At 42.7% G+C, this 487,730-nt stretch overlaps 4 protein-coding genes and 1 non-coding gene across 15 annotated transcripts; 3 read left to right on the plus strand and 2 right to left on the minus strand.

The window, feature by feature from the left end:
* Positions 1–1,609: 1,609 nt before the first annotated feature.
* On the plus strand, positions 1,610–68,676 carry PHKA2 (phosphorylase kinase regulatory subunit alpha 2). Of its 7 annotated transcripts, XM_090062744.1 has the most exons (33): positions 1,642–1,765; positions 6,983–7,153; positions 8,304–8,462; positions 10,010–10,057; positions 10,727–10,895; positions 12,554–12,636; positions 13,078–13,158; positions 18,052–18,150; positions 18,460–18,606; positions 18,851–18,904; positions 19,535–19,657; positions 23,757–23,852; positions 24,887–24,994; positions 26,239–26,317; positions 28,150–28,284; positions 35,448–35,557; positions 36,465–36,609; positions 37,138–37,216; positions 38,314–38,483; positions 39,033–39,206; positions 41,114–41,202; positions 42,627–42,760; positions 44,741–44,897; positions 47,476–47,555; positions 47,794–47,872; positions 48,009–48,138; positions 48,781–48,882; positions 49,620–49,738; positions 52,089–52,142; positions 56,697–56,867; positions 59,055–59,108; positions 61,696–61,896; positions 63,608–68,676. In XM_090062744.1, exons 3-33 carry the CDS (start codon positions 8,400–8,402, stop codon positions 63,779–63,781), a joined length of 3,507 nt encoding a protein of 1,168 aa, XP_089918870.1. In that variant the 5' UTR covers positions 1,642–1,765; positions 6,983–7,153; positions 8,304–8,399; the 3' UTR covers positions 63,782–68,676. The 7 variants fall into 7 exon arrangements, 6 of the variants coding, with proteins under 6 accessions (XP_089918895.1, XP_089918852.1, XP_089918860.1 ...); XM_090062769.1 differs by lacking the exons at positions 6,983–7,153; positions 52,089–52,142 and adding an exon at positions 50,653–50,693 and having other exon boundaries at positions 1,610–1,765; positions 56,654–56,867; XM_090062726.1 differs by lacking the exon at positions 6,983–7,153 and having other exon boundaries at positions 1,610–1,765.
* A 3,825-nt stretch (positions 68,677–72,501) lies between these two features.
* On the minus strand, positions 72,502–141,649 carry PPEF1 (protein phosphatase with EF-hand domain 1). The gene is made up of 17 exons (XM_090031649.1): positions 141,346–141,649; positions 130,453–130,644; positions 118,032–118,159; positions 114,300–114,360; positions 103,376–103,554; positions 100,338–100,452; positions 96,220–96,266; positions 90,307–90,473; positions 87,738–87,774; positions 86,642–86,791; positions 84,636–84,914; positions 81,430–81,615; positions 79,233–79,375; positions 77,968–78,074; positions 75,687–75,850; positions 74,163–74,247; positions 72,502–73,744 (listed from the first exon to the last, which is right to left on the minus strand). Exons 2-17 carry the CDS (start codon positions 130,502–130,504, stop codon positions 73,551–73,553), a joined length of 2,094 nt encoding a protein of 697 aa, XP_089887775.1. The 5' UTR covers positions 130,505–130,644; positions 141,346–141,649; the 3' UTR covers positions 72,502–73,550.
* Positions 141,650–148,332: 6,683 nt separating this feature from the next.
* TRNAV-UAC (transfer RNA valine (anticodon UAC)) lies at positions 148,333–148,405 on the plus strand. The gene has a single exon. It is a non-coding gene; the product is annotated as a tRNA-Val (tRNA).
* A 25,301-nt stretch (positions 148,406–173,706) lies between these two features.
* On the plus strand, positions 173,707–191,339 carry RS1 (retinoschisin 1). The gene is made up of 6 exons (XM_090045400.1): positions 173,707–173,806; positions 176,118–176,143; positions 177,535–177,640; positions 186,172–186,313; positions 187,296–187,491; positions 190,346–191,339. Exons 1-6 carry the CDS (start codon positions 173,707–173,709, stop codon positions 190,496–190,498), a joined length of 723 nt encoding a protein of 240 aa, XP_089901526.1. The 3' UTR covers positions 190,499–191,339.
* Positions 191,340–198,625: 7,286 nt separating this feature from the next.
* Positions 198,626–435,156, minus strand: CDKL5 (cyclin dependent kinase like 5). Of its 5 annotated transcripts, XM_090062800.1 has the most exons (20): positions 435,045–435,156; positions 339,123–339,368; positions 338,210–338,244; positions 337,886–337,929; positions 285,394–285,439; positions 281,393–281,529; positions 276,444–276,564; positions 275,461–275,520; positions 263,551–263,641; positions 258,750–258,939; positions 248,042–248,122; positions 244,479–244,639; positions 239,933–240,962; positions 230,375–230,476; positions 230,012–230,117; positions 226,921–227,044; positions 215,333–215,435; positions 208,541–208,663; positions 207,275–207,394; positions 198,626–206,391 (listed from the first exon to the last, which is right to left on the minus strand). In XM_090062800.1, the coding sequence occupies exons 3-20, from the start codon at positions 338,220–338,222 to the stop codon at positions 206,008–206,010; spliced, it is 3,036 nt and encodes a 1,011-aa protein (XP_089918926.1). In that variant the 5' UTR covers positions 338,223–338,244; positions 339,123–339,368; positions 435,045–435,156; the 3' UTR covers positions 198,626–206,007. The 5 variants fall into 5 exon arrangements, with proteins under 5 accessions (XP_089918926.1, XP_089918918.1, XP_089918908.1 ...); XM_090062792.1 differs by lacking the exon at positions 337,886–337,929 and having other exon boundaries at positions 230,375–230,473; XM_090062782.1 differs by lacking the exon at positions 337,886–337,929.
* Between the last annotated feature and the right edge of the window lie 52,574 nt (positions 435,157–487,730).

Below are 487,730 nucleotides of genomic sequence, written 5' to 3' on the forward strand. Positions count from 1 at the left end.
ATAGATCTGTATAGCTAGATCTGTACATAGCTAGAGAGCTGTAGAGAGAGAAATCTACATACAGATAGATCTGTAGAGTTAGATTTGTATGTAGATTTGTAGATAGATTTGTATATGGAGTGATATAGATCAATCTGTAGATAGATAAATCTGATATATAGATGATAGATCTGTATATACAGAGCTGTAGATAGAGCTGTAGCGGGTAATCTGTGTATAGATAGATATGTAGAGAGATTTGTACACAGAACCGTAGATAGATTTGTATATGGAGAAATATACATCGATTTGTAGATAGATAAATCTGTATGTACAGATGATATATACAAATCTGTATATAGATCTGTGGATAGACAGGTCTATATATGGATATAGCTGTCAAGAGCTAGATGTATAGCTAGATACCTAGATCTGTAGACAAGAGACAGATTACCTAGATATATATAGATGGATGATAGATCTGTGGATAGATTTGTGCATGGACAGATAACTATAGATCAGGGCATTGGCTACACGTTGAGGGGTATGGGAAGAGCATATGCCTCCCTGAGATTGGCCCTTGCCAGCTGGGGAGCGGGGGGAAGGGCCAGCGGCACTTCCAGTTTTGCCACTGGTGCTTCCGGGGTTGGTGATCAGCCTCTGAGAGCCCTCCTCCGTCCCCCAGTTGGCGATCAGCTGGGGCCCCCCCAGCCTCAGGAGGCAGGAGTTGCCCATGGATCAGTGGTTCCCAATCTGTGGTACAGGTATCACCAGTGGTATGCAGACATACTGTCAATGGTGCGCGTTAACAGATTTATTGTAATTACTTTATATGACAAAAATTTGCTGGTGGTATTTAAGGTTGTATCATTTTCAATTGGTGGTGTGCAATCTGCCAGAGTTCAGGAACCACTGCTATAGAGTGATCTACAGATCATCTGTAGATAGCTAAATCCATATATACAAATAATCGATCTGCAGCTAGATCAGTAGATAGGTGTAGATCTGTGGATAGAGATGTATGAAGAGTTAGATTTGCACACAGATCTGTAGATAGATTTGTATAGGGAGAGAGAAATACAGGTGGATTTGTAGATAGTTAAATCTGTATATACCCGTGACAGGTCCGTATGCAGATCTGCAGATAGGCCTAGAGACAGATGTGTAGAGAGAGAGAAATGTACAAAGACAGATCAGTGGATCGATGACAGATCTGTAAATAGAGATCTCTCTCTCTCCAGACCTCTCTATATCACCAGACCTACCTACCTGCCTACATGCAGACCTAGCGGTAACTCCCTCCGCGCAGACCCACCTCTGCACCCACAGACCTCTCCCCCGCCCCGCCCCGCCCCGCCCGCGCTGAGCCCGGGGGAGGTACCCGGGCGGTGCGAGAGCCGGCTGCAACGGGTCCTAGCAGCTCGATACAGCAGGGACATTTTTCAAGAGACTTTGAAACAAAAACCAAAAAAACCCAAAAACCCAAACCCACGCTCCTAATAGTCAGGAGAGTTTTTTCCAGCCTGCAACCGCTTTTTTCTTTTTTTTTTTTTGCGTGTGCTTGGTGCGTCCCCTTTTCTACCGTGCTGGCCGGGCCCCGCTTGCATCCCTGGCTGGGGGCCGGCTGCGGGCGGCGCAGGTGCGCGCGGGGGCTGCCAGGGGCGGGCGGCAGTGCCGGGAGCCGGGGTGCCCGGCCGGTTGCGGGGCCATGCGGAGCAGGAGCAACTCCGGGGTGCGTCTGGACGGCTACGCCCGCCTGGTCCAGCACACCGTCCTGTGCCACCAGGTGAGCGCGCCTGCTCTGTCTGCGTGCGGCCGGGGCCGGGGATGGGGATGGGGAAGGGGAAGGGGAAGGGGCTGGTCCTGCTTGGAGCAGGGGGTGGCACTAGGTGCTGGTCCCTGCCAGCCCTGCTGGTGCGGGAGTCGGGGGCTCCGGGGTCCACCGCTCCGCACGCCCCTTCCCGCCAGGGTCACAGACAAGGTGATGTGACCTCTTGTATTGGACCAACTCAACAGTCTTTTATTCGTAGGTCTAATAAAAGAGATCATGGGAAAGATGTGGTCTCTTTTATTGGGCCAGCTAAATACAATCATTTATTTGTTGGTCGAAAAGATCTCGCAGAAAAGATGTGATCTGTTTTATTAGACTCACTCAACACAGACTTTTATTTGTTGGTCTAATAAAACAGATCACATCTACCCACACAGCCATGTCTGCCTGTGCCCTTAGACCAGGGGCAGGCAATTATTTTGGGCAGAGGGCTGATAACTGAGTTTTGGCAAGCCATCGACGGCCGCATGACAGGCAGCCCAGGGCAGTTTAATATTAATTTTAAAAAATTTTTAGGGGACCCGTGGGGTGGATAGCATGGCCTGGCAGGCCACATTAGACCAAAATGGTAACAACCAATAGACAGTTTGATTTTCAAAGCTAATCCTTTTTGGGTCCCTTGGTCATGCTGTGGGCTGCTACTGCAGCTAGCTGGGAGGGAAAGGGGCTGGGGGCATAGACCACTTCAAAGTTACTTGAATTCTTCATAGAAAAAATGTTATTGAAAAGGTTCCTGATTTTTAGCACCCTCCCCCCCGCCCCCCCCCCAAAAAAAAATAGGGGGAGGGGAAGGTTTTTCATTGGCAACTGAAAATCAAGCCGCCTATTGGTTGTCGCTGTATCGGTTGAAGGACCAACACAGACAAAGTTCTGTGGTTAGATGTGATCTTTTTTTAAACCAGCTAATACAAGATTGTGTTTAATTGGTGTAATAAAAGATATCATATCTTTTCTGTAGTCACTAATAAGACCAACTTATTAGACTAAGCTAGTATAATAAAAGATATCACAGCTACCCAAAGAACCTTGTCTGCCAAACTGTCTTTCCTATGTTTTTCAATGGAAAATGTTTAAGGTTAATTTTTTTCTGTAATGAAAATGCCAAACGTCAGAGAAAACCATGTTAGCTTCTGGGTGCATTTCCCTGCCTGAGCTCTGTAGCTGGTTGCCCACATGGGCTTCCCCAGAGGCACTCACTGGGTGGCTCCTCTCCCTGGACCCAGACCTCAGTGTGGTGGCTCTTGTGCTCGTGCATCTCAGCGCTACCAGAGTCTTGTGCACCTGATGGGGTCACCTGGGGCAGACAGGCCCGGGGGGAGGTTCCAGGCAAATTGCGGCCTAAGCCCTTAGCAGCAGATCTCAAAATGTCATGGTCTCCCAGGTGGGAGGTCTCCTGGCATCTGGGGTGACTCCCTCACCATGAATCGAGATGATGTGGTGGCTGTTTCCCTTGCCATGGCCCCCTGGATGAGCCTCAGTGGTATCTAGTGACGTACAGTTGTTGGCTTAGGCAGCACTGGGCTTGTACAATCTGTCACTGTAAGAATTTATGTAGAGAGAATTATGCTATGAAGTGTTGCATGAAGTGGTCTATGTTACCCCAAGTAAGCAACATGTTTGCTCTTCAAGAAAAGGCTGGTCAGAGATGCGCTGGGATGCTGCCACAGGTAAATATATTTAGTACTGGATTTTCTCCATAATATAGAGGGTGGATTTTTGGATATATGTATTAAAACCACTGGAAAATATCCTGTCCTTCAAGTGTATAACAAATACTGTACTCTTCTTGTGTGAACATCAAAAGCAATCATCAAAATTGTTCTTTCAAAAGTGTAAGCATGCTCAGGAGATGATCTTATAAAATAGATCAATGATGCATGAAAGCACAGTGAGCTCTTAAAGCTATTTTAACACTGTGTTTACTGTAATGTTGAGTGGCTTGACTTGCTGCCAGAAATGTGATCCTGCATCACTGACAGAGCTTCTGAAACTCCCGTAGCATAGATGCACTGCAGCGACTTCTAGCATATGCGGCTTTTGAATATCATTCATCTGACAGGACTGAATCCACAACAGAGCCGGATTCAGTGTTGCTAGGAAACTTACTTTGTTTAGTTTGTGCCTGTTATCACCCACTTCATACCAGATTCATAGGCCAGATTCTGATTTCAGTTATGCTGAAGTACATCTAGAGTTACTGCATCAACTTCAGTGGAGTGGTGTCAGATTTGTCCTTGTTTAACTTGCACAAGATTTTGGCCCCTTGTCTTACAGTTTTGCTGGATTTACTGAAAGAGTGATGATGTCAAGGGTGGCAGGCAAAAAATGTGACCCACTAGATATGTTTTGGCTCACAGATCTGCATGAGCACATACCATAGTGCTCTCTATTTGCTGCGCTTCTCTGCTTCATCCAGCATGCAGTCACTGGGTGTAAAAAGTCGTGGTGTCCTTTAATATGGCATGCTTCAATTAAAATAATGTAGTATATAAAGATGGGCCCACGAATATTTTTCCATGAGTCAGGTCCCAAATATACTTATTTGCACTTCCAGATGATCGTGGATGTTTGTTTCCCCAGGGAAAAGTAGAAGTGGCACAAGGTGGTGCTGCTGCAACACCTGTGCCATGCACACTCTGGTGTGCACAGCACGTTACCCCAGGTGGGTAGGGGAGGCTGGCCCCAGCAGTCTTACCTGGGAGCCTCCCCACAGGTAAGGCAGCCTTGGCAGGATGCCTGGCTGACAGCCAAGAATGTGGCTCCAATCGGCCAGGCTCTGCTCATGGGCGGTGCACGCTGCCATCATGTGTGCTGCCCCACTTTTTCTCAGTGTGGGGTTTTTTTGACCCTGGGATCTCCTGGGGTCAAACACCTCTCCCCGTGCTGCAGTGTAGCAGTGTGAGGAATGCCTGTATGTGCGGCACGTGGCGTCGCAGACGGGTCTGCTGTGTCACATACCGCATATCCATACTTCTCTGGATATGGCCTACAAGGCTACCTAGGAGGGTGGTAAGGCCCAAATCTGCTTATGCTGAAGTCTCTATAAGTTGTGCCATTGCCTGCAGAAAGCTAATGCCATATACATTTCTGAGTGAATATGACTGGGTATTAGTTAAAACCAATACAAATAATGAAAAGCGATATAATTGGTGTAAGAAATCCATGGAGCCTTATGAATAAAGCACTAGAGTAGAACTTAGGAGAACTGATTTCTGTTTCTGGCTCTGCCACTAGTTTGCTTTGTGACCTTGGGCAAGGTCACTTACTTCCCTGAGTTTCAAAATGGGGGCTGGGGAAATTATACCACTTCGCTGTGAGAGGATGCCCTTTATGATATAATAATGAAAGGTGTACTTTGAGAGCTATCCTGTTGTTATTGGTTAATAGTAATAATATACATTGGAACTGACCAGTATTTTTCCAAGGACAGATTGCATGATTTTATGAAAAAGTATGAGTAAACTCTCATTTTCATAAAGAGGTTTTTTAGAAAAAACAGATTCCCTTGACAATGATCACATAATAGGTGTGAAAAGATGATCAAAGCAGTGCCTATGCTTGACTGCACAGAGAGTTGTTGTAAAACAGCTTCCCCTTATTTCCCCACAAACTTTAAATATTGCATTTTGCTTTACTGTTGCAGATTTAAATGGAAGCACTCACCTAGCCTGATGTAGAGAGGAACAGTGCCTCAGCTGTTTTGTCATTTGTCCAATATCTATTTGGTAGGCAAATTTTAACTTTTTCTTTTGAAAAAGTAAACCAGGGGTACTAGATGAGAAAAGAATAGATGGCTGAAATGGAAACTACTTTTGACCATTTTTCTTTTCCCTTTTTTCCAGTTCATGTTATAGGCGCACTGGATTGTGTTCAGTTCCTCACAAACCAGCCAACCAAACAGACCCTGTTAGAGTTTAATGGTGATCTAACTTAATTTAGCCTTGATTTATCTGATCAACTACACTAATGAAAGCTAAAATACACTCTAGGTTGGATGCTGAACTCAGTTATATTGATCTAAGTCTGTAGTAGTTCCAATGAAGTCAGTGGTTATTTACTTCACTTTCCTATTAGTGCAATTGAGATCAGAGTAGCTGGAAAAGTTGTAAATAGAGATATTGTGTGTAGAACCACATATCAAATTATGACCTGTCTGGCAATCAGATCTCTGCTGCAGAGTTTCGTGCCTTTGCGGAGTCTGTTGACTTCAACAGGGTTCCTTTTTATATGCAGATCTGCCAGTGCCAAGGTTGATAACCTTTTTGGGAAGGCTGAAATAATACAGCTCTATCCAAAGCAAGCCAGCATTTGTAAGTTGTACTGCTGTCCCTTCATCCTGGTGCCCAATTGCCAGCACGGTGTTGTGTGAGCTGGTTGCTGCCAGAATGCTGCTGGTATCCCAGCTTCCTGGGCCAGATGGAATTGCTTGATTGATGGATCCAGCCCACACAGACTGTAGTTTGTTGACCTGGGGCCCATGCAGATGGATTTACAGGATCAGGGCTTACTGATCTAAACTAAAGTTAATAATGGCATTGTGACATGATACTCTGAGACGTGGACCATCTTTAAGTCCTGTTGATAGCTGCAGAAATTGAACCTACCTGGCATCAGAGACACTTAGCACCTTGTAAGATTGGACTGTTTGTACAGTACCATGGAGAAACTGAAAAAAAACCCACCCTCATTTTAAGAATAAGAATCTTACATCGTAGACAGAGTAACTTTAATTCCCTCTGTTTTACAGAATGCCTGTTCCAAAGCCTCTTGACTTGGTCTGATCCAAAGCACTTGGGATCAGATTTTGTCCTATGTTAGAAGTGCCTCTGTTTAGTCCCCCGGGTTCCCGTTATAGAGTAGGGTTCAGAAACCTTTTGGGAATGGCAGACTGAAAGAGCACAGGTTGGTCCAAGGTCAGCTGCCACTGCCTCTTATCCCTACCATTGAATTGCTGCTGATGTTTGTGGGCCAAACGAAATGACTTGGTGGGTCCTGACCCGGCCTGTGAACCCGTGGTTACTGATCCCTGATACAGCAAATTAGAAAAGCTGGGACTGCTGCTGGTTGTTGTTTTGGTTTTTTGTTTGTATATGCAAAAATTGAAAACAGCCCAGACCCCGGAAGCTGAAGGGTCTCCTGGAATTTTAAAGGATAGCTTTTTTTTGCCCCCAGAAATATCCATCATAGCGGCAGGAAGCATTTTCCATTGTACATCTGGCACCAGGCCGAGAATGGAGCCTCTGGGCAGGGGGGATAAAAGCTGTCCTCAGGCAGCTGGACAATCTCTGCAGTGCTAGAATTACAGCTACAGAGCAGTTCCTTTTATTGTAAGTCCCTGCCTAAGTAAGTGAGAAGTATGACATCTGCCTTTAAGAATTGCTGTTCTCCCTATTCAGATTAAACTGGACTTAAGATTTCTTCAGTGTTTTGTTTTCAAATTTCTCCTCTGATCTTGCTTGTCTTGCTTAGGAATGCCTTCAGCGGGCAATCCTTGTTGGGTGTTTGGGTGATGGCCTTACTCCATAAAATGAATGGAAGTGTGTAAAGCACCAGAGGGTTTGCTCACTCTGGGAAACCTCTATTATTAGAAGTGTAAACTCTTTGGGTGGGGACCATTTTTTCAACAGATGTATACTGTACATCTAAAAGGCCCTGATTTGGGCCTTGCTGTGCTATTGAATCCAAATAATAGTAATACTTATTAAGCCTGTAAACATTTGCTAAGTTACCACCTACATCTTCACTGATCATCCTTTGAGCAGCTTTGGGAACTTTAAAAATCATGGTGACAAACTGAAGGAAGTTCATAGTGAAATGAAAAATTACAAAGGTAATAGATGTTTTGGTAGAGCAAAAGAGGTGGCTCAAAACTGCTTGAAAGCTGTGCTCTCCAGGCAGCATAGATAATGGTCATAATTAATCTGAATAATTTTCTTCTCTGCACTTTCCAAGGGAGGACTGGAAAGGTTTTACTTACATTAATGGATGTAGAGATCAAAAACCCTGTGTGAGGTATATTAGGTAAATATTACTTTTCATATTTTTCTGGGAGTGGAAACAGCAGTTAATTGACTCTCAAGATCACGCGACAAGGCAGCTACACGTTTAAGCATGGATACCAGATCACCCACTTGCCTGTTCTGTATGTGAGCATGCTGCCATGCCATTTAATTAGTTTTACTTCAAACAACCTATTGCTAGATAGAACTGACTATTTTGCATGCCCATCTTATCCTTCTGGGTAGACTGAGAACTGCTCAGCTGTTAACTTTGAAATAGATTCTCCTTTCACTCTAGTAATGGTACTCTTAGATCTCAATTCAAACCCACTATAAACTTGTGAATGGTCATAAAGTACAATAAAATTGTAAATGTGAGGTCTGGTGTGTCTTTGTGCTGTTTTTGTCATCGTTTGATATGGAAAGAGCTACTGCAGTTCAGTAAATTGACTTTAAAATGACAATACCTGTGGATTTGTTTGCTCTTTCATTAGAATCCAGTTACAGGACTGCTTTCAGCCAGCGTTGACCACAAAGATGCTTGGGTCCGGGACAACATCTACAGTATTCTGGCTGTATGGGGCCTGGGAATGGCTTATCGGAAGAATGCAGACCGGGATGAGGATAAAGCCAAAGCCTATGAACTTGAGCAGGTATACCTAATTACCACATAGCGATATGCCTATCAGTGGTCCCACTGCATTTCTTTAATTATTTTATGAGGTATTTATTATTTATGTTGGCCTAGTACCTAGCATATTGCAAGGGCTTTCAAACTAACATGCAGTCACAATCCCAGGCCAGATTAATATTTAGATTTGGAGTATTTATCTGGTCTCTATTACCATAGTATCAGAGTGCCTCACAACCTTTCATGCATCTACTTAGCTTCTCAGTATTACTGTGGAGTAGGGAACTCCTCACTTCCTCAGCGGCAGCAACAGTCCCTTGGAGTCGAGGATGACATCCATCACGCTTGATGGGTCCTCAGGTGACTGAAGAGTCCGATTCTGGATACACACGTTCTTCGGCAATGAGGGCATGTGGTTGCATGGGGGAGTGGGATTCGAAGCCCCAAGTTGATCTTCTCTTTCATCCACTGCCACTGTTTCACCTCAGTATTGAGTCGTTGGGCCTTGAACTGGTGCGCACCTTGGTGCACTCTTCACTTAACGTCAGCCTGATTAACATTGTTTCATTATTACATCACACAACATTCAGTTATAATGCAGTTTGGGTCACCTGCTAGTAGGTAACTACTGTGATGTAATTTGATTTGCTTAAAGTTGCATTTTTGAAGAATGTAACTACTATGTTAAGCGAGGAGTAGCTGTATTTCTGTTTCTCAGTTGGAAAATAAAACAATACAAGATTAGTCTTTTAAATGTAGTTGCATCAAGGATCACACAAGAAGTGTGATATCAAGTAGGAAATTAAACCCCTGAGTCCTGGACTAGTGCCATAGATGTTGGGTCACTTATTCTGAAGTCACAGCATAACTTTTGCAAATTCTCTTTTTTTCAGGTTGAAAGACACATTTATTTTCTGCATTTAATGCAAAAATGAATGATTTTTCTTTATAGCAGTCCCTCTTGCAAACAGCATTGCTTGTATTTGCACTGTGACTAGACAAAGGGAAAAGTTCTAACTAGTTTTTTCATCTGTACCAGTGCGGTACTTTGCAGACATTTGGGGTGTATCCATTTGTTTTTGCCCACTTCCTCAACCCCCTGCACAAATTGAATACAACAAAAAGATTCTCTTCTCACTTCTTCAACTAGGCCAAACTTCCTTAACTAGTTAGAATATGCCTTTAGGAAAAGATTTTGGCTTTTCTGTGCAAGAATGTTGTCCACATAGAAACCAATAAGTTTCTTATACTTTTAGAAAACTAAAGAATTGAAGCAGTCTTGAACCCTCCTAGCTTAATAATGAGTTTTGATGTGCTTTGCTAGCAGTGAGTGTGTTAGATTTTTCCAGTGACCGCATCTTGGTTTTCCCACAAAAAGACACGTTCCAAGATAAAACTCTGGAAAACAAAGTTATCAGAAAAATATTTCGCTATAAGCATATCAGGTCATTCATGTCTATGCTTGCCGCAGGACAGTAGTACATATATAGCCTTGTTGTTAAGAACTGTTTGATATAGGTGATCATGCTGGTGATTGGAGAAAATAATTATATGGGTTCATTCCTGCAGAATGTCGTGAAACTGATGCGGGGACTTTTGCAGTGTATGATGAGACAGGTAATCAAATAATTACATTATTTACTGGTCTCTGTTGCTCAGCTGGATCTATTGCCTTACTGCAATTTGTGCATGAAGTAGAATATACTGTGGCAAAGAATGAAGGAGTACTGGCATTTTGTAAGATCGATAGTTCTTTTGGGTTCTATAGTCCTGTTGATTTAAAACAAGTGGCAATTAAAAGTTGCCACACAAGCCTATTGTGAGGGGGGTGTTCCCATATTTACCTCTGTTTATGTTTACGAAGCAGGGTACAATTCTTTGATCTGAGATTTCATTCAAATGACTGTGAAAACAGATGTGGGTGTTCAAATTTACGTATTTACTGGAAGTAAAACTGTTGTCCTGCATGTGGCTGGTCACACCTGCAACAAATTGCAGTTATACATACGCAAATTAATTTTTGAGGTTGCACAGCTATAATTAAGAGCTTAACTCAGCAAAGCACTTAAGCTTATGCCTTACTGAATGAGACAGTGGACTTACATGAGCTTAAATATGAACATTTGCTTAAGTGCTTTGCTGAATTCTGCCATCTGAGAGTACAGTAGGAGAAAATGGAACGTATTTGCTTGGTGTTCCTGGAGCAAAAGTGCCCTCGGACATGGTTTGTGTCTGACAGACCTCTTCCAGACTGCTTTGAATTTAAAAATTTGATCTTATTCTTAGGTGGACAAAGTAGAGAAATTCAAACACACACAGAGTACCAAGGACTGTCTGCATGCCAAATATAACTCGGCCACTTGTGCCACAGTGGTTGGGGATGACCAGTGGGGACATCTACAGGTAGATGCAACTTCCCTTTTCCTGCTCTTCCTAGCACAGATGACTGCATCAGGTAAGCAGTGTTTTAGCCCTGGCCATTTGGTACTCATGATAATTTAAGTTAAATGCTGCAAGCAGCTTTTAATAAGTAATTACATTTAAAGAATATGACAGTTACAGTTTTTTTCTTCTGCAAAATGGGGTACACCAATAATCATGAGTAAACGCTGCTTTTTGTTGGTATAAGATCCTAACTGTGTTCTGATTGCCCCTTCTTTCAAATGCCTAAAGAGAAGTGACTACCTTTGGACACATTAATTTTACTGCTGATTTTACTACTGATTTCTAACACCTTGTAGTTAGAAAGGTTTGGCACAGATGGTACTCTGAATATTAGAAGGTGAAAATCCCTCTGGCCAATGACATTAGAAATCAGTGCTCTAACTTGGGTTTGAGCATTATATTCTGTAGTAATGGTTTGATTGGGTTTTCCTGGCCCATATGAATTATAAGCAAATGTTATTTTGTTTTTCTTCATGGGAACACTCAAATAGCAGTAAATGATTTAAGAGGATCTGCTAGTTAAAGAGGAGTAACTTCCAGTAAGAGTGGGAGCCAGCTGCAGAATCCATCAAGCTTTCCACCTAAAGTAGATATTTCCTAAATATTGTGCCCTACTTAAATGTTGATGTCATCTATGACTGGGTAGAATGCCAAAACAAGTATTGGTGGTTGTCAGGCAACAGGGAACCTAAGTTTGACTATTGTGAGTAGCATGAAGTGTTCAGGTCTGTCAAGTTTGAGCATATATGCTAGTAAGAATACAGATAAACAATTAGTGCTCTGTATATAGCTCTGGATGAAGTGCTTCAGAAATAAAAGAAACTTAAGTGCAATGGTTGCTTTTAATTTTACAAATGCCAGGGAGCTGTTGGAGATGAAGCGGAGTGGATACAATGGCATACACGTGATGACGACTAGAAAGAAAATATTGGGACCATGTCTGATGGAAAATGGCAGCAGGGCATGCAACATTTAGAGGAGCCCTGTGCTCTTACTACAGGAGAGTAATATTTGTATAGAAAAGAGATGCTACTCGCTTGTGATTCAAGCATTATTAAAACAGAAACTTGAAGGGTAAATCTAATATAGCTAGTTAATGGAAACACAAAAGACATGGAGTGTCTTGTATCATGCATTTATTGTGTCTGAAAGGAGACACAATGTTATGAAGGATAATCGTTGGTTCTGTTGCTGCCCTGCAGACATCTTAGAGGTACATTTTTTATTAATTTTCAGAAGGGCACTAAATCAACATGGATCCTGATTATTCTGGCCCTGCTCCCTTGTTTCTTGGCACCTTTGTATTTGGATGCTTTACCAAGTCTACCCTTCGTAAAGAGTTATGACTATACTGCAGCTTCCCTGCTTCTTTTCTGTTCTCTGTGTGCCTTATAATGATCTACTTCTGAAAAAGTTGTCGTCAGACCTTTTGATGTTTGGATATGACCCTAAGTTTTGTTTTTTGTTAATCTTTGAACTAAAGAATATGTGCTAGTGACATTTAAAGTACTGCATCTATGGCAAGTGTTATGAGGCCTGATTCAATGTCTGTTGAAACTGATGAATCTTTCAATTGATTTCAGCAGGGATGGATTTCTAGCAAATAAAATGACAATTTGGCTGCCAAACATCCTTTTAGAATGTTACATTTTGTTTCTTTTTTATTAGGGTTGCGGATTATATTCACCCTTGATGAGGTTGCGTTCATACAGAATCTTGTTTTTTACATTGAGGCAGCTTACAAAGTAGCTGTAAGTATCTAAGTATTCTCTCAAGGAGCTGAAAGAGAGTCCTATAATTTTTTAATTGAATCTTTTATTTTGTTCCTTGGTAGCACTTACAGCTCCAGTTGGTCATTTTATAAATTATATCATTTTTTGTCCAAGAACAAAAAGCTTTAGGATGTGGGGAAGGGAATGGTAATTTTAAGAGATTGAGAGAAGCTGTATAGTAGGGGTATTGTTTACTTTGCCATACTTCCTGCTCTATGAAAAATTCATCCAATACTGCTAAGACCTCAATCCTGCTGAGATTTACTTGCATGCTTATCTTTGAGTTCAGTGAGTTTACTCACATACTTAAATATAAACACATAAATAAGGCTTTGGAGGGCCTAACTTCATAAACAAGTAGGTTCCTTTAGTGTTTTGTTTTTAAGTTTCAGTAGGCTCTTTTCCTTCTTCTTGTTACAGGATTATGGAATGTGGGAACGTGGGGATAAAACCAACCAGGGGATCCCGGAATTGAATGCAAGCTCTGTGGGAATGGCCAAAGTGAGAATGTTTTACTGATTTGTTCTTTGGATGTAAAATTAGAACCCATTGCCTCTCTTAATATGCCTGATTGCTTCCCCATCCTTGTGTTTGCTGATTACATGATGTTTGTACGTATTAATGTATGTAGATCTTAATGTCCTGTTGATTTTGGGCCCCCCCTGTCCCACACACCCACCCCCCGCAGCTCCTCACACTGTGGGGCAGGTGACTGTGGATCAGGGCAGTGGGGGTTGGACTAGATCAGTGGTTTTCAACCTTTTGTACCAGAACCCATTTGTAACCACTGATCTAGTCCGACCCCCACTGCTCAAAGCAGGACCATCCCCAACGAGATCATCCCAGCCAAGGCTTTGTCTAGCTACGTCTTGAAAACCTCCAAGAATGGAGATTCCACCACCTCTCTGGGTAATCTGTTCCAGTGTTTTACTGCCCTCCTCGGGAGAGAGTTTTTCCTTATATCTAACCTAAACTTCCTTTGCAACTTGAGACTGTTGCTCCTTGTTCTGCCATCTGCCACCACTGATAACAGTCTAGCTCCTTCTTCTTTGGAACTCCCCTTCAGGTAGTTGAAGTCTGCTATTGAAATCCCCCTCAGTCTTCTCTTCTCAGTGAGCCCAGTTCTTTCAACCTCTCCTCTTAAGTCATGTCCACCCAGTCCATTAACCATTTTTGTTGCCCTCTGCTTTGCTCTTTCCAATTTGTGCGCGTTTTTCCTGTAGTGGGGGGCCCAAAACTGAACACAGAACTCCAGATGTGGCTTCATCAGTGCCGAACAGAAGGGAAGAATCACTTCCTTTAATCTGTTGGCAACACTCGTACTAATGTAGTCCAGTATGCCATTAGTCTTCTTTGCAACAAGGGCACACTGCTGGCTCATATTCAGCTTATTGTTTACTGTAACCCCCAGGTCCTTTTCTGCAGAGCTGCTGCTTATCCAATCAGTCCCCAGCCTGTACTGGTGCATGGGATTGTTCTGCCCTTAGTGCAGAACTTTGCACTCATCCTTATTGAACCTCATGAGATTTCATTTGGTCCTGTCCTCCTGAATCCTGGTCCTACCCCCAGCATATCTACTAGTCCCCGCAGCTTGGTGTCATCTGCAAACCTGTGGAGGATCCACTCTATCCCATCTTCCATATCATTGATGAAAATATTGAACAAAACCGGCCTCAATATCTATTTCTGGAGACTGCTAAAAGCCTGTCAGTGGTTTCATGGATTAATAGATTCTAGGGTCAGAAGTGATCTCAACAGATCATCGAGTTCAACCTCCTCCGTGGGCAAGAAAGAGTGCTGGGGTCAGATGACACCAGCCAGATGGCTATCCAGCCTTCTCTTAAAGACCCCCAAGGTAGGGAAGAGCACTACCTTCCTTGGAAGTCCATTTCAAATTTTGGCTACCCTTACCATGAAGAAGTTTTTCTTGATATCTAGCTTAAATCTGCTCTCTGTCAGTTTGTGACCATTGTTCCTTGTTACCCCAAGAGGTGCCCTGGTGAACAGAGCATCTCCAATCCCTCTATGCACTCCCCTAATGAATTTGTAGGCAGCCACAAGACACCTCTCAGCCTTCTCTTGTGGAGGCTGAAGAGGTCCAGGTCCCTCAGTCTCCCCTCATAGGGCTTGTCCTGTAAGCCCCTAATCATACGAGTGGCCCTCCTCTGGACGTTCTTGAGTCTATCAACATCCTTCTTGAAGTATGGTGCCCAAAACTGGACACAGTACTTCAGCTGTGGCTGACCAATGCCGCACCTCCTTGGATCTATCTGTCATGCATCTGCTGATGTATGATAAAGTGAGGTTAGCTTTGCTGATGATTTTGTCACACTCACGACTCATGTTCATCTTGGAGTCCACTATGACTCCGAGATCCCTTTCCATTTCTGTGCTGCTGAGAGGGTCACTTCCCAGCCAGTAGGTGTGCTGGATATTTTTGCACCCAAGGTGCAGCACTCTGCACTTGTCCTTGTTGTACTGCATCATATTGTGTACTGCCCACTTCTGTAACCTGTCCAGGTCTGCGTCCAATCGTTCCCTACCCTCCAGGGTGTGCACATCACCCTACAATTTAGTATCGTCTGCAAACTTGGACAGAGTACACTTCACACCCATATCCAAGTCACTGATGAAGATATTGAAGAGTACAGGTCCAAGAACCGAACACTGCAGGACTCCACTACTCACATCCTTCCAGGTCGATACCGACCCATCTACTACCACTCTCTGGGTGTGACCGCTAAGCCAATTGCCACCCGCTGGACCATGTAAACATCTATGTCACAGCCTTTATGAGAATAGGATGAGATACCGTATCAAAGGCCTTGCCCGAGTCCAAGAAAATGACATCTGCCTCTACTCCTGTGTCTAAACATTTTGTGACCCTGTCATGAAACAAAATCAGATTGGTCAGGCATGATCTACCTGCTACAAATCCATGCTGGCTTCCCTGTTGCATTATTTTTCTCACTGGACTCCCACAAATATGATCCTTCATAATCTTTTTAATTCTTCATAATCTTTTCTGATTCTCAGCCTTGTTAGACTCAAGGCACACCTTGGCAAATGCCAGCTCTTAGCTTTTCCTTGTTTTTTATCTACAAAAAATTAAATAGAGCAGTTCTTTTGTTGCAGAGAACTTAGAAAGACCATAACGGGTGAGAGTGCTTTTGACATTATTCATCCCTATTTGAAATGTCTGGGTTTATCTTGTGAATCATATGTAGGTGTTTGCATACCTAACAGTGTAAAAGATTTTAAGAAGATTTTATGGCATCCCACAGTGCTGCAGCGCACTGGTTGAAGATCACTGTGCTAGACAGATGAGCATAAAGTGGCTTCTCTCCCCCTTGGGAGTTAAACATTCTGTTTGTGTAGCGATCTCAAAACAGAAATAATTTCTGGAAAAGTAACAAAGTGTATCTCTAAGGAGTAAGATAAAAATAGCTGGAAGAGATCATTAATAGGAATGTATTTAAAGTCCACAGTATGAATCAAGCTCTGTACACTCTGTCGCATAGTGAAAGGACAAAGAGATATTTCCAGAAAATGAAAGCTACCAAACTTAATAAAACAAACCAGTGTTAGTTTTTTGTTTTGTTTTTTTCCATAATGTATGATTAATCTACAGAACTCACTGTCACCAAACAGTGCTAAGGCTTAGCACTTAATTAGATTCCAAAGAGGATTGTTATGGTTCCTGAGGACACCCTTGGATATGTTTAGGTAATAAAGGAGACAATCCTGCTTTTTCTTGTCCAGAAGCCAATGAAATATCAAAGAAGTTAGTAATAAGCTTAGCCTAAAATGAAATTTATTCCAAAGGTAATCACTATCAAATTTCTTGGACTTTCCTTGCTTCTTTTCTCCTATTGACTCTAGTCACTATATTGGCCTGACTGCTGTATATTCATTGGCTGAGGTTGCACTGCAGAAAAAAAAAGCACATTTGATTCTCTGGGATCCTGAACAATATGAAGTGTTTGCATACGTAGAGGAGTTAGGCGCTAGTAAACAGAAAGAAAAATGGTGGGGGGGGGGCATTGTTCAACATATTTTTCTCTCGTCACTACATGTATAGGAGGAGGAGAGAGAGAACTGTTGAGTATAAATAGTCCCAGAGCAACACAGAATATACTTCCTTGGGAGGGTCTATACGTGGCTTGCCCATGGGTCCAACTGTACATTCTCTTGCAGGACATTCTTGTCATTATCAATAACAGATCTCCTGATTTAAATGGCAGGCTAGTAAAGAGAAAAGCTATTCATAGTTTCCAGGCTTGGCAGCAAAACTCCTGATATTTGCATGGAAGGAAGAAACGTGTTCATGCCTCCAGCGAGACCAAGGCTATGTAGAGGGTACAACTGTGAATGTTGCTCATGTCGGAAATAAGTTTGCACTACAGTAAATACCTATCATGAAAACAGACGAGGAAACCCTGTTTACATCTGGTATGACTCCACTAGCCAGGCAGAGCTGACCTGACTGTAGCCCGTAGCACCTGCTATCCTCCCCTGGCATCCCTGTGTCCCAATCCCAGTACTTTCTGCTGCAGCAGATTACACAGGGAGGCAGTAGAGTGGCAGGCATTGAAGTAGGGACTATGGGAGGGAAGGTAGTTGGGGAGTCAAGCCACCCCCCCAACCACCCCACAACCTCTGAACCCCTGCTTCTCTTCCCACTACTACCGTTTACCTTTGCTCTGGCTCCAGCATGGTTCCAGCCCACAGGAAAAATCACATTTACTCTAGCCCCAGCCTGGCCCAGGAGCAGAGGCGGCGCAGCACCAGCTCCAGGCCAGGGTCTGGGGCGAGCTGCTGCTGCTGCCACATCAGCTGTTACCAGGCAAGCATGTGTCCCAGGCTGGAGAGGGGACAGAGCCAGAGCAAAGGTAGGGGTGGAGGATGGGGTGGAGCAAACAGGGGCAAGAGGCAACAGAGGGCATGTAAGTGGGGAGGCAGCAGCTGAAGCTCTGACCTGACCCCGGGTTGGAGTCAGAGCCACAGCAGCCTCCTGCTCCCCCATTGCTTCTTACTTGAAGCCAAGATAAGGGACATTCCCTACCATCTAAATGGGGGGAAAAAACCTTGTCTTGCATTTGGATAAACATGGTATTTTCTTGTTGATTAGCTTCTTTCAGGGAGCATCTAGCATTTTGTTTGTTTTACATGGCATTTTTAATCCATGGCATGGGAAGGCAGTCTTCTGCTTCCTTGAATCTTAATAAACAAACTCCACTCTGTGTTCTAACAAGATCTCATTGCCTTTTATCAGTCATAAGAATCCAACCAAAGGACTATCTAAGGTCACTTGTCTATTTCCATTATCTTCATTGGATGTTGATTGGGCATTTAAGTTCAGAAATCTGGATTAATGTATATGTGTTTCTAAAGGCAGCACTGGAAGCAATTGATGAACTAGATCTTTTTGGAGCTCATGGAGGGCACAAATCAGTGATCCACGTCCTTCCTGATGAAGTTGAACACTGCCAGGTAAAAAGTAGATTCCCATGTTCCTTTGATATGAGTAAGCTCAAACCTACTTTTTATAAAGTACTGACAAAATAAACCCCAAACTTTAATCTGCTGATGATTTCAGAAGATACAGCATGCATTCTGTTTACAGGAGTTCACCTGATTTTTGATTAATTCCATCTACATTCATTTTTAAAAAGCTCTCATTCAGCCAGTTCCAAGCTGTTTTTGAAAAATACTGATGTGTTCTATTGGCATCTAACATCATCCTTTTTGAAGAAGCCAAATTTTATATCATTATTTTTGTTTTGCTTTTGTGTTTCCCAGTCTATTTTATATTCCATGTTGCCAAGAGCTTCCACATCAAAGGAGATTGATGCTGGGCTTCTTTCCATTATTTCTTACCCAGCTTTTGCAGTGGAGGATGTGAACCTTGTTAATGCAACAAAAAATGAAATCATAGCCAAACTGCAAGTAAGAGCTTTCTTCTTTCTACTTCGGAAGAGGAAGGGAACCTTTTGTTTTGCCTCTTCAGAAGTTTAATGGGTGTGGCATAGTAAGCGTGCCTGGGGGAGGGTGGCATAAAAAACCCTCAAACCTAACCCTAACATAATATAAAACCAGAAAGAAATTTGTAATAAAATGTTCACTTGGACACCTGAAGGAGGGCAGGTTGCACAATGATTTCAAGAGTCATTTTTCTCTCTTATGTTTGCAGGGACGTTATGGCTGTTGTCGTTTCCTTCGTGATGGTTATAAAACACCAAAAGAGGTCCTGTAATTGCAGACTCTTCAGTTGACATTTTGAACAGTTTTTTTTAAGTTATCCCAACTTTGTGCCTGCATTTTTTTTCTCTTTTTTAAATCTTGTTACAAATAGAAGTGTTCTGTATCATTACCAAGACTGCACAGTTAGAAAAACCATGCAGTTGTATATAGTTCATTTTGGCATACAATCCAGAAATAAACATTACTTGACTGACAGTGAAATCTAGCCAACATAGTGTAATGTATGAGGGGAAAAATGATCAGCAGCAAAACCTAGATCACAATCTGATAGTAAAAGCGGATGCTATTATAACAAAATATGTTTCTAAAGTGAAACAATGTCAGGAACTGCAGACGTGTCATCATATACTGTCATTGGTGAAGTGAACTGTGGTTATCTTGGTGAGACCTAGGTTTTTGCAGCTGAGCTTGGATGATGCATTTTGGGAAATGGATGAGTGTTTTTGTGAGGCGAGTATGAACGTGCAAGGGAGAGGAATGAACGTGATGTATGGAGCTGCGTGGGTTGATTCTGTATTTCCTGCAGTGTACGTGCAATGTATGAAACAAATCATGTCAAATATTAATTGCATATCTTCCACAGGAAGTAAATTCAAATTTATTTGATTTCTAGGATCCAAACAGATTACATTATGACCCAGCTGAGCTCAAGCTCTTTGAGAAAATAGAATGTGAGTGGCCAGTCTTCTGGACCTATTTCCTAATTGATGGAATCTTCAATGGGGAGAAAATTCAGGTTAGGAAAGAAGTGGCTTCAGTTATTAAATCTATTCTCATGCTTGTTTTAAATGATCATGTAAGTCCCTTGGATAACTTTATCTAGATCCCAAGATTGGTTGGTTAGGGGCAAATCCTTCCCCGAGTGATAAACTTGGGGACATGAGTGACTGGTGCCTCCTGAATCTCAGGGGCCCCTGCAGAAGCCGCTGATAGCGGCGGCCCTGTCAGGGGGCCAGCAGCCCTACCGACAGTATCAGTGTCGGCTGTTGGTGGGGGGAGGAAGACGGGCACGTGCACCCCCACCAGTTGCCTATGCTTGCGGAAGTAGACTGCATATCAGATGTCCGTGGAGAGGGGCTGAGAAGGCAATCCTTCCCATTGGGCCATGAAGAAGTTTCTGTAACTCCAGATGCACTGCTGAGTAGGTCTGAGTAGCACAGATTCATTATCCCCACTTCTTTTCCTGTTCACACTTGTTATCTGTGGGCTTCTAGCAGGGTGGATAAAAAAAATCAACTATTTATTTTAAATAAAAAATTTGCAATTTTTTTTATTTAATTGCATTTTTTATTTTTTTGTTAAGATGCTTTTTATAAAAAAACCTATATAAAAATAGTTTAAATTTAAGATATGTTAAAGCTCAAAGATAGCATCACGGAATAGAGATTATAACTTTTAATAATATACTAGTTGAGACAATATATTCATGTAACATTTTTAGAAAAGTTTCATAAATACATCACAGCAGGCCAGCGGACTGTATTATGGGCCCAATCTTACAGGGTTCTCAGAGGCTCCTCTACAGATTAGTTAAGATTACAGAACACCAGTCTACCCAATGGGACTCAGTGCTCAGTCTAGAAGATCCCATTAAGCATCTCTGTGATGCTTAGTTTCAGTTCTCAAACTGGATCTGTGTCTCCAAAGATAACACACTTGTTAGAAGTATTTGGACATGAGAGATAACAGACCTGATTACCTACTCATCTCTGTGAATTTGTGTACACAGTGTCAAGCCCTTACTTCTCTCTAAAAGTGCAGTTTCAAGAAGTTAAATTAATCGAGGATATGAAAAAACAAGAATGCACTTTTTGTAGAAAACAGTAATTAAATGGAGGCTTTCTGACTACTGATTTTAAATCATGATTTAAATCATGAATTAAATTGATTTGGTTCAAATGAGATCCACCCTGGCTTTTAGCAGTGCATCCCTCTTCCCCAACCTGTTCCTTCTCTGAGAATTGGATCTGCAGAGCTGCATGCTTTGGGATTTAAGCAAGGTTGGCCCCTTGACAAAGGCTATGTTTTGCAGAAGGAATGAGCAATTTCATTATATCTCATTGCTGTTTCCAGCACTCACTGCTGGGGAGGGCAGATTTGGCAGCCCTTTAATAATTGTTCTTTTGAGGAAGTTCTGGACTGAAGTGATAAATAGCAGCAAACCACCCAGCTTAGAAGACAGTATTCTAGGAGTTCTGAAGAATGAAGGGGCAGAGAAACTAATGGATGCATGATTTAAAATCATGCAGTGTGGAGAAGAGATAAAGGGTTTCATATATGATGCTAATTTTAAAAGAGGATGCTAGACGTAAAGCTGGGAGTTACAAACAAGGAAGCCTTTATTTTAATACCAGTTTCATAAACCAACTGAAAGACTAATTGAGAACAGAAATGTAGAATGCTGAGATGAGCACGGTATGATAGGAAGAACAGAATGGCTTCTGGAGGGGGAAAAATGCTATTTTAAACTACATAAATTCTTTAACTAAACCGTTAAATAACAAAGTAGTATTAGGGAGAGGTGAAAAAAGTACTACTGAAAGGTAGAATTTGGATAGAAGATGGAATACGACGTGGTGATAACGACACCCAAAATTTCGTATAAGTACCGTTACTTCAGGTAGCAGTAATCTGAAAAAAGGAGATAAGTGGTCAGGTAGCAAAATTTGCAAAAGCAAAATTATTTACATTTATTCATGATTTGGCATAAGTTATAAAGAGCATCAAACCAGGGAAATCCAAAGTGAAGGCAGATGAAATTTTATGCTGACAAAAGCTGAACTGCTCTTTCATATTGCTCTGTTCTAAAATAACTGTCAATGATCAGGAAATAAAACTGGATGGATGTCAAGAAAATAATGATTTTTTTAAAATTCTATACTAAGCTGTGCTCTTATTTACAGTGTCTTCTCTAATTGTGCAAGAATAATTGGATTTTCCATTAATTAGAAGAACCAATTTAAAATTGGTTATTAGAAATGTTAACAATTAACATGCTGAATTTATTAACATGTTGCAAATACAAGTTAATAGTTTAACTGAATTCAGTGTAGTAGGGATGCAGCTGTATATTTAGACATTAGCAAGTTATAAGGGATATGAACTGTTATGTGTTGAACAGGAACCATTGACTTCCTCTGAGGGCAGGCTATTGTGTAATTGTCCGTTGCTGGTTTCTTCTGTAGCTGGCAGCTAGAAATAATGAGTCAATGAATTTGATCCATTATGGCAAATCTTGTATTAGGAGGTGCCTATTGCTTAAATAGATCTTAAGAATAAATAAGACATGTTCATCTATTTTTTGTTTGTTTCATATTGCACCCTGCCCCCCACCACACACTCACTCACTCACTCACTCACTCACTCACTCACTCACTCACTCTTTCCTTCACAACAATTCTGAGCTTGTGGATCTCTGATTCAGATCCAAGATCCCAATCATTGGGACTGGCCAAGGCTAAAGCTGGGGGTTTCTGACTGAGGTGCATTAGTACTCCTGCTGTTGCTGGAAACCTAGAAGTCCCGAGCTGGAGAATCTTGCTTTTTTTACTTGGGGTCACACTGATCACCAAATACAGGGTCAGGAAGGAATTGTTCCCCTAGGTAAGATTGGAATAGATTGGGGGGGGGGGGGGGGGGCGGGGGGACCTTCTGCATTTGCCTGTAGTCTTCTCAGTGGTTCTCAACCTTTTTTGTAATAGGACCCATTTGTAAACATTGATGTCAGTCCTGACACAGTAAATAGTTTAAGTAGCTAGCCTCCTGCCAGCCTGCAAGGGGAAATCCATGCTTTCCCATGTTTTTCTCCTTTTATAGTTTTTATGTAATTCCCATGTTTTTATGTAATTGTTCATGACCCTTTTTATATTCTTATGACCCACTCTTGAGTCAGAGCCGATGGGTTGAGATGTAGATCATGGTCCTTTTCTTAGGATCTTCTGAACGCATATTAACAAACTGCTTCCATGTTGTTGAATTGACAGTGCCCTCATCTCCATGACTTTTACATATAACGTGCATAGGGTGTTACTCATGTTTCAGATCTTGTTCCTGGTACTTGTAGATGCAGTCCTGAAGTGGCAGTTTTGGGGTTTCCTTTGGTTACAATAGCTGCAAACTCAGGGGGCTGGACTTGTTGGCTCAGGAGACCCCTTCTGATACTGTGTTCTTAGAAAAACAGGCTATACAATATAATTTTCCTTTTTTCTGCTTGCTTTTTCTTCTCCATTTCACCCCCGCTCCCAAGAAAAATAGTAACTCAACAATAAAAGCTTTCTTCTGCTCTCCTCACCACAGTTTAATGGAGATGAATTGTTCATTTAAAATGCAACCTACAGCAACCCCTCTCACCCCCTGAAGTCCAGGAATGTATTCTGCATTTGAGAGACAGAAGAAATACAGAGCATATTCAGAAATCGTCAAATTACTTTCATGGTGCAGTAAATTAATGATCTCTCTTTTATAAAGAATCTGCTTTTAGAATGAGGTAGTGGTATTTTTAAGACAGTTGAAAATAAATGATAACTTGCTTTAATGTTCCACATATTCCACATAGGTTTTTATATTCCAAAACCAGGTTATAAAATAGGAAAAAGTTTTTTCTGTTCCTAATTTCTAGGAGATCTGTTAAAAAAAAGAGTGAGAGTATGCTCATGGTCCTCCTTCATGTCATGGCTGTTGGGTTAAGGAACTCTGCTTCACTCCTCCTCCCCCTTCTCCCCATCTGCACTAGCATATTTATTAGAAAAGATCTTAATGTTGCTTTTCTGATGCGGTATATAAAATTAGAGCTTTTCTTTTCTTGAATGTAATATGGACTCTACCTTTGCCTGTAGGTACAAGAATACAGAGAGGCCCTTGAAGGTGTACTTATTAGAGAAAAGAATGGCATTCTCCTGGTGCCAGAGCTGTATGCTGTCCCTCCTGATAAGGTATTGCAAAAAAAAAAGTTAACTGAAATTAGCTGCTCCTTTTTTGAAGTGCAGCTATAAAATGACAAAGCTGTAGTTGATAAATACAATAAGAAATGTGTGTGGTAGCTTTTGTGGGTTTTCTTTTCTTTTTTAAATAATTGAGTAATAATGCACAATTTCCAATGAAGAAACTCTGGTACCTTGCAAGTTTCCACAACTCCAGTGCCTGATCTGAGAATATTGAATAGTAAGAAAGAACAAAAGCATTGTGGAGCACTGACAGCAGGGAGATATGTTAGGGCTGGTCTAAACATTTACAACTTGTTTGTACAAACAATATTTCCACTCCCACCTCCCCGCAGATTATTTTGGTAGGGACTCCAAGAAAAAAGTCAGGGTAGGTAGATTATTTGTTAGGGAGTCCAAGAAATGAGGAGGGTAGGTTTTGCCTGCTACTTTTTTTGCCTGGTATGCATTCCATATGAAACCTTATACTGTAAAAATAATATCTGAAGCGTTTCTAGTGTTTCCTTGTACTCTTCCCCCTTTACAGACCTATCATGCATTGTTGTGCCAAATAAATAATTGGCTCCTTTATTAATATACTTCCCTATTTCATTCTTTAAGCATCTTTGTAAACACAGGAAGAGTGTTGTAGTATATGCTTTTAGAGAGCTATGATAGTACCAATTGAACTCAAATGTTCTCTGGCAGGGCATAAGAAAATAGCCAAAAATTCAAATGGAAGCATGAAGAAGGAAGAATGTAACCAAAATAAAAAGGGAGGTTTAAATGTGTACATTACAGTCATACTTCAAGTCCCCTGCCAGCATCAGGCTCTGTTGGGCTCAACTCTGCACAAAGTCATTGCTCAAAAATTTTACAATCTCAGAAGTGAAAACAAAAGAAAGAGAGGCACCATTACCAATGGCACATCATGAATTTGTAGTGTGCAGGTCCCTATCAGCATTAACCATTTTGGAAAATATGACGTTTAATATTTCTTTGTAACCAGATGGCTAACATCTCCTGTTTAAACTTTTTTCCATCAGGTGGATGAGGAGTATAAAAATCCTCACTCAGTGGATCGTGTCCCAGTTGGAAAAGTGCCTCATCTGTGGGGCCAATCTTTATATATCCTTGGTTGTTTGTTAGCAGAGGTAACTGTGTTTCTTGTAAAATAAGCAAGTTAATATTTTACATCACTTTGCAATCAATGAAGTATTGCCTAGTTCCAAACTGCTGTTGGTCAGGGACAATTGGTTCATACTTTCTTTAAGAAACAAGCCTGTGATTCTTGGGTAGCGAGAGGTTTATATTCTCTGTTTCTTCTGAGAGGATATGGAATGGGTCAGTCAGTTCACTGCACATATTCAATATGTGGTCCTAGTGACCTGTATGAGTTATAGATGCTCTCAGGTTTCTTCACCAGAGATCATTGCAACGTGGTCTGGGGCTCTCAGATTAGTGAATAGCAAATCTCATATTGTGAAACAAGAATGTATCAGCAGCAGGGCCATGGAGAAGACTGGCCAGATCTATTGCTGAGCCAGGCATTGGTCTCAAAGGGTATGAGGAAAGTCCAAGAGTTTGAGAGCCGTAAGGAGCATGGTAGGGAAGGAGTTACTTGCATATAAAAAGCTTGGAGTATATGAGGAAGGAGAGACCTTTGTAGGTTGAGTAAACCTTATGAACACCTCTCTGAACTGACCATCCAACTTCTAGGAGCCTACTAAATACATGGTTCAGGATACACATTTAGGTTTTTGGTGTAGTTGCAGAAAATGCCAGCATCGAAGGGCACCTATACATGTGCTCTGGGGTGGAAGGGTGTGTGTGTGTGGGGGGGGGCATAATTAGAGTGGCTCTTGAGAGCCTTCAGCATCTCATGTATTCAGCATCCCGCATTTCAAAATGGCCGTGGGGACACTTCAAAGGTCATTCAACAAGCTTTTGTTAAAACGCCCCTGTGGCCATTTTGAAACAAGGGGATGCTGAATACATGAGGCGCTGCAGCTTTCTGATTAGAACACTCCAGGAGACTTGATTAATGGCGTCAGAGCACATGTAAAAGTGCCCAAACAAATCAACTGCAAGACTTCCAGCTCCAAAATGCTGAAAGGAAGTTATACAACACTGAACTGTTTTCACAGTCACAACACTAAACTATTTTCTTGGAATTTCATTTTGCAGTAAGAAACAACCTAAAGTTTTATTTTACTATGCAAAATTTTCAGTAAGGAGCTAAAATGGCTTAATTTTTTTATTTAATTCTTTTACATATGAATTGAAGTTACAGGATTAGGATAAGGTTTTCCCATAAATGGAGATTTTCAGATGTGATTAAAGGTATTTTCTCCAATCTTTTTTTTTCTTTATTCCTCCTTTCTGTCTTTTATCCTAGGGATTTCTAGCTCCAGGTGAAATTGATCCTGTAAATAGGAGATTTTCCACTTCTTTTCAACCTGATGTTGTAGTACAAGGTTGGTGATTTGTATTTGATGCATTGTGAATAAAAGGAGATGTTATTAAGCTTACTTTAACCTCTCAGTAAAAAAGAAAGGCATAATTAAAAACAAAAAAAGCATCCTGGGGCATAGAGAGATTATTTGCTGTGAAATCTTACACTGCTGGGCATGCTTTTCTTCCTCAGTTGTTGTATGGCAAACAGACGCCGTGGTGATAATATCCAAGTGAGAGAAACTGTGACGTTGACCTTTTTTCATTCTACTAGTCTTCTTCCAAGAAGAAGGAATTAACGTCAATCCATTATTGTATTAAAATGCTTTTGTGAACAGTTGAATTAAATGGTTTTCACTTGCTTTCATCAGTTATTGAAAAGTCAAGCCTGTGCTGATTGCAGGGGTAGCCAATATGCCACTTAGTGTGGTGCATAAACCAAAATTTTTCCCTTCTGTCCCTGCCCTAAGAGGCCAGGTTTGGGTGGATGCAGGAGAGTTCCAGACTATCTTCACAGCTAGTGTGTGTGTGTTGGGGTAGGAGGAAGGTCCCAAACCTGCAAATCCAGTGCCTCTTTAGAGGTGGGGAACAAATTAGTCAGCAGAAAACAAGCATGCTGCTACTGACAAACTTCCTGCTACCTCTTAATGTTTCATAGAAGGATAAGAGGTTTTATCCTGATCATCACCAATACCAATGCTAAGGTTTGCCTGCCTGCCTTTGTGGTGGTATCATCTAGAAAGACCAGATTAGGGGGAAATAGCAGACTCCTGGAAGCTGATCAGCAGATAAAGCCTCATTTTGCTTTTTGCAGTCGTGTAGCTTCTGTTTTGTCAAGAGCAGCCTTTATGCCTCTTCTTCCTTGTGGCCCTAGCAGCTATCACTCTAGTTTATCTCAGCTGATACAATGGAGCCTGTGTTTTCTTCATCCTGTTCTCCCACACACACAGTTCTGGGGTAGTAATACAGATCACAAGCTGGCACCTGAGGTGGGGACTGTTCACTCATCAAGGATGGTTTCTTTGCAGTGTAGGGATGGGATATTGTTTCTCTTAAAGAATATTCATGAACACAGTCGTATGACCTAACAGGGCTGCACAGAGTATCTCCCAGTCCAGCAAACTGGCATATGTGGATCAAGAACTTGGATTATAAATTCCTCTGTGCAGGGACCTGGTTGTCTTCTGTCTTCATACAGTACTCATCACAGGAGGGCCCTGAGCAAGAACTGAGGTTACTTTTGCTGTATGTATAGCAGCATCTGGATCCCACTACTACATATGTGTATGTTGGCTAGTTATATCCTGTTACAACAGCAGAGAGAATTGGGGAAAACTGGCCAGGAAACTGAAGAATCAAAGATGCCAAATATTCCTGCAGCCCCAGTGGTATTCATAGTTTCTAGGGTCGGAAGGGACCTGAGTAGATCATCTAGTCCGACCCCTCCGCCATGGCAGGAAGTAATACTGGGGTCAAAAGACCCCAGCAAGATGTTCATCCAACCTCCTCTTAAAACCCCCCAGGGTAGGAGCCAGCACCACTTCTCTTGGATCCTGACCGTGAAGTAGTGCTTCCTGATATCTAGCCTAAACCTGCCCTCTGCCAGCTTGTGACCGTTATTCCTGGTCACTCCTGGCAGTGCATGGGGGAATAGTGCTGCTGATCCCCCCTGACTAATTTATAACAGGCCACTAGAACCCCTCTCAGCCTTCTCCTTTGGAGACTTGCCAGTCAAGGCAGAATATGACTGTTGCATTTGTAGATAGCCGGATGTTAGGAAGAGGCTATGATGGGTGGGGTCAGAACAAACAGCAGTAATTCTGATTAAAATAGCAAGTGCTCTTTTTTTGTACAGTTACTGTTTTGGCAGAATCCAATGAAATTAAGAAAATCTTGAAGCACCATGGAATCAATGTGCAGAGCATTGCTGACATCCACCCAATGAGGGTGCAGCCCGCACGAATCCTGAGTAACCTGTATACCAAGCTTGGTAGGTGCCATCACCAGTCTGTCTTGTGAAATCCATTATTTTTTCTTTTCCTTTCTCTTTCCTTCATTTCCCTGTTTTTAAGTGCTTTGCTTCTGGGATTTTCTAGAGCATTAAAGCATACATGTGTGTGAATGGCAAGAATACACGCTACCTAAATAAGACTAGGGATAAATCATCCAGTGTTGACTGCATCATATAAAGGGTCTGACAGAAGAACGTGTTTATTTTGCTTCCCTTAAATAGGATGTGCCGGATTCGAAGTAATGCACCTTTCCTATCAAGTTTCACAGTCTCACAGAAGCTGGTTCTGTTTGCTTTTGCAGAAACTGCTTTCAGAGGCAGGCTGGGGATAGGGAAAGAACTGAAAGGTGATAGGAACAGAGACTGGCCAGAATTCTCAACCTCTGTTCTGGAAAAAGGTTTTCTTACAAATCTGCATAAAAATGAGAAATTGTGAAATTTTCTACAGCCAGGATATTCTGATCATTTCTTCTGTCTTCCAGAAATATTAGACCATTTGTTTTGATTATCTTGAGTGCATTGTGTGACTGCCCATAACTGCACAGGGAATCCCAACCAGAGAGCCTAGAAGCCCTGAGAGCCCTGACTCCAGGTGAAGCTGTCAGGCATCCTGCTGGTTCAGGGATCCTAGAAACATCTATTACAGCTCAGATCTGATTTCTAAAGGCTTCCTGGACTAGAAGCTAAAATTGCAGTTGGAGTCGGGGCTCCGAGGATTTCTGGCCTCAGCTCTACAAGGGCCCTGGAAGGCCTGATGTCCCCAGGAGCTCCTCAGCTGGGGTGGTATGAAACCAAGCAGGTTTCTGTCAGGACCCTGCCTGTTCTTTGGTGAGCATGTGTCAGAACTGATATATAGTAGCTTCTGCCATTCTGCATTTTATGATGAAAACTAGAGGTGCACCAATACATAGATCCAATATCAGATCAGTACCGATATAAATAAAATTGTCTATATTGGCTGTCGGCCCAATGGGGCCAATAATTTGGCTGATAAATACCCGAGTTGCATGCAACCACGGCACAGCGTGGAACAGAGCCGGCAGCATGGAGAGCTGCCTCCTGCTGGTAAGTCAGAAGGGGAGCGGGGACAGGAGGGGTGTGGGGGGGGCCGCAGATCAACACCCACCATGGTGAGGGAGCAGGCAGAGACAGGCACTGCCCAGGTGGTAGTGGGGGGGTATGGCACAGAAGCACATCTCATGGTATGGGGGCAGCTCCCTGCTTGTACCATGGGAGGGGTGCCCCCAGATCTGTGTGGTGCAGGACAGGTAGCAGCTGCCGGGTGGAGCTAGCACTGTGCAGGACTTTTGTTTCCTGGGGCTGGGTTCAGAGTGGGCTCTGGTGATGCTGAAAGGAGGCTGCATCCACCCCAAATTTCACTGCAGCTCTGCTCCCAGCCTCATGCTGCTTCCCACTGCAGCCACAGCTGAACTCCCCTCCTGTACCCAAGCACCAGGAAAAGTTGGGGCTGTGCTGGGTGGCGGCACAGTGCTGGGAGCAGGACTGCGGTGAAATTTGGAGTAGCTTCAGCCTCTTCCCGGTACCGCTGGAGCCCGCTCTGACCTCAGCCTCTGGCAAAAAAAAGCCCTGTGCAGTGCCGGCTTCAGCTCCAGCTCCACCCCACAGCTGCAGCCTGCCCTGCATCATGCAGATCCCCTGCCCTCCCAAGCAGCAGCGGGAGCTGCCCCCACCCCATGACCCACGCCTCTGTCCCGCTACCCACGCTGGTTGGGCAGTGACTGCCCCTGCCCCGTCCTCTCCCCTCCCTCACCATGGGAGGTGTTGAGCTGCCCCCCCCCACCTCTTCCTTCCCCTTCCACCACTCAGGACTTACCACCTGATGGCAACTGTATTTGATATCAGATCAGTATGGGGCTGATATGTCTCCTTAAATATTGGCTATCAATATTGGCCCCAAAATCTCTATCGGTGTGCCCCTGACAAAACTGATTTATTCAGAAGATTCACACCTGGCTCTAGTTAGAACTCCAGTCCAATTGAACATTAACCGTGGACTTTTCTAATTATTACTGCCAGAGAGGTGTGGGTGTTTTGGAGATCAGGATCACAGAATCATAGGACTCTCTTTCCTTGGGAAAGTCTACTATGGGGGCGATTCAGCAACAGTAGGTCCTTTTTACCAGGGGCAGGGATCTCTGGCTTACAGGTAGAGCTTGAAGCAGCCTCAGAAGGTTTGTTTGATGATTCAGCTTGGGCCTTGAGCAAAATAAACCTTGCAGAAAAAATCAGAAAATCACTCATGCTGCTTGGAGGGAGAAATGAATTCTTATCTTCCTGATGGGTAGCAAGGCCTGGCTTAGGCCTAGATTTTATCTTACTTTGAACTGGTTTTCTTTTGCAAGTGGATGATGAGGTTAATTACATGCAGTGTTCTTTGTTTTAAACATCTGGTAATAATTGTAGATCATGTGCACTCCTTTTGTGGTGGTCATCCTTATGCTGAGCACTACCTGCACCCCATAGACAACTTGCCCTAAGAAAGGGTCTCTGATGAGTATGCAGAGAAAGACTCATTTAATTTCAGGGCCTATAGGAAATTATAAAATAGCACAATACACCTTAATCCCCTCTTTGCTCTTTGAAACTCCTTTCATGGGTAAGGGGCTGAGAATGGCAGATGATGACCCCTGCAGTGGCATCCTGTTCAAGGCCTACAAGCTGAGGGCTGTGAAAAGATGGTCGTCGTTCTCTCTTTTTTATCTTGCCTTCCAATCCCCCTCCCCTGTCCCAAGACCTGAGGAAGGGTTTTTAAAACTGCTGTTGTCTCTTTACGGAGCATCCCCTTCCAGCAGTGAACAATTTGTGACGTTTCCTGCAAGAGAAAGCTCAAGAAGAACTGTGTACATGCTTGCAGGACAACCCCAAAGAGATTAAAGATTCAGAAGGGTTCCTACCATGGGCCTTTGCTTAGAAAACTGTACCAGCCTGATATCACTGAAAATGATGGAGCAGGTACAACCTGGAGGATCCTGGTAGGGCTGTGAAATTTCAACAGGTGTTTTGTTTTGAAGCTGCTTCAACACGTTTTGAGCTCGAAACAGCGAAATTGAAGTGAATCAAAAGGCGTCAAAATGAAATGAGGGCACTCAGAATGTTTCGAAAGTTTCGGAACGTGTCGAGTTTCGAAGCAGCCGGGTGGCGGGAGGCAGGGGAGAGTCAGGGCTGTGCTCCGAGCAGCTCCATCAGCCCCATGGAGCACAGCCTGGCAGCTGGAGGCGAGCACAGCCCAGCAGCACTCCAAGCGGCTTCGCCAGCCCCATGGAGCTCAGCCCTGGCGAGCACAGCCCAGTGGCTGGAGGCTCCATAGCCCCACGGGGCTCAGCCTGGCAGTGGGAGGCGGTGGAGAGCCAGTGGCAAAGCCGCTCAGAGCACACCTCTGGTTCTGAGCACAGCCCTGGGTAGTGGCTCTCCCCCGCCTCCCACTGCCAAGCTCAGCTCCGTGGGGCTGGTGGAGCTGCCCATAGTGCAGCCTGGCAGCTGGAAGCAGGGAGAGCCAGGGCTGCCCTCTGAGCAGCTCTGCCAGCCCCACAGGGTTCAACCTGCCCTCCCAGTGCTGCCGGACTCCTCCTGGTGGTGCAGGCCCCCGGATCTGCATGCAGGATGACAGGAGGCTGCTGCTGCTGCCTGGAGCCAGCAGCAGCACCAGACTTCCAGTGCTGGACGTTGGCTGCTCCCAGCGCTGGTTCCAGGCAGCAGCAGCAGCTTCCTGTCATCCCGTGCACAGATCCCGGGGCCCGCACCCTGGGAGGAGTCTGGTGCAACCCCGCAGCCCTCCCAGGAGCACGGGCCCCCAGATCTGCACGCAGGATGACAGGAGGCTGCCGCTGCCAGCAAGTGACATGAGTTTTGCTTTTAGCAGTTTGAGGTGCAGTTTCCCAGAAACCCTGCATCTATCTCCTTGAAACATGGCAGGCTTCATGCCCTCAGAAGGGGCTACCATCGCTGGAATTTTCATCCAAATCAGACACAAAATGACAAAGTTATATGCATTTTCAGGATTCCCCATTATAGCCTATGAGCAAAACATGGAAACATGTCGAAACAGTGAAAGCGTTTTGACGAAACAAAATGGAATGGTGCTTCAAAGCAAAACACTGTCCCTTTCAAACAGTGAAGCAGAAGTCAAAATGAAATGGTGCTGTTTTGCACAGCCCTAGTTCCTGGCACCCCCCTGCAAAAAGTGAGTCGGCCACTTGCCACCCTGCCGCCGACACCACTGGCAGCATCTGCAGCCGGTCCACAATCACTGCTGGCTGTTGCCAGCAGTGCCTGCAGGTGGTCACCACCTAGCCCCACCCGCACCCCAGCGGCATCTGCAGGAGCTCTGTGCTTACTGCCACTGGGCTCCCACCACTGCTGCCGTGCTACCAGTGCAGCCATGCCCCCCCAACCCACTGGGGCACACACTGTTCATGATGTAAAGGGAACTTTAGACTCCATAAGCTGATTAAAATTATGGAAGAAACTGGCAGTAACACTTGTCGATAAATCTCTCCTAGAATTCATCATTGCTTACTATTCAAATACAATGTTTAAGGTGGATTATGGGATTGGTGGTGCCCTGTCTTTCGTTTCCCAACTAAAACAGGGGTACAATATGGATGTCAACTGGCTCTGCTACTTTTTAATCTGTTTTTGAATGATGTAAAACATGTGCTAACAGGGAGTCCATTCTATGCACCCCCAATATTGAGTGATTGTACCCTCTCTTACTTTATGCAGAACATGTGCTATTAATGTCACAATCCCAGATAGGCCCCCAAAGGTTACTAGATGATTTTCAACAGTAATGTGTCTCAAGTGGCTTGGAAATCAATAGTGCTAAATCCAAAGTACTGGTTTTTGGGAATGAAAAGAAGAGATGAGTATAGCTTTTATAGAAAAAAGAAATTAAAGGAGGTGTTCTCCTTTAAATAATTCAGAATTTATTTTAATAAAAAGCTGAGCTGAAAAAAACCATAAAAATGTCAGCATTAAAAGAATCCTCTGGTGGATTTTATCCTTTTACACTAAGATGGACAGAAGGACTTTACTGACAGTACGGAAGGGCTGTGGATCTAAGACAGAGTTCATTTTATTGTATGGAGCAGAACTGTGGGGTACTGACTTCATGGTTCTTTCCAAAATAGAATTTTAATTACTTTTCAATGTGGCTTTTATGTCTGCCAGACTTGGTGATGGGTGGAGATGGGAACGTTCATGCAATGTGAAACGGATCTGCTTTAATGTGAGCGCTTTAGTTCAATTAAGAGCTCTTATCAGAAAAAAAATAGAGCTTTTATCCCTATCAGGTACCCTAAGAAGTGTATTTTAGAAGTCTCTTCTCTTCTCTTCCAAGTAAACCATTGTTTGGATGGTTAAATAATATTTATACTCTCCTTCAGAAAAATGGACGGAGAAATATTTTGACTGTTACTCCATATTTTTCCCATATTTGAAACAAGATACAAATTTAAGAATTAAAAACACCAGAATGGAGACAGATATGCAAAAAATGACTTTTTTTTTTAACCAGACCTTCCTCTTTTTTTAAAAACAAAACCCTTTTTTTGGCTTGGAAACCTACGTATCTGAAGTACAAGCCCACAAACAATGAGGCCATTACAAGACTAAGTCACGCTGAGATCTGTAGGCATGATGGGGAGGTGGTAATGCATCCCATATTTGACCAGGATATGTTCTTGTGGGAGGAATGGAATAGGTTACTTAAATCACTGTTTGTGGTCTTGTTCGTTCTTTGAATAAATAAGAGGAAAATTGATCTCTCCCTTAGTGGAGAATTTTAAGTGCTGAGCTAATGGAAGGAAAAAACCCAATTCAACTCCTCTCTAACAACTTGCAGCCTGTCCTAGACCATGTAGGTGTATTTGCACTACTTGCACAAAGAATTAAGGACCAAAATCTATAGAATTCCCTGGGTTTGTTTTTTCTTATTCTGCTATTTTATATTGCTTCATGTTGTTTACTTTTACGTATCATCATTTATGTTCAGTTTTACTTTCATTCAGATTAGTAGAATGTGTAATTTTATTGTATGCTTTTACCAGTAACCACAAATCATGTCATTTTATTATCTAATATATAATTTTATTGTTAATTCTACTGTATCATTTTAGCAAAAGCTGTAAATCAACTACTACTGCTGCCTACTACTGCTGCTACTACTACTAAATATTACCCAAATACTTTCCTGTTAAGATGGCAGAACACTGGCAGTGCCCTTGTCTCTGTTTTTATCTGTAGCATGTTCTTGGTGTTATGCCTTGTAGTTGTGGGACTGTAAAGTGGCAGTTTTGGAGATTGCTTGGGGACTGGACTTTGGTTCCAGAGGCCCCTCCCTGTCTTAGGTTTGTATATTCCTAAATGCCAGTGAGAGCTTCATAGTTTTGCTGGAGTTACTGCTTGTTTTGATTACTACCTTTTTTTTTTACTGTCTTTGGGGCTTTGCTTCCTTCCTGATCGGATTTTAAAAACATTAAAGGCACCTTCTTGTCCATCCACACACCTGTCCAGTTGTCTCAGTAAAAGGTGACAGGGATATAATTTTTTTTCAATATAGAAATCTTAATACAAAGAATTATTACACAGACATAATTTGAAGAATAATAATTTGTAGTTGAAGACAGGTGCATACTATCATTGTCTTAACTTTTTATGGAGTTGTCATTTTTAATTCTAGAGCCTTAGACACTACTATTAAACACAGCAATTTCTGTGATGCACATTGGGGGAGGGCTGAACTTTCAAATAGCTCAACTCCCATTGTTCTTAATAGGAATTTCTGGAGGTTGAAGACTTATGGTAATTTAGTACTCATCTCTGAGGTCCTAATCCGAAGGCAGATGAAGTAAATGGGAACTGACTGAATCGGGCACATTAACATTCAGAAACCTAGGCGTGTATGGTACAGATACTATGATGACTGAGCGTGTGGAAACTTTGAGATGGATAGTAACAGTATACCAATTCTCAATTCCAGCTAATATATGCACAGCACGTATTTCTGACTGAGGATTTAACATTGGATTTAGCAGCACGCCATGTACAAGAATGGTATTTGAACTCTCCTTTTTAAGGAATTGGGGAAGGAAATCCCAGATACAATATTTTTATTATTACAGGGCGGAACAAGAACATGAAATTGAGTGGGCGACCATACCGACACATTGGTGTGCTTGGAACCTCCAAATTGTATGTGATAAGGAATCAAATATTTACTTTTACCCCTCAGGTGAGCATATGAAGCCAGCAAGAAAATTACTTCCGGCCTAAGCATTAATGAAACTCTGCTTTTCTATACTGTCCCTTCACTTTAGGTGCAGCAGGACTGATAAAGTAGCTATACTTTGCTTAGCTGTCTTATGGAAGAGGGAGGGCAGCCAGCTGGGAATGCTGATAAAGCTTTGTCCTTCCCTAACCAGAGTCCAGCTTCTCTAAGCTTTTGGCTCAGGGAAGGGTACGTGCAATCAGTAGTGCAAAGTCTCTGTTGAATCTTTGGCAACTACAATTTTGATGAGGACAATGAGATAAATAGTTTCTCAGAATTGCTGCTCAATTAGTTATTCATTCTACTAATGGCTTCATTTGAAAGTCATGTTCCAGCTGCAAATGTCAATAATTATAAGTATCACTTTCGGAAAAACAGAATCTGATTCCTGCCCCTCCCCCTTATTTTGTTGCCGTGGCTAGTAGTACCAAGGAAAGGATGTTTTCTATGTACTTGAATGTATATTACATGTCCTTTTAAATGCACATTTCTAACAAGAAGTTTGGATTTTGCAACAATGTTTTTATCTATTCTGTAAAATATTACGCTCTTAATTAATTATAGCTTTATCGTGGGTGGCTATAATTTAGCCTTGGAAAATTCTATTTGCCCAGAGCTAGTAATTTCTTTTATGGACAAATGAAATACAATTTCTTTCATTAATAATCAGGATGGTAAAAGATAGGAAAATGGATTTTATGCATGGGCTTGTACATTTTCACGGCAGTACTGTGCAAGGCCATGTTAAAGCTTTTTCCAAAGTGGTATGCCTAGCTCGTACTGAAGGAATGAAAGAAAATTGAAAATTTGAAAGCACTGGCACATACTTATATATATTTTTGTTGTTGTTGTTGCTGCTGCTTTTCTCCAGTTTACAGATCAGCATCATTTCTACCTGGCTCTAGACAATCGGATGATTGTGGAGATGCTCAGAACAGAGCTGGCATATCTCACCTCATGTTGGAGGATGACAGGAAGACCAACCCTGACTTTTCCCATCACTCATACAATGCTCAGTAAATTTTATTTCATTTCTTTGACCATCACAAGCAGAATAGATGTACTCTGGAGGTCCATAGAATGGTTATGTCCTACTGGGTCTGTAGCCAACAGCACACAAAAAAATGACACATTTGTGTCTTGATGTGTCTCTAACATTTGTGCCCAGCCACTTTTTGACTCCTTTGAAATCTGTCATGGACTTTTGAGAGTTGTGAGCTGTCCTCATAGCTCCTGGCCTGTCTTGAGCCTATGCCTCACTTGCATTGAAAAGGACACCTAGTAAACCACTGAGCTGGCCTTGTGTATCCTTTAAGAAAAAGTTTCTAAATGCCAAGTTTGAGTACTAAAGTCAGCAAAAATCTTAACCCCATAATTGTGCTACTGATAGTGGAGACATAACCAGTGAGTTGGATTCCATTTTCAAATAAAAACTGTTTTAGTAGGAAGAAAACTGGTCATATGAAAATGTTCAAATGATCTTTTTAAATGTATTAAATAGGAAATTATTTTCAGACCCTATAAACTTTCATTTTTCTTTTTAGTTGATGATGGTTCTGACATTCATCCATCAGTTCTTGCCAGCGTAAGAAAATTAGAGGATGGATATTTTGGAGGGGCTAGGTAATGTCACTTTCTAAAATATATTGTTAACTTTCTTTGAATTAGGTCTTGCTTAGTCCTTGGTAGAAATAAGTAGAGCGTAGGCCCACTGCACTGGGGTGAATTTCATCCTGAATTTGCTGCTGGTTGGATTGATAAATAATAGCAAAGGACAGTTCTTAGTAAAACTTTAAGTATAATCAGACCCATAAATATAGTACCGATAGTCTTTATGAAGAGAATAATATTTTGGGATTTCCAAGACTGAAAGTTAGACTTTAATTAAACATCATTCTTGGGTGTTTGAGATGAGAGTTAGTTTTATTTTTAAGAAGCATGGTTTAAAATGGAATGATCCTAATTGAACATAATTATTCAATTATTATTAATATGTGTTGTATATGCACATATATACACTTCCTATTTTTTTTTACATAAAATAATGTAAAATGAAACTCATACTACATTATTTTAAGTATACATTCTGTTGTTTTTTCTATTAGATTTGCCACTTTCTGCATTTTCCTAAGAGGGAAATCCACTTTATATCCCAGTTGCAGCATTTCATTTTTATTAAAGTGGCTCCAACTATGGTGAATGAACCCTTGTCAGCCCCACTGGTATGTTTGGGATATGGAATTTTAGTTCTTCAGCATACGGGTGCTCTCACTATATGAATGCACAGCACCTTTGCAATAGTGTAGCTCTAGTCTGGTTTTGGACTGCTACCAGTGTTATATGAATACATAATAACTAAGAGTAGTAGAGGCAGGGTTTTCTTGTGACAACCTTTTTATATCAACTATATAGCTGGGAAATACGTTGGACAAGCTTTTAGGTACAAATGCCCTCCTTGAGGTCCCCTTGCCTCTTGTACACTTCCTAGACCATCACATCTACAACAACCCTCCAGCCCTACTATAACTAGAGTAGTACCCACTTAGGTCTATGACTCTTTTCTTGGCATGTTTATTGCCTGGCACCAATTTTTGTTTTCCTTTTTATCAAGTGTAGGACTAGTTGGATTTTGAAGAGGTTTCTAGGGCTGTTGAATGAAACTCAATGCCTATACACTTCTGTAGATGTTAATTCCTTCTGGCATACTTCCCTTTTTGCAGGGTGAAGCTAGGCAAACTGTCAGAATTTCTTACCACATCATTCCATACGTATTTGAGCTTCCTGGATCCGGACTGTGATGGAAAGCTCTTTGATGATTCTAGTGAAGACTATTATAGTTCTGAAAGTGGATATGAATGTGAAGGCTATCCAGAAGATTTCTATGATAAAGGTAACACTATTTATCTGAAAATATTTATAAGAATGGGAGCTAAAATAACTCATGTTTACATTAGCACAGAATTTGGAGAGGACAAAAATCTCAGTTTTTGCTATTTATATGCACAGGGTGGTTTCATTCAGTTGTTTATCAGTCTCGTATGCTAATACGATGATGACAGCACTTTCACATATTGCTCCAAGTAGTCATCTTGTGCACGTATGTTCTTTCTAAACCATTCGTAGGGGCATTGACCAGGAAGGTGAGCCTGTGCAGGTAAGGTCACTCATAAAACCCCTTTACTTTTATAAGGGAAAAAACGAGGACATGGTCTTTAGAAATGTTGGTTACATTTTGTTCCCCTACTACCCCCAAGTTATTCAGTTTTTAAAAAATAGTTGACAGTGGCACTTGCCTGCAAAATGTCTGGCCTTTGTCTTTTTGTATCTCTCATTTTTGCCTTTCATTAGTTTAACTGTAATATCTTAAAAAAGGAAATGCACATCAATTTTTCCAGTTGTTTAATTCAGTCTACCTTTTCCTTCCTGTGCTTCCTGCCAGAAAGCCAGGATGAGCTGGACCAGTACATAAATGATATGCTGCAAAGTACAGCACTCAAGTCGTACCTGCCTCCAATCTCAAGGACTGCTGATCACCCCCATGTGTTCAGTGCTGCACATTCCACACAGGAGATCTTGTCAATCATGGCCAAAGCAAAGGGGTTGGATATTCCAAGTATGTTCTCCCATATTTTTTTTAACTCTGTTGGTTCGAGGTAAATTGTGTAGCTCCTCTTAAATAACAGAATTTGAGAAGCAGTGATGCAAATAAATTGTCATTTACCAAGAATTAAGAAGATCATGCGTTCCTTTGTTTTCAAAGAGGTTACTATGTTTGTTGTTTTGTTAAACTGAAGCTAAATTAAACGCTTGGACAACATGAAAGCAGATGTAACTGGGTCTGTTGGCTGGAATTATTTTATACTTGTGTTTGCAGGTAATTATTATAATCAAGTCACAATTACTGGTTATATTGTGAAGATGTTTGCAGCATATTACTATACAGGCAGTCCTCGGACTTACAACACAGTTGGTTCCTGAAAACCACGTCTCAAGTCGAAACGTAACTCAGAACCAATTTTCTCATAAGAAACAATGTTATAAATGGGGGATTGGTTCCTGAAGCAAGGCCCGACACCCTACTTTCACTAAAAACACCCCAGAATTTTGTACTTGATTAATTATAAATGAGTAATATAGCTACATGAATGTATTTATTCGTATTGTAAATAACAATCATATTGATTTGGAAGGACTTCTTTGAGGTGACTTTGCTGGACTTTTTGAAGGGCTCTTGGTTGGACTTTTTGTAGGGTTCTTGGCTGGAGTCTTCCCAGGAGTCTTGGCTGCAGGTTTTTCTGCAGTCTTGTCTGCTTTCTTAAAGAAAGCGTCCAAGGAAGTTTGGGCAGATTTTCTCCAGGGAGATGAACGAAATAGCGAACTTGTTCGCTGGCGTGGCATTGCATTGGATCAAGTGTTGTAAAGTCGAAACTGGAATCAGAAAGTTGAAACAGGGTGTCAATTTATAAATGATGTAAGTGTGAAAAGTTGAAACTCGAAACGTTGTAAGTCGAGGACTGCCTGTTCTCTGGAAATTAGATATAGATAGATATAGCTATATAATATATCTATTATATTATAGATTATATATGTATAATATATAATTATCTATAAATATAACTATATGTAGATATAGATGTATATCTGTATCTAATAGCTATATAATCTCTATATAGATATAATATAGATATATATATATATATATATATTTTTTTAGTAATTTGTGAAATGGATGTTGTTAATGCCAAAAAATACAAATAGATTTTAATAAATTCCAGAAATAGAAGGACAAGTGAAAAATGTGACTGTTAAAAATAATATAGTAATAATATACTGACTGTATCCAGGAACCATTCAGTTTTATCCATTTTCTGTGTATAAATAGGCATGTAATCAACATAGTGCGCCTTGTCAATTTGAAGTTAATGGAAGGGTTCTCATTGACTTTAGTGGGCATTGGAGCAGGTTCCATATAAATAATGTATAGGTTAATATTGTCCACGTTTACTGAGCTTTCTTCTTTATCTTTTATGTATAGTCTGTCCTGGACTGTGAGAAACAGTGTGAAATAAACAGTGTATGTGCTTATCTTAGCTACTAGGTTGGTAGTACAGTATTTCACTCTCCCTCTGACCTGTGTTCTGTTGTTTTAGGCTGTTTGCCTCAATGAGGGCTACTTATGCTTACAGTTTTAAGTACATGCTTCAAATGCATGGCTTAAATTGGGTCAATAGATTTTAACATTTTTGAGGAGCAGGCTGTCTCTCAGTAGACACTAGGATAGCATAATGCAGCCCCTGGGCTCCCTGAGCCTTTGGGCACCATCAGATCATAAATCATATTGGATCAGCTTGTGCTAAAGAAAGGAAGACAAACTGCTGAGGAGTTTTCTTTGAAGCTGCATGTGCCATGGCTTTCTAGAGGTGTTTTTAACACATTTACCTCATAATTCTTTTTACATGGGTGTTTGCATTCCTTCTACATGTTTTTAATAATAACGTTTTTGCTTGCTTGGCTTTTCAGATGTTTCCATGTCTCTCCCCACCAAAGTTTTAAACACTCACCGGAAATCTCTCAATCTAGTTGATTCCCCACATCCACTTAAATTAAAGGTAAGCTGCTTAAATGTTTATGCTACACATAAGTGGTAAGCTGTAGAGTTGGATTTGGAATGATTACGTGGCTATTAGAGGATTCCTCTTTGTTTGGATATTACTTAACTGTACATTATTGTATTAAATGTTTCCTTTTGTGGCTCTGAAACAAATAGTAAAATAACTCGCACTCACCTTTCAGGGGCAAATCTGACATCACCTGCTGCTAGGCAAGTGCAGATTGATAGGCAGTAGGGTTAGAGCAAAGTGACACCAGTAGAACTGGGGAATGAGAGAGTAATCCCCATATCCTGTCTACCCTGGAGCTGCATTCCTAGCAGTGCGTGGGGTGGAATTGTGAAGTACATGAGCAAGGCTGGTAGATCAGTGGATCCATGAGGCAAAACCCACAATAATGCAGAGATAGTTGGCTCCAACAGAGTGGTTAGAGAACGGTTCAGGGGAGGAACCCCCTTGGTCACGGCCTGTCTATGCAGGTGTTATACGGGGTACTGGTAGATGGTTCAGTATATATTCGTTATGTAGTATTCTCAATAGCTTATTAAACTGAGGCTTTCTTCATTTACCACATTTTTTGTGTTGCCCTTATCTGATTTGCTGACATGTTCATTTAATTCCTGGCATTATCTTTTTATTCAGTAAGAACATTTTTGATAAACATCTTCACTTTTATGTAGGCAGAGGTAAAGATATACATGGAAATCAATCTAGTTTCAACTAAAATTTGTTAATTGAAAAGGATTAATACCCATGCACTTCTAGTTTTGAAAGTAGTAGAAAGTCACAGGAACATAGTTTGTTTCCTGCGTTTATATAATTTCTAGTTGTTATGGCCCAAAACAGGTTTCCAGTGATGAAATCCCTGTTGATTCAATGGGACAGAAATACTGTATTTTCTGACATACATGTGCCACAGAATATATGCGCCTTGTTTTTGAATGGAAGAATGACGGAAAAAAAGATCTATCTTTGTAGTATATAACTGGGTAGTAGCAGCAGCTAGGGAGCCCAGACTGTTCATTACTTTATTCCTATGAGTTGTGTGCAGATTTTACTTTCACTTTTGCCAGTATCTGGTAGAAACTGCTCTTACTGTAATTCTCACACGTACTGTGCACTTCAATTTATAGCCTCTTTTTGGGGGGAAAAAGTATGTGTTGCATGTGAGACAATGCAGTATGACTTTTAAAGGAGGGGCTCTCTATCAGCTGCTGCATTTTCTGGGACTTAATCTGTCATTATTTTTTCATCTGCACAAGAGCTTAGTGCAAAGTACATAATCAATTTATATTTCAGATGAGGTGCATTAGTGTGTTCCTTTTCTTGGCTCCCTCTCCATAGCCAGAGAGTTCGAGAACTATTTTTCTCCATTAGTTCTTTCAGGTACTTGTATTTTGTTTTCTGGTTTTTTTAATAATCAGGATCCTGAAGCTGTTTTACATTTACCCAAAGATGCTCATGGTGATTTGGATTGTGAGAAATTAGTTGAACAGTTGAAGGAGTGTCCAACACTACACGATCAAGCAGATATATTATACATCTTGTATATAATGAAGTAAGTTATTGATGGATGTTTCTCTGCAATGTCCCTTGCACATCTGGAAGTACAGTATGTGCACGACTGCCCTCATACAAAATCTCAGTAATGATTTTAAGCTTGCACTTTATAGGAAGGCTTGTAGGTACCTTAAGTACCATGATGATTTTCCTTGAAATATATTTAACGTCAAACATACATATATATGGATATACAGATATACAGATTGTAGGTGACAAGATGGTAAACACAGCTAATAATAAAAGCAAGAGTGTTCAGTATAAGAATATGAACAGGCATTGCATGTCTGAAACAAAGCTCAGTGAAATCAAATACGTAAGCCCTCCATAAAGGCAAAACCTAGGATCTGATTCATTATTATTGTTGTTGTTGTTGTTGTCATTGGTGTTGTTGTTCAGAGTTAATTTGCATAAAGTTTATATGCAAATTGGAATGCACATGGATATTTCCAAAACTTTTGGAGAAACTGTAGACATTTGTTTCAGTAGAGTAGAGTGCATCCCTTTTTTTAGGTAGGACACATTTTAATATTTGACCATTTGTTTTGTCTGTATTTAAGTGAACGATTGGCTTAAACCCTAACACTTCTCAAAATCCTTTGGGGAATGTCTACTCCAAGCTGTTGAATGTAGCACAGTAGACCTGTGACTAAACAGGTGATAAGAATAGGGCCCTAATTTAATCCAGAGTCAACTTGTCAGAGATAATTTTCTAATGCACACATCTGGGTGGGTTTTTTTAAATAATAGTAATTATTACTCTTATTATTGTGGGAAAGCTATGGGATATTAGCAGATACTTGCTGCTGGACTTTCCAAATGCCCCAAGGATTGATCTTTTGTTTACTTTTCTGTCCTGTTTTTCACAGCTGGGTCTTTCTGAGCATGTCTAGGAGATTCATTTTTCTGCATCTTCTTTGTCCTGGATATCATATTTATACATTTCCACTGAGGAGCCTTGTTACTTGGCTACATATAACATTCCCTTCCCTCCTTGTCTTATGCCTTTGTGACAGCAACATCTTTTGAAAAGCAAATCCTCTTTGATGCACCCTATAAAAATAGTTGAAGACAATTATCATGATATTATGAAACATAGACAGCAGGGAGCCAAGTTCCTCACCATTGTGCTGCTTCCTGAAGTAGATCAGGAGAGGGAGAAATGAACAAAAGAGCTTTTTTTCAGCTCCTCTTTGTGCCCTTTCCTTTCCGGTGTTTAGAAATGTGAAAAGTTATATATATCCTTCCAAGAAGGGCAGCCTTAGCTCTGTTTCTCCAGAGCATCTGGATTTCTGTAATCTGTTGCTAGAGGGCAGAATTCTCATACCCAGGCCTCAGTTACAGAAATATAATCACTGGCTCTTTCAGTACTTTTCTCATGACAGCAGCAGCACCATAACACCTTTCCTGTTACCTGAAGGAATACAATCTTAATAGGACAAAAAGTGTGGAAATTTGATTAACAACATGACAAAGTCCAAAGTGAAAATATATTGGAAACCCCTGATACATCTCAAAAACTGATGCAGTCTTCAGTATGATTGGTGAAGGCTATTCTTCTAGGTTTCTTCTGCACAGTATTGTCCAATATGGCATCTAAGTACCCGCTTCACTTAAATCATGGGAACAGTTCCACTGACTTTAGTAGAAGTCCTGACATGCCTGAAGTTAAGCAGTTGCTTAAGGCTGGGATTTTCAAAAAAAAGTAAGGGGGATTTATATGCCCAAATCTTACTGACTTCCAGTGAGGGCTCAGCTTCTCAATACTGCTTTTACAAACTCTTTTCCTAAGTAATCTGCTGGATTAGTATTGGACAGCCTGACTCAGTATTGCAAGGCTCAGCCTATAAAGGGGTTTTGCTTTCTATGTTTTACCATCTGCCCTGTCTCTGGACTTAAGATCTTTAGTTATCTGTTGTTTTTTTGCTTCTGGATGCATCTAATCAATGTCATCTTTTCTTTGTTTCTCTTGTGGCAGAGGTCCTGACTGGAATACAGAGCTAAATGGACAGTATGGAGTCACTGTTCGTTGTCTGCTCAATGAGCTCTACAACAAGGCAGGCCTGAATCAAGAGTGGGGTTTGATCCGATACATTTCTGGCATGCTTAAAAAGAGAGTGGAAGTCCTGGCTGAGGTATAACAAAAATAAAGGTTGCATGTCACTTCAGTAAAGGGCCTACATTTCCCAAAACATGATGATTCTTGAAGAGTGTGTTTGTTAACGTTCAGAGGATAATTCAAAGGTGGCCTCTGCTTGCTGCCTTCTGGTTTTGCTTCACAATAATGTGTTAAAGCAAATAGTGTACTTCAGTATATTTTAGAAAAGCAGCAAAACATAATGATATCCATCATGCCTGCCTAGAACTTTTCTGAGAAGCAGGGTAAAACTTGAGAGAGGTTGCTTGGGTATTTTAAAGAGTTGAGGATTATAGATTAATGAAGTGAGAATGATAGACTCAGAGGTAAGGGAAGAGGTTAATTAGTGCTTTAAAAATGTTTTGGAAACCAAAGTGTTCACAATGGATTACTTCAGTGCCGACAACCCCTGGTCATAGACAAGTGCAGAAACACAAGAAAAAGGTGATCTGTGCTCCAAAAACCCTAGAGCAATACAGTAGAACTATGTTGAGTTGTACAAGAATGACAAAGTATCTGGAACTAGATAAAGTTAATAATGGAGTTTGATTATAGACAAGTTGATTTCCTTTCTGCTGTTTGTAAGCCTGTCTGTCAGGCTGTGTTTACTGTGTTGGTTAGGGACAACCTTATGGCTGCCCTCACTCTCACCATTTTTATGGAAAATCCTTAAGCTCAGCTGCCAGCAGCAGTCCAGCCTGACCTTGGAAGTTCTGCTGATTCACAACCTAGGACCTTGCCTTCTGTTAGCCTGCCCCTCCCCACAGTGTGTTTTGAACTGTACCCAGATCCTGCAGTAATTCCAAAATGTCCTGTGCTTGACTTGGAGTTAAGCACAAAAGTAGATACAAATAGTCTGCAGATTGATTTCTTGAAGAGCTTTTCTTGAGGACTAGGTATGTAGCAACTTCAAGGCAAGATACACATGAAAATTCAGGACAGTTTATTCGGCTTGGGCTGTTTGAGGGTTGACCCTAAATTATTAGTGTAGACTTAAATTTACCTGCATGTGCCAGTTCATGGTAAGGTGCCAAGAACTGATCCTTGCTATTATTTCTAGCCCTGTTTTAGGCTGCTGTTTCAGCCTATGTAATGCCATGTTAAAGCTGTGACTGTCATTCAGCGAATGTCCTGTTTTGATAAAGCTTGTTCAGCTCCAAAACTTGCAGATACTGTATTGTTTCTCCAAATGTAGGGCTTGCTGTTGGCTTGTCCCCCTGAAGGGACACAGTAGACTAGCTGGTTTGGAGCATATCTAAATTTTAAGATGATAGGGGCTTCACAGTCAACTAGGCAGAACGTATTTGTTTAATCTCCCTGAAGGAGGTGTCCTAGGTTCCCAAAAAAGGGGAAAATACTGCTCCACTGTCACCAGCTTCAGTTCAGGGCCCTCTGTCAGTTCAACAGGATCCAGCCTACTTTTATAGACTAACATAAAAAGTAACACATGGCAGCACCTATTTAGGCATAAATTGGCTATATTTTGAAAGTATGCAGTCATTCATAGGGTGGTTACTTGCTATAAAATGTTTTTTCCAAAGCATCTATTTTATCTTGTAGATAACGAAGTGAGGTGCAGAAGCAGCAACCCACAGGGCTGGCTGCACCTCCTGCTCCTAGCCTCCTTCATCCGCACCAGCAATGGCAGACCACACCAAAGGAGCCTGTCGGGACTTTAAAGGGCACCTATACACATGCAGAAGCTGCTCTGACATGCTGTAATTACAGCACATTGGAGCAGATTTGATTAATTGAGTCTGCTGGAGCATGGTAATTACCACACTCCAGCAGACTCCAGCGTCATGTGTATAAATACCCAAAATGTTTAAAGAGCATGAAAATCCCTCCTCCCATACCCTTCCTGGTCAGAGGCCAGTCCTTTCCAATCCTCTGTCTCCCTGCTCCCCTGCCTGCTGCTGCTGCTTTCTCCACTGTTTGGGGCTGAGGAGCCTCCAAACCCAGCTGGGCTGAGTGGGACAGCAACAGGATGGCTGGAGACTAGTTCTTCCCCACCACCCTGCTCAGTTCTGGAGCAAGCCCATGGCTTCTGAGCCCTGCCCCCAGGACAACAGAGAAGAGGCAGGCAGGGGAGTGAGGGAAGAAGTGGGGAGGAGTCATGAGCAGAAAGGACAAGGGAAGGAGGATTGTCATATGCTTTTAGAGCCTTTAAGAAGTCCCTGGAGGCCCCTGTGGTGCACTCCAATCCAAAATAAAGGAGAAGCCGTACTACTGCACCCTCTCTGGATCCACCCCTACAAGTAGTAACATTACAGTAAGAGTTGGAATATTCCCGTAGGTCTCTTACGCTGCCCCCCTGCACCATTGCTTTCATTGGGATCAGGGTTGGCTTTCATTGGCATCAGCCTGGGTTGAACTACAGTAGTTCCATTGACTTCATTGGAGCTATGACAGTCTACTGCAGCTGGGGATCTTTCTCCAAATATGTGTCCCTTAGCAAATTCGTCCATAATGAAGAATTCCCATAGGAGGGGTACGCTATCACCTTGAGTTAAAAAAAAATTTCCCCATCAGTTAACAAAGGCCCCTCTCTTGTTTTCTCTGTCATGCTTTAACAGGCTTGCACAGACCTCCTGTCGCACCACAAACAGCTCACCGTAGGCCTTCCGCCTGAGCCTCGAGAAAAAACTATCACTACGTAAGTATTACCTCCTCCTAAGTGTATGTATCTTGCCTCTCCACATTTCTCTGGTGTTGTAATGGTTCCAAATACTGTGTTCAGAAAGAATAGTGAGTCTTTTGCCTGGAAGGCCTGTTGTTATAGCAAAGTTGTATCATAACATGAATCTTAACAAAGTATCAAAACTCATTTTAATGCATGTACAAAATGACTAAGCATCACGGTCACTCTTAATTGTTTGATTCACTTTTCCTAGGCCTTTGCCACCTGACGAGCTAACAAATCTTATTTACGAAGCCAGCGGACAAGACATCAGTATTGCAGTTCTTACACAGGTAATAGGTATAAAAGGTGCAGGAAGAGTGTTCCTCATGCTGCACCTAATTGAATGCCTGTTTCTTGTGCTGTCTGTTTATGGTAAGCGTCAAGATGACTGCCAATAAATAGCTGTCTTTTAATTTGCTTCCACAGGAAATAATGGTGTATTTGGCAATGTATGTTAGGTCACAGCCCAGCCTTTTTGCAGAGATGCTCAGGCTCCGCATTGGATTAATAATTCAGGTGATGGCCACTGAGCTGGCTCGGAGTCTAAACTGTTCAGGTAAAGCCATTTGTACCTTTGATATTGCAGTAAACAAATACCTCTTCCCTCTCCACCCCAATGTTAAAAGGAATGATATATGCTTCCCTCTTAAAAAAAATCAAGTTAAATTATTAAAATGCCCTCTTAAGGGAACATTCTAATGCAACGTTCTTATGTGCGGATGTTATATAACCATCCAGGAAATATGAGAAGTAAGAGTTTTTATGGGTGATATCTTTTATTGGACCAGCTGTATATTTGGGTTAGACAGATTTAGAAAAGCTTTTGGGTATCACAGTACCATTATTTAGGTCTCTGGGAGAGAAGCAAGCACAGCAGAGTTAAATAGTGGTGGAACAAAGATGCGTAAAGCTCCATATGTAAATAAAAACAGAATCCATAAGAAATTATCAGGTAGCTAACAAACAAGAGATGTAGTAAACACCTGATTAGCAGAGAGCCGGATATGTCAGGAGTACCGTTATCGTCTGTGAAGTGCAGAGATGAGCAAGTATCTGGTAGATTATAATGGACCATAAAGTCATTGTCCAGATTAAGTCCCTGGTCTTTAGAGCCTGATAGGCTAATCAGTATTTTTTCCTTGCTTTTTTTTCCCTTGAAAATTGCTGTTTGACTAATTGAAAATGTTGTTTTTACTAGGTGAAGAAGCTTCAGAAAGCTTAATGAATCTAAGCCCCTTTGATATGAAAAACCTTCTGCACCATATTCTGAGTGGAAAAGAGTTTGGTGTGGAAAGAAGCAGTAAGTATTCTTTTTGGGTCCTTGGATGTATTATGACCAGGGATCCTGTTTTTCTCTGATTTAAAAAAAATCCCCAATTTTCAGATTTAAAAATAACCCCGAATCTACATTTTGATTTCATTTTAATCACAGAAAAATGTAGATTTGGGGTTACTTTTTAAGTCTGAAATTGGGGAATTTTTTATCAAAGAAAATCAAAATCCATCATTATGCCTTAATGCTAAATGACAGCTATTTAAATGCAGAGTTAATTTTAAGTTGTTTTGTCAGCAGCAGTCTCTGCTTTAAAAATGTACTTAAAAGTATACAGATCACTTATGGAACATAGTGATTTAATTTCCCAAAACACCAAATGTGATTATTCATTCCAGTTTCCAAATATTATTCAGAACTAAAGAATTTTGAATCCAGCCTTATTATAAGGCAACTTAATCATATCTGGAGAGGTCTGCAGAAATATGTGAATTTTCTGGACAAAAAGAGTAAGCTAAGCATTGTGGGTAGATTTGTACCTACTGTGTTTTAAAGATGACAAGCAGTGCCACAAGTCAGGGAGGCTAAGGTCGCTGTCGGGGCTAGCCAAAGTGCAAGAACTAGAATGGCCTCCTGTGTAGGAGCATAATAGCTATAGGTTCCTTGTTCCTGCCTTCCAGCCATTGATTTGTGTTTTTTATTATTGTTTAAACATAGTGAGTGGCTGCATTTGATGAATAAAACTGTCTTGCTTCTTTCGTTAGTGCGGCCTCTAGATTCCACTTCATCCAGCCCTGCAATTTCCATTCATGAAATGGGGCACACTGGAGCAACTAAAACAGAGAGGAGTGGCATTAATAGACTAAAGAGTGAGATGAAACAGGTGAGGGCCCTGTCTGAGTACTTCTTAGGTCGTCAAAGGATTGAAGAAACAATTAAATGTCCTGAGTACAAAGGGGAGAGCAGTTTGCAAACTGAATGTTTTATTTCTAGCTTCAGTTACATTTGTGGTGAGTTGCAAGAATTTCCTTTTTATTTACTTACATGTAGTATAGTTGGCTGTTAAAAACAAAAAAAGGAAAATATTTTTAAAGAAATGTTTCTTTTTTTAATGCAAATATTCAATTTAGAAAAAATTCAGCCACCTGTAGTCTTCTAAAGCAGTAAAGGCATCTGAATTTAAACTGAATTCTTGGTTTTATTAAATAATATGAATGCTAAAAATCTTGGATTCAAGTAGTATTTTGCGCCACAAAGAGGTATACATCAAATTGACACATGGGTCACGTTAAAGCAGTGATTCTCAACCCAGGGTGCCATGAGATCCTTTGAAGGGTGCCCCAGGGTATGAGGAGATAAGCATGCACAGGATCAAGTTTGTCCCTGCTTCGACGATTCCCCCACTCCCACTGCCCTGATCCCTGCAAGGAGGTAAGCACTGTAATATATACATTAGTTTTTGAAATTGGATGCCATAATGGAGGTGTTCCTTGAGTTTAGTGAGGAGTGCCTCAGTTCCACTAAGGTTGAGAACCACTGTTAAACCTATGTTCAGTATGGCATTTTGCAGGTTGGAAGGAAAAGAAACATTCTTATCTGAATAGGCATAGGGATTTGTGTACTATCCCAATTCATATACAGTATGAAGTACATACCAAGATGGCTAGAGTTTTTCTGTGCTGGTTGCTGTATTTAAACATCCTTGAGAAGTATAATACATTCAGTTTTTATTTACATGACGAAATTATTTGGGTTTTCTTTCTATATATTTAATTGCAGACGAGTATTGTATTCTAGATGAATAGCAGGTTAAGTGCTGATGAAATAACTAATGCAATGTAGGAATGCATTTTAACCTTTCCTCTTACTATGGCATTATATAAACTTCATCCTAAAATGTGGGAACCAAGAAGCTTTTTGTGATCTGAATAGAGAACACTGCAATGTTGACATAGGAAATCATTTAATTTATTATTACAGTGCAGTTTTGCTTATGAAACTGCTGTTAGATTGTAGTTATAGTCAAAAGGGCTTATATTTCAGTCTCTGAAAATCTTTAATAATTGATACAGCTATACAGATTAAAGAGTATGAATATCAGTAGCTCACGTCAAATTGGCAGCACCTGACTTGAGTGTTTTCCTACTTAAAGACTTTCTGTTCTGCTTTTGATTACCCAACCAGCCACCAGCTGGCAGTGTTCTTACGTTGTTCTGAATACAGATGCAGCACAGTAGCAGCTATGCTGAAATGTAATGCAAAAAGATGCTTCCTGAGATTATTATCAGTTTGAAAGAGAGATGCCATTTCAAAACAGAAAAAGAGTCATGTATTTCTACTGCCATGCGATTAATTTTCTATTTCAGCTGATTCCTGCTAAGACTCATTGAGCTATCAGGGATAAACCCTGACTCCAAGACATCAGTTTGACAGTGAATATTCTGCGTCTTTAAATTTTTGTATTCTACTCTTTATGCGCCACTTTTCTGATATGCTGGCTACCTCCTGTTTGCACTGATTTCTGCAGGTGCTCAGCATTTCTGAAAATCAGGCCCATTAGTCTTGCAGCTTGTCTGTAAGGTGCTGTTAAATGTGGTTTAACTGAAAATAAAGATATTGGGAATTTGCTCTAGGTATCAATCAGTATCTGACCATTTCTGTTAGTGTGCTGCATCATTAGTTTTGTTAAGCATTGCCAGCCTGCCTGTCTGATTCCAAAATATGGGATAACTTTTAAGTACTAATACAGGCTGTTGACACTATAATGGATACTGAATAAAAAATAGAAACTTGCAGTGCCAGATCTGCGTCATGTGGAGACTGCCTTTTTTATCTCTCTTTTTATATATATATATATATATATATATATATATATATATATATACGTGTTGCCTGAGGCAGATTCTGTGGAAAGCTTGTGGTTCCATAGCAACGGGGAAATGTAAAAAATCAGAAAGTCGTCAGCGCTAAAGGATCTCTCAGCTTGCGATTTCACTTACAGTGGTGTGAATCAGGATTATCCTCTGATGGCAATGGGATTGCACTGGTGTGAGGAGTGCACACCACAACCATTCCATAGGCCAACTAATGGAATGGGTTTTTTTGTATGAACGAAGGCAGTTTAATCCTCATTTGCTTGCTTCCTTGCTTGTTTGTTTTTACATGTGTCACCTTGTCTTACTTCTCTCCTGGCATAGTCGTCTGACTTGTTGGTTTTTATTTCTGTTTTGTAGTTCTTTTATGGGGGCCATTCCATGACCAGCAGCATACACGCTTCCAGGTCAACGGTAAAACACTGTTCAGAGACTTGCAATCTGTTTTTCTGCTTCCTCTGCGGGGAGTGACCTACAACAGGCAGCTTTCCCCTTATGGAACGTTATTTTCCTTTCTCCTTTTTTTTCCTTTCCTTTTTTCCTGAAATTCTGATGAGGGGGGGTCCCCCTCATCGGGAGTGAGTTCTCATTTCCAGTCTCTTGCAACTAACGTTTAATTTTCCACGTTAGTGTTTTTAAACTTTAGGTGTTGTGCTGAAATGACCTACTTGACCGCCCAATTAAATTGTTTGCCAGCCCTGAATGTTTAGAGGTAATGTGGAAATAGGAGTGGCATCCACTTTATTTTAGAGGTTTATAATACATTTTAATTAATAAAAACGGACTTGTGGTACTGGTCGAGTAGGATGGTGGCAGCATTCCTCTTACAATATGGTCTTTTCTAGCCCCATTGCGATGCACACCCAGGGACCTGGGTGAAATTCCCTCCAAATTCATGTGTACTTCTGGGCCTAAGTAAGAATTTTAAATTAGGCTGTCTGATTTTAAGTTTAATGCATATGAAATCGCAGTTTAAATCACTGTGTTGGCTGTAGAAGGGTTAAAGTGACAGCAGTTGTGCTACTCTCTCGCATCCTTATATGACCATGCCAACGTAACAGCTGCATCACAGCAGTTTATACTGGCTTGAGCATAATTGTTACACCCTTACATGATAGGCAAGTAGCTAACCTAAACCCTATATATACAGCAGCCTGGTTTAATGACAAGTACAGGTAATGACAACAATATGGAACTGTCATCAAAAGTTTTGACCCTTGTTTATTAATTTTCTGATTCAGATTCTCAAAAGTAAATTTGTAAAATTGTTTAGTAGGCAGGGGTCCTGGTTTTCTCTGATTTAAAAAAAAAATCCCCAATTTCCAGATTAAAAAAAGTAATCCCAAATCTAAACTTTTCCATGATTAAAATGAAAGACCACTAATATATATCTACACATCAGTTGTGTTTCATTTTCATCATGGAAAAATGTAGATTTGGGGTTACTTTTCTTAATCCAAAAATTGGGGATTTTTTTTTTTTTATCAGAGAAAATCAGGATCCCTAATTCTCACAAATAAAAATGTTTAAACCAGTCCTATAAATCTAATTTGGGTAGCCTGTACCAAACAAGACACTGCTTAAGATAGGAAAAGATAGAAATTTTTCAGAGGACCTGTGGCAGCTGCTTGGTTCAGAAGTATCATTCACTCTGTATATTTGACCAAGATTTTTTGGCCAAATCCCAGTCCAGTACACAGAGGTGAAGTAAATCTCTTAAGTAATGTGGGTTTGTTTTCCACCTGGCATCCTTTTACGCTGAAGTCAGCAGCAGCTTTTTCTTTACTAAGCCCTCACTCTTAAAGGGTGGTAGCTGTTTATATAACCTATTATTTCCCAGTATGCTCTGCAGCAGAAACTTGTGTTTTCCAGATAGCCACTGTGGCTCAGGCCCTCAAATTCCCATCATATTTTAGCAGTTGGCAGAAGCCTCAAAGAGGATAGTGCTGGAGGCCTCCCTTAGCTGTCCTAAACTGATGCATACCTCTACGTACACACAGAAATTGTACTTTGTGGTGGTGACTGCTGGCTCCCAGTGGAGGGAGACCAATTGTTGCGCCTCCCGAACTTCATGGAATGTATTGTCACAGGGATATGTGCATTTTTATACTTGTGGCCTATCTCATGTCCCATTTCCGTCTGCATAGGAATTCTGTTGCAATGTTCCCACGCACAGAGGGACAGGATTCAGTGCCATTTTGTCAGTGCACTTAATTCATATGCAGAGTTGCAAATGAGATGCGAGTAAACAACTGGTTAGGACTGGCACAAATGAAAGAAGTCAATCTGTGTAGAGCAGTGATGCTCAACTTGTTTCCCTGGCAAGCCGGATGGGCAGTGCCCAGCTCATCCACAGGCTGGATCCAGCCAGTGGTCCCAATCCAGCACCCAGGGCAAGCATGGCAGGCACTATCCAGCCATGAGAAGGGGGCCAGGGAATAGGCCAGTCCCAGCATGGCTTCACCAGGGAAAGGCACTTGACCTGGCCCTGCAAGAAGGGAGGGGGCATGGCCAGGCCCCATGAGACAGAGCAGGGTGTGGCCCATCTCTGTGGGGGAAAAGGGGTGCTTGGCCCTGACCAGCCACGCAGGGCTTGGGGTTTGGGAATTTGGTGAAGGGGAAGCTGGCTGTATTAATGGCCACCACTCCCCTGCCGCCAAATTTCTGGAGCCCCACAGGCCAGGTGCAATGTCTCCATGGGCCAGAGGTTGAGCAGCCCTGGCATGGAGTAATTTTTACAGCCCTGGTACATCTGCATTGTTCAAATGTTGTATCAGTCCATGTGAAGTGAAGAGGGCAAAGGAAAGGATTTTTATTTCCCCACATTGAGTGAAATGAAAACCACGTTCTCTTTTCAGTCAAACACGGCAGGGCAAACATGACCATTCTTGTTTGGCTCCCCAGTGCCACTGATGCACAGGCAGTTTAGATCACATCTGTGCCCTGGGCGGGAGGGGGTAGAGTTTTCCAGTATTTTGACTCTGCAGTCCTTACTCAGGCTGATTCCCACTAGCTTCACCAGCAGTTTGACTTAAAAGGGTTTCAAGATTCAGATCTCAGTGAACTTCCCCCATGTGCCCAGCTCTGAGTGGCTCTAGAAGAGGATACAAAGAGCTTTCCCTGGCCCCAGATAGAACAGGGCACAGTGCAGTTAAGTGATATCATACAAGAACGTCCAGAAAATGTACGGTCTCTGCTGGCTCTGGGAACATTTCTAGATGGTGTTACAACTTTAGGTGGTAGATCACTGTCCTCTTTAATTCTGTCTTGCTGAAGCCTGCATTAGTCAATAATATTGACAAAAAGATAAACAGTGATGGTTCGTGTAATGAGATTGAAGTACAGACAGGGCAGGGAAAGATGATTTTCTAAAACAGATGTTGGCCAATGTGCACCCCAGTGTGCAGCAGGTTTGCTGCAGTAAGTGCCTCCCAATAAGTGTAACAAAATTACAGATCCTATATGTCACCTGAGGCTAAGCTTGAAGGCCATATCAGACGCACCCACAGACCCTGTAATATCTTATTTTTTAGCTAGAGCTATTGGTGTGAATTCATATGGTCTGCAGACGTGCCAGTTAGGGCTTGTAACTATCACTGGACAACTAGCTCTGGGCGGCAGGATTCTTAACATTCCACGAAAGACATCGTGATGCCAGCAAATCTCCCATTCTGTCCTCATGTCTCCCAAGGAGTAGAGTCCTACAGTGGATGTTTCCTTTCATGTGGTTTGAAGTCATACCTTCACTAGCTTTAGGAGACACCCGAGAGAGATGCTTTTGCAGCTGTCAAGATGCTGGAGAAATCCCTACTTGGAACAGGGATTTCATCCCATATGCTATATTAGAATGAGGGACAAATGGATGGTTTGTGATTCAAAATAAGCCTACAAATTTGCTTATCTGTTCTGTTCTGTTCTGTTCTGTTTAGTGTAACCTGTTTTGCATGCCTCCTTCCTTTTCTCTGTCCTCCTCCAAACCTCCATTGACCTTATAATAAAAGTATTGACCATGTTTCCAGTTGTTTCAGATTGCTTTTAACACTGTTTGCCTCCAACTCTACCCCAATAAAGGCTGATCTTATAAGTGGAAGGGGGAAGGGGCGGAATCAGTACTTGTAGAGAAGAACAAGAGGGGAATGGGAAGGGAGGTGTTGTAAAGACAGTACAGAGTGACTTATTTCTGTTTTCATCAGTATTATGGTGGCAGTATTACTGAGAGTTTAGTCTGTGGGGTTGCTCTATAAATACAGCCCACTGGCTGAATTCGGTCTGCAGAACCACTCTGTCTAGCCTGTTGGGCTACCAGTGAGCCACCAAGGGTTGTGGGGTGTGGGCTGCTGCAGAATTTGATGCCTCTTGGCCCTACTGGCTATGGCTATGGGTGGCCAGCTTGGCTTGCCACTGGGTGCATCTACACGAGACGTTTGTTGCTGTTGCACAGTAGGGTCATAAACAATCTGTGTGCCACCAGGACTGTGCAGTACCAGCAGGTACTGTGCAGTCATTTAGCACTTGCTAAAACAAGTATTAAATAACTGTGCAAATGTCTACTGTGCAGTAGGGCATGTGTAGATGCACCCACTGACACTCTCAGATCTGCTGCCACAGGACCCCTATCCCCCACCTCCACCAGACCTCATGCCACTTTTGGACCTGCTGCCAGTGACCGTGTTGGCCATCCGCATGCCCTGAGCTGGGCCTGGCCTATGAGGAGACCCATAGTGTGGATCCAGCTTGGGGTCCCAGGTGAGCTTGACACTCCTGCTTTATACGGATCTTTACCTCGATTATTGGAGAAGGCTTTCTTTCCTAAGAGAACTTGATGCAGAGCATCAGGTCAAGCAATGATAAGCACGTTCTATCAAGATTTTCAAAATCAGTCAGTAATGTTGCTCAGAAACTAGCAAAATGATGTAACATGCAAGAATTAGTGTTTGCAGTTTAACAAGTGGTCTGTCTCTCTTGCAGAAAGGCAGTAGTCCATCCTCTCCCACTAGTACTTCGTCCCTCACGGGGACTAGTGTAAATATCAGCTGGGATGATCGTCAAGGGCAGTGGCTCCGCAGAAGAAGGCTTGATGGTGCCATTAATAGAGTTCCTATTGGGTTCTATCAAAAAGTCTGGAAAATCCTTCAGAAGGTAAGTTGATGGTAATACAAGGTGAGAGACAAGTAGGCTGTATATAACCTTGCATGGATAGTATTTCAGATGCATTACGTACTGTGGATTGAAGGTAGTGCGGTTGGAAACTAGTATTTTGTGGGAATATCTGACTAATACAAAAAAGCTCTACTGAAACGTGTTTGCATCAGTGTATTTCTTCTGAAATTCAGCAGAAAACTGTGACTGACTGATTACATTCTACACATCACATTTCCAGTGTTTCGCATCTTAAACTGGTCATGGTCATTGTCACACCCCAGTTCATAACTGAATGGGGAAATTGGAGAAGAAGTTGTTGCTTGCTCTTTAAAAATGTCTAAATTCTGCAATATTTTGTAGTGTCTATATTCTAAAGCCAATTTGGGCTCTGCTAAAAAATAATCCCTGAAGTTATTTCTAAGTTCAGTATGGTGTGGCATTTGAAACAGTGTGCCCTAAGAAACGGTATGAAAAGGAGATCATAAACTCCCACTGACTTCAATTCGACTATCAATTTCACTTTAAATTCTGCCCTTGTGATTTGCTGTTAGGGTCAGAGTGTTTACAAGCTACTCTTGCATGCTAGAAAGTAGGAATATGTGCTACATGTCCAAATAGTCCAGATATTTCACAGTTTTGAGCCCTAATAGGCTTAATCAGTGCCATGAGATATGGAATTCTTTGTGTATTCACTGCCTGGGCTTATTAAAGTGCTACTGTTAACTTAAACATTTGCCTTGGGGTGAAATTAAACAACACCTAAAATTACCGAACATGAGAGAAATGAGAAGTAAAATGGCTTTTCTTTGAACATGACAGCACTCTGTATAGCCAGCATGTCCCTGTTTCCATGAATAGTCAGTTATTTTCCCTAATGTCTGAGTAATTTCCACGCAGCAACAAGAAAAAGGAAACAACTGAAAATGTAACTAAATTCAATTGTAAAATTGTCAACATTTGCCAGGCAATTTAATTTAAGTTAATATACCTAGCTTTTTAGGTTCCTTAGGGCTGAGTAGCTATCTGATTGATGTCTGGCATATTAAGCCTTAAACCAATTTAAGTTTTGAACATTACCATGGAAATAGCTGGGCATTAACATGCTTCCATATGTGAAAAGCTAATGCTGCCGAGCTTTCTCTGTGTGAATTTTTCTCATCTGAAGACTTTTCTGGTTCCTCTGTATAGTGTATACCATTTCTTTCTTGACCTACTTTACCTGAAAATGGTGTTTGGTCAGATTTTTTTTTGAGGCTCACATGAATCCTCAATTTTTGTTTGCTCATCCTCTTCTCATCACGATTCCCAAAATCCCTTTAGACCATTAATACCTGTCCTCTCATAGTTTTCCTAGGCAAACTGTGTGTTTCTAGCTTCAGTCCTTTCCTCAAGCTTATTTTATCTGGTCCCTCAGCATTTTTGTTGCTCGTTTCCAAAGAATTTTTCATTTATTGCTCTTATGGGGCTGCTAACTGCCAAGGGATCTTTTACTAGCGAGAGAGCGCTTTTTATTTTTCACAGACAGCAAGTGTTTTTATTTGTTACAAACAACCCATAAGACAATGTTTCAGGTTTGCCTGGGAAAACAGGCAGGCAATTCCCCTCCACCCCCCAAAAAATAACTTGGGCAAATAGTGTTTCAGTGTAAGTGCAACATAGGGTTATTTACATTATAGCATTCAGATGTCCTCTCTCACGGTTTTTTGGTGTTGTTGCATGATTATTTCTTCGGCAAAAGTGAAACAACATGTTGGAGTATCATTGTTTTTAAAACTGTTGGATATCACAGAGCAACTTTTCCAGGAAAAAAAAAACTGACTGAAGTCAAAGGGAATGTGAATAGGTAGGGAGACCATATGTCCCAGTTTGTCTGGGCCAGTCCCGGATTTCACAGGCTGGTCCGAACCAACTGGTGAAACTGCAGGGGCACGAGGCACAGTCCAGTGGGGAGGCGGAGCGGCATGGTACACCAGGCAGGCAAGCGCTTTTGCTACTGCCTGCCTAGTACTCCATGTTGCTCCAACTGTGCCTCTGCCTGCAGCAGCACCGCCGACTTCACAGTGGGGGAAGAGGGGGCAATGTCCTGGATTTCCTTTGGTCCCATATGCTCACCCTATCAATAGGGTTTGGGTTTCTTTTTAAGGGCCATTTTTAACCTTTATTAAATTAATGTTTTTGTTTTAGTGCCACGGGCTGTCCATTGATGGCTATGTTCTTCCTTCTTCAACTACACAAGAGGTACAGTGAAATAATGAAGCCTTCCTAAGAATCTGACAAGCTGTTTTACTCTATGGCACAATGTGCAGTGCGTTCCTCTTTGCTGTTCTTTTGTTTTAAAACACTTTAATTAAAACTACAGTGGTAGTAATAAACTTTGAATCTTAATTAAATAGGACTGCCCGAATGCTTAAGAGACTGGGATGGTAGGTTCAGATTATATTCACGATGAAATCCTGAAAATACTAGGCCTACCTCATCAGAACAGGACTTTCTATGTTTAGAACACATGAGATTTGCTTTTTTAAAAATTTCTGTAGTATACCCTAAAGTGCTTTACCATCCATTTTACTTTCATCCTACTTTCATCCTATTTCCTATGTGCATTAAAAAAGAAAAGTTATTTTTAACCACAGGCAGTGAGGTAAGAGCTCTGCATCTCAAATGAGTTAATAATTGCACGTTCTATTTTTAGAAACAGTTTTCGTGTTTGAAATGTATAAGAACAGTCCTTGATATTTAAATGTCTTCAAACCCAGCTACTATTCCATTTTCCAGGAAAGCTGCAACAGTAAAAGATCCATTTTATTTCCTAATGCACATTCAGTATTTTTCCTCTTACTGTTTTGTTACTCTTAAAGAAGGGTTTAAAAACCATACCCTGTTTAAGGTAAAATAGAGGGCAGCAAATACAAACATGAATACTAGGAAAATGTTCTGATTTGCTGAAATTACACCAGCTATTTCAAATTCTATGACTGCAATCAATACATGGAGATTTCTAACCACAAAAACTTGATTATAGAATAATGGTGGCTGATCACAATTTTGTCTGTTTACATGGATGCACTTTGTCTTTACACGTCTTTGTTTGGTTTGGTGTAATGCAAACAACTCGCATCCCCGTCACGAGGCACTTCTGGATTTAAATATGCCATTAGAAAATGAATAGCTGTCAGTAACAGTACAGCAACAAATAAGCTGCAGTCGTGTAAATGCCCTGGTCACCAGATTTCTATCATTCTTCTAAGCCCCAACCCTCTGTCCAGTTCTTCCCCTATCACATAATCAAGGGGAAGACCTGGCAGCGTGCCTGAGAAGTCAACAAATTTGTGCTATTTCAGTGGAAGATCAGGTACCCAAGCCTGCCTGCCTTTGTGTTAACTATTCATAGGGGATGCACTCTGCTCAAGACCTATTGTCAGTGCAGAACGGCTGTGCAACCCCTATATTTTTCTTCTTTTGGCTTTTATTTTTGTTTAGCATCCTAGTCTCTGAACTAACCCAGCTTCTCTCCACCACCACCCAAGCCACGTGTCAGCTCCTCTAAGAGTTTTGACACCATATGACATCATTGTTCTCAGGGCATGCACAGACTGGAATGGGTTCAAAAGAGGAGGGGGGAGATGCTGCTCTGTAACAGTCTCCTGTGCAGGAGCCTGTAGCCATGCAAATGCAGCAAACCCCTGCTTTGGATGCAGTTAAAGTTGAGGCAGTTTAGCAGGCTTATATGCCTGTAGGTTCATGCACACACAGCAGCTAGAGCATAGCAGCTCCCATGCACTCTTGGAGCAGCTCCCCTTCTGTGCATGCCTTCTCTGCCAGTACAATGGGGAGCAAGCCATGGGCTCGTGTATTGTGGAGTCGACAGATTCATTTCTTGTCTCAATTTTTTCACTGATTTGTACTGGACCCGATGACCTTGTAAGGTCCCTTCCAGCCCCTGGCATCTATGAATCAGTCTCACAGCTTTTGGAGGACAGCAGTGCTGCACAGACGGCAGGCTGTCATTGCTTTTTGTATTTCACCAACTTAGGATATTTGAATCTTTCAGTTTAGGCAGAAAAAAAACGCATGGATTTTCTGCCCACATACACACCCTGCCCCCGCTCCCCCCCCCTCCCCACTTCACTGCTTCCCAGTTGTGTCCCTCCCTGGATAACACCCGCGCAGGTTTGCTGGCAGCTGCACTGGATTATTTTTCATTCCGTTGTGGTACCAGCAGCACGGAAAGAGGATGACATTTTCTGTTGTATTGCAGCCCTTTCTTTTGTGGAACTGTGTTCTCTAGCATGTAGACAAATGTAAATTGGATTTGTTCTTAGGCCTGTCAGACCTAATTTTACTGTTATTAGGAATTGGGCTAAATAAACCTTGCCTCCTGAGGCTACCATGTCATGTGACATCTCCATAGCTCTGTTAGAGAAGTGAGGCTGTTCTCTCAGCCGTGTAGCAATTGGTGGTTATTTTTAAATCTCTACAGTACCGTTTGCTTTGTAAACAATCTGTGATCCAAAAAAAATGGTCGCAAGAAATAACATTATGATCAAAAAATGAATTTGTAAATTAAGCGCTCAGTATTTCTGTATGTAAGGTCTGTGTGTGATGGATTGCAACGGAGTGACAGTTTTCTAGAAGTCAGATAAACCTTTTGGCCTATGAAGTCCAGGGCCTGCAAAAAGTGTTGCAAGCACAAAGCTGTATTCACACAAGCAATCTTGTTCACTGCATGAGTCGTGTTGAAAATATCAACAGAACCTGAGGCTTTGGCCTCTATAGTGTTTGTCAGTTTTGCTTTCCACTAATTTAACCAATCTTGACTTGTCAGATGACCCCTTGTGAAATCAAGTTTGCTGTGCATGTGGAGACCGTGCTGAACCATGTACCCCAGCCTGAGTATAGGCAGCTGCTGGTGGAAGCTATTCTTGTTCTCACACTGCTGTCAGATGTAGATGTGTCTAGCATTGGGGGCATCATCCACGTGGATCGAATAGTGCAGATGGCTAATGATCTGTTTCTCCAGGACCAGGTGGGTACTGTTACCTGAGGGCAGGGTTGGGCTGTGTTTTCTGTGTGCATGAGACATTCTCTTCCCCATAAAGAACAAGTCATTTAAGCTTATTCTTGAAATACATACAGAATATTAAAACCTCTTCAATTAACAGAATTAAAGGGACACAGTCTCTCTGGGGCAGGTTTTCACAGTTTTAATGAAGAAATATTTCCCAAAGTCTTAGGGTCAGATCTTGTTCCATCTACTAGGTTTTCAAATGTGAAAGGTTTCCACCCTGCTCAAGTCCCTTGGGAGCTGTCACCTAGCTACTTTTGTAACACACCTGTGTCTTATCCTTGAGAATCCACTCTTAAACGCTTCTTTCTGTGTTAGCAGTTTGTCAGGGATTTGAACAGGGTGAAACAGCATGGCTTTAAGACATTTATCTGCCTGACCAGGGGAAAAACATTTGGCCCCAGCAACCTATTGAAAATGGTTTGCTTCACAAAACCATTCAACTCAACAAGCCACTGTTTACGTTGAAACAAATTATGTAGTCTTATGTCACTTGAGAATCGGCAGAAGAAACACAAAGTAACCATCTAGCCTGATGGTTCCCAACCTCTTTAGACTCAAGACCTCATTGGAAAATGCCAGCCATTAGCTTTTACTAATTTTTTGACTATGGGAAAATAATAGAGCAAATCTTCTGTGGTAGAGAACTCCGAAAGAACACAGCAGGTCTGAGTGTTTTTGATTATGAATTCCTATTTGAAATTTTTGGGGCCAGGTAGAGACATTACACTTTTACCAGTATAAGCGATCAGAAACTGGTCTGTACCAGTAATAGAACAGAAACTGGGCCCGCATAGACTGGTTTAGAAATGGCGAACCCGGTCTAAGGCTTGCTGCCCACCCCCATCAAAGGGAGAATGCGTGTTCTGTTCGCTACTGATCTAAGCCACACCACTTACAGAAAGCTGCGTAATTTCAATCGATTCCACCTCAGACTTTTTTAAGTATTTGTAGCTAACCTGGGTCTATCTAGTGAATCATCTGTAAGTGTTTGTACGCCTAACCATGCCAATATTAAGCAGCACCCTATGGCACCTTTAAAAGGATCTTGTGGCACCCCAGGATGCCACAGCAGTCTGGTTGAGAATCACTGGTTGAGTTTCTAATGAGTTCTGGCACCCCAGGATGCTACAGCAGTCTGGTTGAGAATCACCGGTTGAGTTTCTAATGAGTTCTGGATCCCTTAGTGCAGATAAACTAGACGTTCCCCATCAGACTCAATTAATAGATCCTGTTCTGACGCACTGTAATTACAGCGTGTCGGAGCAGCCTCCCTGCACATGTACAGGCACCCTAAGGCTCCTGCTACATGTTACATATATTAAAAAATGAACTGATAGATTGTGTAAGAAGCTTAAACTGGCCACACATGCAAAGTAATTGTCGTGTCATAAAAATATCCAACCATCTATAAAAAGAGCCAGCCCAGCTAGACAGTGCTTGAAAATGTGTAACCGCTCTATAGCTGGTTTCTGTCCAGCTTTCATTTAAACACATGGCAAGGCCCCGAGTAGCATACATTGTCATCTACTTCTGAGTAAGAAGCAAATGAAGGAAGACTGAACTGTTTTCAGTGCAGATACAGGAGTGGTCATGAGCTAGTATTATTTTGAAATCTGAGCGTAGATATCAGATTTTCTGTGCTCCTGCCTTTTTTTCCTCCCCTCCACAGAAATCATTTGGAGCAACTGAAGGCCTTCTGGAGCAAGACCTGGCCACAGGAATATGCCTCTTCTTCTACGACAGCGCTCCAAGTGGAGCGTATGGAACAATGACATACCTAACAAAGGCTGTAGCCTCATATTTGCAGGACTTCTTGCCTAGCACAGGCTGCCTGATGCAATAACTTATACTACAAAATGAAGGAAAATGGTAGAGCTGAAGCAGCTCTTTTTCCTTTCCCTATTGGAAGTCATTTTTGCAGTTACTGTCTGTGCGCTACCTCAGCAGTAGACCCTGCTCATCAGAACATGCGAACACCAACCCATAGGGAAAAGCCGAAAGTGAAATCTGACCTGCTTGCAGGGACTTCGAGAGACGATACAAATAATGAGGCCTGTTCTACCCAAAAAGCACACATGCAGTTCATATTAAATTGGTAGAACTGCACACCTATGCCAAGGAGAAAATAGATCACACTGAAGATAAAATAAGAAAACTATCACTGGCATAAATCTTCCAGAACAAGGGAAATGTATTCTTCTGTATATTGGATAGATGAGTTTTCTTTGTGTGTCCTTATGTTGATGTTGCTGTGAATGGCTAAAGCCTCCTTCGTTTGTTCAGTTTCCTTGGATGTTTCAGCATTGTGTTTAATAGAGGTAGAACCTGAGTCTGATCTGGTTGCGTCTCCATGAGGAAAATGAGTAACCTTAGTTAGGTCAAGCACGAGATCAGAGTTCTGGCTCTCCTAAAGTGGCAACCTCTGTCTGACTAGATTGCCGCTGACTTTCATCCAACTGAAATCTCGAAGTTGAGTTTTTCCAAAGCATCAGATGCTTGTAATAATCCTGAGTAGATGAATAAATAGCTACCTGTAGATCCCAAAGGAACACTTATACTCAGGCACCCTTTCTCAATCCCTGGTTTTTTAAAAAGCAGTCCACCATAAATGGCTTCACAGATTAGAAATACATAAGTATCCCCCTTCTATAAAATAAGATGTAAACTTAATGAAAGTAGGGGTTGGATATTTGTTGAATGTCCTTCAAGGAAACATTTTTCTAATTACCAAATGCTGCCTAGAAGCTACTGCTGTGCTCCCCAGTGGGCAGACTGCCCATTGAGTATGTTTAGATATGCACAACGACCGTGCTTCCTGCTCCGGCCTAACCCAAGGGGGTGGGCAAAGAAGAGGCAGCAAAGATTCCCTTTGTGGGCTTCCATTTAAGGCTGAGGCTTGCCCCTGGGGGATTAACTACATGTCTGTAGGCTGAATGAGTAGCTATTGGTTCTTGGCTAGAAGGAGAGGTGCAGTTCATTGCAGAATGATAACTTCAGAGGAGGCAGATAAAGGTATGACTGAGTTGCTGCCAGTGCAAAGGGTCGGTCAGAATATGTCCTATATCAAAACAAGATCATGGACTAGTAGGTGAGGATGGGATTTCTCCCCTTTAATTCTAGGACCTGAAGGGGAGAATCCCTCCCCCTCAAATAGTAAGGCAATTATACTTTTATTAAAAGATTGTATTGCCTTTAGAATGGCACTTAGCGGGAACCATAATTTTAAATGTTTATTTCTAAGTAGGAAAAATGTTGATAAGAACTGGGAAATAAAACAACCCAAAAAAACAAAGGAATCCAAAATCCCATTCCCCACACCCTCCAGTCTCAACCAAGCTAGACAGCACGTGTCAGGTTCACCTTCCATCCCTATCCCTCTGCCCCAAACCTGTCTGTCCCATAAGGAACTACAGCCCATTACTGGTGTAGCAGTGACCTTCTGAAGAGCTGCTTCCCTGTGGGCAGGGAAGAGGGCAACATTCAGTGTCAGAGGTACAAGAGTTGTCTCTTACCCACTCTTAGGAACTTCCCAAAGAGCAACGAGTGTTTGGCCATTTAAGAAGTATCCATTCCACATCATACAGGTACCTGAGTGTGTTTATTATCCAGCTGCAGGAATTGTGGTCCTGTATTGTTATGGGTGGGGAATGGGGTGGAGATGTTAAGCACAACTTGATTTGGTCTGTGTCCCATTTTGCTGGCATTGTGCCTACCATTATGTCACTGTTTGATTTTGGTTTTTATACTTGTGCTGAGAGATTAATTAGCTTCATGGTCTAAGTTCATGGGGAGATAAAACCTTCCTCCACTTTTAAGTAGGACAAGCTTCAAATTAAATTAGTATGCTGCGTGTTTGCTCATGTATAAGAGACTTACAGGTACTTATTTTCTGAGGTTTCAAATAAAGGTCCAGAAATTTCTGTAATTTTTAGATTTCACTCTGATTTTTTTTTTTTTTTAAGATGCACAATAATTCCCTTCAACTTTGTTTTAATTATTAGTTTATATACAGGAGAAACATATAATAGTTTTAAATGCTGTGGATACTAAAAAGAATGCTTGAATTGCACATGTTCGTGCAGCTGAGCAGAGGTTTAAAATAATACATGGAAACCCTCAGCAAAATGCCACCATTAAATATTCAGCTGCATATGTAACCTTGAGCTCCTTCTTTATTTATAATTCATAACACGACGTGATTTAGAAATGCTGCTTTTTGTTTTGTGTTTGTCACTTTTAGACAATCAGTACAGTGCAGTTGCTTGAAAAATATATGTTAATTTAAGAGTCTGAGACAGTGCAGTCTAGCAGAAGGTTGATAGACAGGCTGGAGATGGTGCAGGATTTTGAAATAGAAAATGAATGATAACCCATTTGTGCTCCTAGGGCAATCACTTGTCTGTCACTTTTCTCCAGCCTCTTTACTTCAAAGACCCAGGATTAAGATCTGAACTGCTTTGTTTTTTGGAGTGGTGCAGATCTGATGAAGTTGTGAAGATCTCTTATATAACACCCTATTTATAGAGAATTTGTGTGTGTGTGTCTAAATATTTCAGGAGTTTGAGAGACCCCTGCCAGTAATTGTTAGCTATCCGTGCTCTTGCCTGAACAAACTGAATATTTTTAGTTTACTTAGGATAAGTTAATTGGAAGTGACTTGGTTGTCAGCATTTGCAGGGGATTGAAAAGTAGATGGCAATCCAGCTTGAAATCACATTTATGGAAAATAAGCAAAAGGGTAAGCAGACACATCAAGCATCTTGGAAATAGGGGCCTTCATGGAATGAAAATAGAAACAACTAAGACCCAGTGTTTTTAGTTTGACAGGCGGTGCTGTTGTAAGCACAGACTGCAGCTGTCAGGAAGGAAACACCTACACTACTACTCCCTCAAACCCAGACATGTCTGAAAACAATAAAATGGTCTGGTCTGCTGGGTTGAATGATAAAATGTTACTAGCATTCAGTGGATACTGTACAGTGGACTAGGTCCAGCTCTTCTAGGGTATAGCACTGAAGTGCATCTCAATAGTCTGTACCTCCTCCTCCAGTTTTAACGAGCACCTTGCATATAGGGGATTCATATACAGAATTGTATCAGACTTTTACAGTGTTCTCCTACCATCTGCAAGAGAGAGAGAACAATCGTTAACGAGTCTTATGAAATGATCAAAAAATTGTGCTCAGATTACCAGTCCAGGCAGCCGTCCTTAGCAATAGTGCTTGTGATTTGCTTACTTCAAGGAAGTAGAGCTTGACAAAGTTATTGACAATATACCAGAAGGTCCAAGTAATGATTTTACAGCTGAGGAAGCTGAAACAGAGCAGTTTGAGGCAAGTCCTCTATCTCTCTGAAACAGTTGGTTGCAATGCCTGACTTGCAGGTTCCTGCCCCCTGGAGCAGAATCCATAGCTCCAAGTTAAGCACCTTTGGCACCCTGTACAATGCCCAGGATAGTTGGGTGCCCCCAAATAACATTCAACAGCACCCCGCACAGAGATCCACATTAGCTATCCAGTAGGAAATGCTGGGGGTTGTCCAAAGGTACCTATATCAGAGATAGGGGCAGGATTTGGGTATTCTGTTCAGGACTGGAAAGAGGTGTAATTGAACTCTGGATCTATTCAGGGGTAGTGATGACTGAATCATATGCATGGAAGATGCATTGTATAGTGAACCTCTACCTTGCCTTCTGCTTATCTTGTGTTAGGCAAAGTTACCCCACAGTCGGGGCTTGTTGTCTGACTCTTCTATATCTACACTGGTGGAAAGGTCAGTGACGTTAGTGTTGGCCGCATAACCTACCCAGGTGGCAAATTTGCTGGGCCAGAGACCAACTGTGTGCAATTCCAGCAAAAGAGCTAGAGCAGTCACAGGAAAGACCTGGGCTTCAATTCCAGTTTCAAGGACTATTCTGTGCATTTAATAGTAATCTTTCACTGAAGCATGGCTCAGCTTCAACAGGAGGGAGTGTGAGTTAACATTCATTGTAACGCTTAGTAAAGGCAGCTATTCAGAGCTAATTGCTCTTGCATTGAAATCATGTTGCAAAATGGCAGTACTAAAATAACATGGCTGCAAGCATTAAGGAAACTTATTTTACTTACATAGTTTCCCTACTATTAAAATGCAGTAGATAATGGTATGAGACTATCTGCATTTTTAGAAATCTGTGAGTGTAACGCACATAATACAAAAGGGACGTTGTTACTCAAAATCCTTTAGCAGTTCAACTGGTTTTATGACATCACCTGTCTGCAACCCAGGCTAAGCTCTGTTTCTGCAGCTCGCAGAATGCTTGCGTATAGCATGGCCACTCTCAAGAAGTGATTTGATTTTTACAGGAGAGAGATAAGACCTCATTTTGAAGGACAAGTTTAATACTGAATTGTTACGGGTACATTTGTCTCTGCACTGGAACAAAAATATGGACTGTATCTGAACAAGCATCATGGCATACGGGTCATTACTGAGGGCAAAAGATGCATGCTATAGCTATTGTTCTGTATAGCGCTATTATATCAAGCTGTTCTGATTTTGTTTCTTGTTCTAATGAAAAGAATGTATTGCATGTTTGCAATATTTAAGACAATGATCTGCATTCATGGGTTGGAGCTATTTTATAAAAAAAACTAAAGTTGGACAATACTTCTGGCAAAGCATTTAGACTTACTTGATTAAGGTAAACAGATTTCAGAAATGAAATGTCTCACAGCAGGGGCTATTAAATTTAATGATAAAATATTTAAACGTGTGCTTGTCTCTTGCTTTCTAATGACTTCTTTCTCTAATAGCTGTTATTCTTCAGTAGAAAATTAGCTCCTTACTCTAGCTAAAAGCATCCTTCAAAATGTGTTGGGAAGCTCTAGCCTAGAGAGCCTCTACTTTTGTTTTCATTACAAGATGAATATTTTTAAAAAGGACCCCCGCCCCAGTGCTTTGGAAATGAATTGCACTTGGAGTTCCACCATCAGATCACAGCATGAAACCAAAATAGGACTAGTGTCCCAGTGTTATGGGCGGAACAGGGAAAATAGGAAATGCTGCCCAGGAGAGGGGAAATATTGTGAGTGGTGGAAACAGAGTCGAGTGCTCTAGGTCAGGAGTGCTCAACCGTTGGCCTCTGGCCTGTAGCACCTTGTCATTCAGCCCATCAGGCTCTCTATGGTTTGGAAATTTGGCAGCAGGGGAGCAGTGGCACTGATGCCCTGCTTACTGGATCAGGCACCTAGTCTCAGGCCATATGGAAGTGCTGGCCTAATCCTGCTATATAAGACCAGCACCAGGGCCCAATCATAGAAAATGATAGTTGGAAGGGACTTCAGATCATCTAGTCCAATTCCCAGCTCAAAGCCCCAACTATATCACTATATTTTGTCCCCAGCCCTGATGCTTGGGGCAGGGAGGGGGCAGTTCTAGGTCCAATCTTGACATGCGGAGCTCAATCCAGCACAGACCAGCCCCGTGCCACTCACCTAGCCCCTGGGGCCAAAAGCTTGAGTACCACTGCTTTAGATCAATAGCTAGATCTTTTAGAAAAGGCATGACCCATCTTCATAGACGTATTCCACTATCATAAAAGCCCTTTGCATATTGTGGGCACAGAGGCATGGCCTAAAGATACAAGTTACAGAGAACAGCATTCCTGCCTTGGAGGACTCTGTTTCTACATCTCTAAACAAGCAGGTTTGTTGCACACAATACATTGCCTACAGACTTCGGACCATTTAGGATTTTACTTCAGTTTCCTCAAGCTTCACTCAAAGTGCTCCATGTAATGAGATGTGTGCGCATTCAGTATAGATGATTTGTAGGGAGGCAAAAGCTCAGCTGAATGATGTACAGTATAGTTCCTCATGCAATAACCAATTGGTAGGCTAACTCCTGAGCACAAGTACTTTGCATTTTCTGGATGCATTTCCTGATCCTACTGAGAAATAATAGATTTCGTAGATTTCATAGACATTAGGGCTGGAAGGGACCTCAGAAGATCATTGAGTCCAGCCCCCTGCCCCCGGTCAATAAGCCTCATTAGGGCGCAGTTATGTTCCAAGAAGAGTGTTGTTTCCTGGGGGCTTAACATATGTAGCACTTGAAGAAGAAAACAGTAGTTTAAACTAGGGTGCTCAGACCTTGGCTTCTGGTGCCCTGTCATCCAGCCTGCAGGGCTCCACACAGGTCTGGACATTTGGTGGCAGGCAAATCATGCCACTGTTCTTCTACAAAATTTCTGGACCCATGAGGAGCCCCAGGCCCTGCATGCTGCATCAGGTGCCCAATCCCAGTGCATGAGTCTGGGTGGGGGGCAGTGTTGGGGCCCAGGAAGTAATCCCCATGTGGGAGGCGGGAAGGTTGTGGCACTAGGACTTCAGGGCCAATTCTGATGTGTGGGAGTGGGAGGGGGTGGCACCAATCCCCAGGAAAACTAATCCTGGTGTGTGGGGGTGGGGGGTGGAGGGGGGTGATGCCAGTCCCTGGGAACCAATCCCAGCATGTGGGAGTGGGCAGTGTCAGGCCCCCCAGGGGCTGCTGCTCATGCATGGGATAGGGCAGGGGCCAGTGTCTGGCCCCAGGGCCTGATTCTGGTGGATGGGGTTCAGTTCGGCTTGTGGACTTTGCATTTTGCTTGTAGACTGGCCGCTCATCTGGCCATGAGACCAAAAGATTGAGCATCACTGGCTTAAACGAGCATTTTCTAAATAAACCTCCCTATTCTGGGCAGTGCCAACAGCTGCAAGAAACATGTATGGGAATGATACAGTTTTAAATTAGAAGTACATCATGGCTGAAGGTTGATGTATGCCTCCTCTCTTGCCTGCTCACACAGGGCTTGATCCATAACCCAGCAGACCCACACACTACCCAATTTTCCACAGAATTTTATACATCTACAACAGTCTACCCAATATATGGCATACAGGCGCCCTCTATATGTCACATTGAAGCCACAATTAACATGTTAGCCATGGCATAAATGGGAAGGGTACTGTGCATCCACCCAATTTAAGGTACTAAAATGGGAAATGAGCCATGTAACTGTTCCATGACTGGTTCGGATGGTGTCTTAAATATACCACATGACCAGGGGCTGATGGCAGATCATTGCTCCTGGGACCCAGATCACACCAGAGTCTGGAATAGCCCCAAGGGTGACGGTCAGATGCTTGTTAAGCCCAGCCCAAGGCTAGGGATAGGGGTGAAAGCCAAAGGACTTCCCCCCCCCCCCAGGACTTTAAATCCTGTGCCTAGCAGCTCTAGCCAGGCTGCCAGACAAGGGTGATCAGAAGCTTCCAGCAGAAGCCGAAGTGCTTTTCCTGCTGTGACCTTTAAACTCCAGGCTGCTGGGCTCAGATTGTGCACAGCCAGAGCTAGTGGACTAGGACCAACAGTCAGCAGATTCTCTGTGCTGATAGCCCCACATGAACGAGATCTGGGACTGGCTGAGGTGGGGACCAGCAATCAAGTGACTGTCAGCCCTAGTCTCCAGCCAGTCCTAGGTCTGGACCCAGACTGTCTGGCCAGGGCTGGCAGTCAGCTGATTGTTGGCTCCTCATGTGGGGCCATGACACCTGGCGTGGCATGGCAGGAGGTGCTATTGTTGGAATGGGGGGACCAGATCCCATTGCACCAAATAAATGTGCCAGAAGCATCAGACACATTTTTATTTCTCCATCCTCCCCCTTTTCCAAGGAAGGTAAACAAGCAGAATTTGTTCTTGGGCAACCCCTCAACAATATTTAGGTGCCTGCAAGAGGTTTCTCCCTCTCTGGCATCAGGGCACCAATATGCAGCTGAAGTTGCCCCTTTTTCAGCTGGATGCTCCCCTGACACATTGGTGAGCAAAACTGCTCCCCTTCTGAGATCAGCGAGCTAAAACACTAAATCATCCTTACACAGGGTCATGAAGCTGTACTGCCTTCCTAACAGGAAGGTCTGAACAGAGGAACCTGGATAAATGTCTTTATTTCCACACCACCACCACTGTGGTACCCTGTGTGCATGTCTCGTCTCATTCTTTTGCTCTGTCAAGTCTTTGTGCAGCCAGCTGTTTTAGGATGTGGGCACTCTTACTGTCAGTTCTTGGTCCATTGGCTGATTCTCCATCTCGCTTCCCAAAGCAGTATTTCAAGTCCAACTTCTGCCTCCTTTCTTCTGCTATATGACCATACCTTATATTTATAGTTTTGCGATCACCTATTCCCTTTCACTCACAATCCTGATTCCCCATCAATCACTTCTGGGGCTAAATCTCCAGGAATGTCCTTGTCCATGACTGACCCAGACTTGGATCATGCTTGCTTACAGCTTTTCATTGACATCCCAATACTTACCTGTTACGGCCCTGATCCTGCAACAAATTTGTGTGGTCTGAGCTTGGGACCTATTAGGCTCACTGAGTTACATGGGACTCTCCACAGAGAAGGACAAAGTAGGAATACAGGGGCTTACACAGTATTTCTTTTAACATTTAGTTTATTATTTTAGTAAGGAACAAAGAGTAATTTACTGCACAGTTAATACTGAGACCAAGGTACAGCAAAGCAATCAACCAGAAGCTGTGGCGGTGCTTTTAAATAAGTCTTAATAGCCAAGACAAAGGCTTTGGCACAAAGAAAGATGCTTTCTTTTCATTTAGCATCTTTTGTGTCCATGTTTTATTAGAGAAAACACTTAGAAGTGAGCACAATATGAATGTATGTGATTTCTGTGCTACTGATTATGCATGCCCCCCATGCAGACTGGCTGGATATCTTCCAAGCCACCAGAGCTCTATGTTCCAAGCTTGAAAGCAAGCAGAGGTGCCAAGTTCCAGATTTTGCTTTCTTCTGGAAAGCGACTATGCAGTACTGTATAGTTTTACAGTACCTGCAATCATCTGCAACACAGCTGTCCAACTTGGAAGCTGCAAATAATATTAAGGTTGGCTTGTCTGGTATTCATTAGAATAATGTATACTGAAGCAAAGGAAAATAATATTTTATCAAAACATCTTCATTGTCTTAAAAGCAGAATCTTTTATAGGCAGATTCAACCATGGCCAAAGTGATGCTACCCTTTGTAGTCAGCTATAATGGAAAACTTGAGGGGAAATACAAAGTGTAAAAACCACTGCACAACTCCTTTCAGGGTGCTCAATACTGCTTATTAATTGTCTGCAATGACTGGTCATGCACCACAAGAAACACTTCTTCCCAACCTCCCAAGGCTTTAGGTGATATGTTGGCAGTGATCACAGACCTCAATGGCCACAGAAACAGGGACTGGAGTCAAACTTAGGTTGTTAATATGGCAGTGAAACACTCCACTAGCAGGAAACAAACCCACCCCCTTAAGAAGGTAATTAATGTTTTCTCTTCTTTCATTTCTTCCTTCTCCTCATTAGTGTTTTCAAGCTTGGCAACTGTCCACAATCTACAACTGATTTGAGTAATAAATTGTCCGACCAGAACAAGGCTTCTAGTTATCTACCCATATGTTTACCAGGCTGTCTTACAAGAACAAGCAGTCCATTATTTTCCAGCCAGAAATTAGGTATCTCAGCACAGCATGAGACCAGTGGCAAACAGGCTGGCAAGCTTCTGACAAGAAATCCTCAGGGGAATTCTGCTCTTTCACTGGTCCTTTCTCTTTTCAAACTTATGAACCACATGAAACGCCTCTAAAAATTCATTGAAATCAATGCTGCCATCTTTGTTGAAGTCTATGGCATGGGCAAGCTTGTTAATGGCTTCATCATCTATGTTGATGTTCAGATGAGAGCTAAAGAACCTCCATGTTTGGCGAAACTCCTCAGTGGAGATCAGACCTGCAAAAAATAGATGAAAGTAAAGGGGCTCGGCACAGCTCACCCCATCTCTACTCAAAAAGCTACCTACCTGCCACTAACTCAATGTATTTGCTGTTTGATGGCTGCAATGCACACATTGCTTTTGCATCAGATCAGAGGAGGGAGAATGCGACGAAAAACGCATAACCAAAAAATGGTGAATCTACCTCTGGGGATGGGGATTAAACAGAAGCATCTTGTGGGTTTGGGCTACACTCTGGCCCTTACGCAGGATACAGGCTGTGTGCTTAACTATGTTTTAAATAAACCAGAAAAAAATCATGTTGGGTTATCATATACTTGGAAGGCTAAAAGGGAGAGGAAAAAATAAAGCCAAAACTTAGAGTGCAATAATTAACAGACCTGCAGTCATTAGGAAGCAGTTATTCTGAAGTACCTGAATGATCTTTGTCAATGATGTTGAAGATTATCTCCAGATCATTTCTGTATCTGCAAAAGGTTTCCACCAATGCTGGTTGAACCTAGTTTGGAAATTGCAAAACAGATCATACCTCAGTATAAGTTAGTCTAATGAGCAGGACACACAAGACAAATTAGAGCACTAATACACAATGTGATCGTTATTAACTTATTGAAGTATTCCATTTTTCAACCAGAGATTCCAATGTGTGATTTCCACCCCTTCAGTAGCTCTAACCTGAACAAAGTATAGCCCAAATCCAACTCCACTTTTAGATGTGTAAATAGCACTTACATGGCTCATTTTTAAGTGGTGTTTTAGGCCACTTAGATTTTAGATGGTGCTTCCTACTGGAAAAGCACATAACTCCATATACTTCAACAACAACAACAACAAAAAATCAAGGAGGCTACCTAGCTCTTAACCCAACAGCCTAGTTGTTACGGCACTTGCCATGGGAGTGCAAATCAGGCCCATCTTATGGTTGAACCTTTCTCTCTCACTTTCCAGCATAGTTTGCCAAGGCATTCACCCCTCCTCTAAGCTGTCCTATTGAGCTGTTAACAGAGGAAGTCATGGGATACCAGAAAAAGAGCAAACTAGAGGGATTGTGGCTCAGTGGGGCAGCTTCAAGAGGAGAGCTAGAAGGTGACTAGCCCAGGGCACATTCCTGGGAAGCGGGAGATGCAGGTTCAAAATGTTTCTGGATAAGAGAATAGAACCTGGGTCTCCCACTCTCTGGACAATGCCCTAACTTCCAGGATAGCAAGACAAAAGGTGGAAGGGTCTCTGCCTCCCTCTCATGGTTTTCCTGGGACTAATGTGTCTGGGTCTTGCATAGAATTTATGTCCCAACCTGGGTGGAACAAAATCACAACAGAGTGTAAATGGCCACACCTGGTGAGTTGTGCAAGGGGGAGCAGGATCAAAAATCGATATAGCTGGTTTAAAACATCACTTATGTGGTGAAAGTTTGTTGTATGATACATACCTGCTAAATAGGAAGTTGGATATGGGCCTATGAGGTTCTCAGTTGCAGGATACCTAACAGCTGAGTGGGTAAGATGCCCCACGGGATGAGTCTTTCATGTCTGCTATGTCATAATTTGTGAACAAACTAAGAAAATTTTGACAGTGCTTGCACATTACAAACATACTCATCTTAGACCTGAACCTTGCATGTCAGAACAGTTCCTCTCTCCTCACCTTCTTAAACAAAGTGAGAAACAACTAAGTGCCAGACTTCCAAAATATGCTTAGCACTCAAGAGCTCCCCTTTTCTCAATTTTTGGAACACACAAGATTTTAGAAGAGCTCAGCTTGCATTTAGGCATCTCAAAGCATTTCTGAGGCACTGACCCTCTCATTTCTCAGACCAGAATGGGAACGGAGCTCTTCCAAAAACCTGGCCCCACATGTGGGTGCTACATGCTTTACAAAAAAATTTTCTTCTAAGTCTCTGGTCTCAAAAGCCACAGAGATGAACCCTTTCCTCTTTACCTCTTTCAGAGGTCGTTCTATTTCCAAATCGTCGAAACATGAAAGATAGTCAACACTTTCATCTGACCCAAGCTGCACCAATCGAGAGCGCAGTGTCCTCCAAGGGAGATCCAGATGCAAGACAGATTCCATTGCCAAGGCCCACTCACCGACAGAAATATAACCTGTCAAAGTGGACCACATGTATAGGTATAAATTATACGTGCCTCCTACTAGCACATCTCTGTTGTTTTCAAAAGGGCTATAACAATGTCTCAAATATGGATGTTAAACTCAAAGTGGCCTGTGGGCCATATTCCCTGCTTTGTTCCCTGCAGGCCAAACCCATTTGGTGGAGGTGAACTCCACCTGCCACTGCACCAGGGCTGCTAGAGGTCTAGCACTTTCTGAGGCTCCTGCAGCTGCAATGAGAAGCCCTGCCACCGCAGCCAAGGTTGCTGGAGTGGGGGCAGGTGTCAGAGTGGTTCCCGCCACAGCCACAGCCTCAGCCGCAGCTCACCCTCATTGCCAAGCGCCACTGATTCCCAAAGTCACTGGCCGGTGAAGGCTGAAATTGGCACCACTCCAATACCTCCCTCCAGGGGTGGATCAAGAGCAGATGCAGTGGTACCACTGCACTCCCCTGTTTCTGACCATGGGGCAAGATCAGCAGCCTGGACAATTTTACGTCCCAAAGGAGGTAAGAATTCCCCCTTCTCCTCCAGGGTCAGAGGCACATCCCCTTCACTCCCCTCCCATTCCTCTCTTTCCCACCTGCCACTGCTGAAACCCTGCTGTTGCCTGGGGTGAGGGAAGTTCATGTCCCCACCTAGAAGAAAGAATGTCCCTGAGGCAAGGATATTCTTGAGATTGCATCAGCTAAGGAAACTGCTCAGTGGTTGCAAGTTGTAATAAATTAAACAGTCTTACAAGCCACCAGTATTAATTTCTAACTCCTATACTTAAACTGCACCTCCAGGATACTATGAAGAAATTGAAGAAAATGCACCAGTCTCTGATAATTTAATCCCAACAGGAAAAAATCCTTGTCCCCTACACAGAAAAGAAGTCAGTAGACTGAAAAGCATGGCTTTTGTGACACAAACATGTGGAGGGTTGGTAGGGCAGTTATAGAACCCAAGAGGCTCAAAAAGAACTGGTCAAAGCTTTAAATTAGCTTAATGGGGAATGTGGCGGGGAGGGGCTAGTCAGCTCCCATCACTAGGCACGTCTACACAAGACACATTACTGCACAATAGAGCAAATTGCTGCATAGTAAGCATCACTGTCTACATTTGCAGAGCCTTACTGCACAGTAATTTGCTCTACTCAGCAGTTAAAATGCAAGTAGCAAATTAACTACCGAGTAGTCTTCTTTCATATGACATTTTAAGGTTACAACATTCATAGATGAATATCTAAGTTTGATAACCGCCTGACTGCTTCAGGGGTAGCTGCACAAATTGGTTTAGTTACTGCACAGTAAGGCAAATGTAGATAGGCAACAGGGACAAAATTTGCTCCCAGTCAGCTGGCCAGCAGGGAGTGGGAGATTGCTCCCTGCCCCTGGGACTTGCCTGCTGTCAGGGTGGGCTCCACTACTGAAGCCTAGGCTGAGACAATATCCCCCTGCCCTGGCAGCAGGGATCTCCTGGCCTTGGCTCCATGATTGCTTTCTGCTGCTGGGGCAGGGAATCCACACCCTGCTGGGGGCTCACTGCTAGGTGCCCCACTGGTGGATCAGGGAAAGGGACCAGGACCTGCCCCTCCCCCACTGCTCTTTCCAAGCCTCCTGCCCCTGATTGGGCAGCTGGGGCTGGGAGCTCCCTGCTGCCAGGGCAGGGGCACATTGTCCCAGCCCACATTCTGCCATCGGAGTCTGCCCTGGCAGCAGGAAGCTCCTAGGGGCAGGGAGCAACTCCCAGCCTCAAGCAGGAGACAGCTGTCTCCTGGCTGTCCGCTCCCTGATAGCCCCTGGGTTAGCATTGAGGGGAGCTAAACCTGGCTGCAGCGAGGGTGGCAGAGCAGGGTGGGAACAAATCTGCTCTCAAATTTGTGCACATGTAGATGCCATCCCAGGGTGGGTTTACTCCAGAGTAAAATACTCCAGAGTAAACACTTCCAGCAGCGTTTGCATATGTAGATGCACCCACTGTTAAGATGAAGGCTGAGACCCCTTCTAAGGTGAAGGACCCTTCTTTTTGAATTCCCCAGGTTATGCTCCTCCCTTCTTTGCAGGTGGCTTGTCACCCACTCTGATTTGATCATATACCCTATCAAGAAGAATGAAATGTGGTATTACCTGTATCATTGGGGTCGTATTGTTTGAAAGTTTCAGTGAGTTCTAATTTGTGCGTGTAAATTTTCTCTCTTAGTGACTTTAAGGCAGAACTTTCAACTACACTCACCCTGAGAAGAAAATAGCAATAGACAGTTAAAGAGATGAAATTCTCAAGATCTCTAAAATCTTCTACACAAGGTATGCATAAGCAAGCCTCTGTATCAACTAATATTTTAGATCATCATAGTCTTGATATAAGCCCTCCTAAAAAGTGATACTTCAGAACCAAAAGAAATCTCTGAATGTGTATGATGCTCAGATAATGGTAATCCTTACATAGACAAGTCAAGTCCTTTATACCAGTAAAACAAACCAGAAGGCCCCAAGAGTGGCAGAACTGTGACAATGAACTTCTTGGCCCTGATGCACAACTAAGTTTCTCATTTTAGACATGGCCATTAAACCAGTCTAAAAAGGGAGCCATACAGTGGTGACTCAAATCCTTTATAGGGCATAGGAATGTGGGACTGGAAAGGATCTCCTGGTTTTGTGTCCAGTACCATGGTCTTATAGGCAACCAGGTCGTTTATGCAGCAAGCTCCATCTTAAAATAATTAGGTGTTTTGCCTCCACCAGTCCCTGCAGAAGGCTCTTCCAGAACCTCACTGCTCAGAAGATTTCTAAGCATCAGGTTTTATAGCCAGTTTATACCTATTTGCTTTTGTCTTGCACATTTGCTGTCTTGTACAGGTCAAACCATTACATCCTCTTATAACATTACAGATAACCCTTAAAAAAAACGAAGTAGAGCTGTTGGAAACCACTTAACATGTTTCATTAAAAGCAATCAAAAGATTTAATTAAAAATGAAAAGAAAAACCAGTAAAATAAATGGCTGTATAATTACAGTGAAGTTGCTTGTTGTCTAATATGAAAAATTAACAGATGAGGTTCTTTGGCTAAATGTGATATCTTTTATTAGACCAACTGAATAGTTGGAAAAATTGTTCTTTGCAAGCTTTTGGGCACAAACACCCTCCTTCAGGTATACTACTACCTACACCTGAAGGAGGGTGTTTGTGCCTGAAAGCTTGCAAAGAACAATTTTTCCAACTATTCAGTTGGTCTAATAAAAAATACCACATTTAGCCAAAGAACCTTCTTTATCTATGTCCTTAGACCAATACAGCTACCACCAACAACACTATATGAAAAATTGATGCATTCTGTGTAAATTCCTGCTCATCCACTACAAATGTGACCAGTATGAGTTTTCCTTACTGTACCTTTGGTTAAGCGTCTCTTTGCGTGTGTGTTTACTGACTTGATACTGTACAAAGCGAGGTATCAGATCAGGATTCAACTTGATGTAAGCACCACGATTGCTTCCCTCTTCATAGTAGTTAGAGGCAGAAAAAATAGTGATGACCTGATTTTATAAAAGAAAGAAATTGATGGAGTTGGTTAAAGCAGTTCCTTTTTGCACAGAAACATGAAACTGACCTTAAAAAAATTGAGGCAGTCCTAAGATCTGTTAAACCTAGTTTAAAGTTACATTAAATAAGTAACTATCTATCATTCAGTTTAAAATAAGCAGCACCAATTCTGAAATTGCTTGGGTCCACTGAGTCTGAGGCATCAGAACTACATTTTCAATTTGTCCCATCAAGTCTTCGGAATAACACTTTCTCACACTCATCACAAGGGCAACATTTCCCTGCAAGCTAAATCATGGCTTTTAGTCTCCTTTCCATGCTTCTAGTTGTGCACGTCAGAGAGAGAAGCCCAAAAAGAAAAATGAAATTATTCAGAGAAGTTAGCATCATAAATGTATTGTACCTATCTGAATTAACATATATATCTTTAAACCCTCCCTTTTCCCCTGAAGGAAACAGGGTTAAAGTTGGAGCAGTTTTGCCACATCTGTATCACAAAAGAATCATGCAGATATAACATTTGCCATAAGAATTTGCATCAACACCCACTGATATCAATCCATCTATATTCTTAGTTACTTCTTTAAAGCAATCCTATCTATTTACAAAAAATCTACAGAGGCCTGTTTCCTCAAACGTAAAAGGAAGCAAACAAAAGAATATAGTTCCTTTGCTCACAACTCCAAACTTCTTTCAACCAGCTCCTAACACCCCTGTCCTCTCCATTCCCCCTTCTCTCATTTGGGTTGCCAGGACTGTCATTGTTGCTTGTTGCTTTGCTGTTTTCCTCGTCTCTTTTGCCTCCTCCTCTCTCACACACACTTCTACTAAAAGCAATACAGAGAAAGCACCTCTATCTGTATAGTTATATACTACTACTTCTATGTGCCTGTGTTTTGATTGTTTCAACTACCTGACTTCAGAAAACAGCTTAATGTCTCCCTATACAATCTTAAATGAAAGGCTGTGATTACCTTCCCCCTCGACTCACTTCATGTAATGATACAGGGTGAATCTACATGAGATGCTATGTTGCTGTAACGACGAGCTACGGTGAGGTAGCTCGTCGCTAGGGCAATGTAGTGTTGGCGGGTATGAGCCATTACACTGACACTACTGCACAGTAGCTATGAGCTACTGCACAACAGCTCATTGCTACTGTGCAATAGCATTAGAAACGACCTGTGCAGTGCTGGGACTGCGCACTAAAGGCAGTTACTGAGCAGTCATTTATTACGTGTTTGAGCAAATACTAAATGACTGCCCAGTAACAACTGCGCAGTCCGGTGCATGTGTAGACGCACCCACAGTGAGTCTTGATTTTTTTCCATAGAGGAAAGACAGCCTAATCTTTGATAAATAGGTTGCAAACCTAGGTGATAATGTATAAAACACAAGATAAACTTTCTTTAAAGTTTAAAAAAGATAACTGGAATTTTAAATTTGAACAAACAACAGGGCATAACTCAAAGGTATTCCTTTTATCAACATTTTACTAAAGCTGAGGCAAAATAAGAATTAAGACCTAAAGTATTGCTCATATTCTCACCTTAATCTAGTGGTTCAACTCCACTGGCTTTTGCTACCGACATTTTCCGGTGTGCATGAAGACAAAGCTCTGAAGCACTACCAGCAAGCTCTATAAGGTTTCTATAACAATGTACTGATTCTGTGAATCTCTGCACTTTGAAGAAAGCTAATTGTTCTGAGACACTGAGAAAGACTTGTTTTGTTTTGTTTTTAAATGCACTTTAGTAAAAAAAAGGTTGGCATGACTCATATAGAGGATTTTAGTGAATTAAAAGCACAGATAAGTATGGTACTATTCTTGCTGTCATTACCAAATTGCCTCTTGATGTTGAGGAGAATATTTTACACGTAACAACTATCGAATTGTAACACATGCAAATATCACATATTCCCTCATACTCATTTTATGAAGCTGCTCTTTTTTTCTGATCAACTTTGCTAATCAGTTTGAAGTTACTAGCCTGGATTTTTCTGTGAAATGCATGCCAGCATTTTACTTTACACACAAGGATCTTACCTTCCCTCCATGGATGACTTCATAACCTTCTTGTTTACATTCATGAGATCTGATAAGCATCTTCAGATTATACTTTTTAAGCAGTCTGGAAGTCACATCAGGGCCAAAGTAGCAACCAGCTCCTCGATATTTGTTTGATGTGCAGCCCTTTTGGGTTTTTGGATCACTCCACAGAATATCAACCACCTGGAAATAGCAAACCAAAGCAACCAAAATCTACTGAGTTGAACTTTTAAGTTTGCATCACACAAACACATTTCAGAAACATATAAAGGAAACATACTTTTCCTTGTTTTGCTTTTCAAAACTACTCTACACACCAGGGCTAAGTACAAAAAGTCATAGTTTCTAGGGTTGAAAGGGACCTGAATAGATCATCAAGTCCAACCCCCTGCCCTGGGCAGGAACGAGTGCTGGGATCATAATACCCCAGCCAGATAGCTATCCAACCTCCTCTTGAAGACCCCCAAGGTAGGGGAGAGCATGGGCTCCCTTGGGAGCCCATTCCAGAGCATGGCAGCCCTAACCATAAAGTGATACCTCCTGATATCAAGCTTGAACCTACTCAATCAATTTGTGACCCCTATTCCTTGTTATCCCAGGTGGTGCCTGGGGGAACAGAGCCTCACCTATTTTCCACTGGTCCCCCCTGGTGAGTTTATAGATGGCCACCAGATCAGTTTTCTCTTATGGAGGCTGAATAGATTCAGGCCCTTTAGCCTGTCTTCATAGGGTGTGGCCTGCTGCCCCCTGACCGTGTGAGTGGCCCTCCTCTGGACCCTCTCAAGGTTAGCCACATCCCTCTTGAAGTGCAACACCCAGAACTGGATGTAGTACTCCAACTGTGGCCTGACCAGCACCACATAGGGGGAAAAGATCACCTTCCTGGATCTGTGTGTGATGCATCTGTAGATGCACAACAAGTTGTGGTTAGCCTAACTGAGGTAAGTCAAAGAGCCAGAGGCTGAACTGATTCAGTCTTTGCAGGTTAGTCTAAACTGCATAGACTGAACCAATAAGCAAGTGAACAGACAATCACTTCTGATTCTGGAAATGCAGCCACATGCCTGCAGTGGTCCAGGCCAGAAACTGGGGGTGCCAGAGCATGCCTCCCAGCCACTGCAGAAGGGAAGGGAGGAGACAAGATCTCCAAGGCTTTCCTCCTGCCTCCCTGCTTGAATGGAGGCAGCATGGCATGCTGAGGCCAGGGGGATGGGAGCTTTAAACCCCCCTGCCTGGCCTACATGGGACCCCAGCCCAGATCTATGGGTGAGGCGCCCCTACCAGGCTTATCCCCCACTCCCCACTCCTGCCCCAGGCCACCATCCCAGGAGGGCGGTAGAGGTTAAATCCCATCTCTGGCCCACAGAAAACCCCAGCTGGGTTCTGCCTGCTGAGGTGGGGGGCAACCCCTGCCAGGCTTTTGCTTCTTTGCTCCCTGCTGGATTGCCAGCCTGGACCATGTCTGGCCATGCCCCCCACCTCTGCCAGGCTTTTGTCCTGCTGGGGGGCAGTCCCTACCAGGCTTTTGCCCTCCCCACCCCAGCAAAAGCAAAGAGTGGGGAGGGCATGGCCACACCCCAGCCTGGGGCTTGCCTGAGGCAGGGGGAGTAGCCCCTGCCAGGCCCTTGCCCCTGCATTGCTAATCACTCTGGGGGCGGGGGGTGCATGGCCACACCCTGGACTGGGGCTCACATGCTTAGGCAGGAAGGGAGTGGGGTTTCAACCCCACTTCGGCATGCCAGCCCTGGACTCAGGCATAGCCACATCCCCCACCCCTGCTCTCCACTCAAGAGATGGAGAAAACCCCAGCAAGGGCTGCCCTCTTCCCCTCTTGAGCAGGAAGGCACTATCATGGCAGGGGGTGCCCCTTTCTCCAGGGCAAATTCTAACCAGGGTCTGCCTGGCAGGAGTGAAGGAACCCCTGCCTGGCCTTGCCCATGCTCCTCACAGGGGCATGGCCAGACGCCGGTCAGGCCAGCAAACTGAGGCATGTGGAGGGGGGTTTAAACTCCCCTCCCTCCCCTCCAGTTCAGCATGCCAGCCTGTCTAGCATTTGGCTATGCCCCATGCCCCTTCGCTTGAGCAGGGAGCAGAAAAGCCAAGCAGAAGCTGCTTTGCCACTGCCAGGCAGACCTTGGCTAGGATCCCTTGTGGCTAGGGGCAGGGGAGGATTGAGACCCTCCTTCCCCTCTGCTTCTTTGTGCCAGCCTTGCTGGCATCTGGACATGCCCCCTGCCTCTCCACTTGAACAGAGACCATGAGAAAAGACTGTGAATGGCTGCTCCACCACTGCAAGGCAGACCTTGGCTGAGGTTTAGAGCCAGGTTTCCTACCCCCCTTCTCAGCCAGCCAGAGCAGTGATAGTGCTCTGGTTAGGGAGCAGACTAGTGGGGCCAACTCTGCTCTGCAGAAGCAGACAGCACCACAGGGCTACAAAGCATCCTGGGATGCTGGGGGACTGTGAGTTAACTGGGAAGGGCTCTGCAACATGTATTAATAATGAGCCATAATCAGTGCTACTGCACATTAGCGCAAACGAACAATCTTTTTGTAACAATAATGCACAGTAGACTAAATCTACTGCGCATTTGCATGGGTTTTGCCCACTGTGCTAATGCACAGTAGAATTAGTCTACTGCACTCAACACATCTCATGCAGATGCACCCACTAATGACTTAATCTTGCCTTCTGGAAAACAAGCCAAAAATAGGAGGAAGAACATACAAAGTCTCTTCTCCCTGAGCTACTTGTAGGGCAGATACCAACTCCAAGGAACTGGTTCAACTTAGCATCCAGTCTGCCAGTGTATATTTTGCAGTCAGATGATGGGTACATCGTATCACTGATGCCTACTGTAGCCCACTAAACTAACAAGATGCTTTGCACCACTAGATCCTAACAGCATAAAATCAACTGGATGCATTAGATACCGAAGAGTATTCTTAAAATGGACTGGAATGCTTGATACTTGGAAGAACAGAATAAATATAAACTCACAAGTCTTTCATTAATAGGGCTAAAAAATGGTTATGCATCCGAATAACCACTGGCTGAAAATAGATTTAGTCACAGTTAAAATACCTTGACCGTCCTGAACAATGTGTTTGTCACTGAAAGCCCACTTCAGAATCAAACCACTTGCTTGCACAAAATAAATTCCATTTTATAACTAAACTTAAAGTCTATTCCTGGTTCCACATACTTGTTTCCATTCCTTTGCCGTCAATTCTGGCAGCTTACGAGCACTGGACTCCAGATAGTGCATCTGAGGGGGAAGGTCAGAGCGGGTACCACCATGAAGGCGGCGAGTACTTTCCTCAGAATCTGAGCGGTCATTAGTGTGTGGTCCTCTATAGCCAGATGTTGCTGGAGACTTGGCCATTTGTTTCAGTATAGAAGAATGCTGCTCAACCAAGCCAGTTCTGTTCAAGCTGGATTTTTTCTCTGTATGTGGCTTTGGTGGTTTCAGCACAGACTTCATCTGAAACAAAAACAGACTTATCATTGCATCTTTAATGGCACATACAGAAATTCAGAAAGGTCAATAAAATACATATCATGTTCCCATAACTTTACACAGCATTTAATCGTAGTGATGGCTCTAGCGTCTTCAACATGGAATAGATGGCAAACACTGACACTCGCCATTAATTATTCCCAAGATTGCATTTACTCGTGAGTAATCAGTGATGCTCAGAGGTTGTTACACTATCTCCATTTTCTCTTTCTGAGGATTCCTACAAGAGTTCCCATATTACTTTAATACAAATGTGTCTTTATTTAGTAAAGAAACAGAAAACAGATTCTCCTATATTTTTCTTCCGTGAAACCTAGACATCTAAGTAGAGGATATCTCCCCCCACTATCTTGAACAATATCTGAAGAGCTATCACATGGATTTAACAATATGAGCAGATCTCAGTGGGGACTGCCCAGCACAGTCTAGAATGTGGCTTACAAATTAAACTACTTCAATATTCTCCTGTGAAAATTACTTCACCAGGTTAATCAGACACTGCATAATGTTTCACAAGCAACAGGCCAAACACAGAGTTGATATAAATATCTATCCCTGATTTCAGTGTGAGCTCAACCCTGCTTAAATTCAGAGCTGAATCTGACCAACTGCTGAGCTTGTTTGTTTGTTTGATTTTTGTTGTTTTGTTGTGTTTGTTTTAGGAGGGTTATTGGGGGGGGGGGCACGGACATGGTGGGACATCAGCTTGTCGGTGGTGATCCTGACTCTGAACTACAGGTCCTTACACTGATATGGAGTCTCAAGGAAGTTAAGCAGAGCCCTCACAAGTGAAGGTGCCTGCCCACACAGATCAGATTGTAGGATCAAAGCTATAGCACATATTTCTCTGCGCAGAAAGTTGAACTTCACTGAAAAAATAAATTCACAAACTAAACTGATTTCCTGATTGCTTTGAAACTTCTGAGAGTTGTTAACTTTTATATTTTCTAGGATAACACAGTCTTACAACAGGGTGACTCAGATCCACAGCTGGTACAAGCTGGTATAACTTCCTTGAGTTCAATTTATCTACGCTGATTTATAACAACTAAGTACTGGGCTCAGAATTTCCACTGATACTATATCCATTCTAAACATGTTTTAAGAAATCACTGGCATTCTTTTCCTCTCTTGATCTCTCTAAATTGGTGGTGCTCAACCTTTCACCCCTGCAGGTCAGATGAGTGGCTCGGGGTCCATCTGTGACCCAAACTAGGCCCTGGGGGCCTGGCACCAAACCCTCCCACTCCCTGAGTATTGGGATTGGGGCCTGGAGGCCTGGCACTGCCCCCTCCTGTCCCTCATGCACCCTCTTCCGCTCCCCATCATGCTCTGAGATTGGGTCCTGGGGAGGCCAGCACTGCCCCTTCCCACCATGATTGGATGCTGAGGGCTCAGTACCACCCCCTCTGGCCATATGTACTGGGATTGGGTGCCAGATCCAGCATGGAAAGCCCAAGGCTCCCCATGGGTCCAGAGATTTGCAACAGGGGAGCCACTGCTCCCCTGCTGCCATGTTTCCAGACCCCTGGGGAGCCCCACGGGCCAGGTGACACAGCATCACAAGCCAAATCTGGCCTGCAGGCCAGAGGCTGAGCATCTCTGCTCTAGATCTACAACATTCTTAGACAACAATACTTAGTCTTTTTACTTATAAATTATTTAAACAAAATAAAATAATGCTATCTTACCTTATTTCTGCTAAACAAGTTCAGGAGATCTAAATCTGTAGTGTCTGAAATCCCTCCATGCAAGATTAATACTTTGCTGTCAATTATAGTAGCAAGGGGAAGCCAACTAAAGACGTCTTCCAGAAGGTGTAAAATTTTTTGCCCATGGTACTGTAAAATAGATTATTGTGTTAAACGCCATTCCTGAGAACCTCCGAAGCTAGTCACAGCAAGTATAAAGTAAGGAAGTATCTCTGGGTTCATCCTGTGGTTGGGGTTTCAATATTCTGGGGGAACAATTCTACCCACTGATGTAACCTCAAAAATATTTTGTTATTTATGCTCAGAAACTTACATTAAATACTGCTTGATTCTGAGTTGATCAATTCTCTGCTCTGTGTTAGTGTGTGTGTGTTGTATTTTCTACAAACTTCACTTCATAAATGTACTGGATATAAAAAAAATCATGGACTAAATAGAGACATTGGATTTCTGGCACATTATAACCTACCTGACATCTGATAACCCCAGGTAACTTATCTGCATTTTACAAGCTACATTCTTCTATCACCAATTCAACATCCCCGTCTTCTCCCTTCTTACCCCCTTCCTGCCTCACACCTATTGTCTTCCACTCCTCTGACCTTCACTTCCAGGCACTTAAATTTTCACAGACCTGCATTTTGCATTGTGGCTTCTATTCTATTGGAGAGCACACAATTCACCAGCAGACTCTCCACATGCCTGAAGAAGCATGTTTGTGCCTGAAAGCTTGCAAAGAACAATTTTGCCAACTATTTAAGTTGATCTAATAAAAGATACTACATTTACCCCAAAAACCTTGTCTGCCTATGTCCTTAGACCAACACGGCTACAACCAACCACCCTGTTGTATTTTCTGGTATTTGCTGTATGGCTTTATAAGTTTTTATGATTACTCTTCTTCTTCACTGGGTATAATATTCTATTCTCACTTACACTGGTATGAATACAAAATAATTTCTTTTACCTAGATGGAACTACTCTGTTTCTAGCTTTTTGTAACTGTGAGCTAGTCTTGTAGTTAACATAGGATTTGTAAATGGCAGAAAAAAATTAAAGGGGGGAAATATCTTACCCGATACTTCTTCATCACTTCTTTTGTGAAGCCATATCTGAAAAAAGTGACAGCATCATGAAATGGATTTCTGACTGTCTGTTTTGCACTATAACTTTGCAATAATTCATATAAGTCATGTGAAACCTTACATCTATAGAAATCTATTAGCAACACATTCTCTATAAAACTCCAATGATATGCTGTGGGTGAAGATGCATGCACATTTTGATCCATTTCAAAAGGGGACTACTTCAAGAGGACAGTAGCTGTTACTAATTGCAATACATGAACCATCTGGTAATGATACAAACTTAGCAAAACTGTTGCAACTTTAAACCTGAATGAAGTATTGAAGTTGAAGCAGGTGTTGTTACATTTCCTGCTCCTTAACAGATAGCAATCAGAATGTCACAGCTGCTGGACTTTGGAAACATTCCCCTTCTGAAAGGCTCCAAATATCTGTGTCCACACCCTGTGGGGATGCTCAAGAATTCTCCATCTCCTTTTTCCTGCTCAATTCCTTAGTGGCCAGACCTTTTACCAAACTAATTGTACTCATGAACATACTTTTTGCTGTTCTCACTGGTGACATGTAGGGGGTGCACCCCCTGAGATTGGCCATGCCCCCCCTGGAAGAGCCTCCGTGCTCAGAAGCACATTCCCCCATCTGCCACTGCTGCCTTCTCCACTCTCCCAGGGCTGGAAGGATCTTCAGAGCTCCCTGCCTGCTCCAGCTGGGCTGTGTGAGGGCTGGGCTTACCTAGGGCAGTGACAGTGGCAGCAGCTTCTCGCACTTGCTCCTGAAAGGGAAATGCAGTATGGGAGAGCCCAGCCCCTCCCCTCTGCCACTGCTGCTGTTCCCAGTTAGGCCCAGTCCCTGCACAGCCCAGCTGGAGGGTGAAGAAGCAGCTCTGAAACTTCCCTTGCCCTTGGGTCAGCAGGAAAAGCAAGCAGTGCCTGGAGGAGAAGATGGGAGGAGGTACAGACATGCCTGTAAGCATGCAGGGGAAGGCCAGAATACTTACCTGTTTTGGGGACTTAAAAAAGTTCCCAGAGGCTACTGCAGTGTGGTCTGCCTACACTGGTGGGTTAGCAGGGGGGAGAAGCCTGGAAGCAGGGGTACAACAACTCATACAATGTGGGTGGCTGCTCCTGCAAACCCCTTTGCCAAACCCTGGATCTGCCCCTGGCTACAGGACTTAAAAGTCAGTGGGAACTGCAGTCCTAGACAAACTGACTGTGTCTGATCCCCTATTCATTTTAATACCATGGCAGCTTCACTGGCATCTCCCTGGTTTCAAAGCTTGATCGAAAGCCCCATTCCTGTCAGTTTTCAAATCTGCTAGTACATGATGCAGTCATACAGAACACTTCACCAATTAGGAGGAATGTGCAAGGGTTATCTTTACTCATTGCCTCATTGACAGATTACACTTTTTCACTACAAATCTGGTTAATACAGATGTCCTCCATGTGTTAATTAAATGTTTTTTTAAAGTAATGCTGGAAAAAGAATTATCACGTGCAACACAGGGATCCACTCACATGAATCATCAACAGGGTCTGAGCCACTGGTCTCAGAATGTCAGTGTAAACATCTAGCACTTGACCCAAAAGGAGTATCTATTATCTTGTGAGTACTAACCAGGCTGGGAAACAACTGGCTAAGCAGAAGCTCTGCAGAAAAGCACCTGGGGGTTATAATGGACAATAAGATGAATATAAGCCAGCAGTGTGTGCATGTTGTGAAGGGCTAATGGCATATTGGGTTGCATTAGTAGAAGCATTCCCAGCAGAGTGAGGGAAGTGATTATTCCTCTCTATTTGGCATTGGTGAGGCTGCATCTGGCTTACTGTGTCCAGTTTTAGGCCTGCTACTACAAAAAGGATGTGGACAAGTTGCAGAGCATCCGGTGGAGGGCAAAGAAAATGGATAGAGGGCTCAGACACATTACTTCTGAGGAGAGGCTGATGGAACCAGGCTTATCCAGACTGGAGAAGAGAAGAGAAGACTGAGAGGGGATTTCTTTGCAGCCTTCAAACCTTCAATTACCTGAAGGGAGGTTTGGAAGAGGATGGAGTTAGACTGTTCTCAGTGGTGGCAGATAACAGAACAAGAAGCAATGGTCTCAAGTTGCAGCAGGGGAAGTTTAGGTTAGATATTAGGAAAAACTTTCTCACTAGAAGCATAGTAAAGCACTGGAACAGGTTACCTAGAGAGGTGGTGGAATCTCCCTCTTTGGAGGTTTTTAAGATCTGACTAGACAAAGCCTTGACTGGGGTATTATAGCGGGGATGGTCCTCCTTTGAGCAGGGGGTTAGACTAGATGCCCTCCTGAGGTTCCTTCCAACCCTAATTTTCTATGATTCAATGATTCCAAGCACTAGAAAAGCACACAACATATATCTTACCACATGCTTATCCAACATTTGTTAGACAGCATTAGAATAATATGGATCAGGATGCCCAACAAAATTATGGCTTCTGCAAAGAGAAACTAGCTTCATCATAACTTTATCAAACCATCTAAAAGTTTTTAAAAACTATTGAACAGTTTCATAGAAAAAGATCACAAGAAAATGTTACCTCAGGTTTATGAGATGGTCCTCATGGTTCCCTCTGTTCAAGTGTAAATCATTAGGGTAGACAAGAAGAAATGCAAACAGGATGATGAGTATTTCCATGGAATTTTTCCCTCTATCAACAAAATCACCATTAAAAAGGTAAGGGTTTTTTTCTGAAGGCACGCCATTCTGCAGAAAGAAACAAAACAATGCTGTTTGCCAGATTAGGCATAACTGAAAATTAATTTCTGAATAGGAATTCTTGGGTCTTTGAGACTGTAAGTTTCGTCATGCTTTTTCTTGGTAGTCATGGGGTAAAGGAAATGAAATTGTAAATGAAATGGATTATATTGCTAGACAATCTGCATAAAAAATTAACTTGAAAAAGTAACACTATTATATTTTCTCTCTTCCATTTAGTACAAAGTTTTCATAGAATTGTTTTTTGCATTGCTGGTAGTCTGCCAAGCACTTGCTAGTGATGCAGTGTGGCCATCTGGTCACATGCTGCTATCTCTAATCTTTGCTTCCACTTGCCAAATCATCATCAGCAATCACTACATTACTCTTCCAATATAATACCATTTCTCCATAAAAGTTATCACTTCAGTGAACTAATGGAAAGGAAATCTATGTATTCTGAATGGGAGGTGAAGAATCCATGAGAAATTTTCTTCAGGTGTGGTCCACACTGAGAGAAAATCTGTGGAGCACTGAGTTTGCATACACAAGAAAAAAGTTCCATGTCCTGCACCTACATTGTTCAGATTCCAATTATTTAGAAGTTAATGAGAAACATAAATCATGAAATTAAATCAGATGAAAGAAAGATAGGCAGACAGACAAGAATCCTTGAAATGTTTTAATCTTTATAACACTGTTCAAATTCTATCATCTTACACTTTGCTAATGGTTCTAAATGTATGATCTGAAAGGTTCTACAGCTCTTGGAGCATGGGCTTTGTGGCTTATAAGAGTTGAAATCCTTGCTTTACAGTTCAGCAGATGTAGGGTAATTCATTATTATGAAAGATGTATATTAGAGAATCTGTTGTATGACTTACCAAGACTGGTTGTCAACATACCAGTGGGTACTGTCAGCTTATAGAAAATGTGACAGCAATGTTTATATCATCATCATTTCTAGGGAGTATACATATTAGAACTATTTATTCCGTTTTTCAATGGCTATTGAGATCACCCTACCACAAGAAGATAACTGCCTGCATATACTGGTATACCTGTGACCACTATCAGTTTATTGGCATACATGTGACCAACACAGCAGCTCCAGTACTGTGAAGTCATCTGAAGTATTCTATTTATAAGACAACATAAATGTGTTCTGAACAGCACTTAGTCACTCTTAGAGGATATTTCTAATGAAGGTATGACATTTCCTAGGAAACTGCTTTCCAATAAATACATTTTAAGAAATTAAATGGGACACAAGGTGCATCTACCTGAGATGCTGAATGAGTAGTAGACTAATCTACTGTACATTAGGATGTCACAGCAAAAGATGCGTTAATGCACTAATGTGCAGCAGAATTAATCTACTGAGCATTAACATTACTTAACAAGTGTGCGCTGGTGCTACTGCACAGTAGCATTTATTGCGCATTAAGTTAGTTCTTGCTATTATAGATACTAAACTTAATGCATAGTAATTACTGCACATTGATGCATATGTAGACACACCCATGATGTAGCTAGCCACTACAACCCTGAGTAACATGCTGATCGAGTGGCACACAGCCTGATCGAAACTTACAGAAGCGATTAGTAAACTTTACTGATTCCAGTGGGTTTAAGATTAGGCACTATGTTATTAGAGTTCTACACAGCCAAGGAGATGAGAACATCTGATTCCTGACTTCGCTTTCTCAGCTTGTGTGATGGCACAGACTGAGAATGCTGCAAAAGCAAAATGCCCACACCCTGCTGTGTTCTCTCTCTGACTGATTCAGGAACTGGATGAATCAAATAGAGTTCAAAGGGATCAACCATGAGAACCTGAAGATCTAGTAAGTGAAAAGGGTTAAAATGTAGAAAAAGAAATCACAGTAGGAATCCCTGAGGAAAGGGGAAAGGGTGTAGAACATCTACAGAAGGGAAAGGCACAAGGCAGCAGTGACAGCACATGAAATTGAATAGTAACTGAAGGTTGTTCTCTGAACACTCCCAATTTTTTCTTGGACAAGCTTGTCACAGTTCTTGTTTGTAAAACCAAGTTTATTTTTTGCAGCAAAACCCCCCACCTGTGATCAGATTCATGTGGCATTTTTAATACTCTCCTGTTTCCTTGCAAAAAATTATTTTGCTTCCACTTCTCCTATTTTAACTAACAAAAAGAGCAAATCAAAATTAAATCTAAAATGCATGAGATGTTGAGTATGAGAACAAAGGTAGCTCCCTAATGATTTGCAAAGCAGTGGTGTGAGACTGTTAGCTGCTGGGCCTCATTACAATATCTTCTGGGTTAGTAGTTAATTAGTTTCCCTTTGTCATCTGTCTTCTTGCCAGTTTCAGGGTATCTCTACATACAGCATTGATTTCACAGACTAATTTGGTAACACACAATTCAAAATTCCAAGACGCTGGTTTGTGATTATAATGGTACAAAAATTAATCTGGTGAATGAAGAAGCATCTACAAATCACTGCTTTGAGGAAGTCTACAGCACCCTTTTTAACAAGCGAAAGCTATAGATATCAAGCAGTGCACAATGTAAATTGCTTCAAGCAACATTACATTCATCATCTGTAGATGGGTAATCCCTATGCTTCTCTTGTTCCACAGTGGTTAGTGGTTTGGCGGTATGCAAATGCATTCTGACAAAAGGCATAAAGATAATAAAGTAGTATTAAGAGCCATTGCTGGAACTGAATCCTGCAAACGGGGTTAGCACTCATCTGGGTACTGTGCTGAGTTCATTAAATTCTTCAGTGGAGCATTTACACTGATACTGTATTGTCCCAAATGAGAAGGACCTAATAGCTCTCATTGCTTATTGGAAAATATTCCTTTTAAGTTCAGGGGTGTGCTGAGGATAGAGGTGCAAAAGGAACCTAGTGGAGCCAATTTGCCCCCTGCTATAAACTGTAGTTCTACTTACTGTTCCAGCTTCTGAGTGGTCTGGAAAGTACAGAATGAAGGATTGAAATGCATACCTATTTGGAGAGAAATGAATTGGCACAGAAACAAGTCACTGTATCCTCATCTGATTTCAAAACAAGTACATGCACCCCTAAGCAGAGACTGGATTGCCAAGCACAGTTTTGATGGTGATTTGCATGTTTTCTGAATTGTGAACAGTTGTGAATTGTGATTTACACAGACTAAGCATCTAGGGCATTCACAAGGGTGAGAGCAATGTCTCATTCTTATCCCGTGGTACCTTTAGGCTAACTATGAACAGTAGCTACAGAACAGCCACACAGCACTTTACTATCCAAGAAAATTGCTGCAAAAAGATATACCTTTGCAACATACAATAACAGCATAGTCTGCTGGGCACACACACATCTCATTCTCGCAAGATCTACAAGACTAAGGGATATTTTATGGTGAATCAGAGAGTCAAGGCAGTGTTGCTAGAAACATTTTAAAAACCAATTACAGCTAAAGGTTGAACTGGCCCCAGCAGGCTTAGGGTAGAAGACTGACAGACAGACCTTCTTGTGTCACCTCCCTGACTCATGCCAATACAACTGCTCTGATCCAGGTTGATTTTAATAAATGGCCAGAAGGGGCCATTTGGAGTAAGAGCCCTGAAGAGCATTATATGTTAGGCAAGAAGACGGAATCCAGGGAATGAAACTACATTTGAAATAGTCTTTGAGAAAAGCCTGTGGAAACAGTTGTTTTAGAACTGGCCTGCAGGAACCCTGAAAGTAGTAAACTATGTGTGTGTGAATGAAACTGTGCTTTGCAATCCAGTCTCTCTGCTTAGGAGCATATGTACTTGCTTTGAAATCAAATGAGGATACAGTGACTTGTTTATGTGCCAATTAATTTCCCTCCAAATAAGTATGCAGCTCAATCCTGCATTTTGTACTTTTCAGGCCACTCAGAAGCGGGGACAGAAAATTTGCCATTTTTACAGTCTCCAAGAAAGATTCTGTTACCAGCATCCTAATAATGGAAGGCTTGGTGTGAAATATTGGCCCCACAGTTTTGTTTGTAGAGTCCAGAATTCACAGTTACTCTGAGAGCTTTCCATTTGTATAATATTATCCTGGTCAAATGACAACATCAATGTCATCTGCGGCATGCTTTTAAAGGCTACGCTAAGTTTAATTTGCAGATGTAAGTATATCCACATTCTAACATTCATTTCCAAAATAGAGAGTTTTTACCCTGCCAGGTGTTGAGTATTGAAATTAATCTAAATAAAGCTTTTCTATCATGTCATTCTAATCTGCAATTTCAAAATGGAAGAGTTGTCTCATTAAACTGACAGCTAAAAGACAGGAAGCCAAGGAGTAGCTAAAAATGGTAACTTAATAACATAGAAAGATGACCCAGGGAACAGGTCAATGGATCTTTTGAATTTTTGTTACTGTTTTTAATTAGGTTTCTGCTTGAACAAAATATTCAAGTTTCCACTCATCAGCTGTCAGCTGCAACATGTAATTGAAGCAGTCAGACACAGAGGAATTACATCATTTCAGCACCTGGTTTAACTCATGCCAGCCTTTGTTCAATGGAGATGAATATGCAATAATCAGTCATCAAAAAAAAAAAAAAATCAGAGGGAATATCTGCTAAATTGAAAGGTGGTGATTCATGCTAAAATGAAAAGAAATTTGGAACTTATTGTAAGAAAAATTATTTGCTTTCAGCTAAGTATATGACTGCTGAGGAGAAAGCCTGGCATTTTCTTTTTTTCTACATTAGTGAAGCAATTATGTTTCAACAGGAAATGCATGAATAGCTGCTGAAAGCTAAATGGAAATGCCCAAGATATTTTCACTAAACAATCACTTTTGAGAACTGGAAAGCTTTTATGCAGACAGAACTGCTCTGTGCTTCCCATAAATAAAAAAAACACCCTTTTCAGATATACAGTAAAAGCTGTGTTATCTAGCTCTTTCCCATCCGGAATGCTCCATTAACCAGCATCTGTCATTTATTTATGGCAGTGGATCGATGCAGCAAAAGCAAAACCGGAAGTCCCACCATGGCACTTCTGGTTTTGTTCATTCCCACTTCTACCTTGAGGACCATGGCCTGCATGGGGCTCCCCTCCCTGTCGCCCAGCACACTGACACCAGGGAGTGAAAGCCCTGGTGCACCGGCAAAGATGCCTCCAACATGCTGGAAATAAGCTCTTAGATAACGAGCATATTTGATTAACCAGCACCCCTTATTCCCCACGGATGCCAGATAACAGCTTTTACTGTACATTGAAAGGTTTAAAAAGCCAAAGAAAACTGTTGTATTCTCCACCATGAGCTGAATCATCCAGGATTATAGAGTTACAGCAGGGATGCATTTGGCTCCTTATTTTTGAAGAACTAAATCTTTCCAAAAGTGTAGGAATGGGATTTTGTAGAAATTACAAGGAGTTAATCTGTCATGTTGATTCCTCTGACCAGTCCGTGCCCTCAGTGCAGCATTCACTTAGGACTGTCAGAGAGCCCAAAACACTCAAATTTCTCTTTTCACAAAGTCAGTGTAGATATTGAGATGGAAAGATGGAAGCTGCCTAAGAACCGATACAAACTATTGTAACGAGTTCTCTTTTTTTCTTTCTCTCTCTCTTTTATTATGTCTATATACTCACGCACACATACGCATGCATACATACACACATGCAAACACATTCCTTGAATATAATATATACTAAACAGCAGCTAGCTGGTGTTCAGCTGTTTTCCTAAAGCCAGCCCTGGAGTAAAGGATGTTTTACTAACTGAGCATTATTTACCTTATAGAATATCAGCAAAAGATCATCCAGTTTTCCATGCAAATCACCTAGAGGGAATAGAGCATTCCAAGTTTTGTAACAAAGTAGGGAACAAGGTGTCCATTACAGATAAATGAGAAAGCTGGAGCTACACTATAAGTAGTTATATTAACACGCTTTGTCATGTTTTCTTTTGCAGAGCTGTCCTTGTTTTTTAAATATGCAGGCCAAGTTTCACACCTAAATCTGTCCATTATGTACTTGATGGAGTACGTAATTGCTTAACTAAAGCCTTAAGCATTGCAAGTGCGGGCTGTTTAATAGTATCAGATCAGAGGCATGCTTGAAAATGGTTGTTCAAATGAAGATCCCAGTGCTCTATGGCAGTGGTCTCCAAAATTTTTTGATCATCCACCCCATCAGTAAAAATTTTTTGAGCACGCATCCCCAGTATATGTATATTTATTTATTTATAAATTATATACATGTACTACTTGCATACCATATGTGACATGACCGTCTGACATAGGGACCTAGTGAGGGCGCCAGTGTCAATCCATATATTAAATATTAGTAAGGCTTAATTTCTTTCTTATTTTTTAGATAAAAAATAAATATAAATAGAAGTTCTAATATTTTCTTCCTGCACCCCAGTGGATCATCTTGCACACCCCCCGGGGTGTGCATACCCCGCTTTGGAGACCACTGCTCTATGGTAAAATATATTGTGAATCTTACTTTCCGTAAATGTGCTATCCTAAGAGTGATAGCAAGTGAGAGACTCCCTACAAATACGAACACCAAATAGATAGGAGCCTAGAAAGAAATGTTTAGCCTGTCCATGGACATAGCTCATATGTGCTAAGGCACTTAAGCAGATGACCATGCTTAACAGGGCAACTAGATTAATTTATATGCCCAGGCCAAATGACAGAATTTTTAAGAAGTCATTAATCATTCCTTTTTTTTTTTAAATCCATCATCTAGCATCTGTTAGACTACTGGAACAGATTATCTACAGAATATAATGCAGGGCCATAATTCACATTACCATGAGCAGGGTGGGGAAGAGAAAGCATAAGGAACCTTAAGCCTTTGTACCTCTACACAAGGGCAGAAGTTAAGCATCACCAGAAAGGTTTTTAATGGAATTAACTACTATTCAGCAGACCAAACTTGCTGCTATGCAAAGGGATTCTGTTGTATAGATCCCCTCTGCACAGAAGTGGAAGTGCATCTCACCCACTGTAATGCGGGGGAGAGGGTGCGGAATCAGGCTTTTTACCTGTCCAAATAAAATTCAGAATTTACCCAGAATATGCCAGTGATCTCACACTTTTGCTACTTATGTTAAAAACAGGAGCAAGATGGCATTTTTATCCTGCTCATAGATGATACATGCAGCTCTGTGAATGCCTGATTGAAAGTCTGTTAGAAGAGTCCCCTAGACTTCAATGGTCTTTGGACCCAGACTATCAAGGGAAACATGCCAGATAAATATTTAAGCCTCAGAAGCAGTTTGGTATTAAAAGAGAATCTTGAAAAGAGTGAAAGATTATTTTAAAGTAATCCATATTTTGGATTCAACATCAGTAAGAATATGGCTTTCATCTGCTACAAAACATCTTTTTGGTTACAAAGGCTATTATTTGTTTGAATGGCAGGATGGGAAGTTTTTTAGATGCTCCTTAAATAGTGCTAATGAGGATACAATTAGGAGGAGATATCTATATTTATTAGCAAAAGGTGCTTACCAGTGAGCACGTGTTTCTTTGGTTTATGTTTTTGTTGTTGTTTTTAAAGTCCAGTGATATTTTGTATGAACAGCCATTTACTAAAAATCCACTCTTATTTGCAATTGCATTAGGTGCTTAAGCAACTCTAATGAAAATGCTGGTATCTATCTGCACCTGTCATCATACATTATGCATGCCTCAGAACGTTAACTCTAGTTGTCAGAATTTAATGTTGCTATTACTATTCTGTTTCACAGCTAGATGTTCTTACAATAAACCATTATGTATCATCCTTTTATCACTAATAGATGACAGCATAGTAAAATGAATGGAGGACAAAGAGTTAATTCTGAAACTTTTACCCACATCTTACATTACTGTGAAGACAAATATATTTGTTGTCTAAAGAATAATTAATTCCTATTCATCCTTTTAGTAGACAAAGACTTACAAAAGTTATTATGCATATTAGGTGTGCAATACAACCTATTCCAGGGACAAACATGCTGTTAATCAGAAGTTTCATTCTGGTGTCCATAGAAATAGTGGTAGTTGAAAGATTTGGTGCTGCTGAGCATAAAGATGGCAGAATTTCATCTTAAATGTGGTTAATTTCAGCATGTTGACTATTGGCTCCAGTATATGTCCATCAGCAACAAAACCTTTAATTTTACAACTGGAAAAGCAGAGGCAAAATTTCAGGACACTGCTACCCTTCAGCTCTGTTAGAAAATGTAACAATAACTGGGACCACTACTGATTTACTGGACATCAGGCTGCATTCTCCCCACCTCCCAACGCATAAGCCGAGAAGGAACACGACACTCTTTACTCAGGGAAACTGTCACTGAGAGCACTGCAAAGCAAGATCTGATGGAACACCCTTTTCTCAAGGACACAATAGGACAGTGTTTCCCAACCAGTGTGCCACAGCACAAAAGTGTGCTGTCAAAAATGAACAGGTGTGCAGGAGAATGTTGCTATGGCTTTGGAGACCACTGCTCTATGCTGCGGAAAAAAATTATTAATGTAAGTCTGCTGTGGGCTGGAAAAGGTTGGGAAACACTGCAACAGGCTGATGATGACACTGGTAGAAAACTTACTGCATTAGCAGCATAATTTTTACATAGGGCAGTACCGGGGAGGCGCTTTAAGCTGCATTGCAATGGCCTTGGCTTAAACACTGACTCACCCAATAATACCAGGACAAAAATGCAAAAGAAGATTTTTGATTTTCTTTAAATGTACCACTGGGCGACTCAACACCATTTGCTTCCTTGGTTTGGGTAGATCATCACTCTTTTAAAATTATCTAGAGCAGTGGTGCTCAATCTCCAGCCTGCAGGGTCACGTCATTAGCCTGCAGGGCTTCCCACGGGTCTGGTATTTGGCAACGGGGGAGCAGTAACAGCATTTACTGCCACCACTTTCAGAGCCACAGCACTTAATTTTGCCATCATTCTGGACCTGTGGGGCACCCAGTGGGCTGAATGACACTGGCTGGTGTGAGGGGTTGTGCTGGGGCTTGGCCAGTACACAGTATCACACTGCGACAGGATCTGACTCACGGGGCCTGGCTGGCACACAGGGTTGAACCTATAAATTAACCCTGTGCATAGGAATTCACATTACCATGAGCAGGGTGGGGAAGAGAAAGCATAAGGAACCTTAAGCCTTTGTACCTCTACACAAGGGCAGAAGTTAAGCATCACCAGAAAGGTTTTTAATGGAATTAACTACTATTCAGCAGACCAAACTTGCTGCTATGCAAAGGGATTCTGTTGTATAGATCCCCTCTGCACAGAAGTGGAAGTGCATCTCACCCACTGTAATGCGGGGGAGAGGGTGCGGAATCAGGCTTTTTACCTGTCCAAATAAAATTCAGAATTTACCCAGAATATGCCAGTGATCTCACACTTTTGCTACTTATGTTAAAAACAGGAGCAAGATGGCATTTTTATCCTGCTCATAGATGATACATGCAGCTCTGTGAATGCCTGATTGAAAGTCTGTTAGAAGAGTCCCCTAGACTTTAATGGTCTTTGGACCCAGACTATCAAGGGAAACATGCCAGATAAATATTTAAGCCTCAGAAGCAGTTTGGTATTAAAAGAGAATCTTGAAAAGAGTGAAAGATTATTTTAAAGTAATCCATATTTTGGATTCAACATCAGTAAGAATATGGCTTTCATCTGCTACAAAACATCTTTTTGGTGCCAAGTGGCATGGCTCTGAAAGTGCCATGCCACTTGTCTGGCCAGCAGGGCCAGAAGGTTGAGCCCCATTGATCTAGAACATTCCAGGCATCACTGCTGCTGTAAATATCTGTATCCTCCTCTGAATACAAAGCAATGCACAGTATCATGTTGTGGCCAAAACTAGCTCTCTTCATGGGTGCCTTACCACAGATGGTTATCTCTTTGGAATAGGAAGTTGACAGATGGGTGATGTTTGGCATTTGTCGAAGAACTCTCCTTGTTTCATGTAGGAGCTGTAGCACATAGCGAGCATGCAGTTGCTGCAAAGGAACACAACAAAATAAGGCAGGCTTATGAAAGACAGAAACAGACCTTTCATGAAGTAGCCTCATCCAGCATTTCTCAACCTGTGGGTCGCAACCCAAAAGTGGGTCCCAAGAATATATGAAAGGGTTACGAACAAACTTTAAAAATAGATTCTCTGTTAAAAGAGAAAAACATAGGAAACTGTAGGTTTTCCTTTGCAGGTTGCCAGAGTTCCAACCTGTGAGGGGCTGCTTGGAGCCCCCCATACTGCCCACACTCACCCCCTGCTGCACACACTGAGGGATTGAGTCCTGGGAGTGGGAAGCAGCAGCATGGGAGTGAGGGGCACTAGGTCAGGACTGGCCATTAATTTTTACAAATGGGTCCTGGTACAAAGTAGGTTGAGAACTACTGGCCTAGTTTATCCCAAACTACCATGAATTTCCTATTAGTACTTGTCACCTACAGATTGTTTGCATTGAGTTCACATGTTCTTAACACACATTCTAATGCCAAGAATCAGGAGCTCCCATGCTCTAACTTCTAGTAGACCTAGAGAACTGCTGCACAGCTTTACATATATGAAGGGAAGGCTTCACTTGTATACTTCAGGGCCTTGCCACACATTCAAACTAAAGCTGGACAGAAACCAGCTATAAAGTTGTTACACATTTTCAAGTGCTAACTTTGGAGCTGGTTGGCTTTTTTTATAGCTGGATGGAAATGTTTATGGTGCAAGCATTACTTTGTATGTGTGGCCAGTCTAAATTTATAGCATAATTAGCCAGTAGATTGCATGGTAATTACCTTGCACATGTGGCCAGTCTTAATTCATTATGCAGTTAACCAGCCGTGAATGTTTCAGAGCACTTCCAGGGGGCCAATCATGCAACAAATGTAGCTTCTGTCTGCACCCTTAGAGATTGGCAGGAACCAGTGCTTCAGGGGCAGCACAGGTCCCTGCAGCTGTAGCAAGCAGAGCTGCAACTCCCAATCCCAGCTGGGGTGCAACACTGCCCCCTATCACCGAGAACCAAGTCCAGTACCATCAGCCTGTTACTGAACCTACAGCAGCTGCTCTCCCTCTCTCCCACCTTGGAGGCAGGGGGGAAGGAGAAAGGAGTACTATGGGATGTTGGAGGTCTCAAGCAGGTCCAAAGAGGTGATCCTCCCCCTCTATGCGGCACTGGTCAGGCCGCAGCTGGAGTACTGCATCCAGTTCTGGGTGCTGCACTTCAAGAGGGATGTGGACAACACGGAGAGGGTCCAGAGGAGGGCCACTCGCACGATCAGGGGGCAGCAGGGCAGGCCCTACAAGGAGAGGCTATGGGACCTGAACCTGTTCAGCCTCCACAAGAGAAGGCTGAGGGGGGAATCTAGTGGCCTGTTATAAACTAGTCAGGGGGGATCAGCAGGCATTGAGGGAGTCACTGTTCCCCTGAGCACTGCCAGGAGTGACCAGGAATAACGGTCACAAGCTGGCAGAGGGTAGATTTAGGCTTGATATCAGGAGGCACTGCTTCGCGGTCAGGGCGGCTAGGATCTGGAGCCGGCTTCCAGGAGAGGTGGTGCGGGCTCCTGCCCTGGGGGTTTTTAAGAGGAGGTTAGATGAACACCTTGCTGGGGTCGTTTGACCCCAGTACTCTCTCCTGCCATGGCAGGGGGTTGGACTAGATGATCTACTCAGGTCCCTTCCGACCCTAGAAACTATGAAACTATGAAAGAACCTTGTAGCATGATATGCAACTGTTCATACTTTACATGGGGTGCTAAAAAAATGTAGCACTATAAAGGAGTTCCTGTTTCAAACAAGAAACCTTCTCTGTCAGATCTGCTGTTTGTCTTGAAGATATTTAATCTCTTTGCTTCCCTCTACTGCAAAAGCTGTTTTGTGCTGGGAGTCCTTCTGCTCTGTTAATGGTATATATGATTAGCCTGGCAGACAGTGATTTTAGAGCTTTTAAAATATTCATCTGAATACATTTTTCAGCTCAAGTTCTACTCAAACGGTCAGACCTATTTAGAAAGGTTGACTTGGGGGACTGCCTTTTAAAAGAAAAGTCTCAAAGGCAAACTACTGCCCCTCTACATCTTTTAAAAAGGTTCCTGATCAAAAAATAAACCCTAATTTTTACTTGGAGGTGAGATAGCTGACCCTGAAGGGTGAATTTTATCATTTATTCTTCTGTTTAGCACACTCTGTCTGCTAGTTCTCTCCCCCAGAGAAAATACTGGAAGTACCATTCTTTAGTAAATTTAAAACTCTGCTGGACTTTTAGTAGTTAGCGCTTAGAGTACTAGTAGTTAGCGCTTAGACTTGCCGTTTAAATGGTCACATGGATCACCCTCCCAACACTTTGTACTATAAGCATTAATGCCATTTTACGGATGAGCACACTAAGGAAAAGGGTCGTAAGAAGATATGCAAAGAGGTGGAAGCAGAGTCAGCTTAAGCTTTCCTGCCCACTATGGCTGAGACTTGAACCATCTCAAAAGACCAATAAATGAACAGGCAATGGAATCTTTCTCGCACTTTTTTTATATTAATTTTTTTTTTAATGTCTACTTTAGAGAGAAATAATGTTCTTGCCCCTTCTTAACTCCCTCACCCACAAAGTAACACCTACTCTTGATTGGTGAGAGAGTTGAGGGACAGTTTCTTGCCTCAGCAACTGAAGATAAAATACTTCTACTCACCTGATCATTATCTTCTGAAGCACTGTATACTTAATTTTGTGTTAAAATCAATAGCAGGTCTTTAGCTGTTCTCTACCCACAACAGGTCACTGTCTCCTTCTAAAGAACCTAGACTAAATTTTAAGAAATACTTCTCCATAAAAGCATATTTCTCCATAAAACGTCTGATATTAAACTTTATCATAGGCCTGACAATTCCATTTAAAAAATAAATCAGCCTCATCTCTACTTCCAACTTGCCTGATGGTACTTGAAAGCATGAAGTAGAGCAGCAGTATCCTCAGCAGTGAGTGGAAAGGACAGCCGAGGTCCACGATAGGAGTGTGGAACCTCTATCATCTTCTCATATTCTAGTAACACAAGGTCTGAACTGGTGGTATTAAAATCACTGATGCCATCAAAAAAGTGAGAAACTGAATCTATAACAAGAGAAGTGAAGAAAAGAAAACAGTTTGTTATTCTGGAAGGCAACACAAGCCTTTCTGCCATTAATGTATAAATAATACTGTGGGGCAGAGCTGTACTGCTACCCAGCATGTCCACAAGTAACAGATAGTGAAATGACCTTCAAGTTAGCTGTGAAATAAGCAGGGGTAACGCTGATAAATAAGCAGTCATGGTCCAAGCAGCAGCAGCATCACCAGGATGTAGTAAGGGCAGCAGATGGCAATGGTTTCCCTCCCTAAAAGCCACGTATAGCCTTTGACAGTGCTGTAACATGGCAAGTATAGGTTGCCACTATAAGTCTGCCCAGCCCCCAGCCATAGGTCTATAAGTTCTCAATGGTGGAGCAGGCAGAAGCAGGTAAAATCTCAATGGCTGTGAAAGTGAAGGAAGGCTGCAGCAGAACAAGATCCCCAATTGTCTTGATCTCTTTTCCATTGGATCAAGGTCCTGTTCTGTTAAGAGTCATCTGGAAGCCTATGTGCAGCAGCATCTCCACAATAAAAGAAGTCATGCATAGGCATCTTCCATGAAAACAGCTTTTCCAGCACATTCCTTAAGCCCTTTGGTGACCAGCTAATGGTGATGGGAGCAGGATTGTGAGATCTGGAAGCTCTTGGTCATGAACTGGCATGAAGGTGGCAGCTACAAGATCATCTAGCACTTGGACAAAATAGGAGTGTGATCTGGCAGCTGAAACTGTGACTGTGCAGCCCTCTTCACGATCTGCCCTGCTCACCCTACATGGGGAGGGGGCTAGAAGAGATGCCCTAAACATATCCTGTCTACATTTCTTCCTGGTTGGACAACAACATCCAGTGGGACCACCTTTACTGCAGTTGAAAATACCAGTGAAAACACCCCATTGTTTTCAGGTCCTGGAACATCAGGACTCTCACAGACAACCCTAATAGTGAATGCCCAGAGCACTGCACTGTAATTGTGGCCCAAGAACTCAGGTGACACAATATTATTGTAGCTGCACTAAGTGAGACCTGACAAGTGGGAGATGGGAAGCTCAAAGAACATGGAGATGGGTATACCTTCTTTTGGAAAGCTAAAGAGGAAGGAGAACACCAACTTCGTGGAATTGGTTTTGCCATTAAAAATGAACTCATAAACCTACTCAGTGAGTTCCCTATTGGAATTAATGAGCACCTCATTAATCCATCTTAAACTGGCAGGGAGCCAATATGCAGTCATCAGTGCATACGCCTCAACTTTTGATGCTGCCAATGAAACTAAGAAGGAATTCTATGCCAACCTTGACCAAGTCCTTTCTAATATTCCAGAGGGAGACAGACTTATTTTTCTTGGTTAATTTAATGCCAGAGTCAGAAGGGACTCTAACCTCTGGAATGGAACCACTGGCAAGGAAAGGTTAACTCCAGTGGCATCCTCCTCTTGGCCAAATGTGCAGAACATGGACCCACCATCACCAATTCCCAGTTCCACCAGAAAAAACAGGCATAAGACATGATGGCAATGGCCACAGTCTAAGCACTGGCACCTGACTGTCTATGTCATCGGCTGTGCCTGGGATTGCAAAGCTGTCTGCATCACTCAAGCTATGCTAGGAGCTGATGATTGCTGGACCAATTGCTGACTCATCCACTTGGTTATGTCATTCAAACTGGCTCCCAAACAATGGCTGCAGTAGAAGCAATGGTGATGGAAAATCAATGTTAAAGGACTCAAGGACTCAAGCAAGCAAGACCTCTTCCACCAGTGCCTAAATGAAAAACTGGTGAATTCCAATCAACAATAGGAGAATGTCAGCAGCATGTTGGGTACCCTCCAGGCCACCATCATCAATGTCTGTGAAGAGACACTTGGATTATCTACCAGGAAACATCAAAACTGGTTTTATGAGAATGACTGAGAGATCCTAGAGTTGATCAATCAAAAGAGCAAGGCCTTTTGTGTTTATCAAAACAACATCAACTCCATGCAAAAAAACCTGAATCTCCAACAAGCCAAGGCACAGGCCCAAAGGAGGACCCATGATTTGAAGAGCAAATGGTGGGAAGACAAGGCCAAGGAGATTCAACATGTTGCTGACATCCACAATATGAATGGTTTCTTCAGTGCCACCAAAGCCATCTATGGTCCAAACACTCAGGGACCAACCCCCTTGAGTCCTAAGGATGGAGGAGATCTGATCAAGGAAAGAGAACCATCAATGCCCATTGGAAAGAGCATTTTGAAGACCTTCTTAATTGAGACTCTGCTGTTGACAAGAGTGTTCTCAACTCCATCCCACAACACCCAGTCAGAGATGATCTTGGAATCTCTCCAACCCTTGACGAGGTGAGGGAAGCCACCAAACAGATAAAGAACAACAAGGCATCTAGAGAAGATGGAATCCCCACTGAAATCTTCAAACAGGGGGGAGAGGAGCTCACATCGCAGTTTCATCTTCTCATCTTAAGGATGTGGAATGATGAGGAAATCCCAGATCATCTCAGGGATGCAACTATTGTGACAATCTTCACGAAAGGAGACAAGTCCAACTGTGGAAACTACAGAAGGATTGCCATGCTGTCCCCCACAGGAAAGTTCATTGTGAGAACCCTCTTGAACTGTCTCTTTCCAGTTGCTGCAAAGCTCTTCCCAAAATTCCATTGTGGGTTTAGGGCTTCAAGAGGTACAACTGACATGATCTTCACAGCTTGCTAGCTGCAGGAGAAATGCTGGGAACAACATAAGCCTCTTTACATGGCCTTCACTGACCTCACAAAAGCTTTCAACTCTGTCAGTTGAGAAGTGTTGTGGAGGATCCTTCTGAAGTATGGATGCCCACCAAAATTTGTCATCACTCTCTGTATATCAGCAGTGGTTCTCAGTAATGAATCTATCTATCTATCACAGATCTCTTTGAGGTTAGGAGGTAAGCAAGGCTGCATCATGACTCAAATACTCTTCTCGCTATTCTTTCCTGTGACGTTACAGTTGACCACTAATTAGCTTCCAGAGTTAAAATACCAAATGGATGGTAAGCTGTTTAACCTCAGCCAACTCTGAGTCAAAATCAAGACCACCCTGACCTCAATCATTGAGCTTCACTATGCTGCTGATGCTGTCGTGTGTGCTCACTTGGAAGCAGACCTTCAGGCAATCATCAACATCTTTACTGAATCATACAAGAAAATGGGACTGATGCTTAACATTCAAAAGACTATGGTTCTTCACCAACAAGCTCCTGTCCCCAGCTCCAGTAATCCATATCCACAGTAAGACTTTGGAGAATGTTGAATTTTTCCCAGACCTTGGAAGCCATCTCTCACAAAAGGCTGATATCAACGAAGAAATCCAACTACTCCTGAAATGTGCAAGTGCAGCCTTTGGATACCTGAAAAAACAGGTGTTTGAAGATCACAACATCAGATCCAAAACTAAGGTCACGGTGTATTAAGCAGCTGTGATCTCCATCTTGCTGTATAGAACTTAGGCATGGACAACATACAGGAGACACCTGAAGTTGTTGACAACATACCATTAATGCTGCTTGCAGAAGATCCTCTGAATCAAGTGGAAAGACAGACACACCAACATTAACATGTCATCCAAATGTCTAACTCCAGATTAGTGAAGCAAGTTTTATTTTCCCAGCTCAGCCAAGAAGTACACTCAAGAGGAAGGCAGAGAAAATGCTTCAGGGATATCCTCAAGGCCAAATTAAAAAATGAAACATTGATGTCAACTCATGGGAGACTATCATTCAGGACCTCCCCCTATGGAGGAAGAGTCTGCTTCAAGGATCTCAGTGCTTTGAAACCTCATGACAATAAGAGGAGATGGAAAAGCAGGAGTGGCAGAAACAGCATGTCACAGAACAAGTCAAGTATCAAGCACTACCCACTCCGCATGAAAACACACGTCCATTCTGCAGTAGAGCCTGCTTATCCCAGATAGGCCTCATCAGTCATTTTTGTACACATAGATAAGACAGTTATTGAAGACAATCATCTTTCACGGTGAGGAATTGCCAAAGAATGAGATAAATAATAAGCTGCACTTATGATATGGTGATGCACTAGTTCCTGTTTTTATTTAGTGAATTGATACTAACTTCCCAATAATTATTTCTCATATAAAATAGTATCTCATCAGGTTCTAGATCTAGAGCAATGCCACCTGTCTCCAAACCATATTCTTCTCCCTTTGCCTCACAGAACTGTAAATTTTGATATTTGCTGTTCATCATTAGGAATTCCTCCCCCTCTTTACAACAGTGAAAATCGAAATGCTTAATTGTTTTTTAAAACCTGTTTTGCTGTAGATCTTTTTATCTCCATGATCAATACCAAAAGTTCCTTCAAAACAAAACAAAACAAAACAAAACAAAAAGCCTTCAATTAAACTAAAGGTACTTTCATAGTTGTGTTCCAACAATGAAACATCAGGCATGCTAATTTCTGCTAGCACTCAGAGACAATGTCATGACTTCGCCACCTGCCATAAAATTACTGTATAGGCAAATATAAGCAACAGGAGAGCATTTTTTGTTCTAGTCTTCCTTGAGCATGGAGAAAATGGAAATATTACAAATTGTTTCAACACAGGGCTATGTTCTTTTAATGCAAACTAACCTGTATTTTGAGCATGTGGTAGACTGAAGTGTTTGCTTTCTGCATATCGTTTGTATACAACATTCATTATTATAAAATAGAGAACTAGTTAGTAGCAGTATGCTAATTAAAGCATTCTAGTGGTTGCTAGGGAGGAGTCAGTGTTGCTTTTGTAAGATTACTTTGTAAACAGATTTAGTTGGCTGCAGTTGATCTTAATTTCTTGCATTGGATTTTATTTGACTCTTAATAGAAAGGATTTATTACTTATTGTCATAGCTACAAAACTGGCTGTAATGAAGCTTTCAGCAGCTGAATCCCTCATTACATTTACATTCATATTTTATAACTATATTTGGGCTTTTGGAGCAGCATGCCAGATAATTGATATAGGCCTAGTGGAGCTGTTTTAGAGGAACAGCTAGAGGAAATTCAAAATAAAAAGTTGAGTGAGCAAACAAAAAGGAAGCTGTTTCCTGTTTCAACTCTTAGTGCATGTCAGTCTAACTGGATTAAACCGTCAACAAGGACTTGATCTCATAAGATGTTCTGCACTTTTCAGTTTCCACTGACTGCAATGTAAGTAGATGCTCAGCACTTCTGAAGGCTGCCAGTGTGTTACAAGTAGACCCAAATTGCTAGGTCCAGGACAACAAGAATGGAGAGTTTGTAGCTCTGGGTCTCTAGAACCCCTTCCCAGGGCTCCTTCCTCAGCACCCAGTTAATTCCTCTGAGCCCTTCCTTACAAGAGGCCGGGGAACTATGCTCCCCTCATCTGATCTCACCTCTTTTAAGAATCCAAGGCTCTTGGAGCCCGCTAATTAAAACACTCCCTGCCCCCCACCTCTGGAGCAGGTATAAAAACACCTCCAGAGTCCCAGGAGAACAGCAACTGAAGTAACACTTTGTACTGCAATCAACTTGGAGGCTTCAGAAACTGCATAATGTTTTGAAAATGATTTATTGATTCTTAAGTACGGAACTATTTTCCTGCAATGCAAAGCAGGAAGATCCACCCTCCTTTATAATTTATTTTTCCATAGTCTGAGATTTACATGTGAAGTCTCTGTGAAGAGATGCCCACATCCTTCCTCCTCTTTGCTATGACCATGCAAAACTGAGGGAATGTCCTAAACAGTTTTATCCTTTTTAAGAAGGCCAGGGTACATCTCACATGGAGGATGTGGAAAGATGTCTTTATCCTGGACATGTGAGATTTGGGGAAAACAATCAGGTGATGGATTTGTTTATTTAGGTAGAACTCTATGACCACCTTCATGTGTCCTTAAGAATACCCCACCCACATGGAAAACCATATAGGGAAGATCTGGAAAACAGGAAGATCATCTCTAATGACAAACACAGCTGGAAACATAGTGCCATTGGCTTGAACAGTAGTTTTGAGAGAGCTTCAAGAATTAGACTGACATCAGATCTTGCCTTGGTGGGAATACCTTGGTCAGACCTATCAAGAATTTTAGCACCATGGATGGTGATACAAGACAGCTGCCAGGTGCTACTTGACTGGGCACAGGGACAATTTGCTCTGATTCAACTTCAGAAAACAGTTAAAAATTACAGGCACTGATGTCTACGGAACTACCCAAGTCGAGGCAGCAGCCAGCCAATTTCACGGCTAGATCATGGGGCCAGCTTTGACTGGCTGAGGGGCTCTAGTGGCCCCACTCCTCACCACTGATTGGTGGCAAGGAATATCTATTATATGGCCCTGCCTCCCATTGCTGATTTGCTGTGAAGGCTATCTGTCATGTGGCCTTGCACCTCACCACCAATTGGTGGAAAGGGCAGGGCAAAACGGCTGGCAGCCCTTGCAGCTAATCAGCAGTGAGGGCCAGGGTCCCTGACGGTATACAAGAGGTGTATCTGCATTTTGTCTCTATCCCTGTGGTTCAGATAGTGAAAAATTTGAAAATAGAACATTTTCCTAGGATGTGAGACTCTCCCAGGCAAGAGATAATACTTGAATCCAGGTGATCCTGAGAACATCAGACTGTTTTCAGAGAATATTTCCTTCTTTCTGTTTTTCTTTTTTAAACAAACAAACAAAAACCCAAATTCCCTAATGGTTCACCCATGGGCCACAAGAAATCAAACCTAACTTCCATAAATAACCAGGAGTACTAACTGAAGTTTAAGGGGTTCAGCATCTGCTGATGTTGTCAGTAAGCTGCCAGGAAGAAGTTCCATCTCAAACTGAAAAAACCTTAGAGGAATTGAGATCTGAAAGGCACCCAACCTATAATATACCCTAGGGTGCATCCAGACAAGTATGTATATGCATTTCCCTGGGGATAAATACCAGTGAAACACAGTTATGCTGCTGCTACTTGTCCCCGGGGAACACTCACGCATGCATGCTCTGGCACACAGCAAGTTCCCTTGGTTGGGATAGAGAATGCTGGGACCAGCACCTGGGCTAGCTCCAGCAGCCTTACCTATGGTTCTGGGGGCCTTCTGGAGCTCCAGCAGTGGCAACCCAGTGCATGAGGCTTGGCCGGCAGCCAGAGTATGGCTCCAGCTGCCCAGGCTCCAGTTTTGGGCAGCACACGCTGCTGCCACGTGTGCAATGCTGCTTTTTTCAGGCGCAGGTTTTTTTGACACTGGGATCTCCTGGTGTCAAACCCCCCCCCGCCATACTGCCAATTAGCAGCATGGCAAACACCTACATGTGCAGTGTATGTGGTTTGCAGCTCTGCAGATCTCATGTGCATGCTCATCTGGACATGCCCAGAGTGAGGCAAAGCAGGGACAGGGTCCATATGTGCCACACAGGTACTGCTGACCAAAAGTCTCCAGCTTAAGGACTGTGCCCACTGTAGAACATGCATATGGAGAGTCATTCAAAAGGAAAACATTTTATTTCCCTGTAGTGGGATTGAAAGGCAGAACATGTGCCTTTTTTTGGCTGAAAAATCTTTTACACCTGCCTCCCACAAACATCTTTGAAAATAAATGCCAGCCACCAGAATAAAAAGTGTGTTAAGTGAACAGCTTATGCGGCTATATAACATCTTGGTCATGATGCTGAAACTACACTGACATAGAGATGAAGAGGAAATCAGAAATAGCAATGGGTACAAACACATTATAAGGATTACTCTGTTAAAGGGAATGTGAACTTTAATTTTGTAAGTATGCTTTAAAAAAACAAATAGTCCTTACACTGGAAGGGAATGTGAAGTTTTTTTCTTTTAATCAGTTCTAGAATACAAAAATTCAGACTATAAATCTTTCATGCATCTCCCTAATCTTCTTTCCATAAGTAAAAGTGGAACTACTGAACAGCCATGCAGTGTGTACTTTACTGCGAGTTCCAGAACAGCCCAAAAAAGACACAATTTAGGTCCTTTTAGCCCTGGTGCTGTTACTCTAAATCAATGGTGCTCAAGCGTTTGGCTATGTGGCCAGATGAACAACACTGGGATGGTCTGTGGGTCAGATCAAGTCCTGCATGCCTGGGCCCTACTCTGCCTCCACCTCTCTCCTAAAATTAAAGCGTATGCCCAAGTACTGATTTGACTACCTTAAGGAAAACGTTATGGAACATATTGAAGATGCAATTTAGAATTATCTGAAACACATCTAACCTAGTCCCCTCATGTATAAGGTTTGTGCTGTCTCTCACTGAAAAATATTTCCATGCCAAACTACTAATTTTCAATCCTTGGGGGGTTTGTTGGCTACAGACCTGTTTTTATGTGTGTATTTTCAGCTTCTCCAACCACAAAAGTAGCAGAACTTTTTTGGCATGTACAGACATTTGCTGTCCCAGGAGAAACCCTCCTGGAAGTGACTCAAACCTGGTTGTTCCCACGTTATTTTTTTCCTGGAGTGGTCATTTTTACCCTGGGAAAAAAAGCCTGAACATCTGTACACTTGTAGTTTCTGCGGGGAAAACGGTGACTCTCCTAGGAGAAACTGAATGCCTCTACGAGGCCTTTATCAATTTTAAAAAACTGGGCAGACACCAATCCTCAAAAGTTTCAAACCAAAAGGAGAAAGTATTATTAAAAAATGTGAAACTAGAGCTTCAACATAAACTGTTTTCTATATTAACTACAGAGGCAGTTCACTAGTACAACTAAAATGTGTCTACAATGTAGGTAGCCTGCCCATTGGAGATAAAGAACTGAACTCCTTCTCTCCACTGCATGGACATATAAGGCAAGCCACATCATCACTGTAGGTATTTAAAGTGCTTATAAAACCTTCAGATGGGTAGGCCAGTGGTCATAGAACTGGCAAGGAGGCATCACTCAGAAATAGTTACTTCTATTTTGTAACAACCTGAACAGACAATTTAATCCATTGTTTTACAAATTCTTGATACAAAATATGCAATGAAAAATACCATCATAGCATAGATAACTAGCAGAGGATGCAAACAATGTTCGACTTTCTTCAACCTAGTCATTTCATTTCTTGGAAATCACATGTGAGAAGAAAATTGTTTACAGGTTGCTATAATAATATACAACATAGACAAATAAATTGCAGGACTACTTTGTGCTCTGCCTTAGTTTTGGAGCAAAGTTCAGATGAACTTCCTTCTCAGAAAGTATCATTATGTTCTCTAACCAGTTTGAGATAAAACAACTCCCAATTTCTAGTTTCTGTCATTAGAATATAGAACCACTTAAAGTTTTTGATGGTGGTTTTATCTTGCTATCAAAGTGTCTTGTGCACATTTAACTAGAGTAATCAACAGCATGACCAGATGAAAGAAAAGTGATCTTTTGTAGTCTTTGATGAGGTGAGGCCTGCCTCTTCTTCACACAGCTAGGTTGAGATTCTACACAGACATCTAAACAAGTTGTTTGTTTTCTGAAAGTAGAAAGTCAATTACAAGCTGCGCCTCTGTTCAGAGTTCAAAACTCCAAGTAGCTTGAAATGTGTAAAAAAATACAGTAACTTAGCAGCTATTTTGTATTTCATACAGTGGTCCCAGAAATTTCATAGCAAAAATCTAGAATAAATTATACTCAAACAGGGGTCCAGATGTCCCTACTCCAGAGAAACCTAAAGGGATAATCTCTTTGCTTTTCTACAGCTGGCTAGGATTACTTAATGTAGTGGTTCTCAACGGGTGTTTATACACATGCTTGGGGTGGGGGGGTGTAAAGGGGATGCTTAATTAGAGCTGTTCTTTGCTGGGGTGCCTTCTTAGAGCCTCTCTAATTAAAATGCCTGGGGTGTCTTGTGTATCAGTATCCCTGCACTTAAAAATAGTGGCAGGGTCACTTTAACTAAAGCTCGTTCAACGAGCTTTAATTAAAGTGCCCCCACTGCCATTTTTAAGTGCAGGGATGCTGATACATGAGACATTGGAGTCTGCTGGAGTACGGTAATTACCACACTCCAACAGACTTGATTAATCAAGCCTGCTCTGACATGCTGTAATTAAAAACATTGGGCTCCTATACACGAGCCTATCTAAAAGCATTGGGTGCCTATACATGAGCAACAAGGCTGCTCCAATGTGTTGTAATTACAGTGCATCGGAGCAGCCTTGCTGCTTGTGCATAGGTGTCCAACGTTTTTAGACTCAAGGCATCCCTCAATAGACTCAAGATGCCCTTCAGAAAATGTCAGCTCTTTGTTTTCACTCAATTTTTCACTACAGAAAAATAAAAGAGCAACCTTCTGTTGCAAAACCCCCTCGTAAAAAATACCTCAGAAGGTCAGAATGCTGTTAACACTATGAATTCCTATTTGAAATCAGTCTTCGAATCATTTTTGTACATCTAACAATGCTAAAATTGCACAGCACCCTGAGGCACACTTAAAAGGATCTCAAGGCACCCCAGAAGGCTGATGCTCCTAGGTTGAGAAGCACTGGTTTAATCCACAACTCTTTCAGGAGCTCTTTTACCAGAAATGTGAAAGGCTCTTAAGATTTCTACTTTTGCAGGGTAGAGAGCACATCACAAAACATTCTGTGTACCTGGAGGCCTATCTTTGTATTTAATAACAGAAACAGATATCTGGAACATCTGAAATCTTCACATATATGTAAACACTTAAAATGTCAAGTTTTCATTGCAACAATTTCAAACCACAATTTCAGCAGGTGGGACAGAATGTGGAAGCATGCTAAATTTTCACATTATTTTGATGTTTATCCTTACCTGTGTCGGTCTCATTGAGCTGAGTAAAGTGATCCAGCATGAATGTGAAAAAATCGGACAGCTAAGTAAAGAAAAAAAGAAATATACTTAACAACTCCAGGGGAATCAGCAGAAAAAAAGACTGTAGTCTTTTGCTTCACACTGTTCCCACTGACTAGGAGTTTGAGACAGATCAAAGATATGCCCACACCATGCACCAGGATATTGTACAGATATACACAAGACAGCTCTGGAAGTAGAAATAACAGAGCCACATTAGCATGGGGAGGCAGCTGTGCTAATCTGCTTAGTTGTCAAGCAGAGTTTACCAGCTCAGATGTAGCACAGTGCAGTGCTACATGTGGAATTAGCTCAGGGATCTGCACAGAATTGCCTTGCGCCACGTGGACTCCAATAGATAAGTTAGTCCATTTACAGCTAGCTTGGGCTACCTCTGTATTGAGCCATCTGCTCTTACAGGTCTTGGTGTATTTCTGTATCACAAATTAATGACGATAACCGGATTTTTCATAAATGATGAAGCTCTTTTCATAAATGTTACAAGTTACTCTCTTCCCTCCCTTTGGGAAAGCAAAGTCACATCTATGCATAGAAAGAATCTAAGGCTACAACTACAGAGCACGAGACAGACAGGCTAGGTGTACTGATCAGGGGTGTGAACCATGACTAGCACCCATAGGCTAGCAGCAACCTCTTGTATAGACACAGTTTGACCAACAACACTGTGCTTTTAATTGTGTGGTTTATTTTGTTTGTGGGGTGAATGGGTAGATATCCCACCAGCTTTTCTGGTATAGCTGTGTCTATATTGGAGTACTTTACTGGTATACTATAGTAGCATTGCCAGGCTGGTATGTGCACCAAGTGCAGTTTTAGCCTAAATTCAAGCACGCTCACTTTAGCTAGGGACAGACAGTCAAAAAGCTGTGCCTGACTTGATTCAATCTTTGCAGGGTAGGCTAACCTGGCTAGGCTGAACCACTTTGTAATTACAGAAATCCCCTCTGGACTGAGAAAATAAAGGCACATGCCTGCAGTAGCTTAGGTTAGAAGCTGAGGGCACTAGAGCAGCCCTCCCATTGCTTCCACAGAGCTGAGCTGAAGGGACCAGGCAGGATGTATTCCTCCCATCCTGAGTTGCCCAGCAGGGAATGTTTATCACCCCTAACTCAGTGTTTATCAATCCATTGAAAAAATGAAGCCTTTCTCCACTAACTAATGGAGCTCTTCTTAAACAGCTCTTCAAAGGAAGGACATTAAAGTACTTGTTGATTAGCTCCAAAGAACCTGTCTGCCTTTATCATCTCCCACAGCACAGACTGTGGCCAGCATGTGGTCTGCTACCTAATTCTGGCAGGTGTAAGACAAAGGGGCAGGCGGAATACTCCCTGACTGGCAGAGAGAAACCAGGCAAATGCTTGCAGTCTCTGCTGAGCTTTAAGCCAACTCTGCTGTGGAGCAGAGAGCCCTGCCCAGGCCAGAGAGCATGCTGGGATGCTGGGAGAGTCTGGTTTATCTCAAACCAGCAAGGGGTCTGGGACAGACATTGCATAAACCGTTTGAGTCAAATCAGTTAAGTCTACATTCAATGAGGTTTATCTCAAACCGGTTTCAGACATTTTCAAATGGGTTTATGTGCACTGAACATCTGTTTTGTTACAGGTTTAAACCAGTTTCTGATCACTTAAACCAGTTTATATGTAATGTCTGTCCCTAGCCTTTAATTGTTCACTGGTTGATGCTCTTTGTTATCAAAACAGAAAAAGATAGAATAAAATGGATTTCTAGGAAGCACTAGACCAGGTAAAATCCAAAGCATCCACACTTGAAATGTAACACTGCATGTGGAAGGAAGCTGATTTACATCATTTTAAATATTTTGTAAGAGTTTGTTTACAGCAAATGCAAATAAGAAAATGCTAAATGAAAAGTAAAACTATTTTAACAGATGTTTGTTTAATGTTGAAAAAAGTGCAGCAAAGAATTTTCCAACCTATATTTTTTGGTCAGAGGACACTATGACACACACTTCTAACAGCTGATCATTACAGTTGTTTATATGTATTATGGTAAGGCTGGGAGGTGCCAACCAGTGTCAGTGACCCTTAGAATAAATGCTACATTAATATGGCAGGAGACACACCGGTCTGAAGAACTTGCAAACTAAATGTACAAAATGGACTGTGGGAAACAGAGAGTGGTATCATGCCATTTCATACAACTAAAACACAAAGAGGTTAAGTGATTTGCCAAAGATCGCATAGGAAGTCTGTGGCAGAGAAACAAACTACATACAAATTCCCTGAGTTCCAGTCCAGTGCCTTAGGCACAAAGCCTCCTTCCTCATTGAATAAGTAGATTAAACTTAACTGCCAGCTCTTGGAAAGAAATTTCCCCTGTGGGCACGTTATATGATAATTAATCATCAATTACAGAATTTGTGCATCTTCTTCTGATGCATCTGATACCAGCCACTGTAAGAGATAGGTCACTAAACTGGTCTAGGAGAAATCCAGTCTGGATGGCCCTATTTAGGGACAATTCTCATGTTCCTATTTTTAATCTGCAAACCAGGAAACTAAACAGACAAAACATCAATCTGGTAAGCAAATGCATGGTTCCAACCAAAACACAAAAATTGATTATGTTTGGTTACTTCAGGAAAGTCTCAATGCTACATCCCACTGAGCATGCACCTGTCCAGAGAGGAGCTGGGCTGCAGCTTCCCAGAGAGGACCTGGATGCGGAGCACAGCGGAGGTGCCGGGGCTGGCACGGGACACTTACTGGCAGTAAGCTCCTTACTCCTCACGTGGGGCAGGCAGCAGCTCCTCCCTGAGGTGAGCTGAGGGTGGGGAAGAGGGCTGGGGCTGGCTCAGGCTCCACTGGCCCCAGGGAACTGCTCCGTTCCCCAGCCCCAATGCTATGTGCCTCCTCATTCCCCAAGTTGAGGCACAGGCGGGAGAGCAGAGCAGTTCCCCGGAGCCAGAGGAGCCCATACCAGCCCCTAGCCTTAGCCCCCATCCCTGCCTCAACTCGGGGAGGAGCCGCTGCCTGTCCTGCATGAGGAATAAGGAACTTACCACCGGTAAGTGTCCCGCACTGGCCCCAGTGTCTCCCTTCCAGTTCTATCATGCTTTATAATGAATAATTCTTGGGACATGTTTAGCAGCGAACCAGTTACCCAGAGGTAGACAAAATATGACCCACAGGCCAGATATGGCCCGCTGATTGGATCCAGTGTAAGAGCGGGTGCCCACCAATTGATTGTGTCTGGCCCATGGCTGCCCCACAGCACTACACATGGGGCTGAGTCCCACCCACTCCTGCCAGGGGCAGCCTGTGCCACACTTCCACTGGGCCCAACCAGCATGCACAGCTTCCCAATGGGTCTACTGCTGTCCAGGTACTGCTTGGCTCCCCTGGCCTCCAGCAGCTACTCTTCCTGCCCCTGCTGGGCTGCTCTGGGCAGCAGTTAGTATGGAGAAGGGTAGTATATGGGACCCACAGTGCTCCTCATGGGGCTGAACCCTGCCCGCTCCCACCTGGACACTTACTGCAGGACGCTTACCGGCAGACCGTGCCAAAAGAGCGAGGCGGGACCAATTCAGAACCAGACCGACACAGTGTGCTCACGGACGAAAGCAGCATGCTCACGAACCACTACTGCTTAGAGGAAACATTGCCACTGAGTGCTTCTACAGGAAGGAAGAAAGAACTCAAAAGCACAAACCTGTAGTTGTGCTTGCTCTTCAGCATATTCAATAGATTGAAAAATATTCAGAGCATATCGTCGCCTCATTTCTAGTCGGGCCATTGCACAGCGATACCATCTCTGAATAAGGATAGCGGCCTTAATTGCTGGCAAAACATGAAGCAAAAGAAAAATATTTATTGGGCAGACAGAATGAAAACAAACAAAGCTTGACTTCTCATGAAATTTCACTTTTACTTATTTTTGAACTAGTAACACTAAACCCCCTCACAAAAAAGCCCTGGAAACATTTCCAATTTCTGATCCAAAAGCAATGCTCAACTGTGGCTGTAGTGAACATGTCCTCTAATAACTAGGATTTTACACACATTTTTGTGTACTTCAGAACCCTGTGACCTCATCCATGTAGGGCTCAAACCAAATCCCATTGATCTGAGTGACACTGAATTATGCCGTTGCTCAGCATGACATCATTACAAATCTTTCCTTCAAACAGAAATGCATGGGTGTGGCTAATTGATTCAGATTCATTTTAGCCAGAGAACACCAGTCTGGGCAAGTGGAGAAATGACTATTTTTTAAGCAAGTAGAATGTAGCCAAACTCACTTATTTGGCTGCTTCTTCACATGTAATACAGATTTCTTCTTTTTCAGGCTGCAGTTAAAAACTAAGGTCTTTCCCAGAAAGGAATTTTTAACAGCTTTTATTAATAGAAAGCAGTTTGCATCATGTTTTGTTTTGTTTTGATTTGTTTTGTTTGTGTATGAGTAAGGACCACACTATCCTTCTTAATCCCATATTATATTCAATCTGAGTGTCAGATTTCCAAACAGCCACACCAATGAATTTTCACACTTTTTTGATGTCTGAAATAGTATGAAACAATTTGATTTGTATTTTTGCTGGTTCAGAGAGTTTTACATGATCTTTCATAGGCAAGAGTCTACCGTATCAGATGTTAAGTGTAGCCCAGGTAGTACCTGGGTAAGTACTCCCCTCTCCAATTGAAGGGAGAGTTAGCAAGGCTGGTGCGTTGTGAGAGGAAACTGCAGGCTGAACCAGTTTCCCTCTGTTCCCAAAAGAACAAGGCCAGGACTTGATGAAACTTAACTATGTATAGATTTATTATTATTACATTAAAAAATACATATATACAATTATATAAACACTGGTACATCTATTTATGCTATTAGCCTCTAAATCTTGTTCTTTAGATAGATAGATAGATAGATAGATAGATAACCATCTATCACCCTAACAATACAAATAGATTTCAGATAAATAGAAGGGAAGGGTTCCAACAGAGGCCCAATAAATATCTAAACTCTATTATATTACCAACTTACAAATATAGAAATACACAAAATATAAAGCATTCTCTCACAAAATGTATGGTGCCATTTCACAAAATATAAGGCATCTCAGCATCAGATTAACGCAACTCGTTAAGCCTGCCCAGTGCCGAAGTTGATCCTGGGGCGCTGGCTACTCTCCTGCAATCAGTGGGAGGGGGAAATCCTCCGTGCTCTTCAATCCCACTGTGACCCACAGGGAGGGATACCTCCAACAGAAACATCAGAACCGGGGAGACTTCCCCTGCATAGGCTTCTCCTACAATAACCAACCCAGGGTAACTTCCCCCTCCCCTGTGGGAAATCTCTTTTCCAGGTAACATATGACTCCGAGGGTGGGGGGGTGGGGCAGGTCCCAGGTTAGGGGTCCTTGACCCTTCAGGTGTGTGGATCCTCACTAGTAGTAATACAAAAGCTCGTGCCTTTCTAACCACTACGTCTCTAAGGGTACTTTGACACGTGCTCTGACACTTTCTGATGAAAATGCACTGCTGATTAAAATGCCTTCTATTCAGAATGCTCCAGTGTGCTGCAGCATCTTGTGTATTCAGTGTCCCTATGTTTCAAAATGGTAGCAGGGGTGCTTTAACTAAAGATTGTGTAACAAGTTTCAGTTAAAGCACCCCTGCTGCCATTTTGAAATGAGGGATGCTGAATATACAAGACATTGAGGGCATTTTAATTGGAGTGGCTCCCAAGAGCTGGGCCAATTAAAACACCCCCCACTGCACCCCAGAGCATGTGTACAGACACCCTAAAGTGTAATCATGCCCTGCTTTCTGCCTGACTTCAGACTGCGGCTAACTACCTCCCATTGTCTACGCTAGCAATGATTTGCCAATTGTGTCATACTGATAAATACTGTTTGGGGAGATGGAGAAGCAGTCTTTTGTTTGGACATCTTACACCACTTCCTTTGAGTAAAATAAGGCAGACTGGAAAAGGAAGGTGGTGGTGTGGAGGACAAAGACCGGTTATTTTTATTTTGCTATAGATATGCTTGCAGAAGGGAGTTTTACTTGAATAGCTATTTCAATTAAGAGTATGAGTTTTCAAATTCCTAGTCAAGATAACTAAACCAACAAAGAGTACAGTATGGGCCTTAAGACCAAATGCTACCTTATATGAAGCGTTTGCAGATTTAAGGGCAGATTTTATTTCTTAAATATAAACCACAAATCACACAGTACATCCTTATCTGGTCCAAAAATCCAAGGAAAGTTTACACTTGAAAACCTGATGTGACAGAGTGGGGTATGTCTGTACCAAATTATGAATTATAAGGACGTACTGTGTGATTTGTGGTGTATTCATTGTGCACCGAATACACACAAAGACATGTCTGAGGGCACCTGGTTGCACTGTGTCTGACAGTGTCCTTTCCCAAAATGGTTCTTGACCCCTTTTTGAAAGATGATGAATGACTAGTTAGGATCTGCAGATTAGAGTGGATCAAAAGCTGAATATAAGCCAACACAGAACCCTTGTTGCGAAAGAAGCCAATAGCGTACTGGGTTGTATTACCAGGAGTGCCACTTGCAAGTCAAGAAAGTGATCTTTCCTCTCTGTTTGGCACTAGTGAGGCCTGACCCAGAGTACTGTAGCCAGTTTTAGAATCCTCACATCAAGAAAGATTAGAAAGAGTCTAGCAGAGAGCAACAGAAATGGTAAGAGGTCTGGGAAATGTGTTTGACAAGGAAAGTTTGGAAGATCTAGGAGAAGAGAAAGCTAAGATATGATATGATAAAATTCCTCAAATACATGAAGCATGGCTATAAAAAAGATGATGATAAACATCTGTGACTTCTGGGGAGAAGACAAGAAACAATGGGTTGGACATTAAAAAGAACTTTCTCACTATGAAAGTGGCTAAGTATTAGAACAGGCTACCCTATGAGGAATCTTTATCTATTGAAATTTTTAAGAAGAGGTTAGACAAACAGTTGTCTAGGATGGTTTAGACGATTTTGCAGGGGTAGAGCTAGATCATTCTATGAAGATCACCAAGAGCTATCAGGATTATGACCCAAGGCTGTCAGCTCTGAACGGGTCCTGCATACAGGCCGACCACCCTGAACTATGTTTTATCCAATATATGGGCTCACAGGTAACACAAGCATCACAAAATGTTATTGAAGTTCATAATTTGGTATGGAGGTACCCCACTCTGTCACATCAGGTTTTCAAGTATGCATTTTCCTTTTGGACCGGATAAAGAGGTACTGTGTGACTTGTGGTGTATATTAGGGGGGAAAGCTTGAGTGCACTGCTCATTTTTCAGAGGCAGCAACCAGTACCAAACAAAAGGAGGACTTGCAGGCAAAAAACAAAATGGCAGGAGTATCTCTGCCCAGCCTGTAATGCCACCAACCAAACCAACTACAGATGCTTCCTCAGCCTGACGAAGGATATTTGTGCCTGAAATCTTGCAAAGAAAAAATTTTCCAACTATTCGAGTTGGTCTTATAAAAGATATCAGATTTACCCAAAGAGCCTTGTCCATCAACCCTAGAAGGACACAAGGGATGGGAGCAGATCCTAGGAAGGGGCACCTTGGGATTCTTGCTGTTTCAACAATATGTGATGTTCTAGTACTTTAAGTAAAGTTGCTATGGTTACATTTCTTTGCTTCTCTACTGCCATTTTGTCCCATAAGATGGCAGAAAAAGGTTAAATACCAAATAGATTTTTCATTTTAGATAACATGCCTTTTCAAATGCCACAGTGTATGTTTTGCACGGAAGATTTCCCTCTCAGACTCCTCCACCACACATTTAGTCTGCATCTTCTTTTAAACTAAATTGGTGTTTTTCAACCTTTCGGGATTCAGAAAAGGGCTCCAAAGTTTTCACAGTTTTACACTGATGATATATAGCTTTGCTGCCTACCAATAATTACACAAATGTGCTTGAGTTATTACAATTTACCACTTGGATTGTGGCAGCATGTAGGTGCCCTAATCCTGGCCCTGGATGCCACTTTGCTATGTACTGTATTATTGCAGGTCAAAAGATCATCTCTGCTTCAAAGACCTTGCAATTTATTAGTGGTTAAAGTTAATCTAAGTTATGGTCAAAGTGTAAACCCCTTAATGGGCAGAATCCTTCCTGGTGCACACGACTGATAGCAAGCCTCATGTGAAGCAGCAAAGCAGAGGCATTGGATCCTGCATTAATGTGTGCTGCTACCTGGCCATCAAGTTACTCCTACGTAGTAACACAAATGAGACTAGGGTAGGAGGTTGTACTTAAATTCCACACATATATTCAGAGTTGAATTTGAATAAATCTCCCTAGACACAGCTGGTTTGTGCCCACATCTCAACCCTACTTTTACTGTACTCACAAAAAAGCTTGAGTCAGTAGGTATGCTTGAATATAAAGATGCATCTCCTTTGACAGTCCTATAGACAGGACTTGTTTTTCCTTCATCTAGCAACTTCTGCATTCATTCATCCCTGAACTAAGGAAATGCAGCACAATAATAGTTTTATACCCTGTCTCCAAGGTATATAACACCACAAAATGTAAGAACACAATGAACCAGTCCTTGAGGCACTTGCCCATGTGGGGACTGAGCACCTGTTGATACAAGCACCATTAGTTCTCCCTGATCCTGGGGCCAAAAGTTCAAGCAGTGGTACATTTGCTTCAGCTTCACCTGGTTTAGAATGATTTCTACAGGACTTCTGCCTACCAGGAATGAATGGAGACAGAGCTGTGGGCTACCTCTGGTCAGAAGAAGCAGTCCTTGATGATGGTGAACAGCAGAGAAAAAAGCTCAGTGTGGGAGATGTCTGGGGCTCCAAGAACCATATTATAATCATCATTATACACTGTGAGACTTTACGAAAGGGAAAAACTGTGGCCAATTAATTACTATGTCATACTAATATCCTCATATACATTACATTAATATTGTCCAAATAAAGTGTTAATGCAAAAAATCAGAAGTAAATAAACTAGGACTCTGAAGGGCCTCCAATCCTCAACACGTGTATCTTTGACTGACTTCAAGATTAAGTGCTCGGTCCTGTTAGGAATTATACTAGTAGAACTCTTTCAGTAAGGTGTTTTCCTTATTGACACAGTTAACATTACTAGAAGCCCTAAGATGAAAACCATTTTGTTGATATAATTGTCTCATACTAATATAATTCACTTTTCCTTTCAAGCTAGAGTAAGCTATACTGACAGAAGGATTTTTATATAAGGTGTTGCTTTTTGCTGTTGATGTAATTAAAGTAATTAAACTTTATATGGTAAACAAAGCCTAAGTCAGTTATCTAGGAAAGAATCTTTTGCAAATATGTAAGCTAATGTCTCTTTCAATTTCTCTGACCTATAGGAAATCTGATTCCCATATATCTAGGAAAAAGATTCCTCCCACATTAGCTCCTAAGACCTCTCTGAGAATAGTCAATGGAGCCCTACCCCTGATATAATCGAGGACCTAACTGGTTCATTACAGCGGCACTGATGTCACTCAGACTGCTTAAAACAGGCACAGCAGAGGAGTTTCCATTGAAAAAATAAGATTAGCCTCCAGGATCTCAGAGCACAGAAGGGCCATGGATGTTCCCTGGGGCATCAGCAATAACAGTTTTCAACCTCAAAGGGTCAGTCAGTCTGGGGCAAATCATCTTTGCTCCACTAATCACTTGACTAGCTTTGAACTTTCCAAGGATCTGGCCCTCAGGGTGTGCCCACGTGCCTGTTACTGAAATGTCATCACATTACAGAAATTTTCCACACAAAATGAAGAACAGCAAACTTGACCTTCACAATTGTACATGTAAAACTGGCATTCACCAAACACTGAGAATATTTCTTTACATAATTTTTGTAAATAAAATTACAGTAATTTATCCTGCCTTCTGGCCACAATAAAATCACGCTATATACTGTCTTCCAACCAGCTCTGGTAGCTAAAGCTTTCAATTTAGAAAGACAGTCAGAGACAGGAACCAAATTTCACCTATTTTGAGAAGACTTTATACCCAGTCAACTACATATAAATTGCATGACATTACTTGCATAAGAAGAGATACATAGCTTACGGCTAGTACATGCTCTTTCATAACTTCACATGCATTTTTTCAACCAACATTATTTTACAAAAACAGAAAACAACAAACCAGTGTCATTTGATTATTGCCACAGGCCATTTGGATTTTTGAAGTCTCACAGCACAGAATGGCACTAAAGAGAAGTTAGCCATACAGAGTGAACAATATGTTATTAAACAAGTAATAACATATTGTTATTGTTGCCTGCAGAGAGCAAACCAGGAAAGCCAAGGCTGCAATGGAACTCCAGCTAGCTACAAACATCAAGGACAATAAAAAGTCCTTTTTTAGATATGTGGGGAGCCGGAGGAAAAGCAAGGACAACACTGGACCCCTGCTAAACCAGATGAGACAACTGACAATTGATGCCCATGAAAAAGCAAACTTGCTAAATGGGTACTTTGCATCAGTTTTTCACCAGTCCCATGGGACACCCCTGCCCACTGTGGGTCAGGGAGGCCCGGGTGAGGGAGACTCCCTGCCCTCCATCGAAGCTGACCTCGTGAAGGAACACCTTGACAGGCTGAATACCTTCAAGTCACCTGGCCCTGATGGTTTACACCCAAGAGTACTCAAGGAGCTGGTGAGCATCATAGCTCAGCCCCTGGCACAGATCTTTGAGAACTCCTGGTGCTCTGGTGAAGTGCCCAAAGATTGAAAGAAGGCCAATGTCATGCCTATCTTCAGCAAAGGGAGGAAAGTTGATCCGGCAAACTACAGGCCCATCAGCCTGACCTCTATTCTGGGGAAGGTCTTGGAAAAGATTATCAAAGAGGCCATCCTTAATAGACTAGCTGATGGCAATATCCTGAGGGATACCCAGCATGGGTTTGTTGCAGGTAGGTCTTGCTTGACCAATCTCATTTCCTCTTAAGACCATGTGACCTATCACCTGGACAAGGGGGAAGAGATTGATGCCATATATCTTGATTTTAAAAAAGCCTTCAATCTGGTATCCCATGATCACCTCTTGGCAAAACTTGCTAACTGCGGCCTCAACGTCACCACACTCCGCTGGCTGGGGAATTGGTTCTGTGGTAGGACCCAGAGGGTGGTGACTGATGGAAGCCAATCGTCTTGGTGTGCAGTCACCAGTGGGGTCCCTCAAGGCTCTATCCTTGGGCCTAAACTGTTTAACATCTTCATCAATGATGTGGACATTTGTGTTGGAAGAGGACTGGCTGAGTTTGCTGACAACACCAAACTCTGGGGTAAAGCATCCACACCTGAGGACAGAAGGGTGATCCAGGCAGATCTTGACAGGCTCAGGAAATGAGCGGTTGAGAACATGATGGTGTTCAACAGCGAAAAATGCAAGGTTCTCCACCTTGGGAGGAAAAACCTGCAGTATGCTTATAGGCTCGGTAGTGCCATGCTGGCTAGCACTATGGATGAAATGGACTTGGGGGTCATGACTGACCACAAGATGAACATGAGCCTTCAATGTGATGCTGTGGCTAGTAAAGTGAGCAAAATGCTGGCTTGCATCCATAGATGCTTCTCAAGCAAATCCCGGGACATCATTTTCCTGTTGTACTTGGCCTTGGTGAGGCTATAGCTGGAGTACTGCGTCCAGTTTTGGGCTCCACAATTGAAAAAGGATGTGGAGAAGCTTGAGAGAGTGCAGAGGAGAGCCATGTGCATGACCAGAGGTCAGCAAAACAGACCTTATGATGAGAAGCTGAGGGCCATGGGACTCTTCAGCCTGGAAAAGCACAGGCTCAGGGGTGATCCGGTGGCCACCTATAAATTTATCAAGGGTGCTCATCAGGATCTGGGGAATGTCTGTTCACCAGAGCACCCCAAGGGATGACAAAATCAAACGGTCAGAAACTCCGCCGCGACCAATTCAGGCTGGACGTAAGGAAGAACTTCTTTACTGTCCAAGTCCCCAAGGTTTGGAATAGACTGCCTTCGGAGGCAGTTCAAGCACCCACTTTGAATGCCTTCAAGACACACTTGGATGTTTATCTTACTGGGATCCTATGATCCCTGCTGACTTCTTGCCCATGGGGCAGGGAGCTGGACTCAATTATCCCCCGGGGTCCCTTTCAGCCCGAATGTCTATGAAAACTATGAAATCTATGAAGTACATAATGAAGGAAATAATTATTTTGGTGTTTTGTCCCAGTCTACCTTAGCAATCCAGTGTCAAAAACTGTCGAAACCAGTACTGGTCCTCTAGAGTATCAGCATACTCAGGAACATTTTGATAGAGCTATCCCTGAACATCCTGTATACATATAACCACAGTTTCATAGTTTCATAGTTTCTAGGGTCGGAAGGGACCTGAGCAGATCATCTAGTCCGACCCCTGCCATGGCAGGAAAGAGTACTGGGGTCAAACGACCCCGGCAAGGTGTTCATCTAACCTCCTCTTAAACACCCCCAGGATAGAAGCCAGCACCACTTCTCTTGGAAGTTGGTTCCAGACCCTAGCTGCCCTGACTGTGAAGTAGCGCCTCCTGATATCTAACCTAAACCTACCGTCTGCAAGCTTGTGACTGTTATTCCTGGTCACTCCTGGCGGTGCTCGGGGAAACAGTGACTCCCCCAGTGCCTGCTGATCCCCCTGACTAGTTTATAACAGGCCACTAGATCCCCCCTCAGCCTTCTCTTTTGGAGGCTGAACAGGTTCAGGTCCCGTAGCTTCTCCTCATAGGGCCTGCCCTGTCGTCCCCTGATCATACGAGTGGCCCTCCTCTGGACCCTCTCCATGCTGTCCACATCTCTCTTGAAGTGTGGCGCCCAGAACTGGACGCAGTACTCCAGCTGCGGCCTGACCAGTGCTGCATAGAGGGGGAGGATCACCTCTTTGGACCTGCTCGAGATGCATCTATGGATGCATGACAAGGTGCGGTTGGCCTTCCTAACTGCCTCCCCACACTGCCAGCCCATGTTCATCTTGGTCATCAATGATGACTCCCAGATCCTTTTCTGCCTCTGTGCTGACAAGAGGGGAGTTCCCTAACCTGTAGGTATGGTGCCGGTTGTTCCTCCCCAGGTGCATCACCTTGCACTTGTCTGTGTTAAAACCCATCCTATTCTCATCCGCCCACCCTTGTAACCTGTCTAGGTCTGATTGTATTCTGTTGCTTCCTTCTAGCGTGCCCACGTCCCCCCACATCTTAGTGTCATCAGCAGATTTGAACAGGGTGCTTTTTACCCCCTCGTCTAAATCACTGATGAAGATGTTGAACAGCACAGGCCTGAGGACCGAGCCCTGGGGGACCCCACTGCCCACATCCTTCCAGGTTGAGAAGGACGCATCCACTACCACCCTCTGGGTGCGGCCCTCCAGCCAGCTGGCGACCCATTTGACTGTGTGGGTGTCTACACCACAGCCCCCCAGTTTCTTAATGAGAACGGAGTGAGAGACAGTGTTGAAAGCCTTCCAGAAGTCCAGGAAGACTATATCCACTGCTACCCCTGCATCTAATGATCTGGTGATCTGATCGTAAAAGGCCACCAGGTTGGTCTGACAGGACCTGCCACTGATGAACCCAAGTTGGTTGCCCCTGAGCATGCAGTCCCCTGCTGGCCCCTCCTGGATGTGTGTCAGCATAATTTTCTTGAACAGCTTGCCTAGGATCGAGGTAAGACTAACCGGCCTATAGTTTCCCGGGTCCTCCTTCCTGCCTTTTTTGAAGATGGGAACCACGTTGGCCCTCTTCCAGTCCTCCGGTACCTCACCAGAGCACCACGAGTGCTCATAAAGTTGTTCCAGGGGACTTGCAATGACCTCGGCCAGTTCCTTTAGAACTCTAGGGTGGAGATCATCTGGGCCGGCTGACTTGAATATGTCCAACCCCTCCAGAAGCTTCCTAACTAAATTCTCGCTAACCCGTGGCCCAGGTGTGCCTCCCCCGGGGCCCAAGGGGGTCCCAGCAGGGAGGTGGCTGTTCTGGTCCCTGCTTAGGAAGACGGAGGCAAAGAAATCATTAAACATGTTAGCTTTGCCGTCTGGTGTGATGACCAAGTTTCCCATCGCATCCTGCAAGGGTCCCACATTACCCGGGACCTTCTTTTTACCTCCTATGTATTTAAAAAAGGACTTCTTATTGTCCTTAATCTGGGAAGCTAGTCCTTGCTAAGCTGAAGATAAAAGATTACCCCTGGGGTAAAAGCATAGGGTAAGGAGACTTTTCCATTCCCATGTCTACCATGTAGTATATCTACACTGCAGTCACAGCAGTGACTCCTTTAAATCAGTTGACTCAGGTCCTGGTAGCAGTCCAGCTAGGGCAGCAAAAAGTTCACACAAACTAATTCACCCTGCTTGAAGGAAGATAATTCCACCCATGCTGTGCTCCCTGAGTGGGCCCATAAGCATTATTTAATAAGAACAATAAGGCTTGTGCAAGGCAAATGAGGGGAGAAGCAAGGCTCCTTGAACTATCCCTAGTTCTCATGTGCCAGTGCCAGGGCTGGGCATGCTCTGACTCTTTACCACATGCCACTACAGGCAACCCCCGCTTAATGCAGTTTCGCTTACCACGATTTCGTTATAGTGCTAATTTAAAATACCTACCTGGTTTCACTCAGCGCTCAGCACATTTCGCTATAACGCTCAGTGCAGGGTGGGGGAGAAGTAGTGGCAATGGCGGTGGCGGTATTGAAGGAAGTGGTGAGTGGCAGCCGGCAGGAGCCCAGGGTGGTATGGCAGAAGCCCAGGGTCCACTCCAGCACATGGTGCTGGAATGGGATGGGAGGAGTGGTAGCAGCGAGAAGGGGTGGGTAGGGGGCTGGACAGTGTGAGCTTGGAGCCCAGGGCAGGGTGGCAGAAGCACAGAGTCCGCTCAGGCATGTGAAGCTGGAGCAGCCAGCGGATGTGGAAGAGCAGTGACGGCAATGAGAAGGGACGGGTGGGGGGTTATGAGCATGGGGCCCGGGCCAGCAGAGCAGCAGAAGTGTGGGGCCCAAGGCCAGGGCCGACAGGAGTGCAGGGCCTGGGCCAGTGCAAGCCAAGCCCACAGAGCTCCCCCACCCATGGGCTGCAGCCCATGCCCTATTCCACTCGGGTCACACACTCAACTATGGGGCATGGACGCTGTCCCAAGCATGCAGCAATCTGGCGGTGGTGGCTCATCGCAGTCCTGGGTGCCCTGGAAGGAGCCTCCTCTGGGCAAAGTGGGGTGTGGGCAGGTGGGTGGCCCCACTGCTTATCATGCATCACAGCCACGCTGCTGCCTTCTCACCATGAACCCCTGGGCGGGTGGGTCCCTGACTCAGGCCCCACAGGCAGGGTGGCTGGGACTGTGCACAGGTCAACTGGTGGCCATTGGGTGCATGCCAGCAGGGGCTATCATGGTGGGGGAACAATGAGGACAGAAGGAGATGATTGATGACTTCCCTGGAGGAGCCCATGTGGTGTCTTGCCAGGAGCGCCCAGCCAGGGCCGGCAGGAGCACAAGGCCCAGGCTGGCAAGGCCAGCTGCAGGTATGCGGGGTCTGGGCCAGCAGGTGGTCTGGAACCAATTATCTTTATTTACATTAAATCCCATGGTGAAATGGGTTTCGCTTAACGCTGTTTCGCTTAGCACTCGGTTTTTCCAGAACCAATTAAGAGCGCTAAGCGGGGTTTACCTGTATATTGCTAAGTGACATTTCTATCAACAAATGAGACCTGCTTGCACTAACTTCTAACTGAACTTCCACCTCAGCACTGAAGAGGCTTTCAATCAACAGAGAGTAGGAGAGAAATTCAATTAAAACTTGCTTTTCACACAAATCATTCAGTGGTGCAGTGACTAATACTGACAAGCAGTGTGGTAGCTCTATTCGGTTTCAATTTCTGTTTAATTACCAGAGTTATTCTGCAAGTTGCCTCCCAACCTTGACCAACATTTAAAAGCCATGTGTCTCTTACAAAAGGAGCATTTAGAACAAAATGTAATATAAGCAACTACTTGATTGAACAGGTTTTGAGGAAAATACCATCCCTTTAATTTTCTTTTAGTGCTGAAAATGAACTACAAGTGAACCAAAGATGACTGCAAAGGCACTGGTGGCACTCACCTTTCTCTGATTTTTTTGCCTGACTCTCAGTTACAGAAGTGCCACATCCCATGGCTCCAGTACAGATTGTCCATCAGTTTAATTTCCCTTCAGAGGAAAGGGATCTCTCTCATCCAACAACGTTAGAAGCATTCCCTTTTCGTTTCACCGAGGATGCAGGGAACCAGTCCTCTGTTTCTGCTATTAGCCCTACTGAGAGAGGTGTGGGGGAAGTAACAACAAGAAAGTGTTTAACAACATGGCATCTTAGGTGCAGCTCAGCAAAATCATTTCAGCTTGCTATGAATTACTGCACAGCATGTGAAGTGGAAACTGAACCTCACAATCCATATTGCGTTTTTTTGAGGACTCAGCACCAGCAACCTCATCTTGCTGTTGCCTGCATCCAGGTCAGATAAATAAAGATGCCTCTCTTGAATAAATATTGGCAGAAAGACAATATATGCCAGTGATCTCCTAACTGGAAGAATCTTTATTAAATCTTTACTACTATGGATAGGAGACTAGGGAGAAAAGTTGTGATTTGAAAGGAAGTTGGTGGCAGTGACAATCCCTGACAGTTGAGGATGATCACTTCCATGGACAGCAGTACATCAGAACTTTAAAAAATTGAAAATAAATACAACTGATATTGCAATGATATTAAACCAACCAATATTAGATACTGCACGGTGTCTCTCTTAACTCCACAATGCTGTTTACCAATTCTTACAAATAAGACATTTCACTAATAAAAAACCTCACTACTTGTACATAATCCACAAAAATTTAATAGCAGACACAATGCTGTAGGGTGGGTCCATAACAAGAACTTATTTTTATCACACTATCTACAGAAATTGTATTATCTTAACCAGTCATATTAGTGTGACCATTTTTTTATCAACTAAAGGATCAAAGCGGATTTTGTACTAGATTCTTCTGAGTTATTCATTGTGTGTGTTCACCTACACACAAATTCAGACCATTCACTAACTTGCAATGTGGCTGTGAGTTAGTTACAATGAGATTTCACCGTAAAATAAGTAAGTTGGTGAAACTGAGTGCTACAAAAACAATAATTGGATTTGTAAGAAAGTTAGGTTTTGTTCTGCTGTAAACCCTTATTTGATCACCCTTATTATCATCCTCTGTTCTCTGGTTGTATATTGCTAATGACTCCCTATAGCAGCTAAATTAGAGTAATATCCTTTAAAAAAATTTTAATACAAAGAGCAAATGCTGTCTCCAGCTGACCTGTGTGCTGCTGGACAAACAACAGACTGGTACACTCTGCCTTCTACTTTACTATTATAATGAACGACAAGCTAGGAGATAAAAGGCAAAAAGAAGATAAAGGTACAGATGTGGTAGCAACTGGTATGTGCTGTAAGACAACTGCATGTTCAGTATAAAAAATAAGAATGCTTTTGCTGCAATAGTTATTAGGGTGACACAAAAGAGAAGACAGAAGCACTCTTCTAAAAATTCTATACCGGGGTTGCAGCTACCTGCTTCTGATTCATAACAAAGGCACACTTCACAGAATGGAAGATTCCTTTTTTCCCCAGTAATTCAGTTGTTTTGAATAAATTTGTTCTGGGCAAATTTGTTCTGGGCAAATTCAAAAAGAGGTTGGGTGATCACCTGTCTGGGGTCTTGTGAACCCAGCATTAATTCCTGCCTGTGTCAGGGGGTCAGGCTAGATGATCTGATCAGGTCCCTCCTGACCCTAGCTACTAAGAAACTATGAAACTATGAACTTAACACTAAACACTGAATAAGTGTTGTTAATATATAATCTGAGGAAAACAGTGGCTTTGATAATATCTGTTTTTTAGAATGGTGGTGGATTCATCTTCTCTTGACTCCAAGCACTCTTCCATTATACTGAACACAATCTCTTCACTTTCTTCCCTTGCACTATTCCACATCATTTCTAGTCCAGCTAACACAGCCCGTCAAACCTTAAACCTGGTCTTCACATTACATCAGTGTTAAAGATGTTACAACCTAGTCTGTTTTGGACAGACCATCACCTCATTGAAGCTCTAATTAAAGCAGCAAGATGTACAAGCACATCTCTGATTCAACCATGAAGACTCTCACACTCCAAATTCTAACATCTAATAAATGACATTAGCATTTCACTCTGCAACACAAGGTCTTGAGTAGCAAGCAAATTATCATTGCTGTACACAATTCTGACTGGCCAAACAGCCCTTTTCTCCTCACCAACAATGCAGTTCTGCTTGATCTTTTGGCATCCTGAGTCAAGTGAAGGCAGAGGAACATATACTCAAGGAAGAAAATGATGGCTAAAACAGACACATTGAAACAACAAATTTCTCCAGGCCTATGATAAGGTTGTATTACAAGCTTAGAGAAACTTCATATCAGCCTCAATGAACCTTCCAAATCAGACCCCCAGAAGCTACCAGGTGTAATGGTTTCATCTGCCCATAATAGAGCCAGACATCAATCAGAAGTATTATTGTACTCCACAGCAAAGGTCATGTATATTCAGGAAAGATTTTCAAACTGGCTGGCTCTGCTCCCCCTTGACAGGCAAACAAACATCTTTGCATTCCCTGAGTTTAATACACCCACTTACAAAAAAGCAATGTGGACTGACCCAGGGTCTCAAGCCAACCTCTATGAATCCAACCCATATCTTATCTGGCTAGCAAAAAAGTCATGAGCAGTCAGTACCACTCATGCCCAAAACAGTCACCCTCTTATACAAAGGTCTTCTCTTCCTCCTTCAAACAAAGAATAGATTAAGTGAATCTGCAAGAAACCAGTGCTTTCCAGGTACTGCTTAGCAGCAACCAAAGATTAATTGTGATTATAAGAGTGATTTATATAAGGGGATTATAAGCAACAGATTTAGGACAGAGCAGAACATTAATTCTAATAGACTGCTTTCACTCTATAAGCACTGAATTAATTCTACATAGCGTAGCAGTATGCATTAAACTAAAAGTCGACATCCAGTAGCCTGCAGGTCAGATCTTGCTCACAAAGACACTTTTATCTGGCCCACAAAACACACCAGATTTATAGAACCCACTTTTAGTAAGCAGCAAGTGATGTGGTGAGTAGTGGGCATTCAGGATTGAGCTTGCAGTCTCTGGGTTTGACAGAAGTACCTGGGGGCTCAGGCAGGTAGTCAGGGGTAGTGAGGGCACACAAGAGGAGGTCAGCTGGTGGGAGGCATTTCATAGATTTCATAGACATTAGGGCTGAAAGGGACCTCGGGAGATCATAGAGTCCAGCCCCCTGCCCAAAGGGCAGGAAGTCAGCTGGGGTCATAGGATCCCAGCAAGATAAGTATCCAATTTACTCTTGAAAAGTGTTCAGTGTAGGTGTTTGAACCACCTCTGCTAGCAGACTGTTCCAGACCTTGGGGGCTCGGACAGTAAAGAAATTCTTCCTTATGTCCAGCCTGAAACAGTCTTGCAGGAGTTTGTGACCGTTCAACCTCGTCATCCCTTGGGGTGCTCTGGTGAACAAACGTTCCCCCAGATCCTGGTGGTCACCCCTGATAAACTTATAGGTGGCCATCAGATCACCCCTGAGCCTGCGCTTTCCCAGGCTAAAGAGTCCCATGGCTCTCAGCCTGTCATCGTAAGATCTGTTTTCCTGACCTCTGATCATGCGCGTGGCTCTCCTCTGGACTCTCTCAAGCTTCTCCACATCCTTTTTGAATTGTGGAGCCCAAAACTGGACGCAGTACTCCAGCTGCGGCCTCACCAAGGCCGAGTACAAGGGGAGAATGATGGCTTAGTCTGTCTGGGCATTAGAGTCACTGGAGTGCTGAGAAGTCAGCAGGGGCTCCGTAGGAGCCCAGGGTGGAAACATTTCCGTACAACAGGTCAGCCCCATTCATTTCAATGGGGGAGCTGTCCTGTTGGCAAAGAAAAAAATTCTTCCAAGTCATGCCCCAGACTTCAGGTTAACCTCCAGACCACCAGTTGTGCTCATTCAGCCCCCTGTTAATAAAAGGTCGCTAACCCCTACCTTAAACAATCATTTTGCTCTACTGTTTTGGCTGATGAAATAAAGAGTCAGAGCTTCTCTTAAATCTACTAAAAAGTTCTCAAAACACAAGGAAAATGTATTTAAAAATAGGACATACACTCCTGTTAGCATTCTAGCTACTACCTGCTGACTTTTACTAAAGTAAGTTTCACTTCTAAAGCAGACAAAAATTTAGTATAAACAAGTCAGTTACCAAGCTATTTCCATAAACAATTGCATTAAACTTGTTTCGCTGTTTCATTTCAGCAAAAAGCAATAGTAAGAAGTAAAAGCACCCAGTACACTATTTGTCTAATAATGCAAAGCAAAGCACCATTTCAAACCATGCTAGAGCAGGTTTGAGGATCTGGAGGTCACACAAATAAAAGCCACCAGGCCCTAGCCCCCATGCTTCTCCCATGATTCTTGCCTGCCTGCTGATGTTGTTTCCTCATCACTTTTGGTAAACTGAGACAACAAACAATTTCTTCATGTATTTGGACAGGATTATAATGCAGCAAAAAGTATCTCAAATTGTATTTCCCCTGCAGATTGTTTCATAGGCAATTCCAGCTGTGTGAGATTCCTCCCTTTCCCTTCCCATTCTGATCTGTAGCTCTGTTATGGGGCACCTATGAATTCCTCCAAAGACAGATGTGGCTGGATGAATTATGAAAAGAAGATGCGTTTTCCATAAATATCTGAAGGACATACATTTCTAATTTAGAGGTCCTGCTTCTGCACCCATCTACTGCTTATAGTTTGATAGATTAAAAGTTCTACCGAACTTGTAGAAGGCTACCTCAATTGGATGCTTTCTTTTCTTTGGAAAGGAAGACTGTGGAGAACTGTTTTTATCACTGTAGTATGTGTGTATTTGTGATGGATGTGCTATGACTTAGAACAAAATTAAGCTGTTAAGGAGACAATATGGCAGCCTAGATATGGAGTACCCCACTCCTAACCTGTAACAGACAGTTTAATGTAGGGGAAGGGTAACTCCTTGGTCCTACCTCTACTGACAAGCTGCTCTGCCAATGCTGAAAACCTAGACAACAACAGACAGTGACCAGAACCCCTCTGCAGACAGGAAATAGAGAAATTGTCAGTAGCTCAGAAGAGCCCAGATGTTCAAAAAGTAGTCTGCAAATTGGTTCCCAAGAGGATGGGGGACACCACGGCTGTGTCATGTTCACTCGGGCTGTGTGAAGCTTTGGTAGGTGATTTGATTAGGAGATTCAGCCTGATTTGGTGGCCGAATCTCCAAATCCAAATTGAATTGGGAGACCCACTAAAAGGTCCAAATCGATTCAGATGCCTCCAAATTGATTCAGAGCGTTTTGGCATTGATTCAGAGATGGATGTGACCATAGACTAAACAGGCAGCAATCCTCGACCATGCTGGACACAGCTGCCTCCAGCTGGTAAGTCTGTTGTGGTGGGCAGAGGGGGAAGGGGTGGGGCGTGGAGTGGGGTGCAAATCAATGCCCCCACAGAGAGGGAGGAATTGGGACAAGCTGAGTTGGGGAAGGGGGCTCCTGCCAGTGCGCACCACCGGTCCAGGAGGGCATGGGAGCAGGTGTGGGCCCCTAGATCTGCATGGGGCGGGCTAAACCAGGCTGCGCTCAGGGAGGCTGCCCACTGCCAGGCTGCACTCCATGGGGTGGAAGGAGCCAGGGCTGAGTTCCAGGCGGCTAGCCCCAGCCACAGACACAGCCCAGAGCACAGCCCGGGATCTACCTACCCTGCAGAGTGTAGTGGAGCTGGGGCTATGGGGGGGTGGAGCTGCAGGAACCCTAAAATTCCCCATAGCCCCTGCTGCCAGCCCCACCCCGATCCAGGTGCACGTGCCTGCCCCCACATCCTGCTGCTGCTCGCCCAGCTGGGGCATAGCAGGCAGAAACCGCAGCTTGTCCAGGATGTGCAGGGAGGCTAGAGCAGCTTCCACTGCTGTGCACTGCTTATCCAAGGCAGTGCAGCAGCACCGTCCCACACCTCCTTGCCTCGGCTGGGTGTGTGGCAGGAGGGCACAGCCCCTGCTCTCAGCACCTTCCACTGTCTGTCTGGAGCACAGCCCAGCCCGCCCCATGCAGATCTAGGGACACATACCCACTCCCATGCCCTCCCAGATCAGTGGTGTGAAGCGGCACACAGTGGCAGGGCCCCCCTCACCATGTCCCATGCCCCCCTGCCCTGGCTGGGCAGCTCGTCCCAGCGCCAGCTCCAGCCCCAGCCCCAGCCCCAGCTCTAATCCCTCCCTTGCTTTGGGAGCATTGATCTGCACCCCGCCCCATGCCTCTTCCTTCTCACCTCCACCCACCACAACAGATTTACCAGCTGGAGGCAGCTGTGTCCAGTGTGGTTGAGGACTGCTGCCTGTTTAATCTATGGCCGAATCTCCGAATCGGTGCCAAATTTCTGGATCCAAATCAGACACAGACAAATTGAATCAGGACAGTGATTCAAATCAAACAAATTGAATCACTGTCCTTCCAAATGGGCCAAATCCGAAATCTGAAGCAAATACTTGCTGCTTCGCACAGGCCTAATATTCACCTCCAAGCCCTCAGGAGAATGCCAAGTGTAGACAGACTGTATCAATACTGATCTCTGTTTTAAATCCATTTCTTGGAATGCTGTGCAATTTTGTTTTGAAGAAGCTACTTCTGTTCTCCACTCACTACATACTGTTATTGACCACAGATTTCTAAAAGAAATTCTTCCACATGACAAAACCCTGTTGGGCAAGTTGAGTGTCATGATTGATAACCCAGAGACCATAGGCAGCAGCAGGCCAGGGATAACAGAGTTTAGCCCCCCCAAAACTAATTTTGCAGCAGCCGGCAACAGCAGCAGCACCACAGCTCCACTGCACCCGGCGCTGCTCCTCTGCTGCTGCATGCGCCAGCATGCGCCAGCCCTGCAATGGCCCTGCACGAGGGAGAGGCAGGGGTGAGCCACCCCACCAATAATATTTACTCAGCCCCACCACCAAATAATATTTTCTCCTGCTGCCAGTACCAGAGACCCAGTACCAGAGCACCAGAGAGTGGTTGGATCATGAAGGTCCAAACCCAGAGGGGATTATCAACACAGGCTTGTCATCTGGAAGGCATGCACACAGGAGACTGGAAAACAGTCTCAGAAGCAGCATCCTACCACGGGATAGGGTGGCCATTGGTCCTGTTTTATACTGGAGCATCCTGTTTTTAAACCCTTTGTCCCCTGTCCATTTCTAAATGAGGAATGGACTGTAAAAAGTCCCATGTTTCAGTTCATTGTTAGAAATACATATCAATCACTTCTTGTGATTCTGTTGGCTGTGCCTAAAGGTAGAGCAGTGCACAGCCAGGAGCAGCAGGATTCCCAGCCAGCCAGGGAGGGATGAAGGTGGTTTCTTGTGATGGCCCTGCCCTTTGCTGCTGATTGGCCAAGGAGACAGTGTTTGCAACCCTCCCTGCTAAGTGGCTGAGGAGATGGTGGCCCCAACCCTCACTGCTGATTGGCTGAGGGGGTCAATGGTTACCTCTCTCCTCACCAAATGGAAGTCCTGCATTCTGGGAATGGGTCAGTGGCCACCCTACCTAGGGACTGACAAGGACCACTATACACAAATTATAAACTAGACATTTAGTCATAAATTTTTAAAGGTCTGGAGACTTTTCACAAAGAATTTGCCAGAGAGGCTAAATAAGATGGCAGTGGAGATCCTGACTATTTCTCTAAGCCTTTACAATATACAGTAGGGCTGTGCAAAATTTCACTAGGTGTTTTGTTTCACAACTGTTTCGACACATTTTGCTCTTGAAACAGCAAAAGGCTTTGAAACAGGTTTGAAATGAAACAAGGGCACTCAAAACTTTTCAAAAGTTTTGAAACATTTAAAGTTTTGAAGCTGGGCTTGCTTGGCTTCAGTGCCAGTCCCAGGAGGCGGCGGCGGTGGCAGCAGCAGCAGCCGCAGCCGCCTCGTCTCATCTGGCTCACAGATCTGGGGGCCCGCACCCCTGGAAGGCCTGCGGAGCTGTGCCATACTCCTCCTGGGGGTGTGAGCCCCCAGATCTGCATGCTGGATGAGAGGAGGCTGCTGCTGCCAGCTGGGACTGGTGGCAGCAACAATCTTCCCTGGCACTGGGCATGGGCTGCGCCCAGCACCAGTCCCAGGCGGGACAGGCAGCTTCATCTCATCCGGCATACAGATCTGAGGGTTTGCACCCCCAGGAGGAGTCTGGAACAGCCTGAGCAGCCCTCCCAGGAGTGTGAGCCCCCAAGGTCTGTGCCCCGGATGAGAGGAGGCTCAGGCTGCCACTGCCATCTGGGAAAGTGGCAGCAGCAATTTTCTTTGGTGCTGGACACAGCCTGCACCCAGAGCCAGTCCCAGGTGGAAGAAGCAGCCTCCTCTCATCCAGGGTGCAGGTTCAGGGGCTTGCACCCCTGAGAGGGCTGCCTGGCTGTGCCAGACTTCTCCCAGGGGCACAAACGCCCAGATCTGTGCGCCAGGTGAAAGGAGTCTCAGGTGGCAGCAGCAACCTTCTCCAGTGCTGGGTGCAGGTTGAGCCCAACGCCCATCCCAGGCAGGAGCAGCAGCCGTCTCTCATCTAGTGCACAGATCCAGGGGCCCGCACCCCCCCGGAGGAGTCTGGCACAGCGCCGCAGCCCTCCCGGGGTGTGGGCCCCAGATCTGCATGCCGGATGACAGGAGGCTGCTGCTATCGGCAAGTGTCAGGAGTTGTGTTTTGAACAGTTTGAGGTACAATTTTCTGGAAACCTCTGCACCTAGCTCCTTGAACCTTGGCAGGCTTCCTGCCCTGAGAAGGGGCTACTATTCCTGCAATTTTCATCCGAATCAGGCAAGAAATAACACCTTTTTAGCCATTTTCATGATTTCCCATTATAGCCCATGAGCGAAACGTCGAAACACATCAAAACAGTGAAACAGTTTCAACAAAATGAAATGGGACAGTGCTTTGAAACAAAATGACAAAATGTAACACTGTCCCTTTGAAATGGTGAAATGGACATTGAAACAAAATGATGGTGTTTCACACAGCCCTAATATGCAGGTATCACCATACCTCATTTCCCAAGCTCTTATACCAAACCCATGACTACAGCATCTGACCACTTGTACAATTATTCTAGATGAGTAATTTATAAAACTGTATACATTTTTCTGAATAGTTTACACTCAAGCCTTGTTACTATGTATTATTTCCTGGAGTGTGGTGTTATGGAGGAAATGAAGTTAGGAGGGATTTTGTAGAGTTAGAATAAAATAAAATTCTATTAATTCACTGAAAGAAAATCATCACAGTTATTTCACACCATTCATTTACTTTACTTTTCCCATATGAACTTAATTAAAGCTTTGCACTCAGTAAGTCATTCCTCTTATTTTACATTCTATTTGCCTTCACTATATGTACTAGTGGCTAAAATTTCTTGCAATGATAGGTCATGCCAAAACCTGGAAGCGGCACACCTCTGAATTTTAAGATTATTTGGATCCAGTTACCAGGCTCTAAGTCCTAACATTTTATAAGTATAAGGTATACTTGAACCTACCTGATATGAAAAAACAAATTAAAAGCTTCCTAAAAATAATTAAGATTATGTATCGAGCAGTTGGGTATTTTGAGGAGATTTTTTGTTTCCACTTTCACTGCTACTGATCTTGGAGAAGCCTACATTTTTTGCCAAAATCAAAGAGAACACTACTACAAATACCTCATGGCTACAGGGAACCTGCCACACGCCATGTAAAGTTTGATCCTGAAAGACAATAAGCGCATTCAAATTTCTATTGGCTTTAATGACAAGTGAGGGATCTCAACACCAGTATCTGGAAGCTGATAAGGCCTTAAGCCCTAAGGAATAGGGTGGTGCCATGCCAACTCAACAAGGTCATCAGATAATGACATGCCCAAACGGAAAAAAACAAGGACTACAAGCACGTGAATATGCAAAGAGAATTTGAGAAATCAAGTTCAGGGGCTTTATACAAATAGAAGGAGCATGTGCAGCAGACAAGGGATAAAAGGAAATTCACACTACTTAAAGGTTGATCAATAGAGGTATGTTTACTTTAAAAGTTATATATGGGAATTCATTTTTTCCCCTGCAGAAAGAAGTGCATGCATTTAAAAAAATTGTTACATGGAATATAAATTGTGCTACAGCTCAAGCAAAGCCATTACTTCAGCAATCATAAGCATGAGATTCCTGAAGTTGGTGAATCCTTTAAAATTAAAATGTATCAAAATGCAAGTCCATATTCAGCAACTGCGGTCCAGATAGAGCTTAAGATTCAACAGAGCCAAAAGGGGACAATAACAGTATTCCCTTTCCTAAAGGGGTGGAGAAGAAACTTCTGCCTCACTCCATCAGATATCACCAGTCGCACCAAATTCTTCCTATCAGAAAAAGACAGTAGCTACAAGTAGTGTGCATGTCTGTGTAGGGGGAGACAGAGGGAAAGCATGAAATCCCTCAGAGCTCCAATATGGAGACAAACACTAAATATCAGCATTTGTGCTGATTTAGAGTCAAACTCGTATTCCTGAAACCAAATTTATTTTTGAAACTCAGTATGACAATTCTGTAAAATGTATCCCTGAATTTCTCCATATTGTCGGAAGTACAACACTTTTGCTAACAAAAAGATGTGTGAAATATGTTACATAACTTCACATTGTAAAACAAATCTCTCCTCATTTATACATAGAAGCTCTGGATAATTCAACCAATTCATTTGGAAAATATCAGAGGGACCCCTTTTATCAAAGCAATAAGCAATATCATCCATATCATCATATGCATTGTCATTTGCTGCACATGGTTGTGTATAGTATTTGCTTTTTACAAGTGAACTAAAAGTGATCCTAAAGAAATTACCTGTTTTCTTCTATGTCAGCAGTGCAGAGGTTTTCCACAAGAGTATCTTTAGGAGAATTAAAAAAAAAAAATCTCCTTTTGAAATCAGAAATGCACAGTTGGGGTGGAGATCTGAAGGAGAATAGATGCTCTAGTTCTCTTGAGAGCTCTGAAGCTCCCAGACTGCAATATACATACCCTCCTTGCATTTATACAGCTCCTGTGAGGATATTTCTCAAGCCCTGCTTTAAAAACCACACAAAACAAAAAGCTAATTTTCACCTTCCATCTTGATAGGAGAGCAAAGGATGGCAGATGGGGAGCTGCACTGTACGTATGCTGCTGTTACAGCTGTACTGTCACTCTGCTGCCTTGAATCTCAGGCAGAGAGAGGGATGTGCTAAGTTATCTGCGTCCAACCTGAAGTCACATGATCACCATCCAGAGGAATGGCCGTTCTACAGGGATGAAAATGATTTGCATTTTAGCAGCCCTAGTGCACAAATGGCAACAGTGCTGAGGAGCTCTAACACAGTGGGGACTGGTGTCAGTGTAAGAATCCTCCCTGAAAAAATAAATTGTAGCACTGTAGAAATGAACAGTATTAGCTTTGTATGTATCAGCTAGTGCTGGAGTATTTTAGGAAAAACATTATACCACAACCTTAAGACTTGATTATTGCAAAATACTCAAATCGTATGGTGAGGAGCATCACAAAAATGCCTAATAATTTCATGTTTTAAAATCTAGATCAGAGGTTTCCAACCTGTGGTGTGTGGATCCCAGGGGGTCCACAGACTATGTCTAAGGGGCTCAAAAGATAATTATGATCAATCAAAAGTATGTGAAAACCTACATTTACAATTCAAGGGGGCCCACACCTCCATTCAAAATTGTTTAGGGGGTCACAAATGAAAAAAGGTTGAAAGGGGGGGAAAGCATCCCTTAGAGATCCAATGCTGAGACAAAGACTAAATATCAGCATTTGTGCTGATTTAGACTCAAACTCCTATTCCTGAAACAAAATTTCTTTTGGTTTAAATAAAATTTTGAAACTCGGGGGTACATCTACATGTGCCACTAACACATCGCAATTAACCCTGATGCAGTTCATACCAGAGTTTACTGCTCCTGGGCACACATATTTACACGTGTAAACACATGTGCTCAGGACCACAGCACACTGAGCTGGGGTGGAGCAGCCTTGGCTGACAAAGGGCCCAGGGGTTCAGCCTACCAGCCCAGGGCTGCTGCATCCTGGCTCAATGTGCTGTAGAGGAGCTGTCTGGGGCACAAGAGAGTTCCAGAGAGGGGCTAAATGGCAGTCAGCCGCAGCACTATACCACCCTTGTACTTCAGCCAGCCCCGGACACCATCTACATGTGTTTCAGTGCATGTAACTACTATATAGGATAGTACTTGTTAGGGTTACCGTATTCCCAGTTTCAAAAAAGAGGACACCTGTGGGGGGAGGGGATATATGATTGTCGGGGGAGGGAGGACAGTGATATGCCCGTGCCCTGCCCCTACCCCTCACTCCCAAGCCACAGCCCCCCACAGCCCTGCTGCTTCCTCTCACTCACAACCCACAGTGCAACCTGTCCCTGCTGATATCCCTCACTTTACACCCGCAGCCCCCTGGCCCTGCCTGTGCCCCGTGTTCCCAACCCATGGCCCCTTGTCCCTCTTGTGCCCTCACTCCCAAGCCACTTACTCCCCAATCCTGCTGGTGCCCCTCACTCCCAATCAGCAGCTCCCTGCTGCCAGTCCCCCATCCCCTACTGCCCACAATTAGTGCCCCCCACTCAAGATTCAAAGCCCTCTGCTCTCCCAGCCCTGCTGCCCACACAGGTCCCTGCTGCCCCTAAAAAAATCCAACGGCAGCCACTACAAAAAATGTCCAGCCACCATGCTAGGAAAGAACACTAAACTCCTCAAGATCCACCAAGATATCAGGAGGTTCTGCCTCTTGTTTTTTCCGGAGAATGGCCTGATCTCACAAAGCCATCAGAGACCCAAAGCACTTTCTGTAAGTGCAGCAATACCAAAACCGAAGATCCTGAAAAAATAGCAATCAGAACAGCAGTATTCTACCTACCTAAGTTTCCCCCATAGCTGGTTTTGCCCTTGCTTAAAAATTCTTGCTTTCTAAAAAAGATTGTCTTGAGCTAAATCTTGATCTACCCTCCTGTAATCTAGTTTTGTTAGAATACATATATCCATTGTATGTCTGCTCTCTAGTTATTCATAAAAGTTTCTTCTCTGTCTCAGTGGTCTGGTGAGACTAGTACTACCAGGAACTTGATAAAAGGAATGTCCTGAGCCACCTCTCCAACTACCTGAAGGGATCACGATAACATGCAACTTGAGGAAATAAACAAATGTAGTTTCTAAGTTAACCCCTTCTCTGTTCAAGTCCAAGGATATATGTTAAATTTGGTCTCACTTCCAGACACAGTAAGCAGAACACACAGCTTCCATCGCTAGGGCCCTTCATCTTTTCCTTTGCTCTTTTGCTCAATGTGCAAGTACTGAAAGGTACTTTATCAAGAGCTGGTTGTTGGCAAAGCAAATAGGCAGCAGACCATATGTTAAAAAAGAGATCTAGCACTACCAGAACAATCACGACTATGCTGATAGTGCAAAGGCTAGGTTAGCTCTCATGACTGCATCCACCTGAACTATGGAAGAGTTGTGTGGAAAGTCTATTTTACATTCCAGGTAGCTTTGGAAACACTCAGCTCTTAAACAGATCTACTCACATGCATGCCAGATACATAATTCAAATTCAGTTTCAGACTGATTTCAGGGAGGCTCCAATTACAGTGATTTAAATGAAATTGTTCAAAGGACAGAATATGACCACAGGGCAAAGAGAGTGTGCTCTTTCAGTGATCAGATCTTGCTTTTCCTTCTTTTCACTCTTTGTTGCCATAAGGACCCCCACACGAATTATTTTTACAAAATCAAGCAGTCTATGGGTGCTTTAGAGTAGAGGTGTCCAACTTTGGCCCAGCTGGAGGCCACATGCAGCACTGCTTTGTGGTCCCCATGCTACACACAGGATGGATGGTTCCCACTCCCTCGGTGAGCCTGCTGTCACGTGGGCTATGCAGCACACTGCCCCCGGAACATCTTCTCCTTCCTCCTTTTGCTGCATGGGCTGCATGAGTGGCACGGAGCCCCATCACACAGATTGTACCAGTGCACATGGACCCTGGGCCCTCCCCTGGCACACAGCCACAAGAAAGGCAGCCACTGGGGCCCACAGGCTGCATATTAACTGTCCACAGACAACACAGCCTGTGGCCAGATGCTGGCCCCTAACAAGACTGCCAACTGGACAGCCCTGCTTTAGAGCATAAACTAAAAACCAGGATCGCCACCTGAAGGCCGTGCCACCCTATTGCTGACTGGGAAGAATAAAAGTATAACATTTAAGAGAAATAGAATAAACAAGAATAGAATAGTTGAGAATGCAGACAAGCAATAAGATAACACAATTACTCATTTCTGCCTTGTGCATATCTTGATGATTCTAGTAATTTTGGTTTAGTAAATTAACTCACTCTCCATAAACAGCATGGCAGGAGTCTGTTGCTAAGAGGGATCTGAAAGAGAGGAGGTAGATAACAGTGCACAGGCAGTAGAAAACTCATACACCAGAGGCAGCATGGAAAAAAGGAGTGGGAAAAGTATAAAGACGAGACAAAGTCAGAGACATATGCTTTCTTCTGTCTAAAAAAATCACATCATATATCACACAACAGCAAGGGATCACTAGACAAGCAAAAGTATTTTTTTCAATACTTTAATTTTTTCCCCTCCTAAAACACCATAAAAATCTAACTTGAAAACTAATCCTCTCCAAATACCCCTTTCTTCATTGCAGGACACAGTAGTACATTTCTCTGGATAAGGCAGAGACTGGGGCTAGGGACAGACATTCAAAAATCCTAAGCCTGAATTGATTCAGTCTTTGCAGGTTAGTCTAACATGGCTAGGCTAAATTGGTTTTGTAACCAGACAGCCATTTCAGAAATGCAGGAACATACTTCCAGTGGCTCAGGCTATAAGCCAGGGGGGTGCTAGAGCAGCCATTCTCAAACTGGTTTATGTATGTTCTGTTACAGGTTTAAACCAGTCTCTGATTACTTAAATTGGTTTATGTGTAATGTCTGTCCCTAGTCCTATCTCACCCATTCATCTTCTATGTGACAGTGGGCAAACAGTTCACCTCTGCCCTTCAATCTCACCTTTTAACTTTGGTTATCTTGTATGTAGATTGTAAACTGGCTAGGGTCAGCTCTGTCTTTCACCATGCATGTGTGACAGTAATCTGATCTCTGGTCAGGCCTCTCTAGTTTAAACCAACAAACACTTTGGATTTAAAGTTACTTAAGGCACTATCATTAATGGTAAGTAGCAGTCATCTCCCTGTTGAACAGATCTTCACTGCCTTAGTTTGGGTCCCCCAGAAGCCAGTTAGGCAAACACATTTGGATTATAAAAGGATGTTACTGATTTTCAGCATCTGGAAGTGATTATCTTTAGTTTTCTAATATCAGGACTGTAAAGCAGTAGTTGAAGCCCTTATGTATGTGGGAGAGGGAGCTGGGAGTGTTTATGGAAGTCATTATATTTCCATTTCTTTCCCTGTCACCCTGAAAATACATCTCTGAAACAGAAATCCAAACATTTTCATTGAGTCAATAAATCATAAGGTATTTCCTCAAAATGTGATTAATGCAAAAAGTGAAAGTATGTACATTTCTCAACAACAGATGGAAACAAACAAATTTATGACTTTTTTTACATGTATTTGAACTACTGAAGATGATCATGTTCCTGACTGCTATAATGCTGAATAATGGAATTTCTAAAAGCAAATTTCAGTCCCAATCTCACAATAATTTACTACTAGTAGTAATCCCACTGATTTCAGAGCAGTAAAATAATCATATGCAGAAGTGTAAGTCCTTACTGTGAAGGGGGTCATTAGGAAATTTGCAACGTACCAGTGCTGAGAAGTGGTAGTATGATATCTAGACAGTATATGTTTCATAGAGCACATACATGCACACACACATATACACAAATTTATGGCATAAAAATTGAGAAGAGCTGTTTAGATAAAGAGAGCATTAGTAACAGAAAAGAATGAGAGAAGCTCTTAAGCACTGGGAGCCCTCTGCTGACAGAATCAAAAAGGCTGAAAGTTGAATTCAGAAGGACTGTATAGCCACAGTTCTTGTATTCACTCAAAGACGTTCACAGGAGTGTAACAGTAATGATCTCACTAGGAACCCCAAACCTCACAAACCTCACAATTAAGGCATTCTTAAAGTATTTGGCACTCATTGTATTTAGGTACTGCAGATGTTAAAATAAGAAACAAAAAGGGATGTTGTATTCATGAGCACAGTTCTCGGCTTTTCTTCTTTTCCTGGCTTTTATCTTTTACCAAAAAAATCTTTAATGTTTTCATCCAGATTTTAAAAAGAAACCATCTTTAGCTTGTATTCTTAATGCTGGCATATTCATTCTTTCAGTCAGTATGAATCTTGTAAGAAAAAACATTATAGCTACTATGGGACCCACTGTGGACTATTTAACAGCTTTCGAAAAGGGCACTATTAAGACTCACAAGGCCCAAATTCAACTATTTCATTAACACCCATTAAAACCAATTTTCCATATCAAGAAAGTCATCAACCTCTTACCAACCACTAAAACAAAGACAGTTAAAATAAATCCCAATGTGCTAGATAGCACTTTCACATCCCCAGTTTACACATACCCACACAAACACGCTCTTCAGAAGCAGCAGGGCCACGTATGCATCTTCCTCTTCACCCTGCCAATTCCCTTTTTGTGAACCTGTTGGGTAGTGAAATGAAATATGCCAGCTGGAATCTGTTCTCTGATGGTTCACAAGAACAGAGCAACTAATAAACGCAGGGGACTCACAGCAAGTACACAAACATGCCTGCAAATATAAAAACAGGGCTGTCATTCCTGACAGCAGAACTTTTTAAAACAGGCAATAATTACAAAAAATAGGTGCAATTAATCCTTTTATATTTACGATTTCAGGCGCTTCAAAACTATTTTTGTACCAGGGCTGAAAAAAAGATATTACTATATTACACTGTGTTAATTCAAGATCCTTTGCTGGGAACTCAGACATGCAGTGAAACCCCCATATTGAGACTCAAGCCACAGAGACCCCAGTTCTGCAAAGAGCCACTCAGGGCCCTGCCACACATTCAAATTAAAGCTAGATAGAAACCAGCTATGGCATTGTCACACATTTTCAAGCACTAACTTTGTAGCTGGTTGGCTCTTTTTATAACTAAATGGACATTTCTGTGGCATAATACTTACTTTGCACTTGTGGCCTGTCTTACTTTGAACGTGTGGCCAGCCTAAACTGATTGCATGGTTCACCAGTGAATTGTGTGATATATGTACCAAGTGGCAGGGGTCTCACATGCTTAACTTTACACACATGGCTACACTTCTCAGCAGTAAACAGTTGCGTGTTCAGACCCCTGGTACTCGCACACAGCATCCTGGCTTTGTTCACACTGGAGAACTGAGCTATATTATTACTTTAAAAACGTGATTGTTGGGCTGAAGATTTTAGCTCAGTTCTCTTCTGGAGCCTGGTGAAGAATCCTGTTCTCAAAATCATGTTCTCCCCAGAGCACAACCTAATCATTATACTGTGTTATAACAAGGGAGCATTACCAACTTTTCTCCAGCTCCCTTCCCCCGCAAACAGGTGGGGGTGGGGGAAGGCCAGCAGGGTTTCCTTAATCTGTGTGGGTGCCGCTGTGGGCGCCGCTGAGGCAGTGCCGGACCCAAGCGAGCTTAAGGGCAGGGGAAATCATACACACACACACGAGCGCGCGCGCGCGTCGGGCCCACCAGGCGGAGCGCGGCTCGGCGCGGGGCGGGGAATCTCCTCACAAGGGCGGCGCGGCCCGAGAATGCTGCCGCGGCGGTTCCATAGTGTAGTGGTTATCACGTCTGCTTTACACGCAGAAGGTCCTGGGTTCGAGCCCCAGTGGAACCAAGTGCCTCTAGGTTTTTTTGCTTTCTTTTTTGGGCTCGTGCTGCGGATCATTCTCCTCCGCATTTTTACCTGCGCGTTTGCAGCACATTGGCAGGGCGGTGGGCAGGCGTGATTCCCCCCTCACACCCTGCGTGAAAGAGGGAAAAACCCCACAGGGAGGCAAGGCAGCCTGGCCTGGGGTCCTCCCAGCAGGCGTGAAATGTGAACTGAGCCTCTTAGAAGCTCAAAAGGGCCTTATTTGATGAAAAAAAGCCCTCGTTGTACACTGAAAGAAAAATACAAATAAGCCTTATTTACTTTATATTACCATGCTCACTCCAGTGAGTGAGTGCATGAGGACTGGGCCCTCCAAGTTGAAGCCTGTCTTTATTTTGAGGCAACTGTCATAAGAAAATACGGACAGCAAACTGATTTGGCTGATCTGACTTGAGACATGAAAAATTTCCCTTAAACAAACAAGCAAACAAAAAAAACCCAACAACAAAAAAACCCAAAAACTCAAAATGTTTGTAACAGGATTAAAATAGTTTAACTGATAATGTGTGTTTTGGTCTGTCAAGTGAACTGTGTGGTGGTCACTTGGGGTTGGCAGAGGTACAGCTATTTATGTATGTAGAAATAAATATTTCTGGAAACATATATATAGATACATATATCTATAGATAAATATATAGCTATATATAGCTATATATATATATATATGTAGATATATATATGTAGATATGTGTGTATATCTATCTGTAGATACACACACACACACATCTACATACACACATACACATGTACACGTACGTCAGACAGCTAGCTAGATAGTAAACTCAAAAGTCAGTTAAGATTCCCTGCAACTGACTTGCGTTTTGCATATGCCGCATCCATGAACTGCCTCAAAAATACTCATGCATTTTGAACACTTTTACCCTTATTGATCATACATTGTACCAGGGTTGAAATTATTATACAAATACAATCATTATCCTACCCCTGGCAACACTGGGTCCTTCCACCCTCACCATGCAGGGGCTCCTTCCTCTGCTGTAGGGAACAGGCTGGGGCAGGGCACCAGGAGGTTGGACTCAGAATCGAAGGACCCAGCTCTTGTGCACAGGCCCTCAGAAGAGCACCACTTTCTGCAGAGCCATGACCTCCAAATGGGAGGCGGAGCTCTTGAGTACAACCCCAGGCCCCTGCCCCACGTATTACACAACTTACTTCATGCAGAAAATTCAGACCAGTCACAGGTGCAACGTAATAGTCATGCAATTACTTGGTGATTTGCACAATAAATTTAGACCAGCCACAAATGCAAAGTAATAGTCGTGCAATTAACTGGTGACTCATGCAATAAATTTAAACCAGCCACAAATGCAAAGTAGTAGTCACACAATTAGCTGGTGAATCACGAAATAATTTGAGACCAGCCACACTGCACAATAAGGCTGGCCCCGAGTGCAAAGTAACGGCTCCAGAATTAACTGGTGGATTGCACTATAAGTTTAGACCAGCCACAAATGCAGAATAGTGGTCACATAATTAACTGGTGAATTGCGCAATAAATTGAGACTGGCCACATGTGCGAAGTGAGACTGCTCACAAGAGCCAAGGAATGGCCACATAAGTATCTGGTGAATCGTGCAAAAAATTGAGACCAGCCACACTGCAAAGTAAGGCCAGGCACAAGTAGAAAGTAATGATCACAGAATTAAGTGGTGAATCATGCAATCAGTTTAGACCAGCCATGAATGCAAAGTAATGGTGACACACTTAAGGGCAAATCATGTAATAAATTGAGATCAGTCACACATGCAAAGTAAGACCAGCCATGAATGCAATGTAATTATCACACAATTAACTGGTGAATCTCTCAATAAATGTAGACTGTCCATGAATGCAAAATATTGGTCACTAAATTAACTGGCGAATCACGCAATAAATTTGGATGAGCCACATGTACAAAGTGAGACTGGTCACAAACACAAAGAACTGGTCACACAATTAACTAGTGAATCACACAATAAATTGAGACCAGCCAGGAATGCAAAGTAATGGTTGCACAATTAAGCAGTGAATCATGCAATACATTGAGACCAGCCACACATGCAAAGTAAGATTTGTCACAAGTGCAAAATAATTATTACACATTTAACTGGTAAATTGCATAATAAATTTAGACCCACCACACAGCACCGTACACATGGTTGTCCAGCTAGAAAAAGAGCCAGCCAGCTACAAAGTTAGCACTTGTAAATGTGTAACAACTCAGCACTGGAGAGAGAACACATTGGATGGAACTATCTTGCACCGGAAAATGCACCACTGACTTTTTCTTCCCTGGAGAAAATATCAGAGGGATATTTGTGTCTACAGGCCTGGCATAAGAGGAGGAGGATCTTAGGTCTGCTTCTGCTCAGTTTGTACCACATGGAGACATTTATGCCTTGGCAAAGTGATTATAAAACATTTTGATAAGGTAGCACTTTGTTTCAGAGGAGTGAATATCTGTCCCAGGCATAAGGCAGAACGGAATCAAGGCTTGTGTGTTTGAGTACATAAGTGGTTTTTTTAGAGTCAAGGCACCCCTCACTACAGAAAAACAATAGAGTAGTTTTGTTGCAAAGAGCTCAGAAAGACCTCAACAGGTCAGAATGTTTTTAATACTATGGATTCCTCTTTGAAATCTCTGGGTTGGTCTCAGGAATCATGTTCACACACCTAAAAGAGTCAACTTTGTGTCTCACCTTGTGGCACACATGACACCCCAAGGTGCTGCGGCCTCCTGGTTGAGAATTACTGGGCATGTCTACATGTGCCCCTGACTGCACTTTAGCAAATACTAAATGACTGCGCAGTCTCAGGGGCGTGTGGGTTGTTTTCAACCCTACTGCGCCATAGCAATGAGCTACTGTGCAGTAGCAGCTGCATCACAGTTAGTGTCCACCAATGCTACATCACCATAGCTCGTCACCATGGTGGCATAGCGTCTCGTGTAGATGTGCCCACTGGGTGTAGAGGAAAAGGCTTCAGTAGATAAAGCAATCCAGTCACAGGTTTACTACAGACCCTATGTTACTAACACCAAAATTCTCAATAACATCTCCTAATTCAGAGTACTCAAGGGACTTAGGGCACAGTGAGTCTTCTTGTTGGTCTACAGCTTAAAAAACAGCCAAATCCTAATGCCCTCAATCACATTGAGTGTGTCTATACGAGACACTTTACTGCACAGTGATCTATTGCACAGGAAAGCATCACCAAGTAACCACGTTAATAGGCTGTTGAACAGTAAATTAGTCTACTGAGCAGTTAGCTAGTCCTTAGAAATATAAGGTACTAAAATACAGTGTTATGCAGCCCAGAGCTGGATGGGGCCTATCCCTTCTACGCAGCTCTTTCCTCAGCTGAATGAGATAGGGGGCTGGGAAGGAGTCCCCTCCCCTACAGCTCCTTCCCAGCCCTGTGCCCCATTCAAGTGATCAAGACGTGGGGCCAAGAAAGAGCTGCAAGGGAGGGGCAGGTCCCAGCCCCTTGCCTCAATCCGCCACTGGGGCAGCTAGCAGTGAGACCCTGGCTAGGTGAGTATTCCTCGCCCAGCCCAAGGCTTACTTCTAGGAGCTCCACTGGTGGGACAGCTTGTTAGGGTATCTTGTCACATTTATGTTTAAGATTGTATCTGCCTGAGTGGTGAATTACAGTATTATTAAACTTTTCTTTTATATTTAGCCTTATTTTACCATTGCTTAAGTTTTGAACATTTCATTTTGCTTATCAGCTGGCGTTGAGTTGTTTTTGCAGAACTCATAGTATTCATATATATGTATATAGTGTGTCTTTCCTTTTCTATCACTGTGAGTATTTCTAACATAACATAGTAATAGTTTTGTTACCAGCTCAAATTAACCAAAATTGGCACTAACTGGCTGAACCAGAGGGATGAAATGATTGGATAAGTTAATGAAAAGTGATAAGACAAAACCAATGGACGATGCCCAGACTCAGACACCAGAAAAAGACCAAATTAAGAGGTGTGCATGTGATCAGTCTGTTGAACAAAGGAATGTGTTGACAGGATAAAATATGGACAGTATGCTGACCACAGAGAGACCAATCCAAAAGCAAAGTCATGAGAGGAGCAAAGTTGAAGAAAAGCATAAAAAGGGAACAGCAAGAAAGGTTGTGTCATTATAAATCCAGCCTTCAACACCTGCCTGGACCATCCCAGCCAATGATGCATCCTTTGCATTCAGGAACTGATTGGCCACTTTTTCTGCTGAGCAAAGTAACATCTGGGATTGGGTGAGATCATTGTACTAAAGGTTTTCTCTTTATATATATAGAAACTGCTATGAAAATATTTGTTGTATATATCAATAAAGCTAGGCTTTGGTTATGTCAGCTGTTTGGGTTCATATTTCAAGTCCATTTAAGGGTTAATTGTGCTTTAAGGACCCCTCAGCACTGCCTGCTGGACAGTGGCCTTAACAGATCCCAGCCATCCTCGCTGACAGAGGGCTTCTATAGGAAGGGGGGCAGGGGCCGATGAGGGGATTTCTGACCCTGCTCTGTGCTGCTGAACCATTGAGTCCCCCTACCTCCCTGCTGGCACTTGACTGTTTACTGAGCTCCTGTGGCTCATGCTGTGGTCGCCCACCCTTAGTTCTGCTACTGGCTAAACCCATTTACACTTGTCAGGTTCACAGACAATCTAACAGTGAATGATACAGAACATCCTATAAATAAATACAGAAGAATGAATCATTTGCTTTGCATTTTCCTCCCTCCTCTCTTCTCTTGGGGAGGAGTGGCTTGTACAGATGGGCCTTATCCTTCTTTCACTGTGTAAACCTGGAATAAAATCAATGGAATTGTCCATGTACAAGAGGTGTAAATCAGGCCTGTTCTGTCCTAGCAGGTCTTTTCTACAAGTTCAAAGAGGTTTGTCCTTAACTGAGCAAATCCCCACTGACTGCAAGGAGGTCCCTCCTGGAGCATCTGGCACCAGGATTTTGTGAGTCAGATCTCTGCAAAGTTATTGTGTGCAGGTGGGTACAGAATCCATGAGAGATTCCCTGTTTGACTGCACATTTTGATTCTGTAACCAAGGAGACTGCAGAAAATAGAAACAATGATGCATGCCGCCTAGGGAAGATGCAGCACTTACTGGAGAAAGAGAGAGCAAAGCAGTCTGTACCTCCTCTAAAGATGGGCTGAGTGTATCCAAGTACTGATAGCCTCTGTGATAATTACAGCTCTGCTGCTGCTGCTGCTGCCACCCACGCACAGGCTTTTGCTGCTGTATGTGGAACAGCTCCATTGTGACATGTGGCAGGGAAGACTGAAATCAGCACAGTAGGTAACAGATGACATCACTGCTGGTGTGAAGAGTGCTTCATCCTACCTGCACTAGTATGATGTCACCTAGCATATGTTTCCTCTGGAGAACAGCAGGACAGTATTTGCCTAAGTACTGTGTTTGAGATACTGTAGCAAAATACTGACATATTTTATCCAGGTTATAAACCTAGTTTATACATATTTAAATATCTTCAATTTTATCTGTCCATTTACTCACTCATTCTTAAACCTCTCACTGTTTGAACACCCACCCAGGAACAGTGCAGTGCTTATCACATGTTGTGTGTTATTTCCCCATTTTTTATATATATATAATTGCTTTCTATCCTTGATTTTACCTCCATACAAATCAATAAAATATTAGAATACTAAAACTACTAAAAGTGGGATAGAAAGAGACTTTAATTTGGGGCAGCACAAATTGTACTCAACTGAAATTCTTGTGTCTAACTTTCATTTGTACAAATGCTGCTGCCCCCTGACCTCCCGCCTGGCTCTCCCAGGCTCCCCCATGGCTGCCCTGCCTGCCCCAGCTCTGGCCCTTTAAGAAAAACAAAAACCAAAAAAGCCCCGGTCTCGCTGGTTCCTGCAGCAGCCTTGGGGTTTTGGGGGGCTCATGGAAGAGCCCCCCATGTGGCACAGGGCATTGGGGGCAGCAGGGATCACCCCCTGCTGGGTAGGAAACCAATGAGTTCAGGGGGTTTTGTTGCTTTTTTTCTTAAAGGGCCAGAGCTAGGGTGGGCAGGGCAGCCATAGGAGCAGGGGCTGGGGGAGCAGGTGGGGGTTGGGGGGCTCGTGGCAGAACCCCCCCACGCAGCACGGGGCAGTGGGGGGCAGCAGGGATTGCCCCCCAGCTGCACTTGGTGAGTCAAGACTTTCTTTTTCAAAGTGCCGGGAGCTGGGGCGGACAGGGCAGCCATAGCCCGGCTGGGAGAGTGGGCAGGGGATGGGCCTGCATGATTCAGAGATTCAGCAGCAGTCAAATCTCCAAATCAGATTCAGCTGAATCGATTTGGGACAGTGATTCGAGTCACCAAATCAAATCACTGTTCCCCAAATCGGCCAAATCCAAATCTGAAGCAAATACTAGCCACTTCACACAGGCCTACTGGGCAGTTAGAAGCTTCATCTGCACTTCTGAGCAGCACAGGGGCAGTTGAAAGCTGCCTAGCTCTGGCTCAGTTCCCTGCCACCTGGAAACTGCACCCATGCTGCAGCTTGGAAGCAGGCAGAAGGGAGAAGAGGTGGGATGTGGACACAACTTCCCCCTGCCCAGCCTTAGTGCATCTCCTTCTACCCTGCTCCAGCATGGGCATGGACCAAGGGAGCCTTCCATCTCCGTGAGCCAGAACCAGGGGCTTTGCAAACTGGATCCAGTTAACAAGGTATTATCTTTTTTTATCAACAGTTTTTCAGGGGCTTCAGCAGGGTGGAACAGGGTCACGTTTAGGCACATAAGACTACTTACAGGCCTAACCAGTGGAACAGAATGTGGCCCTTACTCCATGTATTTTAGGCATCTTTTCTAAGATAGCTAGCTAATACTGTGATAGCTAAGGGTCTGACCCTGCTAACACACATGCTTAACTTTACAAATGCGTCTGTGCTTCTTAGCAGTAAACAGTTGCATGTTGAGAGCCATTGTACTTGCACACAGCATCATGACTTTGTTCACATTGGAAACCTGAGCAAATGTTAGGGTTGCCAACTGTGTTTGAATCTATTCCGGGAGGTCTCATCACATGACGTAATGACATTACTGACTGATCTACTGTACTGTACTCAGGAAGGCAAATGTACATTACAATTACATTTAAAAAACCTACTGGACTACTGTATAAATTGGATTCAACATTCAATATTTATTTTAACGAACGCCCTATCATTTATCTCCCAGGTGACTCTCAGCAGTCTCCTGGAGATTATATCTAATTCCTGGAGACTCCAGGCAATCCTGGAGGGTTGGTAACCCTAGCTAATATAGTGTCTTCTACCACAGAATCATTCATTTGGGCTGTGTAGCTTAAGCCAATTGATTTGCACATAGCAAAACATAACTGAACCATAACCACTTTTCACTCTCAGTGGTAAGGCTCCAATTCAGAAAAGGCCTCAAGCCCATACTTAATTTCAAGCACAGGAGAAGTCCTATTGATTTCAGGGTCTTGGATTGGACTGCAGTAGTCACAGTGAACACTGTAAGGATGTAGCTCCACATGCTTTGAGACAGGCACTGTGTATGGACAGGATCAGTTTCAAAGTATGCTGGCATGTTAATTTCTTGAAGTACATTAAACACAGAGTCCAGAGCACTTGATATTCTTGCCCTTCTCATTCAGTCTGTTTTGCCTTGTCAGTAGTGTTAAGAACACATTTGTAAATAAAGGCTGGTCTTCTTATATGAATGGAATACTCCAGTGCTGTCCAGCTGAGGGAAAAGTGCCATAAGTGGCACAGGCAGCCTCTATGTGTGGCACACAGCAGATTGTAGAGGGAACAAGCAGCACTACAGCAAAAAGCAGAGGAGGAAATCAGACAGGGAGCACAGAGTAGTGAGCAGAAAGCAGAGCAGCAGATCGGGAAGGGGATCAGACTGGCACTTGGGGAGGGTTTGGGGTGAATTTGTGGCATGCCTGCCCCACCACCTTACAGTATCTCTCTGAAGGAAATCTTCTTTTGGCTTTGTGATCTTTCTCCATGTCAACAGTGAGTTCATGCAATTCTTCTTGGTAATTAAATGTGAAATGCTATTTTTTTCCTAAAAAATAAAATAACATTTTTTTCATGGGTGAAAGGCAGGAACTCTAGGAATGTGATATTGTTTATTGTTTACCACCTTTTTCCTGGTACATCAAGACCTTTAAGAAACTGTAGTTAGGAAAACTGTCACCAGCACTGTCAGAACTTTAATAACTAGGGGTTTGAATTTTAGTAACTGATTGTGCGTATGCATAGTGATATTTGGGCCCATGAAATATAGTGGGTACAAAGACCTCTGGATGGCAGGATTCTCTAGCTCTGCGTACCTGATGCAAAACACCTGTCCCTTGTCTATAATTGTCTCTAGCTGTGCAACTCTGCCTCCCAGTGGCCACTTCTTAGGTGGAACAGAAAGCTAGGGATTGGAGCCCTAACTCAGTATTTTGAGATGACTTAAAGAGGACCATTAGGGATTACAAGTGAGGATTTTCAAGGGCAGTAGAGCTCTATACACTATATATAAAATCTTTAGTTCCTATTTTGAATGGCGTACTGACTGTCTGCATGGGGTGAATTTTACCACATTATGGCACCCAATAGGAATGTAGGTGACAAAAAACATAGATAGGCTCAAGTCTCATTAAAGGCTTAAGGAGATACTCAATGATCCTTAATCATCCGAAGAGAAAATGACTGATTTTTTTCTTCCAAGAATTTCCATGATTAAAGATGTCTCTCATAGCCATTCAATGGAGGGCCCTTCTAAAGGATCAGAGAGGGCTGTTAGATGGGCATTGAAGTGGAGGCAATTCATCATAGAAATGTTACATTATTTGCAATGGGATATTTGATTTTTCTAAAGAAAAGTTTCCCAGCAGCTGATAAGTCATCAGTCAAAGGAAGTAGATTCAGCTTTATAATTATTAGTGGCTCAATTATCAATTAAAGCATAGTGGTTGTACAGCCAGGGATTTCTGGCAGGATTTGTCACTTGGGATGCACAATCCTTCCCAGAGCCCTCAGGTGTTCAGGCATGGGTGGGCAGTGTAGCCTGCTCCCCTCTCAGCATCCCTTGCAGAAGAAGGCACAGGTTTGCCTCTATATTCACCTTTTCAGAGTGGCTTATGCTCTGGAAAGTGGTAGAAGTAAGCAGCCACTATGCTTCCTGCATGCACTGAATGCGATTATTCTTGGGCTTTGTGGAAGTGGAGTACTATAAGGTAAATACCTTTCCCTCCTGTACAACTATATATTGCCACTAGTGCCTGATACAATCCAGCTGTAGTATTACAGTACTTACTGGGCAGTCTGTAAAATTTAGCTGCTTTTTTTCTAAACACCCAGGCCTTTGAGCAGTTGGGAATTTTTACGAATGTGTGTTGGATATAAACAGGTGGAAAAAACTTGAGAGCTGCCAAGTTAAGTAGGCATTATATGGATGGCTGAGAGAAACAGAAACAGGCACTCACAACCCCACAGCATAAACAGAAGCATATCACTAGCACTCTTCTATGAATTCTCAGGGAGGCCTCCACTTCGACTGTGCAGAGAGGAAGGAAGAGTGGGAAATAGTTCCTATCCTGGGATAATTAATTTTAAAAGTTCAGGTAGGTCTGGGCTTTAAAAGGCAATCGTGCTATAACAGCTACTGGGATAAATCCATCTCTGGTAGAACTTGATCTGAGTTATTTTGCCCCACCATGGTTCCACTTGTTTGTGGCTCTCTCAGAACATGCATAGTTTCCAGGTATTTGAACTGAAGTGCAAAAATAAAAATTATGAGGGATTCCAAAAAATGGCCAAGACATTTCACTTTTCAAGTTGCATTTTCATGACTTTTGGGTATTTTATTACAGCCACTCAGTGGCTTTTCCCTAAAAATGCCAGGCTGGATCAGCAGCCCTGGTTATATAATGTTTTCTCAACTTACAAAGGGCAAAGGACTGAAAGCAGGAATAGCTGAATAGGAACATATTTGACCTGTGCAGTGATTTATCTGCTAACTGAGAAGTCTTTAAAAAAACTTCTCCTGAAAAAAAAGAAACTCTCCTTATCTTTTTTATAATTCCATGTACAGTCTTGCCCATTAAAAGTAATTGACAATAATACATAAATAAAGATGTTTTGTCATCTGATCTAAAGTCTGTTGAAGTTAATAGGAATCTTCCCATAATCTTCAAGAAGTTTTAGATCAGGTTTTTACCATCTTTGTTAAAACTGTATGTATTATTGTCTTCAATTTAACATGGTTGCCAGTGACTTTTAGAAGAAGAATACTATAGAAAGCAGTTTTAGCAGAGGAAAGTTTGTATTTTGGTTTAAGATCTCACAGGGAGCAGATAAATCATGGTATAGGTAAATGTTCTGGTTTTGCTATGTTCATAGATTCATAAATGTTAGGGTCAGAAGGGACCTCAATAGATCATTGAGTCCGACCCCCTGCATAGACAGAAAAGAGTGCTGGGTTCAGATGACCACAGCCAGATGCCCATCCAACCTCCTCTTGAAGACCCCTAGGGTAGGGGAGAGCACCACCTCCCTTGGGAGCCCATTCCAGACCTTGGCCACTCTGACTGTGAAAAAGTTCCTCCTAATGTCCAGTCTAAATCTGCTCTCTGCTAGCTTATGGCCATTATTTCTTGTGACCCCCAGGGGCGCCTTGGTGAGTAGAGCCTCACCAATTCCTTTCTGCGCCCCCATGATGAATTTATAGGCAGCCACAAGGTTACCTCTCAACCTTTTCTTGCGGAGACTGAAGAGGTCCAGGTGCCTTAGTCTCTCCTCATAGGGCTTGGACTGCAAGCCCTTAACCATACGAGCGGCCCTTCTCTGGACCCTCTTCAGGTTATCCACATCCTTCTTGAAGTGTGGTGCCCAAAACTGCATGCAGTATTTCAACTGTGGCCTGACCAGCACCTGATATCCAGTATCACCTCCTTGGTTCTGTTTGTGCATCTGCTGATGCACGATAAAGTGCAGTTAGCTTTTCTGATGACTTCATCACACTGATGACTCATGTAACAACTTGGAGTCCACTAGGACTCCAAGATCCCTTTCCACTTCTGTGCTACCAAGCAAGTCATTTCCTAGGCAGTAGGTGTTCTGGACATTTTTCCTCCATAGGTGCAGCATTTTGCATTTCTCCTTGTTAAATTGCATTCTATTGTTTTCTGCCCATTCGTCCAACCTGTCCAGGTCTGCCTGTAGTTGTTCCCTGCCCTCCGGCATGTCCACTTCTCCCCACAGTTTTGTATCATCTGCAAACTTGGACAGAGTACACTTTACTCCCCCGTCCAAGCCACTGATGTTAAGTCACTGCTACTTTCAATAATATAATATAATATAATATAATGCTTTGTATTGTGTATACATGCATATATGAACAATATATACATTGTACCTTTATATATATCAATATATATATCGATATATCTATATCTATATCTATATATAGTTACCCTTGATACCTCCATTTGGATGGAGCTTTGTTGACCAGTAGTTGTAGCTGACTTGATGGTTGTTGGTAAAGCCATAAGAACTAAAGAGAGTAAGGTGCTTAATCAGGCAGTGATTAAGTTAATCTCACTTCTTTTCAGAAAGCTGTTCAGAGTGCTAAGTAGACATTTCTGAAAGACGAAGGGAAAGATGCAGTTCAAGACAGAAAGCATCCTGTTCTCTCTCCTTTTCTGGTACAAAGGTATGCACTTTTCCTACTAAGAGGCGCTTTCAGCTGTGTATGTTTATATTTTTATTTCACTCATACCTCTTTGTTCTCTCACAGGCTGTTGGGTACAGAATGAGCTCTTCTGTAAATTCTCCTGGAGACATAATTTGTGTAAAAGAAAAATTCTATAGCATTAGATATGCAATTTTTATATAGGAGAGATTATTTCTCACAGTGCTGTGAATTCTCAGTAACAACTCTTGTTCACCAAACAATTGCACTTTAAAAAGTGCCATATAATATGTCAAAATATAAATTTGTACTGAAGATTGCAATGGAGCTGAGTCACTGGGTAAATAACAATATTCATCTGAAAAATGAGGTATAATAGAACACGAAGGGTTGGACTCTTGGTAATCAAAACTCTTGATTAATCAAAGGTTGGTCATGACCCCTAACAGCAGGATATTTCTGCTGAACAAATTTCTCATTTCTCTAAGATTGTTTAGATGTTTTTAAAAACTATTGGAAGGTCAGTCAGACTGGAAAGCTTTCAAAAGTACCACTCTACTGAATAAAAAAAATAGCTGTCCTGAGAAAATTTGAAAAATATTTGTGAGTTTTGAATGTGTCCAATATTTCATGAAGCTAACAATAGTTTAATGTAAACTGGGAGAAGATAACAGTCACAGGTACCCTTCACCCTTAATTAATCCAATACTGCTGTAAGTAGATGATTTTATAGATCATGGATGAACTTCTGACCCCATTGAAGTCAATGGCAATCCCCCTCCTCCCCATGCCCCCATTAACTTCAGTGGAGTAAAGGTTTCTAATTGTATCAAAGAAGTCACAGAATATCAGAAGTCACAGATAGAAATGTCATATCAGACAATCCAGTACATTCTTCTGTGAATGCAGAATTATACTTCTGCTACCTTTTTTGGCTTAACTGGAGGGCTTTTTTTAAATGGCAACCTATTGCTATTAATTATTTTAGCCCATTAAAGCTCATATTCAGTAAAGTTTTCCTACACTTTCCATATCTTAATTTACTTTATTATTTCTAATTGTGTCCCAGGGTGTCACACTAAATGATTCATCTCCTTTCAGCTAGTCATAGATTATTATCATGTGTCCCTCGTGGTCTAACTTAATGCAGATGTACTGTTAGCCTCTGAACTTTCTGGGATTTCTGGGCTTGAGTCACAGTTTATTTGACTGTAGCCATGTTCAGGTGTTACATTTCTCGAAGGAGAATCACTTTTCTCCTGATAGAAACTACAAGTGTACAAGTGTTCATTCAATTTCTCCCAAGGGAAATATGACCCCTCGGGAGAAAGATCTAGGTGTCAACCTGGCAATTTCCCTTGTAAGGGAAACTGTTTCACAAGAATGAACAACAGTACATTTCCTGAAGTTGTTCTACTGTAATATGGTCTATGTTGCTCTGAATCCCAGCACTACTTGGCTTTTACTGATGCCTAAATTTTTGGGAGGGTGCAAAAATTATCAGTAAAATAAGTTTTCACACACAACTTCTTTAACCTCTAGTTCCTTTCTGGCATCTGTTCCTCCAGTATATTCGAATTATTTTGTTTCAGGCATTTGTCCAATTCCTTTAGAATTCCATGCCTCCTTCCTTATTGTAGAAGCTGCTTCCACCTTCAGTATCATAAGGTCAGTCTCGGAAAATAGGAGTAGCAATCCCATGGTAATCAGCTTAACCGTTCTCTTCAGTTTGACAAGTGGCTCAGAGAAGCATTCCCCCTGCTTGTATCTTTTTGGTTGGTTGGTTGGTTCCTAAGTTTCCAAGAGTGCTGCAGAACAGCGGCATATGGTGCAGAAGATGAGCTCTTGTTACTAATACCTGAACAGCTGTTGCTTCCAAATGCACAACAAAAAGCTACACACAGAGCTTTTAATGGACACAAATATATTTTAACATGTTGAATGTGATATGCCTATACAGCATTCTTTTGTCAAGTTCTATACACACATGAGAGAATGAACATAGCCCTAAATTAAAATATGCATGTTTGTATCTTTTCCTATGGTATTTTTTCAACAAAAAATTCCCCACATTCAAATCACATAAAGATCTCCTTAAATTGCACCCATTCAGTCCCACTACAGTCATTGCAGCTAATGAAATTACTATGTTGATAATGTACCACAGATGTTCTTCAATACCAAGAAACAATGATATGAATGTTAAGATTAGAGAAAGCCAACTTTTTCAAATGAAAACTTTTTTGTCAATGATAGTCTTTTTCCAAAGTAAAAAAAAACATGAATCTGTTGACTTTTTCATTGTTATTTGGTTTCTGTATATAATTTAACATACAAATATATTCTTATAAGAAAAACCACTATTGAGAGCATGTGGTTATTTAAATATCTTAACTTACAAAAAAATGGTAGCCATTTCAATAACTGCTTGGATAACCTTTTTAAAATAATTAAAACTTTCTGTATAAATATTTTTTGTTAAAAAAACAAGCAAATTCCATTTTGAATTTTCTGACATGGGAACAGCCAACAAATTTGAAACCATTCGTGGGTTTTTTTTTCCATTTTTGGTCAGAGGTAGTGATGAAACAATGGAGGTAAAATCCTGGCTCTAATTAGGTCATTAATTTTAACTCAGATATCTATGTTTCCCAACCCATATTTTTGTCCTACTTACCCAGTTATTAAAAATAATTATCTAAATAATATTAAGAAAATTCTTCTCTACTTTGTTTAACTAGAAAGCATAGAGAACAGCTAGAGTAGGTAGTGGGTGGGTCTGCAAAAGATGCTTTACTGTACATTAGACTAACCTAATGCACAGTAACCTGTTACCATTTATATGTGTGTACCAAATACTGCACAGTAGATTAATTTACAAAGCTGTTTGCTATTACCAACAGATATAGGTAGTAGAAAATGGCACTTTAAACTAATGCACAGAAGTGCATATGTAGGCAACTGACTGCGGGCAAACTGCTCTCAGTCAACTCAGGCAGCAGGGGGCCACAACCATTGCCTGGCTAAATGCCAAGGCCTGGGGGAGGAAGGGAGCTGGCCCTGCTCCCGGGCCAGCTGCCCCCTAGCTATGTGGGGATCAGGGCTGGCCCCTACAACTGGAATAGCTCCCCCCAACCCCCAGAACCCAGGCCTGACCCTGTGCCCCCTGCCAGCCTGGGGCTGGCACCCAAGGGAGCCTGGATCATGGGCGACTGGTGCCTCATGAGTTGGGGGGGCACTTGCCCCCCCAGTGGACAGTCAGTGACCGGGGGGGAGTCCCCCCATGGCCAATCCCACTGACCGGCAACTAGCAGCAGTCTACATCTGGCACTTCCAGGTGTGCCACTGACACTTCTGAGTGAGTGTGATCAGCCACGGGGGACCGCTTCTCCTGGTGCCCCCACTTCCCGGCTGGTGCTCTCGGGGGGGGGCACCAGTGCTCTTGCCTGCCCCCCAGCCCAGGAATTCTGGCTGTCTGGGGGTGCACCAATGCTCCCTGTGCACCCCTTATGTGTTGCCACTGGCCTGGATCTTCCCCTGGCTGCTGCAGGGGGGCAGAGCAGGGCAGGAGCAGACCTGGACTAGGCTGCTCCTGTTGGGCTCGGTTTGCTCTTGATGCAGGTGCACATGCAGACATGTAACTGGGTTCAATTTAATGCACTTGAATTTTCTGCGCAGAAAATTCAGGTGCATTAATTGCACATGTAGACATGCCCAGTGATACTAAAGTGAAATAAAACCTATTTCTGATAGAATTAAAAAGCAGATAGAAGTTTAAATAAAGTAACATCTTTCTTTTTTGGGGAAAGTGGTTGGTTCAGGAGATAACTGAAGGGATACTGCACCTCTCACCTTTTAGTCTCTGGCTTCAATCCTGTTCTGTCTGACAGGTAACAGACTTGTTAGATATAGTTTATAATTAATTAAATTGTTACATTGTTTAGTGACCTATCTGAAATGAATTAGTGGCCTCAAACAGAAAGAAAGGCTCCTTCTTGACTATTGAGCAACCATAGGGATAAGGTTGGGGTGGGAATACCAGAAGTGAATTGTCCAAGACTTGTCCCTGCTACTGGTCAATCTGTCAGCAGGATAATAGATAAGAATGGAAAGATTAATCCACCCCCACCTTCCCTACCACCACCAGCATCACCACCTTTGCCCTGTATTGGCTGTACTTATCAGTACTTGCCTATTAACATTCTCCATAGAACAGCCAAAGGCTGAATTCATATGAGCAGGGATCCTGGTTTTCTTTGATAAAATTTGCCAATTTAGGGGTTAAAAAGTAACCCAAAATCCACATTTTTCCTTGATTACAATGAAACAGCACTAGATAGCTAGATAGCTAGATAGATAGATGTATTAGTGGTACTTCATTTTAATCACAGAAAAATGTGGATTTTCATTACTTTTTTTAACCTGAAAACTAGGGATTTTTTTATCAAAGAAAACCAGGATCCTTGCATATCATACTCAGAGTCTTTTTTCAAAGGTGTGACAGGCCAGTTTTTTAAAGATCTCTAGGAATCTAAATCCTGTAGATCCACTGCTTGATTTTCAAGTATCTAAGTACTTAATTCCCAATTAAATCAAATTATTCAAATCTGTTCCACAGGAGTTACACTCATTTGGCTCCTAAATTCCTAAGGATATGTCTTTAATTCCAGCATTGCAACTCACATGGACATACCCAAGCTAGCTTTAAACTAGTTAGGTTGGATCCAGTCAGGAGTATAATTGTTTGCCCCTGAGGGATGGGGAAAACATCTGGAGAGGTTTTGCAACCAAGGCATTTGTCATTTCTATTGGTTATTATGTAAAATATTTATTTTCTATTTGGGGTGTGAGCTGGTGTGCAAAATCACATGCCTTGTCTATGTAGCTGGTGATATGGTAGCTGGTTTATGTAAAACATAAACAAATGTGTTCTGCTGTTTTAGTCTGTGCAGTTGTCTTTCTGAAGTTGCTGGGCAAATTCTAAATGGTGTGCAAAAAAAAAAAGAATCCCTTCTGCCCAGTGCACGAGGGAATACAGAACATTCTGTTCTGTCTTCTGTGGCTCCCATGTACTCACTGGGCATGTCTACACATGCATTTATGCCAGCTTAAATGTACTGTGTAGTAAATTACTGTGCAGTAAGCAGGAACTGGTTGGTGTCTATACATGCAGGCGTTAACGTACATTAACACTGTGTGCGGACTGACTTGGGACTAAAGTTAGTCCCGAGTCAGTCCACACGCACAGTGTTACTGCTCAGTAAGGAATCTACACGTGTGTTATTGTACAGTAATTAATTGGGTGTAAATTTGATACCTGGATAATGAAGGTATCAAATTTATGCTCAAGTCAGCATAAGTCACTATATTTACTGCACAGTATGGGTGTGCACGTATAGACGCATGCCCATACTGTGCAGTAATTTTGGTTACTGTGCAGTAAGTTAACGTGTAGATGCACCCACTGATATGCTATTCTATATTGCATTCCTTCTGGGTGGGAAGAACCGAGATCTTTAAAAAAATAATTCTAAAAATAGCTATATGAAGAGGCTTCTGTAAATATTTTTAAAATCACCCTTTCTCCACCCTATACTTCTGTTAGTGGATCTCCTTCAAACATTTTGGGAGAGGATTGAAAAAATTATCTTTTCCTCAAGTAGGCCTTCCAAAATGCATTTTATGATCATGTTAATTATTGGGACTATGACTTTAAACACTGGGAAAGTAATGGGGTTTGGCATTAAAGCTTCAGACAAGGAACAGGACAACCTGGAGTCAAGCCCTAGCCACACTGAAGTCTTTAGGAGATTTGTCATTGATTTGAGCAAGGCATAGTGTTACTGATTCATTGCATCCCATGGAGAAAATCACTTGAAGATTTTGTACCTAAGTTTTTCCATCAATCAAAGTGGGATAATTTATCTACCACTGTGCAGTATCTAGAGATCTTTGGATTCACTGTACTTCATATTGAAATGCATAGTCTTACTGTTACTAACAGGAATATTTTAAATGGACATTAAGGGCACATTCAGATGAGTGCACCTGTGCAGTATGTGGCACCACAGACACATCTACAGTGCTACATACTGCACATTCAGCTGTTCTCTGCACTGCAAGGTTGCAGTGCAGCCGAGGCAGGGGGGGCGTTGACCCTGAGAGATCCTGGGGTCCAAAAATCCTATGCAAAAAAAAAGCAGAGCTGCACATGCGTGCCACCCAAAACTGGAGCCTGGTCAGCTGGAGCCACACTCAGGCTGCTGGCCAGGCTCTGAGCAGCAGGACCAACACTGCTGCAACCTTAGGAGGCCACCAGAACCCAAGGTAGGACTGCTGGGGCCAGGCCAGTACTGACTCCAACCTCCCCTACCCCACCCAGGGTAACCTGCTGCGTGCCAGAGGGAGTGTGGTACAGGGGTTCCCCTTGGACAAGCAGCAGTAGCACAAGGTGTGCCACAGCTTCTTGTTCCTGGAGAAACAAATATGCACACTTGTATGGATGCAGGCTAAGGAGCTACATAAAACCATAAAATATCACCATTATCACTATTAGGCCCCTACTACACATTATACTTAAGACATGATTAACCAGTTAAGACACGTCTTAAGTTGTGACCTAACCACACATTCACTCAATTAATGGCATGTTAGAAGGAGCAATAAACCTCAAAGTTATTCCACAAAAATGTGTAGTAACTTTGTGGCTTGTTCCTATCACGTCATGAACTGAGTATGTGGCCGGGTTTACCCCTACGGCTAGGAGCCTCATCAGCGGATTGCAGGAAGTGGGATTGTGTGGATTGTGGATCAGATCCCTTCCTACCTTTATCTGCATATCTGACCAGGGCCTCAGGGCCTGAACAAATGTTCATTGTCAAAAGTTTGTATTTCTGTTCGCATGAATACATTTGAGTTTCTAGAGGGAGCTCTGAGCCTGCTCTCCAACAGCTGAATTGAAATATGCTCACTTTCCCCTTTGTAGCAAAAAGGCACACTTTTCAATGGATTGTCTCCATTAGCATTGATTAGACCCAAGGACTACTCACTGGCAAAACAGAGATTTAGCTGAATTAGCTAGCCAAACCTGAGCTGCAGCTGCTTTACAACATAACTCATCCAAGGTGCCAGATTCCTAGCTAGTGCTAACTTGTGAAGATCCATTGGCTGAATGAAGCCAAGGGAGCTGTCCTGATTTCCAAAAACTGGGAGTATCTACAGGTGCAAATACCGCAGGGTGGGTTTACTCTTAAGTAAATTACTCTAGAGTAAACCCATACCAGCCAGGTGGGGATTTGGGAGCAGAATTGCTGCTTCTAGCAGCAGTCTGCTCCTGCCCCCTTCTGACCTGCACCAGCCCCTTGTAGCAGCCAGGGGGAGCTCTAGGCAAGGCAAGGATCTTGGGTCCAGGAGACTGCTGTCTCCCTGCCCCTGGGAGCTGCCTGCTGCTGGGGCAGGCTCCGGTGGTGGAGATTGGGCCGGGACAATGTCCCCCTGCCCTGGCAGCAAGGAGCTCCTGGCCCTGGCTCCCTAATTGGAGGCAGGGTGCTTGGAAAGAGCTGCAGGGGAGGGGCAGGACCCAGCCCCCTGCCCCAATCCACTAGTGAGGCTGCTAGCAGTGAGCCACTGGCAGATTGAGACAGGGGGCTGGGCCCTGACCCTCCACTTCAGCTCTTTCCAAGCCTTGTGCCTCGATCACCTGATTGGGACATGGAGCTGGGAAAAATCTGTGGGGCTGGGACCTGCCCTGACTGGGACAGTTCCAAGCCAACCAATGGCTGCATGGAGAAGTCTGCATGTACAGCCCAGAACTGGCTGAGGACCGCCCAAAATAAGAAAGTCCCCAGCCACCTCCAGGTGGCAGGTGCACACTTAACCACATAGCCCAGAGTTGGTCAGGAACTGTCCCGGTCAGGACAGGTCTCAGCCAGCTCCAGGCTGGGCAGGGAACTCTCCCCATGCAGGGAGCTCCCAGCCCCTGCTCTATGATCATAAGCAGGGGCTGGGAGCTCCATGCTGCCAGGGCAGGAGGGCATTGTCCCAGCCTGGGCTCTGGTGGTGGAGCCCATCCCAGTGGCAGGCAGCTCCCACCCCCTACTGCTCACTGATCAGGAGCAAATTTGCTTCCAGTTGTCCATTTACATGTGCTGTATTGTGCAGTAATTACTTGACAGTTAATTTGCTTCTTGCATTTGCAGGTAGTAAATTAACTGCCAAGTAGAGGGAATTACTGTGCACTGATGGTCAGCATGTGTAGCTGATGACACTCACTATGTAGTAATTAGCTCTACTGCGCAGTAAAGCATGTTGTATAGACAGGCCCACTGAGTATCTGGCCCAAAGAGCTGATTTTACAGCTTGGAACTGCAGCACATGAAAAATAGTTGACTGGAAGGGTGAAGTTTACCCTGTGCAAAAAACTACACAAGGCCTATGTACCACTTAAATCCTATGAGTGAAGTGCTAGCTCCAGTGAAATGAATGCCAAAGTTCCCACTGATTGCAATTCAGTCAGGATTTCACCTGCTTCAGAGACGGGTGCCAAGATAAGTGTCTTTTGCCATCTGTGTCCTCAAAATAGGGCTTTAATAGCACTAAAGCAGAGCATGGGCCAAAGAGTGGGTATCTTTGGGGATGGGGGATGGGTTGGGGAGGAATTCCACTAACTGCACGAGCACAGTTGTACCTTTATATGGCATCTTTTATTCCAAATAATGCTGAAGTGATAGATTTCTATTATATCAATAGAAGGAAGACAGCTCTAGCAGAGAAGCCAGAACAGCCCACTGTAAAACTGCTGCGGTAGAGAAGAGGTAAGAGAATTAGAGTGAGTGCCAGTATTACAACAGAAATATTGGTCATTTTCTGGTTACACATTCCACAGAGAGCATATTACCTTAGGGCACTGTTACATGTGCTCCAATGCATTCTGATTAGAAGGTGTCAGACTAGATTTGATTAATTGAGTTTGCTGCAGCATTCGAGTTGGAATGCTTCAACATGCTGCAGTGTCTTGTGTGTTTAGCATTCTAGTGTTTCAAAATGGAGGCAGGGATGCTTTAACTAAAGCTCATCAAATGTCCGTTAGTTAAAGCTCCTCCGCTGCTATTTGAAATGCAGGATGCTGAATATACGAGACACTGCAGGTGTTTTAATTACAGTGGCTACTGTGAGCTGCTCTAATTAACACTCCCCACCGCAGAGCAAGTGTATAGGAGCCCTTGTTAGATTTTTGGATTAGCTTTGATGTAGTTATAGTTTTGTATAAACTATAACTATATTGTAAATATTTGTTTATAAATCCTATATGCTTTCTAGTCTTACTGAAAAGGACACTGACAAGTAGCTTAGGACCTACATTTGAATGGTTGTGTAATTTAGAAGGGAAATGACTTCTAGGTTCTTCAGCCTATAGTTCTGTCAATATACTGAACAGTAACAACCCCTTAAGGTCAAATTAACCATTTTTGGGCCCTATCTTGCTGTATTCTGTTTCCTGTTAGAGCTTTCCTGCTCTATTAGATAGGGAAGGAATGGGGTTTTTTTGTATGGCCCTTGACAGGAAAAACCCAGCATAAAATAAAGAAAATTGGCTGTGAGAAAAGTTTTGCTTAAGAATTATGGGTTCTGCCTCTTATTAATAAATTAAACTCCTGACTGGAACATAAACCTGCCACTGAGTCTAATTTATGCTACTGAATTTTGGCAAACAAGGTATGGGTTAAGAGAAGTAAGTAGGAATAACTTAATTTGGTAAAGCAAGATTTGACTCAAAACCTGCCGTTTTAAGAGTTCTTTTGATAAGTGTAACAGTCAAGCATATGTAAGTATCTCAAACGTTACAATTTAAGGAAGGGGACCATCAAATTTATACACAGCTTGAAGACATATTAGGTCAAATTATTAAGAAGATTAATAAAATATATTAAGAAGATTAATTAATACCTGTTCTGCTTTCATTTGTGTAACCCTAGGGGCATCAGTAGTGGCAGAGGTGTTGAGTATTTAGGAAATGGTATGCAAATCATCAAACAACTCAGGGTGTTTTTGTCTTTTGGATAAATATGAAGAGCAGATACATATGTTATGAATACTTTTTGATGAACTCTTACCTGTCTTTATAGTTACATGTCCTACCAGTTTCTCCATATAAAAGATAATGAGGGTGGAAATAAAAAACATTTAATTAAGAGTTCCCAAATTCTGATCTTGACTATGTCACTGACTAGCCATGGGCAAATCACTTTGCTTTTATATCTATATCTTACCAAAGAATTGGATATAAAAATATTTATTTATGACCCAGGTACCTAACAAGAATATTAAGAAGATTAATTAAATAATACCTGTTCAAAATCTTGACTCTTTAAAGTCCTAATTACTGTATTATAAAACTCTATTTATGTATTTTTATATAATACAAAATTAGAGAGACACTATCAGCTTAAAATCAAGTTACTTTTAGAAACTGAGTTAAGAGCAGCTAATATGCCTCGTTAGTCTTTCTGCCAGTTTCTGCATTTTTAGTCACATTTTCTCATTTTTTATTTTCCTTTCTCTGTTCATAAATAAGTAGGAAAACTGACTGGCTGATTAAGAGGGGAAACATCTAAATTAATTGTCCATGATGTGCTGTCACATACCCAAAGTGAACCAACATTAAAATTAAAAGATAATTTTGCCAGTCTCTCTCATTTATGGTAACTGTAGATGTATCATTATTAGTAATGTTTTCAAGCAGAAGTGTGATTTTAAGTTTGCTGTGATCAAATCAGATAAATAATAACATATATATTATACATAAATTTTTCATATCAATCTGTTGGCAATATTTTGATTTATCTGAGCTTATTTTGTCAGGTAACATGACCTATGTTCTATCTTCTTCCATGTATAATGTAAAAAAAAGAGTTCAGTATTTTACAAATTACAAATTGCTCTCTCAGATGTTGTTTCATCTGTTATAAACTTTAATCCCTCCAGCAAGATGGCCTTTCAGTGTCTGAGCATACAATAAGTATTGCCAGAGGTGATCTCAGTATTGTCTGCATTCTTTAAATTCTGTCAGTTAAGCTTTTTTCCTTTGGCAACATTACTTTAGCTGTCACAGAGCTAGCTCCCTCTCTTTCATATTAAATTGCTTTTATAACTTTTGGACATTTTAGAAGAGGCTGAAATTATGAGATCCTTTCATTAAATATGTTGATTGTTACAGCATGGCATCTTACTTCACATGCATATGACCTAACTTGACTTGACTTGATCTCTCGTTAATTTCTTGCAGTCACATGACCATCTTTTTCTTTACAAAGCTATAGGTTGGGCCTGCAGTGTTACTACTTCTCCCCAAACAAACTGCACATGTTGTGAACATCCTGATTGTGGTTTTTCCCAGTTACAGAGGAAAAACTTCCAGGAAATTCCAGGTGAACAAGGTGAGGTAAAGACGGGTTGATGTGACCCTCTGCCTGGAGGGTCATCAGTTTTGCAGAGTCTCATTTATTATATGCAGAAGATGAGAAATTTGCACGAGTCAGCTTCAAATGGCTATGGTACTTTATAAAGCATGGTGTAAGACATGGTTTCTGCTTTGAAAAATGTGTGATCTCACTCTAAAACAGACAAGATGCAGGACAGAAACATGAGAGAGAACGAAGAGGTCAGGTCTTGAATGGGCTAAAGACCGTGTTTGTATCTACTTGCTTCTGCTGGCTGCACATAGGAGCTTTTGCTGCCCAGGACCAGAGCATGTGCACATCAACATGTTCTTGGTGCTTTTTCCAGCTCCACTCAGCAGCAGCTGTGCTGCCAAAGCATGAAGTGCTTTCTGGGAAGGCACCAGAATAAATCGCAGCAATCAACTGAGGGCATGGGGGCATCTACCCAGGCCTTGAGCCACCTACTGGGCAGCAGCAGAAGCTTTAGTCCACTCAACAGAGGTGGAATAAGGCTGCCCCCAAGAAAGGAGGGGTCTGCTGCTGCGGCAGGGCTTTGAGCATGAATATGCTCGGTTTTGTTGGAAGAACTGGAGTTTTGCTGGAAAAGCCAAGTAGACCTAAAAGCATGGCTAGAACAGGACCTCTCAATTGTTGGTTTACCTGGGGTCACCCATCTAGGACACAACAATTCACAAGCTGAGGGGAAAAAAGGAAAATAAAAAACCTAAAAAACAAAACAAAACAAGAAGATAGTAAGCACAGAGGGATGGGCTTACTCCCTGGTTCTCTTCTGCTGCTCCAGTTCTGGTTCCATCCACACAGCAGTCCTGCTGCAAAATCTCTGGCTACCTCATCCCATTCCATCACCACCCATTTGCTCAACACTGTCTAAAGTAACAGCACTACCACAGCCTGTGACCCAGACTGCTTCATTATCTATCAGCATGGTCTTCTGTAGGATTTAGGTGGTTTCCAGCAAAAAGAAAAAAAAAGAGTGGGATTACCAGAAGTAAAAGGTTTAGAACCCTTGACCTCCAGAATTGGGAAGAAGGAATGGATGGGATGGTGTTCTCTCTCTCTCTCTCTCTCCCCCTCCCCCCCACCATTTAATTACTGTACTTCTGTTGCTGAAAAAGAACTCTTCCCTGCTTTTGTTATTTTTTGTTATTTTTTTCTCTCAGTTCTGTATTTTCACATCAGTTATATTCTCAGGCTTCTGTTAGGAACTCATGATTTTCCTATATATCATAATACATCATTCTATGTGATCCATAATTACCAATTACCTTGGTCACCCCCCTGGAAGGCGCATGTTTTCTATAAACACATGCTGGCTGTCACATCTTAATACTGCTGGCAGTTAGTTTTTCTCTTTGTTTCTTTCATAGGATAGTGTTGATCACAGCTGTATGCATTTCATGTAAATCATTTTTTGGAGTAACTGCAGAAAGGACAATTTTTTATTCTGTTTTTTATTATTATTTTTCAGCCCCACCTCTAGCATTAATGGCAAGTAAGTATTAAATTGTAAAATAAGCTGCAGATGCAGCACAACAGACAGGACCTCAAACATGACCAGAAAGAGGAAGTTAACTGTGTTAGTCTGAAGTCCGGTAGAAGTTCAGGGTAGATTTGCATCTTATAGACTAACTAAATCAGAGATGCATAAGCTTGTGTAAGCAGCAGCTTATATAGCATCTGATGAAATAAGTTGCTGCATACAAAACCTTATGCATCTCTGAGCATGTATATATGGGCATTAATGTGCCATAATTATGGTGCATTCATTTTAGCAGCTGCAATAACAGGTATTAACTTAATGCACTGTAATCAGCATCATCACGCAGTAGCACCGGTGCATGTCTTTTATGTGATGCTAATGTGCTGTAGACTAATTCTACTGCATATTAGCACATTAGCTTGGCTTTCTCCATGATGCAATAATGTGTAGTAGAATTAGTCTACTGCGCTTTTAGCGCCTTGTGTAGACGCGCCATCTGAGACTATAAGTTCAAATCTACCCTGCCTTCTGACCGTCCTTTAAGGCTTTACACCAGACTATTTATTCTTATCGGTGGTAATTTTAACACAGTTAGGTGTACACATTAAGATATACTCAGAATAAAAACAAATACAACATGACCCATAGTGCAGGCCAAACTGACAGTATGCTCTGTTTGATGGCAGAACTTAGGACCATCTCAAAGATGTTCAGACACTTGTATCCCATTGGAATCCGTAGGCACCGGAATACCTTTGATAGTTGAAGTCTTACAATCTTTGTTTTTATTTCTGCCATTTAGTGGCCCAAAATGCACCAAAATGTACACTCCTGTTTGGAATTTATTTAGCACTGTGTTGTTTTATTAATGGTATGATCTGAAAGTTTGTTTTCAGTACATTACAGGCAGTAAAATACAGTTAGACCCAAAATATGATAGGGTGTTGATCTTTAGCTTATAAGTATGATGTCACATTCTTATTCTTGTTTTATTACTCTCATCTCAGTCACATGACTTTAGTGTGTAATATCTGAGCTGAAAAAAATTGAAGCATTGGATTGCACAATTTAACTTTTTTGGGGGGAAAAATATCAGGAAAGTATTCTTTAGCAGTGGTCAGATTCAGACAATACACTCAATTTCTATTATTATTTTTAGTCTGTCCTGTTGTGCACAATACACATTTTGCAGATGAACTCAGTGGCAGCAGGTTAGGGTTTGTGAGCACACAGCTTTTTGCAATATCTGATTATAAAGTATATCGTTCATATTAGATTCAAATGTACCCTTTCCCCATATACCAGGTTTACCTGGTATTGTCCCTAGGTATGGAACAAATACACCGATTGAAAAAGGGGCATGCAATTTACTGCCGTTCAGTCAAATCTGCTTTAACTGTTACATTCAGCTGTTCTATCCTGCAGTAAGCAGAAACTGAACTGGAGGCATTTACAACTGTCCCATTCCAGGGTAGGGCCAGATAGATGAAACTGTTGGAGTGGATTTGTTGACATGCATTCACAATCAGTGAGTCCCCTATGGTTTAAAGGAGTGTGATTGTGATTACTCATCTGTTTAAACTCTTCATTTATTATTGTAAATTGTTGACATCAGAAGTGCTACCTCAGGAGAGTGTGATTAAAGCAAACCTTGGGTATGTTAAAAACAATTTTGTATTTTTTGCGCTCCCACATCTGCCCTGTGTGTATTTTCTTCCTTTGATATATATTTTAAAGCAAGCATTACAGTTCACAAGTAGTTACATTTCAGTCAACGATAAAGTGATCCTTAATGCATAGTTTATGTTTTAGTTGATTATGAATGTGAAGCATTTTGAATTTTTTAGATGAAATTTGATATAGAAATGTAAATCATTATTAATTGTCAGCATTATTTGGACCTTGCTGGGTTCAGCAATGATTTTGTATATGAATGAATAAGCTGTAACTAAAACTGCTGGTGGTGGTGAATATTCAGAGAATAATTTACATGATAGAAAAACCTCCTTTTATTGCTCAAGGAATATCTGGCTGCAGATTCTTATTTATTCATTATTCAGATTTATTGGTTTTTCCTGTTCTGTGGACTGATCATCAACAATTGCCAGTTCACTGTAGCTAGACATTCAGGTTGTGTTCAGTAGTTTCCAGCAGTCACATAAGTCCCATGGTATTTTTTCTGTTTCCTGACTTACTGACCGTAAGACTGATTAAGGCCCAATCCATCTTCCATTAAAATCAAGGGATAAATTCCCCTTTACTTTTCTGGGAGGTGTAGTAGGCACGTAACCAGGAAGAACATGGTTTAAAAAAAGGCTATTTAAAAAACTAAAAAAAGTATAAAAAAGCTATGGCTCATAGAGAGAAAAAAGACAAAGTCAGAAGATGTTAGAAAATATAAAGCTTTCCCTTTGTGGATCACACTGTTCTTATTTGAGGCATCATTGCTAAACAGGAATTAGTCTGTTCTAAAAGGTCAGTTAGCTGGGTGCAGTTTAAATATTTTTTTCACAGATTCACATAAAGTGATGTCATTTTGAATACTAAAGGAATCAGTAGAAGTTCTCCCATTGACTTCAATGGGGCCAGGATTCTACCCTTTGATTAAATTAGATATAAAATAAGTAAGAGCACAGTTGGAAAGGGAGACACAGGGGAAGGAGGACGAAGAGAATAGTGATAGAAACAGGGACCTTTTCAAGCTAGACAGGAAGAGGAGATGGCAGAAGTCTAAGTGACAGGAAAAGAAAATCTGGGAGGAAATTAGCATAGAACACAGGGTTACACGGTATCGCCCATCTGCAGAATCTCCTGTTCTTCCTGCTTAGTCCAGATGTCCGCCTCCTTTTGTTATTACACAGAAATCAGGCTGCGTGAAATACACTTAGCTCTTCCGAGGCTCTCTGTTTTGTTTTATACCTACTGCTAAGGCAAATACATCTACCAGACTAACACTGTGGTAGCATAAGAGCCACAGAATCCATCTCTTCATTTCTTAACTCTCTTTCTTTATTCTTTCTATCGTGCTTGAATCTCTCTTCACAACAGCCACAGTGGCATTGTCACCAGGTGAGGTAAGTCCATAAGCTTCTCTGAATATATGTAAATAGTTTTAGGGTCCAATTCTGCCTTGTGCTGAGCCATTGAACTCACACAGAAATTAGGAACAACTGAAGGAACCCAGCTCTCTGAAATCAGTCCCTTTGTTTGCAGTTTATTCTCTCCAAATATAAAAGTCCTAGCACTGCATTTTGCATTTGTTAGTTATCAGACAATCTGAATTCAGCCTTCTTTACCCAAGGATATTTGGACCAATGTAACCACATTGATGCATTTGTTTTATTAAACATTCCTAATATGGACACCAATCAAAACACAGTTTGCATCAGTGTAACTTACCCCAATAAGTAAGGTACAAAACCAATCATACACCCATGCAGTACATTTCTGGTGGACGGATTGAAACCCCACAGAATAGGCTGGAATTCAGAGTGAGGTAGGATATCAAGATCAGAAAGGATATGAGCTCTGGTTCAGTCTGTCCAATGATCCTTTCCAAAGGTTCTTTAAAAAAAAAAGGGTATCTGATTTCTCTTCAACTTAGCCATGTAAATTCAATTTTGACATACAAGCTTACAAATCACAAGTTTTTCGTCCCCAAGCACATATTGTTTGTACAGTATTAATAAGTGCTATACGGTACTGGGGGCTGGGGGAGAGAAAAGCTCTAAGCCCTACCTATTGGAGTCATTCCAGTTGGTATGAGAGAGGGTATGGTTAGGACACTTGTCTGGAAGCTGGGAGACCTGAGTTCTAGGTCCCAGTACACTGACCATCTAATATAAAATATTCTCTCTGGACCAAGGAATGCTTAACTGCTACCATTCAAAGTTCAGTGGCTTCAACAGGAGGACTTGAGAGCCCCACTGCAAAATGCTCTACAACCTGGTGGTTAAAATATTTGCCTGAGACATAGATTCAAACCCTTTCAGGGGGAAGAAAGGATTGAACCTAAGTGTCCCATACCCTTGGAAGTTCTCTAACCTGTGAAGTTAGAGGGGTCTCCACACTAGATGTGCTGTACAGAAGGATCCAGGAGATGTGTTCTGAAATGCCCTGCCGGTGAGGTAGGTAAAGGGACTCCTAAACTGGGATTCCAACAGAAGTTCAACAAGAGACAGATACTGACCTACTGTCAAGACCAGGGCAGTCCTGGACATGCACAGACATAGAACTTTAGGCACCTAACAAAATGCACAGACTTGAGGTACCTCCGTCTTTGAGTGGTGGCTTTGAGGTTGTAAATTCTGAATTCATCATCTACAGTGCCAGTTAGGCAGGAGGTAGGTACCTAAATCCTTTTGTGGCTCTAACCCTACAGCAGAAGATACAAAGCAGTAGAGAATTAGGCTCAGTCTTGTGTCACTGTTTCTGATTAATAATGGTTTGTTTTACATTACATTAGGATGAGAGATCAGAGCAGTGGCACAGTAAAGTTTGCAAATGTGATTGTCAAGGAAGTTCTGATGGCGAATGGTCCCGTGGAGGCAGTCTCTTAGAGTGCATCCCAGGTAAGGAATTAGTTTTCTCAGCGTAAACTTTAAATTATGATCCATTGTACTTCACCTGCTTTCTCTCTGTACCCTCGAACTGATTACTGATACCTATATTCACATGTTCTAACATCCTAAAGACTTACGCTTTAATCTAGGTCTCTATGGATTCTATAATAAACATGATATTGCTTTACCATATACAGGGTCCAGCTTTTACCATATACAGGGTCCATCCTTGGATGATCTTCTTAGCTCCAATATATTGTATTCTATTACTCAGAAATAAAGAGAGCATTAGATCTCAATTCATTGCATTGCTGATCGTGTGCATTACTGTGATTTGAGTCATAGGGTTGGAGTCAGTGAGAGGGTGTGAACACAAGCTCTGTCATCCATGTAGTAAATCAAATATACTATGGAACAGAAGTCAAGTGGACACATTATTTGTAGAGCCTTATTACACTCATGTCTGGGGTAATGTATAGTATTTTTACTGTGTAGGGAAGTTACTATATGGAACATGTGGTACCTCAGCTTCCCTTATCAATTTCAATACAGGGTAGCCATTTACTCAAAGTAAACTGACCTTCCTGCCAGGCACTATAGTAGCACCTACTGTGGGCAGCTAACTTGGGAGAAGTGGTCCTGTGTCTACACCATACTATGAAGTAAAATCTAGGGTAAATGACTTCTTAGCAATTGTGTCATTTATTCTCAACCTAAGAGTATGAGCAGGTATATAATGATCAGATAAGTCAAAAAAGAAGTTCCTTCAACAGGAAAGAACAAACAAAGGAACTAAGAAACAAAGGCCATGAAAGTCTAAGCTGTTGATAAGACTAAGGATTTGCCACAGTTTCAGCTGTTGGTAGCTGGCCAGAAGTATAGCTCATCAGAGAAAAATCGTCAATGTAGCTAGGGTCCACCAAAGTATAATGCAGATAAACAGTTAAACCTATTCTGAAGGCAGGGTGAGATCCTTACATGCAGAGAGTCATCAGATCTATTTTTGAGGTGAAACCCTGTCTACACAGAAGTCAATGGCAAAATGCTCATTGACTTCAGAGAAGGTAGGGTTTCCTGCAGGCAGGATTTCCAACCTACATCACTGGATGACTACCAGTGGCTGGAATTGTGGCACATTGCCAGTGTAAACAAGGCCCTAAAACATCCCAAATGAGGAATCAGGATTATTCACATGCTGCTTTATTTAGCCAGTGTGGTGGTGACAAATGCTGAGATCTGGGGCCTTAGAATAATTAAGAATGGAAACTGATGGACAGAAGAAGGGAAAAGCCTGTTGCTGAGGAAGTTCTACTTATGATTTGGTGTTACTGAGAGAATGTGGCCTAAAGCTAGGCCTTGTGGAATAGTTCAGTTACTTCCTAAGAAGCCCCTTTTGTAGTCACAGGGTATGGTGCAGAAGTGACTCACCTCATCTTTGTATAGAATAAAGGATGCTAGTCTGATGATAGCTATGTAGAGTTAAGGACAGAAGAGACCACTGGATCTAGGGCTGTTCAACTTCTGGGGGCTGCACACCAGGCAGGGCATAGATCAGGGGGACACGCTCTGCATGAGCAGGCAGGAAAGACCCCTAACACTTTGAGGCCTGCATGCAGCCCACAGACTGCTAGCTGGACAGCCCTGAACTAATCAGACCTTCTGTCTATCACAGGTCTATACATTTCAACTAGTTACATAGGACTGAAAAACTCATACACATGCCCAGAGTATGCACTTACCTAAACTAAATGTAGCAATGCTCATTAACCACTTGGCACTGGCAATACCATGGTGCCTACAGAACCAAAACTACAGCCCATCATTTTCACAGCTTCTAACAGAGTTCAGACTTCTAAGGGTTCAGATTTCAGGAGTGCTATCTCCCCTCATTCTCAAGTCTTCTAATAACAGCCCACTTAATTCTAGTTAAGGAATACACTTATATTAAAAAGTAGACAGTGGGAGCAAAAAGATGCTAGGTACTTTAGCAATTTATTCATTGAACCAGTATGTTGATAAGTAAAGCTTTTGTAAGGTAAATAATAAGCAAAAACTTGGAACTGGCACCATATTATGCAGCTAAGTGAGTTGTGCTCTTATCTAATATGTAAGAGAGTACACCTTGTCCGTGAGTTAAGCCCTATATCTTGTGTTTGATTAAATTGTAATTTCTAGCAAGACATCTAGGCCTAATTTGATGACGTTGGGAGATGGAGAATCTACCACTTCCTTTGGTAGTTTGTTCTGAAAATTTACCATCCTCACTGTCAAAAAAGCGTGTCATATTTGTAATGGTGTCAGTTTCCAGCTACTGGTTCTTGTTAAGCCTTTCTGTGCTAGACTGAAGAGTCTTTTACTACCCAGTTTTTTTCCCCCTGAAGGAGTTATATTATAATCTAGTGACCTCGCAGTCTGCTTTCTGATAGGCTAAAAAGACTGAATGTAAAGTGCATCGACAACAGACAAGTTGTCATCTGATAAACATGGGCAAAGATTTAGAGAGTGTCGGCTGCTTCATGGTAATTGTCTGTGTGCTGATTACACTGATCCTATGGTAAAAGAAAAATAACCCAATGTAGCCTACCTCTCTTTCATATTAAGCAGGCTAGTATTTATTAACTGGAGGGTAAGAGTGTGCACACTGGCAGTTCCTGTGGAGTAACCGATACACTGTAAAGCACTGCCCTTCTTTATCTCATGACAACTTATTCATATTTTATTTTAATGCATTTTTCCACCCTGTAAGTTATCTTTGTGGTACTTCTTTTTGCTATCTCTAATTTTTCAACATCCTTTTTAAATGTGGACACCAGCAGTGGATGCAACATTCTTCAGTCAGTCTCACCAACTCTATATCCAGAAGGAAAATCACCTAATGACCCCTTCTAATGACTCTTTCTTTATACAGTCAGGGCTTACGTTTACCCTTTTTGCCACAGCATTGTGCATGTTCTGTTACTTGCTTACTTTAAACCCTAAATCTTATTTTTAGATGTACAGCATACAAGGCTATGGTCCCCAATTCTCGGGCCTGGATATATAACTTCACAATTGACCTTTACTGAAACATTATTTATTTGAAAGAAACTAACTTTCTAAATAATTCAGATCACTCTGAATGATTACTTTATTCTCCTTTATTCTCCAGTAATCTGCCAATGTTATTAGCAGTCTTTTTTTTTTGTTTACTTTCAAATAATTGATGAAAATGTTGCATAGCATCAACAATGATTCCTGCAGAACTCAACTAAAAATATCCCTATTTCATGATGAGTATTCCCCATTAACAGCTACTTTTTGCTATCTGTCATTAAGCCAGTTCGCAACCCATTTAACATGTGCTAATATTTTAATCTGAATGTCATAGGGTACTCAGACAAATGCCTTTTGCAAGATGAAATATATTACATTTCCACAAGTACATTAATCAACCACACTTGTAATCTCATCAAAGAAGGAAATCAGGGTTTTTTTTTTATTAGAGTAAGGGAGGATATAGGAGCCAACAGGAAAAGTATAATGGGAATTAAGTACGGTAAAGAATAGCCATTCCCTCTTATGGAAAAATAAGTAAATTTGTGTGTTTTAGGAGAGTAGCAAGAAAAAAGACTTCATGATTTTACCAAGAAGTCATTCATTCTTGGATTAAATACATTAGGCTAGAACATGCTGATTCATTGAAACCAAAGCTTTCTGCAGAAACTCACCAATTTCAGTGAAGCTTTTTTAAGGAAAAGCTTCTCAGATCCAGAATTGAATTCCGGTTCAAAAGCAGAATGAGGGAGACAAAAGAATAACCACGTTGTTTGGGCACTCACCTAGAATGCAGTAGATGCTAGTTCAAGTCTCTTTCTTTGAGAACCTCTCAGTTGTAGGTGACTGACTTATTTACTCTGCTTTCTCTTCTCTAAGGGGGATTGCTTTTGTACCTTTTGTACTGGGAACTAAGCATACATTGGAGCAGGGACCTGAACGTGGGTGTTCATTCCTGGGGGGGTGCCCTAATCTCCAGGCTTTTGGATTATCTGGGGTGAACCTCCTCTGTTGAAGCCTGTTCCACTTTGTATAAATAAATACATATTGGATCTGAAAGGAGGGGAGAGAGAGAGGCAAGCAGAGTCTGAAGACCAGTGATTTGGGCGGGGGGGAGGCATGAGATGTGGGAAATCCGGTTTAAATGAGCACTCCAATGAATATTCAGTACAATGTAGAACAGTTGTTGTAGCTGTGCCCTTCTTAAATAAAATGCTTAAAAATGTGCTTTCTTCCTCTTAAATCTCATCCAGATGTTTGCATGCTGCATTTTATCTCAAAGTACATGTTATTGGATGATTTGTGCCTGCTGAAAATGAATTCAGGGCAGAAGTATTGGAATTCAGAGAGATGACCTATGGTTAGGGCATGAGATTGGAAGCCAAGAGACAGGGATTCAAGTTTCGTTTCTATCCGTTCCCTCCCATGTAATCTTATTCCTTCTGTGCTTCAGCCTCATTCTCAAAATGAATCAACTCACCTTTTGAAATCGGAGGCACCATAAAAAGCAAAATAGCTTTTCTGAGCCCAACTATCTATGCCTTGTACCTTGTGGAATTGTTCATACCTGCAGAAAAGGAAGGAAAAGTGGGTGGAAATATTATCATAGAAGAACGGAAGAGTTTTGTTTTCATTTTGCTTGGATATATTTAATTATAGCATGCACAGTACACTGGAGAATGCCAGCATTGCTACTGTTAAGACTTGCAGGTAAGACAGCAGAAATATACAGCGGTCACCCTTAAAAGCAACTTTGTGAACTACCTAGTGTAGGAATTTTGTATTAGTAATAGCTGCTCGTATTATGGCAAAATGTAGGCAAAACATAGAGATTATACTATTAACCACTAAATAAGTTCAAACTGATGTAGGGCTATCAGCCTGCTATGCCAGGAGGCCCTTATGCCTCTGAAACACTGCATCTTACAAGCTTAACAGTGGTGGTACTTGGCATCCCAATAACTGGATCAGGAGTTTCTTTCAGGTCAGCAATAACAGCATGAATAATTTAACTGGTTTTGGCTTGGCAGTAACCAGACATCTGTTTAGCAGTTCTTTGAGTATGACAGTTCTCCAGAACAGAAGGTGACCTGCTAATTGTATTATGATTGTGAGACCTACAGATTACTGGTAAAATTGTTCTGTCTTCCTGTACATCATGTTCAAGATACACCAAAACAAGCAGTAAATGTGCAGAGCCACTTTAAATCCAATTTCAGTAAGTTGTTTCTTATGCAAAGGGAACAACTGGTGTGGAAAAGCTGATTTTATTATGAACGAATCATAAGAAGACTGATACAAATCCACTACACTACAGTCTACCATTGTGTTACATTCAGCCATTTAGAAAGATGAAAACTAATCTCCATTTTGTTTTGCATTTTTTAAAATGTCAAATAAAAGGCAAAGGTTTAGTAGGTGTTTATGGTCTGTATTTGTAATTGTCGTCATTAGGGTTCTATAGGTGAATATTTCCACGCCTAGAGGAAGCAAGGACTGTAACTATTTGTTTTGGTGTGAAAATAAGTTAATGAGCTATTGACATAGCAAAATGTGTTAATGAGATATTGACCTGCAAGATATTGACCTAGAAAAATATGTTAATAAGATAGTGACCCTAGAGCTGCCCTGCTCTACAGTGACTAGCACGAATACATTGAATAAAAGGATTATAAGGACTGTAGTCAAATAATATTCTGAAAGATCTAATAAATTTACATGCTGATAGAGGGTTATGCTGCACTTTCAAATGTGATTCATAAATGAAGATTTCCTGTCCATAAATTGAACTCAGCTTTTCACAGGAAAACAGATACATTTATTTTAGAAACCCAAGAAATAAACTATGCCAGACTGGTGACATTTTCATAGGTAACTCTCAAAGGTGAGCAATTAGCAAATGTAATAGGAATGCCTAGTTTTGGGAGTGGAATATGAAAATGATGTGTATAATTTATAGGCATTTGCTCAGGCAATTCTTATTTGAAGCTTGTTAGCATCTTCCGTCTGCTTCTCCAGTCACGTAGCAATAAATGATCCTCTCTAAAAAGGAAAGAAAAAAAATGCTTATCTTAAAGAACAGTAGTCACTTTACAAAGTCCAGAAGTTTGAAACCATAAAAAGGAGAATCAGTTTTCCTTGGCAGTGAATTGTGGCAGGTATTTTAAGTTTTAATGATAAACATACAGTTCTGCCCACATTTCTCTGGCAGCTAGTTGGAAGCTTATTGAACCATTCACTGTCACAGGAACAACATGCATATGTTACATTTCAATATTAACTTTTGGATATATGATGATACTTCTATAGCTGTTTAACCCAGGTAAAATCAGGATGGAAATTGGCTCACTGTCCTGTGTATTGGGTGCCATTATATCAGTTAAGATCATATGACAGTTTTACAAATCAGCTAGAGTTTCAAGAATGTCAGTCTTGATGAAAAGTTTGATAGAATCCTGACACTCCAGCAGGAGATCTGCTGCTGTAATTATTTAAAAACACATGGCATGTATGCCTCAATTTGACAGAGCTTACGTATCCTTGGAATACTAAATACTGGGATCCAAATACCAACAAATGATTTGGCTCCCTTTTTTAGTCAGTTCTGTCAAGATAAGGAACTTCTTCCCATCTATCCTAGGTCCTGGCCACTGCTGCTTTCCTTCACCCCCAATACTTTGCCCCTATTTGGCAAGAAGCAGAGGCATAACCAGCAACTTAGGTGCTCTGGGCAGTGGAGTGAAGGGTGGAAGGGCATTTGTATCTGAGAATCTTACCTGACCCCAGAGACTCAGAGATCCATGATGAAGGCTTCCTGCACACTGGCAGCTGTGGCTGGCACCTCACAAATTCCCTGGGGGTGGGGAGGGCACCATTCCTGTGCCTCCTCTAAATAGGTGCCCAGGGTTGGGTTCTCACCCAACCCTAATTGCACTACTGGTGGGTAGTCAAAGAGTGTTGCAGGTCTAGGTAAGCAGTGAAGTACATAGCAGTGCACTTGAAGAGATGGGGAGGCATAGTGTGAGAAGAAGAGAGGACTTTTGGCTGATAAACTCTCTCTGGAATTCTCTTTGGAGATTTTTGCGTAAGGATTTCTGTTTCCTGTATAGAGCTTTCACAGAACAGAAGTGATGCCACCCCACACAGTGCTTCCCTCCTGCTGCTCTTCCTGATGTCTTCAGCATTCTCCCTGGGGAGAGAGAAGGTCTCAGTGTTAACTGGGGAGCAGAGAGGAATTGTACTGAAAAGGGAGGAAGGGTTGGTGTCTCTGGGAACAGCACTATATTAGGTATTCAGATCTGGTTTAAATTGCATAATCAGATTTATATGATAAATCCATGAAAACTGCTCAAATTGTGTCTGAATTGACTGCAGTATGCCTGGTGCTTGTCACCTCCTGTTTTTTCATTGTTCACCTATGGTGGCAAGTCCTTCCTATCTTTAGAAATCCCAGATTGCTGGGCTGCACAAAAGAAATAGTATTTCTGTGAATAGATTCTAGATACTATTGATGCAGACAGTAAGGAGGCTCTGTTGTTCCTTCTCAGTTCCCTGTTTCTGCTGTGTTTGAGAGCAGCAGTGGTCCTCACCTTCTCTCCTATTCTCTCTCTCTCACATGTTCTCACCACTTCATTTCTAGGATGGGAACATGTGGCAGGGGTTAGTTTTCAGCAGCATTAGCCTCAAAAGTGGCACAGAGCCAGTGTAGACATGTCCTATATATTTTAAATGGGCTGATATAAAGGCCATGTAATGTTCCCTGAACCTGATCATGTGAGGCCCTATTCGAGTTATAAGTGCTCCCTGAGGGTCACGTGGCCCCTTACTCATGTTGGTGAATACTATTCTACAAATAGTCACTTTCCCTAAATAAATAGGGCTGGAAGGGATTGACAGCATGCCAAGAAGATCATACCTCATTGCTAAAGGCTTTCCACTAATTGAGGAGTATTGCTCCCTGGTTCCTAAGGGAGTTTATCAGCCAAAAAGATGAATCCTTGAAAGTCAAGGAAAGAAAAGGAAAGGATTAAGTGTCAGACCTAGCTAGAAACTGGAAGATTTCCAAACATCTCACAAAGGAGGATAAAGAGTCTCTTGAAAACAAAACTCACCTGTATACATTAGCTCTTCTGAATGTGCCTAAGGGAAGTTCACAATGTAATACCCAAGAATGTCTAAGAAGAAAATCTGATCATGCAGGTGACTTGAAATAGATAAATGAATAACTGGAATAAATAAAAAATAGAATAAATAAGGAGAATAAAACAAGTCAGATGAATTCTGATTTTCAATTTTCCAGTCACTGGGAGTCCACCAGAGCTGAGGAAAGGGAAGTTTATAGTCCTACAGGTGTCAATACTGTCCACTGAGGTTTTGACCTGTTTCAAAGAGGAGAGGTGAGAAAGTGAAAACACATTTCTTATCTAGACATCAAAAAGTGAGCTAAGAAAACTACTAAATAGAAGCAGTGCGTCTTTCCTGTGATAAACTACTTGTTTTTCTTGCAGAGTGTCCCTATCACAGACCCCTTGGATTTGAGTCAGGAGCTGTTACTCCAGACCAGATAAGCTGCTCTAATCCAGAGCAGTACACCGGATGGTATTCTTCTTGGGTTGCCAACAAGGCCCGACTCAATGGCCAAGGCTTTGGGTAAGTCTGGGAATTGTTTCTCATGACACCCCTGAAGTTTGACTGGGGTGTAAAACATTAGATAGAGGAAGATGAGGAGTTTTGGGAGGGTTCTTAAGTATTAATATTATAGAACATACAAGGAGAACTGAAGAAAATAAAGAGGGATAAATTGTCTTTGATGTGTTCAACACATTTGCTTTAGTGGAAATACCTTGAGGGGTGGGCAGGAGTGAGAAGGGCTTATTTATTCACAGGTGTCATCGGCTTACGCTGGTGGCCATACAGCCATAGCTTTAAGGGCTGCAAGTGGTTTCCAGAATGCTTTTTTTCCCATTTCCCTTAGCCAGAAGGGTGCTATGGGATCACCCCTCCCAGGCCCTAGCATCGCCGCTATGGGCATTCTCTGTGCACCCCTTGGAGGCACTGTAAAATTGCCCCTCTGGGCGTTCTGGGATTGCGGTGCCTCCTTAGGTGCTCTGGGACCTCCAAGCCACCCCTCACAGGCCCCCAAACCACTGGGGCTGCTTGCAGCATACTTCTATACACATCTGCAAGTGGAAAGAAAAGCAATATGTGGAGAAGAATGTTTGGGAAATTCTGCTTGTCTGGTAAAGTTAAAAAACTGTGATAAAAGCCCCATCCTCACTCCCATCTGCTGTTTGAATAAGAGGTAAAACTCTCAGGGCCAATCTCTGGTATCATTAGGAGTTCTTCCATTGTCTGTCAGAACAAGATTCAAGATTTTTCAAACAGGCTGACTGATTGGCTCCTCAGGTTTGGCTGCCCAGATTTTGATAGACATTAGTGGGGCCTGATCTTCAGAATGTGCTGAACCATGATGTCTTAGGCTGGGCATTCAGAAATGGATGCATCCTAGATCACTAGACAGTTTTGGCTTTGGTCCTTGGTAAGTCAGTTGCTTTGCATTCCTTACTCCCCGCTCTGTGTCCACTGTAGTCATATCTGTAATACTTTTTTTGGGGTTTCACGGTTCCTATAGGTGTGCCTGGCTCTCCAAATTTCAAGACAATAGCCAGTGGCTGCAGATTGACCTGAAGGAGATCAAAGTTATTTCAGGGATACTCACACAAGGACGCTGTGATGCAGATGAATGGATGACAAAATACAGTGTGCAGTACAGGACTGATGAGAATCTGAATTGGGTTTACTACAAGGACCAGACCGGAAACAATCGGGTCAGTGAGAGTTGATTTTTGGTGCAGTTAATTTTCAGAGAAATTAAAATCTTTGCTCAAAAAAGGGTAACATTCTCAGCAGAACACCAGCATAAGATCTGTGTACCACTCCCTCAAGCTGGGGCCTAAGGGACATGCCAGGCATATGCTGTCTCTTAGTATCAGGATGAATTTCATACAGGATGAATTGTTCTCTTTAAAGAGATGCCAATTCTTGTGCAAAGTAGGCAGCTGTGTAGAAAGAAATGTAGGAAATATTCTTGCCCTAGAGCTCTGCCCAGAGAAGACAGAAGGTTTGTCAGGCAGTTGTTTATACAGTACCATCACCCCAAGAACTAGTTCAGTAGTTTTTAACAGAAATCCTGGACATCATGAGGTGCACAATGAAGTCACAAATTTGGAAACCGCAAATCTGGAGATTCAAGGTCTGTTTCTCACCTTCATGTGAAGGAGTAACACTGAGGTAACTCTGAAAACTTAACCCAGACCTAAGAATGTTTTAAAGGTGCCAGGTGCCTGTTGAGATGTGACTGTGGTAACTGTAGTAACTTACTAGACCCTTTGTAGGGGAGGACTGACATAGGAAAACTCTATTCCACTATGCCCAGACATGCTTTTCCCTGCTCCCTGCTGCCACGCCCTCCCAGTGCCTTCCCCATCATGGCATGAGCAGGTGGACTGTTCAAGATCTAAATATACATGGTGAGGGAGCTTTCTCCCAGGATAGAAATTCTCTGCTGGCCATTCACAGCCATTTCTAGCTCTTTGGTACAGCTTTGGAGAATGCATTAATTAGATCTCCAGCTCCTACTACCTGCAGGTTAAAGAGAGCCTGGGAGTCTGCTGACCAAAGTTATCAGCACTACTCATTTTGCTACTTATCAGTTTCTACCTAGCAAAGTCTCACCGCAACTGTGAAAATACTATGATGTAAATAAAGGGAAGGGAGCACTGGGGAAACTGCCAGATAAACAGAGGAAACAGAGGTAGGCATTCTCAAGGGACCCTTTTAGAAACTCTGAATTCAATTTCAACAAAAGGGAAAATCACACAGTGGGCACATCTATACAAGATGCTCAACTGTGGAGTAGCATAGTTTAATACGCAGTAAGCGTGAGTGTTTACAAGTGCACATGCTTACTGTGCAGTAAACCTCACTAACCAAGAGTATATGTGCTACCTGCAAATACAAATAGCAAATTTACTTTTGATTAGTAATGGCGCAGTAGTGCTTGTGGAGAAGCCTGACTGCGAGTAAATCTGCTCCTGTTCAGCTATCCACCAGGGGGCAGATCGCTCCAGCCCCTGGGAGCTGCCTGCTGCTGGGGATGGGAACTGTGTTCCCCTGCTCTGGTAGGAGGGAGCTTCAAGGTCCACACTCTGAGATCATGGTTGGGGAGCAGGGCGGGGGGGGGACTCGGAGATCCTTATAGGATTGCGGGGCTGGTATTGGGAGATAAGGGTGTCCCAGCACTGGCCCCATGGTCACAGGGGCTGATGCTGGGAGCCTGTTTCCCACTCAGCTCTACACTCACAAAGCTGAGTGGGAAACAAACTCCCCAGCTGGCTGGGAACTGTCCCATGCCCTGATCAGAGGCACCAGGCTTTAAAAGAGCTGCAGGAGTGGGTTAGGGCCCAGCCCCCTGCCATGATCTGTTGGTGGGGCAGCTAGCAGCAAGCCAGGTGCTAGCTGTTCTACCGTTGGATTGAGGCAGGAGGTTGGGACTTGCACCTCCCCTGCAGCTCTTCTCAAGACACCTGGCCCTGATTGGGGAGTCAGGGCCAAGAGCTCCCTGCTGCTGGGGCAGGGGAACATTTTCCCCACTTGGGGAGTAGGCAGCCCCTGGAGCTAGAGCAGGGGTGGGCAATTATTTCAGGCGGAGGGCCGCTTACTGAATTTTGGCAAGCCATTGAGGGCCGCATGACAGGCAGCCAGGGGCAGATAAATATACATTTTCTAAATATTTTAGGGTCCCCACAGGCCAGATAGAATGGCCTGGCAGGCTGCATCTGGCCTGCGGGCTGCATTTTGCCCACCCTTAGAACGTAAAATCTCAGCCCTGGCTAGGAGACAGCTGTCTCTTGGCCTGGTGCTCCCTGCCAGCCCCTGGGCTAGCACCCTGGTGGTGGCAGGGGCCCATTGCAGGTTCTCAGGAAGTGGGAGCAGCTTGCTGCCATTGGCAGCAAATCTACTCCCACTTCCCTGAACGTGTAGACACCTGCCTGGGACCATTTACTCATGAGTAATTTACTTGTGATTAAACTGGTCCCGCGTCAAAGGCATGTGTAGACACGCCCAATGATGATCTAAAACTTCCCACTGGAACATAATAGCAGTATTCCCCAATTTAAATACAGGGAATGCTCTTCAACCTTGTAGCCTCTTTCACACTGGAGGAAATTTCTGAAGTATGACTAGTATTTTTTAGGAGTTCTTTGGCTGCTTTCTGCCCTTGAGATGGCCATATATCATTAGAAACACTTTGTCAGCATAGGATAAAGTAATGCCTTTTGATGAAACCTGGTGGATTAAAATGATTGGCATATCATGCATTATGTAGAAGCTAAGATTTCAGCCTGGAAAAGGGTGACTTACGTACTGTTTCAAGTCCACATTTTTAAAATAGATGACATGTAAGTAGCTTTACCTCAATGAGTAATGCTACACACCAGGCAGTGTGCAAATGGAACAGGGCTGTTTCTAATGACACATTGTCATGGTCACACCCTGGCACATACACTAAGTATTTGTATTATCTTGCAAACTGGTGAACATAAAGATAGCATTTCACAAAATTTGTGGGAAGAGGTGATCAAGTTCTTTAACCAAATCTGCCATTTTGGTTTTGTGTAGGTTTTCTATGGGAACTCAGATAGATCGTCGTCTGTCCAGAACTTCCTGCGCCCTCCCATTGTCTCACGCTACATTCGAATCATACCGCTGGGCTGGCATGTGCGTATCGCCATCCGGATGGAACTGCTTGAGTGCATGAGTAAATGTGCATGATGCCAAACCATAAACCATGCAGGGTTATCAAGGGTGGGCGAGGAGGTGAAGAAATTCCTTAGCAACATATAGAAAAGCATCCCACAAGATAGTGAGGATAGAAAAAATGGGCTAGATTCTGGCACAAGATGCAGCTCTCCTGAATCTAATGGTTTGTAGGAAGGCAGGGATATGGGCAGTCTCTACCCCTAGTTAGTTTTATTGAAACTGATTTCAGGAGTTGAGCTGTGTGAAATTCTTAGTTAGTGTTGCTTGAAATTTTCCTGGGGAAAATATTATATTGTAGCCATAGTCATCCAGGAAATACATGAGAAAAAAGGATTTTGTGAGTGATATCTGTTATTGGAACAACAGCATGGTTGGGGTAGACTTAGACAAGCTATCAAGACTTAGACAAACTTCTTACTATCCAGAGAAAGAATGCATGGCTTTCAAAGTTTATATAAGTCCATCCCAACGATACAGTTGGTCAAAAAGAAAGATATCACCCACAAAAATCCTTGCCTTCTGAGTGGAGAAAACAGAATTTTGTGAGATTCATATAATCATAGGGAAGTAGGTTTGGAAGGGACCTCCAGAGGTCATCTAGTCTAGCCTCCTGCCTGAGAAGGATCATCTATATCCAAACCATCCTATACAAATCCATTGTCCATAATCTCAGATCTTCACAAAACTACCATCACAACACTATCCTGCCAAAACACATCACATAAAATATGAACCTGCCACAGGAAAGCAGGAGAGCCATGACAGCCAAGGTTCTGCTTCTATAAAAGGTTGTTAATATATGTTCAAGAGATCCCAGGTAGAGGGCCATGCCTCCCCCTGATTCCTCCCCACTCCCAACTACAGATGAAGGCAAAAATCCCCACAGTCCATACCAATCTGCTTTTGCCAAGCCGAAAACATATTGAATTTGCCATCCCATTCTGGAGGCCAGGAAAAATAGTTTATATATAGTATTTATATATATAAATTATTTTTCCTGGCCTCCAGAATGGAATGGCAAAAACAGATTGGTATGGATTGTGTGGGGATTTTATATATATATAATTATCATATATATATATATATATCTATAGATATATCTATAGATATATATATAATTTTAAATTTTCTCACTGATCCTGGTCTTTCTTGTGGTGGTGATATGTCCTCAGTCCCTTTTGTCGTTTTTCACTGATGCTACCAGAACTTCCTCAGTGAACTGATATCCAAGAAAGACTTAGTTGGATTTTTAGCAACTCTCCACAGTCTTTCACACAGCTCTAGGTAGGAATCAGATTTCTGATCAGCATAGATTTTAATTCGTCATTTAATCTCCAGTAAAATAAGCATAGTTAACATTAAAGACTTTAAAGGTTTTGTGTGTGCTCAGTAATAATTTAGGGGGATGTTTAAGATTTAAATGTGATATTAAGCACTAGGTACCTGTATGTGGACAAGAGACCTTCATATATACATATTGCAACTAAAATATATCTAATATAAATACTTATGCTGTAAATTAAAGGGCTTTCTTGAATGATCTGGTTTTAAGAACACACAAAATATTAAAGCCAAAGCTTTAAAAGCAGCTTCTTTTTTAAAAAGGTAATAAATGAGCATAATAAGGACAAATTGCTACCTGGTTCTGTCATACTGTTGATTTGGTCTTTCTGAATTCTAGAGAGACAGAATCCCCTCTTGATTCTCCATCTTTACTCTTGTTATATCAGACTTGCTACATTAGATCAGACTATAAGTCATTAAAGGACAAGTATGGTCATTGGTAGGGGAGGAGTGGGCCCAAAGAGAACAAATTCTTTCCAAACTCTGGCAATTATAAGGTTACAGCCAGAAGCATGACACTTGAACCACAAATACACATGACATCAAATGTCGTTAAAGAAAATGAAGGTTTTTATACCCAACTTCATCATTTCTGTTTTTTCCATCCAGGAAACCTAGAATAGTTTTATGTACATTAAATGAACATCACACTCCGCTTTAGAGGTAGAAAATGTTGTTAGGCCCTTAAAGTACAGATTTGTCCAAGTTTACGTGTCAAATTAGTGGCTGAGCAACCTGATTTAGGCCTGCATGCTCCATGCAGTTGTGTGGGGCTTTCTCCACATACAGATAGCAGATCAAGCAGTTATATTATCATATCCACATCATCTGAGTTTCTGCTGCTAACCAGCCACACAGACTAGCAGTCTTGTACTTTGCTTCTAGTGTCCCCCTCTGTGCATGGTTATAGAATGAGATCTGTGATATGCATTCATCAATGGGTTGCATCTGACTTCCTAGTCTCTTGGCCCAATCACAATAGGCCACTGAACCTTATGAAGAGATGTGTGTTTTACAATCAGTCAAGGCATATGGTGGGGGAGGGAAGAGGAAGGCAGGAGAGAGGTAAGAATGGTTAGTCATGAAGAAAGCAGATATGAAGTATATTAACAACACTTAATTTATGGCCATTAACAAAACTTAACTTTATGGCCAGGCCACGTAAATCTCCTGCTCTAAACATACTTGCTTTATTCACTCTTTTCCTTCTATCTGCCATCACATTTCTCATTTCCCTTGAGTTACTCAAAGTTCTCTATAGTTCTTTTTGACTGGGACTTCATGTTATCAGCAAACATCACCAGCTCTCAATCATTTCCTCCTCCAGATCAGAAACACATATTCAAAAACAACCCAACTACTAACCTCTCTACATTGTGAGGAGCAGCCATACGTTCCAGCTGTGTTTTATTTATTTTAGTACAGGTCCTGCACTCCCTCCTAGCAGGGATGTTGAAACCCATAATATCATAATACTTCCCTTGCATCTGACTACCTGCAACTCCTATGTGAAGACAAGACTGATATTTCTCAGAGGGTTAGTCCATATAAGCTACCAAAAAGGTCCTACTTTATCACTGCAATTTGATTCAATATAAATGTTAGCAAAAAATAAACTAATAGTGTGCATCAATTCTGATACTTTACTTAAAGTATGAAGCACTCCAGAAACTCCTCATCAAAACCCATCTGATTGTTGTTATTGTAGCTGTTGGTGGTGGTTTGTTTGAAATCTCCCTAACATTTATCATTAGCCTCTATTGGGCCTGGATGCTTACAAATTGTAAAGCTCTACTTTCTCATGTGGACATCTGGGTCCTGCCACACACCAGAAAAGAGGCCCCATATGTTTTTGTGTTATCCATAAAGTATCTGTTGTTCTAGGAGCTAATGTCAGAAATCACCCAACAATGAAAAAGTCCATTACCGGACAGCAGGATTGCGCCCACAGTCCTTGCAAATAAACAACACTACAGCTGTTCACTTAACTGTTATGATACAAATTTACAAAATCTATGCTGTGATGGTCTCATAGAAAAGTAAAGGGCTTTGCATACTTTCTACTTACTGAGGGATATCTACAGTTATTAATCAAGTTACACCCTTAGCAAGTGCATGGAGTTATTTCATAATTTGAAATTAGTAGCCAATTATTTGATCAATAAATTAACCACATGAAGAGGTGGAGGGCAGATAAACAAACTATACCAAGTTAAAGACAGGAGGGGGGATATTATGTCTGCCATTTGCTCGATGGTAGCCGTTTTGTGCTACTTTATTCCACAATTTCATAGTTTCATAGCTTCTAGGGTTGGAAGGGACCTGAGCAGATCATCGAGTCCAACCCCCTGCCATGGCAGGAAAGAGTACTGGGGTTAAAGGACCCCAGCAAGATGTACATCTAGCCTGCTCTTAAAGACCCCCAGGGTAGGAGCCTGCACCACTTCTCTTGGAAGTTGGTTCCAGATCCTAGCCGCCCTGACCGTGAAGTAGCGCCTCCTGATGTCTAGCCTAAACCTACCCTCTGTCAGCTTGTGACCGTTATTCTTGGTCACTCCTGGTAGTGCACAGGGGAACAGGGACTTCCCCAGTGCCTGCTGGCCCCCTCTGACTAGTTTGTAACAGGCCACTAGGTCCCCCCTCAGCCTTCTCTTGTGGAGGCTGAACAGGTTCAGGTCCCATAGCCTCTCCTTGTAGGGCCTGCCCTGCTGCCCCCTGATCATGCACGTGGCCCTCCTCTGGACCCTCTCCATGTTGTCCACATCTCTCTTGAAGTGCGGTGCCCAGAACTGGACACAGTACTCCAGCTGCGGCCTGACCAGTGCTGCATAGAGGGGGAGTAATTTAACTTTCACAATAGGTGAAAGTTAAACCATGGGTGACTAAGCTGCTGCTTCATTCAGAGGGTAAGATGGCCCATTTGTTAATAAAGGCCAGGTACAGACATTCAAAAATCCTGAGACATAATGGATCTAAGTTATGTGGTTTTTCTTAAGCAGTGTAGTCTAGATTGGTAGTGAACAGAACATGCATGTGCCCTTTGGTTGGGGGTGGAGGTGGGAAGAGAGGTACATTTTAGACCTGATTCCACCATTTTTAAACTAGTCTATGTGTGCCAAATGTCTGTTCTGTTACGGATAGAAACTGGTTTCCAATCACTTATACTGGTAAAAGTATAATGTCTGTACCTGGCCAAAGAATAGTATAAACAGTAGAGCAGGAGACTGTTTGGGTCCCAGATATGTTGCTGGCTAAATTCCTGACCTTTGGAAATTCACTTAACTCCTGTCTCTCACCTGTAAAATTGGGATAATACTTTGTAGGGATGTTGAGAGACTTAATTAAGATGTTGCAAAGTCCTTTGAGAATTTTACTTGTCATTCCATCTCAGCATGAATCAGAACGTTAGAGCAACAGCATAACTGAGAGCGTGATGGAAGCACAGTAGAATGAGCCAAAATACAGTTATAAAAATCCAAAGCTCTTCCCAATATAGTCTAGCTTTTATTAGTACATCAGTATTATTCTAATTCACTGGCACCAGTTTCTCCAAGCACAACTGAGATAGCAACACAGACTAGAGGAAACTGAATGAGGCAGTGCTGAGAAGACTACCAGATTTGGAAATTTGGCAGGTGAGCAGTGAGAACTTCTAAAACCAGTTAGTTATTCATAATCATAAGGGCTTTGAAACAGTAGCAGCGAGCACACAACCTTTCACTGCTTTCAATGATGTGATCAATTTTTACCTTCAAAGGTTTGTAAAGTGACAAGCTAGATGATTGCACTAAGTGTTCCAGCTAGCCAACTCCAAATTAGATAATAAGAAGCTGCCCTGGGCCATCCAACCCAGCCACACCACTTACAGGAGCCAATGGCTGTTTTTTCCTAATGGAATTTTCCCCTCTGGCTGCTGGAGAGAGCAGAGAATTTTCCACACCCACTTCACTCTCTTTCCTCGCTGCTGATGAATGATCTGGAACTAACATGCACATACTAATCTTCCCTTACCTGCTTGTTTGGAAGGATGGGAGCCTTTATTTTTCTGCTCTCCTCAAGGGATGGATGTGGGTATATGTAGGAGGAGGGGATGAAGAGGGGAGGGGTGATGCTCTTTTTTCCCCTCTCTCTTCTCTGCTTATGTGGCAATACCCTAGTCTTTCCCAGTGTGTTTGTAGACTTCTAGAGGGACATGCTTAACTGAGCTGGAAAACTAAGGCAGTGAGCACAATAAAAATAAATGAATACAAGCAGTTTGTTTCCAATAAAAGGTTGGCTTCTGGGCTCTAGGGGCTACAGATAAGGGCAAGAGATCTGAACCCAAAACATGTAGGGGTCACAGCAGCAAGATAGATAAAAGAAAAGAACAGGAGGGAGAGGTGCTAAGAACAAAGAGTACTAAAAGAAATATTTAAAATAGGTTTCTGTCTATGGGCAATTATGTGGGTGTTTTGGATGCTAGGCCTCTGGAATGGACAGAAATAGAAAGTTGCTAGGATTTGCCTGCTTGGAAAGTGAAAAAGGTGTAGTTAAATTAAGACCCTGGCCAGTTTGCTGGTAGATTAGTAGTAGCATTCAGCATTGCCACATGGGGAAAGCTTGAGGAAAAATTGCTCTGGCCACTGGAATCTGACAGCATTGCAGAAGAAGCAGTTCCTCTTTTTTGAGGTCAGAGGGGAGGCAGGAGGCCTGGGAGAGAATGCAATAAGTGCATTCATAATGAAAGCATGGATACAGGATAACTAATAATAATAATAGAAGGGATAAGTAGTAGTAAGTAATAATGGAGGGAGAGGTACAGAGAGCTTAGACAAGTTAGACACAGACAGGATCCAGGGTGGGTGGGGTTTAGCTCCCTGAGCATCAACAGCATGTTCAGTGCTGGGATGATCTAAAAGAATATGCTGACTCAGCCAAACAAGTAGCTTACAACCTATCGTGCCTGACAAGCTGATGGCTGAGCCAGCAATCTTAGACAGCTTGCAGCTTTGTGCCACAGTCAGGAGCAGCACTGTGAAGCATGTCTGCTCCTTCTCCCAACACCAATTCCTGAAAACAAGGCAATGTCATCACCTCAGAGTGTTGCTAAGAGTGTGCCAGCATCTCTCAGGCCTCCTGGCTCAACTGTGTGCATTAGCACATGCTCAGTCTTGATCTGAGGTGGTGATACTGTGTGTTTCTGGGATTTGGTGCATACAGAACAGTGCTCTGCTGACTTAAAAGCATCAAACTTCTCGAAGTAATCCCCCTGTTCTACTACTTGAAGCCTATTTGTCTCTTTCCTTATCTTTGCTGCCAATTGCACTCACTATCCAGAAGCTGTCCTATTTGTGAAAGCTGAAGTAAAAAAGCATTAAATACTCTGCATCATCCATAACTAGATTGCCTTCTGCATTCCATAAGAGACCTATGGTTTCTCTGGTCTTCCTCTTGCTTTGAACATATTTGTATAATCCGTTTTTATTGCCTTTTGCTTTATTGTCCTCTTCTAGCTGGATTTCAAATTGAGCCCTGGCCTTCCTCATTTTCTCCCTGTATATCTGTGAGATCCTCTTATACTCTTCCCTAGTACTACAACCGAGTTTCCATTTTTTGTAGGATTCCTCTATGTGTAGACCCAAATTGCCTCTGTGTAGCCCCAGCAGGATATCCAGATCTATAATCTTCCTTTCCCAGACAAGCAAGGGGTCACATGACTGAAACAGGTACTGGAGAGTTCTCATTCTGTGGCTCATGCAGTGATGCTCTTGCAAATGGAACACCTTTTAGCCTCCAGTGATTTGAAGGAGAATAACAAAAAGAGAATGTAAGATTGGTGGGTTGGTACCAATTAAGGGACAGGGTCCCAGAAATGCTGGGTATGAAGTGGAGGTGTGTTAGTACTGCTCTGTGTACCATCCTAGAAAATTCAAGCACAACACTGGTAAGAGGTATGGTCTACCTTGAAGCCCCTCGGCTAAGAATTTTCAGGAAGAGAAGCGCAACCCAGCACCTCACAGCAGGCAGCCGTCAGGGTCAAGCAACAGGCATTTTTACTGAGGCAAATGCCAGAGTTTTTTCACAATCCAGACAATCTGGATTAATGCCCCTGACCTTGGTGGCAGAAAGAAAAGCTAGATGTAAGTTGACACGTTACAGGGAATTCAACGCTTGTGTATTAAATGCTTTGCATGTACACACTACGATTTTTGCCCTTTCATGTGCTGCAAATGCATGTCTGTTTGCATGAGCGGGATTTCCCGACATTTTAAAAGTCTTTCTTGTGCATTAAACTAAAATGCCTTGGATATAGTTTAGCTTGGCTCACCGGAAATTAAAGTACATAGATTCATTGCGTGCAAATACAAAGGCACTCCAAAATGTGTAATGAGCGTCTTTGTCCAACAAATGGTGCTGTGACTTTTTTGTAGATCAGTCCTTCAAATTGCTTTTGCTTTTGAATTGCTTCGGCTTTTCCTTTTTTTTCTTGTGTGGTTTGCCAGCTCCATGCTTTCACAGCTGTGTAGCAGGGCATGGACACAGGGTGGGTGGGGGGCCCTGGGCTGTCCTGCTCTCCTCTGGCACCAGCCAGGGACCCGTCTTAATTTGTTTGAAAACCTAGTGCATGTAAACACAGATGCAATGCTCCAAGGCTTAATTCATTTGAAAACCTAGTGCGTGTAAACACAGATGCGACACTCCAAAATAAACAAGTTTAAAATTTATAAACTTATTTAATTATTGAGGATTAAAACCTGTGGTGTGTACATGCACCCTTTTTGAGTAACATCAAGCCAAACAACCTCAGTTTTCTAGTGCAAAACCTGCATTTTATTAAAGACATATTTTGGAAGGCCCATTCAAAAATACATTGTGCTCAGTAAAAATTAACCATTTCCATGCTGATAATTAAGGTTACCACAGGATTTTTTTTCTCTTTTATATTTACAGCAACAATAGAAATTGTACAGAAGTTAAGAATGGAATACATGCCCGAAAAAAAGTTGATAAGGTGTACCAACAATATGATACAAAGAATAGTATATAAACACTTTACAAATGGTTTATTAACTTGTGTGAAGAATTCTGTAAATATTCAACACATTTTAAAATCAATGTATTCAAGGATTAAACAGGTTAACATCACATCACATCCCTTCCACAATAGAAAGCATGGTAGGTTTAAAATCTTGTGCATTTTAGAATTTCTAAGAGCAGCTAATGAAGTTGGGTAATTTTTTACCAATAAATTTGGAAGTTTGGAAAACTACCTCCACAATCTGTTACTTTTGGTATAGCCAGCTCTGGCAAAGGGGGAAACACTATCAAGGTCTCTGAGCCTAGATATTTTCTCCTTCCCTCCTCCTTTTTAACCACATAATTCATTGTTTGACAGTGGAGATCTAAGCAGTCTTGAATGATTTGCCTCATAGATTAAACAGAATTGAAAAAAACCTTCAATGGATTATTCTATACAATTACACTTTCAGGGAGGATTTTAGTTCATTATCTCTGTTCCACATTATCCAAATTTATAGGTCAGAAATTACTCCTTTGGATCAAACGTATCCTCCAATATGATGAAAACACCAGGATACCCTTACTAACGAACAATATGCACTATCAAAAAACAAGCAAAAGAAAAAACTGCTGTGGAGGACATAGCAATCTGAATACAGCCTATGTTTTAGCTTTGTACTAAACAGCAATCAACCCTCTCTGCTACCCAACTTATATTCCAAAAGCTCATACCAAGGGCTTCATATACAACCGGAGATTTGCAGAAATTCATATTTTCTATATTGTGGATATGCTTTAGCTTGGTCTAACCAGAAATTGCATGGAATCTGTTACTGTGACCTACCATTCCCAGGCCTGTACATTACATTGCTGAGGCTTTCCTCAAACTAGACAAGGAACAATACCCTGTAAAAACTGCGCTGCTTCTAGAATAAAATTCAAACAAAAACGTCATAGAGAATGATTGTGGGGAATGGGAAGGGGGCAAAAGGAGGTAAGATCTCTCCCTTGGATGGAATGAAAATTTTAGAATGAAGAAAATCCTGAGCAAGTCTAAGGATAGCTGTCTCTGAGTAGAACAGCACACAGGGTGGAGTAATAGATAAGGCCTCTGTCTCCCTGATAATCAGCACTAGAGCAATAGCAAAGAACAAGGCAACTTCAATATTTGAAAACTATAAGGAAATAAATGGAGAATAGAATGGGAAGACTGCAAAGCAGTGCAAAGGATGGCAAGATTCTGAGGGAAACTGAGCTGATTTAGAAGCACATCCAGATGAAGGCCTGTAGAAATTCTGACTAGGCTCCTAATAGCACCTAATTCTCCTGTCCTAAAAAGTATAAGATGGAATCCTTTATAGGTCTTCTCTTGTAAAAGCTGTAGAATGGGAAGTCAGTGATAAACTGAGGGCAAACAAAGCGAACCTTGACCACTTCATGAGAGAGAGGAGGTAGATCGACTGTTAGAGAGGACAGGAGAGGTCCATAAACCATGTCCCTCATCTCTTAGCCTTTACGCTATCAACCCTATGGTCAAGTCCATTGGGCCAAGACACAAAGTCTTATTTATCTGGCTTTATATTTTGAGTTACATTTTACAGAATGATTGGGAAGCAGCAACATAGTACATTGATTTAATGGAGGGAGAGCATCCAAACCGACACTGCACAGAGAGGGTTGATTTTAAAACAAACCTTGCGCATCCCACATTTTGTCATTGTTTCAAAGAGCCCCCTTGCTCCAACCAACTGAACAAACACAAGGATACCCTTACTAATGAACAACAGCCATTCAACAACAAATAAACAATAACTTACTCTATCAGACTTGCCTCTGCTATTTCACGCAGTACCCGTTTAAAGGAGGCCACTGGGGCAAAAGATTTTCTACCAAGAGAGTCTTCCCAAACAAAAGTAGATATTCCCCTTTGATTTATTTTTTTAAATCAGCACTTTACTTACAATTCTTCCTGTCATTTTGGGTCCTAAATAAAGAGTGAAAACACCCACAGTTCTCTCATAGCATCTGAATCAGAACTTTGCAGGTCATCGCTAGGCTGAAGTGCCTTTGGCAAGATGCGCCATTACTTTTTGGCACTAGAAAGAAAAAAAAGGGGAACTAGCTTCTCTTAGAAACACCCAGGCTATGTTGTATTAAAAGTGGTTATTCAAATTGCTTCCAAAATATAAGAAAAAGGCTTGAAAGAAGTTAAATGGCTTTTCTCCTTATTTACTACAAATCCCAGTTTATGAAGCAATCAACATTATGACACAGATAGGGACACACTGGAAGGGGAAAGGCACCTGTTCCAAGAATAGTAACCTGATTTGAAGGAGATTTATAAATGGTTAATGGGGTACTTTCCCTTAATGTCTCCTGTGCCTTAAAGTTTTGCTGGGCCTATTTACATGAACTGTACAGCAGCAAAGCTGCGAAGTGTACCAAGTGGTCCCATTTTTTGATGGATACTGTACACCAATTGACACAGAAGAAATTAGATTTTCACAATCCCCACAAACTTTGTGACTCATTGTTATGGCTTTTCAAAACATTCCTTCTGGGACTGTCCAATCTGGATTCAAAATATTATTACAGCTCTACTCTAATATGCACAGTTACAATATTTATATAATCAATGGGATGTACATAAGTTCAAAGTTTGCCTCATTTACATGATCTTTTAAGAACCTGAACAACCGTAACTTGAATAGGAACCCAAAGCAGTTTCTGGCTGGTAGTCGCTCTTAAAAGCATGCTCATTCTGCCTTAGGTAAGGCCAGAGATGACAACAATATATCCACCATTAACATAACCACAGTAGCTAAAAACAGCAGAAAATTAAAATAGTGCTTATAAAGATTTCTGAGGAAAATAAAAATCTGATCTTTATTTTGTGACTTTCTAAACTACCTTGGATTGATTCTCCACAGACACCCAACTGGCACAAATTGTAGTGATGCTTCAAGCATCCTCAGTAGTACTGATCCAAAACATCAACTTGTAACCTACCTTTGCTCCCAGAAACCTGTCTGACGGAGAGAAAGATAAGAAGTCTAAAATTATCTGAAGACAAATTACAAGTATAGAAATTTGAGGCCTGCCTATGCGTAGTTCTAGAAATGTGGTAGTCTGTAAACATGCATTGCAATGCAGTGACATTAGCACCCATGGGTGCATATACATGTGCTCTGACATGTTCCAATTTGATTAATGGAGCCCGCTGGAGCATTCTAACGAGAATGCTACAGCGCGCTGCAGCGTCATATATTCACTATCTCGCATTTCAAAATGGCGGCAGAGGCACTTTAACTAGAACTTGATGAATGAACTTTAGTTAAAGACCCCTGTTTTGAAGTGCAGGACGCTGAACACTGTGACACTGCGGCGTTTTAATTACAGTGACCATCCGGGAGCCTTGCTAATTAAAAGGCCCCTCCCCCACCCCAGAGCACGTGTATAGACACCCCATATGTTCAGATCATACCCCCTAAGTCTGATTTGACATAAGAAATCAGAGTTTGAAGTTGGTCCTGAGCTCAGTACTGGGAGGGTTTACCAAGGACGTAGGCAGACCTTACCGGAGCAGGGAGTGTTATCTTCTCAAGCGATGAGCTCTGCCTATTGCTCAGACAGAGGCGGTGTTCTCCAAAGGAAAGAGAACCTGTGAGGGAAATGGTGGAGAAAAGCCTAGAATGGTTCCACACTGCTGTGGAAAATCCCATTTGCCCAGAATGGCTCACTTTTTTGTCTGAAATGAAAATAAAACATAACTCCTGTAATTCTTTCATCATCACCATGGTCAAGATTGGCAACAAGACTGGGCATCTAGTCAAGCAAATTTTAATGACAGTCTGCGAAGATACTTTATAGCCAGGTACAGAGTACACTTTTAATTAAGATGCAATTAAAGAGCCTACATTTCAGTTTCCAAGAGCCAACTAAAACCTACCAACTCACAGGCAAGCTGAGGCAGCCTGAGATGAACAAACCATCTTAATTATCTTTTTGAAAATTCATTTCTTTCATGTTCACATTAGTACACTATCATAAGGCAAAACAGACTGCCGAGGAAAAGAAAGCGTACTCTAAGTTATCTGCTTTATCCTTAGTCAATCTACAGAATATATACATAATACAACAAAATTAGACCAAGAGACCTGTCAGGAGAAAGGCTCACATTGAAAAATAGTTTCCTCTATGATACATTTCTCTTTTTTGGTGAGCTAGAGAAGTTCAAAAATCCTAGGAAGTTTCCTTTTTAAGTGTTAGTAAAATTACATGAGCAATACACTAAAGGCTGGGAATTCAGACCCAGCTGAAAATATGAGAACATTTATTCGACACCATCTGGCTAAATGAGAAGTTCATCATCCCTTCAAATAGACTGAAGAGAATTACATACAGTCAACTCAATTTACTGTTCAGTTTTTATCAAGGCTTGTTGAAGTTTCTAAAGAGGAAAATGCAGTATAGGGTGGCAAGAGCTTCATGTTTTTGGACCATCAATTATTTTGTCTGCCTCCTGGCTCAAACTTGAATCTGGAATAAGCATTTTAAACAGCTGAAGGTGCAATCAGTAATCACTCTTATTTAGCTCAGTGGATGCTGAGGGAAAATCCACTGGAAGTTTTAATTCCTGCCATGAATCAGAATGACCATAATGACCAATCATCCAAGTGTGAAGCTCCTACCAGCTAAGTAAGAAGTCTTCTAGAGACAAAATGCAAGTGCTGTATTATTCAATGAAAAAGGAAAGAACGTGAAGGACAGACTAGCCAAATCTGAACACTACCAGTGTTGCAGACATTCATACGGTACTGCTTAGAGCCCCATTCTCAAACTAACGCCAAAGTTTTTGTAGGGGAATTCTGGGATATCAGTCAGCTCCTACTGGAGAGCAGAGCTAACCCAACCGTAGTGAACTGGTGGATACAGAAAGACCTCTCTTTGAAACGGTTACAATCAGTATATTATAAATCAAATAGCTACAATGAAAATCAGTTAAGAACAACCTCAAATGCTCTCTCAGATGTCCACTGTGTCCATCTAAACATAAAAGCACCCTTTCACTGGTATATTTTACATAATATGTAAAGTTTCCCTATATTATATATCATATGAAAAAACACATGGACATTTCTTACAGCAATAGAGGAATAAAGAATTCTTGTTTACTGTAACCTGAAATACCATACTTCACACTGTACTCTATATTTTGCAAGTATTGATGCCAATTGTATGGTCTGAGAATGCTGGTATGATTGGGAGGTATGGAACTTAATGTCCTTCTGCACTGCTAATGAAGGAGGAGCTAGCTGGCTACATCTGCATTTATTTCTGTGGTTGGAATATCAAATTCATGTTTAGACTAGTCTCTTTTTGGAAAGGACAGAATACTTGTAAGCACAATTATTACAATGACAACTCACAAAAACTGAACTACACTTCAGAGTAATGTAAGAAGTGAAGTGCTGAGTTCAAATATAGGAAAGACTGTATTGTTCTGACACTACAAGCAAGATTCTCCTTTCACTTGAGCCAAATTTACACTAGTTCAACTTTGACTACTTGTGAACTACTGCTGATTTACCCCACTGTAAGAGAGGGGAACCAGACCTTGTATTTGTTATGCATAAAATCCTTCGTTTTAAAGGCAGCTTTTTGAATTGCCATGAATCTCAGATCTAATATTTTGTAGGAATGGAAACCAACTGTGAATAGGAATGTTCTAGTAGTGAGAATCCAAAGAGAAATTAAGCTGCCTGGCAACCTTCCCTCTTCTACATCTGAATATCATTAGTTTACTAGCTATAAGTACATCCTGAAACCAAAAAAAAAAGTGCAAGTGTATTTTAAATTTAAGTACAAGGTTTATCTTTCTAGTTAAACACACTTCTAAATAAAATGTAAAATATATGTATGCAAAAAAGCTTATACCATGATCTGCAGTGCCATGCTATGTGTACATGTCACAATTTTGGCATTTCACTTGCAACTCATGCTATATTTCTTTGGTCTTCACCCCTACAATTAAGTGGAAGAGCATCTGCTTTAGCTTGTGGCCAAGGGGCACCTTCTCAGATGTGTTATTAGAACTTTATGGTTTTAATGCAGATGCATAATTCCCGTCACACTAACGGGAAAGCAAAGTGCACACTTAGGGGAGAATATACCGCATTTAGATTACTGTACAGTTCTGTAGTCTCTTACATCTAGCCATTATGTCCAACAAGTAGCCTATAATAAAATTTGGAACGGAGTGTTCTATTTTGTTTGCTACTGACAATAATGCCTATAATACTGTGCTCTAATAGTGGAGCAAGAGTCATACTGTTACAGTCACACATATCCACATTCAACTTTCTTTTATTAGAAGTATAATACTGCACTTTATATCACAAATGTATAAAAATATGGCAGATAGTGTCATAACAATACTTTTCTTTTAAATGAGTATATTTAAAAAACAGACAGTTATTTACCATTTATATATATTTATGTATAGAATAAAATACTCCTGATGCAATATATAAATGTTACTGTTAGTTCTTTTCTTTTTAATAGAAACTACTGTAGCTGTTGCACTGCTTCACAATGTTTCAAACAGCTCAAAATAACTTTACATTGGAACATAAAAGATATGATTATAACAGTACGATATTGGTTCATCATAAATAAATATTACAAATTCTATCAAATATGGAAGTTTAAAAAACAAATTTAAGACATACAATTCAACTTTAAACCCTTAACAGGGATACACTTATCACATAAACCCCACTGTTTAACTAGGCAGCAAAATATGTAGTAAGGGCATAGGTCTAGACACTATTTTTTTTCACCCTATAAGTGCCAATGCATACCTAAACTTCTCCAGCTTTGAGACAGAGATGTGCACTGAGCTGGAATGTAAATGAGAGAAAATGGCAATACATTTCTTCTCCCTGAATTGCACACTCCGTCTATCATCGAATGAGATTTCTGATGATTGATAATTAATAATTCAACTTGTTTTACTGTATGATCCCTGACTAGCAATGTGGTGCCAAACAGGCTAGCTCCACATGTACATATTGCACACCTTTATAAAGCTGAAAATGCAGTCTTACCATCACCAGCACCACCACGACACCCCTACTCAAGTTTCCACGTGGAATTGCGTATTTTCTGGAGTACCATTACAAGGCCGTCTCTTTTAAATCATTCAGATTTGGCATTCGTGATCGGCTTGTTCGGTTATATGTGTGTCCATTCTGTCCACTCTTCGAAGGCAGCTGATCGGTGTAAGGTGTTCCCTCATTAGCGCTCCTGTTCACAGGGGAGACATGCCATGTTGGTTCCATTTGACCCGGTATCTGGAGTGTTGGTCTGCCTTTTGACTGGGACTCCTGCCGGACGTTGCTGCTGCTGGAAGTCTGACTCATGGGATGAATTCGCACTTCAGAAAAAGTAGCTTTGGCTGGCTGAGTAGGCAAGGGCTGGAAGCGGGGCTCAGGAGGAACAGGATGATTTGAAGAGGAAGAAAGATGTAATAGCTTTCGAAGGGATTTTAAAGGTTGGCTCTGAAAGACAGAGGAAACCACTTGGTTGGTCTTATGCCTTATTGTTATACCAGCAGTCTACTGCAAAACTTTCTCAGTCATAGCTTAAAAAGAACAATTTGAACTTTGAAAAACATCAGGACTTTGTCACTTTTACTACTTGTTAATCCTGAGTATTTCATTTCAGTCCACTGACCGGTTTGTGCACAGTGCATGTGACAGATAGAAAAGGCCTGGCAATTATAATTACTGTGCAGTATGCGGTCTAAGAAGATTAACTGACTACAAGAAAAAACGGTTTGGCCTCCCATTTTTTTTAAAAACACGATAGTTGCAACAGAAATGTTCTGTCTCTTTTTCAGATCTCTAAGGTTTTTGTTTAAAAGCATTGTTAATACAAAAACATTACTGTTGCAGACCACACCATTTCAAGGGAAGCTCTACCTCGAGATTCCCCAACAAGTCCTGTCTGGTCTCTCTCTCCTGAAAGGACTCCTCAACCCACATAACCCTTTTCATCACAGTTATGAAGACTACTGCAGCTATTTCCTCCATCTTGGATTTTTAAATTGCTTTTGCTACCAGTCCTACTGGCACTTTCCTGAATCAGGGGCTGTCCTGAATTGGAAGGTATATGTATGTGAGGAGCTGGGGAGAAGAAGAGCTGTGGTATTCTGCCAGATGGTAATTATACTGTGTGGATTGTGGTACACTGTTTTTCTGCCTCTCACATGTCCCTTGCCTCCCAAAGAATTGTACAGGATTGTAGCTACACAACCCCTCTTTAAATTCAATGAGAAATGAGGAGGGATCATTCAAAAGCAATTCTTCTATTCACTACAGGAAGAAACTGTTAAGGCACACCACTGACAACAGGGTGAAGGTAGTGGATATTGTTACTTACATGAGTTTGGATTTCTGCCATCTTCTCAGGATGCCAATCCTTCTGCCGGCTGACCTGATGATTAGAAGAGTGAATGGCTTTTTGTAATGCCAAAAGATCCTGACCATCACTGCTGGGCATCTGCAACATAATAATAAATGGGGATTTCAATAAGTTCTTAAGAGAAGTAACAACCATTTCCCCCCAGTTCCAGTTAATTATATAATGCAGGAGAAGCCCACTAGTGTAGCTGTATTGCAATGCCCTCATTTTTTTTCCCCGCAGTAAGAACAGTATTTGTGGATATCATGCAGATTTACTCTAACCTCAACCCTTAAAGCATACACATGCTGTTAGTGAGTTGCTGTAAGAGAGAGCAGTTGAATATGCCTATGAAAAGAATTGCTGCGCCTTATCCTCATTTCAATAGCATTCCATACTGCAATTAAGATCATGGGCCACTTCTATAAAGACAGAATTTTCCCTGGATGAATAAAGATCGAAACTGTGTTTAAATGGATACCTGAGTGATTTTGGTTTTATAAATGTGGGGAAACCAATTGTCCCTGTTGTCACAAAATTCAAGTTCAACATATTGTTCCCTATATATTGTTCCATGTATTTGTACATTTACATGCACAGACCTATCCTTAAATGTATTCATTTAAGCAGCTGTTTATTTAAAGCTATTTATGTCCTAAAATGAAGGGAATTGACCCCTCATTCCACCACTTTTTTGTGAGAAGAGAGATAATTAAAACAAAATCCAGAAATAATCTGCAGTAATTTAAAATAGAGCAATACCAAAATTTAGGACAAAGAAAAACACAGAATAATGTAAAATAAATGCTGACTTGTTAGCAAGCTCGCTGGTACAATATTTGATTGATTATATTTGAATACGAATCCGTAAAAAAATTTTTTTTCAAAATGTTTAAAAAACAAATTGCATTAATCTGCTGTACAAACAAAATGAGGAGGTCCCTCTAATTTTAAGCACCACTGATTTTAGAAAGTCTCTCCTTTGATTTGGTCCCAGGCTCTCACTGTCTTGTAATAACTAGATATACTCTGTTTTAAGTACATCTCATACTATTCAATCATGATTTTTTTTAGCTTTAATTGATTTAGGACTGCTGTTTTAACTTGAATTTATGGAACTGGCCCAAGATACTTAACTGGCATGAAAAGAAAGTGACCCAATGAAAATAAAATACATGCTGTTGTAGTCAGTAAAACAAGTTTACTGGAGCGTTTTTCAATGCTACTGTACTTAAAAATTGGTACCATGGGTAGAGTGACTACAGGAAGCTTTTTCAAAGAAGAACTATGCTTTAAATGATTCTTTGAATTAAAAAGAGGAAAGAGGGATTTCTTGATGCTTGGATTCTCGCCGTTGGTGGATTCTGTCTGCAATATAAGATACAAAAACTAAATGCATAAATAGTGTTTCAGTTCAAGAGATCTGTCCTTGGCAAATTCATGCATAAATGTACTTCTAAATATCAACAGTAAGTAGTGGCAATTCTATAGCTTGCTTCAGGGCAAGATCAAGTTGACTGCTAATCTGAATGAGTAAATGGAGATGGAAGAAATTCTATGTATTACTGAACATCTGTGTGTGTGTACAGAATGTAAAAACATTAACAAACATGTTTATTTATCTTCCGAATGATCCTCCATTAGGACTCGAGGGTATTGTGTTGATTTCAGTGGACCTTGGGATCAGTCCCGTAATTGTGGCTGTGATTTGCACTAACTGCATTTGTATAATCTGTTAAATCGTATGCATTTTTATTTTGTAAAAATACCATTCCTAAAATCAACATGTTTTAAACAAGTAGTTTATCATTAGCTAAAAAAAAATCTTAATATTTCTGACTGTATTGGAAAAAACTGGGCTTCAAGCTTAATTCGGCTTAGCTTTGGGGTGTGGAGGAAACACTTAAACTGTGTTTACAGTTGCATATGGTTTTTAATGGTACTACAATCAATGGTCATAGCAATGGGTCATAGCAGTGGTCATAAAACACTCCCAAGAGAACAAAAACGTACCTAGAGGGAGCATATACTATTCTGAATTGTTTTGTTCCATCTTCCTCCAGGCAGCCCAAAATACACTGCTGTCCTAACTCCCATGGTTTCTCCACATCCTGGCTGCTGCTGCCTTTCCCAACCATATCCACAAGCTCCCACTGCCAAGCACCTTCTTTACCCCCCAGTACTGGGGGACTCTATACCCCTATTCCAGGACCCAGGTTTCCTGCTCTCCAGCCTCCAATAGCAGAATACCTCTCCAGGTCTGGACTTCTGGTTCTGACCGAATGTGAGGATGGGGCCTCCGGCCTCCCAGTTTTAACAGGGAGTGCTCTAGAAGAGCAGTGGTGGAAGGGACAGGCTCACTGACTTCAGCTCTAGCCCCTCTGGGAGACCGTGCCACTACATGCGGTAGAAAGATTGCCAGTCAACCAGCATGACAAAGGCCTGTATGTCCATCTGCTGCTGAAACAATCCATTTTTAAATGTTTCAAACACCATTATATTTTGAAACATTTAAAGGTTCTGTGTTTATCCTTAGTAAGTTAAAGGAAGATTAATTCACTAATTTTCTTGTTTCTTTGAACTTGGTCAGATTTTATATTCATATTTGTGGATCATTAAACTTTAAAGGAAACAAAATGGTCATCAGGAATGGTGCCACCTGTAACCAGAGTTCTCGAAGTATACTGTTTCTTTAGATCCACAGTCTTGGAATATGTGTCATAATGTTGGGAAACCTGGGATCATCTGAAACGTAGTGACTACTGAGACTGCACAAAAACCCTTACATGGATCAAAATAGTTGGTGCTAGATCATATAAGGAATCATGACTCCAATCATCCTCAGTTCCTTTCTGCTACAGGAAGTAAGAACTCCAGAGGCAAAGAAGAATGGGTAACCATGGCTTGGGAGAGGAGAGAGAATACATCTCAGGAAACTCCAGTAACAGGCAGAAGGCTTCATTACTGCATCAGGAATTGCATCTTGAGAACACAACTCTGCAAGAATGTTCATCTTTTGTACAAGAAAAGCTTAGGACAGCCACAAATTGCTAGAGGATGTGAAACTGGGATTTTCTAGAAGGTGTTCTCAACCAGATTTGAGACATTCTTTGCTATCACTATTCATGGGAGATCTTAGGGAAAATTGAGTATTACCAAAGTGCATTACAAGATCAACAATACCCAGCAGGTCAGGTATCGTCAGCCCTGATGAAGATGGTGATTTTCCAATGGCATACGTAATAGCTGATTTTGGTCTTTCCAAGGCCTGGTCTGTAATTAGGTGCAGATGAGCCTGGCTCAAAGAAAATAAGTGTAATGACATTTCCTGAGACCTGGGAGCTTCAGAAAATACTGGATTTGCCTTGATGACATATCATTAGAAGCAACATTTATTTGAATGTCTATAAAGTAATCTTGGGCAGTAGTTACCACTATGGCATTAACATTTCTATTATAGACACTTATGTCTGAGTGGACATGAAAGCAGACTTCTAGTTTATTCCAAACCCTAGATTCCTGAACAGGAAGCAGAGGTTCCTTGTAGAACTGGGCCTGGAAGAGTTAGTTATCCAAATATAGTTAACAGGAACATCTGATGGTTTTAGATGGACTCCCTCAACTGAGACATTTAAGGAACAGTATCTGAACCAAAAAAGGAGCACTTAATACCGAGTATTGTCCTGTATAAAACAATTCCTAAGCAAAATTCAATTAGAGATATAGAAGAATGAACTGTAAGAGATCCTGACAAAACAAGGAAGATGTTCCATTGTGTTAAACAGTGGCCTATGGTGATTTCACTGTCTCTTGGAGCAAAAAAGGCACAAAGGTACAAGGGACCTAAAAGAGCCAAAAGTGAATGCTGACACTGGAATTAGGTAGCCTGGTGCTTACCTCTGTTAGATCCGAAGTCCCCACTGGTATCAACAGGTTCTAGATGTTCCTGTGCCTGTTATGGTTCTTAAGACACTGACTCCCTCTGTTTAACCCAACCATATTTGTGCCACTTAAGGGTGGAGAAGAGTAGAAGTGATGACTTTTTTTTTTTAGAGAGATATCTTGTGGACCCATGTGCTTTAACCTTTTTGGTAGTGTTAGATTAATGTACTAGTGGCTTACATTTTGCTTTGAATACTTTAGTTTTGAAGTGCAATATGATTCAGAGGCTAGGCCAGCCATGTCTGGATGGTTTGAACCACAGCAAATTCAACTTCATTTTGGCAAATACCCTTTCCTTAGACATCAGTATACTGGTATACTTAACCATTTTGGACACGCGGGGCATTTTTACACGAACTGTGGGATGTGGTGCCCGGCGCTTTAATTAGCAATCCACGCTAATTAAAAGCGCCCATGCATCACATGTATAAGCATCCTTGCACTGAAAAAATGGCAGTGGGGCGCTTTGAAATAAAGCTCATTGATCGTGTTTTATTTCAAAGCACCCTGCCACCATTTTTTCAGCACAGAGATGTGCTGGGACACTAATACACATGGTGTGGAAGGCTGCTGAAGCATGTCAGTTTCCATGCTCCAGCAGATGTGATTAATCAAGTCTGTTCTGACATGCTGGATTTCCAGTGCATCAGAGAAGGCTCTACCCATGGTCATATGAGCCCATGGATACTGCCAAAATGGTTGGTATACTCATACCAGACATCTGGTATACTCAATTATTTTGGACATGTGGATACTACCATATAATTGCACCTTCTTAATCTAGATACTCTCGATCTCAATCTGCTATGCAACGGATCAGTTTTAACCAGGCAGCAGAGCAAACACAAATGGTTTCAGAACTGCCAAACTGCATGTGCTAATAGGTTAGAATTGCATGCCAGACCAAATCTGGTTAGTAATATCAATAAGTATACACTTCTTAATAAAGGTGGCTTTTATATATTATAACTATAAACTAGATAAATGGATAAAAGGGGAAGAAGACTAGTACTGCAATATAATTTAAGTCAACATTTTGTCAAAAACTTGCTGCCAAAGATAGCAGGAAAGGAACCATAGGCAGTTGGGACTGAATGCCTTTATATAACTTGGTACTACAACCAAAATAAAAGTATGCTACACTGATAACTCAGTGTTCACTTAATTTCTATAGAGTGATGGGATCTATGACTCTCAAAATGGACACTATCAAGAATAATGACTTTCTGTGGCAGTGTTTAGTGGAAAAATAAAGTGGTGCTAGTTGATAATATGTGCAAGAAGAACTGCTAAAAATCATGTGAGGGGTAAGGATTTTTTGGGGTAATATCTTATTGACCAACTGTACAGTTGGGATAAAGGCCACATACAGACATTCAGTTTCTCCTAGGAGAGTCAATGTTCTTCCAATAGAAGCCACGTGTTTAAAATGTTCAGGATTTTTCTCCCAAAGCAATAATGTCTGCTCCAGGATAAAAATAACCCATGAACAACCATGGTTAAATCACTCCCAGGAGAGTTTCTCCTGGTAGGAAGAATGTTTGTACATGGTTCCATTCTTACAGAAGCCACAACACGGTCCTCCAGCATTCCAGGTTGCTTTTCTCCTGCTGCCCCCACCCCCCAGGAGACTGTGTTATTTGGGATGGCAGAGCAGGGAGTATGCCAAGATCTATGTGCATGCCTCCCTTGGCTATGCGATGACAGCACTGCAAACAGTGCTCTTCAAGGGGTCAGTACTTAAATAGTTGTTCAGGGGTCTCTGGGTAAGTTTTCCTACCAGGAAAACAAACCCAGGAGAATTCTCAAAGATCATTTGAATGTGTGTATCCAGCCAAAGTTAGACAAGCTTTCAAATGCAAAGCATTCTTCTTTAGGTCCTCCTTCAGTATAAAAAGGTTGAGAGCCACTGGTCTACACTAACATCCATTCAAGTCAGCAAGAACCTTTCCATTTAGTTCTGGTGAATTAGATCAGACCCACAGGCAATACTGCAACTGAAAAATGTTAACATGTAAACTATGACACTTGTCATTCTCAGATGTGTAGCTTGTGTTGCTACATATGCTCACTCTACCAGTAAGTGTTGTGTTTTTTTTTAAACCCTGGTGATTTTCTATAGTATGGGCAGTACTTCCTAAGTTAAAATATTTATACTCTCAATAATCCTGTGGAGGTAAGGAAATATGCTATCTGCATTTTTTGTAGATGGGAAATGGGCATAGAGACAGTAGTGTAGTGTCACACTGCAGGTTCCAGTCAAGCTGAGAAACAAACTCAAATCTCAAGTACGTGGCCTTAACCATGAGACCATCTTTCTTGAACCAGCACAAAAGTAAATGATTTTAGAGACTCAATCATTTGTACCATGAATCTAGGATTAAAATCTGATCCCTAACATTTAATACAAATTGGGCACATCTACACATGCACTTTAACGTTCATTAGTCTATTTTAATGTGCATTAAAGTGTTATAAAAAGTGCTCTTTTGATAACATGGATTAAAATAGACTAATGTGCATTGTTCTAGTACTTTACAATGGAGGTATTAGATTTAATATGCATTACTTAAAGCATGTTAATAAATGTGTAGATGTGCCCACCGTTTACAAACACCAATCCCTTGAATGTCAACTGTAGCCATAATGAATAACATTCTCCTTTTTTATTCCTCACTTACGGGAGTAAAAATATGCTACTGTTTCTCAGTCTTGTCATCCCACTCTTCCTGGACCTTTCCATCTTAACTTCTGACAATATTAGTAGGTGTGAATTTCTTATATATTTTAAAGTCATTGTAAATCATTTTGTAAATTAAAATGAAATCATATGTTTCTGAATCTCTCCTATTCATATATCTATAGATACATATACACATATATACATACACACACACACATACAGATCGATCGATCTCATCAGTGGTATACGTTCAGTCTTCGGAAATACAGTGATCTGATTTCTAACATTTAAGTGTTTTTACAGAGCTTGTCTTGGCGAGTGAGGTGGGCTATACATTCCTACTCCATGTAGTTCTGAAGAAAAGCTTAGAAAATTTGAAGGTAATCTTGATTTCCTTAAGCCTGCAGGCAGAGATTTGCCAAAGAACATCAGAATTCATTTAACAAATGTATAGTCTTTTTCTCTGATGCTACGCAGAGCAATGAAACTGTATTATATCCCTTTAGCATAGGCATGTAACAATTCCTAGCTAGACGGATAGACAACCTGTATAAAAGTGTGTCCATTCCATGCTCCTGCTTGGGAAAGTTACAAGCATTAAAAGATGTTTACAGTGGGAGGACCCCAAAAACAGAAGTTGAGAGTCTGGTATCACGCTAGGGATCTCTTGCCATTACTAATTCATGGCTGCTGAAAGGTTCCGGACTGGAAAGAAAACAGACTGCTCCTATTTTCTTCAGCAGCTGAAGAGAACTATATGCATTTATAAGACATCTATAAGCCAAAAGCTGATATTAAAAAAAAAAAAAGATGTATGAAGAAGTATCAATGAACCCCATCAGATCTCCTCTGCCCCCACTTCTTTCCTGGCACAAAGGTACATAAAACAGGATGGAAGGTCTCAGCACAGCACTGCTCTGGACCCTGTTGAGAAGAGAGCTCCTCCTTTATTCCTCTGTTCCTATTCATTTCAGTTGTTAAGTTTTCCAGCTAGGAGCCACAGAGTAGACTATTCAACTCCAGCGTCACAGAATTATGTACTTGTTACACTGGGATAGTAGCACCTTCTGCTATAAAAAAAAATCTGCTGTAAAATCCCTTTAAACCCTTCACCAAAAGTGTCACTGAAGTGTCACAAAATTCTGTGCATCCCAGATGAAAGCAAACATATAAGTGTAGAATGGTTTAGCCACTAGGGGAAATACTATTTGAATGCATGAATTGGTAAACCTTGAACAAGAAACGAAGCTCACTTCTACATAATGAAAACAAGTTAAAATAATAAAGAAATACACAGAGGTACATCCATGTATAACGAAGCAGTACAGAACTGATCTAATGCATTACACATTGGCAACTTTAAAACACTGGAAAATACATAATAGTATGCTTCAGAAATTGTATATACTTACAGTTTGAGATTTCTTCTTCTTCTTTTTTATTGACCTGAAAAAGCCTTGCTTTTCTTTCTCCTTGAGTTGCTCTGAATGACTGTTAGCATTTTCAGGACTTTTCCTAAATATGAAAAATTAGGGTAAGATGGAATATTTTGGATTTTATGTGGTCACATTTAATCCTTGGATTTTATGTTAAAGAATGCACTTTATTTCCCTAAAGCAAAGGTATTCAAAATATTTTTTTTTTCATTTTAGTTCCTGGATTAACATAAAACTAAAGAATAAAGTATTCTTATGAAATGAAAAGCTAAGAACCTTTGTTAGTATGGAACGCTTAATCAAAAACAACTGCCAGGCATATAGGGAGAAGGCAATCTTGCATGTTTGCCCTGGCTTTTTACTTGGTGTTCTATATTCAAACCAAAATAACATATAGAAGATGCTAAAGAAAAATAAAAATAATCTGAAAATATATACAAGAAATTATGCATGAATTAGATTGATGATTTCATCCCCTCTAAAGTATTTGAGAGCTCACTTGACTGTTTTCTGTGGATGAATCTTCTCTCTGCATCATGTACTAGAGTGCTAGCAAGGAAAGATGGCTCCAGAGACCTGAATGATTGTGAAGACTAAATTTTACATTTACCTAAATTTTTATTTTTGAGAAGACTGTCCAAAGCTCTGACCTACAGCTGATCAATAAAAAAAAAAAAAATCACCTTAGTTTAAAGTATATGCATTAAAATTCTGTATGTATAAACAGGGAAGTACTGACTTGATGTAGGTGGCAATTTTACCTTTGTATACAGCTTTGGGGAACTGATATTGGAATACAGTTTTGGTGTTCATGTGTATTAAAAATGAATTTGGAAAACTGAAGAGGATGCACTAAAATCACAAAAACAATTCAAGGGTGTTGAAAAAATGTTTTGTAGGAAGAAACTCAAAGAGCTCAATCTTATTAGCATGTCAAAAAGAATATTTAGCATCTCTAAATATTGTTTGCAGTGTATAAGAATCTTTACAGGAAGAAAATTCTGGGAAATAAAGGGCTTTTAATCCCGTGGAAAAAGCATAACAAGACTTTGAGGAGAATAGTTCAAACCAAATGCATAGTTTTAACAGTCGGGTGATTAGCCACTGGAAAATCCAAGCAGACCAGTGGATTCTCTCCCCCTCTCTCTCCCTGTGTCTTATCTGAAAATCAGATGCTCTTCTGGAATATTATTTAGTCAAACATAAATTGTTTGGGTCTATATAGGGTAAATAGTTGACACTTAGTGGCCTGCGACTAGATGAGCTTGCGGTCCTTTCTGGCTTAAATTCTGTGATATTATAAAAACAATAATACTTTTTACTATTCATGTGGATGAAAAGGTTGTCTTACATCTCCATATATCCAGTATATTAAGAGTTTAACCCCATTCCCCAATACATTACATTTACAATATGAAAAAAATAGCCTGAGATCCTAATATGAATATATGAAACATCTGAAATGTTTTAACAAATTTCAGGTGTTCAGTAAGAGAATTTTTGGAGGAGATGCTGTAGGTTTCTTATGCATAGGGAAAAAAAAGAAGAGAAGTTTGCATAAGGTAGCTTACTGGAACATGCATCTAAATTGAAAAAAAAGATTCCTTCCAGATTTCAGCAATATCATTTTCATTATAAAAATCACAAAGCTATAATTAGCTGCTTCAAAAAGTCACTAGTATAGGATTTAATGACTAGATTTTTATGCAAATTTAAAAGACATCAGTTTACTAGAGATTCCCAATTCCATCCAGCTACAGCTGCAATAAGGCAATCTTTTAATTATTCACTGATTTATACAGCATGGAGAAAGCCCAAGAGGAAAGACTGATGACAGCTTTCCAGATGCCTTCCACTCACAGAACTGATTTAACACAGACTAAATACACACTCAATTATTGACAAAAATGACAGGCTTAGATAGTTTTATCTTTCCTAATTTGTTAGGGCTAAATCCAAGGCACACACTAAATCTAAGTAACCAGGCTTTGCATTAAGTGCAACACAAATGGGAATAAGGACCCCTCCACCCCACTCCATTCAGTATGCAGCTACTACTGGGGGAAGATATGGGACTACTGGCTACTTGCTTGTCCACACATTTTGGGATTGTAAAAACAAAAACAAAATAATAACCCTCCCTGACCCAGAGCAAATCACAAACTGCATGGCAATGTCCCTATGCAGTAACCACTTTGCTGACCCACTCCTGTGTGTGAAACAAGAGTCACTATTTTAAAAATAGCCATTACCTTAAAAAAAAAAAAAAAAAAAATAAAGGATTGGACACTTTTTTGCACCATTTTTTTCTGGAGACACCCAAGTCTTCAGCATTGTGGTTCCTTTCTTGATCCATTGCGTCTGAGTCTTACTATTGGGACCTGTAGCACCAGAATGAACTTTTCTGTGAAACTCAGTCCCTTGCTTCCCTCTCTGAGGTCATAGTGACCATAAAAAGGAGGAAACTGAGGCCCAGAAGGAGTACTAGGTACTCACGCTCTTCTTTCCCAACCCGTACTCATCCCAGTGCAGCTGATAGGATTTGGTTACCAACCTCTCCCACTCCTACTACAATGTTGCCTAACAAGCTTTGCCCTTGAAGAGTGGCTGGCATAAAACCCACACTCATTATGTGGTGAGAGTGAATGTAAACAATGTTACAGCAATAACTTTTGCAGCAAAGATTTTGAACCAATTAAAAATGGAACAGGCTATTCTCATTAACGAGCTAAAACACTGGGATGTTTCAAGCATCCCTAAAGAAATTATTAAGACTTAGACAACCTAAGGGGAAAAAAAAAGAGGATTATCTTGGTAAATGTGCACCAGGCACTCCGTATTTGCCAATTAATGTAGTGTTGGTGTTTCTGAAAGCCTCAGCTTGGAGGCATTACCTCTCACACATGCTTGCAGCTCTCACAGTTGCAGGGAAAAAAAAACCCTTTAAAATTGTGATCTTATCAAACCTTTCCTTATAAACCAGAAGGCAAATACCACCCCCCTCATTTTGTTAAAATCTAACAATTTCTGAAAGCTTAGGTTGATAATGTTTCAGCTTTACATGCTTGCAGAAGAGATAGGTATGGAGATAAAGATTTTAAACTAGGTGACTAAATCACCAGACTCTGCTTCTTGCATGCAGGGAAGGCACAGCCAGTGAGTTGCAATGGACATGGTGCAGCACGTACGTGAGTGCTAGCAGGGGAACGTACAGCTTGTGCGCAGAAAGTAAACACAACTAAAGTCCTCAACAGTATTTCACAGCACTAACAGTCCTGCTGCATGAATGCTGCCACTGGCAGTGGGTGCTGAGAGATCACATACCATTCCTTCTTGGAGACAATTCCTGCAGGCTTGTTTTCTTAGTTTCCTCATCCATCCTGGCTAGGGACAGACATTCAAAAAGCTTGAGCCCTTAATTGATTCAATCTTTGCAGGTTAGTCTGACCTTGAACCAATCTGGAGGTGGATAGACATTCCCTTTTCATTCCAGAAATGCAGGCTCATGCCTACAGTGGCTCAAGCTAGAAGCCAGGGGGCACTAGAGCAGCCCTCTGTCCCTTCTACAGTGCTGAACTGAGGGAGGTGGGGGCATGGCCAGGCCCTGGCAGAATGCTCTGATTAAGGAGGACTTTAAACCCCCACCCTGCCTGCACTGTCCCAGGGTTTTCCCCACTTGCTGCTCAAGGGGTGGGAGTGTTGCCTGACCCCAGCCCAGGCTAGCACTCTAAGGCAAAGTGTGTGTATGTGTGTGTGGGGGGTGCAGTGCATGCATTTGTTGATGATACTGAGCTTTTCAATCTCCCTCGCCCTGCCTGCAAAGCAGGGGGGCTGATAAAAACCACAGTGTTATCAGCCCTTCAGCAAAACAAAGCCTCTCTCATTAGTTCAAGCTCTTCTTAAACCGGTTTTTCCAAGGAAGGAACGGAGGGATATTACCAGCTGCCCTGCTAATTAGCTCCAAAAAGCCCTAAGTGGTCACTGTTCTGTCTGCCTGTCTCAGTGAAACTGGAGAGACAGACACCTCTCAGCATTAGCTAGCATACCACATACCTAGGGTTAATGGGGCTGGAGTCCACGCTGTGGGAGATGGGAGGGAAGGAGGGAGCCCCTGCTTGAGCAGCAAGGGAAGCCAGGCAGACCTTGCTCTGCCTTCAGTCTCCCCTCCAGCTCTGGCTAGGGAGGAGAGGGGCAGGGCCAGCCTGTTTTCTGGAGCAGAGAGCACAGCTTAGCCCAGCTCAGCTGCAAAGCATCTGGGGTGCTGGGGGACTCTGGCTTAACTTAAACCAGGAAGAGGTCTGGGACAGACATTACATAAACCAGTTTGACCCAAATCAGTTAAGTCTGATACTACATTCAACCAGCTTTATCTCATACCAGTTTCAGCCATTTTGAACCTAGTTTATGTGCATGGAACTTATGTTCTATTACAGGTTTAAACCAGTTTCTGATCACTTAAACCGGTTTATGTGTAATGTCTGTCCCTAGCCCCTGACTTCAGTAGGCATGCTGGCTCAGAGACTCTGCTCAACCAGTACTACTCCCCACTCCTCCCCAACACACTGCTTCACACCTGTAAGAATACTAGCTTGCCTTTATGAAAGAGATCTTTAAGATCTTTGTGAAAGGTTCTTTGGGAAATGTTTGCTTCTCATGAATGATACCAGATTTGTGAGGTGAGGTAATATCTTTTGGTACAGCAACATATAAACATAGAAAACTAGGGGTGGAAGGGACCTGAGGAGGCCATCTAGTTTCACACTCACACACACACCCAGCCACCCATACACACAGGCAGAAATGTCCCTGTGTAAATCATCCTAGACGTACAGTAAAAGCAGAATAGAGTTGCACCTTATAGACTAACTAAATTAGAGATGCATAAGCTTTTGTAAGCAAAAGCTCACTTGGTCAGATGCTATGGAAGTAATATGGCTGCTTGCAGATTTTGAAAAAACAAAACAGAACAAAACAAAACAAAAAGGTACTTTAATTTGAACTTGGCGTGCTCCGATGCCAAGCCCAAAGCATGCCCAGAAGAAGCAGTGTCTTGTTGGACTTGGCTTGTCTGATGTCTGTATAGATCAGGAGCCTTAGTGGGGCTTTTTGGGGACTTTTATCTAATAGCTGATTGGCTCAGCTATTAGATAAAAGTGCCAAAAATCCTCGCTGAAGCACCTGATCTATAAAGACACTTCGGAGCTGGGTTGAAGTAATGTACTGTTTCTTTCAGTTAAACATTTTTTTATTTTTATTTTTTAATGTCTGCAAGCAGGGAGCATTTTCTATTTAGAAGAAAGAGGGATTTCAATATACAATACAAATGTATAGTAGGGAAAGATAGGAGGCAAAGCTTCAAGCACCATTCATCAAGTCTGGGAAAGAAGCAGTCTACTTTAAATTAGAAAACTGCTGTAGTTTAACCTAATTATATTAATGACTTTGACTACCTGAAGTAGTTTGCTCTAGACTGATAACTACCAAGAGAAGATAGCAGAGGGAGAAGCAAATTATAGGACATTAAAAAAAAAGTCAAATTATACATTTTTGTTCCTAGACTCCTCTCTGGAAGGTATTGCGTGGGTTTTGTTTTAAGGACAAGGATGGTGAAATCAGAGATGGAGTGGATGATTTGTGAAGTGTTCTTGCCCTGGTGATAGGATAATTCTGTTCTTCATCATGTTTCTATGGGAGTTAATGCTGGAGTGTAGTGGTTGTTTGGCTGAAACCAAATCATGAGTACCAAATGAACCAAACACTAAAACCATGGATTTAACAGAAAGCAAAAGAACTACCTGCCCAGAAGAGCAACCCATCTATTTACTCCTCTGTGAAATATGAAACACCATAACCAGAAGGAAATATGACTTCATTCTACTTACCAAACAACTGTGACGTAAACAGACTATTCCAACTTTTCTCTCAGCCTAATTGGCATATAAAATGAACTGTTCCAAACAGGAGATTTTACTGCACCTTCAACTCTCTTATGAAATATGAACTTTCATTTCTACCCAGGAGAACTTTTACAATCTTTTCTCAAATGCCTGATGAGGGGCGTTTGTACCTGAAGGCTTGCGATTAAATTTTTTTTTGCAAAAATCTAGTTGGTCTAATATCAACTCTACCATGAGTCCTGATTGCATTTTCCTCTAAACCAATACAGCTACAACCTGGATACCTGACATGTAACAAAATTTACCTCTCATTTCTCCCATTGCCAGCTTTCCTTTGCTCCTCAGGTAACAACTGTGAAGTTCCCTTTCTAGTGGAAAAATGTATTAACAGACTTGAGTTAAACTTTAACCAGTGTTGTAGCTTATATTTAGGTTGGACTGTGACTGCTTCAATCTCAGAGCTGATGAAAAGTCTTGGAATCCCCCAAATCCTTTGCTATATAACTTCCCACCATAAAAATTGGTCCAATAAAAGACACTACCTCACCTCACTGATCTTGTTTCTCTCCTACCCCTGGACCATTCTGGCCATGACAACAGTGCTGCTATTTCTGGATAGTAGTTAATTTTTAGAGCAAATACTGATTTTAGGTCAGCTTTTTCAAATACCTTATAAAATTACACCAAATGAAGACAAGAAAACATTTGAAACAAGTGAACTACTTTAAGCAATTATATTTGGACAGTGTTGGGGTGAAGTTGTAGCTGTCATGGGACAGAAAATATGTGAGAAGTAAGGATTTTTGTGGATGAAATCTTTTTTTGGTGGGGGGCAACTGCATGGTTGGGGGAGAGATTTAGACAAGCTTTCAGGTATAAGGCACTGTTTTTGTTGTTGACCTTTATTTAAGAATAGGATTTCCTTCTCCCCATGTTGTCATGTTATTAATTTATTTATTTAAAAACTCTAGGCCTGTTGACTTTCACATGCAAAGCTGAAATCATAGAATTAATTTTACTATAATACTGCCAAGTTATGAATCACTCGAAGAACAAGCAAGCTAACTGACAGTCATACATCTTCTGGCTCCACTGGTTGTCATTACAACAACTATGTGGCATTCAAGAAAAACAGTAAGGTCTTAGCCTCAATAAGTAAATCATTTATTACAAAAACAGAAGCAGCATGCCGTTAACCATTAAACCTTGTGTCTGTGGCTGCTTGAGTTTTCCCCAAACTACTGTTATGTTTGCTTCTCTAGGTTTATTTCCACATGTCAGTACTTGCAGGATTTTGAAAAGCTCTATTTGTAACTATCGTAAAGGGCCCCTTTTCTCTCTCCTCAATTTATTTTTGATTCCTTTGTCTCCTTTTTAATGGGCCGTATAACAGGGCATGACAACATTCCAATGGATTAGAGATCAAAGTTCAACATTTATCCACATCTGCAAATCTTTAGATATGTTAACGGTGGAGACAGAGCACATAAGGGAGAAAACTCCTCTTTCCTTATTTTGATCTTGAATCAAACATGAATAAGTGGGAAAAGGGATGAGAAGTGGGCATTGGCTGTATGGGTGTGCAGGCTCAAGACACTTGGGAGCAGATGAAAAAACCCCCAACCCTCCCCTCCCCTCCCCCAGGCAAATACAATAGGGTAGGGATAAACAACCGTTTCCAGCTGCAGGCTGGAACAACCCACCCCACGTTGGAAGCAGTGAGAAGGCAGATGCTAGGACTCTGTCATTGCTGATGCTCACCTCCTTGGCAGCACAGGAAAAGGACCCACAGAAGGTGCCTCCCCCTACTGAATGCTGCTGAAGCCCTGTGCCTGTTGGCCAGATGCAAAAGCTGGATGCAACTGTTCTACAGGCCACATCTGGCCTGCAGGCCATAGGTTACCAACCCCTGCAGCAGGCTATGCATATGCAAGAGGCTTATGCAAGAGATACCAAAGGGGAATATATACCATCATCAGGAGGTGTGTGCAACATGAAGTTATGCAGAGCAGATTCCAAGAGCCAGAACCTCAGCAATCATAAGTGGCTCTAGTTCACCTGAAGTTTTGAGTTTGCAATTTCTTGCATATTTTTAGTTAAACTCCAGAAGGGTAAAAGAATTCTGTCTGTCATCAGTCCAGCTACTGTGTGACTGCAGAATGGCATAGATCAGGAGTCAAGAACATATAACATAAGGCCCACAGAGCCAAAGGGCTATTAAAGACCTGTGCCCAAGCCTACAAGCTGGAAGTAGTGCCTGTGTTGTTGCCACTTCTTCCCATCCCTCCACCCAACCTACCCCTACTCAAGGCTGCAGCACAGGTGCAGCTTCCAGCTGCTGGAGACCTGTGCTGGGTATGGGTTGCTTCTAACTGCACCCATGCTGCAGCTGGATAACAAAGAGGTAGAGAGAAGTGGCAGCAGTATGGATATTGCTCCTAGCTGTCTGGCCCTAGTGCACTTGGCCTCTGGCTGGAAGCTCTATTCACATCCCAGCTGGGGCGAAAAGGGAGAAGTGGCACTAGTGCAGGCATAGCTCTTAGCTGCCTGGCCTTGGTGTAGGTGTAGGAAAGGCTCTCCTGCTGGTAATGTGCTGCTGAAGTCACTGAGCCTGTGTTGGACTGGAGTCAGGTTGTTCCAGCTTGTGGCTTGACAAAGTTGCCAGCTCCTGGTGTAGATACCCACATGCTGGCTTGGCTATTGGTAAGTCTAGCTGAAGCAGCACAGGGCTGCATGCAAGCTAACTGCTGATATTTACTCTGCTTCCTAGGCAGGGTTTGTAACCTGAACTGAGCTCCCTTGCAGCTAGACCACTACCTAGATATCTCTTGGCTAATTTAAAGCTAGTTTGGGTAAGTCTACACTCACTTCAGTATTGCCAAGAGCCTCTGGGTCTATGAAACTCATGGCAGATGTCAATAAGCCTCTGACCCTACAATCCTGGTCTGAATTCTTTGATGTGCAAAAAACAACCCACGGTATATATCTATTTTTGCAAAAAAAGTATAGCAAAGAATAGAGCAGATGTGACTAGACATTTGGTATAGGGACACAAATCTTCTGTGAGCAGGATAAGCATTTAAATGGACATGAAGATATCACTAATTGAAGTTCCTCACAAGACCCCAAACATATATTACCTTGCCACTGCAGATACTTCTAACTGCTAGAGGACAATTCAGTATAATCTGATGCCCTCACTTAAGAGATACTTAGGACCATAGCTGTGTAGGAGTAATTCAGGCCAAAACTGTGGTACACAAATGGAGACACAGAGGGAAACTTGCTTATTACCTGCCTAATGTGGGTCTGTCTCAGAGCAGGGCAACTATGAGCAGAGAGAAACACCTTTCAAGATTTAAAAAAAAAGTTTAGCATTCTCATTCCCACAGGACTGGGTGAAATAGGTCAAAATACCTACTTTTATAACTGGAGGAGGAAACTGAAGGATAAAAGTCTGAGGATATTAGAAAAACCCAAGAATTTAGAGCAATGTACAGTGACTGGTAAACAGAAAAAGTACAAATCAGGCTGCCTGAATGCAGAGATAATCTAGTCATTTAAGAGTAAATCCTAATGACAATAGACAAGTTGAGCAGCATAACGTCTTTATTTTAAAGAGGCAGGACAGCGAGGACAGGCTGGAGAGATGCACACAAGGACAACGGATCGTCAGTGACAATTAAAGTCAAACAAACATTTGCAAATTCCTTGACAGAAGAAAGAGGCAACAAAAAACAATAAGGTGAGGAAGAAGCAAAACATTTTACAGCAGTTCCAAACCAGGTGACATACCAATTATGCATGTGAGCAGAACATTAAATATTTACTCCATCAAGAAAGCTATGTAAACAAAGTCATGTTCCATTAAAGCAGAATGATTAACATTTTCATGAACTGCACAATTTTTCCCATGAAAAGTTATGCAGAGAAATTTACGTAGAGAAAGAGACCCTCTATAGCAGTGGAAGAAAACCTGATTAAGCTGCAGTTGTGCACGCTACAATTTTGCAATGTTACCAAGCCATTGCTAAGACAATTCACATGACTGGAGATGGGCAGGAGACAGTTTTCTATGCTGCAAAACAAACTTTTCCAAATTTCAAAAATGTAGTGTAACGGGAGGAAACCAGGCCCTTTCCAATTTTTTTTCCTGAAAATGTTGGCAAGAACAGGAGGGAGACAGGGAAGTAGGGAAAGCTTAGGAACAAATATCAGGGGAGCAGAATTGGTGCTTTAGGCCACTGCCATTCTCCCTTATCTCATAACTGGTTACAATGACATGGCTGTTTTTCAGTCTCTTTTGCAGGTGCTGATCCACTCTGTATAAAATATTAAAACATGAACTGGAGCAGAAGCTTAAATCTGGGTATCTCATATCACAGGCAAATGCCCTAACCACTGTGCTATGGTCATTCTTTCCTTCTGGCCCAATAATTATTTATACAGTGGAATAGCTGCCAGAGGGGTAGTAGGGGTAGGAGTTGAGAGAGAGACCCAATAAGGCAATAACCAAGGCACCAGTTCCTGCTCTGAATCAGACAGAATAGGGACTTACACCTGGATTTCCCAAAGTTCAGGTAAGTGCCCTGAACTCCAGGCTATTTGCTATTATCTGTTAGTTTTGCCCAGAAAAATCCTGGGCTGGAAATCTTTTACTAATAAACATGTAGTTGAAAGCACTGAATTCCCACAAAATATTTTGGTTTGGATGCTATGGTGTTTTCCAGGGGTTCACTAGAGGGGACCAACACCTCATACCAATGTAATGGTAAGTCACAGTATAAGTTACCAAGTATTCTAAGCTCTTCTTCAGATAGCAGAACATCAGAAAATGATATAAAATGTAATTGACTCATCATAATTCATAGAATCTAACTATAATGCTTATTTTCATTCAGTTTTCATTGCCGTAATGCATAAAGCAGAATGATAAGAATCTTAGAGCTAAATTATTCTCAGTGATAAAATTAAGATTTTCCTTTCAAGTACTGCAAAGCTATGCATGTACTACTGCTAAATATTGGAGTTAATGTAGAACATTGCTTTAATATTATATGATGCTGTCAGGTGATCCTTCTTTTTAGCCTTGCTTTTTTAATCACTATACACAGGTACCAAACTGTTTGGTCTGTTCTCCTGTAGAATAATCCAGTTACTTTCTGCAGTGTTAGTTATTGTAGCTCTGTGATACATGAGCAAAAGTAAGGCAATTACCATACTCTTTATTAACAAGGTCATCAATTACATATGATAACATTAATTTCAGTCATTTTTCCATTATCTGATGCTAGATACTTCTGGACTCCACAAAATAAGATAATGGTTTTGCATGCTATACTACGTATACTTATATTCTAACAGCTTTAATCACAAATGTTGCTTGTTGGAAATAAAAACCCAGACAAATGCACAAAAATATAAAAATTGAGTTACTTTGTAAAAAACATGTTCACAGGGATAGCGTCAGGAGTCCTTTCCTGAGGACCCAGAGAGGTGTCATGCAATGTTGTTTCAATGCTGGCAAAGGGAACAAATTAGATTGTGTAGATGACAAGAACATTTATTAACAAGGTGATTACACTGCATTTTCTTAAAGAAAGAGAAGCCTAATAAAAAGGCCTTTCACTCACCATGGCATGTCAGACTGTACAAGCAACAACTCACCACGTATCAAAGGTGGTTTGTCTCTTTGAGTGGTTTGTCACGGTACCGCTGTCTGATGGTATTGCAGGGGCTCTGTTTGACGCATTATTTTCAAGGAATGTACCCTCTGGACGCGGAGATGGAACTGAACAGAGAAATACCAAAATATTTGTATCCATATCTGTCAAAGCCATATATTTTTATGGCTACTTCCCTATTTCTTCAGCAAAACAGGATGAAGAGGCAGTTACATTTTATACCTGCTCTTTGTAGTGCGGTGTGCGCAAGATACTTCAGATAGTACTGTCAAAACACTAACAGGAATGGTCTCAAAATACAAAAATGCCCCCAACTATCAATTATATTTTTAAAAAATGTAATGGAAGAAAGTCCAGTGGAAGAAAAGTTGGAATGCCACTGTCATTCAAGAACCGTAATGTTATAATTTGCTCTTTCCTTGCAGGTCTTTTAGCTACTCTATGTTTTTTATAGTCCTTTACCATCTTTACTCATGCTTATCATGCTTACCAGAGAAATATTTTATCTCATGACTTGCCCCTTTTTGCACTATCTATGGAACAAGATACTACTCAGTAACAGGATCAAAATCTGGTCCTATATACTGTTTAGAAATTGAAGTACTTGACTTGTACACAAAAAAGAAGAAAAAGATTTAGATAGCTAATATGTGAATTTACATACAATACCCCTAAAATTATGACTGTCACTAGAATACAGAACATAGCATTTCTATATAAAATGTTATGAGACATTACTTTATTAACCCATCAAAACTGTATACAAAGTAGATTATAAACAAATGATGCATTCTTCCAGAGGCAGTACAAAAATAATTTTACCCAAGCAACTTTCATGTGGTTCAAATAGCTATTATATGCCTGAACAAACATATCTTTTTAAAGAATCTTTTATGACGATAGCTCTTGAACATATTAAATAATAAAACAAAACAGATTTTTAAACTCAAATTTTTACATTTTACAGATATAACTTCAGAGGCAGTGTGCGCTGTTAAATTTGGGAACTACATTCTAATCCTGGACTTGCAATTACTTTGATGTATGGCTACAGCTTTCTCTTTGTATCTCTGTTTTGCTTGAAGTAAGAGTGGAGAATTATAGGAATGCTTTAGGATTAATTTAAATGCAGTTTTTTAAATTCTAGAAGATACTGAGACAGATTGTTAGCTAGTACAAAAATAGTGCAACTCCACTGAAGACAATGAGACTATAATGAGTATAGTGTGACATTAGCCACTTCATTGTTAACACTGCTATCGTGTTTTCATTTTAAATCCAATTTTGTACTCTCTTGCTCTAATATCTGCAAACCAAGGAATACTGGAATCAATACTGGCAGATTACCTAAACCTACCAAATTCAAAGGAAATGTGCAGAGGAACTTCTATTATTGATGAAACTGATTGAGGAGGTCAGGAAGCAGAACTCTGCTTCTGTGTACTTGAAATAGGAAAGTGAAGTGGTAAAACTGATGCGCAGAACCCGATTAACAACTAATTTTCAAGTTATTATGAGGTCAGATCTGAGCATTAGAATGGTTGCTGGATCCAGAGTAAGCAAAATGGATTTCCAGATGGCCTCTGGATATTTACATTTTTTTCCTCTTTTTCCTTCTCTCCCAATTTTTTAAGATACAGAATTTAGCCCTCTTGCCTGCAGAGACATACTTAACATTACTAACTAATTCCTAATACGGCTCATTCATGAAAAAAGAAAAATGTTCCCACCATCAATTTAACCAGAGAACCTGTCTGTCAATTAGGTTATTTTAAAAAGTGGCAGTCTCCTGAGCTACCATATACCATTGACACTTGTTTTTTTCCTAAAACAGCCTGGGCACTGAGAATGGGACAAGTTTTAAATGAAATATTTTCTCTCTCTTTTCAGTGTCAATGGGAGGAAGTGTCTACACTGGTAAAAGAGAACATAGCTTTGCTTTGCCCACACAAAAAAAACCTGCCATAAGAAGGCAGGGGGAGACAAGACAAGACAGCAGAGGGGCTTTCTACTTCTCTTTGATGTCTCTAAGAGTGTTAGTCATCTGTCCCCTGCTGGCCTTGGCAGGTTTAACTGTCTGCCCCACAGGCTGCAGAAACTGTAAGAGGCTTAGCAGCATCCCTTATAAACCTCCCCAACTTAATTAGCAGGGTTGGCAGATTGACAAGCGTAAATAAGGTTATATCCAACTAACTTAAATAGGATCATTAGGAGACTGGGTGTCCCCACTTAAGCTTCTTATGTGACTGATAATCAAAGAAGCTCACTGGGGCTTCTTAGAGGCCTCAAGGTTGTGGCCTAACCACCAGTCTTTAAACGTAAGGGCCCTTGCAGAGCTTTTAGTGCTCAAGACTGTGGCTGGTTTCCTTTCTTTTTTGATCTATTTACCCTGAACAGTCTGAACTGTATCCATAGGGATAGCACAGGATTTCAAATGGAGCCCTCAGATGGGTTGTATAAGGGTACCAGGTACATAACAGCAACCTCTTCTGCAATCCACTGATTTATTTTGGGGCCAGGATTATATACATATGCTTTACTTTTAAATGAGGGATTTTAACCTTTAATGAACTGAAGAACAGATTTGAATGTAGGTATCTGTTGGTGAAAAACAAGATGCCAACCCACGTATCACCAATCTTAAATTAACACTTTTTTTATTATAGAACATTCTTATCATTTCAAATGGAAAATAGTGGGTGCCTGATACAGAGTTGGAGACTGTTTTCTGAACATCAAGACAGTTTTAAACACTAACTTGATCAGAATATGAATGACAAAATATCATAATAAAGTTTTGTATGCAAATTAAATTGGTTATGTTTTTCTGTCCTAAGTGGACAGTCACCTATCAATCAGTGTAAGCTAGCAATCTCCAAGAAGTGCATTCAGTCTTAGGCCCTGTAGAAAAACAGATGAGCCAGGGAAGCCACATTATGCTCTGTGGATTTAGTAGTGGCTTAGTGTAAATCTTTTTAATTTGTAGCTGTTAGCTTTGCTCATTTTTATCTGTACTGCTCTTAGTCTACAGTATGTTGAAAATTACAGTTTAGTTTTGTAAGACACAAACTTACCTCTATAAAAGCTGCCAACTCTTCTAGGAATAGGGTCATTATATAGAACTCTGTTTTCTTTAGTGGATGCTCCATCTTCTGAGTGTGGATCATGGTACGTACCACCCTAAACCAAAGAAAAAAGAACTATTCAAATTCTAGAAGAAAACCAGGCTCATATACTGTTCTTCAGTGACACGTCCCCTCACAAAATGTTATCCAGGCATAATTTACCTCTTGTTTTATTAACAGGTGCTAAATATGAATCCCAAAACACTGCAATCAAAAAAAATCACTCAATTTTTTTTTATTATAGAAAGGCAATGATGGCTGTAGGAACATCTCCCACAAAGGCATAGTTATAGACATGAAAGAAATTCAGACCTCAGACTTTTGTCGTGAATGAAATGAGGTTGTAACATCTCTGGAGGCATCTTTAACTGGTGGTCTTGTCAGATTCATCTCTGGTGGAATCTGGTCACTCTGCTAATAGCAAATTTAGAAAAGCAAATATGTGATTTGTGGTGTATGCAGTGCTATATGATTATCACACATTGATTCTTACACACATGGTCCCAACAGCGGGGATGGTCCCATTGTGTTAGGCAATGTGCATAAATGCAGCCAGAGGCAATCCTGCTCCAAAGATCTTACAAAACTAAATAAACAAGATGACAGAATGGGAGTATTATTATTGACACATGGAGAAATGAAACAAAGAGGTCCCCATTCAAGAAAATACTTCAAGCATGTATTTAAACACATTTTCATTGAAGAAAGCTCTTACTTGGCATTCAATAGGCTTTGACCACATGCTGAAAAGTAGTCAGGTGCTTGAATTGATCAGGTGTAGGGACCAAAGTGATTGACTTGCCCATCATCACACAAAGGCTGCTTATAGAGGTGCTGATTCGCATTCTAATTAGAACGTGTCAAAGCAGACTTGACTTAGTGCCCCCGTGTTTTAAAATGGTCATAGGGGCACTTTAACTAAAGCTCATTCAATGAATACAATGAGTTAAAGTGCCTCTGTGGCCATTTTAATATTTGAAGGAGGGGGGATTAATACATGCAACAGTGAGCTGTTTAATTAGAGCATCTGTCAGGGAACCGCTCTAATTAAAATGACCCCTCCCTACCCCTGAGCATGTGTATAGGTACCCAACATCTCTGTGGCAAAGTCACAGATTGAACCTGAATTTTCTATATCCCAGGTCCAGTGCTGTAATTAGTTATAAAACCATCAAAAGGCACTCCAGATTGAGAATTTCTGAACTTCTTATGGTTAGTTTTAAATTCATTGATCATTGTGAATTATAAAGAGAAACAAACATTATGGCAACCTGCTCATAAGAGGCATTTTGCTGAACCTGCACTCTGGATTAAATCTTAAATTGTGCAAAGCAGGCAAGAAGTATCAATAGCATAGCTCAATTTGTCACCTAAAATATTTGTACAACAAACAAAAATTGCAAGCACAGACTTAGACAAATGTGTTTAAACTGAAAACCAATTTGGGATTTCCAGATGTTTGATATGACGCAAATTAATTAAAGCGATGAATCAAGATGATGCAAGGATGAGAAAGAATGCTGATAAGCAAAAATCACCAAATAAGTTTTTCTTGATTAAGTTTGATTGGTTAAGGTTATCATCCCTTCCCCATGTTTCTTTGTATGGAATTACATGAATACTTGTTACAGGGTGAAGAAAAGGGTTTCTGCACGTCAATCAGCCTTGCTATCTTGGCTATTAGTCAGTAGGTATACATTAAAACGTAACATTGTAGTATGTAAGCAGGCTTTCTGGTTGTGTCATCATATGATTACACTAGACTGTTACCTTTCATTGGAAAAAAAAGCTTTCTAATTGATACAGTTATGAAGAAAAGATTGAAAATGGCCATGGATAACCAATGGTGTGACACCTGCCTGAGCATACTGATAACTTGAAACAATAATTTGCAGAGGGTGTACTGATGAACATTTCTCAAAGATGTGTTAACTTCAAGACTCATTTTTCTGGAAGAGTTTCCAACATCACCTGAGTAGAGGAATGTATCCAGCATAAAAGGAGAGTGCAGGGACTGGGATTCATAGGTCCCAGACCCATCCAGGCTTTAACATCTAAATCATTCCTCTGGGAATGAACAACTCATATCTTTCTTTTAATATACACAGTGATAGTGACAGTGGTGTCACTGCCCACCCAGCACCTGCAGAAAGTGGGACACCTGGGTTTACGCTCAGTCACCAAGATACATAAACAAGGTTGGCCTAGGAACTGGAATCTTAGGGTGTAGAAAGATGTATTGATTGTATTATATATTTTATAGAGTAATATCAATGGATACCAATATAAACTGTTACAATATATATATCTTCATGATAACAATGTAGCAGCATTGACCCTGTTTCTTTCAGGATCAAAGTTAGGTTGATTTAGCTAACTTCCATGTCTACAGGATCATGCAGATGTAATATTTACATCTTAATAGGGATGCAGGGTCCCTAAAAGCAGCTCTCCCTCCCCTTTTAAAGTGGTTAAATGGTATGTTAAGTAGGGCTGTGCGAAGCTTTGGTCTCCAATTTGCTTTGGCAGAGATTTGGCCCAATCTGGTGGCCAAATCTGAATCCAAATAGAATCAGGGGACCCTTTATCTCTCCGAATCAAATCTGAACCCTCTGAATCGGTTCAGAGAGATTTGAACGTAGAGATAACTTTAAATGCTTTTTCTACATACCTCTAGGTAGCAGTGGCCTGTAAGTACTGTGATGCTAGGGCGGATGGAGCGTCCCGAAGGAGTGCGGGGGGCTCCTCAGCGCTCTTGGCAGCAGACCTAGAAGTGGACCAGAAGTCCACTTCCAGGTCTGCTGAGGAGTGTGCAGGGGGCCCCCCCTGCACCCCTCCAGCTCCGTGACTGGTGCCTCCAAGTCTGGAGGCATGGGCACCTGGGGTCCCCCTGTGGTCGATTGCCAAGCCAGGGGGGTACAGGGGGGCCCTCAGCCCACACCCCAGCAGACCTGAAAGTGGACCAGAAGTACTTCCGGTCCACTTCCAGGTTCACCACTGAGCACATGGAGGCCTCCCCTGCACTCCTGTGGGATGCTCCATGCACCCCAGCATTGCAGCAATCACAAGCTGCACCTGCTACCTCAAGGTATGTAGAAAAAACTTTTAAAGCTGTGTCTGTGTCCAAATCACTAATTCTCTGAATCAGCATCGAATCTTCAGATTCGGATTTGGCCAAATTGAAGCAGAGATAGTGATCCAAATCAAATCACTGTCCCTAATTTGGGCCAAATCCTAATCAAATAGGGTCTGTTTTGCACACCCCGAATGTTAACCACACCGCAAGGAATCCCTGGTCCCAGATAAGTCATGGTTAGTCACGTTCCCTCTTGCTGCTGTCTGTCTCTGCTACCAAGACCTTGTGTGCCTTTCTACAACAGTAGTCCAGGTTCAACATGAACGGTGGAAAGTTCCCCCGTCACAGTCAAGCTTATGGCAGTTGAGTGATTAAGGCACACTCCTGAGAGAGGAGAGGAGAGTGGATCCGGCTAACTACAGGCCCATTAGCCTGACTTCTATCCTGGGGAAGATCTTAGAAAAGTTTATTAAGGAGGCCATCCTTGAGGGACTGGCCCAGGCTAACATTCTAAGGGATAGCCAGCACAGGTTTGTTGTGGGTAGGTCTTGTTTGACCGATCTCATTTCCTTCTATGACCAGGTGACCTATCACCTGGACAAGGGAGAAGAGATTGATGTCATATATCTTGACTTCAAAAAAGCTTTTGATCTGGTATCCCATGATCACCTCTTGGCCAAACTGCCCAGTTGTGGCCTTGGCTCCACCACGATCCGCTGGCTGGGAAATTGGGTTGTGATTGATGGCAGTCACTCATCATGGTGCCCTGTGACCAGTGGGGTCCCTCAAGGCTCTGTCCTGGGACCCATACTGTTCAACATCTTCATTAATGATGTGGACACTGGAGTTAGGAGTGGACTGGCCAAGTTCGCCGATGACACCAAACTTTGGGGCAAAGCATCCACGCCAGAAGATAGGCGGGTGATCCAGGCTGACCTGGACAAGCTCAGCAAATGGGCAGACGAGAACCTCATGGTGTTTAACACCGAAAAATGCAAGGTTCTCCACCTTGGGAGGAAAAACCTGCAGCACCCTTATAGGCTCGGCAGTGCTACGTTGGTTAGCACTACAGAAGAAAAAGACTTGGGGGTCATCATTGACCACAAGATGAACATGAGCCTCCAATGCGATACCGCGGCTAGTAAAGCGACCAAAATGCTGGCGTGCATCCATAGATGCTTCTCGAGCAAATCCCGGGACGTCATTCTCCCCTTGTACTCGGCCTTGGTGAGGCCGCAGCTGGAGTACTGCATCCAGTTTTGGGCTCCACAATTCAAAAAGGATGTGGAGAAGCTTGAGAGAGTCCAGAGGAGAGCCACGCGCATGATCAGAGGTCAGGAAAACAGATCTTACAATGACAGGCTGAGAGCCATGGGACTCTTTAGCCTGGAAAAGCGCAGGCTCAGGGGTGATCTGATGGCCACCTGTAAGTTTATCAGGGGTGACCACCAGGATCTGGGGGAACGTTTGTTCACCAGAGCGCCCTAAGGGATGACGAGGTCGAACGGTCACAAACTCCTGCAAGACCGTTTCAGGCTGGACATAAGGAAGAATTTCTTTACTGTCCAAGCCCCCAAGGTCTGGAACAGTCTGCCAGCGGAGGTGGTTCAAGCACCTACAATGAACACCTTCAAGAGTAAACTGGATGCTTATCTTGCTGGGATCCTATGACCCCAGCTGACTTCCTGCCCTTTGGGCAGGGGGCTGGACTCGATGATCTCCCGAGGTCCCTTCTAGCCCTAATGTCTATGAAATCTGTGAAGTGGGTTTGAATCTCGTCAGGTTGAAAAGATCTGAGAACCCAGGTTCCTCCCTCCAGGACAAGTGCTGGAGACTATTCTGTACAATGTGAGGAGTGCCACCAACACCTATGCCATCTAAAGAACGCTTTAGCACAGTGGTTCTCAACCTTGTCAGACTCAAAGAATCCACTGGAAAATGCCAGCTCTTAGCTTTCACCTGCTTTCTGACTACAGAAAAACAACAGAGCAATTATTTTGTTGCAAAGGACTTAGAAAGGTTACAACAGCTCAGATGGTTTTTAACACTACAAATTCCTATTTGGAATTCCTAGATTTCTCTTGTGCATTGTGTCTGTACAGTTAACAGTGCTAACGTTGTATATTGATCCACAGCACCCATAAAAGGACCCCAGGGTGACGCAGCACCTCGGCTGAGAATCACTGGTTTAGAATGAAACTGGCCATGCCTGTTCTGCTGTGTAGATCTCAGTGCTGTTGGAGTGGGCTAGACATGTTCTGAACATGCCTCAGAGCAGCTCCCTTGAGGATTTAGGCATGGGGACAACTGCTTTGTGAGTCTTAAATGGTTTTGATGGAAGCAGGTATCAAAATGCTCAGCTCAGCCACAATACTGCTGCTCCGTGCATGAACAGAAGCAGAGTTTTAGATACCTATGTACACTTTCTAGCAAAAACACAGGTACTTCTAGCCTCTAAAAAGCTTAAGTGGGTAGGTGGTGATCAGTATGCTCCTTGGATGGAAGTCAGGTGGTGAAGTGCATTTTGGAGTTTGGCCCTAAGAGTTTACAGATCCTCTTTTGTTTCATCTATAATGTGCTTCTACATCAGGGGAGAAAAAAAAGCACAAAAGGGGATGCTTTAGACTAACAACCTAAAGTCCATGGGGCCAATTAAGCTTCTAAATCCACATTAGATAAGCTAAGTACAAGTTATTGGATTTTGAAATGCGACAGTAACGTTGACTACAGTGAACTTTGGTGGGATCTGTAAGTGCTGAACAACTCTAAAAATCAGGCCACTTTCACTTCTTTTCACCTTTACTTTGCTAAAATATGCATTTACCATTTCTCCAGCTTCACCGGAGAATCTCAGGTTTGAAAAATGTTGAGCTTAAGGGATAAAAGCATTGAGCTAGACACTACTAACTCTAACAGGCATTTTTATAACCAAGCCAAAAGGAACTAATTCTAGAGAAATGGAAGACTCATCATTATTTTTCCTAACTACATGTAAGCTTGTCTATTGGCTGTCAAAAGACAATGAGTGATCTGATAATTGGACTCAGTATGTCTCCACATAACATGAAAGACATTACATATTAAATTAACATTCATTACATGAAACTCCAATGCAAAAAATACTAATAAACTGCAAAATAAAAAAGAAAAGCCAGCATGAGAAACCACACTGTCTTTGAGTGGTATGTTACAACTTTCTTTAGTAACTCAATGCTGACTGCATGAGTCTAGACAAAAAAATTTTGACTGAAATGACAGATGGGAATCAGTGCACATGACAGGAAAGAGAGCTTAGTTTGTATCTACTGCAGGGTCATTTTAAACATTAATTTCCCTATAAAATAGATTGTAGTTGTTAAGCCTTATGAAATCTATGACAGAAGGGTGTTTTATGGGCTCTTGCTAATGATGACAGCATTCACTCACATCTGGGGATATGTATAGGTGCACAAAACTTCTACTGATGTGCTTTTTAGAAAAAGGGTTGTATTATTTTAGAACAAAGTGCATCAGCACTCTGCGAGATTTGACATCTCCAGGAACATGGAAACACTTAACCTGCAGACAGAAGACAAGGAGGCCTAATTGATGGCTCCTTGTTTATCAGCCAAATGGTGAAAAAGGCAGTTGGCCAGGAAACATCACAGGATGGAAGCAGCCAGTATCTTGCTGAGGGGGAAACAGAAGGATGCTGAAGAGGAATAGTGACCCCTTTTTCCTTCTACATAGGAAAAGTTAGAATCCCACAGCTTACCTCAATATCGGTCTGAAAAGGGGTCTGAGAGAATAAAGCATTACACGTTTGTAAAAGCCTACTGAATATTGCTCTAAAACTCTGTGGCTGCATCCACATGAGTATGGATGTTTGTTTCCCCGGGGACAAGAAGCAGCGCCACATCTTGTGCCACTGCTACTTGTCCCCAGTAAATACCTGTGCCATGTGCCCTCTGGCCCATGGCAGGTTACCCCAGGTAGGGTACTGGGCTGGCCCTAGCATCCTTACCTGGGGTCCCGGGGCTGCAGCAGTGGTGATCCTGCAACTTGGAGCCTGACTGGCAGCCAGTTTGTGCCCGGTGTTCACCGCTCCACCTTTTTGGGGCGTGGTTTTTTTGACCCCTGGGGTTTCCCAGGGCCAACCCCCCCCAGCGGTGCTACCTTGTAGTGCAGAGAACAGTTGAATGTGTAGTATGTGGCACCGCAGACATGTCTGCAGTGCCATATACTGCAGGGCCACGCTCATCTGGACGCAGCTTATTATTAGATACTGCAAAATAGGAAATTAGCCACAGCTTGGAATAATCAGGCAAACCCAATAAATCTCAAAATAGCTTACTAATGCTTGATTGTATAATACAATCTGTTAAAAATAACTGTGGTTAAGAGATCAATTATTACATTTTACTCTCTTCTCATAAAAATTAGGGTTATGAAGATGGTTAGGGATGGCAGTGGTAAAATTAAAATAATCAGCAATTTCATCAAGCAGTAGAATTTTCATGCAGATATAGAACAAGGTTTATCTGATCCCATATCATTCAATAGGCTACAGAAGACCTTCTTCCTCTTACAGATGTTCCCTAGTTTTATACCTAAAACCAACAGGTTTACCACTAGACACAATCATCTAATCTGTCCACCCAACAAATGTAGACAACAGCACCTCACCCCAGTGATTTCTACATCAAAGCTGTACATTTTACTTGAGTTCTAGAATAACTTTTAAATACAGGTATCCAATTCTGATAGAAAGCTTCAAGTGATGGAAAATACAACATGTCTTTAGGTAATAGTACGTTGTTCCATTGGTTAATTACTTTCAGCATTAAAAAACTGTCTTATTTCTAGTCTGAACTTATCTAGCTTCAGTTCCCAAGCACGGGATTAAAGACCCATTTACTAACAAAAATCTCTTCCCTATGATACTTGTAGACAGTCAGTCACCTCTTATTCTTTTCTAGAATAAACTGATTAATTAGATTGAGCTTTAGTAGCTCACAATGTTTTCCTGACCTATTCTTGTAGCTCTTCTCTGAACCCTTTCCAATTTTTCAGCAAATTGCTCTTATCTTAGAATTCACTTCACTGCATATATTTGTATGTATTTATGTGAAATGCTCACTTAGGCATTTCTTTTTGCCGTAAGTTACTATCCAAATTTGCAGAAAGATTATTGGTATTTTAAACATTTGGAGGCAGATTTTGTGTTTATTTGTCACATATGCAACATCAGTGAATTCACTAAGGCTTCATAAAAATGCAAACCAGGACAGAATTTGGCACATTAATACTCAAATCAAAATATCTGGCCACAGAAAGAGAAGTTGGCTCTGTACAGACTATGTAAGGGCCTACATAAACTGGGCAGTGCGGATCAGAATTAAGGCTGCCCTGGAGTTGCATAATTTTGAGCCGTATGAGTGCTTAAAACCACTTTAAGGTGTTAATGTGCGGACAATCCAGGGGTTAAGAGCTCCAGGAGCTGCCCAAAATTACCGTGTAAAGGGGCCCTTACTTAATCCAGCCTAGACTGGTGGCAGGGGTCACCATCAAAAAGCCAATATTTATTAATACTTCCTACAACAGAGACTCTATCATGGTCTGCATACTTATTACACAAAAAATGCAAACACTTGCCATATTTCCTCTCAAATAATTTGACTGCAGGTCAAAAGTGAAGCAATCACATGACACAGACATACATCAGTGTTGCTCCAATGCAACGTAAAGCTACCCCTCGAAAAGTCAGGAATAACTACAGATTGCTGTATCATATGTTTCCTCCCCTTGTCAATTTTATCTCTGGTAGCCATTTATCTAATGCAAATATGATCCCTCACCACCTAGTAGACAAGACACTGTTACAGTTTCCTTTTAAGCAGAGAGCTTGGTTGCATGTCTGCTCCCTACTAGAGTAAATTTACTGCGGAGTAAAATCTAGAACAAATTTCTCTATAGTAATTTTGTTGCATGGCTGCAGCCTAAGGCCTTGGTGGACAGACTCATACATACCACAGGGTGATTTGTATCAGTTTTGTGTGCCAATATAAATTTCACTAGAATCAGGAATAGACAGATGTACAGCTATTCTGGGATAGTTCAAACAGGAGGCAGCTACAATGGGGTTTTACATGTAGGCAACGATGGAGCTTGTAATAGATAATTTACTGTTAGGTAATGACTGTCTTAGAAGTGACACAGACAAAACTAAACCTGGTGTAACTTGCACCGGTAGTTTTATTCTTGATTCTTTCTGGAATAATTTTCCATGGGTTTTGGCAAAGTCCCCCTGGTTTAGGGGACTGTGAAGTCTTCATGCTACCTTTTTGTACTTGCACAATGCCACAATTGCCAGTATATATGTTTGGTCTGTCCAGAGCTCATGCAAAAAGAAACAGTGCAGTATCTCAAATGGTTCCTGTATCAGCAAACTACTGCTGTAAGTTAAGTGACTGAAACACTCCACTTCAAAAAGAGTTAAGGTTAGTATTCACATCAGAATGATACAACAAAAAACCCTAAAACAGTCTAGTAAAAGTTACATTAGATAACATAAACAATGGTTTGGCAACACTTACCAATCATAATTTGATATACAATTTTGACTGTGCTCACACTGCAGGTATTTCACCATAAGTAAACTGAACTGTGATTTGTGTTGGCTCAAATTTAATAAATAAATATAGAAGGGAGATATAAAATTATAAGCTGCTTTAGCCAACATGATTCCAGAGGCATGCAAGAAAATACATAAAGGAAAATAAAATCTTTTGCAGTAGATGACATTTCAGACTAACCCTATTCGTATCTTCTGTACAATCTTCACGTGAGGAGCCAACAGATCTGGTGAGTGACCTATGCTGCACCTGTGGAGATAACAGTTGCAGGCTGTTTGCTCTGGCTGCCATCCCTTGCCCTACGCTTAAGCCACCCTCTGAGCCCTTTGACCTCACTCTGTCCCGGCTCACATACATAGAGTGTCTATGAGGGCGCTGCTGTGAGGAAAAGGGGCTAGTGTAACCTAGACCATATGAAAAAGATTCATGTGGGGCAGATAACGAATGTGAATGGCTTCCATCCATATGATCTGGCAGTTTCAACTCCTCCATGGTTTTGGAATGTCTTGTTGACAGCCTTCGTGAATCAAGGGTACTGTCACTTCGGTTATTCCTCCCTGATGGGCTGAGTAAAGTTCTGTTATCACCGTGGCGAGGAGGAGTTGGGCTGGTAGGAGAGTTCAAGTCCATGCAGCTTGATGGAAAATACCGACTGCTGTTTGGTTCTGCAATTTGAGCTCTGGCCTCAGAAAGATTACCCACAGATTTGGAGTCTGTCAGGACCCCGTGACTCTTGGACTTTGTCCGATATGAGGGGCTCTTGGATGACTGAGGAATAGTATCAATATAGCTATGGCGACTATGCTTTTCACCTGGTTGCAGCGTGCCGGTTTTGCTTTGAGAACTTTCCATAAAAGAGTGCCGATTCTGTTGAGATCTGGCGTTTGACTTCAGGTATTTTGTACCTGGACCATCAGAAGCTTTTGGGTCCACATTAAAATCAAATTCTGTTTTTGTCTTTGCTTCCTTTGGACTGAGAAGATGTGGGATGTTATTATTGGCTAGGTCCTTGCTGCCAGATCCAGGTGGGTTGCTTTGTTTTTTTGCATGCATTGGACTGTGTGCAGCTCCCGTGAGGTTTCCATTTATGAAGCTTTCATTTGCTGGTAGAACCTCTTCTCCTCTTTGTAGTCCAACCCCTAGAGTCTGCATATCCTTGCTGTTTGATCTGTGATGCGACTGCAAAGCAGCACTTTTGCTGGCTTGAGTTCTACATTAAAACACATAAAGAATAATTAATGCATTAGCATACATATGAATATATTAATACATTCCTAACTCCAATAGCATACACTGATTTCAAAATGAAGTACTTTTTTCAATACTGAGAAAGAACTTAAGTGTAGTACTACAAACTACATGTCTGGACCTTCCCTGTCCCAAACACTTAAACTAATAAATCTGTAATATTTGGCAAAACAATATATTGTGTTCTGATTGCCAAATTTTCACTTCTAATTCACACACAGAATGATAATACTGACATTTTAAACTGTATGTATTCTAACACGTATACACACACCCACTCCCACATATATATATATATGTGCATGTTAAGTGTTTTAAGCACATTGTACACAGAAGAGTTAAAGTATTTATTCAAATACATAAAGATGAATTGTCACATATTAGGACCGTGCTAGCACTATATTAAATAAGTTAATACAGCAAAAGGGGAGCTCTTCTTCTGGGCAAGAATAACAGAACTCTCCTGCTGATCTCTGAAGATTTCCAGGTGAACTTTTCTGCCCCCAACCACAGAGGGAAAAAGATAGATGCGCTTTTCACTTCTTTGTGGACTTTGTAAGGCATGCAAGACAAAAGACATGCGACTACAGGTAGTGTAAAATCAAAAGAGAGCAGTTATAATTCTTTGTACCTTCTCAGGGACTCCTACAGGGAGATGCCTACTGTGACAGGTAATATTTCTGGAGTAAATGTGTTCATGCTGTAACAATGCTGCACACTTTAGTTCCCCTGACTAGCTTGCACACAGGGGAAGAAAGAGTAATAATGCCCTTACTAAGACATGGTGTTGTGTTTGTCCAAATACAACCATAAATAATATGACTCAAACAAAAGGTGTGGGTAAGAGCACTGCCATGCTAGGCAGGCCTCAATATATTTGGAACATAAAGTAAAGCTATGCATTCGCTGCCAGCTGTAGATTCAACAAAACAAGAAGTTAACTTGGATTCTAATGAACCCATCCAGTATATTCACATCTCCCATACAGGGCTTGCCTAGGTGCTGGAAGAGCCAAGATAGACACCAAGGAACTGAACAGCCTTACTGACACTTCAGTAAGATAGGACTGATGAAACATCCTTTGGAGGTGACACCCAGGAAGTGTCAAGGGAAGCAGAGGGAGAGAAGCTTCAAACACTGGAGGGAAGCAGCTTGAATGGGAAGGACGGTGTCAGCTGGAAAGCTGCAGGGCCTGGAAAGGGAATGGCTCTTTTCTTTGTGGACTGAAGAGAAAACAGCCAAGCTGCTTTAGGGGGCTTGGGACTGTGTGGACTGGAGAGAGAACAGCTGAGCTAAATGTAGGGGGCTCAGGGCTATGCAAGCTAGACTGAGAAAAGGCGGACTGCTTAACCCGGGGTGAAAACTTCTTGCTTTGTGGGCTTTACTCCAACAAATACCTTTATCAAAGAGATATCCAGGCTGTAGTCATATTGGTCTAAAGGAAAAGGCAATCAGGACTTGTGGTAGAGATATCTTTTCTTAGACCAACAAGAGCTGTCCCTCTCTTTGAAGAGGGAAAATCCCTCTCTTGGGAGCTGAACTGAAAGGAAGCTCCTGGAAGGAGGAGCATAGGTAACCAGCAAGGATCAGAGACCAAATGGCTGGGACCTCAGAGTCCGAAGGAGCCAGAACTGTAGAAGCCATGCCTGGGCTGGCTTTTGCAGAGTATTCAGAGAAACCAGGTAAGGCCAGGGAGGCCCAAGCAAGCACTCGCTGGGGGGGGATCCGTGACACTGGCCCATGGTATTTTTAGTGTTAATCAGAACAAGGACTGTTTTGGACTGGAGCCACATCTGGATAGGTACTTCCTTCTGTAACCCTCACTTTCCCATTCCCATCAGTCAAGAGGTCTGAGTTACAAACCTGTCCACCTAATTTCTTATTTCACATGCCTAAGGCTTTCTCTGGTATCTTCCAAAACAGAGTTAAAGATGTTAATGATTTTTTTTCCATTTCTCTTGTATGAAAATAAATTGGACATAAATGATAAGCTTTTAATATTTACCAGTATCACATGGATTGTAAAAAGAAAAATGAAGCACTTTTTAACAAGAAACTTAAAAAAAATCTTCAAGACACGAAAATGCTAAATTGAAGGATTCACTTGCAGTGAAAAACAGAATTAAACCCTAAGCATAAATACTGTGACTTTGTTGGTGACTGCTCCTTCATTTTCTGCATTACAAAGACATTCATATAAATACATACATCTTTTCTTAAAACTGAAAACAGCTGTGTCTGGTTCTTCTTTACACCTCAGATCTTCATAAGATTCATCTTCCTTGTACGCTCACATGCCTTCTTGCTTCTAGCCCATTTGCTTTTCAGTCCCAGGCTCCTTGGTCCCTGCCCTTCCCCTGGACTACTTTGGTTCTTGCTCTGTGTCCTCTTCCCCCACACCACCCGGCCCAACTAGTGCCCATCCCCAGCCTGTCATCAAATCCCATTTCCCTCCCTGTATTCCTATCCCAGTCTTTTTGCCCAAGTTTCAGGCTCAGCACCTTGTCGTAATCTGCTTCCACAGTCATTGTTCCCACAGGTCTGGCTCTTGTCTACTCTACGTTCAAGTCACGTGACTTGCTCCTCAGTGCTACCTGGTCCCTATCAAGAGCTGCCATTGAGAGCACAAGAGTCTCCCTGCCCTCAGTTCCAGTACAGGGATGCAGAATTGGCAGTAGCAGCCTAAAGTTGTAGTTGCAAAGAAAGCTATGCTCAGCCTACAGCATGACCGGTACAAACAATCTTCATGGAAAGCAGCTGCTGAAATGTAAGAAATCTCAACTAAGCATGTGTGAACTGTAATCGTTCAGAAACCTGCATTTTGGGATAATGTGTATGGGGACAGTGACAGGCATATTCCTGATACAAAATGCTTCATACTAAATTTCAAGTTCTGCCCCAAACCACAAGGAACCTAGAAGAGGTCAAATAAAGTATCAACAGCTTTGTTTATAACATCTGGCAAAACCCATGTTTTTTCTCTGCCTCATTTTCAGCAGTGACTTCAGCTAAAATTTCCCAGAAAAATTCAGCTGGACATAGAAACCCAGAATGGAAAAAAAGCTGGAGTGAATATTTTAGAAGTTGCAGGTAACAGAAAACATGTTCTTACAATGGGGAGTATTGGGCAACCTTAATTCTAGGCAATGCTACCAACCTTTCCCCAGTACCACGTACATGGGTACACAAAGGTGAAAGGTCCAGTTACAGACAAACTCTATTCTTAGTGAAGAACTGAAGAGATTGCAGATGAAGTATGTTTTATAACTGAGAGGGAAGACAGCTCACATACAAAAACTAGCTTTAGCTACTATATTAAACTAAGAATAAAATATATTATGTGTACCAAAAGGTCAAAATTATCGAGTGGTTACTTTTTTTTTTCTTGAAGATGATTTCATATTTATACCTGAAAGCAACTTATTCATTAGTGAAATGATGATCGTTTTAATAGTGAAGGTCTTTTTACTACTTTTACCTGTTTGACAATGTGTTGCTCTCCCCATGATAGGATTTTCTCTTAGTTGTCCGTGAAGGTGAACTTCCACAGCGATCCAAGAGTCTCTGGGTTTGAAATGAAGGATGGTTCAAACACTGTTCTGTCAAATACCTATCTCCTGGATCCAGTTTCAGCAAGTTCTTTTGAAAAGCAAATCCAGGTTTTAAACAAGCATTAGTGTTTAAAACAGTCACAGAAAAAAATAGTTCAACAACATCCTCATCTCAGTTCTTCCTGTGAGACAACTGCTTGCAACTAATTTAAGTTACATCATTATACCATTATAACAGCAAAGCATGACTGTAAAAATCTGAATATGTAATTTGAATATGGAATGTGTGAAGGAAAGGGTCCAACTGATTCAATTCTTCTTCCCCTACTTCCTATTAGGAGTGTACACTTCCTAACAATAATCTGGAAACTGAATCTATTTAAAAGAAATTATTATAGAAGGTTCTTTGAAAGCCAAGCTACTACTTTCATTCATATGATATTCAGCTCATAATCAATACTGACCTATACAGGTCTGTAAAAAAACTCAGTTCCCTCACTTCCAAATTCAGAATAAAGATGTTTAAGGGTGAAAGTGCAAAACAATGCTAGATAGTTAGTCTTCAGACAAGATAGGGAAACAGGTCTGATAAACAGAAATTGAACTTGATTATGCAGAGACTCCTCTGTTTGATAAAAAAAAAAAAATATCCTTGTAAGTTTGATATTTTAAAATACCGCATTTACTCAAAATTAAGATGACTGAATTTAAGACGACCCCACAATAATTAGATACTATACATGGAAACTGTATACATTTGTTATAATTTCTCATGTATAAAATCCAATTTTTGGAGGGTCATCTTTAATTCATCCCTCCCCAGGGGGGCAGATGCAATGGGGAGGTCAAGCAGTCTGCTCCTTGCCTGCCCCCCCTGCCCCACAGACTCAGGCCCCATTTTCCCCTTCACCTCTGCTTCCTCTCTCCCCCACCCCTCCGTGTGCTCCCTCCCCTCTCTCTGCAGCCTCTGCTCCCCACACCCTTGCTCCATATAAGCAGCTTCCATCTTCTGTCTAGCCTGGGCACTGAGCACAGCCCCAGCCCAGCACCTGTAGCAGCTGTGCATTGTTGTTATGGAGCTGTGCTAGGGCTGTGCTCAGTGCTCCAGGCTACAATGTGGATGGAGCCTGCCAGTGCAGAGCAAGGGTAGCCAGGGAAGGGAGAGGGGCAGGCAGGGAGCTGTGGCTCCATGGAGAGTGGGGAATGGAGAGAAGAGGCTGCAGGGAGAGGGGTGGAGATGGTGGGGTGCAGAGGTGGCAGGGAGTGTGGGGCAGGCAGCAGCCGCAGCTGCGGCCCCAATCCCGGGAAGGTACTAAAGCCAAAGCTACAACAGCTGCCTGCGCCCACACTGCCCTCATACTCAATTCAAAGATGAGGGACCCCACCCCCGTGTTAAATGGAGGAGGACATGTCATCTTAGAACTGAGTAACCACAGTGCATATATATAAAGAAATACTGGGAGTTTTGTCAATGACTTCACCTGGAATAGATTTCACGCACACTTTTGTAGCAATTCAGCTACTGTGTTAGGAATGAGATTGTTATGATTTATGTCTGTTTTATTTTTGAAGACTGACATCTTCTGATATCTAGAGGAGAAACATTTAGGTGTAAAATTAGGTACAAAATCAGGGTGACTGCTTTGCATTGTTATTAGTAAAAGTTTTGTAAGACACATACTGTTCATGCGCAAGTTGTTGTACAAAAGTACACACTATTTATACTTGAACTAAAATCTGAAGTTTTGTCTACTGTCAGTGTAAATAACATAGCTTTAATATGGCCAGTAGTAATTTATATAAAAATACAAACTTTTTTAAAAAGTTGTAAAATACCTGAAGAATATACAACCTCTAAAGGGGTCATGAAAACAAATATATTAACCACGTTAAAAACCTGAAAAGCCTTGGAATGTACTTATCTTTATGTACAGAAACAAATGAGACTGCTCACAGGGTGAAAAATTAAACCCATACATAAGTCTTTGCAGGAGTAGAACTGTGCATAGCAATTCTTGATTCATTTGAACATATGGTATGATCAGTGAGAATACATTGTTTGTATACATCGCGGCTGTTCAATTGGTGGCCTTTTCAACTATACTGAAAAGACAGTCATTGGAGGTTGCATGAGTGACAGCTCTTAAGGGACAAATGGAAAGGCCCTGTGAAACCATCATTTGCTGTACCCTCTCCTGCATCTGTTATAATATCGTGTGCGTTTAACCACATACCATTTTTGCCTCCACAGGATCTCTGCTTCATTCCAGGCACAGGATGGATGGTTCTCAGGAAATGAGGCAGCTATTCAATATTTCTTCTTTTTACGTAAACTATTTTGGCACAACCTTGCCTTAGTGATAATTTTCTCTTGGCTTTTTCTGTGGTGCTTATCACTATAATGTCTGACTGCTCCAGAAATACAAACGAATGCTGTTCCTAAGCCCTCATGAAAGTAAGCAGACTATTATTCTTTTATTATTCTTCCAATTTTACAGCCTGAGAAAGGTCAAGGGAATATCCAAGGCTATCCAGCAGAACAGCCACAATGAGAACCCAGGGCCTCCTAACTCTCACGCCTGTGCTTTTCTTGCATAGCACCTTACTTCCAGAGGTGCTGAGAATCCTAAGCTCCAATTGTTTCCATTTGCAGATGACAGTGCCCAGCAGGTGTCTGGGTATGCAACTGAGAAACACACAAGTAGCGGCCACATGCCAAATTTACAGCTGATCTACCTAACATGAACATTTGCAAAGGAAGAATGGTCCACAAGATCATTCTTTTCTCTTCATGCAAATACTGCTGAACTGATTATTTTTCCAACTTCTGGAACAAATGGGGCACCAGAACTACAGACAACAGCTCGATTCTGTGCATTAAGAGATGCTCCTGAGTAGGATACAGCATAACCGTATTTGCATGGTTCTGAGAGGCAGTTTATCAGGCTTGAGTGCAGTCTTTTGTGAATGGGACTATACTACTTCTGATCAAAGAGATACAGGCTACCTCCCTGCCCAAAAGCAGTATGGCTATGTTCCCATGATGCTGTATCCTCTCAGCAGAAGGAGCAGAAAGCCACATGGCATTAATCCAGCACAAACATTTCATATTCATAATTAAAAGTTCTTTTTCACCAAGGGGCGTGGGTCTGAAATTCAGGACTGTCCCAGGAAATCCTGGACTTCTGGCCATTTTATTTTATTACATATTGATAAAAACATTGCAAAAGATGGCAGAGAGAGGAAGATTTTCAGCAGCTTTAAGTCTGCCAAATGGGAACAGAATCTCCTGGCAACATCAAAAGGCACTTTTCTTACTCCTAGGTTTTCCCCCTAGGAAACATCAAAGTGATGCTGCAAACAACAGAACTTCTCAAAATATTATCATAAGAATAGTTTAAAACTAAATGTATGAGTTTAGGTAAACATAGAGAGGTCAGTACTAGCTCCCCTGTACAGACAACACTAAGAAGAAAGCAGTTTTTCCTACCTTCATAAGGTCAAGCAAAACACTACTTAAAATTCCTAAGTATCTTCTTTCCAAAGATTGTGGATGGTTGACTGCAGGGAACTGTAAAAACAATAATATATAGCTTAAATCTACTGCTTATATAAATAACCAAACTAAAACAACACTTTCAGCAAAACACGACACATGCAAGATAAAGGAAGGTCATCTCAACGTTGCTTGCTTTATTAAAACAACTGACATCAAAAGATAGTAGGTAGCAGCAAGAAAGGAAAGAAAGATGAATACCATGTGGAGTAGTGTGTGAGGGGGAGGGTATGGATGCATAAAAAAACAGAATACATCAGTAGAAACAGCTTTCTGTTGTTCTACCATATGCAGAATTGTTCATTCTCTCAAGGATTGTTGGTGACAAGGTAGCTCACCAGATGTTTTTTCAATGATAAATAATCTAGTTAGATACACAAATGAATGCTTTTGGCATTCTGATTGGCAGAATGTGGGAGGTTTAAATGGACTCATAATGGAAAAATACAAGAAGGTTAAAAAAAACCAGATGATGTTCCCAAATGGATTAAAATTAGCCTCAAATGAATCTTATTTTGATCGTGGACAGCACTGAATTAACTTTCAAGGATTAACAGATGACTCAAATTGGGGTGGGGAGGACAGGGCAAATCATCTAGAAAGCCTGAAATAGAATCACAAAATACCTTTCCAAGTACTAAGACTACCAGGAAATATCAGAAAGCATCTTTTGGCCACTTATGCTGGCAGCTAGTTGTAGAATATATTATTATGTGGGGAATTAGACTCTAAGGTGTTTTCTTACTCCATTTTCAACCATGAAGTTCTTTCCAAAGCCATCCAATGGCACTATGTAAAACCAGTCCTCACTGTCCAAAAAATTACAGAGGAGACACAGGGACACTTTGAAGATGAACAGATTACCATATTTGAGGTCAGGAAAGAATTTTACCCAGATTGTGGGAATTCTGTCTTCCTCTGTAGCTGGGGGTTTGGCCCTCTTCCCGGTATCACTTGAAAGTATATTAACAACTTCTTTTGCAGCAGGACATTGGCTGCCATCGTCCCCGTGCTTTACCTGTGACAGGTTAGAGTGTTATGCCCGGTGTTGCACCAGGGTTGACCATGTTGTTTTTCTAAGATGTTAGACAATGGATTTGTACAGCATGGCTTGGATAGGGAGGATCCTGCCTCAGATAGGGGGTTGGACTGTGTAACCTATGGGGATCCTTTCCAGCCTTAATTCTCTATGACTATGATTTTAAGAAGACTATTCTGTTTAGCTTTGCATACTGTTTATCACTGGCATATGGAGTGGGAGGTTTTCTGTGCCAGCTTAGAGAGTCCTTTCTGATATAACTGAATTTTCAAAAAAAAAAAATCTTCAAAAAAACAAACATAATAATAATGATTAAAAAGCAAGCCTCAGCAATATTAGGCATTGAATTTGATGTGAAAAGGAGTAAAAAACCCATAATTTATCAGGAGAGGTATATACTTTATGAAAGTTATAGTATAACTTATACTTAAAGTATAAGTATTATAAGAGGTTTTCTTTGTACTAAAGCGACAAAAAAAGGCAGTAAATATTGCTTGGCTTTCCAAGGCGGCAAACAGCAAAGTTATGGAAATTTTCTGTAGTGAAGTAGGTCAGATGTGGCAGGTTCAGTCTCTTTCTAGAAGTATATAAACTACGTAAGGTCTGGTCAACTACCAAAGCTCACATCACATCCACATTCAAAGTTTAACTAGGATTGACTGATTGCTTCCTTTCTTCCTTCCACTTTGGACGCCTCAGACTGGGTTCCCTTGGAGCTGCGTGGGGCGATCCTGAGCGTAAGACTCCCCAGATTCCACTCTCTTGTCTAAAGGTCTCTTGTTTTTATCTACCTCACTTTCTGATTTTTTTCTTGCATTTTTTCCCCTTTTTCTCTGTCCCCTCTCCCTTCTACTTCCCATTTCTCTACCTGTGAGTTGCATTTGTCTACTTCGCAGCTTCTCTCTTACTGTTTCTCTTTCTTTTTTGCCTGTCTGCCGCGAGGAGTTATCTTAGTTTACCTTTTGTTTTTTGAGGGGTACTAATAATCCCCTCTTCTCTTTTTCTTTTTAGTTTTTTTTTTCCCTAACTCCCTCACGCGCCTCCCTTTTTTACCCATCTCTTCTCCCCTCCGGGCACTCACCCACCTCCCTCCCTTTTTGCTTTCCATGGCCACATTCCCAAACACTTATCTTCGTGGTTTATATATACTCTTTTTTTTATTCCCTTAGTTTTAATTTTTGGGATTAACCCTGTCCTAGCAGGAATGGCCGCTCCTACACCCAGCGGCTGGCATGGAGATGCCTCTCAAGACCTCCCCCTTAACCATGGCTTGAGGGTTCATACTCCTCCCCATGTCAGAGTAGAGGTCTGCACGGGTGCTCTAGTTGATCTCCTGGGATGGCATAACGTACATTATGTGGCTCGTATTAACATGGTCCCAGTGATTTACCTGAGTGCTCCCACCCTGGTCAACAGGGTGTGCGCAGAGGGCCTGGACACTGCAGGCATACACTATGTTGTCACACCTCTAGACAACACAGGCAATAAGGGTGGTGATTTCCAACATGCCCCCACACCTGTCTGACCAGAAGCTGGCCAAGTGTCTCAAGCCCCATGGGGTTCCTATGAGTCCCTTTCACCAATTGAAGACAGGAAGCAAGTATTTGAAGTTGAAGCACGACCTGTCCTTTCGAAGACAGGTCTTCATGCTCTTCAGGGAGGGCCTCCAGTCTCTTGCTTGCTCCTTGGACCTCAAGCTCAATGGGCGGAGGTTTGTGGTTTATTCTTCCTTAGGGAGACCACATGTTTCCAGCATGGTAGCTCTTCCTACCTAGTGGCCTAGTGCCCTCAGTGTGCAAGCTGCTGTCTGCCCTGGAGATTATGGACCTCATTGACATCTGGCAAGCTCTGCATCCTGATGTGCGCCACTACACCTGAGCCATGGTGAATGCTGGTGGTCTCACCATGGCCTGCCTTGACCACCTTTGTGTCACCAAGCACCATCTGTCACTCCTGCACAGTGGCCACATCATTCCCTTGGGCTTGTCAGATCACGGCCTGGCCTGCTGTGAACTGAACCTGCGTGCAGGTGCCTTATTGGTGCTTCAGCATCAGCCTGTTCCAACACTCCTACTTCCAGGATTGCTTCACCCACCTTTGGCGGGGCTGTGAGGCTGCAAGACTGAGCTACTCCTCCTGGAAGCTATAGTGGGATGTGGGCGAGGCAGATCCAGGCTTTTTGCCAGCAGTACACCCAGCTGGCCACACATTAACTGTGCTGCCATATCCAGGAGCTGGAGGAAGATGTGGCAGAGCTTGAGGCCACCCTGTTGGCTGCCAGCAGTGATGAGGTGCTGTGCAAGAGCCTCCGGTTCTGCAGGAAATGCCTGCACAGCTTGGCAGAGAGTGTGGCTCGCATCCTAGCCACTGGTACGTTTGTGTCCCACTTTGACCCAGCCGCCTCGATGGACTGCCCTTCTGCTCCGGGGGCATTGAGGAGAGCTCCTTCACACCTTTCTCAACTGTCCCCACCTGCGGCTGCTCTTTGTCACCCTTGAGCCGGCTCCGCGGGCACTGGACAGAAATCTCTCAGAGAACAACTGTGTGTGCTCCTACATGTACTGGGCGGCTGAGTAGGGGGCCATCTGCCTGGCCAACTTTCTTCTGGGTCAGGCCAAGATGGCCATCCTCAAATGCTGCCGGGACCGGCCCAGATGATGCACTGTGGCTTTGCAGCCTCCTGGTGCAGGCATGCCTCTCACTGGAGTTTGAGCATGCTGTGCTCCGGCAGGTGGTGCCCACCTTGAAGGCATGCTGGGCCCTTGAGGGGGCACTGTGCCACATGGAGGACATTCATCTTCAGTACGTGCTCTGATGTCATGACCAGTCGGAGAGACCAGGAAGGCTCAGTGGCAGACTGACTCCAAGCTTGTGCTATGCCCTGGGCCCTCACCAAGCTGCCTTTTTCCTTTTTTTGTGGGTAGTTGAAGGTTTTGTTACTTGTACTATTGGATAGAGCAGGATAGGAATCGTTTGTTTATAGAGGGCTTTGGTCTGTATGACCATGTGGCTGGGTGTCCCGACTGCATAACGGCATGTTAATGCATGTTAATGTGTAATACTGCAAAGGTATCTATCACAGTGTGATCTTAAGAACGTAATGGCCTGGTGCTTTTGGTTTGATGGTGATTTGTCTGTCTTTGATTTGCATATTGGACCTGGACCCCGGAGAAGCCGGACTTCCTCCTTCCTTCCTATTTTCTTTTTACAGGGAATAGCGTTTTGTTTGTAAAATTGTGTGTAAAAGTTACTCTTCCAAATAGGTAATGTTAATATGGGGTTTTATTAAGCAGGCAGGAATTTCCAGGGGTAGTTTACTTTGTTTCAGAACTTCTAGGTACTAAAAGTAAGTATTATTTTGTAACCAATGACATGGAGGTGTTGGCTGTTGCTGTGTTGGTCTAAGGACATAGGTAGAAAAGGTCCTTTGGGTACATGTGATATCTTTTATTAAATCAACTAAATAGTTGGAAAAAATGTTCTTTGCAAGTTTTTGGGATCATCAGGCAGAGGGAGAGTCTACAGCAGAGTCTATTGTAGACTCTCTCTCTGCCTGAAAAAGGGTGTTTGTATCTGAAAGCTTGCAAAGAACAGTTTTCTTACTATTTAGTTGGTATAATAAAAGAGATCACACGTACCCAAAGAACCTTTTCTAACCAATGACACATTCACTTTTGTTTCACTGATTGTTAATGACAAATGCTTGAATAGCTAATGGATGTTTGGGGAGGTAGGGAAAATGCAAAGGGAAGGGAGTTGTCAATCTGTTAAAACCAGTGAAGCTGCAGCAGGAAGTCTCCTGTAAATTAAGTTGATGCCAAGGCAGATGGAGTGTTTATTCACAATCTCATTCTCATTTAAATATGAGAGTTTACATAATGACTACCAATAATAGAGGCCACCCTAGCGAGAGTGGCGTGTTACACAGAAAAAGTTTTTTCCTACAGATATCAAGATATTCATATTCAGCATGTCTAAACACTTGAGAATCCTAGCAACTCTTTAATTAGATGTGAATGTGAGAAGCAGTAAAATTAAATAACATTCTTCCCAACATTTTAAGATATTTTCAAATTTCTAGAAGAGTATTCATTAGAAAATGAGACCAATAATCACAAATTCCAATGGTGTGAAATAAACTCTACAATATCAGTAATGGCAAAGTCATAAATGTATAGACAAGTAAGGTTTAGACCCTTGATTTTTACATTGAGATGTTAGCCAAGCTAAGCCAATTTACAATGAACTACAAAAATTGCCAAGAGCAGTTTTCTAGGTCATAAAAAGAAGGCAGCATCTTTGGCAGCATAGTCCAGGTAACAAATACAAAACATCCATCTGCATCATTCAGATGTGCAATTTGAGGTTCCCTAGGATCAGTAAGATTTGCAGTCCACTGAATTTGTTTATGTATTTTCACTCAAAAAAAACCCACGGGGTAGAAAACTGTTTTTCTCTTTTAAACAAAAGAAAGAAGCAGTAAGTTCAATCAATATTTTAGTGTTGGGCACCAATAAGACAATGGTGCCCCACCTATAGTCCATAGGCCAGATTCTGTCCCCCAAAGTGACTGAATCTGGCTTGCAAGATGGGGCAAGCAGCTGGCACATCCCCTTCTCTCCCCTGCTGATGCCCTCTGTAGCCATCACTACCCTTTCCTTTCCCATGTGGCAGGCAGCCACCATCCCCCCCTCTCTTTTCCTTCCCTCCTTCCCAACCAGAGGGGAGTGGTGGCAGCCTGGTTGTAAGTGCCCAGGATTAGATCAGGAATTTAAGAAGGAGCTCAATGGGCACAGGCATCAAGCTCATGGTGACTTTGAAGGACTTGAGATCCAGTTCTCAAAGGCTATTCTGAAAATCTAGGTAACACCACTATATATAATTCATGCAAAATTATGAAACTGAGATAAATAATTATTTTTAAATTATTGAGTGTAGACCATCAAACTCCTATTAGCTGTACATTATACAGATAACATCCAAAAACTGTATAATGGACCCAATCTCAACATGGGTGGTTCTCTAAGTACAGGTTACACAGGGTAAATTTTCAATTATGTGCATATGATGGCAAGACAGACAGAAGACACCTCCCACCTCCAAAACTGTTGTTGATGAAAACCCGTAACTAATGATCGACTGCTGCTGCAAGGCAGAGATAGTGGTTATGCCACTCACTTCTTGCTCTGCAAGCACAGCAATTGCCCAGTACATGGGAGATCATGAAAGGATTTAAACCCCAATTTCCCACATCAAAAGACAGTGTCCTAACCCAAAGGCTAAAGATACTGTCTTCACCCTAGGGAAGCCCAAGTGAACCCTTCTGTTGAAGCTAACTTATTAGGCAGACAAAAGACAAAAACTTTTGGTGCCTTAAGGAAACCAAAGTAGAGGAAGGCTGATTCTCTGGCCCAGGACAGTGAACCCTACCCTGGCAAGGAGGAAAAAGAATCCTTGCTTCCAATGTTGTTGGTGCATTTTCCATTACACAGTCATTATGCTCTAGTTGATGTCATTTTGAAGTAATTTTGCCAATGACATATCCTTCAATATCTCTCCAATATCCTTCATAAATTATATTATTATGTGAACTTGGTGGGAAGATGAAAGAACGTTAGTTTCAACATGTTCACCATATCCTCAGGTCTCAATACAGTTTATCTTTCATTCTTTTCTTCCTTTCATCTTACAGTAGTTTACCGGTGCTCAGAAATAAATTAATATGGAGTCTGCTATATGGATTGTGACTAGAACTTATGTGAAACTTGGCAACAATACATTAAATTGGGACTTTCAAGAGCTTTTAATATTTCCTCTAAGGGTGTTTCTTCTACTGTCAATATTCTATATGGGAAACAGATCTCTGGGGGCCATAATTTTGTCAAAATTTTGTCAGCATTTTAATTATAAACCAAACCCCACACAGATTCTGCTATTCAAGACCTTGCTTAGAGATCAACTTAGGTGAAGCACATCCAGTCTTTACAGGGCATAACTTTCAGATATCTCTTCTAGCAGAAATGGTTGGGAGGGGGACGGGGGGTGTAAAGCTCTCTCAGAGCTGGCACAGAGGCCAGAATTTCAAATTAGGATTCACGCACATTTTACCACTTGGAAGATAAGGTTTATACAGCCCCACACAAACTTGCTTTCTATAAATACACGCCCCTATCAGTAGTCGTGTGCCTTTTATGTTTTAGGATATCCCTCCACATTTTATGGTGGGCTTGTTCCTGTTCTCCCCTGATCTTAAAGAACTGATAGCAATCCCCATCCTTGAGCAGTAATGTAGAGGTCATTCAGTGCTCTCTATGACCCATGAGAGGAAAAAATCTTTGTATGTATGTGTGTGCATGAGAGAAGGAGAGGGAGAGGCAGAGGGTGAGAATGAACTTGTGGTATAGCAGCATATAATTTGACTTCCTAACCTCTTACAAGAGGTTACAGAAGAGATGCTAAATATATTTAAGGTAAGGTGGCGATTCCTGTAGCCTAGAAATGGGTGGATAAATTTCATCAGAAAATGTCATTTGTTCTGGTCTATACCCACATGAATGGACCATACAATGTCTGTCTTGATAATAAGATGTACATTCTTCGTGTATCTATTAAACAGCATCTTCCAAATATGAACTCAAGAGGTATAGGTTGTAGCCATGTTGGTCTAAGGACATAGGCAGACAAGGTTCTTTGAGTAAACCTGATATCTTTTATTAAACCAACTCAAATAGTTGGAAAAATTCTTCTTTGCAAGCTTTCAGGTACAAATATCCTTAGTCAGGCTAAGAAAGCAAACTTCCTATGGCCCGAAATATACCGAATGTATCCAGATCATGCCATCACAAGAAATGCAAAACCTGACAACACATCTCCACCACCCCCATAATTACTGCACCCCACAACAGAACCATCACCATTCCTGGAAACTACAGCTGTACCTCCAGAAATGGTATACATCTCATCCAGTGCATCAAACATCCTGGTGGAAAATATGTAGGAGACACAAAACAACAACTGCACACCAGAATGAATGCATACCAGGAATCCATCAAAGACAGGAATACCTAATTACCTGCAAGGCCACATTTCTCATAAGTAAACCACTCTCTAATCTCTCAGTTCTAATCCTCAAAGGGAATTTACAGAACACCATTCACAGACAATCCTGTGAGCTTCACTTTATCAAACTACTGGATATAAAAAATCACGGACTAAATATAAACACTGGATTTATGACACATTATAACCTGCCTGACATCCGACTTCTCAAGGTACCTCTCTAATATTTACCAGCTATATTCATCCCCCTCCGCCCCGGTACCTACTGACTCTTCAACCTACATCTTCACTGAGTGGCTTTCTTGCCTGAATTGCATACCAGCCTCTGGCTTTTTTACTATTCCTTCTATCCAGGAACAGCACATACCAACTCCAGATGCTTCCTCAGCCTAATAAATCCTGTCTGCCTGAACCCTCAAGATACAATCAGGAGCACTTCACTTTCTTGAAACAGCTGGGTAGTGTAGGATAACATTAATTCTATATGCAACTGTTCCAGTCCATTTAAAAGGAAGGTGAAACATTTGAAAAATCGCGTTATCCATATGGTTAGAGTGAGATGTGAGCCATCTCTTATATAGGAGAGCTGAACCTGCTCTTTCTTGTGTAATTTTTCAATGGATAATTTAATATCATAATTTCAATTTAGGTTGGATAGATGGAACTGAGGTAAAGGAAATGCTCAAAGGATAGTCATTTATTCTGTGGAAAACTTTTGTTTAGCTATGCAATGCTTTGGACTAGAAATCAAAGAAACATATGGTTTGAAGAGACCTCAAAGGTTACTGTGCTCTCCAGTGACAGTATCAAGTGTCTATCCCTGACAGATGTTTGTCTAATTTGTTCTTAAAAGCTAATGTCAGGAATTCAATGAATTCTATTAATAAATCTGTTCCAGTCCTTAAATATCATTATGTTAGAAATTCTAACTGAAACCTCTTGTGACAATTTAAGCCAACCATTGCTGGTCCTCCCCTTGATGAACATAAAGAAAAATTAATTGCCTCAATTTTACAAAAACCTCTGATGTATGTGAAGGCTTCACATACAAAAAACCTCTAATGTATGTGATGCCTCCTTCTCCCACCTTCCCCCCCAGATTTTCTCTTTTCTAAGCTAAAACCCACAGGAACACAGGACTGGAAGCAGCCTCTCTCAGACGCTGTGTTAGCCTCTTGCATTAACAGGCACTCAATCAAAGGGATTCCCAAAACTGCCACTTCAAGTCCTCACCTACAATATAATGAACAAACACTGAACCTTGCAAACTCCCCTTAAAATGTCAGAGGTAGAAGCAGGGGCAATGAGGGCACTACTAATACCTTGCCAATGCAAAAACAGTGAGGTAGTTTGTTAAAATGTGCTCAGCAGATCCTTAGAAAAGACCATGCCCAAAGCAATGGGAGCATGCCCTTCCCTCCCTCCTACACACAAACACAACTCATACCAATCAGAGCTAGTGGAAAAACTCCTTGGTTATTAATTTCGTGACTGGTGCAACCCTGAGCATAAGAGCTAGACACTCTAGTCAGGAGTCTCTGCGTTTTTTAGTACTAGCAGTAGCATCAGCACATGCCAGTCAGAAAAAACAAAAACAAGCTAAAAGAACAGCTGTACCTATGGTCAGTGCCTCAGAAGATGGCAGAATTGACCACAAGAAACCAGCAGCATTCATGCGGGGAAAAAAAAATATTTCTGAACCTACCTAGCAACCTGCATAAGCCCCGAAGCTTGGGATGTCCTTCGACTTTTCCTAATACATCATGTTTTCTTGTTGCCATTCTCTGGACTCTCTTTTACTTGTATACATCTTTATAAAAGTCTAAAATTCAACATGGAACTCCAGCTGAGGCCTCACAAATGCCTCTTCTGCAACAGCATTGCTCTGCTGACTCACTCTTGTTTTGTGATCCATTTCAACTACCAAACACTTCTCCTGTAGTACTGCTGCTTTACCAGCTTTTCCCCATTACATATTTGAGCATTTGATCTTTTCCTTTTAAGTGTAAAACTATGCACATTTTTAGTGAATTTTAACTTTGGCCATTTCTCCAATTTAACAAGTTTAGACATTTATCACTGGATTATTCTGAGTAGTAGCAATTGACCAAGGGGCAGCAGCTGTCAGGAGAACCAAAACTAAGTGGCAAGGAAGGCACAAATAACATTTCTGGCAATGACACAACACTTACCAGATGTAATACTCTTTCCTGATCCTGCCATAAACATTTAGTGTCTCAGATGGAGAAAATATAAGCTCCAGTCTAAGAAATGCTTAGAAAGGCCATTTTAACTCACCAAAATGCTTTCATGTGAAAGCAAAGCTGTGAAAAATATTACATTTATAAAGCAAACAATGTATTTACAGTCTAAATCTGTCCTTTATCTTTTTAGACAGACAAACTTAGATTAAATTAGGCAACACACAGAATCTCAGGAAAAAGGATCTAGCATATATATTTTCTGAAGGACAATGGATTAAATATCACTTCAGCAGAAGAAATTGAAAAAAATAACAAAAGGTTTTAGGCCTATATCCCTTACCCGCAGCCCATGAAAACGGGGATTGCTGTAGAAAAGCTTCATCTGCTCTGATGGAAGTGGTCCTAGCACCTTCTGTATTGTAAAGAGCTGGTCAATTTCACTTTCTCCAGGAAATAATGGCTGTCCATCACTAAGCTCCCCAAGAATGCAGCCTACAGACCACATATCCACAGCCTTTCCGTAAGGGGCTCTGTAAAGCAAACACAGTATATTCTCACTGACAAACATATATTCTTGACTACCTGATCATTTGAATTAATTTTAAAAAATTCCTCTGTATTAAGTATGCTTGCTGATAGTAGGAAAAAAATGTGTGAACCTAGAGAAGAATCTTCAGGCATCTAGGCTTCCTGTTAGTTTTACTTCCGCATTGCAAGTTAAAACAGCATGACCATGCAGGTTAAAAAAGCATAACAATGCTTCCAAAGGGAAGAAATAGATAATATTCTAATATTTAAAACTATATTAAATGCCAATTTCCCCCATTTTTAGCCAATTACAGAGCATTGATGAATATATTTTACTGAATTACGTTTGTTTCACTTAACAATTCAGTCAGAATGGTGAATCATAGATGACAGAAATGATCAGACATCAAATTTCACCCTCTCTTTGCATTCAACATTTACGTAGTAGAATTTTAAGAGTAGTGGATCTCAAGTGAAGTCATAGATTCATAGATTGTTAGGGGATGGAAGGGACCTTGCAGATCATCAGGCCCAGTCCCCCGACTCTAGGAAAGAAGACAACTGGGGTTAGGTGACCCCATCAAGGTAACTGTCTAGATTCCTCTTGAAAACCTCCAGGGTAGGTGACTGCACCACTCCAATAAGTATTTACAAGTAGAAAAACATACAGAGAAAAAACCTAGGGGTTTCACAATACACACCTTTCACAATATGCAGCACTCCCCTACTGGAGGTTGCACCCAGAAATACCCACATGTCTGACGTGTACACTCCAGTGAACACAAAAATGGACAACCAGGTTGCTGCTTTGCAAGTCTCTTCAGAAGACAGGAAGTTTTCAGCTCTGAAAGCAGAAGATGGACTTGTTTGATGGCTTTTGATCTTCCTGCTAAGGTTCTGCTCTTGTGTATTGTTTTTCATTCCAATACATGAAGGAACTGATGCTTTATTTTTTAATTTTTAAACAGCTGGTGGGACAGACCAAGGCATCTCATTAACTGGATATTAAAATTTTACTGGGTGGATTTTAATGGCTTTGTGACCATTGAACGTGTGCCAGAAGCTCTCTTTTGGACAGCTGGATTTGGAACAGAATGATAAAAGGATTCCTTTCTGAGATCTGAGTGGATATAAGTGCTGAATCGAGGACAACTGCTTTGCTCAGCTCTCTTCCTTTACAGACCTGGAATCTATCAGCTCACAATCTGGTTTGAAGGTAATGTTAAACTTGCCTGGCTTGACTCTCTCTGAATTGAAGTCACTAAGGCTATATCTATAAGAGCCGTAAAGTACAAGCCCAGGAGCATCACCAAGTGATAAGCTCTGCCCACTCACACCTGCTCTATGCTCAGGCTCTCCAGGTGGCACGCACCCAGGACCAGGATGATGTGCACCTGAGCTGCCTACCCTGCCTAGTTTATGAGCTTGAACATATTCAGTGTAGGGTGGCTGCAGCTTAACTCTCATTAACATTCTTAGACATAGCCTAACAGTTGAGGGCCCTCACATATTCTGTCCTAAATCTGCTTTCTTTTTTCCTTTTTTTATATTGATGTTTATCCTTAACTTGGGAGAACATGAGTTCTTTCACATGGCAGAGCAAAGCTGGTTTCTTCCTCCAAGTTGTTCTGTATCAGTTACTGATACAGATCCACACCTCTGTTGTAGTTTGTGTGGAGAGGGATATACTCCCAGAAACAGCTGGGTTCCAAGAATCTGCACTTGTTAGGCTGGGCTGAGCATGCCTTATTTCACCTGGGAAGAGTAAGGGAAGAGAGGCCAAAAAGAGAAATCCGACTTAGGAACAGATCCACTGAAAAGTCTGCTTCAAGGGTAGGAAGCAGCTAGAAAAGCTGAAAAAGGAAGACAAAAGTGCACAGACTTCTTGCTTATCTGAACACTGCCATGAGGCACTGCTGTGCTTTCAAAGACTGGGAGCAGGAACACCAAAGTGAAAAGACGAATGTTGCCAGTGGCCCTAGAACAGCCAGGCGGATCATACTTAAGCTCCTGAAGGGCAGTTCTGCGATGCCTTGTCTCTGGTACCAGAAATGTGATTTGTGGAACTACTGAAGCTACTTGGGGCACTGTTTCAGCCTGCTGAGCTGGCACAGGGAACCTGCTGCAGGCATTGTTTAATATCACTATGTAGACTGAGAACAGGGTGAGGGCCAAGGGAGAGCTAGCATGAGTGCTTCTGTTCCCTACTATAATCTTTACCTTACCGAGAGTTACAGGCTTCAAATCCAAGAACCTGCTCCTATTTGCACCCCTAGGAGCGGGTTGGGGGGTGGGACACAATGGCAGACATGGTATCTGTACCTGGAAGCTGAAACTTCCAGAGCAGAGCAATTACTGGGAACAGAACTGCACAACTACTTGCCCAGCAAGAGCACAGGACAAATAAGCAAAACAGGCAACCTTTTCCCTATTATTCCTCTTTTTTAAGTTAATCTTCCTTGAAAATAAAGGAACAAAAGAAAGAAACATTTTGGACCTAGATTAATAGAGTAGGATCTCTCTATATTCCGTAGTCAAGAGGTTTGGAAACTGCCTGTTTCTGTATAAGATGGTTTAGATAGGGGTGATCCTGCCTCAGACAGGGGGTTGGACTAGATGACCTCTGGAAGTCCCTCCCAGCCTTGCTTCTCTATATGATTCTACGATTTTTCAGAAGGGCAGGTCAAACCTGTTTCTACTGACTGACAGATCTAGTCCTGTCATCTCAAACTGCAGGATAAGTAAAACAAGGTAAGAATGGCGAGCTTGAACAAGAGAAACAATTCCTAGATGATAAACAAATCTGCATGCCTAATTGGAAGCTTTATGCTCCATCGCTGCACAAAACACAAAACTGCTTTCAGACATTTATTTGCTTAGGCTCTCAAGACTGTATGTCTATGTTTTAAAACCTAGTAGTATTTATCAGTATTTTTTAGTTACAAAAGAATACAATGTACAGCACCAGAAGTTACCTAGACTTTCCAAAGTGAGTGGATTTTGGGTACTTTATGAATAATTGAGTAGATATGTTTTCTTGCCCTCAAGAACTTCTTTATTCAAAGTAAATGAAGAACAAAGACCCCCTCCCTTGCCCCGGGAATGTTCTTATTGTACAGTTTTTAGAAGTTAAAAACAAATTTAATATCTGTAAGGTAACATATTTAATATTTCTGGGAAGAAAATTCATTTGTTTATCAAGATATAGGAAGGAGAATATCGCTGCAGAGAGATACTGGCTTGAGAATAATGCATCAGCAGTAGCTAAAAGCACTTCAATATCATATACACTAAATATAGATACCTGTATCATAAACTAATCTGCCAAATTTATGACTATACTGTGCATCACTGATTCACTACTGAACATGAAAGGGCAGATTATATTAACAGTGAAAAGTACATTAGTGTCAAAAGTTACACTTGATTATGGCATTCCTTTCTGAGCCTAGTAACTCACAAGACTTAAATAAATAAATAAAACTATATCCTATAACTAAGGCCACTGCTGACACTTTTTGTTCTTGAAACACTTTATTAAGTGTGGAACTTTCTTGGCAGCTTGATAATAAACAATTTACTGATAAAGACTATCCATTTTGTTTATTGGAATATTCAACACATTATGAATAAAACAATTTTTAGACCCAAATATTGTTGTGCATCAATGTTACTAACAATATCAGCACAGCTCTGGAGACTGTGGAATACATTTTTTTAAAAAGAATATATTGACAACCTGCTTTAGTTTTAGCATATACAATAAATTCCCATTTTGCACCTTCCCATTTTAATCAGTGACTCCAAAGAGATAGATTTGTTTCTTAGAGGCAGTGAACACCTGTAAATCTCATTTTGCTTGATGCCACTGATGGATCATAATTAGATCACACTGAAGTATTTGGTTGGTGTGGAATATAGAAAAAATTTCAGAACCTGGTGATAAGGAAAAGACTGTAATAGAGGCATCAGTGATTTTTTTCTTTATTATTTTTAGCTGGAGTTCCTACGTAACTCACCCCCTTTAATTACTCTATGTGAGGTAAGGAAATGCCATTATCCTTCTTTAACAGATGTTTAAAATTAAGCAATTTACATAGGGTCCAACAAATGACTATTACTTACAAAGTTAATGTGGCTACTCATTGTCTTTTGGGAAAGAATTTGAAGACCTTGTTCCCCGAGTTCTTTGTGACCAGTGAAAGAAACCTGGCATCAAAACAAGCACCTTGCTTTTCAGCTATCTCAACAGCAGTGTCAAAGAATAATTTGGAATAGAAACTGAATTATATTCTTAACTCAGTGCAGCAGGGTCCCATCCAAGAAAGCATAGAAAAGACTGCACCTGATCCTGCCTACACAGCATTCATTTCGCAGCTATAAGAACATTTCAGGCTTCTAGAACAGAGCACCTTTCACAAACAAAAACAGTATTAAAGTATTACTAAAATAAAAACCTGAACTAAGATTTGAACAAAATCCTATCTTATCATAAAGTCAAGCCACCTTGCTAGAAACTGAAGCCAAAATAATTAGTGAAATAGGTGAGAAAGAGCAGTGGATGATACAAGACTTAGATGTCATGGCTGCTACTTCTAAGGAAGGATACTTACCCCAGCAGGAGTTCAGGTGAGCGGTACCATCGGGTGGCCACATACTCAGTGTAGTTAGCATTGCTTCCTTCGGAGAGATTTCGAGCAAAACCTGAGAAACAACAGTTCAGAAGATTATGTACCAGTCTCAGTCAGAAGCTTTATGTGCTATCATTGATTTTAGCATTAAAAGTTAACTTATTTGAAACAAAATCTATTGTTATATGTACTCTAGTTCAAAATAAATGTCCTAAGTACAGCTGTAAATGTTGACTGTCCACAAAGGCTTCATCTTGCATACATGAATATGGGTTGGACAGCCTATCAGTCCATCACACTATCTGTAGCATAACTAGCATAAGCAACTGGGGTTCCAGATCCAGGCACTACCTTGGAGGGGGCACGAGAATGCTATGCTGCTACTGCTACTGGGCTGGGGCCAAAGCAAGCACATGCTTCATGGCTCAGGCTGAAACAGGGCCAGGGGAAGCATAAGTGATGGTGGAAGGGTATGGGGGGCAAGGAGGGAAGAGGTTGTGGAGGAGCAGAGTCAACAGGGACACAATTAATCAAGTCCACTCTGATGTGCTGTAATTACAGTGCTAAGTCTGTAGGTACCTATAGCAATTAGCAGGGGGCAAGTGGCAGGGGTTGGACTGCTTAACACCCCCTACTGCCTGTCCTCTACTGCCTGTCCCCCCTTGCTGTCTTCTCCATTGCATCTGTAGGGGTTGGGACGAATGTAAGACAACTCTCCAATAATTAGATTCTATACATGGAACATTCTAACAAATTTATAAATTTCCCATGAATAGAGTCTAATTATAGGGGGGGCCGTCTTAGGTTCAAGGCTGTCTTGGCTTAAAGTAAATATGGTAGGTATGTAAGTGGCTACGGGCACCTAAGTGCAATCTTTTCCATATACCTGAGTCTCTGAGAGAACTGTTAATGTAAAAGGAAGGTGGGTTCTTTTCCACCTCATTGCTCATTTTGTAACTTAAAATTAAGGGTAAGATAACGGCATCTTATAAAACAAGATGCATTAATGGAACTCCAGGGATCTGAAAGAGGTGGAAAAGAATCCCACTTTGTCACCTATGTCCACTTAGATGACCAAGAGATAGAATAGGAACAGGGTTAAAGAGTACAGGATAACTAGAATATGCAGAAGTAAGAATAATTTGGAATTCTTAAAAATTCTCTTCTGGATGCAAAAGCAACTGAGCACCAACCACAGGGACACAGCAGCTGGAAAGGCTGATAATAATAACCACTCTAGGGCAGGCACTGGCATTGTTTCTGTAAAGTGCCAAGCACGCTGCTACTGCTAAACAAATACATACTAATCAGGGAAGACTGGGTCCAGAGAGATGTCAGCTGTGAGGCTCTGGATGAGAAATGTTTGCGCTTCTGGAACAAAGAATCAGGAGCTGATCGAAAATGAACTGGAATAAAATTGAGGGGCATCTTTCCATGATTTTTATAAATGAGAGAGAAAAAATAACAATTCTGGAATCCAGAAGAGATGCAGAGCACAGCTTCACTTTTGGATTTAAGTGCTGTTTAAATCTTATGGTTGATTTTCTGCTGCTTCTGGATTCTCAGGCAGCAGCAACAGTTGCTAAGGGTGCTTATTCCTTCTACCTGTGCTTGCAAAGATTTTGATCTTTTATTTAGGATGCAGAGTCCCTTCCCAAACTTAGTCTGCAAAGCCCAAATCTAGGAGCAATGCAAAACACTAAATGCCATAATTTTTCCTCTTAGTAGCAGGTGCACTGAATGGGTGTTAAGTTTGTTATCAATACAGGGTTCAATTTTTATTTATGAATGATAAAAATGGTATGTCTATACCATTTCAGCACAGTATCCCTAGCTGGATGGGGTTGGTTGAACCTGGTCCACCCCTGTTAAGAGGCATATTCCAGGCCTGAAAGGTTACCGGTGAAGCTACTCCACTGCTGCTTTCAGGCCCACTGAAAATAGAGGGCTCAAGAGCAGGTGCTAGAGATGAGCTTTTAGCAGCCTCACTGGAGAACCTCTAGGCCAAGTGCATCAATGGATTTAATGAATGGGTCCTGAGTGGGTGGAGTATGCTCAGCCCTCTCCTTGCCAGTACCTGGATTTGAAGTGGCACACACAAGCCTTCAGTGTCCCCACGAATTAAGAACCTAAAGGTGGCCATAGTAATAACAGCATATGCTGGAATAATTCAAATTTGTTAAAGTGTCTCACCCACCTGCACCTCACCAGGCCAGGTGAGCATCACAGGGACATGATATAGTGACTGAAAGCAAGAAATATCAAGGGATTCAGAGGTACAGTGGTGCTGGGCTATAAACCCATCTGATGGACTAGCCAGTCTCTTGATTTTATCATATTACACAACTGATGACACCTCTCTAACAGAAACTGTATCCCAGGTATCAATATAGAAGAATTATTTGGAGTTGTATCAGGGTTTACTGTTAAAATAACGCTTCCCATCTTTGGTTAGTTGCCATCACTTTTAGCATAGTTAAAATTTTGTTCCGAATCTTTTTGAAGCAGGAAACTTGTCTGTACTTGCTCTGTAAATTTTCTTCACCAGTTTAGGTCAAGGTAAAATAATCTAGCATTCTTTTGGATACTGTAAAAATTAACTCGTGAAATGCATCTTTTTTACCTTTTAAGGAATGATAAGCGTAGGCTGATGATTGGGCACTTTGTTAAAATGCTATACATACCATTACACCTAGACTGACATATTGGGGGAAAGGGGAGAAAATCAGTTACATGTCATATAAACAATGTGATGTTCAATATTACATATGCATTAAAACACTGTTAGGACAAGTGGCTCCGAAGCAGTGGGGTGGGAACTCTATCAATACAGCTGATGTACCAATCAGAATGCCAAAGAACTTTACATATTACAACAGATGCATCCGATTAATCAGTCTATTCTAAATACTGTTCCTGTCTTACTTTTTATTGGCAGAAACTACACCCACACAACATGTGTTCATGCAACTGCCACATACAAACTCAACCTTATGCACTGCAATATGTACAAGAGTACAACACCATGAATTTAAAGAGATGTGTTACACCATGAATTTAAAGCCACTGGGACAGAGAAGCGATGCTTTAGTAGGTCTTCAACAATATTTCTGGGTTACATTAGTTTGTGTTGGAGCATCCTATCACTTAAATATCCCAGGACATCATTCTCCTACTGTACTTGGCCTTGGTGAGGCCGCAGATGGAGTACTGCGTCCAGTTTTGGCCTCCACAATTCAAAAAGGATGTGGAGAAGCTTGAGAGAGCCCAGAGAAGAGCCACGCGCGTGATCAGAGGTCAGGAAAACAGACCTTACGACGACAGGCTGAGAGCTATGGGGCTCTTTAGCCTGCAAAAACACAAGCTCAGGGGTGATCTGATGGCCACCTGTAAGTTTATCAGGGGTGACCACCAGTATCCGGGGGAACGTCTGTTCACCAGAGCGCCCCAAGGGATGACGAGGTCGAACAGTCATAAACTACTACAAGACCGTTTCAGGCTGGACATAAGGAAGAATTTCTTTACTGTCCGAGCCCCCAAGGTCTGGAACAGCCTGCCATTGGAGGTGGTTCAAGCACCTACATTGAATCCCTTCAAGAGTAAATTGGATGCTTATCTTGCTGGGATCCTATGAGCCCAGCTGACTTCCTGCCCTTCGGGGGTGGGGGCTGGACTCAATGATCTTTGAGGTCCCTTCCAGCCCTAATGTCTATGAAATCTATGAAAATATCTGTGCTGAGGAAGGCATATGAAATTTTTGTTAGTGTTTAATGTTTTCACGTGGGGTTCAGACTGCCACTTGTGCTGAAGCACTTAGATGTCATTTTGAGAGAGTATGTATGTAACTTGTACAGATGTCCCAATTCAGCTGTGGTTTTCTCTGCCCATGTCTCAAGTATGCAATAGCTTTTCCAGCCATCTCTTGAACACAGCAGGAGTTCCAGGCCCTAGCAGCTACTCTCTCTGTCAATTCTGTATCAGTCCATGTATCCCCACAGCAAGTGTTTTAGGCTGCATGGTTACATTTGTACATACTGGGCATTTTTACACATTTTCTGGGGGTGGGAGGGGAGCTTTAATTAGAAGAGGTCCAAGAGCCGCACTAATTAAGGTTCTGTGTCTCACGTATCAGCATCTTCATGCTTCAAAATGGTGGCAGAGGTGCTTTAACTAAAGCTAATCAAACGAGCTTAAGTTAAAGCATCCCCACTGTCATTCTGAAGTGCAGAGACACTGATACATGAGACACAGAGGCTGGCTGGAGCGTGCTAATTAGCCTAATCAAGTCTGCTCTGACACGCTGTAATTACAGTGTGTTGGAGCAGCCTTCCAGCATATCTACGGGCACCTACTGTTACCAGTGTACAACTGTCATTCAGTACTTTTTAGTCATGAACAGTTTGCGTATTCAGACCTCCTCCTTTATATCATAAAAAAATCCTCTAATGAAGAGGATTTTAGTTATTCAGTCTTCAATCGTCTTAAGGTGTGAAGTAACATAAGTTTACTCATAGTTTGTACATGTATAATGTAGAAAAGATTGTAACAATTTTTAGTCTTCTTAAACTAGATTTGTAAAATGTTACTTAGCATGTGCTAACAACATATGGCTATAAAGTACAATTAAAGGCCACTTCATTAAATGGTTTTCCTAAATAATAACTTCAGCCTAATATTACTCTTTGTAGCCAAGCCAAATAAAGCTATTTTAGCAGCTCATCAACAAAATCAGCTGGGTTTTTACTTTGTAACTGGAGTTCAATCAAAGCTGAAATACAAAGCCAAATTCAAAAGTAAACTATATAAATCCAATAAGATAAAAAGTTAGAAGAAAACAGAGAACTGAGTTGAAACTCTCTATAGCACTGTTCCATCCAGGAGACACCCTCTGGTATTATTTTATTTTTTTCAATTAGGTAGAACTTGTATCTAGCTACCATTTAGAGTGAGTGAAATCAGTGTGCTTACCAACCGCACGAAGTAACATAACTGCTTGAAACTAGCTAGAATTCATCTGGATTTCATCATTATCTGTCTTTAATGGCAAGACTGTAATACAAAATATCAGGACACTGTTTTCTTGCATTTTCATTGCCTTATACAGGCAGTCCTTGGACTTACGACACAATTGGTTCCTGAAAACCACGTCTTGAGTTGAAATGCTGTAACTCAGAGCCAATTTTCTCATAAGAAACAGTGTTATAAATGGGGGATTAGTTCCTGAACCAAGGCCCGATACCCTATTTGCACCAAAAATACCCCACAATTTTGCACTCAATCAATTATAGATGACTAATATAGCTACAATAATGTATTTATATTGTAAATAGCAATCTTATTGATTTGGAATGACTTCTTTTGAGGTGACTTTGCTGGACTTTTTGAAGGGCTCTCGGTTGGACTTTTAGAAGGGCTCTTATCTGGAGTCTTCTCAGTAGTCTTGGCTGCAGGTTTTTGTGGAGTCTTGTCTGTTTTCTTAAAGAAAGCATCCAAAGAAGTTTGGACAGATGTTCTCCAAAGACATGAGTGACGCAGCAAACTTGTTCGCTGGCGTGGCATGGCGTGGCATTGGATCAAGTGTTGTAAAGTCAAAACTGACGTCAAAGTTGAAACAGGGTGTCAATTTATAAATGTCGTAAGTGCGAAACATTGGAACTCAAAATGTTGTAAGTCGAAGACTGCCTGTACAACTACTTCATTCCTTCACAACAGTGAATTTCTTCTGGTTATAAAATAACTACACTTAATGTGGATGCCTCTCCTTTTGGCTAAACATTTCTGGGCTCATCATGGAAATGCAAATTTGTTGTAATGTTTAAGCAGAATTAGTTTAGCTGTTTCAAAAAGTTTATTTTATAAGTGCTGGAATAAAACTAAATACAGGAAACCCTCACTATTTGCAGGTTTGGCATTCATGGTTTCAAATATTCGCGAATGCTGAACCCACTTCTTAAATATACTTAAAGGAGCTCCTCAGGAGCTTTGTGCTTGCTGCTGCTGGGCTGCCGCTGCCCAGCCTCCCACCGTCACCAGCACAGCTGTGCCCCCCATGCCAGCCGTGGGGGGGGGGGGCACTGAGTTCATAAACGCAGATGGCATTCATTAACGCAGTGCCTTATTCACGTATTTCACCATTTGCAGGGGATACGAGAACGTATCCCCTGCAAACGGCGAGGGTTGCCTGTATCCTTACTCCAGATACCCCCCACAAAGGATCCATGTGCTAATTAGCCCCCCATTCAAGACTGAAACCAAGTGTCCTGGGACCCTTCACAAAATTATGCAGATGAGGAGCAGTGTTGCCTGGTATGTATCCACCCCACAGGGGGCTGGAACACATTAATCACATGTACCAGGCTGAGAGGGGGCATCAGAGCCTCTCAGTTACACAGAAGTTTGGTGATATGTGCCAGACATTTAGGGCTTCTGAAGAAACAGGAATCATTGGAAATGTGAAAGAAATAAACTGCTCAGTTGTGGGAGTGAAGAGGAAGTTGAAATATTTGATGTACTGGTTTACCATGATTTGGAAAAGAGTCACCACTGAGGGGGACTGAGTACAATGGGCACTATGTTTTAGTCAGATGGAGTGCATTCATTTTTCAAGCATTTTTGGCACAAAGAGGGGGCTGTCAGGGCTGGTTCTGGTCCCCTGGTGCCAGTCTGGTATTGTAGTACCTCCAGGCCTGGTGCCAGTTCCCTGTGGAGGAAATACCTACCTGGTTTTTTTTTTAAGGGCTGTAGCAGAAGGCTTAGTACTCCTACTACTTTAAGAGCAGACAGGCGGCAGATGTGGCTGGAAACAATTGTGGGCCACATGAATCATAGAAAATCAGGGTTGGAAGGGACCTCAGAAGGTCGTCTTGTCCACCCCCCTGCTCAAAGCAGGACCGTCCCCAACTAGATCATTCCAGGCAGGGCTCTGACAAGCTGGGCCTTACAAACCTCCAAGGATGGAGGTTTCACCACCTCCCTAGGTAACCTATTCCAGTGCTTCACCACTCTCCTAGTCAGAAAGCTTTTTCCCCAATATCTAACCTAAACCTCCCTTGCTGCAACGTGAGACCATTGCTGCTTGTTCTGTTATCTGTCACCTCTGAGAACAGTCTAGCTCCATCCTCTTTGGAACCACCCTCAAAGAAGTGAAAGGCTGCTATCCATTCCTCCCTCAGTTTTATCTTCTCCCGACTAAATAAACCCAGTTCCCTCAGCGTCTTCTAGGAAGTCATGTGCCCCAGTCCCCAAGCCATTTTAACTGCTCTCCACTGGACTCTCTCCAACTTGTCTACATTCTTTCTATAGCAGGAGGCCTGAAACTAGACACAATACTCCAGACAAGGCCTCACCAGTGCAGAATAGAGCAGAATAATTACTTCAGTCGATCTGCTGGCAACACTCCTACTAATGCAGCCCAGTATGCTGTTAATTTTCTTGCCAATGAAGGGCACACTGTTGACTCATATGCAGCTTACTGTCCACTATAACCCCTAAGTCCTTTTCTGCAGAGATGCTAACATACTTGTAGAAACCCTTCTTGCTGCCCTTGCTAGCTGCAACTCCAGTTGTGATTCAGCCTTCCTGAATTAGTTTCAGCATACCTGAGCAATACTCTTATACTCTTCCAAATTGTCTGCCCAAGCTTCCACTTCTTGTAAGCTTCCTTTTTGTGTTAAGCTCACCAAACAGTTCTGTGCTAAGCAAAGCTGGTTGCTTGCCACATTTGCAATTCTTCCTGCACATCAGGATGGTTTGTTCCTGTGCCCTCAGTAAGCTTTCTTTAAAATACAACCAGCTCTCACAACTTATTTCCCCCTCAGATGGGCCTCCCAGGGGATCCTATCGATCAGTTCCCTGAGGGAGTCAAAGTCTGCTTTTCTGAAGTCCAGAGTCCATATTCTGTTGCTCTCCTCTATGACCTAGAAGGGAGCTGGGCTTAGAAAAGATATAAGCCTGGAACCTGAGCTGGGCAGGCAGTAGAGTCCTGAAGGCTGATTTGGGAACACTGCCTAAGCAGGATGGATGGCTGCAGCTCCTGCATGCCAGTTTGGAGAGTAGAGTCTGTGACAGTCTGGAGGTTTTGGGGAAGGGACTAAGGGGTGGAAGAGGTCCCCAGGGACTCGGAGGTCCAGGAGCCCAAAAAGGGGCTGAGTGTGGGACCAGAGGGTCCAGGAGCCCAGAGGGGCTGCAAGTGGGACCAGAGAGTCTGGGAACCCAGAGTGTGGGGCCAGGAGTCTGAGAACCCATGAGGAGTGGAGGTAGGAGCCAGGGGCCTGAAGCCTGAGAAAGGCAGAGTGTGCGATTCCAGGTAGAAAGCCTGTGCTTGAGAGTAGCTGAGAAAGAAGAAATGCCCAGGAGTAGCAGGCCACTCTGGAAGTCGAATCAATGTAAGTGAGTGTCGCAGTGCACTCAGGTGCCCTGCGCCTGAGAGCAGAGACTGCTCTGGGGAGACCCCTAGCGGCAGAAAGGGGGAGGCTCAGCTGCCAGTCACCAGGGCTGCACAGGTGCTGGGTGCCAGGACAACTGGTAAAACCAGCTGACCAGGAAGGGGCAGGGCTTATCCCTTCTTAAGCCCAGGTAGGAGGCCAGGAAGGCAGTCCCTCTCCAGCAGCCGTGGGAGTAAGGACTCAGCTCAGACAGACAGAGGGGAGGACTCTGGCCATGAGAGCATCCCCTGGTCACTGCTGAGGTTGGTGAAGCCCTTCTTCCCTCGCTCTCTAGTAGGGAGTAGATTTTTGTTTGACCAGAAGGTCTAGTTTTTATGTTGTAGCCCAGGGGCTTTATGTTTTATGTTTACTGTTTTGACCGGAGGACCAGGCGAGGCTATTGGGGTGGAGGAGGCTTCACAGGAGCTTCACGGTAGCGTGGGGCCTCCTGGCACCGGAGAGGGTGCAGCATTGTTAGGGGGCGCATTGGCCCCAGCCCAGAAGCCCCGGACCGAGAGGGGGCAGCAGGGAGAAGCCCTGGACCGAGAGGGGGCAGCAGGGAGAAGCCCCAGAGCGAGCGAGAAAGGGGGCAGTGCAGAGCCCTGGGAGTAAAGAAGAGGGCCAGAAAACAACAAGGCCCAGGTTAAACCACGTCAACTCCATCTGCGAGGCTTGGGCTGCGGTGTAGGGGAGGAAAAGGAGCCGCAGGTAGCGCCCCGTGTCACCGGGGCGCAGAAAAATAGGCAGCCTCCCGCTGATTACAACCATCTTCCAGTCAAATAAGATCAAGGCATGGCAGGCGAGTAAGCAGGTGGTTGGCCCATTACAGGAGGGCGGAGCCACTCCCAGAAAGGCTCCAATATTGATACACCTGTCACAGTGAGTAATAACACTTCCGAGGCATGGCGTAGGGGCGGATGGAAATGCACAAGGCCATTAAGGTAATGACCACAGACATCTGTGGTTCTGAAAAGCAGACCAGGTTTGGGAAGCCTTGCAACAGCCTCCTCATCTAAAAGCTACGTACATCAAGGTGTGGTAGGAGAATGAAAGGGTGGTTGCCCAAAGACATCAGAGTGCATAGGATGGAGGGGACTCCAAGGTATATACAGCCAATCCGAAACAACAAAAACAAAAAGATACCCATTGGTGTATTTGCCCAATATGGGCCAGGTGTTTTATGGGAATGCTCTTACCATGGGTTGTGTTGCATTAAATGACTTTATAGTCGATTTCAATGATTGAGTACATGCTGCTTCTAGAAGCAGTTTAATAATAGATAACATATTTAATGGGGGGCAGATGCTGGTACACAGATATAAGATAAGGGGCTCCTCCCCCTTGTGCTTATAGAATAAACACCTTATGCTACATTTGAGTAAATATGGTACTATGCAACATGAGTGCTCAACCTACAGCAGAGGCAGGCAAAATACAGCCCATAGGCCAGATCCAGCCTACTAGGCCATTCTATCTGGCCCACAGGGCCCATAAAAAATTTAGAAAATTAATATGCATATGCTCTTGGCTGCCTGTCAAAGATAACAGGAGTCAGGGGCAGTAGGATCAGGGGAAGCCACTGGCAGGACCCAGCAGAGTCAGGGGCAGTAGGATCAGGGGAAGCCACTGGCAGGACCCAGCAGCTCAACAGCAATGCCTGCCCGGCTCCACTCCGCCCCCACCCTGGGCCCCCACAGCCAGAAACCTCTGCCTAGCAAGGCTTCTGGCCTGGGGCCCTGGGGCTGTTCCTGCTTCTCTGTGCTGGAGAGGGAAATTCAGATAAGAGTTGAGGGGGAGGGAGGCAGGGGAGGACCGTGGGTGATTACCCCAGGCCTTGAAGCTGGCAGGGCTGACTCCTGCTGAGTCCTGAAGTCACGGCTATGCAGCTAGGAGCAATGTGGTGCTGGAGTGCTGTGGTGGGCAGGAAAGCAGGGAAAGTGCTGGCAGGTGGGCGACTGGCAGTGAGTGGGTGTGCAGCAATAGCTGGGTGGGAATAAGAGGCCTGCACCAGGGTGTCAGGGCCAGCAGGGACCAGAGCAGGGCAGCAGAATTACAGGGCCCTTGCCAGCAGGGATCTATGGAGCTGGGCCAGGCTGTGCCAGCAGGGAAAAGAGGGAGCCAGCCCACCTCAACAGAGCTCCTGCTGCCCAGCCTTGGTCCCCGCTGGACCATAAGAGGACAGGACCTGCGCTGGTGCCCTGAGACCAGAAGTGGGTGTATGGGTATGTGTCTGTGCATACACGTATCTGTGCAATGAGGGAGCGACAGAGCGTGTCGCGTGTGTGACAGACCCCACATACACACCCCACCATGTACTGCCATACATGCAGACCCCACACCACCTCACACACCCTAGCCACCCTTTCCCCCACACAGCCCCCACAAACCCCATACCCACACACACTCTACACATACCCCCACATGCTCCCTCATCCTACACCCCCGCAGCTATCCACCCCCACAATCCCCCCCACACACCCTCCCTCATACTCAACATACCCACTGTCCCCCACAAACCTATAGTCACCTCCCCATGCCCCCCAATATATAAGAATAAGACTTCATTTTAAGCTATTGTACAATCACCTCTACGTACACTATGCAAACACATGTAAATCAGGACAAAATATTTTCTGAAATCAAATTAATGAATATTACAGATGTTCGAATTTTAAAGTATAATTTTGCATTTTTCTGGTTCTGGGATGGCAAAACCCCTTGCTAAAATAAGTACTTTTTAGGGGCAAGGGGAGGGACTTCTGGTAGCAAAGGCTAGGGGTTAGGGGTGGGACTTCCAGTCACAAGATGGCAACCAGAGTGTGGGGCACCTGTCAAGAGGCGGGGTGCTACCCACACAGCCCTCAATGGCTTGCCAAAACTCGGTAAGTGGCCTTCCAGCCAAAATAATTGCCCACCCCGACCTACAGCCTGTGGGATGTTAATTCTGCCACTGCTCCCCTCCCAAATTTCCAGACCTGTGGGGAGCCCCGTGGGCCAGACAATGTGGACCTGCATGGCAGACAGGGCTTGAGGATCAGCCTAGCATCACTGGATGTGTTGGCACCACTGCTACATATTTCACATACAAATGAGACCAATGAAAATGTGCTCTTATTTTGCCCACCTAGGTCTACAGTCAAGCTAGCTTCAAAACGAACTTGTCCCCTAATGTGTATTAATGACAAGGTCCTAATAATTGAAAAGAAAATGAATAGAGAAAAATTTCTACAAGAACAGCATTTAAACACATAGTTCACAATAGGTCCTAATTAAAAGCTTACAACCCCTTCAAATTAACATACCACCCACAAATAGGAACATACTAAATAGTGACCATTAGAATGTACTCACGGTATGTACAACACAGAGTTTAAACTGAACCATGAGGAATTTGAGTTAAACGGATTGCTGGTTTTAAAATTAAATAGATAGGCAGGTATATTAATGCCTTAAAATCTCTTCAACTTACCAAAATCACACAGCTTCAAAATATCATTGTGGCTTATTAAGAGATTTTCTGGTTTGATATCTGGAATATCAGAGACAAAAAAAGGGGGGGACATCTGTAATACAGTTGCTACCGTCCAGTTTTAATAGTCAACTTGTTAAACACCATTATTTAATTGTAACAGAACTACAACTATTCATACAGCACTAACAAAACAGATCACAGCAGAAAACACTTGAAACTAGTACAAGGCTTCAAATAAGCTGTTCTTTTCTAATCATGCAGAAGTCACAGGTTCTGTATTGTGTTTCCTTTTTAAGAATTCTCCAAGGTAAGATGGGAAGAGTAAACCTGTCTTTGCAGTTCTGAATGGGCACAAAAATCAACACGTGCATGTAGAAATATCATTCTACTATCCAATTTATTACAAATATTTACCTTGTTTATATACAGTATTTGCCAGCTCAGAATTACCTTCTGAGGCTCCTAGTATTGTTCTAGAAATAAGTTTTCCTCTAATTTCTTAGACATTACAGTGGATCAAGAGAAAAAAACTGTATTAAGGTACCTTTTAATCTCTTTCTATTGGTAATGTGACCCATGTAATTTTGTTTCATCATGGCAAAATACATAATCTTTACTTTAATGACCCTCAGAACTACACTATTTACTGGGCAAACCTTGCTTTATAATTGTCTTATTTTTCTATCCTTTAGATACTTTTTGAAAGAAACTTTGGTAATTTTGAATATAGGGTAATTTATCTGCATAAGCACTTATGAGATTCCTATTATCATAGTATTTGATCTCATTCAAGTATCTGCAGATCTCATTGGAAAAAAATTTCTAGGCTCATTTAAGTATGATTTGTTCTCAAGTAAAAGAAAGAAAGAAAAAGAAAAACACACTGAGTTAACACAAAATTTGTAAGCTGTAGAACCATTCTCTTTTGTATGAAAATTACTGGTATGGGCTCATTTCTATGTGAAAAACTATACACTTACCTCTGTGAACAATATCATTCTTATGACACCAATGAATTGCTTTGATTAACTGGTAGATATAACTTTTTACTTTCTCAGGTGGAACTCCATTTGGCATTTCTTCTAGCAATTCAAGCATATTCTAAATGTGAAAAATATAGATATTAATTGTGAATAGGTAACTTGATCCCTAATTTGATTGTAACACACTGAAGTAACAATTATGCCTGCAAATCTGGCTGTGCAAATGAGCATGTTCACATCCAAGTAACGTAATCTTCCCCTAGTGAAGGTCTTCTCTCTCTACAGGTGAACCAAAAATCTTTCTTTATAAAGGAAAAATACTTAAACTCAATAATTATCAGGGTGTAAAGGCAAGCATCTAAAAAAATCAGCTAGGTCCTGTTTTACTTATAAATAATTGCTTAGAATTGAGTTCCTTCAAACAATTTGACAACAGAAAGTTCCAAAAAACAGAGCAGTTTATGAATCATCCTACAATATTTTATGCAGTTTTTCTGGAACTGTGTACCAATCATACATAATATGGCTTTGTCTAAATACCAAAAAAAATGCTTTAACTACATGCATATAGTACAATTCTAGTGATGGAGATGCAGCTATATTGATATAAAGGTGCTTCATAGTGGCATACATATTTGTGTAAGGAAGTGAAAATAAACTATGCCAGTCTAAGACACTTTGCACTGAAACAACTGTCACTCCTCCAGGGGTTGTATTGATTTGCCCATTTGAGTAGAAAAAAAAAGAAAATCAGATCCCGAATCAAAATAATTACACTGGCACAAAACCTCTGTGGTTACAAATCTCAGATTTCAATTATGTTAGCAAATGCCGGCTACCTCTCAAAAAGTCTTGTGCACTAAAAATGTACAGTGGAGATTAGCCTGTACTAAATCCCAAGTGAATGGGGGGGGGGGGGGGAGTATCTGCTGCCAATTAGAATGCAGAAAGTCTTATTACGGTGGGAAGAAGAATCTGAGAACATCAGCCTTGAAAATTTGAAGTACTATTATGTAGTACGTGTGTCTAGCAGTACATATAGTACAACGCTCAGTAATAAAACTACTAGACATTATTAACTCACCACTTACAGTGCTTGCAAAGAAATGACAGAATTCTGAACTTTGTGTGGAAAAATCGAAAAAAAATTTTTGGGTATGCTGTTTTACAAAGAACAACCTGTAATTGACTTGCAGATTTACGCAGATTTTTACATGGACAAAGATACTGCAGCAAATCAGCTCCTTTTCAGAACGATAATGTCAGAAACACCTCAATGTACACCTGAGTTTATCAATTTATAAATACATTCAATACTGTATGAATGTGCGATATACTTTTTGTTATATTTGTATCTAAGATAAGAAGTAGTCACAGATATCTCTAGTAAGACACTGTAGTGGATTTAGTTAGAATACTGGCCACCAAAAGATACTGGAGATCTCAGTAAATAAGACTTGTCTTCTTAGTGTCATAACTGTGAACCAGAATATCAGTATCAGCAGGGTGAAACATAAACCTATATATTTAAGCAAGAGGGAAATGGATAAAGGGGATTACTTAAAATCAGACTTAGTCTAATCTGGATTCGAGTACTGCAGAGATAAGACTCTTCAAAGACAAGAAGTGCTCATCAACCAGCAGAGACCCTAAATAGAAACTAGCCTACTGTATAACATTTTCTTTAATTCTTCTCCCTCCTTCTCCCTTAAAATATAAGAATTGTATATTTATTTGTAATAGCCCTGAAAAAGTATCTATAAAATACAGGAGTATCCATTTTATACATTGTGAAAATGAGAAGCATTTATAAATTGTGAGGTGTAACTGAAAATAAAGATGGTAATAGAAGTGGCATTATGCAAAAGCTCTTCCTGATGTCTACATACATCATTTTATCCTAGTGTTTTTATCAGAGTAAAACTGGATCATGAAAATGTATTTTCTTCTTCAACTAAAAAATATAATAAAAAGCATGCAACCTACTACATTCTTTCAATAAATATTATTAATATAACTAACAAGATTTACAATTAGTTAACTAATTAGATATTTATCTCTTTTTTTGTATTGGTCTTCAGTACTGTTGACACTGTTAATTACCACTTGATTAGCAATCTCAATTTTAATAAAAAACTATATATTAGAGGTGCACCAATATATCTATCGGTCACATATTGGATTAGCATCGATACCAGGAAAACTAACATTATCAGCAAGCAGGTTTTTTTGGCCAATAATGTCACCGATATATGCCATGTGCATGTGCGCTGCCAGAAATACAGCCAGGCAGCATGGAAAGCAGTGTCCTACTGATGGGGAAGGGGCAAGAGGGAGGGAAGGGGTGTGGTGGTGGGAGGGAGTGGAACAGGGGCAGGGGCAAATGCTGCCCAGCCAGGATGGTGAATGTGACCCCAGGGCCAGGAGCAGGATGAGTACTGCAGAGCGGCTCGTCTATGGGGGGCATAGAGGTAAGGATGGGAGGCAGCTCCCTGCTGCTACGTGCATCCCTGGGAGAGGCATGAGGGGGCATGTGCCCGGCCCCCTGGATTTGTGTGTGGGGTGAGGGCAGGCTGCCCATTGCAGGCTTGGGGACAAGAGCCATGCTAGCCTCTCCCTGGCAGGGGGCTGGGCTGGGGCTGAGCTTAAGGCAGGCTCAGCTGCGCAGGGTGGGCGGCAGAGATGGGGAGGAGGGACAGTGCTGAGGCACTGCTGGGGCTATGGCCATCACAAAATTCTCTGTAGCCACTCCTCCCAGTACTGCTACCATCCACCCCGCACAGCTGAGACTGCCCTGAGCACAGCCCCAGCCCAGCCCTGCTGCTGGAAGAGGCTGGTGCAGCTCCTGGCCCTGAGCCCACAGCTGGCAGCCCACCCTCACCCTGTGCACAAATTCAGGGTGTGGGTGGGGGGCATATGGCCTCATACCTCCCCCAGGGGTGTGTGTAACAGTGGGGAGCTGCCCTCCCTCCCCACTCCCTGGTTAAGCCGCTCACAGCTCTGTCCTGCTCCTGGCCCCAAGGCCCCATTCACCACCCTGGCTGGGCGGTGCCTGTCCCTTCCTCTCCCTTACCATGGGGGCATGGATCTTCACTCCCCCATGCCCTTTCTTTCCCCCCCCCCACAGACTTACCAGCAGGACACTGCTCTCCAAGCTGCCCTGCTGCATTTCTGTAAATTGGCCACTGGATTGGTATCAGCTGATATGGCTGGTTATGAATTGGTTATCAGTATCGACCAAGAAAATCTTTATTGGTGCACCTCTACTAAATATACAATAGTGGTGCATACATGAATGCAGTTGGAGTGTTGTTATAGCCATGATTATCAAGGTAATGTCTAAGCTGCAAGGCTTTTTCCTTTTTTTTTTTTTTTTTGGTGACATCTTTATTGAACCAACTGTATTGGTGAGAGAACTGTTGGACAAGCTTTCAGGCATCAGGTGCCCCAACAGAAATATTCAAAATGAAGACAGAATACAAAAATGTATATTTGATCATTATGGGAAAGGACAGATTAAGGCAGGAACTTCAGAATCCAGATGTCAGAGCTATCAAGGATCTTATGGAATAGGAATTCATCCATCACCACAAAGTACAACACAAAATTTATTGTAGCCAGTGCATGGATACTATAGAGTATTCTTACATAGACCTTTGGTTACTTTATCTTACAGCAACAAGATAAAATCACATAATCATTTTATAAAGCTTGAGTAAAGGAAGCAGGTGGTGGTGAGAAGTCTTGTGACTCATTCAGTAAGAACTGCACGTACTGCTAGAAGCTAATACAAAGGAAGGGAAGTGCCACATATTAGGGGAAATGTTTTAACTGAGGAGGACTAGGTGGCCATCAGCAGAGCATTAGCAAGACACCAAATTCGGATTTCAGGAAAAGGAGCAAGGCCAAAGGAAGACTGCTTTAAATATAAGTTAGTATTTATTTACATGAAGCCAGGGGAAGCAGGGGGTAGAACCCAGAAGAAAGGTCTATTCTTGTCTGAAGAGATAGTAGAGGACTAATTTGGTCGCAGGCTGTTTCTCTTTAGAGAAAGGTGTATGGATTGCTAGTGAAGAGCCAACCTGAGGCCAGACAGAAACTTGTCGAATAGGTTTAGATGAGGTCAGGGTTGGAAGAAGTTTAAGTCAGTTGGTCAGGGGGAGTTTCTCCCAAGTCCTACAAATGTGTTAATTCAAACACTATTTTTTCTTAAAGCGGATACAGTCCTTTTTAAGCAAGACTGACACTGACATTTTCATAGATTCCAAAACGAAAATCATAGTAAAACAAATTCTATTTTCGGCAACAGGATACATGGGGATACTATGTTTTTGTTTTGGAAAATTAGCTCAAGCTTCCTTCTTGAAGGCCACACTAGTCAACCTCACAATTAAACTCTCTTTTGAAGTTTGGGGGAAAATAAATGATTTACTCAACTGAAAGACAGTTCAGTCTATATGACTCCAGATTGCCTTATGTTGGGTCTCACATGACTCCTTTAGCCATTTTCTGAGGTAAGCAATTATGAATATATATGTGTGCATATATGTATATACACAGGAAGTGCATAATGTAATATATTTGTAACGGTCTACCTCAGACCTCAGAGAATGGCCAAAGGAGTCATATCTCTATCTATCTAGAAATTTTGTATTATATATAAAAAATGTATATTTTATATTACAAATAGCATAAGTAATTCACACATATGTAATGCCAGACAGAGAAACTGTTAATAAAACAGTGAAAATTATACAAATATCATTAGTAAATTGTGCTATTTGTATAATTTTAACTCTGTTATTAATACTTTCTGTTTCCCATTTCTACATTAAAATAACTTCATTTTTAAAGCTCAAATTTATTCTTTATTTTAAAGCTCCATTTATTCTCCATAAGTTACTTGATGATTCTGCTGTGAAAGGTATCACACAAATTCAACTCACTTTTTCCACATATTCGAACACTAAGTACAGCTTTCCTCTTCTTCTGAAGGCTTCCTTCAGTTCCACTATGTTTTCCTGTTTCAAAGTGCGAAGCATTTTAAGCTCTCGTAAAGTGGTTTCTTTGACTTCTTCATTTTCTAGAATATAAACAAGATGAGTGTGGTACAGTAAAACTTGCCAAAGAAAAATAATGATTTTACTACACCATGATAAATACTAATGGCTACCATTAATATTTTCTCTATATGCCTTGGACAGAAAAGCCCTTCAGATATTTTGAAATACATTAGTTGAAACTAAAAGAATCCTAAAGAGTCAATAAAAATGGAACAACTTCCTAACATCAACATATAAGTATCAGTAGACATTGACACAGTAAGGACAGTTCAGAGAACTGTAAGATATTTCTGTGATTGGGAACTAAATATAGCTGCCAGTTCACAGATGCAACTATAAACATACACTTCAAGCACTCTTTAGAAGAATAATTACTGATTATATTTTTCTTTCAAATCCCCACAGACAAAGCCTTATAATTTAACTTGATCTACTTTGTTGCTTGGCTGGCTTCTTATTGGAAAAGGGAATCTTTCACCAACTTCCAAGATTTTGGTGACATTTGCATTTACATGATTTTCACACACACAAAACTTTCAGCACAGTAAATTCAGTTACACAAATGTGCAATCCATGCACCTTAGAAGATATAAGGGCTAAAAAACTGACTCAAAGTGCAGACCACACAACACTTTTACTATGTGGTAAGTTGACTTTACTATGTGGTAAAAGTGCAGTGGACACGCAATACTTGCTACTACTATGTAGCAAATCACTTGAGCCTAGCATAAACTTCTTCCTTAAAAGTTGCAAATTAACTTTATTATATGGTGATTTTACAATGTAGAATGTGTCCCATTTATACTCTCTTAAACTATGCAAACCATTTCCTCCACTATGCACTCACCAGGCAGATAGTCTAATGGTATACTGTAGTCAGCAAGGTTGGGAAGACTGGGCATGGAGTAAAACAGAGTAAATTGGAGATAAATGACTCTGTTGCAAGTGTGTTGTGTCCCTGCACCCTCAGTGTAGACCATGGATAGGTAATTCTAAAAAGTTCAGAATTTCAGTAAAGGCTTAGATCACTTCTTTTAGAACGTAAAATGACTGAAGAATGGACTGAAATTTACAACATAACCATTCAGTGCCCAGCATCTGATTAGCCTCTAAATGTAATTACAGCAGACAAGTTAAATAAAATAAAGAATAAATAAGCCATTGCCCTACATCATATTTTGAAATAAATCCCCTAAATTCATGGGGATTTACACATACACACTAAAGGCAAAATTCAACCTTCAAACTTAGTACATTCATTCCAGGTTACTAGCCACATACGTATCACTTTAATGAATCAGGAAAAGGTGACATGATTGCATGAATACACAGATAATTTACAGTAGACCAGATACCAAAGTGAATACTGCAAGTGGAAGAACATGTTCAGACTGGATTTCTAAGCATACACACAGAGACTGAGGGGCTGGGCTACACAAGGGAGAGAACGGCAGAGAGTAAGTAAACAGAGAGATGAAGGGAAAAAGAGGAAAACTAAAACAACACTAGCATCACAAAGGTGATTTTTAAAAAATCAAAACAGAAGCAATTTAGAGAACTGCTAAGCCATTTCATTTGAAAGCAATGAACTTCTTGGCCTACATCAACCCAATCACCCAATTTCTACTGTCAACAAATACCATCTTCTGCAATGTATTTAGCCTGTAGGCATCAACAGCAACATAAATTACATTAAAGATCAATTAAAATTAATTCATTTTTGTAACAAACTAACAAATTAGATATAGAATGCACTGAAGTCAAAACTATCCAAAATACTCTCTCATCCATTCATTGAAACTGTAGTAAACAACTGGCTTTAACTCTGAAAAGCAATAATCAGTCATGCAAAGTGAAACCATAAAAGTGTGCTCGGTGATTTGTTACCCAATGGTGAAGTTAGGGAGGGAGGGGGGAAAACCCCCCATACAAGCTAGTCAACAAAGTTCCTGAAAAATGGCTAGCATAAGAATCTTGTAGAACACTCAGATATTACAACATAGGATTTTTCTTGAACAGTGAACTCCTGAAATATTGTGAAATATTTAGAAATTTGTGATGATGCTTATTAAGCAATTCTTACACCAATATCAACAAATATGGAGCGAAAACAGGTTGTCTTAGTGACATAGCTAAAAGACTCGGGTATCTGACAACTTTAGTTCTAAAGCAACTGGAATTTGGATAAAATGCAACAAAAACAATATGATTGATCATGTCTACTCAAACCGGGAAATTGCATTCTTTGTAACCAACTGTATCTCTGTTGCTGTCAGAGATCCCATGTCAAATGGCAAAGACAGAAATATGTGCTAAAGTGTAATGGCTGTCATAGCTCTCTCAGGGGAAAGTCATTTACACAACTTCCACCCTGCTTGTGTCTCCTCCCCAAACAGCAGGTAGTAACTTTCTTCTGCCCACTTACTGATCATGTCTACTCCCACTCCCCAATCCCTGCTCCTGCCACTATATCTGTAGCATGTAGCCAGGCAATGCTAACAAAGCTGCATAGAAGATCAAAGCATGGATCGGGAAGTGGGGTTTATTCTTCTGTAATGCCACCTTGTCTGAAGGTACAAACCTGGCTTTAGGCGGGAGGTAACATTTTAAAGAATAAGAAATAAGTCCAGCTTATGCACCATTCAAAACAATAAAATTAGTTATTGTTTTAAAACCATCTCTCAGCATGTGAGGTCTTGAATTTTCACCAGGAAGATATCAGCCCCACATTTATTTACATGACGTACGTCAATATCCCTTTGGTTCTTCAGGCCAGATCAAGACCCACTTCTGAGTGGCAGCAGAGTGACCAGTGCTATGTCAGTTCAGGAAATCAGGGGGATTAATACAGCTGTTCCTCATCCTGCTGCTGTGAAATCACATCCCTCCCGGGGCTCTGTACTTTGGACTTTGGTGATAGGCCCAGTCCCCATAAGCAGATGGAGAAAATATTATGTTGGGGGGAGGGGGGTTGAGCATGTGTGTTTGCATACACACACCCTCCCCGCTGCAGGTAAGTCTGTCATGGGGAAGTGGTGTAGGTGGCAGACTGAGGCCCCCTCAGTGAGGGAGGGAGTGGGAGAGAGGCAGGGGCTGGGGTGAATGGGGCCTCAGGGACAAGGTGAGTCATGGGACACTCGGAGACTGGGCAACTCATCCAGGGGCGCAGAGGGGCTTCCGCTGCTGTGCACACCCTGGAGGAGGCCCAGAGGGGATGTGCCCCCTGGATCTGTACACGGGATGGAGGCAGGCTGCCATTGGGGGTTGGGCTCAGGCCCTGCTACCACTATCCTGGAGCAGTGCAAGCCATGTGCCTGCTGCATGTGGGGCGCAGAGTCCAGCCCGCAGCAGCAGCCTGCCTCCGTCCTGCACAAAGATCTGGGGGGCATCTGCCCCCCAGGCCTCCCTCAGGGTGTGCACAGCCGTGGGAGCCCCTCTGTGCTCCTGGATGAGCCACCTGGACTCTGAGCATCCCATGACCTGCCCCAGCCATGGGGCCCCATTCACCCCAGCCCCATCCTACTCCCTCCCTCATCACAGGGGCCTCAATCTGCCCCCCATGCCACTTCCCCACAACAGACTAGAATGCTGTGCTGGGCAGTGCTTTACACACTGCTGGGCTGTGTGTCTGTGCATGCCCCTGCCCCCTTGCTGTAGCCACCCAGAACCCAACCCTGGGCTTCCCTGCAGTCCTATGTGCTGCCACTGCTGACCCACATTTGGGAGGGGGCTAAGCCCCGTTAGCCCCAGCCTTCTGCCACCTATGCCAGTCCCCTAATTCCTAGCCCCTTCAGAAATCCCCCAAAGCCAGACGACACTGTTCTGCAGGCCGTATCTTTGATGCTCCTTCTTTACATGAAGAGTCACAGAGAGGAAAATATTACCTTCACTGTCTTTGAATTTCTTGATGGCCACAATCTCATGTGTCTCCTATGAAACAAAGACAAGAAAAGTGAAATGAACAAGATTTTTCTGTAGGTATTAGCTCAATCAAATAAAATATTCAGACTAAATACATTATTTTCACTCTACATTGCCAGGGGCACATAGAAACAAACAAACAAAAAATAATTAAAATAGAATCCAGTGAATATCACAATAATTAGGTGAACCAGGCTGTCCAAGTATATTCAGCAAATACGCTATGATTAACTTCCCTGACTTCAAAACACAAAAACCATAAACACCAACAACTTATATTCATAAAAATAAATTATTATTTTTTAAAGAACTGAGCACCTGGAGTTCTCATTATTCTGCTATTCTGGAAGTTGGAGCACTTATTTAATGGATGTGGGGCCCTAGCAGATGTTACATTTATTGTGTGATAAAGTGTAAAATGCCACATGTTTAGCCTATTTATGGCACGATAACATGTCAAACCAGCCACAAAGATGTTCCACATTTAACGTGGAACATCTTTGTGGCTGGATTACATTGCCCTTTAAATTGAACATGTGGCATATTTGGCAAAAGGTTGCACATTGACTTCAGGCACTAACACAAAGCAAGCTGATCAGCTGATGCACTTGCCACACACTAGCAAGTTGAAAACAGGTGCATCCTGGCCCTGCCAGAACTGGATGGCAGGATGGACAATTTTTGGAATCTGTGAACAAATTTGTCAGATCCCAATCATGCAGCTGTGGGGAGCCAGGCATCAAGGACCAGTCTCTAATGCCATGCTTCCCATAATGCCCTTTTCACTTGCTGGTGCATGGAGAAGCTGTGGGCTCTCCACATGCTAGCAAGTTGAAAGCCGTGTCGGGATACAACAGCTTCACTACAGCAGTGGTCTCCAACCTTTTCGTGGTGAAGAACACTTTTTGTAAGTAAAGGGCACCCCAGGATCTACCACCCCATCCTCTGCCCTGCCCCCACCCTCCCCACTCTATCTCCTGGACAAGCCAGCCAGGCTCTGACCCCACTCACCCAGTTTGGCCCAGGTGGTAGAGGGTGTGGCTCAGCCCAGCCACATGCATCCTGCTGCTGCTGCTCTGACAGACTGAGATCAACTGTCAGAGGTGCCACAAACAACCAGTCAATTGAGATCATCTGGTTGGGACCACTACACTAGAGGTTTGCAACATTTTGGAACCCTTTCACAGGTGGTATATCCCATATGAATATACACATGTAAAGAATTAAAGAAGAATGAAGGACTACCTACTTTCTATTATTCCATCTTACCAAGTAGCGATATATACATCTAAAAAGAATACTTCCCTCCACTTTTAAAATAAAAGCACCTTGAAAGATTATCACTGACTTCTATGGCAGACCCTTTAAGACCTTTAGATGAAAGTGAATATAATATTAAAAATTAATAAAAATGGAGCTGGCATATTTATTTTAACCTGTTAAGCTAAGCAACATTAAAAAGTGAGTCCATGTTTGGAACAAGTTCTTTAAAGCATGTGTGCTGTCTTCATGTTTGTCTAAAGCACATAGCACATTATTTTTAAAAGATTTATATAACAGGAACAACATGGCGATTTATCCTTTGATTGTCATACATGACATTTTTACCAAATCTCAGAAATGTTATGCTGTTCATTGGCCTAATTGGCTGACTGCTTTCTCTGACACCAGGGAAAGTAAAGGAACTAATTTTTCTCATTAGTTCCTGACCATCTCTCACAATGTTCTTGCCAAAACTTGCCCTATGTACAATGATCTGGTTTGAAAAACCACGATTACATGAGGTCCCACTGAAGTAATACAGCTGATCAAGAAACAACCCCCTGCTCAGATATTAACAAAAGAAAAAGGGGGGCGGGAAGATACCAAGGCTTAGGATATTAGGCTGCATTTTGAGAAATTTGTCTATATATCTTTTACTTCAAACACAGAATCACATGTACATTTTCCTGTGGGAAGCATCCAAGTTGGATGGCCTCAAATAAATTGAGCAAATTAATTTTACTGGTTATTATGTCACCACTGAGACTGTCTTTACATGTGCTCTCTAAGAGCCACTCTAAGTAAAGCGCCTGCAGCGTCATGTGTATTCAGTGTCCCACATTTGAACTAAAGCTCATCAAACAAGCTTGATTTCTGAGCTTTAGTTAAAGCACCCCTGGCACTATTTTGAAGCATGGGGACACTGAATACATGTAATGCAGAGGCTGGGGAAGCATGCCAATTAGGAATTAATTGAGCTAATTAGGAATGAATTGCAGGTTGACAGAATCTCCTACAATGCATGCTAATTAGCATGTTTTGAAGTTGACGTCGAACACATGTATACATGCCCTGAGTGGCTCCCACATTAAATGTCCTATAGTCACACAAATATATCCTTTGACCTCATGATAATTATTTAACTTTGCTTTGGGGATGAAAAATAAAGTAACTCATGTTTCAGCTCTGATCCTGGAAAGACTCAGGCAGATACTTCACTGGACATGCCATGAGTAGTGCCATGGAACACCACAAGACTACACACACCACAAAAGTTTTTCCAAGTTTATGGCCATAAGGTCCTTACTTCCTCCATATACAACATTTAAAAGGAGACGTGCTTTCAAATAACAGATTTTTTTCCTAGCATGCTATCTGCAAGTCATTATTAAAGAATCTCACTGGGTTGTAGAAAAGTTCAAACTATTGTAGCATTTAAGAGATTTTTTTAAATCTGAGGAGATACTGTTTATAAAACAAATTAGTTTCATCATAATGAAATAATTAAACAGCAGCATGTAACAAATTGTGTGTCTTACTGTCTAGGATTGCATATAAAATGTTATTGTATTAAAAAAAGCTTTATTAAATAATGCCATTAAAGAGATAAAAAATGAATACAAAAATAAGAAGACTGATAACTAAACAGCAGGAGCTGTGAGGAACTGCATTAAGCTCATCTTTCCTCCTTGAGATTTGACTTTTTTAATTTAAGCTTTTAGGACTTCTCACTACGTGTTATGTGAATTACAAGTCTTAGGAATGAATATGCTGTACTGGTTTTGAAAGATTCAGAACCAGACCTGCAAATGGATTTGGGCATAATGGCACTGAGCATCACTGCCCTTATTTGTTTAGGCACACAGGTCCTGGAGCACAATTACAGTCTTGGGTCAGGTACCTAGGCCATGGGTACATAAACAAGTTATTATGGGGTAAAAGAAGACAGGGATTTACTGCGCTTCAGCTGTTTCACTATAACTGTTTAGTGCAGACTCTTATGATGTAGTGAATGAAAACTAGCCTGAGCCTACCCCTCACAGAAGGAGAGCCAAACTACCAAACATTAACTTTCATTTACTTGGGGGGTAAAACTATGCACACAGTTACTGCAGAGCAGTTAATGCATGGCAAACCCACGTCTCCTTCTTATCTTGCAATAACTTGTTTGTGAGCCCATGCTGCCCAGCAGTCACGTACCACATTTGGGAGCTAACTGCCTAATGCACCCAGTAGAAAATGCTGCGTGACTTGAGCTCTTCCCCTCTTTAGAACTTAGGGGCTCCCACGTACGTGCATGGAGCTTACTCCGATGTGCTGGAAATCCAGCACAAGTCTGTGGACCATGGAAACTGATGTGCTTTGGCAGCCCTCCAAGTCACCTGTATCAGCGCCCCTGTGCTGACAAAATGGCGGTGTGGCACTCTGAAATAAAACACGTTCAATGAGCTTTAGTTCAGAGTGCCCCGCTGCCATTTTTTTCAGTGTGGGGGCATTTTTAATTAGCACAGCTCACTAATCAAAAGTGCCTGGTGCCACGTCCCAAAACCCATGTGAAAATGCTTGAGGTGCCTATGGCTGAGCTGGAGGAACGCAGCTATGATTCACGACCTTGAAACTGTGTCTGGAATTAGGTGCTTAAGCTGTTCCTGTCAGAAAACAGTCCTTTTAAAACACAAGTGACGGGGAAGCGATGGTAGTGGTGTCACTCCCTTTTTTGTTAGCAAGTTGTAGAAAACCAGGCTTCACACCCTTTCTCCACTCAACAGGGTTTGTATCTACATCTCCCAAGAGAGCGCACCAACCAGCAGACTGTAAGCTATTCTAGTGTGGGAGTGTTCCCCAGCCGTCCTGTTGGAAAGCATTCACATTTTCTGGGCTACAGAGAAAGACAGAAAGTGACCCTGAACTTTCCTGCCTGCTAGTTAGGGCACTCACCTTGCAGGGGAAGTCCTGAGTTCAAAGACTATTTAAATAAACATCCCTAAAGGTGGACAGATTTTTTTCCTTCAAGGTGAATGCCCTCATCACAAGAGCACCTGCATAGAGCAGAAAATATCCTTTTTTGACATCTACAATTCATCAATTCATAATTTTAGGTGGGAAATTTGAAAAAGTTTTGCCACATGGTTTGATCTTACTCAGCTACATTTATTACAAAAGGAGTCTAAAGTTCAGCTCCTAAAAAGAAAAGTCTAGCTCTAGTATTTACCTTCACAACATGATGAGGCAATGAAAACTACAGACTGACGAGCATTGCACATGAAGCACTCAAAACATTTCCAGCATCAGTAGTGCCTTTAATGATCAAGTTGATCTCCATAGAGGACCAGGGTGCAACAATGATTCAGCATTAGAAAGGCATAGGAAAATACCAGCTTACAGCTGTCATATAACAGTAGATAAAAATGTTGCTAAATATTGATGTCCAAATTTGTCAGAAACTGAAGATAAGGTGCAAAATGCCTGGTCACAGCCCAGAATACATGTGGCCAGTAGGGGACAAAGCAGAAATGCCTTCTCTTTAAGTAGAGGGAAATAAGGTATCCCTGCAATACAGGGCTTGGCAACCTTTTACAAAGATGGGCCAAAGAAATGTGGCTCAGCCCTAAGGTGGCCACCAATTCTCACCTGGCTACTTTCCTTACTGTGCCCTGCTGCCATGTGCTAGTCATCCTCAGCATGCATTTCCCAAAGCTGTTGGGCACTCTTGCACTCCCCTGCTGCAGTCTCTGCCACTCTGGCTCATCCCCCATTGCTGAATGCCACCAATTACTGGTGGCAGCACGAAGGGACAACAGTGGATTTAGTGATAAAAAAAGTGACTCCTGAAGTAAGGAGGCACAGACTCCTAGAGGAGGCCTTCATTTCTGGCTCCCCCCATGGCACTGATCTCCCTGCTGCTGAGTATGACCACAGGCTAGGTCAAGCCTTCATGAGCTGAATCACAACTCTTCATGGGATGAATCCAGCCCACAAAGCATAGGCTATTGACCCCTGCTCTAACACTATTTCAATACAAGTAGACAGACGCATGAATTCTCAGCCCTGGGGCTGCCCTGTCTTGTCTCAATATGAAGGGAGAAGGGAAATTTTAGGTGGGAAAGGATATGGTACACAGTTCTGGGCATTACATTTTAAGTAGGATGCAGAACAGCGTCCTCAACTGTATAGGCACATAGTATTCTTCAGAAAATGCCAGCTCTTAGCTGTTTTTTGACTATGTAAAAATAATAGGGCCCTTCTGTTGCAAAGAGCTCACGAAGACCACAACAGAGCCCAATGCTTTTGACACTATGGATTTTTATTTGGAATTTCTGAGTTTATCTTGTGAATCATGTGTAAGCTGCACACTTAACAGTGCTAATATTGTGTTTTACCCTTAAAAGGATCTCACTATCCAGGTTGCCATGGCACTACAGTTGAGAATCATTGACGTAAAGAAACTTAAGAGGATCCAGAGGTGAGTACACAGATGAAGAAGTTGGGATACAATCTGTATGAGGAATATAAGGGTATGTTCTGTCTGAAAAAAGGAAAATAAGAAAAGATACAAGCTTTCAAATACTTAAAAGGCTGCCATAAAGAAGATGAAGAAACACTGTCCTCCCTCGCAGAATAGAAGTCAAGAATACAGCAAAAGGGATTTTGACCAAATCTCAGGAAAAAATCTTCCCATCTGTAAGAGCAGTAGGAGAGTGGAAGAAATTGCCTAAGGAAGATGTCCAACCTCCCTCATTGGAGATGTTCAAGTAGAGGGCTAAGTCTTCATAAACTGAGTTTCCCCAAAGCATCGGCTGACACCCTCACAGGGATGAGGGAAAACAGAATCAAATGGGAGCAGTCAGAAGAGCTAATCCTGCTCCAAGACCTTTAATCTCATTCTGGACCAAAGTAAATGCCTGACGTGAGAGAGAAAGAAGACATGCAGATAAAAGCAGTGAAGGTTGCTAAACTAAAGAAAAAATTTCAACCCCTTTAAAAAAGGGGAGTGGGAGCTGCTGCAACAGCTGCTGCTCACTAATGACCAATCAAATTGTTAGACCTGCATAATCCTCTAGCCATGCATGTTGGCTAAATTGCTCCAACGCTGACCATAACTGAAGCGAAGTTCAAGTTTGACAAGTTTTAATAGACTCATATTGCTACAAAAATCATGCAACGCTTGCACAGTAACAGCTTCTACTGGTACCTGTTGTCAACAGTAACATTTCTACATCCTACATTAATGAAGTTGCAGTCTCCTGCTGAAATCCATCATTGTTTTAATCTTTTGTTCTTCTGCATATCCTGATCAACGGTGGGAGGTAATGCCAGAGGCTGCATTTACTGAGTTCTTAAGCAGGTGCATACTCCAGCACTGGATCAAAAATTATTGTTTTCAGTGGTGTAGCACCAGCATTAGCAGTTTCCTGACATCTAAGGATTTGGACTACTTGATTAGTAATACTACCTAATTCATCAATGAAACAGTGAATTTTAAAACATGAGCACACCTTATTTTATTGATTATTGTTAATTATGCAAACATTTGTGTTCAGTAAAATATTTATGTAAATGTTTTGTTGCTTTCTGTTAATTATGTACAGTGTAAATGCTTTTACAATCCTTATATTTAACATGAGTCTCAGCTGGTTCCCAGAAAAGTCCCCAGTATTAATAGTTGGATTATTCAAAGAGTGAGTCAACACAATAAAGGGGAACAGGACCCTCTGAAAGAAGTAACTATGTTATCTTCTGTTTTCCAAGATGTCATGTCTGCTAATCTGAACATCAATCAGGACTGGCACAGAAATCCTTAAACACAAAAGATATGCTGGCTTCATCCTTTCAACACTACTTCAATAGAAAAAAAATTTTCTTTTAAATATCAAACACAAATTGTGACATCAAGCACAAGTTAGTTATTATGTACCCTAATTCTGCTGTTCAATGGTATGTGTCCTAAGGGCATTGGCTTCAGCTCTGAAGTCTTACATTAGATTAATATTTGTCTTTTGACTTAATTCAATGCCACAAAAGTTCATGTTGAAACGGTCTCATTTTCTGATGCGCTTAGCAAGCTTGAAAGTTTGAAAACTCCACATTTTGACTCTCTCAGTAATAGGTATGCATTTAATGTCCACCCCTCCCCCAAAGGTTACTTGTCCTATCTAGCACTTTGTGTCTGCCAGAGATGGTACCAGTAATAAAGCTTATCGGTGTTTGTATAAACATTGAATAGGTGAAATTAAATGCTAAAGGACAGTCATCGTTATAAAAATATAACAAAAATACTCTTGCAGCTTCTATTCTAGCATCCTCAAAAAAAAGTAATGCATTTCCATTTATGCAGAGATCTAAAACAATGTGCTCACTGACTTTGCAGTGACATGTATATAATATGGGAGTAACTTCTATGAACCGATAAAGTTCAATAATGATCAGATTATTAGGAGCAGATCTTCAAAGTGACTAAGTGAAAGATTAGTTTCTTCATGAACAGTAATAAAAATGACAAGAAATATCAAGGGCAAACATGCTGCACAGGAAGTTAGCTGTGGCCCTCCTATGAGTGTTAATTGGAGCTGCCCTAAAAATTCCATAGTTACTCTAACAGTTTTAACTGTAGCATTGAGACACAGTATTTAATATTTTAGAGGTTGTTTAATCATGTCTTGGTTGTCTTGAAGACAGTGGGAAACCAATAAATAAACATAATTTTTATTCTCTTTAGGCAAAATGAAACCAAAAGCACATTACCCGTACAACAAAAATATTTTACAATAAACAAAATCTAGGATAGCAAATAAATAAAAAGCAGATCATAAATGGGTTTGTCCACAAAGTCTAGCTAACATACACAACATTTAGTGATTAAGTCAACACACATACAAAATCCACAAGTCAGTTAAATACTTCCCTGATACAATAGCCTTTCTGAACAGAGAGAGTGCTGCCTGTTATCCTGTGTTTCACAAGTGTTATTTCATTCTTGGAGCAATAAAATATGTAGGATTAACCCATTAACTACTTCACAAATAATCTAGTGAAAAATGAATATAACAAAAATAGATAAACATTGCTTCATGATACCAATGAGAATCCCATACAATTACAAGTAATGGCTGAAATTAGTATATGGTTGGGCCTCAATTTACATGGTATTTTTTTGCACAGTTTTAGTTATGCATGGTCAATTAATTGTGACCCTTTATTTTTGAACACGGTATGGATTCACTTTTACATGTTGTAGCGTGGTCACCTAGATGTGCAGATGCCAAGATCCGCAGATGTGCCTAGAATTAGCTGGTCGCTTCCCGCCACCCCTCTACCACGCTGCTCCCACTGTAGCTGGTAAGTGTGGTGTGATGTGGTGGAAGGGGAGACGGGAGGGAAGGGGCATGGGGGGAGGGGGCGAATCAACTCCCCCAGCAGTGTGGGAGGGAGTGGGGCAGAGGCTGTAGCAGATGCTGCCCAGCTGGGGCAGGATGGGCGTGGGACAGAGCTGCAGCTCATTTGAGGGGCACGGGGAGGCAGTTCCCATCACTGCACACACCCTGGGAGGGCACTGGGGGAGGGGGCGTGTGCTCCCTTGTATCTGTGTGGGGCAAGGCAGGCTGTGTGGCTGGAGCTGGGGCTTTGCATGGCTCTTCTTGGCTGGGGCTGAGCCAGGCTGGGTTTGGGGCGGGTGGTGGCAGCGCTGGAAGGGGACTATGGGGGGGCTATGGTGAAATTTGGAGTGGTAGCAGCCCCTCCCCATAGCCCCCTCCCAGCACTGCTGCTGCCCACCCTGAGCCCAGCCCCTGCCACGAAAAGCACAGCACAGTCCCGGCTCCAGCCTGTCTGCCCCCACACACACCCAGACCCTCCCAGGGTGCACACAGCGGTGGGAACTACACCCCTGTGCGCCCTCTGGATGAGCTATGGCTCCGTCCCACGCCTGCCTTGCCTTGGCTGGGCAGCATCTGCCCCTGCCCAACTCCTTCCTCACCATGGGGAGCACTTATTTGCTCCCCCAACATATCCACAAGACACCGAATTAAAAAAAACCAAAAAAACAAAATCTTAGTTTGTCACAGAAAGTGTGTTACCAGTGTGGAACTTGGTATGAATGCTTAGGCAAATCTTAGGAAGTAGGCCACACCCCACACTACAAAGGTAGGTAACTATTGCCATGGTCCTTGTCAACCTGATCAGCGGGAAGCCTTTTTTCTTACTCCAGATCTGGATATCTGTTTAACTCTGATCACATGAGCAGGACCTATCAACCTAGTTCTCAAGAGATTTCTCAGCACTATTTAGGAGAACTATCACACTGAAGCCAATGTCCATTCTTTCCGAGGGGAGTGGGAGGGACTTGAACAGTACATTTAAAGGGGAAAAAATTTCTTGGCCCCAGCAGGCAACCAGTAACAACCTGAATATGGATTTTACAAATCTCTTACGTGCAAACAACTTACCCTGAGATCACGTTTCCTGTCAACACCCTCATGGGAATACTACAATTAATTTGGGATCCTGCTACTATTACAGAGTCATTTAATTCTTAATTTCCTCAAGGAAATTGTGAATATTAGAAAGTAACAAAACAACTCTATCACTGTCTTGTGTAATTCTTTCTTGGACAGCAATACTTCTTGCCTCATTATTACTTCAGTATTTATTGTGACAGATTCTTTGTACAAGTATTTCAATGTCCAATTAAAAAGGAGGGAGATAGAACATCCACATCCCTGGCTGGTACCCCTAGAAATATATATTTTTAACTTCTGTCCATTAATCCATACTTCATAATTGGCTGTGAAAATAATGGTTTAATGTATTTATCTGAGAAGATTATGTTCAATTCTCTATTGTTCTCAGGATGCCATCAGAAATCCCAGTTTACCTGATCAAAGGTTCTTCAACATCTAACACTAATAACATTCACAGTTCTGCCTTTGATCTGGCAGAGTAAATAATTCCACATTCCTCACTCTTATCTGCCTGGGTGAAAAAGACTGTCCAATAGTGATGCAGGTATGTAGACAATAATGTGGTTTTATCAGCTGAAACTGTGACCAAACTTTTTCCATTATGTTTTAACATGAAAAAAGCCATAAAAATAAAGAAAATGCAGTACTGAAATATGGTCAAATTCTACAGCGATGAGAGCATCAGTACAATCTATAATGGATAGAAAGAACAAACAAAAATACCTACCTGATTAGGGGAAAACTGATAGATGCTTCTATAGAAGCTAATACCTCATCAATACAGTGCTAATAATGGCTGCCAGAAGACTTATTATTTATTCTTTATTAAGTTTTATAAAGTTCCTTATAACTGTCTGGGATGGATGTGTCAACCTGTGGTAACTACCCATTGCGATGTTTCCTTACCAGCTTTGGTAAAGATATACCTATTTGATTTGACAATATTGGAGAGGTTAACAAAAGATATAGTTATATTTCATTTATAGTTCTCGGTTGTTAAGACATAGGGCATGGACAGACATGTATTTGGCAAGATTTCAAGAGGGGAGGGATAGCTGATGCTCTGAAGCTCCCTGCAGCTGTTACACCATAATAGTTATATGTGTGCACAAGCCTAGAGTGATAAAAACGTAGCAAAACTAACCTTGCTTTCTCCAGGGTTAGAGCTGGAGCAGTTTTGCTACATTTGGATAGCTCTGGGCTTATGCACATGTAACTGTTCCAGAATAACAGCTGCTGCCTGTTTCAAACCAGTAGCTCCCTTTCCCCTTTTGAAACAGCTCCAAGTATATGTTTATCCATGCCCTCATTCAAATTATTCTAAAACCTTGAAAATATAGTGCTCATTTAAAGCTGGGCAGATTTTACTGCTGGTCAAATGTTGAGCTTAATATTTTGGCTTTTTACATCAAATGTGTTTTTTTCAGTTTGGTTCTTAACAAGGAAATTCAGTGTCTCATATTTAGCATCTGTTGAAAATTTTCTGCAACACATTTTGGTTCCTGAAGAATTACAATCTACTTATTTCTCTCTCTCAATTTTTTTTTGTGGATCTTTTGGATCTACTCTTTTCCTCCTTTCTAAAATTAGTTTAATAGATTTCATAGACATTAGGGCTAGAAGAGACCTTCCAAGATCATCAGGTCCAGCCCTCTGCCCAAGGGGCAGGAAGTCAGCTGGCATCAAATGACACTTGCACCAGCTCTGGGGGGAATCTATTCCAGGCCCTGGGGACTCAGACAGTAAAGAAGTTTTTTCTTATGTACAGTCTAAAAGTTCTTCCAGGAGTTTGTGACCATTAGATCTGGTCTTCCCTTGGGGTGCCCTGGTGAACAGATGTTCTCCCAGTTCCTGATGCACACCTCTTATGTACTTATAGGCTGCCACCAAGCCAGCCCTGAGCCTGTACTTTTCCAGGCTGAAGAATCCCATGGCTCTTAGCATCTACTCATACGGCCTGCTCTCTTGTCCTCTGATCATACTCATGGCTCTCCTCTGGACTCTCTCAAGCTTCTCCACATCCTTTCTGAATTGTGGATGCAGTACTCCAGCTGCAGCCTCACCAAGGCCAAATGAAGTGGGAGGATGGCTTCCTGGGTCTTGCTTGAGATGCATCAGTAGATGCAAACCAGAGTTTTGTTTGCTTTGCAGCTACAGCATCAAATTGGAGGCTCATATTCACCTTGTGGTCAATCATGACCCCCAAGTCTCTTTCAGTCATGGTGCTAGCAAGCATAGCACTGGTGAGCCTGTAAGTATGATGTGGGTTGTTTCTCCTGAGATAGTGGTGATACACAGGGGGTGCACATGCACCCCCTGAAAGTGCTGGTGCACCCCTCTAAGAAGCTGCACTCCCCACATAAGCATGGGCAGGTAGGGGCAGGTGGGAGCACTGTTGCCTCCCCTACGAGCACCAGCTGGGGAGTGGGAGCACCAGATGTAGTGCTGCAGCCACTTCCAGGAGTGCCACGGCTGCTTCCCGGTCAGTGAGTTCCAGTCAGTAAGACTGGCTGTGGGGGACCAACTTCCCCCCATCGCTGACTGGTCGCTGGGGGGGATACATACCCCCCCGGACTAAGGTGGCACCAGTTGCTCATGTCCCGAGGTGAAGCACCTTGCATTTCTGTGTGTTGAATGCCATCAGGTTTTGATCCACACACCTTGCAAGCATGCCGAGGTTGGCCTGGATTGCCAACCTATCCTCTAAGGTAACCACGCTTCCCCATAATTTGGTGTCATCAGCGAACTTAGCCAGTTCACTTCTGACACCAGAATCTAGATCATTTATAAATAAATTAAAGAGTACAGGTCCAAGAATGGAGCCCTGGGGGATACCACTGGTCACCATGAACTGTGTTGATTCAGTTCCATTGACTATCACTTTCTGGGTCCATCCTCAAAGCCAGTTCCCAGCCTTCCCTATATTGCAAAGCCAGACCCTGTTAGTATTATTCTTATAACCAAGTTCAATGCACTGAAGGATCTTTAAAAGAAAAAGTATCTAGGAGATCCTTGGTAGAGCCTACAAAACAAGGGGCTTAAGTGCTATAAGTTTAGGCTAGAGTCAGCAAACAGTTTCCTAGAATGAGATTCCTATAAAGTCACTTCATTACGTGACCTTCCTAATTTTGCTGCCTTCAAGTAAGTGTGAGAAAAAGTGAAAAGGAAGTCATATCAATGCATACACATTTTGTAAGGCACTAAAAATAAATAAAGTATTCAGATTTACAATTTGTAAATATCACTGGGGATCCAGGCTTTGTTTCCCATGGAAAAATGGAGAAAAACACAGATTTCCCCCGTTACCCACAGAAAATGTGGATTTCTCATTTTAACAGAGAAACCTGTGGATTTTGCACTGTTACTAACAGCCCTCTGCAGGCTGGCAGAATGCCAACTTGCAAGGGGCTGGGAGGGAGTGGGAGGAGGGTGGTCAGGCAGGGGGCGCCATGTGCATGCATATATGCACATGGCCGCCAGGGGGCCTGGAGAGCTGAATTTTATGGCTTTGAAGGGAAAAAAAAAGCATCTTTTGCTCTCTAGCTTTTTTTTTCCTAATTAGATTTTTAAAAATAGGAACAGAATTTCATAATTATGTCCTAAGGGCAACCTCATACATTGGAAGAAAGAGTTCTGTAGGCATGCTCTGCTACTACTTCTGCTCAGATTTGAAACCTCTTTAATGACATCCTGTATTAAGAGAGTAAAATTACTTTGCTTAAAATTTCACAGGGATATCTTTCTTAGGAATTTCTCTCTCCAACTTTCTTGATATTGCCCCCACAGGCTCAATATAGCATCAGCATTCTTTTCAGCTTGTTTCAACTGTGCTGATCCTCTCATTTAGGTTATAACCTTTTTTATGACTGCAATGCTGGCTGAAATATCGGTTGGACCCCTGGATCTCTTTTAGCAGCTCATTCATTTTAGCCTGTGTGGTACCTAAAGTCTTTTTCTTCCTCAGACTGAAACAGTTTGTACAGTATCTTCTTTTGAAGAAGGAACAAGCAGTGCCCCTGACCTGGCAGACTGTCATTTAGCTTTGCCAAAAACTTAAGGTTTGGATTCTTTCCTTTAAGGGAAAAAACAATGGATCCTTTCTAGAAAATGGTTGAAGACTAAATTTACAAGCCAGTCATAGCAGCAACATAGGAAATAAGATCCACCCCAACACACTTTTTTCTGTGTTTCCCCTCATCGCAGCTCCAGGTGCACAGTGGTGAAAGTATGGCTCCATATCTGACTATACATTACAGCAGGTAGGTAGGAACTCACTAGCGTGCAGAGAGTCTCTGAAGTGCCCAGCCAAAGCTGGAAGTCCAAACTAGCAGCTTCTGTAGCTATACTTTCTCCCTCTCTCTCTCATAAGATATATTCTGTTTATGTATTTCTACCAAAGGAGCCTTTCCTGGCAAAAATGCCTCTCCTATTTTACATCAAGTTCTTATATCACAAAGACAATTCCTTACTGATTGGCCTTCATTCTCTACTAAAAAAACCAATTTTCCACTGAAGACCTGCATTAGGCCTTACATAGCCTTCCAAGAACTTCAAACATCCTTATGTACAGTAGCTTTTCCGTTTTATTAACGGGGATGGGAAACCAGCAGTTTTGTCTTTCGCTGGTGCCATACAGGCACACTGAGGGCGCAGACAGAAGTTACATTTGTCATGCATCTGGCCCCCCGAAAGCACTCTACAGCTGTACCACAACACACGCATGGCTGCAGTGCTTTAAAAGAGGCCAGTCATGTGACAAATTAACCCTCATCTAATAACAGATCAGATGAATGTGCTCCACTTTGGAGAGCCTTAGGGAACTTCTGTTCCCTAGGGTCAATCTATCGTGCAATTGGGGCTGGAATGCTGCAGTCCAGCTCTGCCCCTAATGCTGTCTGCAGGAAGGGGAGGGAGAATGAGCTGTGGGCTGGGGTATGAATGGGGGGAGGAGTGAGGGGGGTGGACTGGAGCTCCTCAGTGTCAGGGCCCTCCCCTCCAGCTGAGGTCAGGCAAACTCCAGCCCACAGTTTGCTCCCTCTCCCTTCCCCCCAACACCTTTCTGCAAACAGCTCTGGAGCTGGCAGTAGGGGGCAGGCCTAAGGGAGACAGGCTGCAGACAGGCTCCTCTACTTGGTTGGCTCTCAAGTGGAGCTCGTTTCCCCCATCCCTAACAGGCAAATGTCTGTTGGGTTGGGGGGCTAGTCTAATTCATGGCGCTTTATGCAAAGTCTGTCAGCATCCAGAAGCTCAAAGAGGAAGCACACGAATGAAAAGAAATAATTGCTATGGGGCATTACATTTAAACTGCACTCTTTGCATATTTCCTCTTCACTCCAAAACAGCTTTAAATGCTTGGTGGGCTGATACTTGCTTTACACTGTATCATACCCTAGTCAACTCATTCAACAGTGGCTTATGAATCACAAAAGGGCAAAACAGAAACTCTCTACCAATCATGGATAAACATAAGAAATGGGGGGCTCCCACTACCTCAATTGTTTTCCATAACGTTTAGACTTGTCTGCTTAGTAAGTATGTAACCATATTAAAAAGACAGTATTGCATCAGGAAACGTGTTTGGTGCTTTTCAAGATATGGTCACTATCTTAAACACAGAACAATTTGGATTTGGAAGCTGACAATACACTCAAAGGTTTGGGTGGGAAATGTTGAGGTATAAATACCTTTGTACCAAATGAGACTCCAAATGAAGTAGGAATTATAGTGATAGCACATACTGTATCCTCTTGGGTATTAAATTAATTAAATTTTGTGTTTCTTGTAAAACAGTTTATGAAGTAATTTCAGTTATACTCTGAAGGTCTCCGATACTTTATGTGGATTAGCAATATATAGTCTATTAAATGAGGTTGCCCAGCGCTTCTCATTATGAGACCCTATTTGTGTTGTTTGAAACTTTGCCAAATTGTAAGCGACTTGAAGTTTCCCATGGTGACTTTCTGCCTCAGGCAGACTTTTTTTTTTTTGAGAGCATTTCAGCCAAAAGATTCAGACATTTCTTAAGAGTAAGGTTAGGGGAAATATATTGTTTTGACATGTTAAAAACTATTCTTAGGATAATTGTCTCAAGAACTTCTAATGACTGCATGCTTTGGCACAAACTTGTTGGCAACTCCACCTCTCCAGTGTCAGGTCTCATCTGTCCAATCAATGGTTCCTGTCCCCTCCTCCTAAGAGGGGACAACTTGGCAGGAGAATAGCCTTTGCATCAGGAACATGCTTTTTGTCCCTGGAAAATCTGGCAAAAGTTGGTCAAGTTGTTAGGCTTCCAGAAAGCTCAGTCGGCACATCTTCAATAAATATGTGTTGAAATTTAACACTTGAAAGTTCTTAAAATTGTAAAGAGACACACACACAACTAAAGAGGTAGAAAGAGACATTGTAATTGAGAGTTTTGAGTGAAAAGACTGGGGAGAGAGCTAGAAGAGAGGGTTATTGGGAATGAAACAAGATAAGCAAGGAGAGTGGGAGTAGGATGGGAAGAGACAGTTCTGGGACAGAACAGGAAGAGTCGAACTTAGCATGACTAAGCAGACAAATCTCTGAGCATACTCTCCAGAGTCCAGAAAGGAATGCAATTTAGCTGAAAGCAGAGCAATGGTGAGACTCAGAAAATAACTGTAAAGCTCACTCAAAACCTGTCCCAGTACCTTCTACTACTGGTATAAAATGATGAACTTCTACTGCTATCAGTGGCAAAAGTCTGTGTGGTAGATCTAAATGTTCTAGCCCTGCTGATGAACCACACAGATATTAATACGGTGGATTTTTTTTTCAGTCTGTCTTTTTAAAACATAGGAAGCTACACACATGTATCACCATGCATAGGAATTAAAAGTATGTAAGATGATTTGTATGTGCCACAAGTGCAAATAAGGTTGACCCAGGCAACCTTAAATTTGGCATTTCCCAACTTCAGTGGTTCAACTGTGACTATATAGTTATTTTTGTGCAGTTGTATTATTTGATTAACTACTTCCAGAATATGTTGCTTTAAAATACTCTCTTTATCTTAACATCAGTTCTGTTACTAAGCTGTATTGGTATGTTTCTTGTTCCACTCTTAAATCACCAATATCCTCCCAGTCAACTAGGTTATGTTTTCAATGTTCACGATTCTTTTTTTTTTTTTTTTTTAAATCAACTTTGCTACTGAACAAGTATGAACATCAACACTGTCAACATAATTGTTCAGTGTCAACATTCTCACATCCCACGAGGCAATCTGGCACAGCTATCAAACTCAAATCTTTTGTAGTCACTGCTAAGGAAAATGAAGTTCTAAAGAAACAGGTTCTAAGAAATGGTTTAGCAGAGCCACATTAAAATGATTTACTATACTCTCACAGCAATAAAAGTAGCTTTATGGTTTTTGAATCAAGCAAGCACTTAAAAATACAAGTTAAATTAGTGAGTTTTGCTCTGGCTCTATTTTTTCCATCTTGTGTCCATCAAAAAACAATTTATGAGCTGAACATATTGCCATTAGTGCTAAATCTGTAGAACACAGTGAAAATTTAGACATGGTTATAAACAATCTAAGAGAGAAGAACACTGAATGGTAAATAGCCTTGTGATACTGGATTCTTTCTTGTAAAGCAGGGGATTTCATGGATAAAATCCCTCAGATTTAGACTAAGTTAATAGGACAGTGTCTAGGTGGTATAAATATGGGACCGGGGCAAACAACTGTCAATTTCAGTTCTATCCACTGTTATCTAGGATCTGAAAGAGCTGAATTAGGCTTCTGCCTACGTGTCTATGTCCTTTCTGTGGATAAACACCTTGAACTGTTATTGCTCCATTGCAGGATAAGGTCCATTGCAGAGAAAGTTGATCCATTGTTGGATCACTCCCCTTTTCTGCTGCCCTAATAAGGCCACCTGCTTCCACCCTATTTATCATCTTCTTAACACAAACACCCACATGCCTCCCTTACAGATGGAATGTACTCCCTAAACTAATCCAACAAGGCCATGTCTCCCTACACCACATACACAAGCAATCACCTAAACTAACAAATGTTAGGTTGAGGGAGAACTGAAATTATATTAAAAAAATTATAAAAATATTATACTCATTCAGTTTGACTAACCCACTTCTCTTATTTTCCATAATCTTAAAACTGTACTACTTTTGCAGAGGACCTTGTATATATAGAGTATTAATTTTAACTGGAGCTCACTACATACTGAACCAAGTAGTAACCGGATAAAATTGTCAATCCATTCCTTCAAAAAGGCAAGGCATCAGCTTCCCTGAAGGCAATAGTTCTTGAACTCTTATTCAAGATCCTTCATTGCTAAGAACCTCCCAATTATTTTCCTATTGCCAGTCTTTATCTTTTATAAAACACTGATAAGCTTATGGCTAACTCAGGCATTATACAAATCCTTAGAGATATTATCTTCTGTTAGTGTGGTTTTAGGTGTGGGTATGCTCCTCCAAAGTATATCAGTCATGTTGGTCACTGGTTCCTTGCAGGTAAAGAACAAACCTCTTGCATTCCACCCCATCAAATACATCCATAATCATTATATGACCAACACTAAAAAGGCAATGCGTTTTATCTTCCTGTGGGCTTGCCCACATGAGAGACTGTGAGCATGCTACTGCTTTCTGGACTCAGGCTCAGATCCATACAGATATTATAGGTGCCTAACTCCCATTTTGAGAGATGATTTTAAAAGGAGTTAGTTAAATATGGATGTGGATTCAGTAGGGATACACCGATACAGATTACTGGGGCCGATACCAATAGCTGAGTTCTAAGGAGGAACATCAGTTGATCCAACCCAATTTCCAATATGCAGCCCGGCAGCTTGAAGAACAGTGCCTGGCTGGTAAGTCTGTTGTGGTGGAAGGGGAGGGGAAAAGAGAAGGGATGTGGAGGGGGTGCAGATCAAGTCCCCTGCAGATCAAGTCCCCTGCAGTGAGGAAGGGAGTGGGGCAGGAACTGGGGCAGGCCGTGGGACAGAGCCACAGTTCATGTAGGGGGTGTGTAGGGGGAGACAGCTCCTGCCACTGAGTGCATGGGGGGGGCATGTGCCCCCCTGAGAGGGCATGGGGGGACAGTGTGCCCCCTGGTTCTGCATGGGGCGGGGTGGGCTGCAATTGCAGGTTGGGGCCAGAGGCAGCACTGTACTCTTTCCGGAGCGGATTGGGCTGGGCTGGGCTGTGCTCAGGGCACAGCAGGTGTCAGTGGTGCTGGGAGAGGCTACCAGGGGGCTGCAGCCACCCCAAAATTCATGGGAGCCACCCCCAACCTGATCTCCCAGCACCGCTGCTACCCACCCCAAGCACAGTCCAGACCAGCCCCTGCCAGGAAGAGCCCAGTACTGTCCCTGGCCCCAGCCAGCAGCTGCAGTCCACCCTCACCCCGTGCAGATACAGGGGGCACGTGGCCTCCCCCCACCCTCCTGGGGTGCACACAGCAGTGGGAGCCCCCTTCCCCTCCATCCCCTTCCCCTACATGACCTGCAGCTCCATCCCATGCCTTGATCTGCCCTGGCTGGGTAGTGCTTACCTCAGCCCTACTCCCTCTCTCACCACACAGGCCTTGATCTGCCCCAAGTCCCTTCCCTCCCCCCTGCCTTTCCACCAGAACACACTTATCAGCTGCACACAGCTCTTCATGCTGCTGGGATGATGTTGTCCTCACCACCTACGTGCTGCACTGTGGCTACACACATGCATGGGGCATTTATCAGCCACACTGTTGGCCACATCAGGCCGACTTCCGATACAGACAATTCTATTCTTTAGATGGGTGCCGATCTGATACCAGACCGATGCATCAGTGCACCTCTAGGGTCCAGGCCTTAATCCTTTAACTAAAGTAGAGAAAGGCTCATGCTTTTACAATGGCAACTCAAAAGGTACAAACTGTCCAGATATCTGCTTCCCAAGATAGCATCATAATTATTTTTGATGAGTTACTTTTGATATTTTTAATCAAAAACAGAGTGGGAATGAATTAGCTGGAATGGATGGTCAGCTCTAAAACACCTTTTCCTTTCAGCCTAATAAAGCAGTTTTTGTTTTCCCAACATCAGGTCAGGTCTAAGGCTATACAAAGAGCTAGCTCACGCTTAATCCAAACACGGCTGAACCAAATAAAATCTAGAGAACCCCAGGGAGACTGTCTCACCCCTCAACACAACAGTTTTGCTTCTCTTCAGCCATATTTTAAGGATTACTGTAGTTAACACAACTGTGTAGGAAGTACTAGTTGAGTTTTCTTCCCCTCTATCGCTCTACAGCTGCCTAGACAATTTTAATTTTGCCAATCAGATGCAGACCTTACCACTTCTATCATTTCATTTCTATCCTATCAACACATCCATGTAACAAGATCTGCATGGATTACAACTGCATATGACAGAATGAAACGGCTGTTTATGGTATTGCTTACTTTACCTTTTCTTTCCTCCAAAAGAACCATAAAAAGTGCACTTGACCCATATGGGGTCATGCTATAATTCAGATCCCTACAGTCTTGAGTTTTGTTCATAAACAAAAACACTGAATGTAATAAAAATGCCGAGACAGAATTGTTTTCCAGTATATTTTTATTTAGCTTTGCATTTGTACATTTAACCCTTTGGACTCTTTCTTGGGCTATTTGATTCTCCTGTGGGATTTCATAAGAGCAAAAGCAATTCAAGGTGTTATCTGTAATTAATGACTTGTTTTTCACAGAAAACACTGTTTTTCCTAAAATTGATTAAATTGTGGGGTCCACTAACATGCAGAACTGATTTTTAATCAGAACCACATAGTACTTTGGGGTATTTCTGTAAGATACCCATTGCCTTCACTCTGAGTTTTTCATTCTCCCTGCCCCACCATCCCATACAATTTTTAAGTATTAGTTTGGCCAATCATGGTAAAGCACTAACCCCATTAGAGACCATCACCCTCCTTATGTTAATACCCAGCACCAGAGTTCAACTGAAGTGTTTCAGGTAACGGCCCCAAAATGACTTTAGGATGATCGCAGTTGTCCTCTGTATTTCTTTTTCTGTGCCTTCTAAATGGGCTAAATTGAAAATTTTACTGAACTGAGAACTAAAATTACTGAGATTTAAGTGAGATGTTAAGAAATTTCTAACAATGTAGGCAATTAAGTACTGGAACTTATGATTCAGAGAATTTTTGGAATTTCTGTCATTTCAAGCTTTTAAGAACAAATTACACAAATATTTGTCTTGGATAATTTACAACATGCTTTGAGCTGAACTGGATAATCTCCTCAGGATTCTTACAGCTCTATTTTTCTATGACTATGAAAGGTTTCCTGATCTAAAATGTGTGCCACGTAGTGGTCTGCATGACTTATAGTTATTTGACTTTCAGAACATACCATATATTTTATCCATTCAGAGGCTTGCCAAAAAGGATGATTGATAATGTGATGATGTTCTTTCTTTTACATTCAACCACTTTGTTACTACACAAACGAGCAATGTCATTATTGCAAAATTAGCTCTGGGGAAATCACGACAAATCCAAAACCTAACTGATTTTTATATTTTACAAAGCATGTCGAAAGCTTCATAGTATTACCTTGTCTTTTTGGTATTATCTGTATTTGGTTTGGACTGTAGACTTTGTTAAGAAAAGGCTGTCTTTACTACCTCCATCCAGTTTTAAGTATTCTGTTAGCATTCAATAATTATGTAGTGTAGAACAAAGAAAACATCAACAATGGCATGAATGTCTAACCATTTAAAGGTAGTACATTTGTATTTATTTCATTATAGATTCATAGATTCATAGATGCTAGGGTCGGAAGGGACCTCAATAGATCATCGAGTCCGACCCCCTGCATAAGCAGGAAAGAGTGCTGGGCCTACATTATCCCAGCTAGATACACATCCAACCTTCTCTTGAATACCCCCAGGGTAGGGGAGAGCACCACCTCCCTTGGGAGCCCGTTCCAGACCTTGGCCACTCGAACTGTGAAGAAGTTCCTCCTAATATCTAATCTAAATCTGCTCTCCTCCAGCTTGTGGCCATTATTTCTTGTAACCCCCGGGGGCGCCTTGGTGAATAAATACTCACCAATTCCCTTCTGTGCCCCCCTGATGAACTTATAGGCAGCCACCAGGTCGCCTCTCAACCTTCTCTTGCGGAGGCTGAAAAGGTCCAGTTTCTCTAATCTCTCCTCATAGGGCTTGGCCTGCAGGCCCTTAACCATACGAGTGGCCCTTCTCTGGACCCTCTCCAGGTTATCCGCATCTTTCTTGAAGTGCGGCGCCCAGAATTGCACGCAGTACTCCAGCTGCGGTCTGACCAGCGCCCGATAGAGGGGAAGTATCACCTCCTTGGACCTATTTGTCATGCATCTGCTGATGCACGATAAAGTGCCATTGGCTTTTCTGATGGTTTCGTCACACTGCCGACTCATGTTCATCTTGGAGTCTACTAGGACTCCAAGATCCCTTTCCACTTCCGTGCCACCCAGCAGGTCATTTCCTAGGCTGTAGGTGTGCTGGACATTTTTCCTCCCTAGATGCAGCACTTTGCATTTCTTCTTGTTGAACTGCATTCTGTTGTTTTCTGCCCACTTGTCTAACCTGTCCAGGTCTGCTTGCAGCTGTTCCCTGCCCTCCATTCCAGATGCAACATTCATTTTTCACTTTTTATTTATTGGAACTTTTATTATATAAGAATAAAGTAATATGCATACAAATTTCTAGGTGCCATCAGCAGTCTTAAAATAGCAATTAATAAATAGGTCCATATATTAACCAACATTAAAATAAAATAAACTAATGACAAAAATCAATCTCTGTATACAGTCCCCACAGGAGTTCTTAATGAAGAAAAAGTAAGTCTTGCAGAGCATGCTGAATATTAATAGCTTCCAGGCATATCACCCAGGAAAAGGAAATAAAATCCAAGAGGTCCCTAGCTCTAATGTACATTATTTCTTGGGTTTTATCTATTGTTATGCTCGATTCAGTAAAATAATCACACCATGTATATGAAGCAAGGTATTTACAACTAGATTCATAAGTTAGGTTTCTTCAAGTGAGAATTCAAGACATGTCTTTCTAAAAGATCTCATCCACAGGAACCCTGAATATAGAGAATTCTATCTTTTCTTTAAAATGTTCTCAGGTAAAATGGTAACTGAGTAAAGAGACTTCATCAAAAACTATAATTTTTTTTCAGCAAATTCTCAAAATCTCAAAAATAACTATAGTGTCTTTCCCACCGTTCTATAATGACAAAGTATTATTTTATTAATATTTCAGCTCAAAGCTCATACCACCGTGCAACAGTTTTGCTAAACTAAGAAAATCAGCCATTATGAAGTCATGCTGTACAGTAGGAGGCACAGATGTTTTTATCTGTAAAATTAAGAATAATGAATACGACGGGACTTATATCATGTCTCAACTGGTGTATACATTCTGCAAAAAGGAACTGGTAAAAAGAAGGTAGGTCCAATGTCTAAAGCTGACCAGACTAGAAGCTGATTGCCATACTTCATTACTAAGCCAAAGGCCTTAAGATTGCTGCAGTCTTCAATTTCTCTCATCCCTATAGTCACTGAAGACAAACTAATATTCCAAAAAAGAGCTCAATTAAGAGCACAAGAATAAGTCCCAAATCATTTAAGCATAACCTGAAGAGTTCTATTATCAAAATTATATCAATCTTTATAGTCCAGAGTCAGCCTCAGCTCCTGTCAGAATTTGGTTTAAACACATATCTAGAAACAGAAGCAAACAAAAAAAACCTATATACCCACAATGAAAGGAAAGGGAAAGAAGAATGACAGAGAAAGAGAGGAGGTGAGATATTAAACCAGCACTAAAAACAGTCTACAAATTCAAATTACAAAGAAACTACTGAAATCACTGGCATTCAAGAGATGCAAAGGCTAGAGGGTTGGAAATAGATTGTATGGGCTGGACCTTTCCCCATTTTACTGCTATGAAGTCAAAAAGCTCACTGGGAGTTGTTCCTTCAACAGAAAGCCTGAGATATAATGGCTGACCCTCCCAACCTAGGACAGTCCCTTCCAATAAAATGACTCATTCCCATGAGCCTACAAGCCTGATTGACCATGCTGTCTGTGATCTTCACTGGTCCAAGTCACACAGGAAGCTGAGGTTGCTTGGCCATTTAAAGGGCATTTAATACATGTGCTCTGGGAGTGCTTTAATTAGCCACTAAAGAGCCACTCTTAACTAAAGCATCTGGAGTGTCACATGCATCAGCGTCCCTGTGCTGAAAAATGGCAGCAGGGGCACTTTAACTAAAGCTTATCTGATGAACCCACTCTGTTTTTGATGAGCTTTAGTTAAAGCGCCCCTGCCACCACTTTTAAGCATGGGGACGCTGACATATGTGACACTGGGGGACGCTGACATATGTGACACTGGAGGACGCTGGACCGCAGTAATTACCATGCTTCAGCAGACTCGATTAAATTGAGTCTGCTCTGACGTATTATAATTACAGCATGTTGGAACAACCTCGGGGCACACATATAGGCACCCTAATACACTTACAGGGAAACAGCAGCAGCCTGGTTAATGCTGCTTATCTTTAAGCCAGTGACTACAACTAGAGCTCCTCACGATAGCATGTGTCTATGGCGATGGGAGTCATGTTGCACCCTCAGTGTCAGATCTTGTTCGGAGCCCATGATGCACATAATGCCAAATTTTATTCCAGATATATTTTGTGATACTATTTTCAAGCATCTGCTACAAATAAAAATGGAAAAACATAATAATAATAATAATAATAATAATAATAATAATAATAAAAAAAAGACTGCGACACTCACATAATGACTTTGTATCTACAGCACTGGCTGCAGAAGAAAAACTAACTAGTCAGTTTTATACTGCAGATAGTGCTGCCTGAAAAGCACTTCTGTGCATAAACATGGAACTACTCCATCTCTATTGTAAAAGTTAAACTTGTTTCAAGAAAATACCTTGCTGTCTAGTCAATATTATATGTTGCCAAAGAAAATGGGTGACCAAGTTGCTATTGACTTTTGCTTAATCCTGATGAAGCATTTTTAGAACAGTAGAGCAATGGTCTCCAAACTTGATCGCGCACCCCCAATATATATATATTTATATAACAATAAATAGAAGTTCTAATATTTTCTTCCCGCACCCCAATGGATCATCTTGCGCACCCCACTTTGGAGACCACTGCTGTAGAGGATCTCATCCTTTCATACTTAGAACCTGTTACACATTAAGGCCATGAGGCCACCTCTACTCAGGGAGCTCTTAACCCCTGGACCATCCACACATTAAGACATGTAAGGACCCCTCAAGCATCTTAATTATGCCACTCAATGGCAGGTTTCTCTCTGACCTGTGTGACCCAACTCATGTCCCACAAACGTGGCCGTTCCACAGCGAGAAGCTGCCCAAGTTTCAGTCCTCAAGAATCCCAGAATGCAGTGTCCCCTCCCGCACATCCTCCTGTTGTCCGTGGACAAACTTTCCAGCCCCTGAACTCTACTGCCCAGGGGATGGTACTGGCATCAAAACCAACCACTTCTCCTGCTCCTAGGAGGTGTAACCTGGTGGGGCAGCTTGAAGGAGCTCAGACCAGTCTGGGAGGGAGGGAGGGCTACAGGTTGTGGAGCAAGATAGGGAGCCAGACTGGGGTCCTCGTGAGCTGGGGCTTCTGCCCCAGGACAGGGACAGTGTGACTGTGAGTTGTGGCTACCCAATCCCAATCCCAATTTATTAAAACATGAGACATTCTTTAATTTACTTCCTCTTTATTTCTTTTAAAATTATTGGGGTGGGGGTCCTTACTTATTTTATCCTTTAGTGGCTTCAATGGCTGACTTCCTTAATTTCACCATCCAACCTCCAACGCTACCCATTGCCTCTTCACCTCCCACTTCAGTACCAAGTTCCCATCACTGAACTCTCCTCTTTCCAGCCTCTCCAACCCACCCACCTAGAGCAGAGATAGAAACCTGTCCTGGCAGACCAGCCCTCTAGTGGCAAGTCAAAGCTATGCAGGTCAGGGACAGTCAGCAGTTTTAGCCCAAGTGTGTGACGGCTCCAAATTCAAGCTAACACTAACATCAATCAACATTTGAGAAGCTTAAAGTTTAATGTGCAACAAAGCCCTCAGAATACTTCCATCCTTCCTATCTACATAAAAAGATCCATCACCTGTTGTGCCCAGGGACCTCCCATTTTTGTTTTCCTTGGGCACTGACAGACATGGGGGACACTTTACTGGAAGAGGAAGCAAGTTAGTTCAACCCGGCTCCACAGCATCTGTATAGACTGGGCACTTCAATGGGGCTTTTTGGCACTTTTATCTAACAGCTTATTCAATCAGCTGTTAGATAAGAGTGAAAAAGCTCTGCTGAAGCACCCAGTTTATACAGATGTTGGGCAAGCTGGGTCAAACTAATATAATGCTTCTTCTGGGCATGTGATGCACTCTGTATGGGGGCATGCTGAGCCAAAGGTAAAGAACCGGGGGGGGAGGTTGTTTGTTTTTTTCACATCTGCAAGCAGTCTTCATGGCCTGACAGGGAATTGGGAATGCATTTAAGCATATGGGGAACTTGTTCAGGCAGACCTAGTCTAAGAAAGCCATTCTGCATTTGGTAAAAAACAAAACAAAACAACTTGTTGCATTTCTTCTTTTACTAGATTTGTATCTCCCATGTGCTAAGAGATGCCCAAAATGTGAGTATCTTGGGAGTCCTCAATCAGTGTAACACACAATTTTAAGTTTACAATCTAAATGTCTGTTTATTGATTGACAGAGCAACATCCAAAGCAATCAATGTTTAAAAATACTTTTACAGTTGAAAAATACTGGACCCAATATTATGCTATCTTAATGTGTAACAGAAATCCATATTTGATACTGAGAACCCAGTAATGAAAAAGCCTTAGAAGAACCAAACTCCAAAGTACACATATTCACATAGCTGGGTCTGTTGCACTCTTCTATGCTAATTATTATTCCTTACATGACAACTTCCATTAGAAGAATTCAGAGTTGAAAAGGGACACATCAAAGTTTGACTTGCTTGACCATGCAAATATAAAAATATTATTAAATATATGATAGAAATAGAAATAGTCAATGAATTCACATTTTCAGTTAACCCAAAAACAGTTTAAATGAACATCTCTCTGCAGTTAAAGAAAGCTCAACGCAACTGGACTGTAACAGTCAATAATCAGAGTGAAGCCAACCAATTTAGTTTTACTGTCTAAGTAGTGTTAAATATAGAAAGTTAAAACTAAAGATGTTGAAAAGCTGCATTTTTAGAAAATGAATTGGATTCAAACTACCTAAAGAAACTCTTAGGTAGCTTCTTCCCTGCACTTCCACAGTAACTAATAGTAGTGGAACTAACTCTGCTAACACTCCCTAAAAATGAATGCTAGGGGCAATGTATTCCCCTTGTTCTGACATTTGCTTTCATGTTCCAGCAGACCCAGAGCCCACTGATGCACGCTTCTAATAACTCAGGCTTCTGTTTGAGTTGGGTTTGCGTACATGTAGTGATAAAGTATACCATTTAGTTATTAATGTCTTGTGGGAAGTTTTATGTGTCTGTACACATCCTAGATATCATTTAAATCACTTCATAAATGTAAATAAGATCCATCCGTTTTAACGATTGGTTAGAAATGCACCTTACTGACAAAATGAGATATATCTGCATCTTTTACAATCAGTCAAATTACTGCATGACAGTCTATTCCAACAGGGTTGCCAGTACCTCTAATTAAAGAGGGAGGGATGCAACAACACTTCTAAAGATGGTATGCCATTACCTCATGTTAAATTTAATGAAATAATTGCAGAAAGCTGTTTTAACCGGAAAATTAAGTAGTAAGGGCATTTCACAATGCCTTTACAATATTTTTATTAAATCAGGGCCCTTGTTGACCAAGTAAACGGGTGTGAGTGAGGTGGGGATTTACCTACTTGCAGACCAGTGGCTCTCAGCTGGGATGCCATGGCACTCCAGGGAGCTGGAACACCAGCACAGCCACTACCACAGGGTGAAATAGCCATGCAATGCCTCTATTCTAAGGAGGCATATCAGAGCAAAACTGAGAAATGACTGTGTACCAAATCAGCCTCTGGGGGCAGCCATGTCACCCTCTAGCAGCCACTTGCCTTACCTACCCCCTCTTGCTGTTCAGGGTCCCACCCTCTTGCCTCTCCTGCCATGCCTTGATGTTGAAGTCAAGCGGGGAGGTTGCCCTTAGAGGCCCGTGAGCTTGGCGTGCTATTACTCCTTTAGCTTCACAGTTTCATTTTTTTTTTCCAGTGTAGTGACTTGGAGGAGCCTTCAGGCCTTAAATCTGAGCTTTGGCTTTCTGGCTGTGCCTTTCTTGCTCCAGCTGTGCTCCTCAGCCCAGAACCACTGCCTTGGACCTTGGCTCCTGGGCCCCTCAGGCCCTGGTCTCACCCTCTCAGGCTCTGGGCCCCTCGTTGAAGGTTTGGTTCCTTGGTCTGCAGTCCAGTCTTCCCATAGTGATAGCAATGCACCCCTACATGCTGCCTCCAAGCCTCCCCTCACAGCCACTCCCAGTCCCCTGGTTTAAACATGAATACAGGTCTAAGCCATAACAACTTTCAAAGTTATATTTCCCCACAGTCTGGCACTGTGCTACTCTATGATAACAAATAAACGTATAACCAAAATAACTTAGTTTCAGTATCAGGTACTGCTGGGCTTCCTCAAAACCTTTCCAAGGTCTGGAGTTCCTCTGCAGGTCAGAACCAGCTTCTCCATACAACTGTGGTCCTGGCCTTATGAGGCTGGCAACCACCTCTCTGGTTCACCCAATCTACCACTTCTGCCACAGGCCTGTCAATCACCATCCTGATTGTGCCATCTGCATTTGGGTTGAACCCTGCCCTTAATAGTCCCTCCAGGGTCACGCAGCCAGCTGGTTGGTCCCTGGCTCTCTCTCCTCTTCAGTAATAGGGTAGAGGCCCCATTACAGGCCGCTGCAGAAAGGTGCATGTGCTTGCTTTGAGTAAGCAGGTGTGCTGTTTCTGCTGCAGCTTTTCCTGGTACAGCTCCAATGTGCCTCCTGAGAATGGAGACATGCAGGACAGTTCTACCTGGTTGAGTGGTATTCATCTCTAGGCTGCCACAGCAGCCTGGTAGAACTGTCTCATATGCCTCCATTTTCAGGACATACACCAGAGCCAAACTGGAAAGCGCTACAAGAGAACTGCATGCCTGCCCACATAATAAGATGCAGGCAGACATGCCGTTCTCCTGCAGCAGCTTCTCAATTCAGTTCTGATGCACCTCCTGAACACAAGGGCACATGGGATAGTTCCATCTGTCTGTCACCCCTCTGCTTCCAGGAGACCCCACGTGGGGTCAGACCAGGAAAGATTATAGTAACAGCACATGGTCCTGCCACAACTGCTTCTCAGTTGGGCTCTGGTGGAGGTGCATGGTGCAGTGGAGTCTTTGAAACTCCATGCGTCCAGAGATCAAGGGCATGTACATTGACCCAGCGTACCCGTAGCTACTCATCTTGCTCCCATAACAGCTTTTTAGTAGACCCAGAGAAAAATGCAGATTGAGAACCCCCCGAGGAATGAGAGGACAAACAATTTTAAAAACACCTTAAAATCAATTTTGCTTTAACTGTGCTACTTAAACAACTATAAAGTAACTGGCACTGGCAGGACTAAGATATCATCTGAAGTCCAATTTGGTTAAAAAGATGTATATTTCTATAATAACAGTTCAATAATTAACAATTAATATTTTCCTTTACATAAACATTCATCTTGGTTAAATAGCAGTTCTCTAATAGCAAAATGCTATTGATCAGTTAGCCACAACATTAGGGCTCCAGTTTTTGGCTTCAGCTGTAAGTCTTTTCAGCAAGTACATGCGAGGAACAAGGCCACTGGAGCCTAATGATTATATAGCAAGGGCTTGCAAGAAACCATTTCCATATCTCTGTGGAAAATGATTAGTCTGTGGGATTGTTGTCATTTTTATAAGTTATATTTGCTTCAAAATGTATCAAAAGGTGATAGCACTATACTTGATCTGAGCCTATAAGAGGCCAAGGAGTGATAATTAAAAGCCATAAGGGGCAGCTGTACAGCACACTGCTACAGGCCTATATGGAACTCCTACACTAATAATAACATGCAAATTCTTTTGCAGGAGGAGATGGAAGCATGCAGCCAGAAACAAAGTTGGTTATTCACTGGTAACCTTCCAGGAAATAGCAATGTCTTCTGCTGCTTGGGCAGCCACCTCCTTACCTATCCAGCCAAAGAATATGAAAGAGCACCTGCCAGGAACTCAAGTAGTATATGTCATAAAAGAAAACCAGAAACTCTGAAGGGATCTTTCCCCTCCAAAAAAATTATTGCAAATCACATTTTTGGGAAATCAAGAACCATACATTTGGTCATTTGTGAGAGAATTTCTAATCAACTGGGAACAAATCACATAATGCAGACAACAAATAATTTTTATCTAACAAAAGACTTAAAAAAATGGTTTGCCTAATAAATTTTTTGTTAAAGCAAATAAGATTTTTATTTGTGCTAAAGTCAGATAGGCAAAAAACACTGTGACTTCACATGTTTCTTGCCTTTTTGTAAAATAGGTTGATATATTCCTTGCTATATCTGAATTAGACTCACATTATTACCCGCTACCCTTTATGTTACCTATGCTGGGAAAATGAGGGCTCAGCAACAGTTTTGTTTTCAGCATCTCCTCATCTTTCTCAGTATCAAATCAGCTGGCTTAGTCTTTAACTGTATCACATTCCTTTGGCTCCAGTTTCACTACCCAAGATTATTCCAGAGATATTTAATTCCGATCATATCAAATTATTGTACTAATGACAGTTGTTCAATTAGGTACCCCAAGACATACCAATCACATTAACAATACAATATCTACTATAACACAGCTTTGATATTGTCACACATGACCATATCCTTTCTTGTATTAGGCTCATTTCCTTCTCTGAAGTTTTTCTTCCCCACTTAAGGGGAGAAAAAAAGAATGAGACTTCAAGGACAAAAAGGCTGAATTTGAGCAGCTGCCAAAGGAAAAGCTAAAACTTCAGAGGAGAGCATGGAGCATGTTTGCCAACTTGTCTGAAGATGCTTTTGTGACCTTCTATATAAGGCCAACTCCCCCTCTTCCCTCACTCCCCAAATCATTAAGGAGAACCATTCTGAATAAGTGAAATGCACTCCTTGTATAATCCAGACAATGCCACCCCTTACTGAGCATTGAATATCAATGAGAAAGTGCTCAAAACTGAAATACCAAAAAAAAAAAATCCTTTAAGGGCCTACATTAGTAGATATTGCACCTATAGCAGGAATTACAAAAACTGAAGACAAGGTAAGGTAAGCAGTAGGAGAAAAATTAAGAACAGATTGACTTTTATTAGTAGATGTTTTGGATGGGGAATCCAGAAAAAAGATGACAAAGCTGAGATGGAAATACAAAAACTAAACTATAGAAATGCACAACAGTAGCATGCCCCAGAGGATGCAAGAAACAATATTCACCTGAAATCAAATCACTAGCCTTTCAGACATTAAGTGAACCTATACAAGTGCTTCTGGGGTGGAGGCAAGGGAGTGGGAGGAGCACAGGGCACTTTAATCAGTGGCTCTGAGAGCTGCTCTAGTTAAAGCATCTGCAGCATCACATGTATTCAGCATCCTGTGCTTCAAAAAGGCGGTGGGGGTGCTTTAAATAAAGCTTGTTTGACAAACTTTAGTTAAAGTGCCCTGAAGGGCTAAGAAAAAGCAATAGAGCAGCCTGCAGGTGGCTGCACTCCCAGTCAGGAGTCACATGGCCATCAGGAAGCTGCTTCATTGGGAAAAGGGAACAGCTGCTAGGTATAATAAGAGCGGGCCCTGAGTAGCAGGACCAGCAGTTTGCTGCAAGCAGACAGTGGGGGAACATCACCTGGCTGGAGCTGCTGCTCACACAATGTCTTTGGAGGTACAGGGTAGGAGCTATGGGGATGGTGGAGGCTGCTAGTCCTGGGGCTTGACCTAAAACTCCACCCTGCTAGGGTTGGATGATGTGGTAGGGCTGCCTGTGGTGGGGTGTTCCCCACGAAAATGCCACACCAGTGGCCTAGTGAAAGACCATTTAGGGCACCTCAGAGCCCCAGCCCCTACAACCTGGTGGGTAACTCAGCAGTAGGGACAGGAAGGGGGCCAGGAACGTCTATGGACACCTAAGCCCCATGGAATGTAAGACCCCAAGGCCCCAGTGAAGGGGAACTGGGTGATGGCCCCAGTGAGAGAGTGGAAGGGTGGCCCAGAGAAGGGCTAGAAGCTAAGTTTTGCCCAGTGTGGAGCAGGAGGCTGGTGGCCATGTAGAATAGGGTCTGAGTAAGAGCATCTGGAAGGGCTACATGTGGACCGGCTAGTGTGTGAGCAAAGAAGCCTGGAGGACCATATAGAGTAGGGCCCAAGGAGTACCTGAAAGGCTGTGCAGAATAGGGCGGGATGAGTTAGGCCCAGCAAGGGGCAGCATGTTTGAGGCCATGGGCTGGAGTTGTCACCAACTTGGAATGCCATCTGTGAGACACGGGACACGGTACAGGGAAGGTCAGAGCTGTGTATAACACCATGGGCATCAGGGCACTTAATGGGCAGCCTCCCGTATTTTTATATCAGTTCTAAAACAGCAAGATGTGGCATGGAAGACAGGGCAGACAGGTGGGGCAGGCCGACATGGCAACCAGCTTTGTGACACCCCCGTCACATGCTCCCACTGCCATTTTAAAATGCAGGGATACTGAATACATGACACAGAGGCTGCTGAAGCATGCTAATTAGCATGCTCCAGCAGATTCAGTTAATCACATCTGCTCCAACACGTGCTAATTAACATGTGTTGCAGAAGCCTTATTATGTATCTAGGTGCCCTAAGAAGTCAAGATGACATTGCCCTGAGGCCAAACTTTTTCACTCAAAAAGTTAGGACATGCTGCAAATGGAAGAGGATTACTTTATGTAAGCACTCCAATCAATTTGAAAAATAACTAAACCTATAAGCAACCCTATACTTTTTAAATCATTATAGAAAGCCAGAGCCTTAGACTGAAAAGCTTATCCAAAGAAAATAAATTGTACAAACCAGATACTTAGTCAGGCAGAGAATGTTCTACCATGTCTGGGAGAAACAGAAAAACATTAAGTGGTGTTAGCTAGCTGGCTCAATTTGAGAGACCCAGTGACATCCTGATGACGCTTTCCACCTGCTGTAAGAAATTACAGCACACCAGGCTCTGTTCTCCAGTTAATCACACAGATGTAAATCAAGAACAACTCCACCATCCTTAGTGGAGTTATGCCAGTATCCCTCTGGTGTAATTAAGGAAATAAGTTCATTGCCTCGACCAACAAGCGGGACGACTGAGAACAGTCGCTTAAGGACAATACCACATAGTATTTTGTTAAAGTTAACAGCTCACAAAAGTATCAACAAAACACTATCACATCCAAGCCAAAAGTTTGGATGTGGTTTAAAGGGTGCTACTCAGGTATGCTTTCTGACAGCTGCCTCCGAGTAAAGAGAATGAAAGCCACTGAACCTAACAATATGTCCATAATACCCTTGAAAGAATCCTGCAGAGACTCTGTATGTCTGCTCAAGGTTAGTACTGGAGCTGCTGCAGCACTCGGTGATAGAGCTGAGTCTTTCAGATTTTCAAAGCTACAACTCACACAATGTGGCTGAGAGATCAAATTGCTCAGTGAAGAGAGATTAACATGGTGATCATCACTAGATCTTGCCTTACAGGATGGCACTTTCCTATCCCGACCTAACATTTTCCCAGGCATATAAACTATAGCACTACTAGTGACAGACTCAAATTGAGCCAGAGACCTCAGTGCTGAATGTTACAAGGCTTAAGTACTAGCCAGTTGTGTCCTCAGGGCCAAGAGAATCTCATGGAGCTCAACACAGCTCTCCTGCTCAATGTACATGCTTTATAAAAACCTTGCATGTGTAAGATCAGTGAAGGCCTGCCTTTCCTGGAGATACCAAGTGTAATGATCCTCCACAGATATGGAGCCATTGCTAGAGAGGATGGTTTGCAGCAGAGATTGGGCCTTAGCCATGAAAAAAAAAGATCTTGCAATGGAGCCAAAACACCTAGTGCAATTGTGTCACCACTGCCAATCACTGATAATGCAAAGGATTAAGAGATAAAGTGGTAAGCTTTCCAAGGAGTAAATTAAGAATGGCTATGACAGATGGTGCCAAGTTCCTACTTATTACCTACAGCTGTCAAAAGTGAAAGAGTAGCATTTGAGGCTGGCAGTTATCTAGATCAGTGATTCTCAACCAGGCACCCTGGGGTGCTTTGATCCTTTCACTTACACAAAGTAAGCACTGTTAGGTTTACAAACATGATCCACAAAATAAACTCAGAGATTTCAAATTGAAATCCATCTTTGTGGTTTTTTGGAGGTTTTTGCAACAGAAAAACTGATCTATTATTATTCTCTAGGCAAAATAAAAGAGAGTGAAAACTAAGAGCTTGCATTTTCCAGGTGGTGCCCCTACTCTAAAAAGGTTGAGAACCACTGGATCTATATGGAGGACAAACAGTCTTGTATAAACTAGGGATGAACACAAAGTCCAACAGAGTCTGCAATACAAAATTCAAAGAATCTGCACTCCACACAGGCAACACTCAGGTTAACTACACATATTTGAGGTCATTAGGGAGAGGTTAAATCAGATCTAAATGGCTGCCCAATAACAGGTAAATCAGGATGGGGGGCTAGCAAGAGGGCTGGGGGTCCAGCAGGGTGGAGGGTCCACCAAAGGATGGGGGGAGGTGTGACCCACAGGTGGGGTAGGCGGACAGGTATTATCCGTGGCTGGGATGGGGTCCACCCCCAGCAAACCTACACTCCCACCCCTCCCCCAACCTGGACTTACGTGTTTGGGTAGCAAGGGGCCAGGAAAGCGATGGGTAAAAATACAGTTGTGTGAAAAGAGCAGCCCCAGGGCTGAGCCCAGTAGCTGGGTTTTCCCAGCCCCAGAGCTGCACAGGGGAAGTGACAGAAGTTCTATGCACTAGTATGACCTGAATTAAATAAGTCTGATACTGCATAGATCCAGGTTCATCTTAAACTGAGTTTTGCAATTTTAGATTGGTTTGTGTGCATGGAACTTCAGTAGTTACAGGTTTAGACCGACTGCCAGTCACTGCCCGCATGTGTACAGTTGGCACCAGGACAGGCCAAGTTTAAATTGGGTGGCCATTTGGAACCTGATTTAACTTTCCCAAAATGTCCATACTTGGCCTTACAGACAGGTAGACATTTAAAATGGCCCATAGATTATACCTCAAACCATATGAACAAAACACAGAACATTTGTAACCAGACTATATGAACCAAACAGAATACTGAAACACTTGTTCACCAGGGATGTGGGGTTTGCATTCACCACAGAAAAATGTGGTAAGACCCAGATTTTCCCATTTTAATGAGAAAAACCTGGATTTTCTCCTTTAAAGGAGGAAAATGCGGGAAATAGCAGGTTTCCTCTTGAGGGCTGGTGGAGTTCCAGCCTGTAAGGGGCCAGGGGGAGCAGGAGAAGGGTGGTCAGGCAGAGGGCACCACACGCATGTACACATGCACATGGCTGCCAGGCATCCTGGAGAACAATTCCCTGCAGGTAAGTCTGGTGGTTGCGGGGTGGGCAGATGGCAGATTTGAGGTTTGGCAGCAGGGCCTGCATGGGGAGCGGGATTGGGTTGTGGGTGGTTCATCCTCCAGGTGGGGGGCAGCTGGCTCCCCATCCCTGCACAAACTCACAGGGATGGCACGGGGAGCACATGCCCCCCAGACTTCTACGTGGAGGGGGCAGGGATGGGCTGCTCACTGCAGGCGTGGGTTCCTATCCTGCTACCTCCCATTGGGTGGCAGTGTGAGTTGTGCCCCTTGCTGCTGCTGGATGGGCAAGGGACAACTTGCCGTAGCAGTGTGGAGCTCCCAGTGGCGGCAATGAGCTTCCCCACATGACCCTACTCTGTCCTGCCACACTGGGTCCAACCTGCTGGGCTGCAGAGGCCCAAGAGGGAGGGCAGCAGGGTGGAGAGCTTGAGCCTGCAGCAGGCAGCTTGCACATGCCCTCCCCCCTGACAGGCTCTGCTCGGGCCATGCCACCTACAGGGGAGGGGGAGCTGGGCTCCACACTCTGCTCTGCCACAGCAGCTGCCGCCTCCTGCAGCTGGGCAGCAGCTAGGGTTTGGGCACTGCTGCAGTGGGGTGGGGGCAGGCAGGGGACTGCAGACCCAGCACCTGGGGGCCCTGTGGTTGAGGAGTGAGAGGCACAAGCAGGGATGTGGAGGGCTGGGGTTAGGGAGTGAGGGCAGTGACAGGTCCAGGGAACTGTGGACAGGGAGTGAGGGGCACTGGCATATCAGGGCTGGTCAGCACCACAAAGCAGTGGGAAGATGAAAACAGGACACACACACACAGCTGCAGCTGAACCTGTGTCCTAGTGAGTGAAGGGGGCAGGGGGAGTTCTGATTTTCCATGATAAATGCCCCAAAAATCAAAGACCAAAATTCACAGGTTTTTAGAATTTACTTTATTATAGTGATTGAGGCACTGGTAGGCTTCCATATTGTTTTAAAATTGTAAATATATCAATAAAATAGTATTTCACAGATACATACATACATGGTGTTTTATTTTAATCATGGAAAAATGTGGATTTCTCTTTTTAAAAATTTGCAAATTCTCTGGTTATCAGAGAATTTCTGATTTTTAAATAGTGAAAACCTGGACCCCTATACTCTTACCACCACCTGTTCTTATGGTCTTGGAAAGATCATAGTAAGGCAAGAGACTTTAACAAGACTCAGCTTGTTAAAAGGTACCAGTACCACAGTAACTGTTAGAGAGGCTGGCCAACACATCCCAAAGTATCACTGATCCTCAGCTGTATTTTTAGACCCCTGTGGCCTTTGAATCTTTTTATAACACTAGAACAGCCTCTGGTCTCCTCCAAATAGGACACGAGGGGAATTGACCCCACAGAAAACAGCAGCAGCTGACTGGACAGCTTTAAGCTACATCTGCAAATTTACATGTCTAGCTCAGGCTCCCTATGGTTTTCCTATGCCAAAAGCCCTGGTCCTGAAAGAAGCTGCAACAGATGCAGTTATAACAGCAAACCTTCCTTCCATGTTATTGTCAGTATAAGCCATTTTACCTGGAACAGGAGCAAGGAGGGTGTCTAAGTAAGGACTGGTGGGCTAAAATGAATTATGCTGGCAAAGGACAGCTTTGCTGGCATAAGCTGGGTCCTCAGAGCAAAACAGTGTACCTATATAATAAAGCACTCTTAGAATCCTGCAGATGTGAGCCAGGCCCATGGTGAAGGGAAACCAGATGTGTGGGTTTCATGGGATTGCCTGAAATGTTATATAAACACAGGATCACAACTGTGCACACAAGCAGACCTAGAACTCTATGACTTTCTCTATCCTGTTCTTCTCTCTCATGTGGGAAAAAGCTCTTTCTATATGGGATGGACATTGTAAAACAAAAAGGAAAGCACTGAAAACAACATTCATGGTTCAAAAATATGAGTTTAGATCATTAGGTTATCTAGTCTGATTTCCTTTACTTCATTGACCATTAAAATTTCACCTGGTTACCCATTATTATTAGAATACATTTTTCAGGTAAGTATTCAGTCTTCATTTAAATACATCGACAGTGGGATCTACCACCTTCATTGGTCCTTTTTCCCCAGTACTTAAGTCATCGTTACTTTTAAATTGTACCTTATTGCCGATCTGAATGCAGTCGTTGGCCCCTGTTACGCCTCCTCAGCTAGATTTAGCACCACGTTATCTTCGTCCCACAGAAGCACGTCTACATGAAAATCAGGTCACTCCTCAATATTATTTCTGATGAGCTAGACAAGTTGAGCCCCCAAGCCCATGAATCATTTCTGTGGCTCTTATGTATGCTCTTCGATCTTGCCAATGCCTCATTCTAAATAAAGAACCAACCAGAACCAAATACAATACTGCTGCATCATCTCAGTGACACAGACAGAGGTAGAACTGCCTTCCTACTTGCACTTCCTTGTGCATATATTCAACTTTTTCAGTAGCCCTTTTCATCATAACCCATGCTGGAAGTTTATGTTCAGTTACTTGTTCACTATGACCCCTATATTATTTTCAGAGTTACTGTTTTTCATGATACAATTGCCCCCACTCCACTTTTGGTACAGACAGACTGTCTTGTTCCAATATGTATACTTTTGCACCTAGTTGTATTAAAATGCATTTTCTATGAAAGAAGCTAGCGTGCAAGCAATACTGCTCATGCTACACAAGACTGTTTAGTTCTTATTATTTAACACCCTGATAACCTTGTGTCATCCCCCAATTTAAAAATCAACAGTGATTTCACATGTATTTCCAGATCAGTCATGAAATGGTTGAATAGAATCAGGCCTATTGCACAACTCTCACAGAAATCCTCATTTTCAATGATTGCTCATTGATAACTAATTCTGAAAGTCTGCTACTTTGCCTGTTCTTAAACAATTTAAGAGGTGGTTTAATGATATTATTTAACACTACTTTTATCATCACAGTGTTCTCCAGTTCTAAAAAGAATGCCTGGCAAGGGTATATTCATATTATTATGTATGCAGTTACCTTCAAAATCAAACACATTTATAATGTGAAAGGATGAAATCACATTAGTTTTATGAAAAATAGGTCTTGTCAAGCAATATTTACAGCAACTAACTATATTCCTATCCTTGAATTCATTATTAATTAAATCTTGTAACATATTTTAAATTTTTCACCTGAGACTGACTTCAAGCTAACTGGCCATTAGGCAAAGTCATTCCACTTGCTTTCTAAGAGGGAGAAAGAAATATTATACATATACACACACCCCTCCTCCCCTGCCCCACAACTGGTGTCCCCACCGCCATTCTGAAGTGCAGGATGCTGAATAATTAGAGTGGTTCTTGGAGTTGCTGAATAATTAGAGTGGTTCTTGGAGTTGCTCTAATTAAAGTGCCTCCCGAGCCCACCCCTGGAGCACATATATAGATGCCCCGGAGCTCCAGACATTCAGCTATTTTTTTTTTATCCCAGATGCAAGGAAAGAGAAAGGACAAGAGTGGGAAATCTGTTAACACATACTTCCTTTTTAGAAAGATTAGATTTGCCAAACTTTCATAAAGCAGAACATTCATCTCTTTCTTTATACACATTGCCTTTAACATAATTAAATAGCTTCATCCTTCTTCTCCAATATGTGGTCTGTGCCTGCTCAAATACATGTTACTGAAATCCTGTTTTGAATATAAACATCATGTTTTCCTCTGGATTTTTCTCTGACACTGATTAATATATTATCTGAGTGCTTCATAAACATGAATCGATTTATTTCACAAGGACCTATTGGTGAAGGGATGGTATCTCTATTTTACAAATGAAAAACTGAGGAATAAAGATTAGGGTCGACTGTTTCCCTCAATTAGGGGCATCTAAAGTACAGCTGCTGGTACACATTATATGTCTGGCAAGCTTAACATATTAATTGTAACATAAATAGCTACTGGCTGCATATTCATTGAATTTATTGCATCATAAAACAGCAAATCAACCACAAAGATATTACTTTAAAATGTGTAACATCTTTATGGCTGGTTTATATGGTGCCATAAACTGAATGTGTGGCATAACCCATCATCCCAATGCCAACCATCAGTTGATGATCATATTGGGACATAGGCAATCCCATGTCTGGAAGCTGGCTGGGAGCTACCCTGGTTCCGATGCTGACAAGCAACTGATTATTCCATTGGGATGGAGAAATCACAAGGACCTGGCAACTTAAAAATCAAAGGCTGCAGGGAAAGGCTGTTCTAAGGCTCTTTAAGATGCCAGGTCCCAGTGAGCTGCAGGGCCTGAGGCAGATCTAGAGTCTGGCACACAAGCTTTCCCCCACTCCCAGATCCTGAAGACTGGCCAAGAGAGAGCCTGGGCTGGAACCAGGACCGGGGCAACCTAGGACTGAATCCCAAAACTCACCCAAGTCCTGGGGTCTGGGACAAAACCATCTCATGCCTAAGGGTGGGACTGGCCTGTTACCCGTCAGCTATGTGTTCCTGACCTAGCTTGCTGGACTTACAAAGGACTTTTTCTATTCCTCCCCACCTCCACCCCACCAGACGCACCTCATTTACCCAAAACTAAGCAGCACAAAAATTTAATAGGCATCTTGGGCCATACATTCCCCAGTCCCAGTATGGGAGGCCTATTTAAACTTGATTGACTAAAACACAGTTGCCAGGTTAGGAAATGCTGAGGCAAGAGACCGAGTCTGAGGGGGTATGGGTGACCTTTGAACAACAGTTAAGGGTTCATCACAGCATCCAGCCCGTTGGAGCCCTGACCACAAATGCTGTCATACTTTCCAGGGATGACTGGTGGAAGTCCTCCCCACAAAGTTTATGAGCACTCCAAGTAATCCCCTTAAGTCTGTTAAAGGACTACAGTAAAATCTGAAAGTCATGCTAAGCTGAGGCTTATTCACAACAGGTAAAATACAAAACACTGATACTGACTTCACAGTGCAAGCATAGTTAGGCCATCTGAGAAGAAACCATGTGGTATCCCTTCCAGTATATTTTCTATAGTCATAATAATTTCAAGCTGGCTCCTAAGTGTCTGGTTACTCCTTAAAACTTAATGTTTTTCCTGGTTGTTAATCAGTTTCTTGAGATGTTCCAAACCAGATAACCTCTTGTCACTGAAAAAGGTAATTCATTTAAATTTAAACTGTTTATATAACAGGATTTTCCCTGTCAATTATGGCTTGGGACCCTCTTGATTTACACAATTAAAAGAATGCTTTGAAGAGGCTAGACTAAGGGTAGACTAAAGGTATAAGAAAACTGTAAAGCAGTGAACACTGTGCTTCAAGAGAGAAATCTCTGATACCATTGGCTCTTGTTCTCGAGAAGCTGAGAGAAACAGATTGTCTCCCTTCAACGATCATGTTAAAAACTCTGCTTGTCAACAAATCACTCGAGTGCCTGGGAATGGTGAGATCCCAGCTCTCGCTCTCCTTCTTCCTCTTTCTTTCTTTTTCTCTTTAGGCATAGCTTTCTGAACCTGAATTTTATTAGTTAAGCTTGAGCTAGGTTTCCCCAAATACTCAATTAAATGAGGGTAATATTGTAATTGTTTTGTTTGTTTTTCCTTGCATGGCTATTACTACTAGTACCATTATAAATTTTATACACTTAGCAATAAATAACTTTTATAGTCAAACTGGTGGTAACTGGGTATATTTTTCCTTCTCTAGTTCCCTTCCCCACTTGGTCTGCAGCAACACTTCTTTTATCCAAGCCAAAGATCCCTATGAAGCCCAAAATACTGTGGGGTCTACTCATCAAGAGGTTACCACTACTAGGACAGTTAAGGCAAAAGATTGGGACGTGCTGAGTTTGAGACACATAAGGGGATCAGCTTGTATAGGCTGATTGACCCAGTTTGGCTCAGACATGCCCTAGTGAACTGAATTGCCCATGAGGCTGTCAGCTGGACACCCAGCCGGATTCAGAGGTATTCTGTTCACCTGCATGCTTATGTCTGAGTGCATTTTATTGTTACCTTAATGAACTGATTCCTGGCATATGACGGTGTCAGCCAGTACACGCTGATCAACCCAGCTGGGTCAGGCATGTCATGAGTGAGTCTGGAGGAACCCAGTCCCACTGAAACTGAGTCCTGCAAGATAGCTCCATTGGGGGTGAGGACTTGCAGAGAGGAGAGATACAGCTCCATAGAGAAAAACAAGTAACACAAGCAGCACACTGATAGAATTCCAAAGACCCTAGAAACATATCCCTAATAAATGAGCACACCCCAAAGTGATAGGCAAAACTGGTAACAGCTGGGGACAGATCCAGGTCCTGAACCTAGCTGCTCCATACTATATCCCTGGAAGATGCTGGACATGCAACTGGGGATGGGAGAATTTCTTAAAGAGGTGCCCAATGTGAGCAGTGGGGGATGGGCAAGCTTTACTTGCCCATTTAAACAGCTGTCCTGAGCTTGCAACCAATGATAAGGGAGTTTGTCTATCCCACTGCTTCCCTAGGAGCCTCTTTAAACCAGCACTGTGCAATGAGCTGCACCATGGAGGGCACCATAAGCTCAGCATCAGGGATCCTCTCCCTGATGTCAGGGTTATGGTGCTCAGGAGCATTACAAAAGGTGTATGCATTTCAGCCAGGACACCCAACTGTACATCCACTTTTAAAAGGTCCAGGACACAGAGACCAACATTAGGGAAAGGCTCCCTGATGTTGGGGGCAGGGCACTAAGACCTATAAAACTGGGAGCCCCAGATGCATGCCTATTTTATGTTCCCAGACGCCTGGGGAGTGAGAAGCTTCCAGCTACCAGGCTGCAGGTCCCCCAACCATCCCCCACTGGAAGCCGCATAACTGGGTTTTGAGAAATCTTTTGCCCATTCTCAGAACTGCATAACCTGCTATGCAGATGTGTCATGGAAGGTCATGCAATTTGGGACATGGGGCATAAAATTCCTCAGATTCCAATTCTGCAACTGATAATAGACTGAAACACATACAGATGAAATTTTTAAGTAGTTAGCCTTGTATAATACTTTATACATCAGTAGCAACAACGAGTGCTCAATAATTATGCAAATCAAATACTAGGATCTCAAAATGGTACAAAAAGATGAACGCACTATTAGTGACCTTATGTGAAAGGTTTGGATTAAGTCAGCTACCCAGCATCGCACAGGAAATCTGTGGCAAAAGCAAGTATAGAAAAAAAATCACTCCCCAGAACACACTCAACCATAAGAATTATGAAGCCATCCTTTCTCTTCCAAGAATCCCCGACTCATTCACTACGTGCTGTCCAACTTTTGCGACAAACCAGACAGGGGCCTACGGGCAACAGGTTTTCCCCCGCTCCCCCATAAACCCCATTTCATCCCCAGAGTATGTCTTTCCCAAGTTGGACAAAAAAAGCATATGACCATGTAATAAAAGAGTGCATCATAATGCATATATGCACAATGGAGTCTAGTTAAGGTTGAAACTGGAATTCTGGCATTTCCTAACTTTTGAGGAATTTGACTTTGCAACCTTTAACATACAACAGAAATGAAAGAAGCAGCAGCAGAATAAGAAATGCTGCTTTATGCCTGAAATTCATCAAACCTCTCTTGTAACTATACAGTTGGTCCAATAAGAGTTAATCACCAAAAAACCCATCAAAAACCCAAAAGTACCAACAAAACTAGATTCTTTTAAGTCTCATGTATATTTCGTGAACCATCATAGCCACGACATTCCAACCCTTCTTTTAACACAGACTACAATTCTAAAAATAGCAATACCAGCTTTTGGCACTGACTCTACAGGAAACTTGAGGAGGCAAGGAGTTTAGAACATTGAAGTCATAATTTAGATCTCTTGACATCTAGGCTAATGGAGCATAGACCAGTGCTTTTCCTTTGGGCATACATTTGCCCATTCCTACCCACATTTCTTGGCTAAATACAGACATTCAGGGGTATTAGGCGGAAGTTAAATCAATTCAAAATGTCTGCCCATTATCACGCAAGTCAGGATAAAGGAGCTAGTAGTGTGTGTGGGGGGGTTGCGGGTCTGTTGGTGTATCGGAGGAAGGCGCGACCCATAAGGGGTGGGGGGGCAGGCACAACCTACGGCTGCACATAGCTACTGGCTGCACATATCTACAAACATACACCCCCATCCCTCCCCACACTGGGACTTACTTGGCTCTGGCAGCAGTGAACACTGATGAAAGCAGCTGCACCCAGAGCGGTTTGTGGGATGGAGGTTGGGAAGACAAGAGGGTCGATTGGGGGAACAGGGCAAAACACAGCCCAGTGCAGTGGTGGGAGGTGAAAAGAGCAGCCCGAGGGCTGAGGCCAGTAGACTGGTTTTTCCAGCCCCGGGGCTGTGCAGGGAAAGTATACAATAGTTCCATGCAGCTGTTTGACCTAAATCAATTAAGCTTGTTACTTCATAGATCCAGGTATATCTTAAACTGGGTTCTACAATTCTTAGACTGGTTTGTGTGCACAGAATTTCTGTACAGTTACAGGGTTAGACTGACTGCTGGTCACTAAGAACAGGTCTGTAAGTGTAAGGTCGGTACTGGGATGAGCCAAGTTTAAATCAGGTGGCCATTTTGAACCCAGTTTGACCTCCACAAATGTCTGTACTTAGCCCTTAAGTGTGAGCCCTTCTTTCTTTCTCCCAACATGTCTCTCTCCTAGCTCTCTCAATTCCCAATCACTGCTTCATCTTAGTTGCATTCTTCTTCCCTTCTAATCCATGGCCCAGTTGCTTTGCCCAGCCTACCTTCTTATACCCCCCCTAGTTCCCCAATTCACCCTCTCCTACTGCCAGTTTCTTGGCCTGCTCAATCCCAATTTTCCACCTTACAGCTCCTCATCCAACGTTTCCCTGATTGATGGTACCTGGCCTTCAGTCTCCCTCCTTTCCCCCCACCCCTTTCCACATCCTTCGTTTCCAAGGGAACTCCAACCCCAATGTCATCTCTCAGTCCCTTTCCTCAATTCCTGTCAGTGTCAGTTCTCCACATTCAATCCATCCCATCACTTTCCTTGGACCCTGCTGCTTCTCAGTCTTCAGTGGATTCCAGCCCTTTCCTGACACTTGCTCTTAAATTACCACTCTCTTTCCCTTCTGACCTCTGCTCACAGACTCCTTGCTCAGCTGTGCCCAATCTCTACCCTCATCCAACTCCTAGTACCAGTTCCTAGTCCCCTTGATTTCACTGTCCCAGTCCATCCTTGCATGTCCAAATCTTGTCCTGTTCAATGGCTGAGCAAGGGAGCATTGACAGCATATCCAGTGATGGGGCACTGACAGCATAGCAGAGACCATTTCCCTGGTTTTATTTCGAGGCTGAACCTGTCAAAACCTGCAGAAGCCTAGAGCTGCAACTGTAGTTAAAGCCCTGCTGCAACATGCCTGCCCAGGTCCAGACAGAACATCCAGTAATTTAGTTGCTACAATCTGAGAACTGTCAACTGAACCCATGAACTATAAGCCTTCAAAACCTTGCTGGCCAATTCTGGACAGATTTTCAGAGACAATAAATGGCTCATTCCCAACACAAAGGGAAGGCAACTGCCAAATTTTTCAGTCTATGATCCAAAGCTTGAGAGTGCGAGCACTTTTCAAAGAAAAAGTTGCCAGAATTCATTTATTTACTTGCACAAAGGCCAGCAGAGGCTGGATATTAAAAAAAATAAATAAATAATAGAGTTGGGTTTAAGCAGACCTACCTCCCCCCAGAAAAGTTCATCTGAAAAGTTGAAATTTGAGGGGAAAACAGTTATAAGCAGCTAGATGCAGATTTTTATAATTAGGGATCACTGTATCTTGTGCTTCATGGGATTTCAAGGGAAAGTCAGAAATTTAGCATTTCCCACGAAGTCCTGGAAAACTGTGATCACAAAAAGAGAAAGTCTTGCAGACATCAGACCTGCCATTGAACACAATCTTGATCTCTGGGAAGCTGAATATACAAATAAATAGCCATTAATCAAAAAGCAACTATGGGGGAAATTTGGGAGGAAGAAATGGAAGAGAACACCACAACTGTGTTGCGTAGCACTACAATAATGAAGAAACCTTACTCACTGTGGAGGAGTTACTTTTGCTTTTCTGATGATGTGCCTTTAACACAGAATAGCTATGTGTCAAAATGATGAGCCTTTTAATTTAAGCACACCAATGGACTAGGTAGTAAACTGCCTTTTTATCATATCATCAGTAAGTCACTATATCTTGGGAAAGCTTTGTAATTAGGGAGCCAGACCCTCAGTTGATATAAGTTTTGCCTCAGCTCCATGGACTTCAATGTAGCTATGGCGATTTACAATAGCTTAGAATCTGGTCCCATTTTACATTACCACCATATTTATAAGGATAAGTAGTTAAATTCCTACATTCTAATTCTCAAAGATGATTACTACTTCCAGGAAGAAAGGAAAGGAAAGATGCATTTGCTGAGAGATCATCAGAGGGAGGAGGAAAGAAAAAAAAAAAAAGGATGACAACTCTCAAATGACAATTTATGGAGATTTCCAATCTATACTCAAGAGAAGCCTTTGACTAGAACAGTACGTGCATTTATAGATCAACACTGAGATGCACTGACACCACTGTGAAGGAGAGGAAGGGAGAGAGAAAGATTACTATACTGAGAGGCAAACAATGATATGCCTTATCTTGCCCCAAATCTTTAAGTACAATTTTTCCTCCCTCCTATTCTACAATGTGTGCGTCACATACACTGACATCTATGCTACAGTTAGTTAGTAGGGCTACTGGTAAAAAAAAACCACCAAAAACCTCCATCTTCTTGCTTTCTAAATGGAAAGACTTCCTGGTTTTGGTCCCTGTTTCAGTAAGATGCAGCAATTTCAGTGATGTCAAAGGAGAAGTGGTCAGTTGCTTAAAAAATTATGCCTGATGAAACAGAGCACCCAAAGCCTTATGTACAGACCCTGCATATAACATCCTTTGGTGGGAAATAATATCAGTGAGATTAAATCAGAAGGGGAAATAATATTAACTTTCACACAGAAAAGTGTGATATGTCCATTTGGACTCTTTACATCCAGACTCAAACTTTCTTTGAGAAAGAGCTTAAATTCATCTGCAAGTTGTCCAACTAAGTTAATGAATCATTGGGCAAGATCTAGATTTGTGTTACAGAGAAGGTTAGACTAGATCACAATCATTCCTTCTGGCCTCAGAAATGTATAAAAAGGACAGAAATATATTTAGGACGGTGGTCCATTAGGTGATGTCACAGTTTTATTTTCCTATACAACAAAACCCAGAGAAAGCAGCCATATGGGCACAGTTGCATCCTCAATAATGATGGTTACCAAATAAGCCCAAACATACAAAGGACTGCTATTATTAATTTCTAAAACACAGGTAAGCACCAGTAAAGTATTCAAAGATTATTTAAGGAGGGATACTACTATATTCTCAGACAAAACAGACAAAGATCTGAAACTGTATGAACATGACAAATCGCTTTCTATGCAATTCTGGAATTCATAACTATAAAACAATCCTAGGAGTAGAATCTTCAAAGGCATCTCTTGATATTAAAACTTAAATCTTTATAGTTATTCTGTATTACTACCACTAATTTATTTTTTTAATTACATTTAAACTAGTAATCATCTTTTTGCCACATTTAATCTCATGGATAGTCCCCTAGATACTCTCAAATTTAGTCCTCAGTAGTTGAAACTCTTTAAAATATTTTAAAATGCAAGGTTCTCCACCTTGGGAGGAAAAACCTGCAGCACCCTTATAGGCTCGGCAGTGCTACGTTGGTTAGCTCTACAGAAGAAAAAGACGTGGGGGTCATCACTGACCACAAGATGAACATGAGCCTCCAATGCGATACCGCGGCTAGTAAAGCGACCAAAATGCTGGCGTGCATCCATAGATGCTTCTCGAGCAAATCCCGGGACGTCATTCTCCCCTTGTACTCGGCCTTGGTGAGGCCGCAGCTGGAGTACTGCGTCCAGTTTTGGGCTCCACAATTCAAAAAGGATGTGGAGAAGCTTGAGAGAGTCCAGAGGAGAGCCACGCGCATGATCAGAGGTCAGGAAAACAGATCTTACAATGACAGGCTGAGAGCCATGGGACTCTTTAGCCTGGAAAAGCGCAGGCTCAGGGGTGATCTGATGGCCACCTATAAGTTTCTCAGGGGTGACCACCAGGATCTGGGGGAACTTCTGTTCACCAGAGCGCTCCAAGGGATGACGAGGTCGAACGGTCACAAACTCCTGCAAGACTGTTTCAGGCTGGACATAAGGAAGAATTTCTTTACTGTCCGAGCCCCCAAGGTCTGGAACAGTCTGCCAGCGGAGGTGGTTCAAGCACCTACATTGAACACCTTCAAGAGTAAATTGGATGCTTATCTTGCTGGGATCCTATGACCCCAGCTGACTTCCTGCCCTTTGGGCAGGGGGCTGGACTCGATCTCCTGCGGTCCCTTCCAGCCCTAATGTCTATGAAATCTATGAAATTCCCAAATTTATAACAGTCAAATATTCAGGATAAGATGCACTTTCATGTTTTTCTCCCAATGATATTACACCATATATTAAACATCACGTACTAAACTGAGGTATCTGAAAACTAGATTCCAGAGGTAGATCCTCCACATTTTTATATTAGCTTTTCAAGTAAAGGTATGGAAGAATACAGGGAGTAGCCTGACTAGGGTAGATAAAGATTTAAACTTTAATCTTTTGTCATCTTTTATCATATGGGAATTTGAAAGGCAGTAGTATTTGGACATTATATTGTCATGACAAACCTGGACATCAATCACACAGAATAAATAAAAATTATTTATCTGGAGAAGGCTCTTACAGACAGCAACTCACTAGATGTTCCGTGGTTGTAGGTCTTCTCCACAGTTACATATTGGCAGGGATCTCCAGAACTCACACTGGAACTGCACAGCACAGCAACTTCTTTAATCTTGGAGGTTTCCTGCACTGCCACCGATTGGTGGAGGGGCCCTATTGCTTGATGCTTGTGCCTTATGACCAGTAGGTGAAAACTGCAGCTTATTTAAAAATTGTGGTTTTCTCTTTCTGGCCATCAGGGGTGGGCAGTTAGTGACGAGACCCTCTACCAATCAGTGGCAGGGCAGGCATGTGGGGGAAACTCCAAGATTAAAGATGCCACCATGCTGTGCACTTCTTGCACGAATTGCAGAGATCCCTACATACTGAACTATCCTTCATCTTCCATTTATGTATCAGTAGTTAACTGCAGCACCAGTGTTAGTCATTGTTCCGACTGCTCAGCAATACTGAATGAAGTAGATTCCCTTCCAATTTTTCTGATAATCCTCAAAACTTTTCCATTATATCCAAAAGGATAAGCAACATTTTGAGTATACCTTCACCGCACAGTTAGTCAAGTCAGTTTCAGCATGAACACGTGTCCCTATAGCAAAGCCCTACCCACATTTTGGTATCTTCACTGTTTCGCCATTCTCCCATGTACGTTCCATGGTGTGTCTATGAAATGAAATCTATTTGTGCTTGTAAATGTCTTATTTTATTTCTGTATAACTGCCGCGCAGTACTCTCACATTTATGTAACCTTGTAGTTTTGGCTTCTAATCAAAATGAAAGCTTTATATTTTCCCACGCTTGTATTAAGCTGCACATGCGTATTTTGTAAGTTTCATTTCTTATCTATAAGTGTCATTCCTGCAGAAATGAAACTTATGTAGAAAATCTACCTAGTAACTATTATGTAAAAGAAAACTATCCTATCTCTGTACGCTTAGCTTATATCATAGTTAGTGTCACAGAGGCAGTCCAACCAACATCTATAAAGAGGCACAGAGGCAAGAAGTAGCAGAGATGACGACTGAATAACCCTTCAGGCTTGATCACCCTGTAGCCAGTCCTCAGCCTCCCCACCTGGGCGTATCCCAGCTAAAACCAAGGCCTCGAAAATCTGACAATCGACAGCGATTCACCGCGTTACAGTTTTGTTATCTATCATCCTGTTCATGAGCTGTTGACCAGCCCTAGGACTAACTAGTGAGTAGCCGCACCTATCCCGCAAGGGGTGGAACGCAAGGGCTCGCTAGTGAACCCTGTGGGCCAACAGACCCCCTTTGTATCCGGCATACTGTAACTGAAGAAACATTGGAGACTCCACCTCTTAACTGCCTCTCTTCGTAGCTTAGACAGCATATCTACGCTTTCTATACTTATATTTACTGCAACTTTGTTCCAGCCGGTCTCACCTCTTATTCGTAAGAGGGTGAGGCCAGGTGAGCGAATAAAACAAATTTTTACTTTACCTTATATTTACTCCATAATAACTTCTACCACTAACACCCTATCTCAATGAGCTGTTGACCAGTTCTGGGACTTAAGGAGTTGGCAGCCGCACCTAGCCCATCGGGTTAGAACGCAAGGGCTTACTCCGGAACCCCGTGAACCAACAGACATCCTACAAACTTATTATAGAAAACTAACAACTTACTCTAAGTCGTCTACTTGCGCCAACTCGGCGAACCTCGAAGGCGGTCATAAAGCTACCTCTAATCCCGCCCCACAAGCCGCACGCTCGCACGCTCCGTAAAGCCCGTGGCTCCCCGAGCGGTGCCGGAATCGCTAGCCCGGCATTCTGCTACAGTGCTGAAATGCTATAGGATTTTTACCTGGTGAACCATGTCACCATGTCATCTATAAGAGAACTTACCTATCCTTTGATAATCATAGGAAGCAATAAAGTTTTTACCTAGATTTACATTGCCAAGTATTCAGGTCATAGCCCCACTAGCAGCACAGCTGAGGGTATAAACCAGGGCTAGGCAATTATTTTGGGCGGAGGGTCACTTACCCAGTTTTGGCAGGCTGTCAAGGGCTGCATGGGTAGCCCCGCCCCTTGACAGGAGCCCCACCCCCTGGTCACCATCTTGGAACCAATGTCCCAATGTCTTGGGACCAATGTCCCAGGGCCAGCACCAGTGGGGCTCAAAGCGGGGTACAGGCTGGCAGGGGTCTGTGGAGCCGGGCTGGGCTGCACCAGCAGGGAGAGGGGACAGCTGGCCCAGCTCCACAGAGCCCCTGCCAGCTGGGACCCTGTGCTCCTGCCACCCTGCTCTGGGCCTTGCTGGCACTGGCCCTGGGACACTGGTGCAAGCCCTATGTTCCCATACTCACTCACTCCCAGCGTCCCCCGGCCCCACAGTACAGGTGGGGGGCAGTGCGCAGCCCTGACCCCGTGCTTGCCGGCAGGGAAGGAGCTGGTGCATAGTGCAGGGAAAAGTGACCCCTCGCCTGCCCTGTGGCCAGCACTCCCTGCTGCAGCCACTCGCAACCCAAGCGGAGCTGACCTGAGTGGGCACAGGCAGCCCCATGCAGGCTGTGAGCAGCTGCAGGACAGGGCATGGGGCAGGCGAGGGGCCACTTTTCCACCCGCACTTAGCACCAGCTTGTAACCCAGCCCCATTGCCAGCCTGGGCCCCGCATGGCTCTGGGCTCACCTGTCAGGGCTGCAGACAGAGGCAGCAGCTGCTTGGTGTGGAGGAAAGTGGCCTTCCCACTTGCCACACTGGGCAGCATTTGCTGCTGCTGCTACCTGCCCGGAGCTCGCGTGCTGGGTAGCCCAGTGGCAGTGGTGGCAAACACTGCCCAGCGCAGTAAGCGGGGGGGGCCGCAGCTGCTGCTGCCATGGATCAGCCCTGATAGGTGAGCCTGGAGTTGATGCAGAGCCCAGGCTGGCAGCAAGGGCAGGTTACCAGCTGGTGCTGAGCACGAGAAAAGCGGCCCCTCACCTGCCCCATGGGCAGGACCTCACGATGCAGCCGCTTGCAGCCTGCCTAGGGCTGCCTGTGCCTGCTCAGGACAGCCGTGCATGGGCTGTGAGCAGCTGCAGCAGGGAGCACCAGCCCCGGGGCGAGGTAAGGGTTGCTTTCCTCCATGCTGGGAAGGAGCAGGGAAGGAAACTGCGGAAAAGTTGAGCATGGGGAAAAGCAGCCCCTCCCCTGCTTCATGGCCAGCGCTGCCTGCTGCAGCCACTTGCAGCCCACGTGGGGCTGCCTGTGCCTGCTCAAGACAGCCCCATGTGGGCTGTGAGTGGCTGTAGCATAGAGCACCGGGCATGGGGTGGGCAAGGGGCCACTTTTCCCCACACTCAGCTTTTCCCCAGGCCACTTTTCCATGGGCTCCCTCCCTGCCCGGGGTCCTCCCCTGCCCTCCCCCACTTACCTGAGGTTCTGGCATGGTTCCAGGCCAGAAGCCCCTGCTGGGGCTTCAGGCTGGGGGGGCAGGGCTGGCCCTGCTGTTATGGGAACCTGCCAGGGCTTCCCCTGGCTCCTACTGCCCCCGACTCCTGTCATTTTTTACAGGAACCAAGAGCAGATAAGTATTAATTTTCTAAATTTTTTTAGGGGTCCCACAGGCCAAATAAAATGGCCTCACGGGCCAGATCTGGCCCATGGGCCGTATTTTGCCCACTCCTGGTATAAGCTCTCTGTCCAGCAATGGCAGCTTAACATTTGGGCTAAAACCCTGGAAGAAGCATGAGTTATCTTATACAAACTACCCTAACATCACTATCTGCAAAAATAACGCATTATGTGTTGCAAGATACACACATATTAATCATTTAGTTTGAAGTACACAGAGGTTATTTCAGGATATGTCTACACTGAAGCCCAAAAAGCAAGGCAAATTAGTGCATGCTGAGCTCAAGCTGCTGCGGCTAGATTGTTTTGCATATGCAAATGAACCCATGTAACATTATTTCTAATCATAGCAGTGCAGACCCAGACCATCAGACTCCATTCCAATCTCAAGCAGGTTTCTCTTTTTTCTATTTGTTCTTTGCCAGTTTGAAGAGAATGTTATTTTACTGCAGTTGGATTATCCAACAACATCTGTGGAAAATTTCCCCTAAATAACTTGTTGCCATACAACAACCAGGTATGACTAATTTCAAAACATTCTAGTAGAAACTAAATATGGTTGTGCATCATGTTATGACCTTTTTCTTTATCCAGCTCTCAAATGTAATCCTCAGGACTGCATCTGAAATGTGCGCAAAGTGGTAATACTTAAAACAGTTTAATAAAAATATATATTGTATTTAAAAATTATAAAATTAAACTCTGTTCTGTATTTCATCTCTTGCCTGAGTCACAACAGTTTTCAGTCTCAAGAGTCACAGTAAGAATTTAACTGATTATACTACCCCACAGATATTAACAAAACTTGTCTAATGACCATTAATATCCCAGCCCTCTTGACCGCCCCATCTGAGATTTCATTCTCATTTTCATCTACAAGCAATTTAAAGCATTTGGCTTACCTTGTGTCTGCATTTAAGTACAACCCCATAGGCTCCTGGAAACAAAAGCAAAATGTATTACGGATATGTCGTTTCCAATACTATTTTCTTAGATTACATGCAAAGTGCCGTATTTTCTCACATACGGCATGCACCTTTTCCCCCAGGAACAGACTGCTGGAAATTGGAGTGCACTTCATGTGAGACATACTGCAAGAGCAGGTTCTGCTGCTAAACAGGTAAAACTGAAAGTAAAATCTGCTGCTTCTCAGTTACTACATGGAAAGATCTTTCTTGAGTAGCAGGATGGAGGAAAAAAAACACATGTATTATATTCCAGGGCATGCTGTATGCAAGGAAATAAAGAACTTCACTGAACGTTTGTGCCGTGTCAAATTATTAAAAAATAAGCCACTTAGAAATATTTTACAATCTATTTACTTTATTTTCTAGAAATATGACTATATATTTGATTTCAAACTGATGCTGGTATCCATACATTTAATCTCAAGGTAATTCTTGGCTTCATTTGTAATGGTAAAATGGTCACTTTTCCATTTACAATATTATGAAAGCCTTCATAACTAAACAACATTTTAGCTGAATATGTTGCCTCTGATTTAGAAGTAAATTCTGATTTAGAAGTAAATCAGAGACAACATATTCAGTTTAATTCTGTCTAGTTCTTCAATGCCCAAAATTAGGAACAGACTTGCTATAGAGTCATCAAATTTTAATATGAGCGGATTGTGAAATAAAATTGTTTGCTGCCTTGATAAAATACTTTCTTTTAAGAACAAATTACCTTGATATTTCAAGACAAACATCAACAGTTTCCAAAGGGATTTTTTTTCCATTTAATAAAAGAGGAATATTACAAGTAGCCCCTATTCCCATTTAATTCTAATTTATATTAGATAAAGAAATGGCTTACCTTCACCTACCACCCCAAGGATCTCAAATTTATTCATCACATTACCAATGTTAGGAATCTTCATCAAGACAAATTCCTCTTATGTTGAGAGCCACAGAACATGGCACAAGAGTGAAGTGTCTAAGGGTGCACAGTAGGCAAAGAAAAAAAACCCCCCAAACCCGAAGGCTTCTGGTAAAAGAAATCCACGTTGGTCGACTGGGCTTCTCACATAGTCTTCCTAATCACTAGACATTCAGTAGTTTCCTGTGAAGAAATGAATGCAATAATTAGCGTCTTGTTTTACTGCAGCCAAAGAGCACTAATGGCAAAGATTCACAATCTTTGCTCTTAATACCTTGCTAGTTTATCCCAAAAGTTATTTTGCAGTCATTCCACATTTTATGATCAACAGAATTCTGAAATATAGGGAAAGGATTTCAACACATTATGAGTACATGATTGCCACATGGCAAAGCTGGTTTTGTAACCCCATATGCACAACAGAATGTCTTTTAAAATAAAACATTACATAAAAATGTTTCCTTCTGAGAAGAGTACCCCCCCCCAGAAAACCCTATGACAGTGGGTTGTTTAAAACACACCAACCAATGATTTTTATTCTTGTGTATGTCTGCAGCTAATTATAAAAATGGTTTGTGATTAGGCAATTTCTTCTTCACTCATTCTAATGGTAAGGTTTTCTCCTTATTAAAAATTGTTAACAGTTTTCATGGTTAAATTTATTAGGAACTTATTTTAAAAGGTTAATCCCCAAATAGTTTTTTCATTACTTTTTAAAAAAGTAAGCAAGTAACTGAATGAAAAAGATTTTTAAAATATAATTACTAGATAGTACTGTAGACCATACCCCTTCTAAAGTTTATGCAGAACATTTTTTAAAAGCATCATATCAGAAGAAAGATGTGGAAAAATACAAACATAAAATAAGACAAAGCTACTTAACTCTAAAATTTGTCAACATTCATAATAAGAGATCATTCTATATATCTATATAAAGATATATAGATATAAAACAGACAGATACACAGACATATACATACATATATTTCTATATAGATATAAAGGTGTAGTCTGTTTGTCTGTGTATCTGTTCATCTGTAACAGTCTTGGGGCATTCTGGTGATTGGCTGCTGAGATGACAATGCTCACTAAAACAACCAGTTGATCAGAGTGCTCTGCAGGGAACACTGGGGACAGCATGGGATGGCAGAGTGCTGCCACGACAGTGGGGACAGAGTTGGGGGGAGCCCAGGGCTGCTGGCCTTGCCCCCACAGCCCTGCTCCTTGGAGGTGACAGAGGCATAAGGTGCTGGTGGAGGAGGAGGGAGGAGATAGCACGACATGCTTCCCCCCCACCCCCACCCCTGGAGGTGGTGGCGACATGGCGAGGTGGTGGCATACAAGTTTCCTCCCCCCCGCAATGTTCCCCCCCTGCTCTTGGGAGGTGCCGGGACAGACACAGAGTGGGGGGTGGCATGTAGCCAGGCACAGAGCTGGGGGGGCGGGTTGGGGGGAGGGTAGCGTGCAGTCAGATGCAGAGCAGTGGGTGGCAGCAGCAGCTGCATGCAAGCTTCCTCCTGTCCTCCTGCTGATGGGAGGCGGTGATACGGGGTGATGGGTGGCGGCACTCCATTCCCACCCAGTCGCCCCAGTCATTCTTAATGGACAATTTGTTAGTTGATACATAAAAGTGTACCAAAATTTCCTTTGGGCATTTTATGTAGTATTTTTTTTTCATATCAATGCACACATGACTTCTTGCTTTGTTCTTGGTTTCTTTCCATGTTTTAAATAGATTCGCTGGACTACTGAACATTTCAACACCCTATGAACAGGCTTACTCATGAAGAACAAGACTGTAAGGTGGAAATGAATCCGTATCATTAAACCACCATACAGCTAACGGATTAATGACTTAACTCTCCTGAGTTCTGCACCCACAGAAACATTAAACTGCCTTGCTATTTTAGTAGTGATAGGTATTGAATGCTGCTCTGAACAAGTCAAATATTAAAGACAACAAGTCTGACCCACAGGATGTAGATGGACTGGAAAAATCATAATACTTGCCTTAGCAAGATATGTTGGAGAGAAATTTGGGTTTTCAAGGGAAAAAATCTACCTAAAGAAATAAATCAAGTACAACGGAATTCTGAATAACATCTTGTAAAATAAGCACCCATTTGGAGGCCTTCTACCAAAAGCTGGGTTTTTTTTTAAATATAGAATTCATTCGTATTAGTTAAATGAGAACAAGCATTTTCCTTACCTAAGACTAAAAAAAAAATGCCATCTTTTTTGACAATGTCTACCCTGCCTTTTCCTACTCTTTCCACAGTTCATTTTCCCCTAGTCCTAAATAAAGTGTTTGCCTTTCTATAAAACACTAGCCATTGCTTCCAATCTTACTCGTGATGATAAGAAACCAACTAAAGTAGCCATAGAAATAAAGCACATCTGATTTGTTACCACCTGCACTTCTGCCTCCTGTACAGTAAGCTGCACTATGGGTATCCATATTAAGGATCTCTATATAAGCAAGGCTTAGAGTCTTCCATGGCAATAACAGTAGGAACAACATGATAGCCAGACTGGGGCTAAAAGTACCAAGGATGCCAGAAAATGAGAGAAAATAAAATTTTGAGAGAGATGCATTTAATATAATCAAATTAGACGCACACAGATTTTGCAGTTTTGCAAAGAGCCCACTGCAGGCTGACAGAGCTCCAGCCTGCAAAGGGCAGGGAAGCAGAAGAAAGGTGGTCAGGCAAAGGGCACTATTGTACCTGTATGCACATATGCACGCACATGCCTGCTTGGCAGCCTGGAGAGCAGCTCCTGCAGGTAAGTCTGGTCAGGGGAGAGGGGAACTGGGGCCCCCATAGGGAGAGAGGCAGGGAGTTGGACAGTGCTAGAGCTGCTGCCCAGCTGGGTGGTAAGTGGGGCTTGGGGCTTAAGACTGGAATGCCCAGACACAGGGACGCATAGGGGAGCGGGACGGGGATGCAGGTGACTCACTGGGGGGGAGGGCAGCGACTTGACTCACACCAGTGCGCACACTCCTGAGAGGGGCAGGGAGGTCATGTGCCCCCCAGATATATGCACAGAGCAAGGGCAGGGGAGGATGTGCACTGCCTGCTGTGGGCTTGGGCTCCCAGGCCTGCTGCCCTCCCCCCAGTAGGTGGGACCTGGGGCGACACGGCAGAGCGGGGTAGGGCAGGGAAGCTTCTTGCTACTCTGAGACCCATGTCATCCTAGAGAAGTGCCACCTGCAGCAGCGGGGGGTGGTGGCACAGAGTTGTGCCCCTCGGTGTTGCTGGGCTGGCAGGCAGCATATCATTATGGTGGCGTGGGGCTCACAGCAACAAGCAGGTTCTCTGCCTGACCCTGCTCTGCCCCTCTACTCTGGGTACTGCCCACGGGTCCTGCCCTTTAGACATCCTGACATTTTTTGGTCCCCTCTGGGCAGCAGTCAGGGCTCAGGTGCTGGACCTGTGTCCTAGTGAGCAAAGGGGGTGGGGTGAGCTCTGATTTTCCATGATAAAAAACCCAAAATCAAATACCAAAATGTATAGGTATTTATAATTTATTTCACTTTAGTGACAGAATCACTGGTAGGCTTCCAAATTGCTTTAAAATTCTAAATGTACCAATAAAACATTGTTTTCAATTGATACCTATATTTATAGTGGCGTTTCATTTTAATCACAGATTTGGGGGTTTTTAATCAATCAGAGACCATTCAGTATTTATCAGAGATTTTGTGATTTTTAAAACAGGAAACCAGGATCCCTGGTTATTATGAATGAACAGACCAAAGTACTTCCTTTCTGACATTCATCAGCTGAAAAGAGACATGGATCCAGATTGTGGATAGTAGCACAAAGCTAAGCTAATGGGCTTCATAAAACTCATCAAGCTATGCTGCCTGAAATTCAAAAGGGAAATTGTTTTAGTGATAGTGGATAGCTAAATACATTGTTTGCTAGTTAATGTGAAAAATTCTAAAATTAAGTTAGTATATTCTGTAATTTAGTGAAGACAGGATCCACCAAGCCACTTGGAACAGTTCTAGTGCAAATCTGTAAATGCTATCCCAAGAAAAGCAAAATAATTTCTCTATTTCCTGTTTGCTGCCCACAGCACATGGACCAAAAAATGTCAGGATGTCTAAAGGGTCAGGCTTAGCACAAAACATCCAGCACTGGTGTTTTGTCAGTCTTCTCTCTTGCTTCTTTTGGTACAGGTCTTATGCAAAACATAGTCGCCTGGGAAGCAAACTGGCCGAGACAACTCTGGGGGTTTCATAGATTTCATAGACATTAGGGCTGGAAGGGACCTCGGGAGATCATCAAGTCCAGCCCCCTGCCCAAAGGGCAGGAAGTCAGCTGGGGTCATAGGATCCCAGCAAGATAAGCATCCAATTTACTCTTGATAAGGGTGTTCCCTTATCTATCAAAGCTGCCTGAAAACTCAATGGTTCCATCAATTTCTATGGAGATGATTAAAAATATCCCCAACCCATCAGTATAGATGCACTCAAATGTCAAACAAAAGAAAATACTCATCAGTTCACACAGTTTACAGTTTAACCTCAGAGTCTTCCTTCTTGAGACGAGCATCAGATTTAGAGCATGCTGAGATCTGTGAATGAAACCAATGATATCATGATTGTTGCGACATTGTGTAATATTCTGAGCTACTCCCAAAGAATCAGCTGTTATTTAAATGGATCTTACAACCACATCCTGGGATTTGCCCATTAGAAGTTCACACAATCTAAACAGCTTTACGGTACTGAATCACCTAGTGTTTGAAATTGGACAGGAGAAAAAATAAATAAATAAAAGCATAGTTGCACACTAACTCTAGCTACTTCCAAACCAAAACACTGCTTGCCCATACCCTGTGTAACTACTTGATCAAAGGCATTTACTTTCAGTGATGAAATACTACAACTTACAGTCTCAAAATCTGTGGAAACAGAAAGTTCCCACATTATTCCAAGAATACACACTTGTTTCTTAGGTATTATATCATGTTTTCAGAGATAATTGGGAAGTTCCTGGTTCTGAAGTCAGTGGCAAACTCCTACCAACTTCAATAATGTAGGAACTTCATCTATTAGGTTTTAACTGTCCTCTTGCCATGAAACAAACAATTCTATTCTCCATTTCTTAGAATTAACCTACAATATTATTTTTAAAAAGCTGGCTAACACAGAAAGCTAAATGTCGCTGGTAGGTGTTGCAGAGCTCAGGCCCCTTCTTGACCAGTGCCTTACCCCCCAGTGATGTTAGGGTGGAATCCCGATTTGGCACCTCCCACATGATCTAAATGCTGCCCCTGCTTGCCTGCCATGACTTTGATGTTTCTCTTGGGAGACAGTTCCCAGCAGGTGGTCTGTCGGATCTCATACCTGGGTTTCTTTGTGGGGCTTCAACCTCCCCTTTACCCCACCCTCACCACATCCATGGCTGAAATGACCCTTGGTCTCTGGAGGTCTCAGTCATGGGTGAGGTCTTCTCCCCTGCAGCATCCCGCTTCTTGATGGTGCTGACCTCCTGACCATAAGTTCCTTGCAGGACATCCTTTGACCATGGACTCAGGCCTTTGCAACAATACTTGCCTCATTCGTGAGGTAATCTGGAATTTAAGGATAATGCCAATGGCGACAGAAAAGGAACTTAAGGATTACAAAAATTGAACAAAGTAAGCAGCATCCACTGACAGGGCCCTGGGTCTCATCTTCCAGACCCCACAGGTCCCAGCAGGGACTTCTCACTCTCCCTGCTCAAGGGTTGCCAGCTGGGCTCAGTGGCTCCCTGCTGAACCCCTGGTGGCTGTCTTGTGGGGCCCTCCTGAGTCCCCGCCCCTTTGCACCTTGGCCCCGTCCAACCTGAGGCTGGGTTGTTCAGTTCATTCCTGGTGCAGCCCTCATTGCTAGCCTTGGCCACTCTGCATGGCTCTACCTCCTGGCTCAGCTTCAAGTTGTCACAGCCCTGCAGCAATGCCTGTCTCACCATACAGTGTGACCCCCAGCATCTGCCCCTCTTCGCAGGTCCCCGGTGGGTTCCATACTGCTCCAGAACTCGGCCCACTCATCTCAGCCCCTGCGCCGCACACCTCCCTCTTAACACATTCCGCAGTGGGGCTCTGCCTCCTCCCAAGGCTCCGTGGCATGTTGCTGGGGCTTCTTCACTGCAGCTGGTGGCCTGGCCAGGCCAGGCCACCCTCCTGGAGCACCTCCTTGGTGGACCACTGCCTCCCCAGTACCACGCTCTGCAGCACTCCCCGAGTTTCTCTCAGTGGCATCCCCCAGCATCTCCCTGCTGGCATTCTCTCTCTCCCACACAATGCACAGCTGAGTTCCTGGCTGCCTTTTGAATAGCCTGCGCCTCTGTCTGGCCACTCCCCCTTTCCCTGCTGATTTGCAGGCTCAGGCAGCTCCGAAACTGCCATGCTTTAGCCTTCTGTGTCACCGCAGCTACTGCACATCACTTCCCCTTAAGTAGGAATGGGGCAAGTTGGGGGGGGGGGCATGGGGCGAGTTGGGGTGGCTCTCTCTTCCCCTTTCACACTAAGGATGGAGGCACAAATTATCATCATCAACATTATACTTCAGTTTAACTTAATATTAAATCAAAAAACAATTTTTTATAGCCCTCAACTGAATATGTTATCACACATGATAACTGTTGTCACAAAAAGAAATTTGAGTCAAAGATTTATTAATTAGTTTCATGTGGGAACTTTAATAATGGCAACAAAGACAAATATGTTTAATCTTATCATCAACAGTTAACTAAATAAGTATTCCCTCTCCTATTACTGCAACTTTTAGTTCATTTATGCTGTACATTTATTTTTTAGAAGTATAACAGCCAGCTGTGGTAGGCACTAAATATATGTAAAGACTATTAGACACCAAAACATGCCTTTCAACAACATGTTATACTTAAATCACTAATTTGTGATGAAAATACCAAAACAGCTTTGACTACAGCAAGAAGTGGTCAACCTCTTTTCAGTGGGGATGACAGACTTAACTGCTCTAGATGATGTGCTTCTTATTCAATTATTTTCTTCACCCTTCTTCAGGCATAGGGAGAGACTGCTGGTGTTGTGTGTGCTTTCCTGGGTGGAATGGAAGCCAACATGCAAAATGCAGGTCTGTGAAAATGCAAATGACATACCACCTCTCCCTGGAACCTATACAAAAATCCTCAAACAGCTACAACCCATACTAGAAGACACAATTCTTAAAGAGACTTTTCCAGAACCACCCAGCCTAGCCTTTAAATAAGCACTGACCCTCACCAATCTCATCACCAGAAGCAAACTTCCAAAGGCCCAAAGTAGTGTTTCCCAACCAGTGTGCAGCAGCACAAAAGTGTGCCATCAGAAATGAACAGCTGTGCTGCTGAATTTGCTATGGCAATGAGCTACAATAGGTATGAAGATGAGGAATGCCTTAACAGGCATGCAATGGAAAATTTGTATTAATGTAAGTGTGTCTTGGGCTGGAAAGAGGTTGGGAAACACTGGCCCAAAGCACACTAAATGGATCCAGACCATGTTAGGACAAGAAATGTAAAACCTGCCAACATATCTCCCCAACTCCCTCAATTACTACACTCCACAACAAAACCATGACCATTGCTGGATCTTATACTTGCACCTCCAGAAGTGGTACACACTTCATCCAGCGCACTAAATGCCCTGATGGAAAATATGTAGGAGAAACCAAACTGCGCACCAGAATGAATACACATCAAAAATCTATTAAAGACAAAAATACCCAATTATTTGTGGAGGTACATTTTTCACAAGAAAACCACCCTCTTGGTTCTAATCCTCAAAGGGAATTTACAAAACACCTTTCGTAGATGAGCCTATGAACTTTACTTCATCAATCTACTGGATGCAAAAAAATCATGGACGAAGTATAGACACTGAATTTATGGAACATTATAACCCGCCTAACATCAAACAACCCCAGGTAACCTCTCTACATTTTATGAGCTACATTCTATCAGCAGTTTAACATTCCCCCTCCCACCTATTGTCTCCCATTCCCTCTGATCCTCACTGCCACACAACTCCATTTTCACAGACCTGAATTTTGCATATCGGCTTCTATTCCAACCAGGAGAACACAAAACACCAGCATTCTCCCTATGCCTGAAGAAGGGTGTTTGTGCCCAAAAGCTTGAACAGAACAATTTTCCAACTATTTAGTTGGTCTAATAAAATATATCACATCTAACCAAAGAACCTTGTCTGCCTAGGTTTTTGTGGATTACTTTGTACTTGACAGAGAGCACCAAGAAGGGGCCAAGATGTAAAGGAAAAGACACCCAGATACATTCATTGAGCTTAAGTGACCAGCATGTAGAATGCTGCTTCTGTGAAAGTGAGGATGAAATAAGTACTATGATTTAACTTTGCTTGATGATCAGAAGGAGTTGAAACCAGGGCATCTGTACAACCATAAAAAACTAATGAGAAAATAGACAGCATTAATGATACCTTCCAGGCTGCAAAACGAAAATTGCAAAGAGGAAGACGGCAGTCTTGCCACTGATATAAAATGGATAAAAGGGAAGGAGACAGTAGTTTAGAAGATAGAAAAACTGAAACATGACAAAAAATTCTTAAGAAACTGGTAAGACACTCATGGGGAAATCCTGAAGAGAAGCAACTGCTAGACTTGATAGCTGAAAAGACATGAAAAATCTGTACTCATTACTATTATGTAGTTAAACACAGACATTGGAATTATTTAAGATAGTTCAAACTAAAATTCAAAATTAATGTTCAGTTAAATGTATCAAACAGTTTGATTGTTGGATGCAATACTTAGCCTGAAATCAAGGGGTTTGTCAGGTGGGGGTTCCCTCCTCCCCACAGGTCCCAGCCTGGGAAACCAGAGAAGTTCTTCAAGCTCAGATTCAGCAAGTTCCCCACCATGTGTGCAAGTTTAATGTCAGGTGTGGCAGAACTGTATCTAGAAGTAGGGTCATTCTGCCCCTTCCTGCTCTCTCTGTGCCCCTACCCATTTTTCTTTTCTCCTATGCTTTCAGGCAACAACAGAAAGATCTTCTCTACAGGGAGAGGAGACATTCAAATGAACCAATGCTTTTATGAACATATGCAGACAAGGTTCTTTGGGTAAATGAGATATCTTTTATTAGACCAATAAATAGCTGGAAAAGTTGTTTTGTGCAAGCTTTCAGGCACAAACATCCTACTTTGGGCATAGGGAGAGAGTCTGCTGGGGAGTCTGGGTTCTTCATGGTGGAATAGCCGCCAATATGCAAAACGCGTACGAACATACAGCCATCAAGTCTTTATGGTACTGACTGAGTACTAATCAAACAGAAGCCAGGAAGGAGGAAGTGGGTAGGAGATAAAGAGCAGCAGGAGCTTGTGATTAAGTAGGCAGACCATTCTCTTTTTTTAAGCTGCAATGTATCTTTTTTGTGCCAACTAATAACTTAGAAATTAAAAGGAACGTCTGGCAAAGAAATAAATGCAAAACAGGAGAACTAGCTTAACTTTTAACTTAGACAAATACTAATTACCTTACGAACGAAAAGGAAGGTTGTGTGCACCTGTTCACGGCATGGAATTTTTAACAGTTAGATACAGCAGCTCCTAATTTACAAAGGTAATATCATCATTAGAACTTCAACTGCTCCTGGTTCCACATCTGCTAGTACTGGGAACTCACCTGGACAAAAATAAGTGATATGGATAAATCATCTCCTCAACTGACATAAAAAACAAGTCCTTCTCTTTCTTGCTAGATAAATTTTTCTTTTAAAATGGACTTCTGACTTGAGAAAGAATGCGCCATCTTCTAACAGACATCGGACTAGCAGAATGCATGGCTCTGCCAACTAAAGAAACCAAGCAAGAGTGGACAAGATATCTACTTACCAAGATACTCAATCGTGATTTAGATGCTGTGTTTTATCTAGCCCTTTAACATTCCTCTCCCTTAATAGGACATTCTACATAAAAACAAACTGAATAGTTTGTTCTGAATACAAAGAGTAGTTTAATGTGTCATAGTTAGGATTCAGGAATTCTGAGTTCCCCAAATGACAGTATTGGCTGGAGTCAACAGTAGATGCCTAGCATGAGATTTCAAAGGCCGTAGTGACACTTAAATGAATTGATTTTCAAAGTACTGAGCCCACAAACAACTCTCAGTTGACTTCAGCATTAAACTTGATGACAGAGATAGACAAGACAACAACTCAATTTCCAACCCAGTTTTCTCTGTCTGCTGAGAATCTCAAGTGTAGTTATTGTGGATGAGATTTCTTTCAGTCCTGCTTATGCTCATGCACATTCAGGATACCTATGGTAACTATGCATGGAAAGAGGTAATCTCATACACGTGTTTCGAAGGCAGGAAGCAATGCTTTAATTAGAGAGGTTCTGAGAACTGCTCTAATTAAAGCACCACTGCATCTCTTGTATCAGCATCCCCATGCTTAAAAATGATAGTGGGAGCATTTAAACTACAGCTCACTTGATGAGCTTTAGTTCAAATGCCCTCATTACCTGAACTAAAGCTCATTGAATGAGCTTTAGTTCAAGTGCCCTCATCACCATTTTTAACACTGATACACGAGGTGCAGGAGGCTGCTGGAACACAGTAATTGCCATGCTCCAACAGACTTGATAAATCGAATCTGCTCCAACACGTTGGGATTATAGCGTGTTAGAGCAGCCTCCACCCTTGTGTATAGGTGCTCGTAAGTATTAAATTTGCTGAATTCAGATGCTAGCCATTTCATTTGTGAGCAGGAGCAAGAAACCTCCTATTTATCGACTAACTTCAAATTGGAGTGGGCCAAGTACCTGGCACCTTCTGAAAAAAGAAACAAGGATGCTTGGATACCTAAACATAAATTTAATCTAAACTTTAGGCACCCATTTTTTGAAGTCATAGCCAAGGAACAGCTGGTTTCAGAAAAAGAATAAATTTATTGAGAAAGCTACCATATACTTCCAACATTCAGTAATCCAATAAAATAATAAAATGAAACATTCATACTGGTAGTAGTTCTTTTATTATAGTCTCTCTCTCCAGGTTATAAGACATCAACCCTTATACTAATCTTTCAAATTACTTGCCAATTAAATCTAAGATTATCCTTGACAATGTGCTATGGATTAAAAATCCCTAGATTATAAAGCAATATGAAGATTGTTCTCCAATTTTTGAAAACAAAAAACCCCATGTTCAGAGAGATACAGTCCAAAAAGCTCACTGAGTCCTGAATTCCAATTCACGTTCAGTCTTAGTATCCCATGATATGATTTTATTAAAGGGGGGAGGGGGAGAGGAAATTCATTATAAAAGGCAAAGCCTTCATATCTCCATGGAAAAAGAAAATATCAAACAAACACAAGAAGAAAAGGAACAAAGAAACTTCTTATAGTAGGATGACAGGATGAATCATCCTTGAGGAAACGTAGGACCAGAAGAGGCATGGTTCAATCAATCAGGGAAATGGCCAAAAGTCTAAGTACAGGAAGGATTTCTGTGGAAAGAGATGAACTACTTCTGTTCCCCTCCGTTCTACTGGTCCCCTGGGCAAGAAGCCAGATAGCCAACATCCAAACTTCCCCCAGGCTTGCAACACTTGTTTCACATCCAATCCAAAAGGACAGCAACCACCAATTCTAACATTACTGTGCCATGACAGCCGGGTGTTGCAATGACAAACAAAATGGCTAGGACCATGACACTTAATATGCCTCTCCACTCCTAAATCATGAGCAAACTAGCTACCAAATCACAGAGCCCCAAGTACAGATAGATGACTTAAAAGGGTTGCCTACATCTCTCAAACGGGAAGGCAGATGGGGAAAAAATGCAGGTCGATCAATTGGGTCTTCCTTCCCCTCTTTGCTCCTCAGTTTCACTGTCATTTGATCTACATAGATTTACTTCTGTACTACAGGGCAGAGGGGAACATCTGAACCTTCCTCTTTAAAGTAAAAAGAACAATGGGTTGCTAAATGAAGGTGAATATACGGAGTGCTTATAAAATACCATAAGAATGCTGGAGCTAAGTTTGTGGTTATTCTAACAAAGACCAAAATAACCACAGTGAATGCTCTTCCATGTAATTTTCAACCCTATCATTATGCTTATATTGTTGTTTCACTCTCCAGATTTAAATAAATAAATAAACCTATGAAACGGCTTCCTTACAAATAAAAAATACCGCTCATTTACTAAAAATAGAAAAACATTAGGGACAAAAAGCCCCTAAAAGTCTAATTAATGACATTAAATGCCACGTATTTGTATTCACTAACAGCAGTGATGTCTACCTAGCCCTTAACTTAAAAGTGCTTAGCAGATTTCTACCATTCATTCTTAAAGCTTTTTCATGTTTTTATAGAAAATCATTTGCATCTAGTTGCAAAATGGTCTGTGGGGGGATTAATTTAAATATAAAATTTAAAAAGTACACACTGGAAGGAAAAAATATAACTAATCAGTACAGGCCAAAAAAGCTACTCACTTGTCACCTATACCATTTTAAAAAAAAATTCTACTTGCCGCACAAGATTACCAACTCCTTCTCTACTTAGTAACATGCAACATCATAGAATTTGACAACTTTCAATGTCTCCTCATTCACAGGCTGCATTTCCTAGCTCCCATAGTGGGATAGCAAGTAAGGTCTTAGCCATTTCTCTTAATCCCCAGGTGATCGGCTTCTCCTTAGAAAGAGGGGTTGGAACAATTTGTTGCAAGTGTGATGATCCCTGAAATGTGTGAAAAGCGAAAGTATTCTTGGTGATATTTTTTACTAAACCAGTTGCTGCACAAGTAGGAGAGATGTCAGACAAACTTTTAGGCACGAAAGGCCCTTCCTCTGTGTTTGAAATCTTGTCTAAATCTCTCCTATCTATACAGTTGCACCAACAAAAAAATATCACCAAAAAACCCTAGCTTCAAGAAAGAGAAGCAGCCTATCCAATTCTTCCCAAACACTTGTTTTTATGACCTCAATATTTTTCCTCTCCATCTGACTCAGCACTGAGAAAAGCCCAGGTACAACAGGTATTGAGAGCAGGAACAGAAAACTGTTTTGCTGTTTTAATCAATTTATTCTCCCTATTCCCTTCAGCTATGGCCAAGAGGAAAAGTGAATCTAGAAAAACCAGATGACGCTAGAACAAGGCAAAGGACCTAAGAACTACAAAAGAAAAGACACCAAGGTAATTAGCAGGAAGAGAAAAGTCAGTTAACAGGAAAAAAAAAAAAAAAAATCAGGGAAGACTGGAGAGTATGGGATAAAACGGAGGAGAAAAGTAAGAGGAAACAGGTAAACAAGTGAAAGACAAAAGGAAGCAAGTTTTAGAACATTAATTAAATCACAGGAAGACATGGAGAGCTGATCATTTTAAACGCATCAGAATAAAGAACAAAGCAGTGCATAACAGCAAGAGAACAAGGTCAATTAAAATGGAAAGGAATAAAATAAATGAAAGCTTGTCCATGGACATAGTCAATATTTTGTATCCACGAATAAAATGGTCATCTGGCTTATTAAAAAATCATGACCAAACAACAGTTCAGAACATACCACTGGGGAAGAAGTTAACACCCACTTCTGCAGACACCCCCTTTGGAGAATGCTATAAATCATTTTAATTTGAAAGAAACAAGGGGTGTGAATTATTCATTTAATCATATTTCTAAGAGACTGTTGATTTGAATTTTAGTCTGTTTTAACATGAGTTAAAAGCAGTTGCACATATTATTACCTCCTAAGAATCTTTGCTAATTTTTGTGTTTTTTAGAACTACATTTCCTATCCAGATCAACTCAGAAAAAAAGAGCCAGGGGCTCACTCATGAATAAGCTTATATTAACTAATCAGCAACCACAGAAGGAAGACACATTTTGATAAAAGAGCCTATTACAAAGAACCAGTAAAGAAAAGCAAACTGATGAGAATCTTTCTTACTAGTATCTTTTTACATAAAAGCCACCAAAAGTGATTAGCCGACATATCCAACTTAATTACCTACACTGATTTTTTAAACTTTAAGAGGAAAAAAAGCATTTGCAACACTGCAGATCACTGAAGAACTTTTTAAAACTAAACACCAAATTGAACTTATGAAAAATCACTTACTTTAAAAATTAGAATATAAACTAACAATATTTTAAACTAATTAAAGTCATATTGCCCCTAACTTGGCAGCTTTAAGTGACATCATTCAGTTAAATACATTCAACATTTAATTAACTGCAATATTAGAATGAAAACATATTTGGTTTCCTTTTTCTATTTGATAGGATTTTTGACTACATATTTCAACTTAGCTGGCAGTCACCATCACCATAGTATCTAAATGCTGGCCACATTTTTGTAAATGGAAATTAAAATCTCCTTCTCCTCACTCCCAGCCAGCATGTAGGAGTTTAATACTTGTCTGTGGGTAAATGCATAGGTCAGGCAAACTCACGGAGGGACAAATAAGTCTGGAGGCTACATTTTGAATGGAGTTCCAAATGCAGTAGAGTTGTGGTAGCTATTTTGCAGGATGGAGCTGAACAACACAGACCTGGACCTTGCGAAAACTGCCTGAAGCCCACGAACCTCCTCCAATTCTAAGACAGACTCTGGGTTCTCCTGGAAAATGGTTGCTCATGAAGAGTAAGCCATATAATATTGAATAACCAAGGCCAATCCTAGAGAGGACTTGAATGTCAGCCCAAACACTTACTCACTTCTGTATTCAATGAAGAATAGAGAGCAAAGCAAAACAGGAATTTCTTTGTGACCATCTGGGTTGTTAACAGGGGCAAAACTAGGGGGAGGCCTGCAGTGGTGCAGTTGCACCCCACCGCTGATTTCGGCTCTACCCACATTTTCAAACCAACCATCTGGGCAGGACAGTGGCATTTCTATTCAGGCAGTGCTAAAAGGGTCCCGTTAACTTCACAGCTCATTACAATCTAATTCCTGCTGAAGCTTCTTCTTTCCATAGGTTTTAATGACCATCTCTCCTTTTTAATGGTCTTGATATTCCACTATTCAAACTATTTTTTCTTCTGCAAATTTTGCTGTTTGTTAGCCATTCCCAGTAATGTGTCTCTTCTATTTCACAGCCCTGTAAACTTTATTTAGCTTTAACTCAAAACTCAGGTATAGTAGTATTAACTCAGATGTAGAAATGACTGACAGCAAAATATTGGAGGCATTGTCAAGACACTCAAGAAGACTAGACTTTGCTATATGAATCTGAATAAGAGATGTACATTAAACTACAATGAGACTATATGCCTAATGAGCACTTGCTACTATTTTGTCCATTTTTTGCCTGGTTTCTTATTTTGTTTTAAATTTTATATATAATCTACCAAATTAGTGAACATTTCAATAAAGTTGTATTTGCTTTTTCTGCATCCCTCTTTTCAAAATCCTACATCTGATCATTGTTGTTAACAAAGTTAAACTGCAAAATTTAAAATTACTCCTCTGTAAGATTCCAGGCAAGGGACCACCACCAAAAAATTATAACTTCAAAATTTCCAAAGTTACAGTTTATGGATTACTACAGTGGTTCTCACCCATTTTAGATTCCATACCATCTGGGAGTTTGTCAGCACCCCAATTAAGAGCCACTGTTTTAATATCTCAGCCTACCTATTTTATCTGCAGGCTGCCACACCATTGCCAGCAGGTAGAGCTGCTGCACACACCTGTTTCCAGGAGGCAAACATAGGAACTACATTACCTAATACAGGCAAGAGCACCTATTCCTAATTCACCCACTTCCCCAGTTCTGCAGGTGCCTTCTGGAAACAGATACACAGGACAGTGATGCCTGGCACCAGCAGGAGCAGCAGCGGAGGTGCCAGCCACAGCTCCCTGGATGAGAGGACTGGATAACTCTGGGGGCTCTCTGTGAAACTCGCTCTGGGGTGCGTCCTGAAGGAGATGGGCACACAGGTGGTTTTCTCTTCTATCCTGCCAGTGAGTGGACGTGGCCGATGGCATGAAACATGCATCGCGGAGACCAACTGGCAGCTGCAGGAATGGTGCTTCGAGGAGGGCTTTGGCTTCCTCAGCCATGACCGGCACATCACGACGAGAGACATGCTGGGATGGGATGGGCTCCATCTTTCCCCTAAAGGTAAGCGTGTGTTCTCTTCTAGACACCAGCCCGGACATAGTGGGGCTTACGGAAACATGGTGGGCCACAACGCATGATTGGGCGGTGAATGTCAAGGGCTATAGGCTGTACAGGTGGGACAGGATAGGAAAGACAGGTGGGGGCGTGGCACTCTACATTAAAGAGGAATACACATCCTCGTCAATTAGCAAGGAGTCAGGGCAGGGGCACTCTGAAGTGCTTTGGGTTAGAGTACAAGGCAGACAAGGGGAAAGAGACTTAACGGTGGGAGTCTCCTACAGACCTCCCAACCAGGGAGAAGAGCTTGACCAGAAATTCTTGGGTCAGCTCACAGAGGTAGTGAGGCTAAGGATGTGGTAGTCATGGGGGACCTGAACTTCCCAGAAATCTGCTGAGAAGAACAGTCAGCCAGGTCTGAACGCTCACGTAGGTTCTTGGCCAGAGTGCAGGACCTCCATCTAACCCAGGAGGTGCACAGCCCCACCAGGGGAGACGCCTTGTTGGACCTAGTGTTGGCCACGGGTGATGACCTGGTGAGGGGGCTGCGGGTGCTTGACCACCTAGGTGACAGCGATCATCACCTGCTGGAATTCACCATCTAGCGCAAGGTGGCAAAGGCATGCAGTAAGGCAGCGGCCCTAGATTTTAGGAGGGCAAACTTCAGCGAGCTAAGGAGGATAGTTGGAGAAGCGCTGAGGTCCTGGAGGGGAGGGGAGCCAGGTGTCCAAGGAGAGTGGTCGCTCCTTAAGGAGATGATCCTCCAAGCCCAACGAGGATCAAAGGGGGCAGGAGAGCACACAAGCCTCCATGGTTCACCAAAAGCATCCGGGAATGTCTCCTTGCTAAAAATGAGGTTTACACCCAATGGAAAGAAGGGGTCATCACCAGGGAGGACTATTCTGTAGTTGCTCAGGGATGTAGGGGGGTAGTTATGAAGGCCAAGGCAGAGATGGAACTGGGACTAGCTTCCCAGATTAAGGACAATAAGAAGTCCTTTTTTAAATACATAGGGGGTAAAAAGAAGGTCCCGGGTAATGTGGGGCCCTTGCAGGATGCATTGGGAAATTTGGTCGTCACACCAGACAGCAAAGCTAACATGTTTAACGATTTCTTTGCCTCCGTCTTCCTAAGTAGGGACCAAAACAGCCACCTCCCTGCTGGGCCCCCCCTCGGGCCCCGGGGGAGGCACACCGGGGCCACGGGTTAGCGAGGATTTAGTTAGGGAGCTTCTGGAGGGCTTGGACGTATTCAAGTAAGCCGGTTCGGATGAGCTCCACCCTTGAGTTCTAAAAGAACTGGCCAAGGTCACTGCAAGTCCCCTGGCACGGCTTTACGAGCACTCGTGGTGCTCTGGTGAGGTACCGGAGGACTGGAAGAGGGCCAACGTGGTCCCTATCTTCAAAAAGGCAGGAAGGAGGACCCGGGAAACTATAGGCCGGTTAGTCTTACCTCGATCCTAGGCAAGCTGTTTGAGAAAATTATGCTGGCACACATCCAGGAGGGGCCAGCAGGGGACTGCATGCTTAGGGGCAACCAACACAGGTTCATCAGTGGCAGGTCCTGTCAGACCAACCTGGTGGCCTTTTACGATCAGATCACCAGATCATTAGATGCAGGGGAAGCAGTGGATATAGTCTTCCTGGACTTCCGGAAGGCTTTTGACACTGTCTCTCACCCCGTTCTCATTAAGAAACTGGGGGGCTGTGGTGTAGACACCCACACAGTCAAATGGGTCGCCAACTGGCTGGAGGGCCGCACCCAGAGGGTGGTAGTGGATGGGTCCTTCTCAACCTGGAAGGACGTGGGCAGTGGGGTCCCCCAGGGCTCGGTCCTCCGGCCTGCACTGTTCAACATCTTCATCAGTGATTTGGACAAGGGGGTAAAAAGCACCCTGTTCAAATCTGCTGATGACACTAAGATGTGGGGGAACGTGGGCACGCTAGAAGGAAGCAACAGGATACAATCAGACCTAGACAGGTTACAAGGGTGGGCGGATGAGAGTAGGATGGGTTTTAACACAGACAAGTGCAAGGTGATGCACCTGGGGAGGAACAACCGGCACCATACCTACAGGTTAGGGAACTCCCCTCTTGTCAGCACAGAGGCGGAAAAGGATCTTGGGGTCATCATTGACTCCAAGATGAACATGGGCCGGCAGTGTGGGGATGCAGTCAGGAAGGCCAACCGCACCTTGTCATGCATCCACAGATGCATCTCGAGCAGGTCCAAAGAGGTGATCCTCCCCCTCTATGCGGCACTGGTCAGGCCGCAGCTGGAGTACTGCGTCCAGTTCTGGGCGCCGCACTTCCAGAGGGATGTCGACAGCATGGAGAGGATCCAGAGGAGGGCCACTCGTATGATCAAGGGACAACAGGGCAGGCCCTATGAGGAGAGGCTACGGGACCTGAACCTGTTCAGCCTCCACAAGAGATGCTGAGGGGGGATCTTGTGGCCCATTATAAACTAGTCAGGGGGGATCAGCAGGCACTGGGGGAGTCACTGTTCCCCCGAGCACCGCCAGGAGTGACCAGGAATAACAGTCACAAGCTGGCAGAGGGTAGGCTTAGGTTAGATATCAGGAGGCGCTACTTCACAGTCAGGGCAGCTAGGGTCTGGAACCAACTTCCAAGAGAAGTGGTGCAGGCTCCTACCCTGGGGGTGTTTAAGAGGAGGTTAGATGAACATCTTGCTGGGGTTGTTTGACCCCAGTATTCTTTCCTGCCATGGCAGGGGGTCGGACTAGATGATCTGCTCAGGTCCCTTCTGACCTTAGAAACTATGAAACTATGACTAGGCTTGTGTCTAATACAGCGAAAGCACAATGTTTCAGTGAAAACAGAGGTAAAAAGTGGCAGGAAAAAAAGTTCAATTCAACTGAGACAGAGATGATATTATCCAGCAAGAAGACTGAAAAGAAATCTACAAAAGGTATGTGGCTGTAGGGTCAAAGTGGTATGCACAATCTCCGATTCACTCCTCACTGTTCTTGGATGCACTAACAAATTAATGGCCCCTCTGCTAAAATTAATTAAAAAATAAATAGCTCAAAACTATAAGTGATGACATTTAAGCATTTCTATTCTGTTACATTTACTAAAGAAATAAATTAAGAATTTCTTTTTTTACTGAAGAAAAAAACCACACAAACAATTTTTTAAAGGATGAAACAAAGGAAATATAAATCTAAGCGCCAAGGATATTTATTTGCAAAATGGTCAGAGAAGAGACTTTAGACCAGGCTTGTCCAACATGTGGCCCGCGGGCCACCATGCAGACCTCCAAGCTGTTTTCTGAGGCCTGAGGTGCTGCAACGGGAAACAGAGGGAAACAGAAGTAAACACTGTACTTTTGTTTTGGAGGGGTGATGTGATACTACTTCCTGCGAGGTCTTCGAATATGGCTCACCAGCCCACTAGGTGATATAAAGTTCATGATCTGGCCCCACATTCAAAAAGGTTGGACCACCCTGCTTTAGACCTATTATATTGCTTTATTAATAATAAAAGTCTTAAATACTAAGGAGCTGGAATTTTTATTTATTTATTTATTTTTTTTAAGGCTAAAACAAGTAGCTTTCTAATCTTTGTAAATTACTTTGGACAGATCCTAAATTTAGCCTGACAAAAAACCATGTAAAGATCCATAGGTAAAGAAGAGGACCTAATTTACAGATTGGGAACTGAGATATTAAAAACAAAATACAGGAAACCCTCGGTATTCATGGGTTCATTATTCGTAGTTTCAAATATTCACGAATGCCGAACCCGCATTTTAAATACACTTTAAACACTTACCAGAGCTCCTCAGGAGCTCTGCACTTGCTGCCACTGGGCTCCTACTATCACCACTGTGCCCCGCCCCACCCCCCAGGGATTTTTGCCATTTGGGGGAATCACAGGAATGTATCCCCTGTGAATGGCGAGGGTCACCTGTAATAAATTAAGCCAGGAATTCCTGATGTGGAATTCACGTAGGTCCACAGAGAGAGTAAAGATGAAGCTAAGGCTGCACTTAGCACACACAACTTCAAGCTTAAAGCATTTCTAGCACATTCTTTCCAACTAAGCAAAGGCATTGTAACACTTGTTACTAAATGTCATAAAGTAGTATGATGAATTATGTAATTTATAAAAATACACGTCTACTCTGAACTTCAATCGCTAGGCAATTAAAAAGCACAACTTGTTTATTAAACTTGGAACCTTACATTCAAAACTGAATACAAGATAGAATTGGTATTCAGGGATATCTGTGAAATAAACGAGCGGACTGAGTTCAGGGGCTTCTAGTACGTATTCTGTACCTTATGGGAGTAACTGATTCTAAACCAGCCAGCTGTGCATTAGGAAACATGACTATGAAGACTAGTTGTTATTGTGCCCCTCATCCTCCCTTCCAATTCCTTTCAACTTATTTGTTACATCCACTTCTTGGAGGCTTGTCTTTAATTAGATTTTAAGTCCTTTGCTGCAGGAACTCTTTTGCTCTGCATTGGAAGCCTCTGGGTACCACTGCAATATAAATTAATAATAATGCCATGTTTGAGACCAGCCTGCTGTGCCAGCAGCACTGCGCTCATTGAATTGCTATAAGGATGATCTGGGTCTGAAGTTACGTTAAAACACTCTTCAGTTCACAGAAAAAGAGAAAACAAGCATTTATGGAAGTGATTTGTTGCCTCTCCAGGGGTGGAGTTGTGATAGTAAATACTTTTGGCTAATCTGTGGAACTACATTAATGCCAGCCTCTGGGATGACTAAAACCTAATAATTATAGCTTTTCAGGGACTGATGAAAGAGGATCTAGGGCCTGCCAGTTTATGATATATGGCAAGAGATACTAATTTCAAAAAAACAAGTCTACACACTCATCTGAAATGGAGACTGCAGCCTTGCACTTACAAGTGGACTCTGACTAGTGTAAAATAGTATATAAAACCCTCTGCCTTAAACATTACTATCTTGGAAGATGTGTCCCATGTAGGCCAGATCTGTACTCAGTTGGAAAGCTTTAGCTAACTTTAGTAAGAAATGAAGACTGATAGAGAGTAGAAACTGAAGAAGTGGGAGATACTAGAGCTTTTAATATACCATATTTTCTAGCATACAACACACCCCAGAGTTATATACACACATCTCCTTTTTGAAAGTCAGAATAAAGACAAAAGGATCTCTCTTTGTAATAAGCAGGGATCCTGGTTCTCTCTCATAAAACAAATCCCCAGTTTTCAGATTAAAAAAGTAACCCCAAATCCACATTTTCCCACGATTAAAATGAAATGCCACTAATACATGCACACACACACACGAGTAACGTTTCATTTTAATCATGGAAAATGTGGATTTTGGATTACTTTTTTTTAATCTAAAAATTGGGAATTTGTTTCAAATCAGAGAAAACCAGAGTCCTTACTAACAAGTAACAGAGCAGCAACAACTAGGGATCCCAGCTTCCTTATTGTTCTCCACCCTCTGGAGCACGTGCAGTTATTTTTGTTGCTACTCAACACAGGCTTAATTGGCAGAAACTGCTGTTCCCATATTTCCTCACTTAGAGAGCACACCCCAGTTTCCAGCAGCTGATCTTAGGTGGGGGAGGAAGTGTTTTGGGTGCAAGAAAATAAGGTATTAGCTTTGGAGACAATATGGGTGCATAAAACTTGCAAATGTATTGAAACAACTGCTGCCACTACATTAACTAACAGTTCTATAGGGCAGAAAGGCAGAGACTCCCCTGCCTCACCACACGCACCCCAGCTCAATGTGCAGCCCAGTTCCTCTCCCCAATGGCTATGAGAAGAATGCACGCAGCACACACTTTTCCCTGACCCCAACTGCCTTGCCCAAAGTTACTGTAACAGGGGGCTTTGTCAGGGCCAGTCTACCAATGGCCCGCCCACCTATTTCTGGACCAACCACCCGTGTCCTTGCCTGCCTTGATGATATATACTTATATTGTTAATTAGGCGGGAGGCTGCCCATTTCTTGCCCCAATGCCAGGGGGTGCTATCTGCGGCTCCATTCCTCCCCTACACCACAGCCCAAGCCTTGCAGATGGCATCCATAGTTCTTAATGTCACTGGCTCCACACTGGGCCCCAGAATCCTTCCAATCAGACCCCAACCAGATCTCTCCAATCAGGCAGCCTAACCTGCCCTTATTCTGGGCTGCCTAGCTCCCTGAACTCTTCTCCCTCTCAGGTGTAGTCCCCCTGGGACCTTTGGCCACACAGGCCCTGGCCTCACCTCCAAGGCCAGCCAGAAACTCCAGCTCTGAGCTTTCCTTGCAGTGGGCCCCTGGCCTTTTTGACCTTTCCAGTCCTGGCCCCAGCACTGACCAGGCAAGGGTGTTTTGAGTCAGGCGTCTGAGCCTCCAGCTCACTCTATAACCTAGGTCTCCCTTCTTGGCCCTTTATGGGGTAACCCACCCAGTTCTGGGATCTGGGGTTATTAAGGCTGATGACACTAAGATGTGGGGGGATGTGGGCTCATTAGAAGGAAGGAATAGGCTACAACGGACCTAGACAGGTTACAGGGGTGGGCGGACGAGAACAGGATGGGTTTCAACACTGACAAGTGCAAGGTGATTCACCTGGGGAGGAAGAACCAGCACCATACCTACAGGCTGGGGAACTCGCTTCTCATCAGTGCAGAGGCAGAAAAGGATCTTGGAGTCATCACTGATGCCAAAATGAATATGGGCAGGCAGTGTGGGGATGCAGTCAGGAAGGCCAACCGTACCTTGTCGTGCATCCAGAGATGCATCTCAAGCAGGTCCAGGGAGGTGATAATCCCCCTCTATGCAGCACTGGTAAGACCGCAGCTGGAGTAGTGCATCCAGTTCTGGGTGCCGCACGTCAAGAGGGATGTGGACAACATGGAGAGGGTCCAGAGGAGGGCCACTCACATGATCAGGGGGCAGTAGGGCAGGCCCTACGAGGAGAGGCTCAGGGACCTGAACCTTTTCAGCCTCCACAAGAGAAGGCTGAGGGGGGAGCTAGTGGCCTGTTACAAACTAGTCAGAGGGGACCAGCAGGCATTGGGGGAGTCCCTGTTCCCCCAAGCACTCCCAGGAGTCACAAGAAATAACGGTCACAAGCTGGCAGAGGGTAGATTCAGGCTAGATATCAGGAGGCGCTACTTCACTGTCAGGGCGGCTAGGATCTGGAACTAACTTCCAAGAGAAGTAGTGCTGGCTCCGACCCTGGGGGTCTTTAAGAGGGGGCTAGATGAACACCTTGCCGGAGTCGTTTGACACCAGTACTCTTTCCTGCCTATGGCAGGGGGTTGGACTTGATGATCTGCTCAGGTCCCTTCCGACCCTACCAACTATGAAACTTAGATAACCCTAAAAAACAATCACCTCACAAAAAGTATTAATGAGCCATTTAGTTTTTTATTTTATTTAAGCTTACAATTAAAATCAAAATCACTAATCAACTAAATCTGAGAGTGACAACATGATCACATATGCAGCTTCATTTTGGACATGAAAAAATAATTTTACAGTGTGAGAATCTACCCATCATGCATAACAAAATGCAAAGTGAAAAAAGGAAATGCCACCAACTGGGAACACAAATTCATGCAGGAGATCGTTACTAAGAAGCAATAATACAGTAGAGCTAAAAATACATTCTCTTTCCTGTTCCTAACATAGCTTGCTGGCAGAAATGAATACCTAGTTTCCTTTCTTACAGATGCACAATACCTATTGTACTGTTCAGTAATCCATAAAAAGTGCAAATATATTGAACTGCATTTTTTTTGGTCAAGACTGATTATCAGCTTTTTTAAGTGTTAGTCTAGGGACGTTTAGCATTGGTTAGAAGAGTTATTTCTTCTCCTTCTGCCTCTTAGCCTTTTTCACCCCTCAGATCTTTAAAACAACCTAACCAATTCCTGGCCACTGAAGAGGTCAAAACAGCTACAGTGCCCTTGTTTCCTCTGCTCTTTACCTGTGACACTGCAGTGTTTTGCAATAGGCTGCTATATGTCTGTGGTGTGCACAGTGGAAGAATGGCCATCTTGCAGGAATGATGCCTGTGAACACAGGAAAATGGTTTCTTCCAATCATATATTCCCAGGTTTCTTTTCAGGAGGTAATCATTGCAGCCTTCTTCAACACATTCCAAATTACAAGTAGACCAAAATATATATATCAGAAAGCCTGTCAGAAAGCTACAAGGTATTCTTCTGTCACAGGAGTTCTCAACCTGTGGGTTGCAACCCAAAAGTGGGTTGCAAAAATATATGAAATGGTTGCGAACAATCTTTAAAAATGGATTCTCCTTTAAAGGAGAAAAACCATGGGAAACCGTGGGTTTCCCCTGGCAGGCTGGCAGAGTTCCAGCCTGCAAGGGACTGCTTGGGCCCCCCCTATATTCCACCCCCACCTAGCCTACACACATACCCTCTGCCCCACACACTGGGAGGCTGGGGCCTGGAGGTGGGAGTAGGGGGCAGCAGGTCGGGAATGAGGGGCACTAGGTCGGGACGGGCCATTTATGTTAACAAATGGATCCTGGTCCAAAAAAGGTTGAGAAACACTGTTTTATCATACATTAAATGTTGCTGAATTGGAGAAAAAAAAATCTTAAATTTTTTCCTTTATTATGCCAGAAGCTTCATCTTGAGATATTTCTCAGAACCTGAGACGTTACATGAATTTCATTTTCTCTATTTGCATCCATTTATTCAACTGCTTGGAATGGGGAATTTAGAACAAGCCCATCTGTCTGCTCATATGCTGAGTTTTTTGGGTTTTTTTTTAAAAGGCGAAATGTATTCATGACAAGTCGCACGACAGCATTTTACAGCATGTCTGTAGCGAAAGTATTTTTCCACTGCAGGGTGTTTGTCAGACTGCAGTAATTCTATTAGTACTTTTAAGGCTTAAAACACACCTTCTGTTGAATGCTATGAGTCATAGCTTTAATGACAGTGTGTGATGTTCTGCAGCTATGCACTTTATGCAAGAGAATACCATTTGCATTAAGTACCCACCTTTCAAATCAACCTTTTTTCTTCTTTGTTAGCAGTGAACAAGAGCTAGTAGTAAAAACAAGAAATACGCATGTATCCCTAGCATATACTCTCTCTACTTTAAAAACAAGGGAAGAATTCTACTTGGTACCTGTTAGATCAGGAGTGGGCAAAGACTAGCCCACAGGCCAGATCTGGCTGGCAGCGGACACCATTTCCAGCAGGCCCTGCCTGTGTGGTTGGTTTCCATGGAGACCCCAGGAGCAGCCGCACTGTAATAGTGCGGGGTTGGGGTTTCCATGGAGACTGGCCCCAGCAGCACTGGCAGAATGCACAGCAGAGTGGGGAGCTGCTCTAGGGCTGGGCTGCGATCTTGCAGCGGTCACAGCATTGTCTGGAGCCAGGGCAGAGCTGCAATCCACTGCCTGCACACCCCTGCCAGGCACATCACAGTTGCTGCTGGGGTCTCCATGGAAACTGGCCCCAGCCACACAGGCAGGGGCTGCTGAGGAGTGGAGTCCAGCTGCTGGCTGGATCTGCCATTTTGCCCACCCCGTGTTAAATAAAGAGGCATGGTTTTGTTTTGGGGGGGTGGGGTTTGTCATTTCACATGTGCGCACGAAACCTGATATATCCCCTCATTACTTTCTAAAAACTGGAAATTCTGACAATGAACGTCAAAACTAGATTTCTTTGCAGTATACTTTCACATTTAGACAATATGTTGTAGAAGTCTTGAATAGGGATGCGAAAGGTTAAATGATTAATCCTTTAACCAATATGTGCAGTGATAACTGGTTAGCTTACCGGTTATTCTTCAGCTCCAGGCAGGTGCAGTCTGGTAGCGAAGAGGGGAAGGACGTGGGGTGGGGGAAGGAAGCCCTGCAGTGCCTCAGCAGGACTTGGAAGGCAGCAGGGCAGACAGGCAGGAGGAAACAAGAGAGGGAGGAACCCAGAGGAGAGATGGGGGAGGAGGGAGGGAGTACCCATACCTTAAGAGGAAAACAGTGAGCAACCTAATAGCTCAATAATTAAGCAATTAACTGCTCTTTCACAGGTGCTCCTTCCCTCCCAATGCAGGGCTTCACCTGGGCTGCCTTGTCTGGCTGGGCTTGCTACTCTCCCCCTTTCCAAAGTCAAAGAGCTCCAGAAACCCTGGCTCCCAGCAGCAGCTGTGTCCAATTAACAAACAACAGCAGCTTGTTTTACCAATTCAATTAGAGGAGGTTAAATGAATATTTTTAACGATATTTACATCCCTAGTCTTGAATAGATACTGCTCTTCACCGCCCTTCCCCTGCCCACAGAAGGGGCACTTAAATGTTTTCGAATGTCCCATGTAGAAGAAAGCTAGCCCTCAGAAACAAGGCAACTAAAAGAGGGTAAGAAGTCTGGTTCACAAAAAACACAAACAGGTCACAAGCCTAGGATATCAGGTTTGTTGGTATCAAATACCAACAAACCTGCTTTCCAGTGTCTCCTTTTACTGCCAGCTCTATTTTATCACAAGTCTCTCAGTTCCCTGTCAATCCTCTTAAAACAAAACACTCTCCTGTTCTAGATGTTAGGGGCTGGAAAGGACCTCACAAGATCATCAGATCCAACCCCAATCCCCCCCCACACACACACACACATTCGGGCAGGAAAGACTGCTGGGGTCAAGTGACCCCAGCAAGGTGATCATCCAGACATTTTTTGAATATTTGCAGAGTAGGTGATTGTGCCACCTCTGGGGGGAGTCTGTTCCAGACCCTGTCTCTGTTAAGAGACATTCACCTAGGCTATCACTGTGCAAACATGTAGAGGGTTTCTGTATTACAGGGGAGATTGCAGGGAGGAAGGTGGGGGAAGGCAAAGAGGGAGATGAGGAAGGGTCTTGAGCAGTGGTGCCCAACATTTTCACTTCGGGCCAGATGGGCTGTGATAGGTCCACCTGTAGTTCAGATCCATCTGGTAGGCTTGACCCAGTATGCAAGGACAGAGCAGTGGAGGCCTTTGTTGCAGAGGGGTATGGAGCCTGACCCTAATCTATCCATGGTAGATGGCATGTGGCTGGGACAGTAGGGAGTGGCCCAAATCCAGATGCCCGGAGGGGGTAGGGCAGCCCTGATCAGGATGCATGGGGGGGCAGGGGCAAAATGTCATGATCTGGATATTTAAGGGGGAGGAAGGGGCAAGGAATCAGCCTGGCCTGATCTGGATGTGTAGGAGGTAAGTCCAGCCCTGCTCTTGCTGCACAGCAATGGGCTGGATCTAGCTGTACAGAGCTTCCACTGCTCCCCTGCCACCAAATTTTACAACCCTTGGACATCCCCATGAGCTGGATGGCATGGCTCCACAGGTCAGAAGTTTAGCAACCCTGGTTTGAGCTTTCATGGACATCATTTTCAAAAAAGGTAGGAATGCATCATTTTGCTTCTTTCAATTCTGATCATGCCCCATTACATATGAAGAGGTTTGTGGGGGTGCACCAGTGAAGATTTTCTTGCCTAATACCAATAGCTGATTATTAACCAACAGTATCACCTGATGTCGATCCAGTAACTGACATTTAGTAATAGTGCAAGGCATTTTAAACTACTAACATAAATACGCTGTTTTTGTTTGTTTTGCATTTAACAAACACACACACACACACACACACACACACACACACACACCCCTTTAGCCTGCTCCAGTTCTCAATGAGGAAGGCAGTGGCTGCCTTATTCCCACGTGTCACCCCCTTGCCCATGGCTCCTACCAACAGCCCTGCTCCTCACGCAGCCCATGTTGCTGTCCCAGGCAGGTGGGGTGGACCCTTACACAGCCAGCAATGCTGGGACCATTTGAAGCTCCAGAGCATGCTCCTGCCTCCGTGCTGGTGGGCCCACGCAGCTGAGCTCCTGCAGCCACTGGGCAGAAGTGGCTTTTGCAAAAGGGCATGCAGAAACAGAATGTCCTTTGTGCAATGCCTTACCCGTCCACATGCAGCCCAACGTTTCCACAGCAGCCCCAGCCCATGCTGCATGTGCGGCATTACCATGACAGTGAGAGCAATAGCCAGAGCTGGTAACAGTCCCTTTGCTGCTGAGTGTGGTGCCCCGCGACAGTTTCCCAGTGCCCCCACCCCCTCCTGCTGCTTGCCAGGACCTGTAGTCTGCAGTGGGCTTGGGCCAGCAGTGGGGTCCAGACTACGCTCCACCAGGGTGCTCCAGGCACACAGCTGCAAAAACCAAAAACAGCTGATAGCATCATTTCTCCTTTTATCAGTGCTGATCAAATAGCAAACCAATATCTCGGTGCACCCTGTTCATGTTACTCAGCACTAACTCCTTAGACAAATCAGTAAACATGACCCCTGCATGGGAATTGTTAGGGTAATGATTTGTCTTCATTTAACCTAATTTGGGAAAAAATAGGATTTTGGCTAGTGAATTAATTTGTTCACACACCATACACTGATCTGACAGGAAGCCAGACCCAATTTTCATACAAACCTATGACCAAAGGGATAAAGAAAAATTAATGAAAGGGGACAAAGTGCTTTTTCTAACTAGAAGTTAGGATTTACCTCATCAGGGAAGATTATGAGCAAGCGGCATCCCCTTTCCCAATCCAGCTCCAAAAAAAAAAATTAATAAATAAAAATCATCACATGCTGTACAAGTCAAACCTTAATACCTGTTTTAAATACAAAACAGACTGCAAACTAAGGCTTCTCTCCAGGCTCGGCTTCTTGTTCCTGCTGCAGCACTGCTTAACTCTAAATTGGTCTGATCAGAAGATACTTTACATTGACCCTACTTCCACTGTGGATTAGTGAAAACAAGCCAGACAGGCTCAACTGGCATCTTTTCCTAGGGTTTGAACACATGCTAAGAGGTTAAGTGGTCAGAAGAATAAACTCACTGTGTTTCAGTGAAGAAGACCCAAAAGTTCATGTACTCATGTTAAGGAAAACAAACAGTGATAAGTCTGCTCAGTCAGAGTCTGGCAGAGAGAGCTGTAGGTATTTGAAAACCCATATTGGATTGGAACTCCCAGAATCCCACATCTGGAAAGGATTCTACGCAAGAAGCAAATCTGATCACAGGGCAGGCAGTAAGGGATACTACCTACTGCTTACTGTTTGGGTAACAGGACTTTTGTCCAAGATTACTGCAAGCACTACAACAGGGACAACTACATATTGACATGTGAGAGGCTCCAGTACTAGACAATGTCTTCCAAATAAGAGGAAAAATAGTGGAATTACTGCCCTAAAACAGAGGTACCTCCAACCCTTGGGCAAAATGCAGCCTGCAGAGCCATCAAATCTGGCCTGCGGTGCTCCTCATGGGTCCAGAAATTTGGCAGAATTAATATGGTCACTCTCCCCCTGCCAAATCCTCAAGCTATGGCTCCTTCCCTCACGGGCCAGGCTACATCCTCCTGCTTCTGAACAGGGACCAGGTCTTGTCCCCTTACCTCTCTACAGGGCGTGGTTAGGGCCTAGCCATACCCCTTCCCTTTATGGGGCTGGGCTGGGGCACCTGGCTACCCCCACCTCTTCCCTCTCTAGGGGGCTGAGTCAATCTTTTTTCCCTTGCGGTGCTGTGTTGGAGCCAACCTGCACCCATCCTGCCTCCCCCCCCCCCCCCCATGGGCCAGACAATGCCCACCATCCCTGCCAGATGCATCAGGTCAGGCCCATAGACAGACCAAGGACTGCCAATCCAGCTCATCAGGCAAAAGGGTTGGGCAGCACTGCCCTAAAAATATAAAAATAGACTACACTTTCATTAAAAAAAAAAAAAGTAGTTATATTTGACAGAAAGAGAACTCATTTTATACACACACACACACTTTATTTCCATCTTTTATTCAGATAAAGCTTTACAGGGTAAGCTATGAGCATACTTTAGAAATTTTTTTTTTTTTTTTTACTCTAATGTACATTAAATTTAACTTGAAAAAAATATACTAGTATAATTCCAGTGATTAGTTAAATATTTTTGCTGCTGAGCTAAAACTTTCATCATAAAATTTTGGAACACTTACATTACCTCATTTAGTAAAATAGTCTAGCCTTGCTTCGAAACAATCTTCTGAAGATGAGACCCTATTGTCTTCCTAGAAGCTCTAATTCTGCTGCTTATATATTTGCTAAGTTCCAGTTGAAGAGAAACACAACTTTATGGTCAACTGCAGAGGTATGTGAAATAAACAAAAATAATTTTGGTGTTGAACCAAAAACTTCTTTTTTTAATTCAGTTTAACCCTAAAGTTTCTGTTTTAAGTTAAATTTTAATATATGTATTGCAAGTAGACAGACAGAAATGCTTCATTTTCCAAAAAAAATGTAAACAAGTTTTTATACCTTTGATTTTTTTCTGAGGGGGAGGGTTACAACCAAATTTATTAGAAATTAATTTATGAATAGGCTGTGAAACCTAATATTTTTTTCAGATGAAACCTTTTTTCACCAAAAAAATGTGTCCGACTCTAATCAGTTATATTGCTACTAATTAGAATCTTGTGGGCAACAGTCAGAGGCGACCTGAGCAGGGTGTGGGGCCCGGGGTAAATCAGCCCATGCAGGGCCCCACCCCAGCTCCAGTTCCGGACCTGAAGAAGCTGCCACCACCACCATCATAACACAACTTTTGGCGCTAATTCTGCCCAAAAGTCTCAAGAACCAGATGCAGCCAAGTTTGGGCTTTATTAACCAGGAACAATGGTCACAAACCGATAGAGCAGATTTAGGCTAGATATCAGGAAAAACTTCATGGTAAGGGTGGCCACAATTTGGGATGGGCTTCCAAGGGAGGTGGTGCTCTCCCCTACCTTGGGGGTCTTTAAGAGAAGGCTGGATAGGCACCTGGCTGGGGTCATCAGGCTAGGCAGGGGGTTGGACTCGATGATCTGTTGAGCTCCCTTCCAACCCTAGCACCTATGAATCTATGAATCAGCAGCCGCTGCTCCGCCTGGCTCTACAGGGTTCCCCAAAGCACCCCAGTTCCCCCTCCCCCACCCCCCAAGACAGCCCTGGCAACATTAAATTACTCTAAAATCAGTATCTGAGCAAAAGTATAGGTATTTACATGGTGGTTTAACAAATAATTTTGCAAAACAGTGGTCATGTACAATGATACACTTGCTACCACACACCTGCAAGAGAAAAGACTCTACTATCAAAGTTGCAAGAAAACACAACTTTTGGGAAAAAAAGCAACAGCAAAGAGTTATATTTCTTTCTGATAGGGTACAATTAAGAACAGGTCCTTTGCTCAGAACTATGAGAACTTCAGTTAAACTGTTTAAGCCATAACAGTGCCTGGTTTAAGGCATCCATGACTCACAAACATTCTTGCACAAGGGAAACTTGAATTTTCGTTGTGAAGATCATTCTTTTCTTTAACAGCAGCATCTTAAAGCACAAGTGGAAGAATCCCACAGCATCTTATATTATCTTAAATTCCAGCTCTTTGGAGGTAAGTGGAAAACACTCTGTTTCCATTTATAAAACCACAAGGCAAATATAGAAGAACCCCAATTTTTGTGTGTACCTCTCTCTCATTATTATGGGGATTTACTTATTATTCTTGATTAGAAGAACTGCCAATGACAGAAAGTTGGGGGGGGGATTTCCCGTGAAAAACCCAACCACACACAGAACTACATCCGTCTCAAACCTGTTCTTAAAATCAAAGTCTTTAACATGCATAGTAATTTGCAATTTTATATAGATCGTTTCCTCAGTGTAGCATCATGTTCCAGGGACACCCAGCCCCAGCTAGGCATGGTACACCTCTTCAGCTGGGACCCTGGCCAGCTGACTGGGCTCCCAGTGACAAGGGGGGGCTCTGCTACACCTGCAAATTAAAGCTGGATAGCGACCAGCTATGTAGTACACATTTTCAAGGTCTAACTTAAGGGCTAGTTGGACCTTTTTATGATGTAATAGGTACTTTGCATATGTAGCTGTCTCAATTTAACTGGACAATGAACCTGTTAACTGCACAATAGCTGTAACATGAAGAGAGAGCCTTAGTTTAGCAAGACCCACACCCAGAACTTGGAAGTTCTTTTGAGAGGGAAGTGAAAAGAAGAAGGATCAATAGAAATTAATTTCTTTCCATTTGCTTTTCCCCAGCACCTTTGAATAACTGTCCATAAGTAACACCCCCCACTTTTCTTCTAAACTGGTCTCCAGTCCATACTATCAGGGAGACTGCCTATGGATGCCCATCTACCCCTGATGATTCCAGCATCCTCTGGAATATCTGTCCTTTTTCTTTGGGGATTTTTTTTTCCTTTGCCATCTCTGCAACTCCGACTATGGTGTCTTTGTGATCTCCTGTTCTCCCCTTCCACTGTGCCTATTGCCACCCCTCGTACCCCCTCATCTTTTCAAAGTCACTTTTGTTACACTCACAACTGAGGATGGCTTCTCCTTCTGGCTGTGGCTTCATCTGTCGCTCCTTAGGGTACCGTTTCTTCAACCCGTTTCCCCTTCTCAGGAATAAATGCCACCATCTCTGGCACTTCTGGTCTGTCAGAAGTTCTTCTCTCTGCAGAGGTCAGGGCTGCACTGCCCCTCTGCCTCAGGGAACCAGGCTTATACCCCTGGGCTCCTCCCTTTCTGGCAGGTGTTTTCCTGACCAGAGCAGCCTACTGCTGCTTCCCTGGCCAAGCTGCAGTTGTTCCCTCACAGCCTCTAGAGCAGCCAGTCTACTGCTGTTTCTTTGGCCATGGTGCAATAATGTCCTCGTTGCCTAACCCAGGGTACTGCCTTATGCCCTACTACTAGGCAGCTAGCCCTGCCTACCTGCTCCCTTACAGCTAGTCCAGATTCAGCTGCCTTCACCCACCTGAGTACAAAAGAGTGATTTGTCCCTTAAAGTAACTGGCTCTCTGTTACACTACCTTTGTGACATCCAGAATGTTATGATGGTAAGGCTATCCCTTTATCCACTAAACCAAAACAGCAGGGAATGGATACTACTTTCCTACCAGCTGATACTCCTCTTCCAAGAACACTGGGGTCACCATCTTTATCCTTTCCTATGCATGCTTAGCTAGCTTTTCCCCCACCTCAAAATGGGGAAAATATTAAATATCCTTGGGAGAAATCATATTACTCCTCCTCTCAACTCAACCTCCCACGTGTACACTGGTCTTAACCAAAAGGCCGAGATGTAAGGTTAGCATTATCCTTTGCATCTAGCAGAAGAGTCACATTCAAGTTTCTCGGATCTCCCCTTTTTGCTAGCAAATAGGGCAGCAGCGTGGAAGTGGAAACAGAGTTGCATTTGCAACAGCAGTACAGAATCTGAATATAGGAAGGCCCAGTGGGACACCAAGAACAGAAGACAACCTCCTCCTCCTCCCAAGAATTTGTTCCACTTGGAAAAAAATTAAGTGACTGAAGTTAAGACAAATCTAGGCCACTACTCAGAATTCTGTCTCGTCTTCCTTTAATAGTCAAAGAGAGCAGAGAACTCTTCGGAAAAGCATGGTCATTATCTTTTCATATGGAAAATCTTGTACTTTGAAAACAATCAAAAATCTGACTAGCACTTAAAAGGCTAGTACTCAGTAAGTTACTTTGCTTTTAAAGCAAGCTAACAAAGCAGCTACCAAAACTAAAAATAAAGCTATGCCACCATCTTGTAAAATCCAGTTTCTTTTCCATTAGATTTTAGGCTACAAACAGTACAGAGGCAGCACTTGTTGCTCTGGTGGATGGCCATCTTCTGTGAATAGATTATGGAAGTGAATGGATTATGGATTATTGAAAGTCAAATCAAAGGCTCACCTGCCTTCAGCAGGTTGAACCCATGCCTTCAGAGCCATAGCAAGACATTTAAGCCACTCTGCCATTCTTGTTATTGTATCTCACTCATTGCACAACACTCAGTATTACTCGGCCAAACTCTGCTGTCCGCCCCTTTTCACCAAAGAAATTCCAGGAATGAATGGAAACTTCCTGAAATGGTTCCAGTCCATCTTTTCAGACAACCCAGAGGAGTTTTATGGATATTTGTTCATTCACCTACAGACTTTTCTCCTGCAATGGTTAAGCCCTCTCCATATTATTTAAAAGCTATATGCAACTGTTGAAAGGCATCCAACAGATCTGGCCACACTTGAGTCAGTTCTTCTGAAGCTTAAGTATTGCAACTCATACCTAGGAATGAACACACCCTGAAAAGTCCGCCGAGTACTAAAACTAGCTGATTTGCATTGCAACATAGGTGGCCAGAAACACAGTTGTGCTGACACACTATAGTAGTTCCTTGTATTGGCTTTATCCCTAAATCCAATCCAATTCAAGGTCTCTGCCCCACATTCTTAATCCTACCTGGATTTGGCCTGCCTTCTGACAGATTGCAATTGGAAGAACCAAATAATAAGATACATATAGATATCTATAGATATAGATATCTAGTTCAAGACTAATAAAAACTCTTGCATGCTTCCAATCCCCATTAGTTTATTTATATATATATGCACGCAAGAGTTTTTATTAGTCTTGAATTAGGTTATGGAGCTTAGACCCTGAGAAAAAGAATTACTGGAAGCCTTAAAGTTTTCAAAACTAAATGAAAGCTGTGCCCCTGCCACTCTGCACGCATAAACATAAATAATTTTAAATGTGAGCTCTTCTGCTTACACATGGAGCGAAATACTTCTAGTAACGAATATCAGGAAAGGTCTCAGATGGGGACTTTATGAATGGCATGAGATATGTAAGTGAAAGTTACCTAGTCACCTACTAGCACAATAAATGGTGATCCTTTCCTAGAAAAGAAATCTGTCTATTCTTTCCTTGTAAAATTGCCTCTCTTTCTGGGCACCCAAAGGAGAGAGAAATTGGGGAATGGAGGGGAGGGAAATCAGCATACAGCATACAAATGGTTTAGGAGGTAGACACATGATAATATATTGCCACAGAGTAATTTACCCTTCCATTTACTCCCAAGCAATAGCATGACCAGCTTACCTGAAGGGAAGGCTAGGTAACACCAGAGTGAGGGTATAGGTAAAGATTTACCCACACTATATTTCTCAACATCTGACTTGTGGAGCCATTTCTTTAAGATGTAGATACATATTCAGAAATAGGCAAATTATTCAGCATTAAATTAGAGCAAATCAGCTCTCAGTAAATTCAGTTTTGTGCCGCTTTGATTATATTTAAGAAGTTACAGCACCTTCATAAATGCATCTGCAGTAGTGGCTTGAACCAATTTAATTATCAGTTTTATGTATGTTCTCAATTAGTAGGAGCAAAAGGCCATGAAGCGCTACATATATCAACAAAACACCAGACCCTTGAACACTCTGCTTGAATTAAGCAATGGATTAAAAGAAGTGGGACAAGAGAATTTAAAAACAAGTATTTTCTATTCTCTTCTTGGAAATATTTGGATGACATGCCAGTAACCAACGTTATCAGACTACAGAAAAACTTATTTTCACAAGGGAGTAATGCAAGAGAGACGAAAATGTTATGTGTATTGAGTAGACAGCTTCTTAAATTCTTCAACAAGGAGAACATCCTGTTTCTTTAGACAGGCACTGAAGAGAAAGAGGACATTTCCCTTTCCTTCAATGAGCTAAACAAATCCATTCCATCACTGCGATTATATTTGGTCCTCATTTTCCCACCAAGGTACATACACAAATTGTCCAAACTGACCAAGGAAATCTGACAAATGTAGCGAACTAGTAGAAGTTTCCAGATCACAAGCCCTGGTTTCTCATGGGGGACTTCAATCGCCCTGATGTCTGGGAGGGCAATGCAGTAGTGCGCAGGCAAGTTTTTGGAGACAATGTCCTGGTGCAAATGTTGGTGATACCAGTTAGGGGCCATGCTCTTCTTGACCTACTGCTCACAAACAGGGAAGAATTGGTGGGGGATATAGAAGAAGTGGATGGCAATTTGGGCAGCAGTCATCACAAGATGTTCAAGTTCAGGATCCTGACAACAGGAGGAAAGGAGAGCAGCAGAGCATGGACCCTGGACTTCAGAAAAACAGACTTTGACTCCCTCAGGTAACTGATAGATCCCCTGGGAGGCTAGTCTAAGGGGAAAAGAGTCCAGGAGAGCTGGCTGTATTTTAAAGAAACCTTACTGAGGGTGCAGGAACAAACTGTCTTGATGTACAAGAATAGCAAATCTGGCAAGTGACCAGCTTGGCTTAGCAGAGAACTCTTCGGTGAGCTTAAACACAAAAAGAAATCTTACAAGAAGTGGAAGCCTGGACAAACAACTTGGGAGGAGTATAAGAATATTGCTTAGGCATGCAGAGATGAAGTCAGGAAAGCCAAAGCGCAATTGGAATTGTAGCTAGCAAGGGACATGAAGGGTAACAAGAAGGGTTTCTACAAGTATGTCAGCAACAAGATGAAGGTCAGGAAAAGTATGGGTACCTTAATGAATGGAGGAGGTAACCCAGTGACAGATGATGAGGAAAAGGCTAAAGTGTTCAATGCCTTTTTTTACCTCTATCTTCACAGGCAAGGTCAGCTCCCAGATTACCGCACCAATCAGCACAGTCTGGGGAGACAGCAGGCAGCCCTCAGTGGTGAAAGAACAGGTTAGGGACTATTTAGAAAAGCTGAATGTGCACAAGTCCATGGGGCCAGATGCAAATACATCCAAGGGTGCAGAGGGGTTAGCTGATGTGATTACAGGGCCGCTGGCCATCATCTTTTGAAAACGCATGGCAATTGGGAGAGGTCCTGGAAGATTGAAAAAGGGCAAATATAATGCCCATCTTTAAGAAAGAGAAAGAGTATCCAAACTACATACCAGTCAGCCTTACCTCAGTCCCTGGAAAAATTATGGAGCAGATCCTCAAAGAATCTATTTCTAAACACCAGTTCTGTTCAATATCAATATCTGGCCAAGTTCGCCGATGACACCAAACTTTGGGGCAAAGCATCCACGCCAGAAGATAGGCGGGTGATCCAGGCTGACCTGGACAAGCTCAGCAAATGGGCAGACGAGAACCTGATGGTGTTTAACACCGAAAAATGCAAGGTTCTCCACCTTGGGAGGAAAAACCTGCAGCACCCTTATAGGCTCAGCAGTGCTATGTTGGATAGCACTACAGAAGAAAGAGACTTGGGGGTCATCATTGACCACAAGATGAACATGAGCCTGCAATGCGATGCTGCGGCTAGTAAAGCGACCAAAACGCTGGAGTGCATCTATAGATGCTTCTCGAGCAAATCCCGGGATGTCATTCTCCCCTTGTACTCGGCCTTGGTGAGGCCGCAGCTGGAGTACTGCGTCCAGTTTTGGGCTCCACAATTCAAAAAGGAAGTGCAGAAGCTTGAGAGAATCCAGAGGAGAGCCACGCGCATGATCAGAGGTCAGGAAAACAGATCTTACGATGATAGGCTGAGAGACATGGGACTCCTTAGCCTGGAAAAGCGCAGGCTCAGGGGTGATCTGATGGCCACCTATAAGTTTCTCAGGGGTGACCACCAGGATCTGGGGGAACATCTGTTCACCAGAGCGCCCCAAGGGATGACGAGGTCGAACGGTCATAAACTCCTGCAAGACCATTTCAGGCTAGATATAAGGAAGAATTTCTTTACTGTCCGAGCCCCCAAGGTCTGGAACAGTTTGCCATCAGAGGTGGTTCAAGCACCTACACTGAACACCTTCAAGAGTAAATTTGATGCTTATCTTGCTGGGATCCTATAACCCCAGCTGACTTCCTGCCCTTTGGGCAGGGGGCTGGACTCGATGATCTCCCGAGGTCCCTTCCAGCCCTGACGTCTATGAAATCTATGAAATCTTCATTAACGATCTGGAAAATGGCATAGAGTGCACCTTCAGCAAGTTCGTGGATGACACCAAGATGGGGGGTGTAGAAGATATGCTGGAGGGTAGGGTTAGGATTCAGAGGGATCTAGACAAATTGGAGGACTAGGCGAAAAGAAATCTCAAGAAATTCAGTAAGCACAAGTACAAAGTCCTGCACTTAGGATGGAAGAATCCCATGCATCGCTATAGCCTAGGGGCTGACTGGCTAAGCAACGGCTTCGCAGAAAAAGACCTGGGGATTACAGTGAGAATAAAATGGATGATTCAGCAGTGTGCCCTTGTTGCCAAGACTAACCGCATACTGGGCTGACTTAGTAAGAGCACCACCACCAGACTGAAAGAAGTAATCATTCTGCTCTATCCAGTACTGGTAAGGCCACATCTGGAGGTACCGTGTCCAGTTTTGGGCCCCCCACTATAGAAAGGATGTGGATAAGTTGGAGAAAATCTAGCGGAGGGCAACGAAAATGGTTTGGGGGCTGGGGCACATGACCTCTGAGGAGAGGCTGAGGGAATTGGGTTTATTTAGTCTGCAGAAGAGAAGACTGAGAGGGATCTGATAGCACACTTTAACTATGTGAAGGTTGGTTCCATAGAGGCTGGAGCTAGACTGTTCTCAGCGGTGGCAGATGACAGAACAAAGAACAACGCTCTCAAGTTGCAGCAAGGGAGGTTTAGGTTGGATATTAGGAAAAACTCTCTCACTAGGAGAGTGGAGAAGCACTGGAACAGATTACCTACAGAGGTGGTGGAATCTCCATCTTTGGAGGTTTTTAAGGCCTGACTTGACAAAGCCCTGCCTGGAATGATCTAGTTACAGATGATCCTGTTTGAGCAGGGGGTTTGACTAGATGACCTCCCGAGGTCCCTGCCAACCCTAATTTTCTATGATTCTTTGAAATCAGTGACAGATCCAGAAAAATAACCCAGGCAGAGGTTGCTAGATAGCTCATTTCCTACACTATTCTCAAACTAGTCTAGGTATATACACAAAGGGCCTACCTATTTGGAAAATTCAGGGTTAATATTTTTAAAGTAAAACTGTATAATCATAAATAGGGACCTTTGTAAATCACACTGAAAGTTTGCAGTACAGCGGTGCCTTTAATCTTGCTCTTTTTGCTGCTCCCAACCCCCCCACCCCGTGCCAAGTGGTCAAGAGGCAATTAATGCCGCAATATTTCCTCTGTGTCCTCATAATGTGACGTTCCAAAATGAACAAAATACTCTAGCTGAGGCCTAACCAGCACCAAGCAGAGTTGTACTGTCATTTCCCAGGTCTTACATCCAATGCTGCTGTTACTGCAGCCCAAAATAGCATTTGCTTTTCTGTGACAGCATCACACTTCTGACTCATGTCGAGTCTGTGATCCAGCCTAACCCCCACATCTTTCTCAGCAGTGCTACTGCCAAGTCAGTTATCCTCCATTCTGGATTTGTGGATTTGTAGCACCTTACATCTGTCTCTGCTGAATTTCAAGTGGTTGTTTGTTGCCTGGCTCTCCAATTTGTCCAGATCCCTTTGGATTTTAATCTTGTCCTTCTATATGCAAATCTGATCAATGTGTTCTCCATCCTTGCATCCAAGTCATTAATAAAAATGCTAAACAGCAGCAGCCCTAGAACAGACCCCTGTGGAACCAAACATTTAAGACCTTCTGCCAGTTACTCTTTGCCTGCAGTAATTCTACCAATTCAATCCATTAGGTGGATACATCTGGCCCACATTTTTTTCCATCTTATTTATGAGAATGGTATTGGGACCGTGCCTAAAGCCTTATTAGAATCCAGGTACATGGTATCCACTGCACGCCTTACCCTGTCAAAAAAAAAAGTTGGTTTGATATGATTTGTTCTTTACAAGTCAATGTTGGCTCCTAGTGAACATCCTTATCCTTTTCTCCAGATATTTAGAAGCATAAGGAAAAATAGTACTTTACACTCTAGTAAAACTTCATGTTAGTTACAAGAATATTTTTGGAATAAGCCAAAGAAAATGCAATACAGTTGAGTTAAAGGTGTAATAATATTCATTAAATAAATTTAACAAGATCAAGAGACAGCATTTTAAGCAGCGTGCCTTAAAATGGCCACATCTATAGCCAAAATGATGATTATGTGCCTAGTCCCAATAAACTTAACTAATTGGTACAGTAGCCAAAAAGGAGTTAGACAGTCTTGAGAAACTATCTTTTCAAGAGAAATGATATTTTGCAAGACATATGGTCTTTATTTTTAGACGTGACTCATACAATAAATGTAGGTTATTACAAATTTTGGTTTTTGCTCGGAAATACCAAATGGTATTCTACCTAGAGGTGCTATGATGATATTTTTATTAATTTTGTGCAATTTATAATATATTTATAGTTTATATTATGGAAAAATCTGATGAAATACTTTCAGATCACTAATACAATCTAAAAAATGGAGAATGATATTCAAATGTGCATATACACCATTTTCTTAACACACACAACGGTCTTGACAAAGAAGAAATGCATGGAATCAAAAACCATGAATGGCAGCAGTTGTCCATGTGAGCAGCATGTCCCAATTCTTCTATTTTATGCAACCTGTTCTCCCGCCAAATTTTCCAAAACTCTGCTGTCATGAAAAAACAACCAGACAATTGGGTTTAGAATTGGGTTTACAAACCTGTCATCTCTAAGAGAAACAACAAGGCAAATAGTGTGGTCCACAGAAATATCCTTTTGAACATCAAGGCTAAGTACAGACGGTCAAAAAGCCAGAGGCAGAACATATTCAATCTTCACAGTTTAGGCTAACCAGCATAGACTGAACCGATAAGCAAGTGAACAGACGTTCACTTTTGATTCTGTAAATGCAGCTACATGCCTGAGGTTGCACAGGCCTGAAGCCGGGGTGGGGGTGGGGGGCAGGGAGGGACAAGAGGGGAATGCCAGAGCATGCCTCCCAGCTCAGCTGCAGCAGCTTGGGCCAATGCTAGTTGGCCCACCCTGAGAGGGGGAGTTTGTGGGGGAAGCAGTCCTAGGATGCTGGGGGACTGTGAATTAACTTGAAACTGGAAGGGATCTAGAACAAAAGTTCAATAAACCAATTTAACCTAAATCAGTTAAGTCTGATACTACATCTATCCAGGTTTATTTTAAACTGGTTTCAGCCATTTTGAGAGTGGTTTATGTGGACTTCTGTTGTGTTGCAGATTTGAACTAGCTTCTGATCACTTATACTGGTTTATATATAATGTATGTCCCTAAACACACAGGTTGATTCCATTCAAGCACAAAAAAGTTTCTAAACCCTTTACTTGTTCCCTTTAAATAGGCTTTATATTTTTTGCTTAGAGGCTTATATTTACCTTACCATTCCCCTCTAATTCTTCTTTTATGCATTCTTTTTTAAATTCAAACATCCACCTCTGGTTCATCCATTAACTTTAAAAAAGATGCCCAGGTTTAAATTTTTAACAACTCTTAGCTATTGTAGAAACTTCAGTCAGATCACTTTTAAAGTCTTTTTACAGGAATAAATCATCACAAGTTCATTGGTTTCTCATCTAATGAGAACTTCTCCATTTAGAGCTTTATGGTCTATCATCTATTTGGACTGGGTTTTTCTGCTTCCTATACTGTCCTCACTCAAAATACATCTTCCACTTAAGTAACTGTATTTGGAAACCCTTCTTCAAGTGAAGCACAAGCATGGTTTAATCACTTAGGCTGGTAACATAAAACAAAATGTCACACCCATATAGTCCAAAGCCTATACACACTCCTTGGTTGCAATGTTATTTCAGTTTGTCCAGAATCTTTACAAAGTAAAATAGAACAGAAAGAAAAAGAAAAATAGTTGATTTGCTTGCAAACTCTTTAACTAAATCAGCACCCTTTCCACAATTCTTTCCAAGCCAGCACAAAGGAAGTTGGTTATATACTGGTAGCCTGCCTGTTTCCCAGAAGACCTTGCACAGCCCAGGACTGTTCAAAGAAGTTCAAAGAATAAACTTCAATCTCTGGCTTTCATTCTTCAATAATCATATGTAAGTTCTAACAACTTAAATTATCTTTTTGCAATTTGAACATAAATGTTCTGTGGATCATTAGCAAACCATGAATTTTACATCTTAATTATAACCCACCAAGTCAGTCAGCCAAATGCATATATTATTTATGCAGGCTTCGAACAGTAAAAAGTTTAATAAATGAGGGGAAGCTTATTGTAGAGAGTTGTTTTAATATAACAGTTAACACTGCCCTGCCTAATCATTTTCCTACAGATATCAGAATTCAAATCTACAAAACATGCAAGTTATACAGTCAAAAATGAGTATTTTAAATAACCCTTTATTAATGTCATAATAATTCTTAGTTGTAATTGCTCACTTAAGAATTTTTGCTTAATAAACCCGTAGTTCAATGCTCCTAGCAGAGAGGCCCAGTAGGACCAAATTGCTTTGTTGTTGAGTTATCTCATCCAGATTTAAAGAAGAAAGACAAACAAGTAATCTGTTCTCTTTGCATGCAGTATTCATATTCCACACTTCGATCATATACATGAAAAGGCAAGACTCCAGACACAGAATTATAGAAAATTAGGGTTACAAGAGACCTCAGGAAGTCACCTATTCCAACCCCCCGCTAAAAGCAGGACCATCCTCAACTAGATCATCCCAGCCAAGGCTTTGTCTAGCCATGTCTTGAAAACTACCAAAGAAGTGGATCCCACCACTTCTCTGGGTAATCTATTCCAGTATTTTACTACCCTTCTCATGAGAAAGTTATTCCTAATATCCAACCTAAACTTCACCTGCTGCAATTTAAGACAACTGCTCTTTGTAAAAAGGAAGTACAGACACAAATAAATAAATAAATGTATAGACGTTTGTTCTAAACCAAAGGAGACGTGGCCTCTGTCACATCACTAGGGCCTCTAATCAAGCTAGGTCCAGACACAACCTAACTAAAGCCTTGTATGAAAAGCTACAAGATTCCCAGCATTATTTTTCATAGTTTCATAGTTTCTAGGGTCAGAAGGGACCTGAGCAGATCAATCCTTGTGAACACGGATTTGTTTTCCTTCTGAGAATCATTTTATACAACTCTGCTGAGAACTTCCTCTGGAAGAAGGTTGGTTTCCAGAACAGTTGCATAAACAATCGGTTTACAAATCATATTAGGAACTGCTGAGGTGTGCTGGGAAAAAACTGTCAGGCATTAAGGATTCAGAATTTTAAAAATGATTATATTACTCTCCTCTCCCACCTCAAACTACTCCTTTGGCTTCCCCCCCAACTTTCTGAGCTTGTTACTGACACGCACAAACATGTTAGGATCCACTAACAGAGATCTTGCATTTTGGCTTTTAAACTTGAGTTGGTGGCAGCATTGCTGAACAGGTGAAAAAACAGACTTTGTACCTGTTACCAAGTGAATTAGGGCCGCACCGTATAGCTTAAAACAGTTCTTATAAGTAGGAACATTCTGGTTTCCCCAATTCTCAGGGTCAAGCTTGGTTTTCCCCAGTTATTCTTTCAAACTGGTTTTAGTCTGTTCAGTTTTAGAGTTTGCAAGTCAGATGAATTTGGAGATTTTATAGTCTATTTGGTGCGTTCAGTAGTTAAACAGAACTTCACAGTAAGTGTAATGTTATAGGTACAAATTATTATCCCATCATATTTACCATCTGTGAGCCACTAAATAAAACAGAAGTCACTAAGCTGAAATTTATATACAAGTGGATCAAACAAAAAGGAAGACTGAGTATTAAATGGAGCTAAGGCTTCTATGGTCTTTAAGTCTAACCAGGAAATAAGACAAACATACAGAAGACTCCATATCAATCCTTCAAAACTTCTATTGGGAAGGAAAAGGTATGTCACTCAAGTTGAATGCATCTGCTATTATAATGTCCAAGGCTGTTAGTCACAGTAAAACATGAAGGCTAGTTTTGAGAGACCAATACGCTGAAGTGTCATATAGACTATCAACACAAATCTGTACACTTCAAATGCAAATTATAAGTCATGATTTTATTGAAAATCTCAGACATAACTGAACTGTTCTACTAAAATCAACTCTATTGTATCAAACATTTTGACTAATCACCACATTTTTACTTCTCCATATCAAAGCACACAGAAGCTATGCCATTCAACAAAAGGGGATAGCTCATCTTACTTAGCAAGCAGAAAATTTTGCTGATTGGCTGTCTGAATAGGTAAATTTTCTCCTGGTTTTATTTTGCATCTAATTCTTGCCAAAAAAATAGTGTCTTAATATTGTAAAGGGTATACAGGTTGTAGCCATATTGCTTTACAGGCAAAAGGAATCAGAACTTGTCGCAGAGGTGATCTCTTTTATTAGATCAACTAGACATTTGCAAGCTTTGAGGCGCACACACCCTTCTTCAGGCACAGGAGAATGCAAGGATTGCAAAATTTCTCCTAGGTGGAAATGAAAATTTGTATTTCACAGGACAGCTGAAGGTGTTGTAAAAATCTCCTAGTTGGAATAGTTCTTTCCAACTTTTAGCTAAGCCTAATTTGCACAAAATGAATGAAAACGTCTAGTTGATAAAAGCTATCACCTCTGCCACGAGTTCCAATTCCTTAATACTGTAAATATTTTTAAATGAGTATGACCATATACAAACCTGTATTTTACAGTTAATGCGTGTTCTCTGGAAAAACAAACATACAACCGGAAGTCTTCTGAAAGAAGACTGCAACAACATAGGCATAAAGTTCACAAATCCTGGATGACAAAGAAAGATATCCTGAGGCACAAATTATGTTCCATATATAAAAGGGAGATGCACCAAAATTGGGCACCTAGTAGTTACTGTATAATTTTGACATTATTGATATTAGGTGCCCTCACTGACTTCCAGTAAATGCTACTAGAAGGAGTAACGCTTGCTAGCTGAAACCCTTAAGGAAAATGATTTACTAATAACTCAATTTGTCCCAGGCTATTCCTGCCATCCTAAGAGCAAAGATCGAGACCATTTTGTAGATGTAGCAAAGAAAACTAGGGAAGATGAACTCTTCACATTATTATATAAAGGATCTGGTATCCAAAGGAGATATTTAGAAATATAGTGAAGTTCAACTGATAATCCCTTATTAATATCAAAGGGGCAAACAATCCGATGATTTACACACACAAGACCTCACTGCTGAAGCAAATATTCTTACGAAAAATGACACCTGGACCATTTTGAGGCAAGGTCACCTTCGTCAGACTTCATAATAAAAGCAATCTGACCATGGGGATATGGTTGTTTTCATATCAACTTTGCATTTCTTGCAAACTGTGAGGCAGCTAAGGCACTGTTTTACTTTTTAACCATAAGGGAACAGTGAAAGTTAAATATCTAGATAAATTTATATATCAAAAGTGCAATTTTGGTCCCAGGAAGACATCAAGGAAGAAGAAAGTAGGAGAAACAGTTTATTGAGATGGAATTAAATGTTAACATCCTCAAGAATGAATCCAAAGGCAGAAGAAAACAAGCAAACAAAACAAACAAAATCACCCTCATGGGAGAGAAAAAAAGAGCACAGAGGATGTGATATGGTAGAATGTGAAAAAAGAACATGATATATCAACCATCTCAGATATGATGGCAATTAGTAAGACTCTGAATACTGTTCTCCTTCCCTCGCCCCCCAAAGAAACCCTATGTTCTCACTTAGGACCTCAAAAAGGAAGTTCCATTATGAACTATATTCCAGAGATTGAAGCCCCACTGATGAATCACAGGATGGAAAAGCACAGATATGCTAAAGGCAAGATCTGGGACCTTGACACAGGGTTTGTGATATTAAGTTATGAAGTATGCTCCAGGTTGATGAAATACCAGCTCCACACAGACTCTATTAAAAGAAACACAAAGGAAAACCCTATTCATGTCAACTAGATAACTTTCTTCAATATTATGTTGAGGATGTTGTAAATGCTCTCCCCCCATTTTTTCTGCTAAAAAAAAAATCTTAGAATATGTACAAATTTATCAGGATGAAAACATGTTTTCTGGCAATTTGAAAAAAAAATTACCAGTAAGGCATTAACTAACAAGCACTAAATGGTTTTATGCAGCATCCCCAAAACCTGCATTCTCTTAACAGGTATACAGACGACGGCAACAACATGCAAATTACTACTGCTGTTAGAATACTAAGTCCGTAATAGCATTAACAGAAAATGCTCATACCAAACTTTAGCATGTTCCCCAGGATCCAGGATTTTATTTAGCACCTTAAATAGGGTAGCAAACGAAAGTCTCCTAATCTGTCCAAAATCACAGAAGCAAGAAGCATACCACAGAATTGACTTATCCCACAGCTTAATATATTAATAGGGCAACAAATTCTGATTCACATTTCCTTTTCAGGATGAACTACTCCTACAACTTTCAAATAGGGAGTCCACCTTTCCTGTATCCATAATGTGTTTGTTTCAATACACTAAAGCTCTAAAAACCCCATTCATTCATAGAATATGAAAAACACGCAGACTTCTTTTAATCCAAAGTTTACAGGAAAGCAGTCTCTCTTTTAGGTGAATATTCTGCATACAAAATTTCAGGATGGAGTATATTTTTCCAACCACGTTATAATAGGATTTTAAAAAACGTTGACATAAATCTAACGTACTACAAAATTATCCCTGCAATAAGCCAGTTTTGCCAAGTCATCATGAAAATTGACTAGCCCAGACACAAAATCTTTTTGCCTACTCTTCTCAAAATCTTAAAAATACTAAGGAACAAAGGTCTTTTACTAGCCTGACAAATAAAAAAAATACCACCGGGGTGGGGCAGGGGGAGAGGAAGACGAGAGCTTTGAATCTTGTAGCAAGTATGATTATGCTTTATAAATGTAACCCTGATACTACTGTACTGATGTTGCAACCTCTCGGTGGTATTTATTTGCATTAATATGCAAGGTCAGATTACCAGACCGTCTCTCTTATCCAACAGTTCTATTGGTATGCATGGGGAAGGGAGTGAAACACACTATTTTGTACTTGTTTTCACTGTGATAACTTTAACTTCTCTGAACATTTTAATTATAAGAGGCCGGTGAAGTCAGGTTTGTGTGCAATGGCACTACCTTCTAAAATCATAAAGTTCATAAGGGAACTGATACTGTAAGAGAAACATGAGTAAATATAGCTGAAGGGTCAGTGTTCATCATTACTTGTGTGGGAGTCTAAGGAGAAGGGACCCCCAGCTCAGGAATCACAAAGGAAAGAAGAGGCTCCAGATTGGAGCCCTCTAGGAAGACAGGGCAAAAAAAAAAGAGACAGTAGATGATGGGGAAGAGATGGTGGACAACATATAGAAGAGAGAGTAGTGGCATAGGCTTTTCAGAGGCAGGTCCCTCAAAGAAAGCAACCATGATGGCAATGGACACTACAACAAATACAATGATGAGTGCAAGGACTGGGGAAACAGGCGGGGGAGTTGGGAAGGGGGAGAGTACTGAGGTGGTCCTTTGCAAAACTGTAACGATTAAAGTTGGCAGGGACAGGCGCACGTGTGTGCAGGAACACGAGTGCATGATGCGGTTTATAACAGGAATTAGAATGTTGTAACAGTAAAGGTGTGTTTTGGACTGTCAAGAAAACCACAGCGGTCACAAAACAGATGGGTAGGAGGGGGTGTGTGTGTGTTTTTCTTTTTTTGCAAAAAAGAAAAGCATGGGGGTTGGTGTTGCATCTCACCATTCAGCCATAAAGGGATGAGAGCTGGTGATATACAAATCCCTTGAGTGTGTTAGATCTGAGCTTGTTATGACTACGTCCTAATGAGCTGAAATCCTGAGGGTACCAACAGGCAGAAGCCTGTACTTGCTAGATTCTGAAGACCTGAGATTGCATCCAAAATAGCTAGACTGCCTCTGCAGCCAGAAGAGGAGCAGCATCCTCCAGCAGCAGGGAGAAGTAAGTGCTCCCACTACAACCCCCCAGCAATGAGGCCCTCCAGCCCCCAGCAGTGGTGAGGAGCACTGTCCCCAAGCACCAACTCCAGCAGTGGCAAGGCAAGGGAAACCTTGGGCTAAGAGCTACACCAGCTCTACTGACTACACTGTTCACCCTGAGTGGGACTAAGCAAGAACTCCAAACTTATTGACGGTGCTGAACTCTTAACAGTGGGTTGTGGTAGGCTACTGGTTATTAAGGGGTTATGTTGGTCATCCCATCTTGCTATCCCCACCTTAATTAGCCCTGCTATACTTTGATATTGCTTGGAAATCGGGAAATCTGTTCATACTAGAACACCCAGGCAGGAATTATTTCCTCTGGTTTCTGGGTGGGGGCTTGAGCCAAGATAACTGATTTGTGCAAAACCCCTAAGGTAAACTTGGCCCTTGTTGCTACCATCTGCTACCTAGCAGAAAGGTTACACAAATACAGAAAGAACAGATTAAATTAATTTTTCATAAGTGGATCCAGCATTATTCCCCTCCATCCTACCAGAAACATGGTAAAACATCAGTAGTGTTATAACATTTCAACTCTTCCCTATCATCTTTTTTTTTTTTTTAACCCTATCTTACTAGAGACAATCCTCCAAGCCCAAAGGAAGGTAATGCCACCACAGATCAAAGGGAGCAGGAGGGCACAAAATGTGAATGTCTCCTAGCTAAAAGGGAGGTGCACACCCAATGGAAGGGAGGGGCCGTCACCAGGGAGGATTATACTGCAGTTGCTCAGGGATGCAGGGGGGCAGTCAGGAAGGCCAAGGCGGAGATGGGACTGGGACTAGCTTCCTGGATCAAGGACAACAAGAAGTCCTTTTTTAAATACATAGGGGGCAAAAAGAAAATACCAGGTAACATAGGGAACCCTGCAGGACACGCTAGGAAATTTGGTTGTCACATCAGATGACAAAGCTAACCTATTTAACAACTTCTTTGCCTCCATTTTCCTGAGCAGGAACCAGATCAGCTCCCCCACCAGGCCCCCCTCAGGCCCCAAGGGAGGCGCACCTAGGCCAAGGGTCAGTGAGGATCTAGTCAGGGAACTTCTGGAGGGACTGGATATATTTAAATCAGCTGGTCTAGATGATCTCCACCCCAGAGTGCTGAGGGAATTAGCCGAGTTCATTGCAGGACCCCTGGCACGGCTTTATGAGCACTCGTGGTGCTCTGGTGTGGTGCCAGAGGACTGGAAGAGGGACAATGTGGTTCCCATCTTCAAAAAGCGGAGGAAGGAGGACCCGGGGAACTATAGGCCAGTTAGTCTTACCTCGATCCCGGGCAAGCTTTTTGAGAGAATTATTCTGGCACATGTCCACAAGGGGCCAGCAGGGGAGATTATGCTTAGGGGCAACCAACACAGGTTTATTACAGGCAGGTCCTGTCAGACCAACCTGGTGGCCTTCTACGATCAGGTCACCAAATCCTTAGATGCAGGGGTAGTAGAGGACATAGTCTTACTGGACTTTCAGAAGGCCTTCGACACTGTCTCTCACCCCACTCTCATTAAGAAACTGGGGGGCTGTGGTGTCGACACCCACACAGTCAAATGAGTCACCAACTGGCTGGAGGGCCTCAGAGAGTGGTGGTGGATGGGTCATTTTCGACCTGGAGGGACGTGGGCAGTGGGGTTCCACAGAGCTCAGTCCTTAGGCCCGTGCTGTTCAACATCCTCATCAGCAACTTGGACAAGGGGGTAAAAAGCACCCTGTTCAAATTTGCTGATGACACTGAGATGTGGGGGGATGTGGGCATGCTAGACGGGAGGAATAGGCTGCAATCGGACCTAGACAGGTTACAGGGGTGGGCAGATGAGAATAGGAAGGGATTCAGCACTGACAAATGCAAGGTGATGCACCTGGGGAGGAAGAACCAGCACCATACCTACAGGCTGGGGAACTCCCTTCTCGTCAGTGCAGAGGCAGAAAAGGACCTTGGAGTCATCATTGATACCAAGATGAACATGGGCTGACAGTGTGGGGATGCAGTCAGGAAGGCCAACCATACCTTGTCATGCATCCACAGATGCATCTCAAGCAGGTCCAAGGAGGTGATCCTCCCCCTCTATGCAGCACTGGTCAGGCCGCAGCTGGAGTACTGCGTCCAGTTCTGGGCGCCGCACTTCCAGAGGGATGTGGACAACATGGAGAGGGTCCAGAGGAGGGCCACTTGCATTATCTGGGGGCAGCAGGGCAGGCCCTACAAGGAGAGGCTACAGGACCTGAACCTGTTCAGCCTCCACAAGAGAAGGCTGAGTGGGGGATCTAGTGGCCTGTTACAAACTAGTCAGAGGGGACCAGCAGGCATTGGGGGAGTCCCTGTTTCCCCGAGCACTACCAGAAGTGACTAGAAATAATGGTCACAAGCTGGCAGAAGGGAAATTCAGATTAGACATCAGGAGGTGCTACTTCACTGTCAGGGCGGCTAGGATCTGGAACCAACTTCCAAGCGAAGTCGTGCTGGCTCCTATCCTGGGGGTCTTTAAGACAAGGCTTGATAATCACCTTGCTGGGGTCATTTGACCCCAGTACTCTTTCCTGCCATGGCAGGGGGTTGGACTTGATGATCTGCTCAGGTCCCTTCCAACCCTACCAACTATGAAACTATTAATAGGACTGGAAGCAGGCCATGTGCCTTCAAGTGAGTATACTGAATGTTTGTTAAAACATGCCAGAATAATTTGAGGAATCTCTCTCTGAGGATTGGACATTTAATTAGCTATCAAATTATAAATCAGTAAAGATGGGCTGTGGCATGACTATAATCCTTTATTTTTCAGGCAATAAAAAAACCTCTAATGGGAGACAGAGAGGGAGTGCATTCATTTCTGTAACTTGGTTTCAAAAACACTAACATCTATGTATTCGATACAGTCACATTACATCCTTAAGCAGAAGTAAATCTTCATATAATAACTGGCTATAGGATCAGAAAGTCATAGTATAATAGCATTTGATTACTATTCATTTTTACAGTTTCATAAGGGCATCTACAATACTGGTGAAGTCTTCATTTCTTTTTGAACACCTATTTAAAGCAGGGTATGGAAAATCTGAGTAAAGTAAATAGGGACCAATTCAATATAACTTGAATCTTGGGACAAACAGTCAGGGATTGCCTTAAGGATAAACAAAAAGCTAAATCATTAACACATTCAAACTGTTAGTTATTAAAATCAAAAGCATCTTCAAAATGACACTGCCTATCAAAAAATCATAATACATGTGATCATGCGGGGTTCGTTACAGGATACAGATGTCCCTTGTGTAGGCACTGAAACTAGGAAGAAAGAATGACCCTGATCTTTTTTCATTTTTTTCCTTTATTTTGCCATTAGTTGGGGGGGGCGGGGAATCCTACAGAATCATGTTGTGTTCCTACACAGTAGTGCTTCCACAGTGGCACCCATAAGAGAATGAAACTCCTTGTCAGGAGACAGCCATAAACCTAGGGACCCAGCCTGGTCAACAGTAGCTCATCCCATCCTGCCATCCCACACAAGATTGTTGCAACTGATCTGGGTTGGCTTCCAGCAAGGCCTAACCTTCTATCCACTCCATGTGACTGAAGTGGTCAGTTGACCCACCACTTCCCCCATATAAACCCATCTGGGCAACAGGCCTCAACCTGCCTTTGCCAACACTTCTGGCTTGTTCCTCATCTTTGCTTGATCTCTTGGCTTTTTGACTTGGCTCACTACTAAACCCTGTTCTTGGATTGATATTTTTACTTCCTGATCTGGTTTGTCCCCAAATTCTGTTCACCAGTAGCCTTAAACCAAACTGCCCATATCCCAGCGTGACAGCGAGGCCAATTCAAGAAAGCACTATGGCTCAATAGCACAAATGTAATCTAATTACTTTTGATAAAGGCAGGGAAAAGACTGAGAGCAAATGAATGCTGACACTGAAATGCCAATAAATGCTGGCTTTGAGCAGGATGTTGGACCCTGAGGTCCCTTACAATGCATTTTTATTTTTGATTCTCTAAAGACCTTGTGCTTCTATTGCCCTTACAAAATTTCACAGGAAGACCAAATAACCAAGGGCAGGTTCTAAAGGGTTAAAAAAACCTAAAATGTTAAACTAAAACTGTTGAAAAGAAATCTAACTTGCTATTTTCACTGCTTACAAAAATACTGCAAATAAAGAAGTCAGGAGTATTAGAGACCTGTTAATATCAAAATTTGGAGGACTTGAGTACAATTTTTATGGTTCTTCTGCGGGGAGAGGGGGCTTATATTTCTAGTGAGAAAAATACAGTAGCATCCTGAAGGGACAACCTTCCAAAAAGTTTGTAGCTCCTTTGACAGTACATGCAAGCTTTTCCTCTCCTCTGCAGGGCTTAAATTAGCTCCAATACACTCACATCTTTTAAAGGCAGTAATTAGACTTGATTGAACGCTGACATTCAGATCACATTATGGAAAACTGTCTGTGGTACCCAAAAAAGGAGAAGGTTTATTAGCGATGCAGTTTTTATCTTCACCTGAGAATGATGGCTGCAGAAAGCAAGAACCCATCACAGATTCTCATCTGCTGGGCTTTTCAAGAAGCCATACAACATTCATATTTTTCCCTCCTTCATAACAGGTATAATTTACAAGGAAGAGAAAAAAAATCAAGTTTTTCTCATCAGCGAACAAGGTTTAGGATAATTCTTAAAACAAGGCTCCAGGTGCTTTGTAATATGCCAATATGGTATCACTTTGCTACCTTGATGTTTTCTTGGTAAATTCTGCTTCCGGAATTGCTACTGGTAATTATAGCATTAAAAAAAAAAATCATATTGTGTATTCAAGAATCAATAAATAAAAGGTTCACTGCATATCTGCCACATTTTATTTTTAATAGGGTTTTAATATATTAATCACTATGCCCAAGTGATCAGCCTATAAGGACTTAAACTTTTTATCACTCCATTAACTAGTAGACCATTTGCATAACAATTTAATGTTTAATACAGTATCATCAAATATTAAAAATAAATACTGCAACTCAGCTTTTAAACTCGGGTACCTCTATCTACAGAGAAAAGGACCACTTCACAAACCAGTATGCAGGATTATATTGAGGAGCTAGCATTTTAACCATTTTAAAGTAGTTTTTTATTAACTTTGATAATTATGGCCTGCTTTGCAGCTTGGTTTAAACCAAAAATGGGAAAAGGAATGCTATTGTTTGTTTTTTTCTCCTCTGGGTAAATGATGCCTGTTATGAAGCAGGGGGAGGGGGGAATGTTATTGGTTTGTTTATACTGACTATATTTAAAGTGCGGTGTGTTCAAGTTAGTAAGATTTTTCAAGGTAAAAAAAAAAAAGTTTTAAAAGTTTCTGAACCCAAGATTTAAGTCATCTTAAAGCAGGCTGATCTTCCCAAGCTGGTCATCTCACTGGGTTGGCTACAGCACCATGTCTGTTAGTTAGTTCCGGCACCTCCTCATGCCCTATGTAGACAGAATTGACTTTAGGTCAGCAAACCTCTATCCAATCAAATCGCTGGTTTTAACAGAAGATTTTGGATGGAGTTTCATCATAGTGTTCGAGATCAAATGCAGAAAGATCATTAGTCCTCTCTACCAGAATAGGTCTATTTTACAGTACTTCCAGGATGCTAGCTTAGAGCTCATCAGGGTAGCACCAATGGGACTCCACCAAAAGCAAAGCCAAATTTACTACACATACATGTAGGTTAAAATAATCCCTGGAATGAAAAGATTATAGATATATTTTTATTGCAAGGATTATAGATATAGATAGAGATACATAGACAGAGCCAGAAGGGATATACGTAGAAACACTTGTAAATGTTGCCCTTGCTCAGATGCCTGTTACTACTCATGCTATTTGATTGTAAAGCTAGATATTTCTGATTTATCCACGCTATTATCTACAGTTTAGGACACGGTTTAGGACAGTTCTTAAAACAAGACTCCAGGTGTGTTGTAAATATGGTGTCATTTTGCTACCTTGATGTTTTCTTGGTAAATTCTGCTTCCTGGTTTGCTACTTGTAATTATAGCATTTAACAGAATCATATTGTGTACTCAAGAATCAATAAATAAAAGGTTCACTGTGTATCTGCCACATTTTATGTTTAACAGGGTTTTAATATATTAACCACTATGCCAAAGTGATCAATCTACAAGGAATGGCAGGTTTTAACTATAGCTTTAACCTATAACTAGACCTCCTACTGTGGAGGTCCTGCACTTTAATCTCCGGACTAGCAGCCTATATTTAGCTTCCAGGAACTCTCCCTTACGCCATTGGTACCCACATAGGCCACAACTACTGACTCCTCCCATGAACCCACTAGCAGCCTATCTATACATTTTGTGAGGCTTTGGGACTTGGGCTTACCTGCACAGAACATGGAGTTTAGTTTGCACTGAATGGTGGCGTACACTTTAACATTATATGCTTATGCAGCTGGTTGCCTCCGACTAAAGTCAAAGTTGTTATTATACACAGCAGAGACTTTTTCATTATTAAATAACTTACAGGCTCCATTATCATAGTCAGTGGCCCAATGTCTAGTCGGCAGCCAGTGTCAAGTGGAGTGCCCCAGGGGTTAGTCCTGGGGCCAGGTTTGTTCAGTATCTTGATTAACTATCTGGAAGATGTCACAGAGCGCACCCTCAGCAAGTAGACAGATGACACCAAGCTGGGGGGAGCAGTAGATACACTGGAGGGTAGTGATAGAATTCAGAGAAACCTAGACAAATTGGAGAATTGGGCCAAAAGAAATCTCATGAGGTTCAACAAGGACTAGTGCAAAGTCTTGCACTTAGGACAAAACAATCCCATGCATGGTCACAGGCTGGGGGCTGACTGGCTGGGCAGCAGTTCTGCAGAAAAAGACCCGGGGGTTACAGTGGACAATAAACTGAATATGAGCCAACATTGTGCCCTTGGCACCAAGAAGCCTAACGGCATACTGGGTTGCACTGGTAGGAGTGTGGCCAGCAGGTCAAGGGAAGCGATTATTCTCCTCTGTTCAGCACTGGTGAGGCCACATCTGAAGTACTGTGTCCAGTTTGGGGCCCCCCACTACAGAAAGGATGCGGACAAATTGGAGAGAATTCAGCGGAGGACAATGAAAATGGTTTGGGGGCTGGGGCACGTGACTTCTCAGGAGAAGACAAGGGAACTGGGCCTATTTAGTCTGTAGAAAAAAAGACTGTGCCAGGGAGGGTGGAGCTCATCTGGCAGCAGATGACAGAACAAGGAGCAATGGTCTAAAGTTGCAGCAAGGGAAGTTTAGGTTGGATATTATGAAAAAAATCACCTCTCACTAGGAGGGTATTAACGCTCTGGAACAGGTTATCAAAGAGGTTGCGGAATCTCCATCCTTGGAGCTTAAGACCAAGCTAGACAAAGCCTTAACTGGGATGATATAGTTGTGGATGGTCCTGCTTAGAGCAGGGTGTTGGACTAGATGACTTCCTGAGGTCCCTTCCAACCTTAATTTTCTACGATTCATCTCCCTAAGGTAGCAACATCTGCACAGCAACATAGGAACTCCTTTAACCCTTTAGAAGGATCTGACTATAAATAACCTAGTATGAACAGAACATTTTTCTAGGGAGCTGTAGCAACCGGCATGTGCAGTATTATTCATACAGATTGTAAGGCCTGCCACTGTTCAAGACAACATTGAGGGCTTTGCTTTGCTTTCATGGAGTTCTCTAAATTGCATTACCCACATTCCTACTCTTTTCCCTCTGTATCAAGCCTCATGAAAGGGATATCCCTCTCTGCTTTGCTTCAAGACTGAGCTGAGAAGCACGGCACATTTACCAGCACTAGTGGAGAGTGTTCTAGAAACGCTCGCAGATGACTGTTCTTCAAGAAGAAGTGTTCATCTCATAAGAATAAGCATACTTGCTCCTGTAGGCACTGTCAATATTATCTTCTCCTCTTGTAAAGAAGACCAGCCTCAAAAGGTAGGTGCGACACCCCACTAGTGGCTAAAGTAATCCTGCCTCCAGTCTAGCTTCTCAGAGTAACCACATTATCCCACGTGTCAAACCTTGATGGAACTGTATATTTGGAGGCTGTTCCTCAGAGTACTCAAGTATCCACATGGTCTACCCTTGGCCTAGCATCTCCTGCTGTACTGGACCCCCTCGGTCTGGCTCACAGATACAGATCCCAGGATCTCCTACCCCATTCTGTGCCCCGCTGACTCCTGCTTCTCTATAAGTGATCAGACCCCAGGTTTCTAGCTTCCTTGCAGCCACTCCAGCAGGCAGGAGCTCTTTTCCTTCAGGGGATCAGGGCCTGGCTGACTGCTCTTGCTTGGCACTGAGCCTGTATCTCCCTGTGCTCCCACCATTTCTGGTCCCATGGCACAGCTTAGCTTCTTACCAAGCCCAGGTGTCCCCTTTTGCTCAGTGAGCTGCCTGCTCCTCTGTTGCAGGTTGCACAGCTCAGCTGCTACTCTAATGTAGCTGGCCTAAGCTCAGCTGTCCTCCATCCAAACACAGCTCTAGCCTGCTGTTCTCCCTCTGAAAGTAGTAAGGGCCTTGGCCCTTTGTTAAACCCCTAACTCTAGATGACCTAGCATATACTCTGACTCCCAAGCTGATAAACAGGGATCCAAGTTTTCTAATTAAAAAAAAAAAATCCCCAATTTTCAGTTAAAAAAAGTAACCCCAAATCCACATTTTCCCTGGATTTAAATAAAACACCACTAATTTATCTATTTAGCATTTCATTTTAATCCTGGAAAAATGTGGCTTTGGGGTTACTTTAAAGAACAAACAAACAACCCAACTTTCAGTTAAATCAGTGAAAACCAGGATCCATGCTGATGAAGCGTTCTAAAAAATAGTTCTTTTCTATGGAAAGTGCAAAAAGAAACTTCATACAAAATGAATAAAATGCAGTGAAACTGATATACAGTGCAATACTAGGAATTTATCAGTTCCCAGTAACATACAAGTTCTCAGAATTACAAGTGCATACACATTTGGCTTTGCAAGTTACAGATCCAGCTTGCTGAAGGTTTCTTTCTGTTAATTTGAGAAGGGGAAGCCCCCACTTTTTTTTTGGAGCATCTAACAAGTAGGTTCCCAGAAGCCCTAGTTTAATACTCTGTGCTGAGGTAGGAAAAAGTAGGAGTGGCTCTCTATGGGGCAAATAGTTGGCTATACCAGAGCAAGAGGAAAATGAGAAGGGGCAGCTTTAAGGCAGAATATGGCAGACATTTCCAGAATATGATCTGCATCTTCTTGTCCTTTTCTACTCTCCCAAGTTACTCATTCAGATCCTCGTCCTCGTCCTCCTCCTCCTCAACCTTAAGGAACTCCCTCTATTCCCAAGCTATCTGGCCCTGTTTCTTTGAGGGCATTAGCAATTCTCCAACTAGTCCCCACATTTGCCCAGGGCTACAAAAAGCTGGTATGGGTCTGTTCCTTAAGAATCACAGTGGCTCATATATTTGTTCCATTAAACAGCAATTTTCAACTGGGGTACCATGAGATCCTTGCAAGGATGCTGCAACACCCAGCCCCTGTGCCATGAGGTAAACAACTGCTCTGCCTCCTATGAGACACTTCAGCATCCCACAGACAAGCAGCCCCAACGGCTGCTCCCTGCCCACCACAGCCCAAGCACTGCCAATAACATGCTCCACAGCATTCACAGAGGCAGATAAAGAGATGCGGGGCTGAACTTTGCAGCCTGGCTTATTCTCCACTCCCCTCTCTTTGTATCAGGGTCAGTGGAAGTGGACATGTGGCTCCAGTTGCCGGTATACAAGTTGTCAGAGAAGCAGCCATGATGGCAGGGCAGCATGTGCCCCTCCCATACAGATCAGGGGCAGGGAGGGGGCAGAGGCTGGAAAAAGCAGGGCATGTTGGACTTGAAGTCCCTATTATTCCCCCTCCTCATCTCCAACTGGCACCTTGCCTGTTGGATTCCCAAAACTTAAGGAGGGATGCCTTGAGGCCCAGCAGGTTGAGAGCCACTGCATTAAAAGGCAAGAAATGCAACATTTGTCCTTCAAAAACTGAGAAGCATCCTCATAATCCCTTACCATTAATGAGGAAAGAGATGGTTTGCCATTATTCATTTTGCTCTCCTTGGGTCTCACACACAAATGTAAAAATTTTGGATTCTTGATCACAAAGGTCCAGCACTGCGCAGTTGCTTTGGCAAGCTGCCACGGATGGCAAGGTGCTAACTACACGTACACCTCTGGAGGCAGTCCTCCACTCTGATTCATGTCATCATAAAGCACATAAAATGCTTCTTTAAGACTCCGAGGGCAGCCCGACTGGAGACAGCCTCCCTTCCCACACGCCTGCTGACACTGGAACAAGACAGAGAGCAGATCTCCCTTAAAAATGTTTAAGTGTTCAAATTTAATTCAGTATGCCCTGCAGACATGAGCTAAACCCACAAGGTGATTAATAGAATCTGGCAACGATCGTTAACCTCTACAGTTCTCCACAATGTCCTTGTCTTACTGAAGTTTTACAAATGATGCAGGACAGAGGTTATTTACTGCTTGCATTCTATGTTCTGTACCAAAAATAATACTATGTCTCTCTAGAAAGCTACAACGAAGTATTCTGGGGAATATACTTCATAGAGTTTTAAGGTACAGTGCTAAAAACACCCGAAGTGTACCTCATGACTTCCTAGGAAAGCTGTAATTTCAAACTACAAGCACCAATTTAAGCGATATTCTGTTATCTCAGTATTCAAACATTATTTCATTTAATATTTCAATATTTGAAGTGGGTGTGGCAAACCGAGGGTACAGGCACAAGTTCACTGTTTTGAGCATAGTAGAGCAGCAGGGCTGCTACAGCAGGTGGCTGAGGCAGAACGAGATCAGGAAACAGAAAGAGAGGCACAGTAATCCATGACATGAGAAACCCACAAAGAATTTCTTTTTTAATTCTGACAGCAACAATACTGCAGCCATTTCATTACATGCAAGCACTCCCCATCTCCAGCAGCTTGTTGTTCAGAGAATATAACAGAGGTGGGGAAGAGTGAAAAAGGTCAAAATTAACATATAATCATAGAGAAATAGGGCTGGAAGGGACCTCCAGAGGTCATCTAATCCAGTGGTTTTCAACCTGTATGCAGCAGACCCCTGGGAGTCTGCAGACTACATCTAAGGGGTCCACAAAAAGATAACTATGATCAATCAAAAGTAGGTGAACACCAACACTTACAATTCAAAGGGTCCTGGCACCTCCATTCAAAAAGTTTTAAGGGTCCACAAAAGGAAAAAAGGTTTAAAACCACTGATCTAATCCAACCCTTTGCCTAAGGCAGGATCATCCCTATCCAAACCATCATATACATCTATAATCTAAACGCTTTACGTAAAACTACCATCAACTGTGACAACACAGCCCTAACACCCTAACCTGCCACAATTAAAGCAGGGGAACCATGGCAACCAATGTCCTGCTTCCATCTAAGGAGATGCAAGAAAGAAGGCCACACCACCACTATAAAGGCAGGCAAAAAACCCTGCAGTCAGAACGAATCTGACCATGGGGTAAAATTATTTTCTGACCCCAAATATGGCAATCAGCCCAACCCTGAGTGAAGGGGCAAGACCCTCTAGCCAAGAACCTCTGGCTCTATTCCCAGTAGGAGTATTGGCACATCCCTAAAAACAGCTGATTTATTTCTTGCTGGGGTCACTTGATCCCAGCTGACTTCCCGCCTATAGCGGGGGAGCTGGACCCAGTGATCTCATGAGGTCCCTTCCAGCACCTAATGTCTATGAAATCTATGAAATCTCAGTCAAAGTCCCCATCTTTGGCTGTATCCAATGCCCAATGCCTCTGAGGCAGGATTCAAAAACACCCTGATATATCATAGAATCATAAAACATTAGGGTTGGAAGGGACCTCTGGAGGTCATCTAGTCCAACCCCAACTAAATTACCCCAGACAAAGTTTTGTCTAGCCAGGTCTTAAAACCTCCAAAGATGGAGCTTCCACCATCTCTCTGGGTAACCTGTTCCAATGTTTTACTGCCCTCCTAGGAAGAGAAAGTTCTTCCTAATATCTAGCATAAACTTCCCTTGCTGCAACTTGAGACCATTGCTCCTTGTTCTGTCATCTACCACCACAGTCTACCTCAATCCTCTTTCGAACCTCTCTTCAGCTAGTTGAAGGCTGATATTAAATCTCCTCTCAGTCTTTTTTTCCAATCTATATAAGCACAGTTCCCTCAGCCTCTCTTCATAAGTCATGTGCCCCAGCTCCCTAACTATTTTTGTTGCCCTTCACTGGACTCTCCCCAATTTGTCCACATCCTTTCAGTAGTGTGGGACCCAAAACTGAACACAGTATCCAGATGTGGCCTAATCAGTGCTGAACTGAGAGGAATAATCACTTCCCTGGACCTGCTGGCAACATTCCTACTGATGCAGCCCAGTAGGCCCTTAGCCTTCTTTGCAACAAGGGCACACTGTTGTTTCATATTCAGCTTATTGTCTGTCTACTGTAACCCCCAGGTCCTTTTTTGCAGAGCTGCTGCCCAGCCAGTCAGTCCCCAGGCTGTAGCGGTACATGGGAATGTTCTGTCCTAAGTGCAGGACTTTGCACTTGTCCTTGTTGAACCTCATGAGGTTTCTTTTGGGCCCAATCCTCTAATTTGTCTAGGTCACTCTGAATCCTAGCCTTAACTTCCAGCATATCTACTACTCCCGCCAGCTTAGTGTCATCTGCAAACTTGCTGAGGGGTATAGGTTGTAGCGGTGTTGGTCTAAGAACATAGGCAGACAAGGTTCTTTGGGTAATTCTGTTATCTTTTATTTGACCAACTCGAATAGTTGGAAAAATTCTTCTTTGCAAGTTTTCAGGTACAAATACCCTTTGTCAGGTTGAAGAAGTGTCTGCACACACTTGGTGCTGGAGTATTCAAGAGAGTATGATAGAGGGGTGGTGACTGTTTGATTTCTGGTAGAAATCAATCAATCAGAGATTGCAGGTTTTCAGTCCAAATGATGAAGATGTCATCGAGACACCTTAAGTATAGCTAGGGTTTGATGAAGCATTCCTTGAGGAATTCTTCCAGGTAGCTCATAAAAAAGGTTGGCACACTGTGGGGCCATTTTGGTGCCCATCACCATGCTCATGGTCTGGAGGAAGTGTTAGTGAATCCATGCTGACTGTTCCTAATTACCTTCTCCTCCAAGTACTTAGAAATGGATTCTTTGAGGATCTGATCTATAAAAGAACCTTGCAGCTCCAAAGGGCAGCACTGGCTGGCTGATGGCCCACACTGAGCCTTGAACTTCCGAGGCCAATACACAGGCCTCCCTTGAAAGCCCATTCCAGATCCTGGCAACCCTGACCGTGAAGAACTTTTTTCTAATATCCAGTCTAAACCTTCTCTGTAGTAGCTTATGGCCATTGTTCCTTGTTGTTCCAGGGGTGCCCTGGCAAACAGATCATCCCCTACTTCATGTAGCTCTCCCCCTTATGAATTTGTATGCTGCCACAAGGTTTCCTCTCAGCCTTCTCTTGTACAGACTGAAGAGGTTCAGGCCCCTTAGCCTTTCCTCATAGGGCCTTCTCTGCAGGCCTCTAATCAAATGAGTGGCCCTTCTTTGGACCCTCTCCAGGTTGCCCGCATCCTGCTTGAACTGCAGCGTCCAGAACTGGACACAGTACTCCAGGTGCAACCTGACCAGTGCCGCATAGAGAGGGAGAATCACCTCCCTGGTCCTGTTTGTGAAGCACCTAAGGATGCATGACAAGGTGCAACTGGCTCTGCCGACTACTTCATCACATTGGTGACTCATATTCATCCTGGAGTCAACAGTGACTCCAAGATCTCTTTCTGCCTCAGTGGTGCTGAGATGGTCACCCCACAGCCTATAGGTATGATGACAGTTCTTCCTCCCTAGATGCAGCACCTTGTACTTGTCCTTATTGAATTGCATCCTGTTGCTCTCTTCCCACTTCCTCAACCTGTCTAGGTCAGCCTGGATCTGGTTCCTTCTCTCCAGGCTGTTAGCTTCACCCTATATTTATGTGTCATTCACGAATTTGGACAGGGTGCTTCCCACCCCCATCCAGATCACTGATGAAGATGCTGAACAGCATTGGCCCCAGAACTGAGCCCTGAGGGACTCCACTGAACACATCTTTCCAGGTTGACACTGACCCATCCATCACCACTCTCTGAGTGCGACCCTTGAGCCAGTTTGCTACTCAGTCTACCGTAAAATCATCCAAGGCAAATCTCCTCAATTTATTTATAAGGATGGTATGGGATACCGTGTCAAAGGCCTTCTTGAAATCCAGATAGATAATATCCACCTTGACTCCCGCATCTAAACAATTGGTGGCCTTGTCATAAAAAGAAACTAGGTTAGTCAGGCAGGACCTGCCTGCTATAAGCCCATGTTGGTTACCCCTCCCCATCACATTAGCCAGTGGGCTCCCACAGATGTGTTCCTTGATAATTTTTTCTAGGATTTTCCCAAGGATAGAGGTAAGGCTGACTGGTCTATAGTTCCCTGGGTCCTCCTTCCTCCCCTTCTTAAAGACTGGGGCGACACTGGCTCTCTTCTAATTATCTGGGACCTGAGCCGAGCACCATGAGCACTCGTATATCCTGGCCAGAGGTTCAGCTATGACACTCGCCAATTCCTTGATTACCCCTGGGTGGAGTCCCTTCGGTCCTGGTTATTTGAACATGTCCAGCCTCTTCAAGTGTCTTTTTACTGTGTTTTTTGTACGTCTTTTTGTCTCAGACCAGCATGGCTACCAAGTACGCCCCTGAAACATGGAAGATGCCAAATTTTAGTTGATTTTGAATTTTAAACTTCATTGCAGAACAACAAGGAAGTTTTTTTACCTCCCTCCCTGCCTTCTGACACTTCCAGGGAAGGAAATCTACCTGATCAACACATCAAAGAGCCACTGGACACAGCTCACAAAGACACTCTCATGGACCCAGAGGGACAGACTTTCATCTTCAGCTCCATCTGTGTAAAAAAGAAGTTTATTTCCTACCTATAGGGACTTCTTACCATCTTGTACCATCTACACTTTTCCCAGAGCCTGACGAAGGGACTTTGATCCCAAAAGCTTGCAGAAAAGGACAATTTTCTTGCTGTTTTCCAGTTGGTCTAATAAAAGGTATCATTTTGGAACCAAGAGTTCTAGTTTTTTGTATGTTTTTTTGTCTCAGACCAACATGGCTACCAAGCACACCCCTTTTTACTGTGTCAGCTCTGACCACTGGTTGGCTGATGTTCCCCTAGTTGGTGTCTGTAATGCATATTGAAGGTTAGTCTAGATTCTTATTTAAGAAGACAGAGGCAAAAAAAACTTACTGAAGAGCTCTGCCTTGTCCCTGTTGTCCGTCACTAAGCCCTCCTACCCATCCTGTAGGGGTCCTATGGTACCCTGGACCCTCTTCTTGCTCCCAACATACCTAAAGAAGGACTTTTTACTGTCCTTAATCCGACGCTAGCCTGAGTTGTAAAGCTGCCTTTGGCCTTCCTGACTGACTCCCTGCAGGCGCAAGCCAAAAAAGTATACTCCTCCTTGCTAGCTACCCCCTGCTTCCACTTCTTTTTTTGCCCTTAAGGTATCCTGGATGATCCTGGTTAGCCAAAGGGGTTTCCTGGCCCCTTTGCCCCCTTTCCTCTGCCATGGGATTGTCTCACTTTGAGCCCAAAGAATGGTTTCTTTGAGGAATGACTACCCATCTTGTACCTCCAAAGCATCTAGGCTCTTGGTTCCTAGTACCCTGCTAACCTGTCCCCTGAGCCCATTAGTCAGCCTTTTTAAAGTTTAGCAGCTGTGTCCTGCTGGGTATAATGCCTGCCTTTCTCTGGATAGTACTGTTGCTTAAGACTGTTGAGCCAGTTATTTATCCATATTATAGTAGTTTTGTCCCACCCACATTTTTCCAATTTGTTTATGAGAAGGTCATGTGGAACTGTGTCAAAATCCTTGCTGAAGTTCAGATAAAGATACACTGCATCTAGGGGTCTACCCAAATTGAGGCAGTGGCCCACCAATTTAACAGGCAAACTGCAGACCACAGTCATTTTCATGGGCTTATTGTGGTGGAGGACCCCCACCACACAGCTGACTGGTGGAAAGGGCTGTCCATCACACAGCCCTACCCCTCACTGCTGACTGGCTGAGAAGGCTGTCCATCATGTGGTCCTACCCCTTGCCACCAACTGGTGGAGAGGGACAAGGCCCCACATGACATGACAGGCATCCTTCAGCCAATCAGCAGTGAGGGGGTGAGGATAACAGCCATCTTGGCTGCTTGTTTTTATGCTGGTAGCCCCATTCATGCTAGGCTGCACAACTGGGAGGACTGCTGGCTCCCACTGGATTTGAGTAGGTCCCTATATTCACAACGTTCCCTTTAGCTATCCAAGTAGTTACTTAGTCAAAGAAGGAGATCAAGTTTGTTTGACAGCTTGTTTTTCATAAATCCATGCTGGCTACTTTTGATCAGCTTTTGCTTCTCCAGATGGTTGCAAATGCCTTCCTTAGGTTATGTTCCAGTAACTTCGAAAGGTATTGAGGCGAGGCTAACCAGTCTGTAATACCCCAGTTTCTCCTTTTTGCTTTTTAAAAAAAGAAAAAAAAGAGGGGCACTACATTGACCCTTTTCCAGTTCTTCTCTGGTACTTTGCCATCTCCATTAATTTCATGAAGATCACTACCAAGGTTCTGAGATCTCCTCTGCCAGTTTCTTCTGTATCCTGGGATGAAGTTCATCCAACCCTTTAATTTAGACCTATTAAAATGTTCCTGACCATCTCTTTTGTTATTTCATCCCTCCGCTTGCCCCACTCCTTTTCCAAATAATCCTTATTAGTGTCTGGCTACAGCTTATTTTTTTGTGAAGACTAACTCCCAAAGTTCTTTACTTAGACAGTATAAAAGTATATGCTACTAAACATTTTTAGCTATAATTTTTTTACACGATAAAGCATGTGTCCACCTCAGTCAAATCAAAATTACTCCCCTTTACTGTATGAGATTTTGGCACATTCTGTAGGTGCCAACAATTGCTTAAGTCTAAAAGAAAACCATGGCCACATATGCATGCCTGAGAGAAGATGAAAGTGGTAACTGCACTGTGCTATAAAGAGCTGTGTATGTTCCCCACTTCGTTCTTAAGGCTGATTTTCTGAGACCTCTCCTGAGTAACCACATAGACAAATTATCCAGAAGGTACCAATTTAAGAGATTTTTACTCTTTTAATCTAATGACTATTTGTAGCACCAAAAAGGTTATTACTATTTATAGATGAAGTCTAAGGACCTGTGATCCAATTACAACATCTAGGACAAATTTTCACTATCTGAAAAAAATTAAGTTTAAGAGATTAAATTTTTCATACATAACCTATGAACTAAAATAGTTCTTTTAAAATGCATACAAATATTATAAATACAAGCACATGCACAGTGTCATTACCAACTGATATGATGGTTATTACTACCTTATGAATTTTTAAGCACAGACAACCAATATAGATGGTCAGAGTGGATCAGAATAATAGATTTTTAAGGCCAAAAGGAACTATTGTGTCTTATATGATGGTACAAAGGATCTCTTTCAGCAAGAAATAGCATTTACCAAACCAGTCACAATATTTAAACAAAATACATACATTAAAAGTATTCCACAACAATATTTTCTAAAAACATCACATCCATTATTTTTGCAGCAATCTTAGTCAAGTCGCATTCATTTTCAAAAAAATTATAGATTCCAAAAGAAAGGGTTGCAGTGTTAACATAATGTCAGTCATTAAAGTATAAGTCACGTCAAAATATTGTAACTCTTAATACGGTGGAAGTTCTTTTCAAAGGATGTTCACAGGATGACCTTAAGAAAAGAAAAGTTCATATCCAGTCTGATGAACACAAGAGCCCAAAATTTTGAGTACTGCTCATTTACTGTACATCAACCCCTTGGGACTATTTTCTTAAGATTGAGACAAATTATGAGGAAAAAGGAGATAGTGTTATACTTGTATACATGCTAAAACGCACAGAATATATTTAGCTGCACTTGTTCCATAATCACTTTGGCTCTGAAGGGAAACTGGATGGCAGGGATAGAAGAGAGAAAAACAAAACCATTTTAATACCTCCAAACTATTTTCCTTACCTAAAAAACTAAAAAAAAGTGGGGACCAGAAATCAAAAAGCTCTAGACTAGAGCATATAAACAAAGAAATGATTCTTTCAGTTTGGGAAGAAAAAAAATAGTCTGTGAAACAAACAGTGGTAATTAAGTTGCCCAAAAATATTGTCTTCCACTAGCATATCAGTGAAAAACTGGCAAATTCCAGTTAACAAGGGGAGAATGTCAGCAGAGCTTGGAGTGCTTTCATGTTCACCATCATCAGCACCTGCAAAGAGACACCTGGATTCTCTATGAGGAAATACCAAGACTGGTTTGATAAGAATGACCAGGAGATCCAAGAGTTGACTGACTGCAAATGCAAGGCTTCTGTGCTTGGCAAAACAACACTGACTCCAAGAAAAATAAATTGAATCTCCAACAAGTCAAGGCGGAGGTCCAAAGGAGGACTTGCAGTAAGGAAAACAGATGGTAGGAAGACAAGACAAAGGAGATTCAATATCTCACTGATACGCACAGTTTCTTTAGCTCCAAAGCCATCTACAGTCGGAGCATGCAGGGACCAACCCACTTGAGACCTAAGGATGGAGGAGACTGGATCAAGGAAAGAGGAGCCATCAATACATGTTGGAAAGAGCATTTTGAAGGCCTTCTCAAATTGAGACCATTGACACGAGCGTTCTCAATTCCATCCCACGACAGCCCAAGACAATCTCGGAATCCTCCTAACCCATAAAAAGATGAAGAAAGCCACCAAGTAAATGTGCACTGATACATTGGTCCATACTGTATCGGCACCAATAAAAGGAAAATTGACACTATCAGTAATTGACTTTTTTGGGCTAATGTGGCCAATAACGTCACTGAGAAATATTATGAATTTTGGGGTAGCTCTAGCCCCCACCCCGTAACCTCCCTTCCCAGCGCCACCACTGCCCACACCGCCCAGCCCGAGCACAGAAAGACACCAGAAAGACATTTAGCACAGTCTCTGATCCAGCCCATACACAGATCCAGGGAGCACATGCCCCCCCATGCCACCTTCGGGGGTGCACAGTGGCAGGAGCTGCCCCCCTTGCACCCCCAGATGAGCTGTAACTCCATCCCGTGCCCCACCTGGATGGTGCTTTCTGGCTAGGCAGCACCTGCCCTAGCCCCAGCCCTCCTTCCCTCACCATGGTGGCCTTTATCTGCCCTCCCACCCATGCCCCTTTCCCCTACAGATTTACCAGCCAGATATTGCTCTACAAGCTGCCTGACTTCATAGTGTCAACTGGATCAGTATCAGCCAATACGGCTGGTCAATAATCGCCCATTGGTATCCACCCAAAATATCTTTATTGGTGCACTGCCTCCATCAAACAGATGAAGAACAACAAGGCATCTGGAGCTGATGGAATCCCTACTGAAATCTTCAAGAAGAACTTACATCACAGCTCCACGCCCACATCTTAAAGACATGAAATGAGGAAGAAATCCCAGATAACCTCTAGTATCCCATGATAATGACAATCTTCAAGAAAAGAGACAGGTCTGACTATGAAAATTACAGATGGATCAACTTGTCATCCACCACTGGAAAGATCATTGTGAAAACCCTCCTGAACTGTCTTCATCCACTTGCTGAAGAGCTCTTCCCGGAATATTAATATGGGTTTAGGGCATCAAAAGGCACAACCAACATGATCTTCATTGCTCGCTAGGCACAAGTAAAATGCCAGGAACAATATAAACCTCCCTATATGGCCTTCTTTGACCTCACAAAAGCCTTCAACTGCAAAGCAAGAAGCACTGTGGAGAATTCTTCTAAAGTATAGATGCCAACCAAAATTTGCCACCATTTTTTTCCCTTTCCATGATGGTATGCGAGTAGTAGTTTTCAGTAATGGATCTATCACAGATCCCTTTGAGATTACAAGTTGAATTAAGGAAGACTACGTCATCACTCCAACACTCTTCTCAATATGTCTTACCATGAAGCTACATCTGACCTTCAAAAAGCTTCTAGTCAGAGTGGAGCTAAACTACTGAATGGATGGTAAACTGTTTAATCTCAGCTGACTCCGAGCCAAAATCAAGACTACCTCTACCTCAAAATCAGTGAGCTCCAATATGCTGATGATGCTGCAGTACATGCTCACTCAGGCAATTCTTCAAGTCTTTACCAAGACTGTCATTTAACAATTGGAAGACTAAGGTTTTCCCTCAACAAGCTCTTAATGACCAGTCCCTAACTCTAGTAATTCAGATTCATGGTAAGACTCTAGAGAACACTGAGTATTTTCCATACCTAAAGCTCTCTATAACAGAAGGCTGACATTGACGAAGAAATCCAACATCACACAAAATATGCAACTGCAGCCTTTAGGCACCTGAGGAAATGGTTGTTCAAAGCTCCAACATCAGATGTGAAACAAAGCTCAAGCAGTTGTGATCCCCCACCTTACTGTATGGAGCCAAGATGTGGACAGTGTATAGGAAACACTTAAGTCACTGGAGACATCCCATCAATGCTGCCTGCAAAAGACCCTTCAAATCCAGCGAGAAGACAGACACACCAATGTTAGCAACTTCTCACAAGCAACCAATACAAGCACTGAAGCAATAATCATCCAACATGAACTTCACTGGGCTGGCCACATCATCCAGATGTCTGACTCCAGACTTCCAAACCCAGTTTTACTCTCCCAACTCAGTCAAGGTGTATGCTCAAGAAGAGGGCAGAAAGTGCTTCAAGGATGTCCTCAAAGCCAACTTAAAAATGCAAAATCAACTTCAACTTGTGGGAAAATATCACTTAAGACCACCCCAAATGGAGGAAGAGTCTACTGCAAGGATTTCAGTACTTTGAAACCTCATGATGACAACAGATGGAAAAGAAAGAGCAGCAGAATCGGTGTCGCAGACCGAACTAAGAATCCAGAACCACCTACCCAGCCTAGAAACATGTGCCTGAATTGCAACAGAACCCATTGATCCTGGATTGGCCTTGTCAACCATCTTTGGACCCAAAGATAAGGCAATCATTGAAGACAATCATCCTCGACTCTGAGGAATTGGCAACGGTGATAAGCGATGTTTAACAAAATATATACTTAACTGCCTCATAAAGGTCACAGCAATGATTTTTAAACATAAAATGCAGACAGCTTGTAAAGAACTTTTTTGTGCATGTGTTCTGATAGAAGGAAAGACAGAACGATATATGGTAACAGATAACTCTGAAACTCATGCTAAACTGAGGCCTACTCACAAAAGCTAAAATACAAAATTCTGATGCTAACTGCATAGTGCAATAGGATGCGAGTTCATGGCTAGGCCATCCAAGAAGAAATAATGAGGTATCCCTTCCAGCTTATCTTAACTATAATCATGATGATTTTAAGCAGGCTCCTAGTTGTCTGATATGTAACCATGTGAAATGTCTATCCCTGATTAATTAGTACAGTAAATATTTCTTCTGTAATTAACTCGTATTTATGTGCTGGAAGAGAGATTTTCTGTATGTGATAGGTGTCTCCTCCTGATTTAGTTTTGTTTTTGCTGTCTTCTTGTGATTTCTTTCAAGGACACTTGTGTTTTCTCTGGTTGTTAATCAGTTTCTTGACACGTTTCAAACTCAGTAGAAATGGATAACCTCTTGTCATCAAGAAAGGTAATTCATTCAAATTGGAACTTTCTGATGACCAATAATGAGCAGTTTGATTAACAGGATTTTCCTGTCAAATACTGCTTAGGACTTTCTTTTGATTTACACAACTACAAGAATGCTTTGAAGATGCTGAACTAAGGGTATAAAAATGAAGTACAACAGCTAACAGCGCACGCTCCAGGAATGAAAGTTCTCTCTGACAAGAGCTGCTGCTGTGCCCCAGCTATCTCGAGAAGCTGGAAGAAACAGACAGTCTCTCCTGTTGCCTGGCTGGTGAGAAATTACCACTTTATAAGTAATTACTGGACTTCGCTTTGGTTTGGGCTCACTTGACTTGACTTTGAATACTTGTAGTAAATAAAGCCTTTCTGTCATTCAAACGAGGTATCATGTCAATCCCTAGGCTAGTCCAGAATCCTAGGTTTTTATGGCCTAACAGAACTTTTTACCTCATATGAATATGTTGCTTTCCTTCCATCCATCAATTTTAAATACACTTTGTACTAAATGCACATAGTGATGCCATGTGAGAAGATCAGACTGTATTAGTTTATGCTACTTTTAAATGGGTGATGATAGGCCAGATGCCTATTTAGCAGATCAGAGTTGAAAATTTCCTTTAACATTTTTTTTAACATTTCTTAAAAGCCACAATTGCCAGATTTCCAATCAGTCCCAGCATGTATGTTGAAAACAAGGTTAGAAAAAATATCTTATATCTATTTTCATCACAAAAGTCTAAAGTTTCAAGTAATGCCAAATTACTATTCATGTTCCCAAATCAGTGTACTTAATGTGTACAACTATAAATACTCTCATCAATTAACACACAAAGCAAGAGAAAGAAAACCCACACCTTATACTTCATCTTTAATAAGAGGCAACCATTTATTGTATTTTTTCTTCTTCTTTAGATTAGCTTTTCTGCTTGGCTACATTTTTTTGTAGGAATAATCTTTAAAACTACCACATTTTCCGAAACTCAAGGTACATGTAGCTGTCCTATTCTTCACATCTGTTATCATGCAGTAACACTTAGTATCTAATCCTTCTAGCCCCATGATTATCTCTGTTTCTTGAGATGTTGGATCACTAAAGACAAGTGAGCTTGTCAAGTATCTTATCAATGATCTCAAACACCTGAACGTAGGCTAGGGTTCAACTTCCTTGAAGGAGCAAGCTGCTATATTTATGTGACAGAGAATTAGAATTGATGTTACAAGAAATCTGCCAGCATTTTCAAGTGAATAGTCTTTAGCATGGCAAAATCCAAGAAATTAGAGATTAAAAGAGTAGGATGTCTAATTTCTCCCTGTTCTTTATTACTATGCAACTTATGTAATCCAATCCTATGCATCTCAAGCATCAAAATTTTCTCCATTTCCACTTAGTTATTCCAGAGACTTAACAGATTCTAATTATTATGAATTCCTTCCTAGTTCTTCATGCCATTGCTAAATTTCATTTATAGCCTTCATTTCTTGTAGACTTCTCATCTCTACCCAACAACAGTTCTCCCTTGGTCATGCTATAAATTTTTTAAACACTTCCTCCAAATGCTTAATCATTTACGTTCCTTTCTCCAAATTTCTCTACGAAAGGTTCTGCCTTCCAGTGACTGCATTTCAGATTCCCCCCACCCCTTCTGTATCACAAGAAAAATGTTTTGTTTTGTTTTGTTTTTAATCAGATCCTGCAGCCTTGGATACAGTATCAGTGCTAATACATTTGGGCTGAAATATCTTGCCAAATGAGCTTATTAAAACTGAGTTAATAAGCCACCCATTGAAATAATACAAAATTTTAATTGCCTTTTAGTAATCACATTCAAAATGCAGCTCTTGTATACCTTTTGCTTGTCATCAACCAATTAAAAAAACATCATTAGTAAGGAAGGTAAATATGGAAGGTGCTCAGTATTTTGACTGAAATCTCTAGACAGAAGAATCAACCAATTTAACTTTGTGTTATCATGAACTGAAATTTAACTATAATGAGCTGGAAAATAAATGTTCAGATATTTAAAGCACAGAGTTTTTTGCAGTTAAACAATATAAGACAAACACCCATAAAAAGGTCTTCTTCCTTTCCAGAAATGTTATTTAATTCTCTTAAAAGTTATTTTTAAACCAGATTTAAGGTAAACAAAAAACAAAGTAAGGAGCAATTTTCAAGCTATTATTCCAGTCCAGTGGTTATCAACATTTCTATACGCAACACACCCCTGGTCATAATTGAGGCACCCCTTAAAAATGCCAGCTCTTTGTTGTGATTGTTTTTTTAAACAACAGATAAATAATAGAGCAATTCTTTTGTTGCAAAGAACTCAGGAAGACCACGGCAAGCCATAATGTTTTTAACATTTTGAATTCCTATTTGAAATCTCAAAGTTCATCTTGTGATTCACATTTGCAAATCAGCAGTGCTAATAACACTGTGTGGCACCCTGTGGCACCCTTCAAAGGATCTCAATGTACCCCAGCTGAAGTGGTGAAGGGGAGGGAAAAAAAAAAATCACTTCTTTCAAACGAAACTATGTTTAGACTGATGTGTTTTCCATCCATAACAACTCAAAACATGTGTAGTAGAACCAAAATTTATTTGTAATAAAGTTACACTTAAAAAACAACAGATCCACTTTATCAAATTCTGTCTACTATCTTTAGTAGAACTGCATGTTTACAGCAAACACTTTAATATTGCTGCCCGAGCCAAAGAGTGTTCTGTACCTACAACTGTGATGGTGTAGAAGTGAGTGACCATCACATTATTCTGGCCTGGAAACTGAAGAAGAGTCCCTGATATATGGAGTTCATGTTTGAGTTCATTACATTTTTAAATGTAAGTTTTTGTGGAGCCAAGATCCAAGCTATATTAATTCTAACAAAAAAACATTTGGGCTTGCATGTCTACAGTAGGCAACTGTCAACAAAAAGTTTATTCATGATCTTTTATGTGCAGTGCAGCAATCTATTAAATAGCATAAATAAAACTGAGGAGATCAAAGTCAAAACATTTTGTAGTTCACTAGACTTCTGTTTCCGTTTCCCTTTCCTCTTACCTGTCTAGTTCGTGTTTGTTGCTTGGAATAAGACAATTAATACCAGCTTCTCAAAGGCATATCCACTACTCCAAATAAACAGTGATGATCTGAATTTGGAGCATAAGAGAGACGATGCGCACACACACACACAAAAAAAATCAAAACACACACTTTAAGTATATATAATGCTGAACTATAGTTTGAAATCCACTGGATGTTTAAGAAAGAATGAAACGGTGAGAACTTGAAACAGGATTAACCTTGCTCCCTCTCAAACTAAATGCACTCCAATTGATTATATTGATTGTAGTAGGGCTTAGTAGGGAACACTTCCATTTGGGCACTTAAAGTTATTTGCTATAAGGAATTCAGAAAAGGAAAGCAAGTAACTGGCTAACTGTTTAGTTTACCATTTCAACAAATTCCTCTATTCTTTTATGTCTAGAAGTCACTGCTGCAGGTTTAAAGTAAATATTTTCTTTAGGATATGCATATAAAAGTGAGGGGGGAAAAAACGGTGCTTCATTAACTGTTATAAGAGTGTAGTAGTATAGGAGATATATAGGTAGGGGTGTGTGGGTGGGTCTGTGTGTGGGGGGGGGGTGTAAAAATGGACAGACAGTCTAAAATATAAAAATGTTAAACTGTTCTCTGCTGACTTCTTTATCTACCATTAAAACAAAAAAACCCACCCAATCTGCCTTTAGACTTCAAGCTTAGACAGAGGGAGCAACACCCACAGAGAAACTTTACTTGTCAAATTCAGGGTGGTTTCTTCTTGTCCTAATTACAAGAACCAAACTGTTACCTGATAAAAATGCATAAAGTTGTAGAACAGCTCATGTTTAACAATTAAGACTGATTTTTTCCACTTGAGCAAATCTTTATAGCAAGGATCTCTCAGCTCGAAGTACTTACAGCAGTCCAAGAATAATAGCTCACTTGCCACGCACAAAGAAAGAGATTAAGCAATTATGTTAGAAATATGCATTTTTACTATCTCCTCACACCTGTTTCTAACCTTCTTTAAAGAAAACTATTCCAATCAGACAGCAGATTCTAGACCAATACCTAATTAGCCATTATTTTTTCACAGAAGAAAAAACTTGGGATACTCAAGTACCCCTGAAGGATGGAATCATTAAGCCCGTTTTATAGACTGGAAAACTGAGGCAGTGATTGAGCAGCTTGTCCAAGTAGACAAATAAATCTGGGCAAGAAGTTAGATTAAATGAAGTCTAGCTTTTAGTATTGTTGTTTAGTATTTGTTAAGAACCAACCAACAGGTTGTTTTACAAAGTGTTGTGCATTTTAAACTACAATATTCCAGAGTGTTCTTCAATAAATATGGTATACATTTACAAATTTATCATAGACAAGTTTTTCCTAAATCTGGCTGTGCATACACGTTCAAGTGATCTAAAAGAATTCTCTCAGCTTTTTTCTACCAAGAAAACAAACCTTTCTGGAAGCTATCTGAACAGACATTCACTGGTAGCCATCTCTGCCCCCTCCTACATACTCCTTTGGATGGAATATTGTGTGAAAAAACAACTGTATGGAAGAACATTGTATGGACTTTCCTTATTCCTCAAGAACTCCACTGTGAAGTACCTGGAGGAGAATAAGGTAGCCGGCATGTATTCACCAAGAGCAACTCAACCTTGACCAACCCAATTTTCTTTTATAACAGGGGTGGGCAATCATTTGGACTGGAGGGCCACTTACGGAGTTTTGGTTAGCTGTGGAGAGCTGGGGGGGTGGGGCAGGGTGCTAACCCCACTTCAACCCCTCATCATAGCTGTTTACGCTACCCAGTGTAGTTGGGGTGTGGGAGGGAGCCAAGGCGATGCCACTGGTCATATCCAGCCCCAGCCACTCCACACCCACTGCCAGGAGCGTCGGACAGAGGCAGGGTCTCCATGGGGATCAACACAGGACCCCTGTAGGCAGGGTGCACTTGGTCGGGCAAATGAGATGGGGCCACAGGTGAGCAGGGAGTGGTGTCCGGGACCAGAGGTAGGCAGGGCCTGGGGCCAGGACAGAGCTGTGATCCTCTCCTTGCACACTCCTGCGACAGATGCCAGTTCCACAGGCAGTGGCTGATCTTCACGGAGACCCCATCTGACTGCCTGCTCTGTCTAGTGGCCCCAGTAGTAGGTGCAGGGCAAAACAGGCCACGGTGCCTGGGTAGTGGGGCTGAGTCCATCATCTTCACACTTAAATGTTGCTGAGAGTAAGCAGAAAGCCAAGTACGGCTGTGCACTGCCCTCGCCCTGCCACTTGGCCCCAAGGACTACAGGTCCCAGTATGCCCAAGAGCCACATGCAGGGATAGGATGGACTGTGCTCCATGCCAGGCAGCACCTCTACACCGAGAGGCAGCAGGATCAGCCGCCTTCACCATGGCTTGACCTGTCCCGTCCCCCACGCCTGGAGCTGTAGTCCAGGGGGCCACGGGCCCACTGCAGACTGGATAGAATAATTTGGCAGGCCAGATCTGGCCTGTGGGCTGTATTTTGCCCACCTCTGTTCTATAAAGGTGACAGGTTCTGTGGACAGGGGACAGCAGTGCATGCAATATATACCTTGGCTTGAGCTAGACTTTTAACACTCTCAACACACTCATTATCAAGCAAAGGAAATGCAGGGGGCTGAACTACATGACCTCATGAGGTCCCTTCTAGGCCTACTTTCCTATAATCCTATAAACCCTAGCAGCCTACACCTACACCTTCCACAGAGGTAAAGATAGAGATGCAATATATGCTTCTTTTCCTCCCCACAAAAGACTCTTCGCAAATACCTTAGCCAAGCATCATTAATATAGTCTCTGAAGGTGCATACCCAAGTTTAAAATAAGACTTAAAATAAGACACCTTAACTAAGTTGTTTTTAACTAAGTCGCCTTAAGTTAAGCCTATGTTGACACATATACACATACAGTTCCTTGAACCCCACTTGATACCTCCTTCCAACTAAACAGTGAGCCACTGATAACTGATTGGATCACCATACTCAATGAGTAGTCATGTATCCACTTTTGAGTAATTCTATTCTGTATTTCGACTTAATCCACCTTGGAGACGTATCATCTTGCACCAAATTTAAATCAACTCTGCTCCACATATGTGTATACGCTCCGTCAATTAAGTTGACTTAAAGATGTTAAGTCGACTTAACTGTCAGGAAGTTAGTATGTAGTTTCATAGTTATTTGGGGTCAGAAGGGACCTGAACAGATTATCTAGTCTGACCCCCCGCCACTGGCAGGAGGACATGCTGAGATCACATGACCCCAAACAGGTGTTCGTGCAAACTCTTTTTGAATTTACCCAAGATAGGAGCGAGGACCACTCCAGTGAGAAGTTGGTTCCAGATCCTAACTACCCTAACAGTGAAATAGTGCCTCCTAATCTCTAACCTGAACCTATTCTCCAGCAGCTTCTAGCCATTGTTCCTCATCACCCCAGGTGCTGCTGGGGGGAATAGGGCCCTTCCTATTCGCTGCTGATCTCCCCTAATGAGTTTGTAGGCAGCCATCAAATCCCCTCTCAGGATCAGGTCCCTCAGCCTCTCATAGGGCCTGCCCTGTTGCCCTCCAACCAAGCGGGTAGCCCTCCTCTGAACCCTCTCAAGACAGGCCACGTCCTTCTTAAAGTGCAGTGCCCAGAATTGAACGCAGTACTCCAATTGTGGCCTGACTACTATCGCATAGAGGGGGAGTATCACCTCTCTGGACCAGCTTGAGATGCATCTTTGGATGCACAAGGTGCACTGGCTTTGCTGGCTGCAGTCTGGCATTGGCGGCTCATGTTCATCTTGGAGTCAATAATGACTCCAAGATCCCTTTCTGCCTCTATGCTCACAAGGGGGGAGCTCCCCAGCTTGTATGTATGCTGTGGATTCCTTCTCCCCAGGTGCAGCACCCTGCATTTATTTATCTACATTAAATCCCATCCCGTTACCATCCGCCCATTTCTGTAGTCTGTCTAAATCTAATTGCAGCCTCTCTCTCCCTTCAAGCATGCCTACCTCTCCCCACATCTTGGTTTCATTGGCAAACCTGGACAACGTGTTTTCTACCCCGTCGTCCAAGTGCTGATGAAGATGTCGAACAATGTAGGCCCCAGGACCAAGCCCTGGGGGACTCCACTATTCACATCCCACCAGGTCAAGTATGACTGATCCACCACCACTCTCTGGGTGCGCCCCATCAGCCAATTTTTGACCCATCCAACTGTGTAGGCATCAATATCACAGTCGCTCAATTTATTAATGAGAATAGGGTAAGAGACAGTGTGAAAGCCTTCTTAAAGCCCGGAAAGACTACGTCCGCAGCAACACCATCATCCAGGGATTTAGTTACTTGGTCATAAAAGGCCATCAGGTTGGTCTGGCAGGACCTGCCTTTGATGAACTCATGTTGATTTCCCCTGGGCATGATCTCCCCTGCTGGCCCCTCACAGATGTGATCCTTGATAATTTTTTCAAGGATTTTTCCCAAGACCAATGTGAGGCTTATGGGCCTATAGTTCCCTGGGTCTTCCTTTCTCCCTTTCTTATAAATGGGGACCACATTAGCTAGTTTTCAATCTCTGGACACCTGGCCCATGGACCACGATCGCTCGAACAGCCAGGCCAAGGGCACAGCAATGACCCCTGCCAACTCTCTCAACACCCGTGGGCCTGCAGATTTGAAAACATCCAGCCCTTCCAGAAGATCCCCAACTACATCAGCACAGACCCGAAGCCTGGCACTGCTATCCCCAAGACTGCTCCTACCTGTGGTGGGAGAGCTGTTCTGGTCCCAGTCCAAGAAAACAGAGGCAAAGAACTTGTTAAAAATTTCAGCTCTCTCATCTGGCATAGCCACAAGATTTATCATTTGAGTCTAGCAGGGGCCCTATGTTAGCCAGTGCCCTCTTCTTACTCCCAATGTATTTGAAGAAGGACTTTTTGTTGTCCTTAATCTTGGACCCTAGCCTGAGCTCCATCCCTGCCTTGGCCTTCCTAATAGTTCTCCTACACTCATGGGCCAAGGAGGAGTATTCCTCCTTGGTGATAGCCCCTCCCTTCCACCGGGTGTACGCCTCCCATGTGCAAAAAAACCTCCTTTCTAAAAGCTGTATGTTTGTAATAGATCCACTGCAATACAGCAAATTAATCCTAATTCAGCCAAGATGTGCTCAACAGAAAAAAAGGATTTTTCATTTGTATTGCTGACACATTTACTGGGACCTACTCCGACAAACATTTTCAAAAGGCTCTGCATCAGATCTCTTATTTTTCCAGACATCAGTCCTACAGATGTTCATATACAGCTGCATTTTTTCAAAGCTCTGGCCGTGAACAATAATCAATGGCAGGATCAGGGTTTATGTTAGATTGTTTATTTAGAACGCTATTGTATTTTTCCATTCACGACTTCTAACCTCAAGAAGAATTTGGAACTTAGTACATCTTGTTCCCTTAAGACAAAGGCAAGGAGAGCATTTCCAGAGTATTACTGCTTACTGCTTTCCCATATCTTCTATAGGGAACATCTCCTATGACTGCTTCTGCCATTTACTAAGTGGCAACATTATTTCTCAGCTGGTGTCAGTATAATATACTGTATTTTTCTATATACTTCAGACAGCTTTCCCCCAAAATTCTGCCACCGGAAATTGGGTTGTGTATACACATGAGGAAATATGATAATGATTTTTGCTTTCTGAAAACAAAAAGAAACATTGAAGACAGGCCCTGGGGCTCCCAAGCTCAGGGTTCCTCTTTCCTCTAGCAAAGGTTCCTGCTACATAAGCTGCTACTCAAGTTACTTACTGTTCCTCACCAGCATTTAAGGAAAGATTCTTTTTTTTTTTCCCCTCATTCTGCCTTTCAAAAAAAAGCGTGCATCTTATTCAGGAGGAGGTCATATGTGAGAAAATACAATATTTTAAAGGTAGAACCTGACAAAGTCATTCAGTTTTCTTTCTGTACAGTTAAGACACAAAAGTGTCTATAAATAACAACATAAATAGTGTTCAAAATGCCTTCTGTATTAGTCATTCAGATTTAAGAGGAACAGATTGTAATCAACTCATTGAAGAAACACATGGAAAATGAATACAGAAAAAATGCACTAATGCTCCAATTAAAGTCTCCAGAAACTAATTAACGTGCAATCTCTTACCAAATTTTGACAGTCCATCTAACATTTGAAGGATTTAACTTCTGTCATTTATTTCACTGATACATTTAAAGAATGAAAACTTGGCCAGAGTCTGTGGGTTTTGTGCCTATAGAGTCCTCGTACAAAACTTTCTTGAACTACAGTCTATATGGTGGTCATCACATGATTGTTTCTAGCTGCTACATGGCAGACAGCTAAAGATACCTACATATATTCTTAACTCGAATGAAATGGTAGGAAGATAATCTACCTATGTAATGACAAGAGGGGTTGTGGGTCCATACTACAAGGGTTTGAGAACTAGTTTTTGAGCACAGTAAAAACACCATCTTTAAGAGGCTTTTTTTCAGCTGGCCAATCTTGATGCAGTTGAAAAGTGGGTTATTGTTAAACTAATGAAAATCTCTTTTATGCAAATGGGTTACTGAATCAATAGTTTGACTATAATGAAGAACAATACAATTAAACAAAATAAGTACTTGAAACAATGGATATGGTTTTCTTTAAAACAAGCCAAAACTTGTTTTACGCATTACAGGGCCTGCAGACACTTAAAACTACGCTTTGCAGTTTTCCTACCGCAGTTGGTTCGCTGAAGTCAGAGAAGCTTATGGGACCACACATGGTAGTAAATTCCATGCCACAGGAATAATTTTTGCAGGCTAAAACATAGCTGTATACAATATACACTGATCAAAGATTTTCTACAGTTATATGAACACCCCCCGCCCCCCAACGCAAAGCAGGACTGGAGTCATTGCAAAACTTCAAGATTCCTTCCAGTCCGATGAACTAAGATGCCAAACCTCTATTTAAAAAAAAAAAATGAAGTGTGGCTGTAACAGTTAACTTGTGTTTAAACTCCTATACACGACATATTTAATGCCATATCTATCAAAGTAACAGGAGGACAAGCGGTTCTGGATAATTCACCCATGCGCAAGTTTATTTCATAGTTCACGCAGATCAGCTTTTCCCCCCAAGCTAGTTGCATGTAACAGATATGAAAGCTCCTCTTCCTGAAACACTTCTGACCAGATGTATATATTTTCAAAATGAAAACATTAGTCTGGAGAATAGAAGACTAAGAGGGGATTTGGTAACAGTCTTCAAAATACCCAAAGGGTGATTATATAAAGAATGAAGATGCGCTTTTCTGTGTGGCTGTAGGGGACAAGACCAGAAGATGCAACAGGGGAAATTTAGGTTGGAGATTAGGAGAAACTTTCTAACTATGAGAGTGGTCAGGCATCAGACCAGGCTACCTAGAGAAGTTGTGGAATCTCCATCCTTAGAAGTTTTAAAGGGCAGGTTAGACAGACACTTGGCTGGGATGGTTTAGGCAGCAATGACTCTTCCTTGAGAAGGGAGTTGGACTAGATGACCTTATTTCCAGCCCTACCTTCCTGTGATGTTATGAACTTGAGCTTGGACCTAGTCTATCCTTCCTTCCTTTTAAACTGTCCCACACTTTCTAATTACAATTAAAATGGAACTCCATCAGGTGAAGATTAAGAGAAGACAGGAAAAAGAAAATGAAATCACCAGACTCCATGAATGTCTAAAGAGACTTTAAATGCAGACAGCTCAGAATGAATCTCTTTAAACTAAATGATCTACTAGATGTCCCTGTTACGGTAGAAGAGAGGATAAACAATGGAGTAACAAGCAGAGGGTAGTAGCAGCAATATAATCAGTAGATCTATAAACTACCTAGACTGCTGAAGTTTACACCCTGCTAGGGTGAGCAGAAGAGGAGAAGAGATGAGGACAGCAAGATGTAAAATCATCTATGGTGCTGGCAAAAGTGGATGGAGTTCACCCCCCCTGAATCCTCAAATCCTTGGCCTTATAGAATATACATGAGTAAGCATAAGTAAGCATGAAGGCCTAAGTAAATAAAGGTTCAGTTTAACTTTATTGCCAAAGCCTTATGCTCTCAATAGGGTAAAACTTATTTTGTCAACTTCTAAAGGCACAACGTGTCTAACTGCGGGGGGGACACCCAGATTCATTAGCTACCTTGAATTCATTATTACTGGTAAATATATACCCACCTTCACTTTAATACTGGATGTGATCTTATGCTAGGAAAACACTACAGTACTAATCGAATAAGTGAAACATGGCCAATTTATTATACCGCTGCTGTAGCAATGGTAATTCTTAAAATCTTAAACTAAGCCATATTACATGACCTCTTGGTCTCTTATCCAAATAGGAGTGTCAAAAAAAAAAAAAAAACTTTGCACAGTACTTGAAATTTGCTCCACTTCAGCTATAGCAAATCTATTGCTTCAGCCTTCCTGTTTTCAGTCTACACAAAGTCCTAGGCTCAAAGTCCTTGCATGGCTGGCTTCCATTCATGTTCCACACCGTGTTCAAATTTCTGGTCCTAACTGCCTGGGGTTTGTGCAAACTTTTACCTACTTATATGTTGCATCAAGCTTTCTACTCTTCCTGTACTTCTCTTAATTGATCCCATTGTCCTTTTCTCACTCCCATACTCTTTTTTATGCCAAGTCTTATCTGAAAGAGTCTTTTAAGTTGTGCTTAAGCCTTCTTCTTTTCAGAAGGTTAAAAACACTAAAAGCCAAAAGTAAACCAGAAATCCTTCACAAAACATTCTAAAAAGCATTAGCATTCCCTTAGCACTGTCATCCCCTATTTTGTTCTTTTGTATTTCTAGCAGGTTATATTACACCAAATGTTGATTAGTCTATGAACTTTCTGGAGAGTTGTTTTAGTCATTGTATAATATGGATGTGCATCTACAGTGAACCATAAAAGTCTGAACACAATCCTTACCTAAACAAGTTATCACAGCTAAGTGGACAGATAGATACCTTATGAAAACACTTCTGTTGATATATAATGTAGAGTATTCAGTCCAAAATAATAAAGATTAAAAATGAAGTGAAAGATGTATATGTAAGTTTTAAAAAGGAAATATGATAATAATGGAGTAAAAGAAAGCTATTCCAAAGTAAAAGATCTGCAAAGGCAACTCATATTTCAACAGCAAAAACAGAAGACATGGTACAGTACTAGATAAGCAGACAGAAAACATGAAGCAGTCCATAAGGTAGGCTGAAGCTTTTAAAACATGAAACTTGTGAAGTGAATATGGAATCTCAAGTCTGGATTTGGATTTGGGGATATGATATTGGAATGACTTGCAGTAAACAAGGCAAGAGAAGAGGGGGAAGCATGTAGAGGCATTTCTGCTAAAAGTAAGTGAAGAAATAGCAATGCTGTCGATGTGGTGATAGACTGACAACAGAAGCAAAACTAAGATGTTTGATTTGCTAAAAAAGGAAAAAGAAAAATGGAGGGAGAGAGGGGGGAAAATGTGGGGGCAAGGAAGTTGACCAGAGAATACTATTCTGGCCCAAAGTAATAGCTTTGTCTTTGATACTTAACTAAAGGTGAAATGAAGCTACAAACATTTCTTCATTCACACTGTTTTGGACAAATAAGACTCATTAAAAAGGTGTCAAAAGCCATATATTAACAAACTACAACCTAAGAGTGATAATTAGAAAAAAAGTAAAATCAAAAGGACAGTGCAAACACAAATACAGTGAAAAGAGCACAAGGAAAGAATTTAACAACATGCAACTCCATAAAAGTGTCAGAGATGGAACTAGAGAGAAATAAATTGAAGTATTTGTAGAAACCAGAACCATCTTATGGAGCTATGGGGACTGTACAGGTGAGAAAGTGATCTGAAGCAGAGATAATCCTAATAAGGTGCAGGGCCTGGGGCAAATCAGCTTGTGCGGGGCCTGGACATGAAGAAGCCAGTGAGGGCAGGGGGTGGGAGAAAGTGGCAAACGGCTGGATGCAAAGCTAGTGGCAGCAGCGCCGAGTCACCAGCACTAGGCGCGCCCTGCAGGAGGAGCTGCAGCCACTCCGCCTGGCTCCATGGGGCCCCCCAAAGCATGAAGCCCAGGGTGGTCGCCCTGATTCATCCCCCAGGGACGACCCTGAGCACAGAAGCCTCTCCACGAGCAGGGAGAATAAGTCATTAGAGAAGAGGTATTCCAGGAGTTGAGAACAACAGTAACAACGGGCAAAAATGAAAATTTACTCACCTGTTTCATTTTTGACTTTCCACCTAATAACCTGAAATTTTCTCACATTAAAAAGACAGTTCTGGTCAGAGGTACCAAGTACATGGGGCCCCTGAGGACTCTGGCCCACTTCAGGAAGAGGGCAGTCACCTGAAACACATAAAGCTTTCCACGTGCACATCATCCTAGCCCTTGCCCCGCCCCCGACAAACATACAAGTCAGTGCCTATGGTTCTGTTTTTCCTTTTATTCTTAAGGGGAGTTTTCAGTTGAATTGAAGTTGTTATAATCACTAGAGATGGTTGTTGAACAAAGTAATTGTTTTGTTTGTTGGTAAGGGGTGGCATTTATGAAGCAATTCATGATTTCTGCTTTGTTAAATTTGAGCTTTTATTTTAAAGACTTGCCTACATGCAAAAACAGATCCATTCTAATGGGAAGGGAAAAAACACAAATCAATATAAATGTGTGCGTTAACTTGCTTGACTGCCATAGCAGAAGAGAAAAATGTAATACTTTAAAAGGATGCGTTTTGTATACAGTGCATCTCTCATTTTCAAAGTAACAACCAAAGAGGCAAAAATATTTTCCCTCTCATCTATGCCAGTTATAGCAAACTTAGTGTTGAAAATTAACAATTGTTTTAATTAAGACAAGCTCAATATTTAGGTTTGCGTTTCTCCTTACAGAAAAACTGACAGCAAGGCATCTTAAGTGAAACCGATCACAGGCTGACCAAAATATCTGGAAAAACAGAACCAGAAGTTGTAATGTTTATATAAAGTGAAAACTGCATCTACCTTCAGGCAGCTATTGTAAGGGCCTGTAATTAATATGGTACAGTATACAAATATAATTTAAAGCAAGATTTCATATGTCTGACAACAAGTAATAACTATTGAAGTACTCTGAACTGCATAGCAACAGGATCCCTTGCAATGAGGTTCTACAGCATACATCCATTGCAAGAGCCTGCTTTCAAAATGAATCAACACATAATTTGTTAAGATAAAGGTTTTCCAAGTTACAGAAAAAAGATAACACTGTAACAGGAAGCATACTGGTGTGAGGAGGTTACAAGTGCAGTTTTGTTTTTATGTTTGCCCTCTACAGACAAATTCCACAATAATAGGAACAAATCTAACAAACCCTACCTTCTAGATTTAGATCTGCTATCAATGGAATTAAGTGTATGTAACAGTTGTAAAATGTCTCTTATAAAATTATATACTTTATAGATTGATAACATCTCTTAACCTTAAGGTAACAGTATAGAATTTAAGCAGACGTGTTTCCTAACACAAGATACAGATATAGTTAATTTTACATATGTGTGTTCAATTTCTATGCAACATATCTGTACCATAAAAGTAAAGTACAATCCAAATCAGCACCATATAGCCCAAACTGAATGATCTACTCAAGATCATCAACTAGGTGAGATTGTTCTAGCTCAGTGCTTTGCTAGTTAGAGCCATCCAACTTTCACCTGCAAAGGGGTGTGGGAGAGTGTGAGCAAGAGATGGGGGAAGCTAGAGTCAAGAGGGCCAGAGCCTGTACCCTGAGAGAGAGAGAGACTCGCACAACCAGGAAGAGGCTGGGACTGAGAAGCCATGCCAGAGCAGTGGACCTAGGCTTAGGAGTCCACACCTGAAGCAAACAGTGGGCAAAAATCAAGACAGCTGAAGCCTGTACAGATGGGTGTTTGGATCAAGAGTGGTAACTATGAGGCATGCGAGTGGCTATAGGGTAGGAGAGGACACAAATACAGCCCATAAGGCAACTGGTGCTCTGAGGCACTGACAGGGCCAAGAGACCCACAATTTAGTGCCAGAGGGGCAAGGCTGGGGTCAGCTGGGCACAGGAAGGATCAGTTGGCCAAGGAACAGACACTCAATTTGGGACCTTGGGAGAAAACCTCCCCATACCTTATAAGATGTACAAAGTGCATCATACGAGGTAAAAAGGGACGGTAGACCAAGGAGTGGGGGCAGGAGTTGCATAGCCAACAGGGGGCTCCACTGCCACCCCTGAGGCAAAGTCCTGCTACACATCATGCACAGTGCATCCTCTGCCCCCTGGCTGAATGTGGGGAGCTGAGCTCCCTAGGATGAGTGATGCAAAGGGGTGCAGCTGGGTTGCTCAGCATCCCTCCCACCATGCCTGTAGCATGGGTAACCTAGCTTTCCCACACATCCTGCCACTCAGGCAATACCCACCCCTCCCCCCTTCCACCCCAACTCCCACAGCGCAGGCAGTTCAGCTCTTCCCCACATTTCACACTCAACAACCACCCCCAATCAGCCAAATTCACCATTCACCTCTAGCGCAGGCAGCCTGGCTTTTGCCAGGCACTAGAGCTATGTGAAATTTTGGTAGCCAGAATGAAACAGAAGGCTCCGAAACATCTCCAAAACCAAACCAAACCATCCAAAATGTTCTGGAATGTTTCGGAGGTGGGCTTGTGGGGAAACAGAAACTCAGAAGCGGGAGGGGGAAGGTGGGGGGGAGGGGGACTGCTCTGATACTGACATAAGTAGCTGGCCAGTGCCTGCAATCTGTCCCAGAGGTCTCTTCCAATCCCGGTGCTCTGGGAAGAGACAGAGAAGCAGCATATCAAAGCTCTGTGTGAAGCCTTTCTCTACCTTTTGTGAGACGTCTGGAAGCAACAGGTTGTGAAAGGTACTGGCTGGCTGTAGTGGCTGGCTTCCTAGTCTCTTGCTAGTCTCTCTTCTTGGAAAGGACTGGATACACCTTTCCAATATATTACAGATAGAAGATATATTGCACATAGAAGATATATTACACACACATGCTGGAAGCATACTGGAAAGGCAAGTGCCAGGTCTTCTGGCAGGAAAGCAAGAGCAGCTAAAGGGGGCACGGGGAGAGCTGCAAGTTCCACCCCGCAAAAGCTCAGCCACACTCTCTTCCCTAGTAGCCATGAGGCTTCTGCTGCTAGTGGCAGCAAGGAGGTAGAAGTATTGTCTGCACCTGCCCCACGTCCACTAACAGCAGCAATACTAATAACCCCCAGCACCAACAGCATGACAAGCACCAGCCTGACAGTCTCCTCCACCCCAATTTCAGTTCCCAGCCTGAGCCTTCCAGTGCCGGAGGAGGAGCTGGATCTGAAACGAGGGGAGCTCAGTGCTATAGCCAGAGGAGTTCTGGGGAAGGAGGGAGAATCTGAGTTTCTGCTCCACACACCTCAAAGTTCCCCTAGAGCCAGGTCTCCCTCTCCAGAAAGCACCTCAGAGGAGGTTGAGGTTGTGAAGGCAAGTGGCTCAGCTAAGTCAGGTCCTCCTATTGTTGTGTCTGTACCTGCTGAGGATGGGGATAAAGCAGGATCCACACCCACAGCCCAGAAGCGAGGGGGTAGTGTAGTGTGGGATCATTTTGGGGTAGCATACTTGGGATCATCTGCCATCTGCCTGTGCTGTCAGTGCAAGACCAGCTGAGGCAAGGACGAGAAACACGTGAGCATCACAGGGATGCTAATGCATCTCTGCATGCACCACCTTCTTACCCTATATCCTCCTCAGCCTGGCACCAATGGGAGCCTGCCTAAAGGGAAGTCCCCCTCTCGCTCCAAAGCCCCCATCCCCAAGAAGCAGAGGCAGGTCACCCTGGACCAGTGGGGGAAAGGTGGAAGGAAAGGGGGGGGGCATGTTCCCAAGGCAAGCAAGGTCACGCAGAGCACTGGGGAGGTGGTTGTTCTGGATGGCCAGCCTTTCTCCTTAGTTGAGTGGCCAGGATTTAGGCAGCTCACAATGTTCATGGCCCTATCCTACCAAGTACCCGCACGCATCCTGCAGCAGGACAGTGGTAGCCTCCCTGTGTGAGGCATGCAGGGAGTACTTGAGAGAGGAGCTGCGCAAGACAGGTCTGCAGGTGGCCTTACACTTCACTTGGACATCTGGAGCAGCTGGGGTGGGGAATCATGCCTACCTCTCCCTCACCAGGCACTGGTGCAATCAGTCAGGCCGTTGGTGGGCTCTCCTTCAAGCAGAGGTGATGGATGAGTCCCACATGACAAGGCAGATCACGGTGGCCATGAACTGCATGGTGCAGGGGTGGCTCATTGGGCAGGGTGACCTCACCAATAATGGTCACCAACAATGGGGCCAATATGGTCAAGGTGGTCCATGATGCCAACTTTGTTGGCATCTGCTGTGTGGCACACAGTTCCACCTTACAGTCAGGGACACCCTGGAGGGGGACAGGGCTCCCAGTGATGGCACCATCACAACCAGCCAGTTCATTTCAAAATGCAGGAAGATGGCAGGCTACTTCCACCGGAGCATCAAGGGGACAAGATACTGAAGGACAAAAAGGCAGAGCTGAGAGTCCCACAGCACAAAATGATGCAGGATGTGGAGGCTCAGTGGAAATCCACATACCTGATGCTTGAAAGGCTGAAGCAACAGAAGGTCATCCGTGTGACAGCCTTGCTTGGAAAGACTGGGATCAGCAGCCCCCTTAACAAAGCTGAGTGGGATACCATCTCCCAGTTCTTGGTGGTCCTCAAGCCATTCCTTGAGGTCACAAAGAGCCTCAGCACTCCCAATGCCCTTAACCAGGTGACCCTCATAGTGAAGGAGCTTCAGAACCAAACAGAGAAATTCCAGGGAATCAATGTTCCTGCCTGGGGCAAGCCGCTGTCACCAGAGGTGCAGGTGCTGGTGAAGCAGCTGAAGGAGGGCATCAAGAAACAACTGGATCCATTGTGGTCCAGTACGGTCCACTAGCTGGTGTCCGCATACAACCTGAGGGTAAAGGGAAGCGTGTGCGCCAGCAAGACCCTGACACCCCACCTCTTTGGATCCTGGTTGGAGGAGTAGCTGGTGTTCCTGAATGGGAACATCCCACTGCTGGCATTCCCCAAGCTCCACGTGCAGACAGAGTGAGTGCCACCCCCCTCACTCCATCCACACCTATTTCCATTTTTTAAGTTTTTTTTAAAACCATTTAATGCCCTGCTCTCAGAGCTGGAGGCAGCACTCACTGTATCAGCAGCCAGCAGGGGAAGAACATCACCCTGCTAAGCTCCCGTACCAGGACAAACTTGCAAGTATGGCCTTAGGCTATAGGGAAGAAGGAGGTCCCAGGCATGATCTAAAACTGCACCCTGCAAGGGTTGGGCGGCCTGGTGGGACTGCTGGTGGTGCAGCCGTCCCCAAGAAATGCCAAGACCGCAAACCTCCCTGGAGGCTATAAGGTAGGAGGCACCTTATAACCTCCAGCCACCACACGCATGCACAGTCCTGGCTAGGGAAAGCCCAGACCTGTAAGATCTCTGAGAGGCCTGAGGTTTGCCAGCTTTAGTGGAGCTGTGAGGCTCCAATTGAGCTTAGCTGTCTGGGATGCCAGCTGCGAGGCATGGGCCACAGTGTAGGGAAGGTATGGAGCTATGGAACAGATGTCATCCCTAGACACCAGGGGCCTAAATGCATAGCCTAAAAGCTTAGCAAGCTGCTGGGTTTAAAACCCTTCATCAGGCTGAGGAAGCATCTGCAGTTGGTGTGTGTGCTCTTCCTGGATGGAAGGAATAGCAAAGAAGCCAGAGGCTGGCATGCAATACAGGCAAGAAAGCCAGTCAGTGAAAATGTAAATTGAGGTGTCAGGGGGTGAGGGACAGACGGGGGGGGGGGGGGATAGGCAGGCGGGGGAATGTACAAGTAAAAGTGGAGCGGTACGTGGGGAGTCAAAAGGCAGGCTGGTTATAGTGTCATAAATCCAATGTCTATATTGAGTCCATGAGTTTTTGTACCTAGGAGGTTGATGAAGTGAAGTTCATAGCCATTCTATTTTGGACTACCATCAATCTTGTTTTGACTTTGAAATCAGCTTTAAAACATCAAACAAAATCATCTTGCGTATACGTATAAATGTAGTAAGTATACATGTCATTGCTTCACAAATAACTCAATTGACCAAACTCAACCAAAAAGTTGAGGATAATGCTCTAATTAAAAGTTTTTAAAAAGTGTTAACTATTTTTTCAACTTTACCTGCATTTGTTAAACTACTACAAATAAATTACTACTTTAAAATACTGATCATTTTCAATGAATAGGTCTACTACAGGAAAAATATTTTGTACTCATGGTCAAAAATTATCTTTCTTTGTATGGTGAATAATTTAATAAATATTTGGTTTTATGTAATCAAAGTCCCCTTAGGATCAGAAATGAATGAAACACTATGTAAGCAACATCTGCAATTCTATAGTCCTCTCTAAGAACAAAATAATGGAGACAGTACTACAATTCACCAGAACAGTGGAGCTCTCTCTAGCTGGCATATTGAGAATTTGGCTAGAATTTGTTCACATTATTTTTCCCTTCGGACTAACTCATTTCTTTCACATTGTGCCAGCAAATTATTTCATCTGTAAGCCACCCACAGAAAGACTTTCCCTCTTTCCAAAATGTATTACTGTCAGCAGTACACTGGGCCACTTATTTCATAGTTTTAAATGACTGAAACCTTGACTAAACCATTAATATTTAGATTTCAATGGCTAATTCCAGTAGGGGGAAGCTTGGTCAGTTAAACATCGCAGCAAAGATATTAAGCAAATTAGAGAACACCAACATGTACTGAGCTAGGACTGAGCTTCCTAGAACAATACCCTCCCTCCATATTACCTACAACACATTAATTCTGGCTTCTCGGCAGAGACCTAAATACTAAAGCAGTGATTGTCAACCAGAGGTACACGTACCCCTAGGGGTACTTAAACCAGTCGTAGAAGGTATGCAGACTGAATGAGAAAAAAAATTACTGTTTTATAGAGGTAGACCGATACATCAATCCCACATTGGATCGGCACTGATATAAGGAAAACTGGCTGTATTGGCCGTGGGCTTTTTTGGGCTCATGTGACCAATAAATGCCCTGTGCATGCACACAGCCACAGCGCACCACGCAGGCAGCCAGGAGAGCAGCCGGGTCTGGCTGGTAAGTCTGTTGTGTGGAAAGGAGCATGCGGGGGGTACAGATCAAGGTTCCAGTAGTGAGGGAGGGAATGGGGCTGGGGCCACGGTTGCCCAGCCAGGGCGGAGCATGGGATGGAGCTGCAGCTTGTCCACAGGGCACAGGTAGTGGCTCACCTCTGCGAGCACCCCAGGAGGGCATGGAGGGGCATGTACCCTCAGATCTGTATGCAAGGCAAGGGTGGGCTGCCACTGCAGGCTGGGGCTGTGCCAGGTTCTTCCTGGTGGGGGTGCTGAGCCAGGGCTGCACTTGGGGCAGACAGCAGCAGCACTGGGAGGGGGAGCTACCATAAATTATGGAGTGGCTGCAGCCCCCATTCCCATATTCTCACCTCCCAGCACTGCTGCTGTTCACGTTCACCCTGATCACAGCCTGGCCCAGCCCTGCCACCAGGAGTAGCTTGGCACTGCCCTGGCCCCAGCCCACAGTGGCAGCCCACCCTGCCCTGCACATAGATCCAGGGGCACACCTCCCACCCCTTGCCCTCCCAGGGAGGGCATAGCAGCAGGAGTCATCCCCCCACCCTCCAGATGAGCTGCTCACAGCTCAGTCCAGTGCCCCAGCTATAAAGGGGTACATGAACTGAAACTTTGAGACAGAAGGGGTACATTTGTTAAAAGTGGTTGAAAACTAAATTAAAGTAGAAACTAGAGATGAATGTTAACAGTTCCCATCTATACAGAGAAATGCATAACTCATCTTCAATGGTACTGTTGCTTCTGCTTTACCACTAAAGGGACTAAATTAGGTTTCATTGTTAGGCTCACGAATCGACGTTGTTATTAAGGAATATGAACAAATTTTGCTGTAAGGAACAGACTTTACATTCAGATTGTTATTTTGTTCTAAGATGCGTTTTATGAATGAAATAAATTAGCCACTGGAGAACTTCCAGTTATTTCAATCCCCTGAAATTCTTTAACATTAGACTGTATAGCTAATAGGCAGGGGGTTCACCATTTTAAAAATGTGTGAAATGTTTTCAAATTGCTATTTGATATTTTTCTCAGTTTTCAGCTAATCAAAATATTTATAACCATTTAACCATCTCTCATGATTATTCTTCACCAAAAATAGTAATATATTTTTATTAAAGTAAAGGAAGAATATTACTGTGAAATTCAGCACAGGGATAGTTTATGTCTCAAAGTCTTTGTCAATGTTCTTCTAAATAATGTATTACCTAGGGCCTGCTGCATGCCTAATTATGGGTCTACAGATTTCTCGTATTTACTCAGGAGAAATTAATCAATTTTTATTTTAACTTTCATACAACCAGGAAATTAACTCTCCCCACTTCTGAAAAAGGAAAATACTATATCACTTCACAGATAAAGCTCTTTCTCCCTGGACTCTTCAGTAGAAAAACTTATATAGCTTAATACAGATACGTTCAGAGAGAAAACATAGCTAAACCATGTGTGAAACCAGAAAACATCAAATCAACTGTGCGTGCGCGCAACTGGGCAGGTCACCTATCTTCCCTGCACCTGTTTGCCCAACTATAAAATATACCTACCTCATGCAAGAGTCGCAAGGCATCATTAATCATTACCAATAAAGCACTTAAAGTCATGAAATGAAAGATGCTATTTATAAATAAAATGAATTGATTCTTAAAATGGTGAGTGTGCAGGCAGTTTATTGATGACTTGGCCTGTCTCCTGATCTCAAACTTTTTTCAACTGTGCAGGCATGTGCAAATGCACAAATGGCGTAGTTCTGGGAACATGCATATTCAATATTAAAAATATCAAATACCTGTCAACAGATCAACTCAGAAAATTCAAGAAATTCAAGATATGCTTCTTCAAGCCTAACTCCTCAAGAAAAGACTTGTAAGAGTAACTCTTCACTGCATATCACAAAGGTGTTCATTTGTTAGGCCAAGTGGGAAAGTAAATTTTGGACAATCCTATATCATTACTAATCTGCTTTTAGCTCTCCATAATTACAATCTGATGATTGGTCAGAAAAGCTTCACAGGTAATCCCACTTATCAGTGACAGGATGAGGAGGTACTCTCTCAAGAAAGCTATAACCATGTCATACATCGAATTTTAGTGGGAGCTTCAATCCCATAAAAAAACCCAACTAGTTGCTTTCAAACTATTGTTGCTGAGTGTCACACGTACCAGGCAGCAGCACTAGCATTCTAGTCTGAGTAGCCTTCAAGGACATCCTTACATCTATAGCAGCACTACTAATTATTTTATAAACAGAGCTGAATTGTTCTTTTTCTAACTAGGCTATTCTGTACATGGAAAATATTTTTGATCTTACTTTGTACTGCAGCCTTGAATCTCCTCCTACTCGCCCACTCTGCTCCATGTAGTTACAGAAATAGCCATGGCTAATGCAAAACCATATGAGCGCTCCAGATGAACATTGCTGCTGTAATGGAAACTTCTGATATGCTGGCTCCCTTGATAAAATAACACCCCTTGATAATTTCCTGCTACAATTACTGTCATGCAATGTTACTGGATGTGCTTCAGTATCCACAAGCAATTTCTGTCACATTTACTGAATTACAGGGAAATAACCTTTCTTCTTTTAAAATAGGGTAAGAATATAAGTTCTTAGTAGTTTTAACTTGGTTCTTAAAACATATTTAAGATTTATATCTATATAAATATATGGCTATAGATAGCTATATCTAATTTATATATCTATATCACTGCACAAAATACGAAAGCAGAAACAACACTATATATATCTGATATATACCTCTATATATATAGAGAGAGAGAGTATAGCTATAGTATAGTATATAGTGTATAGCTAGATAAATATCTCAAAACACAAAATAAGCATTTATATAAAAGTTATTTTTGCAGTGTATACTAACAATATGTATATTACTTTTGGATAACAGTAGTATATGCTACAATATTAACTATTTCATTTGTGTGACTTTTTTTTACTATAAGGTCGGACAAAAGTGATCTGAATTTCCTGGTTCAAGAAATAGTCTAAATGTCTCAAAGAACTAGTTTCAGGATTGATTACTTTTGAACATCTTAAGGGTCAAACATGGTCAGAAGGTATCTTGTTTAATTCAAACCTTCATGAGAATAATATAGAATTAAATTAATTTAGACCATCATAGTGTAGGGGTTGTCAACTGGAGGTACGCGTACCCCTGGGGGTACTATGAAAGGTATCAAGGGGTACACAGGGGTGGGTGGGGATGCCACCCCGCGCTGCTGCCTCACAGGAGCAGAGCTAGGGCAGAGCAAACACAGGGCCACACAGACGCTGCGCTGCTGCCACTCAACCACTTGCCACCACCCCTGGGAGTACACTTACTAAAAAGGGGGCCACCAGGGATGCACTTATTAAAAAAGGTTGAAAACCCCTATGATAGTGCATTCAAATAAAGTTAAGTATCAGTCTCAACTCATAAACATTCACAGTAGTAAACCATGTGTGTTGAAACTAACTCCTTCCAAACATGTAACTAATGTTTCATCTAAGTTGGTTCTAAATTACCAATACAAATATTCAGGCCTTACAGCATTTTAATTATACAGCTACTAGTTCTATTTTGCACACACCACAGTGGTTCAAATATAAGTTCAATATTTTATATGCACCAAGTATTTGTGAACCCTGAAAAAATTTAAAAGGGACACAGTAAAACCACACATGTCCAGAAATGTAGATGTTGTTTTACTACCTGGACACCGTAATACTGTGTAAAACAAGGACCCAATCCTGCAAGTTGTTCAGTGCAGGAATCTGTTTTGGGGCAGGGCTCTACAGCTTGTCAAGAATATAAGTGATATTGCCAAACAACCAGAAAACAAGAGGCAGAAGGAAGAGACATAAGTGTCATTAAAAAAAGTTTGTTAAATAGAAAATCTCACTTAATTTATGCTAATAATACCTCGTTATATTATTTCTAGGTGGTTTTTAAAAAAATCCAGATCCCATATGAAGATAGGATGGAAAAACAGTATTGTGATGTTTTTGAGGTGTTCAACTTGACCGTTAGTATCACTTAAATATATTGTTTCAATCCAATTATGGAATGTCATGCAACTGCTTCAACCTACCCTCAACTAAAGTGCCTTCAAAATTATTTTAAGGCAAAAAAAAAGTCTAAATTATAGTGGCTAAGGACTGGAATCATATTTTATAATAAAATTCCCGTCAATGGAAGCACAAAGTCTACTATAATAGAGGTTATGTTGTAACAGACATAAGGTTGAAAAACTGACCCATTTGCTATGAAATCAACATGCATACCACAACCAGAGGGAGAGTGAAATTTATAGATGATTTTGCTTTTGGTGAATCCAAAATGCACTGTGGCAATGCTAAATTACATCCAATTCTGGAAGGACAAAATATTAGCTTTAAAGATGCATCTAGCAGAATAAGAGGCAGCAGCAGGAAAAGACTAGGGCTACTGCACAGGTGAAGCAATGCATCCAAGAGACCATGACTTCACCAGCAACATACAAGCCACTCACTGACCTTGGCGTGAGCTGCAGGTGCTCAGTACCTCTTAAAAGAATCTTTTTTTAAATCAGTCCAATTGTTCATTTGAAAATTGTGACCCTTACACCTGCAGAACCTGGAGGCTGAAGCACCAGACCCCTCTAGAGAAACCTTTCACTTGCCAAGAGGCAAGTGGATTTTTCAAGGCTTGCTGTTCTCTCCGAACTATTTCATCAACTATCAAAGCTTTTACTTAAAATATATTTCTATATATATTTTACACCTGGCAATCAAGAAAGGATAGGAAACCTTCGAAACATTGATACAGACACACACAGCACCATCTTCCCCAGCCTGGAGAGCATCACCCATTCCAAACCGGTGGCAGCACCAGCAGCAGCAGAGAGAAATGTACATGCCTGTAACCTGTTTCACTATGGCAGTTTCACAGGGATGCGGCTGGAGAAAGCTACCTGCTGCAGCAATGGTAGGCACCAGCACCATGCAGAGAGGAGGAGGTGGTGAAAAAAAAAAGCTGGGAAGCTCAAGAAGGAAAGCAGGGCTGGCACCACGCCACATCCTCCTCAGCGGAACCCCTTCCCCTCCCACCTCCAACAGGCTGCAAAAGCCTGAGAGAAAGGGGGCAACTGGGAAAAAAAAAATGAAGATGAAGCCATGCGTGCATGCAGGGGTGCCTGTGTGTGCATGTGCATGCAGAGGGCATGTATGCATGGGTGTGTGTGCGCATGTATCTTATTCAATTAGCCTAACAGATATCTATCTATCCATCTTAGCTGGTTTTGGTAGGTGTGTGCATGCGGTGCACTACATGTGCATGCGGTGTGTTACGTGTACATTAAAGGTGTGTGTATGCACATATGGGCTGTCTGTGCTTGCACACAGGGTGCATGCACATGGGGGCGTGTGCATCCATGGGGGATGTGTGTGGATGAGTGTGTGTACATGTGCATGTATGTGGGGGGGCATGCATGGACAGGGGTGTGGGGGGGGGCATGCATGTACACGCATGTGCAGGGGGCATGCATGGATGGGGAGTGCACCTGTGCATGCAGGGGTGCATGTGTGTGCACGTAAGGGATGCATGTGCACAGGGTGTGTGCCTCTTAGTGAGTTAGTCTCCAAGACAGATAGACAGATCTCTACATCTGTAACTTACCCAACCTACATCGCACGCCCCCACCCCACCCCGTGTCCCTGGCGCTAGGAAGATGGAGACGGCAGCAGGCGTGGCCCGGCAGGTGCCCCGGCCCCGCGTCACCCCCGCCCAGCAGCACCCGGTGCGCTGCACCCCCCGCACTGGGCACGGGCACACGGGCTCGGCGCGGGCTACATTTACCCCGGGGGTCGCGGGAGCCCGCAGCAACCCCGGAATAACCCGCGGGAAGGGGAGGGGCGGGGCGACGGCCCCCACTACTCACCGGCCCCGCAGCGCTCCGCTCCCCACGGCGCCTGCTGCTGCCGCTGCTGCTGCCGCCGCCGCTGCTCCTGGCAGACCGCTCCGCTCGCACCCTACCCTGCTGCCTCCTCGCCCCACCTCCCAAGAGCGGTTGGGGGGGACACGCATTGACATCTCCCTTGGCCAATGGGAGGGGGGCGAGGGGCCCGGCCCCCCGTGCGTCGGCCAATCAGAGACAGCCGCGGCCCTGCCGGGGGCGGGGCTGAAAACGCGCCCGCCCCCATGGGTGTGTCTCCCCGCCCCCAACCTGGTATGCTCGGGTGGCCCTGCAGCTCCCGAGCAACCAGCGGCTGGCGGGCGGAGGCAGCCCCGGCTGCGCTGGGGGGGTCGGGGAAGCAGCCGCCCCGCCCCGCGTTCCCACTTTTGCCCCGCGGGTCCGGGCTCGCAGCGCAGCCTGCGCACTCCTCCCCCGCCCAGGTCGCGGCTCTCCGCGGAGCGGGCTCTGTACCTGCTCGGGGAGTCTGTGCTACAGATAGATACCTGTCTGCTTCACTTAGTCCGGTATGCAGCTATCCATCCACCCACTCACCTATCCATCCACCCACCCACCTACCTGTGGCTTGCTCCGGTAGTCTAATGTAGATATCCCTCTCATTCAGTTCACTTGATGTCATATGTACATCAAGGTTCAAATGACACTTTCACTCTTAAAGGGTATGCAAAAAAAATTGGGGTGCCTATCACATGCCCTAATAACATCGGAGACCCAGTGGCGGACAGACAGGGGTAAGGGGAGGCCATGGGCACCAGCTGGGCCTTTCAGGGGTCTTATCACAGGACGTGACTTTAAGTGTTGCTACAAGAAGTGGAGGGGGGGCACAAAAGGAAGCATTGGCCCCAGGATGCTGGAGACCCACAGTACATCACTATAGAGACACCCCTCCCCCAGGTTATGATTTTCAAATTTTATTATGGTGGGGCTGAACTCCCCTGTCATTCAGACCTTGATGTATGTATATCTTATTCAGACAGTCTGTTATACAGGCAGTCCTTCACTTATAACATTTTGAGTTACAACATTTTGCACTTATAGTATTTATAAATTGGCGCTCTGTTTCAACTTTTTGACATCAGTTTTGACTTTACGATGCTTGATCTGATGTGATGCCACACCAGCAAACAAGTCACTGTCACCCATCTCCCTGGAGAACATCTGTCCAAACTCCCTTGGACACTTTCTTTAAGAAAGCAGACAAGACTCCGCAAAAACCTGCAGCCAGGACTCCTGAGAAGACTCCAGCCAAGAGCCCTTCAAAAAGTCCAACCAAGAGCCCTTCAAAAAGTCCACCAAAGTCACCTCAAAGAAGTCCTTCCAAATCAATATGATTGCTATTTGCAATATAAATACATTAATGTAGCTCTATTACTCATCTATAATTGATTGAGTACAAAATTCTGGGTTATTTTTGGTGAAAACAGGGTATCGGGCCTTGGTTCAGGAACCAATCCTCCATTTATAACATTGGTTCCTATGGGAAAATCGGTTCTGAGTTACGTTTCAACTTAAGCCACCATTTTCAGGAACCAATTGTGTTGTAAGTCCAAGGACTGCCTATATATTATTTATATGTAGCTAGAACTTATTCAGTCTGTAAAATAGATACCTATCTTATTCAGGCAGTCTAGTATAGATATCTAATTCAGTTAATTCTGTCTTGTATGCATATATCTTATTCAGTTGGTCTAATAACAGATATCACATTTACCCAAAGAACCCTGTTTGCCTAGCTCCTTAGATCAACATAGCTACAACTAACAACCCTATATCTTATTCAGGTATTCTATAAAATATATCTATATGTATCTATCATTTATTCAATCTATAATGTAGATACCTATCTTATTCAGTTAGTCTATTTTATATCTTATTCTGTTAGTCTGCAATATACATCTTATTTAGTTAGGCTGTAATATAGATAGCTATCTAATTTAGTTAAATATATATCAATATTTATATTGATATATATTTATATTTATTATATGTTTACATGTGTATACAGGCATACCTCATTTTATTGTGCTTTGCTTTATTGCACTTCGCAGATATTGCGTTTTTTACAAATTGAAGGTTTGTGGCAACCCTGCGTCGAGCAAGTCTATCGGCGCCATTTTTCCATTGGTTAGCATTTTTTAGCAATAAAGTATTTTTTAATTAAGGTATGTACATTGTTTTTTTAGACATAATGCTATTGCACACTTAATAGACTACAGTATAGTGTAAACATAACTTTTATATGTACTGGGAAACCAAAAAATTCGTGTGACTCGCTTTATTGTGGTGGTCTGGAACCGAACCTGCAATATCTCCGAGGTATGCCTGTATATATTTATTCAGGTAGCCTTCCATATATATCTATATATATCTATCTTATTCAAGTAGTCTACCATATATATCTATATCTCTTATTCAGGTAGTCAACAATATATATCTATATGTAGCTGTATGTTATGCCAGTAGTCTATAATATGTATCTAAATCTTATTTAGTTAGGCTGTAATATAGATATCCAGTTCAGTTAATCTATTACTATACATATCATATATATCTATATCTTATTCAGGAGTCTATAATATAGATATCTTATTCAGGCAGCCTGTACTATAGATATGTATCGTATTCAGTTACTTCATTATATAGATCTATACCTTATTCAGTTAGTCTGTAACAGGTGTTCAACCTCCAGCTCATGGATCAAATGTGGCCAGCTGACCCATTGCATCTGGCCCACAGAGCTCCCTGCAGGTTAAAAAAGTTGGCAGTAGGAGTCCAGGGAGCAGTGGCCACCCTCTCCTCACTACCAGATTCCCACACCCTCTCTCTCAGCACAGCCAGGTCAGAGCCAGCCTGTGCCCCCTTCTCTCTTCACCACAAGGTTAGTAATGGGCCATAATCCCTTTCTTACCCGCCTTCCCCCCCCACTGAATCAGGACTGAATCACAGCCTTTTCCCCGCACCCAGGCCACACACCTTTCCCCACTGGGCTGGATTGGAGCTGGGCCACACCACCTTTGCTCCACCAGGATGGATCTGGCCCCCGACCCCTGGCCCTCTCCATGAAGCCAGATGGGACTCCGCAGCAGCTGCCCCGGGGCACAGGATCAGGACCACCAGCCACATCCAGCCCATGAATAGACCAGGCACTGCTCATCCAGTTCACAAAGGAACAAGATTGAGCACCCCTGGTCTATAATATATAATCTGTATCTTATTCAGTTAGTCTATCTATCTATCTATCTATCTATCTATCTATCTAATTCAGTTAGTCTATTATGTATCTTATGCTCGGTAAGTCTAAAAAGGTGTATATCCACCATGCATTCTGACTGAATTCACAGTAACACAACTCTAACCACCTCTCTCAGCCAGGGGCAAAAGGACACCCCAGGGTGCGAGCACATCCTTTGAAGGGTGTCAAGGGGTGTGGGGAGATAAGGGAGGTGTAAGGAGTTAAATAGATAAGCCAAATAGATAAACAAATAGACAACCTACACCCAAATAGATAAAGGCAGATTTGGGCTTGTCACTGCCTCATGGATCTCCTGCCCCCCCTGTCCAGCCCCTGTGCAAAGTGGTAAGCACTGCAATATACACATCAGTTTTCTATTGCCATACAAGCACCAGCATCCTTGCTAAAGCCAATATTACCTGCATTAAGTCACTGATCCTCAAGTACTAACTTCACTGGACCAGACATTGTGTGCCTGACTCTCAACTCCCAAAACAGGTGCTCTGGTCCCAACTTAGTAACAGCCTGAGATCTTGTGGCAGCCAGAAGAAACGTTACAAGGACACAATGAAGACATAACTCAAGAAAACCAATGCCGACATCAGGGGCCAGGAGGAGCTGACTGCCAACCAACTCCAGTGTTGCTACAACCTCAGCTAAGCAGCAGCCCATTTCACGGTAAAGCAAGCTTGCCCTTGAAACAGAGAAGAGAGAATGGAGGAAGGAAAAGGAGAGGAATCCCAGCCTGCGGCCTAGTCTCCCTCTGCAATGTCTGTGGACAGATCCTCAAGGATTGGACCCTTATGTCACCTCAAGACCCATTAATGAGCCATGGTAGAGATTATCCTCAAATTGAAGGATTGCCAGTGACAATGAGTTTTTTAAGTTGGGCACCACTTAATTCACAAACATTAAAGGCAGCGGGAAGGCATCCAGGGAGGGCTGCCTCGAGTCCAAAAAGGTTGAAAACTACACTAAGCTACAGGTTGGTGCAGGTTCATGTGACTACAGGAGCTGGGACCAGATATTACAAGGCCCACAGCAGTTGTAAAAGATCTGCTAGGAGCTGGTACTGGGCAGCACTTCAGTTGTCTTTTGTAATGGTTTTTACCCGAATAAAATCAGTAGAGACCACTGAGATACAGTGAGATTTGGGACTGCAAGACATTTATGGATTAACATGGTAGCTGAAAAGAAGCCCATCAATAATAATATACTGAAGGGAGTTATTCAGATATTGTGTGGTGAGGGGGTTTATAGGTACCTACATAGATCAATAGGAACTTATCAAATGAGGGGAACTCCCTAGCCAATTACATTAGCGATTGTCCATCTCCTGATGCAATCCCTCTCACAGCTCCTAAAATGGTACATTGCCGTAGGAGTAGATTATATTATATTATATTATCCATGGCCAGAAACATAATTTGAACTGAGATTCAAGCAGAAACATGAGTCCGTTTCCAGAGTCACACACATGCTGTGACATCTGCTTCTCAGGACACTATTCCTGTATCTTTATAATCCCTTATCTCAATGTACAGATCCCAGGATACAGGGCTGTTGTGCCACCAGTGAAAAGATAAGCGAATGTTACTTCTTAAAAGAACAGAATGAGTTCTTTTAACCTATGCCCACAATTAAAACAAATCTCATCTCTCACAGTATCTTCTTTTTTGTGTAATACCAGGCACCATTATAAGTATGGCAATAAAGTAAATGTAAATTTTTTGCAACAGCCTGGAGTTGCAGAATCAAAATCTGAGTGAAGGACTGAGATATTTTTTGTGTTAGTTATTTACACAATTATTATTTCTATTTTTTAGATTGGATGCTTCCCCCAGAGAACTGATTTTACAAATATATTGCTAACTATCAACTATGTTTACTATAAATAATGCCAACCTAAGTTCTGATCATTCACAATACAAGCAGAACTCTGAGTCTAGTGGAGACATGGGAAGGAAGGAGTCTACACAAAAAACAATTGCAGGATAACTGCAACCCCTACTTTATACTGGGTGGGAGGCATAAGTAAAATGTGGTACAGTGAATAGAGCACTTGATTATGAAGCTTAAATCTCATTTTGAGTTTTCCTTAAATAAAGAGAACAGTGATCCAGTCCATAATATTTATTTCTCAAAACAAATCACATATAGGTTTAAATGTCTTTTAGCCTTTCTTGAATGGTTGTCACAACATTTCTCTCTCATACTGTGAATATATAATCTGAAAAGTGTATGTATTACCATTTCACCATGAAGTTCCATGTTTACTTCCTCCCAGCATTCAGGACTGCTTGCTCAATTTACAACTCAAAAGATGGGCTTACTAAATGGGAGCCCTTACAAATCTGCCTGCAATCTAAAAGTAAAACTGAGTTCTTTCTGCCTCAACCAATAATGCAGATTTCACTCTGTCTTGTGTTTTTGGTGCTGTGAACGCTAAAATAGAACCTGTTTCATCCATCCTAATTAGTATTTCTTCTGCAGGTTCTAATCACGATAAACTTCAGGAACATTTAATGACTATGACTAAATTTGAACAAATTTGAGCCTCCTGTTCTGGGACAAAATTGAGGGGCAAGTGGCTCACTCCAGAAACTCTTTGAAACAGTATGCAACTAGGAGAAGGATGAACACTAGCTATTGCCTCCTACGCTGTTTGTCAAGTCAGCCAAAGAAGTGTTCTGGAAAATGCTGCAAATGCCCATTCCCTAGTGCCTCTTCTGTCTCAAGAGCCAGAGTGCACCAGAGTCAATGTAAACAGCCCTAGGTCTTATGGGGAATCCTGACGGGCTGCATTCACTGACAGAAGAACAAGATATTCAAGTCCCATCGCATTTTAGAAAATCTTCTAAATGGACATTGGGAAAATCATTGGGAGGTTTACTTAAATGAAAACAACAGGAAGTGGCACATGCCTAGGAGCAGATTATTAATTATCCTTTCTTGCTTTGACATTTAATTTCATACATGGGGCACAAGGAATCTGAAAATGTTAACAGGTATTGTTTCCTTCTCAGAGTCTTGAGAGAAACCAATGCATTACCAGAAAGAAGCAAACCGCTTTATTATTTTCAAGGGACTGGCTGCAGCTTTTTCAGGGTCCAGCCTCTCAGCTGGCAAGTATTACTTTAAAAAGCATTTTTACAATAACATTCTTTTATGCCAGATATAGAGATTTAGTATACTTAGTGAATAACATACAGGCACTGAGGACTGGAATTCTCACGTGGTGCAAATTGGTATAACTGCAGTAAAGTCCCTGAACCTTTTAAAAAGTTTTTCTTAAAATATATCTGCCAAGTTCGCAGATGACACCAACTTATGGGGAAGCATGGTCATGCTTTAAGGTACAGGAGGATCTAAACAGGCTAGCAACTTGGGCGAGTCAGAACCAGATGAAGTTCAATGTTGAGAAATGTAAAGTGCTCCACGTGGGGACAAACAATTCCCTGCACACCTACAGGTTTGGAAATGCCAACCTGCTCAGCACTATGAATGAAAGAGACCTGGGGGTAATAACAGGCCACAGCATGAATATGAGCCAGCAATGCAACTCTGTTGCCAGCAGGGCAAATAATTCTCTGGCATGTATCAATCGAGGCATCTCCAGCAGCATCAGGGAGGTGATTCTTCTGCTCTACTCAGCACCAGCTGACAGGGAGCTTGGTAGCAGTTTACCGCTATGTTAGGGGAGTACATCAGGGGCTCAGTGAGCAACTGTTCACCAAGGAGCCCTTAGGGAGAACCAGGAGTAATGGCCACAAACTTCTGGAAGACCATTTAAGGTTCAACATTGGGAAAAACTTCTTTGTAGTATGGGTTTCCAGATGGTGGAATAAGCTCCCTCCAGAGGTGGTGCAATCGCCTACCCTGGAAATCTTCAAAAGGAGACTGAATAGTCATCTTGCTGTGGTCACCTGACCCCACCTGTCTTTCCTGCCTGGTGCAGGGGGCTGGACCTGATGATCTTCCAACTTCCCTTCCAGCCCCTTACAATCTATCATCCTATGAATAGATAGATAGATCTATATGCAGGCAACCCCTGCTTAGTACTCTGAATTGGTTCCTGAAAAACTGAGTGTTAAGCAAAATGAGCGTTAAGTGAAACCAGAAGTATTTGACAGCCTGAGATGGCGACCTCAGTTGTTTTTAATGACCCTGGAGGGCGACCATGAATGTTATAATGAAACTTTCTGAGCTCTAAGTAAAATCAGGTATCAATTTCAAATGAGCGTTATAGCAAAATAGTACTAAGCGAAACAGTGTTAAGTGGGGATCGCCTGTAGTTATAGATAGATTTATGTAGATCTATATAGATCTATCTATAACTATAGGCGACCTCCACTTAACGCTGTTTCACTTAGCGCTATTTCTCTATATAGATGTATCTAAAGCTATATCTATCTATCTATATCTCTATCTATCTCTCTATATACATATCTATATCAACAGATAGATAGATAGATAGATAGATAGATAGATAGATAGATAGATAGATAGATAGATATTAAAATGCAGGGTTGGCATGGAACATTCTTTAATTAAATAATTTCACTTTGGGGAAGGAAAGACCAAAGCTATAGATGTCTCCTAATTAGATTATTTCAATCCAGGGACATCAATTACTTCCATGTTCTTCTTTTGATAAGTAATTGGGTAGATACCCTGACTCTATGCAGAAATAGCAGTAGGTCTATCCCACAGGATCTGCAAATCCTCTGCAATCTGTGCTGGATTTAAATGGCTCCGAGAGAGGCCAGAGTCTTCTGCACAGATGTCCCCTGCAACCTGCTAACAGAATTACTTCCAAAGGTGCCAGATTGTCAAAATTCCCAAGCCAATAGCTGGTGGAAGAGGCTTTGCAGAATATACAAGAAACCTAAACGTCCTAGTGTTGGGTTAGGAAGAAGTTAACTTGCCCTGATTTATCCTAAGAGACTTGTTTGGGGGAAGGAAAGATACTGTGGAGGATGACTGTTTTCAAGTCCAATCATTGATCCTGACATCAGGAACCACTGTCTGGAGGATGTCAGAAGTATGCTATATGATCTGCACTGTTTCCTCCAGGATATGGATGTTTTGGTTTGTGAAAGCATGGAGAAATATTTGGACCTTCATGTTTAGGTTTATTTTCATTGCTGTTCTTTTGATCTAACTTCAAGTGATTTTTGCCTGGTTGCTCACAACAGTTTATTGTTTGGGAAATAGTAATAGTAATGTGTAATGACAGCTACTTAGATATGTAAGTCAATTTTCATTGTGCCTCTTGCCAAAGGTAAACTGAGTTTATAAACAGTAATTCTGTTGCTCCTGTGATTCTGACTTTGATACATTTTGATAATATCACAAAGATAAGAAAAGAGTTTATGGGATGAAACTAAAACTTTTTCAGACTGTGTTGTATTTTGAGACAACATGGCAATTCAAAGAACTATACACCTCTTTTAATAGTGAAGAGAATGACAATGGTTATTTAACTTGCTGCATCCTAACATCCAACAAAGTGGAATATGTACCCTCTGCATGATGGCAGATCCAGGATGTTGAAAAGGTGGGTGCGGGAGCAGCAATTTGGCACTGAAGGGGTGGTTGCATCCCCTTTCCCAGCCTCTTCTCCCAAACTGGGAGACAGACTGCATCATGGGAGTAGCAGCCAGGGTCTTTTTAAGTCCCTCAGTCAGGTCAGACTCTTCCCTCACTTCCCCTCCTCTTCCCTGCTGCTGTTCCCATGGTCCTGAGCTGACCCAGAGACAGAGGGGATAGAGAGAGACAGGCTTCAGGACTTCTCCCCACTCCAGCCAGGCTGCACATGGAGCCAGGCTTAGCCAGACAGCAGTGGTGTAGCATCAGGTGGGTTCTCTTCACCTCTACTTGCTCCTTGGCTCGGAAGGAGCATCCATGAGAAAGGGCAAGGAGAAGAATCAATCTGCAGCTGCCACTGTCCCTGAATGGAGTGGAAAGGAGCTGATCTAAAGCCTCCCCTATCCCTACGGCAGCCAGAGACAGCAGTAGCACTGGACAAGGAGGCAGGAAAGGGAGGGGAAGATGCCATTGAGCTTGGGACAGAGGGAAATTCTTACCTGATTTGGGGACTTTTAGTTAAGTCCCCAGCTTCTGCACCTACAGTGTGAAGTGTATTCAACGGAAAGAGGGGTGTGTCCACACCACTGCACCCCCTCTGAATCAACCCTGGTTCTGCACCTAAATTGACACCTGTGCCCCAAAAGGAATTTCATCCCTGAGAACAGTACCAATCCTACATTGTATAAGTTGGTGAGGGACTTGCTAGTAGAAGAGGTCTGCATCCTAAGTTCTACCAAAGTTAAGGAAACCTGGCTAGCAGAAATGCCACAGTGTGTCCACTTTTTATTCATAAAGCAGATAGAGAGCAACAGGTTGCATAAGCAAGTTTACTTTAGGGATTGCCACCCTCCACTGCCCAAACAGACATTCACTGTCTTATGGAAATAAAAGTAATTGGGGGAAGAGTGTGGTGACTGGTGGAATCCAATACAGTCCAATACAGTCCTTGACCTTTCTACTAAGGCACCCAGCAATTACTTTCCATTCTTATATGGACTTCTATAGGTCCAGATCCAGATGACCTCTTCTTCCAGTCTTCATATGCACTCAGATACCTCACTTGAGAGCGCCTAGGTTAGAACCTAGTCTTGATCCCATTGACATTTCCACTATTTTTCTTAAAATGAATATTTGATTTTTAAGTCTGTAACTTTACACCTATTTTTTTCAAAGTAAGCCCCTATCTCATTAACTAGTTTCCTTTTCTTCTGCTACTATTTCTCCCAGCATCCTTGCTGTTATTTGGATCTCTTCTAAACCATCTTCCTGAGATTTCTGTGGGCTCCTCTAACCCATTCTAACAGCATCCCCTAGTTGATGCTACTAGGGTAATTTAACCTCCCTAATACCTGCTTTTACAGGAGATCAGTTTCTCCAATGCAATAGAGTGTCTAGACATCTATTAAGGCACTTGTGGAGAAAAGATTAAACCCAGCAATGTGCAACCAAATTGTCAACAAGGTCTAAGTAGACAATTGGCAGACTACCAATTGAAGATCACTTATTTGTGAAAGTGCACAGTGTTTAGAAAAAATATTAGTTGTATGTAAAGTAGAAGATTGTAATGAACCACAGTATTTCCTGATGTAAATCTGTTGACCTCAATAGATTTATACCAGGGATAAACATGGGTCAATAATCTGCTTTCTACAACAGAATGTAGTAAACTTAAGTCATTATTTCTGTGCTAAGTCAGTTCTGACTGCAGAAGTCACATGAACAGGATCTGTGCCCCAAGGACTCTCAATATTTTCATGGTATCCAGAAAGTAGGTTGGGCCCATTCAATACCCATTATTGAAGTATATGAGTAAAGTCCTTACAAGTCTTAGTATAGTCTAACCACATCCTCACTTTTAAGAAAGGAAAGTAAGATGCACAGGCTGCTTCCAGACAAGCACTGCCATGAGGTATGTGGCACCGCAGGCACATCTGTGCCACCACATTCCTCACATTCAGTTCTCTGCACTGCAAGGAGATGGAAATGGAGAAATGAAGATGAAGCAGAAAATTAAAAAAAATGCATTTATGAAAAAGGAAAGGATACATACTTTTTGTTGAATCCAGTCTCATTTGTAGAGGGTCACTTGCATATGTTCATCTGAAGTATGAATCTATAGAGGTACTTATATTGAGACTGATGTTGTTAAAGTTGTGCCATGAAATCCCAATGAAGTGCTAGAGCTTATATCAGCTGTGACACTGACATGATTATTATTAGTAATAATAACAAACTATTATTGTTGTTGATGTTATTTACTGTAGCACTTTGAAACTTTAGTCATAAATCAGGATGCCATTGTGTTAAACAGAAACATATAGGAGAGCTAGTCCCTGCTTAAATGGTCTTACAGTTTAGATCTTTATGAGATATCAGAAGGACTGAAATTTCAGTTTGGATAGAACGATACAGGTCAGGAATGGAACAGTTTATCTGTTAGTCATCCACACAAAGTATGTAGCTGAATTTCTTTATGGATGAGATTCTTTTCCCTCTGAGATTTACCTTTAGGTAAAGGTAGACAGAATGGTAGTTGGAAGTCCCAGCTACGGGAGAAGAAGAGACAGGAGTGGAAGTGAATGAAGCATGGAGAAAATCAACTGGATGAAAGAACAGGAAGAGGAGCAGGTAAGAGAAGGCTGAAAGCAAATGGTTCTGATGCAGTGGAAGTGACAGGAAGACTGAGGGCACAGAGAGAAGTGCAGCTTCCTGCTGTTACATCGATTTCCTGGACAAGACAGAAGTTCGCTGTTGGTTCTGGGGTCGGGGGAGGAGACGAATCTAGCTGCTAGCAGTCAACCTGCAGCCAGTTTCCCCTAGCCACAGCCCCTCTTCTCTCCTAGCCTGTCCCTGTTTTCAGAATTGGAGGGGGGAAAGGGAGCAGAGAAAGTTTGTTCTAGGGGTTCTCCAGCTGGCACTGGAGGGTGGGGTGGGTGAATTGCAGCTCTCCAACTTTGTGGGGCTCGAATACACCAAGGGTAAAAAAAAAACCAGATCAACCCCCCCACCTCCATTCGCTTTCCCTGCTCCCATTTTGAAAACAGCGACAGGCTAGGAGGCAGCACAGACACAAATTACAAAAGATGCTGTGTTTAGAAACATTTTCATCTGACCCCTCATGCAATGAGGGTTCAGATTTTCACCCAAACATCCATTGTTTAAACAGTCTGCAGCATTGCACTTGTGTTTGGTCATGGCTACAGAGCACTTTCTGTGGCCTGATCAGGTGAAAATTGTCACTTCTGTCTACATCCTGAGGGACAGAGTTTATGGGGGAACTGATGGATGAAACTGAAAGTGGCAGAGTTAGGATCAGACAGCACAACGCTTGGGAAGACCACATCAAGTAAACATGTTTTGGTGAGTGCAAGAGTTATATCAGGGCTACAGATCAATTGAAAAGGGGAGGATGAGGAAATGTATAGCTCATGAGTTGAAGGGATCATCAGAACAGGAGTTAATCACAGAAGATTGGTGTAGGAGTGCGAGAGAGGCAGTTGGGGATGTCAATCAGAGTGCAGGAAGGCTGTTGGGAAGCAGGGCAGTGGATAGTAGATGGCAGCCATGTAGGGCGTGTCCAGACGAGCACGCACGTGCCTCTTGCCCCTTTGAGACGGGTCAAGAGGCATGTGTGGGAATGAAAAAATGTTCCCCATGCTGCAGACTTGCAGTGTGGGGACAAAATTAGACCCCTGGCTACCAGGGGCCAAAAAAACCCACTCTGGAGAACAGCAGAGCAAGGCACAGTCCCAGACCATACCTAGAGCCAGCACAGGAGTTATTCCTCCAGAAGAGACAATCTGGTTTTGGGAATGAGGGTGCGGGAGGTTTATGGGTGTGGGTGGGTGTGAGGGGTGTCAGGAGGATGTGGGGGGGGGCGGTGTTGGGAGTGGCAGGGGCGATGTCCGTGGGGCTGGTGGGGGGTGAGTGGCCAGAGCAGCTGCGGTGAAGCTGGTGGCATGCAGAGGGACCTGGCCCAGACCAGTGTGGTTCACTAGTCCGGCTTTGCATCAGAGCGGGTTGCACAGCTCCAGGAGGCCAAACAGGAGCTGCGCCTCCCGGAACCATGTGACCCACTCCGGTGCAAAGCCAGACTAGCAAGCTGCACTGGGCTGGGCCAGGTCCTACCACACACCACCTCCCTGCAGGCACAGTGGGGCAGAGACGGGACTCCAGCCAGCCCTGGGGCTGCTTTGCAGGACCGGCCTGGTCAGGCAGCATGAGCAGCCCCAGGGCTGGCAGGACCCAGCTGAGCTTGGTGCACAGTCCCTGAGAGCTGGGAGCAGCAGGCTTAGAGCACCCCACTCCCGCTGCTGCTGCAGAAGGTAAGTTATGGGCCCTGTGTGGGAGAGTATGTGGCCCTTCAGGGTGCCTGGGACCCTGGGCAGGGGGGCTGTGCCATGCAGGATACCTGGCACTCTCTTCCAACATCAAGTGCCAGTGATGTTTTCTGTTGGAAGGATCTTTCCCCAGCTGCTTCTGCATAACAACACAGCAGTCATAACCAAAAGCGTGTCTTTTCATGATTAGAAGTAGCAAATATCTCAGATGCAGATCTTGCCTTCACCCTTGCCTTTTTCACTATGATTCTAGATTTCTGAAATATGGTCACATCAGTTTATAGCTGAAGACTGTCCAGGAGCTTCATCTAGGGTAGAACACAGCAGCCCATATGCTTTTCAGGGTGATGCATTGATAGAAAATTATACTTGCTTTCTATAATCAGCACTCGTTTCCTGTTCAGTTTCATGTGAAATTTGAGGTATTCATTTTGCTGAGTAGAGCTTTGGCTTGGGGTCTGGCTCCCTAAAATACACCTTTCTTGTGTAATATCTCAGATGACCTGAGATTCTTCAACAGACATCTCTGATATAATGAGGAAAGGTCTGCTGGCAAAAATCATCTAGTACTTCTCATCAAAGATCCCCCAGTACTGGCATCTATACCCACCATTGGTCTGACAGAGCCTGAATCTGCTGACCTGGTAAGCCTTCTACCAGACAGATCTGTTCTTCAGATTTTGGGAAACAGAATGGGTTAGTGTGCAGGGTGAACTCTATGGGTAATGGAAGTGGCTTCTGGTTATTTTATATAAATGACTGTGGGAGGAGGAGTTCATGAGTTGTTATTTAATTTAGAGGAATACTCAAAATCATGTTATAAGCAGATTCATTGTTTTAGTTATGTCTCTAACCAAGTTAATTGGAGCAAAAGAATGTTTTTTAATTGTAACGATTTAAACTTTTTTATTATATTCCTATAAGCTTGGACACCTGAAAATCCACCATATCGTTTTCTTTCAGTACTGAAATGTTTGGCATCCAGGAATTTCAGGGATGTATATTTGTTTAAAATCTTTCTTTTCATTGGGTTATTGGGAAACATTTGTTTTTTGTTGTTATTTGTAAATAATTTAAATTACGGACCAAAGTGAAATGGAAGTTTAAGGCAAATTTTTCTTATTGTATAATAACCCAGAGCATCTTAAAAGACATCAATCTGAATAAGTCAATCTGCCAAACAGGTAGCTTTCATATTATAAGTACTAACATATTGAAGAGCCAGAATTCAGCTGAAGATGAGAATTAGGTGTAGGCTGGTTAAAAGTTTAATTTGTGGCTGAATAAAAGCAGAGATTGATGTTAAGCCCTAAAAGGGTCAAAATTTAATGAGATAGATACTGCTACTGTTTTTCAGTTCAGAATGATTCATCTGAGAGTCAACTTTTCTTGGGAAAACTGAATTTAATCCAATTGCAAACTAGAAAATGGTTTCTTCTCATTTTTGGATCCAACCATGAACGAAAACCACAAGGAAAGATTTGTATTTGCAGACTGGTATTGAATCCTGTTCAAAACCTGACACCATATAAGGCTTTGAACCTCCAGAACTGATTCCATTCCAGTTAAATTATTCCCTGTCTTTTCAAGTTATTTTAAGGAAGTGTAGCTTATTTTATCCCTGTACTACAGCGACATCTACTGAATGAAAGTAAAAAAACTATTATTGCCTTCATGAAAATAACATTTCCCTATCTTAAACCATGTAAATCTAGTATTGTAGCTTGTTTTTTGTTTTTGGTTTTTTTTCATTTTATTTCTATATGCTTTAGCTTTATTATTATCTATGTGGTGCCTCAGGATAAGTCATGAACATATTTCCATGTTGTAAAAAATTCTGAGGTATTCTGTCACCTGAGCATACTGGGAAGTAAGTTTTATAATTTATTAGCTAATCTCCCAGAATGCATCATTTCTTGCCTGCAATTAAAACAGCCAGTTGAAATTTGAATCTGCATTGAAGGAGACTCCTCTGCATATTCTGTCTTTCCTTCTTATTTGACATGGGCCCCAGTATCTGCCCTTTCCCAGTGTCTGGCTGCAGTTGAGAATTGGATAGGTGTGAAGCAATTGAAGCTGGTTCCAGACAAGACAGAGATGGTGGTGAGCAGCCTGCATAATTTAGGAGGGTTGGGATACCTACCATGGATGAAGTTCAAGTCTCTCCTTGTCACTCAGTTTTGCAGCCATGGCACACTTCTAGATCCTTGGGTTCACCTGGGTATGCAGGTGGTAGCAGTAGCTAGGAGCACCTTTTACCAGCTCCATTTGATGAAAAGGCTGCGACCCTATCTTTCAGATTTGGATCTGGCCCCACGGCACCCTCAAAAGGAACCTCATGGCACCTCAGAGTACCATAGTACCCTGGCTGTTAATCACTGGGCTAAACTATTTGAATGTGCTCTACGTGGGGCTGCCCTAATGACTGTCAGAAAGTGCAGCTCCTGCAGAATTCAGCAGCCTGCCTTCGGACAGGAATCGCCAGGAGCACATGCTTCCAAGGCACTGGCTCCAAACAGCTTTCTGGGCTCAATTCAAGGTGCTTGGCATTGGACCTATAAGGCCCTAAATGGCCTTGGCTCTCCATACCTAGGACTGCCTTCTCTCTTTTGCCCAGTGCAATCTCCCAAGTTAGCCAAAAGCAACCTCCTGCAAGTACCATCAACTCATCAACCTCACTTGGTGAAAACACATAAGAGGCTGAGGTCATTTGCAGCAGTTACCGTTCAGCTCTGGAACTCTCTTTCCCCTGAGGCCTGCCAGAGCCCAAGCCTGGACAATTTCCAGAAGTGCTGTAAGACTATTACAGCAGGCATTTAGCAAGCAAGGCTAAGATAGGATAATTTTTAGGAGGTTTGTACTCTGTAGATTATAGTCATAATGGATGACTATAATCATTATAAATTATTTATTTATAGTGATCATAAATGAATTCTATTTCTAAATCATTTTTCTTTCTCCTGCTCTATTCTTTTGTTTATTTTTATAAGTTATTGTGCTCTTTTCTGCAAACTACCCTGAGCCTTTATCAGAAAAGGCATTCTCTCTTTTTCTCTCTCTCTCTCTCACCATTTTGCATCAACTTCTTCAATGACAATGGGGGGGCAGGGACTGGGGACTCCTGCACCTGTCCTGTAGGTATCCGCCTTAGGACCCTGGAGGAACGGGTGCGGGAGCTCCTGGAGGAGGTTAGCAGGCTGAGGGGAATCCGTGAGGCAGAGGAGGAAATTGATAGGTATTTTCTTTCTCTGCAGGGTGGTACGACAGAGGAGAGGGCAGCCCAGGATGAGCCCTCCACCGCTGAGTGGCAGACGGTCTCCCGTGCCAGGGCTATTAACCATGTTGCGGCACCAGTTCCTCCTGTCCATCTGGAGAACAGATATGAGGCCCTGGCAGCCCTGGAGGAGGAGGGAGCAGTGGAAGATACCAGGGAGGAGACTTTGCGCACACAATGTCCTGTGCGGGCGGCGGGAGTCAAGAGGCCTAAGAGGAGGAAGTGTCGCGTCATCGTGATTGGTGACTCCATCCTGAGAGGTACGGAGGGTCCCATCTGTCGCCAGGATCCCTCAGCACGTGAGGTCTACTGCCTGCCCGGAGCGAAGATTCAGGATGTGAAGGGGATGCTCCAGTCCATCATCCAGCCCACCGATTATTACCCCATGGTCCTTGTCCATGTGGGTACTAACGATGCGGCCAGGAGAGCCCCTGATCGCCTGATGGAGGACTACCATGCTCTGGGAGGCGTGGTGAGGGAGATGGGCGCGCAGGCGGTCTTCTCTTCCATCCTGCCAGTGAGCGGTTGAGGCAGACACCACGAGATGTGCATAGCGGAGACCAACTGGAGGCTACAGGAATGGTGCTTCGAGGCGGGCTTTGGCTTCCTCAGCCATGACCGGCACATCGTGATGAGAGACATGCTGGGATGGGATGGGCTCCACCTTTCCCCTAAAGGTAAGCGTGTGTTCTCTTCCAGGTTGGTGAACCTCCTTCGGCGGGCTTTAAACTAGGCTCGTCGGGGGAGGGGGAAGATGAGGGCGGAGGAGACAATGAACTACCAGGCCCAGCAACAGCCAGCGAGCCCAGACTAATGGTCAAAAGGGAGAAACAGGTAAGTGATGGGGGACGGGGCATTGCTGAGAATAGGGGGTCAGTGGGCACAACCGTTGGAGGCCTCAAATGCCTCTACACGAATGCTCGAAGTATGGGGAAGAAGCAGGAGGAACTCGCCCTCCTCCTAGCTGTCACCAGCCCTGACATAGTAGGGATCACAGAAACGTGGTGGGACTCATCGCATGACTGGGCGGTGAGTGTCAAGGGCTATAGGCTATACAGGAGGGACAGGATAGGAAGGAAAGGTGGAGGAGTAGCACTCTACATCAAGGAGGAATATACTTCCTCGTTAATTAGCAAGGGGGTAGAGGGGGGGCACTCTGAGGTGCTCTGGGTTAGAGTAAAAGGCAGTCCAGGGGAGAGAGACTTAACGGTGGGAGTCTACTATAGACCTCCCAACCAGGGAGAAGAGCTCGACCAGGAATTCTTAGGTCAGCTCACAGAGGCAGTGAGGGCTAAGGATGTGGTCATCATGGGGGACCTGAACTTCCCAGACATCTGCTGGGAGGAGCAGTCAGCCAAGTCTGATCGCTCACGTCGGTTCTTAGCCAGAGTGCAGGACCTCCATCTAACCCAGGAGGTGCACAGTCCCACCAGGGGAGACGCCTTGTTGGACCTGGTGCTGGCCACGGGTGATGACCTGGTGAGGGGGCTGCGGGTGATGGGCCACCTGGGAGACAGTGATCATCGCTTGCTGGAATTCACCATCCAGCGTAAGGTGGCAAAGGGCTGCAGCAAGGCAACAGCCCTAGACTTTAGGAGGGCTGACTTCAACAAGCTAAGGAGGATCGTTGGGAAAGCGCTGAGGACCCAGAGGGGAAGGGAATCAGATGTCGAAGGTGAGTGGTTGCTCCTTAAGGAGACGATCCTCCATGCCCAAAGGGAGGTAATCCCAACAAGGGTCAAAGGGAGCAGGAGGGCACATAAACCCCCATGGCTCACAAAGAGCATCCGGGAATGTCTCCTTGCTAAAAGGGAGGCATACACCCAATGGAGAGATGGGGTCATCACCAAGAAGGACTATGTTACAGTCGCCCGAGGATGTAGGGGGGCAGTCAGGAGGGCCAAGGCAGAGTTGGAGATAGGACTAGCTTCCCGGATTAAGGACAATAAGAAGTCCTTCTTCAAATACATAGGGGGTAAAAAGAGGGTCCCGGGTAATGTGGGGCCCCTGCAGGACACGATGGGCAACTTAGTCATCACGCCAGATGACAAAGCTAACATATTTAACGATTTCTTTGCCTCTGTCTTCCTAAGTAGGGACCAGTTCAGCCACCTCCCTGCTGGGCCCCCCTTGGGCCCCGGGAGAGACACGCCTGGGCCAGGGGTTAGCAAGGAGTTAGTTAGGGTACTTCTGGAGAGGCTGGACGTGTTCAAGTCCGCTGGTCCGGACGATCTTCACCCTAGGGTTCTACAGGAACTGGCCGAGGTCATTGCAGGACCCCTGGCGCGGCTCTATGAGCACTCGTGGTGCTCTGGTGAGGTGCCGGAGGACTGGAAGAGGGCCAATGTGGTCCCTATCTTCAAAAAGGGAAAAAAAGAGGACCCGGGAAATTACAGGCCAGTTAGTCTTACCTCAATCCCGGGTAAGCTCTTTGAAAAAATTATCCTAGCACACATCCAGGAGGGCCTTGTGGGGGAATGCATGCTCAGGGGCAACCAACATGGGTTCATCGGTGGCAGGTCTTGTCAGACCAACCTAGTGGCCTTTTACGATCAGGTCACCAAATCATTAGACGCAGGGGTTGCTGTGGATGTAGTCTTTCTGGACTTCCGGAAGGCTTTCGACACTGTCTCTCACCCTGTCCTCATCAAAAAGCTGGGAGACTGTGGTGTCGATGCCCACACAGTCAAATGGGTCGCCAACTGGTTGGAGGGCCGCACCCAGAGGGTGGTAGTGGATGGGTTCTTCTCGACCTGGAAGGACGTGGGCAGTGGGGTTCCGCAGGGCTCGGTCCTCGGGCCCGCACTGTTCAACATCTTCATCAGTGACTTGGATGAGGGGGTAGAAAGCACCCTGTTCAAGTCTGCTGATGACACTAAGATGTGGGGGGATGTGGGTGCACTAGAAGGGTGCAATAGGCTACAAGCTGACCTTGACAGGTTGCAACGGTGGGCGGATGAGAATAGGATGGGGTTTAACACTGATAAGTGCAAGGTGTTGCACATGGGGAGGAAGAACCGGCACCACACTTACAGGTTGGGGAACTCCCCTCTTGCCAGCACGGAGACGGAAAAAGATCTTGGAGTCGTCATTGACTCCACAATGAACATGGGCCGGCAGTGTGGGGAGGCAGTCAAGAAGGCCAACCGTACCCTGTCATGCATCCACAGATGCATCTCGAGCAGGTCCAGGGAGGTGATCCTCCCCCTCTATGTGGCGCTGGTCAGGCCGCAGCTGGAGTACTGCGTCCAGTTCTGGGCGCCGCACTTCAAGAGGGACGTGGACGATATGGAAAGAGTTCAGAGGAGGGCCACTCGTATGATCAGGGGTCAGCAGGGCAGGCCTTATGAGGAGAGGCTACAGGACCTGAACCTGTTTAGCCTCCACAAGAGAAGGTTAAGGGGGGACCTTGTGGCCTGCTACAAACTGGTCAGGGGGGATCAGCAGGTATTGGGGGAGTCCCTGTTCCCCCGTGCGCTGCCAGGAGTGACCAGGAATAACGGTCACAAGCTGGCGGAGGGTAAGTTTAGATTAGATATTAGGAGGCGCTACTTCACAGTCAGGGCGGCTAGGGCCTGGAACCGGCTTCCAGGGGAAGTGGTGCAGGCTCCTAGCCTGGGGATTTTTAAAAGGAAGTTAGATGAGCACCTTGCCGGGGTCATCTGACCCCGGTGCTCTTTCCTGCCAAGGCAGGGGGTCGGACTAGATGATCTACCTAGGTCCCTTCCGACTCTAGCTACTATGAAACTATGAAACTATGACATGTAGTAAAATTCTATGTTAATTTAAAGTTTCTCATATTTACAGATCATTTAAATCAGAATGGCCGTCTAGCCTAAATCTCTGTCATACTTTCACTCTCTTTTTGCACCTTTGAACCAATCTAAGACTTTAATTTATGACAAAGATTAGGTTTTACTTTTGCTACTCCACTCCATCAGTTCCTACTCACTATTGCTATAATTTTCTAGCAGTGCCACAAGATTCTTTCAGGGGTTCCACACAATGTTAGGTATACAAACACTTACATATGATTCACAATATAAACCCGGAGATTTCAAATCAAAATCCTTAATGGCAAAAACTTTCTGGCTTATTGTGGTTTTTTCTGAGTCCTCTGCAGCAGAAGACTTGTTTTATTTTCTGGGGTCCAGAAATGGGCCTCCCATACGAGGACCAAACAGGCCTCCCATACTGGGACCAAAGCTAAGAGCGGGCATTTTCTGTGGGGTGCCCCAAATTAAGAAAGGATGTCCTGAGTCTTAAAAGATCGAAAACCACTATTCTGTTTTTATAAATGGGCATCTATGATTTGAAATCCTAATGAAAGAAATGTGTGCATTATGTTATTTACTAGTTTAAAGTGTCCTATATTCTTTCATTATATGCCCATGAAACTCACATTTCTTCTATTTATATGCACAGTGGAAGAGCAGTTGGAGACTCTGTTCAATTGAAAGCACAGTCTTTGAGGTGATATAAAAAATCAAAATCCTAAGCATTTTTCATCTTTAACTGTCAACTGCTTGCTTTGTACAACTCACCTGAATACGACTTCCCTCATCAAAGCAATAACTGGTGGCAAATGGTATCTAGCAAGTGAATTTTCTGTTGATTCCTTCAATTCCATTTCCTTTTTTGGCAGAAACAAATGGAACATTATTTTCTCACAATTGCCATGAGCAGAGAATAACAGCTCTCAAATTGGCACTGAGAAGGTGGAAAGGTGCATATTTTGTTGTTGCAAACACTCTCTAGCAGTCTGAAGGCTGCAATGTAGAAATATGTTTTATCATAGAGATTAAACGCCATTACCATGTGGCTTGTTGATGGGGTCCAGTTATATAACTGATGATCAACTCACACAACAGTATGCATATGCTACATAATAACACTCTTTGCTGCTGGGTAAGTGTGACTCCTACTATATTTTAAGAAGAATCCTTATCATATCATTAACCTATGTCTTTAGTTTTTTCCTGTTTTGCCAAGCCAGCAAGCTATTTTTGGTAGAATGAACCTTTCAACAAATTTTGATTATGAGCTGTTGTTTCAGTGACTAAGGTAGGTTGCTGATAAATCTGGTCCTCTATGGAGGAACAGAATTAAACAGTGATGATCAGTGATGTCTCATCATTGCCAATGGACCTAAAATATGACCTAAAAAGCCCTTCAAGGTCAGTCTTGTCATATATGTTGGGCAATGAACATATGAAGCTGATTGAGGAAAACATTGTGAAGCATGGCATAGCTTCAGCATCAGTATGTTGGTGACAGGCAGTTATGTAATTTATGCCATGTGAACCCTGTGAGCTTGGTCTTAACTCTGGAGGAAGTCCTGAATGATACTGCTAGCTGCATGCTAGCTGCAGCTATCTTGCCTTAAAAGATACGTGGGAAAATGAGAAATGCTGTTGTTAAATACAGTTGTTTCAATAAAATGACTTATTCCTTTTCATTTATCCTTGAACTTGGAGGTTATGGAGTAGGTTAAAAATCTCTGTGTCTTTTATTATGCTATGAATAGACATGTGTCAGCTGTTTTTCCAGAAATCTGTTTTTTGGCTACAGACTTTGAAAATTTACTTAGTATATGATGACCTGGTGACAGCAGTACATGCAGCTATTATAAATCCCTTTTCACCAGCTTATGAATGAGGTGTATTCAGAATGAAGCACAACAATTGCTCAAGGACCCTCCAGGTAAGGGCAGGGTGAGTGTGGTCCCAGGGAAAAGGAGGGGCGGTAAGAATGAGGCCCAGCAAGGGCAGTATGAGAGATACTGTGTGGAAGATGCTGAAGTGTCAGAAGCCTCAGTGAGAGGGAAGCGGTATGAGTGTGGCCCAAAATAGGGCAGGTCGTGAGAGGCCTGCTGCTGTAATGAGTTGGGCCCAGCCTCAGGCTGGAGCTTTACACAGTTGTTAGGCATCTGTGAGGCATGGGACATGTACAGGGAGGTAGGAGCACATACTCAAAGCCCTAGATACCAGGGCCAAGAACGGGCAGTCTCCTGCCTAATCAAGATCATAATTACTTAACAGTAAGGCATGGCAGGAGAGATGGGCAGGTGGCGTGCCCAGAGGCAGTGGGAGACCAGCACTGTGGCTGGTTGGGGAGTGCCCACATTCACCACACAAAAAGTGATCTTCACCATAAAAAGATTGGAGACCACTGCTTTACAAGGGCACCTTGAAGGCATACCTTAAGAAAGGTGGCATCAACCCTGAAAAATTGGGAAGTGCTGGCTGCTAACAGGTCTCAATGGCACTGCACCATACATCAAGCTACAGCCCACTTAGAAGAGAACCACCTTGCTCAGGAAGTCAAGAAATGGCAGAGGATGAAGGAAAGCGTGCAACATCCTGGCCAACTGCTGTGTCCCTCTCCCCCCAAGGTACCACTTGTGATATCTGTGGAAAAACTTACAGAGCATGGATTGGACTCCTCAGCCACCTTAAAACTCACCAGTAATTCCCTCCCTGGCAGACATCATCCTTGTATCAAGGGATAGCCAATATACTTCAACCATACTAGCCTGAATGGCTGTTAAGTTCTGTTAAACATTTGACTCTAGCAGGATTTTGCAGTGAGAAGAAGAAATGTTTTGATCCTTAACAGGAAGACTGTACCATAAAAATGTCACTTAGCTTCTTTTTGAGATTTTTTTTCTTTGAAGAAAGTGTTATGGATTCCTGTGTTGTTAACTCCTGTGAGAAATGAGGAGGTCATATTTACAAACTTTACAAAAATAAACCACCTAGCAATTTCGTCCTGTAATAATTACATTTGTGCACATGTGTATAGTGGCAAATAGAGTGCTAGCAGCTAAGCCATCATGTGCTTGGTGGCCCTAAGAGTACGGCCATGTGGCATAAAATAGAACTGGTTCAGCTACCTCTACCTTGCTCTAAAAGAGCATGGCACCGTGCTGCATAGGACATTGCCCAAATTCTGTTACAAGATTCCTGGATTGTGCTGTAGTCTAGAATTCCTGCAGCATGTTTATTTTGCAATGCAAAATAAATTACACAAAGTATGGAATGATAACTTAATAATGAACTGAATGTAGTAGCCCCTTATAATTATGTTGTAAAAAATTACTAGAGAACGCAAGTAATGAATAACTGACACCTGAAAACCAGGGTCCTTTAAGGTGTCTCAACTTTGATATCCAAAGACTGAAGCAGCAGGTTTACTAATCACTTCTGATTATCTTAGCCTTTGACATTAAATTCAGTATAGTTTATGCTGTCCACAATTTTTTACTTCTTGAGATTTTCTTCCTTACAACTCATAAATGCATCCTGGAAAGAAGGAGAAAAGCTGTAAGTTTGTAAAATGCATTGCACTGCACAAGGACAATTGAAACTTTTGTTATCTAAGGAGGACCAGGAGGGAGTTTGGGATCAGACTTTCAGCGGTTACATTTGGTTAAATGATAATCATATTTAATAACGTTTTCATTTAAAACTATCATCTTTAGGTTTCACAGTTAACCATTCCATTGGAGTTACTGAGCTTGTTTCACACCTTGCAGAGCTTGGATACAGAAAGACAATTCAGCCTTTTCTCCTGATTATTAGTTATTATTTGAAGTTTAGTAATGCTTCATGGTTTCACTCAGGAAATAGGACCTCACTGCACTAGGTAGTTAATGTATTGAAAAGTTCCTGCACCAAAGAGTTTACAATTCAGGATACAACAAAAGAAATGAGAGCTGAAGGGATGACAAGGAGGAAGGGGAGGAGAATGAGGCAACAGTAAAACAAGCAAGGTGCACTAGTTATGTCCTGCTACATCCTTGTCTTTGTCAGTGGACTGAATCTTGGGAGAATCATGGCAGAGTTATATTTAAAGAGGAATTTGATGGATAATAAAGTTTCATGCATATGAGGCAACATGGGTGAAAGCATGGAGTCACTTGAAGAAAAGGTTAGCTCAGGTCAATTAAGTCTGGGAAGAGCAGTGGAGCAGAGCTTATTGTCAACTTCGCAATGAATTGATAGAACAGCTTTGTGGGACTCACTAAAGGCCTTTCCTTTAAGGCCCTTAGTGACTAACAATTCTGTCTTTAAACAACTTTTTATTTGACAGTAGAAAGGTTTCCTCTACTTGCTTTTTTCATTTTCATATTATCTTTGCAACCATAGAGACTAGAAACATCGCATTTTTAATATTGGGAAGTTAGTTGTACAATCAAATGTAGATGTACAATACTGTAACAAAGGGTGGAGATGGCACCCCAAACTCTATCTTAGCAAAATTTCTGGCTGCAGGATCACAGAGTACCTATGACTAGAAACCTAAGTAGGGCAGGGCAACAGGGACAGTTGCCCCAGGCACCAACATAGGGAGGCAGACAGAAAACAACAGCTCCAGAGGCACACAATCATGCTGGCAACATGGCAGCACCCAGAAGTTGCCTCTGCCTTAGTGTGTTGCAGTTGCCTTGGGTACACGACTACATTGTTATGCCTCTGCCTAAGACTCTAAATAAGCAACTAAGAAAGAGAAACTCTCTTCCACTTAAGCCTGAAATTATAGGGTGAAGGCTGAGGGAAGTGTGCCACTTTGGTTATCTTGCCCAGTGTCTGCCAGTGCAGTTGCACAATAAATCAATGCAGGGCCAAGTTATACCCCTAGAAGTGAATTCACAGATCTCCCTTCTTTCACAAGAATGGAAGGACTAGATACTACTGCAGCATTGTTTTGCCTACCAAACCCTACAGAGAGCTGAAAAAGGGGTAGTGGGAGCTGCTGTCTGCCAAGACTGCAAAAAATCAGCCATATCCGAGAGCAGCTTTTTCATAGTGGGGTACCCCAGGTAGGAAAATGCAGTATAATCACTTAAAGAAGTCCTCACTGAGATTTCTTCAACATGTAGCCCGGGTGTACATGGATTTGTACTCCCCTGTCCAATTCAGGGAATTATTGGCAGGGCAGTGTGCTGTGGAGGGACACAACAGCCCAGCAGCAACCTCTGTCTCCTATAGAGTCAGGTCCAGTCAATCAATTTCTTAACTATATACAAATCTATTAAAACATTAAAGGGTAAGGACACACACACACACACACACACACACACACACACACACATATCTGTACAAATTTACAAAACAATAAACCCTATACCATAGATATACATTATATATACACACACTGAATTATTATTAAAAAATACAGATGACCAATAGAACCCAATACAAAGGATGTTGATTGAGCAAGCTTATAACTCTATTAATATATAAACTATTATCTCAACTTATTCACATAAACTATAAGGCACAGTCTACAAATATAACAAACAATCCTTAGACTACCTGGGTGCCCTCCAGGGCAGGGACCCCACTCCTAAGGTACCACTATGGGAAAGGAGGTGGGGGGAAAGAAAAGGAGGGAGACCCCAAAGACTCCTAAGCACCCCCATGCTATCACCTAGGAGCAGCCCACATGGTGCCCCTTCACAACCCTGGGGGTCCCACCCCTGTGCGGACCCTCTCTCCAGGGTAACTTTCTAGTCCACAGTCCTGGGTGGGTGCCTCCCATTCTTCAGGTCGAGCTCTGGTCCCCGCCGGGCTTTCCTGCCGCCCCAACTCTGCTGCCACCAGCCCAGCTTAGGGCCACATGCACCACTGTGTGTAGTGGGTGCTTTGCCTTGTGCTAGGGGCTGGAGGCCCGGGCAGCCTTGTGGAGCATCGGGGCTCAGTCTGCTCCTGGACCCTCTGTGCAGCATCATCTGCACGGAGCTGCTTCCCCATGCAAGCAGCTGTAGACCTAGGCCACCTCAAGTGGCTCCCAGAGTCTCTCACCATCCGTACAGCACCTCCTGCACTGAGCTCCAGGCCTCGTGTGGAGGTTGGGGACCTGGGTTGCCCAAACAGCTCCAAAGATCCTGCTCCGTTCACTGCCCTGTGCACTGTGTCTCTGGCTGCATGTCAAAGGTTGCAGACCCGAGCCGCCTCACACAGCTCCCAGGGTCCGGATGCCGTGTGCTGTGCTGCGCACTGAGACCCTAACTGCTGGAGCTGTGCACAGCTCCCCACAGACAGAAGTCTTCATGGGTCCTTCCTGGGCTACTGCTTTGCCCTGCTGAGCAGCAATCCTCAGCTCTTCTAAGCCCTGCTCTTCTCTTTTCTCCACCCACAATGCATCTCCCTCATGCTGGGCACACAGCTCCTTTTATACTCTCCAGGGCTCTGCCCCTGAGGTCTTCTGGACCTCACAGTTTGCAGGCTTCAATCAGATCTGGGGAAGCTCTTCTCCACCTCCCCTCAGGAAAGGGGTGAGACTTTATTTCTCTTGCTGCCTCCTGATTGGTGGATGGGCTCCACCAATCAAAACAGCAGGATCTCAAGCCTGGGACTCAACCCAAGCTCTGAAAGGTAAGCCTGCTACAAACATTAGCCCCTCCCATGGCTTTTAAGATCTGGGCTATATATTCTAGAACACATTGAGGTATAAAGGACGTGGAATAGAATCTTATTGTATCTGGCAGTGCCTATGTTGCAAATTCAATTGTTTTCTTAATCATGAGGAGAATGTGCAAAGATGAGAAGGTGTCATGTTGAAACCTTAACTGAGAGTTCTTTGAGGGTTTTATGTCTAGATTATCAGTCTTATCTGTGCATTAGTAATTAACTATTCCTCAGAGGCACACTAGGGATCAAAATAGCCAAAATGCTGGCTCAGTGACTAGTACAGAGTTGGGAAAAGAAACTTACTCAACCTCATACCTCACTCCCAACCCGCAGGCAGCAGAACATCCCCCAAAAGAGTACCAAGGGCCATGCGGTGTATATTGGCACCATGGACTTTTAAAGTAGGCAAATTTCTAGTCCCCTGTGTTCTGAATTACACCAGCTACCTGGAGGAAGGGGCAGTGTAGAGATCAGAAAGTGGATTGGGTCAGGAATAAAATTCTTAATGTAACATTATCACTTGGGAAAACTGTATAATTGGCAGTAGATATTGCTGAAAGAATCAGTAACTTCTGAAGCGGAATGGATAGGCAATTGGATCATGGGTCCAAGTCATGGGGCAATAACAGCACAGGGCTTGGGCCTAGAGCAGAGCTGTGATCTGCTGCCCGCACACCCCTGTGATCTGCTGCCCGCACACCCTTGTGATGAGTGCAGGTTCCACAGGTGGGGGCATGTGGGGAGCAAATCACGACTCTGCCCTGGTCCCAGCCCTTTGCTGTCATTGCCTCAAGATCCTGGTCCTAGCCCCAGACACAGCTCTCCTCCTAGCTGTGCACCTTGGGTATGCAGCTTGGGGCTGATCTCAATGGAGACACTGGGATCACAGGGCAGCAACAGCATGGGGCTGGGGCAATGCCACCATGTGCTCCCCACACACCCCTGCCTACAGAACCAGGGTTTTGCCCTGGCCCCTGTATGTGGAACCTGAGCCTGTCACAGGGGCTTGCGAGCAGTGGATTGCAGCTCTGCCCTGGGTCCCTGCCCCATGTTGTCACTGCCCCAAGATCCCAGGGTCTCTCTGACCCTGCTCACCCATCTTGCTCCTGGACACCACTACCCATTGGCCTGAGGCCTTATTCCAGCCACCTGGCTGCGTGTCCTGCCCACCTGAGTCCCACCCAGCTGGTGCGGGGTGGATGGGCTAGGGTGCCCAGGCAGCAGGGCTGGGTCCAGCAGTGGCAGCTGGAAGAAGCCACCACTGCTGGGGCTGCTGGGAAATGGAGCCTGGCTGCCTCACCGCCCCAGCCCCATTGCTTGCCCACAGGTGGTGGGACCAACTGCATGCACCACAGTCTCGGCTGCTCCCATACCTGGGTCAGGCAGGGCTCAGGGTCCCACCAGGGGCTGGGAAAAATGCTCCACCAGCCAGATATGGACCACAGGCTGTATTTTGCCCACCCCTGTAATAATGTGTCACTAGTGACAGCACATGCTGAAAGAAGAGTTAACTGACTGGAGCATGAAGGAGAGTCACCACTCCAAGCTACTTTTTTCCTGAAATAGGTTTTCCTTTGGGTGAGGGACAAGGGCATATTAATATCTATAATCATCAAAGTTCTTACCTTCATACATCTGCAGCATTAAACTCTATAGACTGTGCATTTATTTACATTCCCCAGCCACTGTATAAGTCTTTCCTTAAAATAATTGCCATGCTAGAGGTTGGGTGGCTCCTCACAAAGCAAGACTGTCTTTTACCTTTAGATAGTCACAAACCCTGCTGAAAGTAAGGGTCTACAAGGCATCTTTTCTTTGAGCTAAATGAAGGAGCAATTAAACACCTTTATGTTAAGCTACAGCTGAAGACATGGAAACAATTGTTCAGCAATTACACCATATGAAGCCTGAGTAGAGGCTGGGCGATAGGATATAAGGACTTTTTCTAGGGGCTGCTAACAGGCACAGGATCTGGAGAGAGATCTTTTTCTTGGTAGAAGAAGCTGAAAGCCAGGAGACAGAAAAAAATACTCGAGAGAACTTTGTGGATCGAGTACTGCCTGAGAAAGTTAGTGTGAAATTGTGAGCAAGGGAACTGCTTCCTACTGTATTCAGGAAAACAAGATTTCATTACATTTTTTGTGAATAAATGAGACTGCACAAAAGAAATAGGAGAATAGTCGGGGAGGCACTAAGGTTCCGGAGGAGAGGGGAGGGGAGAGGAGAGGAGTCGGATGTCCAAGAAGAGGGGTCGTTCCTTAAGGAGACAATCTTCCAAAGCCAAAAGGGAGGTAATCCCAACAGGGATCAAAGCGGGCAAGAGAGCGCAAAAGCCCCCATGGCTCACCAAAAGCATCCGAGAATGTCTCCTAGCTAAAAGGGAGGCATATGCCCAATGGAAGGGAGGGGCCATCACCAGGGAGGATTATGCTGCGGTTGCTCGGGGATGCAGGGGGGCAGTCAGGAAGGCCAAGGCGGAGATGGAACTGGGACTAGCTTCCCAGATCAAGGACAACAATAAGTCCTTTTTTAAATACATAGGGGGCAAAAAGAAGGTACTGAGTAATATGGGGCCTCTGCAAGACACACTAGGAAATCTGGTCATCACACCAGACAGTAAAGCTAACCTATTTAACAATTTCTTTGCCTCCATTTTCCTGAGCAGGGACCATGTCACCCCCACCACTGGAACCCCCTCAGGCCCCTGGGGAGGTGCACTCAGGCCTAGGGTCAGTGAGGATCTAGTCAGGGAACTTTTGGAGGGACTGGATGTATTTAAATCAGCAGGTCATGACGATCTCCACCCTAGAGTGCTGAGGGAATTAGCAGAGGTCATTGCAGACCCCTGGCACGGCTTTACGAGCACTTGTGGTGCTCTGGTGTGGTGCCAGAGGACTGGAAGAGCGCCAATGTGGTTTCCATTTTCAAAAAAGGGAGGAAGGAGGACCCAGGAAACTGTAGGCCAGTTAGTCTTACCTCAATCGTGGGTAAGCTTTTTGAGAGAATTATCCTAGTGCATGTCCATGAGGGGCCAGCAGGGGAGATTAGGCTTAGGGGCAACCCACACAGGTTCATTAGCGGCAGGTCCTGTCAGACCAACCTGGTGGCCTTCTATGACCAGTTCACCAAATCCTTACATGCAGGGGTAGCAGTGGCCGTAGTCTTTCTGGACTTTTGGAAGGCCTTCGACGCCGTCTCTCACCCTGTTCTCATTAAGAAGCTGGGGGACTGTGGTGTCGACACCCACACAGTCAAATGGATCACTAACTGGCTGGAAGGCCTCAGAGAGTGGTAGTGGACGGGTCATTTTTGGCCTGGAGGGATGTGGGCAGTGGGGTCCCCCAGGGCTCGCTCCTTGGGCCCGCACTGTTCAACATCTTCATCGGTGACTTGGACGAGGGGTAAATAGCACCCTGTTTAAATTTGCTGATAACACTAAGATGTGGGAGGATGTGGGCATGCTAGAAGGGAGGAATAGGCTGCAATTGGACCTAGACAGGTTACAGGGGTGGGTGGATGAGAATAGGATGGGATTCAACACTGACAAGTGTAAAGTGATCCATCTGGGGAGGAAGAACCAGCACCATACCTACAGGCTGGGGAACTCCCTTCTCATCAGTACAGAGGCAGAAAAGGATCTTGGAGTCATCACTGACTCCAAGATGAACATGGGCCGGCAGTGTGGGGATGTGGTCAGGAAGGCCAACAGCACTTTGTCATGTATCCACAGATGCATCTCCAGCAGGTCCAAGGAGGTGATACTCCCCCTCTATGCCGCACTGGTCCAGCTGCAGCTGGAGTACTGTGTCCAGTTCTGGGCACCGGGGCACCGCACTTCATGATGGATGTGGACAATGTGGAGAGGGTCCAGAGGAGGGCCACTCACACGATCAGGGGGCAGCAGGGCAGGCCTTATGAGGAGAGGCTACGGGACCTGAACCTGTTCAGCCTCCACAAGAGAAGGCTGAGGGGGATCTAGTGGCCTGTTACAAACTAGTCAGAGGGGACCAGCAGGCACTGGGGGAGTCTCTGGTCCCCTGAACTATACCAGGAGTGACTAGAAAGAACGGTCACAAGCTGGCAGAGGGTAGATTTAGGCTAGATATCAGGAGGCGCTACTTCACGGTCAGGACAGCTAGGATCTGGAACCAACTTCCAAGTGAAGTGGTGCTGGCTCCTAGCCTGGGGGTCTTTAAGAGGAGGCTAGATGAACACCTTGCTGGGGTGATTTGACCCCAGTACTCTTTCCTGCCATGGGAGGGGGTCGGACTCGATGATCTGCTCAGGTCCCTTCCGACCTACCAGCAATGAAACTATAAATGTCTGGTATATGCAATCAATTTTTCTTTCTAAGGAAACAACCCAGTAAACCCTGAATATTTGCTAGCCACTGGCTGTCAGTAAGCAGTAGAATGACTTTACATAGATAAGCCTAAGTCCAGTTAGGCTGTGAGTTTTACCAGAGCCTGCTTCACTCTGACTATTGTTAGCAATACAATTCTTTCCCACTTGAATGTACTTTTGTATGCAAACTGAAACTATTTATCTCAAGCAAAGAGGTATTTTGTGAGAAATAATGTCACTAGTATATAAAATAAATGCTCCCATCTTTGTTTGTTTCTCCTGAAAATGGAGATAATAGGCATAATTGAAACATTAAATCCTGGTATCCAATTAATTTACAAGGCAATCCAACTATTTGTAGATATATACCTTTTTTTTCACATAGCTGATGGAATAGTTTAAGCCAAAGAATGAGTCTAGCAAAAGTTAACCATAATTGTGTCATAGAATTTAGGATCACTTAGAAAAAAAAAAATCTTCCAATCAAATGCATCCCTTCAACGTGTTGTTCCTTGCCTAACATAAAAATGCATGAACTGTGTTCAGACATGCTATGCTTCAGTTAAACCAGTTTCAAATAAACTTGCATAGCATGATTGATGAGGCTGATCTATTTTGACCAGCTCACTGCTAAGGGGCTAATACTTCACATTCCTTTAGTTTCTTGTATAGATAATAGGCACAATTCTTCACTGATTTACACAGAGAAATGTTGAAATTCAGGGCTACATTCTCACCTGGGGTCAGCAGAGTGTTGACAAGCTGATGGTTGCAGTTCCAGACCAATCTCTGTCTGGGTGCTCAGAGGCTGCTGTAACATGCACCAGCTGGTAACAATTTCCAAGGGACAGTCTACAAGCTGAGCACCACCACAGAACTGTATACTCCAGCCATGTCTGAAGCATACATGTCTCCAGCCTGATGTAAGAGCCTGTTACGCTGGCTGTACACTTTCTGTGCTTGGGAAATTCCCAGACAGAGGATGTAACCAGTCTTCACTCTCCTTGTGCCACCTGCAGCTCGGTCAGCACATCTGCTCAATTGACTTGAAGATTTCATGGTAATTGGACTATAACAGTAAATACTATGAGAAGAAATTTGGCCACGATAAGCAAGCAATCAAAACAAAATAAAACATTAGGATATTGTAGCTTAACCCTATATTGTCTTTGGCTTTTGGGCAAACAGAATCAGAATTTCTCTCCAGCATTTCTGAATTTCTGTTTTACCTTTGCACTATACCCAGCCCTAATCTATTTCTCAGCTCTGTACACAGATCACCAACAATATAAGAAATCCCTCCAAAGGCTTCCTTTCATGCCAAGAAAACCTGATATCTCCCATGGAGATCACATCTAGCCAAGGGGTAATACCATGCAGCAATGGCACCCTCTTTTGGGGACTTCTTCATACCATCCTATTTGTTTAAGAAGAAAAGCTGAAGTTTTTTATTATGTGTCTATACACATCCCACTTGGGAGGGGCATCAGGTTCTCTGGTTCATGGTCCTATTCAAAGGTCAGTAAAGTCAATAGTCTTGATTTCAGATCAAGCCTTATTTCCATGTCATTCTTTACTTGTATATGCAAGACTTTTTCCTCAGGTTAAGGCTTTACTATTTTGAGAAAAGTTTTACAAGTAGCTGTAAAAAGATCAAAGTACCTAGGTAATAAAGAAAAACAGGAAGCCTTTAGTTTGAAGTGTGTAAATAGAGAATTTATAAAAATATGAAGGGTATGAAAGCAATACTTCGTAAGTTTAAACTTCAGCTCCTGATACTTGATTCGTGGCCGCATCTGGAGTATTGTGTCCAGTTTTGAGTCCAGCACTACAGAAAGGATGTGAACAAGCTGGAGAGAGTGCAGCAGAGGGCAACAGAAATGGTTCAGGGGCTGGGACACGTGACTTCTGAGGAGAGTTGAGAGAACTGGGCTTATTTAGTCTAGAGAAGGAAAGACTGAGGGGGGATTTGATAGCAGCTTTCAATTACCTGAAGAGTGGTTTCAAAGAGGATGGAGCTAGACTGTTCTCAGTGGTGGCAAATGACAAACAAGGAGCAATGTTCTGAAGTTTCAGCAAGGGAAGTTTAGGTTGATTATTAGGAAAAAACTCTTGCTAGGTGGGTGGAAGAAAAAAAACTAAAACAAAACCCCTTCTCTCAGTAGAAGAGGTTACCCAGAGAGGTGGTGGACTATCCATCCTTAAAGGCTTTTAAAGCCTGGCTGGACAAAGCCCTAGCTGGGATGATCTAGTTGGGGATGGTCCTGCTTTGAGCAGGGGATGACCTCATGAGGTCCCTTCCAACCCTAATTTTCTATGATTCTGTAATTTCCCTTTTTCTTATCCTACCTTTCAAGTAGAAACACGTTTCCCATCATCTAGCTCAATTTGCCCAGTCAGGATTTTGGTTTCCAAAGGATCATACAAATGCCATGCCAGATAAGAGCAGTGGTTCAATGAAGCAATGACTATTTTCACAAAAAAGGTGTAAAGAGTATTGTATTTTTATAAGAAATAATTATTTTTTTCTAGCTGTTGTCAGTTAGTAGTTGGTTTATATTGAAAAATAAGCAGGGATATTTTCTATTTTTAAAAAAAGTCATAAAAATCCATCCTGAAGACTGTATTATCTCTATCTATATAATCCTTTTGTGAATCCCACTAAGCTCTTGGTTTTAATCAGCAATTGTGGCAACAAGTTCCACATTGCTTGTGATACAAAACTTTAACAGCTTCTAAATTTCCTGCCTTTCGAGTTAAGTGGATGTTGACTTGTTCTTGTATTAGAAGTAGAATTAAATAGCATCTTGTCATCACTTAATTCATTATTTCCCTCCCTAACATATATCATTTTATTCATCTTGTCCGAATTAAAAAATCCCAGCTTTTTTGATCTCTCTTTATATAACAGTCTCTACATGTTTCTGTTTTCTTTCAGCGCCTGAATCTCACATCTTTTTGTTCCTCCAGTTTTGAGCTAGGAAGAGCAAAATTAAACATGGTATGAAAGATGAGGGCTTACTGTTGATTTATATAATACTCAGATATTTTTAGTGTTGTGTGTAAGCCTTCCATTGATAACAATTCTTTGAAGTTGATACCTCTGAAAAGTTTCTGAACTAGCCTTAGGGAGAATAGGTCAGTTTGGCCCTTTTGGGGGGAATGAGTTTTACACACACACACACACACACACACACACACACACACACACACCCCCAGGCAAAGGAACTTTCTTGTTAACAAGTTCCCAAGATTCACTCTTTCATGTCTAGATTGTCTGGAGAGATCAATCATTTATTTCTTGTGTTTCTTCAGAGCACTTTTTAAGAATAGTTTTACCCGATAACTGTTCTGAAAAGAGTAAAACTGGGATAGGTACCACTCCAATATCCTCTGTAATAAAAGCTACTGTGAAGAAAGCAAGCTTTTCTGCAACATCCTCTTTATCCTTAGTGACTATTTGCTCTCTTTGCTCCTTGGTAGTTCAGAAGATTCATTGGCTGGCCTTTATGCTTCATTCCCACATAAAGAAATTCTTGTTGGTGATCTGTGTACAAAGTTGAGGGAAAGACTAAGACTGGGGACTGATTAATCCTCTGTCTCAGAGGGACCAACCTGGCACCATTAATCCCTTTAGCAAGAGAGCAAGGAAGAAATTCTCTAAATAAAGCATCATTGTAGTCAGTAAGATTGCACAATCATCTTCCACCCCAGTATTCTATTTAATTGCTCCTATCTTTTTTCCTCATGGACCAAAATTTGCCAGTAGTAAAATAAATTATAATTTTAAATTACCAAAAAAATTGATTTAGATCAAATCTCAGGAAAAACTTGCTAACAGTAAGCACAGGAAGACAATGGCACAGGATGGCAGAAGTAGTTGTGGAGTCTCCTCATTCCTCTTCTCAAAGGGAGGCTGAATAAGTAGGTGTTGGGACAGTTTAGGAATAGTACATTCTGCATCTGTGCAGTAGGTTGGACTACTTGGCCTTTGAGGTCCCTTCTAATCCTATAATTATGTGCTTCTAAGTAGTTTGTACTTTTTGGCTTAGTACAGACAGTCAAAAAGCTGGAGTTTGAATTGATTCAGTTTTTGCAGGTTAGTCTAAGCTGCACAGATTGAACCAATAAGCAAGTGAACAGACATTCACTTTTGATTCCAGAAGTGCAGCCATATGCCTGCAATGGCCCAGGCCAGAAGCTGGGGAGTGCTATAGCACACCTCCCTGCTCTGTTGGAACAGACAGCTTGGGTCGAGGCTAGCCTGCCCACCCTGAGAGGGGGTGGTCTCTGAGAGAGGTGAAGAGCATCCCGGGATGCTGGGAGGATGTGAGCTGGGAGGATGCAAGTCCCTGATGCTTTAGATTTTAGTAGAAATAGGATTGTGTATTTCATAAAAATTATCCCATTTCTTTCAGTGCTTAGTGGCTCAATTTGTTGTACTTTTTGTAGCATAGAAAATTAGGCTTAGAAGGGACCTCAGGAGGTCTAGTTCAACCCCCTGGTCAAAGCAGGACCATCCCTAACTATATCAACCTAGCTAAAACTTTGTCTTGCTGAATCTTAAAAACATCCAAGGATGGAGAGTCTGAAACCTCTTTGGTTAACCTGTTGTAGTGCTTTTCTAGCTTCCCAGTAAGAAAGTTTGTCCTAAACTTCCCTTGCTGCAACTTGAGGCCATGGTTTCTTGTTCTGTCATCTGCCACCACTGAGAACAGTCTAGCTCCATCCCGTCCTCTTCGGAACCAACCTGCAGGTAGTTGAAGGCTTCTATTAAATCCCCTTCGTCTTCTCTTCTCCAAATAAGCCTTGTTCCTTCAGAAGTCAGGTGCCTGACCCCTCTAACCAGTTTCACTGCCCTCTGCTGGACTCACTCCAATTAGTCCATATACTTTCTCTAGTGCGGGGCCCAGAACTGTCCACAGTACGCCAGATCAGGGTTTGAATTACAGGGTTGAAAATCATAACCTGGGGGGGAGGGGTGGTATCTGATTTTATTAGGGCAGGGGTTCCCAAACTCTGACAAATTGCATACTGTCAGTTTAACACAATACAACCTTAAGTACCTCCAGCAAATTTTTCAGTACCACCAGCAAATTTTTTGTCATATAAATTAATTATAATAAATCTGTTAATTCCAGGGCCAGATTAACCCTTTAGCAAGCCCTAGGCAAACAAAATTCATTGTTTTGCCACAGACAAAACAATCAGAAAAAAACCTCCTGTTTTTAGTGGCAAAAATTGGGATGACATCTCCGCCCAGGAGCAGTGAACTCTGCTGTTGCTCTGTTGACCATATTTCCCAGGATGCCCTTCACTCACCAACAATCACTCCTATACCAATGCTGTTGGAGCTGGAGCCAGAAAGTGCAGATGTGGGAGTAGGAACAGGAGGGTGAGGCACCTCTGGGCAGTCAAGACCCCCCTCCCCACCCTTGTGCTGCCGCTGGTGGGGAACAGGGCTTGGAGTCACTGCTAGGATGCCCAACACATTTCAAAGAGAGGGAAGTGGGGTGTATGGGTGTGGGGAGGGGCAATAGGATATAATGGGGTGTACATGTGGGAGGGGGGTTGTGGGGGCAGGGTGTTGGTGTGTGAGGGAGGGTGGGGGTGTGTGGAGACCGCCCCCCCACTCCATCCCCACCAGCAGTAGCAGCCCTGGGGCACTCATAGCCCGCATAGGCACCAGCGCCCCTCCACACACAGCTCCAGCCAGTGCTGCACAGTGGTGGTGAAGAGTGCAGCTCCACTGGCTGCCTCTGGCCCCAGGTTCTGCGCAGCCCACATGCAGCTTTGTGCTACTAGGAGGAAGCAGTGTGGGTTAAAGTCAGCTGCCTTTTCTGTCCCCTGCTTCTCAGGACCTGTGGGCAGGGGGCAGGGAAGGTGGAAGCTCTGGGCTCCCCCTGGTATCATAGAGCTGCATGTAGGCTGTGCATAACTTGGCATTAGAGGCAGTCACAGGGCTTTGCTCCTCACTCCCACCATGCAGTGCTGGGCAGAGGCACACACAGTCTTGTGTGGGTCATGAATGCCTCAGGGCTGCTGCTGCGCAGCAGAAGCTGTGTACCATGGGGGGAGTGTATGCATGGCCCACACCCCCCACCCTCTTTCACATCCACACTCTGCCCCACAAAGCTCCATGATCCTGCCACTGCCCTGGGCATGGGCTCTGTGCTCTCACCCAGCTGAGGCCTCTCCCTCTCTCTATCTTGTGTCCAGAGTCAGCTGGAGGCTGGGGAAGGCACGCAGGTCCCTAGGGTGGCAGCATCTGCAGTCCCAACTGGAAACTATGTGCTGGCCTGGCTGGGTCCTTCCACCACCCCAGTGGAGGGGGAGATGGTTGGAGCCATTCATGTGACTCTGATTAACCCGTACCACTGACAGGTTATCTGCATACCACTGGAGGTACACATATCACAGTTTGGGAACCGCTCTATTAAGGAATTGTGATGGACAGCCCGATTTTTTTTCAAGACCCTTTCCCCAGGCCCCCAAGAGTCAAAGTGTAATTTGAACCCCACTCCAGATGTAGCCTCACCAGTGCTGAATAGAGGTAAAGAATCACTGACAACGCTCCTACTGTTGCAGTTTACGATGCCATTAGCTTTCTTCACAAGGAGGGCACACTGGGGGCTCATATTCAGCTTACTGTCCACTGTAATCCCCAGATCCTTTTCTACAGAGCTGCTGCTTAGCCAATCAGTCCCCAGCTTATGCAGGTGCATGGGATTGCTCTGTCCTAACTACAAGACTTGCCATTTGTCCTTACTGAACCTCATGAGCTTTTTTTTTGGCCCAGTCCTCCAGTTTGTCAAGGATCTGAGTCCCAGCCCTAGCCCCCAGTGTATCTGTCATTCCCCACAGCTTGGGGTCATCTGCAAATTGGTGAGGGTGCACTGTATGCCATCTTCTTGGTTGTTGATCAGGATATTAAACAAAACCCCAGGACTGATCCCTGGGGCACTCATCTTCAGACCAACTGCCAGCTAGACTTCAAGCCATTGTTTATTACCAGGGATCCTTGTTTTCTCTGATTTTAAAAAATCCCCAATTTTTGGTTAAAAAACAGTAACCCCAAATCCACATTTTTCTGTGATTTAAATGAAACACCACTTACATATCTAGATATTAGTGTGTGTATATATGTATTTAACAATTTCTCTCTATATGTAAGTGGTGTTTCATTTAAATCACAGAGAAATGTGGATTTAGGGTTACTTTTTTTAACTGAAAATTGGGAATATTTTTAAATCAGAGAAAACCAGGATCCTTGATTATTACCCTCTGAGCCCAATGATCTAGCCAGCTTTCTATCCACCTTACAATCTATTCATCCAACCCATACTTCCTTATTTTGCTTGCAAGAATGTTGTGAGAGACCATATCAAAAGCCTTGCTAAAGTCAAGGTATATCACACCCACTGCTCTCCCTGCATCCACAGAGCCAGTCATCTCATCATAGAAGGCATTCAGTTTGGTCAGGCATGACTTGCCGTTGATGAATCTATGCTGATTGTTTCTAATCACCTTCTGCTCCTCCAAGTGCTTAGAAATGGATTCCTTGAGGACCTGCTCCATGGTATTTCCAGGGACTGTAGTTCCCCAGATCTGATGTCTGTAATTCCCCAGATCCTCCTTTTTCCTTTTCTTAAACATGGACACTATATATGCCCTTTCCAATCATTCAGGACCTCTCCCAACTGACACAAGTTTTCAAAAAGATAATGGCCAGCACCTCTGCAATTAGCCAACCTCAGGTGCCATCTGACCACATGGACTTGTACATGTCCACCTTTTCCAAAACTAGTCCCTAACCTGTACTTTCACCACTGTCAACTACTCACCTCCTCCCCAAACCATTCCACCAGATCTGGGAGCTTACCTTGCCTCTGAACACTGAGGTGAAAAAGGCATCAAATACTTAAACGCTTTTCATATCATGAACCACTCGTGCCTTCTGAGGCTGGGGGGCACGGTGACTGCACTGCCTGCAGGTGGCCACAGTGACATTGGTGGTGAGGGTGGGCCAAGCGGGGACTGCCCACAGCTGGCCGCAGTGATAGTTTCATAGTTTCTAGGGTCAGAAGGGACCTGAGTAGATCATCGAGTCCAACCCCCTGCCATGGCAGGAAAGAGTACTGGGGTCAAACGACCCCAGCAAGGTGTTCATCTAGCCTCCTCTTAAAGACCCCCAGGCTAGGAGCCAGCACCACTTCTCTTGGAAGTTGGTTCCAGATCCTAGCTGCCCTGACCATGAAATAGCGCCTCCTGAAATATCTAGCCTAAATCTACCCTCTGCCACCTTGAGACTGTTATTCCTGGTCACTCCTGGCAGTGCTCGGAGGAACAGGGACTTCCCCAATGCCTGCTGATCCCCCCTGACTAGTTTGTGAAAGGCCACTAGATCTCCCCTCAGCCTTCTCTTGTGGAGGCTGAACAGGTTCAGGTCCCGTAGCCTCTCCTCATAAGGCCTGCCCTGCTGTCCCCTGATCATGCAAGTGGCCCTCCTCTGGACCCTCTCCACATTGTCCACATCCCTCATGAAGTGCGGTGCTCAGAACTGGACACAGTACTCCAGCTGCAGCCGGACCAGTGCGGCATAGAGGGGGAGTATCACCTCCCTGGACCTGCTGGAGATGCATCTGTGGATGCATGACAAGGTGCAGTTGGCCTTCCTGACTGCATCCCCACACTGCCGGCCCATGTTCATCTTGGAGTCAATGATGACTCCAAGATCCTTTTTTGCCTCTGTACTGACGAGAAGGGAGTTCCCCAGCATGTAGGTATGGTGCTGGTTCTTCCTCCCCAGATGGATCACTTTACACTTGTCAGTGTCAAATCCCATCCTATTCTCATCCACCCTTGTAACCTGTCTAGGTCCAATTGCAGCCTATTCCTCCCTTCTAGCATGCCCACATCCCCCCACATCTTAGTGTCATCAGCAAATTTAAACAGGGTGCTATTTACCCCTCGTCCAAGTCACTGATGAAGATGTTGAACAGTGCGGGCCCAAGGACCGAGCCCTGCGGAACCCCACTGCCCACATCCCTCCAGGTTGAAAATGACCCATCCACCACCACTCTCTGGGTGCGGCTCTCCAGCCAGTTGGTGACCCAATTGATTGTGTAGGTGTTGACACCACAGTCTCTCAGTTTCTTAATGAGAACAGGGTGAGAGACAGTGTCGAAGGCCTTCCGAAAGTCCAGGAAGACTATGTCCACTGCAACCCCTTCATCTAAGGATTTGGTGACCTGGTCATAGAAGGCCACCAGGTTGGTCTGACAGGACCTGCCGCTAATGAACCTGTGTGGGTTGCCCCTAAGCATAATCTCCCCTGCTGGCCCCTCGTGGATATGCACCAGAATAATTTTCTCAAAAAGCTTGCCTAGGGTCGAGGTAAGACTAACTGGCCTATAGTTTCCCGGGTCCTCCTTCTTCCCCTTTTTGAAGGTGGAACCACGTTGGCCCTCTTCCAGTCCTCTGGCACCACACCAGAGCACCATGAGTGCTCGTACAGCTGTGCCAGGAGTCCTGCAATGACCTCAGCCAATTTCCTTGGTACTCTAGGGTGGAGATCGTCCGGACCAGCTGACTTGAATACATCCAGTCTCTCCAGAAGTTCCCTAACTAGTTCCGCACTAACCCTTGGCCTAGGTGCACCTCCCCTGGGGCCTGAGGGGGACCCAGCGGGGGGGGGGGGGTGACTGTTCCAGTCCCTGCTCAGGAAAATGGAGACAAAGAAATTGTTAAATATGTTGGCTTTGTCATCTGGCATGATGACCAAATTTCCTAACGTGTCTTGCAGGGGCCCCACATTACCCAGAACCTTCTTTTTACCCCCTATGTATTTAAAAAAGGACTTCTTATCATCTTAATCCGGGAAGCTAGTCCCAGTTCCATTTCTGCCTTGGCCTTCCTGACTGCCCCCCTACATCCCCGAGCAACTGCAGTATAGTCGTCCCTGGTAATGGCCCCTCCTTTCCATTTGGTGTACACCTCCCTTTTTGCGAGGAGACATTCCCGGATGCTTTTGGTGAGCCATGGGGGCTTGTGTGTCCTCCTGCTCCCTTTCATCCGTGTTGGGATTACCTCCCTTTGGGCTTGGAGGATAGCTTCCTTAAGGAGCAACCACTGTCCTTGGACACCTGGCTCCCCTCCCCTCCGGGACCTCAGTGCTTCCCCAACTATTCTCCTTAACTCATTGAAGTCTGCCCTCCTGAAATCTAGGGCTGCTGCCTTGCTGCATGCCTTTGCCACCTTGTGCTGGATGGTGAATTCCAGCAGGCGATGATTGCTGTTGCTCAGGTGGTTGAGCACCCGCAGCCCCCTCACCAGGTCATCTCCTGTGGCCAGCACCAGGTCCAACAAGGCATCTCCCCTGGTGGGACTGTGCACCTCCTGGGTTAGATGGAGGTCCTGCATTCTGGCTAAGAACCTACGTGAGCGGTCAGATCTGTCTGACTGCTCTTCCCAGCAGATGTCTGGGAAGTTCAGGTCCCCCATGACTACCACATCCTTTGACTTCACTACCTCCGTGAGCTGACGTAAGAATTCCTGGTCAAGCTCTTCCCCTTGGTTGGGAGGTCTGTAGTAGACCCCCACCGTTAAGTCTCTTTCCCCTCGACTGCCTTGTATTCTAACCCAGAGCACTTCAGAGTGCCCCTCCTCTGATTCTTTGTTAATTGACAAGGATGGGTATTCCTCCTTAATATAGAGTGCCACACCCCCACCTTTCCTTCCTATCCTGTCCCTCCTGTACAGCCTATAGCCCTTGACATTCATCGCCCAGTCATGCGTTGAGTCCCACCACGTTTCAGGGATCCCCACTATGTCCAGGCTGGTGTCAGCTAGCAGGAGGGTGAGTTCCTCCTGCTTGTTTCCCATACTATGAGCATTTGTGTAGAGGCATTTGAGGCCTCCTGTGGATGTGTGTACTGGTTCCCTACCTTCAGCATTACTCTGGCCCCCGCCGCTTACCTGTGTATATGTTTTGCTCATCGGTCTAGGCTGGGCTGTATTTGTGGGTGTTGCTTGGTCTGGCAGTCCGATGATTCCTCCACCCTCATGATGTCAGAGGGAAGGGGGTAGGGACAGCAAGTGGCAAGCAGCCACAGATGCCAGTGACAGCGTTGACAGCAGCCAATCTCACGGGGGGCACATGTCCCCCACCCTCTGCCCCACCTACACATTGCCTGTGTTCCACATCATTTGTCACTAAGTTGTCTCCCCCATACAGTAAGGGACCCACACTTTCCCCAACCTTCCTCTTGTTGCTAACATACTTGTAGGAACCCTTCTTTTTACCAGTACATACCTCCCTTGCTAGATAATACCCCAGTTACACTTTGGCCTCCCAATTTCATTCTTGCATGCCCAAGTAACTCTCTTATACTCCTCCCTAGTTGTTGAAATCCCCCATGAGAACCAGGACTTGGGAATCAAGAAACTTCTGCTAGCTGTTTGAAGAAAGCCTCATTTACCTCATCCTCCTGGTCTGGTGGTCTATAGCAGGCACCCACCGTGACTTCACACTTGTTGCAATCCCCTTTGACCCTAACCCAGAGACTTGATAGGCTTATCTCCAGTTTCCTATTGGAGCTCTGAACAATCATACAGCTCTTTCACATGAAGTGCAACTCTTCCTCTTCTCCCTGCATGTCCTTCCTGAACACTTTGCACACATCTATGACATTGCTTCAGCCATGCGAGCTATCCCACCCAGTCTCTGTTGTTCTAATCACATTATAATCCTGTGACTGTGCGAGGACTTCCAATTCTTCCTGCTTGTTTCCCAAGATCCATGCATTTGTGTACAGGCCAGTTGCCCTACTTTCTCAGGAAGAAAGAGATGGCCTCTCCTGTTGTCCTCTCCTGCTTGTGCTTCTGACAGCCCCCTCTCCTAACTTACCTCAGGGCTTTGGTCTCCAATCCATCTCCTGGCAAACCTAGTTTAAAACCCTCCTCAGTTGGTTAGCAAGCCTTTCTGTGAAGATGCTCTTCACTTTCTTTGTCAGGTGGATCCTGTCTCTTCCTAGCAACCCTTCTTCTTGGAACAACATCCCATGGTAGAACAAGCCAAAGCCCTTACACCATCTGTGCTGCCATGCATTGATCTGCAGGATGCATCTGCTCCTGCCCAGGCCCTTCCCTGGACAGAAAGGATTGAGGAGAACGCCCTCTGAGCCCCTGTTCCCTTCACCCTTGCACCCAGAACCCTGTAGCCACTTTTGATCTACTCAGAGTCACCCCTGGCAAGATTATTGGTACCCATATGGATAAGCAGCATGGGGTAGTATTCAGAGCATCAGCTGAGTCTCAGTAATCCATCTGTGACATCGCGGACCTGGGCTCTGGGCAAGTATCAGACCTCCTGAGACAACAGGCCAGGCCAGCAGATGGGTGCCTGTACCCCCCATAAAAGAGTCTTCAACCACCATCACCTATCACTTGCTTTTGTTGGCAAGAGTCTCAATACTCCCAGCCTTGGGGATGCTTTGTCTGGCCTCCTCTACCTATGGAACATACTCCTCTGTTGGTAGGGCTCCATGTCTTTTCCCCAGGCAAACTGCTGCAGGCAGAGATGAAGATTTCTGCTTGCTGCCAAAGGTCAAAAGCTTCCAGCTTCTTAGGCATCCATGTCTTCTTTTTTCTCCAGGCCAACTCCCCAGAAAACTCTCCATCGCTCAGGATTCTAGTTAAGAAAGGGCCGGAGTAGTGGTCTAATTCCTGAGTTTTAGCTATTTACACTACTTATATGTAGGTTAGCTAGTCTATAATAATAATAGGCTTATTCTGTCTGTCCAGAGCACTCTGATAGGTTGTCTTGGCAGTGCTTACTGAAACAACCAATCAGAGTGCTCCAGACTGACAGAATAAGCGTGTCATTATTATAGACTAGCTAACCTACATATAATTAGTATAAATAGCTAAAACTCAGGAATTAGACCACTGCAGCAGCTAGTTATGTTTTAAGAGTTACTTGTGAGCAATTGTCCATGAGTAACCCTTATAAGGCAACAGCTTCTGTGCACTTCTGACCAGCAGCTTCCATTTTAAACTGCTGCCCTACTAAAATAGCTCTAAACGTATTTATGTCTATATCCTAGGACACTACAGTCTTCCCTTTCATAGATTTATAGACACTAGGGCTGGAAGGGACCTTGGAAGATCATCAAGTCCAGCCCCCTGCCCTATGGGCAGGAAGTCAGCAGGGATCACAGGATCCCAGCAAGATAAACATCCAAATGTCTCTTGAAGGTGTTCAAAGTCGGTGCTTGAACCACCTCTGGCGGCTCCTCTATTCCAAACCTTCAGGTCTCGGACAGTAAAGAAGTTCTTCCTTATGTCCAGACTGAATTGGCCACAGCAGAGTTTGTGACCGTTTGATCTTGTCATCCCTTGGGGCACTCTGGTGAACAGACATTCCCCAGGTCCTGATGAGCACCCCTGATAAACTTATAGGTGGCCATCAGATCACCCCTGAGCCTGTGCTTTTTCAGGCTGAAGAGTCCCATGGCTCTCAGCCTCTTGTCATAAGATCTATTTTCCTGACCTCTGATCATGCGCATGGCTCTCCTCTGGACTCTCTCAAGCTTCTCCACATCCTTTTTGAATTGTGGAGCCCAAAACTGGATGCAGTACTCCAGCTACAGCCTCACCAAGGCCGAGTACAATGAGAGAATGATGTCCTAGGCTTTCCTTGAGAAGCATCTATGGATGCAAGCCAGCATTTTGCTCAATTTACTAGCCGCAGCATCACATTGAAGGCTCGTGTTCCTCTTCTGGTCAGTCATGACCCCCAAGTCCCTTTCGTCCATAGTGCTAGCCAGTGTAGCACTGCCAAGCCTATAAGTATGCTGCAGGTTTTTCTTCCCAGGGTGGAGAACCTTACATTTTTTGGTGTTAAACACCATCAGGTTCTCATCTGCCCATTTCCTGAGCCTGTCAAGGCCTGCCTGGATCACCCTTCTGTCCTCAGGTGTGGATGCTTTACCCCAGAGTTTGTTGTCATCGGCGAACTTGGCCAGTCCGCTTCTGACACCAATGTCCACATCATTGACGAAGATGTTAAACAGTATAGGCCCAAGGACAGAGCCTTCAGGGACCCCACTGGTCACAGCGCACCACAACAATTGACTTCGGTCAATCACCACCCTCTGGGTCCTGCCACAGAGCCAATTCCCCAGCCAGTGGATCATGGTGAGGCCGAGGCTGCAGTTAGCCAGTGTTGATAAGAGGTGATCATGGGATACCAGATCAAAGGCTTTTTTAAAGTCAAGATATATGATATCAATCTCTTCTCCCTTGTTCAGGTGATAGGTCGTAAAAGGAAATAAGATTGGTCAAGCAAGATCTACCCGCAACAAACCCATACTGGCTATCCCTCAGGATGTTGCCACCGGCCAGTCTGTTAAGAATGGCCTCTTTGATAATCTTTTCTAGGACCTTCCCTGGGATACAGGTCAGGCTGATGGGCCTGTATTTTGCCAGATCCACTTTCCTCCCTTTCTTGAAGATAAGCACCACATTGGCCTTCTTCCAGTCCTCAGGCACTTTACCAGAGTGCCAGGAGTTCTCAAAGATCTGTGCCAGGGGCTGGGCTATGATGCTAGCCAGCTCCTTGAGTACCCTGGGGTTTACACTCTCAGGACAAGCTGACTTGACGGTATCTAGCCTCTCAAGGTGTTCCTTCATGAGGCCAGCATTGATGGAGGGTAAGGAATCTCTCTCACCTGGGCTTCCCTGTCCTGTAATGGGAAGGGGAAAATGAGATTGGTGAAAAACTGATGCAAAGTACCCATTTAGCAAGTTTGCTTTTTCATGGGCATCGGTTGTCAGTTGTCCCATCTGGTTTAGCAGGGGTCCAATGTTGCCCTTGCTTTTTCCTCCGGCTCCCCACATATCTAAAAAAGGACTTTTTATTGTCCTTGAGACTTGTAGCTAGTTTGAGTTCCGTTGCAGCCTTGGCTTTCCTGGTTCGCTCCCTGCAGGTCTGGATCAGTGCAGAGTATTCCTCCTTGGTGGTGGATCCAGTCCTCCATCCTTTGTGGGTCTTTCTTTTTAGATGCAGGAGATCTGCTAGTTCCCTGGAGAGCCAAAGAGGCTGCTGTGCCCTTTTGCTGCCTTTCCTCTGAGCTGGGATGGACTTTGCTTGTGCATCCAGAATTGCTTCCTTGAGGAGCCACCACTCATCCTGAACTCCCCTCCCCTTTGGGTTGTTGTCCTTTAGGGCCTCACTGACAAGCCTCCTGAGCTTGTCAAAGTCAGCTTTCCTGAAGTTGAGGACTTCTCTATTGCTTTGATTTAGAATAGGAATGAACTATGCTAAATATAACTTTTTAATCCTAGTGACTATAGACAATATATCTAAAATTTTCTATTGGTATCTAACTTATTAGTGACATAAAACAAATGTGTGTAAGTTATACTTTTCCCCCCTCCAAATTGTTCTAAAATAGCTTTACGTATACTGAGCAAACAATATTAATAGATTTACTTGAGTAGTATGTTAATACATAGCATTTATTTTATTTGCTATCAACATTTATATTATAAAATTAAAATGAAGTACATATCCCTCAACTGACATGAGCTAAATATACTGTGTGACAGGAAAGGGTGTAAAATATTTTCTAGTAATTTCAGACATAGACCATTGCAAGGATTTTAATTGGGCCTGACTAAAGACAATTTGGGAGTGCTGGCTCATTCAGAAGAAAGCTGCTTGCCTTTCTAATAGAATGGGTTGAGGAAAATGTGTATTCTTCGCACTAACTGCCAACTGATTAATGAAAAATTAGTTTGCTGAATGGATTGGATCTAAGATGTATTGCCTGTATTCATCCAGAATACAGTGTTGGAATTCAGTGTCCTACTGCTGATGCTTGTTGGACCTTGAGTAGCAGATGCACACCATAATTTGCTCCTTTCAGAAACGCACGTAAGTGAGCAAACCTGGGCACATCTACGAAGAGGCACTGGGTTGCTTTGTTTAAGCTTCATCACAGAATCCTGAGATCTAGGACTGGTCAGCTCCTTCCTCATCCTCTTCCTAAAACCTGTAGCTAGAAAGGACTGGGTTCTTTTTGCTTCTCTTTACAACATCAAAGAAAAAATTTAACCTACATAGGTACTGTGTGGCAATGGGAACAATATTTTAGCAAGAACCTATAAATTTCCCAGCAAAGCTAATTTATTTTAAATATCCTTAAGTCCCATCCTTCCTATCCCCACATATGTAATTGTATCTCACAGTTCAAAATAGTCAGTGGTGGGAAAACTAAATCTTATTTTTATCAATGATTTCTGCTATGCTTTCCAGATGGCCTAGAAGCCTATGAGTTGGTGACTGATTACAGGGTTCTATAGGTGGTAGCTCAAAGTTTACTTGACAGGGAACAAATGGGAGTCTGTAACCAGCTTTAAGAGATCATTTTTTTCTTTTCCCAGGCCACAGCTGCTGTGTTGTCTTTTAGGAAGTTTCAATGACTATCATACACTTCTGGCTTTTTTCTCCACTCTCCTGTTGGCAGCTGGACATCAACTGTGGCATCCTAGCCTTTGGCTGTGTAAAACCATGGAAGAGTGTTGAAATTGTATAGTAATGCAGAAAACAGTGTCATCTTTTTCTGCAGCAAATGACATATTCCATAAGTTCTGTGGTATGTTAGAAAAATGGAAGATTCTCGAGTGTTAGAATCATTAAGTCATAGACCTGGAAATTAGATGAATGAGTAGTTGACACCTCTCAGACCTATTGATCCAGGCTTTCTGAAAACCCAGAAAGCAACACAGTATTATCTGAGAATCATTTGCTTGGTTCTCCACAATGGTAAGAGTTGGAATTTGTTTATTTACTAGCTGAAATCCACAAAACATTTGTGATTACATTTTTATTGCAAAATTATTTAATTAAATACAGGATTTTTAGTTATCCTTTAACGGAATAGTTTAATGGAATCAAAACTTCTCACCCTCAAAAAGGTTACATAAAGCTTTCCATGTATAAACACAGGCTTTGGAATATAAATACATATTTTGTCAAAAATCTAACCTTGTGACTTGTTTATAGTCATAGAATAAGAGGGCCCTTGTACACATAAGAAAATTGCCCCTTGTAGTGGTTTAATTGCCCTTTTAATGATTTAATTGCATAACAGTGTACATGTTGGGCGGCGTATTTAGATGTAAATGACTTTTTTTATGTAGCAAACTAAAATACATCCCATGTATGTTAGTTTGCTACATGACAAATTACAGCAATATTCTGCATGTGTACAAAGACCCTAACCGATGAAAGTAGCGGGGATGGTGCAGAGCATGCTGGAAGCCTGGGTATGCTCAGGGAAGCTCGGGCTTGGCAGGCTTCCAGTGCCTCGGGCATCATCCCTGCCACCTTCTCCAGCTGCCAGCACACACATCTGCCCTCCTGCCATACTTCCTGGGGCAGCTAGTCCATTACTGGGTGGTCCCATGCAGTTCTGATATATGAGGCATTGGAAGCCCACCAAGCCCAAGCTTTCTTGAGCACACCTGGGCTTCCTGCGCCCCATGCACCATTGGACCTGATCAGTTCTGCCTGTGAGCGGGAGCTGCACTTGCGCAGCTAGCATCCTGCCTGAGTAGCCCTGAGGGTCACTGCCATATGCGAAGGGAAGCACTGCCCTGCGGCCAGGGAGCAAGCTACCAGTGGGTTGCACAGATCCTGAGCCGTGAGAGATCCCTCTGCAGTGGCAGTGCCCCCCAAGCAGCAACCACCTGCTGGCACACTGGTCTGGTGGTCCCAGGGTGTACTGCCACTGCAGAGGGAAGCACCAGGGTCCCCCACAGCTCAAGACCCATAAGCAGCTTGCACCCTGGCTGCGGGAGAGGCAGGCAGGCTTCAGTGGTAGGAGGAGGGGGGAGGGGGGAGGGGAGATCAGGGCCCTCACTGCTTTTTTTTTCCTTCAGCAGATCCTGCCCACTCCATGGTGATGGACCCCAGTGCTTCATTCGAGCTGTGACTTGCCTGCATATCTGTTTGAAATGGCTAAGGTCTATAATAATAACTCACTTATTCTGTCTGTCCAGAGCACTCTGATTGGTTGTTTCAGTAAACATTGTTATGGTCTATCGACATAACCAACGAGAGTGCTCCAGACAGACAGAATAAGGCTATTATTATTATAGATTTAAAAAACAAATTTAGATTCAGGAGCACAGGTCTTCAGCAAAAGCTCAACTTGGTAAGAAAATCAACAGAATAGTGGAGTAAACCATTCTACGAGCAGGTCCCCATCCTCCTGGTCCCTAGTACAAAGCAAGTGGAACCTGTCTTTACCACATCCCTCTATGAAGGAAGATGCTTAAATTAAGGGGTGCTGCCAGTGCAAAAGGTATAGCAAGGGTGAGCTTATAGCCTGGCAGTCCATAGTTATCAGAATTCCCCAAATGAGCTGTTGGCAACAAGCAACATTTCCAGAAGTTGTGGAGTCTCCATCCCTGGAAGTTTTCAAGAGCAGGTTAGAAACACTCGGCTGGGATGACTTAGGGATGATCCTTCCTTGAGTAGGGGGCTAGACCAGATGACATTGTGAGGTCCCATCCAGCCCTACTTTCCTATGACAATGCTGAGCAGCCTTTAGACAAGAACACTGGCTCTCTGATATTACACCTAAATGGGCAGAAGTTATGGCTGCTGTGCCACTGACCATGAAAAACACACAGAACTGGAAACAGGATTTAGGCAGCAAATCCACATCAAAGCAAATCACTGCAGAAGGAACTATTCTGATATTTTAATTAGAAGATGCAATAGTAAACACTGGGGACTAATTATATTTTTAAAAAAGGGGCCAAAGTGCACTCTTGTTTACCAGTATATACATTTAGAGTTGGAATAGTTACCTTTTGATAGCTGTAAACAACTCCAACAACATTCATTACAGTTATAGTTAGAAAATAAATAGAACTAATTGTCACATTTACATGATAAAGCTTACAATATCCACAAAACAAGATCTTTTTTTCTTACCCATGAATTTCTTAATTATACTAAGAGGGAAAAGGCCAACTTAATTAAATTTTAAATGGTAGAAATCAAGAGTAAATCCACTGAATAAAATAAAATTACTAATTTTACTGTTACAAATAAAAGTAGAATTTGGGTCAAAGTGCATTGTTAAAATATTTAATGTGGATAATGAATGCTGCTACATGCTGGAATGTTTGCTTTTGGAAAACTGTTCCAGATCACATGACTACATCTATGAAATACAGATTTTATTTATTGCCCCTTTTCCTGTATTTCAAACCCCATGTTTAAATCCATTTCTACTATCTTACCTTTTATCTATTGATTCATTGAACAACATCTCAGTATTGTTCAATTAAACTTTTGTTAGGCACAAAATGCTCATTCATTGAAACCAACAGATCATAAAGAAAATAAATTAAGAACTCATTTTTATGAAATTCTTGATAAAATATATTTTAAGGTTTTGATTTTTGACAAAACAAGGCATTTCAATTGTAAAAGAAATCAAAACTTTTAATTGTAATATGTAATAAAAACAATGTTTTAATAGGAGAAAATAACCAACATCAAAACAAAATGTTTCCAAATTATTAAAACAAAGAAGTTAAACCAAAACTCTTTTTATATGTTTTGCTGTAAGGAACTTTTCAAAAAGTACACTCTTCAGATTAATTTGTAGTGGGGAAAATTTTAGAAATCTCAACATTTCTCATGGAATAGGAAAACCATATGCTGCTAAAGTTATACAGATGTAATAATCAGAAGCTGAAGTCATAAGAAATTTGATATATTTTAAAGAAAAGATTCCTAGTTCACTTTAAAATCCATATTCTATTTTAATGTTTTTACCATATTATAGGTTTTTCACATAGTTTAGGAGTAAAAATCCTATATCCTTTGTCCTATGACAAATAGGATACATTTATACTATGTTAATATAGAACCAAATAAAATAAATTCATATTACTGTCTTGGCTAGTAAGTTGCAATCAGCACCTGCCTGATTTAAAAAGAAAAAGTTACTTGTGTAGCTGGAGGCAAAATTCTTCTGAAAACAATCCTTCCAGATGATTTCTAACTAACAGAGGTAACATTTAAAAAATGCATCTTGGTCCAAATTGTGCACTCACTTGCATAATCTGGAGAAACTTAATTCAAGTCGGCGGGGGTTATGTTAAGCTTACAGTCATATAAATGAAACCAGAATTCAATGCCTTTAAAAAAGTAGAATTAGTTACTGTATGTATAGAGATGTGAACGTGTTATGTGCAAACTGTAATTTTTATATTGTAAACGCAAAGATTAATATATGTGTGCATGTTTATTTTCCAGAGACTATCATCATTTTGTTTCCAGTTGTCAGTTGTAATTATGTCTGTTTTTAATCTTAGAGTTTCAGATTAAGTGGGAGCTGGAGTTTCCTGAAAACAGGCAAAAATAAAAAGCATAATAAAAAATACTTTATTAACGGTGTAAGCCAGTGTCACACATTTAGCTGCTGGAGGACTAAGGATGAGTTATACAACCATTCACACTCAGCCTAATTACTCTTCTCTGAAGTAGCCAGTTTTCATACCCAGAAAAAGATCAAATGTTACCCTTGGATATGTGCCTATAACCCCTTATATGTGAATTCACATAATCACCAGCAGAATTCAGCCCCATTTATATATGAATTATGACTCTATTCAGATAACAAAATTGTCCAACTTCTTTTAGTCTTACAGTATTTATATACAGGGCAAGCATATTGTGGCAATTTGAATTGAAAGGGGTCTCTGAAATTGAGGGAGATTTTAAATACCTTATCGAAACAATGTATTTGTTGGGAGCCAACAGCATACTTAGTGCTGCACAAAACCATCACATTTTTTCCTAGAAGGCAATGCTTTCAAAATGGTTTTAAAACAAATCTAAAGTTAAAGGAATCTTCTACAAAGGGTGTGAGGCCACATAAACCAGAATGTGTATCTGTAGGTATACTCAATGACCAGAGCTTAAAAATCTTGATACCTACTAGCTAAAAAACTATATTTTCTAGTCACAGGTTGATGCCAGAGATGAGTGGGTAGTACATGAAAAAAAATATAGCAATGTTCTAGGAAGCACTCTTTTCTAAGCTAATGGGAGAGGGAAGGGTTCTCATTTAGCACTATTTTAGGGCCCCTGTTAGGGTCCCCCTCCTTCTACATCAGCTAGTTTAATAGGTGAATGGCATATCTGAAGGCCCTGCATCCCCATTTGACTACAAAGGGGAAAAGGATATTTCTTTCCATACAAGTCCTGGTTCTTCTGCGTGTTGTATGCACTATCTCTTGGCTTATTTGTTTTTTAAGGCTTAAGTTTCTGATTGCTGTCTCTATCAGTTATTAGTTTTACAGCTGTCCAACAGGACTATGAATAGCAGAAGTAAAATGGACCAGTCTTGTTAAGTTCAG

Source organism: Crocodylus siamensis, chromosome 1 (assembly GCF_052110815.1).
Source record: "Crocodylus siamensis isolate JL-2025a chromosome 1, ASM5211081v1, whole genome shotgun sequence".
NCBI classification, from domain to species: Eukaryota; Metazoa; Chordata; order Crocodylia; family Crocodylidae; genus Crocodylus; species Crocodylus siamensis.

Coding starts and splice junctions, on each gene's coding strand:
- PHKA2 (XM_090062769.1), top strand. CDS start 1,688: ATGCGGAGCAGGAGCAACTCCGGGGTGCGTCTGGACGGCTACGCCCGC. Junction 12,637..13,077: donor AGGCAGCTTACAAAGTAGCT/GTAAGTATCTAA, acceptor TTCTTGTTACAG/GATTATGGAATGTGGGAACG. Junction 47,873..48,008: donor GTATTGCAGTTCTTACACAG/GTAATAGGTATA, acceptor TTGCTTCCACAG/GAAATAATGGTGTATTTGGC.
- PPEF1 (XM_090031649.1), bottom strand. CDS start 130,504: ATGGGATGTGGCACTTCTGTAACTGAGAGTCAGGCAAAAAAATCAGAG. Junction 118,160..130,452: donor GGCAAAAAAATCAGAGAAAG/GTGAGTGCCACC, acceptor ATGTTTTGCCAG/CAATTAAGGCCGCTATCCTT. Junction 78,075..79,232: donor AAAGAGACGCTTAACCAAAG/GTACAGTAAGGA, acceptor TTTTCTTCTCAG/GGTGAGTGTAGTTGAAAGTT.
- RS1 (XM_090045400.1), top strand. CDS start 173,707: ATGACCCATAGTGCAGGCCAAACTGACAGTATGCTCTGTTTGATGGCA. Junction 186,314..187,295: donor CTCAATGGCCAAGGCTTTGG/GTAAGTCTGGGA, acceptor CGGTTCCTATAG/GTGTGCCTGGCTCTCCAAAT. Junction 187,492..190,345: donor ACCAGACCGGAAACAATCGG/GTCAGTGAGAGT, acceptor GGTTTTGTGTAG/GTTTTCTATGGGAACTCAGA.
- CDKL5 (XM_090062782.1), bottom strand. CDS start 339,186: ATGAAGATTCCTAACATTGGTAATGTGATGAATAAATTTGAGATCCTT. Junction 276,565..281,392: donor TGTTCGAATATGTGGAAAAA/GTGAGTTGAATT, acceptor TTTCACATTTAG/AATATGCTTGAATTGCTAGA. Junction 230,477..239,932: donor GTACAGAAGATACGAATAGG/GTTAGTCTGAAA, acceptor ATTTGCTATTAG/CAGAGTGACCAGATTCCACC.